Raw genomic sequence first — 576716 nt, forward strand, 5'->3', positions numbered from 1 at the left:
GCAATCGATGTGCCAAGGGTTACCAACAGAGCCGCTCTCCCATTGCCCCCTGCATAAGTATGTGTTGTCACTGTTACATGTTTTGTTACTCGGCGGGCTGTGTACTCCGGGATACAATGGCCGTCCTATAACCTAATGCTATTAACCACGTGTATGCTGGAATCTCAGCTGCTTGTATCACACTGCACTGAATAAGAGTGGACCTGACCTGCACTTATAATGGGAGCGGCCATGTCGTGTGAGAGTCAGGAAGGGCCGTCATGTGAGAGTCAGCAAGGGTCATTGTGCTTAGATATACCAGCTCAACAGACAGTATCACATATAATAGGCTTCGATACACTAGCTCAACAGACAGTATCATATGATAGGTTTAGATACATCAGTTCAACAGACAGTATCATATATGAAAGGCTTAGTTACACCAGCTCAAAAGACAGTGTCACATATATGATTAGATACACAGCTCAGCAGATAGTATCACATATGATAGGCTTAGATACACCATCTTTACAGACAGTACCATATGATAGCCTTACATACAGTAGTAGTTCAGCATGTAGTATTACATATGACAGGCTTAGGTACAGCAACGCAACAGACTGTATCACATGATAGGCTTAGAAGAGTAGTAGACAGCATAATACATGATAAGGATAAGCTTAGATTCACCAGAGCAGCAGCCAGTATCACATATTGTGGCCTTAGATATGGCCGCTCAGTAGACATTATCATACACAATAAGCTTAGATACATCAGCTGAACAGAGAGCATCATACATTTTAGACTTAGATACAGCAGCTGAGCAGGTAGCATTACACTTGAAAGACTTAGGTGCTCATCAGACAGAATGGTAGAAGATCGGCTTAGATACATGACTCGGATATTAATATCCCACGAAAGGTGTAGATACTCAAGGTCGGCATACAGTATCTCATATCTTAGGAAACAGTAGCTCAGCTGACAGTATCATACACAAAAGACTTACAATCCCAGCACAGCACTGTTTAGATACACCATTTGATCGGGCAGCATCACACGTTTGGATTAGCCTTAGATACAGCATCTCTGATGATCTTTGAGAGGGGAAACCAAAAAATGAGTGTTAGCCCATCACACACCATGGCCGCCTCCAGTTGAATCAGGGACAGGTCCACGTGTGGCTGATTAGATGGTTCTGCTCCTGTAACTACCAAACATTACTAACCAGAAGGCCTCGTTCAGACGTCTTTTTCCACGTGCGTCTTGTTATCCAGGTTTTTCCTCTGTAAAACACGTTCCCATTATAGTCTGTGTGGCTGAACGCACCTCCAGGTGCTCTGATTTTGATCAGCCTCGCGGATCACAGTCGCCAATACAAGTCTATAGGTCAGAAAATCACAATCCTGAAATTTTTTTTTAATCACTGATGAATCATAGATGATAAAAACTGACACATGGTCCAAACACTGATGAAAATCGCCCCCTTTTATTACACGTACGAGAAAAATCAGGATGTCTGAACGAGGCCTTACGAGGAATACTGGATGCTGAGGAGCTGTCACCCCCGTCAGCCACACCTCGGCTCTCGCTGCTCCACTACTTTATAGTACCAAAGTTTAATCATTGTGGAATGAAACGTTCTGCTCAGTTTTCACGATCTCTGCACATTCACTGCCAGCCAGCAGAGATTTGGCATTAAGACATAACATAGAAAAGTTGCAGAAGTTTTCATTATACGATGATTACACTGGAGGGAATCCCCTTTATAATACTCTGATAGAAAAACAAAAATTGTAAAGATTTTAGAAATCTGATTCTGAGGCCAAATTCTTAGAATCCCAAATTGTATTTTCCTTTTCTCTTCACCCTCCCTCTCCCTTCTATGTCCCGTTTTAGAGCCATGCTGTAATCTCCCTGCGTCCTGGCATTTACTGTCCCCCCTGCTTCCATTAATGCTGCCCGCAACAAGCCGCAGAGATAGTCTCTGCCCCCCGGCTCGCTTCTGTAGACATGCACGTCCTCATAGGGAAGACTAACTGCAGATTCTGACATTCACAAAGTGCAGAAATTTCCCTTGTGCCATGAGGAGATTTTAATAATGGTGTCTGTCTTCTTCTCTCTCCCGAACGCCCGCTTTTGCTTCCATAGAGATACCGGTAGCGCCTCCCACGACGGCAGCCAGCAGCACCGAGGAACCAGCCGGTAAGTTCTACTCTTTACAGGGTGGACAATCATTAAAATATATATTTTTGGTTATAGGATGATTAAATATTCTGTGTCCTGGATGGATGGTGGGATTTTTTAAAAACTTTTTGAGCTGCCATGTTGGATCCTATACATTTCTTAAAGGATAAGAACACTTTAGAGGGGAGGCATTGTTTATTTTTTGTTGTTCTTTTTTCTTCACTTAATTGAATGTTTTTTGACCCCCAAAAGTTGTTGCAATTGGGTTTCACTAAAAAGTTTACATTTACTGTTTGTTGCAATTTTCTGACCGCAAAAGGAGTTAAAAGAGTTTGTATCATGTTAAATGAGAAAAATTGGGACCTGCCTGTAAAATCAAACAAGTCTTCAATTTACCTCTTATTAAAAATCCCTGTCCAGTCTCAAGAACGAAGGGATTTTCTAATTCTATTGTTTACTGCTCAACGCCTAGGTTACGACCACCTCTGCAGTGATGGTCGTAACCCAGGCAATGAGCAGTAAACAATAGAATAAAAAAATGTGGCCAGTTTCCTAGGCAAAGGAGTAAAGCCTTAGAGCTGCTCTGTCCGGCCGGATCGCTGGATATAGTCACCTTTTGTGTCCTTGCGCACCTCCGATGGAAAGATACCTCTGCTCACAGTATCCGAGAGTGCACAGTTTGGACCATGCCGCTGGCCTGAACTGTCAATCTTCAGGAAGGCACCGCCCCCTCTGCAAGCAGGAAGCTCGGAGTCAGGATGGAAGATGGGAAAACCCCTTTAACTGAGAATCTGTCAGCGTGCCTATATCGGGGGGATTGTAAATAATTTATTTGGCTTTTTCTGAACTTCTCTCCCCATATTTCAGCTTATAAGGGTTGTCTGAGACATTAACATTTCATTGATAGCACCAGGAACAGCTGATCTTCGGGGGTGCCGGGTGCCGCTCCCCCCTCGGACCAGACATTCATGACCTATCCTGAGGACAGGCCATCAATGTTAAAGTCTGAAACAACCCCTTTAACTTTAATGTGGTCTGTAGTCATAAATCAGCACAGATTTCAGAAAGAGACAGATAAACAGTTAAAAACTCCCCTTCAGAAGGAGCTCACTGACGGATCCTCAGTTAACTCATTGTGCCGAAAAAAACAAACAGCCTATAATAGATCGTCAGTGCAAATTTTTTTATTAAACCCAGTTGTGAAAATTATTTTGAGGCCAAAATGCAAGCATTTAAGTAGAAAAAAAAAGTTGTAAATGTCTGTATTTCGCTCACGGCGCTGTTCATCCACATAGAGCCAGGTGATAACATTCACCCGGTCATAGTCAGACATATTTTTGGAAATCACAAAGTCAGCCGGTTCTTTAATTACTGTGAAATCATTTTCATGTGCAGAATAGAAGAAAAAAATTGATTTTTGAATCAATTTCAGGTAAATATTTTGTTAATCACATAAACCGAATTATAGAAGAATCTGCACATAAACACGGGGCTGCGCGGCCTCTGTCATCCAGCTGTGGTTAGCACAGGTCACTGATTTTCCTCTTCGGTCCTGACCCAAACATTTAGGAGTTTTGATTATACACTCAAAAGGGTAAAAAAAAAAAATCTGTTTTTTTGTACATTACTATTTATATAGCCCTGAACTATTCCGCAGCGATGTACACACAATGGGGCCGATCTGCTGCACGCGCCAGAAATCTGGCTTCATTTGTGCCAAAAAACTGTCTATTTATTTATGCTTCACACCACATTTATTACGTTACTTAGACATGATATAGACACAATTTAGACAGGCTCGACAAGAAGGCCTTCAGTAAGCGGGCGAGGAAAGGGTTGTGGCCTCTACCACGGCCTGTGTGCCAAAACTGGGCCACAATTTGGGGTCACTTAGTTGCCTAACTACCAGATGGTGTCAATTTACCCTAGAAGATCTAAAGATGTGCAAAATTTATCAAACCAGTGAGCCGCTGTGAAAGATTGGATGGATGGATGGATGGATGGATGGAAGGATGGATGGATGGATGGATTGATCAATGGATGCATGGATGGATGGATGGATGGAAAGATGGATAGATGGATGGATGGATCAATGGATGGAGGGATCGATGGATAGATGGATAGATTGATAGATGGATGGATGGATCAATGGATAGATGGATGGATGGATCGATCGATGGATGAATGGATGGATGGATCAATGGTTCGATGGATGGATGGATGGATGGATGGATCAATGGTTCGATGGATGGATGGATGGATGGCTGGATGGATGGATGGCTGGATGGCTGGATGGATCATTTGAACATTCATTCTGTGCTGACAGAGTCCCTTTAAGCTCCCTGTGACTGACCGGCACACATCCCGCAATAGTCGCATGCTTAAATAATGTTATACAGATTTCTGTGAGCCATAGTGTAGCAATTTTTTACCACCGTACAGTGCATAATAATTCCATCACAAAGTACATAAATAATACTGCCATAAAGTGCAACAATGATACTGCCATACAGTATGTAAATTATACTGCGATGGAGAACATAAATAATATTTCCATATGGTGCATAAATAATACCCTGATACAGAGCATAAATAATATTGATATACAGTGCACAAATAATTCCTTCAGAGTGCATACATGATACCACTGTGCAGAGCATAAATACTGCCATACAGTGCATAAATAATAGCACCATAGATTGCATACATAATAGTGCCATACAGTGCACAAAACTGCCATGTACTGCATGATACCACCATACAGTGCATAAATACTGTCATACAATACATAAATAATGCCACCATTCAGTACATTATTTAACACTGCCATACAGTGCATAAACACTGCCATAGAGCATAAATACTACCATACAGTGTATAAATAGTACCACCATAGAGTGCCTAAATAATACTGCCATACAATGCACAATACTGCCATACAGTGCATAAATACTGCCATACAGTATATTATACTGCCATACAGTGCATAAATACTATACAGTGCATATATAACAACGTCATACGGTGCATAAATAACACTGCTATTCAGTGCATAAATACTACCATACAATGCATAAATAATACCGTCATACAGTGCATAAATGCTACAATACAGTGTATAAAGAATACCGCCATGCAGTGCATAAATAATACTACCATACAGTGGATAAGTAGTTTCACAATACAGTGCCTAAGTTATACAGCTACACAGAGTATAAATAATACCGCCATAGAGTGTACACATAAACCATTATTACACACAATGCTCAAGTAATTAATCTAAACTGACACATAAGATTGCAGCAATCCCAGCACACACAGTGCAGCCTGGGTGGTATATGGTGACTGCGCTCCTGTCAGCATTGTGCCCTGGTGTGGCTGCTCCGCCCTGGTAAACCCTACTAGATGGTTAAAGTGTGGAGAGCTCGGGGTCAGTGTGGGGCTCACGTTCCCTCTAGGCCTATAGTCATGGCTCCTGTTGGGTGGGGGCCACAGGGGCCACACAGGGCTTGAACAGGAGATTCTGTGGTTCATGAGCGGGCGCACTCCTTCTCCCATGAGTCGTATGTATGTATAGTGCTACCTTGAATTGTTGCTCCTGTTGGGACCTGCCCGTTATGGTTCAGCAGCCCCCCTCATACGCCGCAGCCTCCTGACACTGGGGAGAACACTCCTGGATTAGCTGACAATGAAAGGAGACAAATTAAAGCACATCTCTGGAGATGACTGACAGCCGGCCGCTGATAATGGACGAGATGGAACATCAATAAACACTGGATCAATTCTGTGTGATCATGACCCAACGGGGAAAGAATGCAGGGACCCCCCAATACCTGTGGGACAGGCAATACGGCATCCCCTCACCAGTCATCATGTGCTCATCAGACCCCGAGCGTCCCCAGCATGGGCCCCCAATGTATCATCCCCCAGCATGGGCCCTCAATGTATCATCCCCAGCATGGGCCCCCAAAGTATCATCCCCAGCATGGGCCCCCAAAGTATCACCCCCAGCATGGGCCCCCAATGTATCATCCCCAGCATGGGCCCCCAATGTATCATCCCCAGCATGGGCCCCCAATGTATCATCCCCAGCATGGGCCCCCAATGTATCATCTCCAGCTTGGGCCCCCAATGTACTGCTGGGTGGGTCCCAGAGACGGTATCACACATGGTAGGCTTAGATACACAACTCGGCAGACAGTATCACATGTACGGATTAGATACACAGCTCAGCAGACTGTATCACACAGGACAGGATTAGATACACAGCTCTGCACAAAGTATCACACATGATAGGATTAGATACACAGCTCAGCAGACAGTATCACACATGATAGGATTAGATACACAGCTCAGCAGACAGTATCACACGTATTACACATGCATACACATGTATACATGGATTAGAATACACAGCTCAGGAGACAGTGCCATGTATAATAGGATTAGATACATTAACTTAACAGACAGTATCACCCATGATAGGCTTAGATACACAGCTAAGAAGACAGTATCACACAATATGATTAGATTTATCTGAACAGACAGTATAACACATGACAGGCTTAGATACATCAGCTGAGTAGACAGTATTAAACATGATAGGATTGGATACACCAGCTCTGCAGACAGTATCACACATGATAGGCTTAGATACATTAGCTGAGCCAACAGTATTAAATATATGATTGGATACACCAGCTGAGCACACAGTATCACACAAAATAGGATTAGATACCCAGCTCTGGAGACAGTACCACACATGATAGAATTAGATACACAGCTCAGGAGACAGTATCACACATGACAGGATTAGATACCAAGCTCAGGAGACTGTACCACATATGACAGGATTAGATACCCAATTCAGGAGATAGTACCACACATGATAGGATTAGATACCCAGCTCAGGAGACAGTACCACACATGAAAGGATTAGATACACAGCTCAGAGACAGTATCACACATGACAGGATTAGATACCCAATTCAGGAGACAGTATCAAACACGATAGGACACAAATCACTATATGTGGGGGCAGAATCACAATTGAAGCCTTTGTTTTTTTCTTCACCAGTATCAAACATGTTAGGCTTAGATACACAGCTCAATTGACAGTATCACACATATTTTAAGCTTAGATACACTAGTTGAGATGATTGTATCACACATGATAGAGAAAAAATGATCAAGGCATCTAGAGATGTGACAGAGGCTGCCAGCGCTATCCTGGCCCTTGTGGCTGTATAGAGGATAGTGACTCGTCTCCTGGAGAAAAGTTTTCTTGTTAATCCATGAAACATCTCAGGGGATTAGAGACACAATCTGGAGCTGAGCACTGAGTAACGCCTGCATGTGGAGGATGATGCGGCCTGAGGCGCTTGTTTGATCGGGGAATGCGCCTAACTATCTAAACGTACCGCCATTAATCCATGACACTGTCAACAAAAGCTCACCTGTCAATACCGTCACAGAACAAGCAGTCCGGGCCGTGTCACCCTAATTCTCGACTATTGGTATCAGGTGACGTATTATGTGTCAGACGTACTCCTCCCTGTGTAATGATACCATGAGACCTGGTGTAAAGGAGATGTGCGGTATTGTAGCTCTGCTCCATTGACGTGAATGGGCTGCAGTTCCACCCATGGACAGGTATGGCTCTATTTTTTGAAAGAAAACAGCCACATTTTTCTAATCCTGGACAACCCCTTTAAGTCCCATCAAGATACAGAAGTGATGCTCACAATGGGCTCAGCTACACTAAATGCCCCATGTTTAGAACTTCAAGGGCTTGTCCACCTTTTAAGAGAATATTTGTTTTTTTCTTTATAGTTAAATGGATGTATTTGGGGCTAAAATCATTTTTGAAATTTGGTTTCATTAAAATTTTGCACTACTTGCCTTCTATAGTTTCTTTCCATTGCTGGCTGCAAAATGAGTTATGTGAGAGCCCATCAGTGAGCCCACTGTAATGGGGAGTTTAAATATTTTTTAGCCCCAAATACTAATGATGAGTGAGCACTGAAATGCTCGATTGCTCAGTACTCGAATCAAGCAGGTCGGACGCTCGGACGGGCATGAATCGAGTAATGAGCAAAATGGAAGTCAATGGGAAACTCGAGCATTATTCCAGAAGACCCTAACAGGAAGGGGCGACGAAATCTCTGTCTCTCTCCTGTCCCTTCTGTTAGAGGCTTCCATAAAAAAGAGAGAGAAAGAATACGCCGGCCAGGAAATCGAATATATCCAGCACCCGCACAATACTAGATTGAGTACAAACTGTCTAGAGCCACCTGATACTTTAGTATCGTGCAGTGCCGAGCATCAAGAGCATATTGATACTCTAGTATCGAGCAGTGCAGAACGTCAAGAGCATCCTGATACTCTAGTATCGAGCAGTGCCGAGCGTGTAGCGCACCCTAATACTCGTGTATTGAGCAGTGCTGAGTGTCTAGAGCACCCCAATAATAGAGTATCGAGCAGTGCTGAGCACCCTGGTATTCGAATATCGAGCAGTGCCAAGTGTGTAGCGCACCCTAATACTCGAGTATCGAGCAACGCTGAGCGTCTCAAGCACACTGATACTCGAGTATTGAGCAGTGTTGAGCATCTGAAGCACCCTGATACTCGAATATCGAGCAGTACCGAGCATCTCAAGCACCCTGGTACTCAAGCATTGAGTAGTTTTGAGTGTCTCGAGCACCCTGATATTCGAGTATCAAGTAGTACTGAGCTGCTCAAGCACCCGTATTCTCGAGTATCAACTAAAGTCGAGCGTCTTGAGCACCCTGATACTCAAGTATCAAGCAATGTCGAGCATCTTGAGCACCTTGATACTAAAGTATTGAGCAGTTCTGAGCATTTCATCACCCTGATACTTGAGTATCGAACAGTGTCGAGTGTCTTGAGCACCCTGATACGCGAGTATCAAGCAGTGCCAAGCATCTCGTCATCATGCTACTCAAGTATCGAGCACTACCATGCGTCTAGAGCACCTTGAAGTTAGAGTATTGGGCAGCGCCGAGAGTCTCGAGCACCCTAATACCCGAGTATTGAGCAGAGCCGAGCATCTCGAGCACTCTGATATTCAAGTATCGAACAGTGCCGAGCGTGTCGAGCGCCCTGATACTCAAGCATCGAGCAGTTTCAAGCATGCTCGCTCACCACCAATACATACATTTAAGTAAAAATTGTGCCCAAAGCTGGACAACCCCTTTGAACATCAGCCTGTTCTCCACATTACTTTCTGAGTACTTCCTCAGCCCGTCGTGGGCTCCTCTGTTTTTGATGGAGGTAGATAACGTCCCATCCGTGCCGCGGGCTGCCTCCTCATCCAGGACAGAGTGCAGTGTTGGGTTCGCGAAGAGCTGTTTTCTTGGCAGAAGTTGTCGGATTCCATTGAGTATTAGTAATTCTCTCTCCGCTTGCATTTCATTACATTCAATTACTTGCTCAGTGCAGAGCCGGAGCTCGGTGTAAGTGCCTGAGAATGCGCTCAGAATAAGGTCCCGTGTGCTTTTGCTCTCGACTCTTGCTACTCTATGGCTCTCTGTCACCTGCAGGTCTGTGTTTGTGCTCAGTGACTGGTGGTCATTATTGTGTGACACATGTAGCAAGAGAAGTCTCTTATTCCTAAAAAACAGCGGCTTTCCCTCTTGATTAGGTTTCTTTCAATTCTGAGAAAAGCAGAAGATCAAATGATGGAGCATGCTGAAATTCTACATCTGATGCCGAATCCTTCTTTCGGCATTACCGAAACATTGGTCTGCGCGCCCTCTTTGTGGATTTCCAGTTTTTGTTTGAGGAAAACTCTACTTCTGGCGGATCCTGATCTGATTATTCCGTCAATTCCACGTCATCTGCACCAAGTTACCTCGCGGCAGTAATGATCCTCAAGATGATCAACTGTACTGAAGCAAGCCGATGACTTGTGACACTATGGACCATGGATCTACATTTTATGAGTAAAGGGTGTTAATTCTATACATGTCCATACATATTCCTATACAAAAAGAGCCAAAGAATTAATTCTTCCTGTCTAAAACAATCAGACCCTCAATGGCACAAATGAACAATGGACTATTCCTGACAATAGGAAGAACCAGAGGTCTCAAGAGGGGGTTAGGTTGTAGGTGAAAGAGACCACCGGAGGTGGAAGACACAGCCCTGTCCTTCTATAAAGGATGCTTTGTTTAGGGGTCATCTCTAAAGTGAACAATGGGTTACTTATTTGAATGGTGAAATCTCTAATTATTTTCTTCGAGCCATTGTTGAGCACATGTATCAATCAGAGTCAGAAGATCTTGCAACTTTTTTTCCCTACTACCTAGTCCAGTATCTCATGAAGGACACCAACAGATCAAAACACAAGAATACAACCATCGTTAACCTTCAAATTTGGGAATCTAGTAGATTTAGGCATTTTTTTTAATCTAATATATAAAGCTGAGTGTATGTATGTATGTATGTATGTATGTGTGTGTGTGTGTGTGTGTGTGTGTGTGTGTGTGTGTGTGTGTGTGTGTGTCCGCTAAAGGAATCCACATCGTTGCATTTACAATCACGAAATTTTGCACAGACACCCCATGTGACTCAGGGAACGTCATAAACTATGTTTTGACAGAAAATTGAACCCCGCGCTTTACAGTTACTCTCCAAAAAATCATCTGCCTCCATTAATCAATGGAGCTGCAAGCTAAAGTTTATTAATAGCAGGTGTGATTGGTTGCTATAGGAACAAAGGACATTCATAGTATAAGAAGCTTATGTGTGAGGTAATAAGATGTCGGTAGGGAGATGGATAGAGAGACAGAAAGAGACAGACATAGGCACAGAGTAAAGGGTACTTTACACGCGGTGATATCGGTACCGATATAGCTAGCGGGCGTACCCGCCCCCGTCGGTTGTGCGGCACGGGCAAATCGCTGCCCGTGGCGCACAACATTGCTAACACCCGTCACACATACTTACCTTCCCTGCGACGTCACTCTGGCCGGTGAACCGCCTCCTTTCTAAGGGGGCGGTTCGTGCGGTGTCACACGGCAGCCGTCCCATAGCAGAGGAGGGGTGGAGATGAGCGGCTGGAACATGACGCCCACCTCCTTCCTTCCACATTGCCGGTGGACGCAGGTAAGGAGATGTTCGTCGTTCCTGCGGTGTCACACGTAGCGATGTGTGCTGCCGCAGGAACGGCGAATAACATCGTACCTGCAGCAGCAACAACGATATTAAGGAAGTGAACGACGTGTCAACGAGCAACGATTTTTCATATTTTTGCGTGCGTTGATCGTCGCTCATTGGTGTCACACGCTACGATGTCGCTAACGGCGCTGGATGTGCGTCACTAACGACGTGACCCCGACGATATATCGTTAGCGATGTCGCAGCCTGTAAAGCACCCTTAAGAGGCAGACAGGGAAAGAGACAGGGAAAGAGACAGAGAGAGAGACAGACAGAAAGCCATAGACAGACAGAGAAAGAGAGAGACAGACAATCAAAGAGACAGACAGAGGCAGACAGACACAGACAGAGAGACAGACAGAGACAGACAGACAGGGAAAGAGACAAAGAGAGACATAGTGAAAGAGACAGAGGCAGACAGATACAGACAGGAAAAGAGACATAGAAAGAGACAGGGAAAGAGATAAAAACAGAAAGAGACAGGCAAAGAGACAGACAGACAAGGAAAGAGACAGAGACAGGGAAAGAGACAAGGACAGATGGGGAAAGAGATAGACAGGGAAAGATACAAACGGGGAAAGAGACAGACCTAGAACGTGACATATGTGGAACAAGACAGACGGGGAAAGAGACAGACGGGGGAAGAGACAGACGGGGGAAGAGACAGACGGGGAAAGAGACAGACGGGGAAAGAGACAGACGGGGAAAGAGACAGACGGGGAAAGAGACAGACGGGGAAAGAGACAGACGGGGAAAGAGACAGACGGGGAAAGAGACAGACGGGGAAAGAGACAGACGGGGAAAGAGACAGACGGGGAAAGGGGAAAGAGACAGACGGGGGAAGAGACAGACGGGGAAAGAGACAGACGGGGAAAGAGACAGACGGGGAAAGAGACAGACGGGGAAAGAGACAGACGGGGAAAGAGACAGACGGGGAAAGAGACAGACGGGGAAAGAGACAGACGTGGAAAGAGACAGACGGGGAAAAGGGAAAGAGACAGACGGGGGAAGAGACAGACGGGGAAAGAGACAGACGGGGAAAGAGACAGACGGGGAAAGAGACAGACAGACACAGAGATAGAGAGAGAGACAGACCCAGACAGACACAGAGATAAAGCGAGACAGAAAGGCAGACACAGAGATAGAGAGAGACAGAGAGACTGATACAGAGACAGAGAGACAGAGAGATAGACACAGACAGGCAGAGAGACAGACACAGACAGACATGGATAGAAACAGAGACACAAATGGATAGAGACAGACACACAGACAGACAGGTAAAGAGACAGACAGAGAGACAGACACAAAGAGACAGACACACAGAGACAGGAACACAGAGACAGACAGAAAGAGACAGACAGAAAGAGGCACACAGAAAGACAGACAGAGACAGAAAGATACAGAAAGGGACAGACAGAGACACACAGAGACAGACAGAAAGAGACAGACAGAAAGAGACATAGACAGACACAGACAGACAGAGACTGCGAGAGACAGTTACTATCCCGAGCAACACCCTGGTATTTCAGGAGAGTCGATACAAAAATCTTTGTTTGAGAAATATTTGTAATTTTTTTTCATGCTTCTGACGATTCTCCATCAAGAGTGTTTTTCTAGTAATATCAAAGATATTAATCACAAAACGCAACACCAATAAAGGATTTTGGTGTTTGGAGATTTTAACATCAAAGATACTGAAGCGTCCAGGTATCAACTTAGATATCACTATTGATATACTATATCAACAGTAGATATAGTATATCTTGACTTCTGCAAAGCATTTGACAAAGTATCTCATACAATCCTTATTGAAAAAATGACCAACTGTGGAATGGACAAGGCAACTGTTAGATGGATTCATAACTGGCTTAGTGATCAGAGTCAAAGAGTGGTCATAAATGGCTGCACATACAGTTGGAAGACTGTCTCAAGTGGGGTACCACATGGCTCTGTCCTGGGCCCTGTGTTGTTCAACATCTTTATCAATGATTTAGATGAAGGAATTAAGGGTAAACTGATTAAATTTGCTGATGACACAAAGCTAGGAGGAATAGCTAATACTAGAGAAGAGAGAGAGGATTCAACAAAATCTAATCAAGCAAAAATGGGAAGCAACTAATAGAATGGTTTTTAACAGGGAGAAATGCAAAGTTAAATAATGAAAAGAGCATATACAGCATGGGAGGAATAGAGCTATCCAACAGAATGTATGAAAAAGACTTAGGTATACTAATAGATCACAGACTGAACATGAGTCAACAGTGTGATGCAGCAGTAAAAAAAGCAAACACCATTCTAGGATGTATTAACAGAAGCATACATTCTAGATCACGTGAAGTCATTATCTCCCTTTACTCCTCTTTGGTCAGACCTCATCTGGAATATTGTGTCCAGTTCTTGGCACCACATTTTAAAAAAAGACATCAACAAACTGGAGCAAGTTCAGAGAAGAGTGACCAGAATGGTGACTGGTCTGCAAACCATGTCCTATGAGGAACGGTTACAGGATTTAGGATTGTTTAGCTTGCAAAAGAGAAGACTGAGAGGAGACTTCATAGCTGTCTACAAATATCTTAAAGGCTGTCACACTGTAAAGTTCACAAGGAAAGACTAGAAGCAATGGGATGAAACTGATGGGGACGAGACACAGATTAGATATTAGAAAAAACTTTTTGACATTGAGGGTGATCAACGAGTGGAATAGGATGCCACAAGAGGTGGTGAGTTCTTCTTCAATGGAAGTCTTTAAAAAGAGGTTGGACGAACATCTGTCTGGGATGATATAGTGAATCCTGCTTTGAGCTGGGGGTTGGACTAGATGACCCAGGAGGTCCATTCAAACTCTACCAGTCTATGATTCTATGAACTTTAGACAAAAGCTATTATCAGTTAATGACAACTGACCTTAAAAAAAATTTACTTTTCTGCATTTTTGTTCATTATTTCCCTTTATAATGGTCTTTAAGTTGCTCAATGTCCTGATGAAATCGCTCCCGTGCTCGTCACTGACATCTCCAAGGGTATCGGGGGATAAATCTCATGGGAGTCTAGGAAATGTGTCTTGAGAGCCATATTGCATCTCATTTATTTCTAGCATTGTAATAACTGAGTCACAAGATCTCTATAGTTTGGTGCTTTATAGTGGCCAAGAAAGTTCACCACTACATTTTTGCACAACTCCTACGCCTGCTTTACACGGGACGACCGATTGTGCGATTTCACAATCGATCGTAGCCGCCCCCGTCGTTTGTGCGTCACGGGCAAATCGCTGCCCGTGTCGCACAAAGTCGTGAAACCCCCGTTACACGTACTTACCTGCTGAGCAACCTCGCTGTGGGCGGCGAACGTCCACTTCCTGAATGCTGAGGGACGTTCGACGTCACACAGCCGCCAGCCAATAGAAGCGGAGGGGCGAAGATGAGCGGGATGTAAACATCCCGCCCACCTCCTTACTTCCGCATAGCCGGCAGGAGCCGTGGGACGCAGGTAAGCAGAGTTCATCGCTCCCGTAGTGTCACACGGAGCGACGTGTGCTGCCACGGGAACCATGAACAACCGACACAAGTAAAAATAAACGATATTATGAAACTGAGCGACGAGTACATGACTCATGATTTGTGAGCGATACTACGTCGCTCAGAGGTTTCACACAAGACAACATCGTGTATGATGCCGGATGTGCGTCACGAAAACCGTGACCCCGACGATGCATCGCACGATCCGTCGTCTCGTGTAAAGATCCCTTTAGTCTCAAACTATCAAAATCAGTGTCTTTCATAATTGCCCTTATTTGTCGCTCAATGATAATTCCTTCCTTGATCTTGGCCTTGCTGATTTGTGGCAACTTGTTTGTGAGGTGTGTAAAGCCCTCTTCATCATGATCCATCACCTTAACAAAGTTCTTCATCAGCCCAAGTTTTATGAGGATTGGCAGAAGGAAATCTTTTTTCTGGAGCTACCAGAAACTGACGAAGGACATTCTTTCTCCCAAGAGTTAAACTGTTTTTTTTTGGTGGGCACTGTTTTTTATGCAATGGTTTTTGAGGTATCTGCTGTCCCATTCGCAGGGAAAATAACACAACTTTCTATTGCCGAGCTGCAACCCAAGTACCCAAGGATGTTACCGTCAGATCACCACAAATATTCCACTCTTAGTTTTCTTAACGGATTTTTGACAGTAGAAGAAGCATATTTTCATGGTTTTTTTCAGACTTGCTGCATAAGAAAGAGGAACAGATGGATTTTCATTGCTATTATGCATACGTTTTTATACTGGTTTTTGGAGAGTCTATAAAAAGCCCCAATTCTTGAAGTCTGTCCTCCTGTCCCATTGCGTCTAGCAGAGAGTTAACATCGTTGCAGTAAACAAGGTTCCTTTCCATTGAAAATAAGTGTTTAAGCTCCTGCTGCCTATGGCAGAAAGAACATACTTTGGTCCTCTGTTAAAGCAAGTGCCAGCCTAAGAGCCTCAAAGCCAAAGCTCCGCCTGACTTTTTGATAGATTCAGATCCCAAACTAAACCATTTAGATCAACCTGGTTTAGTCTGTGAGTCTCCTCAGACTCATGGCCTAGAATATTAGGACTATCACGATCAGCTGCTTCTTCAACCAAATCCGCATCTGAAACTTCTTGTGGATCCAAGGTCCAAGATGGTGGAGCTATGTGAGACCGGCCTAACTGATGAAGGAATGTTTGGATATTTCACTGAATTTCTTGTTTTACTTGTAATTCCAGCAATCTGTGTCATGCAGAACTAGCAATCTGTAGAATAGTCTCTTGGCTTCCTCCATACTATTGGAAGAGCAAATGTCATGTGCTGTGGTTTACATTGAACCAACTTGTGGGAAGTATAACACAAGATGAGCAACAAATATGGGCGCCCAATGTTTGTCTTGATATCCAATCTTGCACTGACAATACAGGAAATACCTTTTCTTCACCAACAGCGTTATGCTTCTTCTCTGTGATTTTAAAGTCAATTCACCTCTGGCTGATTAACCCTCCAGATTCAGCTATCGATAGAGATTGTGGCATTTGGAAGGTTGTGGGAGGGAGGGGGCTCCCCCTCTCTTACCACCATTGGCACCCCTATGACAAAATCATACGGCGCAGATGGTTGTCTTGGCATCCAGAGGTCAAACGATGACCTACTGGTGTGACAGGTATGGTGGCATGTTAGACCCAGCCATAGGCAGGGTCTAACAGGCATTCTGCCAGTTTAGGGCTCATGTATTGCAATACATGAGACCAGTGATCAAAAGAATTAAAGTTACACATATTTGCTATCGCCACATCCAGAAAAAACATGACCTATAACACTGTCACACTATTTAACCCCTATGGTGAACACCATAAAAAAAAAAACTACCAAAAAAATGCTTTTTCATCATAACTCCAAAATTAATGTGGAATAAAGAGCAAATGAAATCAAAATTGTATCTTTGAAAACGTCATCTTGTCCTGCAAAAAAAAAAAACAAGCCACCATGCAGCTCCATCAGTGGGAAAAATAAACAAGCTACAGCGCTCAGAATACAGCGATGCAAAAACAATACTTTTTTTCTATAAAATTGTTTTTATTGTGTAGAAGTGGCAAAACATAAAACTATATAAATGTGGTATCGCTGTAATCGTACTGATCCAAAGAATAAAGCTGTCTTTTCACATGAAGTTGTGTAACAATTACTACCTATTTCCCTTGTAAAAAATGTAAAATATGTGGCTAAAACATTTTAGTGGTTAAAATGTAATTAGTTTTTCTTCTCCGCCCAATAGTAAAACATCTTGTGAAACATATGTGATGTCAATATGCTCAGTGCACCCCTAGATAATTTCAATAACAGGTGTAGTTTCGAAAATGGGGTCACTTCTGGGGGATTTCTGCTGTCCTGACACCTAGGGACTCAGCCAATCTGACATGGCACCCGCAAGCTATTCCAACAAAATCTGCACCCCATTATAATGCTCCTTACCTGCTGAGCTTTGCACTGTGCATGAAAAGTAGTTTCCAACCACATATGTGGTATTGGCGTACTCAGGAGAAATTGCGTAACATTTTGTTGTCCATTTTCTCCTGTTACCCTTGTGAAAATGAAAAAAAATGTGGGCCTTCAGCATCATGTTCAATGAAAAAAAACATAATATTTCATTTTCACAGCCAATATTATAAAATTCTGTGAAGTTCAAGATTCTCCCTAAGATTCTCCCCACACAGCAAGATAAATTCCTTAAGGGGTATAGTTTGCAAAATGGGGTCTCTTGTGGGGGGTTTCCACTCTTTAGGCACATCAGGGGGTTTCGAAATTCGACATGGTGTCCGCTATCTATTCCAGACAATTTTGCATTAAAAAAGTCAAATTGTGCTCCTTCCCTTCCAAGCCCTGCCATGCGCCCAAACAATAGCTTTCCACCACAGTTGGGGTATCCCTGTACTCAAGAGAAATTACACAACAAAATTGTATGGTTAATTTTCTCCTGTTACCCTTGTGAAAATGCAAAATTTGGAGTTAAACTGTCATGAATATGGGAAAAGTATTTTTTTAATTTTCTTGTTTCAACGTTATAAAATTTTGTGAAGCACCTGGGGATTCAAGTTGGTTATCACACATTTTGGGTATTTTATGTCACATAGGCCTCTCAAAGAAACTTCAAATGTGATGTGGTCGCTTAAAAAATGGTTTTGTAAATTTTGTTGGAAAATGAGAAATTGCTGATAATTTTTTTGTTAGGAAGTTAGAAGGCTTAAAAGTTTGTTTCAAAAATGGTCCTTGGCGATAAAACTTAGCCACAAAAATACAACTGATATTCACAAAGAACAGCGAGGTGGAGTAAGAATTGCTGGGACTTGTACTTCTGACCTTCGTTATTCTTTCTAAGGCCTGTTTCACACGTCAGTGAAAAACAGACGTTTTTTACTGACGTGTTAAACACGCATATGTCCCTCCATGTGCCATGATTCCCAGCACACGTGGGTTGTCCATGTGCAATCCGTGATCTGTGATTGCACATGAACATAAACTCACCTGTCCCCGCTCCTGCTGTCCGTAGTGCTGAAGAATCCCATGGTGCTGCATCCAGCCGCCGCTGTCTGACCTCTGCATCTACTTCCGGGTCGGCTAATGTCGTGCATATTCATTATGCATGACACAATGAGCCGGCCAGGAAGCTGCAGAGAGCAGAGGCTGAACACAGCGTCACTGGAAAAGGAGAGTTAAAAATGTTTTTTATTTTCAATGTCCGTGTTTTTCTGGTACGTGTTTCATGGATCACACCATAGTGTGGTCCGTGGGATATCAGTGATACCAGAGAAAAACGGACATGTCTCCGTGCGGCAATCACGGACATGCGTGTACGCCGCACGGAGACACGGTCAGTGAAAAATCACTGATATGTGAGCAGACCCACTGATTACAATGGGTCTACGTATGTCCGTGATTCTGGTACGTATAAAAACTAGCACATACGTACCAGAATCACTGACGTGTGAAAGAGCCCTAAGAGACAGTTAAGACTCTCGACTCTCACAGGGGCATCAAAAATAGTAAAAAGGGCTATAAATTCAATTAGCTGAAGTTTTACAATAAGTTTATGTCCAGGAACAAATCCTATTCTTTATCTTTTCTTCTTTGCATTAGTCATACAATAAAAAACTAGAAGACAATAATCCATCAATTTATTTTACTTAACTGACAACACTTGCTATTATTTCGGCTCATAAATTTCTTGATTTCATTCCACACGTCAACAAGCTGAATTATGGGGTATAAAAATAGCCACTACATTGAAATGTTACACATTTTTTCCCTCTGTATTGCGAATACCGGCCAAGAGTGTTTTGCCTTCTCTTTTTTTCAGTCTTTTTGGCCTTGACTTAAAGACACGTCGTTCCGTTAATTGCTTCCATCTCCCACCATTGCTTGATTGCCAAAATGAGAGTTTATCACAATACAGAGCTCCATGTATGCACACTACAAAGATCTGACAAGGGGAGAAAAAAAAGAGCTTTCATTGTATCCAATTTAAATGCTGGTATATAAAGTAAAAAAAAAAACTCTGCAGATTTTTGTGGTAATTCTGGGAGAGCAGCAGATTCTTCATAGCTTATACTGCCATGTAGCCAGACCTCCCACCTTTGCACCCCTTAATCCTTAATTTTTTTTTTGATTAGAGATGAGAAGGCGTTTTACCAAAATGGATGGATTAATGAGATGTCGGTATGATCGTCTTAGGCCATGTGTGCACGTTGCGTTTTTTTTCTGCGTTTTGGCTGCGTTTACAACTGCACTGTGTCATTGACAAAATGCTTGCATTGTGCTTCCCCAAAGTCTATGAGAATCATGCAAAATCTGTGCGCACATTGCTTTTTGAAACACAGCGTTTTGACTGTCAAAGATTTGACAAAATCTCCGAGTTTAGAAAAGCAGCATGTCAATTGTTTTGTCCGTTTTGGCAGTGTTCTACACCCATTGAAATCAATGAGTTTTTGAAAAACACTGCCAAAATGTTAAGCAGTGCGTTTGCACTGCATTTTTATAGCGATCCGCATGTTGTTTTGACATAACAAAGGCAGGTCTTTTGGTCTCTCTCTCTCTGTCGGTCGGTCTGTCGGACGGTCTCTCTCACTCTGTCTCTATCTCTCTCTCTGTCCATGTCAGTCTCTCCCTCCCACCCCCTCTCTCATACTCACCGATCCACGATCACCGGCGCGGCACTGCACGGCGTTCACACTGTGGCGGCTTCTCTTTTCAAAATGCCGGCCGCTCATTAATCCATCTCGTATTTACTGCTTCCCCCGCCCACCGGCGCCTATGATTGGTTGCATTCAGACGAGCCCCCACGCTGAGTGACAGCTGTCTCACTGCAACCAATCATAGCTGCCGGTGGGCGGGTCTATATCGAGCAGTTAAAAAAATAAATAATTCATTTAAAAAAAAAAACCCCGACGTGCGGTCCCCCCCAATTTAGATACCAGCCAGGGTAAAGCCACACGGCTGAAGCCTGGTATTCTCAGGATGGGGAGCTCTACGCTATGGGGAGCCCCCCAGCCTAACAATATCAGCCAGCAGCTGCCCGGAATTGCCGCATCCATTAGGTGCGACAGTCCAGGGACTTTACCCGGCTCATCCCGAATTGCCCTGGTGCGGTGGCAAACGGGTTAATAAGGAGTTAATGGCAGCAGCCCTTAGCTGCCACTAAGTCCTAGGTTAATCATGGCAGGCGTCTCCCCGAGATACCTTCCATGATTAACCTGTAAGTTAAAGAAAATAAAGACACACATCCAAAAAATCCTTTATTTGTAATGAAAGACAAAAAAACACCCTCTTTCACCACTTTATTAACCCCTCAAAAACACCTCCAGGTCCGACGTAATCCACGCAAGGTCCCACGACGCTTTAAGCTCTGCTACATCGGAAGCTGACAGGAGCGGTAGTAGAACACTGCCGCTCCTGTGAGCTCCATGCAGCAACTGAAGTGAGTTGCGTGATCAGCTGTGCTGTCACTGAGGTTACTCGCGGCCACCGCTCTCAGGTGGAGGACTGCAGCTGTGGCCGCGAGTAACCTGAGTGAAAGCACAGCTGATCACGTGGCTCACTGCAGTCACTCAGGGGATTTGCGATCACAGGTGAATGATTCACATGTGACCGCAAATCAAGCCGCGGCACACGCACAGAGCAACGCAATCTCAATGAAGACGGGTGAAGTTCATCTGAGTTTATTCTGATCGCGCGTCTCTGTCTCGCAGCCAGCCATGCTCTTTTTGACAGTGCGGTCCCACTCGACTCTGCTGCAAGTCTAAGGGGATGCTGCAGAGCCGAGTGGGACCGCACTGTCAAAAATGTGCGTTCTGCAGGAATGTGCGCACGTTGCATTCTGCCGAATGCGTCTCAGAACGTAGCTTTTTCGGCTGCGTTCTGAGACGCACATGCAGCGAATTACACGCTGCGGAATAGAACGCAACATGCGCACATAGCCTTAGGCTATCCTTCTGATTGCTTGTAGCGCTTATCATCTTCCAGTGACCGACTGTGTACGGCAGAAGCAGACTCTGACAGAAAAGTGCACTTATTTTTTGACTTTCCCCTCTGTCAGGCGATTTGACCACACATGTAAACAGTATTACATTTGTGTTAAAGGGGTTGTCCAGCCTTAGGGTACAAGTTTGCAGTCACTTTACACCGTGTGCAGAATTATTAGGCAAGTTGTATTTTAGAGAATGTTTTATTATTGATCAACAACTATGTTCTCAATCAACCCAAAAAACTATAAATATCAAAGCTTAATATTTTTGGAAGTTGGAGTGGGGTTTTTAGATTTGGCTATCTTAGGAGGATATCTGTTTGTGCAGGTAACTATTACTGTGCAGAATTATTAGGCAACTTAATAAAATCCAAATATATTCCCATCTTACTTGTTTATTTTCACCAGGTAAACCAATATAACTGCACAAAATGTAGAAATAAACATTTCTAACATGCAAAAACAAAACCCCCACAAATTTTTGACGAATATAGCCACCTTTCTTTATGATGACACTCAACAGCCTACCATCCATAGATTCTGTCAGTTGCTTGATCTGTTTACGATCAACATTGCGTGCAGCAGCCACTACAGCCTCCCAGACACTGTTCCGAGAGGTGTACTTTTTTCCCTCCCTGTAGATCTCACATTTTATGAGGGACAACAGGTTCTTTATGGGGTTCAGATCAGGGGGCCATGTAATTTTTTTTCATCTTTTAGACCTTTACTGGCCAGCCATGCTGTGGAGTAGTTGGATGCATGTGATGGAGCATTGTCCTGCACGGCAATCAAGTTTTTCTTGAACGATACCGACTTCTTCCTGTACCACTGCTTGAAGAAGTTGTCTTCCAGAAACTAGCAGTAGGTCTGGGAGTTGAGCTTCACTCCATCCTCAACCCAAAAAGATCACACAAGTTCATCTTTGATGATACCAGCCCATACCAGTACCCCACCTCCACCTTGCTGGCGTCTGAGTCGGAGTGGAGCTCTCTGCCCTTTACTGATCCAGCCTCCGGCCCATCCATCTGGCCCATCAAGAGTCACTCTCATTTCATAAGTCCATAAAACCTTTGAAAAATCAGTCTTAAGATATTTCTTGGCCCAGTCTTGACGTTTTATCTGATGTTTCTTGTTCAAAGGTGATCGTTTTTCAGCCTTCCTTACCTTGGCCATGTCCCCGAGTATGTCACACCTTGTGCTTTTTGATACTCCATTAACGTTGGAGTTCTGAAATATGGCCAAACTGGTGGCAAATGGCATCTTGGCAGCTTCACGCTTGATTTTCCTCAATTCATGGACAGTTATTTTGCGCCTTTTTTGCCCAACATGCTTCTTGGGACCCTGTTTGCTATTTGCCATGAAACGCTTGATGGTCCGGTGATCACGCTTCAAAAGTTTGGCAATTTCAAGACTACTGCATCCCTCTGCAAGACATCAAACAATTTTGGACTTTTCAGAGCCTGTCAAATCTCTCTTCTGACCCATTTTGCCAAAGGAAAGGAAGTTGTCTAATAATTAAGCACACCTTATATAGGGTGTTGATGTCATTACACCACACTCCTCCTCATTTCAGAGATGCAGATCACCCGATTTACTTAATTGTTAGTTGGCTCTCAAGCCTATACAGCTTGGAGTAGGACAACATGTATAAAAAGTATCATGTGATCAAACTACTCATGTGCCTAATAATTCGGCACACAGTGTATGCAACTGCAGACTTGTGAATCCTCAAAAAAAAGTGCACACACTGTCGTGATTCTCCGGCGCCAGTCGTGATTTGCCTACATGTGGTCACGTGTCAGCTAGACATGTGTGGCTTCTCTCAATATAAGTGAATTAAGCAAGGCTGGATACGTCTAGTCAAAATATGGCTGGAAGCATGCAAATCGCATACTTGCGGTCATATGATCACCCTGTGCCAGCACCGGAGAATCCTGATAGCGCACAGTGTGCACGCTATGAGAATTCCCAAGGCTGCTGTTTTTAGTAATTTTATACAAAAAAAAAAAAAAATCGGACTTTTATTACACCCCTGATTTAGAGGTATAAAGAGATGTCTCTATGCACCAGTACAATATGCCGGTAAATACATTTAGATCTTCAGGTAGAGAATATCTTCATATGTTATTCTGTGGCTCGCTAATAAAGTTTCTGCCTGCCATGTTACGGGTTGTGAGTTTGAATCCACACTTTAAGAAAAGCAATTAAGTATATATGAAGGCATCTGCTAAGCAGAAGAAACGCTGTGGGGCAACTCGTCCAACAGTCAGTGGAGAAAAACAGAACTATGGACGGTATGCCTGTAAATACCATTTAGATCTTCAGGTAGAGAAAATCTTCATGTTGTTCTGTGGCTCGCTGATAAGGTTTCTGCCTGCCATGTTATGGGTTCTGAGTTTGAATCCACACTTTAAGAAAAGCAATTAATTAAGTATATATGAAGGCATCTGCTAAGCAGAAGAGATGCTGTGGGGCAACTCGTCCAATGTTCACTTGGAGTAGGTGGAGAAAACAGAACCATGGTCTCGATGCCCTTTCATGGGCCCTTGTACACATTGTATGTCCACCCCTGACATACTTTTATTCTGGACAGGTCATATACATGATACCACTGCACTCCAATATCCTTTTATATTTTGTACCTTTTTTTTACATTTGGACGTCTTTTTGATTTTTTATTTTTTTTTTATTGTGAAAGCCAATAAATTCTATGACAAATTCCAGTTTTTAAAGTATTGTAATTTGTAATTTTTTTTCCTCTCCTCCAGTCAAATTAGAGCCTCCCAGCTAGGAGAAGACGTGAAGGTGGGGGATCCGAAAACAATAATGAGGCCTAATCTAATTACATGGTTTATTTGTGGTGATTTGTCTTCCAATCAATCTTGCTCAAGCAGAATAATAGGCAGATAATGTGCACTGAGCTGAACTTCACTTGTTTCTGAGCTGCGGGGTTAATGAGAGGCGTTGGCCCTGGTGGGAGCAGTCATCCATTATCAGGCACACAAGCTAATTGAGAAGCATCGGATGCTAGGCGACAGGCAAGATGCCATTCACAAAAAACGGGGAATGGCCTCATTTATCCGGCCAGAAATAAAGTTTATTGTAGGAATATTGGCTAAATACTTTACCCCTACAACAACACCCAGTTATGACAGATTCTGTTGATAGACCCATGATGGACGTTCGCTGGAGAAAGGTTATGAGATGATAAAATCTGCTCAGCATTGACCTACACACATTTAGCGCTCGGTATTGATCGGGATTTCTCTCTTTTTTCCCCTGCAGATTGTGACACCTACTGCAAGGCATCAAAAGGAAAACTGAAGATCAATATGAAAAAGTACTGCAAGAAGGATTACGGTGAGTAACCAGAGATCTGGACCGTCTGAAGGAGCTCAACGTTAGGAATCAGATTCCACCAAATCATGCTGGATATATATTATACTGTAGAATTATTTTTATCCTACATCTATAATTTTGATTCAAATATAGATAGTAACCTATGTCTAATGATATAGAGGAAACTCATAGGGAGAACATACAGATAGCAGAATTCATCATCCTATTACTAGAGATGAGCGGACCCGTGTATGCTCGGGTTTGCCAGGTTCAGCTGGACTTTAGTTAAAGGGAACCTGTCACCAGTTTTATGGCCTATAAGCTGTGGCCACCACCAGTGGGCTCTTATATACAGCATTCTAACATGCTGTATTTACAGTGCTGGCCAAAAGTATTGGCACCCCTGCAATTCTGTCAGATTGCAATCATTTTCAAGAAGAAACTGAGTACTATCACAAATTCTTTGGTATTATTAACTTCATTTATTTTGCTTGCAATGAAAAAACACAAAAGAGAATGAAACAAAAATCAAATCATTGATCATTTCACACAAAACTCCAAAAATGGGCCAGACAAAAGTACTGGCACCCGTAGCCTAATACTTGGTTGCACAACCTTTAGCCAAAATAACTGCGAACAACCGCTTCCGGTAACCATCAATGAGTTTCTTACAATGCTCTGCTGGATTTTAGACCATTCTTCTTTGGCAAACTGCTCCAGGTCCCTGAGATTTGAAGGGTGCCTTCTCCAAACTGCCATTTTGAGATCTCTTCACAGGTGTTCTATGGGGTTCAGGTCTGGACTCATTGCTGGCCACTTCACTAGTCTCCAGTGCTTTCTCTCAAACCATTTTCTAGTCCTTTTTGAAGTGTGTTTTGGGTCATTGCCCTGCTGGAAGACCCATGACCTCTGAGGGAGACCCAGCTTTCTCACACTGGGCCCTACATTATGCTGCAAACATAGTTGGTAGTCTTCAGACTTCATAATGCCATGCACACGGTCAAGCAGTCCAGTGCCAGAGGCAGCAAAGCAGCCCCAAAACATCAGGGAACCTCCGCCACGTTTGACTGTAGGGACCATGTTCTTTTCTTTGAATGCCTCTTTTTTTTCCTGTAAACGCTATGTTGATGGCTTTTCCCAAAAAGCTCTGCTTTTGTCTCATCTGACCAAAGAACATTCTTCCAAAACGTTTTAGGCTTTCTCAGGTAAGTTTTGGCAAACTCCAGCCTGGCTTTTTTATGTCTCGGGGTAAGAAGTGGGGTCTTCCTGGGTATCCTACCATACAGTCCCTTTTCATTCAGACACCGACGGATAGTATGGGTTGACACCGTTGTACCCTCGGACTGTAGGGCAGCTTGAACTTGTTTGGATGTTAGTCGAGGTTCTTTATCCACCATTCGCACAATCTTGCGTTGAAATCTCTCGTCAATTTTTCTTTTCCTTCCACATCTAGGGAGGTTAGCCACAGTGCCATAGGCTTTAAACTTCTTGATGACACTGCGCACCATAGACCAGGAACTTTCAGGTCTTGGAGATGGACTTGTAGCCTTGAGATTGCTCATGCTTCCTCACATTTTGGATTCTCAAGACAGTTCTTTGGTCTTCTTTCTTTTCTCCATGCTCAATGTGGTACACACAAGGACACAGGACAGAGGTTGAGTCAACTTTAATCCATGTCAACTGGCTGCAAGTGTGATTTAGTTATTGCCAGCACCTGTTAGGTGCCACAGGTAAGTTACAGGTGCTGTTAATTAGACAAATTAGAGAAGCATCACATGAGTTTTCAAACAGTGCCAATACTTTTGTCCACTTCCTTTTTTATGTTTGGTGTGGAATTATATCCAATTTGGCTTTATGACAATTTTATTTTTTTTCATTGAAGACAAATTAAATGAAGATAATAATACCAAAGAATTTGTGATTTCAATCATTTTCAAGAAGAAACTGAGTATTAGCTGACAGAAATGCAGTGGTGCCAATACTTTTGGGCAGTACTGTAAGAGTGCAGGCCGCTGTGAGAACATAAAAAACACTTTATACTACCCACCTAAACCGGTCGCTGCGGTGCTGGTTGGCCCAGTGGGTGGCGCTGTTCTCCGGGACCGGCGCCTCCTCTCTCGGCCATCTTGCTCCTCCATCTTCTGAAGCCTGTGTGCATGACGCGTCCACGTCATACAAACTCGCCGGCACTGAGGTCCTGCGCAGGCGCACTTTGATCTGCCCTGCTCAGGGCAGATCAAAGTATTGTATGTTATGATCCGGAGCCATGGAAGACCACCACAAATCATTTGCAAAAGGTGACAAGAGCATTGGCAACATCTGGCCGCCATCCCCTTACTAACCATCACAACTAGAAGTAGCCGAGGGGTGAACTAACATCCTGTGCACCGCGAACCCAGCCGGAGAACTAACTATCCTAAAGGTATGAAAGATGAATAACTCTCTGCCTCAGAAAATAGACAAGAATAGCTAGCCCCCCACATTCAAAGACTGCGGTGATATAGGAAAAACACAATACACAGATAGATGACAGGATTAGCAAAAGGTGAGGCCCCTGCTGACTAAAATAGGAAAGGACAGGAAAGGGACTGATGGTGGCCAGAGAAAAACCTTGCAAAATACCAACTTCCTGATAGTACAAAAAAGGCCCTCAGATCGCACGATAGGAACTCCGTCCTATACCAGGTGCCCTTGTCATACCAATGAACAGAAAACAAGAATCATAACAAAGTCAAAAAGCCACAAACACATGGACCCAAAGGAGCTATACTCCACACAGAACTGCAGGGAGTTCCTCAACAATCCACTAAGGGGGAAAATCCCTGCAAGCAAATAAACTGAAACCAACCACAGCAAATGAGAAACCCAGATAAACAAAAGAACCAGACAATAAATAAAGAGCAAGCACATATCTGGGGAAGATGTGGTGTAGAGCAGGATTAAGCAGGCTGGAGATACAAAGAACAACTGACATCCGGCAACAGCCTGCAATCAGACCAGGATTTAAATAAGCAGAGAGTTAGCAAAGGAAACACCCACTGCACAACACACCTGGTCCAAGTCCAAACCATTCCTGGCCACCAGAGGGAGCCTCCCAGCAGCCAAAACATAACTAACATTCACAACAATTGTAGTATTGTAGCATTCCAGAATCCTGTATATAAGAGCCCAGGCCACTCTGTATAACATAAAAAAATCTTTAGAACACTCACATAGGTCCAGTCCGATGGGTGTCGCTGCTCTCCAGTATGGCGCCTCCTCTCTGCGGCAATCATTGTCCTCCTTCTTCCTACGTTATCCACACAGGCCAGCATTGCGGTCCTGCACAGGTGCACTTTGATCTTCCCTGCTGAGAGCAGATCAAACTATAGTAATGCGCAGGCACGAGAAAGGTGAAAGACCGCCTGCGCATGCGCACTGCAATACTTTGATCTGCCCTCAGCAGGGAAGATCTAAGTGCACTTGTGCAGAACCTCAATGCCGGCCTGTGTGGATGATGTAGGACATGTCATACACACGGGCCTCAGAAGAAGGAGGACCGCAATCGCAGCAGAGAGGAGGCACCAGACTGGAGAGCAGCGACACCCATCCGACTGGACCGCCCCTAGGTGAGTATTATAAAGATTTTTTTATGTTATACAGAGCAGCCTGGGTTCTTATATACAGCATTCTGGAATGCTATATATCAGGGTTCACTGGTGGTAGTTGCAGCTCATAAAGGAAAACCTGGTTACAGGTTCCCTTTAAAAGTTTGTTTTGGGACCCGGACTTGACCTGAACTTGTTCCTGGACTCGGAACTCCATATAAGTCAATGGAAACCAAAATTAAAGGGCTCGATTCGATTAGCGAGTATAATAGAAGTCAATGATTAGGCAGTTCGACTCGCCAACCGCATACAGCCAGCCATAAACAGAGCATTTTCAGGGAGGAGCGCCGGGTTTTGTTTTTTTTTTCTTTCAAATTACATCCGAAAATGTTATTTTTCCCCCCCAGCGAGAGCCATTCAGAGACTTCAAGTGGCTTCCACAGGGCTGAGCACCGAGCGTACCTGAGTACACCGATGCTTGATCGAGAGGTTAGAATACGAACAGCACGGTACTCCGACACACAATTCCTTTTCAGGTTGACACCTCGGACACCCAGTGTTTGGTTCAAACCCCGAACCTTACAGTTCGCTTTCAGTCATCCCTACCTATTACCCTAACACACCACCATATAGCAGAGTCACTATAATTATACCGTGTTTTCATGCTGCCTGAACCATGGCTGAACTATCTCAGCCGTGTATGGTTTTTCTTTGAAATGATGCGTTGTTTTGGAGAAAACATACTTTAAAGAGATAGCCGAAGACTCTGGGCCCGATTCATCGACCAGTTCCCACAGAATTATTCTGGCATTAAGCTACTTGAAATGTCAGAAAATGTTTATGTAACTCTAAGTTGTGCAAAAATGTTGCCACTTTTAGCATTTTTTTAAGTTTTTCACTTTTTGAAAATTGGGTGGAACACGGCGTGGCCATGTGCACAACACAAGAGAAATTCATCATGATTTACGGCACAAACGTCAAGTAAGTTATGACATAAGTGTATTCTAGCCCCAGGGACTGGAGGACATTTCTGGCGGTGGGACACAGAATTTGAAAGATGAGCCAATTTTCTTAACGAATTTGGCACATCTTATTCCAGTGCTCACCTTCATTAAGACTAATGTACAAAATAACAGTCTTAACGACTTGGGCCCTAAACGTCTCAGCTGGCTAGTCCAAGGATCTGGGGGCATCCCTTTGACTGACAGGTCTCTCCCTGTGCACACCCATAGGGGAGTCAAGAGGGCTAATCTGTCACTTACCTTTTTGCACCAAACCGGGCTTTTAGTTATATACCGTCTGTAAATCATAACAAAAAGAACAAAAAGGAGTTTTAATGGGTACAAAATGTGACAAATTCTTTCTTAGTAAAAGGTAAAAAGGAAACAAAAAAAAGTGCAATTGCAACATGTAGTGGTACATAAACAGACATAAATCAGACTTATTGCAATAAATATATTATGTAAAGATGTCCAAAATGTAACAAATCACATAGCACATAAACAATAAATACATAAAAAAATACAAAAGACTCAGGCAGAAAACGCACTTTGCCAGCGTTGGGAATACACTACACCTCATATCAAGTGTCCATTGTAAACATATGTTAAAGAGTTGAGAGCAACAATGGCTTAAACGCTATATTAATTGTTCTATTAATTAGAACACGGAGGAAAAAAGGTTAATACCTACTAAAGTGCCAGTGCCGGAAAAAGTGCAGGATGGAGGACAATCTCTATGTGGAGGACCCGACGTACGTTTCGTGTGGGTTACAGCCGCTAATTCATGGGAAGATGTCACCCTTGATGATTAAGGGGCCTGAATGTAAGGAATCCTTCCTCTGGCTCCTATAACCTGAAGCCACTCGGTGCGAAGAACGGACTCTAGTTACAACTCTGTTCACACCCTATATGTCCGGCCTCGCTTGAGAATCACACTATAATAATAATAATATTATTTATTCATTGATATAGCGCTATTGATTCCACAGCGCTTTACATACAATGGCAACTATCTCCTTTTGTCTCCTTTGCTCCGTTGCCACAAACCACTCACTGTATGCGATCATCATGACTGACCAACTAAGCGTCTGTCATTTTTGTTCACTAGGCCTTCACTGACTCCTTCCAGAATCAACCGTCTTTTCCCTGTCAGCTGACCACTCTCAGGCTATGTGAGATATAAATCTACAGGTTTAAGCAAGTACCGACACTCCCCATGTTATCCTATGGGATTTGGGGAGTGCTGTATCAATGCTGCGGTATGTGCGGCTGCGGAATATGCTGTGGATGTCCCGCAGCCGCACGTAACTGCGTGTCAATTATACCTGCGGAATTAGCTGCGGAAGTCCCGCTCCTCCACTATAGAGATACAGGGCGGGAATTCCACAGGTATTTCCACACTTGTCCCACAGGTTTACTGAAGCAAAAATGCTCGGAACCCGCAGCGATGGATAGCTGCGGATTCCGGGGAGCTGCTGCGAGAAATCTGCGAACATACCTGTGGATATATCCGCGCGTACATTGTCCCATGGGCACATAGCCACAGGGTGGACTTTTCCAACACTTAACTGTTTCTGTCCCTGCGGTCTGTTGCTGGGCAGACTTAACCTTTTACTTACATTATGAATCATATATTTCTAATACACAAACGTTACTTTACATAACCTTACATTATCACATCCTACAACACTTATATAGTTACTCTATACAATGCAGGATAATTTCACATTAAACTATCTACTCTGCTATATCTTACACATTACCTAGAACAGTGCATGATATTATACTTCACATTACACTACTATTCATTATACATTACAGAATACACAACACACACCACATTACATTATTTACAAAAGACGGAGGACATTATTCACATCACACAACAAGGCAATAGATAGTACAATTGATGTCTTCAGGGACAGGAACGCAATCACCATTGTCTACCACTCTTACATGTGCATAGACCGTAAAGGGAATCTGTCACCAGGTTTAATCTTCTCAATCTGAGAGCAGCATGAAATATGGACAAAGACCCTGATTCCAGTGCTGGGTCACTTCCTGGCCTCCTCGCTGTAATTTACTGTTCTCAGAATGTCTAACTCTCCTGATACTATTGACAATGACATCATGTTGCCTGTGTATAGGCAGAAAGCTGCCAGACAGTGTTTGGGGGTGAGTGCATGAATATTGAATTCTTCTTAGCAAAAGCTCATCCTTGAGAAAACTAGCAGAGCTGCAGCAGTGTATAGTCAAAACTTCAGCAAGCAGCCCAGTAAGCAGTTGCTGAAATCAGGGTCTCTGACCCTACTTTATTTTGTTGTCAGATGGGAGAGAAAAAAGTGAACCTGGCAGCTGATTTTGGGTAAAGCCCCTGGGACTGACCTTTTGGACTAGTCACCCGAGCCATATAGTCCCTGGATGGCTTTTAAATGTAAAGCCGCAGCAGAACAGAGTAAAACATACCTGCCTAAAATGATGGCGATCGTGTCTGATTTATGCTCCTACTGACTCGGGCGGCATAAAGCAGCTGTCAGTTTCCCTTTAGATGGATGTATTTTTGACTAAAAATCATTGCTAATGGGTTTCATGAACCCTACATAGCCTTTGTTTACTTTTTCCTATTGCTGGCAGCAGAATAAGCTTTGGAATCAGTCAGTGAGCTCCTCCTGTCACATCAATATTACATAGGGCCATCATGTTAAACCTTTCCTGACCAATTAAACATTATCAGTTGAATAGAAGTCTATGATGGTCATCAATCAGCTGAGAGGAGCTCAGAAAAAGACATAGAAGAGTTACAAGCTCAGAGGGAGCTCACTGACAGATTCTCAGTTAACTCATTTAGCAGCCAGCAATGTGCAACAGTGCCAAATTTTTTATAAAAATAAAATCCAATACCAAAAATGATTTTTAGCCCAAAATACATGCATGTAAATAAATGGTGTCCATAACTTTTCATTTTTTCTTGAACAGTGTTCCCCTAATTTTCCATTTCACCTCCATAAGGAGTCCTAAGGCCATGTGCCCACAGGAGAAAGTAACTGCGGATTTTGCTACGGAAAACCTGCGGATTTTTTAGATTTTCCAGATAAATCCGCGGGTTTACGCAAGTACAGACACTCCCCATATTATCCTATGGGATTTGGGGAGTGCTGTATCAATGTTGCGGTACTTGCGGCTGTGGAAAATGCTGCGGATGTCCTGCAGCTGCATGTAACGGCACGTCAATTATTCATGCGGAATTAACTGCGGAATTCCTGCCTTTCCACTATGGAGATACAGAGCGGGAATTCCGGACGAAATCGGCACCGTTTCCGCAACAATTCCGCAGAAATACCGCATCAATGGATAACTGCGGATTTCGGGGAGTTGCTGCGTGAACCTGGGGAAATACCTGCAGCAAAATCCGCATTTACTTTCTCCCGTGGGCACAGGGCCTAAGGATCTGGGAGAAACCATTCACTTGTGGTCTTCTCACAAATGAGATATATGGCCTAATAAAGGGAGGGACGTTGAAGTTTAAGTAGCTTTCCAAAAACAAGACCGTTTTCGGATTTGCATACTAATTGGTGCCCGATGGGATAATGGAGCATTATTGGGGCAAAACAAAAAAAAACAACCGCAGCCATTGAATGAATGGCCTACTTTGCATGTCGCCGCCCACATTCTCAGGACATGGCGGGATCTGCTGTGGTGACAACTTATGTCTTATGAGAGATCCCTCGTAGATGATGCCTACAAGACATGGAATTGTAATCCGCTGCTGCCCCCTTTGCTTGCGGTGAGGGGTTTGGAAAGCGCAGTGGGCACCGGAGACGATTATTTAGTTTCTCCCGCTGTGTGCTCTGCCCTTACTCTGCCTCCTCGGGTGCAGATGAGAAGACAAGCTTTTCTGTACAAGGCCTTGGCCCACCGCCACCGTGTACTGACAAGAAAAACCGCCTGCGTCCTGCGCGGCTGCAGAAAGAGGAGAGTAAAAAAAAATCCTGACGTGCCGCATTCTGCCGCCCGGCGGGGGGTGCTTGACAATCGTCAAATGGGCATCTAAGGGGACGCCTGCTGCTCCATTTAATACGTCCGCTCACTTACAAACTGCAGCTATTTCACCTCAGCGTGAGGGCTCCTTTTCCTGAACGGACGGTTAATCCTCTGGTGTCTGATCTCTGTGGCTTGGAGGGGCACGGCTTTGTATGGAGGGGAAGCTGGAGCTGCCAACTTTCCCAGAGAGACTGGAAGGGTGGAGGGGGGATTCTAGAAGGGTAGGCCATACAGCTACGCCCCGCTTACAAATAGTATCGCGGCCTGGAAATGGCAGGGGTCCGAGGTGCTGCCAAGCTGCAGAGGGATGCGGGTAAGGGTCCTATGGAAGAGGAATGGAGATAAAAGGAAACCCACAAAAAAAATGAAAGCTTGGCCTCCATTGCGTGTCTTATCCCTGTAGAGCTTGAATTTATCCTATAAGTCCTGTCTGCTTGCTGTCAGTGAATTGCAACTTTCTTCTTCATATTCCGAGGCTGAAAATCCCTTACCATCATGGTCCGTTACAGAAGAAAGCTCTGAGCTACTTGATCAATGGGTTTTTCAAACAGTATGCTTCTATTCACTGGCAGAGAGCAGAGATCTTTAAAATAGTCTACATGAACCTTGAAAAAACTTAAAAGTAACAGACGTAAACCCGAAAAGATTCCTGATCTGGTGAACGTTACTATGAAGCAAAATGTATAAAACTGGCATGTAATCCATGCTCTGCTAGCGATTATACAGTCAGACCTCTCCCCACACAGAAACAGCGCCACCGTTGTACAGAGGCGGTGTCTGGTATTACAGCTCGTTCACTTGCTGTGGTCCAAACTTTAGATTAAAAGAGTTGGAATCTGACCCGATGCAGACTAAGGTGGCCGCCCCTGTCCTCATACACATGTACACTGAGCTCTGAGAAGCATGCATGTGTTCTTCTGTACGATAAGTTGTCTCCCCTGCTGACAAGTTATCCTACAGAGCAGTGGATCGGACATGTTCAAATCGAACAGGTCTGATCCTTATTTTCCACACCATCTGCTTTCAGGGCAGAGTGAGGACATCCCCATATAGATTACATGGTCGGGTATACAGCCACCTTTCATATTTAGCTGAAACTCCGGATGGAAAATCCTTAGAATATCTGTATCTACACAAAGGCTGGGGGGGGGGGGGGCCTAATAAAACTACATCGAAAAGGCTGTAATTACACAACACGGCTTCCCAAAGTGCTAATAATGGGACAAAATGGGATATAAGGGGTTTTTTTTCCTGAAGTTTTTAGAGCAGAAACTCTCCAATCATGGTTTTTGAACTCCTCGTGGTGTTTGGAGAGTTTCTGCTCCAAAAGCTCCTGGGAAAAAACCCTCACCAATAGTGATGGCTGAATAGTAGCTATTCATGTTCAGTATGGCCCCTTTCACATTGCGTTTCGATCTCCATTCATTGGTCCCGTCGCAGCCTCTGTCTGAACCCCCCGCAAAACGGGTTTCGGACGCATGTGCCGACGGGGCCTTTGACTATAATGGTGTAGACGAAGTCACCATGTGCCCCGTCGTGCACCATTTTTGGGAGTATATGTAGACTACGTCTGGGTGTCTGCCTCCAGAAACCTTATACTCCCAAAGATGGTGCACGACAGAGCACACGGTGACTCAGTCTGCACCATTATAGTCAATGGCCTCGTCGGCGCATACGTCCGAAAACTGTTTTGCCAGGGGGTGGGGTTGGACGGAAGCCCCGACGGGACCACTGAACTGAGATCGGAATGCAGTGTGAAAGGGGCCTTACTGAATACAGAGTACTATTCTGGTATTCGTCATGGCAAGAAAAATTCTCGTGTTCCCCATAACTTGCAATGGGTTTTTTATTTGTGACGTATACCGAAATTGTACTTTAGGATTCAGTCCGAATAATCCAAAAATGAATATTTACTATTCGACGATCTCTACTCACTAACTCAGTTTATCTTTTGTTGGGGGGGCATTTAAGACTTGCTGAAAATGTTAGTTCCACAACCAGCAGAGAGCTACAGAGGCTTCTGTATAGAGTAACCTGGTGGTTGAATGTTGTGTGGTGGAGCTGGTACCATAGGCGCTTCAGCAGCACGTGTGCCCCCCTCCCCAGCCGGTGACACATCCACAGCCTGCACTCATGTTTTCACAGCTGGAAGGTGAAATAAGAAATTCTGGAAGACTTTAGGATTGAGAATGTTGATTTTTCCAAAGGTGTCCTGCTCCCTCCCCCCGGCGGGAAGCTAGAAGGTTCTCATGTTCCTGTGCGGACTGGCTGCAGACGGAATGGTCAGATGCCCTGTTTCACGAAATCCTACTGTTACAGATTCAGCGGTGGCTGGATCTTCTCAAGTCTGGGCACCTATTTGTAGGACAATCCTTATTATTGGGATGGGTGCGCTTCGTAGACCAGCTCCGTCCTAAATCTAGACCAGGGGTGGGCAATTAATTTTCCCATGGGGCCGCATGAGAAATTGGGATTGGTTTAGAGGGCCGGACTAATATAATTACCTCAGTTCTACCCAATATACTACATCACTACACCCCCTCCATATACTACACCTGTAATAAACTACACCATTACACCCCTATATACTACACCTGTATTATACTACACTCCCTCCATATACCTGTAATATACTACACCCCATATACACCTGTATTATACTACACCACTATATAATACACCTCCGATATACTACATCATTACACCCCTATATACTACACCTGTAATATAGTACACCTCCATATAGTACACCTGTAATATACTACACCTCCATATAGTACACCTGTAATATACTACACCTCCATATAGTACACCTGTAATATACTACACCTCCATATAGCACCTGTAATATACTACACCTCCATATAGCACACCTGTAATATACTACACCTCCATATAGCACACCTGTAATATACTACATCACTACACCCCCATATACTACACCACTAGCCTGCACCCCCATATCACACACACTACACCCCATACAGCCTGCACCCCCATATCACACACACTACACCCCATACAGCCTGCACCCCCATATCACACACACTACACCCCATACAGCCTGCACCCCCATATCACACACACTACACCCCCATATGTCACACACCATGCCCACATATCTCACCCTGCCTGTACACCAACTTACCCCTCTCAAACACTCTGCACCCCTTCACATCCTTCTGTCAGTCTGCAGCCCTCATATGCCACTCACCCTGCAACTCCATCTTCCCTCATATGCCACTCACCCTGCAGCCCTCCTCCCCCTCATGTCCCCTCTTTTCTCGTTACCAGTCATCATGTGTCCACATCTCCTTCAGGATTCAGTATCTTTGCTTTCTGCCCGGCATCCTGTGTCTCCTCCCACACAGTCACATGGGCGTGACATCATCGCAGGTCCTGCAAGATGAATTATTCCTCTGCTGTGCTGCTTCTTTCTCCTGCCCAGCGGGAACTTTTGAAATGACACACGCAGCGCAGTACTGACAACGTCAGAGCGCGCGTGTGTCACTGACAATTAGTGCCGGCAGGGAACAGAGGAAAGACTCCTGCGTTCCGCTGCCTGCACTGACTGTGCGGACCTGCACAGGATCTCTCCCTGCTCGGCACGCTGCAGCCCGGCTCCACTGCACCGGCTGAAGACGGGCGGGCCGGTCACAGAGAGCAGGCGGGCCGGATGTGGCCCGCGGGCCGCCCCTTGCCCAGGTCTGATCTAGACAATAAATCCTAACCTATAAATGGATGACCACCTGTTGGGGGATTACTATTAAATGAATAATTAAAAGCATGCTGGAGTAAAATGGACCTAATTACTAACATGCTGCCACCTCCATACTGAGACCCTTAAGGCCATGTTCACACTTTGAGTATTTGGTCAGTTTGTAACCTCCGCATTTCTAAGCGAAAACTAGGAGTGGAACAATCAGAGGAAAAGTATAATAGACACATGGACACCACTTCTGTATTTATTACCCAGTCCTCATTTTGGCTGAAAAATACTGAGGTAAAAAACTCACCAAATACTCTATGTGTGTATGTGGCCTAAGGCTGTGTGCCCACAATGAGTATTTGGTAAGTTTTTTACCTCAATATTTGTAAGCCAAAACCAGGTGGGGGTAGTAAATACGGAAGTGGTGCACGTGTTTCTAAAATTTTTCCTCAGATTGTTCCACTCCTGGATTTGGCTACAAATACAGAGGTAAAAACTCACCAAATACTCAATGTGTGCGTGTGGCCTTAGTTCTTAAAACTGTATAAGGCCACATGCACATGTTCAGTATTTGGTGAGTTTTTACCTTCGTATTTCTCAGCCAAAGCCAGGAGTGGGTAATAAATACAGAAGTGGCGACGTGTATGATCTATTGTACTTTTCCTCCTCCAATTGTTCCACTCCTGTTTTTTTCTTACAAATATGGAGGTAAAAAAACTCACCAAATACTCTACATGTGCACATGGCCTTAGTTCTTAAAACTGTATAAGGCCATGTGCACACATTCAGTATTTGGTGAGATTTTTACCTCAGTATTTCTCAGCCAAAACCAGGAATCTAATATATAAAGCTGACTGTATGTATGTATGTATGTATGTATGTGTGTATGTGTGTGTGTGTACGCTAAAGGAATCCGCACCGTCGCATTTACAATAATGACATTTTGCACAGCCGCCTCATTTGACTCAGGGAACGTCATAGACTATGTTTTAGGGGAAATTTAACCCCGCAGTTTACAGTTATTCGACAAAAAACCTGCTTACATTAAAGTCAATAGAGCTGGGAGCTACAGGTCTTTAATAGGAGCTGTGATTGGTTGCTATAGGTAACAAAGGACATTATCAGTATAAAACAGCTTATGTGTGAGGTAATATGATATCGGTGGGGAGATGGATAGAGACAGACAGATCGAGAGAGAGACAGAGAGACCGAGAGAAACAGAGAGAGAGACAGAGAGAGAGTGAGAGAGACATAGACGGATAGAGACAGACAGAAGGACAGAGATAAAGACAGAGAGCGAGAGAGAAAGACGGATAGAGAGACAGAGACAGAGAAAGAAACAGAGATAGAGAGACAGATGGAGAGAGACAGACAGAGGGACAGACAGAAGGACATACAGAGGGACAGACAGAAGGACACAGACAGACAGAGAGGGAAAGTGGGAGAGAGACAGAGAAACACTTAGTTACTATCCCAGGCAACGCCGTGAACTACAGCTAGTGGATATTAAATCCATGAGTGGTGTCCGTGTTTCTATTCTACTTTTCCTCTGATTTTTCCACTCCTGTTTTTTTTCTTACCAATACTGAGGTAAAAAACCTCACCAAATACTCAACGTGTGGCCTAAATCTCTTTCTGCACCAGAAAATCAGATCTACGCCAGTCATAAGCTTGCACGATAATTTACGACAATTTTTGTAGAAAAGTATAGTAAGTTACATAATATATCACAAACACGACAGGCACTATAATTTGCTACTTTTTTACAGCCCTTAATAATGGTGTTGGAGGATGATACATTTCCCCAATGCGCTTTTGATTGATTTGATTTTCTTGCAGTTTTTCCTTTTGTAGTGGGCTGTAGGTTTGGTGTTTTTATTGCATTTTTGTTACATTATACCCTTGTGTATGTCCTTTTTCTACAGCTCCCTTAGGATCATTTCTATAGTCGAAAGATTATATATGATAATGAATAGTGATTCTGCATTTCTCCAGTATTATCATGTACAGTACAGGCTAGAATACAGGTTGGCTGGATGAGATGCATTTTATGCACTTCTGTGGGCGTATTGGCTGTTACTTATTAAAGTGTATTGTAATGTAAGCCAGGGATCAACCCTTTAAAAAACATAACGTAAATTGGCATTTATAATCGACACATGTACTGCCAAATCCAGAACAAATCTGGTGCAGTATAAAGGATTATTAGCATCCCAAAACATATGTGTCCTGCTTTCATATACCAGGCCAGTATACATCAAATTGCCTTTTATTTACTGCACAGGAAAGCGAAATATATACTACTTGCAAACTGTGTCCTAGTATAGAACTACTATAATACTGCCCCCTATGTACAAGAATATAACTGCTATAAAACTGCCCCTATGTACAAGAATATAACTACTATAATACAGCTCCTATGTGCAAGAATATAACTACTATAAAACTGCCCCTATGTACATGAATATAACTACTATAATACTGCTCCTATGTACAAGAATATAACTACTATAATACTGCTCCTATGTATAAGAATATAACTACTATAATACTGCTCCTATGTACAAGAATATAACTACTATAATACTGCTCCTATGTACAAGAATATAACTACTACAAAACTGCCCCTATGTACAAGAATATAACTACTATAATACTGCCCCATATGTACAAGAATTTAACTACTATAATACTCCCCCTATATACGAGAATATAACTACTATAATACTGCTCCTATGTACAAGAATATACTACTATAATGCTACCCCTATATACAAGAATATAACTACTATAATACTACCCCTATGAAGAATATAACTACTATAATACTGCTCCCTATGTACAAGAATATAACTACTATAATACTGCCCCTATGTACAAGAATATAACTACTATACTAGTGCCCCTATGTACAAGAATATAACTACTATAATACTACCCCTATATACAAGAATATAACTACTATAATACTACCCATATATACAAGAATGTAACTACTATAATACTGCCGCTATATAAAATAATGTAACTCTTATAATACTGGCTCTATGTACAGGAATGTAACTACTTTAACACTGTCCCTATGTGCAAGAATATAACTACTATAATATTACCCCTATATACAAGAATATGACTACCTATATTACTGCCCCTATATAAAAGAATGTAACTCCTATTATACTGCCCCTGTGTACAGGAATGTAACGATTATAATACTGCCTCCCTCTAATGCAATAATAAAGCCCTGAAATACAGGTTAGGAGCATCCATTATTGAACTTGTGTCCTGACATTCGTGGTTATGAAGGCAAGAGAGGGAAGATGAAATGTGAACACAAAAACATGCATGGTCCTTGGCACTCAGTTCAGTGTGAACACTGTTATGAACAGAAGGTCATCTGTCATGGGTGGAGTACAGGAGATGACATTTGTAGTGCAATCACAGAAGCTGGGAGTGTTGTCATGTAGGAAAAATGTTTGGTATATATTAAGAGGTGAACGGAGATGTGAAGAAGCGTTGTGCTTCGAATTGTATCTTCCAAAAATGTCCAAATCTTTCATTTCTGTCATTACTACACTGCCTGTCAGCTACCCTGGGCTCAGTGACTAATATACTGGTCTCTCTTCTCTTCCAGCGGTTCAGATCCATATCTTAAAGGCGGACAAAGTAGGAGATTGGTGGAAATTCACGGTCAATGTCATCTCGGTCTATAAACAAGGAAGCAATAGAATCCGTCGAGGCGACCAAAACCTTTGGATCCGTTCCAAAGACATAGCCTGCAAGTGTCCAAAACTCAAGCCTATGAAGAAGTACCTGCTCCTGGGCAACGACGAGGACTTACCCGACCAAAATGGGGTGGTGGCAGACAAGACCAGCTTGGTCATACAGTGGAGGGACACATGGGCAAGAAGGCTGAGAAAATTCCAACAGCGAGAAAAAAAAGGAAAGTGCAAGAAAGCCTAGAGGCTTAGAAGACTGAGGGCCCTCGAAGGAGAATCCAGAGTTATGTAGACGAGTGAGGGAGGACCGTAATTGCTGCTTGCTGTAGAGTCTGGAGCAGATAGGTTTATCGAGTAGAATTTTTTTTTTTTTTACTTTATTTTTTTTTTTTTTTTTCAAATTTTTCCTGGAAAGGAGACTAAAAAAAACAAGACAAAAAACTCGCCGGTCGTTGATAGAAAAAGGCTAAGAGGACAAGGGAGGGTCACTTTTAATTATGGAACTGATGCGTTTGCACCTAATATGTAGAGTTGATTCACAGACACCAGATCACAGGACAGAAAGAAGGAACGAGAGAAAGACGGGAAGGGGGGATGGGACTGGGACTGGGGGGGGGAGAGTTGTTGCGGAGAGATTTATGGCCAAGCAAGCTGTGAAATTTGCACCTGTTCAGTATCTCCTACGTTGTGAGTCATTAATTGTAAAAACATTTCTCACGTTCTGCAAAGTCAAAGCCCTCTGGCTTCTTTTCCATTGAGATGGAATGGGGATAGACAACCCCTCCTAGCAGTTTAGTAATCTGTAAAAACACCCCCGAGGGCGGGGAATATTTTTCTGTTGATGGCCACACTGCAACCAGGCAACAACAAAAGGGTTAAAGCAACACCATTCTTGATTTTTGGTATTGTCCTTCCTGCACCTCCGCACCCCTCCCCCCCCCCCACATTTTTTTTTTTATATTTTCCAATAGGTGCTGACTGCTAGGTATAAAAGAAAACCTAGGAAAAAAAAAAAAGATTAATTTGTAAAAAAAAATGCAAATCATAACATTTTAAGTATGTATATCATTGAAATAACTTGTGTTTTGTTTTTTGTTTTTTTTAAGAAAACAAATCTTTATGTTGTGTTTTTGTATATGTTTAATAACTTCCCGCCCATCACCCATTCACCCTGTACATAGCAATGCATACAGGATTGACAGTATTAGCCAGTCAGGACTGGGGTGGGAGGGGATTAAAGTAAAACTTGTCAGCAGAGATTATTATATATATACTGATTTAAGAAAAAAAAATTATATATGGAGTTGATGTAGCTTGTGTTTAGACCCAGAGGTCCTAGACACATGTATTTTTTTTGTGTATTTTTAAGATGCTCCTTTTTTTTTTTTTTAGAGGGGTTTCATTATCAACTTTAACCCCCTCTGAAAGTTAGATTTAGGGATGTACACAACCGTCCCACTAGTGAACCGGTCACTGGCCCCCGTTTTGCTTAGGAAACTGATGACGTCACTAAGGGCCTGTTCTAATGGAAACCAGAAAAGTGTTCCTAATGTTCGGTTTTACTCCAGTTTCGGAACAAGAAGGTAGAAGTAAAAAAACAGCCACGTCATGGAGACTAGGTGCGATCCGATCGAGAAGAGGCATTAGGCATCATTTACTGTTTGGATTGTTGGTTGGTGGCTGTGAAGGGTGATGATAGATGGAGACCGTGGAAATTCATTAAGCAAATGAATAAATGGAAATGTACCACAGTGATCCGACAACTAAGAACAGTCATGGTTATGTCTACCGCACACATGTGTTCCATAGTCATGGTCTATAAAATGGAAATCTGGAAATAATCTCCTGTGGATTTGATGGGAAATTATCATGACACGTTTCGTTCTTCAAGAATCACTTTGTTCCTAATTGGTAGCAAGATTTCCGCCAGGTTACATTAGGGAATTAAGACAAGTCAAAGTCGTAGACCACGAACACCAAGGTTCTTGCCGGAGCAACCAGAGTTCAGATAGTGCTAAAAAAATAAAACATGGACGATTATTATTTTTTGTTGGCAATTTGGACAATTTTTTATCTTATTTCGTAATCCTTTGTACACCAGAAATCTGTTTGTATATTTAACTTTAGTATCTTGAGGTCCAGAGCTTTTTTCCCCGTCAGTAATATTTATCGAGGAGCCTATTAACCTCATACAGCACTTAATATGAATAATAAGAATATGGGCACCTACCCTGCTTTTAATAAGTAAAAGCATAATGCATATAAATAAACATAGGGTAGTAAGTAAACATTATTTTTGATCAAAAACGCATAAAGCTATACCACCGCAACAAGGTATACCTATATTGGGATGGTACCTACCCTCTCTAATATTAAAACCTTACCATAAGTCAAAACAGACCTCAATCTGAATACGGGCAGAGAGTTACTTTTCTCTATTATCTAATGGGGGCTACAAATGGTACAATGGATAAAACCAGTTAGTTATGGCACTTTTCTTTTGAAAAAAGTGTAAAGCCATCCCACCATAACAAGGTGTACCCAAACCAGGATGGTACCTACACTCTCTAATATTAAAACCTTGCAATGTGTCACAACAGCCCTCAATCTGAATAAGGGCAGAGTGTGACTTTTCGCTAATGTGTATTGGAGGCTATAAACGGTACAATGGATAAAACCAGGTGATTACGGCACTTTTGTTTTTCTCCACCAGGCTAAAGCATAAACTTAAGAGGGGGTATCCCTTTGTTTTCTCGATCAACAGGGTCCAACCGCTACTATCACGTAAAGCTTAACCTATTGATATGGTAAATCATACATTAGAAGACACCTTTTTTTCACATCTTGGTTGGCAGTCAGTGATTGAAAAAGTCTGTCTTATATTGAAAGCCCCTTCGTGTGTCCTGTGTCTATGGTAAAAAATATTTTCAAGCGTTAATAAATTAATGTGCAATTAGACCAAAGGGGGGGTGAAAACCACCTTATATCCTCCCTCGACATCTCAGAAGTAGAGATTAGCAAACCCGAGGTTCGGTGTTTGGTGAGCCAAACACAGATGGTTCGGAGTTCTGAACTGCCCAATTAATGACTTCCATTGGGGTTCAGGTCAAGTTTGGGTCTTAAGCCAAACTTTTTCTATTGTCCGGCTGAACCGCCGAACCAAGCTTCTATAAGTCTGCTCATCTCTAGTCAGAAAATCTTACTGGTTGGGATATGGTATTCTCAGCATCTTCAATTCCCAAAATGAAGGCTGAAAAAATGTCCCCTACAGCTCATGTTTCAGTACTGCTGAAATCAGTGGATAGTGAACGTTTTCCTTAAGATTTCCAGGCAGCCATATTGTATTTATGTAATCCATTACCCATCAATGTCATCAGTTCCTAAGATAGACTTTTTGATAACAGATTCAGCCCATTGATTAACGAGGACACTTTAAATATGGGCGGAGGGTATAAGGGTAGAGTTTTGCGCTATAGACTAAATATAACCTACTATTAAAAAATCAGCCTTGCAAATTTCCTTTTTATGCATAAATACAAGACCTAAATTCCCCTTTTCAAAGCAAAAGATCATGGCAGAGTTAATTGGAGTTTGTCTTGGCACCGGGACAGGATCTGGCTGTTTGGAGTGGTGGGGTCAGGATGTATGATGGATTTCGGAATAACCTTCTGTACCTTTCCAGGACGTCTCAAACATACCGAATGGTAAAAGAAGAACCATCGGAAGAATACGAAAATTTCCGTAACCTTCAGAAGTTCAGAAGATTGGTTTTTAGCGGCAAATGATTGACAATTACTGCAGGTTGTGGCTTCATCTCCTCAGCAAGGGTCAAAGCGCGGACCCTCTTACAGTAATACTCACCCACATGTCCTGGAAATCACTCTTAAATACCTTTTCCTGGACTTCAGATGCTCTATTTGCCCAGTTAATTGGAGAGGATTACCCTGCGGTGCATCCGTTCAGAGGTCAGAAGTTAAACACGGAGCTTTTCTCACAAGGGCACAAGTAACGCCTGTGCCTGTGGTTTCAGTAAATGGATTAACTTGTTGAAGTTACATGTGTTACGAGCCGGTGAGGACTTGTGTGGCGGTATTGACACAAGACAACTTGTTTTTGAATGAAATAACATTATCTTACAATTACGGGATTATAAACATGTTTTTAACCCTGTATTCCATGATTAATAGTCACTACCGGAAAATCTAGACGTAAGAATCGAGTTCGAGCAGATTCGTGAGCCTCAAACTGGGTCACTCGTTTTTTGTAATGATGTTGGTATCAAATATTTTCATTGATGGTGGATTGTCAGATGAACAAGATGTACCCAAATCAGGATGGTACCTACACTCTCTAATATTAAAACCTTACCATGTGTCAGAACAGATCTCAATCTGAAGAGTGACTTTTCTCTAACACATAATGTTGTCAACGAAGCTAACAAATATTTCCAAGAATTGATGACCATCTATTGTTTATGGTTTTGAAACAAGGATTGGACATGTCGAATTTCAAGATGTTCGATCCTTTTTTCACATAGAAGATAAGCCACCACCAGAGGTGTTTAGTAGCAGGTGGTTTGTCATATAATCCATTTTGAACACTTTGGGGAGAATCATCTTTTCAGACAGCAGATAGGAGCACGACCCAATCATTGGATCTTCCACAATATGAAAGGGGTTGTCACTGATAAGGGCAGCAATCCTTGGATAGTTGAGCACTACGTATAGCTTAAGTAGAAAAAAAGAAGATCTAAAATTACTTTAGAGGAAAACTACAAAATAACAAGTTTTATAATCTAGAAGGTGTTTCGAGCCAGTCATGGTTTTCAGGGGGTTAAGATTTTGGAAGGCTGACATTTCCCGAGCTGGGCAGCAGGTACTAATATTGACATACATGATCTCAGCTGGCACGAGTGCCTCACGCAATGAAAACAAACATTTTTTAAAAAGGCAGGTGTCCCGGTAGGATATCGGAAGTCTGGATTTAGTATCCAGGAGGAGGGTGTGTGTGTAACAGGGAGCAGCAGCAGTTAGCTGGAAATGATGTTTGCTGAAAGCCATTCACTTCATGAACAGAAGGGGTGTAAGGTGCACAGTAGGGTCATAGATCAATCCCCCATTTATAAGGGAACAGCTGTTAACTCTTACCAATGTGTCAATGTTAGACCTTAGAGGCTGTTTAGTGTACCCCTTGGGTAATTTCGACCATGTTTTTTTGGGGGAAAAATAGCAAAAGGGGCTAATCTGCTTTACTGAATACTGTATCATCCTTTGTTGAAGGTATTCAGCCCACCATTAGATATTGAGTAAACATCCAATCAATAAGCAGGCACTTGTATATTGAACATAATGTACAATAATATTATAATCAGCAGAAGAGCGCCATCTGGTGGTTACAATATCAGCAAATAAAAAATGAAAACCGAATCTTAGGAATGATCTGTCAGGAGAAACGTTGTAAAATAGGTCAGGGCAATACTGCCATGGTCTATCAGCGCATGCTGGTTGTTCTAGTTTCCCGACAACTGGAGAGCCACCAGTTTTTGACCACTGGTGTAGATGTATACTTAACTGGGTTTATGGTGCCTTTTACTAAGTGAACGGCCAGTCTGCTGATACAGAACCCAGGCTACAAATTAATCAAGTGGTGAAATTCTGTTTTGAGGGAGAAAATCTGCCCTAATCCTTTGTTTCTTCAAGGGCCTGGCTTATCGTGCGGAGTCCTGTGTTTCGGGATGATGTATCAACACTGTGAAATAACATTGGATTAAGGGAGATTTTCTCACTTGAGATAACATTACAGGACTTGCTAAATATAAGCTCACACGTCACCGGTAACCACACGGAGAGGGGAACGGCTGTCTTTCCAAGGAACGCTTATATATGTGGTATATCTTATTAACCTGAGGTCCGATCTCACCAATATTCATAGATTCCTCCACTATTGAGTAAAGACTAATGTCGGTTGAACCCACCAATATTAACAGGTTCGGTCAACAGTCTGTCCATGGGGGCACCAAACGGGTAATGATTATGGGAGATGACGTTTGTGCGTGCCCAATTTAAGATTGCCAACCGCATTGTTCTCCCGGAGAATTGAGGTAGCACTCCTCCTGTATATGGGAGCATCAGCTGAAATGGCTATAGGCCGAAGAATCGTTCAGTCAACAGTAATCTAATGTATATGGCCAAAGTGTGGCTATGCTCTATTTAGAAACCGTAACACAGTACTAACTCTTCACATGACTGATAACAACAGTGCACAATGTAGTCACTGACTCAGCCTGTGTTCACATTGCGTTTGAACCCTATATTTGCTGTAGACATTTTGCAACAGATGGTTTTGTCCTTCATCAGGCTGGAATATATCATCAAAATATTTGAGTCTATGTTTAAGTCACTTTTCTTTTTTGCCTTCGTTGTGGTCTCTTGCAGCAAATTCTTCAAAATAGTGCAGGCAAGTTCAACAATTTTGATAAAATTAAAAACGCTGCTTATTTTTGTCTTTAACCGTTTTGATATCTTTTTGAAAGCAAAAAAGTCAAGTTTTGTTCAAATGTAGCACATAACTAAACATTTGTTCAAAAATGTCTGACATACAAAAAATAAATAGGGATGATCGTATACCTAAAATATTCGGCTTTGCGAATATCCGACGAATAGGTCGCCGCAATGCGAATATTCGATGCGCAATGTAAGTCTATGGGAAGCCCGAATAGTTCTGAATAGTTATTTGGGTTCCTCATAGACTTACATTGCGCATCGAATATTCGCGAATAGTGACGACCTATTCGGAAAATATTTTCGAAGCCGAATATTTGAGATATTCAATCATCCCTAAAAATAAACAACTTTGCGCAAAAATTTAGACTTTTTAAAAAGTTGCAATTGATGAATCAGCAACAAAAAGCAAAACAAAAAAAAAAAAACACCCTCAGAATGGCGAACATGAAAAAGCGAACATATATATAAAATAGGCTATGAAAAGCCCAAAATGAATCTGTGTATGGTCTGCTAATAATGGAGTTTGTAGGGTCCGGCCAAGGTGTCGATTGCTTTTGATGATAAATATAGAATTCTGAATCTGCAAAGGAAACCCCCAACATAATGTGAACGATGCCCTAACATACACAGTCAATTGCATAGTGTACAAAATGAACTGAAAAGGTTGTGTGTTTTACAGTGACTTCTATGGGGTTGGGCGGTGTGTTCAATGGAAATCTCTAGATCAGGGATCTCCCTCTATTGTAAAATAACAACCCCTAACCACTCATGTTTTTCTGAATCTCTTTTAGTTAAAAATGTCTTCCATATTAAGATGAGTAGTATTCCTTAAAGAAGCAAAGACGGGATATCACCGCGCGACCATGGAAAATCCAGACGATGAATAAATCACCATCTAAACAATAAAAATCACCATTTTATCATCTAGTCTGGATTTTCTACGGTCACACGGTGATATCCTGTCTTTGCTTCTTCAAGGAATACTGCTACCCCCAGGGATACTGGATGGGCCGTCTTTGTCTTCTCAGTAGTTGTGGCTTTCACAACTTCCCCAGGTGAGCCATTTTTTGTCTCTCCACGTTATCCACTATCCTCAGATAAGACCCTATTTGCTCTACTTTTTTCTTTCCAGTTTATTGCCTTCACAAAATAAGATGCATGACCTTCACCAATCACTTATGCTGTGCATGAAAAATAAGTGTTTATTCCCCTGCAGCGCCACCATAGAGGAAGTAAAGCATTACACGTCCCCCACTTAAATCAATGGGTTGTCCATATAATACATAAATGTGACGAGTCCTCCATAAAGAGATAATGAGGGACTCTTCTTGTAGATTTGAGACTGAGCCCCTCTAATTTGGTTAATGGAAGGGATCCTAGAATGGATAGACTCCGTTACCAAAGACCAACTTGTAGGTGTTCGTAATTCCAAATGGCTATGTAGAAACCCCCCCCCCCTCTTGTGTTTGTCCATTTTTATTTTTTGTATTTATAGATTTTAGTCCAAAAATCAACATTTAAAAGATGGATGATCTTTAGGGTATGCTCACATAGGGCTTTTATTTTCCTTCCAAATTTGTAAGGGGGGAGAAATTGGCAGCAAAGTAGATGAGATGGATAAGCTACGTGCACCACCTGTTGGATTATTTCATGGATTTTCGTTACGAATTTCACCTTTTGCAGGTCTCACTGTGGATTCACTGAGGAAAAGAGATGATGTAGAAAGTATGGTCTTTCTTCTCATCCCTAACCACTATGGGCCGTTTCACACATCCAGCATTTCACCGGATTACTGGATCCGGCACACTCTAGTACAGTGATAATACTGTACAATGGCATTGCGGCAAGCTCCGATCACATGTTTCGGTCACATGACAGCATGTGACCGGAGCTTGCCGCAATGGCATTGTACTGTATTACACTTTACTGGAGTGTGACGGATCCGGTAATCTGGCGAAATGCCAGATGTGTGAAACGGCCCTAAGTGCAACTTTTCTGTAGGTGCCGTTGAAGGGGTTTTCCAATTTTGTTACTAAAGTTAATATATGGCGGTCATCCTTATAAAAAGACAAAAAAATATGCCATACTTGGCACCCATATCGAACACGAGTCGTTTCACCCTGAAGTTAATCACTGGTGGTCAAGATGAGATCACTTACAGTCCGCAAGTGGCTGTCAATAGGGCAGCGCTAGAGATGAAGACCAATTTGGTGGGAAGTATGACCACCTATTCCTAAGTTTAGTAAGTCCACAATTTCTGGGATGAAATCAATACAAACATCATGGGAATAACAGGGACATGGCATTTTCCAAATGTTTAAGGTATAGATGACGTCCTTCTGTAAAACAAATGCTCCAGGGCCACAGAACTAAAGGCTCACGAAGATCTGGATGTATGTAACTTGTTTTGACAACTGACCTGGCTCCACATGGTGAACCCCATAATAATATCAGCAATTTAAAGTAACCATAAATCCCAAACTAAACACCAACAACCACAACTATGAAGAGTTACACCTCTCTATATCACATTATATATTAGCCATTCTAGGGCCTGCAGGAAGGGGGGATGGTCAGATTTAATGTGGTTTTTTTTGTTGTTTTTATTCTTTTTTTTCATACTAATATATTGTGTTTATTATATATGAATATATTTAATGACACGTGAAAAAAAGGTGTGGATTTTTTATGACGTATTGTGTAGGTGGAAACTTTGTAACTCAAAACACCCACTTGTTAGGACTAAATCAACAACTGGTTAATTAAACTTTTCTTTAAACCCATAAACCGTGTCTTCTTATGTCAAAGAAAACAAAAGTATGGGGGGGTCACGTATTTGTAATGTCTTCCTGTTCACTCTACATGAATCTCGTTTGTGTTGCTTTATAGCCCTCATTTGTGGGACTGAAAAAAAGATAGTGTATATGGTGCTTAATATCCATAAAGGAGCATGTCCAAACTGAAACCTTGATTATAATCTGTGTAGCTGCTGATTTGGAGACTGCTTTAGGACCTTTGGTAACATCACTCTCATGTGATCGGTCATGTGACTGTGATGTCACTAAAGGTCTTGTGCTCTGAAGAACTTCAGGATCTTTGGAGACAACACAATCATGTGACTCATCATGTTACCACAATGTCACAGTCGGAAGCGCCAGAGAGGTCATGGAATGATGGTAAGTCCTCCAGAATGAGTATGTAGGTGCCTAGAATGTATGGGGTTCTGAACATGTATATATATATATATATATATATATATATATATATATATATATATATATATATATATATATATATATATATATATATACAGTGCCTACAAGTAGTATTCAACCCCCTGCAGATTTAGCAGGTTTACACATTCGGAATTAACTTGGCATTGTGACATTTGGACTGTAGATCAGCCTGGAAGTGTGAAATGCACTGCAGCAAAAAAGAATGTTATTTCTTTTTTTATTTTTATTTTAAAATTGTGAAAAGTTTATTCAGAGGGTCATTTATTATTCAACCCCTCAAACCACAAGAATTCTGTTTGGTTCCCCTAAAGTATTAAGAAGTATTTCAGGCACAAAGAACAATGAGCTTCACATGTTTGGATTAACCCTTTCACGACCGGCCGATTTTTCGCTTTCCGTTTTTTTTTTTCGCCATTCTTTTTCTGAGAGATGTAACTTTTTTATTTTTCAGTCAATATGGTCATGTGAGGGCTCATTTTTTGCGGAACGAGCTGTACTTTTAAATGAAACCATCAGTTTTACCATATTGTGTACTAGAAAATGGCAAAAAAATTCCAAATGCTGAAAAATTGCAAAAAAAGTGCGATAGCACTATGGTTTTTGAGATATTTTATTCACTGTGTTCACTATATGGTAAAACTGATGTGTGGGTGTGATGCCTCAGGTCAGTGCGAGTTCGTAGACACCAAACATGTATAGGTTTACTTTTATATAAGGGGTTAAAAAAAAATCGGAAGTTTGTCTGAAAAAAGTGGCGCACGTTTTACGCCATATTCCGTGACCCGTAGCGTTCTCATTTTTCGGGATCTTAGGCTCAATGACGGCTTATTTTTTGCGTCTCGAGCTGACGTTTTTAACGGTACCATTTTTGCGCAGATGCTACGTTTTGATCGCCTCTTATTGCATTTTGCGCAAAAGTTGTGGCGACAATAAAACGTCGTTTTGGCGTTTGGAATTTTTTTGCCGCTACGCCGTTTACTGATCAGATTAATTGATTTTATATTTTGATAGATCGGGCGTTTCTGAACGCGGCGATACCAAATGTGTGTATATTTTTTATTTTTTTAACCCTTTAATTTTCAATGGGGCGAATGGGGGGTGATTTGAACTTTTAGGTTTTTTTGTTTTTTTTTAATTTTTTAAAACTTATTTTTTTACTTTTTTTTTTTATTTTACTAGTCCCCCTAGGGGGCTATTGCGATCAGCATTCCGATCGCTCTGCAGTATCTGCTGATCACAGCTGGAAGGCTGTAAACAGCAGATACGCTGTCTTTCTCTTTTGCTGTGCCCCGGGCACAGCGAAAGTGAAACCAATTCATGTGTAGTACAGGAGTCATCACATGACCCTGTGCTACCATGACAACTATCGGGAGTCACGTGATCGCGTCACGTGACTTCCGGTTTCGGCGGTAAGTAAAACTTTACCGCGATCGCGCTTATAATGGCGCTGTCATGTATTGACAGCGCCATATAAGGGGTTAATCGGCACGAGCAGATAACGATTCTGCTCGTGCCTAGCAGGCACACATCTCAGCTGTGAAAATCAGCTGAGATGTGTGCCGATCGCGGCATGCTGCCGCCGGAGGACCGCGGGCAGTAAGATTGTCATTTAGGACGTAATTTTACGGCCCGCGGTCGTTAAGGGGTTAATTATCTCTTTTTCCAGCCTTTTCTGACTAATTAAGACCCTCCCCAAACTTGTGAACAGCACTCATACTTGGTCAACATGGGAAAGACAAAGGAGCATTCCAAGGCTATCAGAGACAAGATCGTGGAGGATCACAAGGCTGGCAAGGGGTACAAAACCCTTTCGAAGGAGTTGGGCCTACCTGTCTCCACTGTTGGGAGCATCATCCGGAAGTGGAAGGCTTATGGAACTACTGTTAGCCTTCCACGGCCTGGACAGCCTTTGAAAGTTTCCACCCGTGCCGAGGCCAAGCTTGTCCGAAGAGTCAAGGCTAACCCAAGGACAACAAGGAAGGAGCTCCGGGAAGATCTCATGGCATTAGGGACATTGGTTTCAGTCAATACCATAAGTAACGTACTCCACCGCAATGGTCTCCGTTCCAGACGAGCCCGTAAGGTACCTTTACTTTCAAAGCGTCATGTCAAGGCTCGTATACAGTTTGCTCATGATCACTTGGAGGACTCTGAGACAGACTGGTTCAAGGTTCTCTGGTCTGATGAGACCAAGATCGAGATCTTTGGTGCCAACCACACACGTGACGTTTGGAGACTGGATGGCACTGCATACGACCCCAAGAATACCATCCCTCCCTACAGTCAAGCATGGTGGTGACAGCATCATGCTGTGGGGCTGTTTCTCAGCCAAGGGGCCTGGCCATCTGGTCCGCATCCATGGAAAGATGGATAGCATGGCCTACCTGGAGATTTTGGCCAAGAACCTCCGCTCCGCCATCAAGGATCTTAAGATGGGTCATCATTTCATCTTCCAACCAGACAATGACCCAAAGCACACAGCCAAGAAAACCAAGGCCTGGTTCAAGAGGGAAAAAATCAAGGTGTTGCAGTGGCCTAGTCAGTCTCCTGACCTTAACCCAATTGAAAACTTGTGGAAGGAGCTCAAGATTAAAGTCCACATGAGACACCCAAAGAACCTAGATAACTTGGAGAAGATCTGCATGGAGGAGTGGGCCAAGATAACTCCAGAGACCTGTGCCAGCCTGATCAGGTCTTATAAAAGATGATTATTATTAGCTGTAATTGCAAACAAGGGTTATTCCACAAAATATTAAACCTAGGGGTTGAATAATAATTGACCCACACTTTTATGTTGAAAATTTATTAAAATTTAACTGAGCAACATAACTTGTTGGTTTGTAAGATTTATGCATTGTTAATAAATCCTGCTCTTGTTTGAAGTTTGCAGGCTCTAACTTATTTGCATCTTATCAAACCTGCTAAATCTGCAGGGGGTTGAATACTACTTGTAGGCACTGTATATATATATATATATATATATATATATATATGAGTAACAAAGGAATAAGATCCAGTATAGACGTCAGAACTTCAGGGTGCTGTATAAAATTCTTCAGGTTTATTTCAATTCTTAAAATACAGAGATCCAAACGGCTCAAGTACAAAGTGTAAATACAGGAAACAAAACGCAGATGGGACTACGCGTTTCGGCGGTGTTGTCCACCTTCCTCATGGTCTAAAATCGGCATTTGCTTGTTATATAGATATACTGTATATATACACATACATACACATATACACACAGTCATGGGCAAAGGCGTTGGCACCTTTAAATTGTTCCACAAAAAGAAGAAGTATTTCTCCCAATAAATTATTGCAATTACATATGCTTTGTCATACAGATGTTTATTTACTTTGTGTATTGGAACAATAAAAATAAACACAGAGGAAAAAACACATATTGGACATAATTTCACACAAAACACCCAAAAATGGGAAGGACAAAATTGTTGACACCTTTCCAAAATTGTGGGTAAACTACTTTGTTTCAAGCATGTGGTGCTTGTTCAAAATAAACTGTAGCAAATAAAAGGTGTGGGCAATATGAAAATCACACCTGAAACCAGATAAAAAGGGGAGAAGTTGACTCAATGTGTGCCTTTGTCTGCCTTACTAAGCATGGAGAACAGAAGCACGAGAAGAGAACTGTCTGATGACTTGACAACCAAAGTTGTTGAAAAATATCAATAATCTCAAGGTAATAAGTCCATCTCCAGAGGTCTTGATGTTCCTTTGTCCATGCTGCGCAATAGTCTGGATGGTGGATAAGCAGCTCCAATCAAGTTCCAAAGAAATTCAAGCTGTCCTGTAGGCTCAGAATGCATCAGTCTTAGCGCAATCTATTCATCGACATTTGAATGAAATGAAACGCTATGGAGGAGACCCAGGAAGACCCCGCTGCTGACACAAACATAAAAAAACTGCAGTTCGCTAAAATATACATAAGAGAAAATCCTTCTGGGAATGTGTCTTGTGGACAGATGACACCAAGATAGAGGTTTTTGGTAAAGCACATCATTCTACTACTGTTTACTGAAAACAGAATGAGGCCTACAAAGAAAAGAACACAGTACCTACAGTCAAATATGGTGGAGGTTCAAAGATCTTTTGGGGTTGTTTTGCTTCTTCTGGCACGGAGTGCCTTGACTGCATGCAAGGCATCATGAAATCTGAAGATTACCAAAGAATTTTGAGTGGCAATGTACTGCCCAGTGTCAGAAAGCTAGGTTTGCATCCTAGGTCATGGGTCTTCCAGGAGAACCATGACCCCAAAGATATTTCAAGAAGCCCTCAGAAATGGATGGAAACAAAGCATTGGAAAGTTCTCAAGTGGCAGCAATGAGTCTGGATCTAAATCCAAATGATCACCTGTGGAGAGATTTTAACACCTTCATAATCTTGGACGTACCTGTACCCCCAAGGCAGTGTCTGTCCCTACTGAAGCATCACTCTGAACAGCTGATGCAATCAAACAGTGTCAGTTTCAAGTCCCCTAAGGGAACTAATAAAATCTATGAAAAGTGTAAAAAAAAAGTTTTAAAAAATATGAAAACAAAAAGTCAAAATCACCCCCCTTTTTACACCATTGAAGAAAAAAAAAAACCCTACAAAAAATACACATTTTGTATTGCGACCTTCAGAAATGGATAATGTATAAAAATATAAAATAAATTAATCTGATTGGTAAAGGGCATAACGAGGAAAAAAATCAAAACGCCAGAATTAAGTTTATTGATCGCAGCAACATCGCATTAAGATGCAATAAGAGGTTATCAACACATCACATCTACCCAAATACAGTATAATTAAAAACAGCAGCTCAATACACACAAAATAAGCCATCACTGAGCCCCAGATCCTGAAAAATGAGAACACTATGGGTCTCGGAAAAAAACGACAAAAGCACAATTTTTTTTTTTTTTTTACAAATTTATGAATTTTTTAATCACCACTTGAATTAAAATAAAACTATACATGTTTGGTATCCACACACTCACACTGAGTAAAATGGTAAATAGAAAAACAACAAAAACATTTGCGGAATTGCACTTATTTTTGCATTTTACAGCACTTGGAATGTTTCCACCATTTTCCAGTACAATATGGGGCATAATGAATGATGTTGTTCAAAAGTACAATCCGTCCAGAAAAAAACATATGCAGATTTAGTGCTGAAATTTCTACACCATATTCCTGCACCCAATCTACGCCTCCTGGTAAAAAAGGCATCAAAACGTCACGCGGTTTTGATGGGATAGTGATGCAAATTGTTTGCCAGGAGGTGTACATTGGGTGCAGGAATATGGTGTAAAAATCGCAGCACTAAATCTACATCTCTTGCCAAAAAAAAATGCAGAAAATGGTTTTGACACCGCTTCGGTGCTGTTTTCTGCCAGGAGATGCAAAGCTAATGCTAAAGAAGAGTGGGGTGCCATGCCTCTGCAAACAAGAAATCCACTTGTGACCAGCAGGAGACATGATTGGCAACTGGAATTGATGCTCAAGGCCACGTGACAAGTTATTGAGACACTAATTTTTTGGGAGGTATACCCACCACTGTTATTGGCTTTTGTGTCAAATTGTGAGAGATGAGGAAATCACCATGCTATGCTTCTACGTAAATGCCCTACTTTCATGATAAAATATCAATGTAGCATATTTTTTTTTAAAATAAATTTCTCCAGAAAGCCAAATATCCCTAACATTTAGTAGTGTAAAGTCAAGAAAGTATAGGCTCCTGCTGGTATATATTAACCCCTTCATGATGTACGTCATACATGGGTAATGCAAATCGGTAGGGGGTGTATGGAGCGGACTTATGGGGTTGAACTGCGCCACACTTGGCAGGTATAGGCTGTGTATTACAGCCAGGACCGTCTTCTAACAATCGCCAGTGCAGTGGAGTGCCATTTTAAGTACCCATCAGCGCATCCATGGCGTCATTGCGGGTCATAGGTGGGTTGCTATTACAGCAGGGGATCTATTAAAGACCTCCGTGCCGTGCTTGTCATAGCAGCACTCCTTTGAAACCTGCCTGTGGCTGGACTTCAAAGGAGGCTGTGATTTTTTTTTACTATATACAGCAATGCCACGCTTGTGTATACAAGAGATCAGACGATTTAAGGTTATAGTTATAGGGTTTGTGCAGAAAATATACCCTATGGGAACAAACATGCTAGAAATAGGAGGAAACCCCTATGGCTAAATAGAGCTGTAAGGGAAGCAATAAAAGAAAAACAGAAAGCCTTAAAAGAATTAAAGAGGGTAGGTAGTGATGAGGCATTATATAATTATAGAAAATTAAATAAAATATGTAAAAAGCAAATTAAGTTAGCTAAGTTTGAGACAGAGAGACTCATTGCGAGAGAAAGTAAAAATAATCCTAAAATATTCTTTAACTACATAAACAGTAAAAAACTGAAAAGCGATAGTGTTGGCCCCCTTAAAAATAGTCTTGGTGAAATGGTGGAAGGGGATGAGGGTAAAGCCAACCTGCTGAATGACTTTTTTTCTACGGTTTTTATACAAGAAAATGCCATGGCAGATGACATGACCAGTGATACCATAAATTCACACTTGAATATTACCTGCTTAACCCAGCAGGAAGTACGCCGCCGCCTCGAAATCACTAAGGTTGACAAATCTCCGGGCCCGGATGGCATACACCCCAGAGTACTACAGGAATTGAGTTCTGTGATAGATAGACCATTATTTTTAATCTTCTCAGATTCCTTAATAACAGGGTCGGTACCGCAGGACTGGCGCATAGCAAATGTGGTGCCAATATTCAAAAAGGGGACAAAAACTGAGCCGGGAAATTATAGGCCAGTAAGTTTAACCTCTACGGTTGGTAAAATCCTTGAGGGTTTCTTGAGAGATGCTATATTGGAGTATCTCAAGAAAAATAACCTTATGACAGAGTATCAACATGGGTTTATGAGGGATCGATCCTGTCAAACTAATTTGATCAGCTTCTATGAAGAGGTAAGTTCAAGTCTGGACCAGGGAAATGCAGTGGATGTTGTGTATATGGACTTTTCAAAAGCTTTTGATACGGTGCCACACAAAAGGTTGGTACATAAAATGAGAATAATGGGGATAGGGGAAAATATGTGTAACTGGGTTAAAAACTGGCTAAGTGATAGGAAACAAAGGGTGGTTATTAATGGTACGTACTCGGACTGGGTCTCAGTTCATAGTGGGGTACCACAGGGGTCAGTATTGGGCCCACTTCTTTTCAACATATTTATAAATGACCTTGTTGGGGGCATGCGGAGTAGAATTTCAATATTTGCAGATGATACTAAACTCTGCAGGGTAATCAATACAGAGGAGGATAATTTTATATTACAGGGAGATTTATGTAAATTGGAGGATTGGGCTGAGAAGTGGCAATTGAAGTTTAATGTAGATAAATGTAAGGTCATGCACTTGGGTAGAGGAAATAACATTTATGATTATGTACTTAATCGTAGAACACTGGGTAAAACAGACACAGAAAAAGACTTGGGTGTATTGGTGGATGGTAAACTTCACTTTAGTGGACAGTGTCAGGCAGCTGCTGCCAGGGCTAATAAAATAATGGGATGTATTAAAAGAGGTATAAGTGTTCATGAAAAAAATATAGTTCTACCTCTGTACAAGTCACTAGTGCGACCGCACGTAGAATACTGTGTACAATTCTGGTCACCGATATATAAGAAGGACATAGCTGAACTGGAGAGGGTGCAGAGAAGAGCCACCAAGATTATTAGAGGAATGGGTGGGCTGCAATACCAAGACAGGTTATTAAACTTGGGGTTATTTAGTTTGGAAAAACGAAGGCTTAGGGGGGATCTAATCACAATGTATAAATATATGAGGGGACAGTACAGAGACCTTTCCAAAGATCTTTTTACACCAAGGCCTGCGACTGGAACACGGGGGCATCCACTACGTCTTGAGGAAAGAAGGTTTAATCATAATCACAGACGAGGATTCTTTACTGTACGAGCAGTGAGACTATGGAACTCTCTGCCACATGATGTTGTAATGAGTGATTCACTACTAACATTTAAGCAGAGCCTGGACGCCTTTCTTGAAAAATGTAATATTACCAGTTATGTATATTAGATTTTATGACAGGGTATTGATCCAGGGAACTAGTCTGATTGCCGGATGTGGAGTCAGGAAGGAAATTTTTTCCCCATTGGAACTTGTTTGCCACATTGGGGTTTTTTTGCCTTCCTCTGGATCAACATGTTAGCCTACAGGTTGAACTAGATGGACTTAGAGTCTCCCTTCAACCTTAAAAACTATGATACTATGATACTATGATACTATGATAGTTCCATAAGGGGACTACGGAAAATAGTAAAATAAAAAGTTAAAAAAGGTCAAAATCACTCCCCTTTTGCCCCAATAAAAATAATAATTATATATAATAAAAAAAACATTATTCCTATAGCGCCAACATATTCCACAGCGCTTTACAATATATATATATATATATATATATATATATATATATATATATATGTATACACACAGTGTGTATATATATATATATATATATATATATATAAAAATATGTATGCAGTACAGACCAAAGGTTTGGACAAACCTTCTCAGTCAAAGAGTTTTCTTTATTTTCATGACTCTGAAAATTGTAGATTCACATTGAAGGCATCAAAACTATGAATTAACACATGTGGAATGAAATACTTAAAAAAAGTGTGAAACAACTGAAAATATGTCTTATATTCTAGGTTCTTCAAAGTAGCCACCTTTTGCTTTGATTACTGCTTTGCACACTCTTGGCATTCTCTTGATGAGCTTCAAGATGTAGTCACCGGAAATGGTTTTCCAACAGTCTTGAAGGAGTGTCCAGAGATGCTTAGCACTTGTTGAGCCTTTTGCCTTCACTCTGCGGACCAGCTCACCCCCAAACCATCTCGATTGGGTTCAGGTCTGGTGACTGTGGAGACCAGGTCATCTGGCGTAGCACCCCATCACTCTCCTTCTTAGTCAAATAGCCCTTACACAGCCTGGAGGGGTGTTTGGGGTCATTGTCCTGTTGAAAAATAAATGATGGTCCAACTAAACGCAAACCGGATGGAATAGCATGCCGCTGCAAGATGTTGTGGTAGCCATGCTGGCTCAGTGTGCCTTCAATATTGAATAAATCCCCAACAGTGTCATCAGCAAAGCACCCCCACACCATCACACCTTCTCCTCCATGCTTCATGGTGGGAACCAGGCATGTAGAGTCCATCCGTTCACCTTTCTGCGTCGCACAAAGACACGGTGGTTGGATCAAAAGATCTCAAATTTGGACTCATCAGACCAAAGCACAGATTTCCACTGGTCTAATGTCCATTCATTGTGTTCTTTAGCCCAAACAAGTCTCTTCTGCTTGTTGCCTGTTCTTAGCAGTGGTTTCCTAGCAGCTATTTTACCATGAAGGCCTGCTGCACAAAGTCTCCTCTTAACAGTTGTTCTAGAGATATGTCTGCTGCTAGAACTCTGTGTAGCATTGACCTGGTCTCTAATCTGAGCTGCTGTTTACCTGCGATTTCTGAGGCTGGTGACTCGGATAAACCTATGCTCCGCAGCAGAGGTGACTCTTGGCCTTCCTTTCCTGAGGCGGTCCTCATGTGAGCCAGTTTCTTTGTAGCGTTTGATGGTTTTTGCCACTGCACTTGGGGACACTTTCAAAGTTTTCCCAATTTTTCGGACTGACTGACCTTCATTTCTTAAAGTAATGATGGCCACTCGTTTTTCTTTACTTAGCTGCTTTTTTCTTGCCATAATACAAATTCTAACAGTCTATTCAGTAGGACTATCAGCTTTGTATCCACCAGACTTCTGCACAACACAACTGATGGTCCCAACCCCATTTATAAGGCAAGTAATCAAACTTATTAAACCTGACAGGGCACACCTGTGAACTGAAAACCATTTCCGGTGACTACATCTTGAAGCTCATCAAGAGAATGCAAAGAGTGTGCAAAGCAGTAATCAAAGCAAAAGGTGGCTACTTTGAAGAACCTAGAATATAAGACATATTTTCAGTTGTTTCACGCTTTTTTGTTAAGTATTTCATTCCACATGTGTTAATTAATAGTTTTGATGCCTTCAATGTGAATCTACAATTCACAAGTCACGAAAATAAAGAAAACTCTCTGAATGAGAAAGTGTGTCCAAACTTTTGGTCTGTACTGTATATGTATATATGTGGTATTGCCTCATTCAGAGAAGTCTGATCTATCAAGATATGAAAAGATTTAACCTGATCAGTAAACACTGCAAACAAAAAAATTAAACAACACCAAAATTACGCTTTTTTTCGTTGCTGCAATACCACAGAAAAATGCTGTAACAGGTGACCAAAACATCATATCTATCCCAGCATGGTATCAATACACCATGTTCCAAATTATTATGCAAATGATATTTTTCTCTGATGTTCCTAAATGGTCGGTGCAAATGACAGTCAGTCTAATAAAAGTCATCACCCCTTAGAGTATACATCGAATTTTATTGAAGAAACCTCCCAATGATAACAGGATAATCTTCAAAATTAAAAAAACTCAAAATGCACTTTTCCAAAATATTAGGCACTGTAGAGTTTCTAAACATTTTATATGTTTTAAAGAACTGAAAATGCTCATTTGCTCATTTGTTGAATTTGCAGCATTAGGAGGTCACATTCACTGAAATAAAAAGCTACTTAAATCCAAAACATCCTAAGATGCCAAGTTACATGTTAACATAGGAACCCTTCTTTGATATCACCTTCACAATTCTTCATCCATTGAACTTGTGAGTTTTTGGACAGTTTCTGCAAGAATTTCTTTGCATGATGTCAGAAAAGCCTCCCAGAGCTGCTGTTTTGATGTGAACTGCCTCCCACCCTCATAGCTCTTTTGCTTGATGATACTCCAAAAGTTCTCTATAGGGTTGAGGTCAGGAGAAGATGGTGGCCACACCATGAGTTTATCTCCTTTTATACCCAGAGCAGACAATGACACAGAAGTATTCTTTGCAGCATGAGATGGTGCATTGTCATGCATGCAGATGATTTTGCTCCTGAAGGCACGTTTCTGCTTTTTGTACTATGGAAGAAAGTTGTCAGTCAGAAACTCTACATACTTTGCAGAGGTCAGTTTCACACCTTCAGGAACCCTAAAGGGGTCTACCAGATGTCTCCCCATGATTCTGGCCCAAAATAGGACTCCTCCACCTCCTTGCTGACGTTGAAGCCTTGTTGAGACATGGTGGCCATTCACCAACCATCCACTACTCCATCCATCTGGACCATCCAGGGTTGCTCGACAGTCATCAGTAAACAAAGACTGTTTGAAAATTAGTCTTCATGTATGTCTGGGCCCACTGCAATAGTTTCTGCTTGTGAGCACTGGTTAGGGGTGGCCGAATAGTAGGTTTATGCACCCCAGCAAGCTTTTGAAGGATCCTACACCTTGAGGTTTGAGGGACTCCAGAGGCACCAGCAGCTTCAAATATCTGTTCGCTGGTTTGTAATAGCTTTTTAGCAGCTGCTCTCTTAATCCGATGGACTTGCCTGGCAGAAACCTTCCTCATTCTGCCTTTATCAGCACGAACATGTATGTGCTCAGAATCAGCCACAAATCTCTTCACAGTACGATGATCACGCTTAAGTTTTCGTGAAAAATCTAATGTTTTCATCCCTTGCCCAAGGCATTGCACGATTTGATGCTTTTCGGCAGCAGAGAGATCCTTTTTCTTTCCCATGTTACTTGAAAACTGTGGCCTGCTTAATATTGTGGAATATCCAGTTTTCCTTTTATTGGGCTCACCTGGAAACTAATTATCACAGGTATCTGAGATTGATGTCAGTGATCCAAAGAACGCTGAGACACAATACCATCAATGAGTTTCATTGAAGAAAAAAAAAATAAATCGCTAGGACACATAAATCCAGTTTGCATAATAATTTGGAACACGGTGTATTTATAAATCCTGGCAGTGCAGATGATAGTTCATAGGTGTAAACAGGTCGGCAATAGCCGAAAAAACGAGGAAAACGCTCCTCATTCATCGGGTGATTGGATTGTTTATGGTGGAAAAAAATCATTGTTCTCAGGAGCACATCACCTGGTGCAAACTGCAGAAGAGCTGCCGATAACAGGATACTGTAGAGGACAGATTAGTCTACTAGTGATCATTCTGTGCCCATCATTTTTACTCATCCTGTGTAAAGAGGCAGGGAAACCACCACCAAGGGACTTCAATATTGTCGATCGCACTTGTTTACCAGCCTGAACTCAGTTTATGTAAATTGAACCTAAATCTTCTAGTGGATGGTGCAATAAGTGAGCATACATAGGGCCTCTTTTTAATATTTTGCCCAGGGCGTCACTGTGTAAAACTGGCCCTGATCAAGATGCCTATACACTAGAGATGAGCAAAATGCTTTCCAGAACTCTGATCCAGCGGCCATATCAGTAGTCTGTGGCCGCTGAATTAGTGCGCTGCAAAACCGCCTCCTACTTGCCGACACCTATTCGGATTATTAGGCCTAATGTGCGGTCATCAATGCGGTATGATGTCACGTCGAGCATACTAATCAGAAGAAGTGCCAGCTGGTAGGAGGAGTTTGGGCAGAATCTTGTGCAGAAGCCATGGACTAGCAATGTGGCCGTTGGTCTAGAGCAGGGGTGGGCAATTAATTTTCCCATGGGGCCGCATGAGAAATTGGGATTGGTTTAGAGGGCCGGACTAATATAATTACCTCAGTTCTACCCAATATACTACATTACTACACCCCCTCCATATACTACACCTGTAATATACTACATCACTACACCCCCTCCATATACTACACCTGTATTATACTACACTCCCTCCATATACTACACCTGTAATAAACTACACCACTACACCCCTATATACTACATCACTACACCCCCTCCATATACTACACCTGTATTATACTACACTCCCTCCATATACCTGTAATATACTACACCCCCATATACACCTGTATTATACTACACCACTATATAATACACCTCCGATATACTACACCTGTAATATAGTACACCTCCATATAGCACACCTGTAATATAGTACACCTCCATATAGCACACCTGTAATATACTACATCACTACACCACTATATAGCACACCTGTAATATACTACACCTCCATATAGTACACCTGTAATATACTACACCTCCATATAGTACACCTGTAATATACTACACCTCCATATAGTACACCTGTAATATACTACACCTCCATATAGCACACCTGTAATATACTACACCTCCATATAGCACACCTGTAATATACTACACCCCCATATGTCACACACTACACCCCATACAGCCTGCACCCCCATATCACACACACTACACCCCATACAGCCTGCACCCCCATATCACACACACTACACCCCCATATGTCACACACCCTGCCCACATATCTCACCCTGCCTGTACCCCAACTTACCCCTCTCAAACACTCTGCACCCCTTCACATCCTTCTGTCAGTCTGCAGCCCTCATATGCACTCACCCTGCAACTCCATCTTCCCTCATATGCAGTCACCCTGCAGCCCCCTCCCCCTCATGTCCCCTCTTTTCTCATTACCAGTCATCATGTGTCCACATCTTCTTCAGCATTCAGCATGTCTTGCTTTCTGCCCGGCATCCTGTGTCTCCTCCCACACAGTCACATGGGCGTGACATCATTGCAGGTCCTGCAAGATGAATTATTCCTCTGATGTGCTCCTTCTTCTGCCGGGCGGGAACTTTTGAAATGACACACGCAGCGCAGTACTGACAACGTCAGAGCGCGCGTGTGTCACTGACAATTAGTGGCGGCAGGGAACAGAGGAAAGACTCCTGCGTTCCGCTGCCTGCACTGACTGTGCGGACCTGCACAGGATCTCTCCCTGCTCGGCACGCTGCAGCCCGGCTCCACTGCACCGGCTGAAGACGGGCGGGCCGGTCACAGAGAGCAGGCGGGCCGGATGTGGCCCGCGGGCCGCCCCTTGCCCAGGTCTGGTCTAGAGTCTTGCAAATCTTTTTGCTCAACTCTTCCACACTTCTTAGATAGCTGTAGGCCAACCACACAATTCCAGCTACCCGATCTTTTTCTCTCCCAACATGCCTGATGGTGGAGAGGTGTGAGATCCTTGTACAATAGATAATCGGCCATTTCTCCCGCTCGTTGACAAATGGTGTTAAGAATCGGGCTGTAAAACTTCAACATGCCCAATCCTTTTGATTTCACAAGAGATGAGCAATCACCAGGGATGGGAGAAATAAGTGACAAGTACAACTGACGGTTATAAGGTTGTATGGGCACTTTAGGAGGCAGACGTAGTAATGTGTCTATTTACTTATGGAAGATGCTACATAAGAGCCACATCCTGGGTCACATACAGTGTGTCCACCCATATCATGTCCACCGCCATTAACTTGAGAACGGCGGCAGCTATAGGAATAGAATTGGTGTCTAGGTATAGTAAAGTAGCCATGCGCTACGCAATGAAACCACCTATAGCGCCACCTGGTGGAAAACAAAGGAGTTAGCATTTTCATCTCAAAAACGGAACGAGATAGAGAAAAAAAGGGAATTACAAAGTTGTAGGGCATCATCAATTCAATACGAATCGACACCTTGCATACAGAAATGCTATGGTTAGAACGTGTAAAACTCACAAGGCTGCGGACGTGAAGCGATACCTCATGGAGACCTTCCTACAAGTCATTGGGTATGGTGGCTGCATGGAGTGGCCTCCACACTCACCTGACCTGACCCCATTGGACTTCATTCTGTGAGGTCACATCAAACAGCAGATGTATGCGACCCCTCCACCAACATTGCAGGACCTACGACGACGTATCACAGATGCTTGTGCAAACGTGTCACCTACCAACCTACCATATTGCACAACGTGCAGCAAGATACAGTATGCTGTCCAGAGTCCAGATGTGCATTACAGCTGACGGTAGCCACTTTGAGCATCAAAGTTAAATGAGCGCCATATGCGTGACCAGCATTCAATGTTTTGGGGGGGGTCATGGGTTTCATATCATAGAATTTCTGTATCCAAGGTGTCGATTCGTATTGAATTGATGATGCCCTACAATTTAATTCACTTTTTTTCTGTATCTCGTTCCGTTTTCGAGCTAAAAATGCTAACTCTGTTGTTTTCCACCAGGTGGCGCTATAGGTGGTTTCATTGTATAGCGCATGGCTACTTTACTATGCCTAGACACCACTTCTATGCCTATAGCTGAGGCTGTTCTCAAGTTAATGGCGGTGGACAGGATATGGGTGGACACATTGTATATACAGATGTTAATGTATTTAATACAGAAGCAATCTGTAACTTGGCTTCAAGATCCATCGCAAATGGGAGTCGCTCTATAAAATCTCCTGATCTCCGTGGTCCCCGTGTGTTTACAGAACAGCGCACAAGAGGAGAACATCAGGTTTTCATGCTCCGTCTGAAGACGCTGCCAGGATTCTGTCTTATCTTTTACAAAACATCTCCAGAGTAGACAAAAGTGTCGGGGTTTAATTAACTTTTTACGGCGCCAAAATAATCATCTTTTGGCCGCTGTCCTCGTGTTGTGCTGGAGATATACAGCGAAACGTATCACACAAAGGGCGAGCTCTATACGATGAGACACTTCACCGGCGACGGACATAACATAGGCTGAGAACTCAATTAGAAGCCTTTTGTTTTATTATAATCGGTGCCGGTTTTAATTAGAACATATGACTGTAGAAGACTCTTAAAACTGAGCCGCTGTGTGTGGGAAGATGCCGGGGAAATGTAACAGTCTCTAGTCAATGGCAGCGCAATGGGGGATGATATCACACCCAGGCCCCTGAATCAACAAGCTCTGCAGTATATGAGGCTAACTATTAGATAAGCGCATCACATTATTATTATTATTATTATTATTTATTATTATAGCGCCATTTATTCCATGGCGCTTTACAAGTGAAAGGGTATACGTACAACAATCATTAACAGTACATAACAGACTGGTACAGGAGGAGAGAGGACCCTGTACAGAATCCAGTATATAGAGTAACATCACTGTGCACAAACCCTATAAAGCTCCACTCTACCGACACAAAGCTCCAAATCCGGAACATAAATAATAGAACCCTGGCTGCAATGTCCGTTAAAAGGAACCGGTCATGTTGGTAATGGCATCTGATCTGCAGGCAAGGTGATATAGAGCAATAGGAGATCATCAAACTCATATACATTTTTGGGAGAAATATTCCGTTGTATTTTATTCAGTGAAATCCTTGGTGTCTGTTTTCTTATCAGTCCACTGTGCGGAGTCCTATTAGTGATTGACAGTCTTCCCTGTATGACTGTGAATGCAGAGATAGCTGTCAATTAAAGGTCCCGTCACACACAACGAGATCGCTAACGAGATAGTTGCTGCGTCACCGTTTCTGTGACGCAGTAACAATCTTGCCAACGATCTCGTTATGTGTGATACCTACCAGCGATCAGGCCCCTGCTGTGAGATTGCTAGTCGTTGCCAAAGGGTCTGGACCATTTTCTTCAAAGGTGATGTCCTGCTGGGCAGGACACATCGCTGTGTTTGACACCTAAAGCGGGCTTTACACGCTATGATATATCAAACGGTATGTCGTCGGGGTCACATCGTTAGTGACGCACATCCGGCCTCGTTTGACATATCGTAGCGTGTAACACAAATGAGCGACTGTGAACGACCAAAAATACTCACCTTATCATTGCTCGTTGACACGTCGCTCATTTAAAAAAAAAAATCGAACGTCTTTCTGTGCTCCGATTGTTCATCGTTCCCGAGGCAGCACACATCGCTACGTGTGACACCTCGGGAACGATGAACACAGCTTACCTGCGGCCGCCGTCAATGCGGAAGGAAGGAGGTGGGCAGGACGTTACATCCCGGTCATCTCCGCCGCTCCACTTCTATTGGGCGGCCGCTGTGTGACGTCACTGTGACGCCGAACGTCCCTCCCCCTTCAGGAAGTGGATGTTCGACGCCCACAGCGAGGTAAGTTCGTGTGACGGGGGTTACTGACTTTGTGTGACACAGGCAACAAATTGCCGTGCCGCACAAACGATGGGCACGAGATATCGACGTGTGTAAAGCAGCCTTTACAATGACATCTTATACAGGTCGCTCATCGTTACTGCATTGTTGGTAAGGTCTGACTGTGACATCTCACCAGCGACTTACCAGCGACTTACCAGCGATCGTCATCAGTTCACATCATTTTCGGGATCGCTGGTAAGTTGTTAAATGTGACGGGGGCTTAACTGAGTAGGTCCGCTCAATGGATTCAAAAGGTAAACACCATGGATTTCAAAAGATAAAATACAGGTTATAATGTATGCTTACCAACAAACAAATCATTCTGCTTGGCTTCTCTTCTCTATACCATGCTGTGCACATCGGACATGATTTCCAACATAACAGGTTCCCTTTAAGCCATAAATTGTATATAAGGGAATTGCAGGATTAGTACTTATGGCTGTATAATATTTTCTGAACATTAAAGTTTAACTATCTCCACTCACCTACCCTTAAATTTAGGTCCTCACTGTGCACCTCCTCCCTGCGACTGATGAATCTCCAGTCTTCTAGCCTGATTGACAGCTCCTCAGTGTCTCCCTCTCTGCTGCTGAATCTTCTCCATCTACATAACTGGAGTGATAGATCTTCAGTGTCCCTCCTCCCTGTTAAGTTTTAACCCTCCTAGCCTGATTGACAGCTCATCAGTGTCCCTCCTCCCTGTTGAATTTCCACAAACTGAGTCTGATTGACAGCTCCTCAGTGCCCTCCTCCCTGCTGATGAATCTTTATCCTCCTAATTTAATTGACCACTCCTCAGTGTTTCTCATTTCTGCTCCTGCTAAGTCTCTGTCATGATAGTCTCCCTGCATGTTGAGACCTTTTGACTGGAGCCTCTCATAGCGCTCTTTTCATTTAAATGAGTTTCATGTCTTTTGGCACTGCAGTGGTTAAGTGCCAGTTTTTCTACTACAACTTTTCCTAAGCGGTTCCTTGCTGAGTGATGTGCTGCACTTACTCAGTAGTCACGCTCTTCAGCTTCAATAGCAGAGCAGCCCAGCATTCCCTGCTGAAGACACAAACTCATTTGTATCCTGGCCGCCGTTGAGGAAGGTTCTGCAAGTCAAATTCCTGCTCAGGCTATATCCTTTCAGTTGTTTATTTTCCCCCCTGTTTGTCTTTGTTCCCCTGGTGTGTTGTTAGTGCAGCGGTGAGGTCTAGTGAACCCCACCTGCCCCTCACTAGTCAGGGTTACTATGGGGCCTTTATAGGGTCTCAGGTTCCTGCTCGGCGACAATTATGAAGACTGTATGGGGACTGGTGGGGTTTGGAGGTGCCCACCATCCCCTCTCACTAGTTCCAGGGCCTCCCGTTGTTTTTGTGTCCCCTGTGCCCCCCTTTTGTTGTGCATCAGACGCACGCAGGTCTGAACGCACCTAGCCACGCTTGCTACACCCGGCAAGCATGACAGTCTCCTTCATCCACATAACTGGAATGCTATCTCCTCAGTGTCCCTTCTCTCTGTTGAATCTCCGCCCACCTAGTCCGATTGACAGCTCCTCTCTACTCTCCTAGTCTAATTGACACTTCTCAGTGTGTCTCCTCTCTGCAGCTGCTTAACCTCCTTCATCCACATTACTAGAACGCTAGCTCTTCATTGTCCCTCCTCCCTGTTGAATCTCTAGCCACCTAGCCTGACTGATATCTCCTCAGTTTTTTTTCCTCCCTGCTGCTGATGAATCTCCACGCACATAACTGGAATGATCGCTCCTAAGTGCCCTTTTGCCACTGCTAAATCTCCACCCACAGTCTAATTGACAGCTCTTCCGTGTCCCTCCTCCCAGTTGAAGCACCATCCACCTAGCCTGATTGACAGCTTACCAGTGTCCCGCCTCCCTGATGAATCTCAACCTACCACGTCTGATTGGGGCGCCCCTCCCTGCTGCTGATCAATCTCTACCCACATGACTGGAATGATCGCTCCTCAGTGCCCTTCCTCCACTGCTGAATCTCCACTCCTATATATCCTACCTTTCTGCTGAATCACTGCCCATTTAATCTGATTGGCAGCTCCTCAATATCCCTCCTTCTTGAATCTCCATCCACATAGCATGATTGTCGGCTCTTCAAGGTTCCTCCTCCCTTCTGTTGCCAAGAGCTCACATTTCTCAGTACAAGCTGCAGCAGTCAAACTCGACAGGTGAAGACTAAATAACTGTCAATAAGGTTGAGTGGTGGAAACTAAATATGGGGTCAATAGTTTTCTCGCTAGTGTAGAGGCCATATGCAAATCAGACAGGAAATGCACTGGGGGCGTGTCTTGGCCTGCTTCCTCCAAGTGCATTGCCACTTCCTGTCTGATTTGCATATGGCTTCTATGTTAGATTTCTCATGATTGGTATATTAGATCTCTTTAATAAAAAAAAAAGTATCAGTTTTATTTGTGGCCAAAAAACTACACAGCCATACCACTATATGCATATGCAAATATGTGCTAACAGGTTCCCTTTAAGAAATTATTGTAAATCAATATATACAATAGATAAAATGTAAGTCCCCCCATACAAACAAAGAATAATAAAATAAAAAAAGTGTGTGTTATATAGATCGACAAGACATATACAGAAAACAGCAGATTGTTATCACATGCAGTACACAATCAGAACGTGCCAGAAATTTCTGCAGCTCCTTTAATGTTGCTCTAGGCCTGTTGGGAGCCTCCAGATCCAATTTTCTTCATATCTTTCCATAAATGTTTGAGGGCCATAAAGATCTAGGTAATGTCACAGTTGTCCAATTGAAGGTACTTCTTGATGACAGTCTTCCCTTGTACGTGTAATGTCTTGGAAAAAGTTTTGTACCTTTCTCCTAGCTGACTTATAACAATGAGATCCCTTTGCTGTGTTGTCAGCTGTTTATGGACCATGGCTCTAGCTGTAGAAGGCAACTAAGAAAATGTTAAGGAAATCCTAAAACAGCAAAACTTTATATGGGGTTAATCAGAATTCCAGTAAATGATGGCGACTTTGTAACATAAGCTCAAATGTGACTGGTTCATTCTGAGAACAACCACATCCCCAATTATAAGAGGGTGTTCACACTTATGCAACCACATTAATTTTATTTTTGTCCTTCAAAAACGATTCAGTTTGTTTCTCCATGGATTTGTACAGAGTATGGATGAATTAAAGGTAAAAAAATTCAGAAATTATTTTTTGAGGTTTGATTTTCTTTACATGAGGGGTGTGTAAACTTTTTATATGCACTGTGGATACGTACAATGACAGGTCTGGAGATCATGATTGTTACATGGCATTATTGCACATGATCCCACTCTGCAGTGAGCTCGCCGGTCATTATATCCGGTATCTGGCGTGCGCTGCTGCTTATAATTTCGTCTCCATCTTTAAACACTTCTCTTATAACCTCCCCTCCCCCACCATCATTTTTTTTTCACCACCACAACAGGTTTTTCATTTCACGTGCGTTAGATTTGTCATCTGAAGATTGTTGAGAAATGTGTGTGGATGCTTATAAATTGCCTGCGATGTGCCGCCATATGGAAGCACTCAAAGAACCTAAGCCTTTGGGAAAACCACTATTCTACAGATTGTTTTCTTGGGGGTGAAGCGAGGCTCTCGGAGCGTCTCGAGGCATCTTGTTATGTGTCCACAATCTTATTACTCCTATTATGATAGAAAGCAGGTAAAACAGGTATACAGGTAACATATTACAGGTAATATAAGCCCCTCCCCCATGTGAGGCAACCAATCAGCAGGTGCAGAGAGGTCATATGACACATCAGTGTTCTATCCTGAATAATTCATTCGCTAATAAACAAAGAAGTGATTTTCTAAGGACTCAAGAGGGTTTTTGAGAATCTGACTTTCTGAGCAGAATTCACAAATCACTAAGAAATCATCCTGCTGGTTTCCGCCATGCACCTGAAAGCCAAGCCGAGCTTGTGTAATATAGAGGACAGCTCCTTACATCAGATTATTATAAAAAGCACAGAACAGACACTGAGCAATCAGGAAACACTATAAAATGTCAGCTCCAAAATCTGCAGAATTGTGAGTGCAGCTCTAGAGCACAAAACATATATAGCTAAGGCTAAATAATGTAATGTATGTACACAGAGTACACCAGCAGAATAGTGAGTGCAGCTCTGGAGTATAATACAGAATGTAACTCAGGATAAGTAATGTAACGTATGTACACAGTGACTGCACCAGCAGAATAGTGAGAGCAGCTCTGGAGTATAATACAGGAGGTAACTCAGGGTCAGTACAGGATAAGTAATGTAATGTATGTACACAGTGACTACACCAGCAGAATAGTGAGTGCAGCTCTGGAGTATAATACAGGAGGTAACTCAGGATCAGTACAGGATAAGTAATGTAATGTATGTACACAGTGACTACACCAGCAGAATAGTGAGTGCAGCTCTGGAGTATAATACAGGATGTAACTCAGGATCAGTACAGGATAAGTAATGTAATGTATGTACACAGTGACTGCACTAGCAGAATAGTGAGTGCATCTCTGGAGTATAATACAGGAGGTAACTCAGGATCAGTACAGGATAAGTAATGTAATGTATGTACACAGTGACTACACCAGCAGAATAGTGAGTGCAGCTCTGGAGTATAATACAGGAGGTAACTCAGGGTCAGTACAGGATAAGTAATGTAATGTATGTACACAGTGACTACACCAGCAGAATAGTGAGTGCAGCTCTGGAGTATAATACAGGAGGTAACTCAGGATCAGTACAGGATAAGTAATGTAATGTATGTACACAGTGACTACACCAGCAGAATAGTGAGTGCAGCTCTGGAGTATAATACAGGATGTAACTCAGGATCAGTACAGGATAAGTAATGTAATGTATGTACACAGTGACTGCACTAGCAGAATAGTGAGTGCATCTCTGGAGTATAATACAGGCGGTAACTCAGGATCAGTACAGGATAAGTAATGTAATGTATGTACACAGTGACTGCACCAGCAGAATAGTGAGTGCAGCTCTGGAGTATAATACAGGAGGTAACTCAGGATCAGTACAGGATAAGTAATGTAATGTATGTACACAGTGACTGCACCAGCAGAATAGTGAGTGCAGCTCTGGAGTATAATACAGGAGGTAACTCAGGATCAGTGCAGGATAAGTAATGTAATGTATGTACACAGTGACTGCACCAGCAGAATAGTGAGTGCAGCTCTGGAACATAATGTAATTATGAAGTGATTGAGCTTCTTTTGTAGAATAATGTGATATGTAATCTGGTGTATAGTGGTACACATACTTCCCTCGGCTTAATCCAGAATGAAGCGAGATCTGCTTGGTCGTTAAAGAACAGCTGTTTTCAGGTAAGTCGGTGTCACGCAGGTCTGAGTATGGATGGGCGTTGGTCTGCTGCGTCTGTGAATATTTATATACACTCCGTATATATTATTCTGAAATGTTCTGCAGTTATTGCAGCGCTGGGAGGGGACCGGACTGTAACCCAATCACTGCCAGATTTCTTTTGAACATGAAGTGAAAATATCACAAAATCCGACATGGCCTTGTTCACAAGCTCCTAAAAATGGCTTTATTTCGTGTTAGTCATTGGTAAAGTGTAGAAAACGAAGAAGCGAATGCAAGTGTTATATGGGTGCATGAGTCCGTCCATTACTGTGCAACCAGTGGAAGAATCAGTCCGTGTCTTGCATCCTCTTACCGGACCGTCAGGACACGAAGCCGGGCGCCAATGTGCTCGTTTCCGGAGATGCCAGGTTTGGCATTTGGGGTCATTTCGTCGGCCAAACCGCGACGACTACTATAGCGATGAGAAGAAGAACAATCACCACCATCATTGCTGCAGGAACAGGAGAGAAGAAAGTGTCATCAGTCACTATGAGAATATCCCACATAATACAGTAATTGGACATTATGTAATGATCCTTTAGCTTTTGTCCCATTGGGTGACTGCTACTGTAGCTGACGTTGCGTTGTCACCCGGCTTTTCACAGACCCAGAATGTCAGATATGTAAGAGACCGTTCACTAATAATTTATGACTTTTTGGCCATTCAGAAGACGCTGGGCCGTAATCTGTAGCCTCTCCACGAAACAGGTGGTGGCTCAGGATCAGCCCTGTGAGCTGTACATTCCTTCTGCTACATTCCCCGGCCTGGCCACGTTTGCGTCCTGTTGCGATTACGCGCCCAATTACTACAATTCCACGGCCTGTGTACCGCAGCTCCTGGGAAAGTCTGCACGTCTTTATGATCGGGGAATGACACAATGAACATAAGTGACCTTCTATTCCCGTCCTTCCAGAAGCAGAGATGGGGTCACATAACCAAAGCAGATACATTAATATACCCCATAAATGTCCAAATTATGCAGATCTCACAAGGTTTAATAGAACAGGAACTCCTGACCCATTTATTGAACCGGCCACTGCTTTCAGGCAGAGAATAAAGGGCAATGTGGTACTTTCCATCCACCTGAATTACAAAAAAATAACACGCAAGAAGTCGACCCAGACTACTAGATAATACAGGGAGTGGGATGGGGGGGAGGGGTTACAGAGAACACACTTGTACTGTATCAGTTAAAGTATATTGTCAATGTCTACAGCAGGAATACTCTTAACGAGACCTTACAAGATCCAACAAATACATGGAGACAAGGGGGGTCATAGACACATAGACCTCACGTCCAGCCTATATTACTGGGAGAGATACACAGACCTCACATCCAGCCTATATTACTGGGAGAGATACACAGACCTCACATCCAGCCTATATTACTGGGAGAGACACACAGACCTCACATCCAGCCTATATTACTGGGAGAGATACACAGACCTCACATCCAGCCTATATTACTGGGAGAGATACACAGACCTCACATCCAGCCTATATTACTGGGAGAGATACACAGATCTCACATCCAGCCTATATTACTGGGAGAGATACACAGACCTCACATCCAGCCTATATTACTGGGAGAGACACACAGACCTCACATCCAGCCTATATTACTGGGAGAGATACACAGACCTCACATCCAGCCTATATTACTGGGAGAGACACACAGACCTCACATCCAGCCTATATTACTGGGAGAGATACACAGACCTCACATCCAGCCTATATTACTGGGAGAGACACACAGACCTCACATCCAGCCTATATTACTGGGAGAGACAATGACCTCACATCCAGCCTATAATACTGGATGACTATGGGGAGATAAGGTATGCACACCAGTGACTATGTAAGGGGAATACATGTAATAGCAGAAACTGCTGTGTGAATACTGACTTGAAAAATCCAATAGCTATATGTAAGAGTGAAAATGTGAAAAATGGAATCTGCATTACTGCCATGAACATATGAATCAAGAGAAATTTAGCTACTGAATTGATCAATGCAATAGAGCCCCAACACTACGCCAAAGTATTTCTCTACGTTGGGGTCCCTAGCTTGTGTGTGTCCTCTCATGCAGTTAAAAAACTTACCGTGTATGGGAAGCTGAGACCCAGGCTATTTATGCGTATGATATGGATTGGCAATAGGTGTGGTGGGGAGGGTTCACAAACGAAAAACTACTAACAAATAAGGAATAACGTTTGGAACACCATTCTAAGTCCGAACTGGGTGCAAAAACCTAAAAAAACATCACTATGGGGAGATAAGGTATGCACACCAGTGACTATGTAAGGGGAATACATGTAATAGCAGATGCAGATTCCATTTTTCACATTTTCACTCTTGCATATAACTATTGGATTTTTCAAGTCAGTATTCACATAGCAGTTTCTGCTATTTCATGTATTCCCCTTACATAGTCACTGGTGTGCATACCTTATCTCCCCATAGTGATGTTTTTTTAGGTTTTTGCACCCAGTTCAGACTTAGAATGGTGTTCCAAACGTTATTCCTTATAATACTGGATGAGACACACAGATCTCACAGAAAGCCTATACATATTATTGAAAGAGGCACTGAGACCTCACATCCAGCCTATACTACTGAGAGAGAGAGAGAGACAGACCTCACATCCAGCCTATATTACTAGGAGAGACACACAGACCTCACATCCAGCCTATATTACTAAGAAAGACACACAGACCTCACACACAGCCTACATTAGTGATAGAGACACACAAATCTCACATCCAGCCTATATTACTGTGAGACACACACAGACCACACATCCAACCTATATTACTGGGAGAGACACACAGACCTCACACCCAGACTATATTACTAGGATGAACACAGAGATCTCACATGAGGCCTATATGACTGGGAGGAACACACTGACTTCACATCCAGTCTATATTACTGGGAGAGACAACCAAACCTCACATCCAGTCTATATTACTGGGAGAGACAACCAAACCTCACATCCAGCCTATATTACTGGGAGAGACACCCAGACCTCACATCCAGACTATATTACTGGGAGAGACGCTCAACCCTCACATGCAGCCTATATTACTGTGTGTTCCACAGTAATAAATGCATGATTTGAAGTCTGTTGGAGTCCAGACCTCAGAATACTGTTTTCTTCATTAGCGCATATGTTACAACTTCAATCCTGCAACTATTTCCTCATCATGTGCTTATCCCCTTACATACAGCAATTGTAATAATAAAAAAAACATTGTAAATTGATCAAATGGGGTTGTCCAGCAGATCGATCCAAAGCGTAGCCGTAGCTGCCAGGCACTGCAGAACAGCTTTTATTATTTTGAAAAGCTGGAGCAAATAATAGCTGGTTAATGGGGGGGCAGTGGTAGAACACATACCGATCTGATATTGATGACCCTGGGACAGCACCCTGAAGATCAGATCTTCCAAAAATTGCAACATGGCTTATTTTTTCCCCCATTTACTTATTTTTGCTTTATTAAACATATGAATTTATTTTTTGCTGTATATATTTTCTTCTTCATTCTAATTATATCTAATTTTATTCTTAGGGGTAACTTTGCACACTACGACATCACAAGCCGATGCTGCGATGCCGAGTGCGATAGTCCCCGCCCCCGTCGCAGCTGCGATATCTTGTGATAGCAGCTGTAGTGAACATTATCGCTACGCCAGCTTCACACGCACTCACCTGCCCTGCGACGTCGCTCTGGCCGGCGACCCGCCTCCTTCCAAAGGGAGCGGGTCTTGTGGCGTCATAGCGACGTCACACGGCAGGCAGCCAATAGAATCGGAGGGGCGGAGATGAGCGGGAGGTAAACATCCCGCCCACCTCCTTCCTTTCTCATTGTAGACGGGACGCAGGTAGGAGATGTTCCTCGCTCCTGCGACTTCATACACAGCGATGTGTGCTGCCACAGGAACGAGGAACTACACCGTACCTATCGCTGCAGCCAAAATAATGAAAATGACCGAGACTACACCGATCATACGATTTCGATGCTTTTGCGCTCGGTAATCGTAGTTAAAACGATTTACACACGACGATGTCGAGAGCGACGCCGGAAGTGCATCACTTTCGATTTGACCCCACCGACATCGCACCTGCAATGTCGTAGTGTGCAAAGGGCCCCTTAGTTTACAAAGAAAGTTCCAAATTCTTAGGATTCCTGTTATCAGAAAGAAGTCCATTATAGAAGATCATATAATTAGTAGATTTCTTAAAGAAATGTGTGTTTAGAACAAAAATGTACGTATTAAAAAGTCTATACAGAATGCTAAGTACAGTCATTGCCTAAAGTGTTGGAACTCTTGAAATTGTTCCAGAAAATGAAGTAGGTATCCCAGAAAATTATTGTAACGACATGTTTTGTCATACACTTGTTTATTTCCTTAGTGTGTACTTGATTAACAGAAAAAAAAAGAAAAAAGGCAAAGTGGACATAATTTCACACAAAACTGCAAAATGGGTAGAACAAAATTGTTGTCCCCCTCAGCTTAATATTTGGTTGCACGCCATTTGGAATAAATAACAGCAATCAATCGCTTCCTATAACCATATACAAGCTTCTTACTCCTCTCACCTGGAATTTTGGACTCTTCTTTTGTAAACTGCTCCAGGTCTCTCATAATTGAAGGCGCCTTCTACCAACAGCAATTTTAAGATCTCTCCACTAGTGTTCAATGGGATTTAGACCCGAACTCATTGCTGCCACTTCAGAGCTCTCCAGCGCTTTGTTTCCATCCATTTCTGGGGCTTCTTGAAGTATGTTTGGGGTCATTGTCCTGCTAGAAGACCCATGACGTAGGACACAAACCCAGCTTTCAGACACAAGGCACTACATTGCAACCATAATCCTTTGTTAATCTTCAGATTTCATGATGCCTTGCACAGTCAGGTACCCAGAACCAGAGGCAGCAAAACAACCCCAAAACATCTATCAGCCTCCACCATATTTGACTGTAGGTACGGTGTTCTTTTCTTTGCAGGCCTCATTTTGTTTTCGGTAAACAGTAGAATGATGGGTTTTACCAAAAAGCTCTATCTTGGTCTCATCTGTCAACAAGACTATTTCCCAGAAGGATTTTGGCTTACTCACGTACATTTTGGCACACTGCAGTTTAGCTTTTTTATGTCTGTGTCAGCAGTGAGGTCCTCTTGGGTCTCCTCAATAGCATTTCATTCAAATGAAGTTGGATAGTTTGCGCTGATGCACCCCGAGTCTGCAGGACAGCTTGAATTTCTTTGTAACTTGATAGGTGCGGCTTATTCAACATGTGGACTATCCTGTGTTGCAACTGTTCATCAATTTGTCTCTGCCGTCCACGGAGTTTAACTACAGTGCCATGGGTTGTAAATTTAATTCTTTTGCACACCATGGACAAAGCAATATCAAGATCTCTGGAGATGGACTTAAAACCTTGAGATTGTTGATACTGTTCAACAATTTTGGTTCTCAGTCCTCAGAGAGTTCTCCTCTTTCTTGTTTTCCTCGGTTCCACTAGCGTATGGCATATGATGTAAGAGCATCAGATGCAATATGCTAATGACCCTTGGCTCAGCCTCTGTTGCGAGCGTGAGCCAAGTGTCATGCAACTGTGATCTGATCTTGCGATCGTATCACAGCTGCGGAGAAGACGTAGCGAACACTTTCTCCCTCTTCTCCGCTGCCTGTATGTGCGTATATTGCACTGCACTCGGATGACATCCGAATGCAGTGCAATATTTCACACGCACCCATAAACTTGTATGGGTGCGTATGATGCGAGAGTCACTGCCCAACACAACATGCAGTGATTTTTGTTCTCATGCAGATACGGCATAAAAAAATAGCAGATGGACACTGCGCCATTGTTCAACCTGCTGCAAGTGCACTCTCATGTTTTATTGGATTGCACTTGTCCGTGTTAATCACAAGTGAAACCGAGGCCTTAGTGTGGCACACACTGATACACTGTAAATATTGAGTCAACTTCTCCCCTTTTTATCTGGTTTCAGGTGTGATTTTCATATTGCCCACACCTGTTATTTGCACAAGTTAGTTTGAACCAGCATCAAACTTGTTTACCCACAATTTTTGAAAGGTGCCATCAATTTTGTCCAGTCCATTTGTGGGGTTTTGTGTGAAATTCTGTCCGATTTACCCTTTTTTTCTTTGTTGTATTGTGTTGTGTTGTTCCAATATACACAAAGGAAATAAACATGTGTATAACAAAACATGTGTAACTGCAATAATTTTCTGGGAGAAATACTTAGTTTTTTTAAACAATGTCCAGGGTGCCAACACTTTCTGCCATAACTAACTGTGTAATCATGAGCTTAACATGTACTTTTCCATCACCAATCAAACCAAATGCGTTGAAATTCCTAAATTTTAAAATTTGCACAAAATTCAGAAAAAAATAATTGGTCCTATTTTATTCTAACAGATATGGCTCAGCCATATATTACAGTCTTCCATTAAGATGAATGGGTGCCATGTAATACTCTCTCCCAACTATAGGGGATAAATAGGACAATTCCTTTAATAAAGGTGGGCGTGGTGGGATAGATAAGATTTGTTATAGCTTTATTTTGAGAATGCTTTGAAGTTTTTTTTGGCACCCCCAATGTAATTTTCAGCTTACACGCACCCTGTCGTTCTATAAAAGAGCCGCGGCAAGTTTATTAAAAGGGGTTTATGATTTCATACTTTAATATCCGTCATCCAACTCCCCCCACCCCTTCCCTTCATCCACAAATCTAAGAGTACAGTCGCTGTAGAGAGAAAAAAAAATGAATTACAGCAGAGAAGGGGAAAACAAAATCCCCCCAAGCCCGAGATCTGGGAAAGATGAATATTACTCAGATGAATATTTCAAGGCTCAGTTCAGTGGAAAAACAGCTAGATAAATAGGGAAAGACACCAACTTCGAGGCACGGGGTTGGAAATGGATGTAACACATGCTTGTCCTTAGGATAAAGAGGATTTGGAGCAAAGGACCCCAATGAATGTCCCGATTTTAGGAGTTAACACTTTATGAACGCCTTCCAGGTGCACTATGCTACGGCATAATAGGAGGAATTCAGGTGGGTCATGGGGCGTCGCAATAAGACATACTATCAATGGCATCTGGAATCGATTGGGCAATGAAATATTAGGACCCTATGTACTGCAACACCAAAATCACAACAAGAAGAAGACATTTTGGTTTGATATTTACCAGGATGAATTGTAGTTTTGCATTTTACCATAAAATATACAAAAAAGGCAAAAAAAATTCAAAGCGTGATGAAATGGTGACAAAAAGGTAACTCCGCCATATTTTTTCGGCGGGATGGATATGTTTTTACGGTGTCCGTTGTGTAGTAAACATGGTCTGTAGTATTGCAGCATATAGTGAAATCTAAGTCTCAAATGTAGTTCATCCTGCAGCTGAGCTTCACAGGAGGACCGAGATGACAGCAACAGGGGGTCTTCAGCGGACTCTCACCCGTCAAAGTAACCCATCGGTCTCAGTCTTCCTGGGACACTGATGGACCACCGTCTCTGCAGCGGATCAATGTAGGCAAGGCTGTCAGTCACTGTCCCGGGGCATGCTTACCACCGCCGCTCACTATGTACTGAGTGATAACTGATGCTGCACCGAACAGCTCTGACTGAAAGCTTGAGGCTGCCCGGAACTGGCCACACATCTTTGAAATGCTTATAATCTGCAGATTAAGCATTTGGGGATATCACAGGTTTCCTTAAAGGTGGAAATAATATGCACTGAATGGTAACTGATACTGCACCGGAACAGCTCAATGAGTGAAAGCCTGAGGCCACCAGGAGCCAGGGCTTCCAGTCCGGTGGCCGCACATATTTGAAACGCTATTAACCTGCAGATTAAGCATTTGGGTACATCAAATATTTAACTGAAAGGGGGAAATAATTTATATGGAGTGGTAACTGATACTGCATTGGAACGGCTCAATGACTGAAAACCTGAGGCCACCAGGAGCACGGCTTTCAGTCCAGCGGCTGCACATCTTTGAAACGCTATAAACCTGCAGATTAAGCATTTGGGGATATCACAGGTTTCCTTAAAGGTGGAAATAATATGTACTGAGTGGTAATTGATACTGCAGCGGAATAGCTCAATGACTGAAAGCCTCAGGCCTCCGGGAGCCAGGGCTTCTAGTCCAGTCCAATGGCCGCACATATTTGAAACGGTATTAACCTGCAGATTAAGCATTTGGGACATCAAAGATTTAATTTAAAGGTGGAAATAATATATACGGAGTGGTAACTGATACTGCGCCGGAATGACTCAATGACTGAAACCCTGAGGCCGCCGGGAGCCAGGGCTTTCAGTCCGGCAGGCGCATGTTTTTGAAACGCTATTAACCTGCAGATTAAGAATTTGGGGACATCACAGGTTTCCTTTAAAGGTGGAAATAATTCTTTTATCTGACAAAAACATGGAATTTTAATAGGGGTTTGTAGACTTTTTAGTTAGTAAATGAATAGATAAAAACTAGATATGAGATGGAAAGATAGCAAGTAAATAAGTAGATTTAAGATATATAAATCAGTCTATCCATATTGATCCATCACATTAGTATGCTATATAATATAAATTAATATTTCTTTTATTATGTCACCCCCTTTACCCCCCAGCCTCACTCTTCTCTCCGCTCCATTATCTCATGTGAACTTTTTTCCCATTATAACATTTTTTCGGTTGTGTTCATCGCGCTCCATGGTAACATTAACCCTTGCGATGCTCCAGAGACCACCGGCAACAAAGGGCAATAGCCACAGATTATGGAATATATCAGGATAACAACGGCACTAAACTTACAAGGGCTTTCTCATGTGTGCACAAAGGCATCGATTGTGGCCTGTCACTGTGAGATTCAGGGCCTGTCTCCCTGGCATGGTGGTATTTACACTGTCAGCTCCCCGGCTCGCTGTGCGGCTGAGAACCTGCTTCAGATCCTGGCACCCATTCAAGTAGTGTGTGAACAAAAAAGCCCGTCATAAATATGTCTTGTTCTGACAGCCTCCCTTGTGTATTGGCCGCCTAGAAGCACAAGTCTGGAGCGTTCAGCGCTGTGGCTCCGCTGATTTACCGTGAAGGAGCACTCCGAGGTGTCGCTCTCTCCAAGTGTGGAGAATATGGTATCAATTAAGGGGCCGCGCTAATGGGTTTTTAATAAGGGGAAGAGGGTTTAATGGGGGAAAAAGGGATTCACCCCCCTTTGTTTTTCCCCAGTTAATTTATACAACAGTATTCCAAGAAGAGATGAGTCAAAAGGAGCAAGAGTCAACGGAGTGGAAACGTAGAAAATTACCACAAACTTTTTAAACTCAGAGTTGGACCAGTAGCAACACTGGTACATGAGCGCTGGACCAGAGCCCTATGACTCTCCTCGGCACCACTTTTGATAAGCAGATACGTCATGGGTGCATCACACTGAAATGGTGATGTTCATCTGGGCCTGATAATCAAGGTGGGGTCACTGAGTTTAATGAAGTATCCTGAGGTCAGGTTACCTGCGGTCACAGGTGGAGGGCCGTGGGAACCTTCAGCTGTACCCGCAACGTACCTGAGTGATATCACCACTGATTGTGTGGCTCACTCAGTCTCTGCCTGAAGTCAACAGTGAGCAGTCATGTATTATGGCGCTCACTGTGAGCTTCAGATGTAGCACAGATGGAATCGTCATGGGACCTCGTAGGAATTACGTCGGACCTGCAGAGGTGTTTTGGGGGTTATTAAAGTGGTAAAAGAGGGTGTTTTTTTGCATTCTATTTCAAATAAAGGATTTTTTCGGTGTTTGGGTTTATTTACTTTTACTTACAGATTAGTAATGGGGGGTCTCAGAAGCCTCTCTTTACTAATCTAGGGCTTAGTGGCAGCTGTGAGCTGACATTAACCCTCTATTACCCCGATTTCCACAGCACCAGGGCAATCAGCAAGAGCTGGGGAAAGTGCTGAAATTGTCGCATTTAATGGATGCAACAATTCTGGGTGGCTGCAGGCTGCAATTTTTAGGCTGGGGGGGCCAATAACCACGAGTCTCCCCAGCCTGAGAATACTAGTCCCCAGCTGTCAGGCTTTATCATGGCTGGGTGTGAACACTGGGGAGAAGGGGGGGGGGAAACTCCATGCTATTTTTTATTTATTTAAATAATTAAAAAAGAAAAAAAAAAAAGCTGCATGCGGTTCCTCATATTTTGATACACAGCTAAGATAAGCGCACGACTGATGGCTGCAGCCTCTAGGCATATGCTTTATCTGTGCTGGTTATCATATTACAGGGGGACCCTATGTCAATTTGTTTATTTTCATACCACAATAGATGCGCATAGCGTCTGTGATTAGAAGCAGTCAGTTGACATGCTGCCACTTAGGATGGGGGCACGTCTGCCTGCAACCAATCACAGACACCACTGGGCGGGGAGAGCAGTGCATATACAATGAAGGCAATGAATGAGTGGCCCTGGAAGTGAATAAGCGGCCGCAAGAGCAGTTACAGCCATGCTGCAGCCTTGGTAAGTGCAACCCGTTTTCTCCTCTCTCTTCTACCATCATTTTTAATTGCCAGACTCATATGGGTACCGGCATACGGCCAGACATCCCGGATCAATTCCGGGCCGTAACCGGATTTTTTTTTATCCAGTTAGGTCCACCAATCCCGGTTATCTGTGAGTCCGCCCAACGCTACTCCTTTCTATTGCTTCTAACCTACTAGAAAATACCACAATCCCAGGGGATCTCCTTTCCATGATTGACTTGGGAAGACTTTTGACGACCCGGACACCAGAACCTGTCACAGTGAAATTGGAAAAAGGCTACGGAATTAATATTTCAGGGATTACAAAATATTCCATAATTTTGAGAAAATCAGGTTTCCACAAACTGAATAAATTATCAGGGTTTAAATTATAGGAGAAAAAAAAGTTGTTAGTAGAATAACCGAGTTATACGATGATGGAGGTTTTAAAACCTTCAAGATGCTCAGATGGGAGTTTGATATGCCGCATAATAGGTTCTTTCAATATCTACAACTTAGACACGCCTGTGAGGCACAAGCCAAACACAGAAGGTTAACACCTACAGCACGAACTCCCCTTCCTATAGATATAATAGTGGCAGACGGAGAAAAGAAGGGGGCTCTCTATACTATATGTGCCTTTTAGAAGCTAGATAATGGGGGGGATCTTGGACTCGTGTTATTGGAAATGCAGAGCCTCGGATGCAGACCTGATTCACCTGATGTGTTCCCGTCTCAGAAGATACTGGGCAGATGTAATAAACTTTGTCTATCACTATCAGATTGATTCAAGTCCTCTAACATGTGTCCTTGGCTACACTGCTGAAATCCCTGTACAGGAGAGCTACGGATTAGCTATCGCATGTATTTTATATCAAGCTCGAAAACTCATAGCTTCATACTGGAAAAACCCTAAATCCCCTGTTATTTTAGGAGGTGATTGATAGCCTGAACAATACTATAGAAATATGCGTATCAGAAGTTTGAAGATATGTGGGCTCCATGATTAGATAGTCCAAATTTAGCCCCCCCTGACCTTGACACGGTCAGGAAGAATCCTGGCGGGATTGTTTTAGAGAAGTATTGTTTTGATAGACTTGACATATGGCACGATATCATAGTGGATAACATGTACTTGTTGGTTCACATTAGGTCTGTAACACTGGCTATAGAAGCAGCTAAGTTTGAATGGATGCGGGCGGAAGGTTCGATTACATTTTTGTATGTTAAAAATTGTTCAATAAAAAATATTTGATAAAAAAAGAAAGAAAAGAAAATTCCACAATCTCTCCATAAAACTAATTCCCTTGATGCCCATCTCACTACTCATGCTTTCTGGGGCGCTCTGGATCGTCCATTCCATCTGCAATAAGCTCCATGTCATTCATCATCTCTTTACCTCTTGCAATCTTTCCTTCTTGGGCCTCACCATCACGAAAACATGGCTGACACCCTCCAACACTGCCTTCCCTGCTGCTCTGTGTTACAGTAACCTTCACTTCACCCACATTTCTTGCCCTGGCAACAGACATGGTGGAGAAGTGGGTCTTCTCCTTTCTACCAACTGCATCTTCAACCTAATCCCACCTCTATCCCTCCTTCTTTTTAAGTGCATCCTGTCTGTATCTACTTTCCTTCCAACCTCCAAGTGGCTGTTATATACCAATCCACGAGTCCAGCTGCTGCCTTTATTGACCATTTCGCCACCTGGCTTCTTCACTTTCTCTTTGCTAACAATCCCACCATCATCTTGGGTGACTTCAACATCCTTACTAACATCCGCCAGTCAGTGCCTCCTAGCTCCTCTCGCTTGCTTCATCTTTTGATCTTACTCCGTTGTCCTCCTCAGCCACCCACACAGGGGGACATTTGTTAGACCCTATCTTCACATGCCTTAACCCCTCAACCTCTGCTTTTCCCTATCTGACCAACATTTACTCATGTTCTCATGCCTTTCCTCATCTGCCACCCATGCCGAGCAACTAGCACACCCCGCCGAATCCTTGCACATCTAGACACACACCATGACGCTCTCCTTCCGCTGTCTTCCATAGCTTTACTCCACGACACAGACACCATTTTCTATAATGCGACACTGGAATCAGCTATTGACTCAGTCACTCTTCTAATGCATGGCAGAGTGCGACAAATCAATGAACAAGCTTGGCAAAATAACCTCACTTAAAAGCGTATGCATGTGTCCAGGATTACGGAGCAGCCTTGGAAGAAAACATGCCTGCAAAAAGACTTCACTACATTTAAAAAAGCAACTTTAACATTCAAATCGGCCCTCGCCTCAGCTAAACAGGATGACTTCACAACCCTCATATCTTCCTTATCCCCAACTCCAAACAGTTATTCAATACTTAACTTCCTCCACTGCTGCCTATGACCTCCCTCATCTCTGCTGAAAACTTTGCCACACACTTCAAAAATAAGATGGACCAAACAAAGTAAGGCTGGTTTCACACTACGTCTTTTTAACATCCGTTGAAAACGTTATTTTAGCAGAAGTACGGATCCAGTGCAAATGCGTTTTCATTTCAATGCATTTGCAATGGACTCGCGTTAACATCCGTTCACCTGCGTTTGCGTGCGTTAGGCCGGGGCCACACGGGGACTACTGCGATCCCCTTGCATGAGACTCGGCTCGTGCTGGCAGTACAGCAGAGCCGAGTCTCATGCTTGTGTCCTTGCAACTGAGGTCCGTTCGTGTGAGCAGACCTCAGCTGCAGGGGGCGGGCCGGCACTCAGGAGGGGAGGGAGGGATTTCTCTCCCTCTCGCCTGTGTAGCCGGCTATAGACATTCTCGCATTGCACTGGCAGTACACCGGTGTACCGCGAGTGCAGTGCGATTTTTCTCTCGCCCCATTCACTTGAATGGGTGCGAGAGAAAGAGTCTCGGATTACAATCGCAGCATGCTGCGATTGTTTTCTCGGTCCGATTAGGGCTGAGAAAATAATCGCTCATGTGTGCTGTCACACAGGCTAGAATTGGTCCGAGGGGAATGCGATGTTTTATCGCACTCCACTCGCACCGATTTTCTCGCCGTGTGGCTTAGGCCTTATAGTGAGGATCCAGTGACTTGCAGTTTTTTAACATGTTTCAAAAACGCTACTTGTAGCGTTTTTGAGCTGCGTCAAAATACTGCAAGTCACCGGATCCTGACTAAACAGCACGCAAACGCAGGTGAACGCTGGCGTGCTGATAGACAGGATCCTGCTTTTGTACTGAGCATGCCCAGAAAGTACTGAGCATGCCCAGAACCAGTCTCGCGTGATCTGTCTCTCTCCTCCTCCCTCCCTCACCCTCTCTCTCTCTCTCTCTCTATCTCTGTCTTTCCCCCTTCCTCTCCTCCCTCTCTCTCCCACCTGAGAGCTGCGGACACTCGTAACCAACGTAAATATCGGGTAACCACTTCTCTTAGTTACCCGATGTTTACGTTGGTAACGTGTGCAGGCAGCCCGGCACCTAGCAGCTGCAGACACTCGTAACCAAGATAAATATCGGGTATCCAAGGTCGATGTTTACCTTGGTTACGAGCGTCTGCAGCTGTCAGAAGCCGGCTCCCAGTCTAGTTCCCCTCACTCCCGATCACATGACTCCAATGCCCGCCCCTAAACATCCAGTGCAGGATCCTGCAAAATAAGACATGCGTTTGCATGCGTTTTTTGCTGTAAAAGCAGGATCCGTACTTCCGCTAAAATAACGTTTTCAACGGATGTTAAAAAGACGTAGTGTGAAACCAGCCTAAATCATTATTGTTCAGCTGCAACAATCTCTATGTGTACCAGACCGTGCCATTCCCTCATAACCTTCCTCCCCAAAATCACTGAAGGAGAGCTTACTCATCTCCTCTCAAAATCACACCTCACCACTTGAGCACATGATGCTATCCCATCCCACCTCCTCCCCATCCTCACCACCACACTTATTCTAGCCCTAACCCATCTTTCAACCTATCACTAACTTCTGGTAGCTTCCCTTTTGCTTTTAATCATGCCCCGATCACACCTATCCTAAAAAAGCCATGCCTCGATACAACCTCTACTACTGGCTGTTCGCTTCCAAACTCCTTGAGCAGCTTATCCATACTGAACTTTCCTCCCACCTCTCAGCTAACTCACTCCTTGACAACTTACAATCTGAAAACTGCCCTGACTAAAATTACGAACGGCTTACTTGCCACCAAAACTAACAATTTTCTATACTGCGCCTTTTAGAGTTGTCCTCTGCCTTTGAGAACAGTTGACCACTCTCTCCTACTACAAATCCTCTCGTAACTTGGCGTCAAAGAGCTTGCTCTCTCCTGGATCTCCTCATACCTTTGCAACCACATATTTAGCATGTCCCACTCCCACACTACCTCCACATCTTGGCCGCTCTCTTTGGTGTCCCTCAAGTCTCTTTCCTGGGACCCCTACTCTTCGTCATCTATATTTGACCTGGGACAACTCAAAGTCCCATGGCTTCTAGTACCAGCTCTATGCTGATGTCACTCAAATCTACTTCTCTGGCCCAGAAGTCACTTCTCTGGCCCAAAAGTTACTTCTCTGTTGTCCAGAATCCCGGAGTGTCTATCAGCCATATCCTCCTCCTTCTCTTGCTTCCTAAAGTTGAATGTTGACAAATCTGAACGCATCATTTTTCCTCCATCTCATCTACCTCCCCTACCCAATCTATCACAATAAATGACATCTTGCTTTCTCCTGTACCGGAAGTCAATTGCCTTGGAGTAACCCTAGACTCTGCCTTGTCCTACAAACTGCATATCCAAATTGTCGCTACCTCCAACTCAAAAATATTTCCAGAATACGTCCCTTCCTCAACACTGAATCTATGAAAATGCTAGTGCACGACTTCATCATCTCCGGCCTCAACTATTGCAAGATCCTCCTCTGTGGCCTCCCAACTAACACTCTTGCACCTTTCCAGTCTATCCTTATCACTGCTGACCAACTAATCCATCTCGCTTTGCTACTCCTCAGCTTCTGCCAATCCCTTCATTGGCTCCCAAGTTCCCAACGCATCCAGTTCACACTACTAGCACTGACCTTCAAAGCCATTCCATATTTGTCCCCTCTGTATATCTCAAAACTAATCTCCCGATATCTACAATAACATACGGTAATATCCATTCCTCTTAAACCTCCTTCTCTCCTCCACACTTATTATTTTCTGACCAAATCACCACCAAGACTTATTCTGAGTATCCCTCATCCTCTGGAATTCGTTGTCCCAATCCGTCTGACTATCTGCTAGACTTGGATACTTCAGATGAAACTTGAAAACCCATCTGTTCAAGAAAGCTTACAGCCTGCAATGAACAACCTGCCACCCCACCACCCTAAAACTCTGCTGCGAATCCCCCCAACCTATTGTCTCCTTCCTCATTATCTTGTAGACTGTAAGCCTGCAAGGCAGGGCCCTTTACCCTCTCTACCAGTCTGTCATTGTTAGTTTATGTCTGTATTTTATATTTAGTAACCTTTTCTCATCTACAGCACTATAAGTAATAAGCGGACTGGCCGGAAGTTTAAAGTCTGTGAGCATCCCCACAGCTCCCCAGTGTAATTGCCTCCACAGCTCAACATACAATATGATGTCCCTACAGCCCCCCCAAAACATTATTATGTCCCCCACAGTTTCCCACACAGTATGATGGTCCCACAGCCCTACAAATTAGTATAACCATCACAGTACCCTACGGAGTATGATGTACCCACAGCCCTTCAATACACACAGTATGATGCATCCCACTGCTCCCCAAATAGCATTAGCCCACAAACCCCCAAAACAGTATGATGTACCCACAGCCCTTCAATACACTCAGTATGATGCTCCCCAAATAGCATTAGCCCACAGCCCCCCCAAAATTGTATGCTGTCCCCACAGCTACCCACACACAGTATGATAACCCTCACAGTCCCCTAAAAAGTATGATGTACCCACAGCTCTCCAACACACAGTATGATAAAACCCAAGGCTCCCCAAACAGCATGATACATACAACTCTAGGTGGCGCTAGAGTTTGTCTCCTTCCTCACTGGAGGGACAATTTGAATAATTCCCAGAGGGGCATTGCAGCTATAAGTCCCCTCACTGACAGCCAGACTGGTTTGTCAGGTCTTCATAAGGAGAATAGTCTTCCCCGTGGTCCCAACATAGCTTCTCATAAGCCAGATCAGATACCCACACTTTGCACTGACGAGGGGCAATCACCCTGAAACACAGTGTCTGCAAATTGGGATTCTGATCTGGTATAAATCCTAAGGGGTACTTTGCACGCTGCGACATCGCAAGTCGATGCTGCGATGCCGAGCGCGATAGTCCCCGCCCCCGTCGCAGCTGCGATATCCTTGTGATAGCTGCCGTAGCGAACATTATCGCTACGGCAGCTTCACATGGACTCACCTGTCCTGGGGCGTCGCTCTGGCCGGCGACCCGCCTCCTTATTAAGGGGGCGGGTCGTGCAGCGTCATAGCGACGTCAAACGGCAGGCGGCCAATAGGAGCGGAGGGGCGGAGATGAGCGGGATGTAAACATCCCGCCCACCTCCTTCCGCATATCCTACGGAAGCCGCGGTGACGCCGGTAGGAGATGTTCCTCGCTCCTGCGACTTCACACACAGCGATGTGTGCTGCCGCAGGAACGAGGAACAACATCGGACCGTCGCGTCAGCGTAATTATGGATTACGCCGACGCTGCACCGATGATACGATTACGACGCTTTTGCGCTCGTTAATCGTATCATCGAACCTTTACACACTACGATGTCGCATGCGATGCCGGAAGTACGTCATTTTCAATTTGACCCCACCGACATCGCACCTGCGATGTCGTAGTGTGCAAAGCCCGCCTAAGTCTTATGAAAAGGCTTGTTTAAAAAGCTCCTTTGACTTTTACGATTGCTATTTCCAATAGGTGGCGCTAGAGTTTGTCTCCTTCCTTACTGGAGGGACAATTTGAAACATACAACTCCTGAAACAGTATCATCTTCTTCAGACCCCAAACAGTACAATGGTCCCCAAAACTCCCCACACAGTATCATAAACCCACAGTCAGACACACAATATGATTCCCCCAAAGTTCCTCACTGACAGAGAATGAACCCCCCCCCACCCCCCAAATAGTAGTTACCTATCCTCCCTGTTCATGGATACACTACTTCGCTCTGTACAGTGTTTGGGCTGGGGCTCCAAGCAGCAGGTGCGATCTAGTGAGGTCATCATGACTGCTGTGATGAGACTCAGACATGAAAGCTCAAAGGTGGAACAGGGGGCCGACAGCTCTTTATTCCACCATTATTAAGGTTGAGATGAAAGGCTGCAGTCATATTCGCCACTGGGCTCCCCCAACTCATGGGTGGTATACCTTTAACTGACCCGGTTCGTGGGCCAGATAGGAACATCCAAAGGGCCGGATGGTTGCCCAGGTCTGCATTACCCAAAGACTTGTCATGAAAAAACAATAGTTGAAGGCTTGAATGATAAAACACTGAAACATCCTGTATCTACTTTGAATTTAATAAATTCCAACAAAAATACACAAAACTTTACAAGAAATCCGTGTACAATCAACAAGTGCTGAGTTCAGGTCCAAGTAGCCAAAAAGTATGTAATGGCAGAAGGAAAGAAATCTTAGGTAGACTTGTTTACTTCAAGGTGTCAAAGTCCGTAGCATGATAGTCAACTCAGGGATTGTCTCATCACGGTGTTTATGAAATGGTCACATAATGACAGCGTATGGTGCAATTGGGAATGGGAGGGTTAAAAGTGGCATCTGTTGGTGAAGGGGATATGAGCTAAGTGTTACATCCAGCATGTTTCCCCAGTGCCCATCCTGCTCCAGGCTCCGAGGTCATAATCGTTCATTTAAGAGCTATGAACCTCTCAGTTACTGGACTGCAGATCTGGCCCAAGTTGCATACAAAGGCAGAAATGGGCAAAAGATCAGCCAGCTGTGTAACAACTATTATGTGCTGCTGGCGCTAGAAGAAGGAGCCTGTGCCCTTCACAAATAATGTACTGTAACAACTGTTCACAAACACAAGTTTACTTACAGTGCAAACAAGACCAGATCTGAAAACTCTCGTCTCTTTCATCTTCCATTACTATAGTAGTTATATTCTTACATATAGGAGCAGTATTATAGTAGTTATATTCTTACATATATGAGCAGTATTATAGTAGTTATATTCTTGTACATATGAGTATTATAGTAGTTATATTCTTGTACATAGCGGGCAGTATAATAGTAGTTATATTCTTGTACATAGGGGTATTATAATAGTTATGTTCTTGTACATATGAGCAGTATTATAGTAGTTATATTCTTGTACATAGGGGCAGTATTATAGTAGTTTTATTCTTACATATAGGAGCAGTATTATAGTAGTTATATTTTTATATATAGGAGCAGTACTATAGTAGTTATATACTTGTACATAGGAGCAGTATGATAGTAGTTATATTCTTGTACATAGGGGCAGTATTATAGTAGTTTTATTCTTGTACATAGGGGGCAGTATTATAGTAGTTTTATTCTTATATATAGGAGCAGTATTATAGTAGTTATATTCTTGGACATAGGAGCCATATTATTGTAGTTATATTATTGCACATAGAGGCAGTATTATAGTAGTTATATTATTGCACATAAGAGCAGTATTATAGTAGTTATATTCTTGTACATAGGGGCAGTATTATAGTAGTTATATTGTACATAGGGGGCAGTATTACAGTAGTTATATTCTTGTACATAGGGGCAGTATTATAGTAGTTATATTCTTGTACATAGGGGGCAGTATTATAGTAGTTATATTCTTGTACATAGGGGGCAGTATTATAGTAGTTATATTGTACATAGGGGGCAGTATTATAGTAGTTACACTCTAGTACATTTTTTTTGTCACATGTTCATACTTTACAGGTAGTACAATACCTGCAAAGAACAGAATCCTTCCATTGTGTAACCCCCTCTGGTTGATAGTGAGTGTATGATCGTGTGATACATTCTCCAGTGACCTTCAGGCTTCTAACCACATTGAGGAAGTTAGGAACAAGAATGATCCTCCATGAACATACATGCTATTCTCTGCCTCGTATGTGTTTGCTCTGGATTCTGAGCCGGGCTATGTGCCGCTGTGTGCTCGGTGCTGTGCGCAGACTTTGTCTTCTAACCACAAGATGGACGGAAAATGTCAACCTGATGCTCAGTGACTTGTTAGCATGGTGTTCAAATGTCAGCAAAACCACAAAAGATCTGGATTTCATTTTTTCCATGGCCACGAACGGATTTAGAGGAGAAACAGGGCGAGCAAAGGAAGGACAGGCTGGAGGTATAGGAAGGGAACTATGGGCAGAAAAGTGCCGCTCTCCTGATTATACTATGCCTTTAATGTTTCCACGGCTTTAACCTCAAGTGACCGGACCTAATTTTGTCTCAACGTCATCTTAAAATAAAAAGTGTACACATTTCTGGCTGAACTTTCATAAAGAACACCTGTCACTTTATAGGGCGGCATTATTATATAGGATTTAAAGGGGGTTTCTTATAGAAACCATTCTACAAGTTCATTAAGCAAATATTACAGAATGCAACAGATTGGGTTCTATGAGGGGAAAAAAAAAGTTGACGGAAAAATGGTCTGTGGTAATGAATTAGCTGGCTAAACCACATTAGAGCAGTGGTATTATGTGACACTATGGAGCGCTACTATTATGACTGGTCGGTGAGAAGTGACCGAAAAGTTCTGATCACCCACAAGCCAGTGTAAAATTGATGCATTACCGAAACCTCAATGTTTGGCAAAGGACGGACCATGTTGGAATTCTAGCAGATGTCGCCCAAAATCTCTTAGAGGGAACCCTCCTACCAGTGGCCTATGGCTTAACTACAGTTTGATGGGCCCCAATGGAAAATTTGGACCTGGGCCCCCCATCCCCGCATGTTGGTCAGATGCATGTATATGTATGTATATATTTAGTGTTCTAAATCTTTTAATGACATATGAGTTGCCTCCCCCCTCCATTCTGTAGTAATGTCCCCAAACCTATTCTAATGTAGTGGATCCTGGGGTCCTTCCTGGTAAATAAGTCCCCCATCCTAGGCTACTTCCTGGTAAATATATCCCCCATCCTGGTATATATGTTCCCCATCCTGGTATGTCCCCTAACCAAGTAAATATGTCCCCCCTCCTGGTATATACTGTCCCCCTCCTGGTATATACTGTCCCCTTCCAGGTATGTACTGTCCCCTTCCAGGTATGTACTGTCCCCTTCCTGCTATATAATGTCCCTTTCCAGGTATATACTGTCCCATTCTAGGTATATACTGTGCCCTTCCAGGTATATACTGTTCCCTTGCTGTTATATATGTTCCTCTCCTGGGCCCCTTCTGATATATACTGTCCCCTTCCTGGTATATAGTCCCCCTCCTGGTATATATGTTCCTCTCCTGTGCCCCTCCTGGTATATACTGTCCCCTTCCAGGTATATACTGTCCCCTTACTGTTATATATGTTCCCCTCCTGGGCCCCTCCTGATATATATTGTCCCCCTACTGCTATATATGTTCCTCTCCTGTGCTCCTCTTGGTATATACTGTCCACATCCTGGTGTATACTGTACTCACCACCTCCTGGGCTCCCATGCCGCATGGCGTCCTCCTCTATAGCTTGCCCGCAGTGGCCAGCAGGTTTTATCGGCGTCCGTGCTATGGCAGTGCATGACGTCATTGTCATGCGCCACCTCAGTCATGGCGACGTCTCTGCACTGCGATACATTTCAGCTGGATGTGCAGCCTCAAATGCACATCCAGCTGAAGCAGGGGCCGGGGTCCACCTGCAATCCCAGGCCCGGTCGCAGTCCCTGCAACCGTGATTGCTCCACCCCTGACTCCTATGGTTTATATTGCACCGTGGTGTAAATGAGTCCTACCTATTGTGTATGGCATTCAGAAGGGCACCCAAAAATGTTTCAAAAAGTTCAAAAATTTCTTAGCCGAGTTATTCACACATTCTGATGATTAACGAGCAGATAGTTATCAAACTCTTCCACATCTACTTCAAGTCAAAGAGGTATTTTATAGGCTAATCACATTCTCCAGAAAGAGATCTGGGATATGGGAAAGAAAATCATTGCGAGAACGAACATGTTTATTATTCTAATGGTCTCTGTATGGAAATTAAGGCTCATCCTCATGTGGATCCACTGGCACAGCTTCTGGTTTCCGCTAATGATCCTTTGGAAAATAGTAAAATCCTGAAGGTTTGAACATAGATCCAGAGGCTAATGGCCTGCAAGTCTTTCATTATAATCATGGTCTGGCCTTTCAGACTTCTCACCATTTACGTCCACCCATCTCTCTGCGGCGAATCCCTACTCAAATTCATCTTATACTTTTGTTCAACAACTCAAGTTTCCATATACAGTGCCTTGAGAAAGTATTGGGCCCCCTTGAATTTTTCAACCTTTTCCCACATTTTAGGCTTCAAACATAAAGATAAAAAAATTTAAATTTTATGGTGAAGAATCAACAAGTGGGACACAATTGTGAAGTTGAACGATATTTATTGCTTATTTTAAATTTTTGTAAAAAATAAAAAAAACTGAAAAGTGGGGCGTGCGATATTATTTATCCCCTTTACTTTCAGTGCAGCAAACTCACTCCAGAAGTTCATTGAGGATCTCTGACTGATCCAATGTTGTCCTAAATGACTGATGATGATGAATATAAGCCACCTGTGTGTAATCAAGTCTCTATAAATGCACCTGCTCTGTGATAGTCTCAGGGTTCTGTTTAACCCCTTAGTGACGGATCTAATTTTCACCTTAATGACCAGACCAAATTTTGCAATTCTGACCAGTGTCACTTCATGAGGTTATAGCTCTGGAACGCTTCAACGGATCCCAGTGATTCTGAGATTGTTTTTTCGTTACATATTGGACTTCATGTTGGTACCAAATTTTGGACAATATTTTTTTAGTTTATTTAAAAAACAAACCTGAATTTTGGCAAAAATTTAGAAAATTTTGCAATTTTCAAATTTTGACTTTTTATACCGTTAAACCAGAGAGTTCTGTGACACAAAATAGTTAATAAATAACATTTCCAACATGTCTATTTTACATCAGCAACATTTTGGAACCAAATTTTTTTTGTTAGGAAGTTAGAAGAGTTCCAAGTTTATGAGCAATTTTTCATTTTTACATCAAAATTTACAAAACTATTTTTTTAGGGAGCACATCATATTTGAAGTGACTTTGAGAGGCCTAGGTGACAGAAAACACCCAAAAGTGACACCACTCTAAAAACTGCACCCCCAAAGTACTCAAAACCACATCCAAGAGGTTTATTAACCCTTCAGATGCTTCACAGGAACTAAAGCAATGTGGAATGAAAAAAAGCAAAAACTAAAATTGTACCTAAAAATGTTGCTCAACCCCAAATTTATTCAATTTGGAAGAAATAACACAACAAACAGGACACCAAAACTTGTTACTCACTTTCTTAAGAACGCGCCAATACCCCACATGTGGTAAGAAACCTCTGTTTGGACACATGGGAGGACCCGGAACAGAAGGAGCAATATTTGAATTTTGGAAAGCAAATTTGGCTGAAATAGATTGCGGGCACCATGTTGCATTTACCGGTCCGCTAAGGTACCTAAACAGCAGAAACCCCCAACAAGTGATGCCATTTTGGAAACTGGACCCCTCAAGGCTTCTATCTAGGGGTATAGTGAGCATTTTGGACCCACAGGTACTTCACAGATTTTGATAACGTTACGTTGTCATATTGAAAATTTTCATTTTTTTTCTCAAAAATGTTGCTTTAGATTCAATTTTCTCACTTTTTCAAGAGGTAATTCCAAAAATTGGACCCCAACGTTTGTTACCCATTTTCTTATGACCGTGGTGATACATCACATGGGGTCAGAAACCTTTGTTTGGACAAATGGGAGGGCTTGGAACGGAAGGAGGAATATTTGAATATTGGAAAGGAAATTTGGCTGAAAAAGATTGCGGGCACTATGTCGCATTTGTAGGGCCCCCTAAGGTACGTAAAAAGCAGTAATCCCCCACAAGTGACCCCATTTTGGAAACTAGGCCCCTCAAGGAATTTATCTAGATGTTTGGTGAGTACCCTGAACCTCCAGGTGCTTTACAGAATTTTATAATGTTGAGCCATGAAAATAAAATTTTACCACAAAATTGTTACTTCAATCAGGTAGCTTTTTTTCTCACAAGGGTAACAGTTAAATAATCACCATCAAATTTATTGTGCAATTTCTCCTGAGTTTGGCGATACCTTATATGTGGTGGAAATCAACTGTTTGGGTGCACGGCAGGGCTCAGAAGGGAAGGAGTGCCATTTGACTGCAAAATTGGCTGGAATCAATAGCAGACACCATGTTGCCTTTGGAGAGCCCCTGAGGTGCCTATACAGTGAAGCTCCCCAACATGTGGCCACATTTTGGAAAATAGACCCCTCAAGGAATTTTTCTAGATGTTTGGTGAGTACCCTGAACCCCCAGGTGCTTCACAGAATTTTATAATGTTAAGCCGTCAAAATAATAATAAAAAAATGTTACCACAAATTTGTTACTTCAACCAGGTCGCTGTTTTTTCCCAAAGGTAACAGGAAAAAATGCACCATAAAATTTATTGTGCAATTTCTCCTGAGTTCGCTGATACATCATATGTGGTGGAAATCAACTGTTTGGGTGCACGGCAAGGCTCGGAAGGAAAGGAGCACCATTTGATTGCAAAATTGGCAGGAATCATTAGCGAACACTATGTTGCGTTTGGGGACCCCCTGAGGTGCCTAAACAGTAAAACTCCCCCACAAGTGACCCCATTCTGGAAACTAGACCCCTCGAGGATTTTATCTAGGGGTATAGTGAACCCACAGATACTTCATAGAATTTCATAATCTTAGGTTGTTCATATTGAGAATTTTATTTTTTTCAGAAAAATGTTGCTTTAGCACCAAATTCTTCACTTTTTCAAGAGGAAATACCAAAAAATGGAGCACACAGTTTGTTATACAATTTCTTATGAGCGCAGTGATACCCCATATGTGGCGAAAAAAGCTCTGTTTGGACAAACAGTAGGGCTCGGAACGGAAGGAGCATGATTTGAATTTTGTAAAAGTTGAAACAAATTGTGGGCACCATGTCGCATTTGCAGGGCCCCTAGGTCACCTATACAGCAGAAACCCCCAAAAGTGACCCCATTTTGGAAACTAGACCCTTCAACCACTTTTTTCAGGGGTATAGTGAGAATTTTGAATCTACAGGTACTTCACAAAAATGTTGCTGTTGTGCCAAATTTCTCACTTTTAGGCTGTGCCACAATCTGGCGACACTGTGTCTAGGATGCAGTGCCAGCCCTCCTGCAGATATGTGAGTGTTGTCCACAGGAAAACGCAGCTACCTGTGTATACACTCCGGGTTCAGACCCCTGCAGACTTTATTCTCCCTCCGAAGAACACTTTATTCTCCGCAGCATAAATTGACATGCTGCTGCTCAGGAAGCCGCGCCGCAGGTCAGTTTATGCTGCAGAGAAAAGAAGTGACGTGGGCAGGAGATTTCTAAAAATCCTTCTACTGTGCTTGTACTGCACAACGCAGCATTATGGACGCAGTGAAAACACTCTGCATCCAAAATGCTGCAAATCCTGATTGTGGGCACACAGCCTAAAAAGCTAGGATGGATGGCTGGATGGATAGACGTCTAACACATATATCATGTCCTACCCCCTGCATATTCTAAGCTGGTGCCCGTTAGTGACTTTCATTGTGTTTAGCCGTGTATTTAACCCAAATATAAATAATTAAAAAAAAAAAACCCGATGTGGGGTCCCCCCCATTTTTGATAGCCAACTGGGGTAAAGCAGACGGTTGCAGCCTATAGACCACAGCTTGCAGCTTCACCTTGGCTGGTGATCCAATTTGGAGGTCACCCAAGCTGTTTTTTTTTATAATTATTTATAAATAATTAAAAAAAAAAAAAGTGGGGTCCCCTTCAAATTGGATTACCAGCCAAGGTAAAGCAGACAGCTGTGGCCTGGTATTATCAGGGTGGGAAGGGCCATAGTTATTTGGCCTTTCCCAACCTAATAATAGCAGGCCGCAGCCGCCCCAGAAGTGGCGCATCCTTTAGATGTGCCAATCCTGGCGCTTCACCCCAGCTCATCCCGCTGCCCTGGAGCGGTGGCAAACGGGGTAATAAATAGGCTTGATGCTAGATGTGTAATGTCACCTGGCAGCAAGCCCAGAGGTTATAGATGTCACGGCATCTAAACAGATACCCGACATCACTAACCCAGTCAGTAATAGAAAAAAAATAAAGACGACAAAAAAATTATTTGAAAAATCACTCCCCAAAACATTCCCTTTCACCAATTTATTGAAAATAAAAAAAATTCCGGTCCGCCGAAATCCATTTTGGAGGTCCCACGACGACTCTGGACCTTCTAGAATATGGGGGGCACGCTCAGGGAACGTATCCCCCATTTTCTGGAAGAACAAGCTCTTCATGTGAGCAGTGTGGGTGCAGTAATCTGAGAATACTGCACTTACACTGCCCTGGTCCAACCTAAAGCAGAGTGACCTGCAGTAACCTCATTCCAGAATATGAGGGGCATGCTGAGAGAACGTATCCCCCATTTTCTGGAAAGGCATGCCCTCCATGTGAGGAGTGTGGCTGCAGATTACTGCACTCACACTCCCCCGGTCCACAGTACAGCAGTTTCAGCGGTAGTGAGCTCAGCGTCCCTGCTTGCAAGGAGCCTGCTGACAGCCACTGTCTGCCCATGCGCCGCCAGCTTTCCAGAAGGAGGCGGAGTGATTGCGGGGACCGTAGCAGCAGCCAGGTACCGGGGGAGAGCGGGGGCTGACGGGGGGTGATGGCGGGAGACCTGGCAGGACCTGGGGATGACTTTTCTGTCGCATGTGACATGTGACAGAAATGAGGGAAAGAGGATGAATGCGGACCGCGCGCGTCGCCATCTTGTATGCTCCGAAGGGGAGGGGGGATTGCTCTGGAGAACCGGAGGGGTCCGGGAACCTGAGTGTTCCGGTGTACCGGAGGATGGCTCAGTGGGAGGACATTTCCCTCCGATCTGAAATGTTTGATCATTTCAGATCGGAGGGAAATGAATGCAGAGCCGGCGGCGGCAGTTTTCGGTGTGCTGCGGCGCCATTTTTAATGTTCCGGTGGGGGGGGGTGTTGGGGGGATTTCTCCGGTACCGTGGACCTTAAGTGCACTAGGGGCTTATATTTCTTTCTCATCTGACATGTTTGATTACGTCAGATGAAAAAGAAATCAATTTTACTTTCCATTTCTTTTTTTTCAATGTGATCGGCGGTATACGGTGTATATTGGCGATCACATTATCGGGGTCCAAAAAAAACACCCCGATTCATAATCTGGGGGGTCTCAGCTACCCCTGGTAGCTGAAACCAGCGAGATTTTCCGTCGCTTGGGGGCGCTACAGTGGTTTTTTGGTGCGACGCCTTAAAGCGTCGGAACATAATAAGTACCCTGTTTTTCCGACGCTTTAAGTCATACGGCCGTCATTATGAGGTTAAAGCGCAAATAGCATCATGAAGACCAAGGAACACAACAGGCAGGTCCGTGATATTGTTGTGGAGAAGTTTAAAGCTGGATTTTGTTACAAAAAGATTTCCAAAACTTTAAACATCCCAAGAAGCACTGTGCAAGTGATCATATTGAAATGGAAGGAATATCATACCACTACAAATCTACCAAGACCGGCCGTCCCTCAGAAATTTCATGTCAAACAAGGAGAAGGCTGATCAGAGATGCAGCCAAGAGGCCCATGATCACTCTGGATGAACTGCAGCGATCTACAGCTGAGGTGGGAGAGTCTGTCCATAGGACAATAATCAGTCGTACACTGCACAAATCTGGCCTTTATGGAAGAGTGGCAAGAAGAAAGCCATTTCTCAAAGATATCCATAAAAAGTGTTGTTTAAAGTTTGCCAAAAGCCACTTGGGAGACACACCAAACATGTGGAAGAAGGTGCTCTGGTCAGATGAAACCAAAATCGAACTTTTTGGGCACAATGTAAACGATATGTTTGGCTTAAAAGCAACACAGCTAATCACCCTGAACACACCATCCCCACTGTCAAACATGGTGGTAGCAGCATCATGGTTTGGGCCTGCTTTTCTTCAGCAGGGACAGGGAGGATGCTTAAAATTGATGGGAAGATGGATAGAGCCAAATACAGGATCCATCTTGAAAAAAACCTGTTGGAGTCTGCAAAAGACCTGAGACTGGGACGGAAATTTGTCTTCGACAAGACAATGATCCCAAACATAAAGCAAAATCTACAATGGAATGGTTCACAAATAAACGTATCCAGGTGTTAGAATGGCCAAGTCAAAGTCCAGACCTCAATCCAATCAAGAATCTGTGGAAAGAACTGAAAACTACTGTTCACAAATGCCTCCATCCAACCTCACTCAGCTCCAGCTGTTTGCAAAGGAATAATGGGCAAGAATTTCAGTCTCTCGATGTGCAAAACTGATAGAGACATACCCCAAGAGACTTGCAGCTGTAATCACACAAAAAGGTGGCGCTACAAAATATTAACTTAAAGGGACTGAATAATATTGCACGCCCCAATTTTCAGTTTTTTATTTTTTCAAAAATTTAAAATAAGCAATAAATATCATTCATTTTCACAATTGTGTCCACTTGTTGATTCTGCACCATAAAATTTAAATTTTTTATCTTTCTGTTTGAAGTCTGAAATGTGGGAAAAGGTTGAAAAATTCAAAGGGGCCGAATACTTTCGCAAGGCACTGTATTTCAATATCATTTCTAAGCCAAGGAAGTGACATGAAGAATGAGCTCCTAGTTTAATTGGGGTGGCAGCATAGATGGAGGTTTGGAGCATGACTGGTTTTCCCTAAGCTTTGACGAGGGGAGGACACTGGTACCCGACTCTCGCTGTGGCCGTCTGGCCTGGAGGGTTGGGAAGAGGTTTATTGGGGTCCCTTTTCCTAAGTGAGCGTGCTACAATTGCCCGCATCCTTGAGCACTTCTTTTTGTGGCACTGGTCATTTTTCAACAACACTTAGGTGAAGAGCACAAACTAGGGCTCTAAAAAAAAAAAAAAAAAAAAAGTAAAAAGAAAGATTATATATATATACTAGAAGGTGGCCCGATTCTACGCATCGGGTATTCTAGAATTTACGTATTGTGTAGTTCATGTATGATTTTTGTTATAGATATAGATATATATATATATATATATATAGATGTTGTTGTGTGTAGTTACCAAGTGTTTGTGTAGGGCGCTGTACATGTTCTGGGTGTTGTCTGGGTGTGGCGGGGGTGAGAGCGGTGTTGTATGTGTGTTGCGTTGTTTGTGGAGCGCTGTGTGTCTGTCACGTTGTGTGTGTGTGTGTTGCGCGGTTTGTGTGGGTGTGGTGTGTTTTGGGGGGAGGTATGTTTTGTGCAATGTGTGTTGTGCGGTATGTGCGTATATTTATGTATGCCGCGGTGTTTGTGTGTTGGGTGTTGTGTGTGTGTGCAGCGTTGTCTGTCTGTGTGTGTGGGTGTGTGTGTGTGTGTGTGTGTGTGTGTTGGGGGGAGGTGTGCACCCCCCATCATGCCCCATCCCCTATGCTGCGCATTCCCCATCGTGCTCCATCCCCCATGCTGCGCATTCCCCATCGTGCTCCATCCCCCATGCTGCCCCCCCATCGTGCTCCATCCCCCATGCTGCGCACTCCCCATCGTGCTCCATCCTCCATGCTGCGCACTCCCCATCGTGCTCCATCCTCCATGCTGCACACTCCCCATCATGCTCCATCCCCCATGCTGCGCACCCCCCATCGTGCTACATCACCCATGCTGCGCACCCCCATCATGCTACATCCCCCATGCTGCAGACCCCCCATCGTGCTACATCCCCCATGCTGCGCACTCCCCATCGTGCTACATCCCCCATGCTGCGCACCCCCCATCGTGCTACATCCCCCATGCTGCACACTCCCCATCGTGCTACATCCCCCATGCTGCGCACCCCCCATCGTGCTACATCCCCCATCGTGCTACATCCCCCATCGTGCTACATCCCCCATGCTGCGCACTCCCCATCGTGCTACATCCCCCATGCTGCGCACCCGCCATCGTGCTCCATCCGCCATGCTGCGCACTCCCCATCGTGCTACATCCCCATCGTGCTACATCCCCCATCGTGCTACATCCCCCATGCTGCGCACTCCCCATCGTGCTACATCACCCATGCTGCGCACCCCCATCATGCTACATCCCCCATGCTGCAGACCCCCCATCATGCTACATCCCCCATGCTGCGCACTCCCCATCGTGCTACATCCCCCATGCTGCGCACCCCCCATCGTGCTACATCCCCCATGCTGCACACTCCCCATCGTGCTACATCCCCCATGCTGCGCACCCCCCATCGTGCTACATCCCCCATCGTGCTACATCCCCCATGCTGCGCAACCCCCATCGTGCTACATCCCCCATGCTGCACACTCCCCATCGTGCTACATCCCCCATGCTGCGCACCCCCCATCGTGCTACATCCCCCATCGTGCTACATCCCCCATGCTGCGCACTCCCCATCGTGCTACATCCCCCATGCTGCGCACCCGCCATCGTGCTCCATCCGCCATGCTGCGCACTCCCCATCGTGCTACATCCCCCATGCTGCGCACCTCCCCATCGTGCTACATCCCCCATGCTGCGCACTCCCCATCGTGCTACATCCCCCATGCTGCGCACTCCCCATCGTGCTACATCCCCCATGCTGCGCACTCCCCATCGTGCTACATCCCCCATGCTGCGCACTCCCCATCGTGCTACATCCCCCATGCTGTGCACTCCCCATCGTGCTACATCCCCCATGCTGCGCACTCCCCATCGTGCTACATCCCCCATGCTGCGCACCCCATCGTGCTACATCCCCCATGCTGCGCACCCCCCATCGTGCTACATCCCCCATGCTATAATAGTTCTCCTATTATAATCAGAGAGGAGTATAATAGGAGGACTGTAATAGGAGGAGTAGTCCTGGGGGGAGAGGAGTATAATGCCGGCTCCCTGCACATGTGTACCGGGAGCCGGTGTACACTGGTAACTATGATACACATTGGGTAACTAAGGGACCTTAGTTACCCGATGTGTATAATGGTTACCAGCGTTCACGGGCTCAGTCAAGATCCCAGCATCGCAAGGTTATGTCTGGCGCTGCTGGGATCGTGACGGAGCCGGTGTAGAAGCAAGCGATATCCCAGGATGTTGTGAGTGTGTGGATGTGATGTGTAAGGTGTGTGTGAGAGTGAGTGTGATCTGATGTGTGTGTGTGTACTCACCTGGGAGTCGGAGCTCCGTGTCAGTTGGGCTAGAGCGAGCGTGCATTGCGTGAGGGGGGCGGGGCCTGCAGAGAGGCGGGGCGAGAGGCCAATCCGTGTGGGGGGGCGGGGCCATGGCGAGCCCAGCGGCCAATCAGCTTTGTGTCACCGTAAGGACACAATTTTGGAGCATGACAGAGACAGAATAAGGCAATTATATATATAGATTTCATCGGCAGAGTTGTAATTTTTGTATGTGTGTATATGTATGTATGTATGTATGTATGTATGTATGTATGTATGTATGTATATATATATATATATATACATTCATACATACACACACACACAGTGCTGGCCAAAAGTATTGGCACCTCTGCAATTCTGTCAGATAATACTCAGTTTCTTACTGAAAATGATTGCAATCACAAGTTCTTTTCTTTGGTATTATAATCTTCATTTATTTTGCTTGCAATGAAAAAACACAAAAGAGAATAAAACAAAAATCAAATCATTGATCATTTCACACAAAACTCCAAAAATGGGCCAGACAAAAGTATTGGCACCCTTAAGCGGGCTTTACACGCTACGAGATCGCTACAGCGGTCTCGTTGGGGTCACGGATTTTGTGACGCACATCCGACCGCTGTAGCGATCTCGTTGTGTGTGACACCTGGGAGCGATTTTGGATCGTTACAAAAACGTCCAAAATCGCTCCTCATTGACATGGGGGTCACTTCTCAAATATCGCTGCTGCAGCATGTACGATGTAGTTCCTCATTCCTGCGGCAGCACACATCGCTCCGTGTGACGCCGCAGGAGCGAGGAACCTCACCTTACCTGCCGCCGGCCGCAATGCGGAAGGAAGGAGGTGGGCGGGATGTTACTTCCCGCTCATCTCCGCCCCTCCGCTTTGATTGGGCTGCCGCTTAGTGACGTCGCTGTGATGCCGCACGGACCGCCCCCTTAGAAAAGAGGCGGTTTGCCGCTCACAGCGACGTCGCTGAGCAGGTAAGTAGTGTGACGGGTCCGGGCGAAGTTGTGCGCCACGGGCAGCGATTTGCCCGTGTCGCACAACGATGGGGGCGGCTACCCACGCTAGCGATATCGGTACCGATATCCTGGCGTGTAAAGTAGCCTTTAGACCAGACCTGGGCAAGGGGCGGCCCGCGGGCCACATCCGGCCCGCCTACTCTCTGTGACCGGCCCGCCTGTCTTTCAGGGAGAAATCCTGCAGGTCCGCACAGTAAGTGCAGGCAGCGGAACGCAGGAGTCTCTGCTCTGTTCCCTGCCGGCACTTTGTCAGTGACACACGCGCGCGCTCTGATGTTATCAGTACTGCGCTGCGTGTGTCATTTGAAAAGTTCCCACCCGGCAGAAGGAGCAGCACAGTGGGGGCCTTCACGGAGAGAAGCAGCGGCGGGGGCCCCTCGCAGAACAGCATCAGCACAGCCAGGGCCCGTATAAGAGGAGCAGCTCAGCGGGGGGGCCTGTACGGAGGGTGCCTGAGGACGGGGACGATAACAAGGGAGAGGTAAGTACTGACTAATAAGCTGAGGAGGGGACAATGGGGGAGGGCAGGACTGGTGACTAATACTGGGGGTGAAGTGGTGTAGTTTTACAGGTGTAGTATATGGTGTTGTATATATAGTGGTGTAGTATATAGTGGTGTAGTACATGGGGTCAGGGGCGTAACGACCGCGGTCGCAGAGGTCACCACTGCGATCGGGCCAGCAGGGTTATAGGGGCCCGGGAGCCGCTCTGCAGAGCCGGCTGCCGGGCCCCTATTAATAAGTGCCGCAGTGTAGTGGCCGACAATGCGACCGTCAGGGGGCCGGCCTGTGAGTCAGGGGAGCCCAGTGTCAGCAGAGGGGCCCCTGACCTGGAGAGGCCACCAGCCGTGTCTGAGCTGCAGCAGAGCAGCAGAGCAGGAGAGACCTGCACAGAAGACGGAATCCATCCTGCAGGACCTGCGATGATGTCACGCCCATGTGACTGTGTGGAAGGAGACACAGGAGGCCGGGCAGAAAGCAAAGATACTGAATCCTAAAAGAGATTTGGACACATGATGACTGGTAAAAAGAAAAGAGGGGACATGAGAGGGGGAAGGGGGCTACAGGGTGAGTGGCATATGAGGGCTGCAGACTGACAGAAGGATGTGAATGGGTGCAGAGTGTTTGAGAGGGGTAAGTTGGGGTACAGGCAGGGTGAGATGTGTGGGCATGGTGACATATCGGGGTGTAGTGTGTGATCTGGGAGTGCAGGCTGTATGGGGAGAAGGGTTTGTGAGATATGGGAGTGCAGGTTGTATGGGGAGCAGGGTTTGTGAGATATGGGGGTGTAGTGTGTGTGATATGGGGGTGCAGGCTGTATGGAGAGCAGGGTATGTGACATATGGGGGTGTAGTGTGTGTGATATGGGAGAGCAGGGTGTCTGATATATGGGGGAGTAGTATATTACAAGTGTACTATATGGAGGTGTAGTATATTACAGGTGTGCTATATGGAGGTGTAGTATATTACAGGTGTGCTATATGGAGGTGTAGTATATTACAGGTGTACTATATGGAGGTGTAGTATATTACAGGTGTGCTATATGGAGGTATAGTATATTACAGGTGTGCTATATGGAGGTGTAGTATATTACAGGTGTACTATATGGAGGTGTAGTATATTACAGGTGTGCTATATGGAGGTGTAGTATATTACAGGTGTACTATATGGAGGTGTAGTATATTACAGGTGTGCTATATGGAGGTATAGTATATTACAGGTGTGCTATATGGAGGTATAGTATATTACAGGTGTGCTATATGGAGGTGTAGTATATTACAGGTGTGCTATATGGAAGTGTAGTATATTACAGGTGTGCTATATGGAGGTATAGTATATTACAGGTGTGCTATATGGAGGTATAGTATATTACAGGTGTGCTATATGGAGGTGTAGTATATTACAGGTGTGCTATATGGAGGTATAGTATATTACAGGTGTGCTATATGGAGGTGTAGTATATTACAGGTGTGCTATATGGAGGTGTAGTATATTACAGGTGTACTATATGGAGGTGTAGTATATTACAGGTGTACTATATGGAGGTGTAGTATATTACAGGTGTGCTATATGGAGGTGTAGTATATTACAGGTGTACTATATGGAGGTGTAGTATATTACAGGTGTGCTATATGGAGGTGTAGTATATTACAGGTGTACTATATGGTGGTGTAGTATATTATAGGTGTACTATATGGTGGTGTAGTATATTACAGGTGTGCTATATGGAGGTGTATATAGTGGTGTAGTATATGGGGGTATAGTGATGTAGTATATTACAGGTGTACTATATGGAGGTGTAGTATATTACAGGTGTACTATATGGAGGTGTAGTATATTACAGGTGTGCTATATGGAGGTGTAGTATATTACAGGTGTACTATATGGAGGTGTAGTATATCACAGGTGTGCTATATGGAGGTGTAGTATATTACAGGTGTACTATATGGAGGTGTAGTATATTACAGGTGTGCTATATGGAGGTATAGTATATTACAGGTGTGCTATATGGAGGTGTAGTATATTACAGGTGTGCTATATGGAGGTATAGTATATTACAGGTGTGCTATATGGAGGTATAGTATATTACAGGTGTGCTATATGGAGGTGTAGTATATTACAGGTGTGCTATATGGAGGTATAGTATATTACAGGTGTGCTATATGGAGGTGTAGTATATTACAGGTGTGCTATATGGAGGTGTAGTATATTACAGGTGTACTATATGGAGGTGTAGTATATTACAGGTGTGCTATATGGAGGTATAGTATATTACAGGTGTGCTATATGGAGGTATACTATATCACAGGTGTGCTATATGGAGGTGTAGTATATTACAGGTGTACTATATGGCGGTGTATATAGTGGTGTAGTATTTGGGGTATAGTGATGTAGTATATTACAGGTGTGCTATATGGAGGTGTTGTATATAGTGGTGTAGTATATGGGGGTATAGTGATGTAGTATATTACAGGTGTACTATATGGTGGTGTAGTATATTATAGGTGTACTATATGGTGGTGTAGTATATTACAGGTGTGCTATATGGAGGTGTATATAGTGGTGTAGTATATGGGGGTATAGTGATGTAGTATATTACAGGTGTACTATATGGAGGTGTAGTATATTACAGGTGTACTATATGGAGGTGTAGTATATTACAGGTGTGCTATATGGAGGTGTAGTATATTACAGGTGTAGTATATAGGGATGTAGTGATGTAGTATATTACAGGTGTACTATATGGGGGTGTACTATATTACAGGTGTAGTTTATTACAGGTGTAGTATATAGGGGTGTAGTGGTGTAGTTTATTACAGGTGTAGTATATGGAGGGGGTGTAGTAATGTAGTATATTGGGTAGAACTGAGGTAATTATATTAGTCTGGCCCTCTAAACCAATCCCAATTTCTCATGCGGCCCCATGGGAAAATTAATTGCCCACCCCTGCTTTAGACTAATACTTGGTTGCACAACCTTTAGCCAAAATAACTGCGCATAACCGCTTCCGGTAACCATCAATGAGTTTCTTACAATGCTCTGCTGGAATTTTAGACCATTCTTCTTTGGCAAACTGCTCCAGGTCCCTGAGATTTGAAGGGTGCCTTCTCCAAACTGCCATTTTGAGATCTCTCCACAGGTGTTCTATGGGATTCAGGTCTGGACTCATTGCTGGCCACTTTAGTCGTCTCCAGTGCTTTCTCCCAAACCATTTTCTAGTGCTTTTTGAAGTGTGTTTTGGGTCATTGTCCTGCTGGAAGACCCATGACCTCTGAAGGAGACCCAGCTTTCTCACACTGGGCCCTACATTATGCTGCAAAATTTGTTGGTAGTCTTCAGACTTCATAATGCCATGCACACGGTCAAGCAGTCCAGTGCAAGAGGCAGCAAAGCAACCCCAAAACATCAGGGATCCTCAGCCATGTTTGACTGTAGGGACCGTGTTCTTTTCTTTGAATGCCTATTTTTTTTTCCTGTAAACTCTATGTTGATGGCTTTTCCCAAAAAGCTCTACTTTTGTCTCATCTGACCAGAGAACATTCTTCCAAAACATTTTCAGCTTTCTCAGGTAAGTTTTCGCAAACTCCAGCCTTTGTTTTTTTATGTCTATGGGTAAGAAGTGGGGTATTCCAGGGTATCCTACCATACAGTCCCTTTTCATTCAGATGCCGACGGATAGTACGGGTTGACACCGTTGTAGCCTCGGACTGTAGGGCAGCTTGAACTTGTTTGGATGTTAGTCGAGGTTCTTTATTCACCATCCGCACAATCTTGCGTTGAAATCTCTCGTCAATTTTTCTTTTCCTTCCACATCCAGGGAGGTTAGCCACAGTGCCATGGGCTTTAAAGTCTTGATGACACTGCGCACCGTAGACACAGGAACTTTCAGGTCTTTGAAGATGGACTTGTAGCCTTGAGATTGCTCATGCTTCCTTGGATTCTCATGCTTCCTTGGATTCTCAAGTCCTCAGACAGTTCTTTGGTCTTCTTTCTTTTCTCCATGCTCAATGTGGTTCACACAAGGACACAGGACAGAGGTTGAGTCAACTTTAATCCATGTCAACTGGCTGCAAGTGTGATTTAGTTATTGCCAGCACCTGTTGGGTGCCACAGGTAAGTTACAGGTGCTGTTAATTACACAAATTAGAGACGCATCACATGATTTTTCAAACAGTGCCAATACTTTTCTCCACCCCCTTTTTTATGTTTGGTGTGGAATTATATCCAATTTGGCTTTATGACAATTTTTTTTTCTTTTATTCATTGAAGACAAATTAAATGAGGATAATGATACCAAAGAATTTGTGATTGCAATCATTTTCAAGAAGAAACTGAGTATTATCTGACAGAATTGCAGGGGTGCCAATACTTTTGGCCAGCACTATGTATATATAATATATATATAATATATATATATATATTATATATATATATATATATATTTTATATATATATATATATATATATATATATATATATATATATATATATATATATATATATATATATATATATATATATATATTTTATATATATAATATATATATATATATATATATTATATATATATATTTTATATATATAATATATATATATATATATTATATATATATATATATATATTATTATATATATACATACATATACATACATATATATATATATACATACATACATATACACATATATATATATATATATATATACATACATGCATACATACATACACACTCACAAAACTTACAACTCTGCTGATGAAACTCTCAAATCTCTGCTGTTCAGAATTCCAGGGTGGCTGTAAACACCTTCTCCTCCAACTTTCTCCAGCTGCTTCGAACTCGAAAATATTTTTGAATCCGCTTCTTTCTCAGCTTTGAGTTTACACAAATGATAGTGCATCGCCCAATTATCTGCCTTCTAGACTGCTGTAACGTCCCTTTCTGTGGCTTTCCATCTTGAATCCATCCTTAATAGTGATGAGCGAGCACAACCATGCATGGGTGCTCGATAATTGTTACGAGCAGTTGGATGCTCCGATAGGCACGACGTGAGTACCGAGCTAATGGAAATCAATGGGGAACCCAAGCATTTTTGGAAACTCTTCTGGAAAAATGCTCGAGTCACCCATTGACTTCCATTATACTCAGGTACTTGAGTTGCGCCCATATGAGCATCCAACTGTTTGTTAGTAGTACCGAGCATCCAAGCAAGGTAGTGCTCCCTCATTAGTACTCAGTTACAAGTACTGCACACCCGAGCATGGCAGCGCTCGCTCATGACTAATCCTTAACTCTGCTCTTCGATTAATCCATCTTTCACCATCCTACTCCTCTGACTCTTCAGTCTTCCAATCTCTTCATTAGTTCGTCACTGCTCAAATTACAGAATACATTGGAAAAACTAACTATGACTTAAAATGTTGCCCCTCACTTGTCTCCTCCATACATCTCTGGCCTAATTTCCCGCTAAGTCTAAAATACATATCTTGTCCCAGCTACACTTCTTAACACTTAATTTCCTGCTTCCAGCCCATGCGTAATCTCCTGCCCATAGCCGATCCCTTCTATACTTTGACAAGTAATTTCCCGCTAGCTCACCACACGCAATATCCAGACCTCAGAAGACCTCCTTCTCTGCTCTCTTGTCTCCTCCCCACACAACAGACTTCAAGACTTCTCCTGTTCCTCGACCATAGTTTAGGATCTGCTCAGAGTCTCACAGAACTTTGAAGCCAAACGTAACCCAAAATCTCCGTTTTACAAGGAGTCCACAATTGGCAATAACACGCCACCACGAAACCAAATCAACAGCTTTTCTCTTTACCTAATGTATCTTTCCCCCTTCCCGTGTAGATTGTGAGCCCTCGTAGGTAGAGCTTTCTCTCCTGTGACACGTAGCCATGTTTAGTTATACTTGTATTGCTTAGTGATTGTTATGAACTGTAAATCCTGTGTCTATAGCTACAGTGCCCTGGAATTAAGGGTGATTAGGACCACAATGAACCACTGGAGCACAGAAAAGGTTAATATCGGGATATAAAGTGGTGGGCCTATAACCTTGACACCAATAACACAAGCTTTATTGTATTTTTTTCCCAGTCCCGTGAGATATCATAATACATGGTGCTGAAGGCCCGTCTTGGCCAAGCAGGGGGTTAATTCTAATCATACAGACCTTAGGCCCACACGCAGCTATTGGTAACCCGCCTGCCCCGTATTGTCTGGAAAGGAGGAGAAGACAAGGCGATTCCCTTGTTAAACTTTCCCCTAGCACCAAAACATGAGACAATTCATTCACGACCCTGAAAAATGGGCAAGAAAGGAGGGGGCCGGGCGACCCTTGTATAATACGCAGCAGAGTGCAAGAAAACATAGGAAGGGACTTGTGCCCTTGTGGGGTTTTTTTTGTCTACAATGATCTGTCAGGCCGTTACAGCATAACTCCTTCCCCCAAAAAATACACACACATGGAGGGACAATTACCCTTTCAGTGATTTTAACCACAAATCAACCAGCGAAGAATGTGACGGCGGTTTATTTGAAGAGATATTAGTGTCATTAACTGTACATAGCTCCAGGTGGGACACAGCAGATGTACAGGCTCGCAGCGGTCTCACCGGCTTCGGGAAGAAGGGGGGATGTCAGTGACTTACTGGCTTGTCTTTTTGTCGCATGCCATGAGGATGTAGATGAGAAGAGAATAAAAAAAAAAAAAAGGACAAAAAAGGGAATAAAAAAAATTAAAATATCATCCAAAAAGGTTTAGGGACAGGAGAATATTAAAAGGGGATTTTACACCTTTGGAGACAATTTTTTATAAAATATTATTATTTAAATGCATGTATTTGGGGCTAAAAACCAATAATACAATTGAGTTTCATGCAAAATTTAGACTGTTTGCCTTTTATAGCCTTTGTGTCGCATAGTCTATTGCGGACTACAGAATGAGTTAACTGAGAATCAGTCAGTGAGCTCATTCTACTAATCTGAAGTTTTTAACCTTTTTACAAAATGTTCAATAGCACCAATTGCAAAAATGAATTTGAGCCCCAAATACACGCATTTAAAAAAAAATGGAAGAAATAAAAATGGTCCCCTAATATTGATATCCCTTTTAAGTATAATTGAATTTAGTCTAGACAACGCGCTGTGGACCCTAAAAATAGGATATACAAACCTCAGGCAGCACCTGTGATCTCAGATGTCAATTTATACCAATTTTTTTGGTTAATTAATTTGCAACATTGAAAAATGCTGCAAAATTTTTGTGACAAGGTAAACTAGTAAAGTACATAATTAATTATTTATTTATTTTTTTACACCATTCAAGACAAACATGCAACATTTTAAACTTTTAAACTAAAAGGATCGTTTTATTCTGAAAAAGCAGAAAAAAAGCATCACATTAATGAACTGCTGGGCACTGTTTTGATGAATTTGGAGCAAAGCCCACCAGTGAATACAGAAAAATGAGAGAGAAAAAAAAAAAAATTAGCGAATAAAAACCAAAAAAAGTAAATAAATGGGAAAATTAACGCACGCTGCATAATTAAAAATCGGAAACGTCAATTTATCGTGTAGATTTTTGCCCTCTGTAAATGTCAAAAGCCTGCGGTGAATCTGGCCCGAAACCCACAAGAATCCCTGGTGAATTTTGCTTTGGAATTGCTATTAGGGATGGCCGAACCCGTGGATGTTTGGCTTCTCCGAGTTTGGCTAAACTTTTAAGTAAAGTTCGGTTCGCTACCCAGACTTGACCCCGGCTCGTGAGAAATTCCGTGCCTGCCACTGACCGCGACTGACCTATGGAGCCTCATTCTGAGAACATGGCTCCATAGGATTCGATGGGTGCCATGGGACATATCATTAGACTACTTCGGACCTTTAAGGAATTTTTTTTTTTTTTTTTTAAAAATAAATTTAATTAATAATCTGGCGAACAAGGGATTTGTGGGGGAGTCCTTATTTAAATAAACTTTTTTCTTGTGTGTTTTCTTTTTACTTTACAGTTAGGCCACGTTCACACTGCTTTCCAATCCACGTTCAGTGGTACCATTAAGTATTACTTCTGAACCCCCCCGCAAAATTGGTTTCTGACTTATGCGTCGATGGAGCAACTGACCATAAGGTTGCAGATGGAGTCACTGTGTGCTCGGTCATGCACAATATTCGTGAGTATATGCCTATTGGAGGCGGACACCCAGACGTACTGGACTGCGCCAGAGTGTCTGCATCCAGTAAGCGTACTCGTATACCCCTGAAAATGGTGCACGACAGAGCACAAAGTGACTCTGTCTACACCATTATAGTCAGTGTCCCCGTCAACGCATCAGTCAGAAACTCGTTTTGTGGGAGGTTTAGATTGAAGCCCCGACAGGACCACTGAATGGGGAGATGAACGCAGTGTGAAAGTGGCCTTACTGGGTTAACCCTAGAACGCGCAAGCAATTCAATCTACCGTAGAAAACAAATGAGCTAGCAGGCCTGCGAGGCCCCAGGTATGCGTTCTAGGGTTAATAATGGGGGTGTCTGATAGACACCTCTCCATTACTAACTCCTAGGCTTGATTCCTTCTGTCAATTCACAGCACAAATCAACCCCAAAGGTATTACCCAGATTGCGACTGCACCAGGGCAATTGGGAAGAGCCAGGCAAAGCAAAAAATTGGTGAATTCTAATGTGGTGCGTGGCTGTGAGCTGTTATTTTTAGACTAGGGTGGGCCAAATAAACATGGCTCTTCCCAGCTAGGTTATCAAAAATGGCCCTTCCTTGGCTGGTTATCAAAAATAGGAGGGACTACCATGCCATTTTTTTTTTAAATTATTTACTTATTTAAAAAAAAAAAAAAAATGGAGTTGGGTCTCCTCTATTTTTGATAACCAGCCAAGGTAAAGCAGATAACTGAGGGCTACAGCCCTCAGCTGTCTGCTTTACCTGAGCTGGTTATAAAAAAAAAAGGGGGGGGACCCAACGTCAATTTTTTTTCTGTACTGCAGCGCTTTAACAAGCTTTATTCATCATCCGAACAGCATTCGAACTTGGACATGGACTTTCCTTCAACAAGTCAGTGTTCGGGTCCGAGTATTGGTCACTAGGTCCTCGGCGTGAACACCGAACTTAAGAGTTTTGGTTCACTCATCCCTAAATGCTATACAAAAACATTAAAAGATTAATTCAGTAGCTGCGGATATTGTCAATTTTGCTGCAAATATATTTCAATTTGCAAATCTAAATTTGTGAGGCATCAAATTTTTGCTGCGGATTCTGCAACGTCTGATAAATTATAATGTATATGTCTGTGCGCTTATGTAGACAGATAAGGTTAGACATATCACACCCCACGCACTCTTTCTCTGCAGCCTGTATCTTCCCCTTAGGAAATTGCCTTCATTTTCCAGTCTTGAAGAAATCAAGCCCATCACTGTCACTCCCTGCAGCAATTAAATTCCAGACAAATATTAAGGCAAAAATTATTTTTTCACTGGGATTTTGTAAAGAGGGTCAGTAGTACGGCAAATTCCGTGAGATAAAAGTACTGCCTGGCGGCGAGCACGGGCTTGTGGGGGTATCTAAAATGAAGTGTAATTACATTTACATACATATTTTATACATTACATACAAAACATAAGTGCAGTAAAGGTCAATGTGTGCATGTGCTGGTACATGAAGATACTCATGGGACGAGGGAAGTGCGGAAGATTTAAGAACCAAGTCATTTCTTTCTTTTTTTTCTTGGCATCATATTACAATTAATTTTGTGTGTGTACATTTCTTCCCTGATTTGGTGTAAGTCACTCTTGTGCTCTGTCCCGTTAAGGCTTAAATTGTGTAAAAAGACCTCTGAAGTGTCCCGAGGTATCCGGTACAAAATGTTCACAGCAGATCCGAATCTAATAGGAACCTGTGCTGTATAGGTCAGTGTGCCACAAATGATACCTCCTTGGGTTTATAAATCCTGATGTTTGTTCTTTTTATGCAAATTTGATTGCGCAGCTTTTCATATGAAAGCGCATGCGCAAGATTTCACAACACATGCAGCACTTAAGAAGTGGACATTGTAGTACAATGTACAGAGCAGCTGTATGTAATAACATTTATGGCAAAACTACATTTTTGGTGATTTTCTTTTCGTCTAAATCTCAGCAAGGTGGTGCGATTTTGCCGACAACATCTTAACAAAATAAATCAGTAGTGATGAGAGAGTACGACTGTGAGGGGAGGGTCGCCTAGGCTATAGGCCGTTTGTCCAGATGTAATAAGATGATCTGTGTGTGTATATAATCAAAGCATAGATGTCGTTGCATAATTATCTGTACGTCTGTATGACAATCGCATAGACGCCATTATAACTTTAAGATGTGTGGTCAGGAATGTGTTAACTAGATAATCAAGCCAAAATGAATAATAAACGAAGAGATATTCATAACATGTTGGTTCTCAGCAGCTGGGGATGTGAAATTGGGGGCCTTATCTCTTTCTCCCTCTGCTTCAAGGTCAAATGTTGGACTGTATAATCATGAGATTCTTAATACATGAGCCAGAAGCTTGTTTCTGCTCAAACAGTGAATACGTCTTGGCGTGATCATTGTTGTCAGAATTAATTATATCTGCGCAGATCGATTTGGAATCCTTCTCTGTGACCCTGAGAAACCCCATTTGTGGTTTCCCCAAAATTCCCAACCTTGACACTACCACACTCGGGTGCTCTGTACTTGTAACAAGTAGTTGGACACTCGTGGGGCTCAACTCACAATGGAAGTCAATGGGAAACTCAAGCATTTTTCCAGAAAAATGCCTGAGTTCCCTCTACTGACTTCCATTATACTCGCTACACGAGTCGAGCCTGTCTGAGTGTCCGACTGCTTGTTACAAGTACTGAGCACCCGAGCATGGTAGTGCCCAAGCATGGTAGTGTTCGCCCATCACTACTTATCAAGTGTCATGTTGAAATTTTTATAAAATAAACTTAGCAGATTTTCGGACTGCACACAGATAATTGTACAAAGGATCTAGGGTTAATGGGAACACCAACAATTGTACGATCAGCAAGAAAGGCACAGAGTGGAGTAAGCAGCTTAAAGATATATATATATAATATATATAAATAAAAAAGCTCCAGCGACGTACTGCCTGAAGAGTGGCTTGAGAACTATATAACTGGAAGGTAAAAAAACCTGGATACTTTATGTAGATTTGTTCATAACCCGGGCATGTATGCAAGTTGCAACACGTCCGGAAAAAAAACAAACAAAAAAATAACAAACTCATGTTACAGATGACCTCTTTGGCTGCACCGCTGATTGCCGCCATGCCGCCATCCAGTCCTCTTCTATCCATCATCGGGGACACTGCATCTCCTAGCGTGTTCGCTATAGACCAGGAATTACAGCTGTGTCCAGTCCTCCGAGTTTATTGTAGGTCATATGATCATGACTTCGAATTATGATGTGTAGTGACCTCCAAAGCTTGGATGCGGCCAGAAATCTTGGAGATGCGGAAAGTAACAGTGTAAAGAAAACAACAGGATAGCGAGCAGCAGGGTGGTCGAAGAATTGAGTATTAGTTTTTTTGGGGGGGTTTATTTTAACCAATTTTCACATTGTAGTTTGGTCCTCTTCTTTCAGTCATCGGTTGGTTTCTTCATGATAGGCCAGGATTTAAGGACGCGTACAAGCTTAGTGCGGATCATCAGGTTGCGATGACGACAAGACCTTATGATACGAGGCCAGCCTGGATGCGGCAGAGAGCCCAGTCTATAGTGAAAAGGCTGTAGATGAGTGCGCGATGAAAGGAGTATATTAGTTGTTTGTTTGTTTTTTACTTCCGACATACGTTTGTAAGTAGGGGTCTTACACAAGCCAGGGACTTCCTGTATCTAAAGAAAAATAGGTTCAAGCAATCGGACTGTCAGGCAGAGTTGGTACCAGGAACCTTAATTCAAAGTCGGATTTATATTGCATCGGTATCAAACCATGTGATCCAACATTTAACTAGGAATATATTAAAAAGGAGAACCACCTTGGGAGGTGTTATAATTGGATATATGTCTTATTTCAACTCTGGAATACATACCCCCCCTTTCAATAATGCAACGATCAACAATAGGCTTCGGTAGTACATCCTCTTTACCAAAAAGCCTACATACCAAGCTAACCTGCAGCCATGGCTTCTTCCGTTTCTATTGAATTCAGAGAGCCAAGTTATTTTCTGGCCTTATGGTCAACAATAAGGGGGGAGTTTGGCAAGGAGAAATGTGGTCAGCATTAATAGGGCATCTGATGTCCTATTTTACAGGCATCGGTCACAGTTCTCCACATTATGATTTACTGAACTGGTGAGCAAAATATACTCCTTTCCTTTTCTCAAAAAAATAAAAATGCTACGTAGGACCTAAATTCCATCAAGCGTAAAAGAGTTAAATCATTATATCCAAAACGGCCTCCTAATGCGGCTTAAAAGGAAACTAATGGCCCCAAAAAGCTTTAGGCTTTCACCATAGAAAGCATAATAGAGTCTGAGATCCTTTTAAGACAAGAACCCCGCTTTTTGTCACTGAGCACCCTCGAGGAGAAAGAGGCGAGCCTCAATATGACAAATACTGGTTCCAGAACCGAAGTATTACGACGAGGATAGAGACTCGAGGACCCTCTCAATTTCTAGTCCAAGGTAGAGGAGAACAATAAGGTTTCTTGTCTGCTTTTATCGTTCGATAGTCTGCGGCTCATACACTCACCCCTTGTGAGGCCAAACCCTTGAGCAAAATCCAACTCATTAAAAGGTGCCTGGCCGCGGTGAAAACATTACCCCCAGGTTTGGTAAAAGACCTCAGGAGTGAATCACTTCCGATCTAATGTACTTTATCAGGATGAAGGCATCTGGTAAGGGGATTCTGATAAAGAGCTTTTCCAAATAAATGTCTGTATGCAAGGATGTGATTAGTGGAGGAAAAAATACTCAAAAAAGGTAGTGAAATTGTCCCATAATCACAGCGTCAAAGGACAAGACCACCGAAACTGGGAGGGATTGTTCTCTTCTACATTCATTCTTGGGTGGAAGTGAATGGACAAACCGAATGGGTTCTCATTGGAGTCATCAACATCAAATCCAATGCCCTTAAAGATTGAATGTCGCATACCAGGAGTTTAGTCTCAGTTCTAAATTAAAACCATAATTGGCCACGAAAGCATAAATCCAAAATTAACGTCAAACCACTTGGAGACAAACTTGATCACTGTTGAGATTTTTTATTATTCGACTGAACAATTATTAAGGCAAGGCTTACAAAGGTTGCTGAATTTATCAGACTAGTCACATCAGCACAGTCTGGTGAGCATAGGGACCAAAAACAAAGTAGCCTAATAGGAATTGTCTGATAGGTAACTTTGGAGTGGTCATTATTTGCATGTTTTGGGGCACATGGGCTGCCAGAAGGGGAATGGCTGCCGAAAAAGATTTACCCAATATCTTCCTCAATGTGAATGAAAATCTTCAACAGTTCAACTTTTTTTTTTATAAACTTTAAATTTTTATTAAGATTTTCAATTTACGTACAAGAAATAAAAAGTAAAAGAAAATCACAATTTTTGAGACATGTCCCCATAAAGAATAAGTACAATGAATAATGAATAAAGTCGCGGTACCTGGTGGTAACATTTCACGCCAAAGCACCTACCCCGCAGACATGAGTTACCCCAAACTGAAGGTGAGACCGCTGCGACTTGAGGGACACCTTACTAATGGTTATGAATACCATTGGGTACCAAAGTATAACAGTAAACTTCACAACTAGACAGACAATGACAAGACAAGTGAGGGGGGTAAGGAGAGAGAGGGAAGGTGTCGGGGGAGAGAATACAAGAATCCAGACAGTTTCCCTAGGGTCCACAGGCCTGGGTCTTACAGGTCCTCACCCCCCGCATAGTAGTCCCATGGTGACCATACCGCCCGGAAGCGTTCCATTGTGTCATGCAATAGTGCCGTAAGGTGTTCCATGCGACATACATCCAGTAATCTATACTTGAGGCTCTGGAGTGAGGGGGTCCCTGGCTGCCTCCAATTCCTTGCTATTAGGCACCTGGCCGCTGTAAGGATGTGAGACATAAGCTTAGAGGCCGTTTTACCCATGCCCCCAATCCCAAGGCCCAGAACATAGATCAAGGGATCAAGATCTACCTCTATATAAAGTACTTTATGGATCTAGCCCTTTACCTGCTCCCAGAAGGGAGCTATCCCTAGACAGGACCAGAATATATGTAAAATGGTGCCCGTGCTCCCCCCGCATCTCCAGCAGCAAGCTGGTATAGAGGGGTCTAAGCCATGAAGGAAGTCTGGAGTGTGGTACCAAAAGAACAACATTTTGTAGATATTCTCTTTATATAATGTACATATTGATACCTTGGCGGCGTTACCCCAAATTGCTGTCCATTCCCGAGGTAGAACCCGCCTTCCCAATAGAGACTCCCATTTCCGCATGTATGGAAAAATCCCCTCAGGCCCGTCCCGAAGCTCAGAAAGCAACATGTAAATTTCTGAGATCAGACCCTTGGTGTCTGTGCCCCTTCTGCAAATTTTTTCAAAGTCCGTGGGGACTGAGACCCCCATCCTTCCAAACAAGGAGCCAGCCAAGTCTCTGATCTGCAGGTATTGGAAAAACTCTCGATTAGAGAGGGAAAATTTGTCTCTGAGAAACTCAAAGGAATGGATCTGCATTGTGTTTCCATCTATAATATCTGCAAATCTGAAAAGGCCTGCCCTGAGCCAGGGGTGCACCATGTCTGACTCCAAACTGCTTGGAAGCAGGGGTTGATATACAACAGTTCAACTTTAATGGCGACCTGTATGACTTTTATGGAAAGTTTATTTCTTTAAAAAAAGAGAAACAAAATATTTGTCTCGAACTTCAAACTTGGACATCAATTTCAACAATGGTCTCTTGAATAGGTGTGATGTACCATAGAGAGATTTCCCCCTCTATTAACCAAAAATTCCTTAAAAAGGTACACACAAACAGAAATCAAACAAGGTCATGGTCTGTGTCAATGAAGAAATCAAGTAAAAAAAAAAAAAAATCGCAGGAGTTTTTAGGATTTAATTTTTTTTCCCAAAAAGTCCAAAATGTGATTGTATGATGAATAAGGGTCAAGCTCTAACCCAGTCCCCAACCAGCAAATAAGCATTAGTGTTGAGTGAGTACCTAACTATTCGTATTCGCTATGCTGTTAGCGAGTACTGTCTGCTACTCGCATATTCGTTATGAGTAGCGAGCACAGTGTAAGTCAATGGGAAATATGCGCTAAGTAGAGAGTAACCCGAAAGCTGTACTATTCGCTACTCGCATGAAAAGTACGGCTTTCGGGTTACTCGCTACTTAGCAAGTATTTCCCATTGACTTACATTGTGCCCGCTACTCGTAACGAATATGCGAGTAGCGGACAGTACTCGCTAACAGCATAGCGAGTACGAATAGTTAACTACTCGCTCAACACTAAGATTAGTTAATGAAATATACACAGGATACTGACCCAAATGCAAATTTGCCAGCTTGGTATTTCAATGGGACCAATGTCTCAGGCTTTGGTGCAGCTACTCCGCTGCTGAAACCCAATCTATGATAATACCAGTGCCTGTTCTGATCCATTAATAAAATATTAGCTTTATGTGATATATAAAACTATAACAACTAGATAAAAGGACAAAAGGACACTCATTTGGAGTCTATCTTGCAATAAAATCCTACATTCACTTTAGCGTGAACGTCACAACTTTTCTGTAGGTCTACATGCTAGATGTAGGGCAAAAACGTGACATGGACATAGTGAAACTTTACATCATCGAGATATACAGAACAAACCCTTTTTCAATCAGTTATCCAAGGAAAATAATATTTATACACTCATTATCAGATCATTGATCAGTTCAACAAAAATGACCCAATGAGCGTTCCTGGACAGAAAATAGATTGCAAGCTCTTGCAGTCCAGTCTACAAGTCTGTAGGCTAGACACCAGAGCTCCCACGGTGCTGACCTCTTCCAGCACAGCAAGGGTCTACAAGAAACCTTTTGAGGCTTCTATACATGAAACCAATCGGGTATAAAGTCCTTGGAATGGATAGAGCTTGTTCCCGGTCGCCTGGGTGATTTATCTCTCGCACCCTCCCCAACCCTCCACCCCTTGTGCCCAGCATTCATTATACACTAACTCCCAGACACCCCCTCGTCCTCTCCTCTGCAAATAAAGTGGATGAAAAGGGAGAGAGGGGTGAGATGAACCAGGCTTGCAGGGGAAACAAATAGCTGATCTCTGGAATACATTAATTTCCTTTTGCTGGAAGCCCTCGAAGGGGATAACAATAGGGCAGTGACTCTAGGGTCTGGGATCTTCAAATAAAGACTCCCTGCTGTCATGGGTAGCGGGACGTGGAATGAAGGGCGATATCCCGTGGTCCTTCGTGTTGTTGTTCCTTTGGCGCAGGCTGGAGGCTATCTGTTTGGCCGTTACTAGGCGTCTTTGGCAGAAAAATGGAGGCATTTCCTATGCTATTGAAGACTTGGTTTATTAGGCAAATAAAGCTGGTGTGAGACACTTTAGTTGGGGCTGCGGAGGGGGAGACTGGGAGAACTGGGACCCGTTATTTATGTTTTGTCTCTTTCCACCATCATGCCAGCACCAGCATAGTTGGAAAACATGAGAATTGGAGGCTAATATCCTACACTCCACGATGGCCCTGAAACGAGAGCCTGACACGACATAAAACTTAACACTCGCGCATTAACACCTCTTATCCCCCATATAACAACGCTTTTCTTCTTCGATACTCCCTACATCCTATTTCCATCTGCAAAGCACAATGTCTCTCTGTGACACCTAGGTCTCGGTCATCCCTTGGTAGAACTTCTTCGAGCGTGAGATCAGCAATCGGCTCACTTCCCATTGTAAAATTGCAACCATCGGGATTGAGAAACCAAGGCAGCAGGGAGATTCAAAAAGCTTTTTAGGATCCGTTGCCTGTTTTGTAACTCTGTCAATGACATGTATGTTCCTTAAAGATCCAATATGTTGGTTTCCCTGGTGAATTGATCTGCACTGTGAGCGATCCATATGGATTACCTCTGTCTTACATCTAAAAGCTGCTAAGGTTTTAGGCTTTTTAATTTGTCAGATATTGACTTAGAGGCGTGTTCCTCAACATCAGTCCTCAAGAGCCACCAACTGTGCATGTTTTCAGGGTTTCCTTGGAATAGCACAGGTGATTGAATTATCACCTGTGCACACAGGTAACTAAATTATTACCTATGCAATACTAAGGAAATCCTGAAAACATGCACTGTTAGTGGCTCTTGAGGACTGAAGTTGGGGAAAAAGAACTTAGAGGGTAGACACCTACAAATGGCACTAGGTAGACCATTTTCTTCCTTATCAATGAGCGTTAGTTTGCACACTTTTTCCTAAGAAACACTGAATGCAATAATTGGGCTTGAAGAGTGATGATCAAGGCAGTTGTCATTGCCGCTGCACCTTCAAAGTATAAGCTCACGTAAAAGTCCTTACCCCACCCAAAACGTTCAGAAATTTAGTTTAGTTTCAGCCCAAAATTTCAAATTTTTTTATTGTCTTTTTGTTTTCAGTCAAAACTGCAACTTGATTTACGGCATAACAAATCTGAAATCCAACCATATAGAAAATCTTTCAGGGTCGTTTCTCCTAAGCCGGAGGAACAGTATTATCCATAAGATCTTTATAGATGAAGACATAGTCCAATTATTTTTTTTTTTTAGCCAACTGTGCCAAATCATTTTAAAGGACACACTTTTGAAAAAATCCTTATGTCTCCATAGAGGAAGTGATGCTTTTTTCCTTCTGGAAGTTCCCAGTCTGATGTACAGAAGATCATGAAAGACATGAAGTTTAGGGAGCTGACTGAACTGGCCTCAGTTGTAAATGTAAAGAAAATTAACTGAGGGAGGATGGGCAGGAGGGGATGGGAAAGAGCACACTACGGGATGGGAAAGAGCACACTACGGGATGGGAAAGAGCACACTACGGGATGGGAAAGAGCACACTACGGGAGGGGAAAGAGCCCAACACGGGAGGGGAAAGAGCCCAACACGGGAGGGGAAAGAGCCCAACACGGGAGGGGAAAGAGCCCAACACGGGAGGGGAAAGAGCCCGACACGGGAGGGGAAAGAGCCCGACACGGGAGGGGAAAGAGCCCGACACGGGAAGGGAAAGAGCCCGACACGGGAAGGGAAAGAGCCCGACACGGGAAGGGAAAGAGCCCGACACGGGAAGGGAAAGAGCCCGACACGGGAAGGGAAAGAGCACGACACGGGAGGGGAAAGAGCCCGACACGGGAGGGGAAAGAGCCCGACACGGGAGGGGAAAGAGCCCGACACGGGAGGGGAAAGAGCCCGACACGGGAGGGGAAAGAGCCCGACACGGGAGGGGAAAGAGCCCGACACGGGAGGGGAAAGAGCCCGACACGGGAGGGGAAAGAGCCCGACACGGGAGGGGAAAGAGCCCGACACGAGAGGGGAAAGAGCCCGACACGGGAGGGGAAAGAGCCCGACACGGGAGGGGAAAGAGCCCGACACGGGAGGGGAAAGAGCCCGACACGGGAGGGGAAAGAGCCCGACACGGGAGGGGAAAGAGCCCAACACGGGAGGGGAAAGAGCCCAACACGGGAGGGGAAAGAGCCCAACACGGGAGGGGAAAGAGCCCAACACGGGAGGGGAAAGAGCCCAACACGGGAGGGGAAAGAGCCCAACACGGGAGGGGAAAGAGCCCAACACGGGAGGGGAAAGAGCCCAACACGGGAGGGGAAAGAGCCCAACACGGGAGGGGAAAGAGCCCAACACGGGAGGGGAAAGAGCCCAACACGGGAGGGGAAAGAGCCCAACACGGGAGGGAAAAGAGCCCAACACGGGAGGGAAAAGAGCCCAACACGGGAGGGGAAAGAGCCCAACACGGGAGGGGAAAGAGCCCAACACGGGAGGGGAAAGAGCCCAACACGGGAGGGGAAAGAGCCCAACACGGGAGGGGAAAGAGCCCAACACGGGAGGGGAAAGAGCCCAACACGGGAGGGGAAAGAGCCCAACATGGGAAGGGAAAGAGCCCAACACGGGAAGGGAAAGAGCCCAACACAGGAAGGGAAAGAGCCCAACACGGGAGGGGAAAGAGCCCAACATGGGAAGGGAAAGAGCCCAACACGGGAAGGGAAAGAGCCCAACACAGGAAGGGAAAGAGCACAACACGGGAGGGAAAGAGCACAACACGGGAGAGAAAGAGCACAACACGGGAGGGAAAGAGCACAACACGGGAGAGAAAGAGGACAACACGGGAGGGAAAGAGCACAACACGGGATGGGAAAGAGCACAATATGGGATGGGAAAGAGCACAACACGGGATGGGAAAGAGCACAACAGGTGATGGGAAAGAGCACAACAGGTGATGGGAAAGAGCACAACAGGTGATGGGAAAGAGCACAACAGGTGATGGGAAAGAGCACAACACGGGATTGGAAAGAGCACAACACGAGATGGGAAAGAGCACAATACGGTATGGGAAACTGCACAATACGGGGCGTGAATATAGAGTTCATAGGTTCTGCACTGTTGAATCGTGGGAGATGTAGTTTCTTACTTCAGTGTGCTGACAGAATACCAAAATACATTAACAAAAAATTTACAAAAGGAAATATTAAAACAAAGCTTTTAGCTGCTAAAAAATAACAAGTATAAGATTGGATCATTTTAGTGCTTAATTGAAGAGTCAGACAGCACCTTTAAGCCTAAATCTAAAGACTCAAGGCCTATAATGAATTCAAGACAATCTTTTTTAAATAAAATCCAACATCGTTTAAGGATCGAATTATCTTTCTCGGAGGGTGTATGAAGTTTAGGCCTCAGCTGAAGGAACGGTGGTGACCTCTTTTTTTTTTTTTTTTTTACAGAAAGATTCCTAGGCATGAGTGAAATCATTGTGCAAGATCGCAATATACAGTGAATGTAGATTTATTACTCCCAGTCCAGTAAAAAGAGGATGCTGTAATTAGTTACGGATGCCAGAGATGAACCTTTGTACTGCCGGAGGGGGCTGTTCGGCATTTGATGCAAGCCCCAATGTTCTGCACCTTAAGTTTTAGCAATCTACCAGAACACGATCGCTTCAAGGAGGGCCTGTCACTTTTGGAGATTATATTAAAACCTTTCAATATAATTTACCGGTCAAGTCATTGATAAATTGCTCTTCATGTGGATGCTGGGAATGATGTCTTCAAAAATTGTACTATAGTGTGTTGCAATGGGGACAATGGGAGGAATCTATCAAGACCGGCTGTTTCTACTCTGGTCTTAATCAAAATTACCTGGTGCATGATGCACCAACTTAATTAGGAGGAGCACGTATCATTGTACATTTAGTGCATACAGTAATTGGGCTGCACGTGCCCCACAAAAGAACATATTTTATGCCAAAAAATTGGCATAAAATCAATGATAAATTTGAGGATTGAAGGGAAAGCAAAAGGTTTTGAGGATTTATTCATCACGTATCAAAACAGTTTAAACATTTTGCAGAAATAAAATATTTTGATTAAAAAATATGTTTTTAAAAAGAAATTATGAATTCAATATGTTCAGACTAATCTGTGCAACTCCTTTTCTAAAAGGTGGGTGAGGCTTAGAAGAAGGGGGCAAGGATAATAATGGATAGACAGATCCACTATTTACACCAGAAAGTGGAGAAAATCATAGATAGATGTCAAATTGTGGAGCTCGGCTTGGTCAATATAAGAAGCAAAAAATGTGGATTCAGAATGAGGGGGAAGGCAGGAAACTGATCTGTAAGGGAAGACATTTATATTTGCGTCAGCAGGTTTGGACAACATTAATGTTACGGTGTCTTTTAACTTAACAATACACGAGTCCACAACTTGACTTTCATTTTTTAAAAAAGATTCAACATTTTGCACAAAAAAAAGACATTTTTAGACTGTCCTTTTGCACCAGCTTTACTACTTTTCTAGAAGGTGGGTGAGGCTTAGAAGAAAGGGGCAAGGCTTGGTAGATCTACTATAACATACACTAGAAAGTGGAGTAAATCATGGCAGAAATCTACATTAGATCATAGCTGGCATAGATTTCATATTGTGATGCTTGGGCTTGGCCAATCTATAAAGCTACATACACGGATAAAAAAAAAAAGTATTAAAAGACCCCGAGATCAGCTCTAAACCGCAAAATTAGGATGGAAAATCAGAGCTACATTTTATACTATGCAGTATAACCCTAGTCTTGCAAAACACTTTCTTAAACTGGTATTATGTTTGTGACTTAGCACAACCCAGAACAGGAAAGATCCAGATTCAAGTTTTTTTTTCAGTCTGCTTCATCATTGGGGCATTTACGTTTCTCGTCTTTTACATTAAGTGGATTGGTCAATATATCCTAAAATTAGGTGCTAATGCCTACAAGCTTCTGGCTACGCACAGAACCTGGATTATGTGATGTGTTCTGCACAAGACTCTTACCCCAGTGGACCAGCGCTATCCAAGCCAGAAAACTCTTAATATAATGAAGTCACTTTTTAGGCAAGATATATTAATAAATGAAAATTAATGCACATACAAAAAGTCCGCATAACAGGTTACACAGAATTTACCAGTTGCACATCATCTTTCCATTGTATACTACATTATCTAGATGGCATAAAAGCAACTTTGCAGAATTCCCCATCCAATGTTAGATTTACAGGGAGCAGTAACATAGTAGATATGTTATTTTACATCAGGGCATTGTTATAATAGTTATATACTTGAACATAGGAGCAGTATTATAGTAGCTATATTCTTGTACATAGGGGCAGTATTATAGTAGTTATATTCTTGTACATAGGGGCAGTATTATAGTAATTATATTCTTGTACATAGGGGCAGTATTATAGTAGGTATGTTCTTGTACATAGGAATCATTGAAGGGAGGAGGGGATTTGCCTATGATTAAGGAGTTTTTTCTCAAAAACGCGTAAGGCGGAATTGGGGCTTCTGGAAGGATTGTTCCATCTCGATTTTAAGATGATTTTGTAACAAATAAAGAAGAATTTTACAGACATCAGTGCTGGTTTGTTTTCCATCCCCTCCTCCCTTCAATGATTGCTACACCTGTGGAAGTCAACCACAGATACCGTGCACTGGCCCAAATGGACGTCTAGATCTACAGACTGGTGAGCTGAAAAACATCTATTTTCTTTGTGTTTTTTTCTTGTACATAAGGGCAGTATTATAGTAGGTATATTCTTGTACATAGGCACAGTATAAAGGTCACTTTACACCCAACGACATAGCTAACGAGATGTCGTTGAGGTCACGAAATTCGTGACGCACATCCGGCCTCGTTAGCGATGTTGTTGCGCGTGAAACGCACGAACGACCGTTAACGATCAAAATTACTTACCTTATCGTTGACGCATCATTCTAATCCTAATTATCGTTGCTGTTGCAGGACGCAGGTTGTTCGTCGTTCCTGCAGCAGCACACATCACTATGTGTGACACCGCAGGAATGAGGAACCTCACTGTACCTGCGACCGCCGGCAATAAGGAAGGTGGTGGGCAGGATGTTCCGCCCGCTCATCTCCGCCCCTCCGCTTCTATTGGGCGGCCACTTAGTGACGTTGCTGTGACGCCACACGAGCCGCCCCCTTAGAAAGGAGGCGGTTCGCCAGCCACAGCAACGTCGCCAGGCAGGTAAGTGCGTGTGACCGTTCCTAGCGATGTTGTACTCCACGGGCAGCGATTTGCCCGTGACGCACAACTGACGGGGGCGGGTACGCACGCTAGCGATATCACTGTGTGTAAAGTGCCCTTTATAGTAGTTATATTCTGGTACATAGGGGCGTTATTATAGTAGTTACACTTACGAGCAAAAGGGTAACATTGTTTTGGATGTTTGACTTTCAGTCTCGATATCTCACCATCCACTACAGCTTTGACCTTCATTTTATAGACAATTTTTCGTTATCTCATACATAAATTTGACTTGCAACTATTTAGCATATGATGAGTTATGCAAATTCTTGTCATGTCACAGCTTTGTTACGGTTTTGCTCCTGGTGGAGGAAACATCTTTTTCTTCCTGTATACTACAAATTACAACCTGTTCTCACATTCTTTAAGGCTATGTGCGCACGTTGCGTATTTGCATGCAGTTACGCTGCGATCTGCACCGCAGCGTAACTGCATGCGTCCTGCGTCTCCAGCATAATCTATGAAGATTATGCAGGAGACGTGTGCACGTGGCGTATTAGAGCGCAGCGCTTCGGCTGCTGCCCGCAGCGCGCGTTCTAAGAAGTGACATGTCACTTCTTTCCTGCGCCCTGCATGCATCGGCTTTTTTTTCTCATTTCTGCAGCGATTTGAAGAGCATGTGTGCTGTTCAAATCGCTGCAGACATTTCTGCAGGGCAGAACGCTACGTGCGCACATAGCCTAATAGTTCAGTGTGTTATTAGGTTGTTTACTAAGCGAAAGGTCAATGGTTCGAATTGAGGAGCAGCCATAAAGATTTCCCAAGAAAGGAGAAACAGCGTCATCTAGCTCATCAATAAAGGTCTCTCAGCAAAGAAACTTGCCAAACTGCATCATGTGAGCGCCATGACATTTGGAAGAATATGAAATTAAGTTCTTAAATCCATTTAAAAGCCAAGAGGTGGACATCCAGGAAAAATTTTGGAGTCAACAATTAGGCTTATCACAAGGTGTATCAATTCTGGTGCGACAAACACAGCAGTGGAGGCGGCTCGTGTGCTTCATAATAGTGAGATCACGGACATCCAAGGCAGCACCGTGCGACGCACATTACACAAGTCCGGATTGGTGACCCAAGAAAAGGTGAAGAAGCCTTGACTTCAATATCGTTATAAGAAGCATTGGCTCAAGTTTCCCAAAAATTATGAAAAGTGAACAGTAGAAGATAGGAAACGGGAAATTTGGAGCAATGCGATGAAAGTCAATAGACTAGGCTCTGATGGGTGCAAATGGGTCTGAGAGAAACCAGGGAAAAAGGGGATAACAAATCAAAAAATTTCAGGAACTGTCAAGTTCGGTGGAGGAAACCTGATGATATGGGGTTGTTTCACAGCCAAAGGCATTGGATACTTCACCAGGATCAATGGTGGTCTCAATGCTGAGTATCCTACAAGATGTGTAACTTCATACGCTCGAGTACAATGGGTATGAAAAGGATGACATAGTGTATAATAGTTATATTCTTGTACATTGGGGCAGTATTATAGTATATTCTTGTAGATAGGGGCAGTATTATAATGGTTACTTTATTGTACTTAGGTGGCAGTATTATAGCATTTATACTGTAGTAAATGTAGGTGGGGAGGTCAGGGGGCAGCATTAGAGTAGCTTCTTCTGTCCGATTATGCAGATAATATATTCCATTAAGTAGAAGTGCACAATGTGGGGGAAAAAGGAATATTTCTACATGAAAAGAAAATATGAAATGTGTGATTCACTAGCATAGAAATAAAGACATCCATGGGCCACCACCATACCCTTGACAAGAGGGTACAAACATCAATTGTTCTTCAAATTATTTGCCTAGTCCCTCCCTCTTGGGATTTTACATAGTGAATACAATATCTTGCATATTTTAAGTTTCAGAAAATGAGTGACTTCTAGTGAACTTCTCAACACATTCTTGAGCAAGCAGATAAGTCAACAGCCAAAGAAAGACTTCTCCATTGATTACCCAATGTTTGAGAGTAACAAAGACACAAGTGTTCAGCTAAGTCGTCCATGAAAACTGCTTAGGCGTCTTAACTGTGGAATTAAAGAAAAAAATATAGGGGTTTGAAGTTCCCGTGATCAAACTAGTCTTAAGGAGAACTTCCTGACCTCTTTGGTTATGCTTCCCTGACTGGCTTGTCTCCCGTTAGCCATCTATTTTGGGCCGGTTCCCAGTGGTTCCCTCAGAAACATATTGTTAGCCTTTTGAATCCTAATATCCTAATGTCTCCAAAGTAGGGGCCACCCAGGGAGGGCAATAACAATGCCATTGTAGGATACTTGGTTTGTCTTGGCATCTGAAAGCCACCACCCTCGTTCTCTGACCTTGATCTCCAACTGGGATAAGTGACCTTGATCTCTCCTAAATCAAAGGAAACTTAACAAATTGGTGCCTTAATCCACTTAGCCCTCTGTCACCCTGTCCACTTTTGGGCTGTAAGGAGCTGGACTCTCTCTCTTGAAATGGAGGGTCTTCCGCGTTAATCCCTCAGTGACCAGCAGGAACACGTATTACTTGGCTTTAAGATTCCTCAACGCTTGCCCCTGGTGTGCTCGGCTCACAAAAGAATTCACCCATGTGAAACAAAGTGTGTAAAATCAGGGTGAGAACGGTTAACGGAAGCAAAAAAAAAAGTTTCTTGGGTTTGTGTGAAATCAATAAATTCACTTCACACTATATTACCAATCTTTTTTTGGAGGAGAAAGACAAAAAAAATTGCTTGCCGGATTCACTGATGTAACAGAGTTGTCTACAGTGACCTTACAGGGAGACGGCGGAATTGTCCAAAACATATTTGGGTGGTCTGAGTGTATCTTATCCCCCGTGAAATTCCATTTAAACATGCTTGTAGTGATAAATGGCTAGTCTATCTAAGAGGCTTGGTGGTACTGCCCCTGAGAATTCCTTGGAAATGGCTTTATGCTTCTCGCTCTACATTTAGGGCTTATTGTCCTGGGAATGTGAAAGTCACGTTAATATGTAACTTCAACGTGATCAGTGCTGTAAAAATGAAGAAGGATTTGTTCAGTCAAAATGGAAAGTGGCACAAGTTTCTGATGATCTGAGATTTTCCATAGGAACGTTCATAAGTCTGTAGTCTTCAGAGCTGAAATCTCTTAAGAATTCCCTATTGGTTCAATATCTGTGAAGAGGGGCCACCTTAAAGGTTTGTCAAGAAATCCAAATTACTTTCTAAATAAAAAAGCACTCCCAATAAGAAATTTTGAGTTTGCGTGTACAAAACTAAAAAAACCCATCATAGACATTAATGGAACATCTATTGGATAAGCCATAGATGTCTGATAGTCGCGAGTCCATGAGGTAGAACATGGAAGCATATCTAAAACAAGGGTTCCACAATTTTCAGTTCACTTGTATGGTATTCTTAAGGCTCAAAGGGGTCTATCCACCATTAACATTAATGGCACATACTGTACATTGGATAAGCCATAGAGGTCTGACAGTTGCGAGTCCATGAAGTAGAACATGGAAGTATATCTAAAACAAGGGTTCCCCAATTTTCAGTTCACTTGTATGGTATTCTTAAGGCTCAAAGGGGTCTATCCACCATTAACATTAATGGCACATACTGTACATTGGATAAGCCATAGAGGTCTGACAGTTGCGAGTCCATGAGGTAGAACATGGAAGCATATCTAAAACAAGGGTTCCCCAATTTTCAGTTCACTTGTATGGTATTCTTAAGGCTCAAAGGGGTCTATCCACCATTAACATTAATGGCACATACTGTACATTGGATAAGCCATAGAGGTCTGACAGTTGCGAGTCCATGAGGTAGAACATGGAAGCATATCTAAAACAAGGGTTCCCCAATTTTCAGTTCACTTGTATGGTATTCTTAAGGCTCAAAGGGGTCTATCCACCATTAACATTAATGGCATATCTATTGGATAAGCCATAGAGGTCTGGCAGTTGCTGGTCCTTGAGGTGGAACATAGAAGTATATCTAAAACAAGGGTTCCACAATTTTCAGTTCACTTGTATGGTATTCTTAAGGCTCAAAGGGGTCTATCCATCATTGACATTTATGGCATTTCTATTGGATAAGCCATAGAGGTCTGGCAGCCGTGAGTCCTGGAGGTGGAACATGGAATTATTTCTGGAACAAGAAATCCCTTCCAACCACGCAAATAAATAGATAGGTGTCTGAGATTATGGAAACAGCCAAGTGATATCCTTTTCGCTTAAAGTGGTTTTGCAGATAACATTTATTATTGCCTTATAATAGCTCACCAAAATGTTTAATGTCGTTGATAAATCTTCTGTACCAAATCTTCCTAAAATTACCATCATCTACTCACTTCCTTTAAGGTTCTCTATGGCTATTTCCTGTCTGTGCTAGGAATGGGGCGTTGTCACATGGAGCCATACAAGATGGAGCGATGATGTCACCAAAGTGGGTGTGGCCTGTAGAAATTGGTCTGTTCTGACTGATGGCTTGACCCACGGTTACATGTGAAAAAGGTGGGCACAGAGGGTGGGAGTGGAGCAGTGGAGTGGTATTAAGCACTGGCAAATAAATAAACACAGCCCGTGAAGTTAGCTGTAGATATGCATGATGGACTGAAGGGGACCTCAAATTGAGAAAACAAGGTATTGAGATGGCAGATACTTATTTGTGCCTAGACTAACCTTTTAAATGTGAGGGAAGCTCACTATTAAGGTAAATCATATAATTTCTAGGCTGTTTTATTTCCGTAATTCCGGCCACCTCTCTTTTCAGTCAGGGGACCCCAATTCTAGACATGGGTTTGGGTCTGAGAGATAAATACCACTATCTTTCAGAGATTTATGGCATATTCTGCTGATATGTCATGAATATAAGGAAAAAAATGGGGATACTGAAACACTACACATCTATGAACCTGTGGTCAGAGTTTGCAGAAGATGTCGGCATCCACTAATCAATGCTCTGTGTGGTTTCTATTTGGTGGGGTTGTTAAATGTTGTACGTCGCTCCCACTAATTAAACTTTGCAGCAAATTCGATAATTTGTCCAACTAGTCTCTCTCCCAGAAGTCTGGAATAAGGTATCTCAGGCTAGAATCTGGAAGTAATCAGACTTTTCTCCAGAATGGAACCTGCTTGTGATTTTCCAAAACCCTTTCATATCGGACGTTCAACTTATGAATTTCTTATAATGAAATACAGTATAGTCAAGCTTCACGAATATGCAGGCACCTAATATCTTCGCCTACATTTTCCCCACTTATATGTTCATATAATTAGGATAAGACGTCAAAACCCCTTTTTTTTTTATAGATACCTTTTTTTAATGTAGAAAATATAGAGGTTGTAATCACAGGATGTCTGAAAGTGTTCCACAACGGAAATGAGGGTGCAGAAAGCGACCTACTGTGAAATTTATTTTACAGAGTTTTTGGTGAAGGGTGATTTTGTTCACATATGCATATTATTATATATATATATATATATATATATATATATATATATATATATATATATATATATATATATATATATATATATATATATACACACACACATATATATATATATATATATATATATATACATATACTTACACATATATACATATACTTACACACATATTATATATATATACACACATATATATATATATACATACATATATATACACATACATATATATACATACACATACACACACATACACATACAGTGCCTACAAGTAGTATTCAACCCCCTGCAGATTTAGCAGGTTTACACATTCGGAATTAACTTGGCATTGTGACATTTGGACTGTAGATCAGCCTGGAAGTGTGAAATGCACTGCAGCAAAAAAGAATGTTATTTATTTATTTTTTTTTTTTTTTTAAATTGTGAAAAGTTTATTCAGAGGGTCATTTATTATTCAACCCTTCAAACCACCAGAATTCTGTTTGGTTCCCCTAAAGTATTAAGAAGTATTTCAGGCACAAAGAACAATGAGCTTCACATGTTTGGATTAATTATCTCTTTTTCCAGCCTTTTCTGACTAATTAAGACCCTCCCCAAACTTGTGAACAGCACTCATACATGGTCAACATGGGAAAAACAAAGGAGCATTCCAAGGCCATCAGAGACAAGATCGTGGAGGGTCACAAGGCTGGCAAGGGGTACAAAATCCTTTCCAAGGAGTTGGGCCTACCTTTCTCCACTGTTGGGAGCATCATCCGGAAGTGCAAGACTTATGGAACTACTGTTAGCCTTCCACGGCCTGGACAGCCTTTGAAAGTTTCCACCCGTGCCGAGGCCAGGCTTGTCCGAAGAGTCAAGGCTAACCCAAGGACAACAAGGAAGGAGCTCCAGGAAGATCTCATGGCAGTGGGGACATGGGTTTCAGTCAATACCATAAGTAACGTACTCCACCGCAATGGTCTCAGTTCCAGACGAGCCTGTAAGGTACCTTTACTTTCAAAGCGTCATGTCAAGGCTCGTCTACAGTTTGCTCATGATCACTTGGAGGACTCTGAGACAGACTGGTTCAAGGTTCTCTGGTCTGATGAGACCAAGATCGAGATCTTTGGTGCCAACCACACACGTGACGTTTGGAGACTGGATGGCACTGCATATGACCCCAATAATACCCTCCCTACAGTCAAGCATGGTGGTGGCAGCATCATGCTGTGGGGCTGTTTCTCGGCCAAGGGGCCTGGCCATCTGGTCTGCATCCATGGGAAGATGGATAGAACGGCCTACCTGGAGATTTTGGCCAAGAACCTCCGCTCCTCCATCAAGGATCTTAAGATGGGTCGTCATTTCATCTTCCAACAAGACAACGACCCAAAGCACACAGCCAAGAAAACCAAGGCCTGGTTCAAGAGGGAAAAAATCAAGGTGTTGCAGTGGCCTAGTCAGTCTCCTGACCTTAACCCAATTGAAAACTTGTGGAAGGAGCTCAAGATTAAAGTCCACATGAGACACCCAAAGAACCTAGATAACTTGGAGAAGATCTGCATGGAGGAGTGGGCCAAGATAACTCCAGAGACCTGTGCCAGCCTGATCAGGTCTTATAAAAGACGATTATTAGCTGTAATTTCAAACAAGGGTTATTCCACAAAATATTAAACCTAGGGGTTGAATAATAATTGACCCACACTTTTATGTTGAAAATTTATTAAAATTTAACTGAGCAACATAACTTGTTGGTTTGTAAGATTTATGCATCTGTTAATAAATCCTGCTCATGTTTGAAGTTTGCAGGCTCTAACTTATTTGCATCTTATCAAACCTGCTAAATCTGCAGGGGGTTGAATACTACTTGTAGGCACTGTATATATATATATATATATATATATATATATATATATATATATATATATATATATATATATATATATATATATATATATATATATATATACACACACACACACACACACACAGTTAGGTCCAGAAATATTTGGACAGTGACACAATTTTCGCGAGTTGGGCTCTGCATGCCACCACATTGGATTTGAAATGAAACCTCTACAACAGAATTCAAGTGCAGATTGTAACGTTTAATTTGAAGGTTTGAACAAAAATATCTGATAGAAATTGTAGGAATTGTACACATTTCTTTACAAACAGTCCATATTTTAGGAGGTCAAAAGTAATTGGACAAATCAACCAAACCCAAACAAAATATTTTTATTTTCAATATTTTGTTGCGAATCCTTTGGAGGCAATCACTGCCTTAAGTCTGGAACCCATGGACATCACCAAACGCTGGGTTTCCTCCTTCTTAATGCTTTGCCAGGCCTTTACAGCCGCAGCCTTCAGGTCTTGCTTGTTTGTGGGTCTTTCCGTCTTAAGTCTGGATTTGAGCAAGTGAAATGCATGCTCAATTGGGTTAAGATCTGGTGATTGACTTGGCCATTGCAGAATGTTCCACTTTTTTGCACTCATGAACTCCTGGGTAGCTTTGGCTGTATGCTTGGGGTCATTGTCCATCTGTACTATGAAGCGCCGTCCGATCAACTTTGCGGCATTTGGCTGAATCTGGGCTGAAAGTATATCCCTGTACACTTCAGAATTCATCCGGCTACTCTTGTCTGCTGTTATGTCATCAATAAACACAAGTGACCCAGTGCCATTGAAAGCCATGCATGCCCATGCCATCACGTTGCCTCCACCATGTTTTACAGAGGATGTGGTGTGCCTTGGATCATGTGCCGTTCCCTTTCTTCTCCAAACTTTTTTCTTCCCATCATTCTGGTACAGGTTGATCTTTGTCTCATCTGTCCATAGAATACTTTTCCAGAACTGAGCTGGCTTCATGAGGTGTTTTTCAGCAAATTTAACTCTGGCCTGTCTATTTTTGGAATTGATGAATGGTTTGCATCTAGATGTGAACCCTTTGTATTTACTTTCATGGAGTCTTCTCTTTACTGTTGACTTAGAGACAGATACACCTACTTCACTGAGAGTGTTCTGGACTTCAGTTGATGTTGTGAACGGGTTCTTCTTCACCAAAGAAAGTATGCGGCGATCATCCACCACTGTTGTCATCCGTGGACGCCCAGGCCTTTTTGAGTTCCCAAGCTCACCAGTCAATTCCTTTTTTCTCAGAATATACCTGACTGTTGATTTTGCTACTCCAAGCATGTCTGCTATCTCTCTGATGGATTTTTTCTTTTTTTTCAGCCTCAGGATGTTCTGCTTCACCTCAATTGAGAGTTCCTTAGACCGCATGTTGTCTGGTCACAGCAACAGCTTCCAAATGCAACACCACACACCTGTAATCAACCCCAGACCCTTTAACTACTTCATTGATTACAGGTTAACGAGGGAGACACCTTCAGAGTTAATTGCAGCCCTTAGAGTCCCTTGTCCAATTACTTTTGGTCCCTTGAAAAAGAGGAGGCTATGCATTACAGAGCTATGATTCCTAAACCCTTTCTCCGATTTGGATGTGAAAACTCTCATATTGCAGCTGGGAGTGTGCACTTTCAGCCCATATTATATATATATAATTGTATTTCTGAACATGTTTTTGTAAACAGCTAAAATAACAAAACTTGTGTCACTGTCCAAATATTTCTGGCCCTGACTGTATATATATACACACACACACACACACACACACACACACACACACACACACACATTCACGTCCACACACACACGCACGCACGCACGCACGCACGCACACACACACACACACACACACACACACACACAGTAAAATTTTTAGATTTTCAGTCTCTTTATAGGTATATTTTTAAGTGAAATGTAAATTTTTCTTTAATTCTATAAACTACTGGCAACGTCTCCAAATTTTCAAGCAATAAATTTGTATTTATTTTCTGAAAATGAGAAATGGTAAAAATAACAAAAAACTGCATTGCTTTCAGACCTCAAATAATGCAAAGAAAATAAGTTCATAATAATGTTGAAACAACAATACTAATAATGTTTTAACTCCGGAAGAGTTCAGAAATCAATATTTTGTGGAATACCCATGATTTTTAAGGCCCTGTTATACGCTATGATATATCGGGCGATATGTCGTCGGGGTCACGGATTCCGTGACGCACATCCGGCATCGTTTGACATATTGTAGCATGTGACAGCTATGAGCGACTGTCAACGAGCAAATATACTCACCTTATCGTTGCTTGTTGACACGTCGTTCATTTTCAAAATATCGGTCACATTCCTGGATGCAGGTTGTTCATCGTTCCTGAGGCAGCACACATCGCTACGTGTGACACCTCGGGAACGACGAACAATAGCTTACCTGCGTCCCACCGGCAATGAGGAAGGAAGGAGGTGGGTGGGATGTTACGTCCCGCTCATCTCCGCCCCTCTGCTTCTATTGGGCTGCCGCTGTGTGACGTTGCTGTGACGCCGAACGTCCCTCCCCCTTCAGGAAGAGGATGTTCGCCGCCCACAGCGAGGTCGTTCAGGTGGTAAGTACGTGTGACGGGGGTAAACGACTTTGTGCGCCACGGGTAACAAATTGCCCGTGACACACAAACGACGGGAGCGGGTGCGATCGTTCACGCGATCGCACGATATATCGTCCCATGTGACACCGGCCTTAAATCACAGCTTTCTTGCGTCTTTGCATGCTTTCCACCAGTCTTTCACACTGCTGTTGGGTGACCTTATGACACTCCTGGTGCAAAAATGTAAGCAGTTTTTCTTTGTTTGATAGCTTATTTGTTTGATGGCATTCTTTTTTTTGTTTACATTCCAGAGGTTTTCAATAGGGTTCAGGTCTAAAGATTGGGCTGGCCATGACAGGGTTTTGATATGGTGGTCCTTCATCCACACATTGATTGACCTAACTCTGTGGCATGGCGCATTGTCCTGCTGGAAAAAACAGTCCTCAGAGTTGGGGAACATTGCCTGAGCAGAAGGAAGAAACGGTTTTACCAGGATAACCTTGTATGCGGCTTGATTCATACGTCCTTCGCAAAGTTTAATCTGCCTAATTGGACCATAGAGGACTGGAGTCAGGTAATCTCAGATGAGTCTAGTTTTCAGCTTTGTGGATATAGCAAAATAAGAGGCTAAAATTTAACTTTTAATTCTAAAATATTAAAAGCCCAAGGGGATACATGTAACCATGAAACTCAAGTGCTCTAGAATGTAAAAAGATAACTTATCAAAGCACAAGAGTCAATGATGTATAACAAACATAACAAAAAAACACAATATACATAAATCATAAATTGAGTAGATTATATCCACCCGTGGGACAGTGGTCCATGTGATAGGGAAGAAAAAATAATCAAAAAAACTCAATATACCTAAATTAAGAGCTAGATATCGGTCCTCAGTGGAAAAGACCAATACAAATATTATTGCTCAGTATACATATAAATGAGAACAATCTCACCCATGTTCGGTGGTCTAGGGCAAAACAGGATCTCCTCCGTATTGGTCCTCTTTGTGTCGTCAGGTTGTCACTGACCCTACATGAACTCAGGAGATAAATCAAAACCTGTTGCCCAAACTTCCGTCCTAACAAGGACAGACCACAGCTGGCCCTCTCTATATACCCCTACACTGATCCTATCCACGTCCCGACGCGTTTCGTCGTACAAGACTCATCAGGGGACTCCAGTGTATAGATAGAGGCCAGAGGTCCTAAGCCCTCGCTCCCAGAATAACATGAGGGAACCAGAGCCACAGTGACAAAGGGTATATAAATGATAATGGTCCAATCAAAGTTGTGGATCAATTAGGAGACTCACCAGTGGTGATTCAGATAAGCAGGTGGTACATATTGATGTCCCATGATAACGCCACCTCCTGTGTCAACCTCGTGTGCAAGTGGAACGCAAACAGCGTCCACGTAAGGATCCCAGCAGCGCACTTCCGGTCTCGCGACGATAAACCGGAAGTACGTCAAAGTAGGGGCGGGACCGTTGTTACACACTAAAGTGCCCGCTCCAAGCCAAAGATACAGGGCGGCGTTCAAACCGCCCACCGGAAGTGAGGTAACGCGATCGCAAGGCAGTGGGAATGGCTAATGAAACATGTCCACGTAAAGCTCCCCACCGCCCATTCCATGAGATCACGAGTCATGATGACACGCCCTACACTCCCAGCGCTCAGGATGCATGTAGGGAAACAAGTCCCAGTCCGATACACATACCGTGCACCGGATCGGTTACCGGCATCATACTCAGAGCAAAAAAGAGGAACAAAACACACCATCCTCAAGATGGGGGCATGATGTAAATCGCAGTGCTCTTGTCCCAATAGAAAACGCAAAACCCAATATATGGAGGGGGTACATCTACACATGAAAAGGGACACATTATCATGTGCACCTATCAAGGAATAACCACACATCCCAGCATGAGTCATCCAAATGAGCATTATTAAGTGTAATCAGTTTTCGTCACACATTAAGGTTATAGTCATGTTACCCAGATATTACAAGTGTGCACATATCCAGGATTTCACATATGTGGAGGGATTATTCACTATGTTTACTGTCCCTCCAGGACTATACAGGTCACATATACTTCAAAGATTAATCAAGGTTATCATTGGCTAATAATTCTCCTACTAGATAAAGCTGGCAAATTGAAGCTGTTCATTAAGGCCCTCCGGGGCCGAGGTGCCTAGTCTAAAAATCCATCTTGTTTCCTTTTGGAGAACACACCTATCCCAGTCCCCACCCCGTTTCGGTCTGGGGACGACATCAATACCCACAAAACGGATGGCAGAAGGGTTGCCACCATGTTTAGCCCAGATGTGTCTGGCTAGGGGCTTGTCCCTCTTGTGTTCGATGTCGCCAAGGTGGTCTCCAATTCTTCGCCTGAATTCTCGGATCGTTTTCCCCACATATTCCAAGCCACAATTGCAGGTAGCTTTGTAAATCACTCCTTGAGTGCGACAATTTATGAAATGGCGTATTTCAAAGTTTCTGTCCAGCACCATACTCCTAAACGTTTTCCCAACTTCCAGGTAGGGGCATGCTATGCATTTAGAGCATCTAAAGCAGCCCTTCACCTCCCTGGACAGCCAATTGGTTTCCTGGTGTCGTTCGAAGTGGCTGTGCACCAGCCTATCACCAAGAGATCTCCCTTTTTTATAGGTGATCAGAGGTCGTTTAGGCAAGGAGGAACCCACATCTCTATCCATTAAAAGAATAGGCCAGTGATTCTCCAGTATTTTACGAATTTCAGTGGCTCCATTATTGAAAGTTGTGATGAAGTGAGAGAAAACATTCTGCTCCAATGGCCTCTCCCGGTCCATCAACAATTCCATTCTAGGGGTATTTTTTGCTTCATTATAAGCTCTTTTAAGTATCTCCCCAGGGTAGCCCCTCTCTTTAAAGCGGTCACGGAGCTCCCTTGATTGGCTCTCAAAGACCCTTTTATCTGAACAGTTCCTCCGTAAACGGAGGAACTGTCCCTTGGGGATCCCTCTCCTCATGTGGAAGGGATGACTGCTCTCCCACATGAGGAGAGAGTTGGTGGCAGTGGGCTTACGGTAAGTAGAGGTGGAGATCTCGCCATTCCCACTTTTCTGGATGAGAATGTCCAGGAAGGGGAGATTGTCTTCCCCAATGACATATGTAAAGGTCAGCCCCACATCGTTTTGATTAAGGCCCGCTACATAGTTAGACAGTTCCATCCTCGACCCTGTCCATACAATCAGTATGTCATCTATGTAGCGGGCCCATATCTCAAATTTGGACGTAGAGTCTTCCATTTCTTCCACAAAAATCCGCGTCTCCTCCCACCAACCCAGGAGCAAATTGGCATAAGAGGGAGCACATGGGCTCCCCATAGCCGTGCCCCTGAGTTGGTGGTAGATCCGCCCATCGAAGGTGAAGATATTTCTCGTCAAGCAAAACTCCAAGAGCCTCAGGACGAATCTGTTATGCTCCCTGAACTGACAGCCCCGCGTATTCAGAAAGTACTCCACCGCCTCAAGTCCCTTGGCATGGGGAATAGAGGAGTAGAGAGCCTCAACGTCCACACTTCCAAGAAGGGTGCCCTCACTAACTGATATACCATCTAGTTTCCTCAGTAAGTCTGGTGTATCTTTCACAAATGAGGGTAGGGCTGCAACAAATGGTTTGAGAATTTTATCCAAGTATATACCACAATTTTGGGTCAAGTTGTTAATCCCAGAAACTATTGGCCTACCCTTCAAAGGGCAAAGGCCCTTATGAACCTTTGGTAGGCAATAGAAGGTCGCCATTGTTGGTTCTTTTGGGAGAAGAAAGTCATACTCAGTTTTACTGATTACTTCAGACAAAAGGCCATCATCCAGGATACCTTTAAGTTCGCTCAGATCTGTCCTGTCCTGTCGGATTGGCAGGAAGTCTCTCGTAGCCAGTCCTGTCATTCAGGATCTTGGTACACATATCAGCATACTGGTCAGCATCCATGACAACCACATTGCCCCCTTTATCCGAGGGTTTGATGACAATGTGGTTGTCATGTTCCAATTCTCTCAAAACCCCCATCTCTTCCTTCGTGAGATTATATGGTGTATAGAGAGTGGATTGAGAGATAGATCTAATTTCACGAGTGACAAGTTCCTCAAAAACATCAATTGCCGATTGATCCCCAGAGGGGGGAGGAAATTTCGTGCTCTTGTTTTTTAGATCGGTAAAAGGTCCCCTACCCTGGAGACTGGGGTCGATGGTACCGATACTTTCCAGTAGGCGTATATCTGGTAAAAGGTCAGGTGGAATATCAAGATCCTGACACAGTCTGGTATCCTGACGTAAAAAATGTTTCCTCCACCTGACCTTTCGCAGAAAAAGATTCAGATCTTTAATGGCTTCAAAGGTGTCGAAATTAGAGGTGGGGACAAAGGATAACCCCCTCTTAAGGAGATTAACCTCCATGCTGCCCAGAGTTTTTTTGGACAGGTTAATAACCTGTACACTGGAGATTAACTCCTGGGCTGCTGGAGCCGGTTCCTGAGGGGATAGGGTTCTAAAAAAGGACTCAGTGGTGGAATACCTCCCCTATCACCGGATCTAGAGCCTCTTCTTCCCCTCCCTCTCCCCCTTCCTCTATTCCTGTATAATATTTTCTGATCAAGGATTTGTACAAAAGAGATATACTCCCTCCTATGGAGTGGCATTCAAGGAACTTACACAGGTGTACAAGGACCAGGTGGTGTCTTGGTGGGAGGTGAAGAGTCTGGAGAGCTACATTAAAGCAGGCATAGTTCCACGTGGCCTCCGTATTCACCTTACGGCGGGTTCTAGGTACAGAAATCCAGATTTTGTCACCAACTGGGAGAGAGAAGCAACCAATAGCTCAATACGGTTGATGCAATTGATGTTGGAGGAGGAACGAGCTAATCTCTCCCAGCTGGATGACAGATTGAAGGAAAGCATTGACATAACCAAAAAGTTCTCAGGTGAATCTGATTTTACCACCAAAGAGAATAAACTGAAGGACGAATTGGAACGTTTCCAATACAGATTAAAAGAGAGGAAGCATAAGCAGTATATGAGGGATTACTCCGATTTTAAAGACAATCGGGCGTACCAGGTAGTCAATAACCAGTTGCCTGGCCAGCTGACTGAATGTGAGCCATCCTCCACAGATACTGACTTTTCGCATAGTGATAACTATAGGAGACAGAGGGGTAACAGGAATAGAGGAAGGGGGAGAGGGAGGGGAAGAAGAGGCTCTAGATCCGGTGATAGGGGAGGTATTCCACCACCGAGTCCTTTTTTAGAACCCTATCCCCTCAGGAACCGGCTCCAGCAGCCCAGGAGTTAATCTCCAGTGTACAGGTTATTAACCTGTCCAAAAAAACTCTGGGCAGCATGGAGGTTAATCTCCTTAAGAGGGGGTTATCCTTTGTCCCCACCTCTAATTTCGACACCTTTGAAGCCATTAAAGATCTGAATCTTTTTCTGCGAAAGGTCAGGTGGAGGAAACATTTTTTACGTCAGGATACCAGACTGTGTCAGGATCTTGATATTCCACCTGACCTTTTACCAGATATACGCCTACTGGAAAGTATCGGTACCATCGACCCCAGTCTCCAGGGTAGGGGACCTTTTACCGATCTAAAAAACAAGAGCACGAAATTTCCTCCCCCCTCTGGGGATCAATCGGCAATTGATGTTTTTGAGGAACTTGTCACTCGTGAAATTAGATCTATCTCTCAATCCACTCTCTATACACCATATAATCTCACGAAGGAAGAGATGGGGGTTTTGAGAGAATTGGAACATGACAACCACATTGTCATCAAACCCTCGGATAAAGGGGGCAATGTGGTTGTCATGGATGCTGACCAGTATGCTGATATGTGTACCAAGATCCTGAATGACAGGACTGGCTACGAGAGACTTCCTGCCAATCCGACAGGTCGGTATCTGAGCGAACTTAAAGGTATCCTGGATGATGGCCTTTTGTCTGAAGTAATCAGTAAAACTGAGTATGACTTTCTTCTCCCAAAAGAACCAACAATGGCGACCTTCTATTGCCTACCAAAGGGTTCATAAGGGCCTTTGCCCTTTGAAGGGTAGGCCAATAGTTTCTGGGATTAACAACTTGACCCAAAATTGTGGTATATACTTGGATAAAATTCTCAAACCATTTGTTGCAGCCCTACCCTCATTTGTGAAAGATACACCAGACTTACTGAGGAAACTAGATGGTATATCAGTTAGTGAGGGCACCCTTCTTGGAAGTGTGGACGTTGAGGCTCTCTACTCCTCTATTCCCCATGCCAAGGGACTTGAGGCGGTGGAGTACTTTCTGAATACGCGGGGCTGTCAGTTCAGGGAGCATAACAGATTCGTCCTGAGGCTCTTGGAGTTTTGCTTGACGAGAAATATCTTCACCTTCGATGGGCGGATCTACCACCAACTCAGGGGCACGGCTATGGGGAGCCCATGTGCTCCCTCTTATGCCAATTTGCTCCTGGGTTGGTGGGAGGAGACGCGGATTTTTGTGGAAGAAATGGAAGACTCTACGTCCAAATTTGAGATATGGGCCCGCTACATAGATGACATACTGATTGTATGGACAGGGTCGAGGATGGAACTGTCTAACTATGTAGCGGGCCTTAATCAAAACGATGTGGGGCTGACCTTTACATATGTCATTGGGGAAGACAATCTCCCCTTCCTGGACATTCTCATCCAGAAAAGTGGGAATGGCGAGATCTCCACCTCTACTTACCGTAAGCCCACTGCCACCAACTCTCTCCTCATGTGGGAGAGCAGTCATCCCTTCCACATGAGGAGAGGGATCCCCAAGGGACAGTTCCTCCGTTTACGGAGGAACTGTTCAGATAAAAGGGTCTTTGAGAGCCAATCAAGGGAGCTCCGTGACCGCTTTAAAGAGAGGGGCTACCCTGGGGAGATACTTAAAAGAGCTTATAATGAAGCGAAAAATACCCCTAGAATGGAATTGTTGATGGACCGGGAGAGGCCATTGGAGCAGAATGTTTTCTCTCACTTCATCACAACTTTCAATAATGGAGCCACTGAAATTCGTAAAATACTGGAGAATCACTGGCCTATTCTTTTAATGGATAGAGATGTGGGTTCCTCCTTGCCTAAACGACCTCTGATCACCTATAAAAAAGGGAGATCTCTTGGTGATAGGCTGGTGCACAGCCACTTCGAACGACACCAGGAAACCAATTGGCTGTCCAGGGAGGTGAAGGGCTGCTTTAGATGCTCTAAATGCATAGCATGCCCCTACCTGGAAGTTGGGAAAACGTTTAGGAGTATGGTGCTGGACAGAAACTTTGAAATACGCCATTTCATAAATTGTCGCACTCAAGGAGTGATTTACAAAGCTACCTGCAATTGTGGCTTGGAATATGTGGGGAAAACGATCCGAGAATTCAGGCGAAGAATTGGAGACCACCTTGGCGACATCGAACACAAGAGGGACAAGCCCCTAGCCAGACACATCTGGGCTAAACATGGTGGCAACCCTTCTGCCATCCGTTTTGTGGGTATTGATGTCGTCCCCAGACCGAAACGGGGTGGGGACTGGGATAGGTGTGTTCTCCAAAAGGAAACAAGATGGATTTTTAGACTAGGCACCTCGGCCCCGGAGGGCCTTAATGAACAGCTTCAATTTGCCAGCTTTATCTAGTAGGAGAATTATTAGCCAATGATAACCTTGATTAATCTTTGAAGTATATGTGACCTGTATAGTCCTGGAGGGACAGTAAACATAGTGAATAATCCCTCCACATATGTGAAATCCTGGATATGTGCACACTTGTAATATCTGGGTAACATGACTATAACCTTAATGTGTGACGAAAACTGATTACACTTAATAATGCTCATTTGGATGACTCATGCTGGGATGTGTGGTTATTCCTTGATAGGTGCACATGATAATGTGTCCCTTTTCATGTGTAGATGTACCCCCTCCATATATTGGGTTTTGCGTTTTCTATTGGGACAAGAGCACTGCGATTTACATCATGCCCCCATCTTGAGGATGGTGTGTTTTGTTCCTCTTTTTTGCTCTGAGTATGATGCCGGTAACCGATCCGGTGCACGGTATGTGTATCGGACTGGGACTTGTTTCCCTACATGCATCCTGAGCGCTGGGAGTGTAGGGCGTGTCATCATGACTCGTGATCTCATGGAATGGGCGGTGGGGAGCTTTACGTGGACATGTTTCATTAGCCATTCCCACTGCCTTGCGATCGCGTTACCTCACTTCCGGTGGGCGGTTTGAACGCCGCCCTGTATCTTTGGCTTGGAGCGGGCACTTTAGTGTGTAACAACGGTCCCGCCCCTACTTTGACGTACTTCCGGTTTATCGTCGCGAGACCGGAAGTGCGCTGCTGGGATCCTTACGTGGACGCTGTTTGCGTTCCACTTGCACACGAGGTTGACACAGGAGGTGGCGTTATCATGGGACATCAATATGTACCACCTGCTTATCTGAATCACCACTGGTGAGTCTCCTAATTGATCCACAACTTTGATTGGACCATTATCATTTATATACCCTTTGTCACTGTGGCTCTGGTTCCCTCATGTTATTCTGGGAGCGAGGGCTTAGGACCTCTGGCCTCTATCTATACACTGGAGTCCCCTGATGAGTCTTGTACGACGAAACGCGTCGGGACGTGGATAGGATCAGTGTAGGGGTATATAGAGAGGGCCAGCTGTGGTCTGTCCTTGTTAGGACGGAAGTTTGGGCAACAGGTTTTGATTTATCTCCTGAGTTCATGTAGGGTCAGTGACAACCTGACGACACAAAGAGGACCAATACGGAGGAGATCCTGTTTTGCCCTAGACCACCGAACATGGGTGAGATTGTTCTCATTTATATGTATACTGAGCAATAATATTTGTATTGGTCTTTTCCACTGAGGACCGATATCTAGCTCTTAATTTAGGTATATTGAGTTTTTTTGATTATTTTTTCTTCCCTATCACATGGACCACTGTCCCACGGGTGGATATAATCTACTCAATTTATGATTTATGTATATTGTGTTTTTTTGTTATGTTTGTTATACATCATTGACTCTTGTGCTTTGATAAGTTATCTTTTTACATTCTAGAGCACTTGAGTTTCATGGTTACATGTATCCCCTTGGGCTTTTAATATTTTAGAATTAAAAGTTAAATTTTAGCCTCTTATTTTGCTATATCCACGATTAATTGATAAGTGGCCTGCTCTGTTGAGTTTTGCTGTTATTACTAGTTTTCAGCTTTGCTCAACACCTGCTCGTGTAATGGTTAGATGGAGACCTGGAAAGGTGTACAAGCCACAGTGTCTTGCACCCACTGTGAAATTTGGTGGCAGATTGGTGATGATCTGGGGATGTTTCAGCAAGGCTAGAATTGGGCAGATTAAACTATGCAAAGGATATATGAATCAAGCCGCATACAAGGTTATCCTAGAAAAACAGTTGCTTCCCTCTGCTCAGGCAATGTTCCCCAACTCTAAGGACTGTTTTTTCCAGCAGGACAATGTGCCATGCCACAAAGCTAGATCAATCAATTAGTGGATGAAAAACTACCACATCAAAACCCTGTCATGGCCAGTGCAATCTGCAATCTCCAGACCTGAACCCCATTGAAAAACTCTGGAATGTAATCAAGAGGAAGATGCCATCAAACAAAGAAGCCATCAAAAAAAGAAGAACTGCTTACATTTTTGCACCAGGAGTGGCATAAGTTCACCCAAAAGCAATGTGAAAGACTGGTGAAAGCATGCCAAGACGCATGAAAGCTGTGATTAAAAATCATGGTTATTTCACAAAATATTGATTTCGGAACTCTTCCAAAAGTAAAAATCTAGTTTACTTACCAGTAATTGTTTTTTCCAGAGCCCCGACAGCAGCACCAGAGAGATAGGTCCGCCCCTCATTCTGGACAGGAAACCCAATAAAATAAAAGGGTGGTACCTCTCCCATACATCAGTTAGGTTACAGAGCACAGAGAGAAGTACTAGAAATGACAAGGTTAATTCAACCCCCACAGTCACATCCACAATTGTGAAAGGCAAAAACCGAAAGTGAAAAGGCAAAAAGGGGTAAGTAGTGGTGCTGTTGTGGCTCTGGATAAAACAATTACCTGTAAGTAATCTAGATATTTCCCATCACCAAGACAGCGCCACCAGAGAGATTAGAAAGAAAAAACACCTTTAGGGAGGGACCAGAGCCTGCAGAACTCTGCCACTGAACATAGGAGATGTGGCAGAAGAGCCAGCCGGTAGTGCGTAAACCAAAGGCGGTCAGAGAGACCAAGTCCCACGCAAGTGAGCCAAGACATATCTGCAAGGGCAGCCCAGGAGGGCGACAGAACCGGCAGAGCATCCCATAATACCCCGAGACACCAATGTACCATGGGCCACCAAGCCTCCCCAAGAATCAACTAGTAACAGACCTTTTGGATGCCGAAAGCCCAACCGTGGAAACAACAAGGCCACACGTGATCCCCCGGAATCTGGAACCAGAGACACTAAAAAGAGCCCTCCTAAAACCCCAGGAAAGAACGAGTCCTCCACAGGGACTGGAGGAAAGGGACAGAAGGAAGGAAGACAATTCCTCCAACAGGGAAGCCCCATGCTACCCGCGGCAGAGGGACAATGGCTATACAAGGCAGGCCCTATCAACCCAAATCTGAGAACCTAGCGGGGAGAGAGAGCCCAAATGACACTTACACTCCAGCCCCAGGACAGTGCAAGCAGTAGCCACCTTGAGGGGTAGGGAACCGGAGGAGAGGGCAGAAGGAGCATTAAGAGCAGTCAATGCACAAACCAACCCCAAGAGGGAAAAATGAGGAAGGGGAAGCTGGTGACAGCAGGAAGGACACTGCGAGCCCTTCCATCCCTGACAACCTGCCACTGTACAGTGCCTCCCATGCTGACTTGCCCTCTTGAACTGCCAACAACCCCCAAGCCGGCAGGATACAGACCCGGAGGCTAGCGTATACAACTGCAGGGACATGTGCCCGAGCAGGACACAGACCTGGCATGCGACCAGCGTATACTACTATAGGGGTGCTCACGCCCACAGGACAGAGACCCAGCATAAAGTACCGGCGTATGCAACTGCCGGGACCTCCACCCCGGCAGGACACAGACCCGGAGGCCAGAGTATACAACTGCCGAGGCATAGCCCGAGCAGGACAAAGACCTGGCTTGCGACCGTCGTATACAACCGCCAGGGCTATACACCCCAGCAGACCACAGACTCAGCCTCAAAAAACAAAAATAATGGCATAAGGAAAAAAGAAAGCTGAGGCCCCTGATTTGAACACCAAGGACCCCAACCGAAAGCTGTCCTTCACTGTGGCAGCGCCACAACACTTGTGGGTCTCCCATCCTGTGACAGGAAACCGAACTGATGCATGGGAGAGGTGCCGCCCTTTTATTTTAGTGGGGTTCCTATCCAGAATAAGGGGCGGACCTCTCTCTCTGGTGGCACTGTCTTGGCGACGGGAAAACATTATTAGTATTCTTGTTTCTAAATGATTATGAACTTGTTTTCTTTGTATTATTTGAGGACAGAAAATAATACTTTTTTTGTTATTTTGACCATTTCTCTTTTCAGAAAATAAATACAAAATTTATTTCTTGGAAATTCGGAGACGTTGTCAGTAGGTTATAAAATAAAAAAACAAATATAAAGTTGAGAGTGTGTGTGTGTCTCTCTGTCTGTCTGTCTGTCTGTATGTATGTGGGTATGTTCGCTAAAGGAATCCGCACCGTCGCATTTACAATCACAAAATTTTGCACAGACACCCCATGTGACTCAGGGAACGCCATAGACTATGTTTGGAAAATTTAACACCGCGCTTTACAGTTACTCTCCAAAAAACCCTGCCTCCATTAAAGTCAATGGAGCTGCGAGCTATAGGTTATTAATAGCAGATGTGAGTGGTTGCTATAGGGAACAAAATACATTTTTAGTATAACAAGCTATGTGTGAGATAATAAGATGTCGATGGGGAGACGGATAAAGAGAGACAGAAAGAGACAGACAGACATAGGCACAGACAGAGTAAAAGGCAGACAGGGAAAGAGACAGACAGACAGACAGGGATAGAGAGACATAGGCACAAAGTAAGAAAGAGACAGGGAAATAGACAGGGAAAGAGACAGGGAAAGAGACAGGGAAAGAGACAGGGAAAGAGACAGGGAAAGAGACAGGGAAAGAGACAGGGAAAGAGACAGAGACAGGGAAAGAGACAGAGACAGGGAAAGAGACAGAGACAGGGAAAGAGACAGAGACAGGGAAAGAGACAGAGACAGGGAAAGAGACAGAGACAGGGAAAGAGACAGAGACAGGGAAAGAGACAGAGACAGGGAAAGAGACAGAGACAGGGAAAGAGACAGAGACAGGGAAAGAGACACAGACAGGGAAAGAGACACAGACAGGGAAAGAGACACAGACAGGGAAAGAGACACAGACAGGGAAAGAGACAGACAGGGAAAGAGACAGACAGGGAAAGAGACAGACAGGGAAAGAGACAGACAGGGAAAGAGACAGACAGGGAAAGAGACAGACAGGGAAAGAGACAGGGAAAGAGACAGACAGGGAAAGAGACAGGGAAAGAGACAGGGAAAGAGACAGGGAAAGAGACAGACAGGGAAAGAGACAGGGAAAGAGACAGGGAAAGAGACAGGGAAAGAGACAGGGAAAGAGACAGGGAAAGAGACAGGGAAAGAGACAGGGAAAGAGACAGGGAAAGAGACAGGGAAAGAGACAGACAGGGAAAGAGACAGGGAAAGAGACAGGGAAAGAGACAGGGAAAGAGACAGACAGGGAAAGAGACAGACAGGGAAAGAGACAGAGACAGACAAGGAAAGAAACAGAGACAGGGAAAGAAACAGAGACAGGGAAAGAGACACAGACAGGGAAAGAGACAGGGAAAGAGACAGACAGGGAAAGAGACAGGGAAAGAGACAGGGAAAGAGACAGGGAAAGAGACAGGGAAAGAGACAGGGAAAGAGACAGGGAAAGAGACAGGGAAAGAGACAGGGAAAGAGACAGGGAAAGAGACAGACAGGGAAAGAGACAGAGACAGACAAGGAAAGAAACAGAGACAGGGAAAGAGACAGAGACAGGGAAAGAGACAGAGACAGGGAAAGAGACAGAGACAGGGAAAGAGACAGACAGGGAAAGAGACAGACAGGGAAAGAGACAGACAGGGAAAGAGACAGACAGGGAAAGAGACAGACAGGGAAAGAGACAGACAGGGAAAGAGACAGACAGGGAAAGAGACAGACAGGGAAAGAGACAGACAGGGAAAGAGACAGACAGGGAAAGAGACAGGGAAAGAGACAGACAGGGAAAGAGACAGGGAAAGAGACAGACAGGGAAAGAGACAGGGAAAGAGACAGACAGGGAAAGAGACAGACAGGGAAAGAGACAGACAGGGAAAGAGACAGACAGGGAAAGAGACAGACAGGGAAAGAGACAGACAGGGAAAGAGACAGACAGGGAAAGAGACAGACAGGGAAAGAGACAGACAGGGAAAGAGACAGACAGGGAAAGAGACAGACAGGGAAAGAGACAGACAGGGAAAGAGACAGACAGGGAAAGAGACAGACAGGGAAAGAGACAGACAGGGAAAGAGACAGACAGGGAAAAAGAGAGACAGGGAAAGAGACAGACAGGGAAAGAGACAGACAGGGAAAGAGACTTAAAGAGACACACAGACAAACACACAGAGACAGACACACAGACTGGGACACACGGGGTGGGGACAAACTGGGACGGGGACACACAGGGACGGGGACACACAGGGACACACGGGGAGAGAGATGGAGATGGGGAGAGAGACGGAGACGGGGACACACGGAGACGGGGACACATGGAAACGGGGAGAGAGACGGAACGCCCGGATACTACAGCTAGTACGGTGTGTGTATATATATATATATATATATATATATATATATACATACACACATACATACAGTCATATGAAACAGTTTGGGCATCCCTATTAATGTTAACCTTTTTTCATTATAACAATTTGGGCTTCTGCAACAGCTATTTCAGTTTCATATATCTAATAACTGTTGGACTGAGTAATATTTCTGGATTGAAATGAGCTTTATTGTACTTACAGAAAATGTGCAATCCGCATTTAAACAAAATTTGACCAGTGTAAAAGTATGGGCACCTCAACATAAAAGTGACATTAATATTTTGTAGATCCTCCTTTTGCAAAAATAACAGCCTCTAGTCGCTTCCTGTAGCTTTTAATGAGGTCCTGGATGAAGGTATATTTGACCATTCCTGTTTACAAAATAATTCCAGTTCAGTTAAGTTTGATGGTCGCCGAGCATGGACAGCACGCTTCAAATCATCCCACAGATTTTCAATGATATTCAGGTCTGGGGACTGGGATGGCCATTCCAGAACATTGTAATTGTTCCTCTGCATGAATGCCTGAGTAGATTTGGAGCGGTGTTTTAGATCATTGTCTTGGTGAAATATCCATCCCCTGCGTAACTTCAACTTCATCACTGATTCTTGCACATTATTGTCAAGAATCTCCTGATACTGAGTTGAATCCATGCGACCCTCAACTTTAAACAAAATTCCTGGTGCCAGCATTGGCCACACAGCCCCAAAGCATGATGGAACCTCCACCAAATTTTACTGTGGGTAGCAAGTGCTTTTCTTGGAATGCCGTGTTTTTTTGCCTCCATACATAACGCCTTTTTGTATGACCAAACAACTCAATCTTTGTTTCATCAGTCCACAGGACCTTCTTCCAAAATTTAACTGGCTTGTCCAAGTGTGCTTTTGCATACCTTAGGCGACTCGGTTTGTGGCGTGCTTGCAGAAACTGCTTCTTTCCCATCACTCTTCCATACAGCTTCTCCTTGTGCAACGTGCGCTGTATTGTTGACCGATGCACATTGACACCATCTGCAGCAAGATGATGCTGCAGGTCTTTGGAGGTGGTCTGTGGATTGTCCTTGACTGTTCTCACCATTCTTCTTCTCTACCTTTCTGATATTTTTCTTGGCCTGCCACTTCTGGGCTTAACAAGAACTGTACCGGTGTTCTTCCATTTCCTTACTATGTTCCTCACAGTGGAAACTGACAGTTTAAATCTGTGAGACAACTTTTTGTATCCTTCCCCTGAACAACTATGTTGAATAATCTTTGTTTTCAGATCATTTGAGAGTTGTTTTGAGGAGCCCATGATGCCACTCTTCATAGGAGATTCAAATAGGAGAACAACTTGCAAATGGCCACCTTAAATACCTTTTCTCATGATTGGATTCACCTGCCTATGAAGTTCACAGCTCAATGAGGTTACAAAACCAATTTAGTGCTTTAGTAAGTCAGTAGAAAGTCAGTAAAAAAGTGTTCAAATCAAGAAATTGATAAGGGTGCCCATACTTTTGCACCGATCTGGCCCTAAAAATTTACAGAACCTGTTTTCAAACATACATGTACATCCTTATAAATTTTCAGCAAAATCGGAGGTCGAGTGGGGACGATTTTTAAAACTGGTCCACTTGATGTGGAATGAACCATAAGTAATAATTTATAGGGGTTGTCCAGTAAAAAGAAGTTAAGACCCCTCATAATACAAGCTCTGGGTTTGGTGTTCACCATGGGTACGCCATACTATGCCCGGCATCCTCTACATCAGGGGTGGGGAACCTTTTTTCTGTCGGGGGCCATTTGGAAATTTCTACCAACCTTCGGGTGCCGCACAAAACGTTTAAATGACCCTGCTATATTGGGTGAAGCAATTAATTAACTGGGGGCATGGGGCTGGGGGCACAGACACCACACGCGGGGCTGGGGGCACAGACACCACACGCGGGGCTGGGGGCACAGACACCACACGCGGGGCTGGGGGCACAGACACCACACGCGGGGCTGGGGGCACAGACACCACACGCGGGGCTGGGGGCACAGACACCACTGGAGGGGCTGGGGGCACAGACACCACTGGAGGGGCTGGGGGCACAGACACCACTGGAGGGGCTGGGGGCACAGACATCACTGTGGGGAGGCACAGACATCACTGGGGGGAGGCACAGACATCACTGGGGGGAGGCACAGACATCACTGGGGAGGAGGCACAGACATCACTGGGGGGGAGGCACAGACATCACTGGGGGGGAGGCACAGACATCACTGGGGGGGGCTGCACACAGGACTGGGGGGGCTGCACACAGGACGGGGGGGCTGCACACAGGACTGGGGGGGCGGCACGCAGGACTGGGGGGGGCTGCACACAGGACTGGGGGTCTGCACGCAGGACTGGGGGGGCTGCACACAGGACTGGGGGGTGCACACAGGACTGGGGGGGTGCACACAGGACTGGGGGGGTGCACACAGGACTGGGGGGGTGCACACAGGACTGGGGGGGTGCACACAGGACTGGAGGGGTGCACACAGGACTGGGGGGTGCACACAGGACTGGAGGGGTGCACACAGGACTGGGGGGTGCACACAGGACTAGGGGGGTGCACACAGGACTGGGGGGGTGCACACAGGACTGGGGGGTGCACACAGGACTGGGTGATGGGCTGCACATAGGATTGTGTGGGGGTGCACACAGGACATTGGGAGGCTGCACACAGGACTGGGGGAGGGGTGCACACAGGATTGGGGGGGTGCAAACAGGACTACTGGGTGATGGACTGCACACAGGACAATGGGGGGCTGCACACAGGACTGGGGGAGGGGTGCACACAGGACATTGGGGGGCACACTGCGCTGAGAGTTTCATGCAACTCTGGGGGAGAAGGTTTACAGCACTGGTGTGGGGAGGCACAAAGCATTGGGCAGGGCACATAGCAGCAGAGGGTCGGCGCTGGACTCACAGCAGCATTGCATTCACATCACCGGAGTGCAGGAGCCGGACACACTGCATCAGAAGGAGCAGGCGGGCACTGATCTCCGGAGGGCAGGGGGCGGACACACAAGGCTGGAAGCTGTGAGGCTGCTGTGGACCCGCCCACAATTGGCACTGGCCGAGAACACATTGCAGCACAAACAGCAATGTGTGGATTTAAAGGGCCGGCGGCAGCAAGACCGCGGTGACAGCACCAGCACTGCCTCCCCCGGGAATCTGCCCGGGGGTAACATAAAAGGTCATGGCGGGCCGCATGCGGCCCGCGGGCCGGAGGTTCCCCACCCCTGCTCTACATCGTGAGGGGAACCTAATATATTTGCAACACTCAATTTATCTGCTTTCCCAAAAACACCCCTTTTCAATCAAGTTCTGCAGCAGCTGGGGTATTATGCTGTATAGCATGCCCATTATTAAGCAGAACATCCTAAGCACACCCCAGTTGCTACAGAAAAAAACAAAAAAAAAACCACAAAAGACTACTGTAAATGACCCAGACAGGGTTAAACAGAGGCAATAATGTACAATTGTTAGAAAAATGATTCTTCAAAGCAGTATAATGGGGGAAGGGGGTGGTAGACTATGGAGTGAGGTATAGGAAAGGAAGGGGGGTGTCCCGCTGATTTCTGGCTGGTGCTCAAACACCTGGCAACCTGATTCTTTAAAAAAAAGAAAAAAAAAAGCATAAATTCATCCCCCCCCAATCCTTTGGAAAATACTCTGTGGTCCCTGTCCGCTGAACTACACCATATACTACAATGTGCAGCCGCAATATTACTGTTTGCAGTGTGATGATTTCTGCAGCTGCATAAGGGTTTTTATGCCCCAGATTATTAACCCCTTCACCCCAGAGTCCGTTTTCACCATCCTAACCCAGCCATTTTTTTCATTAGGAATTTAGAAGGGTGCGAAGTTTATCAGCAATTTCTCATTTTTCCAACAAAATTTACAAAACCATTATTTTTAGGGACCAAATCACATTTAATGTGACTTTGAGAGGTCTAGGTGACAGAAAATACCCAAATGTGACACCATTCTGAAAACTGAACCCCTCAAACTGCTCAAAACCACATCCAAGAAGTTTACTAACCCTTCAGGTGCTTCACAGGAACCAAAGCAATGTGGAAGGAGAAAAATGAAAATTTTACTTTTTCCCCACAAAAATGTTGTTTTAGCCTCAAATTTTGCACTTTCACGAGGGAAGAGACAAGAGAAAATGCACTACACAATCTGTTGTGCAATTTCTCCTGCGTACAGGAATACCCATATGTGGTGGAAAACTACTGTTTGGGTGCACGGCAGGGCTCAGAAGGTAAGGAGCACCTTTTGAATTTTAGACCGCAAAATTGTCCACAATTGTTAGCAGACACCATTTCCCATTTGGAGACCCCCTGATGTGCCTAAATAATGTAGACTCCCCCATATGTGACGTCTTGGACGTTTTGGAAACTAAACCCCTCAAGAAATGTACCTAGAAGTGTAGACAGCACCTTGAACCCTTCAGGTGCTTCATAGAATTTTATCATGTTGAGCCGTGAAAGTGAAAAATACACTTTTACCCCCCCCACCAAAAAAAAAAAAAAAAGTTGCCTTAACCCCACATTTCTCATTTACACAAGGGTAACAGGAAAAAATAGAACATGTAATTTACTGTGCAGTTTCTCCTGAGCAGAGATACCCCATATGTGGTAGTTGGGTGCACGGCAGGGCTCACAAAGGAAGGAGCGCTATTTTGGATGGAAAAGTTTGCAGACACCATGTCACATTTGAAGATCCCCTGACATGCCAAAGGAGCAGAAACCCCCCATAAGTGAACCCATTCTGGAAACTACACTTCTCAAGGAATTAATCTTGGGGTGGAGTAAGTTATTGTTCAGGTAATTCATGGAATTGAATAACAGTGGGCTGTGAAAATAAAAAATTACCAAACTGCACCCAGGCTGTGAGGGAAAAGGCAATGTCAAGATGTCTCGTTCTTTAGCTGGACCCATAAAATGCTCATCTTCATATCAGGACTATCCAGGCATTATGACAGATTTTCAAAGCAAGCACACCTGCCACATCAAGTCTACAAGTTCTATGTAAAAATATAAGCGGTTTGTATTGTGAAATCTGGAGACGGAACCACTAAGTGCAAATTCAATTATAGAAATGTGTGCCAATTTTAAAATATCTCCTTAATGTGGTCAACACTCCATTTTTTGTGCTACAGAGCCCCATGGAGATGACTTACCACATGATCCAGATTTCTTGTCCACCAGCTTCACGTGTCTCGTCTGATTACGAACCTTCGTGTCTGTGTTTTCTACAAGGTTCGTCAGGTCGTCGATAATGTCTAGAAATTAAAACAAAAAGTAGGAAAATGTTTATAGAACGTAACGGTTCTTAGTTTACCCTATGCGGGAGCCATAGTAAGGTTATATACTGACTCTACTATTACACCTGTATGGAAAGAAAGGGCTTCACTCACCATGGCTGGCCTCATACCCTAGTTGTAGGATTTCCTCCTCTAGAAGAATACATAACGAGTTGGCGAATTGGCCTTATGGTCAGGGAGAGGAGGCAACGAAAAGAAGGATCTTCGCCTCCTGATTGACAAGGCTTGGCATCGCTATCTGTAGCCATTTTGATCTTTCTTATGGCCTCCGCCTTGTGTTCTTTATATGCCACTATGGTTTTTTTTTCCCCTTCAAACATTCATAACGTGTTTAACTAATGGGGTCCATCAGCGCCGACCCCCAGAAATCACTAGATTTCGAGAGTGATATAGCTGCCAGTCTCTACTTTGCACTTCTTATGTAACCAACACATGTTTCGGTAGCTCTTCCTCAGGTTTCATTAATTTTCACTTTCCTTCTTCGTATATACTGATAGGTGAAGTGCTGTATAGAGCTATGGTACATGTTGATGCTATGTAGATAATAGTAATAATCTTAATTTCTATTGTGCCAACATATTCTGCAGCATTTTACAATACAGGAGGATCATATACAAGTACAACAGTTATAGAAAATACAATATTTAGAGGGAAAAAAGACAACCCTGCTCGTGAGAGCTTACAATCTACAAAGAGATGGAGGGGGCAAGGTACAAGTGCTTATTTACAATGATAATCCAACCGTCTCAAGGAAATGGGGGATAGATAATGGCTTCCTGGACCAGTTGGCCAGAACCTTGAGATGCATTTGGGTGCCATGGAGATTGACGTGGGGTTATGTTCTGAGAAGACCTGGAGGGACTATGTGAATTTAGTTCGGCTAGGTAGTGTGAATAGGCCGCCCTAAAAAGATGCGTTTTTAGGGTGCGTCTGAAGCTGAGTAAGCTATGATTCGTCCTAACTTCTTGGGGTAGAGCGTTCCAGAGGGTTGGTGCAGCTCAGAAGAAGTCTTGGATACGGGAGTGGGAGGTTCGAATTAGTGTGGATGTTAGTCGAAAGTTATTTGCAGAGCGTAGAGAACGTGTGGGGTAATAGAGACGAGGGCTGAGATGTAGGGGGGGGCCGCACTGTGAAGAGCTTTGTGGGTGAGAACAAGCAGTTTGAATTGGATCCTGTGATAGATGGGTAGCCAGTGCAATGACTGGCACAGAGCAGAAGCATCCGAGTAGCGGTTAGCCAGATAGGTGACCCTGGCTGCAGTATTAAAGATGGACTGTAGAGGAGAGAGTCTAAAGATAATATATAATAAATCCTAAGCAACAATAATTTTTCCAGTTAATGTAGGTGTAATATAGACGAGCTTGCTGATGTGCATCGAGATCCATCCATGAGAATTTGGTCGGACCAACCAAGAAATGCCCAAGTGTTCACTTAAGAATATCTCTAAAAAAGACTCAGAAAACTTGAAATTCTCATCACTATGAAGAGTGATCTCCAAATAATAAAACCTCATGGAAATTTCAGAGGCCAAATAAGGAGAGGTTAACATTGGGCTCTGAAATGTATTGCTTTCAATAATAAGAGGATTAGTTCAATGCAATCCAAATAAATCACACCAGAAATTCTGTATATTCAGAAAAGGAACCAGACTTGGGAAAGTGGAGGGGGCGGCCGTGTAGTGTTCTTAACCTTTGTGATGCCAGACGGACCCACAATGCGCTGCGCAACAATAGCACGTCCGAGTGGATTAAGTGGCCGCTGCAACGTTAAATTCCATAAAAATAAGATTTCTTTTGTCCCCCCCCGCCCCAAAAAAAAAATAGATGTTTAGATTTGTCGGAAACAAAAAGTATGAAGTCATATCCACCCTCCCCTCATTTCAGTTGGTATATTTGTAGCTAGATAAGTTTCCCAGGAGCAGATAGTATGAATGTTCTTTTATCCCCATCTCTGAGGGTATTTCTATCATCGCACGAGTATGATTATGACTACACGGCCCGCCCAGATTGCTCGTCTTGGTCTCTGCGTCAGGCTCTGAGTGTTTTAAAATTTACGTCTTTGGATGTGCAAAAGGCCCTTCAGGCTGAAAGCTTCTCATCACCTAGGTATTCCGCCGCTCACAATACTAACCATACCGGCAGCCAGCAGCACAAAAATTAACCCTAGAAGTAAACGCAAAGGCTGGATCTGATTTGCAGTAATTAACCATTTTTGAATCCCTTTCTTTTATGTCAGGATGTGTTGAATAAATAAACGTATTCGGTGAGTAAGACCAAAATATATTTTCAGTATATTGTTACAAGGCCGGACATTTCGAGATCTGTACATTAGGTCGTCACTTCGGAAATCATGAAAGGTGCTGGTTCTCCCAAAAGTTTGTAAATTTTAAGAAGTCGTCTCAATTTCATATTTTATTCCCAAGGAGCATATCTTTATACCAAGTGGTTCACTGCAATTTCTTAGCGCTACTTTAAAAGGTCCAGTAATACAGAACCCTACTGTGTACTGCCGAGGAACAAAAACATATTGGCTCTTAGTTGGAAGCGGGGAGCAAGATGGGCTCTCTCTAAGCTACGGGAATGAGAGACCACCTAGTCCAGGTGACTGGCGAAAGCTTTGCTGAAGGCCCTTCTCTAAGAGAGGGCTTGTGTTTGACTGCATCTTTGTGCACTTTTATATAATGGCTTTCCCAAAAAATAGCCTTTTTAATTATTTTTTATTATGTGTTGACTGCATGTTTGCCACAAGGACTTTTTCAGAGTGCAGTGTCCTTATGGGATGTCACTCCTCATGTTTAGGTAGTTTCTTCACCCAAATTTCTATTCTAGAAGAGCTAAAATCTTGATTTCTGCTCCTGTTGGAACCTAGGGTGGCAGCTTACACAGAACTGAGGAGGAAGAGAGGTTTTGTGGACATGAGGCTGTTAATGGGATTTTTCGGGTGGTGGATGGTTTGAAGGAACTCTTCTTTTTTCTTAGAGAAGGCTTGCACTAGATCTCATCATTTTACATTTTTGTGTAGCACACAGCACAAAATGATAGGTGCCTCTTGCTCAGCTGGTATGCCTAGACTTTCATGGGTCGGAGAATTTTTTTTTATGGCCCTAAGTTATGGAGATCAGGGGTTTTGTTAAGGTTGAATGATTGGAGTCCCAAAGAGGATCATGCTGCCAATACAAATTACATCTACTGGTCAAGTGCCAGTTTGCAGCCGATAATGGGTTATGAGGTGTTACCTATTATCTATGTGGCTGGCATTGATCAAGATCAACACCAAAATGGGCAGCACCATAAAATTAAGGAGGACAGAACAGGGACTATGCTATTCCAGGAAGTTTGGGCAACTTTGTGACAATACAATGGTTTCGGAGCTACGTGAGATGTGAGACGTCGTTTTGTCTTGGAAGAAGTTGTCAGGTGCCTACATGGGGCAAGAACTATGAAGTTTTTACTTTTAGGTCCAGTTTTGCTTAAAAGTATTGCGCTTCTGTTTTACTATCTACTCCACCACCAAGCCACACAAATTCTGGTATGTTCTCTTTAAAGAAGTTGTCCAGTTACCAAAACTGATTTTTTTTTTTTCTGATAAATCTTGCTAATATGTGCCCCTCAACACATCTATTATGTTTTTTCAGCAAAATTACCTTTCATTGTGCACTAGCAGCACACGGTCATTGCTGGCTCCAGCTCTGATGGGGTTAATCTCTCCTCTGACTTCCTGTGTTCAGTTCCTACAAGTCCCAGAATTCTTTGTGGCTTTAGGGCGGTGTCTGGCTTATCTAACACACCCATTGTGTCTAATACACCCACTCTGCTCCCACCCAAACCCTCCTCCCTGCCTCTTCCCAGTGGATGTGCACTCAGAGAAATCACAGATACAGCAGCTCTGCACAGCCAGGGGAAGAAAGTGTGTGCGCGTGTATATACAGTGTGTGTGTGCGTATATACAGTGTATGTGTGTATATACAGTGTGTGTGCGTATATACAGTGTGTGTGTGTATATACAGTGTGTGAGTGAGTGTGTATGTGAGTGTGTATGTCATACTCACCTGTCTGCAGGGTCCCGGTGCCATGCCTGCTTCCAGCCCCTGTCTCGGTCCCGCCGCTCTGGCTGTGTGCAGTCTCCCCGGTGCATGCACGAAGCTTGCAGGACCTGGCCGTGGATCACCTGATGCAGTCACCTGACGCATCAGATGATCAATTCTCGCCGGCTTTTTCTTGCCCGGCCGGCTATCAGCTGATCCTGCCGTCAGGAGACTTCATCAGCTGATAGCCGGCAGCTCCTGCAGTGATGGGCCAGGATCAGACTCCGCTCCAGGAGCTGCCGGTCATCAGCACAGACGTGAGTATTTATTTATTTATTTTTTTTTTTGCACTGATGCATCTGCTGATTGTATAATCGACTTTTATACAATCAGCTGATGTATGATGTGATTCACATCCTTTATCCTGACACATCATCTGATCGCTTTGCCTTCCTTCCAGCAAACCGATCAGATGATATTGGATCCGGATTGGACGGCGCGGGACCCTGACCCAGGATTACTGCGGAGGGGGGTTTATTTCAATAAAGATGGAGTCACTAATTGTGTTGTGTTTTATTTCTAATAAAAATATTTTTCTGTGTGTTGTGTTTTTTTTTTTTTCTTATTACTAGAAATTCATGGTGGCCATGCCTAATATTGGCGTGACACCATGAATTTCGGGCTTAAGGCTAGCTGATAATATACAGCTAGTCCTAACTCCATTATTACCCGGCTAGCCACCCGGCATCAGGGCAGCTGGAAGAGTTGGATACAGCGCCAGAAGATGGCGCTTCTATGAAAGCGCCATTTTCTGGGGTGGCTGCGGACTGCAATTCGCAGTGGGGGTGCCCAGAAAGCATGGGCACCCTTCACTGTGGATTCCAATCCCCAGCTGCCTAGTTGTACCCGGCTGGACACCAAAATTAGGCGAAGCTCACGTCATTTTTTTTTTAAATTATTTCATGAAATTCATGAAATAATTAAAAAAAAAAAAGGGCTTCTCTATATTTTTGGTTCCCAGCCGAGTACAACTAGGCAGCTGGGGGTTGGGGGCAGCCCGTACCTGCCTGCTGTACCCGGCTAGCATACAAAAATATGGCGAAGCCCACGTCATTTTTTTTTTCTTTTTGGGTAAAAAACTGCATACAGTCCTGGATGGAGGATGCTGAGCCTTGTAGTTCTGCAGCTGCTGTCTGCTCTCCTGCATACAATGAACATTTTGAATAAGGAAATGACATCAGACCTTTTTTATTTTTTTCATCAACAATCTTTAATGGCATTGTGCACTGATTAAAAACGCAGTGAGCAAAAACGCAGCAAAAAAGGCACCAAATCGCGGCAAAAACGTGACATGCAGCATCCGGTCACCTGCACTACAAGTGCCAGAGTGGAGAAAGATAGTGACATGCAGCACACTATGTGTCAGAGCAGAGCATGTCACTGTCTCCACTCCGCTGACCTCACAGCCCGTACACGCTGCGATGGATGCAGGGGGACACAGAACAAGTAATCGGCCGACACTGGAGTCATCTGATTACTTGGGATGAATTGAGCAGTAAAATGCTCTGGTGCTCGATGGGCGAAGCCCATGCCGTTTTTTTAAAAAAAAAATTATTTAAAAATAAAAAAAAAAAAAATCACATTGTTTGTGGGCTCCCGCTGCATTTTCTGTTGCTAAGGGTAACCAAAGCAGCTACTGGCTGCTAGCCCCCGCTGCTTGGTGTTACTTTCACTGGCAATAGAAATGCAGGGAAGCATTTTTTTTTTTTTTTTTATAAAGGTTTTTCCCTGAAAACGTTTTTAAGAAAATGACGTGGGCTTCGCCATATTTTTGTATGCTAGCCAGGTACAGCAGGCAGCTACGGGCTGCCCCCAACCCCCAGCTGCCTAGTTGTACCCGGCTGGGAACCAAAAATATAGAGAAGCCCTTTTTTTTTTTTTTTTATTTCATGAATTTCATGAAATAATTAAAAAAAAAAATGACATGGGCTTCGCCGAATTTTTGAGTCCAGCCAGGTACAACTAGGCAGCTGGGGATTGGAATCCGCAGTGAAGGGTGCCCAAACTTACTGGGCCCCCCGCTGCGAATTGCAGTCCACAGCCGCCCCAGAAAATGGCGCTTTTATAGAAGCGCCATCTTCTGGCGCTGTATCCAACTCTTCCAGTGGCCCTGGTGGCAGGTGGCACGCTGGGTAATAAGGGGTTAATACCAGCTATGTTTTACCCGCTGGTATAAAGCCCGAGATTCTAAATGTCAGGCCAAGGTTGACCTGGCCATTAAGAATCTCCAATAAAGGGTTAAAAAAAAAAAGACCACACAGAGAAAAATACTTTATTAGAAATAAATACACAGACACAGTAGGGACCTCCATGTTTATTACTCCCTCTCACCCCTCCACGATGGAGAGATTTCTGTACTGACCATGCCAGGAGAGAGCGAGGGAAAAGAGAGCGAGCGAGGGGGGGGAGGAAAAGAAAGCGAGCGGGGGGGGGTGGGAGAGAGCGAGCGGGGGGGGGGAAGAGAGCGAGCGGGGGGGAAAAGAGAGCGAGCGGGGGGGAGAAGAGAGCGAGGGGGGAGGAAAAGAGAGCGAGGGGGGGAGGAAAAGAGAGCGAGGGGGGGGAAAGAGAGCGAGGGGGGGGAAAGAGAGCGAGGGGGGGAAAGAGAGCGAGGGGGGGGAAGAGAGCGAGGGGGGGAAAAGAGCGAGGGGGGAAAAGAGAGCGAGGGGGGGAAAAGAGAGCGAGGGGGGAGGAAGAGAGCGAGGGGGGAAAAGAGAGCGCGGGGGGAGGAAAAAAAGAGAGCGCGGGGGGAGGAAAAAAAGAGAGCGCGGGGGGAGGAAAAAAAGAGAGCGCGGGAGGAAAAAAAAGAGCGCGGGAGGAAAAAAAGAGCGCGGGAGGAAAAAAAGAGCGCGGGAGGAAAAAAAGAGAGCGCAGGGGGGAGGAAAAGAGAGCGCAGGGGGGAGGAAAAGAGAGCGCAGGGGGAGGAAAAGAGAGCGCAGGGGGAGGAAAAGAGAGCGCAGGGGGAGGAAAAGAGAGCGCAGGGGGAGGAAAAGAGCGCAGGGGGGAGGAAAAGAGCGCAGGGGGGAGGAAAAGAGCGCAGGGGGGAGGAAAAGAGCGCAGGGGGGAGGAAAAGAGCGCAGGGGGGAGGAAAAGAGCGCAGGGGGAGGAAAAGAGCGCAGGGGGGAGGAAAAGAGCGCAGGGGGGGGGAAAGAGAGCGAGGGGGGAGGAAAAGAGAGCGAGGGGGGAGGAAAAGAGAGCGAGGGGGGAGGAAAAGAGAGCGAGGGGGGAGGAAAAGAGAGCGAGGGGGGAGGAAAAGAGAGCGAGGGGGGAGGAAAAGAGAGCAAGGGGGGAGGAAAAGAGAGCGAGGGGGGAGGAAAAGAGAGCGAGGGGGGAGGAAAAGAGAGCGAGGGGGGAGGAAAAGAGAGCGCAGGGGGGAGGAAAAGAGAGCGCAGGGGGGAGGAAAAGAGAGCGCAGGGGGGAGGAAAAGAGAGCGCAGGGGGAGGAAAAGAGCGCAGGGGGAGGAAAAGAGAGCGCAGGGGGGAGGAAAAGAGAGCGCAGGGGGGAGGAAAAGAGAGCGCAGGGGGGAGGAAAAGAGCGCAGGGGGGAGGAAAAGAGAGCGAGGGGGGAGGAAAAGAGAGCGAGGGGTGAGGAAAAAAGAGCGAGGGGGGAGGAAAAGAGAGCGAGGGGGGAAGAGAGCGAGGGGAAAAGAGAGGGGAGGGGAGAGAGGGATAAGAGGGGAGAGAGGGATAAGAGGGGGGCAGAGAAGAGGGGGAAGAGGGGAGGGGGAGAAGAGTGGGGGGAGAGAAGAGAGTGGGGAAAGAACAGGGGGGGGGCAGAGGTGCTCTGTCACCAACTGTCTCCACTCTGTGACTTGTGGTGCAGGTGACAGAGTGTAGACAGTTGGTCCCATGCAGCAGGACAGATGGCAGAGCACAGCGGTGACATGCCTGTCAGTGTCTTGCTGCTGGGAGGAGCACACGATCACACTGCCCGACACCGGCCGCTCTCCTGACATCGCAGCAGAGCGGGCGGGTGGACAGTGTGATCACATACTTACGTGCAGGGGGGGATTCAGCTAAAGACCCCCCCTGTACTGCACCCTGGCGCCCCGTGTCTCAGCCTCTCTGCAGGACGCCGGCTCCACAGTGACGTCCTCCGGCTCCTCCCCTCGATGCTGGGCTGTGACGTGCGGTAGTCACCGCCCACAGCCCTGTCACTCAATCTGAGTGGCGCCGGCATCCTGTGACGTACCCGTCTTGTTTGAGAGCCCGGAAATGCCGGGACGTCAGAGGATGCCGGCGGCCACAGCTCCAGGGGGTCATGTGACTGGCACTGAGCGTGCAGGATAGCGCCGCTCAGTGCCAGAACTGGAAACAGAAGGCAATGGAGAAGACGCCTAGAAAGGTAAGTAGAGCTCATACAGAAAATAAAAAAAATGGGTGAACCACCCCTTTAAGTATCCGGCATCGTGGAAGTGGCAATCTTAAGAATACACTTGGTTTTACAAAAATGTTGCCGCAGGACAGGCTTCAAGTAGACAATCTTGGCTCTAAATGCTCTTGAAGAAAGTTACAAGGTTTGCATACTCCGCCTGTTATCATTTCTAAAAACTCTTCTACTTGTCCCCTGTGGGGAATATGGAAGCTTCCTTCTTGGCTGTCGGGTCCTGCAGTGATTTGTGCTGTCATACTTGAAGATTATGATATAGAAAAAAAATCTGCTTAAAAAATACATATTACAGAAGCATAGAAAACAACTGTAGATGTGAGAAGCTTGTCCCCCCCACACAAAAAATAAATTTATGGATCACATCAAATGTTCTTGGCAAGGGTCCTAATCTAAAAAAACAAGACTATGAGGTGGATTTTCAGCTAAGATTTCCCCTTTTGTAGAGTTTGCAAATTAGCTCTCCTCCAGAAGGAAGAAAGCTCTCATATTATCCGTATCAGACACCCATCTGGTCGTCTTCTTTCTGGATGGAAAGGAGCTAATTAAGAGTTGTCACATTGATAGTCCATGACTGTTGCACAAGAGCACTGAGAATGGTCTTCTACCTCCCAGCATCGGCAGCTCTGATTTTGATTAGTTCATCTGGTACTTTGTGATTGTTGCGGTGTGACGCACATGTGATGTAGCGGCAGGCCAGCTAATCGAAAGAAGAGTCTCATATGCCGGGAAGTAGGCGGCCGTTCTCAGGTCTGAGCAGCCACAGATTACGGACATGGCCAATGGACTGGGTCCTGCCAATTGTTTCGCACAAACTCTATTAATTAGCACTTACAAGTGCATCTCACTAAATTACAATGTCATTAAAAAGTTAATATGAAACGCATGTAACATATAGAGTGATTACACACAGAGTGAGCTATTTTTATATATTATATACAGTCATTACACACAGAGGGATCTATTCTTATATATTATATAGAGTCATTACACGCAGAGTAACCTATTCCTATAAATTAGAGTGATTACACACAGAGGGATCTATTTCTATATGTTATATAGAGTCACTACACACAGATGGATCTATTTGAAGTGTCTATTTCTGTTAATGTTGATGATTACGGCTTACAAGCAATGAAAACTCAAAAGTCATTATCTCAGAAAATTAGAATATTACATAAGACCAACTGAAAAAATGATTTTACACTCAGAAATATTGGCGCCTACTAAAAAGCCTGTAAAGTAAATGCCTCAATACTTGGTCGGGGCTCCTTTAGCATGAATTACTGCATGAATGCAGCGTGGCATGGAGGCGATCAGCCTGTGGCACTGCTGAGGTGTTATAGAAGCCCAGGTTGCTTTGATAGCAGCCTTCAGCTCGTCTACATTATTGGGTCTGGTGTCTTTCATCTTCCTCTTGACAATACCCTATAGATTCTCTATGGGGTTTAGGTCAGGCGAGTTTGCTGGCCAATCAAGCACAGTGATACTATCGTTATTAAACCAGGTATTGGTACTTTTGGCAGTGTAGACAGTTGCCAAGTCCTCCTGGAAAATAAAATTTCCATCTCTCAAATGCTTATTGACAGAGGGAAGCATGAAGTGCTGTAAAATTTCCTGGTAGACGGCTGCGCTGACTTTGGTCTTGATAAAACACAGTGGACCTACACCAGCAGATGACATGGCTCCCCAAACCATCACTGATTGTGGAACCCTCACACTAGACCTCAAGCAGCTTGGATTGTGGCCTCTCCACTCTTCCTCCAGACTCTGGGACTGCGATTTCCAAATGAAATGAAACATTTACTTTCATCTGAAAACAACACCTTGGACCACTGAGTAACAGTCCAGTTCTTTTTCTCCTTGGCCCAGGTAAGACGCTTCTGGCTTTGTCTATTGGTCATGAGTGGCTTGACATAAGGAATGCGAGACTTGTAGCCCATGTCCTGGATACGTCTGTGTGTGGTGGCTCTTGAAGCACTGACTCCAGCAGCAGTCCACATCTTGTGAATCTCCTCCAAATTTTTGAATGACCTTTTCTTAACAATCCTATCAAGGCTGCGGTTATCCCGGTTGCTTGTGCACCTTTTTCTACCACACTTTTTCCTGCCACAGAACTTTCCATTAATATTCTTGAATGCAGCACTCTGTGAGCAGCCAGCTTCTTTAAATGGAACCTGTCACCATTTTTTTCACTATTCAACTAAAAGTATCAACTTCTGCAGCTCTTGGGCTCTATGAAGGTGCACCTTGTTCCTGACTAAACTTGTAGACCCCTGATAACTTTATAAAATCTGACAGCCAGGTATGCTAATTACCTTATCTAGTCAGATGGGATGATCATTTTCTGCTACTTTTTCTCCCTCTCGCCTTGTTCGCCGTCCTCCTTTCCTGATTGACAAGGATGGCGCCACCGTCGTCATCCATGCTGCTCGGCCAAATCTCGCGCAGGCGCAGTTAGCTCTGCCACATCGTGGGGCGAGCAGGCAAGATAGTTGTCCTCGCACGCGCCGGTGAGGTATCTGCGCAGGCGCGAGATTATGGTCGGATACGAGGATGAGGCTGGTGAGCTCATGCACAGCGCCGACCATAATCTTACGCCTGCGCAAATAACTCACCAGCGCGTGTGAGGACAAGTATGTTTCCTGCTCTGCCCACGATGTGGCAGAGCTAACTGCACCTGTGAGAGATTTGGCCGAACAGCATGGATGACAACGGCGGCACCATCCTTGTCAATCAGGAAAGGAGGACGGTGAAAGTGGCCAGAGGGAGGATAAGTAGCAGAAAATTATCATGCCCATCTGACTAGATAAGGTACCTAGCATACCTGGCGGTCAGATTTTAGAAAGTTTTTTCAGGGGTCTACAAGTTTAGTCAGGAAGAAGGTGCACAGTCATAGAATGCAGCCCAGGAGCTGCAGAAGGTGATACTTTTAGGTTAATAGTGAAAAAACTGGTGACAGGTTCCCTTTAATAATGACCTTCTGTAGTTTATCCTCCTTGTGAAGTGTGTCAATGACTACCTTCTGGACATCAGTCAAGTCAGCAGTCTTCCCCATGATTGTGTAGCCTACTGAACCAGACTAAGGGACCATTTTAAAAACTTAGGAAGCCTTTGCAGGTGTTTTGTGGTAATTATTCTAATTTTCTGAGATAATGACTTGGGTTTTCATTGGCTGTAAACCATATTCATCAACATTAACAGAAATAAACACCTGAAATAGATCACTCTGTTTGTAATGACTCTATATAATATATGCATTTCCCTTATTGTACTGAATTACTGAAATAAATTAACTTTTTGGGGATATTCTAATTTATTGAGATGCACTTGTATTTCATCCAGAATGAACGAAACAGTGCAGTGCCAATAAATATATTTGTGCATCAGACGTACCAAGAAAAAGAAGAAATGTAATTGGTACTAAAAAAAAATAATTTTGCTAATAAAGGAATACACATTGTGCAATTAGACCACCACAGATTTGGTAGATAGATAACATTGTTTCCACCATCAGTGCCCCCATGACCGCCACAATCTCCCCAATCTGAGCTCGGATGAATTAAGAAATAGGATCTATTTCCGCGGAGCAGTTAATGCCGGATGATTGGCAAATCCCAAGGATTGGAGAGATCTGGATTTACTGATGGACGGGAACATGTGAAAGTGACGTGATTGACTGGCAGGGTAAATTTGTATTCCATTTCTCACCGCCGTGCCAGCTATTCCCATTGCAATACATGGATGTTTTATGAATGTTGTGCTCACTGCTCGGATTACACAATTTCCCCCTATTCTGATTGCCACAATCCGCTGGAACGTGTTACATATGTCTGTCACAGCAGCTGTGCTTTTCTTAGAAAAAAAAAAATGATTTGACGGGTTCAGTGTAAAACCCCAAGGCAGGTTGTTTTCTTTTTACTTGTTTTATTTTTTTTTACACAGATATTTTCAAGATTTGTGTCTTCCTAAGCCAAAATCTGTCGTTTAATACCCTAGTTTGCATGCTTTCGGCCAGAAATCTTCATAGCCCAAGGTCCAATCTTGCAAAATCTTTCTAAACAGGTATTTGTATGTTTTTGGAAAATGGAACAAATTACATTAGATAACGAATGTTGAAAGCATTATAATGTTTTACCAGCCATTTTACCAAGAATAAGTGCTCAAGCTACCCCAGATTTACCTTCAAGTGCACCTATTGTTTCAGCCTTTGCAGAATAAGCTGTCCAGTGTGTACATGACTTGCATCATGCATTTTCCTCTACTTGTCTCTTTATTCCTAATTTTCAGCTGTCCCTGAGCTAGTGGGTTGGGACTAGCTTCATAGTGTATAGTTACATAGGTTGAAAAAAGATCTATGGTAGGTCCATTTAGTTCAAACTTCCTCACCAATTATATATTTTGTCATTAAGTCATTTATAACCGACACAGACATGCGAGATTCGAGCTTTCCTGTCTTCTTTTAGTACATGATGAAAAGCAGCAGAAGCATGGAGGACATTACATAGCAGAGCTGAACAGTGTAGCTATGAATCCAGCTTTATGGTGAGATAAAACACTTATTAGAAAACAGCAGCACGGAGGACAATATACAGCAGTGCTGAACAGTGTAGCTATGAATCTAGCTTTATGGTGAGATAAAACACTTATTAGAAAGCAGCACCATGGAGAGCAATATACAGCACTGCTGGTCAGTGTAGCTGTGAATCCAGCGTTGAAGTGAGATAAAACACTTAGTAGAAAACAGCAGCAACATGGACAGCAATATACAGCAGTGCTAGACAGCATAGCTGTGAATCCATCTTTGTAGTGAGATATAACACTTATTAGAAAGCAGCAGTATGGAGGACAATATACAGCAGTGCTGGTCAGTGTAACTGTGAATCCAGCTTTGTAGTGAGACAAAACACTTATTAGTAAGCAGCACCTTGGAGAGCAATACACAACAGTGCTAGACAGTGTAGCTTTGCATCCAGCTTTGTAGTGAGATATAACACTTATTAGAAAGCAGCAGCATGGAGGACAATATACAGCAGTGCTAGACAGTGTAGCTGTGAATCCAGCTTTGTAGTGAGATTTAACACTTATTAGGAAGCAGCACCATGGAGGACATTGCACGGCAATACTGGACAGTATAGTTGTGAATCCATATCTATACTAAAATAAAACTCTTAGAAAACAGAAGCAGTACATTGCATGAGAGTACTGGAGTACTAGTGTAGTTGTGAATCCATAACTGTAGTGGAATAAAACCCTTCTGAAAAAATAGCAGCAGCACGGAGGACATCATACTGCAGTACTGGATAGTGTAGTTGTGAAAAAAGCAGCAGCATGGAGGACATTACGCAGCAGTACTGAGCAGTGTTGCGCTGAATCCTTCATTCAGGTGAGATAAACCAAAAACTAGAAAGAAGCAGCATGAGTAAAATTAACCTGCAGTACTCAACAGTGTATCTGTTAATCCAGCACTGCCATAAACCTCTCTTTCAATCCACTGCTCCTGTTCTTCCCTCTTCAATAGGCAGCTATAGTCTACTTCGTAAGCTGTTTTGTCTTGAGCAGTACAGATTTTAGCAGTGGTAAGGCTAAGCTCGGGATGGGAGGGGAAGAAGTGGCTCAAAAGAGGAGAATAAGCAAATTTGTTTGATACGATATATTATAAAGTTTCTTATAATTTGTTGACATGACAGTGCCAATAAGTGGACACTACACTGCAATCAGACTGATGCAGTGTACACCAAAAGGTGCAGAGAGAACTTGACGCCTGGATTTCCCCATTGACCACTTTAAGGAATTTTGGATCTTATTAAAGGTATCCATGTCATGGTTCTTTAAGTTGTCTCTTCTGAATAGGAGTAGTAATTAGAATAGGGTGAAATAGTTATTAGTAGGAAGGAAATACTCTTAGCTGGAACAGGAACCTTACCAGCTTGATCAGATCACAACCAAAGCCAAGGAATGAAGCCAGAAGTTGAAGTGATGGCCGTCCCTGGTAACCAGATATGAACCAGGAGCGTAAACCAGACACAGAGCCAAATGATAACCAAAAGCAAAAAAGAACACTATTGTATAAACCCAAGCTAGAAGAAGGAACAAGATGGCAATGGAGAACACTCTTGGCAAAGCTCGTAAACAGGTTGACCCATGAGAGAGATAAAGGTGGTAGAGATGGCCAGAAGGTGTCAACTAAGAAAAGCACTTTATTACTTTTATCCACTTTATTCTAATTGTGCGTCCATGTCTTCTTCTTAGGTACGTTGCCTATTGGTATTGTGGTAGTTTGAAACATGGACTACCTATAGATTCAATCAAGGATCCGGTTGCTGCTCTATTTCTTGCAAACCTCTATACTGGATCTCTCTTCCCTTAAATAATCTATCCCAAAAAACATTTTAATGGGAGAAGAGTACAAAGACCATGATGCCTTGTTGTGGGGAAGGTGGTTGGAGAGATTTGCTTTGACCTAAAATATGTTGGGTTGGCTCTACGGAATAACCAAAAACTAAAACTCCAGAAAATTACTCCTGACAGACCAGTGACTTCTATAAGAAAATAAAGTCGGTAATGAGCGACATGCTTATATAATATGGCGGTAGAAGGCTACATCGCGCATGGCTTCCAATACTAATATGCCGTATGCTAAGTGTATTGTATGGATCCAGGCCAAGACCACCATATTAACACTCCCAGGGCACGGCACAGCACCACTCCAAATACTGGCTCATTCTCCCGGTGCCAACATATGCAATAAATTAGACACACAATGTTATATACATATTATTTTAACTGTTTTCCTTTCAGGACTGGGAATTAATTATTATTCATGAGCGAGTTCAGGATACATCAAGTGAAAATATTTGGTTGTACGACTCCAGTGCAGTAATTATTCAACCTCGTGAAAGTTTTCAGTGCTCGTCCCGGCTGCTTTGTGTCGTGTGCCAAAATGGCTTCAGCTCGGAGACTATGAAGTATATATGCAGCGCTGATAACTCTATCATTTGTTAGAATGTTTTTACTAGACATTTTATAGCTCCGGGGCCGTAAGAGGAGAATTCATTAAAAACAAAATATACTAGTACATAACTGTGCACAAGGCAGAGGTGGTTATTTTGTGGGTGACCCAAAAGTGCCCATAATAGTTCATTATGAAGTAGTGATGTCAGATGGTGGAAACGTGGCACAAAAGAATTTTAATGAGATTTCTTACAAAAACTTCTAATAACTGTTCTTTTATAATTTTTGTTAGGGATTTAACTTGTCGCGGGCCCCACATAGTTCTCCATACAGAATAATGGGCCCCACATAGTTCTTCATACAGAATAATAGGCCCCACATAGTCCTCCATAGAGATTAATGGGCCCTATATAGTGCTCCAAACAGATTAATGGGCTTCAAATAGTGCTCCATACAGAATATTGGTACACACGCAGTGCTCCATATAGAATAATAGGCCCCATATAGGCCTCCATACATAATAACGTGCCCCGCATAGTCTGACATACAGAATAATGGGCCCCATATAGCTTTCTGTACAGAATAACGGGCCCCACATAGTCCTCTATACAGGATAATGTGCCTCTCACAGTCATCCCTACAGAATACTGTGTCTCACACAGTCATCCATACAGAATAATGTGCCTCACATAGTCCTGCATACAAAATAATGGGCCCTATATAGCGCTCCATACAGAATAATGGGCCCTCCATACAGAATGGGCCCCATATAGCCCTCCATACAAAGTAATGGGACCCATATAGCCCTCCATACAGAATAATGGGACCCAAATAGCCCTCAATATAGAATAATGGGACCCACATAGCTCTACATTCTGTATTATGGGCCCCACATAGTCGTCCATACAAAATAATGTGTTCCACATAGCCCTCCATAGAGCATAATGGGCCTCGCATAATCCTGCATACAAAATATTGGGCCCTACATAGCCCTCCATACAGAATAATGGGCCCCACATAGCCCTCCATACAAAATAATGTGTTCCACATAGCCCTCCATACAGAATAATGGGCCCCACATAGTCCTCTATACAGAATATTGACCCCACATATTCCTCCATACAGAATAATGGGCCCCTCATAGCCCTCCATACAGAATAATGGGCCCCACATAGTCCTCCATAAAGAATAATGGGCCCTCATAGCCCTCCATACAGAATAGGGGGCCCCACATAGCCCTCCATACAGAATAATGCCCCCCACATAATCCTCCATACAGAATAATGGGCCCCACATAGCCCTCCATACTGAATAATGGGCCCCTCATAACCCTCCATACAGAATAATGGACCCCACATAGCCCTGGGTGGTGTATTGGTGCACTTGCAGTCCACTGTATTGTTCTTTTGCGGTCGGAAAGAAACCCCAAAAGAACCATTTTTTTAGCTGTATTTTAAATTAGGTCCAAGTTAGTAAATTACGATAATACAATAAAAAAGGAATCAGCCATGGCAGCAAGCAGCCGGCACATGGGGTCAGTACAAAAAATTACCATGGTAGGACAAGCCCCACACTATTACTAGCACCAAGGTATTTGGTACTAAAAAAACAAAAATGGGATTTAAAAAAGAAGACATCCACATAATAGAATTTTTTCCTTCAATGGGTCCTTTTTAGAGCACTCCAATTTCCGGTTGATCACAAGGATGTTGGTCTACCCGAATCTTCCTGTTTGAGATCCTTTTTTTGTACTATTGATGGAGAGATTTTAGTCGCCGACTGAACCAAAAGTAACAACACTGACATCTACTGGATATAATCGTCAGCCTATCATATCAATAACTGTACATATGTGGATGCATAAAAATAATAATAATAAAAATAGTAATAATACAAAAAATAAATAATAAGGTTAAAGGCATAGCTAAAGTTGAAAAAAGTAACATCAAGCAAGAAAACAAAAAACGAATAAAAGTAATTTCTTCCATGATTAAATTCTCCATCAAATTCCAATACAGGTGGATGAAAGGGAAATAAAAATGTTAGCTTCCGGGGTCTTCATTATTTTATTAGAGAAATTGGTTTTATTTTCCCCTTCTATTCTCTACTGCGCACAGACTATGACAGCTATATTTGGGAAAAGAATCAGGGTTTACATGTATAATTAAGGTCAATTGTGGAAAAAACAAAAAAAACTGTAAAAACGTGACTTTCCTCCAAGTTTCTACTAAAAACCTAAGGGATTTAGGTTTTTGCGTTTCAAATGGACTCAAAGACTTGACTTTTTTAAATTTAATACTGTTTTCAGTACCTTTAAAAAAATAACTACAGGCTGAATAGTCAACTGTCCCTGGGTGACTGGTTGGAGGCAAGCTGATATGTCTCCAATCCTGCCCCCATGTCTGCATTTAGCACACCATCTGATGAAGCAGAAGCATGGAAGCCATCATACAGTAGTACTGAGCAGTGCAGATGTGAATCCAACATTAGGGAGAAATAAACACTAGAAATCAGGAAGAGCCTGGAGGATATCATACAGCAGTAGTGAGCCGTGTAGCACTGAGTCCAACATTAGGGAGAGATAAACACTAGAAAGCAGGAACAGCCTAGAAGACATAATACAGCAGTACTGAGCAGTGTAGCTGTAAATCCAACATTAGGGAGAGATAAACACTAGAAAGCAGGAAGAGCCTAGAACACATAATACAGCAGTACTGAGCAGTGTAGCTGTAAATCCAACATTAGGGAGAGATAAACACTAGAAAGTAGGAACAGCCTAGAAGACATAATACAGGAGTACTGAGCAGTGTAGCTGTAAATCCAACATTAGGGAGAGATAAACACTAGAAAGCAGGAAGAGCCTAGAAGACATAATACAGCAGTACTGAGCAGTGTAGCTGTAAATCCAACATTAGGGAGAGATAAACACTAGAAAGCAAGAACAGCCTAGAAGGCAATAATCGGCAATCATGAGCAGAGCAGCTGTAAATCCAACATTACTGAGAGAAAAAAAAAGGATAAACACTGGAAAACAGGAACAGCCTGAAAAACATGGTCTCAATCCTGCTCCCATGACTCTATTTAGCACACCATCTGATGAAGCAGTAGCATGGAGGACATTATGCAGAAGTACTGAGCTGTGTAGCACTGAATCCAACATGAGGGTGAGAACAATGCAAGAAAGCAGAAACAGCCTGGAAGGCAATAAACAGCAGTACCGAGCAGTGCAGCGGTGAATCCAACATTAGACAGATATAAACAATAGAAAGCAGGAACAGCCCCAGAAGGCAAAAAACATCAGTACTGAGCAGTGTAGCTGTAAATCCAACATTAGGGAGAGATAAACACTAGAAAGCAGGAAGAGCCTGGAAGACATAATACAGCAGTACTAAGCAGGGTAGCTGTAAATCCAACATTAGGGAGAGATAAACACTAGAAAGCAGGAACAGCCTAGAAGGCAATAATCAACAATCATGAGTAGAGCAGCTGTAAATCCAACATTACTGAGAGAAAAAGAGGGATAAACACTAGAAAGCAGGAACAGCCTGGAAAACATGGTCTCAATCCTGCTCCCATGACTCTATTTAGCACACCATCTGATGAAGCAGTAGCATGGAGGACATTATGCAGAAGTACTGAGCAGTGTAGCACTGAATCCAACATGAGGGTGAGATCAAGGCAAGAAAGCAGAAACAACCTGGAAGGCAATAAACAGCAGTACTGAGCAGTGCAGCGGTGAATCCAACATGAGAGAGATATAAACACTAGAAAGCAGGAACAGTCTGTAAGACATTATACGGAAGTACTGAGCAGTGTATCCAACATGAGGGTGAGATAAACACTAGAAAGCTGGAACAGCCCACAAGGCAATAAACATCAGTACTGAGCAGTGTAGCTGTGAATACACGATTACTCAGAGATAAACACTAGAAAGCAGGAACAGCCCACAAGGCAATAAACATCAGTACTGAGCAGTGTAGCTGTGAATCCAACATTAGGGTATCTGTACAGGTTAAGTTTCTGCAGCATCTCAGGAAAAACACAGCTTAAAATAAGCATGGGGGTTTTATGTGCTTTTTTTCCACTAATCATTTCAATGGGTGAAAAAACGCTGCAAAAAACCTGAAAGAATTAATGTGCTGAAACTTTCAAATCTGCAAGGTAAAAATAAGCAGTATATGCATGAGAGTTCAGAAATCTGATTTATTTTGCTGGTACTGTAAAACACTGCAGTTGTGTTACATCAGTTTTGGTGCAGAAGTTTCTTCTGAAAAATACTTGACGTGTTCACATACCCTTAAGGCCGCTTTACACGCTGCGATATTGTTACCGATATCGCTAGCGTGCGTACCCGCCCCCATCGGTTGGGCGACACAGGCAAATCGCTGCCCGTGGCGCACAACATCGCTAACACCGGTCACACTACTTACCTGCCCTACGACGTCGTTGTGACCGGCGAACCGCCTCCTTTATAAGGGGCGGTTCGTTCGGCGTCACAGCGACGTCACTAAGCGGGCGCCCAATAGAAGTGGAGTGGCGGAGATGAGCGGGACGAACATCCCGCCCACCTCCTTCCTTCTTCATTGCCGGCGGCCGCAGGTAAGGAGATGTTCCTCGTTACTGCGGTGTCACACATAGCGATGTGTGCTGCCGCAGGAACGACGAGCTACATCGTACACGCAGCAGCAACGATAATTGGGAATAGGGGGATGTCACCGATTAGCGATTTTGCACGTTTTTGAGACGATGCAAAATCGCTCATAGGTGTCACACGCAACGACATCGCTAAAGTGGCCGGATGTGCGTCATAAAAAACGTGACCCCAACGAGATCGCTTGAGCGATGTCGTAGCGTGTAAAGCGGCCTTTAAGGGTACTTTACTCGCTGCGACATCGCTAGCAATGTCGAGCGCGATAGCACCCGCCCCCGTCACCCGTGCTACATTTGGTGATCGCTGCTGTAGCGATCGTTATCGCTATGGCAGCGTCACACGCACATACCTCGACAGCGACGTCGCTGTAATCGCCGAACAATCCCTCCTTCAAGGGGGATGGGCGTTCGGCGTCATAGCGACGTCACTGCCGTGTCACTAAGCAGACGGCCAATAGAAGCGGAGGGGCAGAGATGAGCGGGACGTAACATCCCGCCCACCTCCTTCCTTCCGCATTGCAGGTGGATGCAGGTAAGGAGATGTTCGTCGCTCCCGCTGTGTCACACTTAGCGATGTGTGATGCCGCAGGAACGACGAACAATATCGTACCGGTGGCAGCAGCGATATTAAGGAAAGGAGCGATGTGTCACCTATCACCATTTTGCAATCGTTGATCGTCGCTCACTACGCTGCGATTTCGCTACCGGCGCCGGATGTGCGTCACTAACGACATGACCCCGACGATATATCGGTAGCGATGTCGCAGCGTGTAAAGTACTCTTTAGGCTAAGGATAAACACTAGACCGCGTCAGCAGCAGTGCGGGCATCATACAGCAGAACTGAGCAGTGCAGCTGTGAATGTGGCACTGAGGAATGATAAAACACTTACTAGAAAGCAGTGAAAGAAAGAAATTAAACATCAGTACTGATCAGTGTAGCTGTGACTCTAGCACTTGGACTAGAGCGAAAACTCAAGAGAAAGATCATACTTTAAAAAAAACCACCAAAAACTGATATGTGCTGTAATCTCACCTAGCAATGTCTCCTCCTATTCTAATGGCAATTTTGGGGGGTTTGCTTTGTTTCAAGTTTGTACTTTTTTTATTTTTTACCTAAAAATTGTATCAGTTGGAAGTGCTGAAGTCTTATCTCACGATATCCCGGTTATATTTCCATCCTGTGAAAGTCCACCTTCCCATTACAGCTCTTTCCAGCAGCCGCCCCCTTGCCTCCCTTCTTAGTTTCCTCCCACCCTAACCCGATCTTAAAGGGGGTTGCTTGGCTCTGGACAAAAGTTGACTGGAGAGCACAGAATCCAAAATGCTGGCTCGATTCTGTGGTATTCCTGATGCAAGCGGGCTAGATGCGGTAGTTGGGCATCTCTCCATAGAAGTGAATTGAGAAAAGATGGACACGTCTAGTCGGCATGTGACCGCCCGCTTCCGCTGGGAATTCGGGAGTCTCCAGTCTCTCAGAGAGACTGCAAGCTTCCGTCCTGACGACCTCTTTAATTTAATTTTGATTTTTTCATTATTTTCTAATTTCTGATCAGCGCCCCTCGGTGGCCAAATGAAAGATCTACTACTGTGGTTGTGTAGTAAGTTGACTCTGAACACTGCAGGCATAACATTCATCTGAAATAAAGTGCTGAAGGTGGCGGCCCCTGCACCGGTCGAGATCGTCAAAGAGGCCACGGGCCTGTGGGCCACATGTTTGAGACCCCTGTGATTGAGAGTACAGAATGTGGGGGAGGATGCGGGGAAGGGGGCTGTGTCGCACTGTACCTGGTCACTAATGCAGCACACCTGCGCTGAGTTAGGCAGAAGGGCGGTAAGATGACGTTGGCCGTGATTGCTCATCAACAGGGCGGGGGATAAGCTCCTGCCCGCCGACATGACATCACAGGAAGTAGCAAAATCCCAGCACACGACCGCTCTGAGCCGGGGGAGAGGGGCTGACAGCAGGGTAGGTAAGTAGTTGCTATCTACCTACATGCCCCTAAGTGTCCCAATAGTGAAAAACAAAAAGCCAGATAACCTCTTTAAAGGAATCTCTTAGAGCCAGAAGCAGGTAAGTGGTCACGGGATGAGAGTTACAAGCTCACACAGTCCCTTCACAGCTGCACAGAGTGTTTCAGGAAAGGAGTGTGCCGATTTGGCGGGAGGCAGTTGCCGGTCCAATCCAATGAGGTCAGAGCTGTATAAGACAAAAAGACGGGAGGACAAGTGGGAGGTCATCGACGGAAAGTTACAAACTAGAAGGATCCCACTAGCAGCACAGAGTATTTCAGGAGAGAAATGTGCCGATGTGGCGGGAGGCAGAGACCGGTCAAATCACATGAGGTCAGAGCTGTATAAGAAAAAGATGGGAGGACAAGTGGGAGGTCATCGATGGAAAATTACGAACTAGAAGGATCCAACTAGCAGCACAGAGTATTTCAGGAGAGAAGTGTGGCGATGTGGCGGGAGGCTGTGACCTGGTCCAATCCAATGAGGACAGAACTGTATACAACAATAAGATGGGACACAAGTGGGAGATCACAGACTGAAAAGTACCAACTAGAAGGATCCTACCAGCAGTACAGAGTGTTTCAGGAGTGAAGTGTGCCGATGTGGCGGGAGACTGTGACCAGTCCAATCAAATGAGGACAGAGCCTTATGTGACAATAAGACGGGAGGTCACAGACTGAAAAGTACCAACTAGAAGGATCCTCCCAGCAGCACAGAGTATTTCAGGAGAGGAATGTGTTGGTTTAGTGGGGGGCAGTGACCGGTCCATATATCTATTGATCATGTGCCAGCATGTCCTGTATCTACCTCTGATACAGAACAGGCCGGTGCATGCTGGGACTTGTAGTCCTATCGCATCCTTACAAGCTAGCAGTTGCTAATTTTTTCCCAACTTATGTAATTCTGAAAATAAATGGTGTACTCGCTTCACTGAGCATGAATCCAGAAACCTCGCACTGTTTTTTTTTCTACTTTTAACCGCATATTAAAAAAAAAAAGAAAAGAAGGGCTTATTTTTCGCTTTTCGGTGCCAATGTGCTTTTTTGGCGATGCTGACGACTGGTGACAAAATGCTGAAATCTGGTGAAGAACAGGACCCCACCGCTGCTACACCGGCGGGGGGCGGTGGTAGGGGGAGAGGTTCAGCGCTGTAATCCATGTTGACGGCTCATTTCGGGCCGTGGCTTGCCGGGGGTTAAATTCTGGCCACGTTTAATTGAATGATTTCTTATGGGAATAGTTCAAGGAGGATTTAAGGGCGTCCAAGAGCTATTACCAATTGGCATATACCACGGCTCGGATGTGCCAACTTAAATACTACTCCTTAATGTTACTGGAACGCGTTTTCTTCCAGATGTGGTCAACGGTCCCAGTTACACGGCGCAGGCGAAGGCTATATTTACAAGGAGAAGTATTTGGACTATCCTCTCGCAGTTATCTGGCGGTGGATAACAGGTCTTGTAATTAAAAGCATGTGCAGGACGGAGGAGATAAGGAGCTGTGGGGAGGCAGGAATAGCTCGTACTACAGTACATGCAGGCCCGGATCGCTCCCTGTCAGACGCCACTTCTGATATCTCGCCCGGGGATTTACAGCTCGCACAGAGCAGTCTGACATGGTACAATATGGCGGGTAGGATACCCAGGGCGAGGGGTGCAGGGTTTACATAACAACTAAGGACTGGTGCTGTGGTACTAAAAGTCTCAGCAGTGACTGCAGCAATTTACATTAGACCAACTATCCTGGGTCGGCATTACTTACTACTGCGGATATGTATTTGAAAAAATCCATACAGTCCTTTCCTGAAATACTCTGTGCTACTGGGAGACCATGCACTTTCCTCTATATAACTGATATCTCAGGTTTACATTACCCACCTCATATATGGATACTGCTTTGTTATTTAGACCGGTCCTCTGTAAGTTCAGCACAGTGCTATCCTGAAATACTCTGCGCAGCTTTAAGATATGTTCCCGCGTGACGTATGTAGAAGTTGCTGCTACAGATGGACCTCTGCTTAAATTGGGGACACACTGTGTTTAGGGCCACTGTTTGGTGCTTACGCTCAAGAGTTGACCGTGGCCAAAGTCTAGATGGATGCCTAATCATGCAACTAACATAGGCACACATTACAAAATATATACGGTATATATATATATAAAAATATATATACATATATATATATTTATATATATATATATATATATATATATATATATATATATATATATATATATATATATATATATATATATATATATATATATAGATAGATAGATAGAGATATATATATATAAAATATAAAATGTATAGAAACACTGTGCTAAGGTCTCCAATACTCCAATACAGTTAAAGAAGCCTGTCACCAATTTTTCGCCAAACCATCTGACAGCAGCATGATATAGGGATAGAGACCCCGATTCTAGCGATGTATCACTTAGTTTCCTGGGTGCAACAGTTGTGGAAGAATCACAGTTCTCTCTGTTGGATCAAGCAGAGCTCAGAGTGCTGTCCTGTGTATAACTCTGCCCACACCACTGTGATTGGCAGCTTTTGGTATACACTGTTGTAACGCCCAGACCGGCAACCCCGCGCTGTCTTGCCCCCCCTCCCCAAACAGACGTCGGTTCTCTCCCACTGCCTTGCCGTGTTCTCCCAGTCCTCGCATTATGCTGCTGTCTCCCAGGGCCTGCACACACCTCCTGTGAATGTTTGTAGGGTGTGTGCGCGACCACAACTCTTTTCTTAAAGGGCCAGAGTGTCCTAACCTAGAAGTGCCTCTCAGGTCAGCTGAGATGTTTCAGGTATTTAAGGCAACTTCCCCTTAAGGGAAGTGTCTGGGCAACAAGTTACTTATGTTGCTAGTTCTCAGCCCTTTAAGTGCTGCTCTTGCTGCTGTTTTGTGCTACATTCTGCTGCTGACTCGTATCTGTGTTTCAGTGCTATCCTAAGCTGATGCTGCTGCGATCGTCCACGCCAGCCAGCTACTATGAGACAAGCTGCTGCAAGTATCCACGCCGGTCGCTTCTGCCGTATCCATCCATCCATACTGGACGGATCCACGACTCTGCTGCTGCTGTCATTTCAATCAGAGGCTGGACTGTATCCGTGGCGCCAGCGGCCAAGGTACCGCAGATCCCCTGGGGCTGCCCTCTGCCGGCTGCTGACCAGCATGTGAGCATGATGTCACCTCCGGTGGCAGTAGTGAAGACTCGGCGGCCGCTTCAGTTTGCTCCTCCCTCCAGGCATGTGAACAGTACCTTCAGTCAAGGGGACCGATTAATACTGTGCTTGTTCCGCGAGCATAACAACTATATATTGAGCTATAGCGCTTGTGGGAGGTGTTGGACAAGGAGGCTAGTCCTGTAGTGATAATCTCCTGCGGATAAAACAATGATTTTATTGAAACAATAGAACACTGCCTAATAAATGACACAGCACTGGAATTAGCCTCTCAGTTCCTATGTCATGCTGCTCTAGAGATTACAGAGCAAAAAACTGCTGACAGATTCCCTTTAAGCAAATACTATGCAGACACATACCAGCCAGATGGAATCTAAAACAACACACTTTGTCTGGTAAATGAAGGTTAAAATTTAGGTTGGGTTATTGTAATTCTTGAAAAGAATGGCAGATATATTGTTTAGTCGCAGCACAAAAGCACATTGTGGTGGGCACAGTAACAGTCGGCATTATTGGTGACCTTCGCTTTGTAGGATGCCAGTATAGAGCTGATGGCAGGTGTCCTTTTAATTTGCGCATCCGCCAGTAAAATATGCTATAATGAGGGATAATGCGCAGGATGAGATGTGCTTGTAAATCTCTGTTTTCTCTCCCTGGAGCTGGACGTACCTCGGGAACACAGATGGAAGTTTGCTTTGACTCACTGCAGTTTGCTGGTGTGTCAGATGTGCCTCGATGGAGTTGTTGCGTTTGACCGTCAACCAAGGAAGTTACACAATCCAAGGTTTGGCACGAGAAGAAAGGGAAGAAAAGCATAAGGAGGAGAGGAGGAGGAATTCTCGTCCATTCTACGCGTGTCATCTACCTCCTCTCCAGCGCTGACATGACTCCAGCAAGATTTCGGCTAAACACAACAATATACCTTGCTGCAAATGGGCCCCTGATCCTGTCTTGTGCTGGCACGAGCTCCAAGGATTATGTGACGGAGCAATGGAGGTGTAAAAATCCATGCATCATTTGTCCCGTCTCCGATAATGAGGAGAGGTCACTCGTGCATATTGGTGTTGGTGCCGCTCCTTGAACTGTTGTCGTTGCCCAACTTTTGTACCAACTCAACGAGAAATTGTAGAGTTTAATGAGACGGAAAACGTGTGGCCCACCCAGACTGGGAACAACATTATATCCATGAGTGTGGAGAGCGGGATTCTCACTATATAAGTACCTGACTATTGGAAGGTGAGGAAAATCTCTTAGGATCTCCCTACTGGGTATGTGGGCCGCTCGATTCTCCCCGTTGGGTTAGTTTGACTTCAATCTCCCGATTCTTTTGTTGTCTCACTATACAAACCGCCTCTGGAGGCCTGGGGCAGCTGAGAAGACACAGATGTTCATGTGAAGGGGGGAGTTGGGAAAAATATCCATCTAAGTCCTATGGACATCTTAAAGGGTTTTTCTAGCATGGCACACTTCTACATTGGAAGGTGAGCGCTGGCTAAACAATAGAACAGGTATGTGCAGATGCAACATCAATGGCGCAGCTCACCTCTTGATTCAAAAATGAGCAGCTCTGGACAAACATGTAAAGTATCTAAGGTATCTACACCATAAAAGAAGCTTTGGTTGGAAGCATGTTGTACCATTGCATTATTAGTTCCCCGTCTCACTATTACAACTATTAGGCTATGTGCGCACGTTGCGTATTTTCATGCAGTTAAGCTGCGATCTGCACCTCAGCATAACTGCATGCGTCCTGCGTCCCCAGCACAATCTATGAAGATTGTGCAAATTCCATCCCCACGTTGCGTTTTACAACACAGCGTTTCGGCTGCTGCCAAGACGCTGCGTTCTAAAAAGCAACATGTCACTTCTTTTGTGCGTTTTGGTTGCAATGTCGGTCTCTCTCACTGTTTGTCTGTCTCCCTGTCGGTCGGTCTCTCTCTCTGTCGATCTATCCCTCTCCCCCCCCCCTCTCTCATACTCACCGATCACTGACCGAACACCGGCACAGCACTGCACAGCTGTCCGACTGCTCCAGCGGCTTCTCCTGCTTTTGAAAATGCCAGCCGCTTATTATTCAATCTCGTATTCCCTGCTTCCCCCGCCCACCGGCGCCTATGATTGGTTGCAGTCAGACACGCCCCCACGCGGAGTGACAGATGTCTCACTGCAACCAATCACAGCCGCCGGTGGGCGGGTCTATGTAGTGCAGTAAAATAAATAATAAAAAAAAAAAAACGACGTGCGGTTCCCCCCCCCAATTTTGATACCAGCCAAGATAAAGCCACAGGTATTCTCAGGATGGGGAGCCCCACATTATGGGAGCCCCCCAGCCTAAAAATATCAGCCAGCAGACGCCCGGAATTGCCGCATGGATTAGATGAGACATTCCCGGGACTCTAGCCGGCTCATCCAGAATTGCCCTGGTGCAGTGGCAATCTGGGTAATAAGGAGTTAATGGTAGCCCATAACTGCCACTAAGTCCTACGTTAATCATTGCAGGCGTCTATGAGACGCCCGCAATGATTAACCTGTAAGTGAAAGTAAATAAACACAAACACCCGAAAAATCCTTTATTTGAAATAAAAGACAAAAAAAACACCCTCTTTCACCAGTTTATTAAAATTCCCAAATACCCCTCCAGGTCCGACGTAATCCTCACGAGGTCCCGCGACGCATCCAGCTCTGCTACATAAAGCGGACAGGAGAGGCAGTAGAACACGACCGCTCTCTATCAGCTCCATGCAGCAACTGTGGTGAGCCGCGCTGTCAGCGGAGACATCACTCAGGTTACCCGCGGCCACAGGTCTCGAGGTGGAGGACTCCAGCCAGCCGCGGGTAACCTGAGTGACAGCACCGGTGATCACGCGGCTCACTGCAGTCACTCAGGGGATTTCCGGTCACCGGTGAGTGCTTCACCTGTGATCGCAAATCAAGCCGCGGCACACAGACAGAGCCGCGCTATCACAATGAAGTCGGGTGAAGTTCATCAGAGTTCATTCTGATCGCACGGCACTGTCCCGCAGCCAGCCATGCTCTTTTTGACAGTGCGGTCGGCTCTGCTACAAGTCTGTGTGTTCTGGAAGCACCCAGAACACATGAATTCAGCAGGAATTCTGCAGTCACAATGTGTCTCAAAACGCAGCTTTTCGACTGCGTTCTGAGACGCACATGCAGTGACAAACGCTGCGTAATAGAACGCAACGTGCGCACATAGCCTTATTGTAATTGCGCCTTAGAAGCTGGAGGATCCTGATAAGAATCAGAAGCCGTCTATGCGTCCGGAGCGGCGTTTGTGATGACAACAACATGGTGGCTATACACATTATTTCAACGTTGATCGAAACAGATGACCATAACGAATGGTCAACCGCCTGAAAAGAATTCAGCGGTGTTAAAAATTTCCATCCATTGCGTTTCTTGCCACGGATTTGCTGCGGTTTTGGGTGCAGAATTGGTGCAGGTTTTGTTCATACCCTTCATGCAGTCCTTCCCCAGCAGAGTCTATGAGAAATCCGAAATGTTGTGCGCACGTTGCGTCTTTTTTCCTTACAGGTTCTGCTGCAGATTTTCTGCAGCAAAAAGCAGCATCATGTCACTTCTTTTCTGCATTTTTCCCTGTGTTTTGCCATTGACAATGTAGAAAAAACGCAGGGGCAAAAACGCGGTAAAACCGCACCAAGACGCAGTAAAAACACATGCGTTTTTGGTGCGGTTATTCCGCAGGGAGGTGCAATTTTCTCCCAGAGGGTGCGTATTTCGATGTAGAAACAAATCTGCAGTGTGCGCACATAGTCGTAAATTATCTGTGAAAGATCTTTCGTCCTTTGTTTGATGCTATTGAATACGTCTGGATGGTCAAACAGCTATTTCTCCAAACTTTGTGCTACAAACTGTTTTCCAAGAGGCTTTCATCAGCAGCTTATTTCGCAAAGAAAAAATGAATTGTCCATTGGAAATCCAATGTGCTGGATCCTTCGTCATCATCTAACAGGAGACAGTTGCGAGGGCTCCATATAAAGACCGTTGGCCGACCATGCCACTGTTGACGGGTTCAGCTGACTTTAGCCTAACTTATATGGGGTCTGATGGCCAGTCTGAACAACTGACACAACCAATATGGACTAACATACCCTGGCTTCATCAGTGAAACGATCGTTCACCAGTCACTCAATGGTTGCTCAACAAGAAAGCTTTGGTTATCTATTGAGAATGGTATCGGATTGTAGCATCATCCCATGGCAGGATTTGATTCGTGAGAGATTCAATCTGATCACTCTGTTGTCTGAGCTTTCTATCATGTCACAGCTAATTATAAGCCATTCTACAAAGCAATAGTGCCAACCACTGAGCCACCGTTATCCATGGAGTAATACTATGATGATGTGAAAGTCACCTGGCCAGTGGCATCCCTTAAATAAATAATACCCCCCTTAAAACAAAAGTTGCCCTGAGAGCCAACCTTTGGAAAGTATTAGTGCCCTTTTAAAAAATAATGAGACCCTGAGGACCCCCCAAAAAGGAATAATTCCACCATCCACAAAAAAATAAAGAATACTCACATACTTGAAGCAATCGATTCCTCTTCTCCCCATGCACAGATCGTGACAGAACATGTGACATCAGCCCCTCCTGCCTGCAACATACTGCAGGTTGTAGCCTATAGGATGGAGAGTGGGGGGTGTATGGCTCCCTGCACCACCATGGGATCCATGTGTTATCGCATCCTGGGGCTATCAGAAACAACCAGCCAGAACACCAAAGCAAGTGCCACTGGACCTGGCACTAGGTGGCTTGAAAATGACACTGGCCCTTGTAGCAAAGCCAGATAGGACTGGGACAAGCTTTGAAATCGTTGAAAAGGTACTCGGAAAAAGGTAAGGGGGGTAAATGTTATTCCTTTGGGACCTGATAAGCAGGCTGTACATCTGGCTAGCTAAAGTGGTATGTTATGTTATGTTGAGGAATCAAAGTGAAGAACCTGGTAAGAGTGCCTCCTTAAGGCTCAAGTAAGATAATTGAAGCCAGGGGATGGTCTACTTTTGAGGGTTTCCACAGTGGAGTGTAAGGCCCTTACCAAGTGGCAGGGAACCTATGAAGTAAAGACAGAAGGTGCCTATACCCAGACTTTGGACAGATGGGGAGGGGATGTAGCAAAGTGAGGTAGGACTGGGTTAATTCCAAACTGCAGGGTCTGATTAGAGGCACCTGCCTAGTTTGTACAAGAACCAGTAAATGGGTTCACTGGATGCTCAGTGTGCTGGGGAATCAGTTTTTTGCTGACCAAAACTGAGAAGAGAGTAGCCTTTTCCTTGATTTTGAGCCATGGCGATTTGATGGAAGGAAGATCGATCGTGTGCAAGCCTAGATATTATTATTATTATTATTATTATTGTTTATTTATAGAGCACCATTGATTCCATGGTGCTGTACATGAGGGGGTTACATACAGAATACATATACAAGTTACAATAGACAGACTGGTACAGAGGGAAGAGGGCCCTGCCCTTGCGGGCTTACATTCTAAAGGATTTTGGGGAGGAGACAGTAGGTGGGGTGTAGGTGGGGCGGCAGCTCCGCACGGTGGTGGGGCGGCAGCTCCGCACGGTGGTGGGGCTGCAGCTCCGCACGGTGGTGGGGCGGCAGCTCCGCACGGTGGTGGGGCGGCAGCTCCGCACGGTGGTGGGGCGGCAGCTCCGCACGGTGGTGGGGCGGCAGCTCCGCACGGTGGTGGGGCGGCAGCTCCGCACGGTGGTGGGGCGGCAGCTCCGCACGGTGGTGGGGCGGCAGCTCCGCACGGTGGTGGGGCGGCAGCTCCGCACGATAGGTTTACCAGGGTCTTCTCCACCTAGATAGGTCCATCAGGGTTTTCACCATTGTTATCTTGATATAGTATCAAGCCATCGGGTTGCTGGTGTTCCACTTCGCCTTGTACCTTCCATTACTCCAACCATGATGTCCTTCTCCAGTGATTGCTCTATATTGTATGACTAGAAGGTGGCCCGATTCTACGCATCGGGTATTCTAGAATTTTGTATTGTGTAGTTAATGTATGATTTTTGTTATATATATATAGGTGTTATTGTGTGTAGTTATCAAGTTTTTGTGAAGGGCGCTGTACATGTTCTGGGTGTTGTCTGGGTTTGGCGGGGGGTGAGAGCGGTGTTGTTTGTGTGTTGCGTTGTGTGTGATGCGTTGTTTGTGGAGCGCTGTGTGTCTGTAGCGTTGTGTGTGTGTGTTGCGTGGTTTGTGTGGGTGTGGGGTGTGTGTGTGTGTTTTGGTTGGAGGTATGTTTTGTGCAATGTGTGTGTTGTGCGGTATGTGCATATATTTGTGTGTGCCGCGGTGTTTGTGTGTTGGGTGTTGTGTGTGTGCGGGTTGTCTGTGTGTGTGGGTGTCTGTGTAGGGCGGTGTTTGTGGTTCCCAGTGTGTGTGTGGTGTGTTGTGCAGTGCGTGTGTGGCGGTGTGTGTGTGTGTTTTGGGGGGAGGTGTGCACGCCCCATCGTGCTCCATCCCCTATCGGGCTCCATCCCCCATGCTGCGCACTCCCCATCGTGCTCCATACCCCATGCTGCGCACTCCCCATCGTGCTCCATCCCCCATGCTGCGCATTCCCCATCGTGCTCCATCCCCCATGCTGCGCACTCCCAAACGTGCTCCATCCCCATGCTGCGCACTCCCCATTGTGCTCCATCCCCCATGCTGCGCACTCCCCATTGTGCTCCATCCCCCATGCTGCGCACTCCCCATCTTGCTCCATCCCCCATGCTGCGCACTCCCAAACGTGCTCCATCCCCCATGCTGCGCACTCCCAAACGTGCTCCATCCCCCATGCTGCGCACTCCCAAACGTGCTCCATCCCCCATGCTGCGCACTCCCCATCGTGCTCCATCCCCCATGCTGCGCATTCCCCATCGTGCTCCATCCCCATACACGCACACACCCGATCGCATACACGCACACAGACATTGACGATATTGCACATACGCGCTCACACTCACAACATCCGGAGATACCACATGCTTCTGGCCATGTGATCTTCTGGCAGGTCCTGAAAGGTCACTGCACGCACAGTATCGCCGCCGAGAAGCAAGCGATATCACTGAAAGTTGTGAGTGTGTGGATGCGATCTGATGTGTGTGTGAGGTGTGTGTGAGAGTGAGTGTGATCTGATGTGTGTGTGTGTGTGTCTGTTATGTGTGTGCGTGTGTGTGTGTTCCGCCACTGCAGGACCTTGATGCGCTCACCTGGGAGCCGGTGTATGCTGGTACCATGCTACACAATATTACTCGGTGTACCATGGTTACCAGCGTACCCCGTCCCCCGCTTGGGAGCACACACCAGCCTACGCCGGCAACCCCAGCAATGCGAGGGTATGTGTCGGCTGGGTTGCCAACGTACGCTGATGTGGGCTCCCGGGGGTACAGCACTCACCTGGGAGTCGGGTCTCCGTGTCGGTTCGGGGAATGCGTGCGGGGGGCGGGGCCAGAGCAAGCGAGCAATGCGTGAAGGGGGCGGGGCGTGGCAGAGTTGCCAATGCGTGCAGGGGGCCAGGATGAAAGGCCAATCCGTGCGGGGGGGCGGAGCCGAGGCGAGCGGCCAATCCATGCGGGGGGCGGAGCCGAGGCGAGCGGCCAATGAGACGCTTGTCGCGGTAAGGACAGAATTTTGGAGCAAGACAGACAGACAGAATAAGGCAATTATATATATAGATGTGTCCAACGTATGCAAGTTGTAGCTTGGTGATCCTGGCTTACAGTCACATGTCCGGCTTGATTTGTTCCAAAATTGGTCCATGATACTGATTACATCTTTCTCCAGAAACAAATTTCTAAAATGTTGATTCTAGTTCTATCTTGCTCCTTCATCGTCCAGGTTTCACATCCATAAGGTACTACAGAACAGACCATAGGCTGTACGAGACGTGTCTTTATCACTACTGAAATGTTCCTCGATTTGAGGACCTTGACCAGTGACTTCATTGTTGATTTGCCCATAGCTATTCTCCTATTGACTTCCAGTGTCGTCGCTGCATCTTGAGTGATCATTGATCTCAGTAGGTTGAAGTCCTTTACAATGGCTGAACATACCTCTGGAACTTGAGTAAAGGTGAGAAGACTTGTGATCCCATGCAGACCTGTATGGGGACCTTTATAAACGGGGTAGGCCTTACATCTGTGTGGACTTGTTTATTTTCACCGTTATGACAGAGAAAGGCTGTTTGTTACATTTTACCTGGAAGTTTTATGAACTTTAATAAAACCTCTTGGTTTCGCCAAAATACTTTTTGCCAGCGACCCAGCTGCCTAAAAGCAAATAGAATACCTACAACTCTTAATACATGCTGAATGACACTTTGTCACACTAGGTATGGGGAAGTACCAAGCCAGCCGCAAAAGGTAAGGGGATCCCTGAGTCTAGGGACGAGAGATGGTGACCACTGACCAAACCTACAGCTGGTCCCTGGGGTCCCTCACCACCCTAGATTGGTTCTGCACCTATGCGCCGAGCCGGATACCTGACCCTAGGTATCCCTACTACTGGACCCTAAATAGGGAATGGGTAGGATGAGCTCTTTATCAACCCCACTAAACGCTAAAGGAAGACACAAAGAGGAAACACAGGGGAAAAATGTATGAACTACTTATCCACAAATGACTCAGGCAGAAGTTCAGCAAAGCTTCAGCAACAATACTACAGATGACAGCAAGCCACCTGCTTGCAACCAGAACTTTAATAAACTGAGTAATACTGGGAGTATTTAAGCACCAAGAGAATAATGATGATTAGCAGCTGGATGGAAGGCGAGCTCCTGCTGGGTCCAAAAGGGGGAAGAGATAAAAATCCAGCAGAAACGTCACACAGCACAATGAACACTAACAGCAGGAACAGTAGAAAGTCAGGGAGTATTTTGCGCAGCCAAACGCTGTGACCTTCTATTGCCAGAAACCATATGACTGTCTTACCAGTAACACACTTCCTTAGGAGCCCCTAACCCAGTCTTGACCAATAAAATAACCCCTTAATAAAAGTGGGGATGGGGTGCAGCTAAGAGAGTCAAGGAAGAGCAAATTGGGGTAGGAAGAAACGCATCCTGTGATGGTGGGGGTTTTTGATTTTTGCTAGGACACCCTCACTGTTTTTTGCCACTGCAGTTACTATTTCACTATTCACCACATTTACATACATATTTTTGGTTCTGGTAGAAAAAAATCCAATTAGCATTTTATATGACTGTAGAAATGCGCTTTATAACAGGAAAACCACCATCTGTAAACACGACACCCACTGGAACCAAACCTTACATAAATAAACCGCTGCGGCCAATTGCAAATTGCTTTTTATGACTTGTGTTTCCTTGAAGTGCGGCTGTATGAACGCTGTTCGCTTATTTTATTCTTGTAGGTTTTGGGGTTTTTTTTTAGCAAAAGGCTTTTTTAGTCCCTTGATATATATCTATATATACAGTATATACAGTATATATATATATATATATATATATATATATCTAATATAGAAAGCTGAATGTGTGTATGTATGTATGTCCGGGATTGGCATCTACACCGTCGCAGCTACAGCTACAAAATTTTGCACACTCACACTTCTGGACCCCGAGAGCGTCATAGGCTATGTTTTGAGGGGAAATTTTAACCCAGCGCTTTACAGTTATTCACCAAAAAACCTGCCTCCGTTAAAGCGAATGGAGCTGGGAGCCACAGTGCAGCCAGAACTTCAGAATAATGCGCAGCCATGCCCTTAAATTGAATGTTGGCGTGTCACAATGCAGCCAGGAAAAGAGGCAGACACAGACAGGGAAAGAAGCAGACACAGACAGGGTAAGAAACAGACAGACAGGGTAAGAAACAGACAGACAGGGTAAGAGACAGACACAAAGAGACAGACACAGACAGAGACAGACAGGGAAAGAGAGAGAAAGAGAGAGACAAGTTAAGAGACAGACAGAAAGAGACAGACAGAAAGAGACAGACAGAAAGAGACAGACAGACAGAGACAGACAGACAGATAAAGAGACAGACAGATAAAGAGACAGACAGATAAAGAGACAGACAGATAAAGAGACAGACAGATAAAGAGACAGACAGATAAAGAGACAGACAGATAAAGAGACAGACAGATAAAGAGACAGACAGATAAAGAGACAGACAGATAAAGAGACAGACAGATAAAGAGACAGACAGATAAAGAGACAGAGTAAAGAGACAGAGTAAAGAGACAGAGTAAAGAGACAGACAAATAGACAGACAAATAGACAGACAAATAGACAGACAAATAGACAGACAAATAGACAGACAAATAGACAGACAAATAGACAGACAAATAGACAGACAAATAGACAGACAAATAGACAGACAAATAGACAGACAAAAAGACAGACAAAAAGACAGACAAAAAGACAGACAAAAAGACAGACAAAAAGACAGACAAAAAGACAGACAAAAAGACAGACAAAAAGACAGACAAAAAGACAGACAAAAAGACAGACAAAAAGACAGACAAAAAGACAGACAGAAAGACAGACAGAAAGACAGACAGAAAGACAGACAGAAAGACAGACAAAAAGACAGACAAAAAGACAGACAAAAAGACAGACAAAAAGACAGACAAAAAGACAGACAAAAAGACAGACAAAAAGACAGACAAAAAGACAGACAAAAAGACAGACAAAAAGACAGACAAATAGACAGACAAATAGACAGACACAGACAAAGAGACAGACACAGACAAAGAGACAGACACAGACAAAGAGAGAGACACAGACAAAGAGACAGACACAGGGAAAGAGACAGACACAGGGAAAGAGACAGACACAGGGAAAGAGACAGACACAGGGAAAGAGACAGACACAGGGAAAGAGACAGACACAGGGAAAGAGACAGACACAGGGAAAGAGACAGACACAGGGAAAGACAGACAGGGAAAGAGAGACAGCGAAAGAGACAGACAGGGAAAGTGACAGAGATAGATAGACAGGGAAAGTGACAGAGATAGATAGACAGGGAAAGAGATTGAGACAGACGGAGAAAGAAACAGAGACAGTCAGAGACAGACAGGGAAAGAGACAGACAAAGAGATAGAGAGAGAGAGAAAGAGATATATGCAGAGGGGGAGACAGACAGAGAATCGGAGAGAAACAGAGAGACAGTTACTATCCCGGGCAGTGGATATTGTGTGCAGAATAAATTTTGGTTAATACATTCTATTTTGTTAACAACAGTTATTAACCCGGGCGAAGCCGGGTAGTACAGCTAGTATCTAATATATATATATAGCTGAGTGTGTGTGTGTGTGTGTGTGTGTGTGTGTGTATGTATGTCCGCTAAAGAGGTATCCGCACCGTCGCATTTACAATCACGAAATTTTGCACAGACGCCTCATGTGACCCAGGGAGCATCATAGACTATGTTTTGACAGAAAAATTTAACCCCGTGCTTTACAGTCTCTAAAATCCTCCTTTAGGCTCTAAAATCCTACTGCCATTAAACTGAATGGAGGTGGGAGCTATAGGTTATTAATAGCAACTGTCAGTGGTTGCTACAGGAACAAAATAAACTGTTAGCTGAAGCTTATGCGTGAGGTTATATGATGTCGGTGGACAGATGGATAGAGAGACAGAGACAGATGGGGAAAGAGACAAGCCCGGGCAAAGAGACAAGCCCGGGCAAAGAGACAAGCCCGGGCAAAGAGACAAGCCCGGGCAAAGAGACAAGCCCGGGCAAAGAGACAAGCCCGGGCAAAGAGACAAGCCCGGGCAAAGAGACAAGCCCGGGCAAAGAGACAGACCTGGAAAGAGACAGACCTGGAAAGAGACAGACCTGGAAAGAGACAGACCTGGAAAGAGACAGACCGGGAAAGAGACAGACGGGGAAAGAGACAGACGGGGAAAGAGACAGACGGGGAAAGAGACAGACGGGGAAAGAGACAGACGGGGAAAGAGACAGACGGGGAAAGAGACAGACACACACATAGAGACAGACACAGAGATAGAGAGAGATAGACAGACACCGAGATGGAGACCGATAAACTGATACAAATACAGACAGAGATAGAAATAGTCAGACAGAGACATAGACACAGACAGACAAGGAAAAGGACAGACACAGAGACAGACACAGACTGGGAGAGAGACAGTTAATATCCCGGGCAACTCCTGGATGCTACAGCTAGTAATATTATATATATATATATTATATATATATATATATATATATATATATATATATATATATATATATATATATATATATATATATATATATACACACACACATATATATATACAGTTAGGTCCAGAAATATTTGGACAGTGACACAAGTTTTGTTATTTTAGCTGTTTACAAAAACATGTTCAGAAATGCAATTATATATATAATATGGGCTAAAAGTGCACACTCCCAGCTGCAATATGAGAGTTTTCACATCCAAATCGGAGAAAGGGTTTAGGAATCATAGCTCTGTAATGCATAGCCTCCTCTTTTTCAAGGGACCAAAAGTAATTGGACAAGGGACTCTAAGGGCTGCAATTAACTCTGAAGGCATCTCCCTCGTTAACCTGTAATCAATGAAGTAGTTAAAAGGTCTGGGGTTGATTACAGGTGTGTGGTTTTGCATTTGGAAGCTGTTGCTGTGACCAGACAACATGCGGTCTAAGGAACTCTCAATTGAGGTGAAGCAGAACATCCTGAGGCTGAAAAAAAAGGCAAAATCCATCAGAGAGATAGCAGACATGCTTGGAGTAGCAAAATCAACAGTCGGGTACATTCTGAGAAAAAAGGAATTGACTGGTGAGCTTGGGAACTCAAAAAGGCCTGGGCGTCCACGGATGACAACAGTGGTGGATGATCGCCGCATACTTTCTTTGGTGAAGAATAACCCGTTCACAACATCAACTGAAGTCCAGAACACTCTCAGTGAAGTAGGTGTATCTGTCTCTAAGTCAACAGTAAAGAGAAGACTCCATGAAAGTAAATACAAAGGGTTCACATCTAGATGCAAACCATTCATCAATTCCAAAAATAGACAGGCCAGAGTTAAATTTGCTGAAAAACACCTCATAAAGCCAGCTCAGTTCTGGAAAAGTATTCTATGGACAGATGAGACAAAGATCAACCTGTACCAGAATGATGGGAAGAAAAAAGTTTGGAGAAGAAAGGGAACGGCACATGATCCAAGGCACACCACATCCTCTGTAAAACATGGTGGAGGCAACGTGTTGGCATGGGCATGCATAGCTTTCAATAGCACTGGGTCACTTGTGTTTATTGATGACATAACAGCAGACAAGAGTAGCCGGATGAATTCTGAAGTGTACCGGGATATACTTTCAGCCCAGATTCAGCCAAATCCGCAGGCCTTCTTGCTTTGAAGATCTGGTGATTGACTTGGCCATTGCAGAATGTTCCACTTTTTTGCACTCATGAACTCCTGGGTAGCTTTGGCTGTATGCTTGGGGTCATTGTCCATCTGTACTATGAAGCGCCGTCCGATCTTTGCAGCACTTTTACTAGGCAATGTCCCACTAGCCAGATTCCTACTCCACACTGATGAGGGGCAAATACCCCGAAACGGCTGTCTGTGGATGGATACCATGTTTGGCATAGGTGGTCTCCTTGACTGGAGACTGCCCTTCCCGTGGTTGTTCCTTCCCGGTGAAAGACCTGGCTAGTTTCCTGCCAGCGTTGAGAAACATGTGATGGTGTCTCCGCAGGCCTTCTTGCTTTGAATATTTCCCAGGGGGCATTGCTCTAGAATCACTGCGTTGAGAAACACGTGATGGTGTCTCCGCAGTGGTGGATGTTGATCTCCCTAAGGTCAACCATCCTTCCTCACATAATCACCAGATCTTAACCCAATTGAGCATGCATTTCACTTGCTCAAATCCAGACTTAAGACGGAAAGACCCACAAACAAGCAAGACCTGAAGGCTGCGGCTGTAAAGGCCTGGCAAAGCATTAAGAAGGAGGAAACCCAGCGTTTGGTGATGTCCATGGGTTCCAGACTTAAGGCAGTGATTGCCTCCAAAGGATTCGCAACAAAATATTGAAAATAAAAATATTTTGTTTGGGTTTGGTTTATTTGTCCAATTACTTTTGACCTCCTAAAATGTGGAGTGTTTGTAAAGAAATGTGTACAATTCCTACAATTTCTATCAGATATTTTTGTTCAAACCTTCAAATTAAACGTTACAATCTGCACTTGAATTCTGTTGTAGAGGTTTCATTTCAAATCCAATGTGGTGGCATGCAGAGCCCAACTCGCGAAAATTGTGTCACTGTCCAAATATTTCTGGACCTAACTGTATATACAGTATATCTATATATATACAGTATATCTATGTATCTATGTATGTATGTATGTATGTATGTATGTATATATATTGTAATAGGTCAGAAAGGAGGATGGGGCAATCATTGAGGCTATTAAATTATGTCCTGCCCCATCGTATATGTTATTGAAATGATCACGAAAGAAAATAAAGGAAGTGATTTGCATCCAGCTGCAAAGATCGGCTCTGCCAAAGCGGGACACAACTATTCTATGGCTTCCTATTCATTGGAATGGGCATTGCTAACTACGATTCTTCTCCACAGGTCGATGGTTACGTAGAGTTTTTTGCGGCAATCACAACTGACTGAGGAGTGAATTTGAATATGTCTTTTTTCCAAAACTAAAGGATAAGATAACTCCATGATCATTGACTGCCAAATAATTGGGCTTTGCAGAGTCTAAACACTGGTCAATCATAGAACCTCAACTCAAATCATTGTCTATGGGACTTTCAGAGATCAGGCATCTCCAGCAGTTCCATAGTCAATGAATCTCATGGAGGTGTATGTGCTCAACCCATTCATTTGGGCTCTGCAGAGCCCCACTTTCGAGAACCCCAGCAATCAGTATGTTATCATTTTTAAGATGGCAAAAAGTATTAGATGAACGTTGGCCGAACCTGTGGATCTCAGTGCGATCGGCTAACCATCTAATGTGTATAGAGGTGTCCTGATCGCGACGACAGGATCAGAAGACTGATGCAAATAGATTGTAGATGATTGATCAAAAATATGATTGGTCCTCACAGAATTAGCATATTGTCACCAAACGACCCGGGTGATAGGTTATCTATGATGATCATTTTCTTAGGCTGCAAAAAGATATTAACAACCACATTTTGCACAAACCAATGACTAGGGATGAGAATTTTTTACAAATGCTCATTTTTGGCCTGTCCCGATAGGATAACTTCTTAAAGCCGAGCGGTTAACTGCAGTGGCTGGAATCACTAGAATTTGATGGGCCCCAGTGAATATTTGGGCCTAGCCCCCTTCCTGCATGTTGGTCAGATGTATGGGTTATTTATAGAATTCTAAATCCCATAAGGATAAACCTGTTTCCCCCCTCTTCTCCCATTATTTAGTCATGTACCCCACCCTGTACTAATGTCCCCCACCCTGGGACCCTTCCAGGCATATATGTCCCCTATCCTGGTATATATGTCCCTCATCGTGGTAGCTATGTCCCCTATTCTGGGACCTTACTGGTATATATGTCACTTATCCTGGGCATCTTCGTGGTATATATGTCCCCCATCCTGGTATATATGTCTCAACTGGTAGATTTGTCCCCCGATCCTGGGTTTATTGTCCCTCATCCTGGTATATATGCCCGTTATTCTGGACCACTTCCTGTTATATATCTACCCCATCCTGGTATTTATGTCTCATCCTGGGCACCTTCCTGGTATATTTGTCACCCATCCTGGTTTTATTTGTCCTTCATCCTGGACGACTTCCTGTTATATATATGTCCCCTATCCTGGAATATTTGTCTCATCCTGGGCTCCTTCCTGGTATATATGTCCCCCATTCTGGTTTTATTGTCTCTCATCCTGGTATATAAGTACCCCATCCTAGTATATATGCCCCCATCCGGGGTACCTTCCTGGTATACATGTCCCCAATCCTGGACCCCTTCTTGGTATATATGTCCCCCATCCTGGACCCCTTTCCTGGTATATATACCCCCATAAAGGGTCCCATCCTGATATATAGGTCCCCTATCCTGGTGTTATTGTCCTTCATCCTGGTATATACTGTATGTCCCTCATCCTGGGGAACGTCCTGTTATATATGTCCCCCATCAAATCCTGGGCCCCTTCCTGGTATATCTGTCCCCATCCTGGTATATGTCAATTATCCTGGGGCCCTTCCTGGTATATATGCCCCCAATTCTCCCGCTGTTCTTTAACGCATAAAAGTAAATTAAACAATTCTACTCACCTTTCCCCGCTCCCAAGATGCATGGGTTCTCTTCTGTAGCTGGCACAGTGGCCAGCAGCTGACTTCAGTGTGCAAGCAACGGGCAACACATAACGCCACTGCCATGCGCCGCCAGTGACTTGCACACCGACATCAGCTGCCGGCTTCTGATTGGCCTCGGACACACATCCAGCTGAAATAGCACATCAGACTCTCCACTACCGTGGAAAGCTTCAAGAGGAACCTCAAGACCCACCTCTTCCAACAAGCCTACAACCTACAATAGCCCTCAGCCCAGTAGACCACTGCGCAACCAGCTCTGTCCTCACCTATTGTACCATCACCCATTCCCTGTAGACTGTGAGCCCTCGCGGGCAGGGTCCTCTCTCCTCCTATACCAGTCTGTCTTGTACTGTTAATGATTGTTGTACGTATACCCTCTTTCACTTGTAAAGCGCCATGGAATAAATGGCGCTATAATAATAAATAATAATAATAATAATAAATAAAGTGCTGGCATTGGCACACCCACCTTCTGCACAGGCCCGGTCACACCCTCTACGACTGCGATCACTACACCCCTGGTTATGTGACCTACTTTATAGCTGTCCTTCTAAAATCAAGGACTGATTAGAACCACAGTTGGCATGATCAATTCATGCCTATTTTACCAAAAACGCAAAAAAACCCAAACTTTTACTCCTATATTATTAAACTACATGAATGCAGTACAATATCTCAAAGGTGATCACAGGACAAAACGGGAAAATTCTTATTATAATAAAAAAAATTCAAATAAAATCCAGCAAAAATGTAAAGGAAAAAAATTCCATTTCCCATCGTTCCCTGTGCCTCGCCTCGGCAGGAAGGCCTCGCTTTCTGAGAAGGGGTCACAGCTCGTTTCTCTAATCAGATGACATACACCCTATAAGAATCCCATGCGGGCGTTTAGAAACACTTACACACTGAATGAAAATATTTGGAGACCAGGAATACAGGTGCCTAACGAATGCAATTAAAAAAAAAAAGGAAAAAAAAAAAAAAAGAACGAAAGAAAGAGAACCTTTACTTACAATAACACCATCTGTTCTGCCGGTGCGCTGCAGAGGCGTCCTACCCACAATCCTTTGCTAAATTAAATATCGCACATCTGTACGTATAGGTATAAACTTTAATGACAAACATGCTGCGGCTGTTACGGTATAGATAGTGGATAAATGTATATATGCTAGGAACGATATACAGTAGCGACCAAAAGTTTTACTCCTGTTTGGTTGTTATAAGGCCACTTTCCTGAAGCTGGATTGAAAGTGCATGAAGTTGTCATCCTGCGAGACCTTAATTTTCACCAAAATGCTTTTGGATATAAGTATGGTCATTTCATTAATGTTTTGCATATATTATTTATTGATCACAACATAGAGAGTAATTCATTGTCTACAATGCCATATCTTATACTTTGTAGACTAACCTCTTGCTTTAATTTACTGCACCCCAGCGACAGGGCATTGAAGCCACTAGAAACATTTTTCTTTGCTAACCAATTTTTAACTAAATCGTATGTGTGCTTAGGATCAATGTCTTGCTGGAATTTCCAGCCCCTGCCTACTTTGGTTTTACCATGTGGCAGCATTACATTCTCCAGTATATCCTTGTACATGGTAGCACTCATATTTCCATCTATGCTGAGGCCCAACGGCAGATGCAGAAAATCAGACCCAAACAATGACATTGCCTCCACCATGTCTCACTGGAGGCGTTTGATATCTTACATCATTACATTTTCCAATTGGACGGTATATTATATATATATATATATATATATATATATATATATAGATAGAGAGAGAGAGAGAGAGAGAGAGAGAGAGAGATTACCATCACTACCAATCAGATTGAACTTGGATTTATCCAACAACACCACCTTAGACTAGTGTTCCTCAACTCCAGTCCTCAAGTCTCAGCAACGGTTCAGGTTTTCAGGATTTCCTCAGTATTGCACAGGTGATGGGTTTTTAGGGTTTCCTCAATATTGAACAGAGAATAATTCCATCACCTGTGCAATACTAAGGGGTACTTTGCACGCTGCGATATCGCTAGCCGATGCTAGCGATGCCGAGCGCGATAGTACCCGCCCCCCTCGCACATGCGGTATCTTGTGATAGCTGCCGTAGCGAACGTTATTGCTACGGCAGCTTCACATGCACTTACCTGCCCTGCGACGTCGCTCTGGCCGGCGACCCGCCTCCTTCCTAAGGGGGCGGGTCGTGCGGAGTCATAGTGATGTCACACGGCAGGTGGCCAATAGAAGCGCAGGGGCGGAGATGAGCTGGACGTAAACATCCCGCCCATCTCCTTCCTTCCGCATAGCCGGTGGACGCAGGTAGATGTTCCTCGCTCCTGCGGCTTCACACACAGCGGTGTGTGCTGCCGCAAGAACGAGGAACAACATCATACTGACATTATGGAAATGACCGACGCTACACAGATCGCAGATTTACAACGCTTTTGCGATCGTTTATCGGCGCATCTAGGCTTTACACGTTGCAACATTGTTACTGGCGCCGGATGTGTGTCACTTTCGATTTGACCCCGACGATATCGCAGTAGCGATGTCGCAACGTGCAAAGTACCCCTAAGGGAAATCCTGAAAAGCTGATCAGTTGGTGGGCCTTGAAAACTGGAGTTGAGGAACACTGTCTCTTTCCGTTGGCTGTGATCTTTGGCAAACTCAAGTTGGACCCTCTGGTTCTTTGCAGTGATTCTTGGCGGGAACTCATGCATTCAAGCCTACTGCTCTTAGCTGTTGCACCACAGTTTGACGATTCACTTTGACCCCACAATCTTCGTTAATTTTGTGTGAAAGCTGTACAAAACTCTTATGGACATCTGATACAGACTTTTTCTTAATAATGTGATCAACTTTGGAGAAAGTTTTCTGTGGTCGTCCACTTATAGGTTGGTCCGCTGTTCCATAACCTTCTTTTACTTTCTTTATTATACGCGACACTTGACTGAGAACAGTTGAATTCCATGGCTTCCTCTTTTTGGCTTTTGCCTGACTTCACTCTCTAAATAATAAGCTTCCTGACATTCGGTGATACATTTGGCTTTGCCTTTGCCATGTTATATCCGAAAAACAAAAAAACACACACAAAAAAAAAACCTTTTTAGGCAAAATTAGACTACCCATGACAAAATATGTAAAACATTTGGTCCAGCAAATGTTGAAAACGAATACATAAAAGGATAAAACAAGGTCAAACACAATTTTTATCCTTAGAGCGGACAACCATATGCTTCCGGTTTACTAAAATCACCAGGAAATTGGCAACAACCAGACAGAAGTATTCACACTTTTAAGAAAAAACCTTTGGTTGGTATTGTACTTAAAAGCTTGGAGAATGCATGGAAAACAGGAGAACTCGGAGGAAACCTGTGAAAACACGGGGAGAACATCCAAGCTGTTTCTGGTTTTGTTTTGGGTGGATTCAAACCCAGGACCCAGAGCTACAAGGCAATAGTGCTGCCCGTGTGACAAAAATACCATAATAGAATTCTTATACGTAAAAAAATAATCTAAAATTGTCCTTTTCAAAAATCTAAAATTCCATTTCTTGTCTCCAAGACTTTTCTAGTGCTGCGCCCGTTCTCTGGAATGCGCTACCTAGAACAATCAGATTAATAACTAACATCTGCAGTTTTAGGTGTTACCTACAACTACATCTCTTCAGGGAGGCCTCCTAATCTATCTTTTTGCATACTCCCTGTATATAATTCCTCAGTATCGGACAATTTCTTTGAACAGTAAATTTCACCTTTTTTTTCACTTGGGCTGTGCATTATTCACTGTGTGGGCATAATAATATGTGTGGGGAATTAGCACGGAGGCAATATACGCTCCATGTGGAGCACTGTGAGGTACATCACATTGTGTAGAGGGACATCAAAATGTGTGGGAGCATCATATCTTTGGGGAGGCACAGGGAGGGCATCATACAGTGTAGGGGTAGTGTGGGGACATCATGTAGTGTGTGGGAAATCATACAGGGTGGGGTACTGTGGGAGAATCATATAGTGTGGGGGCATCATACAGTGTGAGGGTTACTGTGTGGGCATCATATAGTGTGGTGGCATCATACAGTGTGGGGGTACTGTTAGAGCATGATATTGTGTGGGAAAGCACTGTGAGGGCATCATACAGCGGGGGGTACTGTGGGAGCATTATACAATGTAGTAGTAGTCAAAGCATCATACAGTGTAGGGGTAATGTTGGAAGATCATACTGTGTGGGGAGCACTGTGGAGGCATCACACCATGTGGGGGTACTGTGAGGGCATCAAATTGTGTGTGGTAAAGTACTGTGAGGGCATCATACAGTGTGGAGGCATTATACAATATGGAGTACTAATGAAGGGGTACTGTGGGAGTATTATACAATAATATAATAATAATAATCTTTATTTCTATAGCGCCAACATATTCCGCAGCGCTTTACAATTCAGGAGGATCATATACAAACAAGTAACAGTTATAGAAATACAATATTTAGAGGGAAAAAAAACGAAAAAAAACACAACCCTGCTCGTGAGAGCTTACAATCTACAATGAGATGGGGGGGGGAGAGGCAAGGTTCAAGTGTTAATTTACAATGACAATCCAGCCATCTCACGGAATTGGGGGATAGATAATGGTTTCCTGGACCAGTGGGCCAGAGCCTTGAGATGCCTTTGGGTGCCATGGAGTTTGATGTGGAGTTATGTTGTGAGAAGTTGTAGAGGGACTATGTGAATCAAATCTGATTAGGAAGTGTGATAGACCGCCCTAAAAAGATGCGTCTTTAGGGTGCGTCTGAAGCTGAGTAAGTTGGGATTTGTCCTAACTTCTTGGGGTAGAGCGTTCCAGAGGGTAGGTGCAGCTCGGAAGAAGTCTTGGATCCGTGAGTGGGAGGTTCGAATTAGTGTGGATGTTAGTCGAAAGTCGCTTGCAGAGCGTAGAGAACGGGTGGGGTGATTGACAGAGAGGAGGGTGGAGATGTAGGGGGGTGCCGCACTGTGGGGAGCTTTGTGGGTGAGAACAAGCAGTTTGAATTGGATCCTGTGATATATGGGCAGCCAGTGCAATGACTGGCACAGAGCAGAGGCATCCGAGTAGCGGTTAGCCAGATAGGTGACCCTGGCTGCTGCATTAAGGATGGACTGTAGAGGAGAGAGTCTAGTTAGGGGGAGACCAATTAATAGAGAGTTACAGTAGTCAAGGCGAGAGTGGATCAGGGCCATGGTGAGGGTTTTTGTCGTTTCCATTGTGAGAAAGGGGCGGATTCTAGAGATGTTCTTGAGGTACAAGCGGCAGGAGCGGGCAAGAGATTGTATGTGGGAGGTGAAGGAGAGATCAGTGTCAAGTATAACACCCAGACAGCGGGCCTGCGGCCTAGGACTTATCGTTGTGCCACACACAGAGAGGGAGATGTCAGGTTTAGGAAGGTTGGAGGAAGGAGGAAAAAGAAGAAGTTCAGTTTTGGAAAGGTTAAGTTTCAGATAGAGAGCAGACATGATGTTGCAAACTGCAGTCAGGCAGTCACTTGTGTTCTGTAGTACAGCGGCGGTAAGCTCAGGGGATGAGGTGTATAGCTGTGTGTCATCAGCATAAAGATGGTACTGAAAGCCAAATCTGCTGATGGTCTGACCAATTGGGGCAGTGTAGAGGGAGAAAAGAAGAGGGCCAAGGACTGAACCTTGAGGGACCCCAACAGTGAGAGGGAGAGGAGAAGATGTGGAGCCAGCAAATGATACGCTGAATGAGCGGCCAGAAAGATAGGAAGAGAACTAGGAGAGCACAGTGTCCTTTAGAATGGAGCATAGACAGAAGGAGACTGTGGTCAACAGTGTCGAAGGCGGCAGAAAGGTCAAAAAGAATAAGCAGAGAGTGGTCACTGTTACGTTTTGCTGTCAATAGGTCATTGGTCACTTTGACAAGGGCAGTTTCTGTTGAGTGTAAAGGGCAGAAGCCAGACTGTAAAGCAGGGGTGGGGAACCTCCGGCCCGCGGGCCGCATGCGGCCCGCCATGACCTTTTCTGTGGCCCCCGGGCAGATTCCCAGGGGAGGCAGTGCTGGTGCTGTCACCGCAGTTTGCTGCCGCCGGCCCTTTAAATCCACACATTGCTGTTTGTGCTGCAATGTGTTCTCCCGTCGGCCAGTGCCAATTGTGGGCGGGTCCACAGCAGCCTCACAGCTTCTAGCCTTGTGTGTCCGCCCCCTGCCCTCCGGAGATCAGTGCCTGCCTTCTCCTTCTGATGCAGTGTGTCCGGCTCCTGCACTCCGGTGATGTGAGTGCGATGCTGCTGTGAGTCCAGCGCCGACCCTCTGCTGCTATGTGCCCTGCCCAATGCTTTGTGCCTCCCCACACCAGTTCTGTAAACCCTCTCCCCCAGAGTTGCATGAAACTCTCAGCGCAGTGTGGCCCCCAATGTCCTGTGTGCACCCCTCCCCCAGTCCTGTGTGCAGCCCCCCAATGTCCTGTGTGCACCCCCACACAATCCTATGTGCAGCCCATCACCCAGTCCTGTGTGCACCCCCCAGTCCTGTGTGCACCCCCCAGTCCTGTGTGCACCCCCCCCAGTCCTGTGTGCACCCCCCCAGTCCTGTGTGCACCCCCCCAGTCCTGTGTGCACCCCCCCAGTCCTGTGTGCACCCCCCCAGTCCTGTGTGCACCCCCCCAGTCCTGTGTGCACCCCCCCAGTCCTGTGTGCACCCCCCCAGTCCTGTGTGCACCCCCCCAGTCCTGTGTGCATCCCCCAGTCCTGTGTGCATCCCCCAGTCCTGTGTGCAGCTCCCCCCCAGTCCTGTGTGCAGCTCCCCCCCAGTCCTGTGTGCAGCTCCCCCCCAGTCCTGTGTGCAGCTCCCCCCCAGTCCTGTGTGCAGCTCCCCCCCAGTCCTGTGTGCAGCTCCCCCCCAGTCCTGTGTGCAGCTCCCCCCCAGTCCTGTGTGCAGCTCCCCCCCAGTCCTGTGTGCAGCTCCCCCCCAGTCCTGTGTGCAGCTCCCCCCCAGTCCTGTGTGCAGCTCCCCCCCAGTCCTGTGTGCAGCTCCCCCCCAGTCCTGTGTGCAGCTCCCCCCCAGTCCTGTGTGCAGCTCCCCCCCAGTCCTGTGTGCAGCTCCCCCCCAGTCCTGTGTGCAGCTCCCCCCCAGTCCTGTGTGCAGCTCCCCCCCCAGTCCTGTGTGCAGCTCCCCCCCCAGTCCTGTGTGCAGCTCCCCCCCAGTCCTGTGTGCAGCTCCCCCCCAGTCCTGTGTGCAGCTCCCCCCAGTCCTGTGTGCAGCTCCCCCCAGTCCTGTGTGCAGCTCCCCCCAGTCCTGTGTGCTGCCCCCCCCAGTCCTGTGTGCTGCCCCCCCCAGTCCTGTGTGCTGCCCCCCCAGTCCTGTGTGCTGCCCCCCCAGTCCTGTGTGCTGCCCCCCCAGTCCTGTGTGCTTCCCCCCCAGTCCTGTGTGCTGCCCCCCCAGTCCTGTGTGCTGCCCCCCCAGTCCTGTGTGCTGCCCCCCCAGTCCTGTGTGCTGCCCCCCCAGTCCTGTGTGCTGCCCCCCCAGTCCTGTGTGCTGCCCCCCCAGTCCTGTGTGCTGCCCCCCCAGTCCTGTGTGCTGCCCCCCCAGTCCTGTGTGCTGCCCCCCCCAGTCGTGTGTGCAGCCCCCCCCAGTCGTGTGTGCAGCCCCCCCCAGTGATGTCTGTGCCTCCCCCCCAGTGATGTCTGTGCCTCCCCCCCAGTGATGTCTGTGCCTCCCCCCCAGTGATGTCTGTGCCTCCCCCCCAATGATGTCTGTGCCCCCAGCCCCCCCAGTGATGTCTGTGCCCCAGCCCCCCCAGTGATGTCTGTGCCCCCAGCCCCCCCAGTGATGTCTGTGCCCCCAGCCCCGCGTGTGGTGTCTGTGCCCCCAGCCCCGCGTGTGGTGTCTGTGCCCCCAGCCCCATGCCCCCAGTTAATTAATTGCTTCACCCAATATAGCAGGGTCATTTAAACATTGATAATTTTGTGCGGCCCCCGAAGGTTGGTAGAAATTTCCAAATGGCCCCCGACAGAAAAAAGGTTCCCCACCCCTGCTGTAAAGGATCTAGAAGAGAGTGAGTGGAAAGGTAGCGGGTGAGGCGAGAGTAGACCAGGCGCTCCAAGAGTTTGGAGATGAAGGGGAGATTGGAGACTGGTCTGTAGTTGCTTGTGCAGGACGGATCAAGAGAAGGTTTTTTTAATAATGGAGTAATGATAGAGTGTTTGAGGGAGCAGGGGAAGATACTGTAGGGATACTGACAGCATCAGACAGTGTAGGGGTATTGTTGAAACATCATACTGTGTAGGGAGCACTATGGGGGCACCATAGAGTGTGGGGGTACAGTGAGGTCATCATATTGTGTGGTAAAGTACTGTGAGGGTATCATACAGTGTGGGGGTACTGTGGGGGCATTATACAAGGTGGGGGTACTAATGTAGGGGTACTGTGGGTGTATGATACAACGTAACGGTACTTCGAGCATCATACAGTGTAGGGATATTGTTGAAACATCATAGTGTGAGAGACACACTGTGGGTTCATTGTAACAGTTTTACACACTGTTGTGTCCAATTTTAATTGTACGTCCCCTGAATTGTGACATGCCACTGAATAGGCTGTCAATATTTAAATACATAGCCTCGAAAAAGTATTCATACCCCGTGAACTTTTCCACATTTTTTCATACTATACCCACAAACTTAAATACTTTTTATTTGGATTTTATGTGATATACGAGCTCAAAGTAGCATTTATTTATGAAGTGTAAAGAAACTGGTGCATGATTTTCTAAATATTTTAAAAAGATAAATCTAAAAATCTGCATTTCTTTTCATCCCCCTGTAGTCTGATACCCCTAAATAAAATCCTGAGTGACCAATTTCCTCAAGAAGTCACCTAATTAGTAAAGTCTACCTGTGTGTAATTTATTTTCAGTATAACTACAGCTGTTCTGTGAAGGCTTCAGAGGTTTATTTGAGAACATTAGGGATCAAACAGCATCATGAAAACCAAGGAACCCACCAGACAGGTCAGGGATACAGTTGTGGAGAAGAGTAAAACAGGGTTAGGCTATAAAAAAATATTCCAAGTTCTGAAAATCTCACATAGCAGAACTTCAAACCTACCAAAACATGACCATCTACTTAAATTAAACATCCCAAGCAAGGAGAATACTAATTAGAGAAGCAGCCAAGAGGCCCATGGTCACACTGGAGGAGCTGCAGAGATCCACAGCTCAGGTGGGAGAATCTGTCCACATGACAACTAATAGTTGTTTGTTCCACAAATCTGGCCTTTATGGAAGAGTGTCAAGAAGAAAGCCACTTCTCAAAGCAAGCCATAAGTACCATTTGCAAAAAGCCATGTAGGTGACAAAGTAAGCATGTGGAAGAAGGTGCTCTGGTCAGATGGGACCAAAGAACTTTATAAGGGGCTAAATGCAAAATGCTATGAGTGGTGGAAAACTAACCCTGCATATAACCCTAAAAGCACCATATCCAACGTCACACATGGTGGTGGCAGAACCCTGCTGTGGAGAGGCTTTTCTTCAGCAGGGGCAGGGAAGCTGGTCAGAGTTGAAGGGAAGATAGATGGAGCGAAATACAGGGAGGAAATCCTGAAGGAAAACCTGTTAGATGCTGGAAATTGATTCTGGAGAGTAGGTTCATCTTCGAGCAGGACAACAATCCTAAACATCCTGCCAGACCTACAGTGGATGGTTTAGATCACAGTATACGTGTGTGTGTGTGTGTGTGTGTGTGTGTGTGTGTGTGTGTGTGTGTGTGTGTGTGTGTGAATGGCCTAGTCGAAGCTCAGACCAAAGTTAAATTGAGAACCTGACAAGACCTGAAAATTGCTGTTCATAGACGTCTCCATCTAATCTCACTCAACGAGAGCTATTTTGCAAAGCAGAATGAACAAAAGTATCAGCCTCTAGATGTACAAAGCTGGTTGAGACGTCCACCAAAAGACTTGTATCAGTAACTGCAGCAAAAGGTGGTCCTACTTTGTATTGGTATATCACATAAAATCCCTACAAAATACATTTAAGTTTGTGGGTGTAATGTGAAAAAACGTTGAAATGTTCACGGGGTATGAATTTATTATTTCCAGGTGACTTTCTGAATTGCATTGATCTTGGATACAATGGTTAAGGCAAGAGGAACGTTCGGGAAAACACCTCTGACGTTAAGCTGAAGTGGCCAATCCGAAATTGCCTTTCCGTCAGAAGTAAATAATGAAAACAAGTCGTTAAAGAAAAAAAACAAGTCATAAAATAAATCCTTGTCGGGCGAGGGGAGGATTCTGTAGGCAGAACCCCCCCCCTACAAAAGCCTTGTAGACACGTGCCAAGAGATTAGTGTTACAGATCGTATGAAAAAGAAGTCACCGGGGTAGGGTTTTATGGGGGATTTTTATAGCTCCATTTCCAGTAGAGACCTAAAGCCAGACAAGAGGCAGATAAGAGTCTAAATCTTTCTTTCCTTCTTTTAACGAGAGTAAGCAGCCCCTCGGCTTTTTAATGGCAGATCAGGCCGGTTACATTATTAGGAGACGTTTACAAGGAGAGTGGAGATTAATCTCTTTTGAGAATCAGTTTGGCCGCCGTATATCGGATTTACAGGGTTATTAAGGATTGCTGAGTAGTTAAACGAGGTGTATTTAACACAAGGCTTGAAAAGGGACAAGGTAAGGCCATTAGTTTTCATTAGCCGTTACCTGATAAGTCAAGTGTTACCACAGCAGAGTCAAGACGCACGCGGATTCTGAAAAAGTTCAATGAAAATATAGCAATAGGTGAAATGTCCAGTCAAGGCCGCGGGTGGATTATCCAAAAAAATATCAGAACTGAGCGTAAATGATGGTTACAACCTATATCTGCACTGAGCGTAAACAATGGTTATAACTAGGGATGATCGAATACTTCGATTATTCGGCTTCGCGAATATTTTCTGAATACCTCGCCGCTATTCGACTATTCACGAATGTTCAATGCGCAATGGAAGTCTATTGGATACCCGAATAACAACTATTCGGTACTATACGGGCTTCCCATAGACTTACATTGTGCATCGAATAGTCGAAAAGCAGAGAGGTATTCGGAAAATATTCGCGAAGCCGAATATTTGAGGTATTCGATCATCCCTAGTTATAACCTATATCAGCACTGCGCGCAACGATGGTTATAACCTATATCTGCACTGAGCATAAACGATGGTTATAACCTATATCTGCACTTAGCATAAACGATGGTTATAACCTATATCTGCACTGAGCGTAAACGAGGAGCTTATACGATGGCTTTAACCTATATCAGCACTGAGTATAAACAATGGTCATAACCTATAGCCACACGGAGCGTAAACAAAGGTTATAATCTACTGTATATCAGCACTAAGTGTAAACAACGGTTTTAACCTATGTTAGCACTGATTGTAAACGATGACTATAACCAATATCAGTACTGAGCGTAAACAATGTTTATAACCTATATCTTAACAGAGCGTAAACAATGATCATAACCTATATCAGCGCTGAGCGTAAACGTTGGTTAGAACCTATATCGGCACTAAGCATAAATGATGGTTATCATAACCTATATTGGCACTGAGAGTAAACGATGGTCACAACCTAACAGCGATCCTGAGGGTTGTGTTGCATCATGGAAATCTTCTACAAAATTCACGTGTGGCAAAAAAATATGGAAGAAGAAATTATCAGTTATAATTTTAGTGTAAACTGGAGAGACCGACGACCTGATATGAAAATCTGTATTTCCTAAGAAAAGATGGTTTGAATAAAATGAAAACTGACTTAGAATAAAAGTTACAATTAAAAAGGGATAAAGATCAGATATAGAAAAATACATGCACAGACACTCAATACCTTAGTGATAAAAAGTCTGACTTTGCCCTACAAAGGGAATCAGTATTTAAAGGGAATCTGTCAGCAAATTTTTGCTATGTATTCTGAGATCAGTATAATGTAGGGGTTGAGACCCTAATTCGAGAGATGTGTCTTTTACTGGGTTGAGTTTTCCTGATTCAATAAAATCAGCATTTTAAAAGCAGATTATCACTAGAGGTCTAACTGGCTTTTGCCTTCTAGTCCCACCCCGCCCACACCACTGAGATACAGTGTACATAGAAAGCAGCCAATCACTGGTGTGGGTGGGGTTATACATTCAGAATGCTGCTAGATCTGCAGCGGAGAAAACTGGTATTCTAGCACAACTGCTGCACCCAGTAAACTAAGTAACACATTGCTGGAATTGGGGCCTCTGTCCCTACACTATGGTTTAGTCAGATTGCATAGCAAATACAAGAGGACAGTTTCCCTTGTACTCAAAATTGTGGTACACAGTTATCGGTTTTCTGCACCGCTCAAGCCAAAATAATATAGTACATCACGATGGTTAAGCAACGCATAAACAAAATATAAACTATTCGTTTTTAACACCTTCTTCCACCTAAATCTCAATTACTTCTGGTTTCTCTCGTACATCTTATCTAAAAAAAAAAAAAAAACATTTTACAGGACATTCCAAGGAAGTCTCCAGGCCTAGCTGGTTTCTTTATCTCAAGTTATCAAAAAGTGATTTTAGAAAGGTGTTATATAACAATTCATATAACATAATGGCAAATCATACACTATAATAGATGTATTGATTATTTTCCTTCTCAGGTTATACAGAAAGTTAGCTATAATGTAGAGTTCACAGGGACCATCAGTCATAATCCAGTTTTGGGAGAAACCAAATCCAGTCTTGGAAATGAACATCCCTCATAATTCAGTGGTAGGAGGAATCATCAATCATATTCCAGTGTAAGCAGAGACCATTAGAAAAAAAACCATCAGTTGCAATCTAGTACTAGTAGACAAGACCAGTGATAATCCAGTGCTGTTGAGACTATCAGAAATAATCCAATGTCAGAAAAAAACCCCACTCATAATCCAGTGCCAGGGGACACCATCAATTATAATCCATTACTGGTAGAAACCATCAGTCATAATCCAGTTATGGAAGAGATTTTAACAAGTGCTGGAAGAACAACAGTCAAAATTATGTCGGAGGCCATCAATCATAATCAAGTGCAGGGAGAAAACCGCTGCAAGAAACCATGTGAAATAATCCAAAACTAAAAGAAAGCATCAGTGATAACCCAGCGCTGGAAGAGAACATGAGTCAAACTAGTTGTTGGAAAAACACCAAAAAGAATCCAATGCTGAATGAAACCATCAGCCATACTTCATCAAAAACGAGTTCTGGCTGAGACAACCAGAAATGATCGAATGCTAGGAAATACCATTATCCATGCTCTAGTGCTGGCAGAAACCATCAACAAAAACCAGTCCTGGCCGAGACAACCAGAAATAATCCAAAGCTAGGATAAACCATCAGCCATACTCCAGTGCTGGCAGAAACCATCAGTCAAACCAATCTTGGTCAAGATAACCTGAAACAATCCAATTCTAGGATAAAACATCAGCCATACTCCGGTGGTGGCAGAAACCATCAGTCAAACCAGTCCTGGCCGAGACAACCAGAAATAATCCAATGCTGGAATAAACCAACAGCCATAATCCAGTGCTGGCAAAAACCATCAGTCAAACCAGTCCTGGCTGAGACCATCAGAAGTAATTCAATGCTAGGATAAACCACCAGCCATACTCCAATTCTGGCAGAAACCATCAGTCAAACTAGTCCTAGCTGAGACCCCCAGAAATAATACATTGCTAGGATAACACATCTGCTATGCTCCAGTACTGGCAGACACCATCAGTCAAACCAGTCCTGGCCAAGACCACCAGAAATAATCCAATGCTAGGAAAAACCACCAGCCATACTCCAATGCTGGCAGAGACCATCAGTCAAACCAGTCCTGGCCGAGACCACCAGAAATAATACAATGCTAGGATAACTCATCTGCTATACTGCAATGCTGGCAAAAACCATTAGTCATAAATCAGTCCTGGCCGAGACCACCAGAAAATAAAATCCAATAGTAGGAGAAGCCATCAGTCATAATCCAGTAGCTGGAAAAACTGAACAGAAAAACTTAAGATGTTGTTCATGGTTGATCTGGAAAAATGGCCTACCTCAAGATCCTAACTGGCTATTTAAGATGACAGAAGCCTCCCAGAAAACTATTGCAATTACACATTTTGTCATACACATGTTTCTTTCCTTTGAGTGTATTGGAAGAAAAATAAAAACACCGAATACAAGGCAAGTTGATTGGTCATAATTTCACACAAAACCCCAAGAATAGTCAGGACAAAATTTCCAAATTTGTGAGTAAACAACTTTGTTTCAAGCATGTGATGCTCAGTCAAACCTGTGGCAGGTAACAGGTGTGGGCAATATGAAAATTACACCTCAAACCTGATAAAAAGGGGAGAAGCTGTCTCAATCTTTGCATTGTGTGGCACACTAAGCATGGAGAACAGAAAGAGAAGAAAACTGCCTGAGGACTTGTGAACCAAAATTGTTGAAAAATATCAACAATTTCAAGGTACAAGTCCATCTCCAGAGATACTGATGTTCCTTTGATGACAGTACGCAAAATAATCAGGAAGTTCACAACCCATGGCACTGTAGCTAATGTCCCTGGAAGTGGACGGTAAAGAAAAATTGATTAATTGTTGCAACGCAGAGTAGACCAGATGGTGGATAAGCAACGCCAATCAAATTCCAAAGAAGTTCAAGCTGTCCTGCAGGCTCAGGGTGCATCAGTGTCAGTGCAAAATATCTGTCCACGTTTCAATGAAATGAAACACTATGGAGGAGACCTAGGAGGACCCCACTGCTGACACGAACACATAAAAAAGCTAGACTGTAGTTTGCCAAAATGTACGTGAGTAAGCAAAAATCCTTCTGAAAAGTATCTTGTGAACAGATGAGACCAAAATTGAGCTTTTTGGTAAAGCACATCAATTTACTGTTAACTGAAAATGGAATGAGGCCTACAAAGAAAAGAACACAGCACGTACAATCAAATACATTGGAGGCTCAAAGATGTTTTGAGGTTGTTTTGCTGCCTGTGACACTGGGTGCTTGACTGTGTGCAAGACATCATGAAATCTCAACAGTACCAAAGGATTTTGGTCCCAATGTAGTGTCCAGTGTCAGAAAGCTGGGTTTGCGTCATAGTTCATGGGTTTTCCAGCAAGACGATGACCCCAAACATACTTCAAGAAGCCACTAGATATAGATGGAAACTAACTGATGGAGAGTTCTGAAGTGGCAGCAATGAGCTTGAATCTAAAATACATTGAACACCTGTGGAAAGTTCTTAAAATTTCTGTTGGGAGAAGGCGTCTTCACATATATGAGAGATCTGGAGCAGTTTGGAAAAGACAATTCCAGGTGAGAGGTATAAGACGCTTGTTGATGGTTATAGGAAGCGATAGATTGTAGTTATTTATTAGATGTAGGTGCACCAAATATTAAGTTGAGGGCGCAAACAATTTTGTCTGGCCCGATTTGTGGGATTTGTGTGAAATTATGTCCATTTTTCCTGCTTGTTTTTTTGTGTTGTTCCAATACACACAAAGGAAATGAACATGTGTATGACAAAACATGTAAAATTGCAATAATATTCTGGGAGAAATACTTCATTTTCTGGAACAATTTCAAGGGTGCCAACACTTTTGGCCATTGCCATACATACTGGATGTAAAGTAGGAGGCAAAGTGTAGAGTGTGTGGAGTGTGGAGTTCTTGGTGGAGTTGGATCATTCCCTGCTGGGAGTGTCTGTATACCTAGCTCCATGTTCTGCTATGTAATGTGTTTTGTCATGCTTGGTATTAAATTCAGTCCCTTATCTATATTAGTGTTTTTTGGATCCCAGTAACATCAGAGTACTGATATAGTGGAGGAGAGTCTGTGTGGGCTCAGGGATTTTCCATATCAGGCGTGCTGAGATTTATTAGGGTTTTTACAGCTTCAGACAGTGCTCTTTCCTATACAGATAGTTTGGGCCTCATCTTTGCTGAATCTGTTTTTTTTAGCTGTGTTGTGTTTCCCTATATCACCGCAGTCTTTACATGTGGGGGGCTATGTCTTTGGGGATTGCTCCGAGACAGATTAGTTTTTCTTATACTTCTCTCTGTAAGAATATTTAGTTCTCCGGCTGTGTCGGGGTGACTAGGTCATCGTAGGCACGTCCCACGGCTACTTCTAGTTGTGTGTTAGTATTGGGTCTGCAGTCCGTTAAGGTTCCAGCCACTCTGGTTACTTTTTGGGTTTCCGCATTATTATCCTTTTGTTGATCCCCCTGAGTCACTGAATCATAACAGCAAAGCTTCCTAAGAGTCATTCCTGCAATGCCCTCTCAGTCCCTGACTGGCACTTTTGGTTTAGCGAGCACTGTTGTAACATTTAGGGTACGGTCCCACTTTGCACAGGCAAAAAAAAAAGTACGATTTTGCTGGCAATATATAAGCGAAACCACAAACTTTGTCACTGCACATGGGGATGGTTTTCGAGAGTATGTAGCATCGCACCTTGGACATTCATTGATAAGTAGTTGGGCATGCCTAGGTGGCTTACTAGACAAAGGCTTCCTTTTATTTCACATTCCACGTCTTGCAATGGTATGAAATATACTTGTATTGCAGAGGTAGAAACCCCCCAAATTATAAGCACACCACTGGCAATGAAAAGGTCAATATAAGTAGCTAAAATTGGCAACTTAAACAATAACAACCCCACTTGAGTTGGCTTTTCCAAGTCGCTGGCTGGGATAAGAAGGAAAAAAAGAAAAAGAAAAAAAGAAACACCCCACCAGTAAATCGAAGCCAACGGAAAGCACGCAGGACGCTCTTCTACTCATCGTCTCGTCTTTTCAACCCAAAAAAGAAGAAATTTATAGGCCTGACTCAGTCACCTTCAAGTGAACCCTTTAGGTCGTACTTTCCACCTCGGCAGGACTCAGAATTGCATTAATCTTCCTGATGATCTCACACATATTGATACTTGCCGTCTCTGAGCAGCCGACCAGGCCACATGGCCCGATAAAGATCCAAAACCTTTTTTTTCCTGCACGAAAGGATAAATATTAGGTTCCTCATAAAACGTAGACTGTTTTGCCTCATTCTTCAGTCACATTCAAAGCGGCAAATTCTGTTGCATCGCCATATCGTTCAGATAAACGTGACCTTTGGATTTCCTCAACTATGTGGAGATTCAGTAGCAACACGTGAAAACCTGCCACTACCGTTTATCTCCCTGGCATCGAAAACCAAAAGTATCAGACATATCTGTATCCGGCAAATTCTGTTAAAGGGGTTTTCTACTATTTTTTCACCCCCTTGCCATATATCATAGCTCTTCAATTTACTTGTATTAGATGTATAGCTTCTATGAGCACATCTCAGCAGGGATCACATAGGACTGGATTGTTGTGCAGATTCTTCTTCCTCTGTTAGGTCTGACACTTCCTTTTCCGGCACATCTAGCAAACCAAATGAAAGGAAGTTGTCACTCGGCTCCTGATGGTGGGTGTGTACATTTTGGAAAAATTAAAGCTGCCTGAGCATGCCTCCTGAAGACACAATTAGTCTGTCTCACATAAGCTGAGATGACAGTTTCATTCAGCAGTAACAGCAGGGGCCGACACCTTTGTCTTTGATATGCTAGCCACCTGACCACTGCAGCTCAATCTAGGTCTTACTGGTCAGGTGGGCCAAAGCACAAGGCGTCAACATTTCCTATCCCGGTAGAGAGTAGCAAAGCAACATGTGCACAACTCAGTGAGTAAATATGCCTAATTTTATTAGCATTTTAAAAGCATTCCAGCCATATGAATTTTTTTTATAGGGAGATAAGTCTTGACATAAGATATCCTAATGCTTTGTGCCGACAAACCAACTAATTCTACCTGATCACATTCCACATTCATACCCGGCATAGCCAGACAATTTGCAAAAGTCACGTGACCAGAAGGAGATGTTTTCAGATGTGCCTTGGATGACATATAGTGCTAGTCACCTTACTGCTGCAGCCAATTGTAGGTCTCAGAGTTCAGGTGATCCAAGTACAGGACGTCAACATTTCCTATAGAAGAAGAGGAGGAAGAAGAAGAGGAGGAGAAAGAGGCGGAGGAAGCTGCGGCAGAGGAGGAGGAGGAAGAGGAAGGGGAGGAGGAAGAAGAGGAGGAAGAAGAGGAGGAAGAAGAGGAGGAGGAGGAGGAGGAGGAAGAGGAGGAGGAGGAAGAGGAGGAGGAAGAAGAGGAAGAGGAAGGGGAGGAGGAAGAAGAGGAGGAGGAAGAGGAGGAGGAGGAGGAGGAAGAGGAAGGGGAGGAAGAGGAAGGGGAGGAGGAGGAAGAGGAGGAGGAAGAGGAGGAGGAAGAAGAGGAGGAGGAAGAAGAGGAGGAGGAAGAAGAGGAGGAGGAAGAAGAGGAGGAGGAAGAAGAGGAGGAGGAAGAAGAGGAGGAGGAAGAAGAGGAGGAAGAAGAGGAGGAGGAAGAAGAGGAGGAAGAAGAGGAGGAGGAAGAAGAGGAGGAGGAAGAGGAGGAAGAAAAGGAAGAAGAAAAGGAAGAAGAAAAGGAAGAGAAGGAAGAGAAGGAGGAAGAAGAGGAGGAAGAAGAGGAGGAAGAAGAGGAGGAAGAAGAGGAGGAAGAAAAGGAAGAAGAAAAGGAAGAGAAGGAGGAAGAAGAAGAGGAGGAGGAAGAAGAGGAGGAGGAGGAAAGGGAAGAGGAGGAGGAAGTGGAAGAGGAGGAAGAAGAGAAGGAAGAGGAGCAGGAAGAGGAGGAAGATGAGGAGGAAGAAGAGGAAGAAGGAGAAGTAGAGGAAGAAGAAAAGGCCTGCCTTCAACACTGAGTAAAATATGCCTCATTTCATTATCATTTTAAAACCGTTCCAGCTGTATGCAAAAATATTTTTATAGGTAGATCAACCCCTTTAAGTCGACAATCCAATTAATTCTACATGATCACATTCTACAGCCATACCTGGCATGGTTAGACAATTTGCAAAATTGCTTCATTATTGAAATTAAAATTAATTAAAAGAAAGGTCTGGAAAGGTGTACATGGCCGCTTTGGTTCTTCAAGAAACCTACGCGTGCATGCAGGCTTCTTTTTCATGTTTACGCCTGACAAGCTTTACGATCCTCATCATGAGATCTGCACATAATAGTCATAAATGCCTAAAAGCACGTGAAATTTTACATGGGTGCAATGTAACAGGCTGCAGTCCTATGTACGGCCGTTAATTAAGTGGAAAAAAACAGCAGCCTCAGCTTCAAAAATCTATCGGCACATCTGTCCTGTCCAGCTTCAACACTTCTGCAATACATTGTAAAGAGGTAAAGGAAGAAGAAGAAAAAACATGGGAGATATTTATGTTCCTAATTTGGAGCAAATGATCACAAGTCTTCCATGTGGAAAAATCTGTCAATTCCCTGTATCATAACACTACACAATGTTACAGGAAAAACAGAGTGTAATTTCTCCCTGAAAATCTATTTGTCTTGTCAATGGTCTGTGGTTACCAATATATTTTTGTACTCATTGCGCTTTAATTTCCACCGTTTGAGGATCTGGGATTGACCTCCCACATCTCTCAGATTCTCAGATTTTCCCCTCTGCACTCTGCAGAAGAAGAAAAAAATAATAAAATAAAATTAAAAAAAAAAAAAATATATATATATGAAAAAAAAAGGGGGGGGGGAAGAGAAATTAAGTGCGTTGGAGGTTAAGCTCTTCTTTGCAACACCTAACAATGATATAGAAATGTAATGGACCCTTTTTGCCTTCACTCTCCATTGAGAGCTTTTTTCCAGCGCGGGTGTGAAAGAAAACTCTGTGCCGCGTCTCTACGATCGGCTCAACTCATCTGCTTCCAAAGCCAGATGGAAGGTAACAGTGCAAGAGAAGGTTAGTAGTATTACAAACTTTTCTGGGAGAAGCGGAGTAAAAATGGATATGAATGGTAAGGCAGCTTTCCAAGACTCCTAAATGGTACCTCGGTCTACATGAGCAGCGCTAAATTGATTGCAATTCGCTATAATAATAACAGACACCAAACCAGACCCCTCTAATAATAACAGATCTCAGTCCAGACCCCCCAATAAATTTCAGAACTCATAGGCCGAAAATATATTGTAACCTCATGTATAAATATCAGACGCCAGCCAGACCCCTAAATTAATTTCCGACCCCAGACCCATCTCCTGTTCAGCCTCTTGCTCTGCAGGGTCCTTATTCCGTCCAGAGTCAAGTCATTGTGTCCCTGTTGCAAATTACATCCTGTTGCTGAATGGTATCGAGAGCCAAAAGTGAGGAGGATAAAGTCATCCAGAGTTTCTAGAAATGGATAGAACTATGAGAATGTCAGAAAATATAGTGTCTGGCATAGCACCACAACATCATTTAAGTAAATCCATTCACAGTAGTGCATACAACACGTGAAAAGACGTAGTAGATGTGTCATGCGGCATTTGGTTTTTCACTCGCTGAGTGTCAAGGCGGCGTCGGACTCTGTTCACACCGCAGAGTCTGACAAGCAGCCTGGGGTCTCTTAGTTGTTCAGCCTGACTTAAGGTCCAGTCACACTAAGCAACTTACCAGCGATCCCAACAACGATAGGGATCGCTGGTAAGTTGCTAGGAGGTTGCTGGTGAGATGTCACACTGCGACGCTCCAGCGATCCCACCAGCAACCTGACCTGGCAGGGATCGCTGGAGCGTCGCTACACAAGTTGCTGGTGAGCTCACCAGCAACCAGTGACCAGCCCCCAGCGCCGCGTGGAAGATGCTGCGCTTGGTAACTAAGGTAAATATCGGGTAACCAACCCGATATTTACCTTGGTTACCAGTGCACGGAGCTACAGAACAGAGCAGAGAACAGGGAGCAGCGCACACTGAGCGCTGGCTCCCTGCTCTCCTAGTTACAGCACACATCGGGTTAATTACCCGATGTGTGCTGCAGCTAAATGTGCACAGAGCAGGGAGCAGCGCACAATGCTTAGCGCTGGCTTCCTGCTCTCCTAGCTACAGCACACATCGGGTTAATTAACCCGATGTGTCCTGCAGCTACATGTGCACAGAGCAGGAGCCGGCACTGACAGTGAGAGCGGCGGAGGCTGGTAACAAAGGTAAATATCGGGTAACCAAGGACAGGGCTTCTTGGTTACCCGATGTTTACATTGGTTACCAGCCTCTGCAGAAGCCGGCTCCTGCTGCCTGCACATTTAGTTGTTGCTGTCTCGCTGTCACACACAGAGATCTGTGCTTCACAGCGGGAGAGCAACAACTAAAAAATGGCCCAGGACATTCAGCAACAACCAACGACCTCACAGCAGGGGCCAGGTTGTTGCTGGATGTCACACACAGCAACATCCCTAGCTACGTCACAAAAGTTGTTCGTTAGCAGCGATGTTGCTAGCGATGTTGCTTAGTGTGACGGGGCCTTTAGGCATCTGTTTTGGCTTCACTGCTCTACAGTCCAGCAGGAGTTAATTCCTGCTGGCTTGTGAACTGTTGCTAGGAGCTCAGGCTGCTAATGACCACTCACAGCCGCCTTCAGTCTTTATAAGGTTCTGGATCTGGTTGCTTGTTGTCTAATATAGCTCAGCTTTGCTTCAGCGATACTGGTCCTTATTGTAGTGATCCAGAGCCTGGTGATCTGTCGAGGCTGCTAATGACCACTCACAACTGCCTTCACTCTTTATAAGGGTCTGGATCAGGTTGCTTGTCGCCAAATATAGCTCAGCTTTGCTTCAGCAATCCCGGTCCTTATTGTAGTGATCCAGAGCCTGGTTATCTGTCGTGTGCTTTCCTGCGTGGTGCGGAAATATTCCAGTTGTTAGTTTATTTCCTCCCTGTGTCTTATTTCCTACTGGGTTCATATTGTCTCTCCCTTGTGTCAGATTGCAGTATGCCTGAGTTTTGGTTCTTTCCCCCATCTGTTCTATTTGTGGGGTTTGCTTCTCCGGTCTCGGCCCTTTCCTGGGGTGGGGGAGAGGGTGTGTAAGACCAGGGCTTAAACAGGAGTTATGGTCACGCTGGCGGCCTAGACCTAGCTACTATCAAGCTTACCTTTGGGATAAGGGACAGCTTTGAGGTTGCTCTTCTGTTACCCTGATTCCCTGGGAGATTATATTCTGCCTCCTCATATCTTTCTAATAGATCCTGTTACCAGTCTCGCAAAACAGACGCAGGCGCTGACACTACAAGTAGCAGAATTCAGGGGGCGATGCAGCTACAAGCTCAGTCGTCGACTGTGGTTCAGGGCACAGTAGTTGTCAGTGCACATGAACTCAAACTGCCGCTTCCCGAGTGGTTTCTGGGGGATCCTAATCAGTTTGTCTCCTTATGGGAAGCATGCAAGCTGTACCTCCCCCTACATCCCCTCTCCTCTAGGGGTGAGGCTCAGTGTGTAGGTATAGTGCTATTCCTACTTAGTGGTGGCTCACAAGCATGGGCCTTTCCCTTGCCTTCCGATTCCCCTGTTTGGGATGGTGGACTTTCTGTCCTTGACCTTATTTATGACGACCCCGATAAGGTGTCTTTGGCAGAGTCCAAAATTCGTTCCCTCAAACAGGGGAATCGACCGGCGGAGGATTACTGCGCAGAATTCCGATGCTGGTCGGTGGACATGCTGTGGAACAACCCTGCTCTCAATGGCCAGTTTTTTCAGGACGTTTCAAAGAGGATTAAGGAGGCGTTGGTGATGTACGAGACCCTTTCCTCTCTGGAGTCTGCTATGGCACTGGTAATCCGTATTGACCACGGGTTTTATCAGAGGTCTCACGATACAGCTTTCTGGGAGGGGGAAGCAGCTTCAGTACCTTTCTCAGAGACCTCGATCAAGCCCATTTAGCTCGGTGGGACGACTCTGGTTAAAAGAGTGAGTCTCGTGCTCCTAGAGCAGCAAGGTTATGTTTATTCTGCGGCAAAAGGGGGAATTTCATCAGTGTGAGCCTGAAAGACCAGGAATGGGAAAACTACTAGGCCCAGGGGGATTAAGGGATTCCTGCTTGGGACTACACATCTCCTCCATGATGATCACGCAGTGCCTGTTACCTGCCAAGGTAAAGTTTGGGGGCCATGAGGTGGCTATTAAGCTGTTACTGGATAGTGGTGCCAAGACTAATATCATTGACGAGAACTTTGCTCGTTCATCTGAGTTAACGGTTGACGACTTGCCCAATCCTGTCCAGATTATTGCCATCGACTCCTCATCCCTGTCCCAGGGGGTTTTCAAAGAATGCGTACATCATTTAGAACTCCGTATTGAAGTCCTGCATTCTGAACGCGTCACCTGTCAGGTGTTGAAAAACCTATCTGCACCCGTTGTGTTGGGGTTCCCTTGGTTCTCCTTACAGAACCCAGTAGTTGATTGGAAGACTCAGGACATCGTTCGGTGGAGCTAATACTGTAAAGAACACTGTCTGGGGACCAGTTTGTCGACCATTACTCCCAGTATTCCTCAGTCATTGCCTGAGTTTATGGATGTATTCTCAGAAAAAGGTGGTCAGGAATTGCCGCCGGACAAACCTTACGACTGCACTATTGGGCAACCTAGCCCCAGGCTTCAACCTAAGTGCAAGTGTTCGGTCCGGATAGACTTGCTCTCAAGGAATATATTTCTGAGAGTTTGACCAATGGTCACATTAGGCCTTCGTCCTCTCTGATTGTGGCAGGTTTTTCTTTGTTAAAAAGAAAGATGGTGGATTATGCCCGTGTCTGGATTTTTAGAAGCTGAACTAGATTAGGGTCTGTGATTCATATCCTATACCACTAATTCTGGACCTTTTAAACCAGATTTCAGTTTCAGAAGCAAAGTGGTTCTCCAAAATTCAACCTCAGGGGGGGGTCTATAATCTTATCAGTGTCTGTGATGGGGGATCAGTGGAAGATGGTATTTAATACTCCGGAGGGTCACTATGAAAATCTGGTAATGACATTCGGTTTAACTAATGCGCCTGCTGTATTCCAACATTTTGTGAATGATGTATTTGCTCACCTTTTGGGTAAATTTGTTATCATATACCTGGATGACATCCTAATTTAATCTCATGATCTAAAGTCACACATGGAACAAATTAGATAAGTGTTGCAGTCTCTCAGGGCAAACAAGCTTTTCGCTAAGCATGAAAAGTGTGTATTCGTGGTACAGGAGCTACATTTTCTGGGCTATATCATTTCCACGTCTGGGTTTAGTATGGATCTCTCCAAGTTGCAGGCTTTTTTAAACTGGGACTGTCCTGGGAACCTGAAAGTGCTAGAGCGGTTCTTAGGTTTTGCCAATTATTATAAAAAATTCATTAAAACTTTTTCAGCTATTGCCCCTGATTGAAATTACTAAAAAAAAAAGGGGCGAACTTCTCTGTCTGGTCTGATAGTGCGTTACGTACGTTTGATTGTCTTAAAAGGTGCTTTGCGCCAGCTCTGGTACTTATACAGCCCAATGTCTCTCTTCCTTTTACAGTGGAGGTGGATGCATATGAGATAGGACATAGGTAATAGGGTGTTACTTGCCTTCTTGTTGCCATTTAAGGTATGGTGACACTTCCAGGAGGGGGGCCGTCCACCAGATTACCGTGATCACCGACCATAAGAATGTCTTTTATCTCGAACCAGTCAAGCGCATTTCTCCGAGACAAGCTCGGTGGTCCTTGTTTTTCAACAGGTTTAACTATTTTGTCACCTGGATGTAAGAACACAGGAGTTTTCCTGGTGGGGAACCTCAGGAAGAACTAATGCCCATCTTGCAGAAAGGTGTGGTAGTGTCAGCTCTCAGTACTGAGGTGGCACCTGAGATTTCTGAAGCACCATCTGGGATTCCAACAAACAAGTCATTTGTTCACCTAAACCTTCTTGTTAAGGTTTTGGGGGAGCATCACGATTCGGTTCTAGCTGGTCACCCGAGGGTGAAGGGCACTCTGAGTCTTCTGTTGCATCGTTTTTGGTGGCCCAAGGTCCACAGGGATGTAGTCTCCTATGTGTCTGCATGTAACATCTGTGCATGATCTAAGCCATCACACTCCTGTCTGTCTGGGTGTTTGCTACAGTTCAGTGTTCCTAGCAAACCATGGACGGCTATCTCGATGGTTTTCATTACGGATCTGCCCTCCTCTGCTGGTAATACGGCGATTTTAGATGTTGACAGATTCTCTAAAAATTACCCACTTTCTTGCTTTGCCATCTTTGCCTAATGCTAAGACATTAGCCCAGGTGTTTATGCGCGAAGTAGTCAGACTCCATGGAGTTCCATCTGATACTGTCTCTGATAGGGGTGCTCAATTCATCGTTAATTTTTGGAAAGCATTCTGCTCTCGCCCAGAGATCAAATTGTCCCAGTCGTCTGCTTTCCACCCACAGTCTAATGGTCAAACTGAGTGTATGAATCAAAACCTGGAACAATATTTACATTGTTTTGTGTCTGACCGTCAGGAGGAGTGGTCGGCGAGCTATTTGCTATTAACAACCACCGTCATCAATCCTCTGGTTTATAACCTTTCTTCAGTGTCTATGGTCAACATCCCCAATTTTCTATGTTGCGTAAGGGTCGCTCTTGCAGGGAACCTGAAGAGGACCAGAGAGGGTCTGTATTAGCGTCTACATGGAGAAATGTTCAGAGACACTTGCTTAGTATGGGGACTAAATATAAGCTTGTGGCTGACTATGGACGTGTGCCAAGTCCAGATCTGTGTGTTGGCGATTGGGTATTGTTATCCAATAAAAACATCAAGCTTAAGTTACCATCTGTTAAACTGGGACGACGTTTCATTGGTCCATTCCAGATTTCTGCCATCATTAATCCGCTGGTCTTTCGGTTGGCGTTACCTGCAGTATGCAAAATCCATAATGTGTTCCACAAATCTCTTTTAATTATATTTGTGAATTCAGGAACCTCTCTTCCTGTACCTCCACCTCCGGTTTAGGTTAACGGTTCTTTGGAGTTTGAGATGTCTAGGGTCATTGACTCCCGATTGGTTTATCGTTCTCTGCAGTATCTGGTGCACTGGTGGGGGTATGGTCCAGAGGAGAGGACTTGGGTGCCAACATCAGATATCCATGCAGAGCGCCTGGGCAAGGGCTTTTAATTGCTGCAATCCTGAGAAACCGGGATCTGTAGTCTCTGAGAGTCCAGAGGTCCCTCGTAGAAGGAGGGGTACTGTCACGCAGTGTTTGGCTTTCCACTCACTGGGTGTCATGGTGGTGTTGGACTCTGTTCACACCACAGAGTCTGACAAGCAGCCTGAGATCTCTTAGTTGTACAGCCTGACTTGGGTGTCGGCTGCGTTTTGCTTAAATGCTCTTCAATCCAGCAAGAGTTAATTCCTGCTTGCTTGTGAAGTGTTTCTAGGAGCTCAGGCTGCTAATGACCACTCACAGACGCCTTCACTCTTTATAAAGTTCTGGATCCGGTTGCATATCACCGAATATAGCTCAATGTTGCTCCTGCGATATTGGTCCTTATTGTAGTGATCCAGAGCCTGGTGATCTGTCGTGTGGTTTCCTGTGTGGTATGGAAATATCCCCGTTGTTAGTTTATTTCCTTTTATTTACTCCTGGGTTCGTATGGTCTCTCCCTCATGTCTGATTGCAGTGTGCATGAGTTTTGGTTCTTTCCCTTGTCTGTGTTATTTGTGGAGTTTAATTCTCCAGTCCCAGCCTTCTCTTGGGGTGTGGGGAGAGTGGGGTGTAAGATCAGAGTTAAAATAGAAATTAGGGTCACGCTGGCGGCCCAGACCTAGCTACCATCAAGCTTACCTCTGGGCTAAGGGACTGCACAGAGTTCCTAGTTTGAGGGTCAGCTTTGAGGTCTCTCTTCCGTTACTCAGATTCCCGATGACAGGCTGTTTCTTTAAGGAAGTGGCCAGGGGAGATTATGTACAACTCAATTAGAGTGGTCTGGTTATCAAGAATGCCTGGTGATGTCACAGAGTGGAAGGTGTGGTTATCAGGGATGGCTGGTGAGTTCACAGAGAGAGAGAAGTGTGGTTATCAGGGATGGCGGAGGATGTTACAGAGTGAGAGGTGTGATTATCAGGGATGACTACTGATGTCACAGGGTGAGAGGTGCGGTTATTTGGGATGAATAATGATGTCACAGAGTGAGAGGTGTGGTTATCAGGGATGACTAGTGATGTCAAAGGGTGAGAGGTGTAGTTATCAGGGATGACTAGTGATGTCCCAGAGTGAGAGGTGTGGTTATCAGAGATGTTGGTGATTTCACAGAATGAAAGGTGTGTCACTTACTGGGCTGCTTAGTGTAGTTTTGATAAAATCACTGTTTAATCAGCAGTAGATTATCATTACAGAACTTCTTGGTCTGCTGCCAGGTAAGTCCAGCTTATTCATGAGCTCTGAATAACTGCTACATCTACAGCAGAGAAAACATTGATTTTATCAAAATGAAATCAAACAGCTCAGTAAGTGACACATCTCTGGAATCAGGAGCAAAAACCTGGTGACAGATTCCTTTTTTACCTTGAGGCATTATATATAACAAGAAAAAAAAAGCAATAAGATCAACACCCGTCACAACTCTTCTTAAAGAGCTAAAAAAAATGGGTTTAAATATTTTTTATCAATAATTTAAATTTCAAGCGATCAACATAACTATTCCGGTATCTAGAGTGGGTGACAGCCCTTATGTTATAATGGCAATGACAGCTGTCACCAAGCTACAATTTGAAGGGGGAAGACATATTTTACATGGGATGAATAGTGCAAAAGCAGATTCAGCCTTGGGCCAAGAGTGGCGCTGTTTTCAGAAAATATATAATTCAGAATCCTAATATGACCGCATTACATAGTGTGACGAAAAGTCATCAAACGATATGACAACCTCTCAATCACACCCCAAAATGTCATCTGTGTGCCATATTCCTGCCACCTGCCAACATACGCCGCTCTTTCCGCCTGAGGTGATGGGGAGTTAAACAGACCCCCAGACATGATTTAGGGCTTCTGCAAAGATTCAGCCCTGCATGGAATCTCTCATCTTAGTCACCGAGCCTTTGATGCGAGTTATTCGGAAAAGGGCATAGATTCTGGCAGACGCGATCTCCTGGCTTGCTATGGGGTTTTGGAAAATGGAAAACCCTCCTACGCAAGCAGCCATGAATACGGATACTGGCTTCCACTTCAAGTGTCATCCAAGAGGAAGAGTTGACCTTAGAAGTTGAGGAGCGGAGAGTTAAAGTGGGAGGTAAATATTTGCCGAAAGCTCTAAGAACCTTGTTGAATTACTGGTCTGTGCCTCCACCTACATGTCACTGCCCGATAAAATAACCGAAATCTACGCAGATTCAGAAAACTGACCAAACACATTAGATAGGTGTTGGTAGAACGCTCAATAAGCCGAATGATTTTTCCACCCGACCCGCAAATACTAGCATTACAAGACGCTTTTTCTCTCCATTGAGAACAAAAGGACCAGGCAGGTTGATATCCATCATCCCAATCCCCGTTTTACCAGTCAACTTTCACTAAGTGAAAAATTGGTCACCACCATATAAATTAGATAACTGGCCAGTCCGATCGAATTCCGACATTAAACAAATCCATGTGACCACTTCAAAAAAAATAAAAATCTGATTAATAAAGCAGCAGGGAATTGAAAGAAAAAAAGTGTGATTTGGGATCTATGTCTCATGTCTCCTTTCTTCCTCCATTACAATGTTACCTAAAAAGAGCTTAAAGGGAAGCGGTCAGCAAGTTTTTGCTATGTAATCGGAGGACAGCAAGCTGTAGGGGTTAAACAATAAAAATCAACTATGTCTCTCTTATCAGGCTGTGTGCTGTTGTTTACTTAAACTAAAGGCTTTATCACCGAGTGTTAAAGGGAACCTGTCACCAGTTTATTGGCATATAAGCTGCGGCCACTACCACGGGGCTCTTATATACAGCATTCTAACATGCTGTATATAAGAGCCAAAGCCACTGTGAGAACATAAACAGTTTATAATAGTTACCTAACAGTCACTCGGTCGGCCAGATGGGCGTCTCCATTCTCCAGTACCGCCTCTTTTGGCCATCTTCGTCCTCCTTCTGACTCCTGTGTGCATGACTCGTCCTACGTCATACACACTCGCTGGTCCTGCGCAGGCGCACTACAATACTTTGATCTGCCCTGCTCAGGGCAGATCAAAGTGTGCCTGCTCAGGACCTGAATGCCGGCAAGTGTGGATGACGTCGGACGCGTCATGCACCGCGGCTAGAGAAGGAGGACGAAGATGGACGAAAGAGGCGGCGCCGGCACCGATGAACGGAGACGCCCATCTGGCCAACCGAGCGACTGTTAGGTAAGAATTATAAAGTGTTTTTTATGTTCTCACAGTGGCCTGGGCTCTTATATACAGCATGTTAGAATACTGTATATAGGAGCCCGGTGGTTGTGGCCGCAGCTTATATGCCAAAAAACTGGTGACAGGTTCCCTTTAACAAAAAAAGACAGTTGCTCGTTGAAATGCTAACGCATGCAAACAATGAATGCAAGAATGTAGATATGCATTACTGTTACAGGAAATCTAGGAAAAATTTTAATATTTAACATACAAAAATGGCCATTTCTCTATCTGCCCAGTAGCCACGTCAAGGCATATCTCATATACTGGGTACATACACTAATGCCGGCGTCACACAGTACGATATATCGGGACGATATGTCAGCGGGGTCACGACTTAAGTGACGCACATCCGGCCTTGTTTGATATATCGTAGCGTGTGACAGCTACGAGCGACGGTTAAGCGACGGTGAACGAGCAAAAATACTCACCTTATCGTTGCTCATTGACACGTCGTTCATTTCCATAATATCGTCCCACCTTCTCTGCGCTGGTTGTTCATCGTACCCGGGGCAGCACACATCGCTCTGTGTGACACCCCGGGAACGATGAACACAGCTTACCTGCGTCCCGCCGGCAATGTGGAAGGAAGGAGGTGGGCGGGATGTTTACGTCCCGCTCATCTCCGCCCCTTCGCTTCTATTGGCCGGCGGCTGTGTGACGTCGCTGTGACGCCGAACGTCCCTCCCCCTTCAGACAGAGGATGTTCGCCGTCCACAGCGAGGTCGTGCGGGAGGTAACTACGTGTGACGGGGGTTAGTGACGCACAAACGACGGGGGCGGGTGCGATCGCTCATGCGATCGCACGATATATCGTCCCGTGTGACGCCAGCATAACACCTTTCTCTGGTTTAAAAGCCTCCTGTGTATGGGCAAGTAGGAACCTGCTACTAGAGAATAAAATCACCTGTGACTAATGGGGGAGGGGTGCACAGTCAGATGGGATGACTCCATAATCTAGACAAAAAACTGGCGGCACTCTCAACATACAGTCTGATACTTAAAAGGGAAATTGTCAGCCAGTTTTTAATATGTAATCTGAGGACAGCATCCTGTAGGGGTTAAAAAAACAAAAATCAACTATGCCTCTCTTATAAGCCTGTGTGCTGTTGTTTACTTAAATTAAAGGCTTTATCACCGAGTGATTATCATTGCTGGACTACAATGTCATGCACACGGCAGTCCAGCACGCCACACCACCTCTGATTGAGAACTCACTGTCAATGTACACTCTCCGGGTGTGAGCAGGACAGGACACTATGCTCTGCTACATGGCTAAATCTAAAAGCTTTGATTATGTCAGAATGGCTGCATCCAATAATCTAAGTGATACATTGTTGGATTCAGAGTCTCTTTGCCTACATCATGCTGCTCTCAGATGAGGTAGCAAAAACCTGCTGACCGATTCCCTTTAACAATGAGACTGATAGCGTTACATTGAACCATTAAGTCGAAAAAGTTGATTCGCATACTTATGGATGCCAAATATCAGGGTTGTAGGAGTCAACCGGACTCGTCACTCTGTTAGGTTCATCAGGTCAGCAAATAGAAACCAAACAAATGATCAGCAGCGCATGTACAAAATAAGGATCCACTGCATCATAGAAGTCTTTTATGGGATGTCTAGTCAGCACCTTGAGACGAAACGTCTATCTATCAGATTGCAAGAGAGCAAAGAACAAATTTGCCTCAAATCTAAAAATGAAAAGTAATCCCAGGTCCTTACGTAAGACAGCAAGATTTTATTTCTTGCTAAAAACGATCTTCACTGTTATGTGAACACAGATTGTTGAGTCCACCATCATAACCTTTTATTTTTCCAGTGCAGAAAAAAAACAAAGAAGAACACACAATTCACAATCTTAATTAAAAATCAAAAGTTTTGCAAATACAGCTTTACCTGTGTGTTATTCTGGCCACAGACTTTAAAAGGAATCTGTCAGCAGGTTTTTGTTATCTCATCTGAGAGCAACTTGATATAGGCAAAGAGAACCTGAATCCAATGATGTATCACTTAGATTAATGGGTGCAGCTGTTCTGACACAATCAGAAATTTTTAGATTTAGTCATGTAGCAGAGCTGAGTGAGCTTTCCTGCCAACACCAGGCTCTAATTAGAGAGTGTGCATAGACAGTGAGGTGTCAATCAGAGGAGGGAGACTGTTGTACTTCTCTGCACCTGAGTTTCTAGCCCTGTAATGATCAGTGTCCTGCTACCAAAACAAACATAGCAAATAAACAAAAGTTCGGATTATGACAAGGCAGGCATACCTGAACATTTTTTGTCAGCCCTTGCAGGTCCTCATGATGCTCTCTTATGTCTCTTATGTTTCTTGTTCAAAGGTGGTGGTTTTTCAGTCTTCCTTACCTTGGCCATGTCCCTGAGTATGGCACACCTTGGTGCTTTTTGATACTCCAGTAACGTTGCAGCTCTAAAATATGGCCAAACTGGTGGCAAATGGCATCTTGGCAGCTTCACGCTTGATTTTCCTCAATTCATGGGCAGATAATTTGCGCCTTTTTTGCCCAACATGCTTCTTGCGACCCTGTTGGCTATTTGCCATGAAACGCTTGAGTGTTCGGTGATCACGCTTCAAAAGTTTGGCAATTTCAAGACTACTGCATCCCTCTGCAAGACATCTCACAATTCTGGACTTATCAGAGCCCGTCAAATCTCTCTTCTGACCCATTTTGCCATAGGAAAGGAAGTTGCCTAATAATTAAGCACACCTTATATAGGGTGTTGATGTCATTACACCCCACCCCTCCTCATTACAGAGATGCACATCACTGATTTACTTAATTGATAGTTGGCTCTCAAGCCTATACAGCTTGAGGTAGGACAACATGTATAAAAAGTATCATGTGATTAAAATACTCATTTGCTTAATAATTCTGCACACAGTGTAATAGTTATATTCTTGTACATTGGAGCAGTATTATAGTAGTTATAGTGTACATGGGGGCCAGTATTATAGTAGTTATATTCTTGTACGTAGGGGGCAGTATTATAGTAGTTATATTCTTGTACATAGGGGGCAGTATTATAGTAGTTATATTCTTGTACGTAGGGGGCAGTATTATAGTAGTTATATTGTTGTACATAGGGGCAGTATTATAGTAGTTATATTCTTGTATATAGGAGCAGTATTATAATAGTTATATTCTCGTACATCGGAGCAGTATTATAGTAGTTATATTCTTGTATATAGGAGCAGTATTATAGTAGTTATATTCTTGTACATAGGGGCAGTATTATAGTAGTTATATTCTTATACATAGGGGGCAGTATTATAGTAGTTATATTCTTGTACATAGGGGCAGTATTATAGTAGTTATATTCTTGTATATAGGAGCAGTATTATAATAGTTATATTCTCGTACATCGGAGCAGTATTATAGTAGTTATATTCTTGTATATAGGAGCAGTATTATAGTAGTTATATTCTTGTACATAGGGGCAGTATTATAGTAGTTATATTCTTATACATAGGGGGCAGTATTATAGTAGTTATATTCTCGTACATCGGAGCAGTATTATAGTAGTTATATTCTTGTATATAGGAACAGTATTATAGTAGCTATATTCTTGTACATAGGGGGCAGTATTATAGTTGTTATACTCTTGTACCTAGGAGCAGTATTATAGTAGTTATATTCTTGTACAAAGGAGCAGTATTATAGTAGTTATATTCTTGTACATAGGAGCAGTATTATAGTAGTTATATTCTTGTACATAGGAGCAGTATTATAGTAGTTATATTCTTGTACAAAGGAGCAGTATTATAGTAGTTATATTCTTGTACATAGGGGCAGTATTATAGTAGATATATTCTTGTACATAGGAGCAGTATTATAGTAGTTATATTCTTGTACATAGGGGCAGTATTAGGGTATGTGCGCACGTTGCTTTTTACCTGCTTTTTACCTGCTTTTTTGCTTCTTTTTCTTCTGCGCTGTTTAATGCCAAAATGGATGTGTTCTTCTATTCAAGCAAAGTCTATGGGAATTTGGGTTTCTTGTTCACACTATGTTGTTCAAAATGCTGCCTTTTTGTGGCAGAACTTTGGTCAAAAACTCAGCTTTGCAGTGCAAAACCCAAATGGCAAAAACAATTGACATGTTGCTTCTTTGAAAAGCTGAGTTTTTGACCAAAGTTCTGCCTCAAAAAGGCAGCATTTTGAACAACATAGTGTGAACAAGAAACCCAAATTCCCATAGACTTTGCTTGAATAGAAGAACACATCCATTTTGGCATTAAACAGCGCAGAAGAAAAAGCAGCAAAAAAGCAGGTAAAAAGCAGGTAAAAAGCAACGTGCGCACATACCCTTATAGTAGATATATTCTTGTACATAGGAGCAGTATTATAGTAGTTATATTCTTGTACATAGGGGCAGTATTATAGTAGTTATATTCTTGTACATAGGGGCAGTATTATAGTAAATATATTCTTGTACATAGGGGCAGTATTATAGTAAATATATTCTTGTACATAGGAGCAGTATTATAGTAGTTATATTCTTGTACATAGAGGGCAGTATTATAGTAGTTATATTCTTGTACATAGAGGGCAATATTATAGTAGTTATATTCTTGTACATAGGAGCAGTATTATAGTAGTTGTATTCTTGTACATAGGGGCAGTATTATAGTAGTTATATTCTTGTACATAGAGGGCAGTATTGTATATTTTCGTATATAGGGGCAGTTTTAGGCTGTGTGCACACGATGCGTTTTTTACCGCGGAAACGCTGCGTTTTGAACCGCAGCGTTTCAGTGGCAAATTGCATGCGTTCAGCTTTCCCAGCAAAGTGTATGGGAAAGCTGAAAAATCAGTGCACATGCTGCGTTTCTTTCCGCAGCGTTTTGGATGCCAAAAATCGGTGCGGAAAGAAAAGCAGCATGTCACTTCTTTTGTGCGTTGTGGCTGCGTTCTCTCCCCCATTGAAATCAATGATGTGGGGTCAGAACGCAGCCACAGCGCATGGACCTGCTTTTTTGTTGCGGTCCGCGGCCTTTGTCGGCACGCCAGAACGCAGGCATTTACCTGGAAGTGAGGTCAAGAGGTTTCCTGTTGACCTCACTTCCTGGCAAAGCCCCCGGTGTCGCCAAAGTGCCCGCCCCGACCCCCGACCCCCCTCCCGAAAATCCAACATGGCCGCGCGCACAGTAGCGCACCGGCCGCCCTGCTCCTATGATTTCTGTCGCATGTGCAATAACACATGCGACAGAAAACTGTTCCCCAGGCCCTGCCCGTTCACCCCAATTCCCCCCGGTGTCATACATACCTGTCCGGTCGCAGCACTGATCCCCCGCGGCCCCCTCCTCCTTCACAGCAGACGCTGGCCGGTCACATGTTCCGAGCAGCTGACAGCCAGCACTGTGTTCAGTGTGAGCTGTGCTGGCTGCTCGGCAGTCTGCAGCTGTGACCCGGGGAGAGTGGGTGCAGATTTTTGCACCCACTCTCCTCAAATGGAGGGTCTGCCCTCCTAGAAAATGGGGGATACGTTCCCTGAACGTGCCCCCATATTCTAGAAGGTCCAGAGGCGACGTGGGACATCCATATGGATTTCTGCGGACCCATTTTTTTTTATTAAATTGGAGAACAAGGGAATGATTTGGGGAGTGTTTTTTCTAATAAAACATTTTTTGTTGTCTTTTTTTGCTTTTGTTTACTGTCAATTAGTTATGTCGGGTGTCTGATAGACGCCGTGACATCACTAATTGCTGGGCTTGATGCCAGGTGACATTACACATCTGGTATCAACCCCATTTATTACCCCGTTAGCCAACGCACCAGGGCGCGGGATGAGTTGGGGCGAAGCGCCAGGATTGGCGCATCTAATGGATGCGCCACTTCTGGGGCGGCTGCGGCCTGCTATTTTTAGGCTGGGAAGAGTCCAATAACCATGGCTCTTCCCACCCTGAGAATACCAGACCCCAGCTGTCAGCTTCACCTTGGCTGGTGATCTAATTTGGGGGGACCCCATGTTATTTTTTTTTTTATTCTTTATTTATAAATAAAAAAAAAAACATGGGGAGCCCTCCAAATTGATCACCAGCCAAGATGAAGCTGCCAGCTGTGGTTTGCAGGCTACAGCTGTCTGCTTTACCCTGACTGGCTATCAAAAATAGGGGGGACCCCACGCCATTTTTTTCATTTTTTTTTTTTTTTTTTTTATTGGATAAATACTAAGCTAGGCACCCTTTAGTGCCACATGAAAGGTACTAAAGGTGCCAGCTTAGAATATGCTGGCGGGGGTAGGACGTTCTATATATTTGACATCCCTTCATCCATTGACGCTTTTTAGGCTGTGTGCCCACAATCAGGGTTTGCAGCGTTATGGGCGCTGAGTGTTTTCCCTGCGTCCATAACGCTGCGTTGTGCAGTAGAAGCACAGTGGAAGGATTTTTGGAGATCCCATGCCCACTGTGCTTCTTTTCTCCGCAGCATAAACTGACCGGTAGCGTGGCTTCCCGAGCCTCAGCATGTCAATTTATGCTGCGGAGACGAGTGTTCTCTGCAGTTAGTATAGAGCTCCACAGCAGCCTGAACCCAAATCGTGGGCATGGGCAGCTGCAGGAAGGCTGACACTGTGTACTAGACGCCGTGTCGCTGGATCATGGCCACATAGCCTTAGGCCCCTTTCACACGTCAGTGATTCTGGGACGTTTGTGCTTTTTTTTAAACGTACCAGAATCACTGACATACGCAGACCCATTATAATAAATGGGTCTGCTCACACATCAGTGATTTTTCACTGCACGTGTCTCCATGCGGCGTACCCGCGTGTGCGTGATTGCCGCACGGAGACATGTCCATTTTTTTCTGGCATCACTGATGTCCCACGGACCACGCAGTGGTGTGATCCGTGAAACACGTGCCAGAAAAAAACGTGCTTTTAAAATAAAAAACATTTTAACTCACCCGGCTCCAGCGATGTCCTCTGCAGCCCGTCCTCCCTGTTCCTTCTGTGCCGGCTCATTATTGTCGCGCATATTCATGATGCACGACACAGCCAACCCGGAACCAGCTGCTGCGGGGGTCAGTGCCGGCCGGATGCTGCACCGCGGGAGCGATCAGCACCATGGAGAGCGGGAGCGGGCGCAGGTGAGTTAATCTCTAAGTGCAATCACGGGCCACGGAGAACGGAGCCCGGATTGCACTTAGACAACCCACGTGTGCCGTGATTCACGGCACACGGAGGGACATGTGCGTGTTTTACACGCCAGTGAAAAACGTCAGTGTTTTCACTGACGTGTGAAACGGGCCTAAAAGTGAGAATATTGTTGCTACAGCAACATTTTGGGTGAAGTAGCTGTGGATTCAAAATGCTTAATATACTCCTGAATAAAATCCTTGATGGGTGCAGATTCCAAAATGGGGTCACTTGTGGGGGTTTTCTGACGTATAGGTACCTAAGGGGCTTGGTGCGCGAAGTTTATTTCAACTTTTCCAAAATTCAAATGGTGCTCCTTCCATTCCAAGCCCTCCCATTTATCCAAACAGAATGTGGAGAAGGAAATGACATCACAGGTTTTTTTTTCCAAAGGTCTGTGTTCAACCAACTTTATTATCACTGACAAGTCTTAAAAAACGCACCTAAAAAAACGCATGAAAAACGCATGAAAAACGCATGAAAAACGCATGAAAAACGCATGAAAAACGCATGCGTTTTCGATGCTTTGTTTCTCAAAAAGCATTGTTTACAATTCTCCCCTCTGCCAGAGGGTGCGTTTTTTTCCGCGCGGAAAAAAAAGCAACGTGTGCACATACCCTTAGAAGTGTTATATTTTCCCAGCTGTGTTATATCAGATATTTAGCTTGGGTTGGAATTTTAAGACTTCCAATAAGTGTTTTTTTTTATATAAATCTATATGTTTGAAATTATCCAACTATGCCAGACCCTATATATAGCGTAAGTATATTTCCTTTATAAACATGTGCAATTTCCCAGCGACATAGCTAAGTTATGACAGAATTCCTATAGACTTTCCGTAACGCGCGTCGGTGCAGCGATCGACAGCTGATATCAATCTCCTTCGCTTGACACCATTTTGTCAGTGATTTGCAAAATCAAGCGGTGAGATAATATACACGTGTAATCTCGCGCTCACATTCTCCTGTGTGTAAAGTAATTTCCCCCCCTCTTTTTTTTTTTTCTTCTTCTTCTGCAGATTCTTTAAAATCAGAACCATCTTGAGCGGTTGTCAGGGCCGGCATTTTTCACCTATGAATATTCCATAGTGAATGTCCTGCTTTCGGAGCGAGGAGAGGGGAGAGCACATGTTATTCATTGAAAAATAATGAGCACAGTGCCTGCAAGTCATAAAACTGTCACCCGGTCGCTCTGATCTCTGTGTTAATGCCGAATAAAAACCTTCTGGGATGGGACGGCTCGGCGAGCTGACAGATTTTCACCTTTGTGAAGCCGGTGGGGGTGATGGAACGGAACACCGAGGACTCTATGAATGTATAACCCGTTGCAAGCCGTCATGTTACAAATAAGACAGTTAAAGGGGAGGTCTATTACTGGGGAGTCCACAGTGGCCATGAAAGGGTTCAATTTGGCTCTCTAGAAAGTTGGTGATACATCTATGGTCCCTGGTGGTCAAGTGGGACGTGATCCAATGATGAAATGTCGATGCTGGTCCTGGGCATTGAGACGTGGATTTTTCGTAATCTTTGGAATGAGATAGAATCATTCGAGACCTTTTTGATGGCATTACCATCCCCCCATTCCCACTCAATATCACGGTTACAGAAAAGTGCTCAAGTTATGGTTATTCGACCCAATTAACAACCAGTTAAAGGGGAGGTCTATTACTGGGGAGTCCACAACAGCCATAAAAGGGTTCAATTTGGCTCTCTAGGAAGTGGGTGATACATCTATGGTTCCTGGTGGTCAAGTGGGACGTGATCCAATGATGAAATATGGATGTTGGTTCTGGGCATTGAGGCGCAGATTTTTCGTCATCTCTGGAATTAGATAGAATATTTCTAGACCTTTTGGATGATATCACCATCTCCACCTCCCCCTCCCCACTCAACCTTACGGTCACAGAAAAGCGCTAAGGTTTTGGCTACTCGACCCGATTAAGAGCCGGTTAAAAAGGGAGGTCTATTAGTGGGGAGTGCACAGTGGCCATGAAAGGGTTCAAGTTGGCTCTCTAGGAAGTGGGTGATTCATCTATGGTCCCTGGTGATCAAGTGGGATGTGATCCAATGATGAAATATGGATGTTGGTTCTGGGCATTGAGGCGCAGATTTTTCGTCATCTCTGGAATGAGCTAGAATATTTCTAGACCTTTTAGATGACATTACCATCCCCCCCCTCTCCACTCAACCTCACAGAAGAGTAAAAAAGAGCTAAAGTTATGGTTACTCAACCCAATTAAAAACCAGTTAAAGGGGAGGTCTATTACTGGGGAGTGCACAACGGCCATAAAAGGGTTCAATTTTGCTCTCTAGGAAGTGGGTGATACATCTATGGTTCCTGGTGGTCAAGTGGGACGTGATCCAATGATGAAATATGGATGTTGGTTCTGGGCATTGAGGCACAGATTTATCTTTATCTCTGGAATGAGCTAGAATCTTTCTAGACCTTTTGGATGACATTAGCATCCTCTCCCCTCTTCTTCCCACTCAACCTCACAGACACAGAAAAGTGCTAAAGTTATGGTTACTCGACTCAGTTAAGAGCCAGTTAAAGGGGAGGTCTATTATTGATGAGTCCTCAGAAATCATTAATATCCACAGTGGCAATGAAAGGGTTCAAGTTTGCTCTCTAGGAAGTGGGTGATACATCTATAGTCCCTGGTGGTCAAGTGGGAAGTGATACAATGATGAAATGTCGATGGTAGTCCTGGACATAGGGGCGTGGATTTTTCGTCATCTCTGGAATGAGCTAGAATCTTTCTATACCTTTTGGAGGACATTACCATCCCCTCCCCTCCCCACTCAACCTCACGGACACAGACAACTGCTGAAGTTATGTTTACTCGACCTAGTTAAGAGCCAGTTAAATAATAATAATAATATTTATTCATTTGTATAGCGCTATTAATTCCACAGTGCTTTACATACATTGGCGATAAGAGGTCTATTACTGGGGAGTCCACAGTGGCCATGAAAGGGTTCAAGTTTGCTCTCTAGGAAGTGGGTGATACATCTATGGGCCCTGGTGGTCAAGTGGGAAGTGATACAATGATGAAATGTCGATGGTAGTCCTGGACATAGGGGCGTGGATTTTTCGTCATCTCTGGAATGAGCTAGAATCTTTCTATACCTTTTGGAGGACATTACCATCCCCTCCCCTCCCCACTCAACCTCACGGACACAGACAACTGCTGAAGTTATGTTTACTCGACCTAGTTAAGAGCCAGTTAAATAATAATAATAATATTTATTCATTTGTATAGCGCTATTAATTCCACAGTGCTTTACATACATTGGCGATAAGAGGTCTATTACTGGGGAGTCCACAGTGGCCATGAAAGGGTTCAAGTTTGCTCTCTAGGAAGTGGGTGATACATCTATGGGCCCTGGTGGTCAAGCGGGACGTGATCCAATGATGAAATGTGGATGCTGGATCTGGGCATTGGGGCGTGGATTTTTCTTCCATCTCTGGAATGAGCTAGAATCTTTCTAGACCTTTTGGATGGCACTCCCCCCACCCCTAATGGTCACAGAAATTTATGGCTACTCAACCAGATTTCAAAACATCGTCAAGTTCTTGCAAAATCCTGCAAAGTTAAATCACGTCAGCCTCCGAGCCCCATTTGTTTAGTTTTAAAAACATCTGGCAGGCAGTAGGTGCCTATGAGAAGGGGGACGGGGGTTTTTTTGCAGAAAAGGTAAAAAAGCTTGTTCGAGTGCCAATTAATTCCAGGAGAATAAGCTCAGCCGATCTGCCCAGGAATATGTGTTCATACAGTGGCGGCACGGGTGGGGGGGAAGGAACGCGTGCGTGTGTGTTTGTGTGTGTTCGGGAATGCTAACCCTATAATTCTTACCACCATGTGGAAGCGGTGAGGCCGGGGGCAGTGAGGTAATGTAGACCACTGACGGAGATCTGTAAATACCACAAAATGTCTGGTTGCCAAAATTAGGAGTGTGCCACCCACCCACGGTCAACAAAGATACTCCAGCAGCATTGGGCCCGTTCCATTATTACAGGCTTAGTTAGTAAAGCGTGCGTGTCACCGCGCCACACCAAGTGCCCTTTCGAACTGCAAGTGCTGAAATACAGTATATTGGGTACAGATATATACTGAAGAATTCCTTTAATCTGTAATTAACAGGACAGGTCAGTAATTTCTGTATATTGTCTGGTGTTCATAGGAACCCAAACTTACGAATTTCAATATAGAAGGGAATAGAATGGCCCAAAAACCAATGCAGAATTGATTCCATAGCTTTCAAACCCACCACCACGTGATAATCCGGGAGATGTGCCTTCACGATAACGACCGTAGCAAAAAAAAAAACAAAACACAGTGCTGTGGAATCGGAGTCGGAATTGTGGAGTCGTTGTCAGTGTCCATTTTGGAGAAGTTGGAGGTATAAAATGGATCGACTCCGAGGCCTAAAATATGTAATAAATTGGGTACAGCGGATCAAAGCAGTATGTGCTGAATGTTTTTTTTCCATAAGAACTTGGGAAACTTATGAAATGTCCTATAAATGTCTGTCCTATTCCTGAGGAATGAGGATTTAGGTTTTTAGTTGAGATAAATCTGTGCTGCACTTTATGTACATGCTCAGTAGCGAAGCTTCTCCTCTACAGATCGGAGTTGGAGTCCGGGACGAGTTGGAGGCTTGGGCTAATCGACTTTACAGCCATGATTACAGATCTCAGGATACCAAGACCAACAGGTAGCCAAAAAATGGACCTGGATGGAAAGTTTGCAACTTGCTTGTCCAATATGTGGTATCTAGGGAATACTGCGGATAAAGAAGCACAATAGGGTCTTACCCAAAAGGCATGAAGAGCTGCTGCACAGTCCACGAGCCTTTGGGCTGAAGGCAGTAAACTGAAACCAAGGGGAAAAAAGTAGATAGATCAGTGCTGCTGTAGATAAAAGAATCCAAGTCGTAGATTATTGGAAAGGTGCATTTCGACATGAAACCCCACTTCTTCCACAGGAAAAGCCACCAGCTAATCTCAGGAAGACAACCTCAATGTGCATGTTGGCTGACCAGCCAATGAGCTCCTCACCACAGGACAAAGTCTGCCAACCCTAAGCAGTCAGCTGCTATGGCCACCAGAAGCCACATTTGGTTGTACAAATTTCACCACAGGTTCAAGTCTGTCAAGTCCAAGCGGGTCAGCTTTTATGGCTACCAGAAGCCACCTTTGGCTGTACAAATTTCACCACAGGTCCAAGTCTGCCAACCCAAAGCAGTCAATTGTAATGGCCACCAGAAGCCACATTTGGCTGTACAAATTTCACAACAGGTCCAAGTCTGCCAACCCCAAGCTGTCAGCTGTTATGGCCACCAAAAGCCACGTTTGGCTATACAAATTTCACCATAGGTCCCAAGTCTGTCAACTCCATGCAGTCAGCTGTTATGGCCAGCAGAAGCCACATTTGCCTATACAAATTAATGGCTATCCATACGATACATGGATGCACCAAATCTTTCTACGGACTCGTGGGGGGCTCCCATATCATGTCCATATTAATAAGTAGAGTAAATGTAGGGGATCGACTTCTCAAAGAAAATGGTGGCAGATCTCTAGGTAATGCGACCAGTGCCTGCTCTCTGGAGACCGGACGGGTCGCTGTCTTTTGTGTAGCAGCCTGTTGAAATGTGGTCATTGAAGCGGACCCTTGTGGCAGAACCATAGTGGATAAAATCAAGGATCGTAAGAAAAATAAAGCGATTGGGAGAGGATTACGGTACTTCCAACTGATTTTTGGGATCAGACTGTAAGCTCCTGTGCATTTCTGACCATTTTAAGTATAGGGCAATCCATGAATGAGTTATAAGGTGACCTGTACAGAAACACTTCTGTGAACAATTTTGGGTACAGGCACATGTGAAAAGAGTTAGGGAGAGTATTGACCTGGACTCCCTAAGGATCATATGCAAATAAAGCCAGGAGAGGGGGCTCCTGGGAAACGCTATTTACATATCAAGAATCTTAGCTTAGGTAAGGAGGAATGCTCAGGAACTGCGAGGGGTCTCCTGCAGACCGCCAGGGCTATTTTAGCACATAGAGGATGACGAATTACGTGGTGTCAGGCATGATGAATCCTCCGTAATGAGTTCCTGCTGTGGGCTCGGGACTGTCCATCAGTGTCTTCCTGCAAAAATGGGAAGCTGAAGAGCTGGGGAGCAGATGCTGCGTGTCTGTCCGGACCCCCTGCCCCCCAACCCATTCCCCAGACACACATTTTTAATTTAGACATTCCGATAAATCGAAAAGCAGATAAAGAGTTAAATCCTAAAGCCACAATAATGCAACATGGCGGTACTAATAAAGGGAGCAATTTGGGTAAAAGATGTCCATAATGGAAACGCCATTGTTAAAGGAGAAGTCCATTGTGTCACCATCGTAGGAGACATTACGAACGGGGCGTTGGCACCAATTCCCACAGATCCGAAGCCGCACGAGGGGTTAACCAGATATGGATCTGGCTCCAAGCACAGGAGAGGAGAGGTGACCGCGCTCCACAGACACGTGTTTATTTTTGCTTTTCTACGTCTCAATTTTTGGTTAGTTTCAGTGATGGAGACCACCTGGCACAGTTTACTAACTCCGAACAATATCTCAATAAACAACATTCGCTCCTTTCAAGATGCTCCATCCTCGGGAGCAAATTAATTCATATTTTCATAACGCAGATATTGCCGGCAGGGAAGACGAAAAAGGTTTCCCAGAGAATAATACTCACAGATGTCAACCGAGAGAGACGACATTACCATTTACCATTCCAATAGGACTCCGAACCATTGTTTGCATCACATTACTGATCCTGTATTATACTCCAGAGCTGCACTCACTATTCTGCTGGTGCAGTCACTGTGTACATACATTACATTACTTATCCTGCACTGATCCTGAGTTACATCCTGTATTATACTCCAGAGCTGCACTCACTATTCTGCTGGTGCAGTCACTGTGTACATACATTACATTACTTATCCTGTACTGATCCTGAGTTACACCCTGTATTATACTCCAGAGCTGCACTCACTATTCTGCTGGTAGAGTCACTGTGTACACACATTACATTACTTATCCTGTACTGATCCTGAGTTACACCCTGTATTATACTCCAGAGCTGCACTCACTATTCTGCTGGTAGAGTCACTGTGTACATACAGTTGTACTCAAAAGTTTACATACCCAGGCAGATTTCTTGCTTTCTTGGCTCTTTTTCAGAGAATAACTGATAGCACAAAATCTTTTTTTCCGCCCATGGTTAGTGGTTGGGTGAAGCCATTTATTGTCAAACTACTGTTTTCTCTTTCATAATGACAACCAAAAACATTCAAGTGACCCTGTTAAAAAGTTCACATACCCTGGTGGTTTTGGCCTAATAACATGCACAGAAGATGACACGAATGGGTTTGAATGGCTAATAAAGGTAACATCCTCACCTGTGACCTGTTTGCTTGTAATCAGTGTGTGCATAAAAGCTGAGTGAGTTTCTGGGATCCAGACACTTGCATCTTTCATCCAGTCACTGACGTTTCTGGATTGTGAGTCATGGGTAAAGTAAAAGAATTGTCAATGGATCTACGGGAAAAGATAGTTGAACTGTATAAAACAGGAAAGGGATACAAAAAGATATCCGAGGAATTGATGATGCCAGTCAGCAGTGTTTAAACTGTGATTAACAAATGGAAAATCAGGGGCTCTGTAAAATCCAAACCATGATCAGGTAAACCAACGAACATTTAAGCCATAACTGCCAGGAAAATGGTTTGGGATGCAAAGAAAAACCCACAAATATCATCAGATGAAATACAGGACTCAATGAAAACTACCGGTGTGGCTGTCTCAAGATGCAAAATACACAGCACTTGAAGAAAAATGGGCTGCATGGTCGAGTCGCCAGAAGAAAGCTGTTATAGCGCAAAATGCCACACAGTATCTCGCCTACAATACGCCAAACAGCACAGAGACAAGCCTCCAAACTTATGGAACAGGGTAATTTGGAGTGATGAGACCAAAATCAAACTTTTTGGCCACAAACCATAAACGTTACATTTGGAGAGGTGTCAAGAAGGCCTTTGATGACCGGTACACCTTTCCTACTGTAAAGCATGGAGGTGGACCACTGGTGATGTGGGGATATGTGAGCTACAAAGGCTCAGGAAACTTGGTCAAAGTTGAAGGAAAGATGAATGCAGCACGTTATCAGCAAATACTGGAGGCAAATTTGCACTCATCAGCCCGGAGGGTGCGCATGGGACGTACGTTTACGTTCCAACATGACAACGATCAAAAATACAAGGCCAAATGACCTGTCATTGCCTATAGGAGAACAAAGTGAAGGTTCTGGAGTGGCCATTTCAGTCTCCTGACCTCAATATCATTGAGCCACTTTGGGGAGAACTCAAGTGCGCAGTTCATGCAAGAAAGCCCAGGAATTTACAGGGACTGATGTTTTTTTACCAAGAAGAATGGGCAGCTTTACCATCTGAGAAAATAAACAGCCTCATCCACAACTACCACAAAAGACTTTAAGCTGTCATTGATGTTAGAGGGGGCAATGCACGGTTTTAGGAGCTGGGGTATGTTAACTTTTGATCAGAGTCATTTGAATGTTTTTGGTTGTCATTCTGATTTAAAAAGGGAAAATACACTAGTTTGACAATAAATGGCTTCACCCAACCACTAAAAAAAGATTGTGTGTTATCATTCATATTCTCTAAAAAAAAAGGCCAAGAAAGAAAAAAAATCTGCCGGGGTATGTAAACTTTTGAGAACAACTGTATGTACAACTTTGTGATAATTACAATGGAAGGAAACTGGGACCAAATCATTACATAACATACCGGCCAAACAGCCGAAAATAGACAATATCATGTAAAAAGTAATCAGGAAAAATATAGTTATTGCTTTTTTCCACAATTATATACAACTCAGGGTAATTTTACTGAAGAGACAAAAAAGGATAATGTCAAGAATAGCGATGGGCGGACCCGCAGATTACTGGGAATTGATTCCGGTTATCTAGCCGGATGTTGGACCCCATATAAGTCTACGGGCACCAGAATCCAGCGATTAAAAGTGGTGGTAGAAAAGACAGGGGGAATAGGACCAACTGACCTGTAGTTACAGAGTACGGCACGGATGTAACTGCTCCCGAGACGGCTCATTCACTTCCGGGGCCTCGCATTTATATTCATGCATATGCACTGCTTTCCTTGTCCACAGTTATCTGTGATTGGTTACAGTCAAATATGCCCCCCCCCCACCCTGAATGTCAGCGTGTCAGCTAACTGCTTCCAATCACAGATGTTATATACGTCTGTTGCGGTATAAAATTAAAGAAATAAAATATTTGGTGTAGGGTCCCCCCATATTATGATACCCAGCACAGATAAAGCCTACGGCTACAGGCTGCAGCCCCCAGCCATGCGCTTATCTTGGCTGTGTATCAAAATAAGGGAATCCGCATGTAGCTTTAAAAAAAATAAATAAAATATATATTTAAATAAATAATAAAATAAAAACTGCATGTGCTCCCCCCCCATTTTAATTCTCATGGCTGGGTAAGTCCGACAGATCGGGGCTGGTATTGTTTGGCTGGGGAGACCCATGATTACTGGACCAGCCTAAAAATAACAGGTTGTAGCAACCCAGAATTGCTGCATCTAGTAGGTATAAGTCCCTGTACTTTATCCAACTCTTCCTGATTGTCCTGATACGGTGGCAATTTGGGGGTTAATCACTGCTCACAGATGCCACTAAGCTCTATATTAGTGATTTGGAGGGTCTCTGAGACCCCCCCATTGCTAATCTGAAACTGAAAGTAAATAAAGACAAACACTGAAAAATCCATTATTTGAAATAGAATACAAAAAAACCCCACTGTCTTTCACCACTTTATTAACCCCAAAAACACCCCTGCAGGTCTGACGTCATCCACATGAGGTCCCTCGACGATTCCACCTCTGCTAAATCTGAATTCACAGCAAGCGCCATAGAACATCACTGCCCACTGTGAGCTTCGGGCAGAGACTGAGTGAGCCACACGGTGAGCAGTGACGTGACTCAGGTGATTTGCGGTCACAGCTGGAGGTTCCCACAGCCCTCCACCTGTGACCGCAGGTAACCTGACCTCCACCCATTACCCATTACTAGTCAGTAAAACGAAATGATCAAAACACTTGTTGTATGTTTACATTTAATGCAGCCTATAGATTGAATACACAAAAAAGAGGCGCCGTTCAGGACGGGCCACTAACCATCCCGTATGAACAACGTAATCCGGTGTCAGTACCAAAACACTTGGAAATGGGGTAAGAGCCTAAAGGGTCATTATGTTTTTGTGGGTTTTTATACTTTTTGCTGGGGTTTTTCCCCCCGCAAGCTCCAACCATCGCAGAATGGAAACTGTTAGAAATGGCTTTGGAATTCAAGGTGAATTTTCCATAGTAAGATGAAGAATGCGAATGTCATCAGTCAGTAATTTGGAGCATGTAACTAATCTATGGCAGCCCCTGGAGTCGCCTTTTTAGTGCCTTGTGACAAGCCAGGTGAAAGGAAATGGGCTCCGAGAAGGCAAAAAAGATCTTGAGAAATGGCAGAATGCGCCACACTAAAAGCCGCACAATGACAGGTCTGTTCTCTAGGACTCGTCCAGTCAATATCAGGACGTAGCAAGACAAATATGGCCGCTGGGAAGAAGGGGGGTGGCAGATTTTACCGGGGAACATAGATTAGGCACGTAAAGCACACAGGAGACAGGACATCCTTCTTGGTGACAAGCAGGTTGCTGGATTTCTAGGTGGGACTGCTGATGAATGGCTGGAGCGTATTCACAGGTCACACATTTTGGTATTCTACAGCTATGATCTATGGCTATGCTCGCCTCTGCTGCTCGGCCTTTCTGGATATGCTTATTTAACAGTCAGGGGTTTCCCTGAGAACAGGGTCATTTGTCTTCAGACGCTGGTTAGCAGATCCGTGCCAGGTCTACAGGTGACACTGGCTTTTCAGCTGTCAGTCTCCAGCTGGAAATAAACTGCGCAGAAATAGAAACTCAATTTTAACTTTTTTGTTTTACTTCTAGACACAGATCCCAAGAAAAATTTAAATAATAGTGAGGGTTAATACACGTAAGTTATAAAAAAAAAAAAAAGCCCATATAACCGTATGGAGGACTATGTGGGGCCCATTATTCTGTATGGAGGCTTATGTGGGGTCACTATTCTGTATGGAGGACTATGTGGGGTCCATTATTCTGTATGGAGGGCTATGTGGGGTCCATTATTCTGTATGGAGGACTATGTGGGGTCATTATTCTGTATGGAGGACTATGTGGGGTCCATTATTCTGTATGGAGGGCTATGTGGGGCTCATTATACTGTATGGAGGACTATGTGGGGTCCACTATTCTGTATGGAGGACTATGTGGGGCCCATTATTCTGTATGGAGGACTATGTGGGGTCATTATTCTGTATGGAGGACTATGTGGGGCCCATTATACTGTATGGAGGACTATGTGGGGTCCATTATTCTGTATGGAGGGCTATGTGGGGCTCATTATACTGTATGGAGGACTATGTGGAGTCCACTATTCTGTATGGAGGACTATGTGGGGTCATTATTCTGTATGGAGGACTATGTGGGGCCCATTATACTGTATGGAGGATTATGTGGGGCCCATTATTCTGTATGGAGGACTATGTGGGGTCCATTATTCTGTATGGAGGATTATGTGGGGCCCATTATACTGTATGGAGGATTATGTGGGGCCCATTATTCTGTATGGAGGACTATGTGGGGCGCATTATTCTGTATGGAGGGCGATGTGGGGCCCATTATACTGTATGGAGGATTATGTGGGGTCATTATTCTGTATGGAGGACTATGTGGGGCCCATTATACTGTATGGAGGATTATGTGGGGCCCATTATTCTGTATGCAGGACTATGTGGGGCCATTATTCTGTGTGGAGGACTATATGGGGCCCATTATTTTGTATGGAAGACTATGTGGGGCCCATTATTCTGTATGGAGGACTATGTGGGGCCCATTAGTCTGTATGGAGGACTATGTGGGACCCATTATTCTGTATGGAGGGCTATGTGGGGCCCATTATTCTGTATGGAGGATTATGTGGGGGGCATTATTCTGTATGGAGGAATATGTGGGGGGCATTATTCTGTATGGAGGGCTATGTGGGGCCCATTATTCTGTATGGAGGGCTATGTGGGGCCCATTATTCTGTATGTAGGGCTATGTGGGGCCCATTATTCTGTATGGAGGATTATGTGGGGGGCATTATTCTGTATGGAGGGCTATGTGGGGCCCATTATTCTGTATGGAGGGCTATGTGGGGCCCATTATTCTGTATGGAGGACTATGTGGAGCCCATTATTCTGTATGGAGCGCTATGTGGGGTCATTATTCTGTATGGAAGACAATGTGGGGCCCATTATTCTGTATGGAGGACTATATGGGGTTCATTATTTTGTATGGAGGACTATGTGGGGCCCATTATTCTGTATGGAGGACTATGTGGGGTCATTATTCTGTATGGAGGGCTATGTGGGGTCATTATTCTGTATGGAGGACTATATGGGGCCCATTTTTCTGTATGGAGGGCTATGTGGGGCCCATTATTCTGTATGGAGGGCTATGTGGGGTCATTATTCTGTACGGAGGACTATGTGGGGGACATTATTCTGTACGGAGGATTATGTGGGGTCCATTATTCTGTATGGAGGGCTATGTGGGGTCCATTTTTCTGTATGGAGGATTATGTGGGGTCCATTATCCTGTATGGAGGATTATGTGGGGTCCATTATTCTGTATGGAGCGCTATGTGGGGTCCATTATTCTGTATGGAGGGCTATGTGGGGGACAATATTCTGTATGGAGGACTATGTGGGGGGCAACATTCTGTATGGAGGGCTATGTGGGGTCATTATTCTGCATGGAGGGCTATGTGAGGTCATTATTCTGTATGGAGGGCTATGTGGGGGCATTATTCTGTATGGAGGGCTATGTGGGGTCACTATTCTGTATGGAGGGCTATGTGGGGTCATTATTCTGCATGGAGGGCTATGTGGGGTCATTATTCTGTATGGAGGGCTATGTGGGGGCATTATTCTGTATGGAGGGCTATGTGGGGCCCATTATTCTGTATGGAGGACTATGTGGGGTCATTATTCTGTATGGAGGACTATGTGGGGCCCATTATTCTGTATGGAGGACTATGTGGGGCCCATGATTCATTATGGAGGGCTATGTGGGGCCCATTAGTCTGTATGGAGGATTATGTGGGGCCCATTATTCTGTATGGAGGGCTATGTGGGGCCCATTATTCTGTATGGAGGACTATATGGGGCCCATTATTTTGTATGGAAGACTATGTGGGGCCCATTATTCTGTATGGAGGACTATGTGGGGCCCATTATTCTGTATGGAGCGCTATGTGGGGCCCATTATTCTGTATGGAGGGCTATGTGGGGCCCATTATACTGTATGAAGGATTATGTGGGGGGCATTATTCTGTATGGAGGGCTATGTGGGGCCCATTATTCTGTATGGAGGACTATGTGGGGTCCATTATTCTGTATGGAGTGCTATGTGGGTGATATTACTCTGCATGTAGGGCTATGTGGGGCCATTATTCTGTATGGAGGGCTATGTGGGGCCCATTATTCTGTATGGAGGATTATGTGGGGGGCATTATTCTGTATGGAGGGCTATGTGGGGCCCATTATTCTGTATGGAGGGCTATGTGGGGCCCATTATACTGTATGAAGGATTATGTGGGGGGCATTATTCTGTATGGAGGGATATGTGGAGTCCACTATTCTGTATGGAGGACTATGTGGGGTCCATTATTCTGTATGGAGGGCTATGTGGGGCCCATTATTCTGTATGGAGGGCTATGTGGGGCCCATTATACTGTATGGAGGATTATGTGGGGGGCATTCTGTATGGAGGGCTATGTGGGGGGCATTCTGTATGGAGGGCTATGTGGGGCCCATTATTCTGTATGGAGGACTATGTGGGGCCCATTTTTCTGTATGGAGGGCTATGTGGGGCCCATTTTTCTGTATGGAGGGCTATGTGGGGCCCATTATTCTGTATGGAGGACTATGTGGGGCCCATTATTCTGTATGGAGGACTATGTGGGGCCCATTATTCTGTATGGAGGACTATGTGGGGCCCATGATTCATTATGGAGGGCTATGTGGGGCCCATTAGTCTGTATGGAGGACTATGTGGGGGGCATTATTCTGTATGAAGGGCTATGTGGGGCCCATTATTCTGTATGGAGGATTATGTGGGGTCCATTATTCTGTATGGATGGCTATGTGGGGGCATTATTCTGTATGGAGGGCTATGTGGGGGCAGTATTCTGTATGGAGGGCTATGTGGGGCCCATTATTCTGTATGGAGGGCTATGTGGGGCCCATTATACTGTATGAAGGATTATGTGGGGGGCATTATTCTGTATGGAGGGCTATGTGGGGCCCATTATTCTGTATGGAGGACTATGTGGGGTCCATTATTCTGTATGGAGGACTATGTGGGGTCCATTATTCTGTATGGAGGACTATGTGGGGTCCATTATTCTGTATGGATGGCTATGTGGGGGCATTATTCTGTATGGAGGGCTATGTGGGGTCATTATTCTGTATGGAGGGCTATGTGGGGGCATTATTCTGTATGGAGGGCTATGTGGGGGCATTATTCTGTATGGAGGGCTATGTGGGGCCCATTATTCTGTATGGAGGGCTATGTGGGGCTCATTATACTGTATGAAGGATTATGTGGGGAGGCATTATTCTGTATGGAGGGCTATGTGGGGCCCATTATTCTGTATGGAGGACTATGTGGGGTCCATTATTCTGTATGGAGGACTATGTGGGGTCCATTATTCTGTATGGAGGACTATGTGGGGTCCATTATTCTGTATGGATGGCTATGTGGGGGCATTATTCTGTATGGAGGGCTATGTGGGGTCATTATTCTGTATGGAGGGCTATGTGGGGGCATTATTCTGTATGGAGGGCTATGTGGGGTCATTATTCTGTATGGAGGGCTATGTGGGGCCCATTATTCTGTATGGAGGGCTATGTGGGGCTCATTATACTGTATGAAGGATTATGTGGGGGGCATTATTCTGTATGGAGGGCTATGTGGGGCCCATTATTCTGTATGGAGGACTATGTGGGGTCCATTATTCTGTATGGAGGGCTATGTGGGGCTCATTATACTGTATGAAGGATTATGTGGGGGGCATTATTCTGTATGGAGGAATATGTGGGGGGCATTATTCTGTATGGAGGGCTATGTGGGGCCCATTATTCTGTATGGAGGGCTATGTGGGGCCCATTATTCTGTATGGAGGGCTATGTGGGGCCCATTATTCTGTATGGAGGAATATGTGGGGGGCATTATTCTGTATGGAGGGCTATGTGGGGTCATTATTCTGTATGGAGGACTATATGGGGCCCATTTTTCTGTATGGAGGGCTATGTGGGGCCCATTATTCTGTATGGAGGGCTATGTGGGGTCATTATTCTGTACGGAGGACTATGTGGGGGACATTATTCTGTACGGAGGATTATGTGGGGTCCATTATTCTGTATGGAGGGCTATGTGGGGTCCATTTTTCTGTATGGAGGATTATGTGGGGTCCATTATCCTGTATGGAGGATTATGTGGGGTCCATTATTCTGTATGGAGCGCTATGTGGGGTCCATTATTCTGTATGAAGGGCTATGTGGGGGACAATATTCTGTATGGAGGACTATGTGGGGGGCAACATTCTGTATGGAGGGCTATGTGGGGTCATTATTCTGCATGGAGGGCTATGTGAGGTCATTATTCTGTATGGAGGGCTATGTGGGGGCATTATTCTGTATGGAGGGCTATGTGGGGTCACTATTCTGTATGGAGGGCTATGTGGGGTCATTATTCTGCATGGAGGGCTATGTGGGGTCATTATTCTGTATGGAGGGCTATGTGGGTGCATTATTCTGTATGGAGGGCTATGTGGGGCCCATTATTCTGTATGGAGGACTATGTGGGGTCATTATTCTGTATGGAGGACTATGTGGGGCCCATTATTCTGTATGGAGGACTATGTGGGGCCCATGATTCATTATGGAGGGCTATGTGGGGCCCATTAGTCTGTATGGAGGATTATGTGGGGCCCATTATTCTGTATGGAGGGCTATGTGGGGCCCATTATTCTGTATGGAGGACTATATGGGGCCCATTATTTTGTATGGAAGACTATGTGGGGCCCATTATTCTGTATGGAGGACTATGTGGGGCCCATTATTCTGTATGGAGCGCTATGTGGGGCCCATTATTCTGTATGGAGGGCTATGTGGGGCCCATTATACTGTATGAAGGATTATGTGGGGGGCATTATTCTGTATGGAGGGCTATGTGGGGCCCATTATTCTGTATGGAGGACTATGTGGGGTCCATTATTCTGTATGGAGTGCTATGTGGGTGATATTACTCTGCATGTAGGGCTATGTGGGGCCATTATTCTGTATGGAGGGCTATGTGGGGCCCATTATTCTGTATGGAGGATTATGTGGGGGGCATTATTCTGTATGGAGGGCTATGTGGGGCCCATTATTCTGTATGGAGGGCTATGTGGGGCCCATTATACTGTATGAAGGATTATGTGGGGGGCATTATTCTGTATGGAGGGATATGTGGAGTCCACTATTCTGTATGGAGGACTATGTGGGGTCCATTATTCTGTATGGAGGGCTATGTGGGGCCCATTATTCTGTATGGAGGGCTATGTGGGGCCCATTATACTGTATGGAGGATTATGTGGGGGGCATTCTGTATGGAGGGCTATGTGGGGGGCATTCTGTATGGAGGGCTATGTGGGGCCCATTATTCTGTATGGAGGACTATGTGGGGCCCATTTTTCTGTATGGAGGGCTATGTGGGGCCCATTTTTCTGAATGGAGGGCTATGTGGGGCCCATTATTCTGTATGGAGGACTATGTGGGGCCCATTATTCTGTATGGAGGACTATGTGGGGCCCATTATTCTGTATGGAGGACTATGTGGGGCCCATGATTCATTATGGAGGGCTATGTGGGGCCCATTAGTCTGTATGGAGGACTATGTGGGGGGCATTATTCTGTATGAAGGGCTATGTGGGGCCCATTATTCTGTATGGAGGATTATGTGGGGTCCATTATTCTGTATGGATGGCTATGTGGGGGCATTATTCTGTATGGAGGGCTATGTGGGGGCAGTATTCTGTATGGAGGGCTATGTGGGGCCCATTATTCTGTATGGAGGGCTATGTGGGGCCCATTATACTGTATGAAGGATTATGTGGGGGGCATTATTCTGTATGGAGGGCTATGTGGGGCCCATTATTCTGTATGGAGGACTATGTGGGGTCCATTATTCTGTATGGAGGACTATGTGGGGTCCATTATTCTGTATGGAGGACTATGTGGGGTCCATTATTCTGTATGGATGGCTATGTGGGGGCATTATTCTGTATGGAGGGCTATGTGGGGTCATTATTCTGTATGGAGGGCTATGTGGGGGCATTATTCTGTATGGAGGGCTATGTGGGGGCATTATTCTGTATGGAGGGCTATGTGGGGCCCATTATTCTGTATGGAGGGCTATGTGGGGCTCATTATACTGTATGAAGGATTATGTGGGGAGGCATTATTCTGTATGGAGGGCTATGTGGGGCCCATTATTCTGTATGGAGGACTATGTGGGGTCCATTATTCTGTATGGAGGACTATGTGGGGTCCATTATTCTGTATGGAGGACTATGTGGGGTCCATTATTCTGTATGGATGGCTATGTGGGGGCATTATTCTGTATGGAGGGCTATGTGGGGTCATTATTCTGTATGGAGGGCTATGTGGGGGCATTATTCTGTATGGAGGGCTATGTGGGGTCATTATTCTGTATGGAGGGCTATGTGGGGCCCATTATTCTGTATGGAGGGCTATGTGGGGCTCATTATACTGTATGAAGGATTATGTGGGGGGCATTATTCTGTATGGAGGGCTATGTGGGGCCCATTATTCTGTATGGAGGACTATGTGGGGTCCATTATTCTGTATGGAGGAATATGTGGGGTCCATTAGTCTGTATGGAGGACTATGTGGGGTCCATTATTCTGTATGGATGGCTATGTGGGGGCATTATTCTGTATGGAGGGCTATGTGGGGTCATTATTCTGTATGGAGGGCTATGTGGGGGCATTATTCTGTATGGAGGGCTATGTGGGGGCATTATTCTGTATGGAGGACTATGTGGGGTCCATTATTCTGTATGGAGGGCTATGTGGGGCCCATTATTCTGTATGGAGGACTATGTGGGGTCCATTATTCTGTATGGAGGACTATGTGGGGTCCATTATTCTGTATGGAGGACTATGTGGGGTCCATTATTCTGTATGGATGGCTATGTGGGGGCATTATTCTGTATGGAGGGCTATGTGGGGTCATTATTCTGTATGGAGGGCTATGTGGGGGAATTATTCTGTATGGAGGGCTATGTGGGGTCATTATTCTGTATGGAGGGCTATGTGGGGCCCATTATTCTGTATGGAGGGCTATGTGGGGCTCATTATACTGTATGAAGGGTTATGTGGGGGGCATTATTCTGTATGGAGGGCTATGTGGGGCCCATTATTCTGTATGGAGGACTATGTGGGGTCCATTATTCTGTATGGAGGACTATGTGGGGTCCATTATTCTGTATGGAGGACTATGTGGGGTCCATTATTCTGTATGGAGGACTATGTGGGGGTCTATTATTCTGTATGGATGGATATGTGGGGCCCATTATTCTGTATGGAGGGCTATGTGGGGCCCATTATACTGTATGGAGGATTATGTGGGGGGGCATTATTCTGTATGGAGGGCTATGTGGGGCCCATTATTCTGTATGGAGGACTATGTGGGGTCCATTTTTCTGTATGGAGGACTATATGGGGCCCATTTTTCTGTATGGATGGCTATCTGGGGCCCATTTTTCTGTATGGAGGGCTATGTGGGGTCATTATTCTGTATGGAGGACTATGTGGGGCATATTATTTTGTATGGAGGACTATGTGGGGTCCATTATTCTGTATGGAGGACTATGTGGGGCCCATGATTCATTATGGAGGGCTATGTGGGGCCCATGATTCATTATGGAGGGCTATGTGGGGCCCATTAGTCTGTATGGAGGACTATGTGGGGGGCATTATTCTGTATGGAGGGCTATGTGGGGGACAATATTCTGTATGGAGGACTATGTGGGGGACAATATTCTGTATGGAGTGCTATGTGGGTGATATTACTCTGCATGTAGGGCTATGTGGGGCCATTATTCTGTATGCAGGGCTATGTGGGGCCCATTATACTGTATGGAGGATTATGTGGGGGGCATTATTCTGTATGGAGGGCTATGTGGGGCCCATTATTCTGTATGGAGGGCTATGTGGGGCCCATTATTCTGTATGGAGGGCTATGTGGGGTCCATTATTCTGTATGGAGGGCTATGTGGGGTCCATTATTCTGTATGGAGCACTATGTGGGGCCCATTATTCTGTATGGAGGGCTATGTGGGGGACAATATTCTGTATGGAGGGCTATGTGGGGGCATTATTCTGTATGGAGGGCTATGTAGGGTCATTATTCTGTATGGAGGGCTATGTAGGGTCATTATTCTGTATGGAGGGCTATGTGGGGGCATTATTCTGCATGGAGGGCTATGTGAGGTCATTATTCTGTATGCAGGGCTATGTGGGGCCCATTATTCTGTATGGAGGACTATGTGGGGTCATTATTCTGTATGGAGGACTATGTGGGGCCCATGATTCATTATGGAGGGCTATGTGGGGCCCATGATTCATTATGGAGGGCTATGTGGGGCCCATTAGTCTGTATGGAGGACTATGTGGGGGGCATTATTCTGTATGGAGGGCTATGTGGGGCCCATTATTCTGTATGGAGAACTATGTGGGGGACAATATTCTGTATGGAGTGCTATGTGGGTGATATTACTCTGCATGTAGGGCTATGTGGGGCCATTATTCTGTATGCAGGGCTATGTGGGGCCCATTATTCTGTATGGAGGGCTATGTGGGGCCCATTATACTGTATGGAGGATTATGTGGGGGGCATTATTCTGTATGGAGGGCTATGTGGGGCCCATTATTCTGTATGGAGGGCTATGTGGGGCCCATTAATCTGTATGGAGGACTATGTGGGGTCCATTATTCTGTATGAAGGACTATGTGGGGTCCATTATGCTGTATGGAGGGCTATGTGGGGTCCATTATTCTGTATGGAGGGCTATGTGAGGGACAATATTCTGTATGGATTGCTATGTGGGTGATATTACTCTCCATGTAGAGCGATGTGGGGCCATTATTCTGTATGGAGGGCTATGTGGGGTCCATTATTCTGTATGGAGGGCTATGTGGGGTCATTATTCTGTATGGAGCACTATGTGGGGCCCATTATTCTGTATGGAGGGCTATGTAGGGTCATTATTCTGTATGGAGGGCTATGTGGGGGCATTATTCTGCATGGAGGGCTATGTGGGGTCATTATTCTGTATGGAGGGCTATGTGGGGCCCATTATTCTGTATGGAGGACTATGTGGGGTCATTATTCTGTATGGAGGACTATGTGGGGCCCATGATTCATTATGGAGGGCTATGTGGGGCCCATGATTCATTATGGAGGGCTATGTGGGGCCCATTAGTCTGTATGGAGGACTATGTGGGGGGCATTATTCTGTATGGAGGGCTATGTGGGGCCCATTATTCTGTATGGAGGATTATGTGGGGCCCATTATTCTGTATGGAGGGCTATGTGGGGTCCATTATTCTGTATGGAGGGCTATGTGGGGGGCATTCTGTATGGAGGGCTATGTGGGGCCCATTATTCTGTATGGAGGACTATGTGGGGCCCATTTTTCTGTATGGAGGGCTATGTGGGGCCCATTTTTCTGTATGGAGGGCTATGTGGGGCCCATTATTCTGTATGGAGGACTATGTGGGGCCCATTATTCTGTATGGAGGACTATGTGGGGCCCATTATTCTGTATGGAGGACTATGTGGGGCCCATGATTCATTATGGAGGGCTATGTGGGGCCCATTAGTCTGTATGGAGGACTATGTGGGGGGCATTATTCTGTATGAAGGGCTATGTGGGGCCCATTATTCTGTATGGAGGATTATGTGGGGTCCATTATTCTGTATGGATGGCTATGTGGGGGCATTATTCTGTATGGAGGGCTATGTGGGGGCAGTATTCTGTATGGAGGGCTATGTGGGGCCCATTATTCTGTATGGAGGGCTATGTGGGGCCCATTATACTGTATGAAGGATTATGTGGGGGGCATTATTCTGTATGGAGGGCTATGTGGGGCCCATTATTCTGTATGGAGGACTATGTGGGGTCCATTATTCTGTATGGAGGACTATGTGGGGTCCATTATTCTGTATGGAGGACTATGTGGGGTCCATTATTCTGTATGGATGGCTATGTGGGGGCATTATTCTGTATGGAGGGCTATGTGGGGTCATTATTCTGTATGGAGGGCTATGTGGGGGCATTATTCTGTATGGAGGGCTATGTGGGGGCATTATTCTGTATGGAGGGCTATGTGGGGCCCATTATTCTGTATGGAGGGCTATGTGGGGCTCATTATACTGTATGAAGGATTATGTGGGGAGGCATTATTCTGTATGGAGGGCTATGTGGGGCCCATTATTCTGTATGGAGGACTATGTGGGGTCCATTATTCTGTATGGAGGACTATGTGGGGTCCATTATTCTGTATGGAGGACTATGTGGGGTCCATTATTCTGTATGGATGGCTATGTGGGGGCATTATTCTGTATGGAGGGCTATGTGGGGTCATTATTCTGTATGGAGGGCTATGTGGGGGAATTATTCTGTATGGAGGGCTATGTGGGGTCATTATTCTGTATGGAGGGCTATGTGGGGCCCATTATTCTGTATGGAGGGCTATGTGGGGCTCATTATACTGTATGAAGGATTATGTGGGGGGCATTATTCTGTATGGAGGACTATGTGGGGCCCATTATTCTGTATGGAGGACTATGTGGGGTCCATTATTCTGTATGGAGGACTATGTGGGGTCCATTATTCTGTATGGAGGACTATGTGGGGGTCTATTATTCTGTATGGATGGATATGTGGGGCCCATTATTCTGTATGGAGGGCTATGTGGGGCCCATTATACTGTATGGAGGATTATGTGGGGGGGCATTATTCTGTATGGAGGGCTATGTGGGGCCCATTATTCTGTATGGAGGACTATATGGGGCCCATTTTTCTGTATGGAGGGCTATCTGGGGCCCATTTTTCTGTATGGAGGGCTATGTGGGGTCATTATTCTGTATGGAGGACTATGTGGGGCATATTATTTTGTATGGAGGACTATGTGGGGTCCATTATTCTGTATGGAGGGCTATGTGGGGTCCATTATTCTGTATGGAGAACTATGTGGGGGACAATATTCTGTATGGAGTGCTATGTGGGTGATATTACTCTGCATGTAGGGCTATGTGGGGCCATTATTCTGTATGCAGGGCTATGTGGGGCCCATTATTCTGTATGGAGGGCTATGTGGGGCCCATTATACTGTATGGAGGATTATGTGGGGGGCATTATTCTGTATGGAGGGCTATGTGGGGCCCATTATTCTGTATGGAGGGCTATGTGGGGCCCATTAATCTGTATGGAGGACTATGTGGGGTCCATTATTCTGTATGAAGGACTATGTGGGGTCCATTATGCTGTATGGAGGGCTATGTGGGGTCCATTATTCTGTATGGAGGGCTATGTGAGGGACAATATTCTGTATGGATTGCTATGTGGGTGATATTACTCTCCATGTAGAGCGATGTGGGGCCATTATTCTGTATGGAGGGCTATGTGGGGTCCATTATTCTGTATGGAGGGCTATGTGGGGTCATTATTCTGTATGGAGCACTATGTGGGGCCCATTATTCTGTATGGAGGGTTATGTAGGGTCATTATTCTGTATGGAGGGCTATGTGGGGGCATTATTCTGCATGGAGGGCTATGTGGGGTCATTATTCTGTATGGAGGGCTATGTGGGGCCCATTATTCTGTATGGAGGACTATGTGGGGTCATTATTCTGTATGGAGGACTATGTGGGGCCCATGATTCATTATGGAGGGCTATGTGGGGCCCATGATTCATTATGGAGGGCTATGTGGGGCCCATTAGTCTGTATGGAGGACTATGTGGGGGGCATTATTCTGTATGGAGGGCTATGTGGGGCCCATTATTCTGTATGGAGGATTATGTGGGGCCCATTATTCTGTATGGAGGGCTATGTGGGGTCCATTATTCTGTATGGAGGGCTATGTGGGGTCATTATTCTGTATGGAGCACTATGTGGGGCCCATTATTCTGTATGGAGGGCTATGTGGGGGACAATATTCTGTATGGAGGACTATGTGGGGGACAATATTCTGTATGGAGTGCTATGTGGGTGATATTACTCTGCATGTAGGGCTATGTGGGGCCATTATTCTGTATGCAGGGCTATGTGGGGCCCATTATACTGTATGGAGGATTATGTGGGGGGCATTATTCTGTATGGAGGGCTATGTGGGGCCCATTATTCTGTATGGAGGGCTATGTGGGGCCCATTATTCTGTATGGAGGGCTATGTGGGGTCCATTATTCTGTATGGAGGGCTATGTGGGGTCATTATTCTGTATGGAGCACTATGTGGGGCCCATTATTCTGTATGGAGGGCTATGTGGGGGACAATATTCTGTATGGAGGGCTATGTGTGGGCATTATTCTGTATGGAGGGCTATGTAGGGTCATTATTCTGTATGGAGGGCTATGTAGGGTCATTATTCTGTATGGAGGGCTATGTGGGGGCATTATTCTGCATGGAGGGCTATGTGAGGTCATTATTCTGTATGCAGGGCTATGTGGGGCCCATTATTCTGTATGGAGGACTATGTGGGGTCATTATTCTGTATGGAGGACTATGTGGGGCCCATGATTCATTATGGAGGGCTATGTGGGGCCCATGATTCATTATGGAGGGCTATGTGGGGCCCATTAGTCTGTATGGAGGACTATGTGGGGGGCATTATTCTGTATGGAGGGCTATGTGGGGCCCATTATTCTGTATGGAGAACTATGTGGGGGACAATATTCTGTATGGAGTGCTATGTGGGTGATATTACTCTGCATGTAGGGCTATGTGGGGCCATTATTCTGTATGCAGGGCTATGTGGGGCCCATTATTCTGTATGGAGGGCTATGTGGGGCCCATTATACTGTATGGAGGATTATGTGGGGGGCATTATTCTGTATGGAGGGCTATGTGGGGCCCATTATTCTGTATGGAGGGCTATGTGGGGCCCATTAATCTGTATGGAGGACTATGTGGGGTCCATTATTCTGTATGAAGGACTATGTGGGGTCCATTATGCTGTATGGAGGGCTATGTGGGGTCCATTATTCTGTATGGAGGGCTATGTGAGGGACAATATTCTGTATGGATTGCTATGTGGGTGATATTACTCTCCATGTAGAGCGATGTGGGGCCATTATTCTGTATGGAGGGCTATGTGGGGTCCATTATTCTGTATGGAGGGCTATGTGGGGTCATTATTCTGTATGGAGCACTATGTGGGGCCCATTATTCTGTATGGAGGGCTATGTAGGGTCATTATTCTGTATGGAGGGCTATGTGGGGGCATTATTCTGCATGGAGGGCTATGTGGGGTCATTATTCTGTATGGAGGGCTATGTGGGGCCCATTATTCTGTATGGAGGACTATGTGGGGTCATTATTCTGTATGGAGGACTATGTGGGGCCCATGATTCATTATGGAGGGCTATGTGGGGCCCATGATTCATTATGGAGGGCTATGTGGGGCCCATTAGTCTGTATGGAGGACTATGTGGGGGGCATTATTCTGTATGGAGGGCTATGTGGGGCCCATTATTCTGTATGGAGGATTATGTGGGGCCCATTATTCTGTATGGAGGATTATGTGGGGCCCATTATTCTGTATGGAGGGCTATGTGGGGTCCATTATTCTGTATGGAGGGCTATGTGGGGTCATTATTCTGTATGGAGCACTATGTGGGGCCCATTATTCTGTATGGAGGGCTATGTGGGGGACAATATTCTGTATGGAGGACTATGTGGGGGACAATATTCTGTATGGAGTGCTATGTGGGTGATATTACTCTGCATGTAGGGCTATGTGGGGCCATTATTCTGTATGCAGGGCTATGTGGGGCCCATTATACTGTATGGAGGATTATGTGGGGGGCATTATTCTGTATGGAGGGCTATGTGGGGCCCATTATTCTGTATGGAGGGCTATGTGGGGCCCATTATTCTGTATGGAGGGCTATGTGGGGTCCATTATTCTGTATGGAGGGCTATGTGGGGTCATTATTCTGTATGGAGCACTATGTGGGGCCCATTATTCTGTATGGAGGGCTATGTGGGGGACAATATTCTGTATGGAGGGCTATGTGGGGGCATTATTCTGTATGGAGGGCTATGTAGGGTCATTATTCTGCATGGAGGGCTATGTGAGGTCATTATTCTGTATGCAGGGCTATGTGGGGCCCATTATTCTGTATGGAGGACTATGTGGGGTCATTATTCTGTATGGAGGACTATGTGGGGCCCATGATTCATTATGGAGGGCTATGTGGGGCCCATGATTCATTATGGAGGGCTATGTGGGGCCCATTAGTCTGTATGGAGGACTATGTGGGGGGCATTATTCTGTATGGAGGGCTATGTGGGGCCCATTATTCTGTATGGAGGATTATGTGGAGCCCATTATTCTGTATGGAGGGCTATGTGGGGTCCATTATTCTGTATGGAGGGCTATGTGGGGTCATTATTCTGTATGGAGCACTATGTGGGGCCCATTATTCTGTATGGAGGGCTATGTGGGGGACAATATTCTGTATGGAGGACTATGTGGGGGACAATATTCTGTATGGAGTGCTATGTGGGTGATATTACTCTGCATGTAGAGCTATGTGGGGCCATTATTCTGTATGGAGGGCTATGTGGGGGACAATATTCTATATGGAGTGCTATGTGGGTGATATTACTCTGCATGTAGGGCTATGTGGGGCCATTATTCTGTATGCAGGGCTATGTGGGGCCCATTATTCTGTATGGAGGGCTATGTGGGGCCCATTATACTGTATGGAGGATTATGTGGGGGGCATTATTCTGTATGGAGGGCTATGTGGGGCCCATTATTCTGTATGGAGGGCTATGTGGGGCCCATTAATCTGTATGGAGGACTATGTGGGGTCCATTATTCTGTATGAAGGACTATGTGGGGTCCATTATGCTGTATGGAGGGCTATGTGGGGTCCATTATTCTGTATGGAGGGCTATGTGAGGGACAATATTCTGTATAGATTGCTATGTGGGTGATATTACTCTCCATGTAGAGCGATGTGGGGCCATTATTCTGTATGGAGGGCTATGTGGGGTCCATTATTCTGTATGGAGGGCTATGTGGGGTCACTATTCTGTATGGAGCACTATGTGGGGCCCATTATTCTGTATGGAGGGCTATGTGGAGTCATTATTCTGCATGGAGGGCTATGTGGGGTCATTATTCTGTATGGAGGGCTATGTGGGGGCATTATTCTGTATGGAGGGCTATGTAGGGTCATTATTCTGTATGGAGGGCTATGTGGGGGCATTATTCTGCATGGAAGGCTATGTGGGGTCATTATTCTGTATGGAGGGCTATGTTGGGCCCATTATTCTGTATGGAGGACTATGTGGGGTCATTATTCTGTATGGAGGACTATGTGGGGCCCATGATTCATTATGGAGGGCTATGTGGGGCCCATGATTCATTATGGAGGGCTATGTGGGGGGCATTATTCTGTATGGAGGGCTATGTGGGGCCCATTATTCTGTATGGAGGACTATGTGGGGGGCATTATTCTGTATGGAGGGCTATGTGGGGCCCATTATTCTGTATGGAGGATTATGTGGGGCCCATTATTCTGTATGGAGGGCTATGTGGGGCCCATTATTCTGTATGGAGGGCTATATGGGGCCTATTATTTTGTATGGAAGACTATGTGGGGCCCATTTTTCTGTATGGAGTGCTATGTGGGGTCATTATTCTGTATGGAGGACAATGTGGGGCCCATTATTCTGTATGGAGGATTACCGTATATGGGGTCCATTATTTTGTATGGAGGACTATGTGGGGCCCATTATTCTGTATGGAGGACTATGTGGGGTCATTATTCTGTATGTAGGGCTATGTGGGGTCATTATTCTGTATGGAGGACTATGTGGGGGACATTATTCTGTACGGAGGATTATGTGGGGTCCATTCTGTATGGAGGGCTATATGGGGTCCATTATTCTGTATGGAGGGCTATGTGGGGGACATTATTCTGTATGGAGGATTATGTGGGGTCCATTATTCTGTATGGAGGGCTATGTGGGGTCCATTATTCTGTATGGAGGGCTATGTGGGGGACATTATTCTGTATGGAGGATTATGTGGGGTCCATTATTCTGTATGGAGGGCTATGTGGGGTCCATTATTCTGTATGGAGGGCTATGTGGGGGACAATATTCTGTATGGAGGACTATGTGGGGGACAATATTCTGTATGGAGTGCTATGTGGGTGATATTACTCTGCATGTAGGGCTATGTGGGGCCATTATTCTGTATGCAGGGCTATGTGGGGCCCATTATACTGTATGGAGGATTATGTGGGGGGCATTATTCTGTATGGAGGGCTATGTGGGGGGCATTATTCTGTATGGAGGGCTATGTGGGGCCCATTATTCTGTATGGAGGGCTATGTGGGGCCCATTATTCTGTATGGAGGGCTATGTGGGGTCCATTATTCTGTATGGAGGACTATGTGGGGTCCATTATTCTGTATGGAGGGCTATGTGGGGCCCATTATACTGTATGGAGGGCTATGTGGGGCCCATTATTCTGAATGGAGGGCTATGTGGGGCCCATTATACTGTATGGAGGATTATGTGGGGGGCATTATTCTGTATGGAGGGCTATGTGGGGCCCATTATTCTGTATGGAGGACTATGTGGGGTCCATTTTTCTGTATGGAGGACTATATGGGGCCCATTTTTCTGTATGGAGGGCTATGTGGGGCCCATTTTTCTGTATGGAGGGCTATGTGGGGTCATTATTCTGTATGGAGGACTATGTGGGGCATATTATTCTGTATGGAGGACTATGTGGGGTCCATTATTCTGTATGGAGGACTATGTGGGGTCCATTATTCTGTATGGAGGACTATGTGGGGTCCATTATTCTGTATGGAGGGCTATGTGGGTTCCATTATTCTGTATGGAGGGCTATGTGGCGGACAATATTCTGTATGGAGGGCTATGTGGGGCCATTATTCTGTATGGAGGACTATGTGGGGTCTATTATTCTGTATGGAGGGCTATGTGGGGTCATTATTCTGTATGGAGGACTATGTGGGGCATATTATTCTGTATGGAGGACTATGTGGGGTCCATTATTCTGTATGGAGGGTTATGTGGGTTCCATTATTCTGTATGGAGGGCTATGTGGCGGACAATATTCTGTATGGAGGACTATGTGGGGGACAATATTCTGTATGGAGTGCTATGTGGGTGATATTACTCTGCATGTAGGGCTATGTGGGGCCATTATTCTGTATGGAGGGCTATGTGGGGCCCATTATACTGTATGGAGGATTATGTGGGGGGCATTATTCTGTATGGAGGGCTATGTGGGGCCCATTATTCTGTATGGAGGGCTATGTGGGGCCCATTATACTGTATGGAGGATTATGTGGGGCGCATTATTCTGTATGGAGGGCTATGTGGGGCCCATTATTCTGTATGGAGGGCTATGTGGGGTCCATTATTCTGTATGGAGGGCTATGTGAGGGACAATATTCTGTATGGATTGCTATGTGGGTGATATTACTCTGCATGTAGGGCTATGTGGGGCCCATTATTCTGTATGGAGGGCTATGTGGGGTCCATGATACTGTATGGAGGATTATGTGGGGGGCATTATTCTGTATGGAGGGCTATGTGGGGCCCATTATTCTGTATGGAGGACTATGTGGGGTCCATTATTCTGTATGGAGGACGATGTGGGGTCCATTATTCTGTATGGCGGACTATGTGGGGTCCATTATTCTGTATGGAGGACTATGTGGGGTCTATTATTCTGTATGGAGGGCTATGTGGGGCCCATTATTCTGAATGGAGGGCTATGTGGGGCCCATTATACTGTATGGAGGATTATGTGGGGCCCATTATTCTGTATGGAGGGCTATGTGGGGCCCATTATTCTGTATGGAGGACTATGTGGGGTCCATTTTTCTGTATGGAGGACTATATGGGGCCCATTTTTCTGTATGGAGGGCTATGTGGGGCCCATTTTTCTGTATGGAGGGCTATGTGGGGTCATTATTCTGTATGGAGGACTATGTGGGGCATATTATTCTGTATGGAGGACTATGTGGGGTCCATTATTCTGTATGGAGGGCTATGTGGGGTCCATTATTCTGTATGGGGGACAATATTCTGTATGGAGTGCTATGTGGGTGATATTTCTCTGCATGTAGGGCTATGTGGGGCCATTATTCTGTATAGAGGGCTATGTGGGGCCCATTTTTCTGTATGGAGGGCTATGTGGGGTCATTATTCTGTATGGAGGACTATGTGGGGCATATTATTCTGTATGGAGGACTATGTGGGGTCCATTATTCTGTATGGAGGGTTATGTGGGTTCCATTATTCTGTATGGAGGGCTATGTGGGGGACAATATTCTGTATGGAGGACTATGTGGGGGACAATATTCTGTATGGAGTGCTATGTGGGTGATATTACTCTGCATGTAGGGCTATGTGGGGCCATTATTCTGTATGGAGGGCTATGTGGGGCCCATTATACTGTATGGAGGATTATGTGGGGCGCATTATTCTGTATGGAGGGCTATGTGGGTCCCATTATTCTGTATGGAGGACTATGTGGGGTCCGTTATTCTGTATGAATGACTATGTGGGGTCCATTATGCTGTATGGAGGGCTATGTGGGGTCCATTATTCTGTATGCAGGGCTATGTGAGGGACAATATTCTGTATGGATTGCTATGTGGGTGATATTACTCTCCATGTAGGGCTATGTGGGGCCATTATTCTGTATGGAGGGCTATGTGGGGCCCATTATACTGTATGGATGATTATGTGGGAGGCATTCTGTATGGAGCGCTATGTGGGGCCCATTATTCTGTATGGAGGACTATGTGGGGTCCATTATTCTGTATGGAGGATTATGTCGGGGCCATTATTCTGTATGGAGGGCTATGTGGGGCCCATTATACTGTATGGAGGACTATGTGGGGGCATTATTCTGTATGGAGGATTATGTGGGGGGCATTATTCTGTATGGAGCGCTATGTGGGGCCCATTATTCTGTATGGAGGACTATGTGGGGTCCATTATTCTGTATGGAGGATTATGTCGGGGGCATTATTCTGTATGGAGGGCTATGTGGGGCCCATTATTCTGTATGGAGGGCTATGTGGGGCCCATTATTCTGTATGGAGGGCTATGTGGGGCCCATTATTCTGTATGGAGGGCTATGTGGGGCTCATGATACTGTATGGAGGGCTATGTGGGGTCCATGATACTGTATGGAGGATTATGTGGGGGGCATTATTCTGTATGGAGGGCTATGTGGGGCCCATTATTCTGTATGGAGGACTATGTGGGGTCCATTATTCTGTATGGAGGACGATGTGGGGTCCATTATTCTGTATGGCGGACTATGTGGGGTCCATTATTCTGTATGGAGGACTATGTGGGGTCTATTATTCTGTATGGAGGGCTATGTGGGGCCCATTATTCTGAATGGAGGGCTATGTGGGGCCCATTATACTGTATGGAGGATTATGTGGGGCCCATTATTCTGTATGGAGGACTATGTGGGGTCCATTATTCTGTATGGAGGATTATGTCGGGGGCATTATTCTGTATGGAGGGCTATGTGGGGCCCATTATTCTGTATGGAGGGCTATGTGGGGTCCATGATACTGTATGGAGGATTATGTGGGGGGCATTATTCTGTATGGAGGGCTATGTGGGGCCCATTATTCTGTATGGAGGACTATGTGGGGTCCATTATTCTGTATGGAGGACGATGTGGGGTCCATTATTCTGTATGGCGGACTATGTGGGGTCCATTATTCTGTATGGAGGACTATGTGGGGTCTATTATTCTGTATGGAGGGCTATGTGGGGCCCATTATTCTGAATGGAGGGCTATGTGGGGCCCATTATACTGTATGGAGGATTATGTGGGGCCCATTATTCTGTATGGAGGGCTATGTGGGGCCCATTATTCTGTATGGAGGAATATGTGGGGTCCATTTTTCTGTATGGAGGACTATATGGGGCCCATTTTTCTGTATGGAGGGCTATGTGGGGCCCATTTTTCTGTATGGAGGGCTATGTGGGGTCATTATTCTGTATGGAGGACTATGTGGGGCATATTATTCTGTATGGAGGACTATGTGGGGTCCATTATTCTGTATGGAGGGCTATGTGGGGTCCATTATTCTGTATGGGGGACAATATTCTGTATGGAGTGCTATGTGGGTGATATTTCTCTGCATGTAGGGCTATGTGGGGCCATTATTCTGTATAGAGGGCTATGTGGGGCCCATTTTTCTGTATGGAGGGCTATGTGGGGTCATTATTCTGTATGGAGGACTATGTGGGGCATATTATTCTGTATGGAGGACTATGTGGGGTCCATTATTCTGTATGGAGGGTTATGTGGGTTCCATTATTCTGTATGGAGGGCTATGTGGGGGACAATATTCTGTATGGAGGACTATGTGGGGGACAATATTCTGTATGGAGTGCTATGTGGGTGATATTACTCTGCATGTAGGGCTATGTGGGGCCATTATTCTGTATGGAGGGCTATGTGGGGCCCATTATACTGTATGGAGGATTATGTGGGGCGCATTATTCTGTATGGAGGGCTATGTAGGTCCCATTATTCTGTATGGAGGACTATGTGGGGTCCGTTATTCTGTATGAATGACTATGTGGGGTCCATTATGCTGTATGGAGGGCTATGTGGGGTCCATTATTCTGTATGGAGGGCTATGTGAGGGACAATATTCTGTATGGATTGCTATGTGGGTGATATTACTCTCCATGTAGGGCTATGTGGGGCCATTATTCTGTATGGAGGGCTATGTGGGGCCCATTATACTGTATGGAGGATTATGTGGGAGGCATTCTGTATGGAGCGCTATGTGGGGCCCATTATTCTGTATGGAGGACTATGTGGGGTCCATTATTCTGTATGGAGGATTATGTCGGGGGCATTATTCTGTATGGAGGGCTATGTGGGGCCCATTATTCTGTATGGAGGGCTATGTGGGGCCCATTATTCTGCATGGAGGGCTATGTGGGGCCCATTATTCTGTATGGAGGGCTATGTGGGGCTCATGATACTGTATGGAGGATTATGTGGGGGGCATTATTTTGTATGGAGGACTATGTGGGGTCCATTATTCTGTATGGAGGGCTATGTGGGGTCCATTATTCTGTATGGAGGGCTATGTGGCGACAATATTCTGTATGGATTGCTATGTGGGTGATATTACTCTCCATGTAGAGCTATGTGGGGCCATTATTCTGTATGGAGGGCTATGTGGGGCCCATTATACTGTATGGAGGATTATGTGGGGGGCATTATTCTGTATGGAGGGCTATGTGGGGCCCATTATTGTGTATGGAGGGCAATGTGAGACCCATTATTCTGCATGGAGGACTATGTGAGGCCCATTATTCTGTATGGAGGACTATGTGAGGCCCGCGACTAGGTTGGCCAAAGACTTTGTCAAAGTTTTTAATTTGGTCCTCTATGTATTTAAGTTTGACAACATTACCTAGATACACCTGTACACTCGGTTTGCGTCAAGCACGGCCAACTTATCTCAGGTGGGAACAAAAGGATTGAGAGGGTTTAAATTAGACATGCTCGCTCCATCCTTCTCTCTGCCCAATAAATGAGGGACCCTCATAATCAGATAGTTGGACATCGAGTAGTGAGAGAGACCTCAATTCCAGTCCTTTGGGTTATTTTCTTCAGATGTTTTGCCTGGTTATCAGCTGCATCACTAGCCTAAGTCCCATCTCGATGAGTCCTCGATATTTGTGAGCTGCTGTTTTACAGTTTAGATGCTGATGCTAATAAATGACGGTTCAATTTAAACGGCTAAGTTGCCAGAGCATTTGTGCACCAACATCTGCAGGCTTTTCCAAACCAACTGCGTAGTACCAAAAGCTTATCATAACATATGGGGTGTACTGAAGGCGCCCTATGGTCACTATTTTGGTCACCTTGTGAGCCCAGCCTGTAGAATTGTAGTAGATAATATGAGTAATCAAGTGATTAAAGGTTCAAGTCTGCTAAGGAGAAAAAAATAAAACCTAGGAAAAGTAATAATAAAAAAAAATGAACATAATAAAGATATAAACGTTTATATCGTGTCCCTTTTTCCCATTGAAAAATAAAAAAAAATAAAAAAAACATTTGGCATGGTCACATCCATGAGGGTACGTTCACACGTTGCTTTTTTGTTGGTTATTTTTTGCATGTTTGTTTCATGATTTTTATGCAAATTAATACCAGCAAAAGCTATGAGAATTCAGAAATCTCACGCACATACACTTGCTTTTTTTCTGATTTTAATGGAAAACTACTGCGTTTCTGAAAGAAGCAACATGTCAATTTTCGTTTTTGCAGCTTTTTTTCATTCATAGTTATCCCCTCCCCCTGTTAGAATTAGCATAAGTATTATACAACTAGAAGGTGGCCTGATTCTAACGTATCGGGTAGCCTAGAATGTGTATGTGGGTTAGCAGATTGAATAATAAGGTAATGAATGGACTGGATGGGTTAGGTTTAATTTAGTATTCTTATAATTGTTTATTGGTTTTAAAATGACAAAACAGAAGGAACAGTTTTAATAGATGAGTCTAATGTTTAATGATGTCCATGGCTTGTAATGAAAGAAGGCCATGAACAGTGTAAAGTTAAGTAGAAATATGCTGATGCTGTCATGTGGCCCCCATGCTAGTAAGTGCCCCCATCGTGGTGCAGCCACCATCCTGACATGTGCCCCCATCCTGCGGGGTAATGTGTGCGGGGTGGGTGGAGCCGAGCGGGACCATGGCGCTGAGCACGTCAGTGCTGGGGACTGCATGGCTGGGGACAGGTGACTATTCGTGTGTGTGTGTGTTCGTGTGTGTGTTTTCAGTGTATACATGCGGAGGGCGGAGCCGAGAGGGGTAATGTGTGCGGGGGGAGAAGTGCGGGGGGTCTAGCCGAGCGGGGCCATGGCGCTGAGGACGTCAGTGCTGGGGACTGCATGGCTGGGGACAGGTGACTATTCGTGTGTGTGTGTTCGTGTGTGTGTGTTCAGTGTATACATGCGGAGGGTGGAGTGTGGGGGGGGTGGAACCGAGTGGGGTAATGTGTGCGGGGGAAGGAGGCGAGCGGTGGGGATGTGTTGGCTGGGTTGCCGGTGTGGGCTCCCGGAGGTGCAGCACTCACCGGGGAGTCAGGGCTCCGTGTGGGTGCGGGGAAAAGTGTTGGGCGTCGTCCTGTGGGCCCGTAGTTCAGGCTGTTCAGTTAGCTGAGCCGTTGGTCGCAGGCTCTTTAGTGTGCGCAGTGTGGCGACGGTTGTCACTGTAATGACGTCATTTTGGAGCAAGCAAGACAGAGACAGAATAAGGCAATTATATATAGCTTGACCTAGCGGGATCGGTGCTGAGGTTATACCCATGTGACCAGAAGGGGCGGGGCCTCAGCCAACAGAAGAATTTTGCTTTGTATCAGCTTTGTTGGCTGAGGCCCCGCCCCATCTGGTCATATGGGTATAACCTCACACAGGTCCTGTAAGTGAAAAATTAAATCGATGGTATAATACTTATGCTTATTCTAACAGGGGGAGGGGATAACTATGAATACCCCCCCAGATATTATCTGATCCTCAGCTGCTGCCACTCAAGAAGCTGCTGATTTTATAAACTTTACTTTCTTGGATATCAAAACCTAAACATCCGAGCTGACCACTACAGGTATGTATAGAATCAGCCTGATAGTGCCAGTATAGCACTGGCTTTAGGTTATATACGAAAATCCTGGTGATTCGTGCGCTTTAAACATAACCTATATTTATCAAATAACACAAAAAATGCAGCAAAAAAAAAAAAAAAAAAGGCAACAAAAATGTAGCTAAAAAAAGGCAACAAAAACACAGTAAAACTTTCTTTTTGAAAGCAGCTTTTTTACGGCCATAAGAACAGGTTTTGCTGCAGAAAAAAAGCAATGTTTGAACACGGCCTTGTGCACATGCTGTATTTTCTAGCGCAGTTTGTTGCCCAACTTTGCATGTCTAGAGTTAGGCTATGTGCCCATGTGGCAATTTTTTGTGCTTTTTGTGTGTTTTTCCTTGTTTTTTAATCAATAAAAGCAAGGAAAAAGCATCCCAGCACAGTCAATGAGAATCCTGAGTTGCTGTGCGCACGTTGTTTCTTTTTTTTCCTGCAGATTTTGTTGCTGAAAAAAGAAGCAGCGTGTCAATTGTTTCTGCATTTATTTTCAGCATTTCTATAATCCCCTGCGCGCTTAATTACTACAGGGGATTATAGAGCAGCATTTTGCCTCACATACAGCATGGTGTGTGAGGCTCTATGTAGCACAGTAACTCAGGGTCGTCATGGTGATAACCCAGGGTTACTATGGCTGCAATCTGGTACCTGTGATCGCATTACAGGGACCCGATCACCAGGTAGAGGTAAGTGATTTCTCTCCCTACCCTGCCTGGGGATTAAACTGCCAGGAGCGGCATAGGCACCGCTCTGGGCAGTGAGAGCTGGGTCCCGGCTGTAAGATCAGCCGGTGACCTGGTGGCAATCATGGAGGTACAGCACCCAAATCCCCGCAATCACCAGTACTAAAAAAAAAAAAAAAAAAAAAAAGAAAAAAGCAGGAAAACAAACTTGCAAATTCAATAAAAAAAAGTGCGTTTTTTCAGCTGCTTTTTTCTTGTCGATGCTTATTTGTGTGCAGAAAAGAAGTACATAAAAATACAACGTGGGCACACAGTCTTACGCCAGCAAAGTCATTGAGAATTCTGAAGTTCTGTGCACACGCTGCTTCTTTTTTCCTTGCAGTTTTGGGTGCAGAAAAAAGCAGCAGCATAATAACTGTTGGTGCGTTTTTTCCTGCACTGTGTATCCCTTCCTGCCATCGATTTCACAAAAAAAATGCATGGCACAAGAACGCATAAAAAAAAACTCAGCAAGAAACGCACCAAAACGCAGTAAAAAACGCATGCTTTTTTGGGGAGGTTTTTTTACCACAAGGTGCAGTTTTGGGTGCAGTACATTGTATGAAAAAATGATTGGTGTCTTTCAAACCTATAATTCGTACTCCATAAAACAAACTCATATGGCTATGTCGACGGGAAAACCCCCCCAAAAAACACATGGCTCTTCGAAAGGAGGAGCGGAATTGCAATGAGCATAAAATCCTAGTAATGAAGGGGGTTAAAAATATTGTGATGTTTGATAAATACATTACATTTTTATTGGTAATAGTGGTGGACCATTGGTGGCCTGTGTGTTTTTGGGGTTAATAAAGCTGTGAAAAAGGTTTTTTTTTGTATTTTATTTCAAATAAAGAATTTTTTTCGGTGTTTGTATTTACTTCTTTTCACTTAGAGATTAGTAATGTAGGGGTCTCAGACATCTTGCATTACTAATCTAGGGCTTAGTTGCAGCTGTGCGCTGTCGTTAACCCCTTCTTACCTAGCAAAAAACTTTTCAATCATCTGAACCATAGATGCAATTTAATGAGCGTTGAACCTCCGTGTCTATTCATAAAGTAGAGTGCCCCGAATTACAGGACCAAGAGCTTAGAAGTCTATCGTGTTACTGTCAGTAGTCTATCTATGCAGAGATGAGGCAAACTGCTACTAGCCGATGGGTCACGTAGCCAACATTCGAAGCATCGAACGCGGGTGAAGAATACGTATGTGCAGGCATTACCTTCTATCCAACAAGATAAGATGTTTGCTTCCCATTTACATTCCACGGAACATTTTTTAACCTAATCCCCCTCAAAGACAACCTCCGACTCCGAGATGAAGCCATTCCAATCTCGAACTGAATTTACGAGCGCTTATTGTAGCCACAATGTAGCGCACTCGTTTTATGCCACTGGAATAACTTGCCAAAACGCTATAGCTCCAGCAGAAATGAGGCAGTCACGTCTCTGACAGCACAATAAATTTGCTCCCCTAGTGAGCGCAGGGATGAAGAATTCAGTTCAGTGACCTTGGATGCTTCCGTAAAACTTTTGGGCATATGGGACTAAACAGGATGACATCTGGACCAGACCGGGTGGGTTCCTTGTGTTCCTAAGCATGGTGGGAACACAGGGATTTATGTTTTAATAGACTACAAGGACAAGCCAAGAAATTAAGACATGCGAAAAATTTGACAAAAATCATGATTAATCACCTATTAAAACTCATAAAGACGCTCATAGCTTTGCAGGTGCCATTAACAACAGACCCACGTCTGCTTACTCCCAACCAAAAATCTCTTCTCGACTGCTTAGAGGTTGTCAAAAAAAATGTTATTTATTCTGGGGGTCGGCTCAAACTCTCAGCACACTCTCCAAGGGAAATGAAGAATTGGTCCTCCTCTCCTTGTTTGCCAGGAGAGTCTAAAGGAGTTCTTTAGAGATGTCTTATGGAAGAGTTGCAGAAGATGACCAATGTTACGCAACTAAAAAGAAAATAAAAATGTTTTGCCGCCCATTGATCATGTGGATTGAAACGTTGCTGGGTCTCTGGACAGCATACTCCAATTTCGAGACTGGAGGAGCACCTTAGGATGATGCCCAAACTCTTAGCATCAAGTGAGTACATCTGTGTAAGATGGAGAGCTTTGGTGGTTCATTTCTGGTTTATGAGGACAACCATAGTCCATGCAGTCATAGTGAAAACCAAAAAAATGCTATGAATGGTCCCCATGTAAAACTGTGTGTCAAGTATGTCTATGTAACACCAAAATTAGCTTTGTTCCAGACTTTCCGAAGCTCCCTTAGACCCGCAACGCACATCCGTTTAATTTGTACGTGTGCGGTACGTATTTGCACGTACCGGAGACACGTACATACGGAGACCCATGTTATTCTATGGTTGATGGCACACACACGTAAAATCACACGGAACGTGTGTCCGTGTGGTAAGTACGTGTGTGCGCTTTTCTACACGGACAACATGTCCGTTTTTGGCCGGCAGCACGCAGGCACGGACCCGCTTTAGTCTATGGGTCCGTGCCTGCACGTACCGCACACGGAGTATGTCCGTGTTCAGCACGTTTCGTGCGTGTGCGTTTTTACACTAGCGATCTTATTTTTTGTTTTTTTAAAATTAAATTCAGTATACTTACCTTTTTTTCTGCGGTTCTCAGTCATACTTACATTGGCGCTCGGTTTTTTTCTTCCCGCGGCTCATACCGCTCCCCGATCACCAGCGCGGCGAGGAACAGCTGTGCAGAGAATACGCGGCAACAATTACTTTGAATATGCCGGCCGCTCATTAAACAATCTCGTATTCCCTGCTTTCCCCACCCACAGGCGCCTGTGATTGGTTGCAGTCAGACACGCCCCCCACGTTGAGTGACAGCTGTCTCACTGCACCCAATCACAGCAGCCGGTGGGCGTGTCTATACTGTGCAGTAAAATAAATAAATAATTAAAAAAAACGGCGTGCGGTCCCCCCCAATTTTAATACCAGCCAGATAAAGCCATACGGCTGAAGGCTGGTATTCTCAGGATGGGGAGCCCCCCAGCCTAACAATATCAGTCAGCAGCCGCCCAGAATTGCCGCATACATTATATGCGACAGTTCTGGGACTGTACCCGGCTCTTCCCGATTTGCCCTGGTGCGTTGGCAAATCGGGGTAATAAGGAGTTTTTGGCAGCCCATAGCTGCCAATAAGTCCTAGATTAATCATGTCAGGCGTCTCCCCGAGATACCTTCCATGATTAATCTGTAAATTACAGTAGATAAACACACACACCCGAACAATCCTTTATAAGAAAAAAAAACACTAACAAATTGCCTTGTTCACCAATTTAATAAGCCCGAAAAAGCCCTCCATGTCCGGCGTACTCCAGGATGGTCCAGCGTCGCATCCAGCTCTGCTGCATGAAGGTGACCGGAGCTGCAGAAGACACCGCCGCTCCTGTCATCTGCACGCAGCAAATGAAGGGAATAGCGCAATCAGCTGAGCTGTCACTGAGGTTACTAGCGGCCAACGCTGAATACAGCTGATCGCGCTATTCCCTTCATTAGCTGCGTGGAGCTGTCAGGAGCGGCGGTGTCTTCTGCAGCTCCGGTCACCTTCATGCAGCAGAGCAGGAAGCGACGCTGGACCATCCTGGAGTACGCCGGACATGGAGGGCTTTTTCGGGCTTATTAAATTGGTGATGATGAGGGAATTTGTTAGTGTTTTTTATTTCTAATAAATTATTTTTTCAGGTGTGTGTGTGTTTATTTACTGTAATTTACAGACTAATCATGGAAGGCATCTCAGGGAGATGCCTGACATGATTAATCTAGGACTTATTGGCAGCTATGGGCTGCCAAAAACTCCTTATTACCCCGATTTGCCAACGCACCAGGGCAAATCGGGAAGAGCCGGGTACAGTCCCAGAACTGTCGCATATAATGTATGCGGCAATTCTGAGCGGCTGCTGACTGATATTGTTAGGCTGGGGGGCTCCCCATAACGTGGGGCTCCCCATCCTGAGAATACCAGCCTTCAGCCGTATGGCTTTATCTGGCTGGTATTAAAATTGGGGGGGACCGCACGCCTTTTTTTTTTAATTATTTATTTATTTTACTGCACAGTATAGACACGCCCACCGGCTGCTGTGATTGGGTGCAGTGAGACAGCTGTCACTCAGCGTGGGGGGCGTGTCTGACTGCAACCAATCACAGGCGCCTGTGGGTGGGGAAAGCAGTGAATACGAGATTGATTAATGAGCGGCCGGCATATTCAAAGTAATTGTTGCCGCGTATTCTCTGCACAGCTGTTCCTCGCCGCGCTGGTGATCGGGGAGCGGTAAGTATGAGAGAGGGCTGCTCACTTCAGTCACTCGGGGGAATAGCGGTCACTGGTGAATCCTTCACAGGTGACCGCTAATCAGTACGCGGCACAGACAGAGCCGCGGCATGACAATGAAGTCGGGTGAAGTTCACCCGAGTTCATTCTCATCGCGCAACTCTGTCTGCTGTCAGCCGACATGTATCAACGACATTGTGCAACACACAAACGGACATTCCACACGGACATTCCACGTACACATACACGGGCATTTTACACACAAACACGGACATTTTACACGTACACACGGCTCGCATACGCCATCACACGGATGCCATACGTACCGGAGAAACGCCCCAAAAAAACGGAACACTGACCGGAAAAACGGACCGTGTCACACGGACGCTTTTTTTTGCGGAAGTGTGTTTTAGGACTTAAGAAAAGAGAGGTCTGATCAGGTGCTTAAAGGTGGCACTGAGGTCCTAAATGCAATCTCAAAATCTTGTCCACTCTAAGCAATGGCATCTCACCACCTTCTTCAAGTGAACCAATCACTTCTGAGAAAAGTACAAAACTTGATAAAGGATCAAATTTTAAAGACTTTCCTCAAATACATATGGTTTACAAACCCGATGATTTTCCCCAGTAATACATGGACCCCAGTCTTACTTTCATTTTACCAGCGTGAAATTAGATTTTCGTCTCTGGGAAGTGAGAGGGGAACTGATTCTATACCGCATCAGAAGAGTATAGATTGGCAGGATTTAGGATGGACTCATCAATTTGCCTATTTTACTGTATTGTCAAGTCCCTACTCTTTGGAGTACACTGGAGGATCCAATTCCTCCATTTTTCTCATAAATTCTCCAACATTAAAGTACAAAATTGTAAATTATTTCACCAATTCATCTCAATGGCCAGCAAATCAGCAAAACACAAATCAGGAGCCTAAGCTTTACTTCATATAAAATATTATTTGCCACTTATGTAATAAGATGTCCCTATATGTTATGCAGCCTAGTCGGAGTAAATACAGCTGATTCTAAAGGGTTAATCAAAAAGAAAACATAGCTGCTTGTAAAAGGGGGAGATCTACTATGGGGACACAGCTGCTTCTAAAGGGCCAAGTGGAGTCTCTCTCATTACATGCACACAGTGTCCACAGTAGATACGCGGAGGAGAAGCTGTGACAGGTTTTATCTTTACAGCTATTTCTTCTATCCTTCTCCTGCTGCTCCATAATACACCAGAATCCATCTTCATAGATCAGTAAAACTACTAAGAATAGCAGCACATATCTCCGCTGTGTTTCCACACAATCTTCTCCACACCAGAGGCAGGAAGTCTCACACAGCTGTAAATATAGTGAGACAATGGAGAGATCAATTTTAGCGTGGACTTGTAGTATCGAAGCTGAGAAGGTCGGCCTCCTGTTGAGCTCTTTCATGCAAACCATATGACTAAAGTGTGAGGAACGCTCTGGAAAATTGACTGTGTGGCTTGACGCCACGTTCCATTGCCATCCCCTTCAATTAATATTGAGGATAAATGGACCACATCGCTTGTTCAACACTCAATGTTTTTCCTCAAGAAAATAGGGCTAGCTGCAGGTTGCTATACAGCTGAGAAATATTAAAATGGGGTACACTATAAAAGGAGTGCTGTGGCCTATGGATTCTTCCTAAGAGAGACCCCTGTCAATTTTAAATTGACGGCATAATCTAGTAATGGGAATAACCCTTTGTTATGAAAAATGTGATTTATAATGCATAAAACTGCAATGGTATCAACTCAAGTGAGCGGAGTTATTTCTGACAGTCTTGTATAAGTCAATAGTAAAGGTGAAAATAAACTTTCTAGAGAAATCTTCTCAATTCCCAAATAAAATGTGTCTTCAGTGAATACAAATTTTCCCATTACAGAGACAGGAGGTGACAGTTGGTGCTCATTAAGTCTATGGAGCAATTGTCATCTTAGGAGAACTTGCAGCAGAATGTGTGCCCGCCTCTAGCTCCTCCCTCTTCCATAGAATATTAAAAGCATCAATGGTCAGTCATTTCTCTCAGTACTGGAGAAATCAGACTTCATTGAAAACAGATTTTACCCATGAATCAAGAGTGAAAGATCAATCCAGGAGGGGAGAAAAGCAGTTTGTATAATACAAAGTTTATTATTTTCATGTGTAGTATTGATTTCTGAAATAAAAATTAAACCACTGTTATGTCATGATGGCTCTGGGATAGCAGGGAACCATGGCCCCTAAGCTGTCCCTCAATCCAGGAGGCCCTATTTTATCCCTTTTTTAGGGATACTACCAATGGTGGAGATGCCCGATTCTCCTTCCTGGCCCTGCTCCTGACCAGTTCTGATTGGTTTTACCCTCCCCCCTTCCTCCAGGTAGGGATGGAACAGGAGTGTAATGAAAGTCACAGGTATAGACAGCCAAGGTAAAAAACAAAACGCTGTCACACAGCACGCACACACACAGGATACGACAAAAAGAGATTCAAGAGGAAACACAAAAGGAGGAAGGAAATTACAAAACAACAGGGGTAAATTTCACAACCGCACCAAGCAAATAGCACAATTTTCACCAGAAAATATGGGACACCACACCTCACAGACCAACATAGAAGCTATAGCTGGCAAGGGTAAAAGATATCAACTAGCATAAATCGAGGGGGAGCAGATGTGATAGGTTCTTTTGATCACATGTGATAGGAAAACTAAACAAACAGACCAGCAGAGATTAACTCTTGCTAGCCTGCCTATGAATCAGCACACAGCAGGTTGATGCCCGAGTCTGCCTGAGCTAATCCCAGACACCAGAGAAACCATCGGGCGGAGTGTCAGAATATGCAATGTGAACAGAGCCAGACGCCGCTATGACAGTTGGCGAATTTTGTGCAAAACTCTGTGTGACAGGGTACCCTTTTAAGCCAAGATAGTGGCGCTACGATGTCCTCATTACTAATTTTTTTTTCTCCTTTTACAAGTCAATTTGTTTTAATACAGTGGAACCTTGCTTAACGAGAACAATCCGTACTGGAACTGTGCTTGTTAACCAAGTTACTCGTTAGGCAAAGCAAGATTTCCCATAGGAAATCATTGCAATGCAAACGATTCGTTCCACAACGTGTTAAATGTCCCATCCTGGTCCCCTATTCTGTCATTCCACACATGCACAAACACACACAAACTAACACAAACACACAAGCACACACATATTATGCTCACCTTACCTTCCGTTCCATCGCCGGTCTCCATGGACTTGCTGTTCTCTGGTACGGGGCCGGGCTGTGTATCGCTTTACCATAACGACGAGGGAGGAATTTCCTGGCCAGAGCGCTCACGTCAAAGGCAGAGCCGCTTGCCTCTGATTGGCCAGCGCGCTGCCTTTGAGTAGCGGTGACAGGAAGTTCCTGCCTCGTTGCTATGGATGCCGATGTACAGCCTGGAGTGGTGCGGAGTGGCGGACTACAGGACCCAGGAGGCCGGCGATGAAGCGAAAGGTACACTATATTGTATTACATACTCACCTTACCTTCCGTTCCATCGCTGGCCTCCTGGGTCTTGTAGTTCGCCACGAGGACGTCGCGACGTACCCAGGAACTACAAGAACCATGAGACCGGCGGTGGAACGGAAGGTAAGGTGAGCTTAATACTGTATGTATGTGCGTGCGTGTGTGTGTGTTTGTGCGTACATGTGTGTGTTTGTGTGGACTGCAAGTGCGGGTCAGAGCGCGATGGATGGACAGAACCAGAAGTGTGTGCAGTGAGGATTTCGCTCGTACAGCAAAGCTTTCTCGTAAAGCGGGTTACAAATTTACAGAAAGCTTTGCTTGTTAAGCGAAATTCTTGTTAAGTGGGTTACTCGTTAAGTGAGGTACCACTGTATATAGAAATTCTGTTCGACTCCTCGGCCAACAAAATTAATGCGTAGCTCATAGTGCAGAATCTCACTAACTCACCTGTTTTATTTTCCAGGGTCTCCAGGGGCAGATGACTAAGGCTCATACACTGACAAGAGTCCGCGGGTTAAGACTAAAAAACCCCACATCTTAAAACATTACCACCATGAGAGTCAATGACTCAGTGTTATAACATCGGCCAAGAACAACAGTAACGGCCCAGTGGGATCCCCAGAATGACTAGGATTAACAATCTATTCATAAAACCCCCCAAAAATATTTTGAATATGTCAAATTGCCCTGTTCGAATCTCCGAGACATTCAGGAATGGAACAGTTTTCATTTTTTTTTCCCCTCCTAAAATATTTCTAGGTAACGCTCCCCGCACACACCCTCCCTCTGTCATAACAAGACTTTTATTAACATTCTCACGACTTTGGCCTAAAACGGGACAGAATTCTATTATTTTCAGGAACGCGAAGCCCAGAAGGGACATATGAGGTGTTAACGTGTGTGAACCAGAGATGAGTGAAGGGCAGAGGCATGGGCTCTGACACAAAGAGAAATGCTCACGGCCGACCAGTCTGGAGTTATTAATAAATGGAGAACATATGGGATGGCTAAATAGACATAAGAAAGAAATAAAAATAGATAAATTGATAACCAGGCCGAAAAAAGGGCGGCAGTATAAAATGGCAAAAATATCCCAAAAATTAAATCACAAATTTATTTATTTTTACAAACACCGGCTTCTCCTTGCCATACTTTGCCTCACTACGTGACCTTTGGTGGATGACTTTAGTGTCATTAGATTGGTTAGATATTCAAGGAAATTAAGGAATTCCTTCCATACTTTTCTCAAGACGGTGCTTTAGTGTATTGCAGTGATGTCCCTGGGCTGATGGAAAAATGTAACATTGAGTACAATGTGAGTGAGTGGAGATTCTTTATTGATTTATCCCCCCCCAAAAAAACTGAAAGCTGCGACTGCACAATGGCAGCAAATATGCTTCAGGGCCTGTAGGGCATTTTATGAACTTGAAGGAAAGTTATGAAAATTTAGACTTTATTCTCAAGAAACTTAACTACAAGGTTCAAGGATGGTCAATATGTGGTGATCTGAAAGCTCTCGCCTTGCTGCTTAGGCGTCAAGGAGGTTACAAGAAGTACCCATGGTTTTTATGTAAATGGAAAAGCTGGGATAAGACTCATCACTGGAGCCAAAGAAGTTGGCCAACAAGAACATCTTTGCGTCCTAAACTCAAGAACATAATTACGAAAAGTTTAGTTGATCCCACTAAAGTTCTTTTGCCACCACTCTACATTAACCTTGGACTGATGAAGCAGTTTGTGCAAGCTCTATCGAAAGAAGCAGAGACCTAAGTACCTGTGTCCATCCCAAGTTTCAGGGTCTAATGAAAGAAGACATTTTTTGTGGGTACGCATACTCGGGAACCCATAAAGATCGACGTGTTCGAAACTAAAATCAAAGCTGTTGAGGAAAGGGCTTGTGGATTGTTTTGAAGAAGTTCTGAAGACATTTCTAGGTAACAACAAAGTTCCAATATTTAAGTCCATTGCGGAGAACATGCTGGAACGTTTCAAAGCCTTAGGTTGTCAGATGAATTTGAAGATACATTTTTACATTCCCATTTCGACCACTTTCCTGAAAACGTTGGTGCTGTTATCGAAGAGTAAGGAGAAAGATTTCATCAGGATATCAAGGAGATGCAACGATGATGCCAAGGTAGATGGAACGTGAACATGATGGGGGACAACTGCTGGAGGCTTCCCAGAGAAGATCCGCAGGCCTTCTATAAGAGAAAGGGACCAAGAGAAAAGGAAAAGGCACAAAAACTAATTTCTAATGAGGTTGCAGCATGAATGTTCAGTAAAGCGTGTGTGTGTGTGTGTGTCTGTCATATATATATATTATATATATATATATAATTTGTTTTGCAAGGATGAAAGATCAATCATTGAACGAACTTTGTGTATCGGCCAAGAATGTGTGTTTTCAATAGGGAAGAGGTACATAAGTCGATCATAGCCAGCTCTAGTGTCCCCTGTGAGAACTAAAGGTTTAGACATAAAAAAATACAACATGGCTGACTATGTCAAATGAATGTTGGCTTACGAAACCAAATTCATCAGGTCTCTTTACGGGGTTATTCCCATTTTCCTAGATGCATATTGTCAGATAGTTCTTGTAAAAACAAGCACTTTTTTAATTTACTGCTCATTAAAATTTGCATCCGTTCTTGAGATATTAACACTTTTATTTACAGGATGTTGCCTAGGAGACCGACCATCACTGGTGTTCTAGCTTGTAAGCACTGCGCCGCAGCTGGATGGGATTAAGAGGTAACAGTGCACTCCAGGACCCCTGGCCAGCTTCAAAACAGTGCCTTCGAGTTCAGTAGAAAAAAGTTTGAAAGTGTGGAACATCATCTGCTGTTTAGCAGCAGAAGTCGTTCTCCCAAGGCAACAAGTTGTAAACAACAGATCTAAATCTCAAGAACGGCTTAAAATTTTAAGATGCCGTAAATTGCAAAATTTCTTAGATTTACGAGCTTTATCCGACAATACCCATTTATCAAGATGGGAAAAACCCTTTAAATTTGCTTTAATGGTCACCTTTACTCAAGAGCTTGGAAATTAATGCTAGTTTACCATCGATTTAAAGTTGGAGTCTCTTAGATGGACAACTGTGGTCACACTTCAAGGAAATTAGGGTCATGGTAAAGGAACAGACTACTTTTGCACAACGGATGTCTTCAAATCAGACAACCCCAAGTACCGCAAAACGAGACGAGATGGTGTAAGCACTTGAGTGAAGACTTTCTTGTTAGGTTACCATCAATACATATAATCTTGCATCATGTATAGTTGATTAGTTACTTAGGTTGAAAAAAAGACCTAGGTCCATCTAGTTCAACCTTCCTCCACCAGTTCTACATTTGGTCACTAAGTCATTTATAACCAACAATGTTGTGTGTAGTGAGGAAATCATCCAGCCCTTTTTTAAAAAGCTGTTATAGTATCTGCCTCTTGTGGTAGGGCATTCCACAGTCCGACTGCTCTAACTGTAAAGAACCCTTTCCTATTTAGCTGTCTGAATCGCTTTTCTTCCACTCGCAGTGAGTGCCTCCTGGTCCTTAGTATGTAATCTTCTCTCTTTTCTACATCTTCATCTTCCATAGGATGAGAATATTAATATCTAGCATTGAATTTACGATTGAAGCCTGGTATTTTCAAAGGCAACATGTCATGGCCGAGGAAGTAACCACCTGCTGGCATATGTTCTTAAGATGCATCTAGACTGAAAACTAAAATCAAGCTTTGGTATTTCAATTGTTAACATTTCTTCTCCCCCCGTTTCTTACATTTCTATAACGCACCCAATAAAAGAACGTATAATTGAGCTGCATTTCCAGAACATCTGTGGACACTTAATTCTCACCCTCGTCCTACACAGCCTGACCTGTTAAATACAGGAGGGTCTTCATTGAAAAATTATGACTTTTCATTTACAGCAATGGCACTGGCTCATGTTTTCCTAACCAAAGGAATGTTTGACGGCCTTTGATTTAAAGAGCCCTGGTGTTGGGGCTGCCGCAGAGCGCGCGATGATGTGTAATTATTAATCATGTAGCCCCTTTTCCTCCATTGGGAACACGATAGGCCAGAAATGTAAATATGATGCACTTCTTATTTATTAGTGCTGATACATTAACAGTGTGATCTGGCAGGGGAACAAACCCAATCATCTCTGTCATTTCTAGGAATCTGCAACCACCCGAACAAATGTCAGCAATGACACAATGACTATCGAAGAACAACACACGATGTCGTCCAAGAGAGAAACCTACAGATGAACAGATACACCTGCTCTACAAGCACAATTAGTATTACTTACTGTAATCAAAATAAAGTTTTCAAGTGAACCTTTTTTTCTTATTTTTCTTCTAAGTGGTTTGAAGCGTATTGGAAAACAAAATTCCTGAATTAATTTTTTTTGCAGCCTTTTGATTTGAGAGCGCCTAAATTGGAGAGGATTCCATCAAGTAGCAGAAGTTGAAAAAAAAAAAAAGACTTGGGTCCATTAAGTTCAACCATTCTTCACCATCACACATTCTTTGGCACTAAATGGTCTATAATAATTCACAATGCCATTTTTCTGAGCCCTTTTTAGAAGCTGTTATGGTGTCTGCCATTACTACCTCTTGTGGTAGGGCAATCCACAGTCTGACTTCTCCAACTGTAAAGAATCCTTTCCTATTTAGCTGACGGAATTTCCTTTCTCCGACCCACAGTGAGTGCCCCCTGGTCCTTAGTATTGTCTTTGGAAGGAATAAGTACTCACAGAGAAGTGCTGCATATCTCATGGACCGGGGGGCTCAGGATGGGCAGATCTGTTCATCCTGAGCCTCCTGGTTTATGAGACATGCAGCACTTCCCTATGAGGAGTACACTATAATCCTCATGTCCACTATAATCATGCAATGGGGGGGCTGGCAGAGAGGACTGCTGCACATCTATTCATGAACCGGGAGGCTCAGGATGAGCAGATATGTTCATCCTGAGCCTCCAAGCTCATGAGATGTGCAGCACTTCTCCACGAGGAGTCCACTATAATCCTCCTGCCCACTAAAATCATGCAAGGGGGGGCTTCCCCCCCCATCCCCTGCTTCTATTATAAACTCCATGCCCACGTGGACTTAGAAAAGAAATGTTTATTCTGTCTGGAAACAAACATCGGGCTGCATTTTGAACATGTCCCCCCCATCACGTGACCAATTACGTCATACCTGGAACGAGCCCATACATTCTAGACTCACAGATGCTACAGTGTTCAGGCTCCTTCAGTTATTCTGCTCCCCGCCCACCAGCTGTCCTGGCGCCTGTGATTGGTTGCAGTCATCTGACACTCAGGGTGGCGGGCGCGTTTGACTGCAACCAATCACAGGCGCCGGTGCGCAAGGAAAGCAGTGCATATGCATGAGCAGTAATTAGTAGCCCAGGAAGTGAACGCGAGGCCTGGGAACAGCGTACAGCCATGCTGGATCCTTGGTAAGTACAGAGCGCTTGCTCCCATTCCCCTATCCCTTCTACCAACATTTTTAATCTCCGGATAGACTTATAAGGGGGCCGGATCCGGATTTTTAAAAAAAAAAAAAAAAAAACCCCAGAGAACCGGGACCTGCCAGTCCAGGTAATTTGCGAGTCTGCCCATCTCTACTCTTAACTCCTGAATATCCTATTCCATATGTGGAGCCCAAAACTGGTGACAAGTAATTTGTCAAAAGCTCATCAGTGGGAAACCTCTTCATAGGAAGAGCAAAGTGGAATTCCCATAGAAATAATTAGAAAGAGGTGTTCAAGTGTTAATTTTTTAAGGCGGAATCTACTGACCAAAAAAACAACCTCTGATTTCCGAGGATGTAATCAATATTGTAGTCTTGGACAGCCCCTTTAAGTATATAGGCTTGAATGTAGAATAAAACCTCATGATATTCGAAAAGTTTGGTGTATTCTTTATGGAATTTCATAAATTGTTCAAAGGTTTTTGTTTGAAAGATGAAACCGACTGCGACAACAATATAAAAAAAATGTATCTGCTGCCAAGAGGCTTCTCACTGACTTGTTTTACTTTTGACGTATGAGGTTTATCATTTCGGGAAGAAAACGGCTCTCGAAAATTCTACATGGCAGCAGAAGTGAACTTTGTGAGATGATGGAAGATTTCCCCGGGATTTTTCATAGACGCAGCGCCGTCGTCTCCTAATATACACAAACAACTGATGTTAATCAGACATAACGGAGCTCGAAACGTGTCAGAAAAGTTAAAATATTTAGGCCTCAGGGAGCCATTTAGCCAACGTTAATCACCGGGGTCTGGAATGGCACAAACCTGTGGAAAAAAAAAATCTCTAGCAGTAGCTCTCAGTAAAATACAAGTTAATTAGTCTGACCCACTCAGAAATAGCAGATCTTTGGATAAGGCTGGGATCACGTGGTGTCGTCATGAGCGCCTCTGTGCTAAGTAGTTTTCCAGAGGATGTGTGTGGCGGTCCTGAGGAATGAAGTCTATGGAAACCTCTTGTGGTTTCTAATCTTGCTCGTTAGCATACAGAAGGTATATACAGACCGGTAAGTTACCAGTCACCTAAACGGAGACGGCAGTAATTGACCACAAGTCTCATATAGACCGTCCCGGTGTGAATGTGTGTGTGACAATGGTGATGGTCCCTAAAAAGGTCCAACCTGAAAAAAGTCACCTAAACGGAGACGGCAGTAATTGACCACAAGTCTCATATAGACCGTCCCGGTGTGAACTTGTGTGTGACAATGGTGATGGTCCCCAAAAAAGTTCAACCTGAAAAAAAAGTCACCTAACAAAGACCTGTCACCTAAACGGAGACGGCAGTAATTGACCACAAATATCATCTAGACCGTCCCAATGTGAATGTGTGTGTGAGAATGGTGATGGTCCCCAAAAAAGTACAACCTCAAAAAAGTCACCTAAACGGAGACCTGTCACCTAAACGGAGACGGCAGTAATTGACCACAAGTCTCATCCAGACCATCTCGGCGTGAATGTGTGTGTGACAATGGTGATGGTCCCCAAAAAAGTCCAACCGGAAAAAGTCACCTAAACAGAGACCTGTCACCTAAATGGAGACGGCAGTAATTGACCACAAGTCTCATATAGACCGTCCCGGTGTGAATGTGTGTGTGACAATGGTGATGGTCCCCTAAAAAGTCACGTAAACGGAGACAGCAAGAATTGACCCCAAGTCTCATCTAGACCGTCCCGGTGTGAACGTGTGTGTGACAATGGTGATGGTCCCCAAAAAAAGGTCAACCTGAAAAAAGTCACCTAAACAAAGACCTGTCACCTAAACGGAGACGGCAATAATTGACCACAAGTCTCATCCAGACCATCTCGGTGTGAATGTGTGTGTGACAATGGTGATGGTCCCCAAAAAACTCACCTAAACGGAGACCTGTTACCTAAACGGAGACGGCAATAATTGACCAGAAGTATCATTCTAGACCGTCCCAATGTGAAAGTGTGTGTGATAATGGTGATGGTCCCCAAAAAAGTACAACCTCAAAAAAGTCACCTAAACGGAGACCTGTCACCTAAACGGAGACGGCAATAATTGACCACAAGTCTCATCCAGACCATCTCGGTGTGAATGTGTGTGTGACAATGGTGATGGTCCCCAAAAAACTCACCTAAACGGAGACCTGTTACCTAAACGGAGACGGCAATAATTGACCAGAAGTATCATTCTAGACCGTCCCAATGTGAAAGTGTGTGTGATAATGGTGATGGTCCCCAAAAAAGTACAACCTCAAAAAAGTCACCTAAACGGAGACCTGTCACCTAAACAGAGACGGCAATAATTAACCACAAGTCTCATCCAGACCGCCCCGGTGTGAACGTGTGTGTGACAATGTGATGGTCCCCAAAAGAGTACAACCTGAAAAAAGTCACCTAAACGGAGACGGCAATAATTGACCACAAGTCTCATCTAGACCGTCCTGTTGTGAACGTGTGTGTGACAATGGTGATGGTCCCCAAAAAAGTCACCTAAACGGAGACGGCAATAAGTGACCACAAGTATCATCTAGACCGTACCGGTGTGAACGTGCGTGTGACAATGGTGATGGTCCCCAAAAGTCCTGAAAACATGTGGTGTGATCGGAGGCATTACTTATCCCTGAAGCTTCCCATCAATTATTCATGAGACCGCTGCAGCCAGTCACTGGCCTTAGTGATGGGCGGGGAGGGCTCACATTTCTTTTCACTACGCTACTCCTCTTATTGGTGCATAGTTCAGAGGGAATTTATCCTCATATATAAACTGGTTAAATGTACTAATAAAGTAGAATTCTTTGAGTACTCCATACTCAGCGTGTGTGCTGTATTACTTTCCCGAGCGCTTGTAAAACAAATCTTAATAATTTAGCATTCAAGAGGCATAGAAGGAGAGTGTTTCGCTCACACAGCATCCAAGTCCTCTAAAAATGCAGATTTGATTAAAGATGTATAAAAAGAAAAAAAAAAAAACAATCCTTTTCCAATATCAATTAAATTAGGAAAAGTGTTTAGTCATTTCAGAAAGCAAAAAAATGAACTATTCTTTACCCACTTCCCGAAAAAGCCTTTAAAAAGAATGTCAGCAGGTTTTTGCTATGTAAGCTGAAGCCAGCATGCTGCAAGGGTTAACGTTCAGGCATGCCTGTTTTGTCACAGTCTTTTGTTGATTTTTTGTTTATTTGCTATGTTTGTTTAAGCAACAGTACCCTTATCATTACAGGACTAAAATCTCACTTACACAGTAGTCTGACATGACCGCTGCTTTGTACAATGTCTTTTGTGAGTCTGGTGTTGGGCGGGGACAGCTCACTGGGCTCAGCTACATGACTAAACCTAATAATTCTAATTGTCACAGAACAGCTGTAGCCAGTAATCTAAGTGATTCAGGATCAACAGGCCAACAGCCATTCTACCTGACAAGTCTATACACATGCACACTCTGGCCGGCAGAGCGTGCAGGTATTATTTAATAGTAGAGAAAAGTGGGCTACGTCCGGACACATTACTCCTCAAGAACTAAAAAAAAAAAAAGTGGGCATTGAAATTCAACAAAGTTCGATCCTTTTGTGTCAGAGAAGAGTCGTGAGGCTCCATAGTTGGCTGGTCTTCTCCTCCCCCCTGCCAACCCCCACTCACACCGTACGTTTCCCCCCCAAATCAGCGGATTCAGCTAACAAATCTAGTTTACATAGGGTTTGTCTCATGAACACCATTCGACACCTATCCACAGAACAGATGATAAATGTATGGGGGGGCTCCAACTGCCGAGACCAAACCTTGATGTGGTAGTGAGTATGAGTGACCACCAATCCTATGGACAGTGAATGGAGAGTCGGTTGCATGTGCTTACTGCTGCTCCATGTATATGTTCCGGACGAGTCCCGCCCCAGCAGCGGTGGTCGAACCGCTCGGATCCGGGTGTCGCTACTCGTGGCTCAAGGGTCTCCGGACCCGGGGGCTCGTGGTCACTCCGAAACGTGGTGGGGGGTTATTTACAGGGGCGTTAGGTAGTTCGTGATGCCACCCGAGGTAGGCGGTAATAGGAAATACCGCCGCTGCCGTTCGGAGTACCCGGGGTGATGGAGTGGGGCAGCCAGATGACGTTACCCTCCACAGGTAGGGAAAGGCCCCGGGACCCCAAATGGTGGGATGGATCGCAGAGGGAGCGCAGGCTCGCTGGGGCAAGGCGTGATCAGGTACTCACTCAGAGGGAAAGTAGACGCTGACAACGTGGTAAACCAAGTCTCTGGTTGCCGCTGCCCTCTTGGGGGAGCTCGTCCTGGTTCCGTCCAATGCTGCACTGCCTGGTGGTCTGTAACCTGCCTCCGTGCACAGAATTTGAAAGTGTTCAGGTGGCCCGTAAGCATGAAGCTGCCCGGACCCCTATCCCTACTATTGGTAGCAGAGGAGCCTGCTCTCAGGAGCTCACGCTTGGGATTTCAGTGGGCTGCTTTGGTTGGAAAGCCCTATCCCCCTCGTTGCGCTAGTGCCCCTGATCTCTAAGATTCGTGGGAACAGTCCATAAAGGCCCTGTCCTTTGCAGGTTAATTGCCGGGTTGCTTGCAGCTTCTCCCCAACCTAGGGTCCAGTACCCCGACGTGCTTTCGGCCCCAGACCGGCTATTGGACTGCAGCTGCCGACCGTCCTCCTTGACTAAGCCAGCACCCAGTCCCCCAATCTCCTGCAATCGGGTCTCCGACTCCTCCGGGTCCAGACCACTGTCTGCAACCCAATGTACGTTTTCCTCTCAGAGCTCAAACTCCCAGATTCCTTGAGCTCCTCACTGCTCGAGGGCTACCAGTCGACTCAACTGTCACCTCCCACCTCCCTGCCTGACCCCTAGGTGAGTGGCCCTATTCCAGCTTAGCAGCCCACTGATGTGCCTGACAGAGTGTGGTGCGAGGTGTGATTGGGATTTGTGGATGCTGATGGAGGCAGTGCTGCCAGAACCAAGAGGGGTTGAGTCCTGCACTGGAAGATAAAGAGCGTGCAATACCCTGTGACAACCTGACTAGTCCAGGGGGGTCACATATACAAAAGGGACTTTGAGACCCTCATGTTCATGATCCTGGAGGTCCTAATGGGTCAGAACCCCAAGCAATCATACATTTCTCACCCATCATAGGTAGGAAATATGGAAAACTCCTTTAAAAGAAAGGAACAATGTCCAATTGTAAAACTTTTCAGAAAGTTAACAAAGAAACAAAAAAAATAAAGGTCATAGATAATGTGAGGATACTATTGTAACTAATATTCTTGTTGGGAAACTGTTCCAAATTCACTCAACAGCTTCCTCACTTTTTCCCACACACAGAAAGTTACGAGTTTGGGGCTGTCAGGTGATGTTTACGAGCCACCGATGGGGGCGGGGGGGTATGATGGCTGCAAATCCGAGCAAAGGCAGCAAGGTGTCTGCAATCGGAGGATGCAGAGGATTTGCTTCAGCTGACACTGAACTTCTGAGCAAACTTGTAAAATATGAAAGTTCTGAGCCGCTAATAAAAGGAGCGTAAATCCCAGAACGATTCTCCTTCCTGAGGAAACGCTTTTGTGGTTACAGCGAGACTGACCCCCTTTCTGCAAGTGGGATTTACAATATAACAGCGATTTATCCAATATTTATGGGCGTAATAAAAACTTTTTAATTAAAATCTCGTTATAAAGATCTGCGTTCAGGTCACACAAAGTTGGCCCAAAAAAACCCTGTGTCTAGCGCAGGATTAATGTTCAGATAGGAAAAAACACAGGGAAATATTAGGAATTGTTAACTGAAATTTAGCTGGTGAGACGAAAGAATTGGTTAGAACAGGAGCTGGACAGACTTCAATACTATGTAATAAAGGAAAGACGAAGGGGCCACAACCAGGACCCCTCACTACAGGAATAATTGTCAAGACACCAGGGCAGACTTCAGTCAGATCATTATCCTGTACCCCAAATGTCAGTGTCATTATCCTATACTCTAAAGGCCGCTTTACACGCTACGACATAGCTAAAGCGATGTCGTTGGGGTCACGGAATTTGTGACGCACATCCGGCCGCTTTAGCGATGTCGTTGCGTGTGACACCTATGAGCGATTTTGAATCGTCGCAAAAACGTTCAAAATCGCTAATCGTTGACATCCCCCCTATTCCCAATTATCGTTGCTGCTGCGTGTACAATGTAATTCGTCGTTCCTGAGGCAGCACACATCCAGTGTGTGACACCGCAGGAACGAGGAACCTCACCTTACCTACAGCCGCCCGCAATGAGGAAGGAAGGAGGTGGGCGGCATGTTCGTCCCGCTCATCTACGCCTCTCCGCTTCAATTGGGCGCCTGCTTAGGGACATCGCTGTGACGCCGAACAAACCGACCCCTTAGAAAGGAGGCGGTTCGCCGGTCACAGCGACGTCACTAGGCAAGTTAAGTAATGTGACGGGTCCGAGCGATGTTGTGCGCCACGGGCAGCGATTTGCCCGTGACACACAACCGATGGGGGCGGGTACGCAGCATGTAAAAGCGGCCTTAAGGGTCTCAATCACGCAGCCAGTGGGTCGGATGTGACCACTCAGGCTGCTTCTTGTGGCCCACAGGCACGTGGATCCGGTAACGATCGCAGCTGCAGGGAATGCAGGGACTGCAGTCGTCAACGCTTTATTTCAGAAGAATGTTTTGCCGGTGCTGCGCAGAGTCAAACTCTCTGCACAACTATTACAATGGCAGTCACCAGCGAATCAGAGGCAAGCAGCTGATGCGTATGACATCAGCTGCTTGCCTCTGGTTGGCTGACGGCTGCCATTGGAATAGTTATGCAGAGACAGCTTGACTCTACGCAGCATCGGCAAAACGTTCATCTGAAACAAAGAGCTGACGGCTGCGGTCCATGCACCATCTGCGATCATTACCGGGTCCAAGTGCCTGAGGGCAGCAAGAATCAGAGAAGAGGACGCTGAGGGAACGGAGGACAGGTGAGAAGAAGGTTTTATTGCGTGTGTGTGTGTGTGTGTGTGTGTGTGTGTGTGTGTATGCATGCATGTCAAGAATGTCACAATAGGGGACCAGGATGGGACATTGCTACTAGAAGAGGGCCTGCATGGCACATTAGTAAAGGTGGACAAGGATGGGCACATTACTACAGGATAGGGACAAAGATGGGGCACATTATCAGAGAATGGTGACAAGGAAGGGCATATTACTACAGAATCGAGACAAGGATGTGCACAATACTACAGTATGGGGACAAGGATGGGCACATTGCTACAGGATGGAGACCAGGATGGTGCACATTACTACAGGGTGGGGACAAGGATGGGCACAGTACTACTACAAGAAGGGGAACATAATGGGAACATCAATACAAGTTGTTAAAAATTACTATATGGTGCAAATTGTAAAACCATATTACGTACAAAAAGGAGATAGGATGTCAGTGTCATTATCCTGTACCCAAAGTGTCATTATCATGTACCCAAAGTGTCATTATCCTGTACCCAAAGTGTCATTATCCTGTACCCAAAGGGTCATTATCCTGTACCCAAAGGGTCATTATCCTGTACCCAAAGTGTCATTATCCTGTACCCAAAGGGTCATTATCCTGTACCCAAAGTGTCATTATCCTGTACCCAAAGTGTCATTATCCTGTACCCCAAGTGTCAGGGTCATTATCCTGTACCCCGACTGTCAGTATCATTATCCTGTACCCCAGTGTCAATGTCATTATCCTGTACAACGACTGTCAGTGTCATTATCCTGTACCCCAAGTGTCAGTGTCATTATCCTGTACCCCAAGTGTCAGTGTCATTATCCTGTACCCCAAGTGTCAGTGTCATTACCCTGTACCCCAAGTGTCAGTGTCATTACCCTGTACCCCAAGTGTCAGTGTCATTATCCAGTGTTATTGTCCTATATTCCTCACCTAGCGTTAGATTCTTAGATATGATCAACTAAAATAATAATAATCTAATAAAGAAACCGCGTCTTAGTAAATATATCAATACCTCCCTGGCACGATGAGACGTGGGGCTATTAAACAGCTTGACAAATCCATAGGTAAAGAACATAAATGGCCCCTGACGTCCTCCCCTCCCCCTCATTCTGCTCGGTGAGCACGGCGCAGGACCATACATCATCTGCCCTAATACAGTGTCTCTGCTTTTCCATATGTTGCAGCTTTAGGGTCACACATGCTTAAAAGCTTTGACATTGCTAAATAATACCCAGGACAGAGCGATCAATGATGTCATAATCCGAGCCGTCACAGGGCGGTGACATCACGGCTTTATCATCCTATTCTGCCAGAAAAAAAAAACATTAATCCTGCGCCCCGAGCTTGTTCAATTAGTGCTGCTAATTTTTATTGGCAAGCGTCTGCAATCTATACATATATAATCCAATTGCCTTCAAACCACCCAGCGAGGGAGAAATAAGAGGCCCGGAAGGACTCCTTTAAGTTCAGAAAGGCAACCCGCGGGTCTATTAAAAATGCATCAGTCGGAGGCTAATCCTCAATACCAAAGCTGTCAACGGAACAAAATCTGCTATTTTCAGCCGCATTAAATGGAGCCGGCCATTGTCCCCAAGATGTACGTTGTATTATGAAATTAAAAAGAAAGGTCGGCTCTCCTTTCTCCGCGGCTTACTCGAGCTCCTGGTGGCGAGCCAGTCTCCTGGGATTCCGCCGTGCCAGGTAATAAGGAGCTGCACCAAGACGGTGCCAAGGAAAGGATCCGATCACCATGTCATTGTATTGTTCTCAGAAAAAAAAGGGCACTTAACGGGTGACGCCGAAGATTGGAATAAGAAAGAGAATAGTACAAGGAGGAGGAGGGTGACTGCTCGGGAAGCAAGGACTGTTCTCTGGAGGAATAAAACACTACAAATACGCAGCATTCTGGTATCGATTAAAAAATATACGGGGGGTTCATTTACAGATACCACAAAAATCTCTCCCGAATTCATAACATAGCTGAAAAAAGACACACGAACCAACAAAACCAAACTATAACCTATTTGCCCCAAAATCAGGGGAAAAAGTCCTTCCAGACTCCAAATAAATCCCAGGATCAACGTCCCATTATTATACAGGGAAAATAGATCTGTGTACCATGTTAGGCAGTAGATAGAATGCTAGTACAGTAAAGAATCCATAGTCTCAATGCGAATACAGCAAAGGATCCAGACTCACTGCTCAGGCAGTAAAGAATCCATAGTCTCAATGCTGGTACAGTAAAGAATCCAGACTCACTGCTCGTACAGTAAAGAATCCATAGTCTCAATGCTGGTACAGTAAAGAATCCAGCCTCACTGCTCGTACAGTAAAGAATCCATAGTCTCAATGCTGGTACAGTAAAGAATCCAGCCTCACGGCTCGGACAGTAAAGAATCCATACTCTCATTGCTAGTACAGTAAAGAAGCCAGACTCCCTGCTCATACAATAAAAAAATCCAGCTTCACTGCTCATACAGTAAAGAATCCATAGTCTCAATGCTAATACAGCAAAGAACCCAGACTCGCTGCACAGGCAGTAAAGAATACAGACTCACTGCTCATACACTAAAGAATCCATAGTATCAATGCTGGAAAAGTAAAGAATCCTGACTCACTGCTCGTACAGTAAAAAGTTCGGACAGTAAAAAATCCAGACTCACTGCTCGTACAGTAAATAAGCCATAGTTTCAATGCTAGTCCAGTAAAGAATCCAGTCTCACTGCTAGTCAATAGTAGCACAGTAAAGAATCAAGGCTCATTGCTCATATAGTAAAGAATCCATAGTCTCAATGCTGGTACAGTAAAGAAGCCAGACTCGCTGCTCAGACAGTAAAGAATCCAGACTCACTGCTCATACAGTAAAGAATCCATAATCTCAATGCAAGTAGAACAAAGAATCCAGACTCACTGCTCAGGTAGTAAAGAATCCATAGTCTCAATCCTTGTACAGTAAAGGATCCAGACTCACTGCTCAGGCAGTAAAGAATCCATAGTCCCAATGCTTGTACAGTAAAGGATCCAGACTCACTGCTCAGGCAGTAAAGAATCCATAGTCTCAATGCTCGTACAGTAAAGAATCCAGACTCACTGCTCGTACAGTAAAAGAATCCATAGTCTCAATGCTGGTACAGTAAAGGCAGACTCAGTGCTCGCATAGTAAAAAATCCAGACTCACTGCTCATCAATGGTAGCACAGTAAAGAATCCAGACTAACTGCTCATCAATGGTAGCACAGTAAAGAATCCAGACTAACTGCTCATCAATGGTAGCACAGTAAAGAATCCAGACTCACTGCTCGTACAGTAAAAGAATCCATAGTCTCAATGCTAGTACAGTTAAGAATCCAGACTCACTGCTCAGACAGTAAATATTCCATAGTCTCAATGGTAGTACACCAAAGAATCTAGACTCACTGCTCAGGCAGTAAAGAATACAAACTCGCTCCTCGTACAGTAAAGAATCCATACTCTCAATGCTAGTACAGTAAAGAATCCAGACTCACTGCAAATACCCTAAAGAATCCATAGTCTCAATGCTGGAACAGTAAAGAATCCAGACTCATGCTCGTTCAGTAAAAAGCTCGTACAGTAAAAAAATCGAGACTCACTGCTCGTACAGTAAATAAGCCATAGTTTCAATGCTAGTCCAGTAAAGAATCCAGACTCACTGCTAGTCAATAGTAGCACAGTAAAGAATCCAGGCTCATTGCTCATATAGTAAAGAATCCATAGTCTCAATGCTGGTACAGTAAAGAAGCCAGACTCACTGCTCAGGCAGTAAATAATTTAGACTCACTGCTTGTACAGTAAATAATCCATAGTCTCAATGCCAGTACAGTAAAGAATCCAGAATCACTGCTTGGAAAGTAAATATTCCATAGTTTTATTGCTTGTATAGTAAAGAATCCACACTCTTACAGAAAAAAAAATCCCTAAAGTCAGTGTTCACACAGTAAATAACCCTAGTTTTACTGCTCTTCTAGAAAATAATCCATTGTCTTATTGCTCATAAAGAATCCATTGTCTTATTACTCAAAGATTTTGTTACTGCTCGTACAGTAAAGTATCAACCACTTAGGACTCTCAATTTTTAATATTTGTTCCATTTCTAGAAATCTGACAGATAAAATAAAGACATACAAGTCCTCCTTGAACTTGTTTAGTGAATCGACAATGAAAAATCATGTGGCAGAAACTACCATAGCGTCATTAGGGTTTTTTTCGCTGTAGGAGTAGCAAGAGTATAGATTCTTTACTATACAAGCAGCCAGCCTATTAATTACTGTATGAACAGTGAGTCTGGACTCGTTACTGTACCAGCATTTGAGACTATGGATTCTTTACGAGCACTGAGACTATGGATTATTCGCTGTAAGAGCAGTGAAACTATAGTTTACTTATTCTACAAGCACAGAGTATGGATTATATGCCGTAAATCTAGAGACTATGGAATCTTTTATTCCAGAGCAGTAAGACTATGGATTCTTTACAAAAAGAGCAATGAAATTATGGGTAATTTATTGTATGAACAGTGACAGTAGGGAATTTGTGCTGTAACAGCAGCAAAAGTATAGTATAGTAACGAATATACACAGCAAAAAAAAACAAAAAAAACAACTCCTGAAGTCACTGCTCATACAGTAAATAACTCATAGCTTCACCACTCTTACAGAAAAGAATCCAAAGTCACACTGCTCATAAAGAATCTATGGTCTTACTGTTCATGAAGAATCCATAGTCTTACTGCTCGTATAGTAAAGAATCCGCCCTTATTGCCCATATAGTAAACAATTCAGGTATTCAGGTAAAGATTCAGTAGTCTCTTTGCTGTACAGTAAATAACTCATAGCTGCAAGGCTCTCACGGCAGATTCCATAATCTCACTGCTCTTACAGTAAAGAATCCATAGTCTGACCACTTGTACAGTAATGAATCGCTGTTTGTAATAATGATGAAACTTTCTTTCCTCTAGAGTGGAGGATGCCCCCTTGACATTGTGGCAGACCTAAGTGTAAAACACCCAGATCTCTGGACTGTCATCTCATATATTTGTACATTGTAATAGGATTGCCCTTTTGTTTTTCAGACTAAATAACCCCAAGTGTGATAATTAGGGATAGGCGAGCGTGCTTGGCTATGCTTGACACTCAGTCGAGCATTGGGGCGCTTCGGGACTCTCATTCCTCAGCCGAATATTGCGGGTGCTGGAGTCACTGCTCACATGTTTTGTAGCTCTTAGACAGCCAATAATCATTCGGGGAATTCCTGCCACACACGGTAATGTCGTAGCCATGTTGGCTACTGACATTAGTGTGATTGGTCAGCTGCATGATGCTCGGCACTGTCCTTTGGAACCAGTTCAGGGAGAGTTGATATAGGAGGGAGAGCTTAGATTAGTGCAGGGCTTGTACACTTCCACCCTTTACTGCCTTTCATGTGGCACTAAAGGATATGTTAGGCTGGTTTAACTTAATAAATAAATAATTAAAAAAAAAATGGAGACGGGTCCCCCCTATTTTTGATAACAAGCCAAGGTAAAGCAGACAGCTGGGGGCCGGTGTTACCAGGCTTGGAAGGTCCATGGTTATTGGCCCTTCCAAGACTAAAAATAACAGCCAACAGCCACTCCAGAAATGGCGCATCCATTAGATGCTCTAGTTCTGGCGCTTTGCCTGGCTCTTCCTGATTGGTCTGGTGCTGCGGCAAATGAGGAAATACTTTTGGGCTTGATGTCAGCTGAGTAGTGCAGCCCTCATCAAGCTCTGGTGTCCATCAGACACCCCTAATACTAACACAGTAAAAAGAACAAAAAAAAAAACAAACACATGGGAAAAATTAGTTTATCTGAATAAAGCCGCCCCTTCTATCCCTTACTGACCACTTTATCAAAAAAGTTTCCCCAAAGCTCCTCCATTGTAGTCCACGATCCCCGAATGCAGCTTCAATAACTGTGAATAGAGGTAAAGTACAGCTATTCAAAGGCGCTAGGTAGTGACAACTCTCATCAGAGCCGCCAGCTCACGGCTGAGCTCAGCGAGACGCGGTGTCTGTGATTAAAGTACTCACTATCCGGCGTCTGTGAATAGCTGTACTTTACCTCTATTCACAGTCGCATACAAGGATCATGAACTATGACAAAGGAGCTCCGTGGGAACATTTTTGATAATTGGTGAACAAAAGAGTATGGTGCAACAATCTTCTGTCAAATAAACTATTTTTTAGTGTGTGTGTGTGTGTGTGTGTGTGTGTGTGTGTGTGTGTGTGTGTGTGTGTTTTTATTACTGGGTTAATAATGGGGGTGTCTGAAAACGCCTCCCTCGGCTTATATTCGAGTGAGGGTCCCACAAAAATTATTCTCAGCTGCCCCCTGTTCCTGTGGTGTTCTCTTACCTGCTTCTTGCGGACCACAGGCACAGACTCTTCGATGATAGTGGCTGGTGTGATCGTCAGCACTTTACTTCAGTTTAATGTTTTCCGGTGCCACAATGCATTCAACTGAAGTAAAGCGCTGACAGCAGTGGTGTGTGTGTGTGTGTGTGTACACAACGGCATAATGTGGGACAAGAAGGGGACCAGTAGGGGGACATTACTAAAGGATGGGCACATTACTACAGGAGACAAGGATGGGGCACATTACTGCAGGGCACATTACTACAGGAGACATGGATGGACACATTACTATAGGAGACAAGGATGGGAACATTACTGCAGGAGACAAGGAAGGGGCACATTCCTGCAGGGTACATTACTGGAGGGCACATTACTACAGGAGACAAGGATGGGCACATTACTACAGGGGACAAGGATGGGCATATTACTACAGGGGACAAGGATGGGGCACATTACTACAGGGGACAAGGATGGGCATATTACTACAGGGGACAAGGATGGGTCACATTACTACAGGGGACAAGGATGGAGCACATTACTACAGGGGACAAGGATGGGAACATTACTACAGGGGACAAGGATGGGCATATTACTACAGGGGACAAGGATGGGGCACATTACTACAGGCGACAAGGATGGGGCACATTACTACAGGCGACAAGGATGGGCACACTACTACAGGGGACAAGGATGGGCACATTACTACAGGGGACAAGGATGGAGCACATTACTACAGGGGACAAGGATGGAGCACATTACTACAGGAGACAAGGATGGGGAACATTACAATTTATTGGTATTTTTATTTTAGAAATTTACCCGTAGCTGCTGCATTTCCCACCCTAGGCTTATACTCGGGTCAGTACGTTTTCCCAGATTTTTGTGGTTAAATTAGGGGACTCAGCTTCTACTCGAGTACTGGTATATACGGTAATTGAAAAAGCATAAAAGAGTAGAAAAATAAAATTAAAAATACAGATACTTTAATGTTTTTTCTTATCGTTTACTATCATTTTCTTCTCATTGTGCAGTTACAAAGTCGTTGAAAAATCACTTTTGCAGAAATGTTGACAAAGTGACAACACGACTGTGACTAACCTCCTCAGAAATGTTATTTTGGGAGGTTGTTGCCTTTGAAAGGATCTGAGAAGAAAGCAAATCATTCCTTGTGCACCTCTCTTGGCAAAGTTTGCAGACAGAGACAGCTGGATAATAGTAAAACTAAAGTGGAAACATCAATTCTTGATGACATGAGCTTTAATAAAGCAAACCTTGTGCAAATAAATAGAAACCTTACAAAAAAAAAAGTCACAGAGGCAAGGTGCGGTTATAATCATCTTATTGCGTTTGGAATTCATCTCTCTGCTATTGTATTTCATAAAGCCATCACCATGAAGAATTATTTCCATTATATTCCAAATGTAAAGCGTATGTTCACTTTTGAAGACCATTTCATTGTTTACGTATACCCTATAGAACGATTAAAGGGTTATTCTCCCAACTTCATACGTGGATTTTGTCGGATAGTGATTATAAATACAAACACTTATGCAATTTATTGCTAATTAAAATATGCAGCCATTCTTGAGCTATCAACATTTTTCTTTTGTTTACAGATTGTTGCCTAGGAGACCGACCACCATTGCTGTCTGGTTTTGTAAGGACTGCGCTGAAGCAGGCTGGGATTAGGCTGGGCTAGCTTCAAAACAGAGCTTGCAGACACGATGTCTAGCAGCGGTGGTCAGTCTCCAAAGATACAAGCTATAATAAAACGTGTCGGTATATCAAGAATGATTGAAAATTTTTACTAAGCAACAAATTGCAAAAGCGTTTGTATTTACAACCATAAATATCCGACCATACCCATTTATAAAGATGGGAATAACACTTTAACGGTGTGCATACATTCCATTACTTATCCTGTACTGATCCTGAGTTACCTCCTGTATTATACTCCAGAGCTGCACTCACTATTCTGCTGGTGCAGTCACTGTGTACATACATTACATTACTTATCCTGTACTGATCCTGACTAACATCCTGCATTATACTCCAGAGCTGCACTCCCTATTCTGCTGGTGCAGTCACTGTATACATACATTCCATTACTTATCCTGTACTGATCCTGAGTTACCTCCTGTATTATACTCCAGAGCTGCACTCACTATTCTGCTGGTGCAGTCACTGTGTACATACATTACATTACTTATCCTGTACTGATCCTGAGTTACCTCCTGTATTATACTCCAGAGCTGCACTCACTATTCTGCTGGTGCAGTCACTGTGTACATACATTACATTACTTATCCTGTACTGATCCTGAGTTACCTCCTGTATTATACTCCAGAGCTGCACTCACTATTCTGCTGGTGCAGTCACTGTGTACATACATTACATTACTTATCCTGTACTGATCCTGAGTTACCTCCTGTATTATACTCCAGAGCTGCACTCACTATTCTGCTGGTGCAGTCACTGTGTACATACATTACATTACTTATCCTGTACTGATCCTGAGTTACATCCTGTATTATACTTCAGAGCTGCACTCACTATTCTGCTGGTGCAGTCACTGTGTACATACATTACATTACTTATCCTGTACTGATCCTGAGTTACCTCCTGTATTATACTCCAGAGCTGCACTCACTATTCTGCTGGTGCAGTCACTGTGTACATACATTACATTACTTATCCTGTACTGATCCTGAGTTACATCCTGTATTATACTCCAGAGCTGCACTCACTATTCTGCTGGTGCAGTTGCTGTGTACATACATTACATTACTTATCCTGTACTGATCCTGAGTTACCTCCTGTATTATACTCCAGAGCTGCACCCACTATTCTGCTGGTCCAGTCACTGTGTACATATATTACATTACTTATCCTGTACTGATCCTGAGTTACCTCCTGTATTATACTCCAGAGCTGCACCCACTATTCTGCTGGTACAGTCACTGTGTACATATATTACATTACTTATCCTGTACTGATCCTGAGTTACCTCCTGTATTATACTCCAGAGCTGCACTCACTATTCTGCTGGTGTAGTCACTGTGTACATACATTCCATTACTTATCCTGTACTGATCCTGAGTTACCTCCTGTATTATACTCCAGAGCTGCACTCACTATTCTGCTGGTGCAGTCACTGTGTACATACATTACATTACTTATCCTGTACTGATCCTGAGTTACCTCCTGTATTATACTCCAGAGCTGCACTCACTATTCTGCCGGTGCAGTCACTGTGTACATACATTACATTACTTATCCTGTACTGATCCTGAGTTACCTCCTGTATTATACTCCAGAGCTGCACTCACTATTCTGCTGGTGCAGTCACTGTATACATACATTACTTATCCTGTACTGATCCTGAGTTACCTCCTGTATTATACTCCAGAGCTGCACTCACTATTCTGCTGGTGCAGTCACTGTGTACATACATTACATTACTTATCCTGTACTGATCCTGAGTTACATCCTGTATTATACTTCAGAGCTGCACTCACTATTCTGCTGGTGCAGTCACTGTGTACATACATTACATTACTTATCCTGTACTGATCCTGAGTTACATCCTGTATTATACTCCAGAGCTGCACTCACTATTCTGCTGGTGCAGTTGCTGTGTACATACATTACATTACTTATCCTGTACTGATCCTGAGTTACCTCCTGTATTATACTCCAGAGCTGCACCCACTATTCTGCTGGTCCAGTCACTGTGTACATATATTACATTACTTATCCTGTACTGATCCTGAGTTACCTCCTGTATTATACTCCAGAGCTGCACCCACTATTCTGCTGATACAGTCACTGTGTACATATATTACATTACTTATCCTGTACTGATCCTGAGTTACCTCCTGTATTATACTCCAGAGCTGCACTCACTATTCTGCTGGTGTAGTCACTGTGTACATACATTACATTACTTATCCTGTACTGATCCTGAGTTACCTCCTGTATTATACTCCAGAGCTGCACCCACTATTCTGCTGGTCCAGTCACTGTGTACATATATTACATTACTTATCCTGTACTGATCTTGAGTTACCTCCTGTATTATACTCCAGAGCTGCACCCACTATTCTGCTGGTGCAGTCACTGTGTACACACATTACATTACTTATCCTGTACTGATCCTGAGTTACATCCTGTATTATACTTCAGAGCTGCACTCACTATTCTGCTGGTGCAGTCACTGTATACATACATTACATTACTTATCCTGTAATGATCCTGAGTTACATCCTGTATTATACTCCAGAGCTGCACTCACTATTCTGCTGGTGCAGTCACTGTGTACATACATTACATTACTTATCCTGTACTGATCCTGAGTTACAGCCTGTATTATACTCCAGAGCTGCACTCACTATTCTGCTGGTGCAGTCACTGTGTACATACATTACATTACTTATCCTGTACTGATCCTGAGTTACATCCTGTATTATGCTCCAGAGCTGCACTCACTATTCTGCTGGTGCAGTCACTGTGTACATACATTACATCACTTATCCTGTACTGATCCTGAGTTACCTCCTGTATTATACTCCAGAGCTGCACTCACTATTCTGCTGGTTGCAGTCACTGTGTAGAAATCCTAATCTTAAGTGTGACTGGTTTTTAGGCTCACACAGACACATGTCACATTGTTCCTAGGTACCCTGCTCATAGACGATGCAGCACACATGCAGATCATGTAATCAGACAATAATGGGCAATAGTGGAGGAAACACTCCAGACCTTGGAGCGGCTGGCCTGTGTGCACCATGATTAAAGGATGATGAAGCATAGCAAACCAGCAGAACCTAATTCCTCTTCCAGCACCTGCGGATCTCCATGTCATCGGTGATGACCCTCGCTCCTGTGCGGCATCTTACATTCTCCAGGAAACAGTACAAGGAGATTGTCAGGTACGAGGAATGAAAGGTTTCTCAAGTGTTCGGCTTATTAAGGTCCACTTTTCTGGTTTGCTGAGAAGTGATTAGTGGAGTATGTGTCCTGTCTGGTCACACATGCAGTAAGAGCTGAAATCGATAGGACGTCCAGGATGATGGCGTCAAGGGGTGAGGAGCCTGACACCATCCCTTAAAGGGGTATTCCCATTTTTTCAGTCATGGCACATCACTTTATGAACTGATAGGCTGTAAATTCTCATTTATCTCCACACCCGCTTCCCTTCACATTGGCGGATATACCCATGAAGTGGAGCCCTATGGATTCTTGCTACATAGGATGAACAGAGGAGGGACAGCAGCACTAAACCATTTCGGACCCAGTGGGGTCTGAGAAGTCATACCCCCAAAGTGTAAATAAGCCATGTCTGTCTATTTCAAAGAGATTGGTCAACTATGAAATGGGTTTGGTGGTAACCCCTACAGGAAAGAGTCAAGTTAAAGGGGTATTCCCATCAATAAGATCCTATCCCAATATGTAGTAGGTGTAATAATAATAATAATATTAGCAAATACCTCCAATTAGAAATATAGTATAGTTCTCCTGATTAGCCAGGTCTCCTACCTCATGTGCAGGGCATTGTAGGACCTTAGGTAAAACTAACTTTCACTATCTGAGTGGATGTAACCATGGATACATAAGTTGCAATGCCCTGCACATGAGGTAAGTGACATAACTAATCAGAAGAACTGTACTACATTTCTTATTGGAGATATTTGCTAAAAGTATTACTACCTCTACTACATATTGGGATAGGATCTTGGAGATGGGAATAACCCTTCAAGACAACTTTCCCGAAGCATAATTATGAAAGTGGGGGCTCGTTTAGCTGACTGCTATGAATACATTGTGAACATTTTTTTTTCAGATTTGGTACGGACTTTAATTAGTTGTATATTGTTGGGGATCTGGGGCCTGAAACCACCACCGATTGCTCTGTACTTTGCTCTGTGTGTGCACGGAAACAGGATTTGTGCCCTCCGATCTGTTCAGGGGTCTATTGTGTGATTGGTTTGGGGGTCTCATGATCCGGACCCCCACCGATCTGTAGCTCCTGTCTGACCGCCCACACAGAGTAGAGAACGTCTTTGATAGAAAGTGTGGGCTATGAAGCTGTGCACTGCACACGCTCTGTGCGCTCCTATCTGCTAAACTACGCACTAGTCAGGGGTGTATTGAGCTATTGGTGAGGAACTTCGGACCCAAGCCCCCCTCCCACTTACGTAACGTGATCATAGAGGAGTGCTCTTGCAAGGGATATTCCCAAAATCACAAGGTATTCCCTAACCATTGGATAGAAGACATTGTGCTTATGGTTTGGGATACGACTCCTTGGACTCCCAGTGATCCTAAAAACAGGACTTTGAAACCCCTAAAACAAAAACTTTAAAAAGGGGTATTCCCATGTCTAAGCCCCTATCCCAATATGTAATAGGTGTAAGAATAATAATATTAGCAAATACCTCCAATTAGAAATGTAGTATAGTTCTCCTGATAAGCTATGACACTTACCTCATGTGCAGGGCATTGCAAGACCTTAGGTATCCATAGTTATGGCCTTACATATAGTGACAGTAAGTTAGTTGCTAGTGGTCATAACCATAGATAGCTCTTGCAATGCCCTGCACATGAGGTACGTGACATAACTAATCAGGAGAACAATATTACATTTCTAATCGGAGGTTTTTGTTACATATTATTACATGTACTACATATTAGAATAGGATCTTAGAGGTGGGAGTACCCCTTTAAAGTTTAATTTAGGGGTTTCAAAATACTGTTCTTAGGATCACTGGGAGTCCCAGCAGTTAGATCCTAAATCATAAGTACGTTATCTCCTATCCAATAGTTAGAGGATAACCTGTGATTTTGGGAATATCCCTTTAGAAAGCGCCAGGTGTGATGATCGGGCTCGTCAACATTCATTGTCTATGGAACTGCTGAAAGTTGCCTAGTACATGGCTCCACTGTTTCTGGTAGTCCCATAGACAATGAATGGAACAGAGGTGAAGAACGCTCATCTTTGCTCCATTCAAGAGGGGCTGCAGAATCCCGATCATTGGATCGGATGGGGGATAACTTGTCATTTTGCAAAAATTCCTATACTTCTGAAAACAGGCTTTTAGGAGAAGATGGACAGATTTTGTGGTGGCAGTGACATGTCCAATCATTTCATGATGTTAGAAAGGACAAGACTGTGAAACATACAGTCTTCCTTTTCTAGTTTCGTTAATTTTGTCCCAACGACAACCAGACTTTCTCAGGGGGCACCTCAGCAAGTAATAAGAGCCGCAGAACCGAGGCCTGTCTGATAGAAAAACCTTTAGAAATGTTCCCGTCCAGATGTGAAACTTTGACAGGCTGGATCTGCTGTGGTAAGGCCGAGCCAGGTGGCAAGTGTAGCTGGCGGACTCCTCCGTCTAATGCGGAGCCAAGTGGCAACCTTCTTAGTGCTGGAGGCATGCGAGGCCTGTGAATGAAGTACGTACAGCACGCGTTTATCCCACCCGAACAATTCACAGTTATTGGGAGCCGGAGGAATGTAAAGAGCATCGCTGTGACCTTGCACGACAAGCCATCGAGACGTCATCGCGACCGTTCTCATCTCTGCGCCTATAAACCGCAACCCAATGTGAAAATAATCCCTTCTTCCTTTTGCGTGGCTGCAAATCGTCAAGACCCGGAGCCAGACATTCTTCTTCGACTATGCCATTTTCTCCGTAGCCTGAACCTTCTCTGCCCCTGTCGTTATACGAGCCGATTCCCGCACGCCTTGGGCGCGTCTAGTGCGACCTTTACCGCTGGTTGACTTGTTTTTCGGTCCCGAGGAGCCACAAAAGAAGTTCTGCCAAGAGTACAAAGTTGTTGTGCTGTAGACAGCGGGCGAAGGGGGCCGCGCGGCCTGTCTGGGTCTCAAGGTTTACAGTCTACAAAAAGCAGACTAGTCAATTCACAGAGCGTCATAAATGAGCCGTAGTGAACACGAACTCTCCCCGGATTTATTAAAAGTTACAGCTTCTTCGTGGAAGAAGTGACCCCATGACGACCTTATCACAAGAGTGTCTGATGATCGGTGGGAAATGGTTAGAAAACTTGTTTCATTTTCCTGCAGCGCCCCCTCAGGGGACAAGTAGAACTGCATTATCTAACTCAACGGAGGAACTCCAGACAAAGGCTTGAAGGACACCCCAACAGGGTGGTCACCTGTCCTTCACAAACCTCTGGATGGCAAATCCACACAACATAGAGAAATGGATTTAGAAAGCATCAGTGAAATAGTCCTTCAGCCCCATTGGCCCCAGTGTATAAAACCTGGCCCCATTGCCTTGGTATATAACCTCCGTCACCCAGTGTATAATCTTCGGCCCCTTACCGCCAGTATATAACCTCTAGCCCCCCGTTGCATAACCTCTGGTTCCCGATGTATAACATCTGCCCCCCGTTGCCTCCAAGTGCATAACCTCCAGCCCCCGTTGCCCCTGTTGTATAACCTCTGGCCCCCAGTGTATAACCTTCAGCCGCTCGCCCCTGGTGTATGACCTCCTGCCCCTCGATGTTGTCTTCCGTTACTAAACATATGACAGATTGGCTGGTGGTGCAGAGCTCACGGATACCGGTGTGGCCCTGTAATAAGAACCACCGGGAAAACAAGTCCGTTCATGACCTTTCTTCCTTCTGAATCTTCCGCAATCACCTGTGACTGATATTATTGAGAAGTGGAAGGAACCTCAGACACGGAGTGGAGACCCCAGAACGTTACAGAGCGCGGGGCCGAGTGCTGAGGAGCAGAAAAGTCACCAGCGCTCTGCTGACTCCATAACTGCAGAGTCCAGACCTCTTCTGGTAAAATCAGTACAAACACTGCACCCGCCAAGAGCTTCAAGGCCGAGCAGCTGCAGCCATACATCACCAAGCACAATGCCGAGCCGTACATCACCAAGCACAATGCCGAGCCGTACATCACCAAGCACAATGCCGAGCCGTACATCACCAAGCACAATGCTGAGCCGTACATCACCAATCACAATGCCGAGCCGTACATCACCAAGCACAATGCCGAGCCGTACATCACCAAGCACAATGCTGAGCCGTACATCACCAAGCACAATGCTGAGCCGTACATCACCAATCACAATGCTGAGCCGTACATCACCAAGCACAATGCTGAGCCGTACATCACCAAGCACAACCCTGAGCGTCGGATGGAGCAGTGTAAACTTGCCACCAGTGGACTCTGAAGGAGATGTGTTCTGTGCAGTGACGGATCACACTTCTATCTGGCGTCTGATGGATGAGTCTGGTTTTGGTGAATGGAAAATGTTACCCACCCGACTGCATTGTGTCTGCTATATAGTTTGGTGGAGGAGGGATAATAACTACTATGGGATGTTTTTCAGGGATCGGCCTCGGCCCCTTAAATCTAGTGAAGGGAAATCTTAAAGCTTCAGTACAAGATATTGTTGCCAATTGTAGCTTCCAGCTTTGTTGGAACAGTTTGGGGAAGACCCTTTTCTGTTCCCCATCACTGTGACCTGTGCACAAGATCCATAAAGACACGGCGGGGGAGAACCTGACCGGCCGCATCGAGCTGGGACTTCAACCCCATCCAACCCTTCTGAGACTGTGAGCCCGGCCTCTTCCCAGCATCAGGGTCTGACCTCACAAATGCTCTTCAGGATGAAGAGGCAAAAAGTCTCACAGACAGCTCCAAAATACTGCACAGTAGAAATCCTTCCCAGAAAAGCAGAAGGGGGCCAACTCCATATTAATGTCTATAGATGTAGAACGGGAGAACAGAAAAGCCCCTGCAGTGTAATGGGGGGGGGGGGGCACAATGTTTTTTTGTATCCGTTTGTGGACTCATTAATGCTTATGAGGCACATAATGGGGCCTGTTTGGTATGATCCCACTGAAGAGCTGGCAAAACACAAATTGCTGTAAAAGTTACCTGTGGCTATGACCTAAAGGTGTAGAGGATCACAGTTTCCTACAGACCGGTCAGGGGGTTCATGTGGACCTTCTCCACCACTGAAAGTCATGTGAGCATTGGAACTAGTCCAAGGAGCAATGGAGGAAGACTGCCTGGTCTGATGACTCATGTTTTCCATCATGTGGATGGACGTGTGCATCAATTACCTGGGCAGGAGATGGTACCAGGATGCGCTATGGGAAGAAGATAATCCAGCGGAGTCACTATGAGGGGGCAATGTTTTGCTAGAAACCTTCATATGGATGTGACATGTATAACCTACCTATTGTACAGTACTACCAGTCATGGCAGTGGGATTTCAAAAAGGTAGGAAGATTCCCAAAGGGCAGCGGGATTCCCAAAGGGCAGCGGGATTGCCCATGGACACGGGGATTGCCCATGGACAGCGGGATTGCCCATGGACAGCGGGATTGCCCATGGACAGCGGGATTGCCCATGGACACGGGGATTGCCCATGGACAGCAGGCTTGCCCATGGACAGGGCGATTGCCCATGGACAGCGGGATTGCCCATGGACAGCGGGATTGCCCATGGACAGCGGGATTGCCCATGGACAGCGGGATTGCCCATGGACAGCGGGATTGCCCATGGACAGCGGGATTGCCCATGGACAGCGGGATTGCCCAAGGGAGGCGGGAATGCCTAAAGGCTGTGGGATTGCCTAAGGGCAGTGGGACTGCCTAAGGGCAGTGGGATTCCCTAAGGGCAGTGGGATTCCCTAAGGGCAGTGGGATTCCCTAAGGGCAGTGCTTCTTTAAGCAGGATAATGGTCGATCAGTAATAATCCCTGAAACACGACAAAGAGGTGAAGGTGAGGACTAATCCCACAAATGATGGATGGAAACTTGAAGACGAAGTGAAGAAACAAGTCCAATCCATGGAGGCCGCATCGAGCAACGCACCTGACAAAAGGGCAGGGCTGCTGCTAATGTCTTGGCGCCAGATACCTCGGGACATCCTAGGAGGTTTTCTGCAGTCTGTTATATAAAGGAGTCAGAGCAGTCTTGGCAGCACAAGGACAATCTAGGTGGTTTAATGCTACAACCGCTCTGTATATATTGTTGATGGAAATGATCTATAATGGGAATGAAACAAGCGGTTGTAAACTTTCTCCGATCCCTGTGCTCATGTTTTTTGTTTTTACTCATTTAGTGTTTTGGGGTTTTTTTAATTCCAGTCTGAGCTTCTGTCTCATCCGCTCGCTCCCTGGACTGGTTCCTCTGGAACGTCATGAGCGTTCAGTGCCCAATCATCGTATAAACATTTACTAGTGACCATAAAAACTGTGGCATGTCAATAACGATCAAAGCAACAAAAGGGAAAATGGTTGTGTTTGCAATTATGGACAGAGGAAATTTTATCAAGGTAATGAGGGGACGACGGCTTCCCTATAAAAGGTCGGTTTTATGGGCAGCGGTTAGTCACAAAGCCTTGCTTCTAATAAACAAAGGCTGACTCACGGAGCAGGACCGAGGACAAGATGGGAGTCGGATGACTCAACGCCGCACGTCTCCGTAAAAAAGGGTCACGACTAATCTCTTGCACATGATCGAAAGCAAAATGTGAGTAAAATTTAGAATATTCTCTATTTACAGAAATTTAAAATAGAAAGTATTATTTTACATCTGGAGAGGAACACTATCACTTCCCATGATCCTACAGACGTGATCCACCATGGACCGTACCGCTCCACTCAAACACGGGAACCCATACTAGGCACTGGTGGATATCCCAACGCTCAGACCCCCGGCGATCATAGGTGGACAGGTCATAAACATAATCAGTAAGAAAATCCTTTAAGTTACCCAAGTTTTCCAAGGCAGCCATAGTTTAAAAAGGACGGGTCTTGGAGAAGAAACAAGGGACTTCGCATTTCTATGAAATACAGGGGACTCCGTGACAAAATGGTTTCCCCCATATGAGCTAAAATTACCAAAAGTTAATACTATAGGAAGGTAAATCTGGAAGAATAAGGCTATATCCATACTTAGAGTAAATTTTTCATTGACTGCAGCAACATTTATGGCCACAACAGTTTGTCCTCTTGCCATACTGATAGTTCTGCTTCACATAACTTGTTTTATTTACTGCCCCATTCTATGTCCTGTTGTGTATAAATATGTGACTCTTCAGATTTTGTGTTATACTGAGCCTGAAGAAGAGACCTGAGTAGTCTCGAAAGCTTGCTTTTCAGTTAGCCATTAAAAAGGTATCAACTACTGAGGACTTCAGTTCTTTTACACAATTTTTTATGAAATACAAAAGGACTAAATTTATTTCCCCCATATCAGCTAAAATTACCAAAAGTAAATACTATAGGAAGGCAAATCTGGGTGAATAAGGCTATATCCACACTTAGTGTACATATTTTATTGCTGATGTCACCACAAAGCAGTTGGAAAAGAGTGGTAAACTGTGAATGCAACATAGTTTTCCCAGGAAGCCATAGTTTTAAAAGGACTAGCCTTGGAGAAGAGACAAGGGACTCCGAATTTCTATGAAATACAAAAGGACTCTGTTATAAAATTATTTCCCCCATATCTGCTAAATTTATGAAAAGTAAATACTATAGGAAGACAAGTTTGGAAGAATAAGGGCATATTCACACTGAGTGGAAATTTTTCATTGCTGAGGTCGCCACAAACCCATTGGAAAAGAGCGGTAAACTCTGAATGCAACATAGCTTAAAAAGGACTAGCCTCGGAGAAGAGACAAGGGACTCCGAATTTCTATGAAATACAAAAGGACTCTGTTATAAAAATTATTTCCCCCATATCTGCTAAAATTACAAAAAGTAAATACTATAGGAAGAAAAGTTTGGAAGAATAAGGGCATATTCACACTGAGTGGAAATTTTTCATTGCTGAGGTCGCCACAAACCCATTGGAAAAGAGCGGTAAACTGTGCATGCAAGATATAGACATACACTGCTGATTCACAAGAAAAATCTACAAGAAAAATGTCCGAAAGAGGTACATGAGACTTGGAAAATCTTGGCAGGTACTATAATCTGCTGCGGATTTTACCTGCGCAAGTAAAATCCACAGGGGATTCCAACACATCTGAAATCTGTAAATGGATCTACGGCAAAAATCTAAATCTGTGGGTGGAGATACCACCTGTTTTGACGTGTTTGTGAGTGAAATACCCTTAGGTCTTGTCTCATGCACTCGACCAATTGATGTTGTATAGATTTACAATATGGACCCCATAGAGGTGTAGGGTCCCGTACCGATGCCCACTTACTATTTATGCATTCTGACTTTCTGGTTTTGGCCAGTAGATGACCACATCTTAGTAACCTTACCTCACTGGCATCTTTGCCTCGTCTATCAGCCGGAGGGCTTTGTGGGCCCCTGCGAGTGTTTATTGAATCTTCTTTGCCTCTTTTTAGTGTTTGTTTTGTCAGAGCGCAGTTCTCACAAGAGACAAATATTTACATTCAGAGATGTGTCGCTTTTGGCAGGGTACGAGAAAAGACGGAGGAAATAAAAAAAAACACCCTTCCTCTTTTTTTTTTATTTACTGTGGCGAGGAAATGATTTGTTTTCTTGTCTGCTTGACCCAGCGCAGGACAAAGCACCTTGCAAATATCAGCCACTTGACAAGAAATGAGCAAGCGGCCAAGCAACGAGCAGACGGGATCTGGAGAAGCGGGTGAGAATCTCTCCTCTATAAACGGGTGACATCATGGCGATGACATCATACCATTACAGAAGGTTAACCCCTCTGCTGCCATCACACTGCAACATGTCCCCGCTTCATTCTCAGCTGATCTTAACCCCAAGGGCCAACTACATTTCTTAGTTTTTAGCTGCTTTTTTATTTATTTCATTATTTACATGGCTTTGCGTTTTTTTGGTTTATTTTTTTTCTTACTTTTTATTTTTTATTTAATTTGTGCAAGTAATGAAGTAATGGCTTTTTTGGGGGCCATTCATGACTATAGTTAATTATTATTATTATCATTATTATTTATTTTTTATTTGTTTTTTTAAATAATTAATTAATTAAATAAATAAATAAATAAATAATAATCCTCACTAGTGATGAGTGAGCACTACCATGCTCGGTACTCAAAGTGAGCAGGTTGGACGCTTTGATGGGCTCGGATGCTTGTACAGGAAGATCTTCCGGAAAAATGCTTACGTTTCCCATTGACTTCCATTATATTCAGTATTCGAGTCGAACCCATCCAAACATCCAACCTGTTTGTTTCGAGCAGCCGAGTATGGTAGTCCTCACTCATCATTAGTCCTCACCTCTCCTTCATCTGATCCTCACCTTGCACACGTAGCTTCATGCTCCGTTGTTCCAGTCCAATGTATACGCCGAGACGCTCTTCAGGTCTTTTCTGCCTCCGGCACTCACTAGGGGGCACTAGAGGTGCAAAAAACCCCTCGGAGGGGGGGGGGGGGGGTCCACGGCTTGTAGACCGGTGGCCTACTATTGAGGACTGGCCAGAATAACCAAGTTCAGAGGACACTTCCAGTCCATACCAGGGTTTGTCACTTTTGAAGCCTATGGAGCCATCAATGTGACCAGGATGATACTGCCATAACTAGCCTATTATAACATCGTTATCGCTAGTGGAAAATGTCATGTATGAGACAGGCAAAGTCTCCAAATCCATAAATCGGGTCAGGACATCGCAACAGGCGGCCATTTACCCTCTAATGTAAACCAAGACACTTAGTGACTCACCGTTCTGCTCATCCAGTTCGTTTCCGATATCATATCCCATCTGCTTCTGTCGGGCGATAATGGACGAGAGGGCGTCCAGGCCGGCGTCTTGCTCTGTGTGAAGACATAATAGCAAATTTAATAAACGCACAATTGAACGTGTGAAGATTGTGGAACCGAAACCATTCATGAAACACTGAGAATACAAATATCGCTTTCATCCTCTTTTTTTTCTTGACTTCATATACTGTAGTTTTTTTTTTTATATAATAAAAATAACGTTATTTTATGGGAACAAGTTATTCTTTTTTCTTACTTTAAATAGTTTTTAACATTTATTTATTTATTTTACATATTGTATAATCTTGTTAATAGACGAGGTTATTGTTTGATTGCTGATGTAATAAAATTAAATAGCTCTGGCAGTGTATCATGCAATTTTGTATTGTGGCATATTACCAATAAGCCTACAACCTACAATAGCCCTCAGCCCAGTAGACCACTGCGCAACCAGCTCTGTCCTCACCTATTGTACCATCACCCATTCCCTGTAGACTGTGAGCCCTCGCGGGCAGGGTCCTCTCTCCTCCTATACCAGTCTGTCTTGTACTGTTAATGATTGTTGTACGTATTCCCTCTTTCACTTGTAAAGCGCCATGGAATAAATGGCGCTATAATAAATAATAATAATAATAATAATAATATTACGCCTCTTTCCCGGTCTGGTAGTGGTACAAAGATGGCAGACTTAAAGGCCATCATTATTCCCACAGCTGCCCATGGTGCCTATGATCACTTCCAATGGGTTGTCTCCGAAAGCCTTCTCCTTCTCTCTAACCTCTTAGATGCCACAGTCAATACCGAACATGGCATATAAACGGTTAACCATCCGAGATCGGAGCCGACCGAGTTTGGTCATTGTAGCAGGGTGCCTGTTGGGGGTGCGAGTGTAGCTTCTACTCCCAAATCTATCTCGGTGGTTGTACATTTAAAATACTTGTTTGCTACAATTATTGATGCAAATATTTGGAAATAATAATAATTCTTGCAATTTTATTGTTATTTCACTATTGGGCTACACTGGGGCAGGTAAGTTGATAGTAACTACCTACCTGCGCTGCTGTCAGCCCCTCTCCCCTGGCTCAGAGCGGTCATGTGAGCAATCCTGATGGGATTTTGCTACTTCCTGTGATGTCACTAGCCAGTTTCCTACTCCACACTGATGAAGACCTGGCTAGTTTCCTGCCAGCGTTGAGAAACATGTGATGGTGTCTCCGCAGTGTTGGATGTTGATCTCCCTAAGGTCAACCATCCTTGCTTATGTAGTCTTCTACTAGGCATTGCTCCCACTAGCCAGTTTCCTACTCCACACGGATGAGGGGCAAATACCCCGAAACAGCTGTCTGTGGATGGATACCATGTTTGGTACAGGTGGTCTCCTTTACTGGAGACTGCCCTTCCCGTGGTTGTTCCTTCCCGGTGAAAGACCTGGCTAGTTTCCTGCCAGAGTTGAGAAAAATGTGATGGTGTCTCCGCGGCTTTCTTGTTTTGAATACTTCCTGTGATGTCACGACGACAAGGGCATGAGCTTATGCTTGCCTTGTAGACTAGTATCAAAGCCGACGTCATGTAGCTGCCCTGCTGGGCAGGTACAGTGAGCCGGAGTCCCCGCCACCCCTCCCCAGCACCCTTCGCATATTCCGTACCCTTCCCACAACCTCCCACGTCACTGCTGTGGGACCCGTGAGCCGGGTGGTGGAGGCGGCGGCTGCCGCGGTGTCAGCGCCAGCACCAGGCCCTCTGCTCAGGATCGCATGTTCCAATGTATCGGCATCACAGATGCCAATACATTTGAAAGCACTGATGAGAGGGAGCGCTGCGCTGCTTCATATCACTTTCTCGCTGTCTATGCTCTCTGACAGTTCGTACAGCGGTGACGTCACTACTGTGCTGATATGTCCAGAGTACAGACAGCAGACAAACAAGGAGCAAGCAGCGGTGTCCGAGGAAAGGTGAGTATGTATTCCCTACATGGTGGGGGCTATAATGGGCTGCAGAGCGCTGTGTGTGTGGAGGGTGCAAAGCAATGTGTATGTGTGTGGGGGGGTGCAGAGCGATGTGTGTGGGGGTGTGCAGAGCAATGTGTGGGGGGGGTGCAGAGCGCTATGTGGTGGGGTGGAGAGCGATGTGTGTGGGGGTGCAAAGCGATGTGCGGGGTGTACAGAGTGATGTGTGTGTGGGGTGCAGAGCGCTATGTGGTGGGGTGCAGAGCGATGTGTGGGGGGGGTGCAAAGCGATGTGCAGGGGGTACAGAGTGATGTGTGTGTGGGGTGCAGAGCTGTGTGTGTGGGGTTGCAGAACGCTATTTGGGGGGTGCAGAGCGCTATGTGAGGGGTGCAGAGCGATGTGGGGGGTGCAGAGCGATGTGGGGGGTGCAGAGAGATGTGGGGGGTGCAGAGCGATGTGGGGGGTGCAGAGCGCCGTGGGTGGGGTGCAGAGCGCCGTGTGGGTGGGGTGCAGAGCGCCGTGTGGGTGGGGTGCAGAGCGCCGTGTGGGTGGGGTGCAGAGAGCCGCGTGGGGGAGGGGTGCAGAGCGCCGCGTGGGGGAGGGGTGCAGAGCGCCGCGTGGGGGAGGGGTGCAGAGCGCAGTGTGGGGGGTGCAGAGCGCCGTGTGGGGGGGTGCAGAATGCCGTGTGGGGGGGTGCAGAGCGCCGTGTGGGGGGGTGCAGAGCGCCGTGTGGGGGGGTGCAGAATGCCGTGTGGGGGGGGTGCAGAGCGATGTGTGGGGGGTTCAGATCGCTATGTGTGGTCTGAGGAGCCCTATGTGGTGGGGTGCAAAGCCCTAAGTGGGGCTGTTATTTCCAATGCTGTAGTGATGAGAGGTCAGTGCTGGGCAGAATACTGACAGCCAATGGAAAGGCAGAGGGCGGGGCTGGACAGTGAGGCCGGGCGGTGCCAGCTCTGACTGTGTGGTTTGGCACAGGAAGATGTCATGTTTGGTTGACCTGCATGTAAACAAAGAGCTGCAGAGAATAAAGGGATAATTCAAGAGGAACAAAAGATAGAAAACAAAAAAATAATAATATTGGGGTGTTTAAGATGACAACACAGCACATATTAGCTTAAAAACAAGTTGGAGATTATGTCGGATAACTTCTTTAATGAAATCCAATTGCAAAAGGTTTCTGATTTTTTGTTAGTCGCAAATACGTACATTAAAAGAAAAAAAAAGATCCTAATGGTGGACAAAACCCTTTAAGGCTCATCTCTCTGAGCCATAACATGGTGATAAGGGGTTAAGCTGAGAGCACCATGATACAGGTAAAGAGACCCATAATCCAGCGATGTATCACTTAGATTACTGGGTGCAGCCGTTCTGACATAGTTTTTAGAGCTGAGAAAGCTGCCCCGCCCACACCAGGCTCTCCATTTACAAAGTCAATAGACAGTGAGCTGCTAATTACAGCAGGGGGCGTGCCAGAAAACCAGGCACAAGGCAATGCAGTCTAAGCAATGATCATCTCCTGGTGCTAAAACAATCATTGCAAGTAAAGATTGCTGAAATTTGTGTTTTAACCCCTACAGCATGCTGTGCTTACATATTACATAACAAAAACCTGCTGACACATTCACTTCAAAAATTTCTTCGCCTTTTTAGTAGAAAGTTCCTCTGAAAATTGGGTTAATTGTGTGATCCAGCGAGGAGCGGACATCTTTGGGGAATCCAGCTGCAAGTGTTGAGTTTCCCAATAGCGCCACCACAGGTCAAGTGAGGTATTACAGTGTTCCTATTGAAATGAATGGGCTGCCTATGGAGTGTGTCAGCCTGCATAGTGGTGAGAGATTCAGCAGAATTCTGAATGCAGCTCTGGATGAGGATTGAGGATGATGTAATAGACCGATACAAGAAGTACCGCAGGCATTTACCTAACATAGAAACCCGCGCGTAGTACCAGGACACGGACTTATAATGGATCGACCAGACTCTGATTCGTTCCGTCTTAATCTGGGACATCACCATGGCTTTCAGGCACCACAAAGGCATGGCGGTGTCGGTGTGCAGAGACCCAGATGTGCGCTAATTGCATTTTCTCTGCATCAGAAAACTCTGAGGGTCTTATTTTCCCCTCCTTTTCTTAATTAGTGTTCCAGTACCTCAATACATAAAAGCTAAGACTGCTGCTGCCCTGGGATCGAAAATCCAGAAGAATCAGGAATGTATAAAAGGGAGGAATAAAAGAAAAAAAATAGCTAAAAATCTGCAAACGCTGTGACTTTCCATATTGTAACATTACTTCTCGGCTCATCCCCAACGCCAGCTATAAATACGGGACCTCCAGCGGTGAGCGGCACTCGGTGGAGTCGTGTGACGGGACGGCTGGGGATCTTTCCTTTCTTTGCAGGCTGATTTCTAGGAACGTTTTCTCGCTGCCAGAACATGTAATCTTGTCGATCTGACAGCTTTGTTCTTTGAAATTAGACCCAGAGAAACGTTTGCTACAAATTAGGCCTAATTTTCTGTAATGGTACGGTATGAGCGTACTTACACACAGAAAATCGGCTGATAATTGGTGTGGACAGCCCTAAAGAGAAAAAAAAAAAAAACCAGGGCGTTGTTGATCGCCGCTGAGGCCCAGTAGGACGGCCGGGTGGTGAGAGGTTGGATTGTTGTAGACGTTGGCATCGGCTGCCATTATACAGAGTATTACACATGGATGCAATCAGCACCCACGGATAATAGGAGAAGAAAGACATCTCCGAGGCCAGTTCTGCGCCCCACCAGGGATAGGAGATCTGCCCGTCACATCTGCCGGGGGGTAGGAAAGTGAAAAATGTGCAATTTTAAAAGGGGTCATCCATGACTGAGATTGGATAGGTCATCAATATCAAATCTGGTGGTGGTCCGACATCAAGCCCCCCCAAACAGAACCGCTGTTTGCAGCACCGACGACAGCTCAGTATTCTGCAAGGAGCAGCTGTTCTCAGTACTGCAAATCAGCTTCGATTAATGTGAATATGCTTGATTACTGCGCAATCTTCTCATGTGTGATCATCTCGAGTCTTAAAATTGGTCTGCGTATCCTACGCTACGCCTATGTGACGTCACTGTATCTCTCGCTGGGAGGGGTTACCTTGTATCATCCGTTGCTGTTGTTGCCTCAGCTCCCCATACCCAAGACCTCGGGTCTCCTCCGGTTCCTCCAACACCCATGGGTTGTACGGAGTAGGTCCTGAAGCTCCGCCGCCGCTCATCAGACTCGACCTGGTCAATCATTAGAAAAGAAGACATTAATGCACAATCAAAAAACTGAATTTATATCAATGTTCACCAACCTTAAACCTACAACTCCCAGCATGTCCTGACAGCCACCCCAGATATCAGTGTAAGTCACTTCTGGCTTGTGTGCGACACAAGAGTGCCCTGTTTCTCCAAAAATGAGACAGGCTTTTATTTTTTACTCTTAAAAATGGGCTAGGGCTTATTTTCAGGGGATGTGTTATTTTCTTTTCCAAGTACAACAATCTACATTTATTCTTGAACAAGCAAACCCCAAAAAACCCAAACAACATTTATATGAATCTGTGTAAATTTTATCTATCTATAAGAAGAGCAAGCTGGCGTGTGTGTGTGTATGTATGTATGTATGTATATATATCACACACACACACACACACACACACACACACACACACACACCAGCTTGCTCTTCTCTTCGGCTTTAGTCCCCTGCAATTAAGAGACCTTTAGTAACAATATGATGTCACAAAGGTCCTTACGCAGTCGTACCAATCATATCAGGATAGAGATGCTGGGGGCCCTAGGAGAATGGGAACCTGTGAAATTGCCCAGTTTGCTCTCCCTTCTCCTAATACCAGTCCTGCACACAAGCCTGTTCAGTTCTTTTAGACTCCTGCAATTAAGAGACATTTGGTAACAACATGGTCACATGACTGATATCACAAAGGTCCTTAAGCAGTCTTACCAATCAGGATAGGAATGATGGGGACCCCTGGGGACCCCAGGAGTTTGGGGGTCCTGTAAAATTGCCCAGTCTGCTCTTCCTTCCCCCTAATGCCAGTCCTGCTTAGGCTGCTTTCACACATCCGTTTTTCACCATGCTGCGGCACAATCCTGTAAAAAATGGAAAGAACGGTTCCGGCGTTTATTGACGCCGGATCCGTTCCTTCCCCCATAGACTTGTATTAGCGTCGGATTTTGCCGCATGGCCTTGCGCTGCATCCGGCTTTTGCCAGAACCAGTGTAAATAGCTGATCCGGCGGCCGGATGAAATGCTGCTTGCAACGTTTTTTGTCTCTGGCAAAAAAACGTATGGCGCCGGATGTTTCAATGAAAGCCTATGAGCGCCGGATCCATCATCATCCGACATAGAACGGAATCCAACGACGGATCCGGTTTTTGAACTGCGCATGCTCAGTAGCACAACTGATCCGTCAAATAACGGAAGGAACGCATGGAAAAATCTGATGCAACACATCCATTTTTACGCCGGATCTATTGCATCAGTTTTTTTTTGCCGGATTGTGCCGCACGGCAAAAACCGGATGTGTGAAAGCAGCCTTACCAGCTCGTCTCATGCTCAGTTCTTTTAGATTCCTGCAATAAAGAGACCTTTGGTTACATCATGGTTACATGACTGTGAAGTCACCAAAAGTCCTTAAACAATCTTAACCTCAGAATACAAGTACTGGGGGTCCCTAAGAGAGTGGGAGCCCTGAGAAACTGCACAGTCTGGCTCCCCTTAACGCCGGTCCTGTCTTTAACTAGGGCATATTTTTGGAGTAGGGCTTATATTTCAAGCATACTCCAAAAATCCTGTAAAATAATTCTAGGTCTTATTTTTGGAGAAATGGTATTATTTGATAGTACGATATCAGAGCTGGATGTGAAAGGGGCTGACTGATTGCTCATTTCAATTCCCAAGCCAGACCCCTTTTGTATCACAGCAGATGACGGAAAAAAAAAAAAAAAAGGGGGCTGGCTTACTAATGAAAATGAGTAGTCAGACAGCCCCTTCACGCACAGCATTGATAAAGTACCTAAAGTTGGAAGTGGCGCTTCCGGGACGTGGGACCAACACCGACATCTCCAGATTGGGCTTCTACGGTTTCCTGTCACCAGTCACAAGAGCGCTGCCCATCAACAACACAGGTTATCGTCAGGATAAAAAAATCCACAGGAGGAACATGAGCAGCTATTTAGTCTGTAGGTGGGCGATTCTGGTTTGCAAACACTGAGCTGATAAATATTTCATATTTTTTATTATATATATATATATTATATATATATATATATATATATATATATATATACATATATATATATATATATATATATACATATATATATATATATATATATATATATATATATATATATATATATATATATATATACACATGTATACATATACACATATACACACACACACACACACACAATAATATATATTTATATATGGATATCTATATCTATATCTATATCTATATATATATACATATATATTATTGTGTGTGGGTGTATATATATGTGTGTATATATAAGTATATAAATATATATATATATATATATATATGATAGATATATATATGTATACATACACATACATACATACATACATACACACACAGAATATTATTAATTATTATTTTATGACATTTGTTTCTCCAAGAAAACGCCTTTAATGCTCTATTCCCAAATATCGCAAGCCAAACAATTTTGAAATAAGAAAAGACAAAATTTTGCACAGCGCAGGGTCAGGGTTCAAGACTGCTGACATTACTGCACTGGAAAGGAACATGCCATTAGGTGGAGTTCGGCGCCATCTACTGATCAGTTTTGGGAATAACTCAATCCTAATGTAAATCTATAGTGGGGCACAATGCAGGAACATTTTTGGAATGGGGACATGTGTTGCAATTCTGTACACAGACTCACACTTGATATAATGTGGAGGTATGGACTGCAGGGCTGGGATCGAGAAAGTTAGAAGCAGATTCAGAAGGAAGAAAAAAAAAATACCAAAAAAAAACAAAACGTTCCTTTCTCAGCTTACAAGCAAATATCACACTCATAAATCGTCACTGTCGTTTGATCAAACTAGTACAAGGGAATATAAAAAGCTGTATTATAGCTTATGAGCGAAATATGTTTCTTTCTCCACATATGAGCCATTGCTTCTCATCCCCCCTGCCTCTGGGATCTCATCCTCATTTATACTTCAAAAATTGATAAAATGTATCCAGAGCAATACAGGTTGGCCAATAAGATCACTGAGAGATCAGATTACAGCTGCCTATTGAAGTCTATGGGGGGGAGATGGCAGCAAAATGACAGGCAAACCCTGCTGCTTTGTATTATGTGTTTTCTTTCACCCCAGTACAGCACTCACAGCTACACTACTCAGTACTGCTATATTATGTCCTCCATGCTGCTGCTGATTTCTATGTTTTATCTGGCCCCACAAATATACTGCTATGTACTGCTATGTAATGTCCTCCTTACTCCACTGTTTTATCAGTGCGCCACTCACCCATTCACAGCTACATTGCTTAGTACTGCTACATCATGTCCTCCACGCTGCTGCTGATCAGGGACTCCCTCATACATGACTCATGTTTGTGATAAATTTACTGTAGTAAAATGGTAACATCACTACTTATATCATGTGAACTGCAGCACAGATTCATCTCAACTAAAAGCGGAGATTCTTTGATCAGGAATTGGACATTTCATAACTTTCCCAAATTCTTATGAAAAAATATTCATCACATTCTGCATTAAACCCCTGTACCCTCTTTTTTTTACCCTCTTACAGTTGAAACCAGAAGTTTCCCTCCACTCTCTATAAAGACACATCTGCATGTTTTTCTCACTATCTGAAATTAAGTCAGAATAAACCTTTCCTGTTTTAGGTCAATTAGGAACCAAAATTACGGTATTTATATTTGCCAAATGCCGGAATAATAAGAGAGATTGTTAATGCATTTTTATTACTTCCTAGAACGACAAAAGTTTACATACACTAAGAGAACTATGCCTTTAAACAGTATGGTACAGCCCATATGATGTCATGTCTTTGGAAGCTTCTGATAGGTTTATTGGCAACATCTGAGTTAATTAGAGACACACCTGTGGATGTATTTTAATGCACACCTGAAACACACTGCTTCTTTGTGTAGCATCATGGGAAATTCAAAAGAAATCAGCAAAGATCTCAGGAAGAGAATTGTGGACTTGAAAAAGTCTGGTTTATCTATGTGTGTAATTTCCAGATACCTGAAGGTGCCTTGTTCATCTGTACAAACAATTTAAATAAAAAAAAAATTCATTCACACAATACTGAAATCTGCTGATATACCCCCTTCCCAGTTATTGATGGAAGGGCAGCTAACAGGATGCAGCAGATCCACAATGCTTGTCATCCACTGAGATGCCCATGAGGTGTTTGCCCCCTGGCGCTCATATACATAAAGGTGGGAGTCCTATACCGTGCAGTGCACCATTCTGCTTTACAGAATACAAGTTATGGCCATACTATTACACAGATGAGCTGGACTGCACCCTTAGGCGGGCTTTGCACGTTGCGACATCGCAAGCCGATGCTGCGATGTCGCACGCGATAGTCCCCGCCCCCGTCGCAGGTACGATATCGTGTGATAGCTTGCGTAGTGAAAATTATCGCTACGCCAGCTTCACACGCACTCACCCGCCCTGCGACCGTCGCTCTGGCCGGCGACCCGCCTCCTTCCTAAGGGGGCGGGTCATGCGGCGTCATAGCGACGTCACACGGCAGGCGGCCAATAGCGGCGGAAGGGCGGAGATGAGCAGGATGTAAACATCCCGCCAACCGCCTTCCTTCCGCATATCCTACGGAAGCCGCGGTGATGCCGGTAGGAGATGTTCCTCGCTCCTGCGGCTTCACACACAGCGATGTGTGCTGCCGCAGGAACGAGGAACAACATCGGACCGTCGCGTCAGCGTAATTATGGATTACGCCGACGCTGCACCAATGATACGATTACGACGATTTTGCGCTTGTTAATCGTATCATCTAGGCTTTACACACTACGATGTCGCATGCGATGCCGGATGTGCGTCACTTTCAATTTGACCCCACCGACATCGCACCTGCGATGTCGTAGTGTGCAAAGCCACCCTAAGAAGGGTTTTCGGGTCTGTTATATTGATAATGTAAGAAAGTTCAATGGTATCCAGCTCACCTGTTCCTCCTCCAAGTGCACGGCATCTGTCCAAGACAATCCAAGAAAAACTTTGTTCCAGCACATACAGAGTATAACCTTCTTTTATTGGAAAAATATAGTAAAAAAAAAAACCAAAAAAAAAAACCACAGGAATGGTAGGTGAAAAAACAGCAAAGTGGCCCCAGAAACACCGGTTTACGCGTTTCGAGGTGTGCGCCTCTTAATCATAACCACCTATGATTATGATTAAGAGGCGCACGCCTCGAAATGCGCAAACCGGTGTTTCTGGTGCTAGTTTGCTGTTTTTTCACCTACCATCCATGTGTGTTTTTTACTATATTTTTCCAATAAAAGAAGGTTATACTTCGTATGTGCTGGAACAAAGTTTTTCTTGTTCTGTGATGTTGATACCCTATCCTTACCGGAGACCCCACTGATCAGCTGTTACCAGACCCCGCAGTGGCCAGAAGTATACTGAGCTGTATCAAAAGTTCCTACAAAGAGCCTTAGGTAGAATTGTTACATTACTGATTACTGTCCATGAAGCTTTGACCATAAGCTGCTATCTTCACACTGAGCATGGTATTGTTCTGTACTGAAACACTTTTAACTCCGACTCATTAAAAAAGTGAGAGACAATGGTCGTCATTTATTGATCGCCTCTTTTATACTGTTGCAGAGACACAGCCTGATTGTCTCTGTAGGAAAATGTAATGTCTCTAGACATGTTTGGTAAGCAGAACTTCCTCTGGGTCCTGTGATCGGAGCGGCTTGGTTTTTTTTTTTTTTACTGGTGTGAAGATTAAAGATTATCCAATTAGCCACCCACTGCCTGCGTTCACTTAATCGCCTAAACCCCTGAAATCACGGCTGTGCGCTGGACTGTGCACATCGCTTCTGATTACACCAGCAGATTTAACTAATTATCACAATTGTTAAGAAGGTTGGCCCTGTACAGGCGCAGGGGGGTACATCTTGGGTCTATAAAGTGCGGGGTGGATAAAGAGCCATTGTGGGACCCCAAATTGTATACTGTACTCTGAGCCCACTCTACCTGATACAAGTGAGCTCCCAACAGCCCGACATAAATCAGTACAAATTATACATCAGTACGACAGGTCTTGGGTCTTGTGGGGCGTTCCCGGTATACGGCAGGTCTTGTGGGGCGTTCCCGGTATACGGCAGATCTTGTGGGGCATTCCCGGTATACGGCAGATCTTGTGGGGCGTTCCCGGTATACGGCAGGTCTTGTGGGGCGTTCCCGGTATACGGCAGGTCTTGTGGGGCGCTCCCGGTATACGGCAGGTCTTGTGGGGCGTTCCCGGTATACGGCAGGTCTTGTGGGGCGCTCCCGGTATACGGCAGGTCTTGTGGGGCGCTCCCGGTATACGGCAGGTCTTGTGAGGCGTTCCCGGTATATGGCAGGTCTTGTGGGGCGCTCCCCATATACGGCAGGTCTTGTGGGGCGTTCCCGGTATACGGCAGGTCTTGTGGGGCGTTCCCGGTATACGGCAGGTCTTGTGGGGCGTTCCTGGTATACAGAAGGTCTTGTGGGGTGATCCAGGTATACAGCAGGTCTTGTGAAATGTTTCCTCTACATGGAGGATCTTCTATGGCAGTTACATGGGGCATTTCCGGTATATGTTGTATGTTGCGTCTTTTGGGTCATTTCCGGAATAGGCCAAGTCTTGTGAGGTGTTCCCGGGATAGGGCAGGTTTTGTGGAGCATTTCCGGTATACATTGGTTCTTGTGGGGCATTTCTGGGACAGAGTGAGTCTTATGAAGTGTTCCCGGGAAATGGCGGATCTTGTGGGTGTTCTCGGATGCAACAGTTCTTGTGGGGTGTACTCAGTATATGGCTGGTTTTGTGTGGTATCCTCAGTATTCAGTGGATCTTGTGGGGTGCTACCAGTATGCAGTGGTTAGTACCTACAAAAAGTGATCCAAGGAAGGGGAACTGATCATCTGGCTACAGGGTCATGGACTCCCGATGCTTATTGAGGTTTGTGGAGAATTAAGGAGTCCGTCTGATACCACAGAAGATTGACCGTACCTCAAATTATTGATAAATGTACTGTTGACTGTGATAGAAAGGCATCAGGAGATGCGAAGCATCTCAGCGATGACAGAAATGTGTAACAACACACAAGGGTTCGTACTGTACAGCCACTGACCAGAGTGCCCATAATGACCTCTCTCCAATGCCTAAAGTGCCTACAAGAGGGCAAGAGAAAATCATAACTGGACCATGGACGAAGGTGTCCTGGTCTGATGAATCACATTTTCCATAATGTGTGCGGCTGACTGTATGTGCCAAACTCGGGGAAAAGATGACACCATCATGTATTATGTTCAGAAGACAAGCCAACAGTTGCAGAACGATGGGGCAATACTTTACTGGAAAACTTATGTCATGGCAACATATGGATGTGACATGTACCACCTACCTAATAATTGTACGATACCAACCATCATGGCAGCTGGATTACTTAATGGTGGTGCTTTAGAAGGATAATGGTCTTGAGGACATGAGAGATCAAAGTGATAACTTGTCTCAAAATTGCCCAGATCTTAGCCCCATAGATCATCTGTTGGATGTGCAGGAGAAACAAGTCAAGGTATTGTGACTTGACCAGGACTCCACAACCGTCAACGTCCTGTGGTATCAGGCAGCAGATCCTATAAGTTGCTCGGTGCGGCCTCCATGAATTGGACTTGTTTTTACAGCACATCCCACAGATGATCAGACTGAAATCTAGAGATTTAACACTAGAAGTCCCAGGAATTTCGAGCTCCACAGGGTTTCAATGGTAGAAATGTTAAATGACCCCTCTCTGGGACTTCTAGTGTTAAGAGACAAGTTGTTGTTCATATTTTTGTCATGTTCCTCAGATCAGTTCTGATCAACCATTTTACAGCTGACACACGCGCTGCCATTAGGGAACTGTGATGCCATGAAGGGGGCACTGTACAAGGTTTAGTTGGGTTGCACTTGTCAGATGCACATGACGCCCGCACCCACGGGCATGTATTCGGTAAACAGGAGAATTAAGAACACACACACATTATATATATATATATATATATATATATATCCCCAACACAGCAGCTGTCAGGGGATAATTCACATCTATAGAAGCCCCTTTGTCATCTTAAAGGTTAAGTGGTAACCTAAGCAATGTCTTACCTGCTTGTTTTTGACATTTTCATTGGAAAAGAAATATTTTGACTCCCGCAGTTCAGTATAAGTATTCACTGCCTGAGCGGGAGTCAGTGAGTTATGACGAAATATAAACTCCGATTAATTTCCAAAATTTCTTCAGAAGAGAAGATGTGGGTGCTGGGACCCAAACCTTCATATGATCAGCAGAGCAGTAAGCGTGACAGAGATCGTCACATGGAGGGAGGAAGGGGGGACGGAAACTGTCAGCTCAGGGCACAGGGGCTGACGGACACGGTGTGAAAGGCCGGAAAAAGGAGTCAAAACGTTCCAGTTCTTAAATAAGAAGAAAGGGCGGATTCATCGCTCTGGTACCTCTGCCCCTGTGCCCTATTCAAACTGGCAGTCGTAATGGCTTAAATTGGACGGTCAAATGGTCGCTCCATGCTGTGTACGTCCAGACAACTGCGTGGAAATGTACTCAGTGGGAATAAGGGTTTATAACACAAAAAAAAAAAAAAAGTCCAGTAAATCTGCCCACAAATAATCACACACACACACACGAAATTATATATCTCACACACACACACACACACACACACATATACACACACAAATAGGGATATTTGGCTTTCAGATTAAATTTATGTAAAACGTAAAAAGTTCACTCTATGGTGATATTTTATCATAAAATCAGAGCATTTAGGTAGAAGCATGCAATGGTGGTTTCCTCATCTCATACAAATTATTGAAACACGAGTCTAACAGTGGTGTATACCCCCAAAAAATGTCAGCATCTCAACTTGTCATGTGGCCTTGAGCATCAATTACAGCTGAAAAAGATGCCTCCTGCTGGTCACCAGTGGAGTTACTATCTGAGGCATGACATCACACTCTTCTTGAAAGGCAGCCATCAGGTCATTGAGATTCTGGGGTACAGAGTTACGGCCTCTACACAGAGACTCAGCTGATCCCATAGGTTTTATATGGGATTCAGGTCTGGAGAAAGTGCCAGCCGATCTATTTGAGGTGCCCCAGTCTCCAGCAGGCATCAGACCATTGTCATCCATGAAGATGAAATTAGACTTGTGATATCCATGCAGAGACACAATTACTGGATTAATGAGGTTATTCTCGTAATAGGGGTTTGTCATTGTACCATTCACAAAGTGTAGGGCAGTTCTGTACTGACTAGACACACCAGTCCATACTGTAATACCACCACCAAAGGCTCGACTGGTGAGAGCAGTGGCTGATACACAGTGCTCTCCTTGACGTTTCCAACATTGTTGGCGGCCATGAATCGATTTCCGTCAGTGAACAGAACTGAGGCTCACTGGTCCCTCGTCCAGTGCAGAAAATGCCTGTGCTCGGTGGTGTGGTTAGGTACCCTTGCAGGTTATCTATCAAGCAGACCAGGCTGGTTAAACATTTTTTATGGTCTGATGTGACACTTGGGGGCCCCTCACCTTCCTTACATGTGCCTGGAGTTATGTAGCATTCATCTTTCGGTTTTAAAGGGCATTGTTCACAATGAAGCAGCCATCAGTGTGGGATGCGGCCAAAAGACGTCCACTTCTATTCCTTTCTGTGTGACTTTCTCCAGTCTCTCTGTAGGTCTGTTCGAACATGCTGGTGACACTCTAATATCAGTGGTCACGTCTACATGAGAACATCCTGCTTGAAGCCTCACAATGGCGCAGTACTGATGATCAATTGTTAGGTGTCGTCTTGGTCTCATGATTTCAGAATGTGAACAGCCTGATGAAGAGGACTGTTTAATACCAAATTCTAATTGAACACAAAAATGTATTGGTCGATTCATGGATCAAACACCTGTTGTGAATTTTGTCATTAAGCTACCTCTTAGAAAACAGCAAGTTGTGCAAAAAGTACAGAAACTTTGAACAGTTGGACATGTGCATCCAAAAGCTTAGAGAAGGTCGCATTAATTAAGGTCACCTGAAAAGGTTAGAGTGCATTTTAGAATCATCCTGAAATTCCCCCCCAAAAGCCAAATATCCCTAACTTTTTGTGAGTAGTGCGTAATAATATACACACACAAAACACACACACAGACACCGTATTTCTCTGACTATTGGGCATTTTTTTGCCCCAAATTTGGGAGGAAAGTCAGGGAGGGAGGCGGTGGAGCAGGTCACAAGAGGCAGTATCAGGGTCGTCGCTGTAGGTAGCCAGCAACTGGGGTGAACAAGTGTGCCCACTATTAAAGAAAATTAATATTCACTGCTTTGCACACAAACAATCCCAGGCGTGGGAAGCAGTGAATATTCATTTTAACGTCAGCGTGTAACTCAAGGCACATAGCAGTGACATCATGCACTACCACGCTTACACGTCAGTCAGGTGCCGGAATCAGAAGAGGACACCTTGTACCGGGGAAGCGGGTGGAAGGTGAGTAGAATCGTTTATTTAAGGTGTGTGACATAACGGGAAGCTTGGGCCCATGATGAAGAACATACATAGCAGGATGGGCCCATCATGGGGATCATATCAGGATGGGGGACATTAGTACAGAATTTGGGGTCATTACCCCCATAACAGCGTCAGCAGCAGATTCCCCCCCATAACAGTGCATTATGACCACATTTCTTGCTTACATAGGTTTTAGAGGTGGAGAGTAGGAAAAACAAACTGTGTCTTCTACTCCAAAAAATACAATATTGCATGCTTCTACCTAAATGCTCTGCTTTTATGATAAAATATCACCATAGAGTGAACTTTTTACGTTTTACATAAATTTAATCTGAAAGCCAAATATCCCTATTTGTGTGTGTGTCTGTGTAATAATTATATATATATATATTTTTATTAATATATATATATACACACATATATATATATATATATTATATACACACACACACACACACACACACACGTCACCAATTTTCTAAATAAATATATTTTTAAAGGGGCTATTGACATGATATTTTCACCAGATGCCGGTAACAACCTATCCAATCCACATAGGCAAAGAAATCAAACCATAAGCATAGTTCTGTAAAAAGCCTTGGAAACTCATGACACCAGCTGAAATCTATCAATAATTAGAAAGCAAGTCTCATTACCAACATGCAACACAAAAAACATCTCATGATGGGTAAAATAAGTGATCTGTCTCAAAACTTTCGCAACCTTATTGTTGCAAAAGATACTGATGCAAAACTGTAGGAGGGGAAAAAGCGCAATAGGGTCTTACCCGGTATAAGGGTAGACAGACAAGACAAAAAACACTCACCTGGTGAGGTTGTGCCAGTCACAACCCCTTATGATAACCTGTGAGTGCCTGGTGGTTTAGCTGCAGCCCTGGGAGAGGATCTTTGTATTATACAGGTAGAAGAGAAGACCGGGTTTATGCCGCGCTAGAAACCACTGATGCGTGTAATTTAAAAGATTTCCTTTTTATTTAACAGTTGCTACGCGTTTCAGAGACATCCATCTCCTTCCTCAGGAAAAGAAATCATCTGATTTCTTTTCCTGAGGTCCTGAGGAAGGAGATGGATGACTCTGAAACGTGTAGAAACTGTTAAATAAAAAGGAAATCTTTTAAATTACACGCATCAGTGGTTTCTAGCGCGGCATAAACCCGGTCTTCTCTTCTACCTGTATAATACAAAGATACTGATGGAATTGGTTACAGAAGAATTTCTCAACTACAGAAGATTCCAATAAGCAAAGTTGTGGCCATAATCCACAAGTGGAAAGAACATAATTTCACTATAAACTGGCCATGACCAGGTGCTCCCGCAAAATTTCAGCGGAGGGAAAAAAACTGTCAAAAGAGTTGTTCAATACATCATAATATACACCATGTTTGGAGGCCAAAAGGCACTCTATATTACCCCAAAAACATCACAGCAACAGTGAAGTTTGGAGGTGGGAACATCATGGTGTGGGGCTTTTTTTAAACTTACGTCACTGGCAAACTTCATACAATTGAAAGAAGGATAAATAGACAAATGTACAGAGACATTTTTGATAAAAATCTGCTCTCATCTACTAGGATGATGAAGATGAAACGAGACATTTCAGCAAGACGATGATCCCAAACACACAGCCAAGAAAACTCTCAATTTGTTTCAGGAAAAAGAAAAAAAATATATATATATTTTAGTCCCTCTAAGGACATGTAGAGGAGAAAATCTGCTTGGAATTGAAACATATTCAGCAGTCAATTTGGCCACAAATTTCCCACATTGCAATACAAAGGATCCAACAACACATGTAAGACATGCAGAGGTCACTCCAGTTTGGCAGTATGCTTTGGGTCATTGTCCATTTGGAAGACCCATTTCCGCTCAAGCTTTAGGTTCCTGGCTGATGTCTTGAGATGTTGCTTCAGCATTGCCACATAATCTTCTTTCCTCATGATGCCATCTATTTTGTGAAGTGCACCAGTCCCTCCTGCAGCAAAACAACCCCCTCAACATGATGCTGCCACCCCGTGTTCACAGTTGGGATGGTGTTCTTAGGCTTCAAAGCTTCTCCCTTTTTCCTCCAAACGTAACGATGGTCATTTGTTCCTGTGTGCATTTGCTAACATTAATCTGGCTTTTTAATTGTTTCTTTTGGAGTAATGGCTTCATCCTGGCAGAATGGCATTTCACTCCATGTTGATACAGTACTCATTTCACTGTGGATAATGACACAATCTTACCAGCTTCCGCCAGCATCTTCACAATGTCTTTTGCTTTTGTTCTTAGGTTCATATGCACATGTCAGAAGAAACCACGTTCATCTCTGGTACACAGAACCCATCTCCTTCCTGAGCGGTATGATGGCTGGACATTCCCATCTTGTTTGCACTTGTGTATAATTGTTTGTACAGATGAACGAGGCACCTTCAGGTATTTTGAAATTGCACCCAAGGATGAATCAGACTAGTGCAAGTCCACAATTCTCTACCTGAGATCTTGGCTGATTTCTTTTGACTTTCCCATGATGCTACATAAAAAAGCAGTGTGTCTCAGGTGTGCATTAAAATACATCCACAGGTGTGTCTCTAATTAACTCAGATGTCACTAATAAACCTATCAGAAGCTTCCAAAGACATGACATCATCATATGGCTTGCGCCATATTGTATAAAGGCATAGTACTCTTATGGGTACTTTGCACACTACAACATCGCAGATGCGATGTCGGTGGGGTCAAATCGAAAGTGACGCACATCTGGCGTCGCTGTCGACATCGGAGTGTGTAAATCGTTTTTGATACGATTAATGAGCGCAAAAGCATCGAAATTGTATCAACGGTGTAGCGTCGGTCATTTCTATAATTTCGGAAGGACCAAAGTTACGATGTTGTTCCTCGTTCCTGCGGCAGCACACATCGCTGTGTGTGAAGCCACAGGAGCGAGGAACATCGCCTTACCTGCGTCCCGGCTGCAATGCGGAAGGAAGAAGGTGGGCGGGATGATTACGTCCCGCTCATCTCCGCCCCTCTGCTTCTATTGGCCACCTGCCGTGTGACGTCGCAGTGACGCCGCTCGACCCGCCCCCTTAGGAAGGAGGCGGTTCGCCGGCCAGAGCGACGTCGCAGGGCAGGTAGGTGCGTGTGAAGCTGCCGTAGCGATAATGTACGCTACGGCAGCTATCACAAGATATCGCAGCTGGGACGGGGACTATCGAGCTCGGCATCGCAGCAATCGGCATGCGATGTCGTAGTGTGCAAAGTACCCCTTAGTGTATGTAAAACATTAACTTTGCAGAAAGTAATACAAATGTCTTAAAACATTCTCGCTCTCTCATTATTCTGGCATTTGGCAAATATAAATAATTTTGGTTCCTAATTAATAATAATAATAATAATAATAATAATAATAATAATAATTTTATTCATTTATATAGCGCTATTAATTCCACAGCGCTTTACATACATTGGAAACACTGTCCCCATTGGGGCTCACAATCTAGAGTCCCTATCTGTATGTTTTTGGAGTGTGGGAGGAAACCGGGGTACCCGGAGGAAACCCACGCTAACACGGGGAGAACATACAAACTCCTTGCAGATGTTGTCCTTGGTGAGATTTGAACCCAGGACCCCAGCGCTGCAAGACTGCAGTGCTAACCACTGAGCCACCGTGCCTAAAAGGTCAAGGTTTGATCTGATTTCATGTCAGATAGTGAGGAAAACATGCAGATGTGTCTTTTTTGATAGTGTATGTAAACTTCTGGTTTCCACTGTATCTAATCTCATCATGTTTGATAATGTGTGCAAGACAATGAATCTAATCACACCATGTGTGATACTGACTGTGAACCAGTGTATCTAATCCCATCATATGTGATACGGTCTGTGAGATAATGTATTTAATCACATCATATACAACGTCAGCTGTGTCAGTGTCTCTATTAGGCCCGTTTCCCAGTTTCGGATGCGGCACACATGCAGTACAGTAGATTAATTTACAGTGGAAGTGCGACACCATGCGGTTGTGTGCTTCATGCACAACCGCATTTGTCCACATGGTGTCGCACTTCCACTGTAAATGAATCTACTGTACTGCATGCGTGCCGGATCCGGCGAAATGCCGGATGTGTGAAACGACCCTTAGCACACCCCAACCTAACTGTCTGCTGCAAAACTACAACTCCCAGCAAGCCCATACAGCTGCAGGCTACTTACTGAAGTGCATTGCCCTCCAGGATTGGTGCAGAGAGCTGTGTAAGCCATAAGGCACTTTTTGGATGAGCCAAAAATTGGTGAACAATCGTTAGTATGAATGATCGTTACCAATTATCCGCCGATATAAACATGCCAGCAATCACGTGACGAGCGAGCAAAACGATTATTGACAGCAGCAGGTCCCATCGCCCTTTGTACACAGCGGACGTGTTTCCAATAATGTCCTGTGTGGGGACAGAACGATTGCACTAGGATTCTGTCCCCATTACGGTTCGTCAGATCGGTCTAAACAGGTCAGTAAATATCACAAAACTACTAGTATGTTATTAGCAAAAGTTGAAAAACAAAAAAAAAAAGCAATATGTTTTGTCCTCCGGTCCAGATTTCTCACCTTATGACGTCGGGTTCGGGGCCTTCAAACTTGAAAGACATCTGCAGCTGTCGCTCTTTGGTGAGGAGCTCGTCCACGAGGGTCTGTCTCCGGTCTCCCTCCAGCTGGGTGCTGCACCGGATCGAAGTTAAGACCATAAAATCGGTAGCATTTGGAATTATAATGGGGTGTAACTAGGAAGCCACGGACTGAAACAGGGTCTCTATGCCTTGTTTATTTTACACAGCCCCTAAAACGAGGATCATGGTACTTTGCTGTGGTAGCATGATGAACTCCTTGGCAAAATGTGACCAATATATACAACACAGAGACACAGGGGTATGTAAGGAGTGGGTGCTGGCTGTGTTATAAAGCTGACACCCACAAACAAAAGAATACAGCACCCTTCTGTAAGCACTACAATATAACCAAACAGAAAATATGACATGTAAACTGCATTAATGCTAAATGGAATATACTTAGAAAAATGAAGGTACTTAGTGCATAAATTGGCCAATTCATGTGAGCCCATCAACCACGACATGGTGACCTTTCTTTGATGGGACCCTAAACCTTATATTTATCAAACATGCCTCTCCTGTGTTAAAAGCCTACAAATTTAAAAGGAAAGGTAGGCTCCAGCACTAATTAAAAACAACCTTGGAGGTGTTGACTGCCTCCTTCTCGGACTGTCCATGCGTCCGATCAGCCCAAGGTTGTTTTTAATTAGTGCTGGATCCTACCTGACCTTTTAACATGTAGGCTTTCAGCCTGGGAGAGACATGTTTGATAAGTATTAGGTTTAGGGTCCAATCAAAGAAAGGTCACCTTGCCGTGGTGATGGGCTCACAAAAATAGACCAATTTATGTATATTCCATATAGCATTAATGCAGATTAAATTTCAAATATTCTTCTGTATTTTTTGGTTTGTGTATTTTGCAGTCATAGCAGCTTGCCCCTGTTTACACTTGCTTTATTTCTTATTATGCAGTCATAGCAGCTTGTATCCATTCACACTGGCTTTATTTCTTATTATGCGGTCATAGCAGCTTCCACCTGTTCACAATTGCTTTATTCCTCATTATGCAGCCATATCAGCTTGCACCTGTTCACACTTGCTTTATTCCTTTTGGAGGTCCTGGTCAGATTTTGTTTTTTTGCAGTTTACTATTGGAAGAGCTGATTGCCTCCTTTTCTGACTGTGCTCTACTCCCATCAGCACAAGGTTATTTTTAATTAGTGCTGGATCCTACTTACCCATTACATTTGTAGCCATCTTTGATAAATATTAGGTTTAGGATGCCATGATACAAAAGTCACCAATAGCTGACCTGAGAGCACTCCAATCACATCAATTTACTCCTTAGATGCCACAGTCAATAGCGACTGTAGCATCTAAGCGGTTACACAAAAGGGTGTTACTCAATTTCCTACTTTCTAATGTTAAAAATATGAACATTTTTGATAACTATTAAAATATAACATTTTAGCAATAAAAAGAAAAAAAATCCTTGGCTAATAATAATTATAGTAATAAATACTAAAATATTATTTATTATTATTAATAATAATAATAATAATAATAATAATAAAAAAAAGGCAGTGCTACCATTGTTTTTTTCTATTAGGGTCTCTTTTTTAGGCCAGTTACTAAATAATAATAATAAAAAAAAAATTAACCTTATTCAATGGCAGGTCAGTAGAAATAATTTTATTTACATTTTTTTTTCTTAAATCTATGAAACATAAAAAAAAAACTAAGTACAAAAGAAAGTTAAAAAAAAATAAATAAATGAAAAAAAAATACTTTATGCTGCCGGGGGAATTTTATATTATTTTTTCATCTAAGAGTGAGAGCTTGATTTTGCGGAATAAAATACAAAATATATGACTGGATTTACTTTATACTTTTTTTGTGGGGGGAGGGGGCACTAGGGAGAAAAGAAAACAAAGAACGAAACTAAACACACACACACACACACACACACACACACACACACACACACACACACACACACACACACACCCCACCAAATTCTTCTGCCATTGTTTTTTTCTTCTTTTCCCCTCTAAATCCTTTACTATGCAGGCTTCATAAAAGGTTTTTTGTTTTTTTTATTTTAATAAATAACATTTTTTTTTTCTTAATTTCAAGTCTTCCAGTACCAAATAGGGACCTAAAAGGTATATTTCATTGCTGATAAACCATGTTAATAAATGGGTCATACTGTATTTTGTTTGCAAATACAAGCAATTTTGCGATTTGCTGCTTATGGAATTTTTCAGCCGACCACCGCTGCTATTCAGGAGGACATGTACATGGTTTACAAGCTCTTTTCTATTGAGCTGGTAAGCGCTGTTTTGCAATTGGACAGGAGCGAGCGGTTACCTCCTAATTCTGGTCAGATTCAGTGCAGGCTTTACAAACTGGACAGCAGCGGTGGTCGGTCTCCTAGGCAACGAGCTTTAAACAAAAGAAATAAATATTAATATCTCAAGAACGATGGGTAATTTTAATAAGCAGTAAATTGTAAAAGTGCTTGTTTTTACGAGAACTGTCCGACAACATCCATCTATGATGATGAGAACATCCCTTTGAAAAAGTGGCCCTTGCTTTCTACAAGGCGATCCTATTCTATACAATCAATTCCTGTAGCAAATTAGCGAGTGGCGTATAATGTTATGTCCTTCGAATATTGGAAAATAATCATGTAGTGCACATTTCCTTTAAGACTCCCCAATAGGATATTTGGCTACACGGAGGTCCGTTCTCACAGGCGCACACAGATTTCTGCTCTGGAGGATTGCTGGTGTGTACTAATGGATACATCGTACTGCTCTAAAGGGAAAAATGTGTGTGAGGAAGTCATCGGGCGTCTGATGGATGATTACTCAGGGAAGGATACATCTGACGAGAGGAGACCGATCTCAGCAGGGAATCCCGCAGTTGTCCGATGTTCTCATTCAGCCGCTTCATAAGAGACCGAATTGTCACATTAATCTGAGGAGAGAAGACGATAGACGGGAAATCATGTACTATGTGTGATACTGTCTGCCGAGCTGTGTATCTAATCCTATCATGTGTGATAATCTGCCGAGCTGTGTATCTAATCCTATCATGTGTGATACTGTCTGCCGAGCTGTGTATCTAATCCTATCATGTGTGATACTGTCTGCCAAGCTCTGTCATGTGTGATACCGTCTACTGAGCTGTATATCTAATCCTATCGTGTGTGATACTGTCTCCTGAGCTGTGTATCTAATAGTATCATGTGTGATACTGTCTGCTGAGCGGTGTATCTACTCCTATCATGTGTGGTACAGTCTGCTGACCTGTGTATCTAATCCTATCACATTTGATACAGTCTGCACAACTGGGCATCTCATCCTATCACTGTGGCGCAGTCCCCTGAGCTGTGTATCTAATCTCATATGTGATACTGTCTACTTAACTGTGTATCTAATCCTATCACCTGTGGTATAGTCTGCTTACCTGTGTACCTAATCCTACCAAATGTGATACCATATGCTAAGCTGTGTATCTAATCCTATGTGTGATACAGTCTGCTGAGCTGTGCATCTAATCCTACCATGTGTGATACAGTCTGCTGAGCTGTGCATCTAATCCTACCATGTGTGATACTGTCTACTGAGCTGCGTATCTAATCCTATCATGTGTGATACTGTCTGCTGAGCTGTGTATCTACTCCTATCATGTGTGGTACAGTCTGCTGACCTGTGTATCTAATCCTATCACATTTGATACAGTCTGCACAACTGGGCATCTCATCCTATCACTGTGGCACAGTCCCCTAAGCTGTGTATCTAATCTCATATGTGATACTGTCTACTTAACTGTGTATCTAATCCTATCACCTGTGGTATAGTCTGCTTACCTGTGTACCTAATCCTACCAAATGTGATACCATCTGCTAAGCTGTGAATCTCATTCTATTATGTGTGATACTGTCTGCTGAGCTGTGCATCTAATCCTACCATGTGTGATACTGTCTACTGAGCTGTGTATCTAATCCTACCACATGTAATATAGTTTGCTGAGCTGTGTATCCAATCCTATCACGTGTGATACCGTCTGCTGATCTGTGGGTGGTTCTGGAGGGGAGGCCATTGCTGGGCTCTCTCTTGGTGCCTGTATCCCCCCAGCACAGCTGTGAGGGCCTGGTCCGCACCCCATATACAGTAATATTCCCGTGTTGTGCAAACAACAAAATTGTAAAAATGTTCAGCGGAAAAACAAACTTGTAATAAATCTCTAAAAGTTTCCATAGATGATGATTAAAGATGATCGCCGGCCGACATTGTTGTCACTACAAACACTCAGGACGACTGTTTACAGTACAAGCAGATACGAGCCGCTCATCCGGAGAGGCCCCGTGTGAGACGCCCTCATGACAACACTTCCTGTCATAATGTATGGGTACTATGAATGTTATTTTCATATACAGAACCATTCAAAAATTTGGGCACTCAAGTTCCTCCAGTGGTTTTCCTTATTCTTACTGGAATGTGGATGTGGTAGATTCTGGCTGAAGGTAGCAAAGTCACGAGCAACACATATGGAAACAAGGAGTAAAGAAACACATTTAAGCAAACCAGAATACGTGTTACTCCTTAGATAAATAAAAGTACTCCCCTTTTACTCTGATGATATCTTTACACCTCAATGGTTTCGCCCCAGCAGCTTCATCAGGTGCTCACCTGGAATGGCCTCCAATAGTCCTGAAGACGTCTCCCTCTCCTCCATGCTTCATGTGGGCACCACACATGTAGAAACCATCTGCTCTCTTTTTCTAAATCTCACAAAGACACACTGGTTGGTGCCAAACATCTCTCATTTTTACTCCTCAGATCAAAGTACAGATTTCCACTAATCTGACGTCCAGCCCAAACATGTATTCTTCTTGTTGGTGGTCCTCAGTAGTAGCTTACTTGCACTAATTCAATTATAAAGGCAGCTTATCGCAGTCTCCTCTGTCTAGTACTTGATGTCTGTGCATCATTTATGAAGGCTGTTATATGAGGAACTGACAATTAGGGTTTTTTTCTGAGGCTGGTAACGCTGATGAACTTATCCTCTGCAGCAAAGGTCATTCTTGCTCTTCCTTTTCTGGTGTGGTCTTCATGAGAGCCAGTTTCATCATTGTGATTGATGGTTTTCATTACTGCACCTGAGAATACCAACAAAGTTCTAGCAATTTTCCAGATTGACCTTCAAGTCTTGCAGTAATGATGGACGGTCGTTTCTCATAACTTAGATGAGTAGTCCTTACCATATTCTGGCTTAGAACAGTTGTGTAATAAGGCTGAGCAGTATATGGATCTTTAAACAAACACTATCTTTGCAAAATACACCTGATGGTCACAAACATTTTTTGAAGCCCGGTGATTCCACAAAGGGACTTAAGGAGGCAACCTGCTCATTGGAAGCCATTAAAGATGAAAAGCATGATGAAGCTGCGAGAAAGAATGCCAAAGGGGTGTAAAGCCGTCATTACAGTAAAAGGGGGGAAATTTGAGGAATTTGAGGTGTAACATATACTGGCTTGTTTCACAAGAATTTCCATGTGTATCCTTTTGAGATTTTGCTGCGTTCAGTCTGAATCTACAATGTGAACATTCCAATAAGAACAAGGAAAGCCATGTGCATCATTTACGAAGGCTGTTATCTGAGGTTCTCACAATTAGTTTTTTTCTGAGACTGGTAATTCTGATGAACTTATCCTCTGCAGCAAAGATCATTTTTTGTCTTCCTTTTCTGGTATGGTCTTTATGAGAGCCAGTTTCATCATAGTGATTGATTGTTTCCATTACTGCACCTGAGGATACCAACAAGGTTCTACCAATTTTCCGGATTGACCTTCAAGTCTTGCAGCAATGATGGACAGTCGTTTCTCATTACTTAGATGAGTGGTCCTTACCATATTCTGGCTTAGAACAGTTGTAGAATAGGACTATATGGAGACTACCTTTGCAAAACACACTTGATGGTCACAAACACTTTCTGAAACCTGGTGATTCCAAAAAGGGACTTGAGAAAGTGACCTGCTCATTGGAAGCCATTCCAAATGACAACCTGATGAAACTGCCAGAAAGGATGCCAAAGGGGTGTAAAGCTATCATCACAGTAAAATGAGGAAATGCTGAGGAATTTGAGGTGTAACACATATACTGGCTTGTTTCACATGCATTTCCATGTGTTTTTTTTCGAGGTTTTGCTGCTTTCAGTCTGAATCTACAATGTTCATATTGCAATAATAAAAGGAAAGCCATTGCATGTATAGGTTTGTCCAAACTATTGACTGATATTATACCTAACTTTCTACCGACCTATCTTATAGTGTGAGAGGCCAAATGTTTTCAGTACAGCGGTGATTACAGATTTGTGTTTCACCATATCCCATCATATTTGGGGGACAGTAATTACATGTACAGGTAAAAAAACTTTATATTAGTCCCAGGTTTTCTCACACAAAGCTCCAAATCCCCTACACAAAACGAAAATCCCTTTTATTAAAGGAGTCCGGATTGTCTTGCAGATCACTAATGCCAGGTGATAATCTTATACAGTCCTAACTGGCGCGTAGATACAGGGCAGTAGCCACTAGAGCAGTGATGGCGAACCTATGGCACGCGTGCCAGACTGGGCACGCAGAGCCCTTTGTGCTGGCACGCGCGCTGTCGCCACAATCATCCACTTTGAACTGTCGATGTGATTGTGACGGCAGTTCAAAGTGGTGTTTAGCAGAGGAGACATTTCTCCTCCCTCTGACACTCCTCCTCTCCTGGGCCGCAGGCCTGTTGCCTAGGAGACGGAGGAGCGTCAGTAGGCGGCGCCGGTGTCTTGTGGCCGCGCGGTGGAGCGGGTGCTAGAAGGTGAGTTGTTTTTTTTTTTTATTTTTAAGCTGTGTGCAGCTGTGCCAAGGTGTGGGGGGACAAAGGGGGAGCACGGGGCAAACATGGAGAGCACGGGGCAAACATGGAGAGCACGGGGCAAACATGGAGAGCACGGGGCAAACATGGAGAGCACAGGGCAAACATGGCTGCAAAGATGGGGGAAACGTGCAAAGATGGAAAGAAACATGCAAAGATGGGGGAAACATGTCAGGATGGGGGAAACATACCAGGATGGGGTACATTTAGCAGGAAGGGGAAAATGCCAGGAAGGGGTACATTTACCAGTATGGGGGATACATTTACCAGAAAGGGGGGGGGGGGGGGGGGGACATGAAAGGATGGGGGGGGAACATGCCAGGATGGGGTACATGAACATGCCAGGATGAGGAAAAATGCCAGGATGGGGAACATTTAGCAGGAAGGGTGACATTTATCAGGATGGGGTACATTTAACAGCATGGGGGAACATGCCAGGATGGGATACATTTACCAGGAATGGGGTACATTTACCAGGAATGGGGTACATTTACCAGGAATGGGGTACATTTACCAGGAAGGGGAATATGCCGGGATGGGGTACATTTACCAGGATGGGGCCATGATGTGGACAAATATACCAGAATGTAGGAAATATATATCAGGATGGGAGACATGTTTACCAGGAAGTGGCCCAGGAAGGGGGACAGAACTACACAATGAAGGGGGAGGGGAGCAACTCGTACGTCATTATGGGATTTCAAGATGTTCAGACTTTGAAATGTAGATGTGGGTTACAGGGTGACATCTGATTACATTCCAGACTAAAATCTCTGTCTAATATGCTCTAATTTTTTCCAGAAAGATCAATCCAACTGCTGTGTCTGGAAAGGGCAGGGGCTCAGCTTCAATGTGTGGTAAGCAGCATGAGCGTGATGCCCCCTGCTGAAGAGAAGACTGCAAAGGTAAGGTTAAAATCAATTATTTACATAATAGGATTGGTTGGCACTTCGGAAAAAAAATGGGTTTAGGGCTACAGTTTGGGCACTCTGCCTGTAAAAGGTTCGCCATGACTGCTCTAGAGGGAGCTCATTCATTTATTGCAGGCTGTATTGAGTGCAATATATATGAATCATGCTGGGAGCTCCCCCTGGTGGTGGCTGCTGGTAGCCAGCAAGCTCTTTTATATCTATGCAGAAGGTTTGGAGCTTTGTAACAGAAAAAAAAAAGCTCTAACCATGATACAGATATATTAAGAATTTAATTGGCTCAGAACGAGTGTTCGATTCAGAACGACAACATGGCAATTACGGAGAACCAGTCGCTGGACACTATAATTAAAGCTATTAATCGGCTTTCACTTGTTGTCACTACATTAGAACTGTGTAATATGCCGAATTATGGCTACAAAGCTAGAAAACAAACAGAACCTGAAATAAACTGAGCCATACAAGGATATCGCATACACCGCAATTCCTGCAGTCACAACACTGCCTGCCGTAAATGCTGCTCCATTGTGCCCATAGATATGATAGCCAATTTAGTTGCTAAAATGCAGCAGATTTTTATTCTCCGGCAGTGTAGCCTTTGCAGACCACAGAAGGTGTATTGTGGCTGTTTTTCAGGCAGATTTTCCATCAGAATATGCACCAAAATCAATGTAAGAGAAGCGCTGAGAACATAACCCTTAACGGGTTATTCCCAAAATTGCAATGTTTTTTACAAAGCTCAGTAACTGCATAAGCATTGCGACTATATAGCACGACCCCAACATAGTTGCTTTTTCCTTGTGTCTTTGTTTGGGTTTTTTTTCTATAATCTCCTGCTGCTGTGTGCAGAGCTGAAATGGAAGGTCCTATTCTTAACAGATACAACTACACTTCCTAACGGCACCCTGCTTCTCCTTAGTGCTGCAGAAGCCTCACCCTGTGCTTCCTTTTAGAGATACTGTGGATAGATCTCTAAATACACGGGAAGGAAGGAAGGAGAAAAAGGAAGGAAGGAGAAAAAGGAAGGAAGGAGAAAAAGGAAGGAAGGAGAAAAAGGAAGGAAGGAGAAAAAGGAAGGAAGGAGAAAAAGGAAGGAAGGAGAAAAAGGAAGGAAGGAGAAAAAGGAAGGAAGGAGAAAAAAGAAGGAAGGAGAAAAAGGAAGGAAGGAGAAAAAGGAAGGAAGGAGAAAAGGAGACAGAGAGAGAGACAGAGAGAGAGAGACAAAGAGAGAGAGACAGAGAGAGAGAGACAGAGAGAGAGAGACAGAGAGAGAGAGACAGAGAGAGAGAGAGACACAGAGAGAGAGAGACAGAGAGAGAGACAGAGAGAGAAAGAGAGAGAAAAGTGATGAGAAAGAAGTAATGAGTGAAAGAGGAAATAATAAGAAAAACTATGAATGATCAAAACAAACACACAGAAAAGAGAGAGGGGTAGGAAGGACGCAGCAGTGTAGTGCACTCGTTATTGTGCTTGATCACTGCTACCGGTATTAGTACAAACGTGATTTTAATGAAATTTCAAAAGAGTGACTTTCTAAAAACTACAATCTATATCCACATGAAATAAGCAATGTGCTGGGCTGGTGACCCAACATTGTATGAATATTGTTTAACTTGCAATGTGTTCTTAGATATTGCGGTCTGTAGTAAGCACGACCATACCCTGTCCTGCACGCAAATCGCAGGAGAGCAGTTGTCAGATTGATGAGGATGCCATGAGAACGTTTGATTAGACAGGGTCATCACTTTTGTTTTAGTTAGTAATGAATCAGAGAGGGTCATTAGGGGCCTCTGCAACTGGTATCTGTGAAAGCTTCAGAGCTGAGCATTGCATAGCTGAGCTGTGCTACAACCCAGCGGAGGATGTTGTAAGAGTATTTTATTATTAGACAGGGTCAATAGGTGCATCTGTTGGTTTTTTTTTTTACTTAATTAGTTTGGGTCATTAGGTGCATCTGAAACTGGCATCAGTAAGATCTTCAGAACATAACATAGCTGAGTTGTGCTACAACCCGGCTGTTGGATCACTGAGGATATCATAAAAATGTACTATTAGACAGGGCCATTAGGTGCATCAGAGCATGCTCAACTAACATCGTTAAAACTACTGGAGGACGGATCCACGCAGCAACGGAGAGTAAAAAGCCCCATTCAGGCTGCAAAGAAGACGTCATTAGATGTATGTACACAAAAGACAAAGACCCTCAGGAATAATGATGGAGATATGCAGCGATCAGCCAACTCTAGGCCAGAAGGAACACCACTGATTGCCTACATGGCAAATCCTGACTGTTTCCAGAGTTCTCCTTTAAGATACCTTTACTGGGTTCTCTCCATTTCTTAAATAGCGATTCCGCTGATGGATCTTCTCCGCAATTTCCTGTGCGAGGTCATAGGAGGAATCATACGCAGACAACCTGCAACCAACAAAGAAGCTTTATCATACTGCGGGCGTGCATGTGTTAAAGGTACAGTACCCTCAATATGTGAACACTTTCTTTGATGAGCATGGAATCTCACATTTATACAAGAAGGATAACTACCATCATTCATAACTACCTTTCCTGTTGAGGGGCTCTGAATATCGGCTGAAGTGGAGGGTTTTAGCAGAATTGAACGATCATCATATGTTTGTGGCTTCCCAACTCTCAAGATTTGACATGTCCGATCCTTTTGTTCTCAGGGGTAGAGATGCCTCTCCATGAGATTACATATGTATTGGTGGGGGGGGGGGGATTGATCTAAAATCTACTCATCCTTAACTGATATACATATGCATGCTCAACTCCACCGAGCATGCATATACTGTCACTACTGGAAGGGGAATAAGCCACTTCTTCTGCTCGGATAGAATGTGAACACTGCAGCCGATGATTAGCTGCAGCGCCTACACTCCACTGGATGCAGAAGCCAAGTGACCGGCGGAGGTATGAAGGAGCGGCACCGGTCCGGAGGAGGAGTATCATTTTTTTCCCCCATACCGGACAACCCCTTTAGACATGTACATTCTGTCTTTTCCTGGATGATCCTAGATACCTAATAGTCAGCTTGCCGAAATCGTCAATTTAAAGGGGTTGTCTGGTGCTGCTCATTTTGTGCATCAGTTGATTCATATACCTGCCATGACGCGTGCACGATCCCTGCCGATCATGTACGCGGGTCTTATAAAGCGTCACTGGCGCTGTTCACTTGCCAAAGCGCACTTAACCCCTAGCACCCTAATAGAAGCCGATTGCTCCTCATCTCTGAGCTGTGACGGTGACGCAGGCCCCTGGGATGGATGGTAGCCGCCCCGCAGCCGTCAGGAGGGACATCGTAACAAGAACTGATTAATAACTTGTGTCAGACAAACTGTGGAAAGCTCGTGGGCGACTCCACCCGGAGCTGTGTACACAATAAATAGTGAGCGACGACAGTGGAAAAGAGCAAAAAATAGCACACGAGCCGAGTATACAAAACAGGACGTCTGCCGCCTTACAGGGACTGTCCATTATTGTAGACATGAAGCTTAACCACTGCACAGCAATCCCGAAAACTAATCAGCGCCACAGCACATCTCTGCTTCCTGTCAGGGAATGACACAAAGACCCAAGAAGTCTCGCATCCTCTGTGGATAAAGGGGTTTTCACTACAACGATATTGATTAGCTGATCGATATCAGATCAGTGGGGGTCCGACAGCCCCCCTACCTATCAGCTGTTTTTATGGTCAGCCTGATGTAAACAGTGAAGGAGCCTGGGTCAGCTCTGTGCCGTGAGGACAGATCATTAATATGTAAGGTCTGGGCGATCAAAAGGGGAACGGTCTCCGGGTCAGAAGTGACCAGTTTATGCTCTTAATTTATTCTCGTTGCTACCCTTAAACTTAAAATAGCACCAATTAAAAAGGCCCATATCTCTGGGATTGTATGGTGGGTTTAAAGAATGATAAAAAAAAACACAAAAACAGAGCACTCTGGGGAGTAGCGGGAATAATACGAGAGGGGAGCAGGAAAGCGGTGCCCCCCACACACTCAATGGGGGCAGAAGAGCGGTACCCCACCAACACACTGAAGGGGAGCGGGGGACAGCGCCGCCCCCCTGCCCACACTTGAGGGGAGGGGGAGAGCGGCACCCCCCACACTTGAGGGGAGCGGGAGAGTGGTGCCCCCTCATACACACTCATGGGGCGCAGGAGAGAGGTGCCCCCCACACTCGATGGGAGCAGGAATAGCGGCAACCGGACACACACTCGATGGGAGCAGGACAGTGACACCCTCACTCCCACCCCCCCTGCACCACACACCACACACACACACACACACACACACACACACACACACACCACACACACACACACACACCACACACACACCACACACACACACGGCAGGATAGCGGAGCCCTGCACACTGGGGGGTACAGGGTAATGACGCTGACACTCGGGGTACAGGATAATGACGCTGACACTCGGGGTACAGGATAATGACGCTGACACTCGGGGTACAGGATAATGACGCTGACACTCGGGGTACAGGATAATGACGCTGACACTCGGGGTACAGGATAATGACGCTGACACTCGGGGTACAGGATAATGACGCTGACACTCGGGGTACAGGATAATGACGCTGACACTCGGGGTACAGGATAATGACGCTGACACTCGGGGTACAGGATAATGACGCTGACACTCGGGGTACAGGATAATGACGCTGACACTCGGGGTACAGGATAATGACGCTGACACTCGGGGTACAGGATAATGACGCTGACACTCGGGGTACAGGATAATGACGCTGACACTCGGGGTACAGGATAATGACGCTGACACTCGGGGTACAGGATAATGACGCTGACACTCGGGGTACAGGATAATGACGCTGACACTCGGGGTACAGGATAATGACGCTGACACTCGGGGTACAGGATAATGACGCTGACACTCGGGGTACAGGATAATGACGCTGACACTCGGGGTACAGGATAATGACGCTGACACTCGGGGTACAGGATAATGACGCTGACACTCGGGGTACAGGATAATGACGCTGACACTCGGGGTACAGGATAATGACGCTGACACTCGGGGTACAGGATAATGACGCTGACACTCGGGGTACAGGATAATGACGCTGACACTCGGGGTACAGGATAATGACGCTGACACTCGGGGTACAGGATAATGACGCTGACACTCGGGGTACAGGATAATGACGCTGACACTCGGGGTACAGGATAATGACGCTGACACTCGGGGTACAGGATAATGACGCTGACACTCGGGGTACAGGATAATGACGCTGACACTCGGGGTACAGGATAATGACGCTGACACTCGGGGTACAGGATAATGACGCTGACACTCGGGGTACAGGATAATGACGCTGACACTCGGGGTACAGGATAATGACGCTGACACTCGGGGTACAGGATAATGACGCTGACACTCGGGGTACAGGATAATGACGCTGACACTCGGGGTACAGGATAATGACGCTGACACTCGGGGTACAGGATAATGACGCTGACACTCGGGGTACAGGATAATGACGCTGACACTCGGGGTACAAGATAATGACGCTGACACTCGGGGTATAGGATAATGACACTGACACTTGGGGTACAGGATAATGACACTTGGGGTACAGGATAATGACACTTGGGGTACAGGATAATGACACTTGGGGTACAGGATAATGACACTTGGGGTACAGGATAATGAAGCTAGGATGATGTCACTGACATACATATTCATATACATACATATATACACACAGCCCTTGTAAAATGATACTAGACTAATACAGGTAGAAACCCCATCATTATTTCCCAGCCTATGACCACTATCGCTGTATTTGCACGCACTGCTGGTACTTGTTGTCCTGGACACACAGGATTATACATAAAACGTCACATAAACAACCATCCAGATCATACTGCACCCACCAAGGATCCATTGCTGCGGCAGAGAAGAGCGACACTTCCTGTTTGTATCACGTGACGTACGGTTACTCGGGCAGGTCAAAACATTCTGAACTGAATGTGTGAAATAGTCTACACACCAGCGCCCCCTACTGACGAATACACAGATCTCCTGACGGCGAGCTCCAGTGTTTTTGATATATTTGGAAGAAATTCACCCTAATTTTCCCAACTGGTCCTAATGAATCAAATTGAAAGGCCTCAAGGGGTTAAAAGTTCTTTATCTCATAAATGTAATTAGTGAAAGAAAGAGGCGTCCAATTTAATGAGACTCCCATCTATCATCTATAGGGGGCTTTAATGGGTGGTCTCACTATTAAAGACTCTTGTTTACCCTTAGGTCCCCTTTTTAGCCTCAGTCACCCGTTCACCCTGTTGTCCCTGTGAAGGGGTGCAGCAACTGCCCAAAGTACCGTAATTGTAGGGGCCTGATAATGTCGCGGGCGGAGGGGACGCGCTCGCCGCGCTCGGGTCCGGGGCTTCTGCTGCTGCTGCTCGGTGGCTCGAGCGGTGGACCGGACACGGGGACTCGAGCAGCACTCCTCACCCGTGAGTGAAATGGGGATGGTATGTTTAGGGAGATTGTTTGTGACGCCACCCACGGGTTGTGGTAATAATGGCACCACCGCTGCTGGTAACGGGGATCCCGGGAGAGATGTTAGGGTGCAGCTGAGATGTTGCCCCTCTGTGGGCAGGGGTTGGTGATCCCGGGGCCCGATGGTGTAACGGGGAGGCCGGATGGCTGGGGTGCAGGGACTGCGCTTCGCGGTGCCGGACGGCACTGGTGTACTCACTCAGACAATCACTGACAGAGTCGTAGGTAAACCAAAACGGCCGGATGGACGGGTCCCGCAGCCGGCTGCAGTGTTGTTGTTGTGCTCTACCCGGACGGCTGATGGTGGCTGTCTTTCCCTGCACCTTTGATAATGTTCCTAACTCCTGTGGTTGCCCACCGGTAGTCCACTCCCCGGCGTATAGGTGCCATAGGAGCCTGTTTTGCCCGCAAGCGCTGGCCCTTGGATCTCTAGCCTGTGGCGGTGGTTGTATATCCTCTCTGGGTGGACGGCTGCCTTCAATCGGGACTTAGTAGTTGGGAAACCCCTGGGGTTCCTGTCACATTCAGATTTGACTATTGACGGCGGCTCCAAGCCTGGTCGGGGTCCGATGGCCCTGCCTGTGTGCTTAGCTTCACTCCGTTCCCCAGTCCAGTCCCGTCGGGCCTACGCCTGACCTCGGTCCTTACGACTCTGTGGAGTTCCACCAACTCCTGCAGATGGCCACCACCGTCTGACAACCTTGCTGTCAGTGTCTGGGCTCCAACCCAGACACCTCAAGTGTTCACTCCTCTCACTTTCACCTCCAAGACTAAACTGACACTTTTCCCGCCTCCAGGCCTGTGAACTCCTCGGTGGGTGGGGCCAACCGCATGGCCCTGCCCCACCTGGTGTGGACATCAGACTCTGGAGGGAGGCAACAAGGGTTTTTGATTGACTGTTGTAACTGTCTAGGGTGGGGGTGTGTGTGTTGGTATGTATGTGACTACCTGGCTAGTCCAGGGCGTCACACTCCCCCTTGGTAAAATGCAGACCGTCCGCGGGCTGCCCGTCCATCACCGGTTTTATTTTTCAAACTGTAAAAGATAAATAACATATTAAAACTTCAACATACGCATATTTTCAAGTCTTCCCTTATGGGAGGTGCATTACTTTTAACGTTTCAAACATTTTTATTAAACGGACGGGTTCACGGTCATCCGCTCTCCCACCCAAATAACCTGATCCTTGATGCTGCCCCTAAGAAACGGGCAGCACCCCTTTACCCCAGTCCAGGTCCAGGTTACCCGAGCGGGAACGGGTACGGTGTCTCGCACTCGGCTGTCACTTCAGGGGACCCCAGGTCCAGGGGGACCCCTGACTCCCGGAGGATGGCCACTGGTCCTGGTGGTGGCCGGGACCCAGCCTGCTCTGCTGCGGGCCCTTCCTCCAATCTGCCTCTCCGGAGGTGGTACGGACGGAAACCAGCCCACCAAACTATTTACAAACCCACAAGTTCGTGGGTGGCCTGCAAGTTCTCGGCCATGTCCATGAGCAGTTTCTCATGTGGGTGGTAAACACATAAGTTCCTCCGGGGACAACTTGCCGGCAACGGCCGGTTAATCTCTGTCGACAATCAGGTGAAAACTTCGGTTGATTCTGATTCATTCATTCAGCTGAGGGTCCCAAAGGGGACAACTTGGTTGCAACGGAGGACCGCTGCCACTATTGCTCACTTCCGTACTCCTCACCCGGCTCCAGGTGAAGAAACACGGGTTTCAGCCCCTCCAGCGCATGGCAGGCGCGACGAGGAAGGGCTGCCCGGCACCCATTATTTGCACTCCGAGGAATGTAAGTGGCCTCCATGTCATACAAGCCGAAGCTTCCCTCCTCCTCTGAGACAGGCTGTCACGCTCCCCGGGTCCCCTGTCACGCTCCCCGGGTCCCCTGTCACACTCCCCGGCTCCTCTTCCATGCTCCCCGGCTCCCCTGCCTTGCTTACCGGCTCCCCTGCCGCGCTCCGCCGCTCCCGTGCCAGGCCTCCTGGTTCCCTGCTCCACAGCCTTCCTGCCCCATCGCCTGCGGTCCCCAGGCAGCCCGGTCCCCGCTCCCGGCGTCCGATGGCAACCCAGCCCCAGCCCGGCTCTCCTGCTTCCTCCTCACCGCTCCCTCCTCTGGCTTCTGGCACCCGGGCCGCGCGCATGCGCATTAGGGCGCGCGCGCGGTCATTGACCCTCTCTTAAAGGGCCAGCGTCCACTGACAGGAAATTGAACACGCAGGTACAGGGTATAAAGGGGTTTAATGTCCAAGTGGGCGGGGCCTGTTCTTCGTGTTTCCCAAGCTAGGAGTCAGGTCTCCTTGTGTTTCTGTGAGATACTCACCTCTCTCTCTTCTAGAGCCGATCCTGCTTCGCCACCCGGTCCTGCCGAATCCCGAACCCCGAACGCTGCCCATCTGCCATCCTGACAGTCCGTTCCATCTCTGATCCCTGCGGTGACCCGTCTGCTCGCTCCATCGGTTCCGGACTCCGCCTGACAACATCTTGGCCTCCGAACCTGAGCTCCGTCACCCGGACTACCATCAGTGACTCCGTGGTCCCAGGGACTTCTGCATTCTCCTCTTATACACGGACTGTTCTGCTACCTGTAGTGCTCCAGCTACCGGACCCCTTACCATCATCAAGGAGTTCGGCCCAGTGGATCCACCTCCTGGGTCTGCCCGTCCACCTGGCCCTAACAGTAAGAACAGGCCATGGATCCCGCTGAAGCACTAGCAGCCCTGCAGGAGGAACTCACACGCCAGCGTGAGACTCAGACCCGCATGCTGCAATTCATGTCTTCTGTGGACGCCCGCCTGAACACGCTACAAGCGTCGGTTACATCTTCAGCATCTCGGGCTTCCACTAGACAATCCACGGCTCCAGCCCCCGTGGCAGCCTCTTCGGATGCTTCCAGACTTCGTTTGGCCTCACCACCCCTGTACGCCGGAGATCCCAAGACCTGCAGGGGATTCATAAACCAATGCTCCCTCCATTTCACGCAGCTGCCGCATTTGTTTGCCTCCGACCAAGCCATGGTCGCGTTCATCATGTCCCATCTAGAGGGTGAGGCACTGGCGTGGATGAACCCCTTGTGGGAAAAGGAGGATCCTGTGACCACGAACATCCAGGAGTTCCTGCAGGCATTTCGTGGCACCTTTGACGAGCCCGGACGCGCCTCCGCGTCTGCCTCATCTCTTCTCCAGTTACGTCAGGGGACTCTGACGGTGGGTCAATACGCCATACGTTTTCGCACCTTGGCATCGGAACTCGGGTGGAACAACGAGGCTCTAACCGCCGCCTTCTGGGAAGGACTCTCGGGTCGAATTAAAGATGAGCTGGCTGGTCGTGACGTACCGTCCACCCTGGATGCCCTGATTACCCTAGCTTCCCGAGTGGACATTCGCTTTCAGGAGCGATCCAAAGAGGTGTCCCGTGAGAGACGTCCGGTACGGCATTCCTCTCTTCCGCAGAAGCCCGCCGTACTTCAGTCAACGGCATCTGGTGTCTCCGTCCACGAGCCCATGCAGATCGACCGTGTGCGGCAGTCTGAACAACGCAGAGCGGCTCGCCAAGGGCCTCTGCTTCTACTGCGGAGAGGGCACACACCTGCTACGCTCCTGTCCAGAAAGGCCGGGAAACTCCAAAGCCTAGGGTTGGTAGGAGAGGCCACCCTAGGTGCTGGGACTCTCTCAGACCCGGTTACCTGGACTGTGCAAGTGACAACGGGAGAGACGCGGTTCACGGCTGAGGCGTACCTCGATTCTGGGGCAGCAGGCAATTTCATCCAGCAGGCCACGGTGGACAAGTACCAGGTGCCTGTTACTCCACTCGATAAACTCCTCGTGATTGCCTCTGTGGATGGGAGACCCCTCTCTGACACCATCTCGTGGATCACCAGGCCGGTCGAACTGCGTATCGGTGCCCTGCACACCGAGAACATCGCTCTCTACGTCCTTCCACACATGTCCCATCAAATCCTGCTGGGACTTCCCTGGTTACGGACACACGAACCATTAGTCAGCTGGGGTACTGGTGAAATCACCCGATGGGGCTCCTCTTGCCACGAGAAGTGTCTGAAGACCATACAACCCATCCGACGACCTCCGGTTCCAGAGTCCTTACCGGGACTGCCCTCGGCCTATTGGTCCTTCGCGGATGTCTTCGACAAAAAGGAATCAGAGGTACTTCCGCCACATCGTCCTTACGATTGTGCCATCGACCTGCTCCCGGGAACTACACCACCTCGAGGACGGATATATCCGCTGTCTCCAGCCGAAACAAGGGCCATGTCTACTTACATCACAGAGAGCCTGGCAAGGGGATTCATTCGGAGATCCTCCTCTCCTGCTGGAGCAGGCTTCTTCTTCGTTAAGAAGAAAGAAGGTGACCTACGTCCATGCATAGACTACCGGGGATTAAACCAAATCACCGTGAAAAACAAGTACCCTCTGCCGCTCATCCCCGAATTGTTTGATCGGCTTAGAGGAGCTCGTGTGTTCACCAAGTTGGATCTTCGGGGTGCCTACAACCTGGTCCGCATCCGCTCGAGGGACGAATGGAAGACCGCGTTCAATACTCGCGAGCGATGGGCACTATGAATACTGTGTGATGCCCTTCGGCCTGTGTAACGCACCAGCAGTCTTTCAGGAATTGGTGAACGACGTGTTCCGGGACCTTCTTTACATCTGTGTGGTGGTGTATCTCGATGACATCCTGGTCTTTTCTCCGGACCTCCAGACCCACAGAGAGAACGTGCAGCTGGTACTACGACGACTGAGGGAGAATCGTCTGTACGCCAAGTACGAGAAGTGTGTCTTCGAGCAGTCTTCTCTTCCCTTCCTGGGTTACGTCATCTCCGATACCGGACTGCAGATGGATCCGAAGAAGGTCTCTTCCATTCTCAACTGGCCCCCTCCTTCTGGACTGAAGGCAATCCAACGCTTTCTGGGATTCGCCAACTATTACCGCCAGTTCATCCCTCACTTCTCTGCTCTGACTGCTCCTCTCTCCGCCTTGACCAAGAAGGGGGCTAATCCAAAGGACTGGTCACCTGCGGCCGACGCCGCGTTTGGCTCTCTGAAGCGGGCATTTGCCTCCTCTCCTGTGCTCCACCGTCCGGATTTAAACCGACAGTTCACCTTGGAGGTGGATGCCTCCTCCTCGGGAGCTGGAGCAGTGCTCATGCAGAAGTCCTCCTCCGGGAAGATGGTGACTTGCGGTTTCTTCTCCAAGAGCTTCTCAGCGCCTGAACGCAACTACACCATCGGTGACCGAGAACTATTGGCCGTCTTCTGCCTCTGCCTATACCCTCAGTACCGTGGCAACACATTGCGATGGACTTTATTACGGACTTGCCATTGTCCTCCGGACACACAGTCATATGGGTCGTGGTGGATCGGTTCTCTAAAATGGCTCATTTCGTCCCTATGGCTGGACTGCCCTCTGCCCAGGAACTCGCTGACGCCTATGTACAACACATCTTCCGCTTGCATGGCTTTCCATCACACATTGTGTCCGACAGAGGAACTCAGTTCACCTCCCGCTTTTGGAGGGCTCTCTGCAAACATATGGGAGTGACTCTGGACTTTTCTTCAGCCTACCATCCTCAGTCGAACGGCCAAGTGGAACGGGTCAATCAGATCTTGACCTCCTTCTTACGTCACTACGTCAACGCCCATCATGACGACTGGTCCACGCTTCTTCCTTGGGCTGAATTCTCTCATAACCACCACGTCAGTGAGTCCTCCTCCAGCTCTCCCTTCCATGTCGTTTACGGACTTCAGCCTTCCGTCCCATTACCTGTATCCTCTTCCTCGGATGTCCCTGCTGCTGATGCTGTAGCCCGTGACTTTGCAACCATTTGGGACTCTGTTAAAACGTCCCTTGGACGTGCTTCCCTGCGGATGAAAAGACACGCAGACAAGAGGCGTCTAGACCCTCCGTGTTTCTCTCCAGGAGATCTCGTCTGGCTTGCTTCCAAGTACGTCCGACTGAAGCTACCATCCTACAAGCTGGGGCCTCGCTACATCGGGCCGTTTAAAGTCCTCGGCATGATCAATGAGGTCTCCTACAAGCTACAGCTCCCGGCCACGATGAGGATACCCAACTCCTTCCACGTCTCCCTGCTCAAGCCGGTTGTCCTTGGTCCCTTCTCCGCTGCTGCCAGTTCGGCTCCTCCTCCTATTGCCGATGACGACATCTATGCGGTAAGGGATATCGTGGCCATGAAAACTGTACGGGGCCGACAGTTCTTCCTGGTGGACTGGGCAGGCTATGGTCCTGAGGATAGGTCCTGGGAACCCCGGGAGAATGTGGGTACTCCTTTGATCCGTGCCTTCCTGTCCCGGTTGCGGGGAGGGGGGCGTGGGCGGGGGGGTACTTTCACGCTCCCCGGGTCCCCTGTCACGCTCCCCGGGTCCCCTGTCACACTCCCCGGCTCCTCTTCCATGCTCCCCGGCTCCCCTGCCTTGCTTACCAGCTCCCCTGCCGCGCTCCGCCGCTCCCGTGCCAGGCCTCCTGGTTCCCTGATCCACAGCCTTCCTGCCCCATCGCCTGCGGTCCCCAGGCAGCCCGGTCCCCGCTCCCGGCGTCCGATGGCAACCCAGCCCCAGCCCGGCTCTCCTGCTTCCTCCTCACCGCTCCCTCCTCTGGCTTCTGGCACCCGGGCCGCGCGCATGCGCATTAGGGCGCGCGCGCGGTCATTGACCCTCTCTTAAAGGGCCAGCATCCACTGACAGGAAATTGAACACGCAGGTACAGGGTATAAAGGGGTTTAATGTCCAAGTGGGCGGGGCCTGTTCTTCGTGTTTCCCAAGCTAGGAGTCAGGTCTCCTTGTGTTTCTGTGAGATACTCACCTCTCTCTCTTCTAGAGCCGATCCTGCTTCGCCACCCGGTCCTGCCGAATCCCGAACCCCGAACGCTGCCCATCTGCCATCCTGACAGTCCGTTCCATCTCTGATCCCTGCGGTGACCCGTCTGCTCGCTCCATCGGTTCCGGACTCCGCCTGACAACATCTTGGCCTCCGAACCTGAGCTCCGTCACCCGGACTACCATCAGTGACTCCGTGGTCCCAGGGACTTCTGCATTCTCCTCTTATACACGGACTGTTCTGCTACCTGTAGTGCTCCAGCTACCGGACCCCTTACCATCATCAAGGAGTTCGGCCCAGTGGATCCACCTCCTGGGTCTGCCCGTCCACCTGGCCCTAACACAGGCTCTGTGTCAGCCCCCGAGCCACTGTCATCTGACTCCAGGGGGCTAATGACGGGACCCGGCAGGACAGCAACGGTTTCTAACTGAGCCCAGACTTGTGGTTCCTCAGTGGCAAGCGATCCGTCATCGGTCTGTGTACGGAGGCCCGCCATCGGTTCTTCTAAGTCAACCGCTCCAGCTATTGGTTGGCTGGCGTCCTCTTGGGCCTCCGGGCCCTGGCAGGGCAGCACGGATTCCGCCACCTCCATCGGGGACAGCGGCCTGAGCGGGGCTGTACGGGCGGCCACTACAGGCGATGGAGCGGGCCCTGCTGGGGCCAGGGGTAGACTGAGTCCTTCAGCCGTAGTGGCCGGTCTTTCAGGGACACAAGGGCGTGGGTCACTCACCAGCTCCTCTAGCATGGCCTCTATTTCATGCACCCACACGACCGCAGCCAGCTCCTCCATCTCAGTGGTCCAGCGATCCAGCAGGTCCCGTACTTGAGCCCGGTTATGACAGCACAACAGCATCACTTGGGTTTTCAGCCACGCCGCCGTCCCGGGGGCAGGCTCCGGAGACTCAGGCCTCTCAGGTGGTGCGGACATGTTGCAAGCTGCTTCCAGGAACCGGATATGTTGCAGAGTCCTGGCGTCCCCGCTTTTTATGCCCTCGGCTACATTAGGCAGGCTTTCACCCGCCCCCCCTTGGTTCTTTCTAGCACTTCCGCTTGTTGGGGGCGGGGCTTCGCTTTCGCGCATTCCCTGCTCAGGGAAGACGCTCGAGCGGGAAATCTTCGCGCCAAAGATGGCGGCACTTTCAATTTTTCGGCTGGACGCCGCCGGCGGAGACTGCAAGGCGCACTTCTACTGGTAAGTAGATCGGCTCGATCCTGTTCATGATGCCAAGTTGTCGCGGGCGGAGGGGACGTGCTCGCCACGCTTGGGTCTGGGGCTTCTGCTGCTGCTCGGTGGCTCGAGCGGTGGACCGGACCCGGGGACTCGAGCAGCGCTCCTCACCCATGAGTGAAATGGGAATGGTATGTTTAGGGAGATTGTTCGTGACGCCACCCACGGGTCGTGGTGATAATGGCACCACCGCTGCTGGTAACGGGGATCCCTCCGTGGGCAGGGGTTGGGGATCCAGGGGCCCGATGGTGTAACGGGGAGGCCGGATGGCTGGGGTGCAGGGACTGCGCGGCGCGGTGCCAGACGGCACTGGTGTACTCACTCAGACAATCACTGACAGAGTTGTAGGTAAACCAAAACGGCTGGATGGACGGGTCCCGCAGCCGGCTGCAGTGTTGTTGTTGTGCTCTCCCCGGACAGCTGATGGTGGCTGTCTTTCCCTGCACCTTTGAGAATGTTCCTGACTCCTGTGGTTGCCCACCGGTAGTCCGCTCCCCGGCGTATAGGTGCCATAGGAGCCCGTTTTGCCCGCAGGCGCTGGTCCTCTGATCTCTAGCCTGTGGCGGTGGCTGTATATCCTCTCTGGGTGGACGGTTGCCTTCAATCGGGACTTAGTAGTTGGGAAACCCCTGGGGTTCCTGTCACATTCGGATTTGACTATTGACGGCGGCTCCAAGCCTAGTCGGGGTCCGATGGCCCTGCCTGCGTGCTTAGCTTCACTCCGTTCCCCGGTCCAATACCGGCGGGCCGACGCCCGACCCCAGTCCTTACAGCTCTGCGGAGTTCCACCAACTCCTGCAGACGGCCACCACCATCTGCCAACCTTGCTGTCAGTGTCTGGGCTTCAACCCAGACACCTCAAGTGTTCACTCCTCTCACTTTCACCTCCAAGACTAAACTGACACTTTTCCCGCCTCCAGGCCTGTGAACTCCTTGGTGGGTGGGGCTAACCGCCTGGCTCCGCCCCACCTGGTGTGGACATCAGACTCTGGAGGGAGGCAACAAGGGTTTTTGATTGACTGTTGTAACTGTCTAGGGTGGGTGTGTGTGTGTTGGTATGTATGTGACTACCTGGCTAGTCCAGGGCATCACAATAAATTTAGGGGTCTCATATTAATATCGGAGTTTAGTTTGGGGTCTCGGTATAGGAGTTTGGTTTGAGCTATTAAATCATTTTAAGAGCCTGAACATATTTAGAGGTTCTGGTTTGGGGGTCCCAATATTATAGGAGTCTTAATCTGGGTTTCTCATTAATTTAGGGGTCTGGTTTGGGGTCTCATTAATTCAAGGGTCTGGTTTGGTGTCTCATTAATTTAGGGATCTGGTTTGGGGTCTGTCTTGCTAAATTCTACTAAAAAGGGGGCTGAAAGCCCGTACTTACGAAGCGCTCACTGATATCCTAATCAGGCACGAATACTAATATTCTTTATAGCAAGATACTATTTATTTTAATAGCACATGAATATATATATAGTCAATGGTACATAGGCATAAGAACTATAGTCATAGAAACTTATACAATAACAGAAATATGCATCAACATTACCGTTATGTTGTAGCAATCCTTTCACATCGGAGGGAACTCGAGTTAATGATAAGGAATCAACATGGCATCTTGCATCACAGGAGCAGTGCGTACGTACACTTCAATGTCCTGGAAGGTATTTCCCTACCATTAAGCGAGTCTGGTGTATTTTTATAGGAAAACATTGTAGGTTGTGTTTAAATGGTCACCAGCATGTGACAGCTGAGTCATGTTCATGTAACTTGACCACAAAATGCTGTGGGCACCGGCAGCTTCCTGCACATTTCCTGCACATCCTGCCAGTTGACAACTGTCCGACCACAGTTTAACCATAGTGTTAGTGAAATATTGCAATGAGCCGTAAATTTCATATGCAAGCTTCCTTAAACCTGTCTTTAAGCCAACCACAAGTTTCCGGTAAGTGGAACTGTAAATGTTACTTCCTCATTATCTTATTCCTTGGTCATCATAGTGAAATTGGTTATCCAAAGGACATCTCTTTGATACTGAATTATTGATAGGTCAAATAATATCTGGGATCACTCCTATCTTATGATTATGATTTCTATCTAATCACATTCAAACTTCAGTCATATCACATTGGTATCACAATCGGTCCTTGATCCCAGGGATTATTTTCCATCATCAGTATTCCACTAGAAGAAGATCACTCGGAATACACCATACCATGACCAAGAAATATTGTTTGCCACAAATTGTCTTGCTTTGTTTAGATAAACGTTGAATCACAAATATAATCAGTTTCACTACTATGTATAGTATATTAAAACTAAAAGCAATATTATCTGAAAAGTTCCCTTGAATATCATGTGTTTTGGCATTTGCTCGATATTCAAAGGAATCATTACACATTACATTTCCCGATATGTTACTACAAGTTTCACTAGTCCCATTTATGAACATATTGGCATAAGGCCATAACATATCATGAATTGTCCTTTCCACTAAGCTGGGTTTAAAAGCATCTACAGTATTTATAGCTGTCCCAAAACTTATTTTTATATTCTCTATAGAGATGAATTCCAGGTTAGTCAGTCCAGTCTTATATCTTAGTACCCAAATTCCTCCCTTAAAAGCCAGATATTGCAAATTGGTGACTGTTGCATTCAAATTGCCTTGCCACCATGGAAGATTGATCCATCCCACTATGGAAATGGGTACTGTAGTATTCTATAGACGAACACTTCGAGTGTCTTTATCAGCAAGATGATCAGAGCAACTTTTCTACTTTAAGATTTCCTCCATCGATACCGGGACATCCAGATAAGGGATACTGGTGGCTGTAAGCGAAGAATGTGTACAGATCCAGCAATCTGTGTGTTGAAAATGTGATGGTGCATCAGAAATTTATTCGCCATAGGTTTCTCCTGATGTAGACTTGTCCATCCAACGACCAAAGAGGCAAACATCAAACACAGGAATTTCTCCATCTCATCACTATCGAGCTCTTCCCAGTAACCGATACCATGGATTCCGCTTATTTACAACACCATCTGCAAATAAAGATACACTATTATTCTCGTAAATAACATTTTTCTTGTGGGACATATTCCCACTTCCCCACTCCTGGTCTCATCAGGAGAGTACGATCTTTTCCGACCGCTATTACCGCTGTCTCTGAGGGCGGTCCTTGGAGGTTTTGAATCCATATTTTTGCTCCTACATTTGTAATATTAGAGGATCCAAAACCTTTAGTACCCCGTATTGTTAATTCTGCCGGGGCAGTTCCTTCTCTTATTTCAGACAAGTTTATTGGAATTATCAACATCTGAGCCACCTTCTGGTGTTTCATCAATATCAAAGGTTCATTTCCAAAATTTAGCATCAGTACCTTGATTTCTCCCTGATAATCTGCCTCTATTACCCCTCCCACCACTATGGCTCATTTTAACACTAAACTAGAACGAGTGGCTATTTGACCATAATGATCCTTTGGTATCTGGCAACCCAATCCTGTTGAAATTGGTTTTACCTTACCTGGGGGTACCACGACAGTTTCCAATGTACTGAGGTCTAAACCTGCTGAATAAGGCGTCGCTCTTTCTGGTGTGCCCAAACAGCTGTACCTTGCCTTGTCAACTGTTGGACTGACTTGTCTGATGGTTGCTGCTTTATCTGCTTTTGAGTTAAACAAACGTTCAAGTGAGTTAGTAGGGACATGAGCATCGACATGAAATACAGTGGTCTTGGTAGATTGAATAATCTCTTCAATGTCTTGCCACACTTCCCTGACCATCTCAAACACATTTTGCTGTTCCTCTCCCCAGTGGAACTCATATTTTTTCCTCGTTACTTTGTACAAATGAGCCAACATTTGTCCCAAATGAGGGATATGTTGTCTCCAAAAATCAAACAATCCAATATAAGACTGAGTCTCCTGTTTGGATTTAGGGACCGGAAAATTAATAATTTTCTGTCTGGCATTGGGCAAGATCTCTCTGTGCCCCTTGTTCCACTGAATCCCTAAAAATGTTACCACCTGAGACGGTCCTTGAACCTTGGCATCACTGATTTCCCATCCTTTACTCCACATATGAGCAACCAGTTTTGTCAATTGATCTTTCACACTTTGCTCATCTTGTCCTTGTATCATTATATCATTGATATAATGTGAGATCTGCATTTCCTTATGACAAGACAAAACCCCAAAGGAGAATTTTCCTTCTGTTAGATTAAGAGTCATCCCTTTTAGGACATCAATTCCCAAAATATATTCTGGTATAGGAACTACCAGCACCGTATACTTCTTGATAGGTAAATTACCTATCTTCAAAGCTACCTGTGTCTGAACCCCGGTGATCACTTGACCACCTAGTCCAGCAATTTTTACTCGAGGTCCTTTTATTTTTTCTGGGTTTCCATGAATTAAAGTAGCCTCCGCCCCCGTGTCAATCAAAGCTGGGACTCTTTGAACATGTATGCTAAGATTGACGTAGGGACGTTCGTCCCTTTTTATCAATAGGGGGGCTTGGCTGGCTACCTATGGTAAATCACTTCCTTCTGAACTTTCATTTACACAGACTTCAGTCTGTGTATTAGCCCTTCCTTCCGTGACCTTTGTGGCCACGGCTGCAGCCAGTTCTTCCCATGGATAAACTGACTGAAAATCTTCCCAAGACACATTCTTTGGGGGTTTTTCCCCTTTTCCCTCTGATTTCTTTACCTTGGGGGTTTTTGAACCCCCTTCCACATTTGTAGTGGTCACTTTCTTTGTGGATAGAACTTTCTGTTTGTACAACTTCCATAATTCTCCTGTCTCCTTTCCATCCATCCTTTCCTTATTGATCCCGGCTTTAAGCAAAGCCTGGAACATGTCTTTGCGAGACACCCATGGGGCCTCCCCTACTGATTTCTCTTTACAATCAGGATTGTTTGGCTTACTGTTACCAACATGGCCTCCAGGGGATGGTTTATCCCACTGTCTCATATCCTGTAACTCCCTCATCCTCCCTAGAACTACACCGATTGATTCTCCAATAACTGTTTTGTATGCTGGAGGAGCATGTTTAACCAGCCTATTTCTTATGCTGGCTGTCAATGGGTACTGGAGATAATCATCATCCATTCCCAAAAGAGGAAGAGCATTCCTCATTGCTTCTTCCTTCAGCCTTTCCATACCATCTTTTAAGGTATACCAAGGTTTATCATTGATAGGAAAGTCTGCTTCTGATGGATATTTGTCCAGAAAAGCATGGGCTAAGATCATAATTAAGTTTTGAGTACCATGCTCATTATGATCAACAAAATAATTTTTTATTGATCTCTGAATTTCTGGGTCACGAGACATGGTGACAAATTTTGCCACGTCTCCGGCGTCAAAGTGCACTGCACCTCCTCCGAGATCGTGCACCCTGACCAACCAGGGAATTTCTCCTTCTCCTGGTTTTTGTCTAAACTGTGTTAAAATGCTATCAACTTCTCCCTGAGAGTAATCTTCAATGGTTACTCGATTTTTTACATGAGGAATCGTTCTCTCATTTATGATGGCATTACCATCTTCGTCATATTGCAGATTCCCCTGACCATCCCGGACATGTTCCCGGATGATCTCATTTTCTGTTCTCTCTAGGCGCCTCCTTACAGGATTAGCCTGAATCTTCCCTTTATGGTAATCCTCCTCATCAGATGATGAAGATGAATCCCACACATCCCCATCCCAAGTATCGGGATCCCAGTTTATAGAAGCTGAGACGATACTTTTATGCACTTTGGTTTTATTTACTTTTCCTCTTCTTTTCTTGTACTTATTTTGAGCAATTTTTATGGCAGCTTTTTGTGCCACATTCTGATAATGTTCCAATTTATCCTTCAACAGTCTGGTATTACATTCCAGAACTGTTTTCAGGCCACCTAATTCTATCATCTTTTGTTCCATCTGGGAACTTTTCTTCTGCATCTTTAGATTACGCTCATGCATTACACTGTATGCACTTGCCAAAATCCAGATGTGCTGTGCTAAAGACACTACATCACCTGTTTTCACAGGGACACTACCGAATATATTCACAACATCAGTAGCTTCACTACCCATAAGCTTGTCCTGCCATTGTTCTGCCAATCCACAAGACACTACATCACCTGTTTTTACAGGGGCACTACTGAGTACATTCAGAACATCAGTAGCTTCACAACCCTTAAGCTTGTCCTGCCATTGTTCTGCCAATCCACAAGACACTACATCACCTGTTTTCACAGGGGCACCACTGAGTACATTCACAGCATCAGTAGCTTCACTACCCTTAAGCTTGTCCTGCCATTGTTCTGCCAATCCACAAGACACTACATCACCTGTTTTCACAGGGGCACTACTGAGTACATTCACAACATCAGTAGGTACACAACCCTTATGCTTATTCTGCCATTGTTCTGCCAATCCACAATTGACCAATTCATGTGCTATAAGATTGTAGGGAGCCTCAATCCAGGTGGGGATCTCCACAACAACCTCCTTAACATTATCCTTACGTTTTCTGAACATTTTGACACTATGCAAAAAGATTGAAAAAAAATATATCTGGAAATTTGCCAAATATATGTTTTTAATTTCTAAATTACAAAAATTTGTTAATTACTTCTTATAGAAGTAATCCTGCCGACTACGCCAATTTATGTCTTGCTAAATTCTACTAAAAAGGGGGCTGAAAGCCGGTACTTACGAAGCGCTCACTGATATCCTAATCAGGCACGAATACTAATATTCTTTATAGCAAGATACTATTTATTTTAATAGCACATGAATATATATATAGTCAATGGTACATAGGCATAAGAACTATAGTCATAGAAACTTATACAATAACAGAAATATGCATCAACATTACCGTTATGTTGTAGCAATCCTTTCACATCGGAGGGAACTCGAGTTAATGATAAGGAATCAACATGGCATCTTGCATCACAGGAGCAGTGCGTACGTACACTTCAATGTCCTGGAAGGTATTTCCCTACCATTAAGCGAGTCTGGTGTATTTTTATAGGAAAACATTGTAGGTTGTGTTTAAATGGTCACCAGCATGTGACAGCTGAGTCATGTTCATGTAACTTGACCACAAAATGCTGTGGGCACCGGCAGCTTCCTGCACATTTCCTGCACATCCTGCCAGTTGACAACTGTCCGACCACAGTTTAACCATAGTGTTAGTGAAATATTGCAATGAGCCGTAAATTTCATATGCAAGCTTCCTTAAACCTGTCTTTAAGCCAACCACAAGTTTCCGGTAAGTGGAACTGTAAATGTTACTTCCTCATTATCTTATTCCTTGGTCATCATAGTGAAATTGGTTATCCAAAGGACATCTCTTTGATACTGAATTATTGATAGGTCAAATAATATCTGGGATCACTCCTATCTTATGATTATGATTTCTATCTAATCACATTCAAACTTCAGTCATATCACATTGGTATCACAATATTTATGTCTTGCTAAATTCTACTAAAAAGGGGGCTGAAAGCCCGTATTTACGAAGCGCTCACTGATATCCTAATCAGGCACGAATACTAATATTCTTTATAGCAAGATACTATTTATTTTAATAGCACATGAATATATATAGTCAATGGTACATAGGCATAAGAACTATAGTCATAGAAACTTATACAATAACAGAAATATGCATCAACATTACCGTTTGTTGTAGCAATCCTTTCACATCGGAGGGAACTCGAGTTAATGATAAGGAATCAACATGGCATCTTGCATCACAGGAGCAGTGCGTACGTACACTTCAATGTCCTGGAAGGTATATCCCTAACATTAAGCGAGCCCGGTGTATTTTTATAGGAAAACATTGTAGGTTGTGTTAAAAATGGTCACCAGCATGTGACAGCTGAGTCATGTTCATGTAACTTGACCACAAACTGCTTGCTTCCTGCACATTTCCTGCACATCCTGCCAGTTGACAACTGTCCGACCACAGTTTAACCATAGTGTTAGTGAAATATTGCAATGAGCCGTAAATTTCATATGCAAGCTTCCTTAAACCTGTCTTTAAGCTAACCACAAGTTTCCGGCAAGTGGAACTGTAAATGTTACTTCCTTTATCTTAAAACTGCTTCAAGACATGTATTCTTTGGTCATAGTGAAATTGGTTATCCAGAGAGGATCTCTTTGATACTGAATTATTGATAGGTCAAATAATATCTGGGATCACTCCTATCTTATGATTATGATTCCTATCTAATCACACATACTTCAGTCATATCACATTGGTATCACAATCGGTCCTTGATCTCAGAGATTATTTTCCATCATCAGTATTCCACTAGAAGAAGATCACTCGGAATATACCATACCATGACCAAGAAATGTCGCTTTTAATAGGACACTAACATTGACTTTGCCACAGATTTTGATTTCTTGGTTTGTTTGGATAAACGTTGAATCACAAATATAATCACTTTCACTACTATGTATAGTATATTAAAACTAAAAGCAATATTATCTGAAAAGCTCCCTTGAACATCATGTGTTTTGGCATTTGCTCGATATTCAAAGGAATCATTACACATTACATTTCCCGATATGTTACTACAAGTTTCACTAGTCCCATTTATGAACATATTGGCATAAGGCCATAACATATCATGAATTGTCTTTTCCACTAAGCTGGGTTTAAAAGCATCTACAGTATTTATAGCTGTCCCAAAACTTATTTTTATATTCCCCATAGGGATGAATCCCAGGTTAGTCAGTCCAGTCTTATTTCTTAGTACCCAAATTCCTCCCTTAAAAGCCAGATAATGCAAATTGGTGACTGTTGCATTCAAATTGCCTTGCCACCATGGAAGATTGATCCATCCCACTATGGAAATGGGTACTGCAGTATTCTATAGACGAACACTTCGAGTGTCTTTATCAGCAAGATGATCAGAACAACTTTTCTACTTTAAGATTTCCTCCATCGATACCGGGACATCCAGACAAGGGATACTGGTGGCTGTAAGCGAAGAATGTGTACAGATCCAGCAATCTGTGTGTTGAAAATGTGATGGTGCATCAGAAATTCATTCGCCACAGGTTCCTCCTGATGTAGACTTGTCCATCCAACGACCAGAGAGGCAAACATCAAACACAGGAATTTCTCCATCTCATCACTATCGAGCTCTTCCCAGTAACCGATACCATGGATTCCACTTATTTACAACACCATCTGCAAATAAAGATACACTATTAGTCTCGTAAATAACATTTTTCTTGTGGGACATATTCCCACTTTTCCACTCCTGGTCTCATTATCAGGAGAGTATGATCTTTTCCGACCGCTATTACCTCTGTCTCTGAGGGCGGTCCTTGGAGGTTTTGAATCCATATTTTTGTTCCTACATTTTTAATATTAGAGGATCCAAAACCTTTAGTGCCCCGTATTGTTAATTCTGCCGGGGCAGTTCCTTCTCTTATTTCAGACAAGTTTATTGGAATTATTAACATCTGAGCCACCTTCTGGTGTTTCATCAATATCAAAGGTTCATTTCCCAAATTTAGCATCAGTACCTTGATTTCTCCCTGATGATCTGCCTCTATTACCCCTCCCACCACTATGGCTCCTTTTAACGCTAAGCTAGAACGAGTGGCTATTTGACCATAATGATCCTTTGGTGTATGGCAACCCAATCCTGTTGAAATTGGTTTTACCTTACCTGGGGGTACCACGACAGTTTCCAATGTACTGAGATCTAAACCTGCTGAATAAGGCGTCGCTCTTTCTGGTGTGCCCAAACAGCTGTACCTTGCCTTGTCAACTGTTAGACTGACTTGTCTGATGGCTGCTGCTTTATCTGCTTCTGAATTAAACAAACGTTCAAGTGAGTTAGTAGGGACATGAGCATCGACATGAAATACAGTGGTCTTGGTAGATTGAATAATCCCTTCAATGTCTTGCCACACTTCCCTGACCATCTCAAACACATTTTGCTGTTCCTCTCCCCAGTGGAACTCATATTTTTTCCTCGTTACTTTGTACAAATGAGCCAACATTTGTCCCAAATGAGGGATATGTTGTCTCCAAAAATCAAACAATCCAATATAAGACTGAGTCTCCTGTTTGGATTTAGGGACCGGAAAATTAATAATTTTCTGTCTGGCATTGGGCAAGATCTCTCTGTGCCCCTTGTTCCACTGAATCCCTAGAAACGTTACCACCTGAGACGGTCCTTGAACCTTGGCATCACTGATTTCCCATCCTTTACTCCACATATGAGCAATTTTTACGGCAGCTTTTTCTGCCACATTCTGATAATGTTCCAATTTATCCTTCAACAGTCTGGTATTACATTCCATAACTGTTTTCAGGCCACCTAATTCTATCATCTTTTGTTCCATCTGGGAACTTTTCTTCTGCATCTTTAGATCACGCTCATGCATTACACTAAATGCACTTGCCAAAATCCAGATGTGCCGTGCTAAAGACACTACATCACCTGCTTTCACAGGGACACTACCGAATACATTCACAACATCAGTAGCTTCACTACCCTTAAGCTTATCCTGCCATCGTTTGTGCCGTGCTAAAGACACTACATCACCTGTTTTCACAGGGACACCACTGAGTACATTCACAACATCAGTAGCTTCATTACCCTTAAGCTTATCCTGCCATTGTTTGTGCCGTGCTAAAGACACTACATCACCTGTTTTCACAGGGGCACCACTGAGTACATTCACAACATCAGTAGCTTCACAACCCTTGAGCTTATTCTGCCATTGTTCTGCCAATCCACAATTGACCAATTCATGTGCTATAAGATTGTAGGGAGCCTCAATCCAGCTCGGGATCTCCACAACAACCTCCTTAACATTATCCTTACGTTTTCTTAACATTTTGACACTATGCAAAAAGATTGAAAAAATATATCTGGAAATTTGCCAAATATATGTTTTTAATTTCTAAATTACAAAAATTCGTTAATTACTTCTTATAGAAGTAATCCTGCCGACTACGCCAATTTATGTCTTGCTAAATTCTACTAAAAAGGGGGCTGAAAGCCCGTATTTACGAAGCGCTCACTGATATCCTAATCAGGCACGAATACTAATATTCTTTATAGCAAGATACTATTTATTTTAATAGCACATGAATATATATAGTCAATGGTACATAGGCATAAGAACTATAGTCATAGAAACTTATACAATAACAGAAATATGCATCAACATTACCGTTATGTTGTAGCAATCCTTTCACATCGGAGGGAACTCGAGTTAATGATAAGGAATCAACATGGCATCTTGGCATGGCATCACAGGAACAGTGCGTACGTACACTTCAATGTCCTGGAAGGTATTTCCCCTAACATTAAGCGAGCCCGGTGTATTTTTATAGGAAAACATTGTAGGTTGTGTTAAAAATGGTCACCAGCATGTGACAGCTGAGTCATGTTCATGTAACTTGACCACAAACTGCTTGCTTCCTGCACATTTCCTGCACATCCTGCCAGTTGACAACTGTCCGACCACAGTTTAACCATAGTGTTAGTGAAATATTGCAATGAGCCGTAAATTTCATATGCAAGCTTCCTTAAACCTGTCTTTAAGCTAACCACAAGTTTCCGGCAAGTGGAACTGTAAATGTTACTTCCTTTATCTTAAAACTGCTTCAAGACATGTATTCTTTGGTCATAGTGAAATTGGTTATCCAGAGAGGATCTCTTTGATACTGAATTATTGATAGGTCAAATAATATCTGGGATCACTCCTATCTTATGATTATGATTCCTATCTAATCACACATACTTCAGTCATATCACATTGGTATCACAGGGTCTCATTAATTTAGGGGTCTGGTTTGGGGTCTCATTAATATAGGAGTGATCTGGGGTCTAATTAATTTAGGGGTCTGGTCTGGGGTCTCATATTGATGTAGAGGTCTGGATTGGGGTCTTATATTAATTTAGGGGTCTGGTCTCAGGTCTCATTAATATAGGAGTCTTATCTGGGGGGGTCTCATTTATTTAGGGGTCTCATATCACTGTAGGCATCTGATCTGGGGCCTCATAATAATTTAGGGGTTTGGTTTGGGGTCTTATATTAATGTAGGGGTCTGATCTGCAGTCTCATATTAATTTAGGGGTCTGGTTTGGGGTCTCATAATTTAGGGGACTGATTTGGGGTCTCATTAATATAAAATGATCTGGAGTCTAATTAATTTAGGGGTCTGGTCTGGGGTCTCATATTGATGTAGGGGTCTGGTTTGAAGTCTTATATTAATTTAGGGGTCTGGTCTGAGGTCTCATTAATATAGGAGTCTGTTCTGGGGGGGGTCTCATTTATTTAGGAGTCTCATATCACTGTAGGTATCTAATCTGGGGCCTCAATAATTTAGGGGTCTGGTTTGGAGTCTTGCATTCATTTTGGGGTCTGATCTGCAGGCTTATATTAATGTAGGGGTCTGGTTTGGGGTCTCATATTAATATAGGGGTCTGATCTGGGGTCTCATAATAATTTAAGAGTCTCGTTTGGGGTCTTATATTAATTTAGGAGCCTGGTCTGGGGTCTCATTAATATATGAGTCTGGTCTAGAGTTTCATATTAATATAGGGGTCTGATCTGGGGTCACATATTAATTGAGGAGTCTGCCCTCGGGTGTCATAAATATAGGAGTCTGGTTTGGGGTCTCATATTAATATAGTAGATTACTCTAGGGTCTCATTAATATCGGGGTCCGGTCGCGGGACTCAATATAAGAGTCTGATTGGGGGTTTCATATTAATATAGGAGTATGATCTGGCATCTCATGTTAATTCAGGGGTTTGGTATTAATATAGGGGTCCCATCTGCAATCTTATAAATTTAGGAGTCTCGACCCTCATAAAATTTTATGAGGTTGGTCTGGGGTCTGAATGTAGAAGTGGGGTCTTGAATCTGATATTAGTATAGTTGTCTGATCAGGGATCTGAATTGTGCACTTCAGCTCCATTCTATAGGCGGTAAAGGTGTCCTGTTCTCCCGATCAGTCGGACCCCCACTGATCCATTATCACCTATTCTGCAGAAAGATGATAACTTATTTTCACCAAACAACCTGTTTAATATAGAATTCTGATCTGGGGTCTGAATTCAATTTAGGGGTCTTTCCCAGAGTCTGATATAGCAGACTAGAATATATTTAGGGCTCTGGGGTCTGAAATGTATTTTGGGGTCTAGTCTGTGGGGTCTGAAATTAATTTAGTAGTCCGGTCTGGGGTGTGACTTTGGTTGGATTTGGAGTCTGACATTAATATTGGCATTTTGTCTACATTTAGGGGTCCTGGTGTCGGGTCTGACGTTAATTTAGGGTCTGTATTAGACTCTGACATTCATTAATAGCGCTGACTATATTTTGGGTTTCTGAATTTAATTAAGGGGTCTTAAAAGAATTTGGGTCTGATAATATTATGGACTCTGATAATATTTTTAGAGGATCTGGTTCGGGTCTGAATATATTGAGGATCTGGCCTATGGTCTGCTTTTAATAATGGAGATCTAAATATGTTCAGGGGGCTGGTTTGGGGTCCAAACATATATTAAGTCTGGTTTAGTATCTGATTTTAAGAGAGGTGATCTAAATATATTCAGGGGGAGCTGAAATTGCTTTAAGGGTTTGATTTGGGATCTGAACTTATTGAGAATGCCGTTTTATATTATAACTAACTGTAGTACCCGGCGTTGACCGGGACAAGTAACTAAGTCTCTCTCTCCTACTCTCACTCTCTCCCACTCTCTCTCTCTCTCACTCTCCCTCTCTCCCCCTTTCCCTTTCTCCCACTCTCCCTCTCTCCCACTCTCCCTCTCTCCCACTCTCACTCTCCCTCTCTCTCACTCCCCCTCTCTCTCTTACTCTCTCTCTCTCACTCTCCCTCTCTCCCACTTTCCCTCTCTCCCACTCTCCCTCTCTCCCACCCCCCCCTCTCTCTCACTCTCCCTCTCTCCCACTCTCCCTCTCTCCTATTCTCCCTCTCTCCTACTCTCCCTCTCTCTCACTCTCCCTCTCTCTCCTACTCTCTCTCTCTCTCTCTCTGTCACTCTCCCTCTCTCCCACTCTCCCTCTCTCCCACTTTCCCTTTCTCCCACTCTCCCTCTCTCCCACTCTCTCCCTCTCTCCCACTCTCCCACTTTCCCTCTCTCTCACTCACCCTCTCATCCACTCTCCCTCTCTCCCACTCTCACTCTCCCTCTCTATCACTCCCCCTCTCTCTCCTACTCTCTCACTCTCCCTCTCTCCCACTTTCCCTCTCTCCCACTCTCCCTCTCTCCCACTCTCCCTCTCTCTCACTCCCCCTCTCTCTCACTCTCCCTCTCTCCCACTCTCCCTCTCTCCTACTCTCCCTCTCTCTCACTCACCCTCTCTCTCACTCTCCCTCTCTCTCCTACTCTCTCTCTCTCTCTGTCACTCTCCCTCTCTCCCACTCTCCCTCTCTCCCACTCTCCCTCTCTCCCACTTTCCCTTTCTCCCACTCTCCCTCTCTCCTACTCTCCCTCTCTCCCACTCTCCCTCTCTCTCCCTCTCTCCCACTCTCCCTCTCTCCCACTTTCCCTCTCCCTCACTCACCCTCTCTCCCACTCTCCCTCTCTCCACTCTCCCTCTCTCTCACTCTCCTACTCTCTCTCTGTCACACTCCCTCTCTCCCACTCCCTCTCTCCCACTCTCCCTCTGTCTCACTCTCCCTCTCTCACTCTCCCTCTCTCCCACTCCCCCTGTCTCCTACTCTCCCTCTCTCATTCACCCTCTCTCTCACTCTCCCTCTCTCTCCTACTCTCTCTCTCTCTGTCACTCTCCCTCTCTCCCACTTTCCCTCACTCCCACTCTCCCTCTCTCCCACTTTCACTTTCTCCCACTCTCCCTCTCTCCCACTTTCCCTTTCTCCTACTCTCCCTCTCTCCCACTCTCCCACTCCCCCTCTCTCTCACTCTTCCTCTCTCTCACTCTCCCTCTCTCTCACTCTCCCTCTCTCTCACTCTCTCTCACTCTCCCTCTCTCCCACTCTCCCACTTTCCCTCTCTCTCACTCACCCTCTCTCCCACTCTCTCCCTCTCCCTCTCTCTCACTCTCACTCTCTCTCCTACTCTCTCTCCTCCCACTCTCTATTTGCCTATGATTAAGGAGTTTTTTCTCTGAAACGCGTAAGGCATGGAAAGGCATATGGAGAAATTTTGTTGATCCATTAACATTTTTTTAATGTGACCCAATAAACTTCAAGACTTTTAAAGGGAACCTGTCATCAGAAATTTAGCTTGAAACCTAAAAGTTTCCCCCTCTGCAGCTCGTGGGCTGCATTCTAGCAAGGTTCCTGTACTTTTTGTGGCCCCTTTTAAACCAAATTAAATACTTTATAAACTTGTACCTTTTGCTATGTAAATTTTGTAAATCGTCCATGGGGGCGGGCTCTCTGCTGACCGTTGCTGTTCCTCCAGCACATTGACACCGTCCCCCCACGCTCCATTTCATCCATCAGGACGTCGCCCACTACGCCCAAGGTGCCGCCCACGCCAGGATCGCTGGTGACGTGTGTCACAAGCACGAGATTATGGGCGGCGCTGTGATTGCATCGCAAGTGCCCACCCATAATCTCTTGGACGCGCTTTCCCCCACTGCCTCCAGCGTTCTGCGCAAGCTCTCGTCGGCCAAATGACCCGACGTCACCTCCTTCCCATCTTACCCTGCAGCAGGGCAAGATGGGAAAGAGGTGACGTCGGGTCATCTGGCCAGCAAGCGCTTGCGCAGAACGCTGGAGGAAGAGGGGAAAGTGCGGTCACGAGGTTATGGGCGGCACTTGCTGATGACACACACAGCGCCGCCCATAACCTCGTGCCTGCGCAAAACGTCACCAGCGGTCACACGTGCACACAGTGCACAGTCCCGCTACAGTCGCACAGCGCATGCGCGGGACCACGGGCGCCCAGGGGCAGCGTCCTGAGATATGAAATTCAGCGTTGGGAGGCGGCGTAAATCTGCTGGAGGAACAGCAACGGTCAGCAGAGAACCCGCCCCCATGGACGATTTACAAAATGTACATAGCAAAAGGTACAAGTTTAAAAAGTATTTAATTTGGTTTAAAAGGGGCCACAAAAAGAACAGGAACCTTGCTAGAATGCACCCCAGGAGCTGGAGAGGGGGGAAACTTTTAGGTTTAAAGCAAAATTTCTGATGACAGGTTCCCTTTAAAGACAACGGTGCTGGATTTGTTTCCATCCCTGTTTTTCCTTCTAATGATTCTCTCTCTCACCACCTGAATCATATTTGTCACATAAGCTGTCTTATACTAAGAATGTCCTTTGTTGCCTATAGCGACCAATCAGAGTTCCTATTAACTACCTGTAGCAAAATAGAAGCAGAGCTGTGATTGGTTGCTATAGGCCTCCTGATAGGTATCTAGGCTAACTGTCAAAACAGACAATATATTACCCCACAAATCCAAACAGTAAGTAAGCGATTTTTGGGTTTTTTTTTCGAATAATTGTAAAGCGTGGGGTTAAAACTTCCTGTCAAAACATAGCGTATGATGTTGCCTGAGTCAAATGAAGCGGCTGTGAATGTTAATGCGACGGGGCAGATTCCTTTAGTGGATATACACACACATATACTCACATACATACACACATAAATACTCTCAACTTTATATATTAGATTATTCCTTGAAAAGAGCATGTCTAAGTTTTACAGCAACCCACTGTCACGCCAGGAGTGAGAGGACTCGTGGCGAGCGACACAACACAAAAGGGAAAACCTGGGAAGCAATACAATGGAAGTCCCTGGCACTAGGAAGAGAGGAGCGGGGATCCCTGCACTCCCTAATGTGACTAAACGGGTCCTTCCCCCCCGAGCGCCGTCATGTGCCTAGGTCCTCGCTGGCCCTGATGTCAACCTGGCTAGTGAAGGTCATCGAGATGCTAGTCTCACAACTGCAATAAGACAACACGAGGAATGAAAGACAAACAGGTGGTGAAAGACACAACAAATAACACTCCACAGCTTCTCCAGAAGGAAACTTCTCAGCAGCAACAGAAGTAAACACCTAAGCTTCTCCAGAGACAGGCTCCTTCAAAGTGGTCAGTATAGAATGAACTATAGCTGGCACAGAGAGGTGAAAGGAGTGGATATTTATAGCAGAAGGGAGTGGCTGCAGATGAGGTTATAATTACCTGTTAGATCACAGCAGCGGATGGAATAAAACAAGCTCTATACAATAAGCGGGCGCTAAAAGTATCTGCAATCAACTACATGATGTGATATTCTGATCCCAGATCCCCCGAGATCACATCAGGTCGTGCCACACTCATGACACTCACTATTTGAGGGTCTGTCCCAGGGTGACATCTGCAGATATGGTGATCCTGAGCTTTACAGGGTAATTAAACAGCCAAATAAATGCACTGTCTGGGTCCTAGTGTCAATAACATAATGCTTCATGACTCTGCTGCTGAGAGTTGTAGTTCTACAATAGCTAAGAGGCTGCAGCACGGTCAAGAGTACATCACGCCCATGTTTCCTAGTAACTGGCTTTCGTTTTATTACATTTACCCCTGATCAGTCATATGATGCCCTGATAGAGGACACATGGAGCGGAGGATGGCTCCATCATGTGCCGCCCCCGGGGGAATTTACACAACAAACATGGCAGACACGTGGAAACTGCTGTTATTATTAGAGGACATTGCTGATCTGTGATAATAAGATTAACCCCTGCCTGACATCACCAGAAAATGAGCAAATTAATGGCTACTAGATTCTCTATATGTGAAGGGGATGTATGTACTGTACTAGTAGGCCCCAAAATTTCTGATAATAAGAGCAGAGTGTTCAGCAAATACCAACAGATCCTGCGCCTGTGTATCTAAGCCTGTCATGTGTGATACTGTCTGCCACTGATCAGCCATAACATTAATACCTCTGATAGGTGAAGTGAATGGAATTGATCATCTGGTGACACTTGTGCCTGTCATCCTGTCATGGGTGGGATATACAGTATTAGGGCCAAGTGAGCAGTCATTTTGTGAAGCTCATGTGTTGGAAGCGTGAAAAATGGGCAAATGTAAGGATCAGGGACACTACAAAGGCCAAATTGTGATGTCTAGATGACAGCGTCTGGTTAGACAACATTTGGGATTGCTCCTGTTTATGGCTGGTGTTGTGGGGTGTTCCCGGTATATGGCAGGTCTAGTGGGGGTGTTCCTGGTATACGGCAGGTGTTGTGGGGTGTTCCTGGTATACGGCAGGTCTTGTGGGGTGTTCCCGGTATACGGCAGGTCTTGTGGGGTATTTCCGGTATACGGCAGGTCTAGTGGGGTGTTCCTGGTATACGGCAGATGTTGTGGGGTATTCCCTGTATACGGCAGATCTTGTGGTGTGTTCCCGGTATCTGGCGTGTCTTGTGGGGTGTTCCCGGCATACGGCAGGTCTTGTGGGGTGTTCCCGGCATACGGTAGATCTTTTGGGGTGTTCCCAGGATACAGCAGATCTTGTGGTGTGTTCCCGGTATATTGCGGGTTTTGTGGAGTGTTTCGGGTATATGGCAGGTCTTGTGGGGTGTTCTTGGTATACGGCAGATCTTGTAGGGTGTTCCCGGTATACAGCAGGTCTTGTGGGGTGTTCCAGGTATATGGCAGGTGTTGTGTGTTCCTGGTTTTCGGATGATCTTGTGGGGTGTTCCCAGTATACGGCAGGTCTTGTGGGGTGTTCCCGGTATATAGCAGGTCTTGTGGGATGTTCCTGGTATATGACAGGTCTTGTGGGGTGTTCCCGGTATATGGCAGGTCTTGTGGGATGTTCCCGGTATATGGCAGGTCTTGTGGGATATTCCCGGTATACTGCAAGTCTTGTGGGGGTGTTTCCAATATATGGCAGGTCTTGTGGGGTGTTCCCGATATACGGCAGCTCTTGTGGGGTGTTTCTGGTATACGGCAGGTCTTGTGGGGTGTTCCCGGTATAGAGCAGGTCTAGTGGGGTGGTCCTGGTATACGGCAGGTCTTGCTGGGTGTTCCCAGTATACGGCAGGTCTAGTGGGGTGTTCCTGGTATACGGCAGATTTTGTGGGGTATTCCCTGTATACGGCAGATCTTGTGGTGTGTTCCCGGTATCCGGCGTGTCTTGTGGGGTGTTCCCGGCATACGGCAGGTCTTGTGGGGTGTTCCCGGCATACGGTAGATCTTTTGGGGTGTTCCCGGGATACAGCAGATCTTGTGGTGTGTTCCCGGTATATGGCGGGTCTTGTGGAGTGTTCCGGGTATATGGCAGGTCTTGTGGGGTGTTCCTGGTATATGGCAGATCTTGTGGGGTGTTCCCGGTATACAGCAGGTCTTGTGGGGTGTTCCGGGTATATGGCAGGTGTTGTGTGTTCCTGGTTTTCGGATGATCTTGTGGGCTGTTCCCAGTATACTGCAGGTCTTGTGGGGTGTTCCCGGTATATAGCAGGTCTTGTGGGATGTTCATGGTATATGACAGATCTTGTGGGGTGTTCCCGGTATATGGCAGGTCTTGTGGGATGTTCCCTGTATATGTCAGGTCTTGTGGGATGTTCCCGGCATACTGCAAGTCTTGTGGGGGTGTTTCCACTATACGGCAGGTCTTGTGGGTGTTCCCGGTATACGGCAGCTCTTGTGGTGTTTTCCTGGTTTTCAGATGATCTTGTGGGGTGTTCCCGCCATACAGCAGGTCTTGTGGAGTGTTTCCGGTATACGGTAGATTCTGTGGGGTGTTCCCATTATACGACAGTTCTTTTGTGATGTTCTCGGTATGCGGAAGATTTTGATGGGTGTTCCCAGTATACGGATGGTCTTGTTGGGTGTTCCCGGTATACAGCAGGTCTTATGGAGTGTTCCTGGTTTTTGGATGATCTTGTGGAGTGTTACCGGTATACAGCAGGTCTTGTGGAGTGTGCCTGGTATACGGCAGGTCTTGTAGGGTGTTCCCAGTATACTGCGGGTGTTGTGTGGTATTTGCAGATACAGCAGGTCTTGTGGTGTGTTTCCCAGTACTCAGAGGTCTTGTGCAGTGTTCCAGGTATACTGTGAGTCTTGTGGTGTGTTCTCAGTATGTGGAAGTGTGAAGCCCCGCAGGTGTTGTGTCGGTGCATTACCTTCAGGGACTCCACGTGGAGGAACAGTCTGGTCACAGGTAGGGAACCTTGGACTATAGTTATAGGAGAGCACCATAGTTATAAAGTAAATAGGATACAAAGTGGGGGAGGTGCTATCTGGTGCAGTATAGATAAATTGAAATCTAGGAGAAAAAGACTACTGCACATGAATCAGATGCATACCAGTCATGTAGAGTAAAAAAATCGCTTTCTCCTTCTTCTTCCACCAGCCTTGTACTTCGCCTTTGGGTAAGGTCAGAGCTCTTTCCATCACACCCGAGGTTAGTACACTGCAGGGAATCTCTCTCTGTAACTAGCCACACCTCTTCATGGGCGGTAACTTCTTCTAGCGCGGGCTCCTGTTGTTCTTTGTTGCGCTTTTCATGGTGGCAATATGGCGGCGCTTCAAACTTTTTAAGTGGACCGCCAAGGCACATGGTCACCTGTCTGTACAGGTCTAGTCCTTATCCTGTTCGTGAAGCCCCGCAGGTGTTGTGTCGGTGCATTACCTTCAGGGACTCCACATGGAAGAACAGTCTGGTCACAGGTAGGGAACCTTCTCTTTAGGATTTTCGTGACGCCACTCTCGGTATTGCGGTCAGGGTGACCGCCACTGCAGAATAAGGGGTGCCTGGGGCTGATGGTGGGTGCAGTCAGTTGTAGTGGCCTTCCGAGAGTGAGGCAAGCCCCAGGGCCCTGTGTAAGTGTGTGGAACCACAAGGCGCAGAATGACTCAAACACAGTCCAGACAGTCTTTCAGGGTTTTTACTCACAGTAGATGTCAGGGTGAGTAACCCGGGCGTAGCTGGGATGAACCAGGCTGGAGCCAGGTGTCCTTCCGGCTGATGAGGGTGACTACCAACTCGCCTTCTTTAGCCCTGTGTGATTTTGTGGTGATCCCGACTTGAAGTCCCTACGGGGGTCACCCAGGGAAGTTGCTGCTGCCTGTTCTCCCCTCGTTTCAGCCCGTTTGCTTGTAGCCTGGACCAGGTCACTCCGGCTGCTTGCCTCCTGTGAACTATGGGCCCTCTCTTTGCTACGTGGCTGCGGACTCTGTGGTGGTATGGTGTGGGTCTGAAGTGCCCCCACCGGCAGGTTTGGCAGAAGAAAGGTGAATCTATCTCTGCACTGGGACCTGTTACCCTTGCGGGCCTGGTATCTCCCTGGCAGTCCCCTTACTCTGCCACCCCTTTGCTCTCTCTAGCCTTGGGTGGGTTTCGGGTGGCACTACCAGGTGAACGATCTCCCCCGTCGGTAGTCACTGCGCGTACGCTGTCAGCTTGTAACAGCCTGCAGGGTCTGCTCCTCACGTCTGCTCTCCCTGAGCTGCACTTACTAACTGGCTCACTACTTCCTCCTCTCCTGTTCTTGCCTACGCAACCTAGCAACCAGGCTCTCTACCACACCCCTTGAGTGGACATGGAGGCTACGCCCCCTCCTGGATTCCCCAGGGGTCCTCCCAAAGGTAGATGTGGGAGACCTGATTACTATGCACCTGTGTAGTCACACCTCGGTCAGCCTTCTGGATTACCTGGATTGTACTGCTCCCAACATGGGTGCAGTACTCAGTGGTGCTTGACCAGGTCAGGGGCGCCACAGAAGGTTTTGTGGGGTGTTCCTGGTTTTCGGACGATCTTGTGGGGTGTTTCTGGTATATGGCAGGTCTTGTAGGGTGTTCTCAATATACGGCAGGTCTTGTGGGGTGTTCCTGGTATACGGCAGGTCTTGTGGGGTGTTCCCGGTATACAGCAGGATTTATGGTGTGTTCCTGGCTTTAAAATGATCTCATGGGATGTTCCTGTTATAAGGCAGGTCTTGTAGGGTGTTCCCAGTAAAAGCACGTTTTGTGGGGTGTTCCTGGTATATGGCAGGTCTTCTGGGGTTGTTCATGGTATACAGCAGGTCTTGTGGGGTGGTCCTGGTATTTGGATGTTCTTGTAGGGTGTTTCTGGTATTTGGCAGGTCTTATGGGATGTTCTTAGTATGCAGCAGGTCTTGTGGGGTGTTCCCATTGTAAGGAAGGAGTTGCTAGGTGTTTTTGGCAGGTCTTATGAAATGTAACCAGTGTGCAATAGTTCATACAATAGTTTTTGCAAAATGTCAGGTACACATTAAAGCATTTGCTGCTAACCTCTTGGTGCCAGATACCAGAGGACAACTTCAGCTAACATGGCATACAAGCATTGATGGGTCTAAACTGTTCAGGAGGCAGATGTCTTGTATGCAGGGCTATCATATGTTATACTGTATTAGCCACTGAATTTTAGGTTTATCATTCGTGATACTGTAACGGGGTGCCAGGGGTGCCTCGGGGGTTGTAGTCATGGCCCCTTTTTCTATCAGGCTTACCCCTGGCTCCGCCGTCACTTTTGGGACAGGAGATGTCTTGGCGGGGCAGAGTGTGGTGGTGCAGATGTCGTCGTCCGACGTACAAACACTTCTCAAACGTGGCTCGGTGAAACCAGAAGGCATTTTTATTGCAGACTCCTTCACAACAACCGGCAGTAAAACAGATGAAATCACACTTTCTGCTGGGGAATAAACCTTCTTTCGGATGTCTTCTCTAGTGGGGATGTGCACGGCTACTCTACTTCGCCTAGGCTCCCACTTCGGCTAACACAGGCTGGACCCACACCACCCTGCTTCGCACTTGAGAACACTTCTTCTTTCTTTTCTGTTGCTGCCCTGCTCACCCAGCTCCCACACTCTGCCCCTTCTGCTTCTTCTCTCCCGTCCCGGACCCAACTGCCTCCTGGTTCTAACTTTTTCCTAACAACCCTGTCTTCCCTCCCCTTTATCCTGCTGGCTCCTCCTACCACTGGTTCCTATGGGACAGCCGTCCCACCCGGCCACTGGGGAAACCCTAAAACAGTGTAATTACAATAAAACATTTTTATTAAATAACATCAACATTCTGGGGAAACTGTACTTCATTGTAAGGGGTCTGCCCACCCCTTACATACCTCCCCTCTTTAAGCCTAAGCCTCCCGGCAAGGCACAAACCTAAAAAACACATTTATGTCATAAAGTCATTATAATAAAACTACAAACATGTTCACCTTAGGGCACACGCAAGGGGTGCACCAGTTCGGCGCCCGGAGTCCCTCCTGGGAGCTCCCGGTCTTAGTAGGGTACGTGCCCGGAGGCCTTCAGTAAGCACTTCCGGTCTTTGCAGGTCTTCTGCCCGGAGGCTTTTGCAGCACTCCCGGTCTTAGACGGCAGGTACACAAAATAGCAAAGTTTTCTTTAACAACGCGGAGGAAGCCCCTGGCTCAGTCCAGCATCAGGCTCCTTCCGGGCGCAGCAGCTTGAACAGATTGTAAACGGTAAAACATTTCCGGCTCTTGAAGAATGCCGGTCTCCAAACAAACAGGTCCATTATCTCCCGGTCATGACAGTTCACTCAGGGTGATAAGCGCGTTGACATTCAGCCCGTTGAGCCTTCACGTAGTCAGACAAGGACTGACCAGGCAACCGGCGCAGCCTCCGGAAGGGTTCGTAATTGACGGTTGGCTCTGGTATCTCGGTCTCCGGTCTTGTCTCCTCAACCCCCGACGGGGGTGATGGGGTCGCTGCATGGGACGGCTGGGGGCTGCCCATGACGATCACCGGGTGAGTAACCAGGCTCTGTTGAATAGCCAGCACCGCCGGGGTCCCCTTCTCTGGGTCAGCGCTCGGTCCGGTCATGACTTCCGGGGCTACGGCCAGTGTGCTTCTCGGGTGGGAAATCTCAGCCAGTACCGGTCTTTGCTGTGCACGCCGCCGGTATTGGCATTCTTCCCACTCGATTTCTTGCTGCCATTGGGCAGCCTCTTGGGTAGTGGGCATCCGGGTCACTCCTACCGCAAATAGGCCCCGGCATCCCACCTCTCTCATGAACCGCACCTTCTCTCCCGGGTATAAAGTATGAAGGCGTTGTGGTAGGCCCTCAGTGTTCAGGTTCACCCGGTTGTAAAAGTAATGATCACCGGTCTCTTCATCCTCGATGAAACCATAACCCTCTTTCTGGTTGAACTTTACCACAGTTCCGACGGTACACTGTCGTTCGAATTCCTCACTCCGGGGACCAGCCATCATTTCACGGGCCACGGTCTCGGCCAGCAACCTCTCCTGTATCGGGTCGGGTTCTGGTGATGGGGACTTCCGCCGAATCTGGGACGACGGCTGCACTGGATCCCAGAAGAAACCCCACTCGTCCTTTTCTAGCTCCCGGGCGTGTGGTTCTTCCGGGGCCGGAACTGTTACGTGGGTTGAAGATCCCACCGCGACCGGCGGGGGTACCTCCGGGCACCGGTAGGGGATTCCCAAGAGTCTGTTTCCCGACGGCAGCAGTGTTGTGTAAGTCGCTTGGACCTCGGTCGAAGTCTCTCCGGTCGCGGCGTCCCAGGTAGTGACCCAGGTAACTTTCGTGGGCCGCTCCGGTCCTCCGGGCACAGCCGGTAAGTTCAGGGGAAATCCTTCCGCAGCCGCAGTCTGCTTCGGGCGTCCTCTGCCCAGGTTAGTCGTCACTGTCGCGGCCACCGCAGTCGGCTGTTCTGCTGAGGTCTCCATCTTGCTTGGGATCAGCGTTCTTGGTAATGGCGTCGGGGTCAGTGGAGATGCTGGAGGAAGTGGAGGTGGGCCTTCTTTTCCCGCTCTTGGGTATACTCCACCCCCAGTCTCACACATCAGATCGACCCCTCCGCGGCGGTTCCTCTTTTTTTCTGAAACACCGCCCACTTCACATATCTTCCTCGGCATCCTGGGGCCAGCACCTCCCCTCTTTGGGCGGAGTACTCCGTACTTCTTTTTCTTCACCGGCCAGCCCCAGGCTCTTCTTTTGGCGCCAATTCTTCGCGCGCTTACTGTGTCCCTGAAGACGACGGCCATCTTGCCGCCATCTTGTGCCCGGTCCAACGCCTTAGGCACTACTTCTTCTTCCCACCATGGGATCGGGACCCTTCGCCAATAATCCGGATCCTGTGCCCTAGGCACCACTTGGTCTCCATCTTCTTGGATCGGGACCCCTTGCATATGATCCGGATCCTGCCGACTACGCCACATGTAACGGGGTGCCAGGGGTGCCTCGGGGGTTGTAGTCATGGCCCCTTTTTCTATCAGGCTTACCCCTGGCTCCACCGTCACTTTTGGGACAGGAGATGTCTTGGCGGGGCAGAGTGTGGTGGTGCAGATGTCGTCGTCCGACGTACAAACACTTCTCAAACGTGGCTCGGTGAAACCAGAAGGCATTTTTATTGCAGACTCCTTCACAACAACCGGCAGTAAAACAGATGAAATCACACTTTCTGCTGGGGAATAAACCTTCTTTCGGATGTCTTCTCTAGTGGGGATGTGCCCGGCTACTCTACTTCGCCTAGGCTCCCACTTCGCTAACACAGGCTGGACCCACACCACCCTGCTTCGCACTTGAGAACACTTCTTCTTTCTTTTCTGTTGCTGCCCTGCTCACCCAGCTCCCACACTCTGCCCCTTCTGCTTCTTCTCTCCCGTCCCGGACCCAACTGCCTCCTGGTTCTAACTTTTTCCTAACAACCCTGTCTTCCCTCCCCTTTATCCTGCCGGCTCCTCCTACCACTGGTTCCTATGGGACAGCCGTCCCACCCGGCCACTGGGGAAACCCTAAAACAGTGTAATTACAATAAAACATTTTTATTAAATAACATCAACATTCTGGGGAAACTGTACTTCATTGTAAGGGGTCTGCCCACCCCTAACAATACTATCAGCTGAGCCATGTATCTAAGCCTGTGATGTGTGAAGCAGTCCTATAGACTCTTACTAACCAGTATACTCTTCTCTACATTTATCAGCCAAAAGAGCAGAACTGCAGACAGCGGCACATTATCTGTATGTGGCGCAGGCATAATGTGTGTGCGGTACATGCGAGTGTGGCAATCATGTTCCCTATCACAACAATGAATCACTGGGTAACAATGGCAGCATTATATCAGTGAATGGCAGATACCGGGCTCCTGTGTGATGCCCAGACCTGGCAGGTCACAGACAATTAACTGTTTGTTAAGTGACACAATTTATGGCGCTTTAGACGATTATTGGCTACAAGCGGCTTTGGATGGGGTTCAAGTTACCAAGTATAAACTTGTGATGTGTACTTACGGTATTAATGAGCAATGAAATGGCATTGTTTAATCCACGGCTAGTGCTAGTGGCCCTGAACCCTAATGCCAAAACTGTAGGTGCCATCTACCATGTGCATTCCTGTCTTTCTATGTGTCAAAAGGTTCTTTGAGACAAATCATGCACCAAGGCTCGAGTGAGTCTGGTACTTCTGCACCCCCTGGTAATGAAAGGGATCTACTAAATTCAGTTGCCTCAATCACTACCCCTTTAAGGTGTGGCTGTACACACCTTAAAGGGGTATTTCAATTTTCTCATAGATGTGGGTCGTCTTTTTAGAATGAGACCCTTTTTTGTGCAATTGGTTGTGGAGAGATGGCTGCGCATGCGCAGCTTCTCTGTTCTCTTCTACGGGAGATTCAAAAATAGCAGAGAATTTTTGATGGAGGAAGGATCAAGTAGATAGATTTCAACATGCTCAATCATTCTGTCCTTAGGGGTGAAAAAACAATAAATATGTGTATGGAAGGGTCTAATGCTTTTTGGAGTGGGTGGCTGCACATTCACAGCTTTCTCTGTTCTCTTCCATGGGAGTTTCAAAATAGCCAAGAATATTTGTCAGAAGAAAAATAAATTGAGTATTTTCAGATCAATATGCTCAATCATTTTGTTCTTAGGTGTTTAATGGCAATTAGCACATGTACGGAGGGTCTCATGCCTTTGAGAATGAGGGGTTGGCTGCGCATGCACATTTTTCTCAATTTTCTTTTATAGGAATTTGAAAAATAATCAAACACATTTTTTGTTTTTGGGGGCAATCTTGGGAACTTCCAGAAGTGAATGCAGAAACTTTTGTAAGCTTGTCCACGTCTCCATCCATGGTGTTTGGAAACAGATGGTGATCCCCTAGATGGAGCCTATGTCAGACATTTATGGTGCATGCTTTGAATATATAAATACCCCCTTAAGGGTGCTTTACATGCTGCGACATCGCCAGCGATAGCTAGCGATAGCACCCGCCCCCGTCGTTCGTGCGACATTTGGTGATCGCTGCCGTAGCGAACATTATCTCTACGGCAGCGTCACACGCACATACCTTTTCAGCGACGTCGCTGTGACCGCCGAACAATCCCTCCTTCAAGGGGTAGGTGCGTTCGGCGTTATAGCAACGTCACTGCGGCGTGACTAAGCAGACGCCCGATAGCAAAGGAGGGGCAGAGATGAGCGGCCGGAACATGCCGCCCACCTCCTTCCTTCCTTATTGCCGGTGGACGGCAGGTAAGGAGATGTTCGTCGGTCCTGCGGTGTCACACGTAGCGATGTGCGGTGCAGCAGGAACGATGAACAATCTCGCTACTGACCAGACAACGATTTTTGGTAAATGAACGACGTGTTACAGACCAATGATTTTTAACTCTTTTGCGATCATTTAAGGTCACTCCTAGGTGTCACACGCTGCGATGTCGCTAACGACGCCGGATGTGCGTCACAAACACCGTGACCCCCAACGATATATCGTTAACGATGTTGCAGCGTGTAAATGGCCCTTTAATGTCAACTGAACCCGCTAAATTTGGCAGGAAAGGTTGACTATCATATAGATGGTCTTCTGACTTTTCCCCAATATAAGGTTTCAAGCAAATAAAAAACAAGGATGAGGCACATTTATTTCAACATGTCCAATCTTTTTTTCAACGGAAGCGTCACTGTTTACAGCTGCCGCCAGACACGAAATACATACACGCTTGGAAAATGTTGCATTCTCTTGTATGGGGAAGGAGGCAGGAGTGATTGCTGTCAGCCAAACAATTGCTCGGATGACAGCTATCTTACATAAATGGCCAGAGGCACAAGACGTTGGGATTGCGGGCGCCTTACTGAATTACACCAGACCATCTTGAGAATTTCTGGTGTTTGATCTCACGTTTCTCGCACTTTTACACCATGACAGATCCCAATCAATTATAACCAATGCTGTAGCAGAATGTAGAGTTGCCCTTTAAATCACTTTATTGCTCTTCCTGTCGTGACACGTGGTCATCTGAAAACAATGGCTGCAAAAAGCGAGTTGTTGGATAGTAAAATTTGCTCTTTATGGAGGTGACTAATGTTTGTTGATGTTTTTTTGTACTGAAGGAAATTTACTCCTGATAAGTGTCCTTGAGAAGTGATCACTTCTCTCCTCTGCAGGAATGAATGCTATCTCCCAGCACATCTACAGTAATAACAGAAAACAAGGCCTGTGTGGGCGGACGGATGGATGGGCGGGCGGAGGTGGGGAAGAAGACACCTGCTCTTCATAATGTACAGGTGAGCTGGGACCTTAGACATTTTATCTGCTGCTTTTGACTCATCCGGAAACTGGTTCAGTTGGTGCCCCCAGGTGGGTTCTGTGCTCCCCTCATTTGGGTAAGGATTATTATTTTACTTATTTTCTTGAAGGATTAATATAAGCTTAAAAGGTAAATCAACTTGAAAGTGGAAACTTCAGGAGTGACTGAGATTGATTCCAATAGTCCACTTTTTTTATATCACACTCAAAGAGGTCGTGGAAGCGGATATATAGGTAGTAGTGATGAGCACTACTATGCTCTGGGCAGTGCTTGGGTGTTGGGTACTCGTAATGAGTTGTGTGAGCGAGCACTACCATGCTCGGGGCACTACCATACTCGGGACACTACCATGCTCGAGGGAACTACCATGCTTGGATGCTGGGTACCCGTAACAAGCAGGTCGGACGCTTGGAAGGGCTCAACTCGTATACCAAATATAATGGAAGTCACTCATTTTTCACAAAAATGCTCAAATTCTCCATTGACTTCCATTATACTCAGGTATTCAAGTCGCGCTCATCCGAACATCCAATTCCTCATTATGAGTACCCAGCACAAGAGCATGGTAGTGCCCCAAGCATGGTAGTGCCTAGAGCATGGTAGTGCTCGCTCATCACTAATAGATAGAGGTTCAATGGGGGCTCTGCACTGTAGATTTGGTACAATTGTCCCTGTACTGCCCATGTCATGTAAGAAGGATAGGTGAGAACGTACTGATTGATGGAGGTTCAACCGCTGGGACCTGTACTGATCTGCAGAGAGGAGGACTTATGGAGCCTCAGTGTGAACACCTGACCGTCGTTCCCTTTATTCCTTAGGAGGCTGCCGAGTGCTAAGTTCGGCTTTTTCTACCAGCCCCATAGAGAATGAATGGAGCAGAAGTTGCACGTGCTCAATGCAGGGCCATTCTAATGGGAATCAGTGCCCCACACTGCTGATCTGTGCAGTTCTCAGCAGTTAGACCCCTACTGATCTGTGAATCATCACCCATCCTTTAGATCGGTGATAACTTATTTTCACACGACAACCCCTTTTAAGTAGTGAAAAAAAATTGAAATTTTGAAAAAAAAATAGTTTTGTGTCCCTGTTTTTCCATAATTTCAGCTGTAATGTCAGAGTTGTTTTTGAGTGGAAAGTTTACTTTTTTATTGGTACCATTCTGGGGTACATATGACTTTTTTATTGTACTTTTTGTTATTAAAAAAATTCTGGCATTTTTTTTCTGCTTTTGTTGTTTACCACACTGGTTAAATAATTTCCTATTTTGATAGGATCGATACCAAATATGATTTTATTATTTTTATATTTAATCGCAGAAAGGAGGTGATTTGAGGTTTTTATATATTTTTTTATATTCTTAAAAACATTTTTTATTACTTTATTTTTTAGGCCACTGTCTGATTGATTGATCAATATACTGCAATAATACAAGTTTGCAGTATATAGGAAAGCTGATGGTCTCCTATGAAGTTCAGCCACAGGCCACAGGCTGGGCTTCACAGGAGTGCTAAGATAGTAATCATGGGCTGCCATTATAACCTATCATGATGTAGGGGAGAAGGGCGATGGGGGAACAAAAGGTGCACCCTTGGGATCACATGCCTTAAATGTCACTAAGGGGTGTCAGAGCTGGAAGGTGTATGGGTATCATAAAGTGTAATAACTCAAGCAAAAATAGCTGTGCAGGGGAACTGCATCCGGCCCCAATAATTTGACTCAAGTCCCATTACACTTCCCTTTCCAGCCAGATGACTGGGGGACATTGTGAAGTCAAAAATCGGTGATGAAGACCCAGAGCTTACACCATCCCTACATCCCTTCATTCTCAGGATCGGTCGGACCTCTCCTGATCATAAACTGATGTTATATCCTAGTGATATTCAGCCCCTTATTAAGATGGAAAATTTCTATAAGAGCGCACAATTCAGTACTAGGACTTATCAAGAAATTGGGTAAAGGCTTTTTCTCATTATCATAAATGGGTAAAAGTGTAAGAGCTCGTAGAAAAAGTACCCCTACTTGAAAATCTCTGTTTATTGTTTGCTGCTAGTTGCTTAGATTACCATCCACCTCTGCAGACTATCAGCGGTGGCCGGTCTCCTAGGAAAAGATGGGAGTGCTTTGTATAGAACATGTAAGCTCTTCACTAAAGCTGGATCACCCAGCTTTAGTATTCCGATGCTACAGAGATCACGCTGCCTCTGTTTGCAGTATCGAAGAGTGCACAGTTCGTGACAATGGCACACCCAAGCGCTGATCCAAACGGTAAATCTTCAGGAGATCAATCATGAGTACAACCCTTTCCTTTAAATACCCATTCCATAGCGCTCACTGAATAAACTCCTTTAGCCCCAATATACAATAAGCCCACTCCTAGAACCTGGGGTAAGTTCTGATCCTTGCAAAAAAGAACAGCTGAATATGAAGTCTTAGTTTATGTTCGCGTTGCGTCTTTTAGACATATGAAAACTCTTCAGATTTTTCTGGTTGAAGACTTTTCAGGACACACCGGTGTCTTTTGTCTTGAATTTTTTTTTTTTGCGTCTATTCAGCATTTCCTGAACGCTTTTTACAACATCATGGCCCTCCAGTGTCATTTTTTTCTTACTTTAAATTGTATAAACTAGTGAGCAGCTTCTTGATGCCTGAAGAACAGGCCAGTTACTTCTTTCTTTCAACTACTTTGTAAATGTGATGTCACGTCGCGGACTTGGGAAGGGTCCGGCGTAAGCCAAAACACAAAGCAACATAGGTTACACCACGACAAACAAGGAATACATCTGGAACACTTTAACAACAGAGGGCCCTAGGACTAGTGAGAGGGGATTGGACACCTCCTCAACTGTACCCTGCATTCCTAGCCAGTTCCTATACAGGTTCCTCACCTGTCACCGAGCTGGAATCTGAAGCCCTGAGAGTCCCTACAATACTCCCTGGCTAGGGAGTGGGCAGGTAGAGGACGCTAGCCCCACCGCTGCACTAGAACAACACACCAGGGAAGGAAGACAAACAGGAGGAAAACACTATGCTGTAGACAGCACCAAGACTGCAGCCACCACAACAACTAAAACAGAGGATTTCAGCAGCTCCTTCCACCTCCAAGCCCAGCATCCAAATGACAAAGAGAATAACCAGCACCCTCAGTTGGGACTGGGAGTGACACCTGAGCTGGTAATTAGCCTGCTTGCTGGCAAGGAATGCTGACATTAACCCTATGACTGCCAAAGGAAAGGAAAACACATTCAATATTGAGAGTCAAGAATGGAAATGACTCTCAAGTCCTGAATCTGTCACTAGTCTCATAATACAGAGAGACAGCCATGACATATGAAGTGGTTAAAAAAAAATCTCGAACATCTAAACATATGAACAGTAAGTCATTTTTACATAGAAATGCATATGTTCATTCTTTTTAGCATTAATTTAGCACTATTTAGGTGGGTTGCGGAGCAGAGATACCTGAAAAAGAGTTTGTGTGCACAAACCCTAACAGCCGATGATACTCCATCGGAAAAAAATATTCAAATTAGCTCTCTCACAGAATGAACAAAACTATTTCGCAAGCACCTAGAAGATATAGGTGTCTACACTTGCAACATGACCAGGGATAAAGATAAAAAAACTCAACTACAGACAGTTGTTTCGGGGCAAAAGAGCAAATTTGCATGCTTTCTCGCCAACAAACTAACCCCCAAAAGATTTATACTGAGGTTTTTTCAAACATTGCCGACTGTCATGGCGGCGTCCAGATCTGTTCAGACTACTGATTCTGACAATCCGCCTGATAACTTCTCTCATGTCTGTGATCAGTGCACACAGACTTGGGCATCAACCAACAGGTTGATAGTTTGTAGGCAGGCTAGCAAGAGTTAAGGGCGCTTTACACGCTACAATATATCTTACGATGTGTCGGCGGGGTCACGTCGTAAGTGACGCACATCCGGCATCTAAGGTACATTGTAGTGTGTGACAGGTACGTGCGATTGCGATTGAACGGTAAAACGTTCATTGCATGCACGTCGTTCAATTCCTAAAACTTGAACGTCAGGTTGTTCATCGTACATCGCAGTGTGTGACACCCCGGGAACGATGAACAGATCTTACCTACGTCCTGCGGCTCCCGCCGGCTATGCAGAAGGAAGGAGGTGGGCGGGATGTTTACGTCCCGCTCATCTCCGCCCCTCCGCTTCTATTGGCCGGTTGCCGCGTGACATCGATGTGACGCCGAACGTCCCTCCCACTCCAGGAAGTGGATGTTTGCCGCCCACATCGAGGTCGTATGGACGGGTAAGCACGTGGGACGGGGGGTTATTCGTTTGTGCGACACGTTCAACAAATTGAACGTGCCGCACATACGATGGAGGCGGGTACGATCGCATACGATATCGTATGCTGGATCGTATGGTGTAAAGCAGGCTTAAATCTCTGCTAGTCTGCTTGTGAGTCTCCTTTGAACACATGTTGTGGGGGAGCCAATCACATCTGCTCCTCTCCTATATATGCTGGCTAGATCTTTCCACCTATCCAACCTATAGTTTATTTAAGGTGGTCTGGTGAGGTGTTGTGATCCAGACTAACTGGTGGTTGTAGTACTTGTTGCAGTGTGCAGTTGTAGAGTTAACCCTTGTTGTCTTTTTCTTGCTACCTTCTAGCTCTTGCTTTTCTCCTGAGTCTCTCATTGTTTGTTCCTGTGTGTTTGCAGTATGTCAGAGTTTTGTTTTTTCCCTGTCTTTCATTACCTGTGTTTCCATTTCACTCCCTCCCCTTTCTTTCCTGGTGGAATCAGATTGGTTCTGGTCAGGAGCAGGGCCAGGCACGTGACTCAGGTATCTCTACCATTAGGGGTAACCCTGAGGTTAGGGATAGCTTAGGGACTCCTAGAGCAAGGAACAGCATAGAAGCCCTTGTCCTTCACTTTCCTACAGGAAGACTCCATTCTCTGATGGTACCAGTGCTTTCTCCATGTTGCCTCAAATGAGTCGCTCTCACTCAGCTTTATATTGATCAGAGGCAATCCCTAGATGATTTGCCAACCACATTATGTCAAACTAAGCGGTCTAGAGAGTGCAGCTGGTTGTAAAGTTTCTACCTAGGAGCTTCTTTCGATGTCTGTATTCCTACTGTGACATGGATGGAATATAATCATCACCAGTCATTTTTTAATTATCCTGGAACCCAACTAACCCCAATGGGTCAAACACATTTCGGAGCTTGGATTTTGGTACTTACCTAAGAAAATCCCATCCATGTTGCCTTCATGTCCTCGTCGATATAGGAAAAGTTCTCTAGTTTGAGGATCCAGGTTCCCATATCTTGGCTTTCTGGACCACTGTAAGAGTGAGTGGGATATTGGAGTTAAAGGGGTTGCCTCAACTTGGCGAGTTACACAGAATAGGTTAAAGTTGCTTATTGCTGGGCGTCCAACTGCTGGGACCCTCATCGTTACTGAGAACTAGGCAATGAACTACCCTGTTAGATGAGAGTGATGGCCACACACGTACATCAGTGCTGCGTTTATTGTCTATCGGACTGATGGACATTTCAGTGCCCAGTTCTCAGGATAGATCTGTACAATTACGATCAGATTCCCAGGGATCAACAGGGAATATCTTACCCAGATGGTAAAAACCCTTTAATTCTGGATTTGCTAAATTTCGGCTGCCATTTAAAATGGGCTGTTCCGATTACCTTGACCTACAATCGCTTATCGTATTGAGCAGGTTATGTTTTCATAGCCATTTGGTAAAATTACGTAAAAAATAGTGCAATTTTGCTGTGAATTCGGAAAGACTTAGAAACGAACAACATACGTAAGTCACAACGTGTAAACACGGCGTAAGTGATACAAAATAATGGAAATAAATTGGAGCATGTTGGATTATGTCTCGTGAAAAAAAAAATACACAAAACTAGCTACACTGGAAAATAAAACAAAAATTAGAAGAAAAGATAGAACATATTTACCGTCACTACAATGTTCCAAAAACAAGGGCAAAATGTGACCTTACATTCACTATAAACAGTAGCACATTTGTTGTGTGTTACTTATTGGTCGGGGCTTGTTTACTGATAAGTGATTCAGTTAGTTATTGCTGGGTCACTGGTTTTATTTTTGAGGGTCACACCCTGCGTCCTTAAGCAACATAAACGGTGACAAGTTGGGGAGGAACTTCAGTATGTTCAACTGTGCAGTCCTCATTGTTATCTGTCATCTTGGGGATGTCGAAAAGCCCCAACTACACAGGACGATTTCTGGCACAGGTCAACTGTATAAAAGTCAACTTGTTTTTGAACCATTAGCATGGGCGTACGCAAGTGTATGGGGACACTATCATTAAAATGAGTCATGTCATTTGCCCCTGTACAGCATTGCGCTATCGGCAGCACATGTGTTGCCGATAATGATGATTTAATTGTCTACATCAACAATCCAAACAAACCTTATGCTCATTGATTGGCTGATCCTACGAGTGCTCTTTTGCCGATTAAAACAACTTTAAGGTGCCCAACCAGAATGGTAATGTAAAGTCTTGACTGTGTCTCCTGTGACCCAGCAGCTTCTGCTCCCATCTATACACAGCGATCACATGACCGCTATGTATGGAGGAGGAAGCACCGTAAACGCTTCCTATTACTGTGTATTTGGGTCTTGTTGTGTATACAACAATGGAGAAGGCAGAGAGGGCAATAAACCATTTATGCCTTCTCTATGGAGATCCCGAATATAAGGGACAGCTGGTTCCCCACTAAAGATGAGCGAACCTTTGGGGGTTCAGTTCACCGGCAGTAAACGAACCAAACCTCCACATGTCCGAACCGTGCCCGAGGAGGTTCAGAAACAGTCATTGGCAGTTTGATTCTCCACCCACATACAGCCAGCCATAGGCATCTCACTTCCGAGGGAGGGTGGGCTGGAATTTTCAAATTTTTTTTGGGTTGCACACTACATCTGATTACGCTGTAGTGTGATCTGTTCAAACACTGCAAGCGTCTTGCACAGGGCTGAGCAACAAGCGTACCTGAGCACAACGTTGCTCGTGTGAGTTAAGTTCGCATGTAAAGCATTCGAATTCCGAACCCAAGCCCTGTGTTTTTAAGTTGGTGTTCGGTTTGAAAACTGAACCTCAGGTTCGCTCATCGTGTAGCTGCGCTCCTATGCGGGGACATTGTAGACCATCAATAAAGAGTGTAGACCATCAATACACAGATTTAAATAGCTCTTAACCAATGGCTTGTTCTTCCAGCAGCCATTCTTCCCGACGCCCCCATAGACATGTTGACTAAACATGCTTGGATTAATAATGGGGAAAGGGAGTAGGCCACTGGCAGCAGTTTAACTCCCAAGGGAACAAATGGCTCAATGGGTTGAAATTCAACTTGCCCAATCATTATTTTCCACAACATCATCTATCACACGATAATCAGTAGACCACTTGTACGGATGTCAGGGGAGTATGAGTAGACCCTGATATACATAATGTAGTTGGACAATCTAACTGAAATCAGCGAGATTGGCCAACATTACTTTAATGTGTATGGAGGCTTGGAGGCCTTTAGAATTTTTTGTGCCTGATCAACACAATCGTCATGTATTGTGAACATGTCCTATTCCCAATTCACAGTACATGTACATGTGTCTCGGCAGGTGTGTAGGTTGCGACGTCATCGGTACCGTTCACCTCCAATGCGGAAGTGAACAGCTCTGGACATTGCCAGATAACTCCTTAAGTAACATGATAGGGAAATTAGTTCTTTTTTATTTGGACAGTACTACTACATCAGCTCAGGCAGCAAAGTGCAGCAACCATCTAAAAAAAAAACTAAAAACAATTATTAAATGATTAACCATTGTCTACCTGTCTAACATATTCTTCTTCTTTCCCAGAAATGAGTGTTTCTTGTGCACCAGTGGTGATCATTACACCAGACGCAGATGTCTGGGAAATTGATACCAATGCTTATGCTGACTGTGGGCACTTTGTGAACTGGGACCAATTCCCAACTAAGGCTGGACCACGGAAAACCTCCCACGTGGAAATTCCTCAAATGCAGAAGGAGCTGAAAAAGATGGCAAGAGACGGAATTTGGGGTGAAAACCGAGCCTTGCGGGAACAAGCCTACAATCAGATTATAAAAAGAATTAATTGTCGGATATTTACACCTACCATAACTGTTTTTCATGATGTGTCTGAACGCCTTTTTGGACAGTGTGGACTGAATGATCACCCCTTGCCTGAATTCTTGGATGGTTGTGTTATGCCCATGTACTGCCTCAATGTTCGAGGTGAAACCGCTGTGAAGAAGATACTCATATGCATTGGCGATCAGTATCCTGACATCACATATTGCCCTGCGTTGCCCGCTGTAGTGGCCCTCTTGATGCATTACAGTGAAGATGAAGCAGAGTGCTTCGAAAGGACTTGCCGCCTCATATCATGCACAGAACCCCACAAGACTTACATCGAACAAAGCTTCTTGTCCTATGAAGCCTCCAATATGACTTTTGGTGACCTAGCCAAAAAATATTGCCAGGCTGGCCATAAGTTTATCACTACCCATTGTGAAAACTCATCGGAGGTCTTCTCAGACTGGCTGATGTGGATCTTCGGAGACTTGCCTTTTGAATATGTCATCAGAGTCTTTGATGTCTTCCTTTTGGAAGGAAGCAAGGTGCTGTACCGGGTGGCTCTGGCCTTGCTCAAGCAGTACAAACTCCACACTGAGTATGAGGGGCAGGACATTAAATGTGACATCCAGGAATTTATCAAGAACATCTCCAACCACGTTTGTGTGGAAAAGCTCTTGGAAAAAGCCTTTAGCATTCGGCTTTTCTCCCACAAGGAGATCTGGCTCCTACACATGGCCAACAGTAAGGCTTTATCAAAGAATGGGATCACCGTCATACAACAAAGGTGAATGGCTAGTTAAAGGGGGATTCTACTTTTGGAAGCACATTCTTCAGTGATAAAGGAAGGGAACTTACTGCCGCCCTTTCATTTTGGGGATCCCGGCTTAAGGATCTCTACCAATGTTATCTAGGTAGCACAGTTAGTGTATGGCACAGGTGTTAGCCCATTCATTAGTTTAATTACTATTTTGGCCATAGGTCATGACATTGGACCATTGGATGTGGCGGATTGTATAGTTAGATAGAGATGTACAATAACTCATCTTGTAGATTTATGTAGAGTTGACTTGGCAATCACTGTCTCCTGTTTTCTTCCAGGCAACCGGTTCACATGTCCGTAAACATCACAAACTTCACCTCAGAAATCGTAACAGCACATGATATGAGGGTTGTGTGGTCGTGGATTCCAGAACGCTACTCCTTGTACCCCCCTGTTCTGTTGTTTTCTACCTTGGAGCACGGCTATAGTCTGCAGAGGTAATGTCACTAAACTAATGTCTACGGGGGTTAACGATCACCATGACTGTAGAAGGAGCCATGGACAAACATATCATAGAGACAGTCACTAAGCTCCTATGATGTATGATGGTCCTACCTTATGGTTTTCCCTGGTCACAAGGACTGTAATATCTGCTAACCAGGCATGAGCTTATTTCTTTATATACCCTGCTTTAATTGGATGGCATTGGGTTAAAGAACAGCAATTCAATTTGCTCTGCCCTAGTCAGGGGTCCAGCCCAGTCCTTCATGACAGCTAGTCTTCATTTCTATCCCCTGCATCTTGAGCTCCTCTGGTGTTTACAAGCCCCCACAACATCATGATTTCATGGCATGACACTTCTGATGTGGTTGTGGGGCCTTGGAAGTGCAATAGGTACCCAAGCCGAGGATGCCATGCAGAAATAAAGGCTGGCTGCCATGTAGGACTAGATTGGACAACAAATCTGGAGAGTGCAAATTGAACTGCCCACCTATTGCATGTATGGTCACTTTCTTAGAACTCTACCATTCTAGGTAATGCTGATGTAGGATATTAACCATCATATGTTTCACATATCACCTCCCTCTCCGACTGACCCTGAGGGTGTAGGGAAGTTTTCATAATAATGTGCCGTAGGTCTGACTGCTCAAAGTTTCCAAAAAATAGTACAGTTTGTACCCAGCCATTTATCCCCAGGATTCGTATTTAGCATTGCTTCTAGAGATAGTCCTCCAGGAGAAAAAAGCAATTTAATGCCCGAGTTCCTCTCGCTGAGCCGTTTGTCTAAAATGCAGTTAATCTATTGCCACTCCACAGCCATGAGTCAAGAAAATACATTTTATCAAGACCAGGAGATAGGGATTAGGACAGAACATTGCAATAAATACTGAGCCCTGAATAGATTTTTGCATGCGCGGCTGTAATTGTGCAATGGAAAGTGACGTCTTGTTCAGCTATTCTGCTTTATGTATCTTATCGGTGGTAAGCACCGAGTGCCGAGATAACCTAAAACTGCTACCTGTGACGGGATGTCACCACTGTGCATTGTACATAGCCGAAGACTATGAACACTGAAGTGCGGCCATGTTGGCTAGCATTGTCCTCGCTTCTGTCCTCAGATCACAGTGGGAAATTACTATATAGAGTCAGGAAGGACTCTCACTATCAGAAATTATGCTAGTAGACAGTGGCATAGATTGAAGAGTGTGTCCCCAGGTGCTTTATCCATAAAGGTCCGCCAGCTCTGTACTCCCGGTATACATCACCATGCAGAATAAGCTCTCCTATCACCTTCATAGAGTGCTGATGTTGTTTTACTTAGCCCCATAGACCTATAGAGTGTGCATATGGCATTTTTTTTACTGTAATTGTGGCGCCTCTGAGTCTTCAGTCACCACAGGGTACTGCAGCTCACTTAAGGTGCGGTACTCATCCTGGTTAACCTCCATCATCCCATCATCATCCCATCCTCCATCTTCCATCCTTCCCTTTTATTGTACACCTCGGGGCCACGAAGCCGGGTAGGGCCACCCGTGATATCCCAGGTCAGACATCACTGGCCCAGCGATGAGTATATTTAACTCCTGCCCCGTGGGTGTTACATAATGCATGTATTTTGGGCTAAGAATAATTTAGGCATTTGGATTTAATTCAATATTTTGCACCTTTTGCCTTTTAGAGCCTCTTGTGCACTGTGTATTGCTGGCTGTAGGGGAGTAAGGCTGGACTCACTAGTGTATGGCATCTGATGCGAGAGCATTGGGTGCGAGATGCTAATGACCCTCGGCTCCTGCTCTGTTGCGAACGTGAGCCGAGTGTCATTATACTGTGATCAGATCTTGCAATCGGATCATAGCTGTGGAGTAGAAGGAGGGATTAATCTCCCAATCTCCTCCATTGTCAGTCTGTGCATATATCGCACTGCACTTGGATGTCATCCGAGTGCAGTCCAATATTTCACTCACACCCATAGACTTGTATGGGTGAAAGTGATCTGAGACTTGCAGACAATCACAGCATGCTGTGATTTTGTTTCCTCAGTCCAATTAGGGCTGAGGAAAAACTCACAGATCTGAGCTGCAGCATTGTCCTACATGGGGCTGAATGCAGTGCCATATATTCTCACATTGCACTCGTGCAAGTCATATGCCAGTGTGATGCTAGCCTAAGATGATAATCCATCAGTGAGCTTGTGATGTGGAGTTTATAATTATTTTATCTCTGGGCTGATTTATGACCACATAGAAGTTCAGGTGAACTTTGTTGTGGTGTGTGGTCATAAATCAGCACAGAGATGTTGAGAAAATGACAATTGGAAAAAAAAGTTACAAACTCTTCATCAGGAGCGTGATGAAGAAGGACTGTAAACTCAATCTGCAGTATACAAGGTGCAGGGAAATATTTGGTACGCAGCCACGGCCATTATACAAGTAACTGAGTTGTACTGTGCAGCTCTGCAACTAATCATATCTAGCCACTGTTGGCACTGGGAACAGCTGATCGGCAGGGGTCATCAGATATTGATGACCTAGTCAAAGGATAGTCCATCAATATTAAAGTACTGGACAACCCCTTTAAAGGGAACCAACCAGCAGGATTTTCATATATAAAGTAAAGCCAGTGCCATACTGGCCCTAGGATTCTGAATGTAAGCATACCTTTTGTTCTGAGATTGGATGTTTTATTTCAGAAATATGTACAAGTAAAGATCCAGCAATGCACTGTTATTTGATTGACAGGTGAAAAAGTAAAGGAATATGTGGGTCAGATATGGCTATCTATTCACGCCCCTGTCTGCCTGCCTGACCTTCCTCCCCTTGTAGCCGTCATAGACATTAATACCGGCACAGGCTGACAGACAGGGGCGGGACTAGAGAGGCAGACCCAACCCACATATTCCCTTCCTGTTGCACCTGTCAATCAAATAGCAGTGCATTACTTGCACATACAGTATTTCTGAACTAAAACATCCAATCTCAAAACAAAAGGTATCATTAGATTCAGCATCTTCGTGCCAGTAAAGCACTGTCTTTACTCTATATGAAAATCCTGCTGGTTAGTTCCCTTTAACAACATCTACAATCTTGCCACACAAAAAAGCAAGCCCTCATATAGTTCAATCGACGGAAAAACAAAAAATATCATGGGTGACACAAACCACATTTTCTTTACAAAACCTACAGGTTTTTTTTAAGACTAAAATAATAATAATAATAATAATAATAATAATAATAATAATATACTAGTTTGGTATGGCTGTAATAGCACTGACCTGAAGAATCATGTTTTTGGGAAATTTTTATGGCATGATGATAAGCATAAAAATAAAATAAACACACATTAAAAAAAATATTGTCAGAATTGAATTTGTTTTTTACTATTTCACCTTATTTCGATTTTTTTTCTCTAAATTTTTAATGCTTTATATGGAAAAAAGATTTGTGTCATTCAAAACTACAACTCAACCTGCAAAAAAGCAAAAACACCCAACAACTAATAACTAATATAAAAATAAAGATGAAAAATGACCTATTTTACATACTTAACTCACTTCGGAAGTCAGAATGTGCATCCTCGTTGTAGATCCATCATCACTCATGTTGCATTCCTTTAATTCCTCCTCGGGGGCATATTCAATCAATCAATTTAACCAATTCAGTCTTAATAGCCCTCCTTTATTCACAGCAGTGATAACTAGTGAGATCTTGTTGGTCTTGTCAATGCCACGGCCATAACAGGAGCCTTCAGCTCAGGGTTTCTGTAGACAGTGTTCTGTAAATTAGGGATTGATAGTTTTTAATTATCAACAAAGGAGAAGGGTGTAACTAGGTCAGGGCTGGCAGGAGAACAAAAGGATTGTCTAAAATGGTTATAAATATGGCAAACTCTCAGCTATGAGAAGTATTTGTTGGCTATGAGTTATTGCCCTCTAGATTTATAGAAGAATTTTTACATTCACTGATGCCGGACACCGCTTGATACAAGTTATCAGGCATGATCTGCAATTTTGAATGTATCCACCAGGTGGCACTAAATGCACTGATATCACTGGACTCGTTTTCTTTCTGGATTCCTAAGGCATCTTCTATTTTTCTTACAATTTATACAAAGCTACAAAGGTCAATCCCCAAATAAAATAGCCGAATAAATCCCAAAATTGCTTGTATCTATCCGAAAGACTTGCTTTGTGGCAGAAAATTGGGGACTTGAGCTCCTAAAGGTTTTCTTTAAAAAGTTTGTTCCTTTAAAGTTTTCAGATCTACTTAGAATTCCTTGCTGCACAAAAATTAGCGGTTAGCAGCTGTCACTGCATGCTGGGAGTTGTAGTTTTCAACGGCTGGAGAGCTATAGCTTCAAGGCCACTGCATTAAATAAGCACTCTAGGTACAGTTGTATACATCGTCCAGGGCATGATGAGGTATTTTCTCTATAAAGGGGAGCTCTGATTTTCTAATTGCATACATTATATAGTTCTGATAGTCACCACTAGATGGAGCTCACTTATATTGAACTTGATAAGAGCTGCATAAATCTGGGTGCTCCCCTAGTGGTGGCTGTAAGTAGTCACTATAAGATGGTCAGGGCAGGCAGGAGAACAGGTCAGTGTTGGCATTCCCTCCTCTCCTGCTTCTTGGTAGGAATATCACTGATCATAACTCTTTCCTGATATATGATGCAGGAGCTGAGCTGTGTTATACAGCTGGCACCAGTCTATAACTGCAATGGTCAAAGCTAGCTCTGATTGCAACAGCTTAACCCTTAGATGCTGCATTTAATAGTGGCTGCGGCATGTAGATGGTTAGACAAGGTTGGATCCTCTTTATATTTTAACTTTAAAGGGTTAATCTCCCATCTTCACAGATGGATATTGTAGGACAATGCTTGTAAAACCGAGCAGTTTTGCAGTTTACTGCTTTTGATAACACTTGCAGTCGTTCTTAACACTTTTCGTTTCTTTATAGCTTGTTGCCTTGGAGACCGACCACCACTGCTGTCTATCTTATAAGCAATGTGCTGAAGCTGACTGAGGTTTAGGAGATGATAGCGTGCACCAGCGCTCCCCGCAGTAGAAAAACAGTGCTTACAAGCTTAAATGAAAAGAACATGTAAGCACTGCACATGTTCTCCTACCTAGCAGCTGTGGTCAGTCTCCAAGGCAACGAGTTATAAACAGAAGAAACAAAATTGTTAATATCTCAAGAACGACAGAAATGTTTAATAAGCAATAAATTGCAAAATTGTTTGTACTTACAAGCACTATCTGACAATATCCATTTGTAAAAATTGGAAAAACCCTTTAAGTTTTTTTGTTTTAAACTTTATTACCAATAAAATAGTTGACAAAAAAACATATTCAGTATAATCATATTTACATGCCAAATAAAATTCCCCTAGTGACACGGGTACATGGGTGAAATAGGGAAAGACTGGAATTTGGGACCGACAGGTGCATTAATGTTAAACTCTTAAACAGTGCCTATGAAGGGTCTCTTTAAGAGGATCATTATGTAAATTACCAAACTGGTAGAAAACCACTGCTTCTTCTATTTTGGATTCTTTACTTGAATACACAGAATCCAGATTTCATGTCACTGCTTCTTATTGCAGATTTTATTCACATTGTGAAGGGATGGAGCCGACGGTCCTGCTCATCAAGACGACGGCAAACGAGGTAGAAATCCTGTTTCCTTTTATGAGATTTTTTGATAATTTTTATGTGTATAGGGTTGACCAGAAACTCAAAATCTTTTACCACTGCCCAGACAAGACTTTTACCCCCTACCTTTTGTGATAGCGGGGCCCCTGCAGGGAACAGGGAAAAACCTATACAGGACCCTCCTTTTAAATGCCAGTGATTGCAGAAGCTCCTTATACAATGATGACTTTATACCTAATAATCGGCAATCTCTCTCCTGCCTCCTCCTCCTCAGGTATGTGGAGCCTACCTCTCCACCGACTGGAATGAAAGAAGAAAAAGCTCCGGACAGGTGTCCTCATTTTTTGGAACCGGAGAATGTTTTGTCTTTACTGTGAGTCCTTCAGAATTAAAAAAGACCTACTCTCCCCCCCTCCCCGCCACTCCAAAAAAACATAGCTATAAAAAGAAATGGAGCTCGATTGAAGACATGGCTGTAGAGCATCGTTTTTAGGGTTCCTAATCTCAGGATCTGTGTAGGTCCTAGGGGTCAGATACTCAGTAATCAGTAAGTTACCCCTCATCGTATGGATAGGGCTAAAGGTATTATGTTGGGGAAAAGCCTTTAAAATTAACATTAGCATCTCCTCTTAAAGAAATTCGCTGCTGTGTTGTCACGCTTGCTGGGTGTAGCAAGTGTGGTGAGGTGCGTTCAGACCTACGTGCGTCTGATGCACAACAAAAAAACACAAGAAAAGGGGGGCACCAGGAACACAAGAACAACAGGAGGCCCTGGAACGAATGAGAGGGGTAGATGGGCACCTAATAATCTCACCTGAAGCTCTCCCTCCTCTCCTCATCAGTCCTTATACAGTCTCCGCAACTGTCGCTAAACAGGAACCTGAGACCCTCGGAAGACCTTATAGTAGGCCTGACTAGTGAGGGGCAGGTGGGGTTTGTGACGACATGGACTCTGTCAGTGCCTAGCATGGGTTAAATTTCTTAACATTCAGCCAGACATGATGACTACATAAGGAAGGAATCCAGCTTGGGACAATCCAGTCACCCGACTACAGGCTTTGTGGTCCTCAGACCGCTTCCTAAATCTGGCGTTATTCCATTCCTGGTGGGTACCCGCTGAAAGCGGGGTGCTGCTGGTTTAGAGTAAGCAGCCCTGGAAGCTCTGAGGCACTGACATTCTAATCCCTGGTGAGCCAGCGGAAGAGTGAGAAACTGTTCCCGGTAACATTCTGTGGTTTTGCTGGTTATGTGCCATATGCCGTTAACGGTTTGGGGATCCAATAAAGTCTTAATATTGTGATTCCCTCACCCTGTGTTGTCTGAGTAGTGTCCGCCCACGGTTAAGGAGGTCGGGCATTCAGTTGGGATGAGCTCTGGGCCATGCTGTCTTTCTAAAGGCAGCCGGGTCAGTGGATGAGAGCACCCACTGACCCCCGTGTCTCGACATGGTTCGCTAGACCTCACTGCTGCACTAACAACACACCAGGGAAGTAAAGACAAATGGGGAGGAAAACCAACTAAAGGGATATAGCCTGAGCACAGGAAAACTTCTACTGCAGAATCTTCCGCCAAGGCAGCTAGAGACAAAATTAGTTTGTATCTTCAGCAGGGATTGCTGAGATATATCACTATTTAAAGCCGAAAGGCGTGACTACTTAGTAAGTGCAGCTGATCACTCAGCAAGGAACTGCTTGGAAAGAGGAAAAACTGATACTTAACCATTTCAGTGCCAAGAAAAACAAAACCTATTTAAATATAGAGAGCCAAATGAGAGGCTCCAGTCCAAAGACTGTCACTGGTCTTTACATGTAGGGACACGAACGTGACATATGTCTATTTCCTTTGCAGATTCGCCCAGATATGGAGAGGTATGAGTGGGTCGTAGTGAAGAAACCAGAAATGGTGAAGACTCCCCCACCTTCGCCACGCTCTAGACCCCGCTCTTACTCTCATGGAGCCCGACTCTCCCCAACCCCCAAGCGTCGGTCCCTTACGATGACTTCAGCTCCCAGCAGTCCCTCCCAATCCGCAAACTTCCTGACTGTCCCAGGGGAAGGAAACCCAAGCCACTTATCTCCGTTCCTTTCTGTCCGACATTTCCAGCTGCCATCTAAAACCGCCTCCATGTTTATGTCGGGAAACAGCCAAGGCTTTATAATAGGTAAGACCGGACGTGTCATAAATCTGATAGACCGCTATGGTGCTCTCATTGCTGAGAGTTCTTTTTATTTCTTAAAGGGATTCTCCATTTTTAAATAAATGAACATCAATCACTATATAATTCAATGTTGGATTTCCACCATGTGAATATGCCCATAATTTACCAAGGGGTCAGTTTTTGTTCCATGCGAGAATATAAGGATTCCTAAATTCACATTTCTTGCAAATATTTTAATTCCATTTCTTGAAAAATAAAAATGTAGCTTAATGTTATATTTCATTTCAGGGGGCGGTGGCGGACAGGCCTTGTGTGTCGACTCTGACCTGAATAACGGGAGAACGGAGCACTGTGAGACCTTCGACAACCCGCCGCTGTGCGAAGAAAACTTTCATATTCAGCATCTGGAAGTCTGGGGATGCCAAAGCTCCTAAACTTGCAAAAAATATTATTATTAACTCTCCAACAAAGACAAACTGGTGTCCTTTAAATACTTGTAGCACCTTTTCAGAAGACTGCTTGGGGCAGAAAAGTGCTCCCTTTATAGCAAAGAGGAAAATAGAAAAGAAGGTGCACTGATTTCCACTAGGTGGCAAAAGACTAAATGATTATTTTATTCCTTTGGACATTAGATGGCGATAGTGTATATGTGTCATTTCAAGTTAGGATATTGGACCATCCCGGCATGGTATTAGGGTCACTTTACATTGGGTAGGTCTCAAATTGTCCTCCTGCAGAGAGCTCCAGTGATCAACTCTAATTTGGGGAACTTGGTAGTGTTTAAAATTCCTGCAGTGCCCCCACAGGAGAAATGAAGTATTACACATGTACCATTCATATCATAGGGTCATCTGCATAATGCAGGATAGGGCAGGTTCTCCAGACTGAGAGAGGCTCTTTGCAACCAATGTACCATTTAGTCAAAGTAAAAATGATGGCTACTTTCTAAGAAAACAGCAATAAACCCTAAATTCCTTTATATCAACATATGAAATCATGATTGCTTCCATTGCGTACCCTTGTGCTATGTGTAGAGGCCCCCCTGGCTCACATACAAGAATGGAGGATCGATAACATTGAGGGACACAAGAGTAAGTATACCCAGGTTCAACGTCAGCACCCGGTGAACCTGGACAGGCACCAAGGGGAACGACTTGTCCCAGATGGCCATTGGCGACATCCACACTGCATATATGGAGCGGGCTCAGGAGCTGATCCCGCTTCATAATGCACGGGTGATGGCTGTGTAATCCAACAAAGGTAGATTTGATTTCTGAAGATTAACTCCTTCAGATGCTGCTATTCTTTGTGACAGTTTAAGAGGGTTGGAAATCGGACGTGTGTCGCTTCTGAACATATCACCCCACCTTCTCTCCGTTTCCAGGGTGTCAATGGGATGGGCTGCCATGAAAGCCAGGGACCTAATGAGAAGCACCGAGCCTGCCATATTTGTAGACCCATTGAGAATGGCCTACAGGCTTCAAAGGAGATCCATAGTTTTACAATACACTGCAATATCACAGCATTGTAGTGTATTGTTCAAAGTGATCACAGGATGAAGTCTCTTATGGAAACAAATAAATAATATTAAATGCAGTTAAAAATGTAAAAAATAAACGAAAGTTCATGTCATCTCCTTAAATATAATTTTGCAGTATTCATTCAGTCATTATCATGTCTATGGAAAAATGGTAAATATATAGGAGGATGCATTGTGTTATAACTGATGGCTTTGTCACATCGTGGGGGTACCAATGGTTCCTAATGTGAGACATGATCGCGGGGTGCCGCTGGTTCCAGTCCCAATGTGAGACAGGATCGTGGGGTGTTGATGGTTCCTGTCAAATTGTGAAACACAATGAAACACAATGACATAGTGTCGATGGTTCCTTGTTACAAAGGTAGACAACGATAGCAGGGTACTGATGGTTTCTGTGCCAATGTGAGACATGTTTGCGGAATGTCTATGGTTCGTGTCACACTGTGAAACATAATTGTGGGATGTTGAGTGTTTCTGTCACAATGTGGGACACAACTGTGGGTTGTCGATGGTTCCTGTCCCAATGTCCCAATGTGAGACACAATCGAGGGGTGTCGATGGTTCCTGTCCCAATGTGAGACAATATCGCGGGGTGTCAAAAATATTTCTGGCACACATATGAGTTTAGAGACAATTTTTAATTTTTTTGGGATATTTTTCTCTGCAAAAACTCAAAACTATTTGCCAAAGTTTCGACTCCATAATGAGCCTTTGTCAAGGCAGTATTATTTTGAGGTAGACTACCACCTTATAGCCCATCCACTATGTGATGACATGGACTCTGGCAGTGCCTAGCATGGGTTAATTTTCTTAAAATTCAGCCAGACATGATGATATCTTGTTTATAAACGCGAGATAAGCCCCTCATTGTTTCTACAAGACTCTTAGGGTACTGTCACACTTAAGCCACGCTCCAGCGATCCCACCAGCGATCTGACCTGGTCAGGATCGCTGGTGCATCGCAACATGGTCGCTGGTGAGCTGTCAATCAGGCAGATCTCACCAGCGACCAGTGACCAGCCCCCAGCCAGCAGCGTCGCGTGGAAGCGATGCTGCGCTTGGTAACTAAGGTAAATATTGGGTAACCAAGCGCTTGGTTACCCGATATTTACCTTGGTTACCAGCGCACACCGCTTAGCGCTGGCTCCCTGCACTCCTAGCCAGAGTACACATCAGGTTAATAAGCAAACCGCTTTGCTTATTTACCCGATGTGTACTCAGGCTACTTGTGCAGGGAGCAGGGAGCCGGCACTGACAGCCTGAGAGCGGAGGACGCTAGTAACCAAGATAAATATCGGGTAACCATGCAAAGGGCTTCCCTTGGTTACCCAATATTTACCTTGGTTACAGCTTACCGCAGGCTGCCAGACGCCGGCTCCCTCCTCCCTGCACATTCAGATCGTTGCTCTCTTGCTGTCAAACACAGCGATGTGTGCTTCACAGCAGGAGAGCAACGTCCAAAAAAATGAACCAGCACTGTGTGTAACGAGCAGCGATCTCACAGCAGGGCCCAGACCGTGACTCAGCAGCGATCTCGCTAGCGATCTCACTATGTGAGAAGTACCCCTTAAGCTGGTGTCACACACAGCGACAACGACAACGACGTCGCTGCTACGTCACCATTTTCTGTGACGTTGCAGCGACGTCCCGTCGCTGTTGCTGTGTGTGACATCCAGCAACGACCTGGCCCCTGCTGTGAGGTCGCCGGTCGTTGCTGAATGTCCAGCTTCATTTTTTGGTCGTCACTCTCCCGCTGTGACACACACATCGCTGTGTGTGACAGCGAGAGAGCGACGAAATGAAGCGAGCAGGAGCCGGCACTGGCAGCTGCGGTAAGCTGTAACCAGCGTAAACATCGGGTAACCAAGGGAAGACCTTTCCCTGGTTACCCGATGTTTACGCTGGTTACCAGCCTCCGCCGCTCTTGCTGCCAGTGCCGGCTCCTGCACTGTGACATGTGGCTGCAGTATGCATCGGGTAATTAGCCCGATGTATACTGTAGCAAGGAGAGCAAGGAGCCAGCGCTAAGCAGTGCGCGTGGCTCCCTGCTCTCTGAACTGTGACATGTAGCTGCAGCACACATCGGGTTAATTAACCCGATGTGTACTGTAGGAGAGCAAGGAGCCAGCGCTAAGCGCGGCTCCCTGCTCTCTGAACATGTAGCACAGCGACGTTATGATCGCTGCTTCTGCTGTGTTTGACAGCTAAGCAGCGATCATAACAGCGACTTACAAGGTCGCTGTTACGTCACCGAAAATGGTGACGTAACAGCGACGTCGTTGTCGCTGTCGTTTAGTGTGAACCCAGCTTTAGCAGTCTGGTGTTAAAGTTCTTGTTGACTCATATAATTGCCTTGCCAGTGAAGGTCAGAAACCCAGACAAGTCAATTATGCGAACCTCCCATTGTATTGCTAGATGCGATGTAACCTAGCTGTCTCTCCCTCATCTCTGCCATGCTACCATTACTACTAGGGATATTTTGTATACGGCTTGAAATCTACCCAATAAGAGCCCAGTCTTATCCACCAATCGTGAAGACCCCAATGGTCTGAATGGAGAGCTCAGAGGTATAAGAAGGAGGACTGTCCATTGCCCAGAGAGACTCTTGCTACATGCTATCAATCTAGGATCTGCGGATCCGATTGGCAAGCCATAACCGAACCTGGATTATAATACTACATGGACTACAGCATCGAATGCAAGAATTCGGCTGAGTTATCAAAGACTACCTAAGGAAGGAATCCAGCTTGGGACAATCCAGTCACCTGACTACACGCTTTGCGGTTCTCAGCCAGCTTCCTAAATCTGGCGTTATTTTATTCTCGGTGGGTGCCCGCCAAAAGCGGGATGCTGCTGGTTTGGAGTAAGTAGCCCTGGAAGCTCTGAGGCACAGACATTCAAATCCCAGGTGACCCAGCGGAAGGGTGCGAAACTGTTGCCGGTTACATTTTGTGGTTTTGCTGGTTATGTGTTATGTGCCGTTAATTGTTTGGGGATCCAATAAAGTCTTAATATTGTGATTCCCTCACCCTGAGTAGTGTTCCGCCCACGGTAAAGGAGGTCGGCGTTCAGTTGGGATGAGCCCTGGGCCATGCTGTCTTTCTAAAGGCGGCCGGGCCAGTGGACGAGACCACCCACTGACCCCCGTGTCTCCACACACTGGACCCTGTTCCTCCCCTACCAGGCTGTTCCTTATCAGGCATCTCCTCGGCTCACCCTATCAATCTACATAGACCTATCCTGCCTCTCTCAATCCCTGGGCATTAGCTTACCTTATTGTACTAAGCCTTAGTTAAATATTCCTACTCCAGTCTACCTCAGGATAACACTGCCTTGACAAAAGCTCATTATTGAGCTGAAATGTTGGCAAACTGATGGTTTTAACTTTCTGAAGAAAATAAATCACAAAAAAACCTGTCTCTGAACTCATACGTGTGCCAGAAATATTTCCTCCTATTATATTTGCATTATGTATAATGCAGGCAGCCCCCCATGCTTCATGTATAATGCAGCCAACCTCCCATGCTCCATGTATAATACAGCCAGCCCCCCATGCTCCATGTATAATGCAGCCAGCCCCCCATGCTCCATGTATAATGCAGGCAGCCCCCCATGCTCCATGCATAATGCAGCCCCCCCATGCTCCAAGTATAATGCAGGCAGTCCCCCCATGCTCCATGCATAATGCAGCCCCCCATGCTACATGTATAATGAAGGCAGTCCCCCCCATGATCCATGTATAATACAGTATAAAAAAAAACCAAAAAAAAACAAGTTCTTACCTCTCTCCTCGTTCCACCGCTGCTCCGTCCTCACCTCTCCTCCGTTCCCCTGCTGCTCTGGTCAGCGTCCTCCTGTCCTGCGCTCTGTGCTCTCAGCACAGCAGTCGCACAGGAGTGATGTCACCGCGCAGGCACAGGGGGAGAATGATGAAGCATGGAGCTACACGGATCTCTCCACATTTTATTGTTGCTGTACGCGATGATGGGGGAGGGCGGTGTCAGTGGCGGCGGCGGCACCGGGTTATATAGGGGCCGCGTGCTCTGCGCCAGATCAGCGCAGCTTCTCTCTCACAGGAGCTTAAAGGAGCTGCCTGCTGATCTGCAGAACAGGCTCTTAAGCTGCCGGGCCCGCTCGCAGTCGCGACTTCTGCGACCGCGGTAGTTATGCCCCTGGTCCCAACGTGAGACATGATTGCTGAGTGTTGATGGTTCTTGTCCCAATTGTGATACACAATTGCAGGGTGTCAATTGTTCCTATACACTATGAATGTACGCTCGCTGGTGATGAAGTGGCAGGGGGTATGGACACAAGGGACCCAGGCTTACCCTGATGTGGAAGAGGCTTGACTAAAGCACCTGCTGGGTAGACGCCAGGTGTCACTCCCAGGGAAGAACCTGGGACTGTGGCAGCTGAGCGGAGCTGGGTGACAGCAGGACCAAAGTGAAGTAATGGACAGGGTGGGCACAGGCAGGACAAACAGGGCAGAAAAAGGAACACAGACTGGATGGGAACAGGAGCACAGGTACAGGACATAAGGCTGAGGTCATAAGGCACAGGTCATCTAGGAAAGGACATCAGGAGGGACTACAGTCATCAGAAAACAGGTTCAAGACTTCAGGCATCAGGTTCGAAATTCAGGTACGGAACATCAGAAGGGAGACTGAACATCGGACATAGGTCATCAGGCACCGATCACCAGGCACAGGACATTAGACAACAGGACATCAGGCAGGTGCAACCGGAAAGGCTGAGGCAGACAAGATGACAGGTGCAGGTGGGTATGGACACAGGTGCATGATACAGGCTGGTACCAGGTACAGACAGACACAGACAGAACAGACCCAGGGACACAGAGCGTAGACACAGCAGACTCAGAACTGGTTACATACAGGACTGGTGCTGGATACTGGCAGACCAGAGCAGACAGGCTGGACCAAACACACAGGTAGTAGGATAAAACCCTAATGACATGCTGTGGTCCCTCCCATCAAAGGGAGGGAGCCTTATATACCCGGTGCCTCCCAGCGATAGGCTTGGGACAGCTTTGCAAGGTGTGCACACATCCTCTTAAAGGGGCAAGATGTGTGTGTGTGCTCTCTAAGTTGGACACCAGAAAACCTTGTGCAAAATGCTCAGGACCTGGGGCCTAGGCGGAAGCTGCAGACCGACACACACGTAGAAATCTGAGGGGGAATTTGGAGATGTCTGTCATGCTAGGTATAGGGAAGTACCAAGTGAACGGCGAAAGAGAAGGAAAACTCTGTGTCTAGGGAAAGGGGGAGATGGTGACCCCTGACCAAACCTACCACTGGTTCCTGGGGTCCCTCACCACGCTAGATAGGTTCCGAACACCTGACCCCACTAAACACTAAAGAAGACACAAGGAAGACACAAACACAAAGGGGAAAAGTGCATGCGTGACGCCCTGGCATGCCAGATAGTCACATAGCGTTAGGCCCCCGCACAACACCTTCCCACAAAGAGTTACACACAGCCGACAAAACCCTAGTCACCCCCCCCCCCCAGGGTAGGAGAGACACACCAGTGAGCCGGACCAGACAGATGGAGAACGCCCACCTAGGGGTCTGGAGAACCCGGGGCGGGAGAAACAGTCAGTTGAAGTTAAGAGTTTAAGTTCAAGCGGAGAGGAGTAGTTGAGAGGAGTGAGAGTTCAAGCGCAAGTGGAAGTCGTCGGGGTTGGAGCCCCGGCGTGCTGGCTAGGTGGCAGACGGTGGTCAGTATCTGCAGGAGGCGGTAAGACGGCTGCCGGAGATCCGAGGTGGACCGGGACAGGGTTGGAGCCCGCCGGTACCGACACCGGAGAACCGACCCGGAAACTGTGCACAGAGGGGGTACTTGGACCCTGAAGCCAGGACCGGAACCACCGGCCTAGTTAATTAACCAATTGAGGGCAAGATTATAGGTCCTGTCCCATCAAAAGTCCCAAAAAGCAGACAACAGCTCACCGCGGGGGATAGGGCATCCGCCAGGGCCCGTTAGATCCCAAGAGCCAGCGTCAGCGGGCATGGCTCCCACCCATAGTTCTGGGAGCGGGCTTCCATGTTCTATACCGGAGAGCCCAAAGAGAACTCACAACAGTGCAGGGAGAAGTGATACAGACCACCAACCTGGGCGTGGGACCTGAATGCATCCGGCCGCGGCGGCCGGCCACCATCACCATGGTTTACCACTGGACTCGTCTGAATTCTTTAATTGTGAATAATAACCCCCGGTCTGACCGGGTGCGCTGGCCCCCAGCACTTATCACCCACGACACAGAGACATTGGGCCCCGGGGCATCCATCCCTACCCACTGAGGGGTTAACATCAGCTGCCATGATATCGCCCTCGGGGTACCCTACAACAGCAGCGGTGGTGCTACACTTCACCATACACCGTGGGTGGCGTCACAGACAGTATACGGCAAATCCCGTACAAATACGTCCCCTTTATTTGAAGTGTCCGCGCGACCCCCGGGCCCGGTAGAATCCCTCGAGCCACACTGCGGACCTGGACCCGAGCAGCTCGGCTGCTGGCACGGGGGCGGCACACATGAACTACTTAGCCATAAATGACTCAGGTAGAAGTTCAGCAAAGTTTCAACAATGATTCTACAGAGGGGTACAAGCCACCTGCTTGCAACTAGAGCTAAAATGAACTGAATAATATAACTAGCACAAGTTCAGGGAAGATGGAGGTATTTCAGCACAAGGGGAATATTGCAGATGGATGGCAGGAGGGCTCTGCTGGGTCCTAAAGGGGAAGAGATTAAAACCCAGCAGGAAAGCTACCTAGTACAATCAATTCTAACAGCAGGAACAATAGAAAGTCAGGGAACATTTTGCCCAGCCAAACGCTGTGACCTACTATTGCCAGAAACCACATGACTGTCTGTCACCCATGACACACCTGTGACAATGGTGAGCTTAGCAGCACTAAATGTGGCACAGTGGACGACACAACACGTGGGTGGCCATGCGGGCGAGCAGAGGACCACGCAGCACGAGGATGGCCGTGCGGGAGGACAGGGAACTGATACAAACGTGGATAGCCATGCGGGTGGGCAGAGGAGCCACGCAGCATGGGTGTGGACATGCAGGAGCGCATTGGACCACGTGACATGTGCATGCCTGCAGGAACAAGTGGGTGGCCAAGGAGGTACTGGCTGGTCTAGGGGGACAGGAGAGTGCAGGGACTGGGATGCTGGTGCTACAGTGAGACATGATCGTGGAGTGTCGATGGTTTCTGTCACAATGTGAGACACGATCGTGGGGTGTTAATGGTTTCTGTCACAATGTGAGACATGGTCGCGGAGTGTCAATGGATCTTGTCACAATCTGAGACATGATCGTGGGGTGTCGATGGCTGATGTCCCAATGTGAGACATGATTGTGGGGTGTCCATGACTCCTGTCCCAATGTGAGACATGATTGTGGGGTGTTGATGGTTCCTGTCACAATGTGAGACATAATCGCAGGGTGTCGATGGTTCCTGTCCCAATGTGAGACACGATCTTGGGAAACTGTGGCGCCCCTGACCTGGTCAGGCGCCACTGAGTACTGCACTCAGGCTGAGTGAGTACAAAACAGGTAATTCCAAAGGCTGACCAGGGTGTGGACACACAGACACTTAGTGACCAGGACACACACACAGTTTAGAGGGGACCCCTGGGCAGATCTAGGGAGGGGGCGTAGCCCTCGCATCCCAGCTAGTGGTGGGTAGTGGAACTGGAAGCGAGAGAGTGTGCAGTAGCAGCAAAAGAAGAGGAGTGGAGCAGCCGTGTCCGAGGTGTGGAGCAGAGGAGCAGGACACCGTCAGACCCTGCAAATGTAGTGGCTGCTGGCGGGGAAGAGCGGCTAACCAGTGGTGCTGCCTGAAATCCACCTAGAGAAGAGGTGGTTGAGTAAGGAGACTACCGGTAGATCAGGCCCGCACGGGGAAACAGGTCCCCAGAGCAGGAACCCATCTACTCGGCCTGCCAAACCTGCTGGTGAGGGCGCTGAATGTGCCTTACCGACCTACACAGAGTCCGCAGCATCAGCAGCAACGAGGGGGCCCATAAGTGGGACAGGGCAAGAAGCCATCTCTACTTGGTCCACGCTGCCAGAAAACAGGCCAGAAAGGGGAGAACAGCAGTTGCGACTTCCCTGGGTGATCCCGGAGCACTCCAAGTCGGGGTCACTTCAAAACAAGAAGGGCTAGGAAGGCGAGTCAGCAGTCACCCCTGGATCAGCCTGAGGAATACCTGGTTCCACCTGGTCCACCATAGCATCGCCCGGGTTGACTCACCCCTACCATCTGGAAGTGAGTAAAAACCCTGAAAGACATTGCTGCCTGTGTGTGAGTTCTTCTGCGACCAGTGGTACTACACACTTACACTTGGCCCTGGGGCCAGCCTCACTCTCGGGAGGCCATAACACCAGACTGCATTTACCATCAGCCCCAGAAGCTCTTTAAACTGCAGTGGCGGTCACCCCCTGACCGCAATTACCGAGAGTGGCGTCACGATTCCCATTGAAGTTAACCTGACTAACCTGTGGCAAGAAGACCGTCAGCACGTGAAGTCCCTGAAGACCCTGAGCCGACCTGAAGGTAACGGGGCTGCACAGAACCAATGGTTCCTCTTACAATGTGAGGTTCAAATCCCCAAGGGGAACTAAAAAATAAAGCAAAAAGTAAAAAAAAGGTTACTAAAAATACAAAATTAAGTATAAAATATGTTAATCATCCCTCTTTTCCTTTCTGAAAAATATAAACAATTTAAAAATTACACATATTTGGTATGACCATGTCCGTATAACTCCGATCTATCAAAATATTACTTAGCCCTTATGGTATATAAAGGAAAAAAAATCAAAATACCAGACCTGCAGATTTAGTCGGTCGCTGACTAAAAAACTACAATAAGAAGCGATTAAAATATCTAAACTGGTAATAAAAAAATTTAAAAAATAAAAAAATAAATCTCTAAACTGGTATCAATAAGATGGTCAGATCAAGAGTCTATAAACGAGCCGTCTCTGGAGACAAAAAAATCAAATGTTTCAGGTCGCGGAAAATGGCGACAAAACCAGAATTTCTATGTTAAAAACTTCTGATATTTTTTGTTTCCACCACTCAAATAAAATAAAAACCTTTACAAATTTGGTGTCGCTGTAATCGTACGGACCTAAAGAATCCTATTTTTCAGGTATTTTTATACTGCACTGAACACCATAAGAAACAAAACTAAAAAAACACGACTGATTTATTTTTTTTCACCATTTCTCATCCCAGTTGGAATTTTTTTTCCCCAGTTTTCATCCCCATACATTATATGGTAAAATGAATGGTATCTTTAAAAATTATAACGTCCCGTGGGAAAAAAAAAAACCCTTGTACTACAGTGGATGGAGAAATGAAAAGTTATGGGGTTAAAGTGATAAAAATGAAAAAAAAATTGTTTTTGTCCAAAAAATTTTAGTCAGAATTTCCAGAATAGCGATTTTATTTTCATTATGCATTTACTATGTTTTGTGTAACTTTTTCTATGAAAATGTTTTTTTGTCACAAATGTTACGTGTGAAGCTTTTGCTAGGAGTAGTGGATTGTGAATCCATTTTATGCTCTTTAGTCCGAGCACAAATAAACTCAAATCTCATTACAATCGGTGACATTTTTAATTTTATCACGTCTGAGGTGAATTTAGCCGCCTACAACTGCGCATGCGTGGTGGCAGACATGCATTCATTCACTGCGCAGGCGCAAAGTTCGCTTTGCAGTCCCTGCGCATAAACCTGGCAAATACCTCAAAAGGAACGCTGCGCATGCTCCGTGCGTCGTATCCGTGACAACGGGTACAACATAACGTGAGACCGTCGCTAGGAGACGGGAGGAAGCTCTCTGAAACTTTTATACGAAGTAACGAGGGGGGAACATGGCGTCCCCGATCCAGGAGGACGGAATGCAGCTGGAGCTGGCGGCAGTCATCGGATTGAATGGTAGGATAAGACGTGTCTGGTCTATGGGGGAGGGAGAACACAGGATATAAGGCTGCGGATATTGTACAATTGCAACTTTATTGTAAATGACAAACAGGAGCACTGAGTGCATAAGAGTGATGTTCTGTGTGATCTGGTATATCTGTTATAGTCAGCAGTACCTACTGTATATTAACAGTTTAGCGTATAGTCTTGCCGCGTACTGGGAACACCTCACCAGACCTGCCGTATACTGGATACACCCCACCAGACCTGCCGTATACTGGTAACACCCCACAAGACCAGCCATATACCGGGAACACCCCACAAGACCTGCCATATACCGGATACACCCCACCAGACCTGCCATATACCGGATACACCCCACCAGACCTGCCATATACCGGATACACCCCACAAGACCTGCCGTATACCGGAACACCTCACCAGACCTGCCGTATACTGGATATACCCTACCAGACCTGCCATATACTGGAAACACCCCACAAGACCTGCCATATACCGGGAATACCCCACAAGACCTGCCGTATACCGGAACACCCCACAAGACCTGCCGTATACTGGATACACCCCACCAGACCTGCCGTATACTGGATACACCCCACCAGACCTGCCATATACTGGAAACACCCCACAAGACCTGCCGTATACCGGGAACACCCCACAAGACCTGCCATATACCAGATACACCCCACAAGACCTGCCGTATACTGGATACACCCCACAAGACCTGCGGTATACCGGGAACACCCCACAAGACCTGCCATATACCGGATACACCCCACAAGACCTGAGGTATACCGGGAACACCCCACAAGACCTGCCATATACCGGGAACACCCCACAAGACCTGCCATATACCGGGAACACCCCACAAGACCTGCGGTATACCGGGAACACCCCACAAGACCTGCCATATACCGGGAACACCCCACAAGACCTGCCATATACCGGGAACACCCCACAAGACCTGCCATATACCGGAAACACCCCACAAGACCTGCCATATACCAGATACACCCCACAAGACCTGCCGTATACTGGATACACCCCACAAGACCTGCGGTATACCGGGAACACCCCACAAGACCTGCCATATACCGGATACACCCCACAAGACCTGCGGTATACCGGGAACACCCCACAAGACCTGCCATATACCGGGAACACCCCACAAGACCTGCCATATACCGGGAACACCCCACAAGACCTGCGGTATACCGGGAACACCCCACAAGACCTGCCATATACCGGGAACACCCCACAAGACCTGCCATATACCGGGAACACCCCACAAGACTTGCCATATACCGGGAACACCCCACAAGACCTGCCGTATACCGGGAACACCCCACAAGACCTGCCGTATACCGGAAACACCCCACAAGACCTGCCATATACCGGATACACCACACAAGACCTGCGGTATACTGGATACACCCCACAAGACCTGCCATATACCGGGAACACCCCACAAGCCCTGCCATATACCCAGGGCTGTATTTTGCCTTCATGCTGCCCTAGGCACTTTAAGTGGTCGCGCCCCTTAGTGACAACGTAAAACTGAGTTTTCGCACACGACATCTGTTTAAGGCAGATCTACTCTGTAGCACACTTTAAAAAGTATCAATAAGAAACTAACCCCCCCAATGGGAATCACCACAGGCACATCAAAACATAGCATGAGTATAAAATATTCCCACCACACCGTCCCCACTTATATACTGTGACTGTGACACTGCCCCTAATAAACACCACTCTGCCCTCCCTTATAAACTACTGTATATGCACCACACCTTCCTCGATTATGAAATATGATCTGTACATTGTGAGGAGGGAGCAGCATGATGTGAGGACAATGTCCCATGGGTGCTGCCCCCTCCTCACAATGTCCCATGCATGAAGCCCTCTCATCACAATGTCCCATGCATGCTGCCCCCTCCTCACAATGTCCCATGCATGCTGCTCCCTCCTCACAATGTCCCATGCATGCTGCCCCCTCCTCACAGTGTCCCATGCATGCTGCCCCCTCCTCACAATGTCCCATGCATGCTGCTCCCTCCTCACAATGTCCCATGCATGCTGCTCCCTCCTCACAATGTCCCATGCATGCTGCTCCCTCGTCACAATGTACCATGCATGCTGCTCCCTCCTCACAATGTCGCATGCATGCTGCTCCCTCCTCACAATGTCGCATGCATGCTGCTCCCTCCTCACAATGTCTCATGCATGCTGCTCCCTCCTCACAATGTCTCATGCATGCTGCTCCCGCCTCACAATGTCCCATGCATGGTGCTCCCTCCTCACAATGTCTCATGCATGCTGCTCCCGCCTCACAATGTCCCATGCATGGTGCTCCCTCCTCACAATGTCCCATGCATGCTGCTCCCTCCTCACAGTGTCCCATGCATGCTGCCCCCTCCTCACAATGTCCCATGCATGCTGCCCCCTCATCACAATGTCCCATGCATGCTGCCCCCTCCTCACAATGTCCCATGCATGCTGCTCCCTCGTCACAATGTCCCATGCATGCTGCTCCCTCCTCACAATGTCCCATGCATGCTGCCCCCTCCTCACAATATCTCATGCATGCTGCCCCCTCCTCACAATGTCTCATGCATGCTGCCCCCTCCTCACAGTGTCCCATGCATGCTGCCCCCTCCTCACAATATCTCATGCATGCTGCCCCCTCCTCACAATATCTCATGTATGCTGCCCCCTCCTCACAATGTCTCATGCATGCTGCTCCCTCCTCACAATGTCCCATGCATGCTGCCCCCTCCTCACAATATCTCATGCATGCTGCTCCCTCCTCACAATGTCTCATGCATGCTGCTCCCGCCTCACAATGTCCCATGCATGCTGCTCCCTCCTCACAATGTCCCATGCATGCTGCTCCCTCGTCACAATATCCCATGCATGCTGCTCCCTCATCACAATGTCCCATGCATGCTGCCCCCTCCTCACAATGTCCCATGCATGCTGCTCCCTCGTCACAATGTCCCATGCATGCTGCTCCCTCCTCACAATGTCCCATGCATGCTGCCCCCTCCTCACAGTGTCCCATGCATGCTGCCCCCTCCTCAGTGTCCCATGCATGCTGCCCCCTTCTCACAATGTCCCATGCATGCTGCCCCCTCCTCACAATGTCCCATGCATGCTGCCCCCTTCTCACAATGTCCCATGCATGCTGTCCCTCTCCATGAGCTCCTAATGTTGCCTTCCTCTTTTCCATAATGAGACCTTCATGTTGCCCCACTCATGCTAAGACCACTACACTAATGCTTATGCTGAGACCCCCCCTACACACACTACCCCACTCTTGATATTGACTCCCCTACATTGCTCCACTCCATACTGATCCCACACATGCTGCCCCTTCTTCACAATGAGCTCCCAATGCTGCCCCCTCTTATTCTGAGTCCTTACACTCCCCCCACCCAATCGATTTTGTCATTGCACTATCCCTCATCCCTTGTCCTCTGTCTCTAGCATTAGCCCCTCTCTCCCACTCCCCCAGCATCAGCCTCTCTCCCCCAGTCTCAACCTTTGCCTCCCCCCAGCCTCAGCCTGCCCCAGTCTCCGCCTCAGCCTCCCTCCAGCCTCCCCCCAGTCTCAGCCTCAGTCTCCCTCCAGCCTCCCCCCAGTCTCAGCCTCCCTCCAGTCTCAGCTTCTGCCTCCCTCCAGCCTCCCCCCAGTCTCAGCCTCCCTCCAGCCTCCCCCCAGTCTCTTCCTCTGCCTCCCTCCAGCCTCCCCCCAGTCTCTGCCTCTGCCTCCCTCCAGCCTCCCCCCAGTCTCTGCCTCTGCCTCCCTCCAGCCTCCCCCCAGTCTCTGCCTCTGCCTCCCTCCAGCCTCCCCCCAGTCTCTGCCTCTGCCTCCCTCCAGCCTCCCCCCAGTCTCTGCCTCTGCCTCCCTCCAGCCTCCCCACAGTCTCTGCCTCCCTCCAGCCTCCCCCCAGTCTCAGCCTCTGCCTCTCTCCAGCCTCCCCCCAGTCTCAGCCTTTGCCTCCCTCCAGCCTCCCCCCAGTCTCTGCCTCTGCCTCCCTCCAGCCTCCCCCTAGTCTCTGCCTCCCTCCAACCTCCCCCAGTCTCTGCCTCCCTCCAGCCTCCCCCAGTCTCTGCCTCTGCCTCCCTCCAGCCTCCCCCCAGTCTCCGCCTTTGCCTCCCTCCAGCCTCCCCCCAGTCTCTGCCTCTGCCTCCCTACAGCCTTCCCCCAGTCTCTGCCTCTGCCTCCCTCCAGCCTCCCCCAGTCTCTGCCTCTGCCTCCCTCCAGCCTCCCCCAGTCTCAGCCTCTGCCTCCCTCCAGCCTCCCCCCAGTCTCAGCCTCTGCCTCCCTCTAGCCTCCCCCCAGTCTCTGCCTCTGCCTCCCTCCAGCCTCCCCCCAGTCTCTGCCTCTGCCTCCCTCCAGCCTCCCCCCAGTCTCTGCCTCTGCCTCCCTCCAGCCTCCCTCCAGTCTCAGCCTCTGCCTCCCTCCAGCCTCCCCCCAGTCTCTGCCTCCCTCCAGCCTCCCCCCAGTCTCTGCCTCTGCCTCCCTCCAGCCTCCCCCAGTCTCAGCCTCTACCTCGATCCAGCCTCCCCACAGTCTCAGCCTCTGCCTCCCTCCAGTCTCAGCCTCTGCCTCCCTCCAGCCTCCCCCCAGTCTCAGCCTCTGCCTCTCTCCAGTCTCAGCCTCGGCCTCCCTCCAGCCTCCCCCCAGTCTCAGCCTCGGCCTCCCTCCAGCCTCCTCCCAGTCTCTGCCTCTGCCTCCCTCCAGCCTCCCCCAGTCTCAGCCTCTGCCTCTCTCCAGTCTCAGCCTCGGCCTCCCTCCAGCCTCCCCCAGTCTCAGCCTCTGCCTCCCTCCAGCCTCCCCCAGTCTCTGCCTCTGCCTCCCTCCAGCCTCCCCCCAGTCTCTGCCTCTGCCTCCCTCCAGCCTCCCCCAGTCTCAGCCTCTGCCTCCCTCCAGTCTCAGCCTCGGCCTCCCTCCAGCTTCCCCCCAGTCTCAGCCTCTGCCTCCATCCAGTCTCAGCCTCTGCCTCCCTCCAGCCTCCCCCCAGTCTCAGCCTCTGCCTCCCTCCAGCCTCCCCCAGTCTCAGCCTCTGCCTCCCTCCAGTCTCAGCCTCGGCCTCCCTTCAGTCTCAGCCTCTGCCTCCCTCCAGTCTCAGCCTCTGCCTCCCTCCAGCCTCCCCCCAGTCTCAGCCTCTGCCTCCCTCCAGCCTCCCCCCAGTCTCTGCCTCTGCTTTTCCTCCAGCCTCCCCCCAGTCTCTGCCTCTGCCTCCCTCCAGCCTCCCCCCAGTCTCTGCCTCTGCCTCCCTCCAGCCTCCCCCAGTCTCTGCCTCTGCCTCCCTCCAGCCTCCCCCCAGTCTCAGCCTCTGCCTCCCTCCAGCCTCCCCCCAGTCTCAGCCTCTGCCTCCCTCTAGCCTCCCCCCAGTCTCTGCCTCTGCCTCCCTCCAGCCTCCCCCCAGTCTCTGCCTCTGGCTCCCTCCAGCCTCCCCCCAGTCTCTGCCTCTGCCTCCCTCCAGCCTCCCCCCAGTCTCAGCCTCTGCCTCCCTCCAGCCTCCCCCCAGTCTCTGCCTTCCTCCAGCCTCCTCCCAGTCTCTGCATCTGCCTCCCTCCAGCCTCCCCCAGTCTCAGCCTCTGCCTCCCTCCAGCCTCCCCACAGTCTCAGCCTCTGCCTCCCTCCAGCCTCCCCCCAGTCTCAACCTCTGCCTCTCTCCAGTCTCAGCCTCGGCCTCCCTCCAGCCTCCCCCCAGTCTCAGCCTCGGCCTCCCTCCAGCCTCCCCCCAGTCTCTGCCTCTGCCTCCCTCCAGCCTCCCCCAGTCTCAGCCTCTGCCTCCCTCCAGCCTCCCCCCAGTCTCAGCCTCTGCCTCCCTCCAGCCTCCCCCCAGTCTCTGCCTTCCTCCAGCCTCCTCCCAGTCTCTGCCTCTGCCTCCCTCCAGCCTCCTCCCAGTCTCTGCCTCTGCCTCCCTCCAGCCTCCCTCCAGTCTCAGCCTCTGCCTCCCTCCAGCCTCCCCCCAGTCTCAACCTCTGCCTCTCTCCAGTCTCAGCCTCGGCCTCCCTCCAGCCTCCCCCCAGTCTCAGCCTCGGCCTCCCTCCAGCCTCCCCCCAGTCTCTGCCTCTGCCTCCCTCCAGCCTCCCCCAGTCTCAGCCTCTGCCTCTCTCCAGTCTCAGCCTCTGCCTCCCTCCAGCCTCCCCCAGTCTCAGCCTCTGCCTCCCTCCAGCCTCCCCCCAGTCTCAGCCTCTGCCTCCCTCCAGCCTCCCCTCAGTCTCTGCCTCTGCCTCCCTCCAGCCTCCCCCCAGTCTCAGCTTCTGCCTCCCTCCAGCCTCCCCCCAGTCTCGGCCTCTGCCTCCCTCCAGTATCAGCCTTTGCTGCCTCCCCCCCCCCCCCCGCATGCGCAGATCTCCGGTCTGCATTAGAGACACTCCCACGCTCCTTATGAATCCACTTACCTGCTCCAGTGCAGGCGGCGGATCTTCCTGGCTCACGTGAGTATCCTCTTCTGACACCGGCTTCCATCACGGCGTCCTCCGCGGCGTCCTGCTGTGAGCTCTGCATGTGACGTCCACACAGCAGTGGACGCAGCACAGAGGAAGGAGCTGATTGGCGCGTGCCTGTGACCCCGGAAGTGCAGGCGCCGGCAGTTCCGGGGTCAATCAGCTCCCTGTGCTCGGCGGCCAAAAAAAAAAATTTTTTTTTTTTTTTTTTTTTTTTTTTGCTGCCAGAAGGTGCCGCCCCTCACAATCTGCCGCCCTAGGCACCGGACCACGGGTGCCTAATGGTAAATACGGCCCTGCATATACCGGGAACACCCCATCAGACCTGCCATATACTGGAAACACCCCACAAGACCTGCCGTATACCGGGAACACCCCACAAGACCTGCCATATACTGGGAACACCCCACAAGACTTGCCATATACCAGGAACACCCCACAAGACCTGCCATATACCGGAAACACCCCACAAGACCTGCCATATACCGGATACACCCCACAAGACCTGCCGTATACTGGATACACCCCACAAGACCTGCGGTATACCGGGAACACCTCACAAGACCTGCCATATACCGGATACACCCCACAAGACCTGCCGTATACTGGATACACCCCACAAGACCTGCGGTATACCGGGAACACCCCACAAGACCTGCCATATACCGGATACACCCCACAAGACCTGCGGTATACCGGGAACACCCCACAAGACCTGCCATATACCGGGAACACCCCACAAGACCTGCCATATACCGGGAACACCCCGCAAGACCTGCGGTATACCGGGAACACCCCACAAGACCTGCCATATACCGGGAACACCCCACAAGACCTGCCATATACCGGGAACACCCCACAAGACTTGCCATATACCGGGAACACCCCACAAGACCTGCCGTATACCGGGAACACCCCACAAGACCTGCCATATACCGGGAACACCCCACAAGACCTGCCGTATACCGGGAACACCCCACAAGACCTGCCGTATACAGGGAACACCCCACAAGATCTGCCGTATACAGGGAACACCCCACAAGACCTGCCATATACTGGGAACACCCCACAAGACCTGCCATATACCGGGAACACCCCACAAGACCTGCCATATACCGGGAACACCCCACAAGACCTGCCATATACCGGGAACACCCCACAAGACCTGCCGTATACAAGAAAAACACCCCACAAGACCTGCCGTATACAGGGAACACCCCACAAGACCTGCCGTATACAGGGAACACCCCACAAGACCTGCCGTATACAGGAAACACCCCACAAGACCTGCCGTATACAGGGAACACCCCACAAGACCTGCCGTATACAGGGAACACCCCACAAGACCTGCCGTATACCGGGAACACCCCACAAGACCTGCCGTATACCGGGAACACCCCACAAGACCTGCTGTTTTGGCGATGCTCTGACCTCCTTGACGTCACGATGTGGCTCTTGTAGTCGCTCGGTTCCTTTCATTTGCCCGGTTTTCCTTCTATCCTCTCACTCACGGCCTCATAGATCCTCGCTGCCCGGCACCAGTCAGTGATAGTTTCGTTACCCCTGGTGAATATGACACTTGAGGAGTCTGGTGCCACCTAGTTCCCTTCTCTTTCAGGGCACGTGCCCTCTGGGCTCATCAGCCACCCGGACAGAGACCACCTCATTTACCCGTTGGGGTGCACGGTCATCATCCAGAGCCTGAATAAACATAAACAGCACTTCCTCCACGGTCACACCAACAACGTGTCCTGCGTGGCCGTCTCCAAGTCCGGCAAATACCTGGCGTCAGGACAAGTCACCTACATGGGATTCAAGGTGAGAAATGCTGAAGTCTCTATGACCTAACTGTACTGAGTCTATAATACAGCCTGGATTGTGCTCCAGAGCTGCATTCACAATTCTGCTAACTGGAAACAGTAAACTTGTCCCTGTAACAGCTTACATGAGCTCTTATATCTTACCTACACTTCCAGTATTGCAAATTATAAAGTGCCTGAACACGGAAGAGGTGCTGAGAGATTTCAGCTCTGCAGCCTACAGAATTATGAATGCAGCTCTAGAATTTTAACATGTTTCTTTATAGGCGGATATTTTTCTTTGGGACTATGCTAAGAGAGAGGCCTGTGGGAAGCTCAGTCTACACAAAGTCAAGGTGGAAGCTCTGGCCTTCTCACCGAACGACCAATACCTGGTGTCTCTGGGAGGGCAGGACGACGGCAGGTAATGAAGCCAACGATGACGATGATGGGGTCTGCGGCCACTGTCTCGTGCTGCTGTCCCTGATCTTCCTCTAGATTCTCATCTTTCCACCTGTGGTTTTCGGTATTATAGTGTCGTCCTGTGGAACGTGGCAACCAGAGAAGCCATATGTGGCAGCCCGGCCTCTTCCCTCAGCGCCGGACATGCCCTGACTGTAACCTTCATCCACAACAGCGATGACATGTTCATAACGGGAGGAAAGTAAGTCCTGCATAGTACAGGATAAGTAATGTAAGTACACAGTGATTGCACCAGCAGAATAGTGAGTGCAGCTCTGGAGTATAATACAGGATGTAACTCAGGATCAGTACAGGACAAGTAATGTAATGTATGTACACAGTGACTGCACCAGCAGAATAGTGAGTGCAGCTCTGGAGTATAATACAGGAGGTAACTCAGGATCAGTACAGGATAAGTAACGTAATGTATGTACACAGTGACTGCACCAGCAGATTAGTGAGTGCAGCTGTGGAGTATAATACAGGAGGTAACTCAGGATCAGTACAGGATAAGTAACGTAATGTATGTACACAGTGACTGCACCAGCAGATTAGTGAGTGCAGCTGTGGAGTATAATACAGGCTGTAACTCAGGATCAGTACAGGATAAGTAATGTAATGTATGTACACAGTGACTGCACCAGCAGAATAGTGAGTGCAGCTCTAGAGTATAATACAGGATAAGTAATGTAATGTATATACACAGTGACTCCACCAGCAGAATAGTGAGTGCAGCTCTGGAGTATAATACAGGCTGTAACTCAGGATCAGTACAGGATAAGTAATGTAATGTATGTACACAGTGACTGCACCAGCAGATTAGTGAGTGCAGCTGTGGAGTATAATACAGGCTGTAACTCAGGATCAGTACAGGATAAGTAATGTAATGTATGTACACAGTGACTGCACCAGCAGAATAGTGAGTGCAGCTCTAGAGTATAATACAGGATAAGTAATGTAATGTATATACACAGTGACTCCACCAGCAGAATAGTGAGTGCAGCTCTGGAGTATAATACAGGCTGTAACTCAGGATCAGTACAGGATAAGTAATGTAATGTATGTACACAGTGACTGCACCAGCAGATTAGTGAGTGCAGCTGTGGAGTATAATACAGGCTGTAACTCAGGATCAGTACAGGATAAGTAATGTAATGTATGTACACAGTGACTGCACCAGCAGAATAGTGAGTGCAGCTCTGCAGTATAATACAGGAGGTAACTCAGGATCAGTACAGGATAAGTAATGTAATGTATCATAGTATCATAGTATCATAGTTTTTAAGGTTGAAGGGAGACTCTAAGTCCATCTAGTTCAACCCGTAGCCTAACATGTTGATCCAGAGGAAGGCAAAAAAAAACCCAATGTGGCAAACAAGTTCCAATGGGGAAAAAATTCCTTCCTTCGTCCACATCCGGCAATCAGACTAGTTCCCTGGATCAATACCCTGTCATAAAATCTAATATACATAACTGGTAATATTAAATTTTTCAAGAAAGGCATCCAGGCTCTGCTTAAATGTTAGTAGTGAATCACTCATTACAACATCATGCGGCAGAGAGTTCCATAGTCTCACTGCTCGTACAGTAAAGAATCCTCGTCTGTGATTATGATTAAACCTTCTTTCCTCAAGACGTAGCGGATGCCCCCGTGTTCCAGTCGCAGGCCTAGGTGTAAAAAGATCTTTGGAAAGGTCTCTGTACTGTCCCCTCATATATTTATACATTGTGATTAGATCCCCCCTAAGCCTTCGTTTTTCCAAACTAAATAACCCCAAGTTTAATAACCTGTCTTGGTATTGCAGCCCACCCATTCCTCTAATAATCTTGGTCGCTCGTCTCTGCACCCTCTCCAGTTCAGCTATGTCCTTCTTATATATCGGTGACCAGAATTGTACACAGTATTCTAAGTGCGGTCGCACTAGTGACTTGTACAGAGGTAGAACTATATTTTTTTCATGAACACTTATACCTCTTTTAATACATCCCATTATTTTATTAGCCCTGGCAGCAGCTGCCTGACACTGTCCACTAAAGTGAAGTTTACCATCCACCCATACACCCAAGTCTTTTTCTGTGCCTGTTTTACCCAGTGTTCTACAATTAAGTACATAATCATAAATGTTATTTCCTCTACCCAAGTGCATGACCTTACATTTATCTACATTAAACTTCAATTGCCACTTCTCAGCCCAATCCTCCAATTTACATAAATCTCCCTGTAATATAAAATTATCCTCCTCTGTATTGATTACCCTGCAGAGTTTAGTATCATCTGCAAATATTGAAATTCTACTCCGCATGCCCCCAACAAGGTCATTTATAAATATGTTGAAAAGAAGCGGTCCCAATACTGACCCCTGTGGTACCCCACTATGTATGTACACAGTGACTGCACCAGCAGAATAGTGAGTGCAGCTCTGCAGTATAATACAGGGTGTAACTCAGGATCATTACAGGATAAATAATGTAATGTATGTATACAGTGACTGCACCAGCAGAATAGTGAGTGCAGCTCTGGGGTATAATACAGGATTATATAAGTAATGTATGTAAACAGTCCAAAACCTTAATTTGTACCTATGTAGGACTAATAATTGAAGAAAATAAAGTCTGTAAACCCCTTTGGTTGATATTTGCAGCTATGGATCAGTCACACAATAAATAAACACTTTATACTTTTGCTTTACCTGTCGGAAAGTAATGGCGTCTGACCTCTCCGTCTGTTCACAGCGGGACCCTGCGAGTTTGGGAGTTGGATCTACCGAACAGGAAAATGCGTCCCACCGAATGTCAGCTGGGTCAGCTTAAGCGTGTGGTTACGTGCCTGGCGGTGAGTACCATGCTGGGATAATCCCGACACCCTCCATTTATGCCGCTATTTGCGGGAAGATTACCGATTTGGTACACAGTGATGTGTCCAGATGCCTCGAGTGCTGAATACATAACGCAGCCACGAGGAAGGGGATTTTTTTCTTATGTTTTCATATGTTTTTAACCCCTTACTGGAATATTCTGCATCACATAGAAAATGTGAACCTTTCGGAATCTAGGTGTCCATGTTTCTCCATCATGTTCATTCCTCCTAACCCGCTACGTTGATCCCATAGATGGCAGAAGACGACAGCTGCTTTTACTGCGGGACGTCCACCGGAGATATCCTAAAAGTCAACACGAAGAACAAGCTGCTGAGCAGCTGCGGCCCCCAGAAAGACAGATTTAGCCTGGTGAGATGAGCGTAAGCTCTTGTGGTTAACGATACAAAGTGTTCTGATAATGAATCAGCCTTATGACTTCTCTTCTCCATTATCAGGGAGTGACTGCTCTGGTTCTGATGAAAACCGGAGAGTTTATTATCGGATCTGGAGATGGAAAATTATCCCTCTGCAAAGCGAACTACAAGGCGGTTAAGTAAGTGCCCGTCGTCATCCAAAAGTCCTAATTTAGGGTCATTTTACCTAGAACCTGTAGGTGGCGACATAATACGGTTTTATTTATTTTCTGCATAGAAATCATCTGTACACTTTTCTTTCCCAGGAGTCTGGACCTGCAGGGAGCGGTGAACTCCATTACTCTCAGAGGACAGGGGCACCAGTTTTTCGTCGGGACCGGACAAGCCCAGATTTATCGCTTCAACTATCCAGAATTTAAAGAGGAAATTATCTCTACTTGTCACAACGAGGCGATCAACGACATTGCCTTCCCTTTGTACGTAGCTGACTATATCTACCATTATTGTATGGCCACGTACCACTCCTACTGCGGTAGCCTCACATTATACACCCCTTGTACATTTTTTTTCAGCGGCACGTCGGAGCTTTTTGCCACTTGCTCCAAGAATGACATCCGTGTTTGGCACACCGGCAGCCACAAGGAATTGCTGAGGATTACCGTACCCAACGTGACCTGTAATGCCATCCAGTTCATGAGAGATGGCAAGAGCATCATATCAGGTAAGAATAACCCCCTCCTCTGTTTAATATTTCATCAAGGGGTCGCCGTATATGAGGTAATGCTGTAGGCTACGGACAACTGCTGGTTATGCTCCAGTAGCGGCAGAATACGCAACAGCCTTTATTTGCACCACATGCTGAGTCTGCAGTATTGCAGTATAACACCCTGTCACTAGGTGGCCATATTGCAATCCGTCATGTAGTTCACGTTAAAGGGGACTTATATTAACGACCTCATCAATATCACATCGGTGGGTATCTTACACCTGATGTCTCCACCGACCTGCTATTTTCAGCTCCAATGGCGGCCGGAAGTAAACAGTGAACAGATCTGCCCTCTTCCGACTCGGTATGCGGTGTAGTGGCCATTCCTGGTACTGCAGCTCAGCTCTGATGTAGTATACAGATAGCCACGTGCTGGAGGGTGACTCTGCCTTCCAAAAGTGATGACCCACTCTTACATTTAGGCATGTGCACCTCTGTGTATCGCATCCCATAGACTGTGGTGTCAGTGCTGTGAGATACGTCCAGAACCCCACAGATCCATACACTAAGTAGTGGTCATTTGAAGGTACTGCAGCCAGCTCCTATTGAAGTGAATGTGACCTGAGCTGTAGTACTGAGAGCGACCACTACTCATATTGGTCCGGCTCCGTACGTATGGCGCTGCATCTAGCTGATCGGCGTGGGTGCCTGTCCTTTAGGATTATACAAATAGCCTTACATTTCTCATACAATTGGCCCGCTGAGGGTTCATATGGGCAAGTTGTGTAGCAAAGCTTCTCAATAAAGTAAATAAGGGTCCGTGTTACACAGCTTGCGCGCCAGACTACCACGTGTGGCATACTATGGGGTATGTGTTTGCTACAACTGCACTTACTATAGCGAAGTCTCCCCAGGGCGAGGAAACAGAAAGGATTCACCTGATCTAACCACCATATGGATATACAGTACAGACCAAAAGTTTGGACACACCTTCTCATCTCTAGAACAACTGTTAAGAGGAGACTTTGTGCAGCAGGCCTTCATGGTAAAATAGCTGCTAGGAAACCAGGTAACAAGCAGAAGAGACTTGTTTGGGCTAAAGAACACAATGAATGGACATTAGACCAGTGGAAATCTGTGCTTTGGTCTGATGAGTCCAAATTTCAGATCTTTGGATCCAACCACCGTGTCTTTGTAGAAAAGGTGAACGGATGGACTCTAAATGCCTGGTTCCCACCGTGAAGCATGGAGGAGGAGGTGTGATGGTGTGGGGGTGCTTTGCTGGTGACACTGTTGGGGATTTATTCAAAATTGAAGGCATACAGAACCAGCATGCCTACCACAGCATCTTGCAGCTGTGTGCTATTCCATCCGGTTTGCGTTTAGTTGGACCATCATTTATTTTTCAACAGGACAATGACCCCAAACACACCTCCAGGCTGTGTAAGTGCTATTTGACTAAGAAGGAGAGTGATGTGGTGCTACGCCAGATGACCTGGCCTCCACAGTCACCAGACCTGAACCCAATCGAGATGGTTTGGGGTGAGCTGGACCACAGAGTGAAGGCAAAAGGGCCAACAAGTGCTAAGCATCTCTGGGAACTCCTTCAAGACTGTTGGAAAACCATTTCTGGTGACTACCTCTTGAAGCTCATCAAGAGAATGCCAAGAGTGTGCAAAGCAGTAATTTCTTATCCTTTTGCATGTTTGTCACACTTTGATGTTTCAGATTACCAAACAAATGTAAATATTACGCAAAAATGACACAAGTAAACACAAAATGCAGTTTATAAAATGAAGGTCTTTATTATTAAGGGAAAAAGAGATCCAAACCTAGAGCTCTGTGTGAAAAAGTGATTGCCCCCTAAACCTAAGAACTGGTTGGGCCACCCTTAGCAGCAACCACTGCAATCAAGCGTTTGCAATAACTGGCAATGAGTCTTTTACAACGTTCTTGAGGTATTTTGGCCTCTCAGCTTTGCAGAATTGTTGTCATTCAGCCACATTGGAGGGATTCTGAGCATGATCCGCCTTTTTAAGGTCAGACCACAGCGTCTGAATCGGATGAAGGTCAGGACTTTAACTAGGCCACTCCAAAGTCTTAATTTTGTTTTTCTTAAGTCATTCAGAGGTGGACTTGCTGATTTGTTTAGGATCATTGCCCTGATGCATAACCCAAGTGCTCTTCAGCTTGAGGTCACGAACTGATGGCCGGACATTCTCCTTCAGGATTTTTTGGTAGACAGCAGAATTCATGGTTCTATTTACCACAGTATAAGACTTCCAGGTCCTGAAGCAGCAAAACAGCCCTAGACCATCTCACTACCAGCACCATATTTTACTGGTGGTATGATGTTCCTTTTCTGATATGCTGGGTTACCTCTACGCTAGATGCAATGGGACATACACTTTCCAAAAAGATCAACTTCTGTCTCATCAGTCCACAGAGTATTCTCCCAAAGGTCTTAGGGATGATCAAGATGTTTTCTAGCAAAACCGAGACGAGCCTTTATGTTATTTTTCTCAGCAGTGGTTTTTGTCTTGTAACTCTGCCATGCTGGCCAATTTTGCCCAGTCTCTTTCTTATGGTGGAGTCATGAACACTGACCTTAACTGAAGCAAGTGAGGCCTACAGTTCTTTGGATATTGTTGTGGAGTCTTTAGTGACCTTTTTGATAAGTCATCACTACACTCTTGGGGTAATTTTGGTTGGCCGGCCACTCCTGGGAAGGTTCACCACTGTTCCATGTTTTCGCCATTTGTGGATAATGGTTCTTACTGTCATTCGCTGGAGTCTAAAAGCTTTAGAAACAACTTTATAACCTTTTCCAGACTGATAGATCTCAACTACTTTGTTTCTCATTTGTTCCTGAATTTCTTTGAATCTCAGCTGTCATGCAGTGTGAGGGGATGACAAGGGACCAGGGGTCGTAGACTGGCTCTCAGGCTATGGAGCCCTAGCTGTTCCTAATCTCAGAGATACCTCTAATGGTAAAAATGTCTGGGCCGCCTTCCTTGCCCTGCTCCCGATCAGCCCTGGTCTAATGCACCCTTTCCCTCACCCCAAGGGAGGACAGGGACAGGAGTGGTTGAACTTACAGATAAAGACAAATAGGGTAACCAAAACCTCTATCAGACAGCTAGCACACACAGAGATATACGACAATATGTGATAAGGTTCAAATAAAAAGCAGGGAGGAAATTACCAGATAACGAGAGAATTTCCATAGCCCATAAAGCAGCACACAACAGGAACACAACAGCACACGGACTGATTTAGCAAAAGCTATGGTCAGCATGGGATGACAGGCTCCACCATCTTAAAATGACGGGGAGTAATTTAGATAGGTCTCCCACAACATGTGATCCAAGAGGTGACCAGCAGAGATTAACTCCTGCAAGGCCGATCACTAATGAGCACACAGCTGGTCGACACCCGAGCCTGTCTGTGCAACTCAGAAGCACCAGGGAAGGCATAGTGTGGAGTGTCAGATTCTGCAGTGTGAACAGCATCAGAGGCCGCCATGACACTCGGAAAGTTTAGAGCCAAACACAGTGTGACAGTAGCATGATGTCTAGGTTTGAGGATCTTTTGGTCTACTTCACTTTGTCAGGCAGGTCTTTTTTAAGTGATTTCTTGATTGAGAACAGGTGTGGCAGTAATCAGGCCTGGGTGTGGTTAGGGAAATAGAACTCATCTTTTCAAAGATGTCATAAAGCACAGGTTTTTATGTTTTTGGGGGTGGAAAACTCAATTTAAAGAGCCGAAAAGTTGTGCATCCATGGCTGAATAAAGACCAGATTGTTTTTTTTTCCTATTTCATGTATGTATTTATACATGTCAGATTAACTCTTCTCGTCTCCTCAGCCTGGAATGACGGCAAGATTAGGGCATTCACCCCCGAAAGCGGCCGACTAATGTACCAGATTGAGAACGCACACAGCGCGGGAGTCACAGCCATCGCCACCACCAGCAACTGCAAGAGGATTGTGAGCGGAGGAGGCGACGGCAGGGTTTGTAGACACCATTACTGACGTAATCATACTCTGCTGAAAAGCAGGAAGAGCAGATACTGACGCAAGACTCTCTGTGTAGGTGCGAGTGTGGGAGATCGGGAAGGAAAACCAGCGTCTTGTGGAGTCCATGAAGGAGCACAAATCAGCAGTGACCTGCATCAAACTGAAGAGCAACAACCGCGAGTGCGTCACCGCCAGCTCCGACGGGGCCTGCATCATATGGGACATCGAGTCAGTGTCTTATACATAATGATCAATAAGTAGAAGCTCTTACCTTGTACTGATTCTGGAGGAGGTGCATTCACAAGTCTGTCCCTTCACAGCTGAAATTTCCCAGTATCTCAGCATGATTACATTCATTAATCTGCATTGTAGGAAGTGTTAAATTAATGGGATATTCCAGCTCTTAAGGCCTAAGCTACACTGCGAGAAAATCGGTGCGAGTGGATTAATGATGATCACTCCATTATCTTCATCAGTGCCATAGACAATGAGTATAGTGGCAGGGCGCATGCGGGAGCGGCTGCTCCATTCCTGGCTGCGGTCTTGCAACCAAGGTACAACGGGGGACATAAGTTTCCCATTGTGGGACCCACACAAATCCAACAGTTATCACCTATCCAGTGGAGATTTCTTCATTTTTGGAAATGTCATCACTTTGAACCCTTTGTAGGGTAGATATGCCCGCTCCGTATAGCAGTTTAACCTGTTAGATGCCACTGTTAATAATGAAAGCGGCATTTTTGAGGTTAAAAATAGTGTCCCTTTTTATCACCAATTTCCCCCTCCCGCCCTCAGCGATGAGATTGCTGGCTGCCTATGGCACAGCTATGGCGGCCTGGGGCTACTGAATGCCCCGGTGTCTGCCATGTTTGTGTATTTATCCACCCTGTATAAGGCTATGTGCGCACTTACCGGATTTTCCCGTGGAGTTTTTGCGGTTTTGCTGCATGTTTCGCTGCAGAAAATGTTCATAACATCTCTGCAGTGAATCACCAGCAAAACCTATGGGCAAAAAAAATCCTGTGCGCACTAGGCGGAATTTGACAGCTGCATGTTTTGCTGCGGGATTCCCGCAGCATAAACAAGTGCATGTCAATTCTTTTCCGCACGTCGCTGCGGGATTTCACTCCATTGACTCCAATGTTAATCGTGAAATCCCACAGGGAATAACGCAGGCAGCAAATTCTGTGCGGTTCACTGCATTTTCCTGCGTTATTCCCTGCGGTATTTCGCGGTTTTACCTCCGGTAATGTACATTGCTTGTCTGCGGTTTTGCAAGGAAGTGATGTCATTACAGGAAGAGGAAGCGGAGTAGAGAGTAAACACACACAGATCACACACACACAGACATAGAACACAGACACATAGAACACACATAGAAATCAAACGGACATATAGAAAACAAAGAACGTGGGCTCCGCTGCATATTTACCATCCAGCCGAGGTAAGCACACAGCGGCGGCCCGGTATTCTCAGGCTGGGGAGGGAGAGGGGCAGGGTTAATGTCCCCCGCCTCACTCCCACCTCCACAGCCGAGAATATCAGCCGCAGCTGCCCCGACACTGTCGCATGCATTATGCGGTAGCACCGGCGTGTCCCCGGCTCTTCCTGCAGCCGTGTAGCAGTGGCAGCAGGGTAATACAAGGGGTTAATGGTGGCGGATCGCCACCATTAACTCCAGGCTTGATCATGGCAGCGTCTATGTGACAGCTGACATGATCAACCTGTAAGTAAAGTGAATAAACACACACAGAAAAATACTTTATTTTAAATAAAACAAACAAGCCTCGTTCACCCTTTTATTAACCCCTCCCGAAACAAAGCTCCGGCGTAATCCACAGGTCCTGCGCTGCTTACATCCAGCCGCGACTGTCACAGCACTGAATGAATGCAGCAGACAGCAGAGGTAATTACCGGTCATTTCCCACGGCCGGTAATGTGAACTCACTGCCGACCGTGGGAAATGCAGCGATCTGTCCTCTATCTATCTATCTATCTATCTATCTATCTATCCCTCTATCTATCCCTCTATCTATCCCTCTATCTATCTCTCTATCTATCCCTCTATCCCTCTATCTATCTCTCTATCCCTCTATCTATCCCTCTATCTATCTCTCTATCTATCTATCTGTCTGTTCCTCTATCTATCCCTCTATCTATTCTTCTGTCTCTTTATCTATCTATCTATCTCAGAGTGAAATGACTTTTTTTTTTTTCAATGTGCTTTATTGCATTGAATGCAATAAAGCACATCCCAACCTGCACGCGGCAAAACCGCGGCAATACCGCGGTAAAACCGCAGCAAACCGCGGCAAACCGCATGCGGTTTTCGGGTGCGGTTTGCCGCGTTTTTTTTACCGCGGGTGCGGTAATCTTTGAATACCTGCGGAATTTTCTTGAGAAAATTCCATTTTCCAGTGCGCACATAGCCTAATTAGGCAATAAGGTAAAATAAAATACTATTGCAGGGCATTATATAAGCAATCACAGGTTCAAGTTCCCTACAGGGACTAATAAAAAATATCTAAAAAATATTATACAATATATATATATATATATATATATATATATATATATATATATATATATATATATATATATATTATACTAGAAGGTGGCCCGATTCTAACGCATCAGGTATTCTAGAATTTATTGTGTAGTTAATGTATGATATTTGACTAATAATGGAAGGAAGACACAATATATTTTTTGTCAAAGATACATTTTATTATTTAAAAATTGTGAATGTTTAACATGAAGATGTAAATACCCATTCGGGTATAGTCTCCATCCTTGTATGGTCCCCATTCTGGTATGTAGGTTGATGCTGGTGTGTGGCCCCATCCTGGTATGTGACCCCATCGTGGTATAGGCAGGATCCTTGTGTATGCAGCATCCTGGTCTGTGTCCCATCCTGGTATAATCTCCATCCTTGTATAACCCCCATCCTGGTATGTGCGTGTCTGTGTAGGGCGGTGCTTGTGTTGCACGGTGTGTGTGTGTGTGTGTATGGCGTTGTGTGAGTGTTGCAGTGCGTATGTGGGGCGATGTGTGTGTGTTGTGGGTTTGTGTGTTCTGTGCGGGGTGTGTGTATTTGTCTGTGTGCCGCGGTGTGTGAGTGGGGGCGTGTGATTGTAGGGTGATGTGTGTGTGCAGGGGTGTTTGTGTGCGGCTATGATTGTGTGCGGCTGTGTTTGTGTGCGCCCGTGTGTGGGTGGTTGTGTGTGTGTGTGTGTGTGGAGCGCGTTTGATATGAGCGGGGTTGTTGTGTGTGTGTGTGTGTGTGAATGGGGGTTTGTGTGTACCAGTGTGTGTGTGTGTGTTTGTGTTGGGCTGTGTGGGAGTCGTGGTGTGTGTGTGTGTGTGAGTGTGTGTGTGTGTGTGTGTGTGTGTGTGGCTTCATTTCCTGCTGGCCATGAACAGTAATGATTGGCTCATGAGCACTCCGGGACGCAGCTCTCCCACTAACCACCAATCTTCAGTGTAGGAGGAGAAAAAGGGGTTAAACCCGCGCAATCCGCCAAATAAGATGTAGAGATGTTGATAGTTTAATCACTCTTTTATTCCATAGGTCTACGCGTTTCAAGGTGCAGGGACCTCTTCCTCAGGACCAGAAAATCAACATCAATCAAGAGGTCCCTGCACCTTGAAACGCGTAGACCTATGGAATAAAAGAGTGATTAAACTATCAACCTCTCTACATCTTATTTGGCGGATTGCGCGGGTTTAACCCCTTTTTCTCCTCCTACACTGAAGACTTCTGCACGTGGGGCCGCGGCAGCCGCCATTATCCTATGCTATCTACGGTGGTTGTGACCCTTCACAACCATTTTTGGTGAGTGTATTTATCTATATACTAACCTTTACTTATCTGGTAAAACCCTATCAGCGCTTCTGTTTTTTAGCACTAACCACCAATGAATGCAGGGGAAACACATGGCTACTTAAATATTAACAGTGCAGTGAATGTTAAGTAGCCACTCATGAATAGTAATGAGCGGCTAATGAATAGTAATGTAATAGTAATTCACAGCAGTGTTAATATTTAAGTAGCCATGTGCTTGCCCTGCATTTATCGTTGGTTAGTGGGAGAGTTGCGTTCCGGAGTGCTGGGTTCCTAGTGCGCCGCAGCTGCGTCTCCTCCTGTCCCCGTCCCTCTATGTGTCTCTGTGGCATGGGGAAGCCCTGCGATGCCACAGCTGCGTCTCCTCCGGTCCGTGTCCCTCTATGTGTCTCTGTGGCGCGGGGAAGACTTGCGATGCCGCAGCTGCGTCTCCTCCTGTCCCCGTAACTCTATGTGTCTCTGTGGCGTGGGGAAGCCCTGCGATGCCACAGCTGCGTCTCCTCCGGTCCCTGTCCCTCTATGTGTCTCTGTGGCGTGGGGAAGGCTTGCGATGCCGCAGCTGCGTCTCCTCCGGTCCCTGTCTATCCTTTGTGTCTCTGTGGCGCGGGGAAGCCCTGCGATGCCGCAGCTGCGTATCCTCCAGTCCCCGTCCCTCTGTGTCTGTGTAGTGTAGTTGGGTCACTGAGCTGTGCTTTGGGGCCTCCTGCCGGTAGGGGCTTAGGGTGCTTTCACACTTGCGTTCAGCGCAATCCGCCGCTATGGAGAATAGCGCAGTCCGTTAATGCACTGCGCTATTCTCCATAGACTTCTATTGACGACGCACCGTAACGCAAGTGTCTGCGTTGCATCCGCTGGACGCTGAGTCGTTATTTTTACGCAGCGTCGGACGGAGGGAATGCTGCATGTAGCGTTTTTTGGGTCGTTAAAATAACGCACCTTGACCGTTTCCGTTAGAATACACCAAGGTGTCTAATGATTGTCTATGGGGGCAGATTCCGCTGCAATGAACTAAGCGGCGGAATCCGCTGACGGATTCCATCACGTTCTACTGCGCATGCTCACTCTTGATCTCTCTCCCCCCTCTCCCATACTCACCGTTCACGGGCACGCGGCGCTGCACGGCTGTCACACTGCTCTGGCAGCTTCTCCTGCTTTTGAAAATGCCGGCCGCTCATAATTCCATCTATTCCATATTCCTTGCTTCCCCCGCCCACCGGCAACTATGATTGGTTGCAGTCAGACACGCCCCCACGCTGAGTGACAGCTGTCTCACTGCAACCAATCACAGCCGGCCAAGATAAAGCCACACGGCTGAAGGCTGGTATTCTCAGGATGGGGAGCCGCACATTATGGGGAGCCCCCAGCCTAAAAATTTCAGCCAGCAGCCGCCCGGAATTGCCGCATCCATTAGATGCGACAGTCCCGGAACTTTACCCGGCTCATCCCAAATTGCCCTGGTGCTGGCGCATTCGGGGTAACAAGGAGTTACTGGCAGCCCATAGCTGCCACTAAGTCTTAGGTTAATCATGGCAGGCGTCTCCCCGAGATACCTTCCATGATTAACCTGTAAGTTAAAGAAAATAAACACATACACCCGAAAAAATCCTTTATTTGGAATAAAAGACAAAAAAACCCACTCTTTCACCACTTTATTAAACCCCCAAATACCCCTCCAGGTCCGACGTATTTCACAGAGGTCCCAAGACGCTTTCCGCTCTGCTACATGAAGCTGACAGGAGCGGCAGTAGAACACCGCCGCTCTCTGTCAGCTCCACGCAGCAACTGAACTGAGTTGCACTGTCAGCGGGGACGTCACTGAGGTAATGCCTGCATGTGCGCGGTGATGATGGGTGCGTTAGTGCCGAGGTGTGTGCGGTGATCGAGGCGGTAGTGCCTGCGTGTGTGCGGTGATGAAGAGTGCGGTAGTGCAGGGGTGTGTGCGGTGAAGATGATGGGAGCGGTAGTGCCGGATTGTGTGCGGTGATGATGAGTGCGGTAGTGCAGGGGTGTGTGCGGTGAAGATGATGTGAGCGGTAGTGTCGGGTTGTGTGCAGTGATGATGGGTGCAGTAGTGCCACGGTGTGTGCGGTGATGAGTGCGGTAGTGCAGGGATGTGTGCAGTGATGATGATGGGAGCGGTCGTGGTGGGTTGTTTGCAGTGAGGATAGGGGTGGTAAGTGTGAAACCGCCCTACCTGTGCTCCGTCACGTCGGGTGTAGGGAGGCTCCATGGCGGTGTCCCTTGTACCTGTCCGCCGGCTGCGTCATGGCGTTGTCAGGGTTTTGGCGAGTGGGCGTGTCCTAATTGAGCGGTCGTCGCTCCTGATTGGGTGTGGGTAGAGAAAGGTGTGGTGTGTGAGTGGTGTGATGCAGGGCCGCTGCTGATTGGGTGAGGGGAGAGTGAGGGGTAGGTGTGTGTGTGGGGGTTTGGCCTGTTGGAGCTGTGTGGGCGTGGTTTAGGCGATTTCAGCGTATGACGTCATTTCTTGGACAGACAGACAGAGAGACAGAATAGGGCAATTATATATATAGATACACACTAATACAAAATATATTAGAAATAAAGATATAGCTATATATATATATATATATATATATATATATACACACACAGGGTGGTCCAATAGTAGGTGGACAGTAGAACACCACCGCTCTCTGTCAGCTCCACGCAGCAACTGAACTGAGTTGCACTGTCAGCGGGGACGTCACTGAGGTAATGCCTGCATGTGCGCGGTGATGATGGGTGCGTTAGTGCCGAGGTGTGTGCGGTGATCGAGGCGGTAGTGCCCGCGTGTGTGCGGTGATGAAGAGTGCGGTAGTGCAGGGGTGTGTGCTGTGAAGATGATGGGAGTGGTAGTGCCGGATTGTGTGCGGTGAAGATGATGTGAGCGGTAGTGCCGGGTTGTGTGCAGTGATGATGGGTGCAGTAGTGCCACGGTGTGTGCGGTGATGAGTGCGGTAGTGCAGGGGTGTGTGCAGTGATGATGATGGGAGCGGTCGTGGTGGGTTGTGTGCAGTGAGGATAGGGGTGGTAAGTGTGAAACCGCCCTACCTGTGCTCCGTCACGTCGGATGTAGGGAGCTTCCATGGCGGTGTCCCTTGTACCTGTCTGCCGGCTGCGTCATGGCGTTGTCAGGGTTTTGGCGAGTGGGCGTGTCCTAATTGAGCGGGTCGTCGCTCCTGATTGGGTGTGGGTAGAGAAAGGTGTGGTGTGTGAGTGGTGTGATGCAGGGCCGCTGCTGATTGGGTGAGGGGAGAGTGAGGGGTAGGTGTGTGTGTGGGGGTTCGGCCTGTTGGAGCTGTGTGGGCGTGGTTTAGGCGGTTTCAGCGTATGACGTCATTTCTTGGACAGACAGACAGAGAGACAGAATAGGGCAATTATATATATATAGATACACACTAATACAAAATATATTAGAAATAAAGATATATATATATATATATATATATATATATATATATATATATATATATATATATATATATATATATATATACACACACACACGGGGTGGTCCAATAGTAGGTGGACAGTATGTGTACTAGGGTTATCAAACATGATGTAAAGTGAAACTGACTCAGTTGCCCTTAGCAACCAATCAGATTCCACTTTTCATTCTTCACAGACACTTTGGAAAATGAAAGATGGAATCTGATTGGTTGCTAAGGGCAACTGAGTCAGTTTCACTTTCACCATGTTTGGTAACCCTATCACACATACTGTCCACCTATTATTGGACCACCCTGTATATAAAATGTATTTTTCCTACTAGTGTATGTGTATATACAAATTATATATATATATATATATATATATATATATATACACACACACTATCTATATATATAATTGCCTTATTCTGTCTGTCTGTCTGTCTGTCTTGCTCCAAAATTGTGTCCTTACGGTGACACAAAGCTGATTGGCCGCTGGGCTCGCCATGGCCCCGCCCCCCCCGCACGGATTGGCCGCTCGCCCAGGCTGCGCCCCCACACGGATTGGCCGGCCGCTCGCCCAGGCTCCGCCCCCCCACAGATTGGCCTCTCGCCCCGGCACCCTGCAGGCATTGGCAACTCGGCCACGCCCCGCCCCCCTTACGCAATGCACACTAGCTCTGGCCCCGCCCCCCCCCACGCATTCCCCGAACCGACACGGTCACGGAGCCACGACTACCAGGTGAGTACTGTACCCCTGGGAGCCCACATCAGCGTACGCCGCCAAACCAGCCGACACATACCCTCGCATTGCTGGGGCTGGACGGCGTATGCTGGTGTGGGCTCCCGTGCGAGCGGGGGACGAGATACGCTGGTAACCATGGTAGCATAGTTACCAGCGCATCAAGGTCCTGCAGCGGCGGAACTTAAGGCCCTGTCACACACAGAGATAAATCTTTGGCAGATCTGTGGTTGCAGTGAAATCATGGACATATTGTTCCATTTGTACACAGCCACAAACCTGGCACTGATTTCCACAATTTCACTGCGACCACAGATCTGTCGCAGATTTATCTCTGTGTGTGACAGGGCCTATACACACACGCACACATCAGATCACACTCACTCTCACACACACATCACATCGCATCCACATACTCACAACATCCTGGGATATCGCTTGCTTCTCAACGGCGATACTGTGCTGTGAGCTTCCAGGACCTGCCGGAGGATCACATGGCCAGAAGCATGTGGTATCTCCGGATGTTGTGAGTATAAGCGCGTATGTGCAATATCGTCAATGTGTGTGTGTGTGAGTGTATGCGATCGTGTGTGTGTGAGTGTATGCGATCGGGTGTGTGTGAGTGTATGCGATCGGGTGTGTGTGAGTGTATGCGATCGGGTGTGTGTGGGTGTGTGAGTGTATGCGATCGGATCTGTGAGTGTCGGCAGAGGAGCACGGCGTGCTGGAGGAGGCTGGGAGGAGAGAGGCTGATCCTGGGGAAGCTGGGATGGGGAGGCTGAGAGAAGAGAGGCTGATGCTGGGGGAGGCTGAGGCTGGGGTAGGCTGGGAGGAGAGAGGCTGATGCTGGGGACCGAAAAGGCTGATGCTGGGAGGAGAGAGGCTGATGCTGGGGGAGGCTGAGGCTGGGGTAGGCTGGGAGGAGAGAGGCTGATGCTGGGAGGAGAGAGGCTGATGCTGGGAGGAGAGAGGCTGATGCTGGGAGGAGAGAGGCTGATGCTGGGGGAGGCTGGGAGGAGAGAGGCTGATGCTGGGAAGAGAGAGGCTGATGCTGGGAGGAGAGAGACTGATGCTGGGAGGAGAGAGGCTGATGCTGGGGGAGGCTGATGCTGGGGGAGGCTGAAGCTGGGGTAGGCTGGTAGGAGAGAGGCTGATGCTGGGGACAGAAAAGGCTGATGCTGGGAGGAGAGAGGCTGATGCTGGGAGGAGAGAGGCTGATGCTGGGGGAGGCTGAGGCTGGGGTAGGGTGGGAGGAGAGAGGCTGATGCTGGGAGGAGAGAGGCTGATGCTGGGAGGAGAGAGGCTGATGCTAGGGACAGAAAAGGCTGATGCTGGGAGGAGAGAGGCTGATGCTGGGGACAGAAAAGGCTGATGCTGGGGGAGGCTGATGCTGGGGGAGGCTGAGGCTGGGGTAGGCTGGGAGGAGAGAGGCTGATGCTGGGGACAGAAAAGGCTGATGCTGGGAGGAGAGAGGCTGATGCTGGGAGGAGAGAGGCTGATGCTGGGGGAGGCTGAGGCTGGGGTAGGCTGGGAGGAGAGAGGCTGATGCTGGGGACAGAAAAGGCTGATGCTGGGAGGAGAGAGGCTGATGCTGGGAGGAGAGAGGCAGATGCTGGGAGGAGAGAGGCTGATGCTGGGGGAGGCTGAGGCTGGGGTAGGCTGGGAGGAGAGAGGCTGATGCTGGGAGGAGAGAGGCTGATGCTGGGAGGAGAGAGGCTGATACTAGGGACAGAAAAGGCTGATGCTGGGAGCAGAGAGGCTGATGCTGGGGACAGAAAAGGCTGATGCTGGGGGAGGCTGATGCTGGGGGAGGCTGAGGCTGGGGTAGGCTGGGAGGAGAGAGGCTGATGCTGGGGACAGAAAAGGCTGATGCTGGGAGGAGAGAGGCTGATGCTGGGAGGAGAGAGGCTGATGCTGGGGGAGGCTGAGGCTGGGGTGGGCTGGGAGGAGAGAGGCTGATGCTGGGAGGAGAGAGGCTGATGCTGGGAGGAGAGAGGCTGATGCTGGGAGGAGAGAGGCTGATGCTGGGGGAGGCTGAGGCTGGGGTAGGCTGGGAGGAGAGAGGCTGATGCTGGGATGAGAGAGGCTGATGCTGGGGACAGAGAGGCTGATGCTGGGGACAGAGAGGCTGATGCTGGGAGGAGAGAGGCTGATGCTGCGGGTAGAGAGGCTGATGCTGGGAGGAGAGAGGCTGATGCTGCGGGCAGAGAGGCTGATGCTGCGGGTAGAGAGGCTGATGCTGGTGCAGCATGGGGGATGGAGCACGATGGGGGGTGCGCAGCATGGGGGATGGAGCACGTTTGGGAGTGCGCAGCATGGCGGATGGAGCACGTTTGGGAGTGCGCAGCATGGCGGATGGAGCACGTTTGGGAGTGCGCAGCATGGGAGATGGAGCACGATGGGGGGCGCGCAGCATGGGAGATGGAGCACGATGGGGAGTGCGCTGCATGGGGGATGGAGCACGATGGGGGGTGCGGAGAATGGCGGATGGAGCACGTTTGGGAGTGCGCAGCATGGCGGATGGAGCACGTTTGGGAGTGCGCAGCATGGGAGGTGGAGCACGATGGGGGGTGCGCAGCATAGGGGATGGAGCACGTTTGGGAGTGCGCAGCATGGCGGATGGAGCACGTTTGGGAGTGCGCAGCATGGGAGATGGAGCACGATGGGGGGCGCGCAGCATGGGAGATGGAGCACGATGGGGAGTGCGCTGCATGGGGGATGGAGCACGATGGGGGGTGCGGAGTATGGCGGATGGAGCACGTTTGGGAGTGCGCAGCATGGTGGATGGAGCACGTTTGGGAGTGCGCAGCATGGTGGATGGAGCACGTTTGGGAGTGCGCAGCATGGGAGATGGAGCACGATGGGGGGTGCGCAGCATAGGGGATGGAGCACGATGGGGAGTGCGCTGCATGGGGGATGGAGCACGATGGGGAGTGCGCTGCATGGGGGATGGAGCACGATGGGAAGTGCACACCTCCCCCCAACACACACACACACACACACGCGCGCGCACTGCACAACACACCACACACACACACTGGGAACCAAACAACTGCCCTACACAGACACCCACACACACAGACAATGCTGCACACACACAACACCCAACACACAAACACTGCGGCACACACAAATATACGTACATACCGCACAACACACACATTGCACAAAACATACCTCCCCCCAAAACACACCACACCCACACAAACCGCGCAACACACACACACACAACGCTACAGACACACAGCGCTCCACAAACAACGCAACACACGCAACACACATACAACACCGCTCTCACCCCCCGCCACACCTAGACAACACCCAGAACATGTACAGCGCCCTACACAAACACTTGGTAACTACACACAACAACATCTATATATATAACAAAAATCATACATGAACTACACAATACGTAAATTCTAGAATACCCGATGCGTAGAATCGGGCCACCTTCTAGTTATATATAAATATATAATAAAAACACTAAAATTCAAACTTTTTTTATATTGTTACATAATTATCCAGATGCTTAAAAAAGAATCAAAGGAGTAAAATCGCTTTTTGGGGTGCAATTGGGGGGGAGGGGGGTGACTTTACCTTTAAGAAAATGTGACACATTACTGGCTAATTAATAAGGTGCATTTTTGGCTTCATCTTCGAACTGACATTTTTTCTTGTTGTTTTTCTTCCAGGCGTTTCATTAGAAAGCAGATGGTCCTATCTAACACGCTGTTCCGCTGTGTCTGCTACCACCCTGAGGAGTTCCAGATCATCACCAGCGGCACCGACAGAAAGGTCCGCGGCATCCTAAACGACATTCACCATTGGTCTTCTGTGTGCTACCACCTGGGGGTGGTCTGCTGTAGATGACCCCTTACCTATTAGTGGATGTCCCACTGCTCAGGTCCTTATCTATGAGGCCTCATTCATACGTCTGTGAAATAGGGTCCGAGTACAGACTGCGAGGCTCGGGCCATCCGCTGGTCTCCTGACCCAAATTTGACATCCTCATAGGCATAAATGAGCCTGTTGAGTTCAGGGGGGATACCCAGTGCCAATCGATACGTCATGCTCCGTACACTCCGGACCCTTTTTCTTGGATGTATGAGTTTGGCCTTAATTTGTGCACTGATTTCAATTGCCTTAGGCGGGCTTTGCACACTACGACATCGCAGGTGCGATGTCGGTGGGGTCAAATTGAAAATGACGCACTTCCGGCATCGCATGCGACATCGTAGTGTGTAAAGGCTCGATGATACGATTAACGAGCGCAAAAGCGTCGTAATCGTATCATCGGTGCAGCGTCGGCGTAATCCATGATTACGCTGACGCGACAGTCCGATGTTGTTCCTCGCTCCTGCGGCAGCACACATCGCTGTGTGTGAAGCCGCAGGAGCGAGGAACATCTCCTACCGGCGTTACTGCGGCTTCCTTAGGATATGCGGAAGGAAGGAGATGGGCGGGATGTTTACATCCCACTCATCTCCGCCCCTCCGCTCCGATTGGCTGCCTGGCGTGTGACGTCGCTATGACGCCGCACGACCCGCCCCCTTAACAAGGAGGCTGGTCGCCGGCCAGAGCGACGGTCGCAGGACAGGTGAGTCCATGTGAAGCTGCCGTAGCGATAATGTTCGCTACGGCAGCTATCACAAGGAAATTGCTGCTGCGACAGGGGCGGGTACTATCGCGCTCGGAATCGCAGCATCGGCCTGCGATGTCGCAGCGTGCAAAGTACCCCTTAGGCTAGGTTCACACTTCCGTTAAATTTTATCAGTCACAATCCGCTGCTCCGGTAAACAACGGAATCCGTTTGGCGGATTCCGTTGTTCCCATAGACTTGTATGAGCGGCGGATTGTGACTGATGATGCTGCGTTGCACCCTCCGCCCGACTGATCAGTCGTGGAATGACTGACCAAGGGGCGGAAGGAACGCAGCCTGTAACGTTTTTTGAGCAGCGCAATTCGTAGGATTTTGCTGCGCATGCTCTCTCTGGCTCTCTGCACACGTAACCAGGATACACATCGGGTTACTAAGCAATGCGCTTTGGTTAGTTACCCGATATTTACACTGGTTATGTGTGCAGGGAGCCAGCGCTAAGCGGTGTACGCTGGTAACCAAGGTAAATATCGGATAACCAAGCAAAAAGTGCTTTGCTTTTAGTTGCCCGATATTTACCCTGGATACGTGTGCAGGGAGGCCGACACTTCCCCACTCGGCTCCGCCCCCTCCCGCACTCCGCATGTGTACACACACAGACACACACACACACACACACTCACCTCTTCCCCAGCCTTGCGGTCCCTGCGGCACTGACGTCCTCAGCGTCACGGCCCCGCTCGGCTCCGCCCCCTCGCGCTCCGCCCCCCACACACAACGGAGTCCGACAATGAATTCTGTTCTTTGTCATCCGTTGTACAACGCATCAGTCACATGCGTCAAGCAACGCTTGTGACTGATGCAAAACAACAGAAATGTGAACCTAGCCTTACTGCAAGATAAATGTAAAGTAGATGCCGTGTCCCGATCATATAATTGCATGGGACCCCACAATCAGCTTATAGTTGGATTGACTATATTGTCCAAAAACAGGCTATTTCTGGCAAGTTTCTGCAGTACCCATAATCACCAGCAGGTGGCACTGCTTTCCAGTCATTAGTTGTATAGACACTATATTCAGGACGATGTAACCACATGGCCGGTCCCCATCAGTCATGATATCGGGCAGATTTCTTTGCTCTCTTGTAGATCGGGTACTGGGAAGTGTTTGACGGATCAGCCATCAGAGGACTGGATGGATCCATGTCAGGCGCAATCAATGGGATGGATATAAGTGACAGCGGAAGTCACTTTGTCACAGGTAACATCATTTCTACCATAAGGTGTAATATTATGAGAAAAATTCTCAAGAAAATGAGCCATTCAGGTGGACACTGTGTCAGTGTGAATGCAGCTGAATCCGTGTCTGCACTACTCAAGAATTAATCAAAACCAGGAGAAATGCGAGTAAATGTGCAAAATACAAAATGTATTATTCATGATCACACACACAACAAAAGACAATATCACAGAATAAAATCTACCAGGAAATATAGGGGGAGTACAAGATGTATGGCAGACCATTAAATGACAGGTGGTAAGAAAATTCCATTAACCCCTCATCAATCCACAAGGTCCTAAATGGGTTGAATATAATACAAGACCCAGGATAAGGGTTGAATAAAGCGGTAGAGAGGGGAGGGAACAAAACTGAAAGGTTCTCATAATAGTCCACAGAAAGGTTTAAAGTGCATGTGCACAAGGCTGGACAGGGTCCCCAATGTAACCATGATTCAAATGCAAGGTTCAAAAAGGTAATAGTAATATAGAAGGATCGTAATTTACCTAAAGTTGCTTTCTCAAGAAGGAAGATCTTCCGCCTTGAGAAATCAACAGTACCTCCGCGAAACGCGCGTTGGTGATGATCCTGCATTCTTCTATGGGTAATTTTTACTGATGTTTGACTGGATTGGGGTTCCCCAGTACTGCACCTGCACTTTAGGTAAATTACGATCCTTCTATATTACTATTACCTTTTACCTCTATATTACTATCATCTATTCTGTGATATTGTCTTTTGTTGTGTGTGATCATGAATAATAAATTTTGTATTTTCCACACTTACTCGCATTTCTCCTGGTTTTGATTCATAAGGTGTAATAGTCAGTCAGTGTATGACCACCAGGTGACAGTGTAGAAGTTGCAATTGTCTCCTTATCTGGGGGCCCTAACCCTCGGGGTCAGCAAGGGGCTCTGCTCTCCATTAGAAGTCTTATATCTATTGTTGTTAAGGAATCATGGCCGATATCTAAAGGGCCAAGAGCCATAAAGTCCTAAAAGTGTAGTGGTGTCATAAATATGTATGATCCTTCCATCAAAGCCATTCTAGAGGTGTCAAACTATTGGTAGATAATTCTTCAACACCCTGATATACTTAGTGGTGTAATTGTTCAATATCTTTGCTTAGTGTGAGTGAATGGGACACATATGTGAAAGGTGAGGTTCTGCGACACCAGGTCCAATCGCAATCATCCTGGATCATAGGGAGGCCTGTGCAAATCCCATAAGACGGCATAGACTGACGCCCGCCTTGATATTTGCAGTCATCAAATATAAAAACGTATGTTCCAATTCACTTACAGCAAGCAGACGTATTGAGGGAAAATTGGAAACATGTGTCTCATGCTCATGAGGCATGTGTCACTCACCATCCCATGACGATCACTTCTTCTATCTGTTCCAGGCGGTGACGACAAGCTGGTGAAAGTCTGGGACTACAACGAGGGCGAAGTCACGCAAGTCGGCATCGGACACAGCGGCAGCATCAGCCGGCTAAAAATCTGCCCCCTGTCCAAGTACATCATCAGCGTCAGCACTGACGGCGCCATTTTACGCTGGAAGTACCCTTACCCAGTGTAGGTAGCCCCCCACTCAACCTCTATTTATGGCTTCCCTGTAATATGGCCGTCGTCTCCACAATCCTGAAGGTATCTGTATGGATCACATATGCGGAAATGATCAGAGCTTTGACCGTGCACCTCACATGTATCTTCTCATGTAATAAATATATCTGCTCCAGGATTCTCGCTGTAAACGTTTATTCACACTTTGCAGTCACGTTGCTCTCTTTGCTATGATTTCCCAAAATTGCAGATGGCGAAACGATATAAAAAAACTGCAGCAAAACCCGCGACATATGAATATACCTTCATCAGCCTAAAGTTTTCTCACTTTTATTATTAGAACCCTCCCTAGGAGGACCTGAACCTGCAGTCATTGATCACATATGCTATATACAGCATTTAAGAGCTGCCATCAGTGATCGGCAGCAGCATTTAAATCACGGGAGGACAATGTATTTGCCCAATGAGCCACATGAGACCGTGACTGGTGTGGAGGCTGAACCAATAGGCTGAAATTCATTCCGTTCAATAATATGAATTATTATTGTATATGAATATTAATTGTATCACTTAATATTGGGCAGAATTAAGTATGCTGACACCCCCAAATATACCGTATGAGCCTGTATATAGTATCCACACACAGCCCCCTATATACAGGATGATCCCCCACGTAGCCCCGCTATATGCAGTATAAGCCCTTTTGTAGACCCTATATACAGTATGCACCCCCACATAACCTCCTATATACAGTATCAGCCCCCACATAGCACCCCCTATATACAGTATGCACCCCATATATAGTATGAGCCCACACATAGCACGCCTGTGTACTGTATGAGCCCACACAGTCCCCCTATACACAGTATGAACCCCCATACAGCCTCCCTATATACAGTATGAGACCCCACATAGCCTCCCTATATACAGTATGAGCCCCCATATATAGTATGAGCCCACACATAACACACCTGTGTACTGTATGAGCCCACACAGTCCCCCTATACACAGTATGAACCCCCACACAGCCTCCCTATATACAGTATGAGCCCCCACAGTCCTCCTATACACAGTATGAGCCCCCACAGTCCTCCTATACACAGTATGAGCCATCACATAGCTTCTCTATATACAGTATGAGCCCCTCACATAGCCCCCTATATACAGTATGCACCCCCACATAGCCTCCTATATACAGTGTGAGTGTCACATAACCTCTATATACAGTATAAGCCCCCACACCGTACCCTTATTTACAGTGTGAACATAGCCCCCCCAGATACAGGTACACATATAAAAACAATATACCCACTTTGTTCCCGTTCCCCCGGCGCTCTTCTCCGGTCTCCTGTTATCCTGACGATGCAGCTAGCGGTGATATCGGACTTCTGCCATAGGCGAGACAAGGTTCAGCTCACGGGCCAGTGTTTTCAGCCCTTTGGCTACCTAGGTCCAGACTGGAGCATTTAGAGGACCGGATGTGACCCGCGGGCCACACTTTGCATAGTATGATTATACTACTATTACTGCAGCAATTGGAGCTAACTTAGAGACATGCAGCGAGCCCACTCCATGTCATTCACCCTGATCCTGACAGTTATTTCAGCGTGAACAAAGGGGTTAATGATCTCAAATATTTGGCACCTCTTTGATACACTAGTGGGGGAGATTTATCAAGAATTGCCAATGTGTTACATCTCACTGCTGAAAAGTGTTCTTACGGATTGTGCCCATTGTGTGAGTGTAGGAAATCGACCACAACCAAAACCACAAGTCGGTCTCTTCACTGGGAATTCGGTAGGGCTTGTTCCCCAAGCTGTGGCTGTCAAGGCATTATGGGAATTGTAGTTTTGCAACAACTGCCGAGGCAAAAATTTGGGACCACCTCAGCGGGGCAACATGTGCCTCCTTTAGGCTGTATGAGAAGATGGAGGTCACACAATGAAGTCAGGACTTGTGACGTGATCTCAAATTGTGAATTAGCCCCACATGAGACGTTTTGGCGCGGAGCCTCGGCCTGGTTTGATTAACCTATATGTGTCTTGGTGCTGACTAATGTCTGATGCTGAGATGATTTAGTTTCTACTCCACCCCAAGACCTGACTCCCAGGAATCCCAGGATGACGTTCCCAGGTGAGGTCACACATACCATAATGTAGTCATCCACACTGTGTGTACCAAGTGGAAAGACCGGGCACGGGCATCACAGTAATTCCACCATCACAACTGTGGTGCTCCGCTGCTGTAAGACTAAAGGAGGACTCCCTCCCTACATCCCAGTCCCTGGCCTTCTTCCCCACATCCCAGTCCCTGGCCTTCTTCCCCACATCCCGGTCCCTGGCCTTCTTCCCCACATCCCAGTCCCTGGCCTTCTTCCCCACATTCCAGTCCCTGGCCTTCTTCCCCACATCCCAGTCCCTGGCCTTCTTCCCCACATCCCAGTCCCTGGCCTTCTTCCCCACATCCCAGTCCCTGGCCTTCTTCCCTACATCCCAGTCCCTGGCCTTCTTCCCCACATCCCAGTCCCTGGCCTTCTTCCCCACATCCCAGTCCCTGGCCTTCTTCCCTACATCCCAGTCCCTGGCCTTCTTCCCCACATCCCAGTCCCTGGCCTTCTTCCCCACATCCCAGTCCCTGGCCTTCTTCCCTACATCCCAGTCCCTGGCCTTCTTCCCCACATCCCAGTCCCTGGCCTTCTTCCCTACATCCCAGTCCCTGGCCTTCTTCCCTACATCCCAGTCCCTGGCCTTCTTCCCCACATCCCAGTCCCTGGCCTTCTTCCCTTCATCCCAGTCCCTGGCCTTCTTCCCCACATCCCAGTCCTTGGCCACCCTTCCTCTCCCCAAGTTCTTGGCTGCCCTCTCTAGCACCCACCAGTCACTGGCTGCCCTCCCTAGACCCCCAGATCCTGACCTCCCTCCCTAGCTCTCAAGTCACTGGCTGCCCTCCTTACCACCCTGTCTCTTACCTTCTACCCTAGCCCCCAGTCCGTACACGGCTGCCTTCCCTAGACCCCAGGCTCCCTCCCTAGCCCCCCTGTCCACCCTCCAAGACCCCAGTCCCTGGGCCCCCTCACTAGTCCTCCAGTCTATGGCTGCCCTTCCTAGCCCCCCAGTCCATGCCCTCCCTCCCTAGTCCACACATCCTGGGCACCCTCCCTAGCCCTTGGCCTCCCTCCCTAGACCCCAGTCCATGGCTGCCCTTCCTAGACCCCAGAGCCTGGGTGCCCCCTATAGCCCCTCAGTCCATCGCTGCCCTGTAGTCCTTGGCGTACCTTCCTAGCCCCCAATCCCTGATCTCCCTCTCTAGCCCTCAGTCCCTGGCCACCTTCTCTAGTGACCCCAGTCCCTGGTCACCCTCACTAGACCCCAAACCCTGAACACCCTCCCTAGCTCCTAGTCTCTGACCTCCCTCCCTACACCCCAGTTCCTGGCCGCCCTCCCTAGAATCCAGTCTCTAACCTCCCTCCGTAGAGACCCCAGTCCCTGGTCACCCTCCCTATCACTCAGTCCCTGGCCACCTTCCCTTGACCCCAGTCTCTGACCTCCCTCCTTAGCCCCAGTCCCTGGCTGCCCTCCCTAGACCCCAGTCTCTGACCTACCTCCCTAGTCCCCAATCCCTGGTCACCCTCCTAAGAGATCCCAGTCCCTGGTCACACTCTCTAGCACTAAGTCTCTGACCTCCCTCCCTAGACCCCAGTCCCTGGCCACCCTCCCTAGACCCCAATCCCTGGTCACCCTCCTAAGAGATCCCAGTCCCTGGTCACACTCTCTAGCACTAAGTCTCTGACCTCCCTCCCTAGACCCCAGTCCCTAGCCACCCTCCCTAGCCCCCAGTCCCTAGCCACCCTCCCTAGCCCCCAGTCCCTGGCCACCCTCTCTAGACCCCAGTCCCTGGCCACCCTCCCTAGCCCCCAGTCCCTGGCCACCCTCTCTAGACCCCAGTCCCTGGCCACCCTCCCTAGCCCCCAGTCCCTGGCCACCCTCCCTAGCCCCCAGTCCCTGGCCACCCTCTCTAGACCCCAGTCCCTGACTTCCTCCCTAGCTCCGTGTGATAATGGCTCTATTGTCAGTGCGCTATGTAGCAGTATTTTGGGACTCAATTGCCATTTTACATTCCATCCCCCACCATAAATCGAACAGGACCCCGACATACTTTAACCCCTTAATTGCTTGTGTAAAGCTATATAGTTTTGACTTGGATCTGGTGCAGATTTGTAAAGATGCAGCACTTTGGCATCTAATCTGCATGTACCACATGGACTGTGCAGCGCAAACAAGCTTGGCCGAGCTTATTTCACGCTTTTTTACACGTTTCACCTGTATAAAGTGTAACAATTTATAGTAAAAATTTGAAGGAAAAACAAGTAAGGTAGCACCCTGAGCACAGGCTTATCCAGAGGGATGAGAAGCGGCTGGCATCCCAGACATCGCTTATCCGGGGGCACTGTGGGACCCTTCCCCACAGTGCCCATGACGGGCAGCCTGGCAGTGCAGGGGTTAACAGCAGCTCTCAAGCCTTTCTCCCAGCCCTTAACCCTATCCCCCAGCCCTCACTCCTCACCCCTCTTTCCTAGCCCTCACCCCTCTTCCGCAGCCCTCACCCCTCTCCCTGAGCCATCACCCCCCTCTCCCCCAGCCCTCACCCCCCTCTCTCCTCCAGCCCTCACCCCCCCTCTCTCCTCCAGCCCTCACCCCCCCTCTCTCCTCCAGCCCTCACCCCCCTCTCTCCTCCAGCCCTCACCCCCCTCTCTCCTCCAGCCCTCACCCCCCTCTCTCCTCCAGCCCTCACCCCCCTCTCTCCTCCAGCCCTCACCCCCTTCTCTCCTCCAGCCCTCACCCCCCCTCTCTCCCCCAGCCCTCACCCACTCTCTCCCCCAGCCCTCACCCCTCTCTCTCTCAGCCCTCACCCCTCTCTCTCTCTCAGCCCTCACTGCTGTCCCCCAGCCCTCACCCCATTCCCGCAATCCTCACCCCTCTCCCCCAGCCATCACCCGTCTCCCTCTATCCCTCATCCCTCTCCCCCAGCCATCACCTGTCTCACTCTATCCTTGACCCTCTCCCTCACCCCTCTCCCCCAGCATTTACCCCTCTCTCCAGCCCTCAACCCTCTCCCTCACCTCACTCTCCCAGCCCTCTTCCCTCTCTGTAGCAGCAGTCAGCCTGTCATACCCAGTAGTCTCCAGCAGAGGCTGCCCCCAGCCTTACACAGACCTGTCTGCCTGCCTCCCATTGCCTGTCTTGTGAAAGTAGCTAATAATATTCCTAGACTGGAGGTGGAGCAGAGCCCAAGCAGCAGATACACAGCCTGGGGAGAGCCTACTCCACTCCCAGGGACAGGATGGATCACACACCTTCCCCAGGCAGCCAGGTAGGATGTGCCCAGCATGGAGGGGACAGGTCTACCCTTCTAGCTGCTATGGGCAGCTTACACTGTAAGGTAGGCTTGTAATCACAGCCTCCTCCAGTCCTGCTGCCTTCTTCCTGGTCAACTTGTGCAGGTAGAGAAGACTCCCAGGTGAAGAAGACATGGAGGAGCAGCACAAGGCCACCAAAGACAAGAGCCAGGGCTCCAAGAAGCTCTTCAGGAGCAAGTCCCTCAGGTCTGTCGGAAATTTCATGCAGAGGATCCTGAAAACTTTGAGCAATTTGTCCCACCTGGTGGATGGAGAGAGGAACAACTTGTACACAGAGGATGATGATGGGGGCTTCACGCAGAAAACCCACCCTGGAGAAGGCAAAGGCACCGGGCAGGAGGATTATAGGGTTGTCCAAGGAGGGGACAGCAACAACAACTTGGGGAAAGCTCATATGTTGGCCAAGGGTCAGGAGAGGTCTTCCTTCAGCTCGGACGAGAAGGTTCCTGGGGTCCAGGGGCTGAAGAACCATGGTAACACCTGTTTTATGAATGCTGTGGTCCAGTGCTTGAGTAACACAGACCTCCTGGCGGAGTACCTTGGAATGGAGCAGTTCAGAATGGAGCTGAATAGGACTAAGGGGCACGAGGGTCCTCAGAAGGGGTCTGCAGAAGAGACCTCGCCGGCTAGAAGAGGTGAGGTCACGGAGAGGTTGGCCTCATTGGTCAGGGGTCTATGGACTTTGGAGTATACCCCTCAACTTTCCGCAGACTTTAAGGTGAGTGCGATGTGCAAGGGTTAACCCAGTCTTGGAGCCAGGTTTTTTCTCACAGGGGTCAAGGTTCAGTTTGCCACCCCTAGTTTATCTATTTGCTTTTGGGCAATCTCCTTGTACAAGCCCCGGTTGCCCTCCACCAGGTACGCCGCCCATAACTGCTTTACCCCAATCCTTCCATCCCCGTAACGTCTTCATTTCATCCATAGTCCTATATCTTCTTGGGTTGGCAGTGGCGACTCACCGGTTAATCATCTACACCGCCATGATGTCATCGTTGACTGATTATAACAATATCGTTCACCAGACAGAGGCTCTTTTGTTCTGCGGAGTAATTAACGCTTTACAAACATTCATTACGCAAAAACAAACAGTTTCATCCAGTTTTGGTCTTGATTGCTCGTTAGGGGAAACTTACTGAACCGATCACCTCTGCACTCGACCCCGTCAGCAATATTCTGCTACCAGCAAAATTCCCAATAGGGTCCGCACCTACTATGCACCATTTATAATAAATGACCGGTGGGGGTGGGGGACGTTGGCAATTGGCGTAATCCAATTTCGTCTATTGTCAATGAGGCATATCTCCTGAAGTGCCCCCCCACCCTCTTACACTAAGTAACGAGCGCCAAGGTGACTGATCTCAGGTGTCGGCGTTAAGTCGAAGCAAGGGAATTATCCAATTGGTAAAATGCTTGGTACAATTAAATTAAAAGCTTCTGCGTCCCCAGAGAGGATCCTTGTATCAGCCGCCTCCTGCGACGTATACATGTACTTCTGCGGGTGAGCATAAAAATGACTCTCATCAATGAGAACACCTATGGCCAGTTTTTCTTAATACACAGTGCAAAATCTCAATACATACATGATAAAATTCTGTCTGCCTGCTGCCACCACCAGGGGGAGCTGTTTGTAAACTGTTGTGTTTAGTGACTGCCTGGCAGGCAGTGAGCTCCCCTAGTGGTTGCAGCAGAATTTTAGTATTTAAAGGGAATAAAGTGACATATCTTATGATAAAAAAAAATTGTTCACCTTTTCGGTCCCTTGCCAATCCAGTGCTAATTCTCTAGTGGTCTCTGCCGTTTTTTGTTTACACGTGACCTCTGCAGCCAATAAGTTGCGCCATGATAAAATATAATATACTCTAAGCAGTTTTGCCAAAAATACCATGAGGGATCACCCTCAAGTCAAGGACATGAGCTATAACCACGGGTCCCATTGATTTGTCCAGATTTCCGAGATGACAGTTGGTGCTCATAAGGTTCTATGGAGACCTGTATTTTCAGGAGAACTGTTTTTGCCTCTAAATCCTCCTTCCTCCATAGACTTTTCAAAGCACCAACTGTTATCCCCTTTCTCAGTAAAGGGAAAGTCTCTGAATACAGATTTTAGAGATTTTACCCATAAACTTTGAATCCACCGTAAGCTCAATGCCAGGTGTCTGCCAGAATGGAGTAAAGCCATAGGTATAGAGCTCTAGAATGAGAATCCCCATTTCTCCATATGCCAGTCAGGGCAGATAAGCTTTTATGTATTTATTATGTTTGTTTTCCGTGTTTATGACTAGTTATTAAGTTACTTCACCAGCACAGGGTCATTAAAACAGAGCGGGAAATGCTTCCATAGCAAACCTTAAAGGCGTTGTCCACCTTTTTTTCCCTAAATGCATGTATTTTTGGCTAAAAATAATTTCTTTGATAATATTGCACCATAAAGCCTCTTTGTGATACTGTCTTTGCAGAATGAGTAAACTAAGAATCCATCAGTGAGCTCATTATTTGGAATGTTTCTAACACTTATCTGTCTTTTTCTGAGCTCCTCTGATTTAGGATCACATTTGAATTGATTGTAATGGAAACACAGAGCCTCTAAGAGCAAAATAGTGTCATTATTTTTATGAAACCCCATTGCAAAAATGAGTTTTAGCAGCAAATATATGCATTTAAGTAAAAAAAAAAATTGTACCCCGGGGTGGACAACACCTTTAAGTGTTACCAGCCTCTGTAGATGGAATGGGGCACGTGAGTGAGCTGGGCGGGATGCCAGGCATATATAGGATATCACTTAGATATCGCATTCATGTAGCTGGAGAGGTTCCAGGTCTGCACATTCCTCTGGCAGCTGCTGAACGTGAAGGGGCTGTTCTGCAGGTAGAACCTAAGTGTAATGTACAGTCATGGCCAAAAGTTTTGAGAATGCTACAAATATTAATTTTTACAAAGTCTACTGCTTAAGTTTTTCTAATGGCAATTTGCATATACTCCAGAATGTCATAAAGAGTGATCAGCTTAACAGCAATTACTTGCAAAGTCAATATTGGCTAAGAAAATGAACTTTAACCCCCAAAACACATTTCAACATCATTGCATTCCTGCCTTAAAAGGAGCAGCTAACATTGTTTTAGTGATTGTTCCATTAACACAGGTGTGGGTGTTGATGAGGACAGGGCTGGCGATCAATCAGGCATGATTAAGTAAGAATGACACCACTGGACACTTTAAAAGGAGGCTGGTGCTTGGTATCATTGTTTCTCTTCAGTTAACGATGGTTATCTCTAAAGAAACACGTGCAGCCATCATTGCTCTGCACAAAAATGGCCTAACAGGGAAGAGTATCGCAGCTACAAAGATTGCACCTCATTCAACAATCTATCGCATCATCAAGAACTTGAAGGAGAGAGCTTCCATTGTTGCCAAAATGGCTCCAGGGCGCCCAAGAAGGACCAGCAAACGCCAGGACCGTATCTTAAAACTGTTTCAGCTGCAGGATCGGACTACCAGCAGTGCCGAGCTAGCTCAGCAATGGCAGCAGGCTGGTGTGAGTGCTTCTGCACGCACTGTGAGGCGGAGACTGCTTGAGCAAGGCCTGGTTTCAAGGAGGGCAGCAAAGAAGCCACTTCTCTCCAGAAAAAACATCAGGGACCGACTGATATTCTGCAAAAGGTACAGGGAGTGGACTGCTGAGGACCGGGGGAAAGTCATTTTCTCAGATGAATCCCCTTTTCGATTGTTTGGGACATCTGGAAAACAGCTTATTAGGAGAAGAGGTGAGCGCTACCACCAGTCTGGTCTCACGCCAACTGTTAAGCATCCTGAAACGATTCATGTGTGGGGTTGCTTCTCAGCCAAGGGAATCGCACCACTCACAGTCTTGCCTAAAAACACAGCCATGAATAAAGAATGGTACCAGAATGTCCTCCAAGAGCAACTTCTCCCAACTGTCCAAGAGCAGTTTGGCGCCCAACAATGCCTTTTCCCAGCATGATGGAGCACCTTGCCATAAAGCAAAGGTGATCACTAAATGACTCATGGAACAAAACATTGAGATTTTGGGTCCATGGCCTGGAAACTCCCCAGATCTTAATCCCATTGAGAACTTGTGGGCAATCATCAAGAGACGGGTGGACAAACAAAAACCAACAAATTCTGGCAAAATGCAAGCATTGCTTATGCAAGAATTGACAGCTATCAGTCAGGATTTGGTCCAGAAGTTGATTGACAGCATGCCAGGGAGAATTGCAGAGGTCCTGAAGAAGAAGGGTCAACACTGCAAATATTGACTTGCTGCATTAACTCATTCTAACTGTCAATATAACCTTTTGGTACTCATAATATGATTGCAAATATATTTCTGTATGTGATGTAAACATCAGACAAACACAATTAAAAACCAGAGGGCAACAGATCATGTGAAAAAATAATTTTGGTGTCATTCTCAAAACTTTTGGCCATGACTGTACTATACTGCCCTGCAAGTGAGACGTTGTGTAGTACCTCTTCTCCTCTCCTGTATACTTAGTTATCATCTCAACCTGCGAGAGCACTTCTAAGGGTCGTATTAAAAATGGCATCTCCTTTTAAGGGGTGTTGCTTAATTATAAAGGTGTGTGGCTTACAGATAAAAGGGGTGTGGCTTTAATATATTCAGACCCCAAACCAGCCCCCTAAATATATTTTGCCTCCTAGATATATTCAGCCCCCAGACCAGCCCCCTAAATTTACTCAGACCCCAGGCCAGACTCCTAAATACATTGAGCCCCCAGACCAGCCCCCTAGAACTATTCAGAACCCAGCCCACCCCTCTAAATATATTCAGACCCCATACCAGCCCCCTAAATATATTCATACCCCAGACCAGCCATCTAAATATTTTCAGTCCCCAGACCAGCCCCCTAAATATATTCAGTCCCCAGACAGCCCCCTAAATATATTCAGACATTAGACCAGCCTTCTAAATATATTCAGACCCCAGACCAGATCCCAAGATAAATTCAGACACCAGCCAGCCCCAAAAAAAAATTCAGACCCTAGACCAGCCCCCTAAATATATTCAGACCCCAGACCAGACCCCAAGATATTCAGACCCGAGACCAAACACCTATACAAACATCAAACCTCAGACCAATCCCCTAAATATATTCAGACCCCAGACCAGACCCCAAGATATTCAGACCCGAGACCAAACACCTATATAAACATCAAACCTCAGACCAATCCCCTAAATATATTCAGACCAGACCCAAACATATATTCAGACCCCATATCAGCCCCCTAAATATATTAATACCCCAGACGAGCCCTATAAATATATATTCAGTCCCTAGACTAGCCCCCTAGATCTATTCAGAACCCAGACCAGCCCCCTAAATATATTCAGACCCCATACCAGCCCTCTAAATATATTCAGACCCTATACCAGCTCCCTAAATATATTCATACCCCAGACCAGCCCTCTAAATATTTTCAGTCCCCAGACCAGCCCCCTAAATATATTCAAACATTAAACCGGCCTTCTAAATAAATTCAGACCCCAGACCAGCCCCCTAAATATATTCAGACCCCAGACCAGACCCCAAGATATATTCAGACCCAAGACCAAACCCCTGTATAACCATCAAACCCCAGACAAATCCCCTAAATATATTCAGACCCCAGACCAGCCCCCTAAATATATTCAGACCCCCAGACCAGCCCCCTAAATATATTCAGACCCCAGACCAGCCCCCTAAATATATTCAGACCCCAGATCAGCCCCGTAAAATATATTCAGACCCTAGACCGGCTACCTAAATATAGTCACACCGCAGGCCAGATCCTTATTTTATCATACCCCAAACCAGACTCCTAAATACTTTATATTTAGATCCCAGACCATCCCCCTATAATAATATCATAGTCTCGATCAGACTCCTATGTTGATATCAGAACCCCATTCAATTCCCATATATAAATATCAGACTCCAGACCAGCCCCCTAAATATAAAGAGAGACCAGACCAGACCCCTTAAGTTAATTCAGAACGCTACATTAATTTAATGCCCCAGATAAGACCCTCTATATAAATATCAGACCCCTATATTGATATCAAATCTTTGATGGTATCCCTATGTATATTCAGACCCCAGACCATATCCCCTAAATTAATTTAGATCCCAGATCTGTCCCCCTAATATATTCAGACCTCCTGTATTAATGTCAGACTTCAGACTAGGCCCCTATATTAGTGTCATATCCCTGACCAGACCCCTTTATTAACATCAGACTCCAAATGGGACCCTTAGGTATATGCACATATAAGACGCCGTGTATACCGATAAGTGGTGCCGTGTGTGGTGCTCCCCATCTGTGTGACTGGGTTGCCACCTTAGGTTTGGGCACCCATCTTGGGCCACCCTCAGTCCTTGTCACCTCTCTGAACAGATATCTGGTCTGGTCTCATACCCGGCCCTCACAAACCGGCCGCAGGTGAGCGCACAAACTGGTTTGTCCACATTGTAAAGATGTCAGACGTGTGCAATCCCAGTATGGCTCCTCGGTCTGTCTCTTATAGTAACGTCAACCTTTGAGCAGACTAATGGGGTAAATCGACGTTTTGGGCAATTTCCTATAGGAAGGCGGCCGGGCTGGAGACATAGTGGCGATGGAGGGGTCACGGCCATTGTACAGAAGAGGAGGCGGAGGAGTGCCATTTTGGACGCGCAGCATCCGATCCTAATAAAATGAGTTCTAGCACATTTTTATACGAGAAGTACCGTATATGATTCTTTACATAAATCAGACTTCCCTATAACCAGGACGTAACTACCAGGGAGGCATTGGGGCCTGTTCAGATCTGACATGTGGAAACCATGGATAATGGAAAGCTGGTCACTGGGAAACCAAGGAAAGGATATTACCCCTGCACTGTGACATCACTGTGTGTATTACCCCTGTACTGTGACATCACTGTGTGTATTATCCCTGTACTGTGACATCACTGTGTGTATTAGTCCTGTACTGTGACATCACTGTGTGTATTATCCCTGTACTGTGACATCACTGTGTGTATTACCCCTGTACTGTGACATCACTGTGTGTATTACCCCTGTACTGTGACATCAGTGTGTGTATTATCCCTGTACTGTAACATCACTGTGTGTATTATCCCTGTACTGTGACATCACTGTGTGTATTATCCCTGTACTGTGACATCACTGTGTGTATTACCCCTGTACTGTGACATCAGTGTGTGTATTATCCCTGTACTGTGACATCACTGTGTGTATTATCCCTGTACTGTGACATCACTGTGTGTATTACCCCTGTACTGTGACATCACTGTGTGTATTATCCCTGTACTGTGACATCACTGTGTGTATTATCCCTGTACTGTGACATCACTGTGTGTATTATCCCTGTACTGTGACATCACTGTGTGTATTCCCCCTGTACTGTGACATCACTGTGTGTATTATCCCTGTACTGTGACATCACTGTGTGTATTATCCCTGTACTGTGACATCACTGTGTGTATTATCCCTGTACTGTGACATCACTGTGTGTATTACCCCTGTACTGTGACATCACTGTGCGTATTACCCCTGTAGTGTGACATCACTGTGTGTATTACCCCTGTACTGTGACATCACTGTGTGTATTATCCCTGTTTTGTGACATCACTGAGTGTATTATCCCTGTACTGTGACATCCCTGTGTGTATTATCCCTGTACTGTGACATCATTGTGTGTATTACCCCTGTACTGTGACATCAGTGTGTGTATTATCCCTGTACTGTGACATCAGTGTGTGAATTATCCCTGTACTGTGACATCACTGTGTGTATTATCCCTGTACTGTGACATCACTGTGTGCATTATCCCTGTACTGTGACATCACTGTGTGTATTATCCCTGTACTGTGACATAACTGTGTGCATTATCCCTGGGCAGTGACATCACTGTGTGTATTATCCCCTGTACTGTGACTTCATTGTGTGTATTATTTCTATACTGTGACACCACTGTGTATATTATCCCTGTACTGTGACATCACTGTGTGTATTATCCCTGTACTGTGACATCACTGTGTGCATTATCCCTGTACTGTGACATCACTGTGTGCATTATCCTGTACTGTGACATCACTGTGTGCATTATCCCTGTGCTGTGACATCACTGTGTGCATTATCCCTGTGCTGTGACATCACTGTGTGCATTATCCCTGTGCTGTGACATCACTGTGTGCATTATCCCTGTGCTGTGACATCACTGTGTGCATTATCCCTGTACTGTGACATCACTGTGTGCATTATCCCTGTGCTGTGACATCACTGTGTGTATTACCCCTGTACTGTGACATCACTGTGTGCATTATCCATGTACTGTGAAAGTTTCAAATGGAAGATAAATAGCCATCCGTTAACGGATATGTTCTCCATAGACATCAATGTTAAAAAAAATGGATGTTGCAAAACTCTATTTTTTCAAAACGGACAAATAAGTTGTGCTTGCAGAAAGTTGCTGCCATCTGATCTGTGCTGGCTCCGTTGTAATGGCTGATTACTGGACATGTGAGCTCGGCCTCGGGGCACCGGGTTCCTCCGTTCCGGCTGCACCTGACACACCGGTTTGGAATGTGTGGGACTTGGTAATGAAGGATGAGTGTGGTGCCAGGGCACTCGGCTCTTGCGTCATGGGAATGGAGAGCTCTGGCCCCCTGCTCACCCCTGAGGCGATGAAGGGACACAATGCTGCTTGTTCTCGTGTACCTGTTTACACTGCACTTGCTGCACCTGATAATGGGGGAATGTGTTATAGCGATAATGAGAACATGGCAATAGGTTGTGAAATAGTCCAGAAATGGCCACAGAGCAGCTGTTGTTTCCCTACCCTGCTCCTCTTGGCAGCTCATTATCTAGTAGAGATAACATGAGTGAAATCCCCTCTTCCCATTACTGTGACATCACTATGTGTATTACCCCTGTACTGTGACATTACTGTGTGTATTACCCCTGTACTGTGACATCACCGTATTATCGCTGCACTGTGACATCACTGTGTGTATTACCCCTGTACTGTGACATCACTGTGTGTATTATCCCTGTACTGTGACATCACTGTGTGTATTACCCCTGTACTGTGACATCACCATGTGTATTATCCCTGTACTGTGACATCACCATGTGTATTATCCCTGTACTGTGACATCACCGTGTGTATTATCCCTGTACTGTGACATCACCGTATTATCGCTGCACTGTGACATCACTGTGTATTATCCCTGTACTGTGACATCACCGTGTGTATTATCCCTGTACTGTGACATCACCGTATTATCGCTGCACTGTGACATCACTGTGTATTATCCCTGTACTGTGACATCACTGTGTATTATCCCTGTACTGTGACATCACCGTGTGTATTATCCCTGTACTGTGACATCACCGTATTATCGCTGCACTGTGACATCACTGTATGTATTACCCCTGTACTGTGACATCACCGTATTATCGCTGCACTGTGACATCACTGTATGTATTACCCCTGTACTGTGACATCACCATGTGTATTATCCCTGTACTGTGACATCACTGTGTGTATTATCCCTGCACTGTGACATCACTGTGTGTATTACCCCTGTACTGTGACATCACTGTGTGTATTACCCCTGTACTGTGACATCACCATGTGTATTATCCCTGTACTGTGACATCACTGTGTGTATTACCCCTGTACTGTGACATCACCATGTGTATTATCCCTGTACTGTGACATCACCGTGTGTATTATCCCTGTACTGTGACATCACCGTGTGTATTATCCATGTACTGTGACATCACTGTGTGTATTACCCCTGTACTGTGACATCACCATGTGTATTATCCCTGTACTGTGACATCACCGTGTGTATTATCCCTGTACTGTGACATCACCGTGTGTATTATCCCTGTACTGTAACATCACTGTGCATTACCCCTGTACTGTGACATCACTGTGTGTATTACCCCTGTACTGTGACATCACTGTGTGTATTATCCCTGTACTGTGACATCACTGTGTGTATTACCCCTGTACTGTGACATCACCGTGTGTATTATCCCTGTACTTTGACATCACCGTGTGTATTATCCCTGTACTGTGACATCACCGTGTGTATTATCCCTGTACTTTGACATCACCGTGTGTATTATCCCTGTACTGTGACCTCACTGTGTATTATCCTTGTACTGCGACATCACTGTGTGTGTGATCCCTGTACTGTGACATCCCTGTGTGTATTATCCCTGTACTGTGACATCACTGTGTATTACCCCTGTACTGTGACATCACCGTGTGTATTATCCCTGTACTGTGACATCACCGTGTGTATTATCCCTGTACTGTGACATCACTGTGTGTATTATCCCTGTACTGTGATATCACTGTGTGTATTACCCCTGTGCTGTGACATCACTGTGTGTGTGATCCCTGTACTGTGACATCCCTGTGTGTATTATCCCTGTACTGTGACATCACTGTGTATTACCCCTGTACTGTGACATCACCGTGTGTATTATCCCTGTACTGTGACATCACTGTGTGTATTATCCCTGTACTGTGATATCACTGTGTGTATTACCCCTGTGCTGTGACATCACTGTGTGTATTATCCCTGTACTGTGACATCACTGTGTGTGATCCCTGTACTGTGACATCCCTGTGTGTATTATCCCTGTACTGTGACATCACTGTGTGTATTACCCCTGTGCTGTGACATCACTGTGTGTGTGATCCCTGTACTGTGACATCCCTGTGTGTATTATCCCTGTACTGTGACATCACTGTGTATTACCCCTGTGCTGTGACATCACTGTGTTTATTGTCCCTGTGCTGTGATATCACTGTGTGTATTATCCCTGCACTGTGACATCAATATAAGCCCAGGTTAAGGCAGCAGTGTAGAGGTTAATGAATTGTACTCTGTTCTTTGAGCGGGAAGAGCTGATAAACTGGTTCCAGCACACAAAGGCTCAGTGTGAATGAACAGGACTGGTCTGTGGTATTTTCCTCCCCATGGCTCCATTATTTGATCCACCCTCCTCCTCCTCTACCACAAAAGCCATGATCTCTGTACTTCTGTGGTGGATGAACTGGTCTGACCAGGAGGGCAGCTATATCACACATAATAGGCTTAGATACACAGCTCAGCAGACTATCACACATGATAGGATTAGATACACAGCTCAGCAGACAGTATCACACATGATAGGATTAGATACACAGCTCAGCAGACAGTATCACACATGATAGGATTACATACACAGCTCAGCAGACAGTATCACACATGATAGGATTAGATACACAGTTCAGCAGACAGTATCACACATGATAGGATTAGATACACAGTTCAGCAGACAGTATCACACATGATAGGATTAGATACACAGTTCAGCAGACAGTATCACACATGATAAGATTAGATACACAGCTCAGCAGACAGTATCACACATGATAGGATTAGATACACAGCTCAGCAGACCGTATCACACATGATAGGCTTAGATACACAGCTCAACAGTCAGTATCACACATGATAGGCTTAGATACACAGCTCAACAGTCAGTATCACACATGATAGAATTAGATACACAGCTCAGCATACAGTATCACACATGATAGGATTAGATACACAGCTCAGCAGACAGTATCACACAGGATAGGATTAGATACACAGCTCAGAAGACAGTATCACACATGATAGGATTAGATACACGGCTCTGCAGACAGTATCACACAGGATAGGATTAGATACACAGCTCAGCAGACAGTATCACACATGATAGGATTAGATACACAGCTCAGCAGATAGTATCACACAGGATAGGATTAGATACACAGCTCAGCAGGCAGTATCACACAGGATAGGATTAGATACACAGCTCAGCAGACAGTATCACACAGGATAGGATTAGATACACAGCTCAGAAGACAGTATCACATGGCTTAGGTACAGTATCTTCCGTGCCACAGATGTGATTCTGATGTGTGGAGGTGAGCTGTGATCTGATGACGTGCTGCAGAGGATGAGTCAGTGGTCTCTGTCTATATTTACCTATCTTGGTGTCCTCCAGTGACCTGTCATTGTGGCACACTAACCCCTGGTGCAGGGATCTATAACCATGAATAGGAAGGAGGAGCAGGACTATATCATATACTGTATATACTGTGTGTGTGTGTGTGTGTATATGTGTGTATGTATATATATATATATATATCTATATATATAATTGCCTTATTCTGTCTGTCTGTCTGTCTATCTGTCTGTCTATCTGTCTGTCTGTCTGTCTGTCATGCTCCGAAATTGTGTCCTTACGGTGACACAAAGCTGATTGGCCGCTGGGCTCGCCATGGCCCCGCCCCCCCACACGGATTGGCCTCTCGCCCCGGCTCTCTGCAGGCCCCGCCCCCCTCACGCAATGCACGCTCGCTGTGGCCCAACTGACACGGGGCTCCGATTCCCAGGTGAGTACACACACATCAGATCACACTCACTCTCACACACACCTCACACATCACATCCACACATCACAACATGCTGGGATATCGCTTGCTTCTACACCGGCTCCGTCAGGATCCCGGCAGCGCCACACATAACCTTGCGATGCTGGGATCTTAACGGAGGCCGTGAAAGCTGGTAACCATTATACACATCGGGTAACTAAGGTCCCTTAGTTACCCGATGTGTATCATAGTTACCAGTGTACACCGGCTCACACTCACTCTCATACACACCTCACACACACATCACATCGCATCCACACATCAAGGTCCTGCAGCTGCGGAAAATACATAACATAACAGCACACACATAACAGCACACACACACACACAAATCAGATCACACTCACACATACCTCACACATCACATCGCATCCAAATACTCACAACATCCTGGGATATCGCTTGCTTCTCGGCGGCGATATTGTGCTGTGAGCTTCCAGGACCTGACGGAGGATCACATGGCCAGAAGCATGTGATATCCCCGGATGTTGTGAGTATCAGCGCGTATGTGCAATATCGTCAGTGTCTGTGTGTGTGAGTGTATGCGATCGGGTGTGTGTGAGTGGATGCGATCCGGTGTGTGTGTGAGTGGATGCGATCGGGTGTGTGTGAGTGGATGCGATCGGTGTGTGTGTGAGTGGATGCGATCGGGTGTGTGGGGTGAGTGGATGCGATCGGTTGTGTGGGTGAGTGGATGCGATCGGTTGTGTGGGTGAGTGGATGCGATCGGGTGTGGGTGAGTGTCGGCAGAGGAGCACGGCGTGCTGGAGAAGGCTGGGAGCAGAGAGGCTGATCTTGGGGAAGGCTGGGAGAGGGAGGGCTTGATGCTGAGGGAGGCTGGAAGGAGAGGAGGCTGAGCAAACGTGCTCCATCCGCCATACTGCGCACTCCCCATCGTGCTGCATCCCCCATGCTGCGCACGTCCCAAACGTGGTCCATCCGCCATGCTGCGCACTCCCAAACGTGGTCCATCCGCCATGCTGCGCACTGCTTCCCAAACGTGGTCCATCCCGCCATGCTGCGCACTCTCCCAAACGTGCTCCATCCGCCATACTGCGCACACTTCCCAAACGTGCTCCATCCGCCATACTGCGCACTTCCCCATCGTGCACCATCCGGCATGCTGCGCACTCCCAAGCGGATGGAGCATGATGGGTGGGGTGCGCAGCATGGCGGATGGAGCACGTTTGGGAAGTGCGCAACATGGCGGATGGAGCACGTTTGGGAGTGCGCAGCATGACGGATGGAGCACGTTTGGGAAGTGCGCAGCATGACGGATGGAGCACGTTTGGGAGTGCGCAGTATGGCAGATGGAGCACGTTTGGAGTGGAGTGCGTCAGTTATGGCGGATGGAGCACGTTTCGGAGTGCGCAGCATGGCGGATGGAGCACGTTTGGGAGTGCGCAGCATGGCGGATGGACCATGTTTGGGGAGGCGCGCAGCATGGCGGATGGAGCACGTTTGGGAGTGCGCAGCATGGCGGATGGAGCACGTTTGGGGAGTGCGCAGCATGGCGGATGGAGCACGTTTGGGAGTGCGCAGTATGGCGGATGGTGCACGATGGGGGAGTGCGCAGTATGGCGGCTGGAGCACGTTTGGGAGTGCGCAGCATGGCGGATGGAGCACGTTTGGGAGTGCGCAGGCATGGCGGATGGACCACGTTTGGGAGTGCGCAGCATGGCGGATGGAGCACGTTTGGGAGTGCGCAGCATGGCGGATGGAGCACGTTTGGGAGTGCGCAGCATGGCGGGTGGAGCACGTTTGGGAGTGCGGAGCATGTGCGGATGGAGCATGATAGGGGGTGCGCAGCATGGCGGATGGAGCACGTTTGGGAGTGCGCAGCATGGCGGATGGAGCACGTTTGGGAGTGTGCAGCATGGGCGGATAGAGCACGATGGGGAGTGCGCAGCATGGCGGATGGAGCACGTTTGGGAGTGCGCAGCATGGGGGATGCAGCACGATGGGGGAGTGCGCAGTATGGCGGATGGAGCACGTTTGGGAGGTGCGCAGCATGGCGGATGGACCACGTTTGGGAGTGCGCAGCATGGCGGATGGAGCAACGTTTTGGAGTGCGCAGCATGGGGGATGCAGCGCGATGGGGGTGTGCGCAGCATGGGGGATGGAGCACGATGTGGAGGTGCACACCTCCCCCCAACACACACACACACGCGCACTGCACAACACACACACACTAGGAATCACAAACAACGCCCTACACAGACACCCACACACACAGACAACGCTGCACACACAAATATACGCACATACTGCACAACACACACATTGCTCAAAACATACCTCCCCCCAAAACACACCACACACTACACACAAACCGCACAACACACACACACAACACAACGCTACAGACACACAGCGCTCCACAAACAACGCAACACACACAACACACATACAACACCGCTCTCACCCCCCCGCGACACTCAGAACATGTACAGCGCCCTACACAAACACTTGGTAACTACACACAACAACATCTATATATATATATACTATTACAAAAATCATACGCCACCTTCTAGTATATATATATACACACACACACACACATAGGGAGGAGGAGGATCGGAACTATATACATATATATAGGGAGGAGGATCGGAACTATATACATATATATAGGGAGGAGGAGAAGCGAAACTATATACATATATATATAGGGAGGAGGAGGAGCAAAACTATATACATATATATATAGGGAGGAGGAGGAGCAAAACTATATACATATATAGGGAAGAGGGGGAGCGAAACTATATACATATATATAGGGAGGAGGCGCGGAACTATATACATATATATAGGGAGGAGGAGGATCGGAACTATATACATATATATAGGGAGGAGGAGGAGCGAAACTATATACATATATATATAGGGAGGAGGAGGAGCGAAACTATATACATATATATAGGGAGGAGGAGGAGCAAAACTATATACATATATATATAGGGAGGAGGAGGAGCAAAACTATATACATACATATACTGAGGAGGAGCAGCGAAACTATATACATATATAGGGAAGAGGGGGAGCGAAACTATATACATATATATAGGGAGGAGGAGAGCAGGACTATATACATATATAGGGAGGAAGAGAAGCGGATATATATATATACTAGAAGGTGGCCCGATTCTACGCATCGGGTATTCTAGAATTTACGTATTGTGTAGTTCATGTATGATTTTTGTTATATATATATATATATATATATATATATATATATATACTAGAAGGTGGCCCGATTCTACGCATCGGGTATTCTAGAATTTACGTATTGTGTAGTTCATGTATGATTTTTGTAATATATATATATATATAGATGTTGTTGTGTGTAGTTACCAAGTGTTTGTGTAGGGCGCTGTACATGTTCTGAGTGTCGCGGGGGGTGAGAGCGGTGTTGTATGTGTGTTGTGTGTGTTGCGTTGTTTGTGGAGCGCTGTGTGTCTGTAGCGTTGTGTGTGTGTGTGTGTTGTGCGGTTTGTGTGTGTGTGGTGTGTTTTGGGGGGAGGTATGTTTTGAGCAATGTGTGTGTTGTGCAGTATGTGCGTATATTTGTGTGTGCAGCGTTGTCTGTGTGTGTGGGTGTCTGTGTAGGGCGTTGTTTGTGATTCCTAGTGTGTGTGTGTTGTGCAGTGCGCGTGTGTGTGTGTGTTGGGGGGAGGTGTGCACCTCCCATCGTGCTCCATCCCCCATGCTGCGCACCCCCCATCGCGCTGCATCCCCCATGCTGCGCACTCCAAAACGTGCTCCATCCGCCATGCTGCGCACTCCCAAACGTGGTCCATCCGCCATGCTGCGCACTCCCAAACGTGCTCCATCCGCCATACTGCGCACTCCCCATCGTGCTGCATCCCCCATGCTGCGCACTCCCAAACGTGCTCCATCCGCCATGCTGCGCACTCCCCATCGTGCTCTATCCGCCATGCTGCACACTCCCAAACGTGCTCCATCCGCCATGCTGCGCACTCCCAAACGTGCTCCATCCGCCATGCTGCGCACCCCCTATCATGCTCCATCCGCCATGCTCCGCACTCCCAAACGTGCTCCACCCGCCATGCTGCGCACTCCCAAACGTGCTCCATCCGCCATGCTGCGCACTCCCAAACGTGCTCCATCCGCCATGCTGCGCACTCCCAAACGTGGTCCATCCGCCATGCTGCGCACTCCCAAACGTGCTCCATCCGCCATGCTGCGCACTCCCAAACGTGCTCCATCCGCCATACTGCGCACTCCCCATCGTGCACCATCCGCCATACTGCGCACTCCCAAACGTGCTCCATCCGCCATGCTGCGCACTCCCAAACGTGCTCCATCCGCCATGCTGCGCACTCCCAAACGTGCTCCATCCGCCATGCTGCGCGCTCCCAAACATGGTCCATCCGCCATGCTGCGCACTCCCAAACGTGCTCCATCCGCCATGCTGCGCACTCCGAAACGTGCTCCATCCGCCATACTGCGCACTCCCAAACGTGCTCCATCTGCCATACTGCGCACTCCCAAACGTGCTCCATCCGTCATGCTGCGCACTCCCAAACGTGCTCCATCCGTCATGCTGCGCACTCCCAAACGTGCTCCATCCGCCATGTTGCGCACTCCCAAACGTGCTCCATCCGCCATGCTGCGCACCCCCCCATCATGCTCCATCCGCTTGGGAGTGCGCAGCATGCCGGATGGTGCACGATGGGGAGTGCGCAGTATGGCGGATGGAGCACGTTTGGGAGTGCGCAGTATGGCGGATGGAGCACGTTTGGGAGTGCGCAGCATGGCGGATGGACCACGTTTGGGAGTGCGCAGCATGGCGGATGGACCACGTTTGGGAGTGCGCAGCATGGCGGATGGACCACGTTTGGGAGTGCGCAGCATGGGGGATGCAGCACGATGGGGAGTGCGCAGTATGGCGGATGGAGCACGTTTGCTCAGCCTCTCTCCTTCCAGCCTCCCTCAGCATCAGCCTCCCTCTCCCAGCCTTCCCCAAGATCAGCCTCTCTGCTCCCAGCCTTCTCCAGCACGCCGTGCTCCTCTGCCGACACTCACCCACACCCGATCGCATCCACTCACCCACACAACCGATCGCATCCACTCACCCACACAACCAATCGCATCCACTCACCCACACACCCGATCGCATCCACTCACACACACCCGATCGCATCCACTCACACACACCCGATCGCATCCACTCACACACACCGGATCGCATCCACTCACACACACCCGATCGCATACACTCACACACACAGACACTGACGATATTGCACATACGCGCTGATACTCACAACATCCGGGGATATCACATGCTTCTGGCCATGTGATCCTCCGTCAGGTCCTGGAAGCTCACAGCACAATATCGCCGCCGAGAAGCAAGCGATATCCCAGGATGTTGTGAGTATTTGGATGCGATGTGATGTGTGAGGTATGTGTGAGTGTGATCTGATTTGTGTGTGTGTGTGTGCTGTTATGTGTGTGCTGTTATGTTATGTATTTTCCGCAGCTGCAGGACCTTGATGTGTGGATGCGATGTGATGTGTGTGTGAGGTGTGTATGAGAGTGAGTGTGAGCCGGTGTACACTGGTAACTATGATACACATCGGGTAACTAAGGGACCTTAGTTACCCGATGTGTATAATGGTTACCAGCTTTCACGGCCTCCGTTAAGATCCCAGCATCGCAAGGTTATGTGTGGCGCTGCCGGGATCCTGACGGAGCCGGTGTAGAAGCAAGCGATATCCCAGCATGTTGTGATGTGTGGATGTGATGTGTGAGGTGTGTGTGAGAGTGAGTGTGATCTGATGTGTGTGTACTCACCTGGGAATCGGAGCCCCGTGTCAGTTGGGCCACAGCGAGCGTGCATTGCGTGAGGGGGGCGGGGCCTGCAGAGAGCCGGGGCGAGAGGCCAATCCGTGTGGGGGGGGCGGGGCCATGGCGAGCCCAGCGGCCAATCAGCTTTGTGTCACCGTAAGGACACAATTTCGGAGCATGACAGACAGACAGACAGACAGATAGACAGACAGATAGACAGACAGACAGACAGAATAAGGCAATTATATATATAGATATATATATATATAGATGTTGTTGTGTGTAGTTACCAAGTGTTTGTGTAGGGCGCTGTACATGTTCTGGGTGTGGCGGGGGGTGAGAGCGGTGTTGTATGTGTGTTGCATGTGTTGCGTTGTTTGTGGAGCGCTGTGTGTCTGTCGCGTTGTGTGTGTGTGTGTTGCGCGGTTTGTGTGGGTGTGGTGTGTTTTGGGGGGAGGTATGTTTTGTGCAATGTGTGTGTTGTGCGGTATGTGCGTATATTTATGTATGCCGCGGTGTTTGTGTGTTGGGTGTTGTGTGTGTGCGGCGTTGTCTGTGTGTGTGGGTGTCTGTGTAGGGCGGTGTTTGAGGTTCCCAGTGTGTGTGTGGTGTGTTGTGTGTGTGTGTGTTGGGGGGAGGTGCGCATCCCCCATCGTGCCCCATCCCCCATGCTACGCACCCCCCATCGTGCTCCATCCCCCATGCTGCCCAACCCCCATCGTGCTCCATCCCCTATGCTGCGCATTCCCCATCGTGCTCCATCCCCGATGCTGCGCACCCCCCATCGTGCTCCATCCCCCATGCTGCGCACTCCCCATCGTGCTCCATCCCCGATGCTGCGCACCCCCCATCGTGATCCATCCCCCATGCTGCGTACTCCCCATCGTGCTCCATCCCCCATGCTGCGCACTCCCCATCGTGCTCCATCCCCCATGCTGCGCACTCCCCATCGTGCTCCATCCCCCATGCTGCGCACTCCCCATCGTGCTCCATCCCCCATGCTGCGCACCCCCCATCGTGCTCCATCCCCCATGCTGCGCACCCCCCATCGTGCTCCATCCCCCATGCTGCGCACCCCCCATCGTGCTCCATCCCCCATGCTGCGCACCCCCCATCGTGCTCCATCCCCCATACTGCGCACCCTCCATCGTGCTCCATCCCCCATGCTGCGCACTCCCCATCGTGCTCCATCCCCCATGCTGCGCACCCCCATCGTGCTCCATCCCCCATGCTGCGCACTCCCCATCGTGCTCCATTCCCCATGCTGTGCACTCCCCATTGTGCTCCATCCTCCATGCTGCGCACTCCCTATCGTGCTCCTTTACCCATGTTGCGCACCCCCCATCGTGCTCCATCCCCCATGCTGCGCACTCCCCATCGTGCTACATACTCAGAGAGGAGGCACTCCAAAGAGCGCAACATATAAATATGTGGGGACAATGTGGTAAGAGCCCCCACAATTGGCACAAACTCAATAACATATTATATATGCAAGAGAACCAAGAGTTTTTTTGTGCAAAAATGAACAATTTTATTAGATACAGAAGGTGATAATCATAAAATCACATAAAATCCATTATTCGCAGGACCAAAAGCTAGGATATGCACCACATCAGGGCTCAAATTTCAGGCAATGGTAGTATAATATAACATAATAATGCACCCATTCCGGTGCGTGTGTGAAATACACCTCATTCCAGTATCAACATGTCAGAATAAATGCCCCTCAAAGTCCCATCATATTATGGCAACTGCCATACTAACATTGTTATATCTACCAATCAGTGGTGGGGTGGCATAACCAAGCCTGGTCACAGCAAAGACCTCACAAGAGCAGCGACGTACGTTTCAAAATGACGATATTTTAAAATCTTCATCAGGGTGGAGGTATTCTGACCGTCCATCCCAGAGCTCCGGTTTTTAAATGTGCGCGCTATAGAGCCGGCCCGGAAGTTCACATACGGCGCATGCGCCGGCCCGCAGGCAAGTCCCGCGAGACCGCCGCCGTCACGTCATAGTCGCGCATGCGCGGGAGCACGGACGCGTCTCCATGACTCCCGCGCAGGCACGAGACGGCCAGACGGCGGCGATCAGGCAGGAGATATGTACAAGTTATCAGTCCCTGCAGAAATCATCCACGGGGCTGAATCTATTCCCATATGTTTGAGCATGTGTCCCAATATTACAAGAAGGGAGAATAACTTACGGTCTCATTGAGACCTTTAGGGACCAAAGTGTCCAGGGTCACAATCCACTTCGTCTCGCACTGTGCGAGACGTTTCCTGATGTCACCACCCCTGATTCCCCCCATTATGGCATCAATGCCTCTGACTTTAAGTTTGGAAGGGTCACAGGAGTGGTGAGATCTAAAGTGTCGCGGTAGTGTTTTTAAGACACTAGGATCTACCTCTGATTTGGCCGCAGCAATATCTCTGACGTGCTCCCTGACCCTAACGCGGAGCTCACGGGAGGTGAGCCCCACATAGGTCAGGGGGCACGTACATGTAGCAAAATATATCACGTGAGTAGTCCCACACGTGATATATACAATACAATATATCACGTGTGGGACTACTCACGTAGTACATATCTCCTTTGTCTCACCTGATTGTTGTGGCACCACTGCTGTCTCCTAACCACCTATGATCTTATCACCTTTTTATTCTTTTAATTTTTTATTTATTCTGCCCGCCTTTTCCAGAGTTCTCATTTCATACTTTTTGTGATTGCAGGATAATATCTAAAAATTACCATTGGTGGAAGTGTGACAGAATGCCCACAAGGATTATTAAAGATATGAAAAGATGTTCCCTGCGGAATGTGATATAAACAGTGTCATTATGCCTGTCATCTATTTGCACCTGTGGATTTTGTATACCTGCATCATGATGTTTTGTATATTCCATCACGCTTCTAGCGAGATCCGGGGGTTCCTGTGCGCGTGCGCCGGCTCGCGTGCTCGTCCCTGCCTGATCGCCGCCGTCTGGCCGTCTCGTGCCTGCGCGGGAGTCATGGAGACGCGTCCGTGCTCCCGCGCATGCGCGACTATGACGTGATGGCGGCGGTCTCGCGGGACTTGCCTGCGGGCCGGCGCATGCGCCGTATGTGAACTTCCGGGCCGGCTCTATAGCGCGCACATTTAAAAACCGGAGCTCTGGGATGGACGGTCAGAATACCTCCACCCTGATGAAGGTTTTAAAATATCGTCATTTTGAAACGTACGTCGCTGCTCTTGTGAGGTCTTTGCTGTGACCAGGCTTGGTTATGCCACCCCACCACTGATTGGTAGATATAACAATGTTAGTATGGCAGTTGCCATAATATGATGGGACTTTGAGGGGCATTTATTCTGACATGTTGATACTGGAATGAGGTGTATTTCACACACGCACCGGAATGGGTGCATTATTATGTTATATTATACTACCATTGCCTGAAATTTGAGCCCTGATGTGGTGCATATCCTAGCTTTTGGTCCTGCGAATAATGGATTTTATGTGATTTTATGATTATTCACCTTCTGTATCTAATAAAATTGTTCATTTTTGCACAAAAAAACTCTTGGTTCTCTTGCATATATACTCAGAGAGGAGTATAATAGGAGGACTATAATAGGAGGAGTAGTCCTGGGGGGAGAGGAGTATAATGCCGGCTCCCTGCACATGTGTACCGGGAGCCGGTGTACGCTGGTAACTATGATACACATCGGGTAACTAAGGGACCTTAGTTACCCGATGTGTATAATGGTTACCAGCGTTCACCGTCTCCGTCACGATCCCAGCATCGCAAGGTTATGTCTGGCGCTGCTGGGATCGTGACGGAGCCGGTGTACACTGGTAACTATGATACACATCGGGTAACTAAGGGACCTTAGTTACCCGATGTGTATAATGGTTACCAGCGTTCACCGGCTCCGTCAAGATCCCAGCATCGCAAGGTTATGTCTGGCGATGCATGCGGAGGGCCGGGGCGAGTGGCCAATCCATGCGGAGGGCGGGGCCAGGCTGAGGCGAGCGACCAATCCGTGGGGGGGCGGAGCCGAGGCGATGCGAGCGGCCAATCCGTGCGGGGGGTGGGGCCATGGCGAGCCCAGCGGCCAATCAGCTTTGTGTCACCGTAAGGACACAATTTTGGAGCAAGACAGACAGACAGACAGACAGACAGACAGAATAAGGCAATTATATATATAGATATATATATATATATATATATATATATATAATATGGAGGAGAAGGAGCGGAACTACAGTATATATGTATAGGGAGGAGAAGGAGTAGCGGGACTATATATATAGGGAGGAAGAGAAGAGGAACTATATACATATATACAGTTATGTCCAGAAATATTTGGACAGTGACACAAGTTTTGTTATTTTAGCTGTTTACAAAAACATGTTCAGAAATACAATTATATATATAATATGGGCTGAAAGTGCACACTCCCAGCTGCAATATGAGAGTTTTCACATCCAAATCGGAGAAAGGGTTTAGGAATCATAGCTCTGTAATGCATAGCCTCCTCTTTTTCAAGGGACCAAAAGTAATTGGACAAGGGACTCTAAGGGCTGCAATTAACTCTGAAGGCGTCTCCCTCGTTAACCTGTAATCAATGAAGTAGTTAAAAGGTCTGGGGTTGATTACAGGTGTGTGGTTTTGCATTTGGAAGCTGTTGCTGTGACCAGACAACATGCGGTCTAAGGAACTCTCAATTGAGGTGAAGCAGAACATCCTGAGGCTGAAAAAAAAGAAAAAATCCATCAGAGAGATAGCAGACATGCTTGGAGTAGCAAAATCAACAGTCGGGTACATTCTGAGAAAAAAGGAATTGACTGGTGAGCTTGGGAACTCAAAAAGGCCTGGGCGTCCACGGATGACAACAGTGGTGGATGATCGCCGCATACTTTCTTTGGTGAAGAAGAACCCGTTCACAACATCAACTGAAGTCCAGAACACTCTCAGTGAAGTAGGTGTATCTGTCTCTAAGTCAACAGTAAAGAGAAGACTCCATGAAAGTAAATACAAAGGGTTCACATCTAGATGCAAACCATTCATCAATTCCAAAAATAGACAAGCCAGAGTTAAATTTGCTGAAAAACACCTCATGAAGCCAGCTCAGTTCTGGAAAAGTATTCTATGGACAGATGAGACAAAGATCAACCTGTACCAGAATGATGGGAAGAAAAAAGTTTGGAGAAGAAAGGGAACGGCACATGATCCAAGGCACACCACATCCTCTGTAAAACATGGTGGAGGCAACGTGATGGCATGGGCATGCATGGCTTTCAATGGCACTGGGTCACTTGTGTTTATTGATGACATAACAGCAGACAAGAGTAGCCGGATGAATTCTGAAGTGTACCGGGATATACTTTCAGCCCAGATTCAGCCAAATGCCGCAAAGTTGATCGGACGGCGCTTCATAGTACAGATGGACAATGACCCGAACCATACAGCCAAAGCTACCCAGGAGTTCATGAGTGCAAAAAAGTGGAACATTCTGCAATGGCCAAGTCAATCACGAGATCTTAACCCAATTGAGCATGCATTTCACTTGCTCAAATCCAGACTTAAGACGGAAAGACCCACAAACAAGCAAGACCTGAAGGCTGCGGCTGTAAAGGCCTGGCAAAGCATTAAGAAGGAGGAAACCCAGCGTTTGGTGATGTCCATGGGTTCCAGACTTAAGGCAGTGATTGCCTCCAAAGGATTCGCAACAAAATATTGAAAATAAAAATAGTTTTTTGGGGTTTGGTTTATTTGTCCAATTTCTTTTGACCTCCTAAAATGTGGAGTGTTTGTAAAGAAATGTGTACAATTCCTACAATTTCTATCAGATATTTTTGTTCAAACCTTCAAATTAAACGTTACAATCTGCACTTGAATTCTGTTGTAGAGGTTTCATTTCAAATCCAATGTGGTGGCATGCAGAGCCCAACTCGCGAAAATTGTGTCACTGTCCAAATATTTCTGGACCTAACTGTATAGGGAGGAAGAGGAGTAGGACTATATATATATATAGAGAGGAGCAGAAGAGGAACAATATAAATAAATATATATATATATATATATAGGGAGGAGGAGGAGTGGGACTATATACATATATAGAGGAAGCAGGAGGTGCGGAACTAGGTATATATACTGTATATAAGGAGGAGAACCATACTCGGCTGGTCTGGGGGCAATATATCAGTACACAGTTGGCTGCCTCAGAGATTTAGATCTTATAGTCGGATGTTTCTATGATCACTGTAGTACATTCATCAGCATTTCATAGGTTTTTAAACTTTTACTGATAAATTCATCATGTTTATGTACAGACTCAAAACTTAAGCTATGCTCACACGTTGCTTTTTTTCTGCTGGAGAATCCTGCTCTCTTGGCAGTAAAGAAGCTACTTACAAGAAGCAAGTTTTGCTGCATTTTTGCTGATTTGTTCACCTTCAGATTGCTCCAGGATGGTTGGGAGATGTTGCTGTTACAGGATGTTTAGATCTCATTCTTTATTCTTGGCAGTGTTCCTGTGAGCCCCCTCCATGGATGAGAAGCCCCCACACATGACTGGTCTTTACTGTTGGCATGGCGCAGAACTCATGGTTATTCTCACCTTTTACTTCTCTGAACAATAATCCTTACAGTCCAATCCCTATCCTTCATGCAACTTTGCAGTCTGTCACCTGCCTGCTGCCATTCCTGAGCAAGCTCAGTGCTGGTGTTGAACCTATCCTGTAGCTGTAGCCTCTTTAGGAGACATCCTAAAACTTGCTTGACTTTTTGGGGCACCCTGAAGCCTTCTTCACTGCAATTGAATCTCTCTCTTTGAAGTTCTTCATGAACTGATAATGGTTAATTTAGGGGCAATTTTACAAGAAGCAATGTCCTTGCCTGTAAAGCCCTTTCAAGCCTCCCCGGGCCAGGGGAGGAGTAGGGCTGCACTGTCGTGCAGATTCAGGTAGACCATTCAGCATTCTTGGGTTATATTTGGCGCTGTAGTGCAGACATGTTGCCTTATAGCAGGTGTGGTGATGGTCCAGGTATGTGAGAGACCGGTTATACCAAGCAAAGAATGCGAATTATGGCATGTGAGCCGCCAACATATGGAATACAATATGATGAGAAAATAGTTACCATCGGACGCCCCTCATCTTTTTTTGAAAACCGTAAATAAGAAAATATAAAAAGTACACAACCAGAGCCATATATATATATATATATATATATATATATATATAATATATATATGTTGGCACCATTCTCTTAGTACCCCATATTTCGAAAGTCATTTTTTGGACGACCCCTTATACATAAAACTTGTTGTGTATAGTGGTGTGGGTACCATGAGATGAGGAGCCAGCCTTTACCTCCTGCACCTGAACAGGGCTCTCTCTCTTAAAGGGGTTCCCCACCTTAGGGACATTTTTTTCTTTTTTCTTGTTTTTAGCTACAAATACATACATTTAGGGGGAAAAAACATCCCGAAAGGTGAAAGACCCTTTTAAATGATGGGGATAAATGTCCCTTTCTATATCATTGTATATAAATTGGAGTTTTAGTATGTTGGACCAGGGTATGAACCAGTACCAGATTGGCTCGAACGAATTTCAATATGGGTATCTGCAGTTTTTCTAATCTTTGGCCCTGATCAGTGACCATCTTTTCTTTCTCTTTTAGAACGTGGTGGCCAAGTATGGCTCCCAGTTTAGAGGGAATTCTCAACACGATGCCTTGGAGTTTCTTCTGTGGCTACTGGATCGGGTTCATGAAGATCTCAACTCACCATCTCAGAAACCCAAGAACACGGTCAAGGTAGGTGTACAGTGGCCTAGGGTGTCCATACACTTTCGATATCTGTTGCCCAATCACATATTTGCCCTATTGCTATCTTTCCCAGTCCCCCTTACAGATCAACACTGGGCTTGGCTGAGCATGTTCTTTATGAGGAAAGCAGGATACTAGACTCATCTGGCATTGGCTTATCTGCTTGGAGAACAAAAGGCATTTCACTCTAGACCTCCTAATTCTTATCTCCCCCTTTTTTTTTGTCAAGAATGTCACACAGTTACTAATGGGGTTCCACCAAGGTAAAAGGGACCCCCCCGGCGAGCACTGCAAAACACAGGGTACACCGGGAACATGATACAATAGTGGGCCCTGGGTCTAGGGAGAGGAGAGCAGGTTCATCTCCTGTCACTCACGTGAGGCTGATCCCCGCTCTCCCTAAACGGGTCCTTCCCCTGTTGCCAAACACGTGCCTAGGTCCCTGCTTGCCCTGAATTTGCCCTGGCTAGTGAGAAGGCCAGCGAGACTACTAGTCTTACCACTGCAATAATACAACACAAGTGAAGGGAGACAGACAGGAGGAAAATAGACACAAAACTGAAAACACTCATAGCTCCTCCAATGCAGCTAAACACCACAGCTGCAATTGTGACTACTACTCAGCTCCTTCCAGAAACAGGCTCCTTCCAAATTGGTCAGCATAAGAATGAAGATTCTATAACCATCATCAGATCGTAACTTTTTGTAGTGAAGGGGAGTGGTTACAAAGAGCTGCACCTGAGATTAAGGCTCCAAAGGATAGCCAAATAAGAATGAGTCCTTAACTCTTACAGCATCAAAAGAAAGTAGATTCCCTCAAAGGCAAGCTTAAGGCAGCGATGAGACCTTCTGGTACCAGACTTGCCAGAGGTCTCCACAGAGCGGGACACAGCCGTGACAAAAGAATGTCGTAAGACTCGCATACATATTAGATGGTTGATGATTGCTACAAAATCAGCGTCTTCAGACAACTTTAAGGTATATCGAGACCTTTAAAATTGAAATACCTTGAGTCTTAAGGCCGCTTTACACGCTGCGACATCGCTAGCGATCGCAGCCGCCCCCGTCGTTTGTGCGTCACGGGCAAATCGCTGCCCGTGGCGAACAATATCAGAAGTACGCGTAACACGTACTTACCTGCCTAACGACGTCGCTGTGGCCGGCAAACAACCTCTTTTCTAAGGGGGCGGTTCGTGCGGCATCACAGCGACAGCGACGTCACACAGCTGCTGACCAATAGAAGCGAAGGGGCGGAGATCAGCCGCATGAAGGTCACTCCCACCTCATTGACGGAGGACGCAGGTACGCTGTTGTTCATTGTTCCCGGGGTGTCACACGTAGCGATGTGTGCTGCCTCAGGAACAACGAACAACCTGCGTCCTGGACCAGCAATGATATTTGGAAAATGAACGATGTGTCAACAATCAACGATTTGGTGAGTATTTCTGATAGTTAGCAGTCGCTTGTAGATGTCACACGCAACTATGTCGCTAACGAAGCCGGATGTGTGCGTCACGAATTCCGTGACCCCAACGATATCTCGTTAGCGATGTCGTTGCGTGTAAAGGGGCCTTTAGCATCAAAACTGTCACAGAAAAAATTCAGGCTGCATATTTTAAAAATTTTGAAAAAAAATAAATAAAAAAAAAAATCAAAAATAAATTAAATAAAATCACACATAACTGTTATTAATATGGACTACAAGGCCATATTTTTAGTCCAGATTTTTTTACCGGCAGCTGCGGTAGATTGTGGTCATAGACAGAAATATCTGCCTTCTTCAATAACCTATTCAATATATTTTCTGAAATGATTACTGATAAAATTATACCCTACATATGGGGTTATTGGTACATTCATGGCGATTTTGGGAAGTTCTTTTTATTTTTCGAGATTTTTTTTTTTAGATTTTTTTTTAAAGCTGCCCATTATCTTCCTTTTGTAGCTGAATGTTTTGTGTTCCAAAACCTTTTTTTTTTTTTTAGGTTTCCTTCGTTTTCTTCCCTCCATTGTATGGAATCGCCAGATTCCTAATCCGCTTTTAATTATAATTTGTGATGTTTTTGAATCCATCTTAATTGGCTCCTGCAAATCCTTCCAGACAAATCTGTTAATCAGCAAGAAAACAGAAAAGACCGGTTGAGAAGTATCATTCACCGATGGGATATTCTTAGTTTACGTTGTTTTGTGTTTTGTTTTTTTAAAGAATTTTCTACCATTTTTCATTTCAGAAGAAAAACTTTTTTTTTTTTTTTTACATTTTATATATTTATCTATTTTCTTTTAAATAACATTTTCGTCAACCTTTCAGTTCAGAATGAAACATTTAACTTTCTTTTTTATTATTCCCACTACTGTAAAGAGAGAAGGTATTATGTCACAAAAGCATCCAGAATAGAGCATAATATTATTGGGGGAGAAAAAGTCAGTAAATCTTGTACTGGTGCCCAGGATTTTTCTTGCCCCCCTGGCCATGTCATTACCTCTTGCTTGGTCTGAAGAGTTTTTCTTGCCCTCCCCCCCTCCCGGTCATGTCAATACCTCTTGTCTTGGTCTCAGGGTCTTTCTTGTGCCCTGGCCATGTCAGCACCTCATGTCTTGGTCTTCAGGGTTTTTCTTGCGCCCTGGCCATGTCAGCACTTCATGTTTTGGTCTTCAGGGTCTTTCTTGCCCCCATGGCCATGTCATTGATTCTTGTCTTGGTCTTCAGGGTCTTTCTTGCCCCCTCGACATGTCAGCACCTCTTGTCTTGATTTTCAGGGTATTTCTTGCCCCCCTGGCTATGTCAGTACCTCTTGTCTTGGTCTTCAGGGTCTTTTTTGCACCCCTGGCCATGTCAGTACCACTTGTCTTGGTCTCAGGGTCTTTCTTGTGTTCTGGCCATGTCAGAATCTCTTGTCTTGGTGTCGGGGTCTTTATTGCACCCCTGGCCATGTTTTCTTGTTCTTCTAGGTCTTTCTTACCACCCCCCCCCTCTCCTCCCGGTCATGTCAGTACCTCTTGCCTTGGTGCCACAGGAAGGTCTTTCTTTCCCCCCTGGCCATGTCAGTATATCCTTTCTTGGTCTTCAGGATCTTTCTTGCCCTCCTGGCCCAGTCAGTATGTCTTGTCTTGGTCTTCAAGGTATTTCTCGCCCTCCCTGGCCTTGTCATTATATCTTGTGTGGGTCTTCAGAGTCATTTTTGCCCCCCCCCCCCCCGGCCATGTCAGTACACTTTGTCTTGGTCTTTAGTGTCTTTCTTGTCCCCCCCCCCCTTGCCATGTAGGAGATATGTCAGTGTAATGTTTGCTTGTACAGATCACATTAGGAACACTTGACAATCTCGCTGTGTGTGCTGAAATTCTCTCCAACGGCCGGATAGGAACCTTTTTAAATAATTATGTCCTAGATGTGAGCTTGAGTTCATCGCCAGGCCATGCAGCGGTCAGTAAACCTCTGAGGGCCGCCATGTGGACAGCTTTCTTGCAACAATGCAAAAAACCCTCTTCCCTGCTGGGTTCTTTGGTGGCTATATGTAGTGCAGGTTGCCCTCCTTCCATGGTATGCTGAGATTAAGACTGAAAAGTGATGAAATATTTAGCATTTTTCTGTGCAATCTTCCGAGTGGCTGAACTTTTTCCGCTATTATTCCGGATTCACGTCTCCCGTTGCTGTTTTTAAGATTGCTTCTTGTGCTTCATAATATATTCTATGTTACATACTGTGGGAGGGTGGGGCATCCCATAAATGGCACTTTCAATGGGCTTTTATGGTACCAAAAGGCAAATTTCCCACCTAATTTTATTTTTTTGTATATCGGTTGAAACGTGGTTCAAAAATGTTTTCAATGGTCATCCAGTTACCATGTGGTCGTGGTATCAGTGATATTCTTTAATCCAGTATCCATCAGCCTGAATATCAAACTTTCCGGACGGTCACAAAGAAGTAAGCAAAAAATTGGATTGGAAACTTTGGACTATAGTCTTGCCGAAAAGTCCCACCGACCATGAGCTGAAGGACAACCCTTGTTAAAGTTAGAGATCCTCCATGGAGGTCTACAGTGACTACTATCTTAACAGGGCCATTTTGACCCAATAGGACTAGTTGCAACGCAGTCTGCGAGGTCCATCTATAGATGAAATGCTCTCTATGTAGATTTATATGGGGCATGGTGGCCTCAAAACCTTCCCTCTGGTGGTTGTTAAACTACAAACCATCCTTAAAGGTCTACCCTCTTCATTTAGGACCATAGGTAAGTTGCTGGAGAACATGGTAGCAGTTTGGTAAACGGTAATCCCTCAAAAAGGAAGAGGTTCTAGGCTCCTTATTGTATTTCTGAAATAGGTTCAACCAAAGGACCTTTCACGGGGGCCAAATAAAGGCTTGCCAGTCTGAGGATCTTTTTCTTGGGGGCTTTATTATTTTGTTGTAGGGCCCTTAGGACAGTTAATGCTTTACCGGGCACCTACTGACGCTGAGTACCGTTTTACGAGTAACTGGAATAGGGATAGGTCTGCACATTTTGAGTACAATTTTAGCCGTTCTGGTGGCTTTACCCTTCTGTGACCTCCAGTCTGTATTTTCTGCTGGATAGACATGGCTTCAACACTGCACAACACAGCTTGAGCTGGCTGCGTCGTCCCTGGTGTCGCCCTGTATCCACGCCCTGCCAGCGAGGCTCAAACCTGGGATTAGGCAGAGGATCTGTACAATGGAGGTTCGATCAGGCGTGTAACACGGAATAACATTGTACCTGACACCTCCGAGCATGAGGTCACTTCCTCGCAGGGTTGTTGTCGCAGCAGGAAGTGCTTCAGACTCGGCGGCGTATGGGAACTATTAACTGTTTAGTTCCCTATGCTGTCTAAAATATATTATTGTGCCCGGCCTGGTTATCAACCAGGACCTAGAGCCTGATGCTTGTCACCACCACAGTTGAGCTTTGTTTGGCAACAGTGCAGTTGGTGGTCCCAAGATAGGTTCTCTAAACCCAATCAAGACTGGACTCCAACTCTCCAAGGGCCCCATATTGGTCACATTAGCAATGTCTATGGCATTTTCATCCTTGGGTCAGTGCCTTTGTGTCGTACTGTAAACGCGTATTGAAAATGGTCGAATAGTTTGCCCTTTTTAATTTCTCCCTGCTTAGTACTATATTATACAGGGCCTTGATTTTTTTTTTCCTTCCGTCATTTCTGGCCGTCGCACTCGTGTGACCTCCGGTTCCTTCCTGGGTTTATATTGACATGGTAAACAACACATCCTTGCAAGACTTGTGGGCAGGGGAGAGGAGAGGCGTCTGTCCGGCCCATGGCTGACGTGTTCACTTACAACCAGCTTCAGTTGCTGATAACATCATAACTATCAGCTTTGCAAGTTATGAAAAAAGGACAATTACTGCAGCGCGTGAATTGTTATTGTTGCTTTACTTTACCCTAAGCCGTTTCTGTTTCGCCAGGTTCAGTTATATGTGCCCACAGGGAAATATTCCTGCTGGTGAAGCCCATTGGTGTTCCCACATGGTACAATGCCCCTTTCATGGCTTCCACAGTTCCCAATTAACACATTATGATGCTCCCACAGTGCCCCCCACACACACAGTATGATCCCACCACATAGTGTGATACCTACGCATTGCCCCCACACACAGTTTGATACACCTACAGTGCCCACCACACACAATGATACTCCTACAGTGCCCACCACACACTATGATGCTCCTACAGTGCCCACCACACACTATGATACTCCTACAGTGCCCACCACACACTATGATGCTCCTACAGTGCCCACCATACACTATGATATGTCGCGGGCGGAGGGGACGCGCTCGCCACGCTCGGGTCCGGGGCTTCTGCTGCTGCTGCTCGGTGGCTCGAGCGGTGGAGCGGACCCGGGGACTCGAGCAGCGCTCCTCACTTGTGAGTGAAAGGGGGGTGGTTTGGTTAGGGAGATTGTTCGTGACGCCACCCACGGGTCGTGGTGATAATGGTACCACCGCTGCTGGTAACGGGGATCCCGGGAGAGATGGTAGGGTGCAGCTGAGATGTTGTCCCCTCCGTGGGCAGGTTGGTGATCCCGGGGCCCGATGGTGTAACGGGGAGGCCGGATGGCTGGGGTGCAGGGACTGCGCGGCGCGGTGCCGGACGGCACTCGTGTACTCACTCAGACAATCACTGACAGAGTCTCTGGTAAACCAAAACGGCCGGATGGACGGGTCCCGCAGCCGGCTGCAGTGTTGTTGTTGTGCTCTCCCCGGACGGCTGATGGTGGCTGTCTTTCCCTGCACCTTTGAGAATGTTCTTGACTCCTGTGGTTGCCCACCGGTAGTCCGCTCCCCAGCGTATAGGTGCCGTAGGAGCCCATTTTGCCCGCAGGCGCTGGCCCTTGGATCTCTAGCCTGTGGCGGTGGCTGTATATCCTCTCTGGGTGGACGGTTGCCTTCAATCGGGACTTAGTAGTTGAGAAACCCCTGGGGTTCCTGTCACATTCGGATTTGACTATTGACGGCGGCTCCAAGCCTGGTCGGGGTCCGATGGCCCTGCCTGTGTGCTTAGCTTCACTCCGTTCCCCGGTCCGGTACCGGCGGGCTGACGCCCGACCCCGGTCCTTACGGCTCTGCGGAGTTCCACTAACTCCTGCAGACGGCCACCACCGTCTGCCAACCTTGCTGTCAGTGTCTGGGCTCCAACCCAGACACCCAAGTGTTCACTCCTCTCCCTATCACCTCCAAGACTGAACTCCTCCAAACTCTGACTGCTTTTCCCACCTCCAGGCCTGTGAACTCCTCGGTGGGTGGGGCCAACCACCTGGCTCCACCCCACCTTGTGTGGACATCAGACTCTGGAGGGAGGCAACAAGGGTTTTGTGTTTGGCTGCTGTAACTGCCTAGGGTGGGGGTGTGTATGTTGGTATGTTTGTGACTACCTGGCTAGTCCAAGGTGTCACAGATACTCCTACAGTGCCCACCACACACTATGATACTCCCCCAGTGCCCACCACATAGTGTGATACTCCCACAGTGCCCCACACACACTATGACATACCCTCAGTGTCCACCACACAGTGTGATACTCCCACAATGCCACAATGCCCCCCACACAGTATGATACACCCACAGTGCCCCACACACAGTATGATACACCACACTGCCAAACACACAGTGTGATACACTCACAATGCTTACCTCACAGTATGATAATCCCACAGTGCCCCCTCCCCCAAAGTATAATACTCCCACAGTGCCCACCACTCAGTGTGATACATTCACAATGCTCACGACACAAATAGCCCCACAGTGCCTACCACACAGTGTGATACACTCACAATGCTTACCACACAGTATGATAACCCCACAGTGCCCCATCACACAGTATTATACCCGCACAATACCCACCACACAGTGTGATACCCCCACATTGCCCCCCAACATAGTATAATACACCCATAATTCGCTGCAACACAGTATGATACCCCTACAGTGCCCCCAAACAGTATGCTGCTTCATGACCTCCACAAATTATGATGCTTCCAAACAGCCCACCAACAAATGTGCATAATATGAACTCACTAGAGTGGCCCCTACACACTGTACACCCCATACACAGTATAATGCTCCCTCCGTACACTATAATGCTCCCACCATACACCCCACTCACAAAGTATAATGCCATCAGCATACACCCACACACAGTATAATGCCCCCTCTGTACACCTCAAACACAGTATGCCACCTCTGTACACTCCACACACTATAATGCCCCCACCATACAACCTGACAAACAGTATAATTCCCCCTCTGTACACCCCACACGCAATATACTTCCCTCTTTGAATACCCTACACACAGTATAATGCCCCCTCCATATATATTACACAGTATATACATTCCACATACAGTATAATTTCCCCTTTTATATACCTAACACAGTGTAATGACCGCTCCATTTACTACACTCAATATAATTCTCCCTCCGTACAACTAACATTCAGTATATTGCCCCCGCCATATACTATACCCACACAGTATATTGCACCCTCTTTATACCCCACACAAAGTATAATGCCTCCTCCGTAAAACACACACTTAGGGGCACTTTGCACACTACGACATCGCAAGCCGATGCTGCGATGCCGAGCGCGATAGTCTCCGCACCCGTCGCAGCTGCGATATCATGGTGATAGCTGCTGTAGCGAACATTATCACTACGGCAGCTTCACACGCACTTACCTGCCCTGCGACGTCGCTCTGGCCGGCGACCCGCCTCCTTCCTAAGGGGGCGGGTCGTGCAGCGTCATAGCGACGTCACACGGCAGGCGGCCAATAGAAGTGGAGGGGCGGAGATGAGCGGGACGTAAACATCCCGCCCACCTCCTTCCTTCCGTATAGCCGGTGGAGGCAGGTAAGGAGATGTTCGTCGCTCCTGCAGCTTCATACACAGCGATGTGTGCTGCCGCAGGAACGAGGAACAACATCGTAACATCGGTCTTTCCCAATTCATGGAAATGACCGACGCTACACCGATGATACGATTACGACGCTTTTGTGCTCGTTAATCGTATCATAAAGGCTTTACACACTACGATGTCGAGAGCGACGCCGGATGTGCGTCACTTTCGATTTGACCCCACCGACATCGCACCTGCGATGTCGTAGTGTGCAAAGTGCCCCTTAGTATAATGCCCCCCGCCATATACCCCACACATGGTATATTGCCCCCACCATACACCCTACAGAACGAATAGTGTAATGCCCATTATATACACCATCCACATAATGTCCTCACAGTATAAATTCCTCACAATGCCCCACACACAAGCATCCCAGTTGCCATCCCTGCTCATCTGTGATTGAGCTACTTAGACCTGAGAATGTCATATGACCTGAAGATTTTTGCAAGTCTTATGGCAGAATGGTAGAGCAGAGATCTGACGGCTCCCTGCTCCACCATTATGTTCAACTGTATCTCTGTCCTAGGGACACAATGGAAATTGAGGCATACCTTCGATCTCTTGGGACAGTTACCCAAAATATGCCCTCTTTATCTGGGAGAGTTGAGATTTATGGATTACATGTATATAACAGGTGCTGGTTGTGGCTCTGGTTTGCAGAGCTGACGCTCTAATTTTAGGCGTAGTAATTGGTACTGAAGGTCTCGCTGCAGAGCTATGGCCCGGGGCAAGACAGTTTTACTGCGAAGCTTATAAATAATGTATGGTCTGTGTGCCGGTAAAATGTGAACTCTCCTACATGTTGCACGCAATGGGAAGTTCTGGATATAAAGAGGCTGTGAACTCTTCGTCTCTGGGCCCTGAGGGTTATCGCGAAGCTTCTGTGCTCCAACCCAACATCTATAATTGGACCTTCTCTTAGTACTTAGTATGTGCCATTGTGAGGGGCTTTTGTCGCCCTTAAGGCACCATGGTCCGGAATAGCCTGCTTCTACTGTTACCCCTAGTAGTAGGTAGTAGTAGGTTCCTAGTAGGAACCTTTGCTGTACTTTATCTAATGATGGTATACCAACCTAAGGGTCATTTCGTCCTCCTCGTGGGCTCAGGTGCTGGAGCGCATTTTTACTTGGTTATGGCGCCCAAGAATGCTCCAATACAAGGGAGACTACCCACTTTTGTGCGGAGCTTACTAAACCTTACCCTTTTCGGGCCAAGGTGGACAATTTGCTGCCATTTTATCCAACAAATTGGGTCAACCATGACCAATTTGGGGACCGTTGGCATCTGTATTGTGATGGCTACCTAGGCACGCTCGTTGTCTAGGCTCCTTTGGCTTAAATTGGGCTCCTGAGAGCTGGAGGTTTGGTGTGGCATGCTCATGTCGTAGCAGCAGAGTATCAGCAGTACCTAGCATTAGACAGATGGGTGAGGAGCTTGTATTAGGCCCAAGACTGCCATTTTGCTGTCATTTTCTCCAACAAATTGGGGCAACTATGACCAAGTTGGGGACCGTTGGCATCTGGATTGTGATGGCTACCTAGGCACCCTCGTTGTCTAGGCTCCTTGGGCTTAAGTTGGGCTCCTGAGAGCTGGCGGTTTGGTGTGGCATGCTCATGTCGTAGCAGCAGAGTGTCAGCAGTACCCAGAATTAGACAGATGGGCGAGGAGCTTGTATTTTGCAGTCTGAACAGACTCTGTACTTGGCAGAACTCTCATTAACGGATCTACCATGCTTCCTTAACAATCCTCTTACGCCCCCCTCCCCTTCCATAAAATCACATCCATCAGTTCCTTGAAATTTGTTTTATCCCCCTCTTTCCCCCCCCTCCCCATGCTGTTAACTCTTATTATACCAAAAGATAAAAGTACCCTGATGCCAATTAGCTTTGATCGGCTGCCATCTCCTCTTCCAGTTACAAGAGCAGCTCCTCTCGGTGCGGGGAGGGGGCCGCGTGTTGTAGTGGGTGTCATCCGTCTGCTTATCATAGTTACCCAATTATAAAAAACACACAAGAAAAAACCCTCGTCGGATTTACCGCACATAATCCCTTGCAGGCAGCTTATCCGTACCACGGCCGACTGCACACAATCTATACATTTATTTACATTTAAAGAGGAAAATCTATTTATACCTATGATAGTTGTGTCGTCGTGATTCTTATTTTATTTATATTTGTCTGGGAAGAAGGGCACAAGTAACACTTACACTGCTGCTATTATTATACTAATTTTTAGATGGTATTATAGTAGTTATATTCTTGTACATAGGAGCAGTATTATAGTAGTTATATTCTTGTACATAGGAGCAGTATTATAGTAGTTATATTCTTGTATATAGGGGGCAGTATTATAGTAGTTGTATTCTTGTACATAGGGGCAGTATTATAGTAGTTGTATTCTTGTACATAGGGGCAGTATTATAGTAGTTATATTCTTGTACATAGGAGCAGTATTATAGTAGTTATATTCTTGTACATAAGGGCAGTACTATAATAGTTATATTCTTGTACATAGGAGCAGTATTATAGTAGTTATATTCTTGTACATAGAGGGCAGTATTAAAATAGTTATATTCTTGTACATAGGAGCAGTATTATAGCAGTTATATTCTTGTACATAGGAGCAGTATTATAGCAGTTATATTCTTGTACATAGGAGCAGTATTATAGCAGTTATATTCTTGTACATAGGAGCAGTATTATAGAAGTTATATTCTTGTATATAGGAGCAGTATTATAGTAGTTATATTCTTGTATATAGGAGCAGTATTATAGTAGTTATATTCTTGTATATAGGAGCAGTATTATAGTAGTTATATTCTTGTATATAGGAACAGTATTATAGTACCGTAGTTATATTCTTGTACATAGGAGCAGTATTATAGCAGTTATATTCTTGTACATAGGAGCAGTATTATAGTAGTTATATTCTTGTACATAGAGGGCAGTATTAAAATAGTTATATTCTTGTACATAAGGGCAGTACTATAATAGTTATATTCTTGTACATAGGAGCAGTATTATAGTAGTTATATTCTTGTACATAGAGGGCAGTATTAAAATAGTTATATTCTTGTACATAAGGGCAGTACTATAATAGTTATATTCTTGTACATAGGGGCAGTATTATAGTAGTTATATTCTTGTACATAGGAGCAGTATTATAGTAGTTATATTCTTGTACATAAGGGCAGTACTATAATAGTTATATTCTTGTACATAGGAGCAGTATTATAGTAGTTATATTCTTGTACATAGAGGGCAGTATTAAAATAGTTATATTCTTGTACATAGGAGCAGTATTATAGCAGTTATATTCTTGTACATAGGAGCAGTATTATAGCAGTTATATTCTTGTACATAGGAGCAGTATTATAGCAGTTATATTCTTGTACATAGGAGCAGTATTATAGAAGTTATATTCTTGTATATAGGAGCAGTATTATAGTAGTTATATTCTTGTATATAGGAGCAGTATTATAGTAGTTATATTCTTGTATATAGGAGCAGTATTATAGTAGTTATATTCTTGTATATAGGAACAGTATTATAGTACCGTAGTTATATTCTTGTACATAGGAGCAGTATTATAGCAGTTATATTCTTGTACATAGGAGCAGTATTATAGTAGTTATATTCTTGTACATAGAGGGCAGTATTAAAATAGTTATATTCTTGTACATAGGAGCAGTATTATAGCAGTTATATTCTTGTACATAGGAGCAGTATTATAGCAGTTATATTCTTGTACATAGGAGCAGTATTATAGTAGTTATATTCTTGTACATAGGAGCAGTATTATAGTAGTTATATTCTTGTACATAGGAGCAGTATTATAGCAGTTATATTCTTGTACATAGGAGCAGTATTATAGTAGTTATATTCTTGTACATAGGGGCAGTATTATAGCAGTTATATTCTTGTACATAGGAGCAGTATTATAGTAGTTATATTCTTGTACATAGGAGCAGTATTATAGTAGTTATATTCTTGTACATAGGAGCAGTATTATAGTAGTTATATTCTTGTACATAGGAGCAGTATTATAGTAGTTATATTCTTGTACATAGGGGCAGTATTATAGTGGTTATTTTCAGGACCACCGAGGTGCTGTGTAATTATAGAAAATATGCTAATTATTTGGATTACTATTGTTGTGACTGTTTTCTTTTCTTCTTCAGCCTCCAGGTTCTGATCTCGGCTCCGTCAGCTCCGCACCTTCTTCACCCACGGATCTAGGACAGAGCTTTGTACAAGAGCATTTTCAAGCTCAGTACAGGTATGTTGAAGTATGAAAGGAATAAAAAAAATAACATTAAAAAAGTCATTTTTTTTTTGTTTTCTAAATTATTGTTTTGCATACTTCTTTATTCAGTTTTGAGAATAATGATATAGATGATGAGGAGATTTGGTGACCGCTGCGGATAATCGCCGTCACTCCCGGTGGTTAGGGAGGCGACACCACTGTAATTACCGATCACTAGACTCCTCACCAGCCTCCATATTATCTATATATAGCATTGGCTTCTTCCTATTATTGTCTATGTGACTTATATTCTCAGGTATAAGTGTTTTGTCCTTTCAGATCTTCCCTCACCTGTCCGCACTGCCACAAGCAGAGCGACACCTTCGACCCCTTCCTTTGTGTTTCCTTGCCCATTCCTTTACGACAGACAAGGTACGAATATTACCCAAAATAAAAAAATATTTTTTTCATGTTATTATTTTTATAAAATTATGATAAAATATTGCAGTTTCCATATTGTCCACTAGGTGTCACCACCACTGAAAAAGCCATCTTTCTTTACAGCCTGCTGTAAAACTTAACGTAATCATCACAAGTCATTGACACTTATATTATTGATGTCTTTTTTTCCTAAAATGACTAATATTAAGTAGAAAATGTCACTTATAACCTAAATTTTGGGCGGAAAACGTATCAGATGGGGGGGGGGGGGAGTTTTTGTATTGGAATCTCATGCAATCAAGATTTATTATATAGAAGGCTTCGCTTGGTGGATCTAGAGCGAGTGGGTGGGCGGTCTGTAATTAGTTCAGTAGTATGAAATTACACAGGACATAGCGAGGGAACGCATCGGGTAATTACAGTTTAGCCGCTTTCCATAAATATCACCGACTCCCACACTCTTGTCTGCGTCTCGATAAGAAGCCGAAGTGGAGAGGAAGGGGTTAAGCTTCCTCCGACTATGAGCTGGCGGAGTTGTGTTATTACATGGATTACTGGGAATTGGCGCTTACTAATTACAGTAATTAAATGTCATTATTATTATTTACTTTTTTTATAGATTACTCATTAAATGGCTGAATGTATTGGTTGTTTTTTTGCGTTTTTTTGCCTTTTTAATTATGTAGCGATTGGGGAAAAATTGGTTGCAAAGCTTCAACTCGTATAACCCAGCTTTTTTAATAATAAATGGTGGTAAATTCAGGATTCTGGGAAAGATGGATGATTAAAAAGTATGTGCCCCCCTCTCCCCCCCGCCATAATTACTCATTATATGGCTGAATGTATTGGTTGTTTTTTAGCGTTTTTTTTTGTGGTTTTTAATTATATAGCGATTGGGGAAAAATTGGTTGCAAAGCTTCAGCTGATATAACCCAGCTTTCCTAAAGTCATGAGTGAAATTCAGGATTCTGAGAAAGATAGGTGATTAAAAAGTATGTGCCCCCCCCTCTGGTTGTTATTTTGCGTTTTTTAATTTAGCGATTGGGAAAAATTGGTTGCAAAGCTTCAACTCGTATAACCCAGCTTTCTTAAAGTCATAAATGGTGGTAAATTCAGGATTTTGGGAAAGATGGATGGTTAAAAAGTATGTGCCCCCTCTGCCCCCCGCCCTTATTACTCATTAAATGGCTGAATGTATTGGTTGTTTTTTAGCATTTTTTTGCCTTTTTTAATTACATAGCGATTGGGCAAAAATTGGAGGCAAAGCTTCAACTTGTATAACCCAGCTTTCTGTAAGTCATAAATGGTGGTAAATTCAGTATTCGTGGAAAATGAATGATTAGAAAGGCTGAATGTATTGGTTGTTTTTTTGCCTTTTTTTAATTATATAGCGATTGGGTAAAAATTGGTTGCAAAGCCTCAACTCATTTAACCCAGCTTTCTTAAAGTCATAAACGTTGGTAAAGTCAGGATTGTGGGAAAGATGGATGATTAAAAAGTATGTGCCCCCTCTCCCCCCCACCCCCCCTCTCGCCCTAATTACTCATTGTATGGCTGAATTTATTGGTTGATTTTTTTGCCTTTTTTAATTACATAGCGATTGGGGAAAAATTGGTTGCACAGCTTCAACTCGTATAACCCAGCTTTCTTAAAGTCATGAATGAAATTCAGTATTCTGGGAAAGATGGATGATTAAAAAGTATGTGCCCCCTCTCCCCCCCGCCCTAATTATTATTATTTTTTTGTTCATAGAGCTTTGAATGTTATTTTAGTTTTCCAAACCAAGCAGCAGCGCTTCCTCCGCGTCGGCCTTGCGGTGCCGTTGTTTGGCACCATTGCGTCTCTGCGTCAGATGGTGGCCGATCTAGGCAAAGTTCCTACTGATCAGGTATTTTTTTTGTTTTTGCAAAAGCCACAGTCTATCCCATTAGTCTAGTATTCAATAGATGGCTAATTGATTGTTGGGACCCCCAAAGAAGAGGGCTCTGAAATATTCAGGTGGAATAGAGCAAAGGGCACCATCGCATCATTATCTATAGGTCTGGTGGAGATGGGTAATCCCATAGTATGGAAAGGTGGGGTGCATTTTAGGTCCAATTTTTGGGATCGATAGGGGTCCCAGAGGTTGACCCCTTAGCAATCAGTAAATTGGGACTAACTTTTAAGTAGTTAATGATGTGAGTAAGCCCTTAGCACCTTCGTGCCATGATCATATGTGGGGGGTGGGAGAGGACATTCACCACGTCTTTTGTCAAGACCTATTAGGGTACATCACTTGTATGTCCGATCAGGTGCCTGTACAAATTTGTATTTAAATATATTAAAGTAAAATAGTAAAAAAGGAAAATTAAAGATTAACCATAAAAAATATACATTAAATAAAAAAGAAAAGCTAAAAAAATTAGTAAAATTAGTAGAACCTTATTTAAATACCTTGTAAAAATCCTTATGCTTCCCTGATTCTGCCGCATTTTTCCGTTTTGCTCTATGTCGCTCCATTGCAGAGATATTCACATTTGTTGCTTTAGGGGCGCAGTATGTGTAATCTCTGCTTCTAGACCAACTGGGATTTTTCTTCAGAGTCTTTTCTGGGGGCGTATGCTTTTACACCTCCGTCTCAGATGCTGACAATTACATCTCGGCAGCGTCTGAGCTGCTAGGTCAGCTGCCACATCCAGGAGAGCATGCCCCAAGGAAAACTGTGAAGAAACGCAAAGTTGCACTACAAGCAAAGATTTCACATACTGTACTCCAAAAACATCAAATATGAATATCTCTGCAATGGAGCGACATAGCGCGAAACGGAAAAAAGTGGCAGAATCAGTGGAGTTCGAGGATTTTTACAAGGTATTTAACTTACTTTTTTGCGCAAGTGACATTTCTTTACCGACTAACAACAAAAAAATAAAATACATGATTTTAAAAAATAATAATTAAGAAAATAAAATCTAAACATATGTATAATATTGAGCTAAAAAAGACATTAAATAAAAAAAATGGAAATATAAAATATGGAATATTATAGAAGAACCAGAAAAAAAATAAAATATAAAAATGAAATTTGTTAACTAAAATAAACAAAAAAATGGAAAATAAAAATTAAATTAATTTAATAAAAAAATAATAAGTAGAAAATTTGAAAAATAATTGGGTGGTGCTAAAAAACAAAAGGGGGTTAAAGTATTTTTTATTTGCTTTTTTTTTTTTTGATCCGCTCCTCTGCAGGTGATCCTGGTAGAGTTACAGTCCAGCGGCTTCCAGCGATCCTTCTCTGATGAGGAAGACCTGAATACCATTGCAGAAGGAGACCCGGTGTACGCCATCCAGGCCCCCCCACCCTTAAATAAACTATCGGCTTCTAGTAGGAGCTCAGGTGAGTTTAGGCTTAAAGGGCAACTCCACTAAAAGGGTCTGTCCCATCAGGAGGAATAACCCAACCATCAGAGGTAACCGGTCTGGTTCTCCCTTCTTGCAGGTTACCCTCACAGCCTCCCGTCCTCTCCCCGCTGCTTCGATCAAGATGAGCCAAAGTTACCCGGAGGAGGTTCTGTCTCGTCCGAGTTCTTGACCTCAAGTTCTAAAGTTCTGTTACTTCTGTGCAATTTGGAAAGTGGGAGTCAGCAGGCGGTCAGGTACATTGCATAATTTAAAGGGACAAACTATTTGAGGGAGGCTGACTTTTTTTTTCCAATGGGATGATTGACAGGAAAACTAGAAAATCCCTGCACACATGATCCATAGCTTTATCTCACATATGTCTACTTCTGAGAAACTGTGTGTACTAAAGCTACTAAACGTGGGTGTAACGCACTTTTATTTCTAGGATGGGTACATTTTATAGGAGCTGCGTTATTAAAGGGAACCTGTCCCAAGGTTCTCAGCTCTATTTTTGGTGCTCCATATATAGCATATATTAATATTACAGGATGTAAGTTTACAGGCCGGGTGACCTTCTGTATTATACTCCGGAGCTGCACTCACTATTCTTCAGGTGCAGTCACTGTGTATGTGTACATTACATTACATTACTGATCCTGAGTTACATTCTGTATTATACTCCAGAGCTGCACTCACTATTCTGCTGGTGCGGTTACTATGCACATACATTACATTACTTATCCTGTACTGATCCTGAGTTACCTCCTGTATTATATTCCAGAGCTGCACTCACTATTCTGCTGGTGCAGTCACTGTGTACATACATTACATTACTTATCCTGTACTGATCCTGAGTTACATCCTGTATTATACTTCAGAGCTGCACTCACTATTCTGCTGGTGCAGTCACTGTGTACATACATTACATTACTTATCCTGTACTGATCCTGAGTTACATTCTGTATTATATGCCAGAGCTGCACTCACTATTCTGCTGGTGAAGTCACTGTGTACATACATTACATTACTTATCCTGTACTGATCCTGAGTTACATTCTGTATTATATGCCAGAGCTGCACTCACTATTCTGCTGGTGGAGTCACTGTGTACATACATTACTTATCCTGTACTGATCCTGAGTTACATCCTGTATTATACTCCAGAGCTGCACTCACTATTCTGCTGGTGCAGTCACTGTGTACATACATTGCATTACTTATCCTGTACTGATCCTGAGTTACATCCTGTATTATACTCCAGAGCTGCACTCACTATTCTGCTGGTGCAGTCACTGTGTACATACATTACATTACTTATCCTGTACTGATCCTGAGTTACATTCTGTATTATACTCCAGAGCTGCACTCACTATTCTGCTGGTGCAGTCACTATGTACATACATTACATTACTTATCCTGTACTGATCCTGAGTTACATCCTGTATTATACTCCAGAGCTGCACTCACTATTCTGCTGGTGCAGTCACTGTGTACATACATTACATTACTTATCCTGTACTGATCCTGAGTTACATTCTGTATTATATGCCAGAGCTGCACTCACTATTCTGCTGGTGGAGTCACTGTGTACATACATTACTTATCCTGTACTGATCCTGAGTTACATCCTGTATTATACTCCAGAGCTGTACTCACTATTCTGCTGGTGCAGTCACTGTGTACATACATTGCATTACTTATCCTGTACTGATCCTGAGTTACATCCTGTATTATACTCCAGAGCTGCACTCACTATTCTGCTGGTGCAGTCACTGTGTACATACATTACATTACTTATCCTGTACTGATCCTGAGTTACATTCTGTATTATACTCCAGAGCTGCACTCACTATTCTGCTGGTGCAGTCACTATGTACATACATTACATTACTTATCCTGTACTGATCCTGAGTTACATCCTGTATTATACTCCAGAGCTGCACTCACTATTCTGCTGGTGCAGTCACTGTGTACATACATTACATTACTTATCCTGTACTGATCCTGAGTTACATCCTGTATTATACTCCAGAGCTGCACTCACTATTCTGCTGGTGCAGTCACTGTGTACATATACATTACATTACTAATCCTGCACTGATCCTGAGTTACATCCTGTATTACACTCCAGAGCTGCACTCACTATTCTGCTGGTGCAGTCACTGTGTACATACATTACATTACTTATCCTGTACTGATCCTGATTTACATCCTGTATTATAATCTAGAGCTGCACTCACTATTCTGCTGGTGCAGTCACTGTGTATATACATTACACTACTTATCCTGTACTGATCCTGAGTTACCTCCTGTATTATACTCCAGAACTGCACTCACTATTCTGCTGGTGCAGTCACTGTGTACATACATTACATTACTTATCCTGTACTGATCCTGAGTTACATCCTGTATTATACTCCAGAGCTGCACTCACTATTCTGCTGGTGCAGTCACTGTGTACATACATTACATGACTTATCCTGTACTGATCCTGAGCTACCTCCTGTATTATACTCCAGAGCTGCACTCACTATTCTGCTGGTGCAGTCACTGTGTACATACATTACATTACTTATCCTGTACTGATCCTGAGTTACATCCTGTATTATACCCCAGAGCTGCACTCACTATTCTGCTGGTGCAGTCACTGTGTACATACATTACATTACTTATCCTGTACTGATCCTGAGTTACATCCTGTATTATACTCCAGAGCTGCACTCACTATTCTGCTGGTGCAGTCACTGTGTACATACATTACATTACTTATCCTGTACTGATCCTGAGCTACCTCCTGTATTATACTCCAGAGCTGCACTCACTATTCTGCTGGTGCAGTCACTGTGTACATACATTACATTACTTATCATGTACTGATCCTGAGTTACATTCTGTATTATATGCCAGAGCTGCACTCACTATTCTGCTGGTGGAGTCACTGTGTACATACATTACTTATCCTGTACTGATCCTGAGTTACATCCTGTATTATACTCCAGAGCTGCACTCACTATTCTGCTGGTGCAGTCACTGTGTACATACATTACATTACTAATCCTGCACTGATCCTGAGTTACATCCTGTATTACACTCCAGAGCTGCACTCACTATTCTGCTGGTGCGGTCACTGTGTACATACATTACATTACTAATCCTGCACTGATCCTGAGTTACATCCTGTATTACACTCCAGAGCTGCACTCACTATTCTGCTGGTGCGGTCACTGTGTACATACATTACATTACTTATCCTGTACTGATCCTGATTTACATCCTGTATTATATTCTAGAGCTGCACTCACTATTCTGCTGGTGCAGTCACTGTGTACATACATTACATTACTTATCATGTACTGATCCTGAGTTACATTCTGTATTATATGCCAGAGCTGCACTCACTATTCTGCTGGTGGAGTCACTGTGTACATACATTACTTATCCTGTACTGATCCTGAGTTACATCCTGTATTATACTCCAGAGCTGCACTCACTATTCTGCTGGTGCAGTCACTGTGTACATACATTACATTACTTATCCTGTACTGATCCTGAGTTACATCCTGTATTATACTCCAGAGCTGCACTCACTATTCTGCTGGTGAAGTCACTGTGTACATACATTACATTACCTTACCTACCCTGTGCTGATCCTGAGTTACATCCTGTATTATACTCCAGAGCTGCACTCACTATTCTGCTGGTGCAGTCACTGTATACATACATACATTACTTATCCTGTACTGATCCTGAGTTACCTCCTGTATTATACTCCAGAGCTGCACTCACTATTCTGCTGGTGTAGTGGCTGTGTACATACATTACATTACTTATCCTGTACTGATACGGAGCTACATCCTGATACTCCAGAGCTGCACTCAGTATTCTGCCTGTTGAGTTCCTGTGTATAGACATTATCTGTATACTAGGGCCTTTGCAATTCTTCTTGTAATGTTCACGGAAGCTCTGATTTTTGCTTTTTTGGCCAGGTTTGGACCTCCGCTAATATTACGGGAGGACAAAGCAGCTTCTTGGGATCAACTGCAGCAAAACATCATAATGAAAATCCGATATTTGATGAGGAGCGAGGCCCAGCTTCCAGTACGTACCTGCCTGGGGCTGAGCGATCACTGGCTGCTTCCAGTCACCTTATAGAAATGTCACCTGTGTTCTCTCCCTATAGAGCGGAGGAGTGATTTTTAATATCCGAGTGGTGGGGGCGCCAGTGAGCAGCTGTTATTTATCATCCAAAGATGCCCGACCCCTGCAGCACCCATCTATCAGCAGGTTAGTCGTGCTTATGTTGTAAGGCCTAAAAAGTGATTGAACCCCCAATGCCAAAAAAATGAGGCACTGACAAAACATAGACTTCCCCGTATGACCCAGGGCCAATCACGGCCTGTAGGCTAATATTGTAAGAGATATTGGAGAGTATTGGGACTGAAAGGGTTATCTGCAGCCGCTCTGTTCTGTGACTGCCTGCCACCTAGTGGCAATTTTGGCTACTGCAACATTTTTGCAATGTAAATTATGGGGAAAGATGAGCCGCCATGACTGCAGCTGAATACCGGGGGGTGGAAGTATATCAGGAAGAAGTGGTGGTGAATAAAACATGTAAGTGTGAAGATGCCCATTACTGGCAGGCCGTGTGCCCATCACCTCTTCTTCTCATTATAAAAGGGCTCTGCAACTCTGTGGGGCTGGAGGACCACCCCATGTGAAGCTGGCGATTGAGTGGGGGGAACCCAAAAGCAAAGAGAGGTATGCTATGGATATAGATATATATTACAGACACACACACATACACATACACACACACACACACACACACACACACACACACACACACACACACATACATACATACATACATACACACACACACACATACACACACACACACACACACACACACACACACACACACACATACACACACATATGAGCAGTTGTGCTCAAAAGTTTACATACCCCGGCAGATTTTTTGCTTTCTTGGCCTTTTTTCAGAGAATATGAATGATAGCACAAAATCTTTTTTTCCACACATGGTTAGTGATTTGGTGAAGGCATTTATTGTCAAACTACTGTGTTTTCTCTTTTTAAATCATAATGACAACCAAAAACATCCAAATGACTCTGATCAAAAGTTCACATACGCTGGTTATTTTGGCCTGATAACATGCACAGAAGTTGACACAAATGGGTTTGAATGGCTAATAAAGGTAACATCCTCACCTGTGACCTGTTTGCTTGTAATCAGTGTGTGTGCATAAAAGCTGAGTGAGTTTCTGGGATCCAGACAGACTCTTGCATCTTTTATCTGGCCACTGATGTTTCTGGATTGTGAGTCATAGAGAAAGCAAAAGAATTGTCAACGGATCTATGGGAAAAGATAGTTGAACTGTATAAAACAGGAAAGAGATACAAAAAGATATCCAAGGAATTGATAATGCCAGTCAGCAGTGTTCAAACTGTGATTAACAAATGGAAAATAAGGGGCTCTGTAAATACCAAACCACGATCAGGTAGACCAATAAAAATTTCGCCAGTAAAATTGTTTGGGATGCAAAGAGAAACCCACAAATAACATCAGCTGAAATACAGGACTCACTGAAAACTACCAGTGTGGCTGTTTCAAGATGCACAATAAGGAGGCACTTGAAGAAAAATGGGCTGCATGGTCAAGTCTCCAGAAGAAAGCCATGACTGCCAAATGCCACAAAGAATCTTGCCTACAATACGTCAAACACCACAGAGACAAGCCTCCAAACTTCTGGAACAAGATAATTTGGAGTGATTAGACCAAAATCAAACATTTTGGCCACAAACCATAAACGTTACATTTGGAGAGGTGTCAACAAGACCTTTGATGAAAGGAACACTATTCCTACTGTAAAGCACGGAGGTGGATCGCTGATGGTGTGTGTATGTGTGAGCTACAAAGGCTCAGGAAACTTGGTCAAAGTTGAAGGAAAGATGAATACAACACCTTATCAGCAAATACTGGAGGCAAATTTGCACTCATCAGCCCGGAAGCTGCGCATGGGACGTACTTGGGCTTTCCAACATGACAACGATCCAAAACACAAGGCCAAGTTGACCTGTCATTGGCTACAGCAGAACAAAGTGAAGGTTCTGGAGTGGCCATCTCAGTCTCCTCCTGACCTCAATATCATTGAGCCACTCTGGGTAGAACTCATGCGTGCAGTTCATGCAAGAAAGCCCAGGAATTTACAGGGACTGGAGGTTTTTTGCCAAGAAGAATGGGCAGCTTTACCATCTGAGAAAATAAAGAGCTTCATCTACAACTATCACAAAAGACTTCAAGCTGTCATTGATGTTAGAGAGGGAAATACATGGTATTAAGAACTAGGGTATGAGAACTTTTGATCAGGGTCATTTGGATGTTTTTGGTTGTCATTCTGATTTAAAAAGAGAAAACACAGTAGTAGACAATAAATGGCTTCACCCAACCACTAACCATGAGTGGAAAAAAGATTCTGTGTTATCATTCATATTATCTAAAAAAAAGGCCAAGAAAGCAAAACGTTTGCCGGGGTATGTAAACTTTTGAGCACAACTGTATATACAGCCCCACTGTACATATATACACACTACATACATAAGAACACATTGGCCAGTCATAAACACACCTACACATTCACACACATTTGTACATTGATACATACACATATGTATATATACATGCTGCCTATTCATAAATACACTAACATTTTACATTCCTGCATATATACTTCCACTAAACACAGTACATCAAAACACACATATACAGTCACTCAATGTACATACATACTATATACAGTATACACTGTACATTCGTACATACAATGCGCATCATAAGTATACACATATTGTATGCATTCACATACATACACATTCATATATAGTACGTTCACTCATATTGTACAGTCATACATATACACACACCTGCATTCATACATGGACACACTGTACAGTCACAAGTACACAATGTACATTCATAAATACACACCCATTTACATACAGTACATTCATACACACTGTACATTCATACACACACATACATACACACATTTATACACACACATACATACACACATACGTACATACATATACTCAACATAATTTGCCTTCATACATATACACACATGCTGTACATTCATACATACACACATACATACATTTTCAGACACACAATTATTCAGACATAGTCTCATATACTTTCATACATACATATATGCATCAAAAGTCAAAAACATGCACATGTATACCTCCATGCTATACACTCCCCGTATACATAGTGTTGGCACAGATTGGCTTATCCCATTATATGACTCTCTTGAAGATTGTTTGGGAATATACAGGAAGAAGTGGTTCAGGATGATGAATCAGTAAGGAGCCAACAACTGGACCACCAGCAGCAGATCTGCACCCTGGATGAGTGCTTCCAGCTGTATACCAAGGAAGAACAAGTAAGGGACAGCCTATAGATGCCTAATGCAATACAGCCAATCATGTGCTGGAATCTGATTGTTTTTGGATGAAATAAAAATGGACATACATAAAACTGATGTCATGTTAACACTTTCCTCCACAGTTGGCTCCAGATGATGCCTGGAGGTGTCCTCACTGTAAGATTCTGCAGCAGGGTACAGTCAAACTGAGCCTATGGACTCTGCCTGATATTCTCATCATTCATCTTAAGAGGTTTCGACAAGTCGGTGGCCGCAGGAACAAGTTGTCTACTCTTGTCAAGTTCCCCTTGGCAGGGATGGACATGGCACCACACGTGGTTAAGAGGGGCCAAGGAAACAAACGCCCCTTAGGACAGTGGTCATCATGGAAGCAGCCACCATGCCAAATGGAGAATGCGCACCTGGATGTACTGTATGATTTGTACGCAGTGTGTAACCACCATGGAAGCTTACAAGGAGGTCACTACACAGGTGGGTTACAAAGGCATCCCAATGTTTTAGAAATCACTTTGCAGGGTACACGAGCATTTAGGGTAACGATTAGACTGCCTTCCCTATATCCTATTATCCTCTTGTACCCTCAGCCTACTGCAGGAACTCCTTGGATGCCCGATGGTACAGCTATGATGACAATAATGTAGAACATGTTCTTGAGGACGAGGTCTGCACCCGAGGGGCCTATCTCCTGTTCTACCAAAAAAGGAATGCCATTCCAGCTTGGTCTGCCAGCAGCTCGATTAAAGGTACGGTCAACTGTGTTGTGGTGCCCATGATGGTTAGTATGACTTGTTCATGGTTGGGTGGAAGAAGGCCATTATTTTTGGTTGGTTGTTCCTTTTTTTGTGCCATCAAAAGTATGTATTATGGCTGTTATTATGTGTAGAACATCAATCATATTTCCACATTGGGCAAAGTGAGGAACTTTAACTAAAAACTCACCAAACCATGAAGAGTCTTGACTTGGCAAGAGATGTACTAATTTTTTAATGTAAACACAGGTTCCATAAGCTCGGCCATGTCTGATCACTGGGTCCTAAGGCTGAATGGAAGCAAGAGAGAAAGCCTAGTGTCTTGGGCAACCACAAATTGCACACCAGTGCCAAAAATACCAGACTCCCCCATCTTTTTAGAGAAGGAGAAAAACATGGAGAAAGGTATGAACGCTGCCTTGTAGATAAGTTTGGGTCAATGTCTACTTGACTTGATAATTCTTGTTTCTGAACTGTTCCATTAATTTCTTGTAGGTTCAAAGTCTTTTGTCCGAGGAGCAAAGGGTCGAAGCGCAAGTATGAGGGTTTCATCGGCTTCTAAAATAAAGTTGAGCATCAGTAAGGCAATGCCTCTCAGGTGGTCATTTGGATCTAAGGACAAAGCAAAGCCTGAGACCCGCGAGCTTGTGGAATACTTGGAGTCAGGAAGACGACCGAAGTACACTAATGAACCCATTGTGCCCGTGATGACTAAAGCAGAAAAGTCATCTAATGGAATTCCCCCCAATCTAAGCCAATCAACTAGCCATGGTGCCAATGGAACCAGCTCTGCAAGTGGCCAATCCAGAGCATTGTCCTCATCTACAAAGACAGATACTTTGAGGGGTAAGCCAAAAGAGAGACAGTCACACCAGGACAGTATGGTGCAAGGTGGAAAGGGACATGCATCTACACAGTCACAAAACAAAGATAGAACCTCAAGTAGTGATGGCCCCATGGGTATTAATGGCTCAGCTTCAAATAATGCAGTCAAAGTTAAAACTTCTTCAGGTCAAAAGGTAGACCTTAACCAAAGACACCATACAAAAGTTGGAGATAACAGACCAGACAAGACTAAACCCTCTGAAATAGAATCTGAGTGGAAGTCAACCAAGATGAGGACAAATTTACTAAGGAAAGAAGCTAGGTGGCAGACTGGATCTGAGACCCCTACCCCATCAGAGCTACATAATAGTATCTCACGGACTTCTCTATCCAATGGGGTTGTAGTGACTGATGGAAGAACTAGTGGTACATTGCCACGTAGGCAAAAAGAGGATAATAGATCTAAAATGGACATTAGACGAGCGCATAGTTCAACTAATGTTCAGACGAAAGCAGAATGGACTATGAAGAGGTCAACTTCTCTGTACAGAAATGGAAGCACACCACATCAACCCGCCAGACAGATGTCCGCTGAGAAAGCGTTGGATGGTACTTTACCAAGAATGAAATACCAAACTTCATCTCTGGGCAGGAAGAAAACTGTGCCTGAGTCAAGCTTCTAATAACTCTGTAGATGCTTCTTTGGCCTCCTGACCAAATTATTGGTGCCTCTGTGAACAGCTCAAAACTTTTTTATAACATTAGATTGTAAAAGACAATGTACAAAATATTCACAAAATTTACTTAATCCATCTTCATTTTTCAAAAGTGCCAAAAAGTGGATGAGATGTGCGTGATATTCTAGCAGAAGATCCTTGATGATCGAGCAGGTCTTCAGGGGTTCATGTCTACCATTTATAATAGGTGCAGACTCCTTATTTGGGACACTGAAGTAGTGGTATAAAACATAATCCTAAGAGAGCCGCTAGTTTGTTCCTCGAGACTGAAGGTCCAATCCAAAACACAATGACATGAGAATATCATTGGTGACTTGAGGTGGAGTCCATTATGGAACCCCTCTGTCTTCTAACCATTGGGTGAAACTGTGGTCAGTGGAACTCTTCAGCACTGTTTGACTTTCTGGTTGTTTGAAGACCTATTTATGTATTACTTGAGTAGCTAAAAAGCTCTTGTGGCCAGTAGGGTGGGAAATGAGAATATAAAGCATTGAAGATCTTGGGGTTACCCACTATCAACCTAGACCTCCTAACACAACACCATTTGAGCTGTATTTTGTTGTCTGATAGTATAAAAAGTTCTATCTGGTTTGGTTAAATAGAGAAGTAGGTAAGATGTTCAAAAAACCAGATGACACCACCACGTTTGGGTGGGGGCTTAAATAAACCCCACTCTTTTCTAGCTTGCAATATGAAGGACTTTGGAATTCAAGTGCAATAATTCACTATAGTCATTGGCTTAGTGTAGAAAATGATGCAGAAATGTAATAAAGTCGTTTGTTGTAAACCGAAAATACAAAAGTATTTTAATTTTAGAAAACCACTAGATTGTATCATAGGCTGCGCAATGTATGTGCCGGATATTATACTGATGTAAATAGTTTATGGAAAAAACTAAGATAAAGAGGTTTATTATAGAAGAATCAGTAAGTATTTTTGAAACTATTCTCCCTGTTATATATATATATATATATATATATATATGTATATGTGTGTGTGTGTATATATATAAATATATATATATATATATATATATATATATATATATATATATATATATATATATATATATATTTTTATATATATGTATATGTATATCTTGCCCTTCAACTTGTGATTTGGTTCTCGAATTCTTGGGCTGCGGGATCCAGGGTGGGACTGTCGAATTTCATTTACCTTCTTTATATCATAATATATGAACCCCTCATCATTTGTTTCAAGTATCTTTATTTATTATTTATAGCAGTGGAGAAAACCTTTTTAAAGAGTCAATCCCATCTTCATAGATGGGTATTGTCAGATAATGCTCTTAAAGATAAGCAAATTTGCAATTTACTGCTTCAGCCATTCTTGAGATATCAACACTTTTGTTTACAGCTTGTTGCCTTGGAAACTGACCACCGCTGCTAAACAGCAGATCATGCACATCACTTAGGCTGTTTTCACACCTCTGGTTTTTGCTCTGCGGCACAATTCAGCACTTTGCAGGAAAAACGCAACCGTTTTTTTTGCTGCCGGTTGCGTTTTTCCTGCATAGACTTTAATTAGTGCCGCATTGTGCCGCATGGCCTTGCGTTCCGTCCGGTTTTTGCCGCATGCGGCAGATTTAGCCGATGTGGCGGCCGGATGGAACGTTGCCTGGCACGTTTTTTTGTGCGGCAAAAAAAAACGCTTTTCCCAATACATCCCTATGGATGCCAGATGCGGCGCAATGCGGCAAAAAACGCATCCGGCCGCCGCATGCGGTTTTTGCCACTGCGCATGCTCAGTAGCATGCCGCAAGCGGCAAAAACCGGACAGGCCGCATGTACAAAACTTATGCAAAGGATGCGGTGTTTTCACCGCATCCGTTGCATAGGTTTCACAGCCGGATTGAGCCGCACGGCTCAAACCGGATGTGTGAAAGCAGCCTTACCAGTTCTTTTCTATTCAGCTTGTAAACACTGATTTGAAGCTGGCCAGGATCGCCGGAGTGCGCTGTTACCACCTGCTCTAACAAGAAAGACAGCATCGGAGGTCGGTCTCCTACGCAACGAGCTGTAAACAAAAGAAAAGTGTTACTTTATAAATAATGGCTACAAATTTTAATAAGCTGGATATTGCAAAAGTGCATTATGAAGATGGGAATGACCTTGTGAAATAATCTAGCCTTCCGTACTTAAAGGGTGTGTGAACTTTACATTCTCTATTCTATGAATCTAACACTAACATTAGCTTTGGAATTATTTAAATATCCTACCTTTTTATCTACACACTTACCATGTATACATATTTGTCTCCATGGTTACAGACCACTAACAACCCTTTTACATGTTCCCCCAACTTATTTCTTATTGTTGGATGTATATTCCATCTAATATACATCCAATAGGTTAGCAAGAGGTTGGGGGAACATGTAAAGGGGTTGATAGTGGTCTGTAACCATGGAGACAAGTATGTATACATGTTAACTGTATAGAGAAAATGGAAGTAGAAATCTAAGGAAATGGAGTGTGACTGTAGTATCTGACTACACAATGGTTGTTTGTACTTTGTAACCATGTAAACTCATAGGCCTGCATAGGAGCTGGAGTTACAACTGTTTTTCTATATTAGATGCTTTGGAACATTAAAATTAAGTGTATGCAAAAGTATACACACCCTTTAATTACATGAATATTACTGATTCAATAGTATGCATAGACATAATCTCAGGTAAGGCTAAAATATATACACTCTGGAAAGTTCCAGTAATCCAGCATCTGATAGTCCATATGTATACAGCATATGTTAATAAATTAGGAATTGATTAAAAAAATGTAAAAAAAACATTTTAGAAAAATGGCAAAATTAATCTGAATTGTAATCCACCTCAGGTGCTCGGATACTTCTCCCCTCAAAGGGATTAAAAAATAATTATATATTTTTGAATATATGTGAAAATGTAATATACAGTATGTAATTTCACGATGGAGGTGGCCATTTTGTAGACAATATAGGATAAGCTGAATAGGTGATCCTACAATGGCTACTCTTTTGTATTGGTGCCTGTCAAGAAAACTCTCTAGAAGTGAAAAAGTATTTGTTGCTCATAGCAACCAATCAGAGCGCAGCTTTCATTTTACCAGAGCAGTTTGAGAAATTGAAGCTGAGCTCTGATTGGTTGCTATAGGCAACAAAAATGAGGCCTAATGTTTATATTTTAATAGAAGCCTTGTTTTACCTAATGTCCCAACATTTTAAGAACACAATTCTGGACATTGTACGCTCACGCTCTTGTTGCCAACACCCCAAATTACATAGACCCACCATTTAATGCAAAATTTATAAACAGCTCATTCTATAAAATAACATTATCACCGACCATATTAATAAAACCATATACAGTGACTAAAGAAAATCCAGCATAGAGGGTGGACCTTTATTTTAAAGGGGTTGTCTGGAATTAGAAAAACACTGCTGCTTTCTTTCACAAATAGCGCCAAACCTGTCCGGGTGTGGTATTGCAGCTCTGCTCCATTGAGGTTGTAATACCTGACACAACCTATGGGCACGTGTGGCGCTGTTTTTAGTTTTTTTTCTACTAAGTCATTGAAAATAAAGTAATTAAAAAAAAATAATGAATTGTACACTTTAAAATTCTGAGAGTTTATGGGTAAAGGCACTGCAAATATAACGTCTCTCAAATGCAGAGAGTTAGATATAAAGTCTATTTATTATGGCTGGATATATAATGTCTATTGCCAGACAGGTCTTATGAAGGCAGCTATTTTGGTAAGAAGCAAGTACAAAAAAATGTTTTTATTATGAATTTCTATGCAATAATAAATATTTTTATTGAATATTTTTGTGTTTGTTTGTTTGCATTTCTATGTCTTCTTGTTTCTTCTATGTGGATTAAAATGAATGGGCCCATAATGTGTGATGGCCTCAACTTGTGGCTTTCCAGAGGTTTGCAAAACCAGCATGGCCTGGCAGATTAATGCAAGGCCTGAAGGGGCTGTGCTTTATCACTATCTTTGGCCCATAAAGGGGCAAGGCCCACTTAGAGCCTGAAGGGGCATGACTCCTAACTTTGGTATGTCATGCTCCGCCCACTTAAGACCTGAAGGGGCATGTGTAGCATCCAGGGGGCAGAGGGAGTCAGGCACAGGGTCTCGTACCTGAGTTACTCGTCACCGGGCCGGTGGGGTGGTCTGGGATGTCGCGATGGCCTGCCCGGCTTCTTGCCCCGAGGTGTACACCAATAAGGAGGGAGGATGATGGAGGTTGTATTAGGCTGTGTGCGCACTAGAAAAGTGATTTTTCTCAAGAAATTTTCTTGAGAAACTTCTGGGAGTTGAAGATTACTGCACCTGCGGTAAAAAAACGCACCAAAACCGCGGGAAAAAACGCATGCGTTTTTGCCGTGTTTTTTTCCGCAGGTTGATCCCTGCGGTTTTTTATGCTGTAACTGCTATAAATAATATAGATAATAGATAGATAATCAATAGATAGACAGACAGATAATGGATAGAGGGAAAGATGGATAGATGAATAGATAGATAGATAATAGATGAGAAAGACCCATATAATGTCCCACCCCCCTGCATATTCTAAGCTGGCACCCTTTAGTGACTTTCATGTGGCACTAAAGGGTGCTTAGCCTTGTATTTAGCCAAAAAATAAATAAATAATTTAAAAAAACGATATGAGGTCCCCCATATCTTTTGTAGACAGCTAGGGTAGAGCAGACGGCTGCAGCCTGCAGACCACAGCTGGCAGCTTTACCTTGGCTGGTAATCCAAAACAGAGGGCACCCCATGCTGTTATTTTACATTAAATAAATAATTTAAAACAAAAAACGGGGGGTCCCCCCCAAATTGGATCACCAGCCAAGGTAAAGCGGACAGCTGTGGTCTGGTATTCTCAGACTAGGGAGGTCAACCGTTATTGGACACTCCCCAGCCTAAAAATAGCAGGCCACAGCCTGCCTCAGAAGTGGCGCATCCAGTAGATGCGCCAATCCTGGCGCTTTTGCCCAACTCATCCCATTGCCCTGGTGCGGTGGCAAACGGGGTAATATATGGTGTTGATACCAGATGTGTAATGTCACCTGGCATCAATCCCTGGGGTTAGTGATGTCAAGTGTCTATCAGATACCCAACATCACCAACCCAGTCAGTAAGAAATGAAAAATAGACAACAAAAAAAGATTTATTTGAAAAAACACTGCCCAAAACATTCCCTCTTTCACCAATTTATTGAAAAGAACAATCAATTGCAGGTCCGGCGTAATCCAATAAGGGGGTCCCACGAGGATCCATACCATAGTCACTGTCCCAGTCAATGAAGAACAAAATGTTCCCCATTGGCTGGGAGAGTAGTGCAGTGACCTGAGCTAACATCAATAGGTCAGCCCAGGTCACTGCAGGGGATGACGAGCGCTGCCATCAGGAGGTTAGATGAGATCATTACCTGCAGTGACGATCTCCTGCTCTCCTGATGTCAGCGCTGTCACTGACGTCTATGTCCGCCGCGTTCTCAGCAGTATCGCGAGAGCCCGTGATGTCACCGCTAGTCACAATCTCGGGCCGCCCGTGAGACGGTCATAGATGGCAGTGACAGCGCTGACGTCAGAAGAGCAGGAGATCGTCACAGCAGGTAATGATCTCATCTAAGCTCCTGACAGCAGCGCTCGTCATCCCCGCGGCTGCCGGCACTGCAGTGTGAGAAGCTGCTGATACTGCAGGGCGGGCAGACACTGACACACTGCAGTGCAGGCAGCCGCGGGCCTGGAGCGGGACACAGACTGCATGGGCACCCGACGGAGGTCACACGGAAGTGCTTCTGTGCGGCGTCCAGGGAGTGTGATGTGTGTGTTTACTCTGCTCCGCTTCCTCTTCCTGGGATAATGACATCACTTCCCTGCAAAACGCAGGCAGCGATGAGCATTACCGCAGGTAAACCGCGACTATACCGGGGGTATACCGCACATCATTTGCTACCTGCGGTATACCCGCAGTATTTCGCGATTATATTACAGTGAATGGAGTGAAATACCGCAGCTACCTGCGGAAAAGAAGTGACATGCACATTTTCTCAAGAAATTTTCTCAAGAAATTCTGCAGAAAGAATTTTCTTGAGAAAAAAACGCAGTGTGCGCACAGCTACGTTTTTTTCCCATAGGTTTTGCTGGGAAATGTCTGCAGAAAGGTTACAAACATTTCTCAAGAAATTTCTGCAGGAAAACCGGGGGTAAAACCGCAGGTAAAAACGCAGTGTGCGCACAGGGTCTTAGGATTGTCGTGACGCCACCTTTGGTACGCGGCCAGAGATTAACCGCCGCTGCTTCCGCTGTCCTCTGGGGCGGATGGTAATAGCAGCTGAAAATGGTATTGCTCCCCACAGGGAGCGGGCCCCGGGAAGGATGATGAGGGGAGTAGTGACGGCGATGGCCTTTGGCGCCGAGGCGCGGGGCAGCGGTGATAAGAGTCTGAGTCAGTTGCTGCGGTTCCAGGTGTCTTTACTCACTCTTTGTGCCGTTCACCCGGGTAGTACCGGTCACCCGCTGTGATGTGCCCCGTCAACCTCGGATAAGTTAGAAGAAGTCACCGGTATTTGAAAGAACAAAGTCCTTTTTCAGAGTTTCCCTTCCAGCTGTGAGGAACCTAGGCTGAGCGCTCCCCTCCAAGCCGCAGGCCCCGTGAAGAGAAGAGAAGAAAGTGATGGTGGTGTCTGGTCCCAGAACTGGTGTCCCGAGTCAACTAACTAGTGATTGTGTGAGTTTGCTCCTATTTCTACCCCCAGTGGAATCCGTCCCAAGCTTTGTGTTGGCCAACCCCCTGCCGACCCTAGTCCAGCTCCCCAGTGAGAAGGCTCCTAAGCTTTATGTAAGGTGTGACTGTGGAACACCGGTGATTAACCCCCTCCTTACATGAGGTGAATACCGCACCTTAAATGAAGTGCAGTACTCTGGCGACTGGAGCCTCCTCAGGGGCGCCACACATGACTCCTAATGTTGGTCTGTCGTGCTCCATCCACTTAGAGCCTGAAGGGGCATGACTCCTAACATGGGTCTGTCATGCTCCGCCCACTTAGAGCCGGAAGGAGCATGACTACTAACTTTTTTTTGTAATGCTCCTCTCACTTAGGGCCTGAAGGGGCATGACTACTAACTTTGGTCTGTCATGCTTTGCCCTCTTAGAACCTGAAAGGGCATGACTCCTAACTTTGGTCTGTCATGCTCCACTCACTTAGGGCCTGAAGGGGCATGACTACTAACTTTGGTTGCAAAAAAGCAGACAGCATCCCGGGTCTATTCTCCATAAGCTTTAATCCATAAATATCATCTGCTTATGTATGGGTATACAATATGGAGAATACCCCGTGATGCTGTCTGCTTTTTTTTTTTTGCACTTATTATGCCAAGTGGATCCCTTGGATTGACCTGCGTCTCTACTCCCATGCATGAAATGTTTACCTAAGATGCTGCAAACATACTTATCTTGACTGTACCAACTTTGGTCTGTCACACTCCATCCACTTAGCTCCTGATGGGGCATGACTCCTAACTTTGGTCTGTCATGCTCTGCCCACTTAGAGCCTGAAGGGGCATGACTTCTAACTTTGGTCTGCAATTCTCCGTCCACTTTTAGCCTGAAGGGGCATGAATACTTTGGTTTCTCATTCTCTGCCCACTTAGAGCCTGAGGGGGCATGACTCTTAACTTTGTTCTGTCATGCTCCGCTCACTTAAGACCTGAAGGGGCATAACTCCTACCTTGGTCAGTCATGCTCTGCCCACTTTGAGCCTGAAGGGGCATGACTCCTAACTTTGGTCTGTAATGGTCCACCCACTTAGCGCCTGAAGGGGCAGGACTCTAAACTTGGCTCTGTGCTGCTCCACCCACGTAGAGCCTGAAGGGGCATGAATACTAACTTTGGTTTCTCATTTTCTGCCCACTTAGGGCCTGATGGGGCATGATTCCTAACTTTGGTTTGTCATGCTCCACCCATTTAGAGCCTGAAGGGGCATGACTAGAGTTGAGCGCGGTTCGTGGTTCGTGGTTCTCCAGTTCGCGGCTCGAGTGATTTTGGGGCATGTTCTAGATCGAACTAGAACTCGAGCTTTTTGCAAAAGCTCGGTAGTTCTAGAAACGTTCGAGAACGGTTCTAGCAGCCAAAAAACAGCTAAATCATAGCTTGGTTTCTGCTGTAATAGTGTAAGTCACTCTGTGAATCAAACTATTATCACATTTCAGTGTATAGTGTGCGTGAACAGCGCCTTCAGATCACTGCTGTTTCTATAATGGCGATCGCCATTTTTTTTTTTTTTTTTTCTTGTCTTCCTTCCCTAAGCGCGCGCGTCTTGTGGGGCGGGCCAGCATGTCAGCCAATCCCAGACACACACACAGCTAAGTGGACTTTGAGCCAGAGAAGCAACGGCATGTGTGATAGGATCTGCATGTCACATGTCCCTGCATTATAAAACCGGACATTTTCTTCACGGACGCCATTATCTGCCTTCTGCGTCTTTGGTGTCAGACATCACTGTCGCAGCTCCGTCTTCCTGAGTCCTATAGCCGATACAGCTGTATGCGCTGCATACACAGCGTTAGACAGCATAGGGAGAGCACTTTATAGCAGTCCTTTTAAGGGCTCCAACCGGCAGGGTCAGAGAGCCATAGGTGACAGGTCCTGCAAACAGCAACAGCGTCTGTGTAGCCCAGGTCAGGGATTTCCTACCTGCATTTCACCATTAGGAGGGAATAGAAAGGCAGGCTTCCATTCCTCTACCCAGAGCACCACAATCCTGCCACTGTACCCTCTTGTCCTCTGCACACTCCAACTGATAACTAAGCCATTATACTAGCAAACACTCAGTGTACCTAGTGGCATCCTATACGTGGCTATTGGACTTTGCTATAGTCCCACTAGTGCAAAGACATTTGCAGAGCGCGTCTGCCTGCATTGCACACTACAACTCATTCTAACCAAGCCATTATACTAGCAAACACTCAGTGTACCTAGTGGCATCCTATACGTGGCTATTGGACTTTGCTATAGTCCCACTAGTGCAAAGACATTTGCAGAGCGCGTCTGCCTGCATTGCACACTACAACTCATTCTAACCAAGCCATTATACTAGCAAACACTCAGTGTACCTAGTGGCATCCTATACGTGGCTATTGGACTTTGCTATAGTCCCACTAGTGCAAAGACATTTGCAGAGCGCGTCTGCCTGCATTGCACACTCCAACTCATTAAAACCAAGCCATTATACTAGCAAACACTCAGTGTACCTAGTGGCATCCTATACGTGGCTATTGGACTTTGCTATAGTCCCACTAGTGCAAAGACATTTGCATAGCGCGTCTGCCGGCATTGCACACTCAAACTCATTTTAACTAAGCCATTATACTAGCAAACACTCAGTGTACCTAGTGGCATCCTATACGTGGCTATTGGACTTTGCTATAGTCCCACTAGTGCAAAGACATTAGCAGAGCACATCTGCCTGCATTGCACACTACAACTCATTCTAACCAAGCCATTATACTAGCAAACACTCAGTGTACCTAGTGGCATCCTATACGTGGCTATTGGACTTTGCTATAGTCCCACTAGTGCAAAGACATTTGCATAGCGCGTCTGCCTGCATTGCACACTCAAACTCATTTTAACTAAGCCATTATACTAGCAAACACTCAGTGTACCTAGTGGCATCCTATACGTGGCTATTGGACTTTGCTATAGTCCCACTAGTGCAAAGACATTAGCAGAGCACATCTGCCTGCATTGCACACTACAACTCATTCTAACCAAGCCATTATACTAGCAAACACTCAGTGTACCTAGTGGCATCCTATACGTGGCTATTGGACTTTGCTATAGTCCCACTAGTGCAAAGACATTTGCAGAGCGCGTCTGCCTGCATTGCACACTCCAACTCATTAAAACCAAGCCATTATACTAGCAAACACTCAGTGTACCTAGTGGCATCCTATACGTGGCTATTGGACTTTGCTATAGTCCCACTAGTGCAAAGACATTTGCATAGCGCGTCTGCCTGCATTGCACACTCAAACTCATTTTAACTAAGCCATTATACTAGCAAACACTCAGTGTACCTAGTGGCATCCTATACGTGGCTATTGGACTTTGCTATAGTCCCACTAGTGCAAAGATATTAGCAGAGCACATCTGCCTGCATTGCACACTCCAACTTTTTTAAACTAAGCAATTTTACTAGCAAACACTCAGTGTACCTAGTGGCATCCTAAACGTGGCTATTGGACTTTGCTATAGTCCCACTAGTGCAAAGACATTTGCAGAGCACGTCTGCCTGCATTGCACACTACAACTCATTGTTATTAAGCCATTATACTAGCAAACACTCAGTGTACCTAGTTGTATCCTAAACGTGGCTATTGTACTTTTGTCTATTCACAGTATTGGAACGATATTTGCAGCACGTCTGCCTGCATTGCACACTACAACTCATTGTTACTAAGCCATTATACTAGCAAACACTCAGTGTACCTAGTTGTATCCTAAACGTGGCTATTGTACTTTTGTCAATTCACAGTATTGGAACGTTATTTGCAGCACGTCTGCCTGCATTGCACACTCAAACTTTTTTAAACTCAGCCATTTATAGTAGCAAACACTCAGTGTACCTAGTTGTATCCTAAACGTGGCTATTGTACTTTTGTCTATTCACAGTATTGGAACGATATTTGCAGCACGTCTGCCTGCATTGCACACTCTAACTTTTTTAAACTCAGCCATTATACTAGCAAACACTCAGTGTACCTAGTTGTATCCTAAACGTGGCTATTGTACTTTTGTCAATTCACAGTATTGGAACGTTATTTGCAGCACGTCTGCCTGCATTGCACACTCAAACTTTTTTAAACTCAGCCATTTATAGTAGCAAACACTCAGTGTACCTAGTTGTATCCTAAACGTGGCTATTGTACTTTTGTCAATTCACAGTATTGGAACGTTATTTGCAGCACGTCTGCCTGCATTGCACACTCAAACTTTTTTAAACTCAGCCATTTATAGTAGCAAACACTCAGTGTACCTAGTTGTATCCTAAACGTGGCTATTGTACTTTTGTCTATTCACAGTATTGGAACGTTATTTGCAGCACGTCTGCCTGCATTGCACACTCAAACTTTTTTAAACTCAGCCATTATACTAGCAAACACTCACTGTACCTAGTTGTATCCTAAACGTGGCTATTGTACTTTTGTCAATTCACAGTATTGGAACGTTATTTGCAGCACGTCTGCCTGCATTGCACACTCAAACTTTTTTAAACTCAGCCATTATACTAGCAAACACTCACTGTACCTAGTTGTATCCTAAACGTGGCTATTGTACTTTTGTCAATTCACAGTATTGGAACGTTATTTGCAGCACGTCTGCCTGCATTGCACACTCAAACTTTTTTAAACTCAGCCATTTATAGTAGCAAACACTCAGTGTACCTAGTTGTATCCTAAACGTGGCTATTGTACTTTTGTCTATTCACAGTATTGGAACGTTATTTGCAGCACGTCTGCCTGCATTGCACACTCTAACTTTTTTAAACTCAGCCATTATACTAGCAAACACTCAGTGTACCTAGTTGTATCCTAAACGTGGCTATTTTACTTTTGTCTATTCACAGTATTGGAACGATATTTGCAGCACGTCTGCCTGCATTGCACACTCTAACTTTTTTAAACTCAGCCATTATACTAGCAAACACTCACTGTACCTAGTTGTATCCTAAACGTGGCTATTGTACTTTTGTCAATTCACAGTATTGGAACGTTATTTGCAGCACGTCTGCCTGCATTGCACACTCAAACTTTTTTAAACTCAGCCATTTATAGTAGCAAACACTCAGTGTACCTAGTTGTATCCTAAACGTGGCTATTGTACTTTTGTCAATTCACAGTATTGGAACGTTATTTGCAGCACGTCTGCCTGCATTGCACACTCAAACTTTTTTAAACTCAGCCATTTATAGTAGCAAACACTCAGTGTACCTAGTTGTATCCTAAACGTGGCTATTGTACTTTTGTCTATTCACAGTATTGGAACGTTATTTGCAGCACGTCTGCCTGCATTGCACACTCTAACTTTTTTAAACTCAGCCATTATACTAGCAAACACTCACTGTACCTAGTTGTATCCTAAACGTGGCTATTGTACTTTTGTCAATTCACAGTATTGGAACGTTATTTGCAGCACGTCTGCCTGCATTGCACACTCAAACTTTTTTAAACTCAGCCATTATACTAGCAAACACTCACTGTACCTAGTTGTATCCTAAACGTGGCTATTGTACTTTTGTCAATTCACAGTATTGGAACGTTATTTGCAGCACGTCTGCCTGCATTGCACACTCAAACTTTTTTAAACTCAGCCATTATACTAGCAAACACTCAGTGTACCTAGTTGTATCCTAAACGTGGCTATTGTACTTTTGTCAATTCACAGTATTGGAACGTTATTTGCAGCACGTCTGCCTGCATTGCACACTCAAACTTTTTTAAACTCAGCCATTTATAGTAGCAAACACTCAGTGTACCTAGTTGTATCCTAAACGTGGCTATTGTACTTTTGTCTATTCACAGTATTGGAACGTTATTTGCAGCACGTCTGCCTGCATTGCACACTCAAACTTTTTTAAACTCAGCCATTATACTAGCAAACACTCACTGTACCTAGTTGTATCCTAAACGTGGCTATTGTACTTTTGTCAATTCACAGTATTGGAACGATATTTGCAGGACATCTGCCTGCATTGCACACTCAAACTTTTTTAAACTCAGCCATTATACTAGCAAACACTCACTGTACCTAGTTGTATCCTAAACGTGGCTATTGTACTTTTGTCTATTCACACTACTGCAAATCTATGTGCAGCACCTCTGCATGACAACCTCGTGCTCTGTTTTTAATAAGCTATAATGATAGCACAAAATACTGCCATTTTGTGGCATCATAGAACTGGCTGTTGTATTCCATTAGTGCCCCACTGGTGACAAGCTATTTCTAGCACCTCTACATCACACCCTCATGCACATTTAGCTACGCTAATGTTATAGCAAACTCATGGAATTCATTGCTGCATTTCATAATTCGGAGGGATAGAAAGTCAGGCTTCCTTTAGCTTTTCCTTCTGTTCATAGACAGCATCTCCAAGACAAATTTCCCCTCCACGTCTAAGTGTGGAGAGGCAGCTAGTGCGCATGCGTGTGCCGATGTACCCCAGCTGCAGCATAATTACAGTGTTTCGCCTAGTGAGTATGCTCAGCCTGACTGTGCCATTCCTGACGCTAAGTCTTCATTTCGGGATACAGCGCATGCTCCCACACTAAGTGTGAAAAGCCTCTTTGCACAGGTGCTTGCATTCTGTGCCGGGTCTAAGTCCTGTTTTGTGCCTAGACACCATGCTAAAGCTGATAGTCTTTTTTCAGAGACTGTATTTCATGCTACTGAGCATGCTCAGGCACTTCCTGCATCAGAGACTAGGTCCGGTAATGAACTCTTTGGCCCTGGCCCTGATGTGGGGGTCCCATATAGACCACAGGGCATCAGGTGTCCTCCCAAATGGCTTGCAGAGGCCCACACCTATGACTTGTCACCGCATTATTGATGGTCAGACGATGACTGGTGAGGTGTTTGGGTCATGGCAGCCATGAGGTCATCATTGAAGTTGCGTTTCCAAATAGGACGCTAGTTATGCCACTCATGACGTGTCACTCTGCTTTTGTCTCCAGGAGGTGCATTGTGGTTCACCCTGGTTTGGGGCGGACCCAGGTTATAAAAGGGGCTGGAGCCAACAAGGAGGTGCGCAGTCTTCTATTATGCTCCGAAAGAGCACACCTCCATGTGTTGAACCCATTGCGGCTTTAGGCCAGAGGTAGGCAGGGATAGGGTGGTGGATGCAGGCCACCACCACAGTTGGTAACGCAGAACGGTTAAGACCAGCTCCTGTCCTAACAGTCCTGCTTGTGCAGCCCAGTGGCATTAACAGGCCTGCTGCTGCTGATGCGCCTGCTGTCCACAGGTGTGGCCCCTACGCACACGGTCAGCGTACTCAATGGCCCCTGTGTTGTTAACAGGGAGTTCCTGGGCTGGGTGGGCATGTGGACCCTGTGACGCTAACAGGGCTCACAGTCTCCAGATCCGAATGGCGTCTAACTCGGTTCAGGCTACTATTAGTTTCATAGCCACACAGCTCTGTATCCTCCACCAAACCTTCAAGTTGCCAACCTCTCCTTTTCCAACTGGGAGCACGGTGGACACTGACTGCTGAAGGTGATATATACCTTTCTCTTTCTTTTCTTATTAATTTTTGTTATATAGCGGTCACAGATTATATACCACTTTATCCAAATCTGCCAGTCCCACTGTAACAGATGTTGTTTCTTCAGCAAATGTTACAGTTGTTTAACCACCAAATCCACGGACCAAAATTTTTTTCCCCTTTCCAACACACCTGTTCCCCTTTCCAACAGCATCTGTCCTTTTTCAACTCATTTTGGGATATGACCAAAAGTGCAACTGTGCAGGGACACCGTACTCAACGCCATCTCAGCACAGCAGCCATCCCTCGGTCCCTCCGATGTGGACAAGTAAAAGACCATTTCCTCCTATCCATGACAAAGTGTTGAGATTCACTCTGTGCAGCACTGGTGTTTAGTGGAAAAGTAGATCTAAGATTGCGTACCACATTCTGCAGATACTCCTGTATACGTGCGTCTATTTCTATGGCAGGAATTAGTTCGCCAAATTTTGTCTTGTACCGGGGATCTAACAGTGTGGCAACCCAGTATTCAGGATTACTTCAAATTCATACAATCCGAGGGTCATGTAGGTAGTGCAGCAAGAAGGCGCTCATGTGTCTTGTGCATCCAGGAGGACCAAGTCCTTGGTGTGTTGGTGGCAGAGAGGTGAGAATCGTGCATCCTTCCTCTGCCCTCTACCCACAACCTCGCACAACCGAAATGTGAGCAAGCTCTCACTCATCTGCTGAGTCTTCCATGCCCATCGCCAGTTCGTCCTCCATTTCTTCATGGGCTCCTGCACTTTCATCAACACTTTTTGCTGATACTATGCGCCCTTGTTAATCCCTCTCCCTCACCATGACTGCCGCATAGGTGCCGCTGACCATCTGGACCTCGTAGATCTTGTTATCCCTTCCGCATATGACTCCTCCTGTACTTCCTCCCCTTCCTCTTGTCCCAACACCTGACTACGAATAATAATTACAGTGTGCTCCATCATGTAGATGACCAGAATTGTCACGCTGAGAATGACATTGCCAGTGCTAAACATCTTCGTCGACATTTCAAAACTGTGTAGCAGGGTGCATAGGTCCTTGATCTGACACCACTCCAGCAGCGTGATCTGCACCACCTCTGGATCAACTTATCCCAGGCTATATGTCTTACCGTATTTCAGCAGGGCTCTGCGGTGCTGCCACACACGCTGCAACATGTGCAGATTCCAATTCCTGCGTGTCGGAACATCGCATTTCCGGCGTTTAACTGCCAGACCCTAAGACTTCCGGAGTGATGAAAGTTGTTGAGCTGCTGTGTGCGCACGATGGAAGTGAGCACATAGCGAGCGTGCCCGCTGCACAAGGCCATGTAGGCCGTGATGGTGTTTTAAAAATTGCTGGAGAATTCGGATCAACACGTGAGCCATAAAAGGCACGTGTGTCACATTGCCCTGAGGATGGCCCGCAGCCAGGTTTGCATCATTGCCGCACACGGCTGTTAAGTCACCAACGGAGTCCGCTCCGTCAATTTGTACTCCGGTCGCCAGGTGACAACGTGTTCCTTTCATGAATAGTGCTGATGATGGGAGAGTAGTCGATGCCAGCGGCGCAGGTGGACGCAGGTTATGCTCACCCACTGGGCTGCATTACCTTGACAGATGCAGAATCTCTGGCTGAATGTAGCTGGTGGGTATCTCACAGATGAAATACCATCATTCAGCTACAACCAATGGGAAGACACCACACCCTTTTTTATGCCCATCCTGTCTGCAGACCACTGCCAGACATAGCTATGAACCTCTGGTTAATTTTACCCCCAGTTCAGTTTTATGATTTTGTGTGCTTGTTACCTGACTACTTTTCCTGCTTGCTGTTTATGTACCTTGTTGGCCGATACGCATTTCACCTCTGCTTGTTTTCTGATTAAGTCCTGGCCGTCCCATTCTGTTCCTGTTCCTCAATTAATGTTTTGACCCTGCCTGACTACTATTCTCTGTAATAGCGGTGTGACTCACATTTCCCATACATTTCAAAGTAAAACTTTGACCGCCTGATGGCATTGAGCTCTGCTGCCAGCATAGTAAGGAGGTGTGTGGTAGTCCTTGTGCGCAGTTGCAAGGAAGGGTGGCCTGACCACACAGGGTTTGCGCAAAGGTAGAGGACCCACACGAGGTTGAAGAGGCAGAAGCAGTGTATTAACTTCTACATACAGAACAAGGATTGAAACAACTCGTGGGGACGGCAAGACTTGTACAGCAGACCCTTCTCCATCTCTCACCATAGTTTGCCAGTGCCCAGTCAGTGACATGTAATGACCCTGTCTATGCTTACTGGTCCAAGTATCTGTGTTGAAATGCACCCTGTCGCACACAGATTTTCTCAAGGAAGTGGTGATGTTGTGTGCGACATGCCGGTGTAGCGCGGGCATGCTTTTCTTGGAGAAGCAGTGGTGATTGGGCATCTGGTACTGGGGCACAGCGACAGACATAAGGTCTGTAAAATCCTGTGTGTCCACTACGCGTAAAGGCAGCATTTCGGTAGCCAACAGCTTACAGAGGGATAGAGTCAACCACTTAGCTTTGTCATGGGTCGCAGTAAGTGGCCTTTTATTTGACCACATCTGAGGGACAGAGATCTGGCTGCTGTCTGTAGACGGTGTTGAGTAGGGTGTCCCTGGAAAAATGCAGGTTTGTGAGAAAAGTGCAGGCGGAGACATGATGTTGGCTTCATCTTGCCTTCAGATCTGTTCATCTTGTATCATTTTTAAAAAACACAGCAAGCAAGGGTTACTCCAAGCGGAGTCTCCCTTTTTTTCCAAAAATTGGGCCCCACACAGACACCTTATCAGTGGCAGCACTTGTGCCCTAGTTGCAAACAGGATGTTTTGATTTGCATCAAGCACATTCCAAATCCACAAGCATTTACTCTCCCCAGGATGACACAGGGGTAGTAAATTCCTTCTGGATCCATGACTTGTTCATTTTGATGAACGTCAGTCTGTCCACATTGTCACTGGACAGACGCGTGCGCTTATCTGTCAGCACACACCCAGCAGCACTGAAGACACGTTCAGAGACAACGCTGGCAGCTGGACACGACAAAATCTTCGAGGCGTAACTGGAGAGCTCTTGACATTTTTCTAGATTTGAAGCACAAAAGGAGCAAGGCTCCATTTGCAAAGTCATTGCATCGATGTTCATTTGGAGATACTCCTGTATCATCCTCTCCATCCGTTGACTATGTGTCAGACTTGTTGTCTCTGGTGGCCTTGCAAAGGAGGGTCTAAAAAAATTATGAAAAGATTCCATAAAATTGCTGTTACCAGCACCAGATACGGTCCTACTGGTACGGGTAGACTGTTGAAGATGACGAGGCCGTCCCATGTTTGTCAAGTTACAACTGGGAGAATCACTCCCTTCACCTGCACGGTTGTTTGGTGGAAAAGCCGAGCTAAGATCGAGTAACAGCTTCTGCTGATACTCCTGCATACGTGCGTCCCTTTCTATGGGTGGAATTATGTCACAAAATTTGGACTTGTCCCGGGGATCTAATAGTGTGGCAAGCCAGTAGTCATCATCACTTCTAATTTTGACAATACGAGGGTCATGTTGGAGGTAGTGCAACAAGAAGGCACTCATGTGTCTTGCGCAGCCATGCGCACCAAGTCCACGCTGTGTTTGTGGCATAGAGGTGCTAACCGTTCTTTCTTCCTCTGTCATCTCCCCCCAACCTCTTTCAACTGAAATTTGACCAAGGTCCCCCTCATCTGCTGAGTCTTCCATGTCCATGGACAGTTCGTCCTCCATATCTTCATGTCCTCCTGCACCTTCCTCAACATCTCACCTGCTACCATGCGCCCTTGTTGATCCCTGTCCCCCATGGTCCCATGCCTGCCGCGTTGGTGATGATGAACGTCTGGACCTTGGTGATGTTGTTGTGTCTTGCGCATATGAATCCTCCTGTAGTTCCTCCCCTTCCTGTTGTCCCACCCCCTGACTACGAATAGTGTTTAGCGTGTGCTCCAGCATGTAAATGACTGTAATCGTCATGCTGATAATGGCATTGTCAGCGCTAAACATATTCGTCGCCATGTCGAAACTGTGCAGAAGGGTGCATAGGTCCTTGATCTGAGATCACTCCATCAGGGTGATCTGCCCCACTTCTGCATCTCGTTGGCCCAGGCTATACATCATGACGTATTGCACCAGGGCTCGCCGGTGCTGCCACAGTCGCTGTAACATGTGGAGAGTTGAATTCCAGCGTGTCGCCACATCGCATTTCAGGCGATGAACCGGCAGGCCGAAAGACTTCTGGAGTGATGCAAGTCGCTCAGGTGCGGCGGTTGAACGGCGGAAGTGAGCACTGCAGACAGTTTCCGTGCCCTGGTCAGAAGGCCATCTAGGCCGGGATAGTGTGTTAAAAATTGCTGGACAACAAGGTTAAACACGTGAGCCATACAAGGCACGTGTGTCACCTTGCCCAGGCGAAGGGCCGCACCCAGGTTTGCAGCATTGTCGCACACGGCCTTACCAGGCTGCAGGTTGAGTGGAGACAACCATTTATCAAAATCAGTCTCCAGAGCTGCCCACAACTCAGTCGCTGTGTGACTCCTATTTCAAAGACATGTCAAGCTAAAGACCGCCTGATGCCGTTGCGCTCTGCTACCAGCATAGTAATGAGGGGTGCGTGATTCCTTCTGCGCAGTGAGAACGCTGGTGGCCTGACCAGGCAGGCTTGGGGCGGAGGTGGAGGACCCAGATGAGGTGGAGGATGCAGAAGCAGTGGCGGAACTTGGACAGACAGAGGATTGACACACAAGTCGTGGGGACGGCAAGACTTGTGCAGCAGACCCTTCACCATCTATCACCATAGTTACCCAGTGGCCAGTCAGCGACATGTAACGTCCCTGTCCATGCTTACTGGTCCAAGTATCGGTGGTGAAATGCACCCGTTCACACACAGAGTTTCTCAAGGAAGCGGTGATGTTGTGTGCGACATGCTGGTGTAGCGCGGGCACACCTTTCTTAGAGAAGTAGTGGCGACTAGGCATCTGGTACTGGGGCACAGCGACAGACATAAGGTCTCTAAAATCCTGTGTGTCCACTAGGCGGAAAGGCAGCATTTCTGTAGTCAACAGCTTACAGAGGGATAGAGTCAACCTCTTCGCTTTGTCATGGGTCGCAGGAAGTGGCCTTTTATTTGACCACATCTGAGGGACAGAGATCTGGCTGCTGTGTGTAGACGGTGTTGAGTCGGGTGTCCCTGGAAAAATGCAGCTTTGTGAGGAAAGTGCAGGCGGAGACATGATGTTGCCTTCATCCAAAGTTGGTGCTATCGATGTCTGAGAGAGCTGTACACACTCACTTGTTTCCCCTTCCAAACCAACTGACGACCTACCAAGCAAACTGCCTGTTGCGGTTACAGTGGTGGAAGTTGTGGGTGGAAAAACAGGTGTGACAGCTGTCCCCACAGTCCTAGAAGATGACGAGCGCGCGGATGCACTGGAAGGGGCAGGCGGTGGATGGTTCGCTCCGCTAGGCCGCATTGCAGCACGGTGAGCTTCCCATCGGGCCATATGATATTTATTCATGTGACGATTCATGGAAGAAGTTGTCAAACTGCTGAGGTTTTGACCTCTACTAAGAGAACCATGACAAATTTTACAGATCACATAATTTGGGCGATCTTTTTCTATGTCAAAAAAGGACCTGGCTAGGCAAGGCTTAGAGGCCATGCGACCTGTTGATCCACCCCGAATAATGCTCAGAGGCAGAGTGGTGGCTGAGGATGCAGTTGTAGACGTGCTACCAGTGCTCCGACTGTGTCCAGGAAGGCGCCAGGTTACTTCGACGTCGGTTGCATCCTCCTCCACCGCCTCTGTTGACCTCCTCGAGTGTCTGACTGTGGGTTGACAGTAGGTGTGATCTAGAACTTAATCATCAATTGTTGTGTTTGCACTCCCCTACCCCTCAGACCGAGTTTCTTCTTGCCCTGACCGAATATTTAAGTTGTCATCCCAATCGGGTATCTGCGTCTCATCTTCATCAGTATGTTCCTCATTGCCTATAACCACAGTTGTTGGAAAGGCAGCATTTTGGTAGCCAACAGTTTGCATATGATGAAAGTCAACCTCCAAGCCATTTCATGCCCTTCTAAAAGCATGTAAAACACAGCGAGGGGACTCCAACCACAGTCTCCCTCGTTGCCACTAACTGGGCCACACACACCCCACTTGACTGGCATCGGTTGAGCCCCCTTTTGAAAAAGAAAAAGATGCTTTGCATGAAGCACTCTCAAAAATACGCGTGCCTTTCCCGTCCCCTGGCTGACCCAGGGGAAGAAAAGTCCTCTGAGAGCCATGACTTGTTCATCTTGGTTCTTTTAGAGACACAGCGAGGGGACTCCAACCACAGTCTCCCTCGTTGCCACTAACTGGGCCACACACACCCCACTTGACTGGCATCGGTTGACCCCCCCTTTTGACAAAGAAAAAGATGCTTTGCATGAAGCACTCTCAAAAATACGCGTGCCTTTCCCGTCCCCTGGCTGACCCAGGGGAAGAAAAGTCCTCTGAGAGCCATGACTTGTTCATCTTGGTTCTTTTAGAGACACAGCGAGGGGACTCCAACCACAGTCTCCCTCGTTGCCACTAACTGGGCCACACACACCCCACTTGACTGGCATCGGTTGACCCCCCCTTTTGACAAAGAAAAAGATGCTTTTCATGAAGCACTCTCAAAAATACGCGTGCCTTTCCCGTCCCCTGGCTGACCCAGGGGAAGAAAAGTCCTCTGAGAGCCATGACTTGTTCATCTTGGTTCTTTTAGAGACACAGCGAGGGGACTCCAACCACAGTCTCCCTCGTTGCCACTAACTGGGCCACACACACCCCACTTGACTGGCATCGGTTGAGCCCCCTTTTGAAAAAGAAAAAGATGCTTTGCATGAAGCACTCTCAAAAATACGCGTGCCTTTCCCGTCCCCTGGCTGACCCAGGGGAAGAAAAGTCCTCTGAGAGCCATGACTTGTTCATCTTGGTTCTTTTAGAGACACAGCGAGGGGACTCCAACCACAGTCTCCCTCGTTGCCACTAACTGGGCCACACACACCCCACTTGACTGGCATCGGTTGACCCCCCCTTTTGACAAAGAAAAAGATGCTTTGCATGAAGCACTCTCAAAAATACGCGTGCCTTTCCCGTCCCCTGGCTGACCCAGGGGAAGAAAAGTCCTCTGAGAGCCATGACTTGTTCATCTTGGTTCTTTTAGAGACACAGCGAGGGGACTCCAACCACAGTCTCCCTCGTTGCCACTAACTGGGCCACACACACCCCACTTGACTGGCATCGGTTGACCCCCCCTTTTGACAAAGAAAAAGATGCTTTTCATGAAGCACTCTCAAAAATACGCGTGCCTTTCCCGTCCCCTGGCTGACCCAGGGGAAGAAAAGTCCTCTGAGAGCCATGACTTGTTCATCTTGGTTCTTTTAGAGACACAGCGAGGGGACTCCAACCACAGTCTCCCTCGTTGCCACTAACTGGGCCACACACACCCCACTTGACTGGCATCGGTTGAGCCCCCTTTTGAAAAAGAAAAAGATGCTTTGCATGAAGCACTCTCAAAAATACGCGTGCCTTTCCCGTCCCCTGGCTGACCCAGGGGAAGAAAAGTCCTCTGAGAGCCATGACTTGTTCATCTTGGTTCTTTTAGAGACACAGCGAGGGGACTCCAACCACAGTCTCCCTCGTTGCCACTAACTGGGCCACACACACCCCACTTGACTGGCATCGGTTGACCCCCCCTTTTCACAAAGAAAAAGATGCTTTGCATGAAGCACTCTCAAAAATACGCGTGCCTTTCCCGTCCCCTGGCTGACCCAGGGGAAGAAAAGTCCTCTGAGAGCCATGACTTGTTCATCTTGGTTCTTTTAGAGACACAGCGAGGGGACTCCAACCACAGTCTCCCTCGTTGCCACTAACTGGGCCACACACACCCCACTTGACTGGCATCGGTTGAGCCCCCTTTTGAAAAAGAAAAAGATGCTTTGCATGAAGCACTCTCAAAAATACGCGTGCCTTTCCCGTCCCCTGGCTGACCCAGGGGAAGAAAAGTCCTCTGAGAGCCATGACTTGTTCATCTTGGTTCTTTTAGAGACACAGCGAGGGGACTCCAACCACAGTCTCCCTCGTTGCCACTAACTGGGCCACACACACCCCACTTGACTGGCATCGGTTGACCCCCCCTTTTGACAAAGAAAAAGATGCTTTGCATGAAGCACTCTCAAAAATACGCGTGCCTTTCCCGTCCCCTGGCTGACCCAGGGGAAGAAAAGTCCTCTGAGAGCCATGACTTGTTCATCTTGGTTCTTTTAGAGACACAGCGAGGGGACTCCAACCACAGTCTCCCTCGTTGCCACTAACTGGGCCACACACACCCCACTTGACTGGCATCGGTTGACCCCCCCTTTTGACAAAGAAAAAGATGCTTTTCATGAAGCACTCTCAAAAATACGCGTGCCTTTCCCGTCCCCTGGCTGACCCAGGGGAAGAAAAGTCCTCTGAGAGCCATGACTTGTTCATCTTGGTTCTTTTAGAGACACAGCGAGGGGACTCCAACCACAGTCTCCCTCGTTGCCACTAACTGGGCCACACACACCCCACTTGACTGGCATCGGTTGAGCCCCCTTTTGAAAAAGAAAAAGATGCTTTGCATGAAGCACTCTCAAAAATACGCGTGCCTTTCCCGTCCCCTGGCTGACCCAGGGGAAGAAAAGTCCTCTGAGAGCCATGACTTGTTCATCTTGGTTCTTTTAGAGACACAGCGAGGGGACTCCAACCACAGTCTCCCTCGTTGCCACTAACTGGGCCACACACACCCCACTTGACTGGCATCGGTTGACCCCCCCTTTTGACAAAGAAAAAGATGCTTTGCATGAAGCACTCTCAAAAATACGCGTGCCTTTCCCGTCCCCTGGCTGACCCAGGGGAAGAAAAGTCCTCTGAGAGCCATGACTTGTTCATCTTGGTTCTTTTAGAGACACAGCGAGGGGACTCCAACCACAGTCTCCCTCGTTGCCACTAACTGGGCCACACACACCCCACTTGACTGGCATCGGTTGAGCCCCCTTTTGAAAAAGAAAAAGATGCTTTGCATGAAGCACTCTCAAAAATACGCGTGCCTTTCCCGTCCCCTGGCTGACCCAGGGGAAGAAAAGTCCTCTGAGAGCCATGACTTGTTCATCTTGGTTCTTTTAGAGACACAGCGAGGGGACTCCAACCACAGTCTCCCTCGTTGCCACTAACTGGGCCACACACACCCCACTTGACTGGCATCGGTTGACCCCCCCTTTTGACAAAGAAAAAGATGCTTTGCATGAAGCACTCTCAAAAATACGCGTGCCTTTCCCGTCCCCTGGCTGACCCAGGGGAAGAAAAGTCCTCTGAGAGCCATGACTTGTTCATCTTGGTTCTTTTAGAGACACAGCGAGGGGACTCCAACCACAGTCTCCCTCGTTGCCACTAACTGGGCCACACACACCCCACTTGACTGGCATCGGTTGAGCCCCCTTTTGAAAAAGAAAAAGATGCTTTGCATGAAGCACTCTCAAAAATACGCGTGCCTTTCCCGTCCCCTGGCTGACCCAGGGGAAGAAAAGTCCTCTGAGAGCCATGACTTGTTCATCTTGGTTCTTTTAGAGACACAGCGAGGGGACTCCAACCACAGTCTCCCTCGTTGCCACTAACTGGGCCACACACACCCCACTTGACTGGCATCGGTTGAGCCCCCTTTTGAAAAAGAAAAAGATGCTTTGCATGAAGCACTCTCAAAAATACGCGTGCCTTTCCCGTCCCCTGGCTGACCCAGGGGAAGAAAAGTCCTCTGAGAGCCATGACTTGTTCATCTTGGTTCTTTTAGAGACACAGCGAGGGGACTCCAACCACAGTCTCCCTCGTTGCCACTAACTGGGCCACACACACCCCACTTGACTGGCATCGGTTGACCCCCCCTTTTGACAAAGAAAAAGATGCTTTGCATGAAGCACTCTCAAAAATACGCGTGCCTTTCCCGTCCCCTGGCTGACCCAGGGGAAGAAAAGTCCTCTGAGAGCCATGACTTGTTCATCTTGGTTCTTTTAGAGACACAGCGAGGGGACTCCAACCACAGTCTCCCTCGTTGCCACTAACTGGGCCACACACACCCCACTTGACTGGCATCGGTTGACCCCCCCTTTTGACAAAGAAAAAGATGCTTTGCATGAAGCACTCTCAAAAATACGCGTGCCTTTCCCGTCCCCTGGCTGACCCAGGGGAAGAAAAGTCCTCTGAGAGCCATGACTTGTTCATCTTGGTTCTTTTAGAGACACAGCGAGGGGACTCCAACCACAGTCTCCCTCGTTGCCACTAACTGGGCCACACACACCCCACTTGACTGGCATCGGTTGAGCCCCCTTTTGAAAAAGAAAAAGATGCTTTGCATGAAGCACTCTCAAAAATACGCGTGCCTTTCCCGTCCCCTGGCTGACCCAGGGGAAGAAAAGTCCTCTGAGAGCCATGACTTGTTCATCTTGGTTCTTTTAGAGACACAGCGAGGGGACTCCAACCACAGTCTCCCTCGTTGCCACTAACTGGGCCACACACACCCCACTTGACTGGCATCGGTTGACCCCCCCTTTTGACAAAGAAAAAGATGCTTTGCATGAAGCACTCTCAAAAATACGCGTGCCTTTCCCGTCCCCTGGCTGACCCAGGGGAAGAAAAGTCCTCTGAGAGCCATGACTTGTTCATCTTGGTTCTTTTAGAGACACAGCGAGGGGACTCCAACCACAGTCTCCCTCGTTGCCACTAACTGGGCCACACACACCCCACTTGACTGGCATCGGTTGAGCCCCCTTTTGAAAAAGAAAAAGATGCTTTGCATGAAGCACTCTCAAAAATACGCGTGCCTTTCCCGTCCCCTGGCTGACCCAGGGGAAGAAAAGTCCTCTGAGAGCCATGACTTGTTCATCTTGGTTCTTTTAGAGACACAGCGAGGGGACTCCAACCACAGTCTCCCTCGTTGCCACTAACTGGGCCACACACACCCCACTTGACTGGCATCGGTTGAGCCCCCTTTTGAAAAAGAAAAAGATGCTTTGCATGAAGCACTCTCAAAAATACGCGTGCCTTTCCCGTCCCCTGGCTGACCCAGGGGAAGAAAAGTCCTCTGAGAGCCATGACTTGTTCATCTTGGTTCTTTTAGAGACACAGCGAGGGGACTCCAACCACAGTCTCCCTCGTTGCCACTAACTGGGCCACACACACCCCACTTGACTGGCATCGGTTGACCCCCCCTTTTGACAAAGAAAAAGATGCTTTGCATGAAGCACTCTCAAAAATACGCGTGCCTTTCCCGTCCCCTGGCTGACCCAGGGGAAGAAAAGTCCTCTGAGAGCCATGACTTGTTCATCTTGGTTCTTTTAGAGACACAGCGAGGGGACTCCAACCACAGTCTCCCTCGTTGCCACTAACTGGGCCACACACACCCCACTTGACTGGCATCGGTTGACCCCCCCTTTTGACAAAGAAAAAGATGCTTTTCATGAAGCACTCTCAAAAATACGCGTGCCTTTCCCGTCCCCTGGCTGACCCAGGGGAAGAAAAGTCCTCTGAGAGCCATGACTTGTTCATCTTGGTTCTTTTAGAGACACAGCGAGGGGACTCCAACCACAGTCTCCCTCGTTGCCACTAACTGGGCCACACACACCCCACTTGACTGGCATCGGTTGAGCCCCCTTTTGAAAAAGAAAAAGATGCTTTGCATGAAGCACTCTCAAAAATACGCGTGCCTTTCCCGTCCCCTGGCTGACCCAGGGGAAGAAAAGTCCTCTGAGAGCCATGACTTGTTCATCTTGGTTCTTTTAGAGACACAGCGAGGGGACTCCAACCACAGTCTCCCTCGTTGCCACTAACTGGGCCACACACACCCCACTTGACTGGCATCGGTTGACCCCCCCTTTTGACAAAGAAAAAGATGCTTTGCATGAAGCACTCTCAAAAATACGCGTGCCTTTCCCGTCCCCTGGCTGACCCAGGGGAAGAAAAGTCCTCTGAGAGCCATGACTTGTTCATCTTGGTTCTTTTAGAGACACAGCGAGGGGACTCCAACCACAGTCTCCCTCGTTGCCACTAACTGGGCCACACACACCCCACTTGACTGGCATCGGTTGACCCCCCCTTTTGACAAAGAAAAAGATGCTTTTCATGAAGCACTCTCAAAAATACGCGTGCCTTTCCCGTCCCCTGGCTGACCCAGGGGAAGAAAAGTCCTCTGAGAGCCATGACTTGTTCATCTTGGTTCTTTTAGAGACACAGCGAGGGGACTCCAACCACAGTCTCCCTCGTTGCCACTAACTGGGCCACACACACCCCACTTGACTGGCATCGGTTGAGCCCCCTTTTGAAAAAGAAAAAGATGCTTTGCATGAAGCACTCTCAAAAATACGCGTGCCTTTCCCGTCCCCTGGCTGACCCAGGGGAAGAAAAGTCCTCTGAGAGCCATGACTTGTTCATCTTGGTTCTTTTAGAGACACAGCGAGGGGACTCCAACCACAGTCTCCCTCGTTGCCACTAACTGGGCCACACACACCCCACTTGACTGGCATCGGTTGAGCCCCCTTTTGAAAAAGAAAAAGATGCTTTGCATGAAGCACTCTCAAAAATACGCGTGCCTTTCCCGTCCCCTGGCTGACCCAGGGGAAGAAAAGTCCTCTGAGAGCCATGACTTGTTCATCTTGGTTCTTTTAGAGACACAGCGAGGGGACTCCAACCACAGTCTCCCTCGTTGCCACTAACTGGGCCACACACACCCCACTTGACTGGCATCGGTTGAGCCCCCTTTTGAAAAAGAAAAAGATGCTTTGCATGAAGCACTCTCAAAAATACGCGTGCCTTTCCCGTCCCCTGGCTGACCCAGGGGAAGAAAAGTCCTCTGAGAGCCATGACTTGTTCATCTTGGTTCTTTTAGAGACACAGCGAGGGGACTCCAACCACAGTCTCCCTCGTTGCCACTAACTGGGCCACACACACCCCACTTGACTGGCATCGGTTGAGCCCCCCTTTTGACAAAGAAAAAGATGCTTTGCATGAAGCACTCTCAAAAATACGCGTGCCTTTCGCCTCCCCTGGCTGACCCAGGGGAAGAAAAGTCCTCTGAGAGCCAGGTCCACATTGTCAGTGGACAGACACGTGTGCTTATCTGCCAGCAGACCCCCAGCAGCACTGAAGACAGGTTCTGAGAGAACGCTGGCTGCAGGACACGACAAGATCCTCAAGGCGTACGTGGCGAGCTCAGGCAATTTATCCAGATTGGAAGCCTAAAATGAGCAGGGCTCAAGTTGCACAATAATGGAATCGATGTTTCTTTGCATATACTCATATATCTGTGTGTCTCCCTCTTTTTCCTTGTCCAGCTGTTTTGTTTTCACATGAGTATATGTCCTTGTCACTTTCCCATGTGTTTGTGTTATGTTGTGAGTTGTTTGTCACCTTTTGGACACCTTTCAGGGTGTTTTCTAGGTGTTTTACTGTGTTTGTGATTGCCTGCCATTGTTTCCTATGGGCTCGAGTTCGGTTCGTCGAACGTTCGACGAGCCGAACTCGAGCCAGACCCCCCGTTCGGCGAACCGCCTCGAGCCGAACCGGGACCGGTTCGCTCATCTCTAGGCATGACTACTAACTTTGGTCTGTAATGTTCAGCCCACATAGGGTCTGATGGGACATGACTCCTAACTTGGTTTTGTGCTGCTCTACCCACTTAGAGCCTGAATGGGCATAACTCCTACTTTGGTTTGTCATGCTTCGTCCACTTAGAGCCTGATGGGGCATGACTCCTAACTTTGATCAGTCATTCTTCACCTGCTTAGCACAGAATCAATTTTGGTTTATTTTTTTTTTTTTATGGAGAAAGTACAATACAAAAATCAAGCCGAGGCCACAGGAGCGCAGGTAATTACTGACTATTCATGAGTTACTCGGCAACAGCGGCTTTGCTGGAAGGCAACAGAATATGCTAACAAACCGCACAAAGGAGCAGTAAGCCCGAGCGGGAGGCCGGTCGCCCCGTTGCTGAGATACCACAAACGTAAAAGATTAGGGTGTTAGAAAATTTCACTTCACTCCAAAACATGGACCTCACATCCACTTTCTACTTTTAAAGTAAGATGGTTTCTGTTTTTAAGCTTTTTTTTTTTAACTATTGCTTGATTTTTTGACATTGCTTTTTGCATTTTTTTTTAATTTTTTTTTGTAACATTGCCTTTTGCAGTTTTTTTATTATTTGTAACATTGCCTTTTGCAGTTTTTTTATTTTTTGTAACATTGCCTTTTGCGTTTTTGTTTGTAACATTGCCTTATGTATTTTTTAAAAAAATGTTGTAACATTGACTTTTGCAGATTTTTTTATTTTTTTTGTAACATTGCCTTTTGCATTTTTTTTTTATAACATTGCCTTTTGCATATTTTATTTTTTTTAGAACATTGCCTTTAACATTTTTTTATTTTTATTTTTTATAACATTGCCTTTTGCACTTTTTATTTTTATTTTTTATAATATTGCCTTTTGCATTTTTTTGTAACATTGCCTTTTGTTTTTTTATTTTTATTTTTTGTAATATTACCTTTTGAATATTTTTATTATTGTTTTATAACTTTGCCTTTTGCATTTTTTTTTTATTTATTGTAACATTGCCTTTTGCATTTTTTTATTTTTTTATAACATGCCTTTTGGATTTTTTGTAACATTGCCTCTTGCATTTTTTATTTTTTGTAACATTGTCTCTTACAGTTTTTATTTTTTGTAACATTGCCTTTTTCATTCTTTTTTTTAATTTTGTTGTAACATTGCGGATTGCATACTTTTTTATTTTTATCTTTTTGTACCATTGCCTTTTGCATTTTTTATTTTTTTTTGTAACATTGCCTTTTACATTTTTATTTTAGTATATCGCTTTTATATTTTTATTTTTAACTGATTTTAGATGTCTTTTAGTTCTTTTTTTCCCCTTTTTTTAGTGCAAATTAAGTTATATATTATATATAATTTTTTTTTTTCTAGGCTAGCATCTGACCATGGAAGCCGGGAAGGCCAGGGTGCTGTCATGGAAGCCAGAACCGACTCCAGAAAAATTAGAGACGAGTTTTTTTCATCAGCTACTCAACAAGCGAATGGTCTTGAATGCCCGTGATGATGTGGTCAGTCTTGTGCTCCCTTTTTGTACAGGGAAATTTATTTTGGGGGTGCAGACGCTAAGCATGGGAACAATTTTTTTTTTTACCTAATTTTATTTTTGTGCATTAATTTTTTATTAAAATATAAGGTCTATAATGTGACTGTGCCCTCTGGTGGTGAGTATAGGACTTACCATTGTGTAGCTGCATTTTGTAGTTTTCATTATTATCATATTTTTTTATATATTATTATGTGATTTTCTGCAGACATAAAATAAGCTATATACTGTTCATTGCAAAATATTTCAACCCCTAAATTGTTCCTGTCCCAGTACTTTTTGCAGCTCATTTTCAATATGATAACACTATTGGGCAATACTTTCCTGTCCCTGCACTTTTGCAGCTCATTGTCCCTATGATAACACTATTGGCCACCACTTTCCTGTCCCTGTACTTTTGCTGCTCATTGTCCCTATGATAACACAATTAGCCAATACTTACATAATTGTTCTTTACACTAAACCATAAAAATAAATACTTAGTCCATGGTTTGACTGTGGGATTCAGAATTATCATTGTTTTACTTATATTCATTTTTTTTTTAAAGATCAATAATACTTTGTAATATATTTTATTAAAAATTTACTTCTTTCTCCTCCTGGACTGCTCATTTATTCTGAAAATTCTTAATTCACTGGTCAAATTTGTCCTCAATGTATACAAACCTTTTCCCATTAATGAGATATATGACAGTTAGTGCTTATGAAGTTCTATGGAGAACCGTAACTGTCGCTTCAGGTGAACTTGCAGCAGAATGTCATGTCAGTCTCTAGCTCCAATATTCTCAATTCACGGGTCAAATCTGTTCCTGAGATAGGAGATGACAGTTGGTGCTCACAAAGTTCTATGGAGAAGTGTAATGGTAATTTCAGGAGAACTTGCAGCAGAATGTCTGTGTCTGCCTCTAGCTCCCATATTCTTAATTCATGGCTCAAATCTATTAATGAGCTAGGAGATGACAGGTGGATCTATAAGGTTCTATGGAGAACTGTAACTGTCGCTTCAGTGAACTTGCAGCAGAATGTCAGTGTCTGTCTTTAGCTCCAATATTCTCAATTCACGGGTCAAATCTATTCCTAAGATAGGAGATAGCAGTTGGTGCTCATAAGGTTCTATAGAGAACTGTAACTGTCGTTTCAGGAGAACTTGCAGCAGAATGTTCGTGTCTGCCTCAAGCTCCCATATTCTCTACTCATGGGTCAAATCTGTTACTGAGATAGGAGATGACAGTTGGTGCTCATAAAGTTCTATGGAAAAGTATAACTTGTTTCAGGAGAACTTGCAGCAGAATATCTGTGTCGGACACTATCTCCTCCATAGAATGTTAAAAGCTCCAAATGTCATCTTCTATTTCAAAAATTGGAATTCACTGAATACAGATTTTACCCACAAATTGAGAGTGAAAGATCTGTCCAGGAGGAGAAAGAAGCGGATTTCTCTGCTAAGATCTTATACAAAGTTAGTTCATTTCATGTGAAGGTTTGATTTATGGTATAAAGATCTTTAAATATTGCTTGCTATTTTTCATTTTTTATATTTTATTTAGAAATCACTTCTGCACCGACTGATATTCATGTCTAAGATTTCCCCAAATCTGGCTGATAAGAGAGACCTTGGAGGTAAATGATGTGAACTAGAGTGAGGGTCCATTCCCCCTAGGGATGATTATGTGTAATGTTTATGTATCCATTAATATTGTAGGGGATGATATTTTGTTTCTCAAAGGCATCCAGTGCCAGATTCAAGAACCTGCAGCTCCTTAATCCTACCCAAAAGTCAGATATACTGTACATGGACCTTGGAGCAGGGGCAGATATATCAATTGTGTGACCGCACAGGAGCCCTAGAGGTAGGGGGCCCACATCCAAGTCCAAAGCAGGTGGCATTTTGCATTTTCATGAATTACTGGACTCCAAAGAGCCCATAGACTGTTCTTGCAGATGGGCCCTCTTTTGTCTGTGTCCTCCAGGGCTAGTCCTTACTTTTGGGAGAGAGGGGAGCCAGCACGATCTGAAAATGGCATACATCATATAAAAAGTGCAAATTCACAGCTTTATTCCAACTGTATTGTAATATAAATGAGATTTTTAGCAAATAATTGATCAATTCTTTGAGCCACCCCTGCCAACGTCACGGCAAATCTCAATAGGGGGGTCCTACTCTATATTCTGTATTTCATGTGCCATGCGGCCTCCTAGATAAAGTTAAAAGCAGAACCATAATGAAGCACACATACCTGTAACCTGTATATAGCCGCTTCTATGTTGCAAAAGAGGCAATTGTGGATAGAGGCCAGCCCAGGTCCCAGCATGTGGAGCAAGCTCTACACATACCAGGACTATATCAGAACTGACCCTCCCAGTGCCAGACAGCAACCATTGATAAAGGCGGACCAGATCCAAGAATGGTGCTTAATTAGCAATGCCTGTGGAAAGGGTGAGGCAACTGAATGTGTACAGCTACCAACAGGAGGAATATATTGCAAACCAAGATCAGGCGTGCATAGCATGGTGGTGACCAGCCACCAGACATTTGTAGCATAACTACAACCAGTGAGAGAGCGGAGCCAGCACGATCTGAAAATGGCATGCATCATATAAAAAGTGCAAATTCACAGATTTATTTCTCTGTTATGACTGTAGTTATGCTACAATTTCTGGTGACTGACCATCACCATACCATGCACGCCTGATTTTGGTTTGCAATGTATTCCTCCTGTAGGTAGCTGTTCATATTCAGTTACCTCACCCCTTTCCACAGGCAATGCTAATTAAGCACCATTCTTGGATCTGGTCCGCCTTTGTCAATGGTTGCTGTCTGGCACTGGGAGGGTCAGTTCTGATATAGTCCTGGTATGTGTAGAGCTTGCTCCACATGCTGGAACCTGGGCTGGCCTCTATCCACAATTGCCTCTTTTGCAACATGGAAGCGGCTATATACAGGTTACAGGTATGTGTGCTCCATTATGGTTCTGCTTTTAACTTTATCTAGGAGGCCGCATGGCACATGAAATACAGAATATAGAGTAGGACCCCCCTATTGAGATTTGCCGTGACGTTGGCAGGGGTGGCTCAAAGAATTGATCAATTTGAAGTGAATTTTCACTTTTTATATGATGCATGCCAATTTCAGATCGTGCTGGCTCCTTTTTCTCTCTCTTCCTTACTTTTGGGTAGAACCTAAGAACCATGTGGTCAAATACTAAAAAGTGTATGATCTAAAGGAACCCAGATTGGTGCTAATCAACTAGTTGTTAGGCTAATAACTATTCCTACTGGATCCACCAAAGACATGCACACTCGACCGGGTAGGCTTAGGTCTCTCTGCTAGACACCTTGAATGTGGACTTAACTTTCCTGAGGAACAAAGGATCAGCTATATCGAAATCCAACATGTCTTGTTCTTTTGAACTCTGCCCTCAGAGACAGCCTAGTCATGACGTTGGGGACCTAAAAGAGTTACTCCAGCTCCACTTGTGTCATGAAGTAAGCGGGGCCGGCTATGTTAAGTCCACTGATACCTGCTGGAACATGTGGGTGATCGGCAGGTATCGAGCACCCGTCCTAGTCATTCGGATAGGAGACGTTCACAACACCTTCTGATGGCCATCTGGCAGGTATTGGTGGTTGTGACATTGCCGGCCACGCTCAGCTCCCGATACAGAATAACTCATCATTAAGGTGAATGTTAAGTATCCACTGGTTGTGAAATTATCAAAGACAGTTCAGTCGAATTGAGTTTTAAAGACCAAATAGAAAGAACCTCAATTATCAATATAAAATAAACTTTTTTAATATCACGAATTTTTAAGAAAACACACCCAGTGACTGTGAACACACAGGGGCATACAAGGAAAATGGAAGGAGCTTCCTGGATGGGATCCCTATATTATCCTTATGAGATCCTGCTCCTACCTATCAATGGGGGGATATACAAATATATATAGCGCCGTAGATGTTCTGGGCGCCCCCGTCCAGTGTCAACTAATCCTTGATGCACCCTAAATTACAGTAAAGTATTAATAGCACTATAGGGGCAGGGAGGAAGGAGGAGGAGGCACTCTCTATGGGGTCCCTATCTCACCTTGTGGGAACTCACTCCTACCTACCAACGGAGGGTGTGACGCCGTAAATGTTTTGGGCGCCCCCGTTCCACGTCGGCTTTCCCTTAATGCACCCTAATTTATGAGTGAATAATACTAAAAAATGGCACAACACTCATACATGATTCAAAAAAGATGGATTTATAAACACGCAACCTACAGTTTAATAACATGGATACCGGTTCCTTACAGAATGATTAAAGTCAATAATCAGTATGCTACCACTTGAATCAATAAGTTTGTGACCATCATGCATGGATACACACCAAAACTTCAAAATTTGTAGGCTTACCGAGATGCACAAGATAATCATAAAGCTAAATAATAAACTCATCAGTCGTGCAATCTTATATCAAGGCAATCCTACATACCAAGAAGCAAACTAGCAAGTTAAATGCAAAAATGCACACAAAAAGGGAGATATTTAGATACAATTACTTCCCTTCAAATGAATGTTTCCATATCGCCTCGACGCGTTTCGCCCTTTTTATAGGTACAAGGATCATCAGGAGGCCAAAATCCCAGCTGTCAGATGTGGTGATCCATGGCTTGTACCTAGAAAAAGGGGAAACGCGTCGAGGCGATATGGAAACATTAATTTGAAGGGAAGTAATTGTATCTAAATATCTCCCTTTTTGTGTGCATTTTTGCATTTAACTTGCTGGTTTGCTTCTTGGTATGTAGGATTGCCTTGATATAAGATTGCACGACTGATGAGTTTATTATTTAGCTTTATGATTATCTTGTGCATCTCGGTAAGCCTATAAATTTTGAAGTTTTGGTGTGTATCCATGCATGATGGTCACAAACTTATTGATTCAAGTGTTGGCATACTGATTATTGACTTTAATCATTCTGTAAGGAACCGGTATCCATGTTATTAAACTGTAGGTTGCGTGTTTATAAATCCATCTTTTTTGAATCATGTATGAGTGTTGTGCCATTTTTTAGTATTATTCACTCATAAGTTAGGGTGCATTAAGGGAAAGCCGACGTGGAACGGGGGCGCCCAAAACATTTACGGCGTCACACCCTCCGTTGGTAGGTAGGAGTGAGTTCCTACAGGGTGAGATAGGGACCCCATAGAGAGTGCCTCCTCCTCCTTCCTCCCTGCCCCTATAGTGCTATTAATACTTTACTGTAATTTAGGGTGCATCAAGGGTTAGTTGACGCTGAACAGGGGCGCCCAGAACATCTACGGCGCTATATATATTTGTATATCCCCCCGTTGATAGGTAGGAGCAGGATCTCATAAGGATAATATAGGGATCCCATCCAGGAAGCTCCTTCCATTTTCCTTGTATGCCCCTGTGTGTTCACAGTCACTGGGTGTGTTTTCTTAAAAATTCGTGATATTAATAAAGTTTATTTTATATTGATAATTGAGGTTCTTTCTATTTGGTATCCACTGGTTGTGCCAAAAAACTACGCCATCAGCACGACACTTGTCAGGCAAGGAGAACGCTAGTTTGTAGGTGCTCACCTTACCTTAGTGTTCATAGTGATGTTGGTATCTGACACTAAGCGTCAGTCATTTTATTCTGAGTTCATATCTCGTATCACAGAATACTGGGAGCAGCAATTTCAGCGCTATAATCAGGGGGAGAATGTCACCGGTCTTCTGCTCTTGTATCCTGCGTACACCGTCCACTGTCTGGAGGTAAGAAACAGCCAAAATAAAGTGGCATACCTACCGAAGATATGGAGTCTCACTCCTTACTTGCAATTGTCTTTTTTCCTTTTCGCCTTCCTGGATCTATAACTTTTTTTAATTTTTCGAGCAATGACGATGTGATCAGATATTGCTCCATTCACAACAGTATGGAGCTGTATGAAGCAGTCTCAGTTCCTGAGCCCGTACCGTATGTGCAGTGTACACATCTGACTAGTCCACCTTTGACGGATGCTGGCCCTGAGCTCAGCCTTGGTTGATCCCATACTTTTTGTTTTTGGGTGCATTAGTGTGGTGGCGTATGGAATTGGCTCAAGGATCATGGAAAGGGGAAAACCAACACCAGGCCATTTTTCCTGTTGGCAAAACCAAACACCATAATAGGAGGCCCAGTTTGATCTTCATGTATATGCCTGCCGCTATTTTATGTATCCTACTATTTCTCATAATCAATGAATGCGTGTAACCTTTTATTTCAGTCTAGTGGAGATGTCCTCTACTGTGTCATACGGGATCTTCAACAAATGAAAAACCAAGCGGACAGGTCAGTAGTGGTCTGCGATCCAGGTAACCCCCTTTATGGGTTCCATTAAAAACCTATATTTAGATAATCCTAAAAAATCACCAGGAAAGTTTCCTTAGACCCCTCTCTAAAGCTAAATTGATTTATTTTTAATATACCTTTAAAAAACTGTAAAGGATAAGAAAAACATGTTTGCTTTCTTCCAGAAACAGCGCCCCATCTGTTCACAGGTGGTTTGTGGTACTGTAGTTCAGCCAAATTAACTTCAATGAAGCTGAGTTGCAATCCATAACGGGGCAGATGCTGTTTTCCAGATTAAAGTCACCATGTTTATTTAATTCTGGACCAGGCTGTTTTTAGTTTTTTTTTTTCTTTTTAAATTAATCTTTTTTTAGTTTTTTTTATGAGGCTTTGTTTTTTTTGTGTGAAGAAATAATTTTTCATTTGCTGCTCTAGATTTTCTTGGGATCCTTTATGTTATAAATTAGAATTTTTTTACTACAGTCGTATAAATGTAAAAAAATATATAACTAAAAATGGTGATACCTAATAACGGCATATTATTTGTTGCTTTAAAGAGGACCTGTTGCCAGGTCGAAAGTGGGCAGTTTTTGCTCATATTTTATTATCACTAGTCTCCAGAAAAATATATATATATTTTTTTTTTATAAATTTGTCATACCGTTCTGGAGATATGAGCCTTTTTAGTCATATTTATTATTTTTGAGGATCCTCGGGGGAGTGTCTTTAGATCCTTTGCATAATTACACTGAGCCACGCCCCTTAATAGACCATAAAAATTTGCAGTAAATGAAAAGGTTCATATCTCTGGAACCATATGATGGATTTTAAAAAGGAAAAAAGCTTAATATTCAGAAGAGCAGCGATAATGAAATAAAAACAAAATCAGAGCACTTTTGGTTTGATTAAAGTTCTTCTTTAAATATATATTTGCTGTTACTATTCCGATGGGTATTTAATCATTGCTTTTGATTATCAGTAATGTTCAAAAATTTGAAAGGTCAAAGGGAAATCTGCCCATTTTTTACAGCTACCTTTAAAAACAAAATAAACCTTTGGGAACTATTTTGTTATGACTCTATGCTATTCATCGCTTTTTTTTTCCATCAGGGCACTAGTTTTGGACCCTAAAATTGTAGTTATAGCTCATAACATCCCCAGCCGGCTCTTCAACCAGTGGAGCTACAAAGTTTTGAATGTTCCTGTTCAGTATTTGGGAGAGAAGTTCAGCGAGGATGCCACAGACGGCATCATCAGCGAGTGTCTGACCAAGATAATGAAGATCGGGAAGCACCTCACAAAATACCCCAAGGTTTGTGGTGGGACAGGAAGACCAAGTCAGAATTAGCTGCAAATCTAATCCAAAATGAAACAAACAAATGTTCCAATTGGAATATCTGTCTCAAGAATCCATCAGTCGTACTCTTCTAGATCTTATATAATTGTGTTACCAACATAGTCAATTTTTTAAATGTAACATTTCAGGGCTCCAAAAATATCCCAGACTCTGTGTTTGAGAAGGTCCCGGAGCTGATCATCCCGCAGGCCTCCATCTTGCACCTTCTGCAATGTAAAGATTTACTTACTCCAGAACAGTTCCTGAAGATGTACGACATCCCTCTATATATAATACAGGACTCCGGTAAGTTCCTGAACCAAAGAGAAGCCTTCCTGGAGGCACGATGATACTTCACACATTGGGGCGCTGAGGGATAGAGCATTGGTTTGTTCAGAACATAACATGGAGACCTCCATAACAAGCCGGGGATATTGAGAACTACTACTGTAACTGTTGATAAGGTAGTGAGACTGTTGTCCTATGGTGACAACAAGCTGGGGATATTGAGATCTACTACTGTAACTCGATGAGGCTGTAAGACAGTTGTCCTATGGTGACAATCAGTCAAAAATGTAAATTAAAAAAATTGGAGTAGTCCCCAGCAGGTGGCGCCAAATATACATCTTAACATATTTTGGGAACTCATTTGCACAATTTCTATTATTTTTTTCTCTACTATTTTAAACAGTAACTGGTTTTGAGGTCTTATTAAAGATTTGCCTAAAATTGTAATTTCGGGATTAGAAGGAACTTAGTGGTCATATATATTTTTATTGTTTGATACAGTGACTCTTAACACTAGAAATCCCAGGAATTTCGAGCTCCATAGGGTTTCAATGTTAGAAATGTTAAATGACCCCTCTCTGGGACTTCTAGTGTTAAAAGATCTTATTTGGAGAGCCCACTTAAGCTGAATATTAGTTTATAGATTGGATTTGGAGGGGCAGAGTCTTATTTATGTTTTTCTAAACCTCTTTGTCTGGTTAAAGGACATACGTTTTCGAGTTTAAACCAGACCATGGTGTAGGTTTCCAAAATCTGATGGGGAGGTAAAGTAATGTCTCGAAAAAGACTAACTCCCAGCATGCTGTCCTTCAGTAGATGCATTACCATAGCTTCATGCTGTCCTCATCTAACAATAGACTACATGTTGAAAATTCTGTATGTTAACCCTGACTATTGTATGTGGTGATTGATGTATAGTGATATCATTAGGGACATATAGTTTCAAAAGGCAATGTTTTATGTCTCATTTCAAGTTTTACCTAAAAAAAAAAAATTACAAAGTAGTTGTCAAGGTTAGGTCTTCAATATATGAAGGTGGAAGTACAACTCTCGGCCCTGCCACGATCAGTTGTACACAGTGTTTAGAGCTAGAACACTACAGTTTCATTCACTGTGCAGTGGCCATTTTTGGTACTGCAGCTTAGATCACATTCCCTTCAATAGGAGCTGAGCTGGATTACCAAGTGTGATGAGCTGGATGTGGACTAAAGACGTTTGGACAAATGGACATAGAGCGGAGCCCACAGCTCTAAGGGACTTGGAATTTTTACAGCATGGGGCACCACTTTTGTCAAATCTTACAGTTGTGTTTAATTAGAGATTGCTTGCTGGTCAGTTTAAGGTGCACAATTTGCAGGGGGAAGGGGTTGTAAATGTGTATATCTAGTTTGCCTACATGGACTCTAATGTAATCAGGCCTGCAGTAGGATTCATTGTCCTACATCTGGTGGGCAGTTGTTCTCTGCAGGGGGCCCCTCTGATACACAATCCTATAGACTGGCTGGAGCCTGCCCTCCTTCATACTTGGAGTTACATGAAAAAAAATGAAAAAAGGGGGTGGATGTGATGACTACTTCTACCTATCCAGGGGGCTGATCCCAGGAGAGGGAGAACAATGAGCCACATGTTTGGTCAGTGAGCTGGTGCTGTGACATTGAGGGAGAAGATCTGTTACTGCGGCCTGTGAATGGACTATAGTAACTGGAGCTGGATACACATGCTATGGTCGTGATATCTGTCGTCTGGATTTGAGGAACTATCCTAAGGACTATTGTTGATAAACGTCTTCTGGAGGAGCATAAGCACTATTGTAAATAAAAATTGTTGCATCTTTAACCTGCCTAGGTGATTAACACAACCCACGACCTCATATCTTCACACCAAAAAAGGCCTCTACACAGTGTATAGAACTGTGTTATATCAAGCTGTGTATAATGTGTACATCCAGCTACCATCGGATCTGAAAACAACTGACCGGTGGGGAGTGCCAAGTGTTGTACCCCCACCAATCTGATACTGATGATCTATTCTAAGGAGAAGTCATCAATATCTTGATTGTGGAAAACTCCTTTAACAATCTTTCCATTCCTATATAAGCTGCGTTCACACTGCATTTTTGTTGAATTTTTAACCTATTTATGAATGTGAAATCCCTATGAAATATATCTAACCCATCTCAAATGAAATAAAACATTTTCAAAAAGACACTGTGAACCCAACCTTAAAGCCTCATCTACTTGAGAATGTTTTAAATCAATATAATATATATCTTCTTTTAGTTTAATTCACCAAAACCTGTTTAACAGACAAAAAGCTAAGGGCCCCCACGCCCATCCATTATTGCTGACCATCTGCAGTGAATGGGGGTGGGCGCAATCTCCAGGCTCTCACTGTAGAGATCATATTGGGGGAGATAAGAATTGGTCAATTTTTATTCAAAACGCCCAATTTTTTTGTTCTTACACTAAACAACCAGTTATCACGGTGTCTGACAGCGGCTTACTCCCTATCCCTAGAGGAAAATGGGGAGTCATGAAAGACAGTCAGGAGTCAAAATGAAGACAGCTCAGTCTATTAGTAATAATGAACTATACTTGTGTTTATTTTTAAGTTTTACAAAATAATATTCCACATTTGTAAAAAAGAAAAAACAAACAAAATTTACATACAAAATTTTAAAAAATTGCAATTAAATTTAAAAGTCAATTTAATAATTGATTTTAGTTTGCCATCTAAAAGTCAAGCATTATTTAATTTACTATTTTTCTTTTTTTACAGATCGTGTTTGGCCAACCCCTGTTCATTTAACACCTTTGAAGACCCGATCTTTTCAATGATCATAGTATAGCGCTAGGGCAGTATATGAAGAAAAACACAAATCACTAAATTTGTAATACCAAGTTTAGATATGTTTTTTTACCAAAATAAAAAAAATTAGTTCAATGTTCCAGAAATATAAATTATGTGCATGTGCGATCACGTGATCAAGCTACATAAACGACTTCTGATCAAATTCATGAACTATTCAAAGGATTAGGATTTGTTAAATGTAAAGGAATAGGAATCATAGATCTGTTAGCGTAAGGAAGGGGTTATTGTCTTTGGGCTTGACAAATCTCAGGTAAATCTCACACTCGAAGGATTGTTGAGGGGTGCGACTAAGCTCTGGGGGTCTTAACTTATTATGTTGCTATGAATTCTGCCATTCGTAATCATGTAAAAAATGCCTAAATTTATGTACAGAACAACTATATTATATCCATAAAGGCTATAAATAAATGAACACTACGGAACTCATTGAAGACTGTAAGGCTGGGGCCACACGGGGACTACTGCGATCCACTTGCATGACACTCGGCTCGTGCTGGCAGTACAGCAGAGCCGAGTGTCATGCGTGTGTCCTTGCAACTGAGGTCCGTTCGTGCGAGCAGACCTCAGCTCCTCAGCAGACCTCAGGGGAGGGAGGGATTTCTCTCCCTCTCTCCTGCATAGCCGGCTATTGCCATTCTCGCACTGCACTAGCGGTACACCGGTGTACCGGGAGTGCAGTGCGATTTTTCTCTCGCCCCATTCACTTGAATGGGTGCGAGAGAAAGAGTCTCGTATTACAATCGCAGCATGCTGCGATTGTTTTCTCGGTCCGATTAGGGCTGAGAAAATAATCGCTCATGTGTGCTGACACACAGGCTAGAATTGGTCCGAGGGGAATGCGATGTTTTATCGCACTCCACTCGCACTGTTTTTCTCGCAGTGTGGCTTAGGCCTTAGAAAACACATGCCTGTGTACTTCTTCCATTCTCGTTGGCAGTAAACTGACTGTCACAGATAGGAAGGAAAGGAAATGTGGAACCAGCTCACTCAGTAAGGAGACCACCATCTATTCCAGGAAGGTGCATGGATTCATAGACAGCTTCAGCCAGACTGCGTATGTAGAGATCCAAGGGAAAAAAATCATCCAGCAACCAATTTCCTTAAATAATTTCTTCTTCTTTATTGTAAAGATGACAAAAACTCAATTTCCAATTGTAAAAAACAAAGCATTGTCAGCAAGAGTACAGGTTACGCGTTTCGGATGTTATACATCCTTAATCTGAAACATGTTCCAGATTAAGGATGTGTAACATCCGAAACGCGTAACATGTACTCTTGCTGACAATGCATTGTTTTTTATCATTGGAAATGGAGTTTTTTTAATCTTTACAATAAAGAAGAAGAAATTATTTTAAAGGAAATTGGTTGCTGGATGAATTTTTTCCCTTAGATGACTCTCACAGATAATATTACAATTGTCACTATTGCTATAACAGCCTTTTAACTTATACGTTATGTAAAAGTTCTGTAAAAAAAAAAAAAGTATGAAAATTGTAATGTAGAGATAAATGTAAAAAAAATCTGTAAAAAAAATCATGTTTTGGAAAATTAAGCTTAAACTTGTTTCAAACCTTGTAGTACAAAATACTGGGGGAAATGTTTTTTTGTTTAAAATAAATACAAAAATTGGATTGTCTATACCAAAAGTGAGACCATATTATTTAAAACTTACGGTAGCTATTGTGATGAGTGACCACTTCCATGCTTGGTACTCATAACGAATAGTGATGAGCGAGCACTACCATGCTCAGGTGCTTGTAATGAGTAGTGATGAGTGAGTACTACCATGTTCGAGTGCTCGATCCACGTAACAAACAGTGACAAGCGAGCGCTGCCATGCTCGGGCGCTCGATACTCATTAAGAGCAGTTAGATGCTCGGATGGGCACGACTGGAGTACCCAAGTATAATGGAAGTCAATAGGGAACTCGGGCATTTTCCCAGGAATTCTTCCCCATTGACTTCCATTACACTCAATACTTGAGTTGCCCATCTGAGCATCCAACTGCTCTTAACGAGTGCCGAGCATTGTAGTGCTCACTCATCACTACCAATTATCAAAAATGTCACTATTAGTGATGATCGAGCATCGGGGTGTTCAGGTACTCGCGTAGCTCGGCTGAGTATCGCGGGTACTTCTATATTTTGTCCGTGAAACAACAATCACAACGCACAGGCTTGCATGCACCACAGAAAGGCCATTCACAGTCTGTGAATGGTCCTCCTGGGGGATGAAGCAATGTTCTCGGCTGTAGTGTGACCAAAACAAACAAAAAAACAGAACTGCCTCCTGCCAGAAATGCTCTAGTTATGGCTGTGTGTGGGCACAGACCCGAACAGGCCAATCATTGACTTTCCATAATGCTCGTTACTTGCGTCGAGCTTGTCTGAGCGTTGGACCAGCTCGAATCGAATAACGAGCATTTTAGTGCTCACCCGTCTCTAGTCACCATATCACTGTATAGTTGAGAAAAAAAAACACATCATGAAACCTGTTTTATTTTATACATGTTTATTCATTTATTTTTTATTTTTTTCTATAAAAAAAGACAACTTTAGAGCAACTGGCTCTTGGGGGAAAAAGCTATGGTTTAGGTCCTGTTGGTGTTACCACAGATGTGTACGCACAGATACAATATAGTTATTGGCAGGATTATCACATGTTCAGACACAACATAGAGGGCAATTGCCCCACGTGAAATCCATAGACTGTACACGCCGAAAATGCTAATAAGTTGACGTTATATTTTTCAGCGGTGCATAATCATAAAGTCTTGGGGTGTTCCGTTGACGTGTTGCATACATGGTTGGTAATTCTGTACAACGATTCGATTTCACACGGATAAACATGGTGCCACTAGGGTGAATAATTGTGCATAAGAACCTCCATAGGTAACACATACAGGGTGATAAAATATTTCTTTTTGGAAAAGGAAAAAAAATAGGTTTGGCCAAGGCTCGAAATTCACCAAAAATTTCCAGGTTTCTTTGATCTTCACGTAACTACGATGTCCAATTTAGTAGAGTTTTTTTATATAGTTTTTGGAGATCCCAAAAATAATATTGTCCACAGTCCACCTTTTTTTGAGGATGGGTAAAGGGGGGAAATTCTACTCTAGTTTTCCTTCACTCTTCCCATTATGTCCAGGTTGGGGAAGGGGAACAACTATGGCCGGTGAAGAAGGGAACAGTTCTAGGGAACAATCTGAATTATTTAATTATTCCAATAGGCAAATTCACAATTCTTAGTTTGACAAATTTTACCAAAATTTGGCAAGTTTGTTCACAAACATTAAAACAAAAAAATCCAAAATAAAAAAACAAAATGAAAAATGGACAGTTTTCTATATATTGTTCAACCATTGCTCGAGAAAAAAATGTAAACATTTCAGTGTGACAGGAAAAAATATATATAAAATTGGAGATGAGAGTGGGGACGATGAACTCTTTCTAATTATTTACATATATTTTTGGAAAATACGGCCGGATAACGCAGTATTTTTCCCTTTCTTTACAATTATACATTAGAATCTTATATAGATAACAAATACATATATACATTATTCATTGTCTTTCCTATAATAGACCATAAACACCTTACCTCATACACTCACACATACACAAGCAAAAAAAAAAAAAAAATTATATAGCAATTTTTCCATAGATATCTATATATATAGTATTTTTTGTTTTTAGAAAATATTTTTCTTTTAACGAATCCCATCAACCAGGCCATAGAAACCTCACAATATAATATAGGCGATTTATTTTTATATTATCTTCTTAGGTAATCTGTCATTTAAAAAAAAAAAAAAAGGCGATCCAAATTTTTTTCCCATTGTGAAATGGATAATAAAAAAAAAATCTCCCTTTTATTAATGTTTTTAATTAAGCATCATTCAAAACATAATTTAAAAAAAAAAAATAAATTAACCAATTACATGGCTAGGGTGGGTATTTAATATTTAGTTTTAATTTTGAAAAATTACAGTAATTTCTAATAATTTGGCACTGCTGTTGACTATGCTAAATTTTTTGAAAATGATAATTTAAAAGTGTAGTACATTTTAGACTTTTAAATGCCAAATTAAAAATAATAAATCCCTGATTTTTTGTTCTACAGATTAAAAAAAAAAAAAAAAAACTAAATATTTTTGATCATACACCACACAAATAAAACATACATCAAATACCAGATGAACACAATTGAACACCCTTAGAAAATTAACAAGACTCAATGACTTTGAAAATTATAAAACTATATTTCAGCATGTAAAAAATAAAACTAACTGTTAAACTCTGTCCCTTTCAACAACTGACAATTTTTTAATCCTATATAAACAGAAATTTGTCAATTTGGCTTATATTTTTAGTGAATTTTTTGTTTTAATATAAGGCTTGAAATAAGTGTCTTCCGGAACCATTTCTTGTACATTTTTAATTAAACTCAGATTCTTTGGGAACTTTTTTTTTTTATACAAAGTTGAAATAAGTAGGCATCTTCCGACAATTTTTTTTTAATTAGGCTTAAATTTTTAGTGAACTTTTTTAAGAATTGAACCAAGTGTCTTCTTGTTTAGATTATTCCGTAGAGATATAGAATTTGTTTTATGTATTTGGAAACCCTAAGTCAAACAATACAACAATAAAACTTAAATACCAAAAATATCAACTATAAAAATTAAAATTACTCTCCACGAAGTATATAGTCAAGGCAATAAAGGATCACAGCCTAAGGCCAGTTTCACTCATCCAACATTCACGATCTGTGTATGGACTGGCCTTGGGTCTACTAACCCGAAACTCAACAGCCTATGATTATGTGCCTATGAGGCTGTTGATCTTAGGTGAGAAGTAGAGTTTGTACAGATTAATTTTCAGCACCTAGTCTATCGGCCACGACAATAATCTTTGGCAGCAAGATGGGAGCCGTGAGAACAGCCTCTTACCTGACGATATCTATGCCTCTTCCTTGGATTAGCCAGCCTGGAAGGCCAGCTAATCAAAAGTAGAGCTGCGGATATTTTCAGGTAAGAGTCAGATCTCTTGGCTACTGCCAAGCAGCCAGACGACATCTGTGGGTCCTCTTTTGATTAACTGGCCTTCATCGTTGTGGTGTAAAACACTTGATGTCATGCCAGATGGGATAACGAAAAGAAGAACCTCAGAGGCGGTTCTCACAGCTCATCTTACACTCACAGATCACTGTTATGTCTTGTGCCCGGGCTGTGGGAATCGATTAGGACCAATTCTACTCAGGAGAACCGCTGACGGTCCAGCCATCGCAGCCCATGAATGTCGGAAGTGTAAAACCAGCCATAAATTGTGGCATTTATAAGGAAACTTTTCTATAAAGCCCGTCAATGGTCCAGGATTGGCCACAATTTGTAAAAAAAAACAAAACAAAAAAACAAAAGCAATAACTTTGCTTAGCAGAGCCAAGAATATCATATATACTGGGGTTTCAAAAGGGAATTTTTTTTTTTTTTTTACAGTGTCTTAATTTTTTTTCTTTTAGTGGGAGATTTAATCTATGTAGCCCTATTTGGGGCAAAGCCTAAAAAAAGAGAAAAAAAATATCTTTGAACAAAGGCAGACGAGGGCTCATATACAGATTGGCACAAGTTTGGCTGTTGATCGCAGTGGGCACAAATTGAACCTAGCGTCAGAGGGCCGTGCTCTCCGATTCTTCATCCGATTCCGTCCTGCCTTCGGCGGAGCGCCTCTGCTGTTCCTGTTTCATGGCATCACGTTGCAAGGCAGTATCGATTTCAATGAGAATAGATGGAATGTCAAAATGGATGATATCTGGAAAAGCAATGAGCAGGATGTTGCGTATTAGTAATAGATTAGTACCAATTTTATTACTCAGATGCTCAATTAGAGCTTTTCAGATGCATGATTTTTTTGTTTTTTATTTTCTGAATTACGTGGTTACAATGGATACAGCATTGCGTGAACCCCAAGGTTAAGCGGCCTTTAATTTCCGTTGACTTGTCCACAATTTTGGCATCGTATTTCTCTATCCCTAACCTAAAAGCTAGGCCTTAACTGAATACATAATTTTAATAAGCTAGCTTATTTTTTAAGGTTGTTTTCACATCAGCTGTTTTTGTTGCAGCAATTTTTGATGCCTTTTATATCCTAGGTCAGTGATGGCGAACCTATGGCACGCGTGCCACCAGGGGCACGCAGAGCCCATTCTGCTGGCACGCGTGCTGTCGCCTGATCCTGCCGCTTTGATCTGCTGGTGCAGTCGCGCCGGCAGATCAAAGCTGTGTTGGAGCGGAGGAGACATTTCTCCTGGCTCTGACACTCCTCCCCCAGGCTGCAGGTGTGTTGCCTAGGAGACGGAGGAGCGTCAGCGAGTGGCACCGGCGTAATGAGGTCTTCTGGCCACGTGGGAACTGAGGACCCAGCAGCGCACAGCGGGGGAGCGTGTGCAGGAAGTTGTGTGTTGCTTTTTTTTTTTTATAACTCGTGTGCGGCTGTTCCAAGGTGGGGATGGGGGGGGGGGGCAGTGCTAGCACCAGCATGGGGTGGGGGAGAACACACATGCCAGCATGGGGTGGGGGAGAAACACACATGCCAGCATGGGGTGGGGGAGAAACACACATGCCAGCATGGGGTGGGGGAGAAACACACATGCCAGCATGGGGTGGGGGAGAAACACACATGCCAGTATGGGGGGGGGGGAACACACATGCCAGCATGGGGGGGGGATGACATGCATGCCAGGATGGGGAACAATGCATGCCAGGATGGGGAAACATGCATGCTAGGATGGGGAAAACATACATGCCCAGATGGAGGAAACATGCATGGCAGGATGGAGGAAACATACATGCCAGGATGGAGGAAACATACATGCCAGGATGGGGAAACATGCATGCCAGGATGGAGGAAACATGCATGCAAGGGTGGAGGAAACATGCATGCAAGGGTGGAGGAAACATGCATGGCAGGATGGAGGAAACATGCATGCCAGGATGGGGAAACATGCATGCCAGGATGGAGGAAACATGCATGCCAGGATGGAGGAAACATACATGCCAGGATGGAGGAAACATGCATGCCAGGATGGAGGAAACATGCATGCCAGGATGGAGGAAACATGCATGCCAGGATGGGGAAACATGCATGCCAGGATGGAGGAAACATGCATGCCAGGATGGGGAAACATGCATGCCAGGATGGAGGAAACATGCATGCCAGGATGGAGGAAACATGCATGCCAGGATGGGGAAACATGCATGCCAGGATGGAGGAAACATGCATGCCAGGATGGAGGAAACATGCATGCCAGGATGGAGGAAACATGCATGCCAGGATGGAGGAAACATACATGCCAGGATGGAGGAAACATGCATGCCAGGATGGGGAAACATGCATGCCAGGATGGGGAAACATGCATGCCAGGATGGAGGAAACATGCATGCCAGGATGGAGGAAACATACATGCCAGGATGGAGGAAACATGCATGCCAGGATGGAGGAAACATGCATGGCAGGATGGAGGAAACATGCATGCCAGGATAGAGGAAACATACATGCCAAGATGGAGGAAACATACATGCCAGCATGGAGGAAACATGCATGCCAGGATGGAGGAAACATGCATGCCAGGATGGAGGAAACATACATGCCAGGATGGGGAAAACATGCATGGCAGGATGGAGGAAACATGCATGCCAGGATGGGAAAAACATGCATGCCAGGATGGGAAAAACATGCATGCCAGGATGGGAAAAACATGCATGCCAGGATGGGGAAAACATGCATGCCAGGATGGAGGAAACATGCATGGCAGGATGGAGAAAACATACATGCCAGGATGGGGAAACATGCATGACAGGATGGGCAAAACTTACATGCCAAGATGGAGGAAACATGTATGCCAGGATGGAGGAAACATGCATGCTAGGATGGGGAAAACATACATGCCCAGATGGAGGAAACATGCATGGCAGGATGGAGGAAACATGCATGCCAGGATGAAGGAAACATACATGCCAGGATGAAGGAAACATACATGCCAGGATGGAGGAAACATGCATGCCAGGATGGAGGAAACATGCATGCCAGGATGGAGGAAACATGCATGCCAGGATGGAGGAAACATGCATGCCAGGATGGAGGAAACATACATGCCAGGATGGAGGAAACATACATGCCAGGATGGAGGAAACATACATGCCAGGATGGAGGAAACATACATGCCAGGATGGAGGAAACATGCATGCCAGGATGGAGGAAACATGCATGCCAGGATGGAGGAAACATGCATGCCAGGATGGAGGAAACATGCATGCCAGGATGGGGAAACATGCATGCCAGGATGGAGGAAACATGCATGCCAGGATGGAGGAAACATGCATGCCAGGATGGAGGAAACATGCATGCCAGGATGGGGAAACATGCATCCCAGGATGGAGGAAACATATATGCCAGGATGGAGGAAACATGCATGCCAGGATGGAGGAAACATGCATGGCAGGATGGAGGAAACATGCATGCCAAGATGGAGGAAACATACATGCCAGCATGGAGGAAACATACATGCCAGCATGGAGGAAACATACATGCCAGGATGGAGGAAACATGCATGCCAGGATGGAGGAAACATACATGCCAGGATGGGGAAAACATGCATGGCAGGATGGAGGAAACATGCATGCCAGGATGGGAAAAACATGCATGCCAGGATGGGGAAAACATGCATGCCAGGATGGGGAAACATGCATGACAGGATGGGCAAAACATACATGCCAAGATGGAGGAAACATGTATGCCAGGATGGAGGAAACATGCCATGATAGGGTACATTTACCAGGAAGGCGAACATTTACCAGGAAGGGGAACATTTACCAGGAAGGGGTACATGCTAGAAAGGGGTACATTTACCTGTATGGGGGTAAATTAACCAGGATTGGGAACATTTACCAGGATGGAGGACATTTACCAGGAATGGGGTACATGCTGGGATTGGGGAACATTTACAAGGATGGGCAATGTCAGGATGGGGTACATTTACCAGCATGGGGGAACATGCCAGAATAAGGTACATTTACCAGGATGGAGGACATTTACCAGGATGAGGTATATTTACCAGGATGGGGCCATGATGGGGACAAATATACCAGAATGTAGGAAATATATATCAGGATGGGGGACATGTTTACCAAGAAGTGGCCCAGGAAGGGGACATAACTACACAATGAAAGGGGAGGGGAGCAACTCGTACGTCTTTATGGGATTTCAAGATGTTCAGACTTTGAAATGTAGATGTGGATTACAGCATGAAATCTGATTGCATTCCAGGATAAAATCTCTGTCTAATATGCTGCAATTTTTTCCAGAAAGATCAACTGCTGTGTCTGGAAAGGGCTCAGCTTCAATGTGTGGTAAGCATGCATGAGCGTGATGCCCCCTGCTGAGGAGAAGAGAAGACGGCAAAGGTAAGGTTACAATCAATTATTTACATAATAGGATTGGTTGGCACTTCGGAAAAAAAATTGGGTTTAGGGCTACAGTTTGGGCACTCGGCCTGTAAAAGGTTCGCCATGACTGTCCTAGGTCATATGAAAAGGCTTGTTATAAGGCCACTTTTAGGATTGCTACTTCCAGTAGGTGGCGCTAGAGTTTGTCTACTTTCCTGGAGAGACAATTTGAATGGTGCCTTTTAGGAATTTTTTAAAAAAAGGAAAATAATTGTTTAAAAAAACTACAACAAAAACAGCAAAGGAGGCCAAATATCACTCATTTAGCTGAAGGTGTATACTATCCACAGTAGCCAATGATAAAAGTACATTTGCTCAAGACCATCCATACATTTTGTGAAAGTAAATAAAAACCTTCTAGACCTTACCCTTGTTACCAGAAAGAAAAAAAATGTAAATAAAAACCTTCTAGCCCTTACCTTTGTTACCAGAAAGAAAAAAAATGTAAATAAAAACCTTCTAGCCCTTACCTTTGTTACCAGAAAGGCAAAAGTTATCGGATTTGCCCATCAGGGATGCCCCTGCCATGCTGAGAAAAATCTACACCTCCCCACCTATACTGAACCGACTTGTTTCCTCGGAGTCCTTAATATGATTTCCTCTTTTTTTTATTTTTATTATATTATGTGTCGTAGACAAATTTAGTTTTGAAAACTATTTTTTTTTATTTCTTTCTACCCCAATTTTTTGTTGTTGGTTACATATGGCTTACCAACTGGTGGATATTTTTTTATTTTGTACATATTTGTAGGGACTATTGGGCATAATATTTTTTTTTTTATTTATTTGTTTTCCAAATTCTCCCTTTAATTCTGCCACATACTGTGTGGTCATACATACAAAAATTGGCATTGATGTTGCATACAGCCACTGAGTATATGCAATAATCATTTGTGTATAGACAAAACAGGACTAAGGAAGACGTGCCAAAAATCAGCGACAAGGGATAATTTTTGGATGCTTGGGGTAGCAACTATTTTATATCTTCCAGATACATTAGTATGTAAAAAACTGAAATATATTTGTAGCAGGCAAAAAGAGGTGCCAAAAATTAGCGACAAGGGATAATTTTTTGATTCCTGGGGTAGCAACTATTTTATACTTTCCGGATACATTAGTATGTAAGAAGCTGAAATATATTTGTAGCAGACAAAACGAGGTGCCAAAAATTTTCGACATAGAATAATTTTTGGATGTCGGGGGTAGCAATTATTTTATACCTTCCAGATACTGTACTTTAGTATTTAAGAAGCTGAAATATACAGTTTTTGTATGAGACAAAAAGAGGTGTCAAAAATTAGCGACAAGGGATGATTTTTGGATGCTGAAATATACAGTATTTGTAGCAGGCTATAAGAGGTGCCAAAAATTAGCGACAAGGGATAAGTTTTTTGATTCCTGGGGTAGCAATTATTTTATACCTTCCAGATACATTAGTATTTAAAGCTGAAATATACAGTTTTTGTAGCAGGCAAAAAGAGGTTCCAAAAATTAGCGACAAGGGATGATTTTTTGATGCTGAAATATACAGTATTTGTAGCAGGCAATAAGAGGTGCCAAAATGAGTGACTAGGCATCATTTTTGGATATTTAGGGTAGCAACTATTTTATACTTTCTAGAAATACGTTTGTATGTAAGAAGCTGAAATATACAGTATTTGTAGCAGTCAAAAAGAGGTGCCAAAAATTAGCAACAAGGGATAATTTTTGGATGCCTGGAGTAGCAATTACTGATACCTGAAACATATTTGTAGCAGGCAAAAAATTAAATCAAAAAGGTTTGTATTACTTTTTTTTTTAAATTTAGTTATTTTTGCAAAACTTATGTTATGGGCGCAGGGAACGACTGATCGGTATGTTCCCACTCCCGGAATTATTAGCATTTATTCCCATAACATTCTAATAAAAAGGGTTTCCCAGGGTTAGAAAAACATAACTTCTTTCTTCCAAAAACAGCGCCACGCCTTTCCAAAGGTTGTGCCTGATATTGCAGCTGAAGTGTATATAGCTGAGCTGCAATACCACACACAACCTGCAGACAGTTGTGGCCCTTTTTTGGGGGGAGAAAAAAAGCAAGCTGCCATGTTTTTCTCATCATGCATAGCCCCTTTAGGTAGATACCCCCTATCCTGCTGATATTTGTTTATACCACTGACACCACAAAATAATATCCAACCGACACAACACCAAGAAGACCCAGACATCTGTGTCACCGACAGTTCTAACTAGACAAAGCCTTGAACATTCAACGGAACGAGCAAAACATCTAGAAACAGAGGGTAGAACGTTACAGATCGTCCAAATGGAGTCCTTGCACTAGTGGACATTTTAGATTATTTTTTTTGGCAAGCGTTAGGCGAGACCAAGCCATGCAGTTTTTATTTTTTGGGGAGCTTGCAGACTCATGCGAAGGCTGCTGCCGGTGGGAGAGTTAGTGCTGGGGTTGTACGCATATCCGTCCAAGGTTCGTGTCATTAGATGTAACGCATGAGGCCATCTTTGGCAAGCCCTCTTGAAAATGAACATGCCATGGTGGAAAGCGGTGCCATGTATGATCGTGAACGTACAGTGATGGACAGCATATTGCATGTTCATTTTCAAAAAGTCTTATAGGGAAAGAAAATCTAAAAAAGAAAATGTTGACATTGGAACTCTATGAGACAGCTATGCGTAGAAGCATTGACCGAACACGGGGAAATAGGCAACAGTGTAGCAGTGATGGGCAACCAAATCCGATTAGAGCGGGCATCTGGGGCTTTTATAGACGAAGGATGCCCTCTAACACAAGCACAACGGACCCAGTAACTACCTGCGAAGTGCCGAGAGTGCTATACCTAGATACTGCGCCTTCTACAGAGTTTGGGGGCCCAATTTTTCCCTGGATTCTTATATTTGGTAACTCTATTAGCGGGTTGTTGTCCAGATTTAGACCAAGACATCATTTTTCTTCGCTGATCTTGAGTTATCTCCTATAGTCAAGTCACATCCAGAGTTGCCTTCAAAATGATGATGGAAACAGACTACGGTTACCTTCACTCCGTAATCCGAGAGTTTTTGGCTAAAAAAATGTTGACATTGGAACTCTGTGAGACAGCTATGTGTAGAAGCATTGACCGAACATGGGAAAATAGGCAACAGTGTAGCAGTTTGGAGGGCCCAATTTTTCTGCCAAAAATAATTTTTCCCATGTCCCAATACTCATTTTCTACATCTAACCTGGGTAAAACAAAAAGGATTGGGCCTGTCGAATGCAACGTGTTTGATCAGTCTTTCCAACAGTTGCAATTAGGGAAAGTCGGGACATCCACATACATACGGTATTATAGGAGTATAATTAAAACAAAAGAAATGAGTAGGAACACGCAACTTGTAGGACCATGTTCACACTATGACCGTTTAACGGAAAAAAAATCTAACATAGAAATAAAATTCCGTAAGTAAATAATAATAGTACAAACAAATAGCATAGGGTAGTTAGTAAACACTCTTTGTAATAAAAAAAAATATTGTAAAAGCCTTTGTTAAATGACCACAGTGTGAACGTGCTCTTACACAATGCAAATATACCAACATATGCGCCGGCTCCTTTCTTTGCTTTTGCTATAGTTTCTTGTACTTTGTACAAACAGGGCTGTGGCTCCACCTTTTTGATCGAAGCATTTCATTTATATAGCTTCCCATGGGCAGGTGTCTGAACAATCAGGCCCCAGTCCTGTCCAGCCCCATCTACAAGGAGAGGATTAAATACTAGAGGATAGGCATGTGGCAATTAGGGTACACCTTGTCATGGTGGAATGGCTTTAACATTTTTTTTTAATCAAAAACGGTTTAATGAGTACGCTAAGTAACATATATTATTACTGTTAACGTATTACAGGGTATATGTTGATTTTGTTTCTCTTAGCTTCATATTATATAATCAGAGGATATGGTTGACTTTGTGTGGTTGTAGAGTAACCATCATTTTCATATGTAGACATGAAAATAGAAACTTTGTAATATACTTATCAGAGAAATCAACTTCTTTCTCCTCGATTGATCTTTCACTCTCAATTTATGGGCAAAATTTATATTCAGTGAAAACGGATGTTCCCATTACTGAGATAGGAGATGACAGTTGGTTCTCATAAAGTTCTATGGAGAAGTTTAACGGTAATTTCAGGAGAACTTGCAGCAGAATGTCTGTGTCGGCCTCTAGCTACTCCATAGGAGATGACAATTGATGCTTTTAAAATTCTATTGAGGAAGGAAGAGCTAGAGACAAACACAGACATTCTGCTACAAGTTCTCCTGAAATGCCAGTTACAATTCTCCATAGAAATTTATGATCCTCAACTGCCAATTCAGAAGAAATTGCAGTACAATGTCTGTGTCGGCCTCTAGCGCCTCCCTCATCTATAGGAGATAACAGTTGGTGCTCAGAAAGTTCTATAGAGAACTGTAACTGTCATTTAAGGAGAACTTACAGCAGAATGTCTGTCTGCCTCTAGCTCCTCCATAGGAGATGACAGTTGGTGCTCAGAGAGTTCTATGGAGAAGTGTAACTGCCATTTCAGGAGAACTTTCAGCAGAATGTCTGTGTCGGCCTCTAGATCGTCCCTCTTCCATAGGCGATGACAGTTGATGCTTAAAAACTTTTATGAAGAACTGTGACTACCATTTCAGGAGAACTTGCAGCAGAATGTTTGTGTTTGTCTTTAGCTCCTCCATCCCCATAGGAGATGAGTTGATGCATTTCAAATTCTATTGAACATGGCGGAGCTAGAGGCCGACACAGACATTCTGCTGCAAGTTCTCCTGAAATGACAGTTACACTTCTCCATAGAACTTTATGAGCACCAACTGTCATCTTCTATGGAGGAGCTAGAGACCAACACAGACATTCTGCTGCAAATTCTCCTGAAACGAGTTACACTTCTCCATAGAACTTTATGAGCACCAACTGTCTCCTATCTCAGTAACGGGAAAGACTGTATTCACTATATAGATTTTACTCCTAAAATGAGAATATTGAAAATGAAACATCAGCCCAGGAGGAGAAAGAAGCAGATTTCACTAATAAGATATATTACATAATTTTTGAATTTAGCTCTGGATGTGACTGGAGTATAAGACCTGACGTAACTCAACATTATATGCAAATTTTAACGGAGAAATGGTGTAAAAAGTTGGAGCTTTTTTTAATATTTGAGACAAATAAAAAAAAAATGATATGGATATGATATAGAAAAGACATAATGACAAAGATGGTTTGCACAATATTACATTTTGGTTGCTCAAGACTACTGGTAGCATATGGTCAAGGTGGGTGTGAAACGGTTGGAGCTCCAGCTTACCAGGAGATTCCCCCTCACACATATCCAACACAGCGCCACTCACGTCAAACGGCTGCGAGGAAACGGGAAGGGAGAACGAGGGGAGACAGAGGGAACACAACATAAAAAGAAAAAAAAAAAACAATAAACAAAACGCTTAGTGCTAAAGTTGGTGGGAGATGGACAGCGAAATAAATGGGCATTTTAAAAAAATATTTTTTTATAGAATTATTTTTAAAAGTTGGCATTTTATTTTCTCCCTTAAATCCAAAACAATGATTACATTTAGTTATAATAAAAAAAAAAAATAGTTTTAGATATAAATATATACTGGGAGACACACATGCCAACGAGGACTACTTACCTGTAGACATACTATCTCCAGGAGACAGGCCATCTAAGATACTGTTCTCTGAAGACTGAGGGCTGGAAGCAGACTGACTTGTGGGAGGCTGCGGAGGGGGGAGTGAGGGTCTCTGTCTTGGTTTGGGAGTAGGACGGGATTTTGTTAAAGTGCTGGTCACTGGAGGAGGAGACGCTAGATTCGGTGTCAAAGCGAGAGAACCTTGGTAGTTGAGTCCATAGGGTGAAGGGGTGCTAGGAGGGGTTGGGGAAAGACTGACGGGAGAAGGCTGACCCGTTGACTGATCTGACACTGCCCCTGTCTGAGTGTACGTGATTTTAGGTGGAACAGGCGCTAGTTTCTTAGACACTATGGACAGAAAAAAAAATAAAATAAAAGGATGTTACATGAGGTCAACATTGTCCATTCACAAAGGCATGATTGTATTGGGTCTGTATGGAGAGGTGCCTCTACCTACCAAGTTGCATCTCAAATGTACCTTTCCTAAGAGAATGAGGACTTTGTTCTGTCGATAGCTGGTTCAGCCCCATTCCGCCTGCAGACACCATATGACCAGTGCTAGGACTTCCCTTTGGCCCAGATACAGGAGAAAGCTCCTTCCCCTTCAATGTACTGCAAAATAAAATGTCAAGCTTCGTAAAAAGAGATACTCGGAATTAGAGTAAATTATCTTTGGACAAAGTACAAGTGATCAAGCGAAAAATTTTAAGACATCTAAAAGGGGTTTCCAGGCTTGAGACTGATGACATCCTTAGGATAGGTCATCAGTACCAGATCGGCAGAGATTCGACTCCCCTACCTTAGAATGGCCAACAGTCAGTTTTCCTGGCTCTGTTTATATCTGGTGCCCGCCAGAGCTGATAATAGCTGACTGGAGGGGCTCCCGGGTTTCGGCACCTCAAAAATCTGAAATTGATGATCACTCCTAGAAATAGGTCATTGATATCTTATATTGATATCTTAAGCCTGGAAAACCCATTTAACTACTTACTCTAGAAATCTAAGAAAGATTAGTTCTAAAATTACCTAAAAATTACAATTTTTTTTACATTTTTTTCTTCAATAAGAATGGAGGTTTCTGGTAGATTAATAAGACTTTATTAACATACAATACGTTTAGAGAAAATATCTACACATTTTTGTAAAGTCTACAGCTCCAAAGATTGACTAACTACCTTTTTTTTTGCATTTGACTTTTTCTTGAAGGGAGAGTTGTCCCTCATAGATTTCTGTATTTAAACTGATGGGAGCAATGTCACCAATGTCGTTTTTCTACAGACCTAAAGAAGACCTGTCAAGAGATCAAACGTGTCCAGTGTTTGGTCTTCTTTTATTCCCACTGCTCCTCTGAGTGATCCACTTTTTGTTATGCTTCATAGCCCCCATGCGGTTCAACAGATATGGAGCTTTTTATGGTCTTTTACAAAGGGGCTTGTCTTTAGGCTGCTCTGCATTACTACTATAGTAGCAACACCTCTTTGTTAAAGCTCATAAAAGGTAGCACTAAAAGGGTTCCTATCTCTGGAAACAAAATCCATAATACTCAAGTGAGCAGGGGGATTAAAATAAGAACAAGCCACTTTTGACCTGGTGAAAGGTCTTCTTTAAGGCTGAAGAGCATCATCAAAGAGGAGAAAAGGAGGTAAGTTATCTAGGAGTCACCTTAGGCTGCTAATATTCATGCTCCGAGATTGGCCAAGGGTCTACCGGCCTAAAGACATCAGCCTCATAGGCAAATGTGAGGCAAATGTGTTTTCGTTAGGCCGGTGCCCAGTTTGAAAATCATGGTCCATGCACAGACACGAACCCTCACTAGCATTTTGTGGAATTATGCCATAGGTGTGATTGTTTCCTCTAGTTGTAAGTTTATACAAAAAATACTATCTTTGAATAGTACCTTCATAGTACCTAATGTTACCATAGGTACACCTTAAAGTCACTCCAGGGAACCTTACTTTCATTCTCAGTTAGCAGAAAAAAGAAAAATTGTCGTAGAGGCGCACAAAACAGCTCTATAATTGGAAGACACTTTATTGAATTTTTTTTTAAGAATTTATTCATTAAAATTATTTTAAAATAGGGCATTTGTATATTGCTCTGTCAAAGCCAAACTTGTGGGATCAGTGGTGCCTACTAAACAGCCATGTTAAAGGGATTATTGAGTTTTTAATTCTCTTTTTATTAATTGGTTCTCCCAAAAAAAACTTGATGATTCCTGGAACCCTTAGTGATGGGATCTGGTAGCTTTAGGTTAATTTTACTGCAACGCCTTCACAGGGCATATGAATCAGTGCACAGTGCACATTGGAGTCAATGTGATATCTGTGTAAAGCATGAACGTAATGAGTCCTTCTGGCCCAAAGATGCTTCATGTAGTGGTCCTTCTGTTCAAGGTGTTGAAGGCTTTAAATTCCCTCCGTTTCTTAACAGAAGAGTGAAGTAGTATTTCAAAATTAATTTAATAAGCCGATCAGTGGATCAAAAGTAGAAACTTCTTACTCTTTAAAGGTCAAACTACAGAACTTGCTTCCGTGAAGCTCATGCCCAGTCCAGTCCTGGTTGAGAAACATTGTTTATAAACCTTTATTGCTTGAGTTTTAGGAATTTGTAGTGGAAATTGTACTGATGAAGTACTATAATCTCTTTATCAGGGTAGACAGTAGTTACAAAGCATCTCCTCTTCGGGTCCTGTCCTGCAGTATACAGCTCAGTGATGTGCATAAGCACTGTGTAACGCCTCATTTTACCTTTGGTGGCGCTACAGAAAAATTAAACACTTACTGCAAGATTTCTCTATAGATCCCAACTTATTACTGACGATTTCAGGAGGCAGCAAATTTGTGATCACCTTATTATCAACACCATTTCAAGAAGTAGGAGCTGTCCAAGCAGAGAATCCCCTTAAAGGAAATCTGTCCAGTGATTTTCTAGTACAATACTAATGTTAACTTTAAACCGGACTTAAGCAGACCTTTTAGGATCAGTAACTTTTATTGCTGTAGCTTCTCCTGTTATCTTGCTGAACACCCTTGAGAATTCAGTGTCTCCTGATGGCTAGTCAAGTGTATGTAAATATACCTTGCATATGCACTGCTCCTCCCACCCACCTCCTAGTGCATTCACTATCACTGCTGAAAAGGTGGGAGGAAGTATGGGTGGGGACAGCAGTGCAAATTCAGTTAAGATGTACCATCACTAACACCAGCACTGACAGATGGGATGAGGGAGCAGGGCTTATGAAGTTTGCATTTACATATGTTTGACTACTTAACAAGTCACACTGAATTCTCTGGAGCTTACAACAAGATAACAGGAGAAGGTACAGCAATAAAACGTACTAATTTACAGATAACATTAACAGTGCACTAGAAAATTACCTGACAGATTAACTGTAAAAAGTACTTTATAACGAGATAAAAGTGTCTAGTTTATTTGCTGTATTTTATTTCCGCTTCTTCCCCAAGTAACCCTTTCTTTGATTTTTTTCAAATCTGTCATACAGTTCTAGAGATATGTGCCATTTTCTAGACTGCTAATTTGTATGGTCTGAACAAGGGGGCTTGGCATACAGAATTCTCTAGGGTTTGTATTTAACTTGCTCTGCATAAGTACTCTATAAGCAACACCCCCTTTGTAAAGACCATAAAAACAGGCTCATACCTCTAAAACCGTATGGCGGATTTAAAGAATTTAAGAAAGTAGAATACTCAGAGGAGCAAAGAGAATAAAAGAAAAAGAAACACTGGTCACTTTTTATTTGGTAACCGGTCCTCTTTAAATTAATCTAAAGACGAAAGGGGAATAAATTAGTCTGTCAAGAACACCACTCTACATTGGACACTCGGATCAAAGGCTGCCTAGAAAAACTTTTATGTCATTTGGGCCAATTCGTTTACTTGACACTCTATTTTATGCAACCGTGGCCAATTTGTTTACATGATAGCCGTTTTTATGTAATTTTAGCAAATTTTTCTACTGAACATCCAATTTTTTTGAAGACCATGTAAAAGTTCTCATCAATGTTATCTTTAACCAGGGCTTAAACAGACCTTTTATGATCAGTAATTTTTATTGCTGTAGCTTCTCCTGTTATCTTGCTGTACACTTCTGAGAATTCTGTCTCTTAAGTAATTAAGAATGCCGAACCCATGAGGACCCAAAACTTTTTCTCCAATGGAATCTATTCACAGGTGAAAGACTCCACAATTCTTGATCACCGGATCATTTCACATTTTGGAGAATTGTTATAACTACTTTTTCTGTTTTAGAATAAGAGGTTGGCATTCATCTTTATAGGGCTGACTCATGCAGTTGAGTCATTTTGTCCCCTTAGCAGGGAAATTTATTTCCTTCATACTAGGTGGATATTTTAAGCTTCACAAGGCCCTCGAGGGGAATTTGCTGCAGCCTTAAAATGAAGCCACCGAAAAACTGCTGAATTCATCTCGGCCGTTTGGATGATTACCTGGCAATGCGTATATTGTTTCTTTTTTTTTTTATCTCCTTTGTTAAGCAAGTCTTTCATTGCAACATCCTTTTTCCCATGGAGCTGCAGTTTTTACAATGACATATATCAAACCTGTATTGAATTACCTAGTCAGCTTGGTTCCCTTGTCTCGAGCGCAGGAACAGCTGAGCCACGGGGGAGAGGCTGACATAGTGGGAAGGTTAGGTGTACCAGATGGGTCGGGTTTGGTTAGGACGAGTGGGGTTTTGATGTAGAGGGGTGAAACATTAGGCTCAGAAGCGTGAGGTTCAGTGAGGGAGCTTTGCTTAGTGAGGTGTAAAAAGCAAGGTTTCGGGTTTGAGTTTATGTCAAGCTTTGGAGGGGAAGGAGGCAAAGTTTGGCTGTACCCAGACCACCGAAAGGTAGAGGTGGCATCAGGCCTGGCAGATGGTGGAGCTTTTGGAGGGTGAGGATGGAGGAGGGTAGGGTGCTGTGAGCTTGGGTACGAGAGGGGTCTGTCTTCTTCAGGGGAAGGATAGTTGTAACAGGTATCCGACCACTGGGGCGAAATCTCATCTCCGCTGTACTCGATGGAGGGGAAGGGGCGGAGGTAAAGGAACACAGGAACAACAAAATAAAAAAAAAACAAATAAATAAAAAAATAAATAGAAAACAGAAGACAAGAGCAAAAATATTTGTACACGGAAGAACCCAACAAGAGAGTAAAGAGTGGTCATGAAGTGCGAAACGCGTTAGATGGTGAGGAGGTTTATAAATAAATCTGCATGGAAAGCCATTCGCTCTGCTGGTATCGGAAATTGCAAATGATGTCATGTCAAGGTCAGCGACAGACAGGAGCACAGACGGTCACAAACACATGACTCTATTGGTGCAAATGGAACAAAGTCACAAGACATGCAATTCACTTTTCACACAACACATGAATACGGACACGGCACATATGCAGGGTTCTTTTTATGTTCACTTTTTGGCAATTTTGAGCAATGGTTGATATTGTAAGTAACCGGCTTTATGTAGTTAATAGATGGATTAGTCCATAGAAAGAGATGAATAGAAATCTTATTAAAAAGCTCCAAATCACACAGTATAAATCTACATATAATGCTGTACAAATACTTCCAGAGCTGTATTCATAATTCTGCTGGTTTCCTGTTAGCTTGCAGGCTGCGCAAAGTCACATTTCCTTACTTCGGTGTCTGTACTGAGTAGTGGTCTGCAACCTAGAGTTGTGGGCTATGCCAAAAAGAATTGTGAACGCAGCTCTGCTGGTTAATGAAACTCAAAGTTAGGAACAGTTAAGCAAAGTGATGTACAATCAATTTTGGAAATGATCATAAAAGAGATGGTAACCCATGGTGCACTGTATTTAAAGGGGTATTTCCACAACTGAAAGTTATCCCCTATCCATAGCACACGGGATAACTTACTGAATGCAGGGGTCCGACTGCTGGAACTGTCAGAAATAGATCGCTGCTCTTGGGTGTCCCTGACAGTCACATGTTGAGCATGCGCACTTCTTGGGATCTTTGGGGGTCTGACTGCTATGGATAAGGGTTAATTTAAAATTTTGGGAACAACCCTTTAACAAATATGTCTAAGAAAAATGTATTTTTGTAATCTAGGAAAATAGAATTAAACAATAAATTGTCAGGAAGGTATAAGCTAACCCACAAATTAAAGTAATAGGAGGGAGCAAACACAACATTAGGTTATATAATTATATAATTAGCTAAAGAACAATCCTAGACAATGAAGGGAATTAGTTTGTACCCTCGGAATAAGAATTGGATTTGTAAAGTATTTAATACGCTGACGATTTTTCAAGTTTTCCCACCTACAAAGAATGGAGAGCTCTGTAATTTTTATCATAGGTACACTTCAACTGTAACAGAATACCCCCAAAAATCCAGAAAACCACTCTCCCAGACCTGGTATTTTTTCTTTAAGAAGCCCTCCTACACTGCACACATTAACTGTATTAATTGGACCTGTTTTGAACCCGTTACTTGTATAAAAAACAACCTGTCCACATACTTAATCACACTCCACCCTCTCCACCATGGCCAAAGCCAAAGAGCTGTCTAAGGATACCAGGAACAAAAATGTAGACCTGCACAAGGCTGGGATGGGCTATAGAACAATAGGCAAGCAGCTTGGTGAGAAGGCAACAACTGTTGGAGCAATTAATAGGAAATGGAAGAAACACAAGATGACTGTCAATCTTATTCGATTTGAGACTCCATGCAAGATCTTGCCTCGTGGGGTAAGGATGATTCTGAGAAAGGTCAGGAATCCGCTCAGAACTACATGGTAGGACCTAGTCAATAATCTGAAGAGAGCTGGGACCACAGTCTCAAAGATTACCGTTAGTAACACACTACGCCGTCATGAATTAAAATCCTGGAGCACACCCAAGGTCCCCCTGCTCATGCTAGCATATGTTGAGGCCTACTTGAAGTTCCCCAATGACCATCTGGATGATTGAGAAAAGCCATGGGAAAAGGTCATGTAGTCAGATCTGACCAAAATAGATCGTTTTGGTATCAACTCCACTCGCCGTATTTGGAGGAAGACGAAAGAGGAGTACAACCCCAATAACAACATTTCAACTGTGAAGTATGGGGGTGGAAACATCATACTTTGGAGTGTTTTCCTGCAAAGGGGACAGGTCGACTGCACCATATTGAATTGAGTATGGATGGTATCATGAATCTCGAGATTTTGGCCAACAGCCTCCTTCCCTAAGTAAGAGCATTGAAGATGGGTCATGGCTGTGTCTTCCAGCATGACAATGACCCAAAACACACAGCCAGGGTAACTAAGCAGTGGCTCCGTAAGAAGCATTTCAAGGTCCTGGAGTGGCCTAGCCAGTCTCCAGACCTGAACCCAATAGAAAATCTTTGGAGGGAGCTGAAACTCAATATTGCCCAGTGACAGCCTCGAAAACCTGAAAGATCTGGAGAAGATCTGTATGGAGGAATGGGCCAAAATCCCTGCTGCAGTGTGTCCCACCCTGGCCAAGATCTACAGGAAACATCTGACCTCTGAAATTGCAAACAAAGTTTTTCTATTGTAGCAAATACTTATTTCATGCAATAAAATGCAAATTAATTAGTTACAAATCACACACTGGGATTTTATGTTTTTTTTGGGGGGGAGATTCTGTCTGTACCTATGATAAAAATTACAGACCCCTCTATTCTTTGTAGGTGGGAAAACTTGCAAGATAGGCAGTGTATCAAATACTTATTTTCTTTATGGTATATCAAATTTTTGTTTAATTACATGTACAATGTGGCCCGGGAATAAACTAGTGCGAGGCTGGTTTTACACTATATGACTATTGATATGTATGATTGATCCCTGATTGCAGTTGGACATTAGGATGCATTTTGGGGTGACATCGCTATTGAGCACAACCATTATGGACCCCAAGAAAAGGGGGACAAAACAAATTACTATGAGTATTTGGAGGGATGATGACTCTATTTGCACGCCCTTAGCTTCTGGTCCCAATGCTTCTTTTCTTGTATCATACTCTGTCCTTTTTGTGACATAGTTCCTTTCAGAGGGATTAATGGAAGCATTCACACTCCATATACCCCTATACTGAGGTCAGCCCTCACTGAGGATTTATTTCCACTTTTGGGGAAACACTTTTACTTACTTTAAATGCATATATTTGGTGCTAAAAATCATTTCTGCCATTGGGTTTCATTAAATAAATTGCACCATTTACCTTCTATAGCTTTTGTGTTGCACTATTACTACCCGTAGAATAAGTTAACTGAGAATCCATCAGTAAGCTCGCTAACCCCTATTTATCTCTCTCAGCTCCTCTCAGCTGCTTTATGACCACATCAAAGTTAAATGTGCAGCAAAATAAAAAGCCTGTAAAAATCAAAATGGTGAACATTTTTAATGAAGCCATATTGCAAAAATGTATTTTATTTTTTTTAAGCCGTAAATATATGCTTTTAAATAAAAATAATGGCCTAAAAAATTGACTTAAGTCCCGGAAATCCTGTAAAAGGTGTCTGTTTGTGGATGTCCACTGCTGAACACAATATAAAAAAAGAAAAGAAAACCCAGACCCTAAACAGTCAGGTTTATTTCTGATTTAAAGCATACGTTTTTGATGCTTGCAGCCACCACTAGAGGGAGCACAATGCATACTGATGAACACAGTAATAAGGCTGTATGCAGTGAGGTCCACCACTAGAGGAAGCACACTGCATACTGATGAACACAGTAATAAGGCTGTGTGCAGTGAGGTCCACCACTAGAGGGAGCACAATGCATACTGATGAACACAGTAATAAGGCTGTATGCAGTGAGGTCCACCACTAGAGGAAGCACACTGCATACTGATGAACACAGTAATAAGGCTGTGTGCAGTGAGGTCCACCACTAGAGGGAGCACACTGCATACTGATGACACAGTAATAAGGCTGTGTGCAGTGAGGTCCACCACTAGAGGAAGCACACTGCATACTGATGAACACAGTAATAAGGCTGTGTGCAGTGAGGTCCACCACTAGAGGGAGCACACTGCATGCTGATGGACACAGTAATAAGGCTGTATGCAGTGAGGTCCACCACTAGAGGGAGCACACTGTATACTGATGAACACAGTAATAAGGCTGTATGCAGTGAGGTCCACCACTAGAGGAAGCACACTGCATACTGATGAACACAGTAATAAGGCTGTATGCAGTGAGGTCCACCACTAGAGGGAACACACTGCATGCTGAAGAACACAGTAATAAGGCTGTATGCAGTGAGGTCCACCACTAGAGGAAGCACACTGCATACTGATGAACACAGTAATAAGGCTGTATGCAGTGAGGTCCACCACTAGAGGGAACACACTGCATACTGATGAACACAGTAATAAGGCTGTATGCAGTGAGGTCCACCACTAGAGGGAACACACTGCATACTGAAGAACACAGTAGTAAGGCTGTATGCAGTGAGATCCACCACTAGAGCGAGCACACTGCATACAGATGAACACAGTAATAAGGCTGTATGCAGTGAGGTCCACCACTAGAGGGAACACACTGCATACTGAAGAACACAGTAGTAAGGCTGTATGCAGTGAGATCCACCACTAGAGCGAGCACACTGCATACAGATGAACACAATAATAAGGCTGTATGCAGTGAGGTCCACCACTAGAGGGAGCACACTGCATACTGATGAACACAGTAGTAAGGCTGTATGCAGTGAGATCCACCACTAGAGGAAGCCCAATTCATGCTGATGAACACAGTAATAAGGCTGTATGCAGTGAGGTCCACCACTATAGGGAGCACACTGCATGCTGATGAAAATAGTAATAAGGCTGTATGCAGTGAGGTCCACCACTAGAGGGAGCCCACTGCATGCTGATGAAAATAGTAATAAGGCTGTATGCAGTGAGGTCCACCACTATAGGGAGCACACTGCATGCTGATGAAAATAGTAATAAGGCTGTATGCAGTGAGGTCCACCACTAGAGGGAGCCCACTGCATGCTCATGAACACAGTAATAAGGCTGTATATAGTGAAATCCACCACTAGAGGGAGGCCACTGAATGCTGATGAACATAGTAATAAGACTGCATGCAATGAGCTCCCTCTAGTGGTGACTGCAAGCAGCCGCCAGGGATTTCTGCTATAAATTATGACTATGCATGGGATTTGGAGCTCTGTATCAGGAAAAAAAGCTAAGTTCTGTCTTATATAAGTTAGGAAGTTAATTTACACATAATTGTGGACCTAAAACTTACATCATAAAATATTTAGAGGATTAGAGGTTAGTTTTGTTACACAGGACAGGTATGAAGTGATAGTAGGAGGGAGGCTTAGCTAAATCTCATGTGTCTAATAATGTAAATCAAGTGGTGAAATAGATATTGATTATTAAAAAGAAGCCGTATGGCAGCGTTAGACCATGAGTCAGCCACAAAGCAGATGAGTGAGGCGTCAGATCACGGCCACACGTACGCCAAAGCTGAATGGTATTGCTCAACGTGCAGGCCGCTTTTAGGTCGGAAATAATGGAGTGGCCTCCTCTGAGGTCAACACTCCTAAAAATGTCTGCCCTCTATCCACAGATAGGAATGCAATACGTCAAAACTTCAATTTGGTAGGGACTCGTATAACTATGAGGGTCTTCTCACTGCTAAAAAACCAGACTAGCCCCCTACATTTAGTAATAGCAGTTGTATTATGGATCTAGTTTGGTAATATACTCATGGTAATTAAGTTTAGAAGGCTCAGTGCAGACACTGACCAAGAAGGGACTGCAAAGAGACCTATAGTGGTTGTATAAGATTAAAAAAAATATATCTTTTTTTTCTCAGACACAGCGCCACCCTTGTTGGCAGGCTGTGTCTGGTATTGCAACAATCTGGAAAAGAAGAAAAAACAAAAACTGAAGCCTGGTTGATTGAGCTGTGCTTTAAATCTAGCACTCATTTCTACTTTATGGGCAAAAGACACTTTTTGGGTGAAGGACATCAAAACATAAGGGAAAAAATGATTTTTTTCCCCTCTCAAGTTGCAATAGGGGGGAAAAATGGGTACATTTTACTAAAAGTTAACCAAAAATGGATAAAATAGGGTCATACAACTACGGAATGAGCTGAGAAAAAATAAATGAACCTAAAAGCGGTCTTGGGAGAGAGAAGGTATTGTTACTGGGGTTGGGTTAGCTCAAAGCAAAGCTGTGGTGATGTTGGTTGGTTGAGGTCTTACCTTGTCCTCTCGGGACCTGGCTGGGAGCCGCTACTGGGAGGAGTGGGGGAGGGAGACTCTACGGATAGGTCGGGATTTGGCGATTGAGGTGTGGCTGCGGTATCGAGCGGAGGAGGAGCAGGGGGTTGAATGGCGGGCGGGGTGGATGGGCCTTTGCGGACTAAGGAAGAACCGCGGCGGGCAACCCAAGTGGTGTCCATCACCCTGACGCCCATGCTAAGGGGGGAATACAAAGACATCTGCTTAGCATCTCTACAAGGGAGGTTAAAGAAAGAGAGAGACTGAGCCAATAACACGGTACAACAAGCTCCCCCCAGTAGGAGGGGGACATAGGACAAACAGAAGCACAAAAAAAGGTTAAAATAAAACTTATACATCACACTGAAGCACATTAACCACCTTAATAACAAAAAAGAGCAGTTACAAAGTATTCATCACTCATGGCACACACAGATTGCTATATGGCCCCTGTTTAAGACCACTTTGAAAATGGGGCTCTCGTACTTTATCGGCTACATACTAATAAAATTAATCAAGAGCAAATGGTATACGCAATGGTTTCCCCAGACACAAATCCTACCTTTCATACAATTTTTGTTTGACGGGAAGGTGGTAAGAAGCAAAGACATAAAACATGGCATAAAAAAACATAACACAAGAAGACAAGTCAATAACAGCTATAGACAACACTGATAGGAACATGTCTACCGAACCACTGACCAAAGCACCGAGGCATACTGAGGTGGGTGTATGACCAACCTTACCATGGTGGGCACCCACATTGTTCAAGGGTCAACTCTAGACCACTGGTCAACTAGCCAGTTTTTTTTTGAGGATCATCTCCCCCTAACTACCCCAACCATGATGATGCTTTGGTCAAACCTAAAACAATAGTTGGTTGGAATCTTCCAATCATAACCAATAAGGAATTTTTGGCCCCCGACTGCCAATTAGGACAGCCTTAAGTCTATCAATGCTGTAACCTGGAGAGCCACCACAAACAGTAAGGGCTGATCTAAGAAGATGTATGGTCTTGGAAGAGGAAAGGACAAACACACAAGAGACAATGATGAAGGTGCTACATGGAAGATTCACTACAAGTGAGGAACATGCACATAGTGAAGGACTGAGGGAACTATGGAACAAAAATCACACACCACGCGTTTTGGGGAAGTCATCCGGGAGATACATCTTACCTCTGAATTTTCCTAAGGCTGCATGGACAAAAATACAAATAATGTTAGAGGCCTGGGGCAAATGACGGCCCATCTTTAGCTATGTGGATCCAAGGATGGAGAATAATTGTCAGGAGAGTACGAGACAGCATCAAAAGTGAGAGGTCCCGCACCATACACGCACCGCAATGAATGGTCAGCTATCCGTGCGTATGAAGATTTCCCCATTCACTTCTAAGGGAGTTCCAAAAATAGTTAAGCCAAATTTAACAACTCTCATACAAGTGAATGAATAGTGCTACGTATGAGCAGCCCCTGCACAAATCCCGACGACATGGATATCATATGATATACCATGAATGTCTCAGGTGTTACTTTGGGTCATTTAGATCTAAATAAACTATTGAGTAACCCTGAAAATACTTTACTTACCTGATCTTAAGTCACATCATGTCTTATACTCCACAGACCTCCAGAGCTGCATTCATAGTTCTGCTGGCCACCACTTACAGGACACAACTTAGCTGCATCGTATTGTGGACCACTATGGAATAACTAGTCCTACAGTATGCTGCAGACACTGAACCAGCAGGGGGTTATAGGAGGATTTGAGATGTTGTGAGGAAACTAGTAGAATTCAGCTCTACATGTGAGTGGAGTAGAAGAGACCAAACGATGAGTAAGGCAAAATGTTGGTCAGATCTCAACTAAACATACAGAAAATAAAGATATAGCATTACCAAGGTAAACACTTAACTTACTATGAATTATCCTCAAGGTGTGGGAAGATCCAAGAGTGTAGATTTTAGCAACAGTCAATATAGTATAGACCTAAGATGTAAGGAACGATTAAGGCCATACAGGCACAATAGTGTTGGGATGAATGGTAAGTCACACCCGAAAGGTTAGTTTTAGTAAATGACTCAAAAAGGCCACATTACATTATTTCACACATTGCAGCAGAAGTTTGTGCTCCAGAGCTGTACTTCCTACTAAAATTGGAGCAGAAGTTTGTGCTCCAGAGCTGTACTCCCTACTAAAATTGCATCCACTGTCTACCAATTTGGAGGTTATGTAAAACTTGTCTTTTGTCACCCTAGGAGTCGGATGCCCTCCTCATCTAAGGGTTTGTATGGGCGCAAAATATTTACAAGAGGGTGTCCAACTTTGAGGGCATTTTTTTTATCTACTTAAACACATAAATGGGGCTAAAAATATTTTTTTCTATGCAGTTTCATTAAAAATATTGCGCTCTTTGACTTCTATAATATTTGTACTGCTGGTTACAAAATGAGCTAACTGAGAATCGGTCAGCGAGCTCGTTCCCAGATGATTTAGGACCACAAACCACAGCATAGTTGAATGTGCAGTAAAATTAAAAACCCTGTAAAAGCCAGAGGTAGCAAAGTGTTTTATGAAACCTGATTGCAAAAAATTATTTTAGCGCCAAATATTGCAAAAATGATAACTTTTGGTCCAACTGTAGACGCAATTTTTTTGCTTTTTATTTCTCTCTGCAAGATCTGATATAAAATATCAACTGTACAACTGGCTGCATAAACTAATCAGTGGTCATTACGCTAGGAACGATCGGCATGATTGTGTGTCACCACCCACCAGCACCTCGCTTGCAACACTGCTGCGAAACATTCCTCTCCGCGGGAGATCTGGGTAATTCACAGACGCTCCGCTTTTCATCTCGATAAACTCTAAACTTTTCTTAGAAGATGGAATGCCGTCCTAGCAACACGACGACCTATTACAGGCGGGCACCGAGCGGCCGTCTCAATACGCCCAGTAGGTGATCTGAGATCATATGTTTCCAGCAGAACAGCGCTCGATACTTGGCAAGTGATTGCAGAAAAGAGGAAGGCAAAGTTCAGCTCCATCGCTGTCTGGCGGTTTTACTAATCAGCTTATTAATGAGCTGGGATGCAGTTCTGATTTTATATCATTAAAGCAACTTTCTAAAAGACCTGGTATTTCTATTCATCAATATTTGCAAAATTTCTGCTTTCTCTTGGCTAAAAACTGATCCCAACTTAGTCCAGCTCAAACGGTTTGGCGGGTTGACCTCTATTTGTCTTTTCATTGCCCTGTTCTGAATACAGTGGTGTAAAAAAGTGGCACTTCGGACTATCTGTACAACTGCCAGGAGTGGTAAGGAATCTGACTAAGGACCGTGTTTGCAGCTGCCAGATGGGGAAGGAGATTTACTAGGGTTTTAACAGGGCGTATCTTTAGCACGGTCAGAGGGGGAAGAAGATTAACTTGTAGATACACAGGAGTCCAGATGTTATTAGTAAATCCCTTTTTCTTTATTTTCACAGGTCTACGTGTTTCGAGGACATGTCCGTCCTCGTCCTCAGGACAATGTACAGAGAAAAACTAGTTTTTCTCTGTACATTGCTCTGAGGACGAGGACGGACATGTCCTCGAAACGCATAGACCTGTGAAAATAAAGAAAAAAGGATTTACTAATAATATCTGGACTCCTGTGGTTTGGCACGGCATTTAACCTGCTTTTTCCTCTACCTCTTCAATTACCTCAACGCTGCGGGGCCGCTGCCTTCCACATTTACTACATGCCTACATAGGGGTTGTGACTTGCACAACCCTACCAGGTGAGTGTTCTAGCCTACATTCCCCCCCCGTGTGTCATACCGGGTAAGACCCTATTTTGCGCCTTATTTCTCCACAGCTTCTCTTGCAACTTGTAGATACAGTGATGTGAAAAAGTGTTTGCCCCCGTCCTGATTTCTTATTCTTTTGCATGTTCGTCAAACTTAAATGTTTTCAGATCACCAAATATAAATATTAGACAAAGATAACACAAGTAAACACAAAATACAGTTTATAAATTAAGGTCTTTATTATTAAGGGAATAAGAAATCCAAACCTACAGCGCACTGTGTGAATAAGTGATTGCCCCATCTTCCCTTAAAACATAAATTAACAGTCGTTCATCACATCTATGGGAATCTGAATTAAATTTCCCTAGCCACACCCAGGCCTAATTACCTGTTATCAATGAGGAAATCACTTAAATAGGACCTGCCTTACAAAGTGAAGTAGACCAAAAGATACTCAAAAGCTAGACACCATGTCGCGTTCCAAAAAAAAATCAGAAACAAAGTAATTCAGATCTATCAGTCTGGAAAAGGTGACAAACCCATTTGTAAGGTACAAGTAAACACAAAATGCAGTTTATAAATGAAGGTCTTTATTATTAAGGGAGAAAGAAATCCACACCTACAGTGCCCTATGTGAAAAAGTGATTACCCCCATCTTTAAAACATAAATTAACTGTGGTTTATCACCTATTTGGGAAGCTGAGGTCAATTCCCCTAGCTACAGCCAGGCCTGATTACTGCCACACCTGTTCTCAATCAAGAAATCACTTAAATAGGACCTACCTGACAAAGTGCAGTAGACCAAGAGATCCTCAAAAGCTAAACATTGTGCCGTGATACAAAGAAATTCAGAAACAAATGAGAAACAAAGTCATTGAGATCTTTCAGTCTGGAAAAGGTGATAAAGCCGTTTCTAAAGCACAAGTAAACACAAAATGCAGTTTATAAATGAAGGTCTTTATTATTAAGGGAACAAAATGCACACCTACAGCGCCCTGTGTGAAAAAGTGATTCTCCCCCCACTTACAAACATAAATTAACTGTGGTTTAACACATCTGAGTTCAATTTCCCTGGCCACACCCAGGCCTGATTACTGCGACACCTGTTCTCAATCAAGAAATGACTTAAATAGGACCTGCCTGACAAAGTGACAGAGCTAAAGATCCTCAAAAGATAGACATCGTGACGCAATCCAAAGAAATTCAGGAACAAATGAGAAACAAAGTAATTGTGATCTAGCAGTCTGGAAAAAGTTATAAAGCCATTTCTAAAGCCTTGGGACTCCAGTGAAGCACAGTGAGAACCATTATCCACAAATGGTAAAAACATGGAATAGTTGTGAACCTTCCCAGGAGTGGCCGGCTGGCTGACCAAAATTACCCCAAGAGTGCAGCGACGACGCATCAAAGAGCTCCAAAACAACATCCAAAGAAGTACAGGCCTCACTTGCCTCAGTTAAGGTCAATGTTCATGACCCCACCATAAGAAAGAGACAGCAAATATGGCCAGCATGGCAGAGTTCCAAGACAAAAACAGCTGCCAAGCAAAAAGAACAGAAAGACTTGTCTCAGATTTAGCCAGAAAACATATTGATGACCCTCAAGACTTTTGGGAGAATACTCTGTGGACTGACGAGACCAAGTTGATCTTTTTGGAAGGTGTATGTCCCATTACATTTGGTGTAGAAGTAACACAGCATTTCAGAAAAGGAACATCATACCAACAGTAAAGTATGGTGGTGGTGGTGGTGGTAGTGTGATGGTCTGGGGCTATTTTGCTGCTTCAGGACCTGGAAGACTTGCTGTCGTAAATGGAACCATGAATTCTGCTGTCTACCAAAAAATTCAGTTTGGACATATGTTCGTGACCTCAAGCTGAAGTGCACTTGGGTTATGCACCAGGACAATGATCCAAAACGCACCAGCAAGTCACCTCTGTATGGGTTAAGAAAAACAAAATTAAGACTTTGGAGGGGCCTAGTCAAATTCCTGACCTTAATCCAATTGAGATACTGTGGCATGACCTTGAAAAGGTGGTTCATAATCGGAAACCCTTCATTGTGGCTCAATTACAACAATTTTGAAAAGATGAGTAAGACAAAATTCCTCAAGAACTTTGTAAAAGACTCGTTGCCAATTATTGCAAACGCTTGATTGCAGTTGTTGCTGCTAAGGGAGGCCCAACCATTTATTAGACTTAGGGTGCAATCACTTTTTCACACAGAGCCTTGTAGGTTTGGATTTCTTTTTCCATTAATAATAAAGACCTTCATTTATAAACTGCATTTTGTGTTTACCTGTGTCATCTTTGTCTAATATTTATATTTGTTCGGTGATCTGAAAAATTTAAGTGTGACAAACATGCAAAAGAATAAGAAATCAGGAAGGGGTAAACACTTTTTCACATCACTGTATATACAAGTTAATCTTTTCCCCCCTCTGACCATAGTAAAGACAGTTCCTTATAAGTACGCTAGTAAATCTCCTTCCCCATCTGGGACGTGCAAAAATGGTCTTTAGTCAGATTCTTTACCCCTCTTGGCAGTTGTTCAGCTAGTCCGCAGTAGGTTCCCTATTCAGTCTTCTTCACCCTTTTGGCAGGTGTAAATGTAGCCTTCTGGAAGTTCACTAGCTACAGTATCTTGTCATTCACCGTTCATCTCTGGCAGTTGTAAATACAATGCCCAGAAGGTTCCCAATGTAGTCTCCTTTACAGTATGGCAGTGCTAAATATATTCTTCAGTGAGTTCCCTAGTCAGTCTCCTTCTTCCTCTGGCAACTGTGAATATAGTCCTCAGTAAGTTCTAAATTAGTCTCCTTTTCCCAATGTCAGTGGTAAACATTGTTCTCTGTCAGTCTCCTCCTACTTCTGGCAGCTTTAAATGCAGTATACACTAAGTTCCCACATAAATCTACATTCCCCTCTGGCAGCTGTAAACACAGTTCCTAGTAAGTTTCCTAGTCAGTCTCCTTACCCCTCCTGGCAGTTGTAAACATATTCCACAGTAAGTTCCCAAGTCAGTCTTCTTCACTATCTGGCTGGAGTGAATATAGTCTTTGGTAAGATCCCCAGCCATCACCTTCCCGCTCTGGCAGTTGTACATATAGTTCCTAGAAAGATACAATTCAGTCTCCTTTCCTGTTTTGAAGTTGTAATATAGTTCCCAACTTAGTCTTTGGCAGTGGTAAGTTCCCTAAACAGTGTTCTTTTCTCAGTCAGTCTTTTTCCCCCCTCTGACAGCAATAAATATAACCCTTATTAAGTACTCCAGTCAATCCCCTTCGTCCTCTGGCAGC

General features: G+C 45.1%; 7 protein-coding genes and 1 long non-coding RNA gene across 20 annotated transcripts in view; 5 read left to right on the top strand and 3 right to left on the bottom strand.

Moving 5' to 3' along the window:
• Window positions 1-50037, top strand: part of NTN1 (netrin 1) — a 201786-nt gene extending 151749 nt beyond the window's left edge. For 4 of the 5 annotated variants that reach the window (XM_075350761.1, XM_075350763.1, XM_075350762.1 and 1 more), the window contains exons 4-7: window positions 1-57; window positions 2128-2181; window positions 24646-24720; window positions 40672-50037. The exon at window positions 1-57 is cut by the window's left edge and continues 93 nt beyond it. In XM_075350761.1, the coding sequence (XP_075206876.1) occupies window positions 1-57; window positions 2128-2181; window positions 24646-24720; window positions 40672-41000 (515 nt within the window). In that variant the 3' untranslated portion in view covers window positions 41001-50037. The remainder of the gene's footprint in view (window positions 58-2127; window positions 2182-24645; window positions 24721-40671) is intronic. The other variant, XM_075350764.1, reaches the window with a different exon arrangement.
• Window positions 50038-73138: 23101 nt separating this feature from the next.
• Window positions 73139-347025, bottom strand: STX8 (syntaxin 8). 2 transcript variants are annotated; one of them, XM_075347946.1, is made up of 8 exons: window positions 346971-347025; window positions 343361-343460; window positions 336071-336165; window positions 333185-333295; window positions 317891-318021; window positions 312781-312873; window positions 157261-157362; window positions 73139-73433 (listed from the first exon to the last, which is right to left on the bottom strand). In XM_075347946.1, exons 1-8 carry the CDS (start codon window positions 346979-346981, stop codon window positions 73366-73368), a joined length of 711 nt encoding a protein of 236 aa, XP_075204061.1. In that variant the 5' UTR covers window positions 346982-347025; the 3' UTR covers window positions 73139-73365. The 2 variants fall into 2 exon arrangements, with proteins under 2 accessions (XP_075204061.1, XP_075204060.1); XM_075347945.1 differs by lacking the exons at window positions 73139-73433; window positions 157261-157362 and adding an exon at window positions 280395-281455.
• Window positions 347026-365233: 18208 nt separating this feature from the next.
• LOC142310423 (uncharacterized) lies at window positions 365234-392234 on the bottom strand. The gene is made up of 3 exons (XR_012754151.1): window positions 392040-392234; window positions 389413-389512; window positions 365234-365507 (listed from the first exon to the last, which is right to left on the bottom strand). It is a non-coding gene; the product is annotated as an uncharacterized LOC142310423 (long non-coding RNA).
• On the top strand, window positions 384194-403272 carry LOC142310422 (TBC1 domain family member 24-like). Its single transcript, XM_075347947.1, has 7 exons — window positions 384194-384259; window positions 392069-393095; window positions 393410-393568; window positions 399180-399243; window positions 399503-399601; window positions 401077-401389; window positions 401675-403272. Exons 2-7 carry the CDS (start codon window positions 392071-392073, stop codon window positions 401818-401820), a joined length of 1806 nt encoding a protein of 601 aa, XP_075204062.1. The 5' UTR covers window positions 384194-384259; window positions 392069-392070; the 3' UTR covers window positions 401821-403272.
• Window positions 403273-412686: 9414 nt separating this feature from the next.
• On the top strand, window positions 412687-445235 carry CFAP52 (cilia and flagella associated protein 52). Its single transcript, XM_075347948.1, has 14 exons — window positions 412687-412909; window positions 420998-421197; window positions 421466-421602; window positions 421714-421842; window positions 424374-424473; window positions 424751-424867; window positions 424954-425051; window positions 425178-425348; window positions 425445-425593; window positions 429446-429591; window positions 429674-429825; window positions 441310-441412; window positions 443364-443475; window positions 444898-445235. Exons 1-14 carry the CDS (start codon window positions 412846-412848, stop codon window positions 445071-445073), a joined length of 1854 nt encoding a protein of 617 aa, XP_075204063.1. The 5' UTR covers window positions 412687-412845; the 3' UTR covers window positions 445074-445235.
• A 5077-nt stretch (window positions 445236-450312) lies between these two features.
• Window positions 450313-503881, top strand: USP43 (ubiquitin specific peptidase 43). The gene is made up of 15 exons (XM_075350765.1): window positions 450313-451191; window positions 476472-476606; window positions 489230-489327; window positions 489634-489726; window positions 491488-491623; window positions 492961-493108; window positions 493211-493367; window positions 497100-497211; window positions 497294-497397; window positions 497791-497871; window positions 500456-500582; window positions 500708-501056; window positions 501170-501328; window positions 501584-501739; window positions 501830-503881. Exons 1-15 carry the CDS (start codon window positions 450586-450588, stop codon window positions 502840-502842), a joined length of 3474 nt encoding a protein of 1157 aa, XP_075206880.1. The 5' UTR covers window positions 450313-450585; the 3' UTR covers window positions 502843-503881.
• Window positions 503882-531034: 27153 nt separating this feature from the next.
• Window positions 531035-544304, top strand: LOC142310425 (testis-expressed protein 47-like). Of its 3 annotated transcripts, XM_075347951.1 has the most exons (9): window positions 531221-531337; window positions 532236-532372; window positions 533955-534027; window positions 538076-538170; window positions 538662-538726; window positions 539837-540038; window positions 540212-540368; window positions 541055-541114; window positions 543129-543210. In XM_075347951.1, exons 2-8 carry the CDS (start codon window positions 532250-532252, stop codon window positions 541090-541092), a joined length of 753 nt encoding a protein of 250 aa, XP_075204066.1. In that variant the 5' UTR covers window positions 531221-531337; window positions 532236-532249; the 3' UTR covers window positions 541093-541114; window positions 543129-543210. The 3 variants fall into 3 exon arrangements, with proteins under 3 accessions (XP_075204065.1, XP_075204066.1, XP_075204064.1); XM_075347950.1 differs by lacking the exons at window positions 531221-531337; window positions 541055-541114 and adding an exon at window positions 531035-531127 and having other exon boundaries at window positions 543129-544304; XM_075347949.1 differs by lacking the exon at window positions 541055-541114 and having other exon boundaries at window positions 543129-544304.
• Window positions 544305-547069: 2765 nt separating this feature from the next.
• Window positions 547070-576716, bottom strand: part of ARHGAP44 (Rho GTPase activating protein 44) — a 156661-nt gene continuing 127014 nt past the window's right edge. For 2 of the 6 annotated variants that reach the window (XM_075350767.1, XM_075350766.1), the window contains exons 17-22: window positions 570808-570825; window positions 569612-569827; window positions 562993-563427; window positions 558857-559011; window positions 558400-558747; window positions 547070-549028 (exon numbers count right to left, since the gene is read on the bottom strand). In XM_075350767.1, coding sequence (XP_075206882.1) covers window positions 548886-549028; window positions 558400-558747; window positions 558857-559011; window positions 562993-563427; window positions 569612-569827; window positions 570808-570825 — 1315 coding nt within the window. In that variant the 3' untranslated portion in view covers window positions 547070-548885. Of the gene's footprint in view, window positions 549029-558056; window positions 558109-558399; window positions 558748-558856; window positions 559012-562992; window positions 563428-569611; window positions 569828-570807; window positions 570826-576716 lie in introns of all 6 variants that reach the window. The other 4 variants (XM_075350769.1, XM_075350768.1, XM_075350770.1 and 1 more) reach the window with 3 other exon arrangements.

The sequence above is a fragment of the Anomaloglossus baeobatrachus genome, chromosome 5 (genome assembly GCF_048569485.1).
Source record: "Anomaloglossus baeobatrachus isolate aAnoBae1 chromosome 5, aAnoBae1.hap1, whole genome shotgun sequence".
Classification (NCBI taxonomy): Eukaryota; Metazoa; Chordata; class Amphibia; order Anura; family Aromobatidae; genus Anomaloglossus; species Anomaloglossus baeobatrachus.

Coding starts and splice junctions, on each gene's coding strand:
- LOC142310422 (XM_075347947.1), top strand. CDS start 392,071: ATGAGTGTTTCTTGTGCACCAGTGGTGATCATTACACCAGACGCAGAT. Junction 393,569..399,179: donor CACGGCTATAGTCTGCAGAG/GTAATGTCACTA, acceptor TTCTTATTGCAG/ATTTTATTCACATTGTGAAG. Junction 399,602..401,076: donor GAGAATGTTTTGTCTTTACT/GTGAGTCCTTCA, acceptor TTTCCTTTGCAG/ATTCGCCCAGATATGGAGAG.
- LOC142310425 (XM_075347950.1), top strand. CDS start 532,250: ATGGAAGCCGGGAAGGCCAGGGTGCTGTCATGGAAGCCAGAACCGACT. Junction 534,028..538,075: donor TGATAAGAGAGACCTTGGAG/GTAAATGATGTG, acceptor CTCGTATCACAG/AATACTGGGAGCAGCAATTT. Junction 540,039..540,211: donor ACCTCACAAAATACCCCAAG/GTTTGTGGTGGG, acceptor GTAACATTTCAG/GGCTCCAAAAATATCCCAGA.
- CFAP52 (XM_075347948.1), top strand. CDS start 412,846: ATGGCGTCCCCGATCCAGGAGGACGGAATGCAGCTGGAGCTGGCGGCA. Junction 421,843..424,373: donor ATGTTCATAACGGGAGGAAA/GTAAGTCCTGCA, acceptor GTCTGTTCACAG/CGGGACCCTGCGAGTTTGGG. Junction 424,868..424,953: donor AGAAAGACAGATTTAGCCTG/GTGAGATGAGCG, acceptor CTCCATTATCAG/GGAGTGACTGCTCTGGTTCT.
- STX8 (XM_075347945.1), bottom strand. Junction 336,166..343,360: donor ATGGAGAGAACCCAGTAAAG/GTATCTTAAAGG, acceptor TTCTCTCCTCAG/ATTAATGTGACAATTCGGTC. Junction 281,456..312,780: donor CGAACTGGATGAGCAGAACG/GTGAGTCACTAA, acceptor TTTCTCTTATAG/AAGGCCTGCGGATCTTCTCT.
- USP43 (XM_075350765.1), top strand. CDS start 450,586: ATGGAGGAGCAGCACAAGGCCACCAAAGACAAGAGCCAGGGCTCCAAG. Junction 489,328..489,633: donor CATTTTCAAGCTCAGTACAG/GTATGTTGAAGT, acceptor TTGTCCTTTCAG/ATCTTCCCTCACCTGTCCGC. Junction 501,740..501,829: donor GGAGAAAAACATGGAGAAAG/GTATGAACGCTG, acceptor AATTTCTTGTAG/GTTCAAAGTCTTTTGTCCGA.